At 49.0% G+C, this 562667-nt stretch overlaps 12 protein-coding genes and 3 pseudogenes across 62 annotated transcripts; 10 read left to right on the plus strand and 5 right to left on the minus strand.

Moving 5' to 3' along the window:
- The first annotated feature begins 3884 nt into the window (after nt 1-3884).
- On the plus strand, nt 3885-90266 carry PTPRF (protein tyrosine phosphatase receptor type F). 14 transcript variants are annotated; one of them, XM_027609217.2, is made up of 36 exons: nt 3885-4078; nt 11040-11116; nt 17740-17874; nt 26667-26812; nt 26980-27121; nt 40382-40570; nt 46330-46347; nt 49161-49271; nt 58531-58800; nt 60253-60834; nt 61088-61224; nt 61700-61844; nt 65282-65587; nt 66237-66430; nt 69302-69328; nt 70668-70785; nt 70875-71453; nt 72091-72188; nt 72342-72595; nt 72685-72778; nt 73363-73578; nt 73901-74055; nt 76769-76884; nt 80818-80850; nt 81585-81682; nt 84384-84507; nt 84651-84826; nt 85552-85671; nt 85950-86104; nt 86188-86473; nt 86560-86738; nt 86956-87082; nt 87302-87427; nt 87690-87844; nt 87935-88070; nt 88509-90266. In XM_027609217.2, the coding sequence occupies exons 3-36, from the start codon at nt 17784-17786 to the stop codon at nt 88575-88577; spliced, it is 5772 nt and encodes a 1923-aa protein (XP_027465018.1). In that variant the 5' UTR covers nt 3885-4078; nt 11040-11116; nt 17740-17783; the 3' UTR covers nt 88578-90266. The 14 variants fall into 14 exon arrangements, with proteins under 14 accessions (XP_027465018.1, XP_027465094.1, XP_027465077.1 ...); XM_027609293.2 differs by lacking the exon at nt 70875-71453; XM_027609276.2 differs by lacking the exon at nt 65282-65587.
- Nucleotides 90267-109872: 19606 nt separating this feature from the next.
- On the plus strand, nt 109873-153503 carry KDM4A (lysine demethylase 4A). 4 transcript variants are annotated; one of them, XM_027614330.1, is made up of 22 exons: nt 109873-109960; nt 112422-112580; nt 113231-113406; nt 116121-116235; nt 117471-117664; nt 119756-119805; nt 120578-120681; nt 121088-121225; nt 121914-122161; nt 123038-123237; nt 124309-124685; nt 135285-135405; nt 139860-140041; nt 141546-141750; nt 142203-142279; nt 142966-143021; nt 144879-144987; nt 145322-145507; nt 148328-148498; nt 151557-151676; nt 151958-152050; nt 152182-152322. In XM_027614330.1, exons 2-22 carry the CDS (start codon nt 112443-112445, stop codon nt 152320-152322), a joined length of 3201 nt encoding a protein of 1066 aa, XP_027470131.1. In that variant the 5' UTR covers nt 109873-109960; nt 112422-112442. The 4 variants fall into 4 exon arrangements, with proteins under 4 accessions (XP_027470131.1, XP_027470115.1, XP_027470124.1 ...); XM_027614314.1 differs by having other exon boundaries at nt 109890-110024; XM_027614323.1 differs by lacking the exon at nt 109873-109960 and adding an exon at nt 110241-110320.
- Nucleotides 153504-155560: 2057 nt separating this feature from the next.
- Nucleotides 155561-335267, plus strand: ST3GAL3 (ST3 beta-galactoside alpha-2,3-sialyltransferase 3). Of its 4 annotated transcripts, XM_027620568.2 has the most exons (12): nt 155561-155752; nt 178259-178403; nt 223965-224012; nt 241306-241348; nt 260745-260837; nt 309236-309330; nt 312399-312462; nt 313263-313358; nt 313652-313838; nt 328141-328287; nt 328483-328629; nt 334116-335264. In XM_027620568.2, the coding sequence occupies exons 2-12, from the start codon at nt 178289-178291 to the stop codon at nt 334203-334205; spliced, it is 1125 nt and encodes a 374-aa protein (XP_027476369.1). In that variant the 5' UTR covers nt 155561-155752; nt 178259-178288; the 3' UTR covers nt 334206-335264. The 4 variants fall into 4 exon arrangements, with proteins under 4 accessions (XP_027476369.1, XP_027476387.1, XP_027476377.1 ...); XM_027620586.2 differs by lacking the exon at nt 178259-178403 and having other exon boundaries at nt 334116-335267; XM_027620576.2 differs by lacking the exon at nt 223965-224012 and having other exon boundaries at nt 334116-335265.
- LOC113937001 lies at nt 213431-213880 on the minus strand (annotated as a pseudogene).
- On the minus strand, nt 283235-283734 carry LOC113937005 (NADH dehydrogenase [ubiquinone] iron-sulfur protein 5-like). Its single transcript, XM_035727257.1, has one exon. The coding sequence runs from the start codon at nt 283672-283674 to the stop codon at nt 283354-283356; it is 321 nt and encodes a 106-aa protein (XP_035583150.1). The 5' UTR covers nt 283675-283734; the 3' UTR covers nt 283235-283353.
- Nucleotides 335268-338847: 3580 nt separating the features above from the next.
- On the plus strand, nt 338848-341126 carry ARTN (artemin). Its single transcript, XM_027620605.2, is given in 5 exon segments — nt 338848-338909; nt 339974-340035; nt 340373-340511; nt 340582-340629; nt 340632-341126. Coding segments are annotated over 4 exon segments (678 nt in total). The 5' UTR covers nt 338848-338909; nt 339974-339975; the 3' UTR covers nt 341063-341126.
- Nucleotides 341127-345690: 4564 nt separating this feature from the next.
- IPO13 (importin 13) lies at nt 345691-366175 on the plus strand. Of its 2 annotated transcripts, XM_027571952.2 has the most exons (20): nt 345840-346544; nt 348338-349074; nt 354471-354611; nt 354729-354870; nt 354979-355145; nt 355355-355475; nt 355561-355708; nt 356124-356305; nt 356386-356412; nt 356593-356727; nt 357041-357184; nt 358474-358554; nt 359356-359493; nt 359673-359769; nt 362710-362762; nt 364983-365049; nt 365139-365197; nt 365351-365435; nt 365730-365911; nt 366003-366175. In XM_027571952.2, the coding sequence occupies exons 1-18, from the start codon at nt 346461-346463 to the stop codon at nt 365378-365380; spliced, it is 2553 nt and encodes an 850-aa protein (XP_027427753.2). In that variant the 5' UTR covers nt 345840-346460; the 3' UTR covers nt 365381-365435; nt 365730-365911; nt 366003-366175. The 2 variants fall into 2 exon arrangements, with proteins under 2 accessions (XP_035583219.1, XP_027427753.2); XM_035727326.1 differs by lacking the exons at nt 357041-357184; nt 358474-358554; nt 359356-359493; ... (2 more) ...; nt 365730-365911; nt 366003-366175 and having other exon boundaries at nt 345691-346544; nt 365351-365406.
- A 2431-nt stretch (nt 366176-368606) lies between these two features.
- DPH2 (diphthamide biosynthesis 2) lies at nt 368607-371365 on the plus strand. 2 transcript variants are annotated; one of them, XM_027567638.1, is made up of 6 exons: nt 368607-368953; nt 369177-369289; nt 369575-369798; nt 369997-370680; nt 370761-370937; nt 371019-371365. In XM_027567638.1, the coding sequence occupies exons 1-6, from the start codon at nt 368807-368809 to the stop codon at nt 371141-371143; spliced, it is 1470 nt and encodes a 489-aa protein (XP_027423439.1). In that variant the 5' UTR covers nt 368607-368806; the 3' UTR covers nt 371144-371365. The 2 variants fall into 2 exon arrangements, with proteins under 2 accessions (XP_027423439.1, XP_027423447.1); XM_027567646.1 differs by lacking the exon at nt 369575-369798 and having other exon boundaries at nt 368819-368953.
- A 2310-nt stretch (nt 371366-373675) lies between these two features.
- On the plus strand, nt 373676-377011 carry ATP6V0B (ATPase H+ transporting V0 subunit b). Its single transcript, XM_027567659.1, has 8 exons — nt 373676-373852; nt 374575-374623; nt 374856-374939; nt 375068-375145; nt 375353-375422; nt 375545-375596; nt 375813-376003; nt 376703-377011. The coding sequence occupies exons 1-8, from the start codon at nt 373786-373788 to the stop codon at nt 376727-376729; spliced, it is 618 nt and encodes a 205-aa protein (XP_027423460.1). The 5' UTR covers nt 373676-373785; the 3' UTR covers nt 376730-377011.
- A 948-nt stretch (nt 377012-377959) lies between these two features.
- B4GALT2 (beta-1,4-galactosyltransferase 2) lies at nt 377960-387822 on the plus strand. Of its 6 annotated transcripts, XM_027610840.2 has the most exons (8): nt 377960-378183; nt 379695-379733; nt 379856-380211; nt 380419-380654; nt 383637-383827; nt 383983-384105; nt 384218-384322; nt 386939-387822. In XM_027610840.2, the coding sequence occupies exons 3-8, from the start codon at nt 379908-379910 to the stop codon at nt 387087-387089; spliced, it is 1110 nt and encodes a 369-aa protein (XP_027466641.1). In that variant the 5' UTR covers nt 377960-378183; nt 379695-379733; nt 379856-379907; the 3' UTR covers nt 387090-387822. The 6 variants fall into 6 exon arrangements, with proteins under 6 accessions (XP_027466641.1, XP_027466649.1, XP_027466632.1 ...); XM_027610848.2 differs by lacking the exon at nt 379695-379733 and having other exon boundaries at nt 377960-378263; XM_027610831.2 differs by lacking the exon at nt 379695-379733 and having other exon boundaries at nt 377961-378183.
- Nucleotides 387823-388242: 420 nt separating this feature from the next.
- Nucleotides 388243-391762, plus strand: CCDC24 (coiled-coil domain containing 24). Of its 16 annotated transcripts, none has more exons than XM_027610926.2 (9): nt 388243-388414; nt 388598-388770; nt 388993-389168; nt 389312-389428; nt 389924-390001; nt 390533-390587; nt 391014-391083; nt 391194-391272; nt 391356-391762. In XM_027610926.2, the coding sequence occupies exons 2-9, from the start codon at nt 388645-388647 to the stop codon at nt 391585-391587; spliced, it is 933 nt and encodes a 310-aa protein (XP_027466727.1). In that variant the 5' UTR covers nt 388243-388414; nt 388598-388644; the 3' UTR covers nt 391588-391762. The 16 variants fall into 16 exon arrangements, 13 of the variants coding, with proteins under 13 accessions (XP_027466727.1, XP_027466683.1, XP_027466707.1 ...); XM_027610993.2 differs by having other exon boundaries at nt 388245-388414; nt 389927-390001; XM_027610882.2 differs by having other exon boundaries at nt 388598-389168.
- Nucleotides 391763-391907: 145 nt separating this feature from the next.
- On the minus strand, nt 391908-423193 carry SLC6A9 (solute carrier family 6 member 9). Of its 10 annotated transcripts, none has more exons than XM_027610780.2 (14): nt 422964-423193; nt 417391-417510; nt 405173-405246; nt 404357-404488; nt 403719-403989; nt 397853-397985; nt 397506-397640; nt 397311-397414; nt 396670-396907; nt 396445-396579; nt 396239-396338; nt 396049-396149; nt 393311-393481; nt 393003-393197 (listed from the first exon to the last, which is right to left on the minus strand). In XM_027610780.2, the coding sequence occupies exons 3-14, from the start codon at nt 405243-405245 to the stop codon at nt 393003-393005; spliced, it is 1788 nt and encodes a 595-aa protein (XP_027466581.2). In that variant the 5' UTR covers nt 405246; nt 417391-417510; nt 422964-423193. The 10 variants fall into 10 exon arrangements, with proteins under 10 accessions (XP_027466524.2, XP_027466581.2, XP_027466552.2 ...); XM_027610751.2 differs by having other exon boundaries at nt 405090-405246; XM_027610761.2 differs by lacking the exon at nt 422964-423193 and adding an exon at nt 422738-422822 and having other exon boundaries at nt 405090-405246.
- A 72382-nt stretch (nt 423194-495575) lies between these two features.
- Nucleotides 495576-507839, plus strand: KLF17 (Kruppel like factor 17). Its single transcript, XM_027624588.1, has 3 exons — nt 495576-495737; nt 505464-506319; nt 506667-507839. The coding sequence occupies exons 1-3, from the start codon at nt 495654-495656 to the stop codon at nt 506909-506911; spliced, it is 1185 nt and encodes a 394-aa protein (XP_027480389.1). The 5' UTR covers nt 495576-495653; the 3' UTR covers nt 506912-507839.
- Nucleotides 507840-542221: 34382 nt separating this feature from the next.
- Nucleotides 542222-543151, minus strand: LOC113926836 (annotated as a pseudogene).
- A 90-nt stretch (nt 543152-543241) lies between these two features.
- On the minus strand, nt 543242-543978 carry LOC113932321 (annotated as a pseudogene).
- Between the last annotated feature and the right edge of the window lie 18689 nt (nt 543979-562667).

A 562667-nucleotide genomic window follows, 5' to 3' on the forward strand; every position in this document is an offset into this window, starting at 1 on the left:
CAGACAATCAGAGGGAGGTGGAGGAGAATTGGGAGTGATACGAAATTCTTACTGATCTCCTGGGTAGGGACTCAAGCTGAGGTTAATCTGATTTAGAGATGTATTTACGACATGAGTTTGAGGAGAGCGTCCATTGGGCCCAGGCCCTGGACAAAAGGGTGAACAGTGAGTGGGAGCTGACATCTGGCTCTCCCCTCACCCTGCACCCTGGGGCTGGAACACAGCAGACACAGAACTACCACGTGGTACCACTCGGCCTTCACAGATGAGCACAAGGACGTCCCTCCCCGCCAGGCCCAGGAGCAGGGAGGCAGGTCAGTCCCACACGGACCCCATGCTCAGAGTTTGGCAGTCTAGACAGAGTCTTGGCTCCTCTCCTTCCATAGCTGTCACGTACTCACAGGCCCGGCCACCTGAGGTCCTTATCTGTGTGGCCCTGGGGCCTGGGCCTCTGGGTTCTCCACCTTGGCCTGGTGTCCAGTTTCATGTGAGGCCCCGGGCAGGCTGCACATGGGCATCCTCGTTTCCTGCCTCAGCCCACACTTGACCACACGGGGTACCGAAAGATGGGTGAGCAGGGGACTGGAGCCCAATGGGCTGAGTTTTCAGGACCACTGTGTCCTTGTGGGGGCTGAAGCAAGAGCCTGGTTAGCACAGCGGAGAGTGGGGTCTGCCGGCTTCAACTGCAGGAGTGTAAAGGCCCTTGCCCACCCCACCTCCAAGTGCTGTGTTCATAGACCAGGCTGGGCTGGGCAGAGAGAGCTCAACTGCCAGAGCTTTAGACCTAGTGAGGTCCGGGCTAGCAGGCATGCAGGTCAGCAGACATCACAAGCCCCTCCAGCATATGCTGGGCCTACAGAGGCCCCAGAGTTGGATGAGCTCTGAGGCTTGGTCAGGGAGCTTTCCCCTCCCTAGTCATTTATGTCTGATGGATCCCTGAACACAGAAGAGGGAAGTTTACCTTTTCACTCCTTTAACAAAAACATACGGAGCACCTATTGCGTGTTAGGCCCCCATGTCGGCCACAGGGATATGGCAGTGGACAACACAGTCTCATCCCTCCTGCCCTCAAGGAACCCACACTCTGTGGGGTGTTGATACCTGGTGCTTAGCACTTCCGCAGGCAAGCCCTCAACCCAGCCAGGGATTAAGAATGGCTTCCTGGAGGAAGCAAAGGCTGTAAACAGGTTCCAAGGTACCCACTTAGGGACCTGGGTGGCTCAGTTAAGCGTCTGCCTTCGGCTCAGGTCATGATCCCAGGGTCCTAGGATTGAGTCCTGCATCAGGCTCCCTGCTCAGTGGGGAGCCTGTTTCTCCCTCTGCCTGCTGGGCCCCCCGCTGGTGCTCTCTCCCTCTCTCTCTGACAAACAAATAAATAAAATCCAAGGTAACCACTTAAGGAAGAACAAATCTTAAGGGGTTTTACTTAAAGACTATGTGCAAGGGATTTTATGACCAACTTGGCTTTGTATGGACTGAAACCCCCAAATTAGAAACTCCATCTTTCCCCATCCCCCACCTCTCCTTTCCTCATCTTTCTGCCTCCCCCTACCTCCTGCCCTTTATGTTCCTCACAGAGCCACGTGGTCTCTAGTCGCTTTCGATTTTTCAAGGTTTGCAGGACTGGTGACTGATTGGATGGGGGTGCAGGAGAGAAAGAGTCCGTGTTTCTGGCCCTGTGACAGGAGGAATGAGGATGCCATGGCCTGAGATGGGGACCCCTGATGGCCAGCAGAACTGGGATGAGAGAGAGAGTGAATTCAGTTTACCCGACAAACGTCCAGGGAGTGGCATGGAAAAGGTTCTTGGTTAGATAAGAACTGAGCCCAGAAGAGAGGCCCAGACTGGAGACAGACTGGAAGTCATCAGCATACAGTTGGCTGTGGCCAGGATGGTCCAGGGGGTAGGAGCAGAGGGGGAAAAGGGGTGGCCTAGGATAGACCCTGGGAGGAGCAGGAGATGGTAAAGGAGATGGAGAAAGGGTAGCCAGTGCGTAAAGTGTAGGCCATTGAAGCCAGCGGGAAGTCAGCAAAGAGCAGGCATAGTTGGCTAAAAAATATATGTTTTTAAATTTGGGAAAAAAACCAAGAAACTGAACCGGCTCCGAACTCAGAAAACCAGACAAAATGTCTAAAGATACATAAAACTTACAATACCTCCCCCACAGTACACCAAAATTACCAATGTGTAAAAAACCACTGACTAGGAATATTCATTTTTGATCCATTTGTCATCCGGATCTAATTGTTTGCCCAGAATCACCGGAGCCAGTCCATCCCCTTCTCACACACCAGGGGGCGCACATACACTGCTTCTGAATCCGAGCTCTGGGCAAAAGCAGGCAGTGAATTAGGTGAGAACCAGAACTTGACCCCTCAGCCCAGATCGGCAAACGCCACCTCCACCCCTGCCCTGCACATTAACGCTGTGATGCCTGAATCCAGGTGCCTCAACAATCCCCAAGCTTTGTTTACTTCTCACCTGACCTCCAAACTCACAAAGGTATCAGGGAGACCCATAGAAAATAAGAGACTCCCAGGGGTCAACTGACCTAGGGCAGTAGGGGCAGGTGCCCATCTTTCCAAGGGAAGGAGAGGGCTGTGTGACTGATTCTTAAATGGTGGTGACATGGACTGGGAGGGAGGGTGGGTCTGGAGCAGATGGGGAGGGGGGTGCTTTTATGCCAACACGTGTGGCTCTTGGTTTGGAGCTCACCACGTCTCCCTCTGAGTTAGGACTTGGAACGAATCTTCAGGTAAGTTATAGATTTAGCCCAGAAATTTATAAGGTCAGCATTTGAGTTTGTTATGAGAAGTCAGAAACTCAGTACCAAGGGTTTTTTGTTTTTTAAAATCAGGTTTGGGGGACATTATCACGTCTTGAACTCAGGGACCAATGAAAGACTTGATTCAGGTTCACAGTTGGAATTGGTGTATTAGGGTGTTGGCCAGCCTCTGGCTGGGGTTGATACCAGGTCAGATAAGTAGAGGGTGAGCATGGGGATGAAGATTTGTGTGGAGTTTCTACAAAGTCAGTCTCAACAATCTTGCATTCTAAGATTATTTTTAGAGTTGGGGTAAATTAGTGTCTTAAATTGCCCCCAAGGATTTGCGGGGTTTAATTGAGGTCAGTATCTGCGGTAGGGTCCTTTTCAGGTGACCCAATCCAGCTCTGGAATTGGGAATCCCAATTCAGAAAGTATTGGTGTTGACCTAGGACTGAGAGTTTTAGGTATGTAAGTTTTGTGAGTCTTGGGATTCAGAAGAGAGTAGTGGGATCCATAGCAAGGTAGCTGTTGCACTTTAAGGTTCATATGGTGATCCGGGGATCAGCATTAGTGCTGGGGTCCATTTAAAGACCAGAGTTGGTGCTGGTGTCACTATCAAGTTTAGGTGGGTAAAGATGATAAAGGGGTTTAGACTCAGAACTGGTATTTGGGGGTCAATATAGGGGTGCAAATTAAAATGACTACTTGTACCGGTGTGGGGGCAGATTTAGGAGTTTGGACTCAATATTGTGTTTGGGGAAGGGTCTGGGCTCACTATCAGGTGCAGATTTGTATAGGGAGGAAATGGGGTCCTAGAGTAGTTATCAGGTTCATATTAGGAGTGGGAGCCACTCATAGGCTATGGACTTCCTATGGGAGTTTGGGTCTGTCCTTGCTCATGACTGGGGTCCTGGCCCAATACTGGAGCTCCAGTCGGTTGAGACTCAGGGTTGGGTTGTGGCCTCGCTGGGCCTACGCGGCTCCACCGCTCTACGAGTGAGAGTGCACGAGGGGAGGGGCGGCGCCGGGGACGCGCACGGCAGGGGCAGGGGCGCGGGCGCGGGCGCGAGCGGGGGCGCGCGGCTGGAGCTGGCGCGGGAGCGGCGGGAGCGGCGGGAGCGGTGGTGGCGGCGGCAGAGGCGGCGGCTTGGGCTCCGGCTCCGGTTCCGGCTCGGGCTCCGGCTCCGGCTCGGGCGGCGGTGGCGGGAGTGGGACCCGGCGGCGGCGGCGGCGGCAGAAAAGCAGCGGGAGCAGCGGCCCCAGCGGCTTGGGGGGGGGGGGACATGCGGACCGACGGCCCCTGGATAGGCGGTGAGTGACCCCCGCGCCCCACTCCAGTCCCCTCCGCATCCGTTCCTTCCCGGCTCCCGCCGCCCCCTCCCCGCGTCCTCGGAGCGGGGCTAGAGGCGCCGCTTAGGCCGGGCCGCGCCCCCACCTGCCGCGCCCGCAGCCTCGGCTGGGCCCCCCCCTCTGAGCCTGGCGGCTCCTCCCCGCGCTTACCCCGCGGCAGACGCGCCCCCCCCCCCCCGGTGCCGCCGCCGGCTGGCTAGCTCCTCGCCGCCCCCCGCCGCCCCCCTCCTCCCCGCCCACAGCGCCGCACCTGAGCCGCAGCCCGCGCCCCCCCAGTGCAAAGTTTCCCTTTGCATTTGTGCTCCGCGTCCTCGGTCCCGCCTCGTCTCCCCCCACCGGTGGGCCGCGCTCCGGGGGCGGCCCTCCACCTCCCACCGCCACCCCAGCCCCGGGCGGGTCCAGGCCGCGCCCCCGCCCCCGCCGCACAGGCGCCCCCTCCCAGCCGGCAGGGGATCCGCAGCCGACGCGCACCCGGCTTGCTCGCGGCCCCGACGCACGTGCGGGCCCGGGGTGCGCCGGGCGCGAGTTTGGAGCCCCCCGCCCGCCTCGGTCGCCGGCGCGGGCAGGGGAGGGGCCGGGGCGGGCTGTGCCCATCCCCACCCCGGCGCAAAGACCTGAAGGCCCCGGAACGACCTGTCCCGTGAGGACGTGTCCACTCGGACCCGCTCCGGAAAGTTCACTCAGTCGCCGCCCCGCGTCCCGTCCCGTCCCGTCCCGGTGTGCCCCGGTCCCCATCGCTGTGCCCACGTTTCAGGCTCAGCTTCTGTTTTCCTGGGTGTCTTGGTTTCAGTGCCCTTCAGTGTCTCTGTATCTAAGTCTCCCTGTGTCACTGCCTCCCAGTCTCACCCCCCGCCCCCCAGGGTTTCTCCCGCTGTGTGTGGCTCCCTCCCCGGGCCTCTCTGTTCTCCCTCCCCGCGTCTCTCTGTACTCCCTTCCCCATCTCTGGGTCTCTCTCTCTCTCTCTCTCTCTCTCTCTCTCTCTCTCTCTCGTCTCCTATTGGTTTTTCGGTGTCTCTGTCTCCCACTGACCAGGATCTCTGCCCGCGCTCTGCTAGGCCCCCTCCTCATTTCTCTGGAATGCCGCCTCTCTGGTTCTTCCATCCCCAGGGTGGGGGAGGGGCTGGGCTTTCTCCCCATTTCAACGATCCCCCCCTACCCCCGCGCGCAGTGCAGGGCCCCCAAGGTGGAGCAGGTTGGGCGGTGGGAGCCCGGTACCCGAGCTGTGAACTGGAAGGGAGGGGATTCTCTGGATTCCCCTGAGGGCGGCCAGGCAGAGTCTGGGAGGCTGGACTGCTGAGTGTTGGTGATGAAGGCTTCACTTTGGTTCCTGAAGAGACAAGGGCAGGGATTCAGAGTGACCTGGTGCCGAATCTGGCCAGAAAATCCAGGGGAGTGCATTGGGGTGGGAGGCCTAGAAAAAGATCCAGGAGGATCTTTCTGGGGGATCCTCAATGGTGAGGGATCCCCTGGGAAGGGAAGGGATCTGCTGAGGGATCCTTTGGGAGGCATCAGAGATCTGATGGGATCCGGAGGAGGGTTCTGAGAGGAAATCTCAGAAAATTCTATGCTTGGCGCCTTATTAACTCTTGCTTCAGGGAGCAAGAAAATCCCTGTTTTTCATTCATTATATGAATGAGCCTAGGGCTTCAAGAAGGAGCAGGTGTAACTCCCCAAGCACAGCCCCCAACATCCGCAGCCCCAGGCACAGGCCACACACACACACACCCGTTCATTCCCACACTCAGCTCCCCCCCCAACACACACACACTGCACATCATACTTGCCTTCTTGCCCTCACACTTGCACGCTGGGGCCTGCGCTGCAGCCGGAGCTCAGGCATCTACTGTGCTTGCGTACCCATGCACCACTCTGTGTGCCCGCTTGTGCCCTCACAGCACCCCTTTGCACATCCCGGGGAAGGGTGTGTGCACACTTACAGTCTCGTGCACTCTTCCTGCACACACTTTCTTGCACATTTTGGCTGGCTCAGTTTCCCCCTTGTGATTTGAAATCCGTCTGTAGTTTGGTTTTCCTCTCCAGTTGCTCTTTCTCTCCCTCTTTCTTTCCTTTAACAAGGAAATTGTTTTAATATTCCTTCCTTCCTCCTTGTCCTTCCCCCTGAAGCTCCTGACCTCCCCTCTGTTCAGCTTTGTTCACACTGTGAGCATGGGGGTGGTGTCCAGGGCCTTGATTTGGGGGCTGGTGAAGCAGTTGGAGGGGGATGGCTGCAGGAAGAGTAGATGGGCTGAAATGCTTTTCTTGGGAATTGGATTGATATGCAGCAAAATGCTGGCCCTGGTGGTTTGTGATCTCTCCACTGTCTCCCATCAGCCCTGACTAGGAGTTAGTTCAGTGTGGAGGGCCCTTAGTCAGGGGTAAGTGGGACCCAGGCCTCTTTGATAGAGACTGTGACACATGTCACAGCTTCTCCACTTTCCAGCTTGTTCCTCCCTGCACCTCAGTTTCACCTCCTGTGAAATGGGACAGCTAATCCAACCCTGACTGTTGTGAGCATCCAAGGGAGCTGTGGCAGTGCATAATCAGCAGTGGCAGGCCCTCCTCGTGTGACCGACACTGTTGTGTGCTTGGGCCAAGCTTGCAGCCAGGGCCCTGCCCTTGAGAAGCTCATGGTCCCTGGGGGAGCAGATTGCATCGTGGGGATGCAGAGCAATTCACTAACCTCTTATTGATTGCCGACTGTGTGCCAGACACTGGGCTAGGCACTTTCAGCCGGGCCGTCCTGCTTCCGAGGGGACTAGCAGCTGTGCGGAAGAGGCAGCCCTCCCCTGAGGAACTGCTGAGGTTGAGCTCAGTATCAGTTCCATCTAAAGCAGCTGTGGTCCTGAGCAGACGTCACAAGGTTGGGGAAGCTGCCGCCACGTGAGGCAAGGGAGAGTTCAGGGGTCAAAGTCAGATGACGTCCAGAAGAGACCGAGAAGGGGCTATCTGAAGTGGGTTTTGAGGAATGAACAGGAGTTTTCCAGTTGAACCAAGAGCACTCCAGGCAGAGAAAATAGTGTGAGTGAAGACTCAGAGGTCTTGAGGTATTCTAAGGTATAGCAGATCCCAGAGGGCCTTTAATGTCCTGTAAATAGCTGTGACTTTATTCTGAGAACACAGAAGGGAGCCGCCAAAGATTTAAAGCTGGGGGAGGGGGAGGGGTGGAATGTGCTAGGATCAGATTTACGTTTCCGGAAGAGGATTCTGTGGTTATGGGAAGTGGATGGACCCAGGATGCCCAGTGAGGAGAGTGCAGGTAAATCAGGTGAGAGGTGATGGTGTCTTGGATAGGGCAGTAGCATGGAGCCAGCTAGAAGGCACATTTATGAGGACAGGATGATTTATTGGATGTGGAGGTGGAAGAGAGGAGGAGGAAGGGGTCCAGGTTCCTGGGAGTGACTGGGTGGGGCCTTTCCTGAAGGCCCTGCAGCATCACTTAGCTGGGACAGGGAGGAGAGGTAGATTTAGGGGGCGGATAATGAACTCGAGCTTGCGGTTGGACACGTTGTCTTTGAGATGCTTGGGACATTTGAGTTCCAGTGCTGGCAGAGGAGACATCCAGGAGGGGGCTGAGAGAGTGCTGAGCTGTGCTCGTCAGTGGTTAGTGCAGGCTCTGGTTCCAAACTGCCGAGGTGCCACTCTGCTGAGGAGCAGTGTGACCTTGAGCGAGTTGCTTAACGTCTCTGAATCCGTTTTCTCCTTTGTTAGGTGGGTATAAGACAATTCCGTGCCTCATGCAGTTGTGATGAGGATTAAGGCTGGACGTGCAGGAGGTGCTTAGAAGAGGGCCTGGCCTCTAGTAAGCATGATACCTCAATAGTATTAGTAAGTAGTCATCATTGAAATCATCGGCGGGGCTGGTGCAGATCCACCCTCATCAGAATCACGGGGTGGGGGCTGGCAAGGGGGCGCCTTTATTTATTTTTTTTTAAAGATTTTATTTATGTGAGAGAGAGAATGAGAGAGAGCACGAGAGGGAAGTGGGTCAGAGGGAGAAGCAGACTCCCTGCTGAGCAGGGAGCCCGATGTGGGACTCGATCCCTGGACTCCAGGATCATGACCTGAGCAGAAGGCAGTCGCTTAACCAACTGAGCCACCCAGGCGCCCAAGGGGGCGCCTTTAAAACAATACCTTGTTAAGGTTAGGGCACCTGCTCTGCTAAAGTAGTTGCAATTCTGAACCGAGGTTCACAGGTTGGAGGAGCTCAACAAGGAGAATGCTTGGCCCCAAGCCGCCTGCCCTCGTCATCATCTATGGGATTGTGTGTATTGCTCAGGTGTATTTGACCTTCTCGTGGGCTGGTGTGAGACTACAGGCCTCAGTGTGCTCAGTCCCCCTGTCCCCCCACCCCACCTGGGCCCTGGGTGTCTAATGAGGTCCAGATGCACTGGTCTCTGTGTGTTCCCCCCACTCCAGATCAGAGAACGGTGGTTTTTGCTCCTTGGCAGTGTTTTAGCTGCTACTTCTGGGGACTGTTCCTGGCATAGCCATAGGGCCTGCCTGGGAGCTGCTCTGGAGGGGCCCCGGTGTCTCTGCTCCTCTAGATTTCAACTTGCTCCTGGTCCTGCTGCCAGACAGGGCTCCAGGTGTGGCACATGACCAAGAGCCCTCCTGGGGGCCAGCCCTGGGTGGGTGCCAAGGCCTCTTACCTGATCCTGGTCATTGCTGCCAACCTCACCATTTCTGAGGCCCTTCTGGGGGCCAACCAGGGATTCCAGACTTGGGTTCGGTATCAGGCCCTTTCCAAGTAGCTTTCCAGTTGGCCTTCTGGGTGTATCTGGTGGTCCTGATTGTTCTGGGTTTGTGCCAGAGTGGGTCTAGAGTGGTTCTGGGAGCTGCTGCTGGTGAATGTGAGGGGTGATTCTGATAGCCTGTCTAGGTTGTTTTGGGGCCCGTTTGATCCTGGACTGGTGTGGTGCCAGGTACTATTCTGGCTAGTGCAGAATCCTGCCCTCATGCTGTTCTGTGTACTTTAAGGTCTTTCCCATTGCAAAGTTTTATCTGTTCTCTGACCCACCTCCAGGCCATTTTGGACATAAACTCCTTTCCTGGTCAGTTTAGGTCCTTGCTCCTAGTGCCAGCTGGTTTAGGGACCCTCCGCATTCTCTGCCTCAGACCCTGTCCCTCTGCCCCAGGGTCCCTGAGCAATGGAGGAGCCAACAGCCTCACATCCGGCAGCATGAGGCCCTGGCGGGCGTCCCCAGACAAACCGGCCTTTGAGTCTAGGACATGGAAGCTGGTTTGTCTGGCCAGACCCGCCCAGCAGCCTGTGTGCTGGGAACAGCGGCCACAGGGAACCTTGTGGAAACTCAGTGGACCTGGGGAGGGAGGTGTGCAGCCCTTCTGAGGGCCAGGGCTGTTGGTTCGGGCAGGGGCAGGGGCCAGGGGAAGCCAGAGAGAGGGTGAGCTGCAGGCTCAGCACGGGATGGTGGTGGGTCGGCAGGGCCCGTCTTGGTCCTTGATGATGAGCCTCCGGTCAGTGAGGATGTCCCCCATGTTGGCAAAGGTGGTCAGTCTCAAGGGAGGACAATTCCCAGGTGCAGGAGACTGGCTTCGAGTTGGTGAGGGCGCTCCCTGACCCCCATCCCTGAGTGTCCGTTTTGGGAGGAGCCTTGGTGGAATTGCTGTGTTTGTGGGCGTGGGAGGCTGAAGAGAAGCCCACTGCGGCGTGCAGCCTGCCTTGAGTGGGCCCCAGTGGCGCCTAGTCGCTGAGCTGTGGCAAGGTGGGGACGAGACTGTGTGGGCATGTCTGACCCCCCACCCCCACCCAGGACGGTGCTCACGCTTCTAGAGAGAAGAGCCGGGCTGTGTGGCTGTGTGTGTGCCAGTGGAGGGGGCATCCAGGGGCACACCTTCATTTTAAAAATTACAGAGAAGCAGAAAGTCAAAAATAAACATTGCTGCCGAAGCTTCTTTGAAGGCTGCACGTATGCTGGTGTGGTTCTTCCAAGCTGCAGTGTTTTCTTTGAACTCATTCATGTGTTCATCCACTCATTTGGCATATCCTAATGTCCTGATGGAGCACCTACTACGTACCTGCTCTCTCCTGGGTGCTGGGGCTATGGAACTGAGCCGGGCACACACCAGGCTTATGGTCATGACTCGGTAATTGTATAAAAAATAATTTGTGGGACGCCTGGCTGGCTCCATCAGTTAAATGGCTGCCTTCAGCTCAGGTCGTTATCCTGAGGTCCTGGGATCGAGCCCCACATTAGGCTCCCTGCTCGGCGGGGAGCCTGCTTCTCCCTCTCCCTCTGCCGCTGCCCCTGCTTGTGTTCTCTTTCTCTCTCAAACAAATAAATAAAATCTTTTTAAAAAATTAAAAAAAAATAATTCATGACATTTGTGGTCACTACTCTTAGGCAAGGTCCAGGCATGTAGTCTGGGTCACTATGGAAGGCCTCCCTGAGAAAGTGCCATTGGCTCTGAGATCTAAGAGATACTTGGCAGAAGCGTGTGGGCAGCATGTTTCAGGCACTGAAAAGGCGGGAGACTGCACAAAATGTGGCACATTTGAAGATCAGAAGAGGAAGTTCTTGTGGTTGGCTGGCAGGCCAGAGCTTGGGCCGGTGGGGCTGCAGAGGTAGGCGGGGCCTCTGCTCTGCTGGGGGTGTTGCAGGAGGGCTAGCTGCCGGGGTAGTGGGGGCCTCAGTCTGTGTGTTGCTCATGGCGCTATGCTGGGTACCTGGAAGAAAGCCCAGCACATGGTAGATGCTCAGGAGTCCTGAAAAGAGTGAGTGAGCGAGTAAAGAGATGGGCATTTTTACTGAATGGGGAATGTCCTGCACGAATGGTTTCAAAACCTACTTTTTTTTTTTTTTTTTTTGTCATAAACAGCAGGTTTTGAATGTCTTTCTACGTCAATATCTACTCTGCTGTGATGAACTTCTTGATGTTTTCTCATGCTTTACTCACTCTCCAGGAAGGAGCAGAGACCCCGATGCCCTGCCCTCAGTGCTGATTGTCCAAGAGTGACTGACGTGAGCAAGCAGAGACCTGGTGAGTGTGCCCCAAGAGGTGACAGGGGCCGGGGGCATAGAGGGGTCCTGTGGGCCAGGCTGAGCAGCTGGGATTGTGATGCAGACTGGTGGGGAGCCGTGGAAGGGTTGCCACGAGGTGTGTGACCCGGTCCGGTGTGCACATGGCTGAGCGATGGTGAAGGACCAGGGAGGTAGTGATGGAGGCAAAGAGAAGGGATGTGAGTGCCTTTTAGGGACATGGAGGAGACAGGACATGGTGAAGGGCTGAATGTGGGACATGAGGGAGGAGGGGAGGTATCAAGGATGGTGCCTGGGTTTCTGGCCAGAATGCTTGATGGAGGTGGGTGGGGAGTGATATACAGCTCGTCAGCTGCTGTAGGTGTGAAATAGGCTTCTGGGTGACGTTCTGGGATCTGTCTGCTTCTCCATTCACTGTGTTTCTGGAGAAAAGTCTGTTCCCCTCAACTGTACGTTGTGGTAGAAAGAGCAAGGCACTCCCAAGATCCGAGCACCTCCTTCCTTGTCTCTTTCACTTCTGTCTTTCTGCCAGAAGCACAGAGCAGGTGGGTTGGGGTTGGAGATAGAGCATGGTGAGCCTTGGATGTCCAGCTAAAGACTCTAGACTTTTTCCTGAGGGTGATCTGGAGACATTGATGAATCTTAAGCAGAAAAGCACCATCCGTGCATCCATCTTTCCACTTGCCCATCCACTGAGTCCTGAAACATTATCTGTGTGTCTGCTGTGGAATCAAGCAGCAGAATGCACCCGAGGGCCATGATCACCTTGGCGTTCTTGTAAGCCAGCGGGGGCGCTGGTTTGTGTGCAGGGCAGACAGGGAGCCACCTGAGGCAGGATGCCCCCTGAAGAGGTCCGCGCTCCTGAGGTCTCACTAGCATGCGGTGGCTGGAGTAGAGGCAGTGTAGACTCAAACTTCCTGACCAGTTGGGGTGTGTGGGGTGAAGAAAGAGGAGGATTTGAGGAGGGTTGGCTGGCTTGGGAGACCAGGTCCGTGGTAGTGCTTGTCACTAAGGTGGGGACCAGGAGGAGGGGCGGTACTGGGGAGGATGAGCTCCGGTTGGGCCACCTTCAGTAAGCTCCTGGAAGGCCCAGCCCATGGCTCTCTCATTCATCTCCCTGCCCCTTGGCTCAGGGCCCAGTAGGGCCCCCTGAATAGTTCTGCATGGTCAGCTGATGAGGAGGGTCATGAGAGATGGGTCCAGCCTAGACAGGGAAAGGGAGTGAGCATGTATTGGGGATCTGCTAGGGGCCCGGTCCTATGCGTGGCAAGATGGGCATTGGGATCATGTAGAGCACGCAGCAGGAAGGCTGCGTCGTAGGTGGGAAGGGCCAGATGGGGAGGCATGTGTCCCTTCACTTTTCTGTCCTCAGATGTTGGGTCTGACCTACCTGGGAGCCCATTCTCAGCAAGAAAGGTGCCTGAGAGCAGAGTTCTCTGTCTTGTAGAGAGGCCGCTTGCTGATGGCCTGTGTGAAAGGGTGTGGGCGATTGCTGTAAGGCCTGGCTTCTGGAGGTGAGGCTGACTTCGAGGGGCAGGGGAGGATGCTCTAGGATCCTGAGGCCCAGGTACAGCTGATTCAAGGGTTAAGCCAGGCTGGGACGCCCAGGCTGCTCATAGGGGACTGGGTTCTGGGGTAGGCCCTGGCCTACATCAGCAAAGGATCTTGCTGTCTATACCAGGTTTTCTCAACCTTAATACTATTGACATTTTGGACCAGTTAATGCTTTGTTGCGGGGGGCTGGCCTATTACTGTAAGATATCTAGCAGCATCCCTTGTTTCTCCCTACGAGATGTCAGTAGCACTTGCCCCCCACCTCCAGTTTCGACGATAAAAAATGTCTCCAGATGTTGCCTGATGTCCCATGGGGGTTGGGGGGCGGCTACAGAATCACTCTGAATTGAGAACCTCTGGTCAACACCACCTCTTGCTGCCTTCACTAAACTAGGGAGGGTCGCTTGAACTGAGTTCTGAGGGGTGAGTCTGTGGTGGGGGGCAGGAGAAGGGCATTCCTCCAGGTAGAGAGATCAGCAGGTGCCGAGGCCAGGAGGTGCTGGTGAGCATTCACCCGAGGGAGGCTCTGCGGCCTGAGGAAGGAAGCTGGAAGGCTGGTGGCTTGGTAGGGCTATAGGTGTAGGCAGGTGCCTCTGCTGGTCCCCTTGGTCTTCTGCCCCCAGTGGAGCCTCTGCTGGACCTCGTGCCCCCTGGAGAGACTCTGGGATGTGCTTCCTAAGTTTCCCCTCCATTCCCCAGGGAGCCCAAGAAGCCAAGGGCTGTGAGAGGGTAGGGGGCCCAGCTGTAGGAGGGTAGGCGGGCTGTTGTAGGCTGTGCTCATGGACTCTGGCCACCTGGGTGGCGGAGGGAAGCTGCCTGCTGCTGGCTCCCTCCTTCCCCGGGGCTGGGGTCGAGGCTGAGGCTGATTTATTCCCGTCATAATCCCGCGGTCGGTTTGGTGAGAGTTGGAAACATGTTGGTTTTCCTTCCCAAGTGTAACAAGGCCTGTTTCCGCCTCCGCGGCCGCTGCTGCACTGCCACGCAGTGAACTGTCCGGGACATGACAAAAGGGCTCGGTTAGCTGCCCGCGGCTTTGCCCGAGAGCGGCTCCCTGCCCTCCCTGCCCTCCCTGCCCTCAGGCTTCTCTTCTCCAAGTGTTGGTGTCTCCTCTTGGCCAGCCCCTCCGGTGGGGGGCCTGGGTGCCCCTCCTCCTGTTGATGTCCATTTTGGGGCCCCAGCCTCGGGGGAGCCAGGGTCCTGGACTGGGGGTGGGGGAGCTGTAGGAACAGGTGGTATTTGGAGACTAATTAATATTTGTGAATAATAACACGTGCCCAAGGGAAACAAATCAATCTGTGTTTGCATATTCATGAAGAGGACTCGGCATGATCCCAGCTGTTCTCCAGCCAGGGGGCCCCCCAACTGTCTCTGGCATAACATGGTCTCTCAGGGGTGGGGGGAACCTATTGAGGCTGACAGGGGTGCTTAGGTTAGGCTGCATGGAGGTGACATGGCCTCTGTGTTCCATACGTTTCCAGGACATTCTTATTTGAATCTTGTGGTTTGGTGTGGCACCTGCCCCTTCCTTCGTTCTCCGAGCAGTGACTCGCAGGCTCTTGGATTTCGCAAACCAGTACACTTTCCAAAAGTACTTGGGGTTCAGATATGGGAATGGCAATTTTTTACTTGGCCAAGTAAGGACATTATAGAAAGTACTGCTATTTGCTATCACCCTTATTGCACACAAGAAAGGACGTTTTAACACTAAAACACAATTTGAGAAAAAAGGACAGTTCTTCCCAAGAAAGGGCATTTGGCAGCTTTACACTGACCTAGCAAAGGAAAAGGATATATCAAAACCATTCTGAATGTGGAAAAATCCCATCCAATTATATTCCTGTGATGTCATACGGTATGGGATTGTTTTCCTGCCCCAGTATGTCAGCGTGGTAGAGCCAGTGGCCCACAGTGCATTTCAGAGACAAGCGTCGTTAATGTCAAGAGTGCAGGCCTTGTTCCCATCTCAGTTGTTAGAAACGCAGACTCACCCAGCCATGCTGGGAGAAGTGGACGCTCAGCTCTTAACATTGTTGCACTGGATTCGGAAGGTTCTCGGCGACCCCAGCAAGGTTAGCATTAGTCCTACCTCCCTGCTCCTCTCCCACCTTCTCCCCACAGGTGACCCTGAGCACTCCGGGGTGGGGACAGGGCCGAGGTCTAGACCAAGGCGAGGCCCAGGGATCCAAGACTCGGAGGAAGGGGGCCCAGGGCTGGAGGCAGGCTGTGTTTCCAGAGTCTGGGGTGGACAGCAGCTCGCTCTCACTAGGAGCTGGTGACCCGAGAAGCCCCGGCTTGGACAGCAGTGTGCCTGCCGGAGTACTTCCCGAAGAATGTGTCTGTGTCCATGTGTTCCCTGTGTCTCTGGTCTCTGGGTAGCCATGTCCCTGTGTCCATGCACCTCTGGGAGAAGCTGTTTGGAGAGGGGATGTCTTTGCTTTCAACTTCTCTTTGTCCCGGTTTCTGTATCTGAAGAGTGTGCTAGTATCCCAGACTCAGGTACACAGGGAGCCCTTGGAGTCCCCGAGTTAGTGTCACTTGTCTTTCCCACACTGGGGGCTGGGGTTACCAGAGGCCCCAGTCCTCCTGACACTCATGGTCGGAATCTCATTCTAGACTGTGCCACAGGACCTCTCTTCGGGAGTTAGGCCCCCTCGATGCCTGTACTGTGGACTCACACCCCAGGATGTCTATGTTGGGGGGGGGGTTACACCCCTACAAGAATGTACTGGCAGGTTATGGCCTGGTAATGTCTGTCAGGCAGCTCTATTTCGGTGGTGTCTGGCCCGGACAGCCACACCTCCCCGATGTGCCCCCCTGGGAGTTACAGTGTGCTAATTACTGTAGCCGGGCCGCTACAGGGATACGCCGCCCGCCGTGAGAATCATACTGGGGGTGGGGGTCCAACCCATGCTCACAGTTCCAGGCATGTGTGCCTCCATGACCTCTCTTTGTAGCCTTATCGCCTTTAGTTCGTACCAGGGAGATCTGCCCCCCGTGCTGTGTGTTCCTGTGGCTTACGCACCTGTGGTGTCTACCCCAGGGAGGGGGTGCACACCCAGAATGCTTGCACCCGGGAACGAAACCTCTGTGAATATGCTATTGTTGTACCCCATGATACCTAGACTAGGCCCCTCTTCCCCTATCTTTTGGTGCAGCAACACACTGAGCCGTACACCCACGTCTGTACCAGGACAACAGGATGATTGTGTCAGGGGGCCGTGCCCCCGTGGCAGCCTGGCCAGGCAGTTCGCCGCCTCATGTCTGCTGAGAACTTTAATTCTATGGTTGGTGCCATGGCTTCGCCTCAGTGCAGTGGCGCCCAAGCTCAGAGAGGGCCTTGGTGCTAGGGGACCTCCTTCCCAGACCAGCCATACTGGGCATCATGGTGGGGACTCCCTCTCTCCTGGTCTCAGCCACTGGAACTTTGTGATCACTGAGTGGAACCCCAGGCATGGTGTCATTGGGGCTGAATGCCCATCGTGCCCCTTCAGGTTTCTTGCTTTTGCTTCTCAGCTGCTAAGACTTGTAGCCAGCTCTTGGGACAAAGGACATCTCCTGCACTTTGCACTTTGCCTTTGTGTTCAGCCCCTGCCCCACTTCACAGTCCTGCCTGTTTTGTCTTAGCACCTCTGCTTACCTACCGCCCTCCGGTCTTAGGACCTCTGGCTGTCCCAGTTGAGACCAGAGTTTGAGTTCCAGGCAGGAGCAGAGCCATCTTTGCACCCTGCCCCTTCACATTCCCTGGCCCCGGCACTTCCTTGCAAATTTTCCTACCACTGTGGGCCAGCTGGGACCTGGGTCTAACCTAGACTCTCCCACCGGAGTCCATGGGACCCCTGCAGGGCCCCAGGGTGTGTTCATCATCACCCCCTGCCCCCTCTATGTCCGGGTGTGCTTTCAGAGCTTTATTGAGGGACTTCTTGTGTGCCAGCCACCTGCTCAGGGTGAAGTGTGAGCAGAGCTGGTGGGCGCTGTTGTGGGTCCCCTAAAGCCCCCTGGGTGGGGGGGGTCCAGCATCGGGGCTGTGGCGTGTAGCTGTGGATCCGTAGTGAAGGCTTCACACAGGTGCCTGGCAGACTGCGGAGGGCACACCTGGTGGAGGAGCCCGAGGAGTAAAGGCCTGGGAGGCATTCAGCCAATCCCAAACACAGTCTTCCCTGTGCACAGGTGGCGATCTCAGTCTGGAAGGCAGTTCTGAGCAGGCAGCTCCCGGAAGCTGGATCTGCCCTGGGCCACTATGGCAAGGGCAGAGAAGGTGTGGGTGGAATCTGAGGGTCCCGCAGCCCCATTCCTGGCCACACCAGGGCCTCCCTGTGGTTTCCTTTTGGAGTGGGAAGGTGCCATGGGAATTGGGTAGGATGAGGGTGGCCAGGCAGGGCAGCTCTGACTTGTCAAGAGCACGTCCTGGCGAGCCTGGACGGGTTGTGGCTTTGGCTTCGAGCCTCTGATACCTGGATTCTGTCTGCTGCGAACAAGTCTGTGCTCTGGGGCCTGTACTCAGCGTACGGGGTCTGGCCCACTGCCTCCACCTTCCCTGCTGGGGAGAGAAGAGACAATGGGATGCCCCAGGGACTCCAGAGTCCCTGGCCTGCATGGGTCTGCTACCTTCTCACTGCTCCCTTTCTCTGTCTTGTTGTGTTTGGTCCGTGTGTCTCTGTGTCTTCTGACCCTGTTTCCCCATTGCTGTCCCCTTCCGGAGGCAGGTTGCAAACTCACAGTCTGGGACAGAACAGCCCTGTACATCCTCTGGGCTCAGTGGCCCCCTGCCCTGCTACTCAGGTTTAGAGAATGACCTGAAGGCCTCTTGTGCTGTCTCCCTACAGTGTGACCATTGGGTTATCCTTGGGGTCACTGAGAAGAGGGGATCGGTGAGGAGCCTGGGTCGCCACAGGGCTCTGCGGGTCCGGGTGGTCATTGCACAGTCCAAAGTCGAGGAGGGCGGTGTATCTGTGGAACTGGGCTCTGGATGGTCAGTGAGGATGAGCAGGGTCTGGGTGGTGGGTGGGGGCCAGGAGGTGGCACAGGGGGGCGGATACGAGCTAACTGGCTGTGCCCTTCTCTCCATCACAGGTGAATTGTCTGGGCTGTGGCTGGCCGTGGTGCTAGAGCCCTGGATGGCCCCTGAGCCAGCCCCAGGGAAGACGATGGTGCCCCTTGTGCCCGCGCTCGTGATGCTTGGTTTGGTGGCAGGTGCCCATGGTGACAGTAAGTCTGACCCCACAAGCTGCACATCGCTCCTAGCAGGATCCTAGGGTGGGGGACATGGGCAGCTACTATGAGAGGCAGGATTGTTAGACACCTTCCCAGACCTCCTACTATTAGAGAACCACCCTTCCCCCCAAGAAGTACTCTAGCCCCATGCTTCCTAGGAGCATTCTGTGGAATCCCTTAAGGCACTGCAAGGTGGAGCATGGCTAAGTGTGACCCCATTTTATGGAACGGGGGTGAGACATGTCCAGGATTCATGTGGTCAGCGGGCAACATGCTTAGGCGTGTACTGTGTCTGCCACTGCGGATCTGTGCAGAAGACCTGGTGTGAGCCATGTTAGAATTGAGTGGGAATAGGGGGGCGGCACGCGAGGAATGTATATGGGTGTGTGGATGGGATGCCGGCTGAGTCCACAGGTCCAAGGAATGGTCAGAGGCCAGAGCCACCATAGCCCTTTCCCTGGGCCGGACTCTTGGGGTTCACATGTGGGGACACTGAGCCCCTCCTTCCCCATCCCTACCATCCTCCTTCCCCCAGCCCTTCAGGCTGGGGAATGGGGGGAAGATTGCACCTGGCTGGCAGGGAGCTGGGCTGTGTGCGTGCCTGCGTGTGTGTGTGTGTGTGTGTGTGTGTGTGTGTGTGTTGAGGGAAGTGGGATCATCCCCTGCCCAAATCCAACTCCGAACTTTCATCCCTTTCCTGCCGCCCTTCCCCCTGCCTGGCACTACAGGACTGGCCGCAGCCCTCCCTGTCACCATGGTTACCACTGCTTGGTTACTGGAGGGAGGCGGAGCACAGGGCTGATTTAGCCAATCTGCACACGGACTGGGAGGGGTGAGGTCGGAGCCAAGGTCCCCGGGGGAAGGGGCTATTCCCAGCCTGTCGGGAGCCCAGAGGTGGCCAAGGGCCAGCGTGGGGATCGGCCCCACGTTGGGGGTTAGTGGGCCACAGGGCTTCCATCACCCCCCACTCCAAGTATCTGGGCATAGATCTCTCTCCTTGCCCCACCCAGGCCCTCTCTCCTAATGGCTCATTAATTATTCAGGACCAGATCCCGGAGAGGGATGGGACCAGGGCACCCCCGCCCTTTGTCCTCTGAGGAGGGGCCCTCGTGGGGCTAGCAGGGCCAGGGGAAGGGGAGGCCCTTCCTCCTGGGGGCGGGGAGGGGTAGTGGAAGCTTTGAGGTGCAGGCCCTGGTGGGGGTGATCTCCAGGCCTGGCTGGGGCTGTTGGGGAGAGCTTGAGTCTGCAGGGGCAGGTTGGAGTAGAGGTCGCTGGGTGTGACTCTGACGTTGGCAGGGAGGCAAAAGCTTGTCAACAGTCAGGTGTGGTCACTAGCCCTTGGACACTGAAGTCCTGTGCTTGCTCCCCGACCTCACCCTGGACACTCTCATGGCCTTTGGACAAGAGCTTGAGGGCTGAGGGAGGAGCGCCCAGCTGGGCTTTCAGACAACACATCCTGGGAGACTAGCTGCCTTCCCCTCCTGCTGTAGACCGAACATGCCCTAGCGCGTCCCCTCATCCCCCAAACCCGCTCCTCTTTCTGTGTTCTCTCTCCTGGCCAGTGGCGTCACCCCCCGCCCCACCACCCAAGTCAGAACCCGGGGCCTCCTCCCTGTCTCATACCCCACATCTAATCCATCGCCAGCTTCTGTTGTTTCTCCCTTCTAAACATCTTTGGAATGCATCCACCTTCCCTTCCGCTGCCTTCACCCAAGCCACCCTCCCTCTTGTTTGGGCTTTCACATGCAACTGCCTCCCCATGGCTTCCCTGCCTCCGTTCCCTCACAAGCCATTCTTCTAAAGTAAAAGTCTGGTTGAAAACGAAAGCCTGACTGTGTCACCCCTCAGTTTAAAATCCCTCATGGGTCGTCTGGGAGGCTCAGAAGGTTGAGCGTCTGCCTTCGGCTCAGGTCATGAGCCCAGAGTCCTGGGATCGAGTCCCACGTCGGGCTCCCTGCTCAGCGGGGAGCCTGCTTCTCCCTCTCCCTCTGCTTGCCGCTCCCCCTGCTTGTGCTCTCTCTCTCTGTCAAATAAATAAAATCTTTAAAAAAAAAAAAAAAAATCCCGCACTCTCTTACCTTATTGCCTTCAGAATCAAGCCTAGGGGTCTCAGTGCTTCTCAAGGCCCTGCATTTTCCAGCCTCTGCCCGCCTCATCCTTCACTCTGCCCGCCTGCCGTGCAGTCCCGCCGTGCTGACTTCTCTGTTGCCCATGCATTCCCCAGGCCTCCGTTCCTCCTGATGCCTCTGCTTGGAACACTGTCTCATTCTCTTCCCTGACCGGTTCCTATACACTTCCTCCAGGAGTCTGGGTCATGTGCCACTTGGGGGGCAGAGTGGAACAATACTTGAAGCAGTGTCCCAGAACCTCCATGCTGGTCCCTTGAGACCCAGAACCCAAAGACCAGGGTCTGGAAGGTAGGAATCAGCTGGAGATGCTGAAATAGGGTGAGTGGGGCTCTGCTCCCAGGCAGACAGCCATAGGAGAGGGGCCTGGGCTGGGAGCTGTGGGGACCTTGGCCCGGGTCTTAAGGGCCTGCTACATACACTTTTGGATCTGTACCCTTTCCACTGTGGCCAGGCTTAGTCTGGACTTGGGAGACTTCTAGCCAGGGATGAGTGGGCAAATGTGGACAGAGCTGCTGCAAAAGGTAGGGCAGGCGCCCCAGAGAATTGACAACTGGAGCAGTGAAGCGCGGAGCGGACAAATGTGTTTCTATAGGCCTCTTAACGAGACAAATGAATGGGAGCCCTGGCCTCTGAGGGGAGCGGAGGGAAGGAGGGTGGAGAAGCAGCTGCTGAGAGTTAGCCCAGAGGCCCCAGCATTAATGCCGAGTCAGCTCCGATGGAGACCCAGGCACGCGGGGCTGGGCAGTTCCAGAGCCCAGGGCTTCATGGTTTCTCAAGGGGAGCGGCTTGTGGAGCTAGAGGTGGTCCCAAGCAGGAAGAGGTTTCTGCTGCTCTAACAGGCGAGTCAGGTGCCAGGTGTCCACACAGGCCTGCCTTCGGATCCTGCCGTTCATGTTACTCCAGCGTGTGCTCTGTTGGGGGGCGGCACCGGCCCAGAGGTAGTGACCTAAGCACCTGCCTTGGGTGCCAGGAGGCTTCCTGGAAGAAGGGAACCCTGAAGGGTGACTGGATATTTGCTAATGGGGGGTGGTACATAATGGGATGAGATTGGGTTGGGGGGGGACATTAACGGCCCTGGGCTTCTCCATGGAGCTCATGAGAGAGCTACAGTGAAAACCTTTTGTCCCCAGGCAGCATGGGACAGAGGCAGGGATGCAGCGCAGGTAATCAGGTTCAAGCGGGGGCCCTGGTTATGGCCCAGTGACTTGGAATCATAAGAGCTCAGAGCAGGATGCCCCACAGCTGGAGGGGTAGGGGTGAGGGTGGGGTTGGGGGCAGGAGCCTGCATAGCTGAGGGTGTGTGTGTGTCATGTCATATCCCCGCCCTGCCAGCCTTATGGGTAGGCAGGGCCACCGGGTGGGTAGGACCTGGTGGCCTGCCTAGACTCTGCCCTCTGTGGCACTTCCAGCAGATTGCTTTCTCTCTCTGGACCTGTTTTCCTATTGCACAACGAGGGTAATCATTCCTACCTGGAAAGGTTAACTGAGGTCCCATGTTCAAGGCACCTGGCACTTAGTATGTGGTCCCTCCGATCGAGGCCATGACCTGGGGCTCCCTGCGTGTCCCCTGGGAAACCAGGGGTGTCTCTGAGCGGGCTCCCCTCTGGAGGGCGCCGAGAGCGGTCATAGGAGCTAGAGTTAATGAGTCCCCACCTCATTAGGCGGCTCAGGGCCTGGGAACCCACCTTTCCAGGAGCTCCCTCCCCTGCCTCGCTGACCCTCACCGCCTCGGGGCTGTGTGTCTGCTCTCTGCCTCCGTGCACAAGTGTGTACGTGTGTGTGTGTGTGTGTGTGTGTGTATTCCACGGGGAAGGCACAAAATAGCGGTCTGTCTCCCTGTGGAGGAGCCTCTAAAGTGGCCCAGTTTGGCTGTCTGAACAGCCCCCCCACCAGAGGTGTGCCCACCCTCTCCCCAAGCCAGCCCGCTGGTTTCCTTTATGAAGCCACTCGTTCCCACTGTGCATGGGCTCCGTGGCCACTTGCATGAAGAGTGTCCCAGGGCATACTTCTGGGAGCCGCTGCCCAAAGAGCTGTGTGGCCCCTGACCTCCATGCAGCAAGGAAGGGGGGCTGGGGGTTGCAGAAAGCCCCTCCTGGCACATGGTCTCTGAAGTTCTTCGGACCCTCCCTAAACACCAGCTCGGGGTCAGCCCCGGGCCGAGTGGTCAGGGCGCCTGATGTTGACAGCAGTCAGTGTAGCTGTGATCAGTGCTGGAATGGGAACCCCAAGGGCAGCCGGACTCAGGACAGGCTCCCACAGGGGGTGGGGTGCAGGAGAGGGGCAGGACGCACACGAAGGCAAGGAGGCGCCCATCGACCTGGCCTGTCAGGGCAAGTCCACCAGGGCCGAGCTGTGTGCCAAGTACAGTGCTTGGCCCATGGAAGGTGCTCGGTTTGGAAGGAGTCGAGAAGGGTGAGCCTAGAGAGGTTAGCAGGAGCACGTGTGGGGAGGGCTGCAGGGAGAGAGGAGTCAGCACTGAGTTCGTAGCTGGGGAGAGCCCCGGTCAGATTTGTGCTCCTCAAAAGTTGGCCTGGTGAACAAAAGGGGCAAGGGCTCAGCAGGGCTTTGGCTGCAGTGCTGGGTGAGGGGACCCTGGGTGGGAACTGGGGTGGGTTTGGGAAGCTGAGGCTGAGGCTGGAGGCAGGGGAAGGGTCTGTCCCCTGGCGCACAGGGCTGGGGAGGCTCTGCCAGTCTGGCGGGTGGGTGGGCTGGGCGGCACACTGGCTCCTCTCCAGGCTCCAAGGGGGCTCTGCCTCCTCGGTGGCCCCAGGCCTTGGGCCCCCGTCCAGCCTCCACACAGTACTCAGGCTTTTTCCCTTCTCGCTGCTTTCTCGTGACCTGGACCTGGCTCTCCTCCCCAGCTTCTGGTTCTTTGTTTGGCAGGGAGGCCCCGCCCCCCCGGCGTGCTCTCCCGGCCATTCCGGTTCAGCAGGTTCCAGCCTCTGGTTTCTGTGGCTGACATGTTGAGGCAGGAGCCAAAGGAGCCCAGCACCCTGGGCTGCTTTCCCTGGTGGAACGGGCTTCCCCCTGGTGTGGAAGGGGCAGCAGCCTCCATCCTCCTCGGGCATCCCCTTGTCAGGTCACTCCTTTATTTGTTCCACACCCCTGTGTGCCAGGAACTGGTCGGGCAACTGGGACAGGGCAGGAAGCAAAGCGGGCATGGTGTCCGTTCTGCCCGGGGGTATTGTTCTAGGTGGGGAAGCAGCTGTGAGCCAAATACTCCCCCCCCAAACGTAGAAAAAGTAATAACCTCACGCATGTACTATGTAACAAACTGTGAGCAGTGCTATGAGAGAGGCAGAGGGAGTTACCAGAGAGCTTCAAACTAGGAACTGAGCTAATGGAGCAGGGGACAATGACAGGGAGACCAAGGGAGGTTTTCTGAGGAAATGATGTTTAAGTTGGGATCAGGAAGGTAAAGAGGATGTCTAAGAGATTTGTGGCGGCAGAAACAGCTTATGCAAAGGCCCCGAGGCCACAGGGAACATTGCTTATCCAGGGGATGGGAAGCCAGGGCTGGTGGAGGTATTGGGGGGGGGGGGCATGGTGGAGAGTGGCTAGGGTTAGACCTGGCAGGGCTCTGTCCACCATGAAAGGAGTTGAAATTTTGTTTTGATAGCAGTGGGAGGCCATCTCAGGGTTTTAATCAGAGGAGAGAGGCAGTTCACTCTGGCTGCTGAATAGACTAGAGTGGAGGGGGCAAGACTGGAGGCAGGGACACAGCTTGTTGGGCTGGTGGAGTGTCCAGTCAAGGGAAGGTGGTATCTGGACTAAGGTGGTAGCATTGCAGAAGGAGATCACAGGAGATCACAGAGCTGCTGGTGTGCAGGTCCTCGGGTGTGGAGGAGGAGTGCACACCCAGTGGAGCCTGAGTGGGCAGAGTCCTATCCGAGAGGACCCGTCCGAAAGGACCAGCAAACAGGGACAGGCTCTGCAGACCAACACAGACTGGGAGAGTCTGGAGCCTCCTTCAGAGTGTAATCGGAGGAAATGTGAAGCAAACTGAAGCTTCTAGAGCCTCTGTTATCCCCAGGCCACTCTGGCTCCCACCAAGGCTGCCCTGGCCCTTCTGGCCCAGCGGCCTCATGCCCTCTATTCCAAGAGCAGTCGGGTAGGGCCTGAGTTTCCGTCCTCCATGGAGCCTTGGGTGCTGGTGCTAGAAGATGAGCTTAGGATTTAGAATGCCCGTCAAACCCTAGCTCCACCCCCACATCACTCTGTGACTGGTCCGTTAGCCCTCTGAGCCGCCATTGCTCCATCTCTCAGACGAAGATGCTAAGACGACCCCCGTCATTGTTTCAAGACTAATAATATGAATGAGAGTCTGCATAGACCCTTGGGTCACTAGCACCATTTTGCAGATGAGAAAAGGGAGGCTCAGAGATGATGAATGACTTGCTTAAAAATTACATAAAGTGCCCCCTCCCCCCGGGTGCTCAGTAAGGTGGTTCCCTTCCTGCTGTCTGTACCTGCAGCTGTAACTGCTGACCCGGTGGTTCCCCAGCCCCTCCGCTCCTCGGGGACTGTTTCCATCTCTTTCCGCTGGACCCTGGATTGGCACCCTCTCCCTTTCTGCTGCCTCCTTGCCATCAGCATGTAAATATTGTCTTTCATGTCTTAGGAAACTGGAAAAGAAACCAAGATGTAAACCTCCCTCGGCCCCTCATCCCCTCTAGGTGCCATCTTTTCTTCACAGCCAGTGCCCTGTAAATGGTCACTGCACTCTTCCCTTTCCTTCCTCACCCCCCCAACTCACTCCTCCATCTTCTTCGGTCTGCCTCCCCGCAGCATGCCACAGGCCCTGTTCTTCACAAGGCCCCTCTGTTCTGCACCAGGTGTCTTGGAGTCAGACAGGCTTGAAGTCAAGTCTCAGATGTGCCACTCATTGGCTGTGTGACTTTGGGCAAGTGACTTGGCCTCTCTGAGCCTGTAAACTGGGACTAACAGTGATGAAGGACTAGATGAGATAAAGTTCCTGGTGCAGAGTGGGTACTTAGGGAAAGATTGTCATCATGGCACACACACGTTTGTGTGCCAGGGATCGGGTCAGGTTGGGCCGGGGCTCACCGGCGCTGAGCAGGTGGTCTGAAAGGTCATTTCTCATGGTATTAGCCTTCCTAGAGCTGTTCATTGGCCTGATTAATAGGAAATGGATCCTCTGTCAGGATTAACGAGGCGTTGCTACGTCTTAATGAAAGCAGGTTTCTCTGGTCTTGTGGCCCCGGGAGGTGGGATTCATGGGGACAGGTGCTCCCAGTCAGCCCTGGTGTGTGTACCGAGGTGATGTGGGCATGGCGGTACAGTGTCTGAGGCCCCTTCCTCCTTCCCCTCCCCCACCTCCCGGTGGCCACCCTGGGGAGGTGTACAGGCTAGCTATATCAGAAGGCAATAACCAGGTCAGTTGGGGGGGGGGGGGTGCAGATTTACAGGAAAGCATTCACCTGGGAAGACGTCCAGAGATACTTGAGAGGTGGAATGTCTAGGCCTTTCGGGACTGCTGGTATGTGGAGGCTGAGAGAGGAGGAGTCACGGTTTCTGGCTTGAGCTTAGGGGTAGATGGAGGTACCATCACCCAGATGGAGAGTAGTGGGGGAGGGACAAGTCTGGGAGAGACGCTGGGGCAGCTTTCCGCATGCCTTTGTCCTGGAGCTTGGAATTGATGGGGGGAGGGGAGACAGAGTGTAGCATTTAAAGCATGGACTCCAAACTCAGAACTCCTGGGTTCAAATCTCAGCTCTGCCACAAACCAGCTGTGTCATGTTGATAAATCCCTTAACCTCTCTGTGCCTTGATTTTCTTCTTTATAAGCACATGCAATTATAGCACCCACTTATATACTATAGCTCTTTCAATAGTGCCTGGCACACAGTAAACACTTTATAAGGGTTAGGTGTCACTATTAGTATTTTCTTTTTCTTTTCTTTATTTATTTTTTAAGATTTTATTTATTTATTTGACAAAGACATAGCAAGAGAGGGAACACAAGCAGGGGGAGTGGGAGAGGGGGAAGCAGGCTTCCCGCCGAGCAGGGAGCCCGATGCGGGGCTCAGTCCCAGGACCCTGGGATCATGACCTGAGACGAAGGCAGACGCTTAACGACTGAGCCACCCAGGCGCCCCTCTTTCTTTTTCTTTTAAAGATTTACTTATTGGGCGCCTGGGTGGCTCAGTTGGTTGGGCGACTGCCTTCGGCTCAGGTAATGATCCTGGAGTCCCGGGACTGAGTCCCGCATCGGGCTCCCTGCTTGGCAGGGAGTCTGCTTCTCCCTCTGACCCTCTTCTCTCTCGTGCTCTCTATCTCTCATTCTCCCTCTCTCAAATAAATAAATAAAATCTTTAAAAAAAAATAAAAATAAATAAAGATTTACTCATTTATTTTATAGAGAGAGCGAGACAGGGAGGGAGGAGAGGAAGAGAGAGAGAATCTCAGACTCCACGCTGAGTGCAGAGCCTGATGTGGGGCTCGATATCATGACCCTGAGATCATGACTTGAGCCGAAACCAAGAGTCAGACACTTGGCCGACTGTGCCACCCAGGCGCCCCTAATATTTTGTGTATAGATCTTCTTGCCACCATGCTCGCATGCCTACCAGCTGTGGAGTGTTGGCCATCTCTGTAGGACTCTGCCAGGGTGACTTGGTGTCTCCATTTCTCCAGGCAAACCTGTCTTCATTAAGGTCCCTGAGGACCAGACTGGGCTGTCAGGAGGAGTGGCCTCCTTCGTGTGCCAAGCCACAGGGGAGCCCAAGCCGCGCATCACATGGATGAAGAAGGGGAAGAAAGTCAGCTCCCAGCGCTTTGAGGTATAATCTTGGGTAGGAAGGGGCAGGCAGGGCTCCCGGTCTGCCTGTCCTCTTCCGGGGTCTGGTCCTACATCCCTTCTCCTTGGTCTCCCTCCTCGGGGGCCTTTCGGAGGTGGGAGGATATCTGACCCTGAGCAGGCTGTGAGCCTGTGTCTGTCCTCTGGCAGGTCATTGAGTTTGATGATGGGGCAGGGTCTGTGCTGCGGATCCAGCCGTTGCGCGTGCAACGAGATGAAGCCATCTATGAGTGCACAGCCACCAACAGCCTGGGAGAGATCAACACCAGTGCCAAGCTCTCAGTTCTCGAAGGTACGTGCCGGGGAGCAACGTGACGTGGTGGGTGGGTAGACCGGCGTGTGGGAAGAGCCAGTCAGCCAGCCCTGCCCCTGCCGTGGGCTGGTGTGTGGCAGAAAGGAGAACTGGCCATCTTGGCGTCGGCAAAGGTCAGATGTGGACAGGGATGGTCACTGGATGTGGCCTGGACTGTTTAGCGTGTGCCTGGTGTCTTTGTATCCTCCTGCGGAGCTGTGGCATTGCTCGTGTAGGGTCTGAGGTCTGACTTGACGTGTGGGGCTGCAGTTGTCTATTGTCTGGGTGATGTGGCTTGTGACAGCAGATCTGATTTTCCTGTGGAGCCTGGCGGGCGGCTCCAGAGAGGTGTGTTCCCTGTAGCCCTTAGGAACAAGGGCCCCCGCTGGGGGCTATGACTGTGTGTGTGGATTTTAGTGTCTTCTCCCCTCCTGGCTCCTGCATTCATTCACAAATACTCCCCAATGCTGCTGTGAAGTCCAGAGCGTCATCTGACCTGGGCCCTGCCCTCGAGACGGTCCCCAGTAAGTCTAATGGGGGCAGCTATGGTTGCACAGAGGAGAGGGAACTGTTGTCTGAGCTGAGCCCAAAGGGTAAGTGGGAGTCGGGGTGGGGGCCTAGGCAGAAAGAACAGCAGCAGCAGCATGTGCCAGGGCCCAGAAGGAGGATAGAAGGGGGTTTTCAGGGAACTCTTGAGTTGCTCAGTTCGGCTTGGGGGGTAGATGGAGTTGGAGGGCACAGAGAGACAGTGGGGTGATCTAGAGAGGCTGGAGGGTAGATCACACAGGACATGGCTGAGAAACGAACACTCCTGGGGGCGTAGGAAACCATGGATGGGGGGGTGACATGATCGGCCCTCAGCCACAATGGATTCATCAGCCTGAATATGTCTGTGTGTATTTTCAAAATATAGCCTTGATTGTTGCCTTTTTTAAAAAAATTGCAGTAACAATACTTGTTCACTGTTGAAAATTTGAGAAGTGTAAAATAGCACATAGGAAAAAGTAAAAATCACCTGTTATCTTGCCTCTACCAGTGACACTTGGTTATTTCCTTAGGGTCCATTTTCTGGGCAGGCATTACGTATGCAGTTGACCCTTGAACAGTGCAGGGGTTAGGTATGCTAACCCCCCCCCCCACTGCCAAGCAGTGGAAAATCTGCATATAACTTTTGACTCTCCCAAAACTTTACCAATAGCCTAGTATCTACTGGAAGCCTTACCAATAACGTAAAGTTGATCAGGGGCACCTGGGTCGCTCAGTCGTTTAAGCGTCTGCCTTCAGCTCAGGTCATGATCCCGGGGTCGTCCTGGGATCGAGCCCCACATCGGGCTCCCTGCTCGGCGGGAGGCCTGCTTCTCCCTCTGTTCCTCCCCCTGCTCATGCTCCCTCTCCCCCCCGGAAATAAATAAATAAAATCTTTTTTTTTTTAAAGATTTTATTTATGTATTTGACAGAGAGAGACACAGCGAGAGAGGGAACACGAGCAGGGGAAGTGGGAGAGGGAGAAGCAGGCCTCCCGCCGAGCACGGAGCCCAATGCGGGACTCGATCCCGGGACTCCAGGATCATGACCTGAGCCGAAGGCAGTTGCTTAACCAACTGAGCCACCCAGGCGCCCCATAAATAAATAAAATCTTAAAAAAAAACCCATAAAGTCGATTAACACATATCTTGTGTATGTATTATATACTATATTCTTACGATAAAGTAAGCTAGAGAAGAGAAAATCTTACTAAGAAAATCATGAGAGAGGGGCACCTGGCTGGCTCAGTCAGGAGAGTATGTGACTCTTGACCTCGGGGTCGTGAATTCAAGGTCCACCTTGAGTGTAGACAATAGTAAAAAAAAGTAAATTTTTAAAAAAGAAAATCATGAGAGAAAATAAATTTGTGTAGTACTATACTATAGTTATCGAGGAAAGTTCACATGTAAGTGGACCTGTGCAATTCAAACCCGTGTTGTTCAAGGGTCGGTTGTATAAGAAAAATGGGATCACGTCCTGCCCCATGATCTGTAGACTGCTTTTTTTTTTTTTCAAGATTTTGTTTTTAAGTAATCTCTACACCCAACATGGGGCTCGAACTCACAACCCTGTGATCAAGAGTTGCATGCTCCACTGACTGAGCCAGCTGGGCACCCCTTGTTTGTAGACCTCTTTTCAAAAAAACATACCATGGACATCTTCCTCACCATTAAATATTCTGTATCATTATTTTTAATGGCTGTAGGTATCACACAAGGTGCCTTAATTTAGCCATTCCTTTATTGTTGGACACATATATTGATCCCATTTTCCTGCTTTTATAATTAAAGTGCTATGCACTTCCTTACAGCTAAGATGTGTTCACCTTCCTGATTATTTCCTTATTCTAGATTCATGGAAGTGGAATTGCTGGATCAAAGGACACATGAATTTTTAAGACTTTCAGTATTTCCAGAAGATTGTGTCAGTTTACACTCCCACCAAGCAGGGCATGAGAGGGCCTCTTTTTTGCACATCCTCACCAGCGGTGGGAATTATCATTAAAAAAAATCTTTGCCAAGTTAATAGGCAAAAAATGGCATCTCAGTTTAATTTGCATTTCTTTGATTACAGGAGCAGTTGAACATCTTTTCACATTGGCCATTTTTATGCTATGGCTTTACGTGTTTGCGTGCATCCATTCAGTAACTCCCTTGCACCTGTGTGTTTCCTGTGTGTATGTGGCGGGGGTCCAGTTTAGAGGGACAGTGGTTCAGAGCGGGGGCTCCGGACCCCTTCCTCTCTTACCTTGTGACCTGGACAAGTAACTGTGCCTCTGAGCCTCATTTGCTCCATCTGTAAACAGGGAGGCAATGCCTACTACCCGAGCTGGTTTGGAGGATTGAATATGACATAAAGTAGTTCACGGGATTCCAGTGGGAACGGTAGCTGCTGCTGGGCCGGAAGCTGCCAGTACCTGGCTTCCATGGCATCATCTCGGTGGTTCAGCCCCACGAGGGGTTTGTGGGGGGGGACTGACCTGTGGAGCAGGGACCCAGAGGCCAGGCGCTGGGCTGGGACCTCAGTTTCTGTCACCCTAACCAGGGACAAGTAGTTCAGCCCTGCCCTCCCTCCTGTTGGCGTCTGCCCCAGCAGGGAGCCATCTGCTCTACCCTGGCATTTGGGAGATGGCTAAAGGGCCAGAACCGTGGCTTCTGCCCCAGAGGGCATCTGATCAGACTCTTGTTGAAGAAAGAGGACCTCCGTGCTGATGTTGAAAGAAAAGCACCCCTCCCCAGAATCCCTATGCCCCAGTTCCTTTGTGGGCACTCTCCTTCCCCCCCCCCCCCCCCCCCGCCCGCACTGCCCTAGGCAGCTTTATCTTTTATAGGATTGAGGAGGAGGAGGATGGTCTTTCAGGTCCTGAGTTGAGGGGGAATTCAGACTTGGAGGGGACCCCTCCATCCTGAGGGGCATTCTTGAATGAAGGTTCCTCTAGCAGGGGCTAGGGGATGTTTGTGTTTCTAGGCTGTGGGAGGTGTGTGATGAGGTTGGGGTCAGTGTGGGGCAGGTCCCTGCCCTGCTGGTACTCCCGGCCCTGGGGGGATGGGACTGTGGGCCTCAGCGAGCCCCTCCTCCTCCTGAAAAGCGGCACCCGGAAGACGAAATGCTGACTTACCATGTCGGTCTGTGTAACCTTGACCAGACTCCTGGCTTGGCAGAAAGGAGCGGAGTGGGAGGTCTCAAAGGTGCCAGGAGGCGGGGCCAGGAGGAAGCAGCCCAGACTGTGAGCATCCCCGCCCCTCCCTGCCCGCCCCGGAAAGGTGTGGGTGGGTGGGGGGAGCAGGCTGAAAGGGTAGTCTGACTGGGGCTGTGGGCTGGAGCCAGAGGAGAGCCAGGTCCTCCTGGGAGGCCTCCACAGGATCTAAGGAGGCCTGGGGAGAGGATGAGACTGGTTTGAGGGCTGGGAATAAGAGTGAGTCCGTTCCGGGTGTCACACACTGCACGTACGCCCCAAAGCACCAAAGCACGGTCCGTGCACATGCTTACTGTGCACTGGGCGTATCAAGGGAGTGGCTGAGAGCTGCCTGCGGCGACCCGGCTCAGGGGAGGAGTCAGTGTTCCCCCAAAAGGGAGCCCCGGCCTACAACTGTGGTCCCGTGCTCCCTGTCCTGTGTGGTTCCGCACCAGGTCCAGCGTCCCCCATACACAGTCCGGTGCAGCCTCGGGGAACCGCCAGGCTGCTTGGGGCCCACCACTCCCTCATCCTGGCCTTTGCCCCCGGCGCCCCCGACACCTGACTGCCACTCCCCGCGTGTCCACGTCTGGCCCAGTGTGGCCCCGCGGTGCTGCGCCCGCCGCCCCCCAGCCCTGGGGCTGGGGACCGGGTGGGGGTGCCCGGCACAAGCGGGCTGGGGCGAGCCGTCGGGGCTATGACGTGCGCGGGGCCCTGCCGCCCAGTGTTCCTGTCTGAGTGGTAATTGAAGCCATTAGCGCACCAGCCTCTCCCTCGCCCGGTAATGGCAGGAAAAGCTCTTCTCACTCCGCACTCTTGAGGCAGCGGCTGAATCACTCCCCCTCCAACCCGCCCGCTGCCGCCACTGAGACAGAGAATCTGACATCTTCCCTCTTGAGGGAGGGGGAGGGGCGGCAGGCTTTGCTTCTTGGCCTTTCCCTCCAGGAGGTGGGGAGAGTGAGGGGCTTGGCACTCCTTCTGGACAATACGATCTGCCTGAGCCAGTGGGTTCCAGGCCAGGCAGGACAGTGGTCAGCAAAGCCCCAGAAGAGGCCAGACAGCAGGGATGTGGGCAGGGCCCTGGTGACTTGGGTAGGTTCTGGGAGGGCTAAGGACGGGGAGGGGAGAGATGGAGGACTCGGGAGGGGGGGGGCGGAGCCCAGGAGCAGGAATGAGCTGTTTGTGACTCTGTCCTGGGGGGGCGGGGGGGGGGGTCTGGCTCTGAGGGCCGGTGGCAGTGCTTGCCTTGTGATCATGGACACAGCAGCTAACAACGCACCCCGTGTTTGCTGTGGGTGCCCCGCGTGCCCTGGGTGAGGCAGTGTGTGTGGTGTGTGCTGCGTGTACAGCAGGGGGTGTGCAGCAGATGTGTGTGTCTGTGTGTGCGCATGCGTGCACTCCCATCAAGCACGTGGGGAGGTGTGGTATATACAGCAGGGGGTGTGCAGCAGATGTGTGTATGTGTGTGTGTGTGTGTGTGCACATGGGTGTGTATGTGGGGCGTGGTGTGCTGTGCATGGCAAGCAGCCTGAGCTGAATGTGTAGGGGTCAGTCTGACGCTGGGGGGGGGATGGTCAGAGAGGTTGTGTCGGGCTCATTGTCTTGGGGGCCCATGGGTTCCCTGCCCAGAGCTGTTGGTCAGCGGGACAGCTGGACAGACGAACGTGGGACAGAGTGGTCAGGCTGACCTGTTCTCAAGTACAGTGGCTCCCCAGCAGGTCCTCTGCGGCCAGGCCAGGAAGGAGGGTGCACAGATAGGGGTCCTGCTCAGACCTTGGGAGCCCTCCACTTCCTCCCCTGCTCCTACCAAGGCCAGGCTCCCATTCACCTGTTTCCACCCGGCCTCGATGTCTGCTGACTGACTAGGACCATACCATCCTTGGATGCCACATGGGCCCGGGAATCCAGGTGCCTGCATGGAGTGTGTTTGGTCTTGCCTCCACGGCAGGCTCTGGGGGTACCAACTGTTAGGCGTGTGGGATAGAGACTGGGGTAGCAGGGCAATCAGTGCTGGGCCTGGACCCATGAGTTCTGCAGTGGCTCCCACCCTGGCTGGCTTTGGGACCTGTGGGGTGATGAAGGACCTCTTGAGACACCCCCCACTCCTCACCCCCATACTCAGTCCCTTTGGAAACAGCCTCAGGGACAGGAGGACGGATGCGCAACATGTGACCCTGTCCTGAGATCCAGGGCTAGCCTGGACCTGGAGCAGAGTCAGTAAGGGAACTTGCCTTCAGGATGGGTGGGAGTTTTCCCAGGGAGTTGGCACTCCTTACTCTACCCCTCTCTCTGCCCCTGGCCCAGGCCTGACTGGGGTTGGCGGCGTTTGGATAAAGGGCTACTACCACAGGCAAAGGATGACTTCCCAAGTGGCAGGCTGTGCCCTCTCCCTGTTGCCTACATAGGTGTCTGGGTAACAAGCTGGTTTTGCAGAAGCTGGGCCTGTCACCTCCCTGATTTGCGGCCACAGAAGGCCTAGAACCCAGACCAGCTCCTGCCCCTCCCCTCACAGCTGAGGCATGACCTCTGTGCGTCTGGTCCTAGTGACTGTGGTCTCTGTGACCTGCCCTTCCACCCCCATCATGACCACTGTAGCATTGGGGAGCACACAGACACGAGGCTCTGCAACCATTTCCTGGAGAGTTCCGGGCCCTAGGCATGGGGCTGGGAGAGGTGTTAGGTAGGTGGGCACTGCCAAGAGGGCCTTGAAGTTCAGATTCTGGGTTTCTTGGTACCTAGAATCCCCCATTTTCTCTAGTTTTGATCCTTCTCCCGAGGGCCCAGCTGGACTCCCTTCTGAATGGCTCTCCTGTGGTATAGGCAGTATGCTTGCGTCTTCTGTTAGCCAGACAGTACGTACATCCCCTGTGCCCAGCCTGGCCCCCCCCACCCCTGCAGTCACAGGTACTTACTAGTCCCTGGTTTGTGCTTGGCCCCCTCGCTGACTCCCCTCTCCCCTAGCCTCATGACCACACAGTGGAGCCAGCAGCTCTGGGAACAGCTAACCAAGCTGGAGGTTTTAAATGCCTGTGTGTGTGCACATTCTCTATCCTTGGTAGGTGCCTCCCTCTGGTTGCTGGGGAGAGAGGATTTTAATCAGAGAAATGACGCGATCAAATGTATGCTTCAGAAAGGTCCCTGAGGGTTCAGAGTAGGGTGGCAGGAGACCAGTAAGAGCCTGGGGCAGCCCTGCAGCCCAGGCAATAGGGCAGTGGCCCAAACCCAGGCAGCAGGCAGGGGAGGAAGGGGGGAATGGGTGGCAAGCAGTGGAGAGAGAGTGGTGAGCTACCTGGCTACTCTGGGGCTAGGGAGGTGGGAGACTCTGGGTTATGACTCTGCGGCCAGGTAGATGGTGGTACCATTTTCTGTTTCAGGACCCGGTCTGAAGGGGCAGATTGATGAATCCAGCTAGAAATCTGTTGTATCAGGCATGTGCGGGCATCCAGGGGGAGGTATCCAGGAGGCCTTGTTCAGATTCGCCTGGCGCTCCGAGGGACATCTGGAAATGGAGTTTTGAAGGCTGAGAAATGGCACATCTCAGGGAGCCAGAGCCAAGAAGGGAGGAAGAGGGCCCGGATGGAGCCCCAGCTGGCTAGTACTTCATGTTGGGGGGTGGTGGTGGGGGGGTTTCCATAGGAATCTGGTAAGGAGGGGCCTGAAAGGGAGGAAGGAAACCCAGAGGGAGGCTGTGGAAGTGGAGAGAAGAGAGGTATGTGAAGGAGGAGGGAGTGGTCAGTGGGGCGAGGTGCTGTCAAGAGGGCAGACAAGATGGGCACTCAGAAGTGTCCTTTGGACTTAGCCCCGTGGAGTCGTGGTTGACCTTGATGAACTGGCCAGAAGCAGTAGGGCTGGCAGCTGGGTGACAGGGGTCTGAGGAATGAGTGGGAGGCTGTCGGTGGTCTGGGGTGACTGGGCCTGAACCTGGGGCGGGGAGAAAATAGATAAAATAGAATCTTCCTGGAGTAGTGCCAAGGGTGGGGGAACCCCCGGAGGAGAGTCCAGCCTGGGCCAGGTCCCGGACGCCAGAGTGTGGGTAGGGTGTGCGGCTGGGGATAGCCCCACGGTTCACTTGGTGGCGGGGGGTGGGTTGAATAGAGCAGTGTGAGGTGCCAGGGAAGCCCTGGGGGAGGGGGAGGCCATGGCTGCTCTCAGCTCTCACTGCCACTCTCGGGCTCTTGCTGCCGACAGGCCCCAAACAGCTCAGATTCAAAAACAAAACAGGCTTTTAAGATGCCAAGTTTGATGAAATCTGAGTGCTGCAAGAGGTGGGAGTTTTCTCTTAGAAAAAGCTGAAAATTGAGACTGAAAGCTGCGAAGGAAGATGGGCCCAAGGCTCCCTGGGCCCCCCCCTTACTGCCTGGAAGCGGGGTGGGGGTGCTCTCTGGGAGAGCAGGAGCGTCCAGGCCTGGGGAGGGCCTCCGAATAGATAGCTGGTGTCTTGGCCCCAACCCTGCTACGGATGGAGCTGCCTCAGGGACGACGCTTGAGGTGGCCTTGGTTTCCTCAGAGTGCACAGGGGTTGGGGGAACCCGCAGCCCCACTACCCATGCGCTTCCTTCATGCGTCTCTACACGTCTCTGCAGCTCCCGTGTCTCTGGGTGCACGTGCCTCAGCATCCGTGTCTCCCTGACTGCATGTTTCCACATGTGTGCACTGCCTCTGGATCTGCTTGCAGGAGTCTGTTTCCACAGGTGCCTGTCACTGCAGGTGCCCCTCCACACATGCATGTACATTTCTATTTTTGCACCTGTCTCTTTCTCCACAGTATATCCCTGTGGGTCCCTGACTCTTCATGTTTCTAGGTGTCTGTGTTCAGAGACAGGGTGAGGCCAGGCCCAACACTCAGGCACAGGGGAGGAGGTCAGGCTTACAGATGGTGCCACCCCAGGGAGCCTGTGGATGTGTGTGCCAGTGTGTGCCTGCATATGCACAGAGACGCCGTGAAGCTGGGTAAACACGGGTGAGAAGGTCGTGCTGACAGACGGTGCTGCCCGCCCCAGGACCCTGCAAGGCGTCTCCATCTGTCGGCTTCCCTGGTGCATCCCCCTCCCTCTGGCCCAGACTCAGCCTCAGGCATCCCAGGCTGAGCTGGACAAAGAAACCTGTGTGTGCTTTGTAGGGGCCTCACCAGCCTCCCTCCCCCCAGCCATCGCAGCCAGCCTAAGCTCATCCCCTGTCTACCCTACCATAGCCTCATCTGTCAGGACCCCAAAATTTGCCTTAGCTCCAACCAGACTTACCTTCCTACTGGCCCCCCACCCTCCCATAGCCTTCACTCAGGCAGTCCCACCCCACCACCAAAGCTCTCCCTGCCTCCCATGCTCAAGGGTTTAGTACCTTTGCGTCTCTCTCCTCCTCCAGGAAGCCACCAAGATAGCAAGTGAGTCATGGAGTTGAAGCAGCTCCACCACCGCTGTGGGGCCTCAGCCAAGTTTCTGCCCCTCTCCCCTAGCCTTAGTCTCACAACACCCTCCGCCCCCCCACACACACACACCCTGTCATCTTCCTCTGCCCAGTGGGGACAGCGGGGGAGGAGTTCAGATCTCCTGTTGCAGTATCTAAAGACCAGTGCAGTTTGCTGCAGGAGCCATTAATGTACACATGCGAACCCACCACAGATATGCAGAGATCTGGGGGGGGGCAGACCCTTGGGAATGTGTGTGCACCCTACTTGTGCATGCTGGCGGAATCCACAGACAGCTGTAGAGGCTTGGGCTCCCGGGTACCTCTAAAGTCCCTTAGAGGCCTCATGGGCTTCTCTTTCCCCCAAGGGCCCCCTTGTCAGAGAATGGAGGGGCCTCCGCCCTGCAGGCACACACTGCGGAATGCCCGGCTGAGGCTATGAGGCAGGTGTGGGGAGCCCCATCTACCCGGGTGAGCGGGAAGGAAGCCTAAGGGGGAGGGGAGCGGAGAGTTGGGGAGTTGGAATGGGGGAGCAGGCTCCTGGGAGGGGGCGCGCCCGCTCCACCCAGGTGGGGGCTGGAGGGGCGGCAGCTGCTTGGACCAATCGCGGATGCGCGCCTGCTGGGACACGGGCACGCGCAGCCTTCCTCCGTGAGCTCGCCTCTCCGCCGTTGCCATGGTTACCGGGTGGCCTGGAAGGGGAGGGGCCTTCTTTCCACCCGCAGCCCGCGGGACAGGTTTGGAGGGGACTCGATGAGCATACATTGGGGTGTGGGGATGAGGGTGTGTGCCCGCAGGTGGCCACATGTGGGGGACAGTCGGGTTTGTCCTGCCGCTTGTGTGCAGGGGGTTTCTGGGGAGCGGCTGAGCCCTGAAGCCGGGTGGAGGGCGTGGTATGGGGCAGGATGGTGGCACTGTTCCCCAGGGGCACCCCTCCCCTCCTGGGAGCCCAAGGCCCAGCCCTGCCAGGCATGGGGCCCACCCCCCGGGGTCATCCCAGCCCCACCTCTCAATTAGCTGTGTGACCTTGGCCGGTTTTTAAGCCCCCTAGTCACTCCTCTACCGCATAGGGTTTTTGTGAGATTAAATCATTTTTTAAGGCGTTTTAACTCTCTACATGGAACATAGTAAATGCTCTGTAAGCGTAAGCTTCTATGCCTCCTATCTGGGCCTCAGTTTTCCTGATTGTTGATGGGTTTGCAGTGATCATGTGATGTCAGACTGAGGGATTTCCCCGGGTCCATAGCCTCAGTGGTTGAGGCTATAGTGGGCCTGGCCCCTGGGGTACTGGGGGTGTGCAGGGGATAAATGTGCCGGACTTGTGGATGGGTCAGTTTACACCAGTGTGCCCGGTGCCCAGCTTGGCCAGACACACAACGGGCATCAGTAAGCAGCTGCTGACCTTGGCTATGTTTGAATGTGCTGAAGGCCACCTGGGGAGCAGAGAAGGAAGAGACAGCAGCAGGTCAATCCTGAGGGGCCGGAGTCCTCCTGTGAGACACGCTTCCCCTGCTGGAGGTGCAGGACTGCAGCCTTCCGAGCTCTGCCTAGAAGCCTAGTTGGCACAAGGGACCAGCTTTTGGGTCCCGCTGTTTTATGGACAGCTCTTCACACATGCCGGTTTTAGGCTCTGGCGGCAGTGCCTGAGGCATGATCTGAGCCAAGGACGGAGCCATTGAGGGCGCGATAATTGAGGGAGGAAAATTAATTGTCCTTAATTTGGCGTAAATCCCCAAGACCTTCCCCGTGTTAGGAATTCAGAGTAGATTCCGGGACACGGGGCCACAGGTGTTTGTACTTCTTCCCTTCTCCTTGATCTACCTTGCCAGTGGAGATGGGGGCCAGCTGACTCCTGGGCCCGGACTCTGGCAGACTCTGTCACCCCTGCGCCCCTCATTGCTTAGCAGGGCTGAGCAGGTGGGATTGAGGACTGTCACCCTGTTCCTGAGTGTCCCCCAGCTGCTGAGGAGGGCAAAGGGGCTGGAGGGGGGGCCCTAGGCCTTCCTGTTAAAAAGCAAGTAGCAGCAGGCCCAAAGGAAGCTGCCTCCTGCTTGGTATACCCCAAGTCCTGCTTCCTTGCCACTGTTTAACATTTTCCTGTTAAAAATCAGAGCTGGTGAGGCGCCTGGGTGGCTCAGTCGTTAAGTGTCCGCCTTCAGCTCTGGTCATGATCCCGGGGTCCTGGGATTGAGCCCTGAGTCGGGCTCCCTGCTCTGCGGGAAGCCTGCTTCTCCCTCTCCTGTTCCCCCTGTTTGTGTTCCCTCTCTCTGTCAAATAAATAAGTAAAATCTTTTAAAAATAAATAAAAATCAGAGCTGGAAGTCAGGACACGGGGACCATATTTACAGCCAAGGAGATGCTGGGTTCACATCTGGGATTTATAAGGCTGCGGGTGGAGAAGTAAGCGTACTGACAGCTGCTGGGAGAGGCTGGGGAGGCAAGGCCGTGCTCGGAGTCCTGCCTCTCTGAGCCCAAGACCCCGTCTCCTCATGGGGCCGTGGTCCCTTTGGGATGCCCCCAGCAGCTAGAGCCTTGGCAGAGGCCCCCCCCCGGATCTGGCAGCAGGTAGAGGGGTGTTTTGCCCATGCCTGTTGGGGCTCTTCTGGCTTCCTCTCCTGCCTGGCTCCCCAGTCAGTCTCCCCGGGGTCTCTGAGAGTCTATAGGGAGGATCAGCCCTGCCGGCCTTTACTTTCTAGAATGACTTCTGAGGGTGCCGTATGCCTTTTCCCTGGCACAGGAGTCCAACCTCAGCTGGTGTCCCCACATGCCCATCTTGTGCTGGGCCCGAGGGAGGAAGGTCCAGGTGGTGCTGTCTCCTAGTCTCTGCCACCGTGGAGCCTCGCTCCCCCACTGCAAGACTGACGGGTGTTCCCCGTCCTCCACTGGGCGTGTCTAGCGTCCACAGTGACGGAGAGGCTCTGCCAAGTTACCAAACGTGCTCTGTGGTTTGCTCCTGGTGGGCAAACCCCACCAGCCCCAGGCCCCAGTCTCGGGTACCGGACTGCTCTGGCGGCTCAGCCAGTGCTCATTATAATGGTAATGTCAGCTAGTACTCATTTGTGCGGATTATCTGTCACACTCTCCAGCACGTGTGCATCATTAGATGTGGTCCTCACGATGGCTTTACAAGGTGGGCATCGGAACCCAGTTTACAGATGAACGGAGGCATGGAGAGGATGAGTAATGCACACACAGGTCACAGAGCTAGTTAGTGGTGGAGGTAGAAGCCCCACTCGCCTGCACTAGTCCAGAGCCTGTGCTCCCAGACCCTCGTGCTTCCATGGGTGCGGAGCAGCCAGCCTCGCTCCCCCGGCCTCAGGGGCTCTGTGTCAGAGTCTCTGTGCAGTGGAGTGGGCATGTGCTGATGTCTGTTGTTCCTGTGGAACTGACTCTTGCGTGACCGCCAACCCCCAGCAAGGTGGGAAAAGGCAGCCAGGGAGTTTTGTCTCTCTTCATCAAATTTTGGTCTCATCATAGAGCTTTTTCATGCTCCAACATGGTCCCCAGGCCTGACCGTGGCCCCTAGTGAGTGAGGGAAGAGGGTCAGGGTCAAGACCAGGGGTTGCGGGGGGGTGGTTACTGGTAGGGCAGGGGGTACCCAGAGTCAGGGCCAGAATCCAGGCTGTGATGTGGGGTTCTGCTGTGCTGTGGAGCTAAGGGCCAAATGCAAACAGTGGAGGGGACACTGCATGTGCAGAAAAGGGAGTGGGGTCTAGACAGCACAGGGGGCCTTTGGGCTCAGTTGTGGCCCTGGGTGCTGCCATATGAGCTGTGGGCTGCCCCACAGCCCAGCATCTGTGTAGCGCTTTCTGCTGTGGCCAGCAGAGCATCAATCCTTGTTTTTCCCAGGGCCCGGAGAGATAAGTGCTGACGTCTCCAGTCTGAGGCATTGTTTCTCAGACCTGGGAACTCCCCGACAGGGCAGAGGGTGCTCCACTGCCCACTGTCGCCTTCCCCCCGTGGCCCTGCAAAGGGCAGGCCTGGGTAGTGGGACTCAGGAGTCTGGTTCCCCACATGGAGCAGAAGTCAGAAATTGGGAGACAAGGGGTTTTGAGGGTCCCAGCCAACCGGGGAGTCAGGAGCCGCTGTGCCCGGCGGAGGGTTCTAGCAGGCAGGCAGTGCCGGCCCTAACTTTTACTTCTGTTTTTCATCTGCAGAGGAACTGCTGCCCCCTGGGTTCCCCTCCATCGACATGGGGCCTCAGCTGAAGGTGGTGGAGAAGGCACGCACGGCCACCATGCTGTGCGCCGCAGGCGGGAATCCAGACCCTGAGATCTCTTGGTTCAAGGACTTCCTCCCTGTGGACCCTGCCACAAGCAATGGTCGCATCAAGCAGCTGCGTTCAGGTGAGCAGAGGGCGAGGGTCAAGGGGCTGCACAGACTTCAGGAAAGGTGTCCACCTGGCACGCAGCACAGCCTTCCCTCTCGGGCCCAGGAGCCACAGGAGGCCTCGGCCTGGGGCCAACCCTCCCGGGCTGAGCCAGAGGGTGTCCAGTGGGCAGGTCAGCTCTTGGTACAGCACCCCTGCCCCCCGGCCCAGGGAAGAGAGCTTGACAACAAGGGTTCGTTGTCGGTGATTCTTTTCCCTTCCCGGGATTGCCAGAGTCTAGACTTCGGTCCAGCCCAGCTCCTTGCAGCATGAGTGGTGTGCCTGGCGTGGCGTTGGGCTCTGCAGAGGTGCTCTGTGGGTGTTCATCCTCCATCTTGCCTGGAGTCTGGCCTACATGATGCTTCTCGTTACTTCTCCAGACAGCAGGGCTTAGCCAGGAAAAGAGGCCAAAGACGCCTGATTCATCAGGCTTCAAAAGGCTGAACCTCAGGAGCTTAGAGCCAGGAGGACTTGCTGCCATCCCTTGGCCACCAGGGCCACCTGTCTCCTCTGGATATCTCAGTCGAGCCAGCTCGGAGCCCTGGCAGCAAGGATGCTGTCATGACCAGGCAAGAGGTGTCGCCCCATTGATCGATCTACCTCTGAGGCTCCCGCCAGGATAATTGATTCAGTTTTTGTGGGAACGGTGCAGGCGGGAAAGGAGGCTCAGAATCAGCTCAGCATCAGCTTAGCTGCATTCTTCATTTACCTCCAGCGAAGCCTGGACCAATAGACCTTGGTCCAGAAATTGTGCTGCTAGCTGTGGGGTGGTGGGCTCAGGCAAGATGGCCAGAACCAACCAGGGCCCCTGCTGCCTGTCACCTGTGAGGTCAGCACTACAAAGAAGGACGTGACTCTGCCCCTTTTGGGGTCCTGCAGGCCTAGAGGTGCCCCTGCCACCCACTGGGGTGCCAGCCCCTCCCCACTGCCTCCCACCAGGGAGACGCCCCAGCAGCGCCCGGCAGGGGAGGGAGAGATGAGCTGCCCAACAGGGGCAGGATTCAGGCCCGAGCCATGGCCGCCTGAGACAGCCTACAAAGTGTTAGCTCATTTAATTTAATTAAAACTCAACAAGATGGAGGCAGCTGTAAGGCAGTTAATTAAAACAGCCATAATCAAGGCAGGAAATGGTCCGGCGGCATTTGCAGCCACTGCCTAGCACTGCCCAGTGGCCGGCCTGGTGCGGCTCCTCTGCATTTCCCCACAGCACCCCCAGGCAGCCTCCCCAAACAGCCAGATGGTCCTCCCCGCAGGCCTGGCCTCCACCCCAGCACGGCCCTGGCTGTCCGTGGCAGCACTTCTGGGAAGGCTCACTGTCTCACGCGCTTGTTCATCAAGTATTTATGCAGTGCTTACTGTGTGCCAGGCCCCGTGCCACCCGTTCAGTGCCCGTTACTCCGCCGGCTGCTTCTCCCTGGCTTTCCCCTCACGCCTGTCTTCCCTGAGGCCTCCTCTTTCTCCACTCCTTCGGCCAGCCAGGGAGCCCCCGTCCCCAGCACTTGCTCCATGGACCGGGCCTTCCCCCGCAGGCCAGCTCACCCCCTCCTGTAGCTTCAGGTACCCTCTCCACACCCGCATGCCTCATTCTGTCTCCCAACACCCCACAGCTTGCCCGAGCTTTAGACTAAAAAATCTGGCTGCCTTCTGAGTGTCACCCTGACCTGCCGGGAGTGTTGACTTCCTTCCCAAATAGCCGCGGCCTTTTCCCGCTGACCATCTCTCGGGAACACACCCCGACTCCTGCTCCAATAAGGAGGCATCACGTCCTCTTGTCACCCACACGGCTCTCACACTGGACCCCCTTGGCCCTTCCGCTGCCTTGGCCATATCCCAGTCCCCAAGGCCCGTGCTCCCTGCCTCCAGGCTCTCCCCGGGAATCCAGCTGCTCACGTGGCCAGGCACCTGCTCCTGAACGAGGCGCACAGAACCCTCCTGATCTTCCCGGCTCAGGTCGCCAGCTTTACCACCTCGGGTCTCAGCTACACCACTTACTAGCTCTGTGGCCTCATGAAGTTCTTTAACTTCTTTGAGCTTCTGTTCTCTCACCTTTAAAAAGGATTAAGGGAGACAACAGCAGTCGAAGCTTTAGTTCGCTGCCTGGCACATGGGGAGGGCTCTGGCCTCCCCTCACTTGCACGGAGCCACCCTGACCCCATCCTTGCCGTCTGCTCTAATCCACCAAATCGGGAAGCCTCTCCCTTCTGTGCCTAAGTAAGGCCTACTCCTTCAAGACAAACGCCACTCTGTGTTGTTACCGCCTGGCTCCAGCTCTGCTCACTTAGGCTAGGCACTCCTTGCAGGGAGGGCATGGGTCTGGCTCCCCTCTGCAAGGTTTCCCTCAGCTCCCAGCCCAGGCCCAGCTATAGCCCAGGTATCTCTCGTGAACGAGACCTTTGGGCCCTGTCCCTGCAGACAAATGTCCACTCCCCCTGCTTCTTAGGTCCAAGGAAGGCCTTGTGTGACCTTTGCTGCCACGTGGAAGCTGTAACCTGAGGGTTGTGGACCCAGGGTCCAGTTCCTGGGATGGCACCTGAGGGGACTTAACCATCTTGCCTCTATAGTAACAAACAGGACTCTCTCCCCGCACTGTTCCTGCCTGGCCCTGGCACCAGGCCCTTGACCCCAGGAGCTGCTGGCCCTGTCTGTTACCATGAAAAAGGGTGCTGGGGCCGGTCCCCGCACATTTGACAGGGACTTCCCTTCATGGAGGGGAATCAGGCCTCCAAGTACTCAGCTGGTTATAGGGACCTTCACAGTTTACGCATCGCCGACAGATCACAAAGTATTTCCCTGCCTTTTGTTGCGCTTGATTCTCCTGCAGCCCTCAGAAGTAGGACAGGCTGTGGTTATCATGCCCACTTTACAGCTGAATTAAGGGAGTTCCCTAGGGTCACACATGGAGATCCAGGGCGAGGGAGCTCCCCTGTGCAGTCACCCGGAGGCCTTCTGGCGTCACAAATACCGAACCTGGGGCCTGGGGAATGGTTGGACCCTGTGAGCACTGCAGATTCCGCGGTCCTGTCGTCTCCAGATCTCGCACCCTCCCTGAGCCATCCCCAGAACCTGTGAGGCACCTGCAGGCTGAGCTGCAGCCCGTGGCATAGGGCATGACCCCTGGAACAGGAGCTGGGGCCGGGGGGCCGCTGGTGCGGGCGCCGCCCAGGCCTACGCTCTGTTCCACAGGCGTTTTCCTCACTAAAGCGACGTGACGTGCTGCCACAAGAGCCTCTTGGGAATTTGAACCTGAAGCCCAGGGTGGGCGTAGGAGGAACGGAGACAAACTCAGGGAGAGCGGAAATCAAGTCAGGAGCAGACCGGTGTCACTGGGGCAGCAAGCAGAGGTTGATCTCCAAGTGGGGCTCAGAGCCACTTCTGGGTCCTGAAAGGAGCTGGTGGCCCACACGTTCTGCCACGCCTGGACAGGGTGCCGAGGAGACCTCCCTTGCTCCGCTCGTCCCCTTGGCCTGAATGTGCACGCCGCCATCCCATCACCGTCGAGGACAACCAGATCCACCACATCCACGTGCTCACCCGGAGCACAGTCTCCTTGCATGTCCTCTGACACCTGAGCTGAGACTACAGGGCCTGAGCAGAGATGCCAGCATCTGGCTGCGGGAGAGGGCCCGCTGGCCCCTGCAGATGGGACGCAGAGCCAAGCGCAGAGCAGACTCCAGGGTGGGCCTGAGGGCTGCTGTCCCCTACCCTGCTGGCTGGCAGGGCCTGTCCCCCCCACTCGCCCCACCCGTCCACTGGGTCTACAGCAGGGCACACTGGCGGTGCAGGGTCATGATTTATTTTCCTTTGGCCTGAGCACACTGGCACCTCTCAGGAGAAGCACTGACTCCTGGGGCCGTCCAGTCTCCCACACCCACCCTGTGAAATGGTAAGGCAAATTCTTCTTTCAGTTTGGTGGAGAAATGACTCTTCTGAGAGGTCCAGAGACTTGTCACACAGCAGGTTAGGTCCTGGGAGAGCAGAGGCCAGAAGCCTGGACCATTTACACTGCCACCCCCTCCCAGGCCGGGCCTACCCTGTAGAAGTAGATCAGCGGTTGTTGACTTTTTGGTTCCAGGACCTCTGATTGTAAATATTAGAGGACCTCAGAGAGCTTTTGTTTGTGTAGGTTTTATCCATCAAAATTTACCATATTAGGTGTTAAGAAAAGGTTTTAAATATTTAAATATTAAAATAATTTAAAAACCTATTACATGTTAAATAACATTTTTTTTAACGAAAATTGTTTTCTAAAACAAAAGCATTTCGTGAGAAGAGTGGCATTGTTTTACATTTTCACAAATCTCTTTAATTGGGGGCTTGATAGAAGACTGCTGGATTCTCTTGTCTGCCTCTACATTTGATCTGTTGCAATATCACACTTCATGGAGCTTTTGGAAAACTCCACTGTATATTCATGAGAAAGCAAGAGTGGAAAAGGCAAATAACTTCTTAGTGTCATGAAAATAGTTTTGACCTTGTGGACCCTCTGAAAGGGTCTCAGGGACACTCACAGTCCCTGGACCATGCCTGGGGGAATCACTGTGATGATGGTTCTTCCCAGTCTCTCTGCAGCCCCTCCACAGCCAGCCCAGCTCCCAGCAACTGCCTTTGCCCCCGCATCCAGCCTCTGTGTCTGCAGGAGGCAGCCTAATCCGGTGGGAAGCCTGTGCAGCAGGCCTGGTTAGTTCCTGCCACGGCACTTATAGGCCACGTGACCTTGGGCTTTGGGGAAGCCACTTACTATTCCCCAGCTTGTTTCATCATTCCTGTGTGGACATGGGTACTTCCTCCTAGGCAGGTGTCATCAAGTTCAATGAGAGAGTGATCAGTGTTTGTCCCTTGGCACGCTTCCCTCCCCCCCCGCAATGGGCAGAGTGGGGAGAGGGGCAGGGTGGACAGCATTGGGCCCAGGCCCACCCATAGGCTCCTCACTTCTCTGGATGAGGCTGTGGTGGATGGGGCTTGAGCACAGCCTCAGAGGAGGCCCCTGTTCAGACCTCATAGCAGCCCTGCATTGGGCATTTGGAGAGTATGCATCTGGCCCTCTGGGCTTGAAGCACTGAACAGGCAAGGGGTAGGTCCTGGCCTCTGGCTCTCGCCAGTCCGGTTGTGGGGAAGCTCAAAGGTCACTCACTTTTTATCCGGGTTGAGTGGGCTCTACAGGGCATCCGCCACTGGGTTGTAAGCTCACCCGAAGTCCCACGGCAGGGCTGGGCTGGTGTGTCTGCTTGAGGGAGACCTGGCCTGGTGGTGGCCTACGGCAAGCCCTCCCTTTAGCCCTTTCTGTGTGCTTAACCTCCTTGGTTGGTTTTGGTAAGTGCTTTGTTTTGAAATCTTGCCCACCTGGGACATTTGGGTGCCCCTAAGGAGTGGGGTTGCTCCCTCTTTTATTGACTTTCTCCTCATTGGCTTCAGCCAGCTGGGTCTGCAGAAGCCCCAACTCTACCTTCCTGATTCCCATCACCTCCGGCGCCATGACCCCAGCCCCACTCCCCACCCCTGCCCACCTCAGAACAGTGCCTGTGACCTGGGGGACCCCGCTTCACCCACACTCGGCCTGGCTCAGCCTGGCCCTTGTGCACTTGCCACCTGTGTCGGCCTAACTCAGGCCTTGATTTCTCCGTGTATTTAAGGCCCTTTCTCATGTTTTATTTTATCTGATTTGGCTTTTTGTGGCTTTCCTTCCTTTTGTACTAATGCTTCTCTCTGATCTTATTTGCATTCAAATTACCTCGCCAGGTGGTTCACCAATCAGAGGTAAGAATGCTGTCCGTGCATCTCGCCACGCCACGCCACGCCACGCCACTGCCGTCACCACCACTCCATCCCGTCCAGTCCGTCACCTCCCCCATCCCCATCCTGACCTCTCCAGCCTCCTCATCTCCAGCTCCGGTCCCCTTGGCACCACCGGCCACCACACACCTTCACTCTCGGTCATTCCCTCCTGTGGACTCATCCATTGCAAGTCTGGACTGTAGAAATACTCAGCTGAGCCCTGCCGTGGGGATAGCAAGCCCTACCTCCCGGGCCTTCTAGGCCAATCCCACAGAAGGGAGCCTGTCAGCCCCCACAGGGAAGCCAAGTGCTGAGCCCCAAGCCTGGCCACAGATGGAGAGTCTTCCCAGGAGGTGGGGCAGCATGACCAGGCCTCACCTTTCCTCCTAAGAAGCTCCTTTTTTCTTGGGGCCCTCAGTGATTGCTTGACTTCCCTTAACATCCTGGCCCTAGAACAGGGTGAGGACCATCCTGTAAATCCACATAGCCCAGCACATGCGAGGAAGAGCACCCAGGGAAGACTTTAGGTGCTGCAGTGACACGGGGACCTGCCAGGCCTGGCTGCTTTCATGCCCCAGAGCCCTGTGGCCTGGCTTGGGCTTCAGAAATCACATTCTGGATTCAAAGATCCGGGTGCAAGTTTGACTCACCTGGGTGGCCTTCAGAGAGGCGATCCATCTCTCAGAAGTCTGCTTCCTTCTCTTTAAATCGGGGCCAGGGCCCACCTCACGACTCATGAGGTTTAGAGGAGGGGACGGGGGTCTGGGCAGTGTCTGGCTCGGAGCAGGCCCACTGGCAAATGGTTGCTTCTGGACTGATTGTATTCGCATCATTTCTTCACACCGCTCTCAGCATCCTTGGGCACATCTAGATCCTCAGTCCAGGGCCAGGGTGGTCTCAGGACAGAAGCCGGGGCTGAGAGGAGCCACTGCCTCCCTGTGGGGCATCTGGTCCACTACCCTCCGAGGCCAAGACTCGCCCTCCAGACCCCCCCACCCATCCTGTCAGCCTGCACTAGCTCTTGATGCCCCTGTCACTGGGTCTTGGTGTTGGTTCCAGATGGGGTTTCTGTGTGCATCCAGGCTCAGGGGCTGTGTTGGGTCCCTGACCAGGCCTAGCTCTCCCTACAGGGGAACCTCCTCCCCCAGCAGGGATCTCACCCAGCCACTACTTCTTGTCCCTGCCTGTGGCACCAGCCACCAGTTCTCCCCTCCCTCCCCAGCTGAGCTGACCTAGTGCAGCACCCCCCACCCCCAACTGGGAATCTGACCCCACCTGCTTGAAGGAACATTTTCTGTAACAGCGTCCATCCATCCCATACACATGACCTGTTGGGTGCCCATCAGGGCTGTTCTTGCAGGAGATGGGTATTTGGCATTGCTCCCCACACGGGAAGGTTGAAGGCAGGACCATGGAGCAGGCCAGCCCTTTGTCCTGCATCAGGGTTAAGCCTTGGCAGGTGCTTCTCCCACCTTCAGCCCCCAGCCCCCAGCCCCCTGTGTGTTCAGGGCCCCTCCTGCTGCCCTGGGTCTGGGTATGGAAGAGGGATGTCAGGCAGTGAAGGGGCTGCAGCTGGGACCCATGGCGGTCCTCCCCTGGGGCCCGGGCCATGAGACTGACCTGGAACTCTTCCTGTGGCTCTTATCCAGGCCACTCAGGTGGGGTTCGGCAGGTTCTGTCTGTGTCCTTTGTGGGTGTGGTGACCGTCAGCCAGCCTGAGGCCTGGGAAGGGGCTGTTCTGTGCAGGTGGCAGTTTTCTGTCAGGCCGTGTGCTGTGGGGTTATTAAGTGTCCATCGGACTGTCCTGTGTGGGTTTGATTGTCTGTCGGCTTGTTCCAGGGAGGGGGTGTTGCCTGTGGCTCGGGGTGTTACTGTCACAGATGGGCTTGCCTGGGGTGCTCTCAAGAACGGTGTTTTCAAGTGTTTATTGCCAGGGCTGGGGGGTGGCCAAGTTGAGTGGTTTCACCGCCCCACCCCCCCACCTCCTGCTGCCTTGGACTCCCCTACCTGGACCTGCCAGAACTGGTCCTCTGTGAGGGTCCTTTTCAGCTGCCTCCCCCCCAATCCTGGCTCCTGTCTGTCCGTCTGCGGCTGGAGCAGCCCCTCCGGGCACTGGCCCGAGTGGGAGCTACAGCCTCCATTAGCCTCCTGAATTATGCAGCAGCCGCGGTGGGTCGAAGCACTTTAGCGGGACCAGGCTGAGGAGAGGAGCCGGAATGGGTGGGGCCAGCGGGGTGGGGGCCGGGTGGGAGGAGAGGATGGGTGCTGTGAGCAGAGGCTGCCGGGCACCAGGCCCCCCAGAGCAAGCCCCTTCCTTCCTGTGGAGTTCTGGTGGGCGGCAGACTCCCAGGCGCTTGCCCGATGAGGGCCACTGCATGCTTGCAGCTAACTCCCAGGCCAGCAGGGATCCAGGCTGCTCCCACCCACGCCTGGCTCCATGTGGCCTGGCAGGGCCGGTAGGTCTGGGAGCACTCATGGGCATGTTCACTGGCAAATGGGCTCCAGGATTGGAGTCCAGGACTGGACACTCCATGGAGCTGGGGGATGGGATGGAGCCCCCGGCCCAGCCGGCAAGCTCTGCTAGGCTGCGGGGTTAAGACAAGCAGGATTGTGCTGCAGAGTACAACGCTTGCTTCCGGCCACGAGGCCAGGGGGCTCATCAGGGAGAGCTTCCTGGAGGCAACACTGGTACCCAGGTGTGGTCCCGATACCGTCAGCATCTGGTCAACACAAACCCAAATGCCGTCGAGACCCCTCCCCACGATCCAGGCCTGACTGTCGCTGTGTCCCCACAGGTGCCTTACAGATTGAGAGCAGCGAGGAATCGGACCAAGGCAAGTACGAGTGTGTGGCGACCAACTCTGCAGGCACTCGCTACTCGGCCCCCGCCAACCTGTATGTGCGAGGTAAGGACATGGGCAGTGCCCAGCCCTGTCTCCACGGAGCTGAACTGGCCCTGCTGGGCACGCTGTCTGGAGCCCTTGGTGTGGGCAGTGGAGGCCGCCCTCGGCCCAGGTTCTCCTTTTCCTGCCTCTTTCTGCCACAGCAAGAACAACCGCAACTGCTCCCACTGGGCAGGCTCCTGATGTCCGCTGCCACTTTGCCTTCCTTCCCTGCAGGCCCTTTGGGACGCAGCCACTCTTGGGAGCATTTGTATCTCTTGTAGGTCCTGCCACGTGGGCCCAGAGCCCCACGGGAGTCTAGAGCCTTCCAAGCCGACTTTTCGCTGTGTATGTGAGTGTGTGCGCGCGCACAAGCAGGCACACTCATTTCCGTGTAAACGCAGCATATGTCCCTGGTAGTCCTCGAGTCTGTCCTGCCCGCCCCAGCAAGGAGGGCTCCAGGCCAGGTGAGCCTGCCCTGTGGCCAGGTCTGCCCAGGGCCTTCCTAGAGGAGTAGATAGCTGTGCTTTGTCACCATCCAGGACCCTGGTAGAGAAGGTCAGTCTGAGGCAGCTGTGAGCCCCTATAGGTGAGCACCTACTGTGTTTCAGGTGCTCCTTGCTGAGACTTAGTAGATCGTGCATCTTCACAAGTCCAGGGATCCAACAGAGAGGGCCTGGGGACTGATTTGGATTGTCCTGTGTCTGCTAGGCTCACAGTCCAAGGGTGACCAAAGCTGGCCACCTGCTCCTTCCTGAGAACATGCTGGGTCTGGTGTGCACAGTGCCCGGGAGGGGCCCTAGGAGCCCCTCCTACCCCCACATCCCCTCACTTAGCCCTCCTGCACAGATGGGCATCATTACAAGTGAAACTGTCTCCACTCGGGGGATTTGAAAAGGAAAGTGGACACGGCTTCCTTGCAGCGATGACTTCATCATGCTAAGTGCTGAGTGTAGCTTCTCCAGGGGGTTGTCTGCCTGTCCGCCCGGGCAGTGTCAGCGGCCTGTCCCACTCTTTAGGGCCACATGGTCAGACAAGGCAGAGAGAATTAGGCCATCAAGCATGTAGTTACTGAGGAGCTGCTCCGTGTCGGGGCACAGGTTCCCAAGAGGCCAAGGCTGCCAGGCCATCGGGTGACGGGCAAATTGTGTCTCAGAGACCATGGATGACACTTCACTGGAGTTGGGGGTGTGGGGTGGGAAGTCCCCACTGGCCCCCTTGTCAGGTGTCCTGCCTGCCAAGTGCTCGTCTCAGTGGCCCCAGGGCCTGTCTTAAGGAACGGCACCAGAGCAGGGAGGCTGGGAGCCTGAGAGCCACCCAGATGGCCGAGATGAGGGGAGCTGTGAAGTGCACAGCCTTCCCCCACACTGCTCCAGGCATAGCTTCTGACGGGCTCACGGGGCTCTGACGAGTCCCCCTCCTAGGGAGGAGCTGCTGGAACAGCCCTACTCAAAGACCTGCCTCCTTCCACCTGGACCGTTCCAAATGCTATGCGGTCCTGACCGAACACTTCTTCCAAGAGATCATAGGGCCAAAGAGTGGAGGTTCCAAGAAAGCCTTTTTCCATATGCGGCTACACCAGGGAGAGGAGTGGCCCAGCAGAGCCGCTGAGAAACCCAAGTAAGCCGCATGGGCATGGTCTAATGGGCACATTTCCTGGGCCAGAGCTGCAGGAGAAGGCCCAGACACAGGTGATGGACTCTGCATTATAATCTCGGCTGGGTAGTATTCTCTGAAGTCACCATCACACTGGCCTCAGCCCTGAGGCGAGGCGAGGGGTCTCTCTGGGGATGAGCTGAGCTCAGCCGCCGCAGCTCGGGTGCTAACCAGGGAGCTCTTACCTCCAGCCCCACGTGGTGGGCTCAGGCAGGGTCCCGACATGGCCCATTCCCCTTTCCCACCAAGCCTTCCTAAATCACCTTTCTGACCCACACCCACAGGCCTTTTGGGCAGTGAGTGTGGGGGTTTCTTTAATTCTAGCCCCACTTGCCAGGGACCCTAAGGCAGGCTGTCCCAGTGCGGCTTTGTCTTTCCCTCTCTCACGCACATGTTCCTGATGTCCACGGGCCAGTCCTATCTCTGTGCCCAAGACTCGCCTGATAGCCAGGCCCCACCTGCACCTGTACCTGCCCTGTTTTGTCAAGAGCCATTTGCCCTGTAGCCCCAGGACAGACCCTGCTAAGGAGACTTGGCGACACCTAGAAGGTCAGTTCCTAGGACTTCTGTCTCTGGTGTGGCAAAAGCTTTTAATCTCAGGCCTGGCAAAGCCCACGCGTTCCGCCACCAGCGGTACTGAGGGCCCATCAGCCCCAGCTCCTCTGAGACAGCCTCTCCCGAGCTGGCCACCAGCTCTATCCTGAAGCCTGCCTGTGAGTGGGCCACCCGTGGAGACATCCCCCAGCGCCACAGAGCGGCTGTGAGATCCCCTTCCAGAGCAGGCGCCTGTTCCCCTCTAGGCCACTGGGCTCCAGCTGCCAGGAGCCTCAACATCCGGGCCCCTGTGGCCTCCAGCCCAGGTTTCTCAGCCTCAGCACCTTTGACACTCGGGGCTGGATGACTCTCAGCTGGCCCCCTAGATGCCAGCAGCATCCCTAGTCACAAGAACCCACAACATCTCCAGACCTTGCCCGGTGTCACCTGGGGGGCTCCCTCCCCACCCCCCACAGTGGGAACCACTGCTCTAGATGGACAGCCTCCCACCAGTGTTCATCTCCCTCCATCCCCCTCTTCTCCCACTGTGTCCACTGGGCTCAAGGCCACGTCTCCTCCTTGGATTTGTCTTCAGTGTCTCACATCCTTCCTCTGTCCCCTGGACTCTGAGGGCCCCGCTGTCTCTCTGAGCCCCTGCACCCGCTGTATGTAACGGGACAGCGCGTGGGAGGCCCCCGGCACAGTGGCGGGCACACGGGAAGCGCTTAGTGGCCAGTGACCACTGTTGCCATCAGGATAGCTGTTGGGGGATGCATCATCCGCTCACATCTGCCTTGGCTCAGTTGCCCGCAGCTCCACCCACAGTCCAGCAGGCCCAGGCAGGCTGGGTGGACCGGCCTCTCTGTGTCACCATCTGTCTCCCTCTCTGAGTGACTCACCCTCTCCTTCCCTCCACAGCGTCTCTTTCCTCTAGCTTTCAGGACGCAAAGCCGCCGGGGGCCAGGGCGTGGCCGTGCCCTACCTGCCCCCAACCGTCCCCCTTCTCTGCAGGGAACTGGCCGCTGGCCACAGCTGTCTCTAAAAGGGGTGGTGTCTCCGCAGCCTTTCTCCCCATAGGTGCCCAGACCAGCTCCTCACAGTGGGGCAGTGCAGTGTGGGGCTTCCTCAAGGTGGTGGGAATCTAGTGGCCCATGTGCCTTGGTGGGTTTGTGGGCTGCTGGGTGGGGGGGCCGACCCCAAAGCCCAGCTCACTGGGTCTGTCGAGCCGTGGGGTGTGCGTGAGGCATGGGGGCCCGCCTGTGCTCCCCTTCCATCCCGCGCTGTCCCGCCCTCGACATCCTGGCACCTGCCAGTGGGACCCAGCCCTGTCCACCATGTCCTCCATGAGTCCTGAGTCTTTCGTGAGCGGCGTGGTCCGTGCGCACCTGCGGGCACGTGTGTGTGCGTGGGGCACAAGAGTCTCGTCTCGTGTCCGTGCTGTGTGGGCAGATGGAGGTTGGCCTGTTTTTACTCTCTCTGTGTTTCTCCTTGTCTTTTTTTTATTCCCTCCTCATCCTCATCGCACTCTGCCATCAACCCAAACTCTCATCTCTCAGATCAGCGAGAAGGTTGGTCCTTTTCACTTCTTATCCATCTACAGTTCGCCCGTCGATGGGATGCTCCCGTCAGTAGGGACCAGCGGGCTCGGTCGGCTCCCTCGGGCTCACTCCAGCCAGGCCTGCCCGCCAGTCGGGCTCTGCTCTGTGGTGTTTGGGCCGGCAGGCCGGCAGGACTAGGGGTGGGTGGGCAGGCCCCCTGCCCTGCATGCTTCTGCTGCTTGGGTCCCCTGATGTGCCACGTGTCTGCATGTCCCCTTAGCTGGGCCCCCCTGCCGGGGCGGTCAGGCAGGCATGGTGCATGCCAGGACACTGTGCCCCGCCCTTATGCCTGGGCCAGGCCAGCTGTCTGTTCCAGGTGGGGCTCAGGAGTGGTCGGGGGAGCTGTGAGAGCTGTAGTGCGTCACGTGTGCCTGTGAGGCCTTCCTTCCACAACCTCGTCCCCTAAACTCCACCTTTGCCCCGGCTCAGCTGCAGCCACTGGGAAGACCAAGGGAAAAGGCTAATCTAGAATGAGCTCACACCTCAAGGTCCTACAGCACAGGACAAAAGTCCCGCAGGTCTGCCCCGACCTTGAGGTCCCCACCAAGCTCAGTGGGGCGGTCAGCCCCAATCTGCCTCACGAAGCTTGGGGTCCATGGCACAGGTGGCCGGCGTCATCTTAGGCATGGAGGAAATCTCCTATACTCTTGTCTATTCCCTCCCTGACCAGAGCCAAATGAAGATCTTCCCACCTGCCCCAGGCCCCCCAAGCCCGCTCCCGTTTCCTCAGGCCTGTGCTGGATGCTGAGCGTTCACATTCAGGGAGCTCACACCAGACTGGACAGTTGACAGCCACTTAGGCCCACACGGGAGCCCAGAGGAGGCCCCAGCCTGGCCACAGGTTGGGAAGGGCTCCCCGGAGACCCTGCTCTAGCCCGCTCCAGAGCATTCTCCCGTGGGACTCGGCTCTCAGCCCCACCCTCGGGGCCAGACCACTACCCCTAGTCTTGGGGCTGGCAGCAGGGGCTAATGGTCATTGTTGTGTCATGTGGTCTGAGTGGTCAGAGGAGACTCACCTGTCTGCTGGGCTTTGGGCTCAGCCCCAGGCAGCAGACTTGGGCCACCTGCTCCCCTCTGCATCATATCTTCCGTAGCTTGGGTTTCCTCCAGGAGGGAGAAGGGAGCCAGTTGGGAGGAGGGCTGCAGCCTCAGCTCAGATATCAGCCCTGAGCATCCATCCATATGCACTCCTGAGCTCTGGGGCATTTCGGTTACACCATTTCGCTGACCGGGCGGATCTGCCAGGGCATTCAGAAAGCAGTCATCAGCAGAGACAGCCCAGCCCTCAGCCACCTCCCCGTCTCCCCCCTCCCCCCACCGCCCTGGTCCCTGGTCCCTTCCCCTTCTCCCCCTCTGTGGTCCCACCGAAAATAAAGCACGTACACAAATATTTAACGGGAAGGCAGAAATGAGTTTCTAAATATTCCAGGGGGATTTGCCGGGCTGGTAATTTGTTTGGCGCTGATAATTACATCTTACATTTTTCCAGCTTTACTTAAAACTGTGTGCCGAGTGCGCCGGCATTTAATTACTGCTCTGCGGCAGCCACAAGGTTATTTATTAAAGAGTTATTTTATCTTGATACAGTGGATCCTGCCCCTTATCCCCTCCTTAATGTTGTGTTATTTTCATCAGAGAAATTCCTGCAAGTGAATGCAGATTGCGGGGCCACCCTCCCCCTGCGATTAGGCTGTCACTCCACTGAATGCCGATGCCTTCGGGCGCCACACCGCCCTATTATACGGGCTTGTCAGCGCAAATAATTAGACTTAAAAGTTACAGTTGAAATATAATCCAGAAATGGCAGAGCCCTGTTTGGGAAATTGTCTATAAAATGTCAGCACCAAGGATGCACAGGGAACAGTAATAGACTGGCGTTGTTGGAGCCCAAAATTAGACCCTGAGTGCGTTTTTCCTGGCTCTGGTTTTTTCTTCCCTGCTGCTGCTTCTGTCAGTAGACCGGGTCCAGGGCGAGCCCTGCCCCTACTGGAGGCCTTGTGTCTGGGACAGCGGGAGGAGTGGCGGCAGGACTGCCGTGGGGAGGCACCAGTCACACCTGGCCGTCAGGATGCGGGTGGCTGTCCAGGCAGGTCCAGGACGCAGGGCCCCACTGGCACTCGGGATCCTGGGAGGTTGTGCCTTACCTCTCTTGCCCCCAACCTCCTTCCATAGACATACCTTAACCTCGCTCACACTGCAGGGAGGATGAGCCTGAGCTGCGGGAGATCGTGCCCCGGAATGCCTTGCGTGTGCCCGGAACCTGGTGTTCTAGTGAACACTATCCCCAGCAGTCTCCCAGCTGGAAGGCCCTTGCCTGGTGCTAGGGATGATTCTACGGGTCACTTCTGACCTCTCAAACTCATCCTGTGCCCCTGGAGTTCTCTCTTCCACCTGCATGTAGGAGGGGAAACATAAACCTAAAAACAAAACCATTCCCAACCTTTGTTCTGAAAGGTCTCTGTTTCCTGGCCATGGAACAGAAGACTTTGCCCTCCTGGGACCATTTGGGGGACAGTCCTGTCAGCTTTCTGTGCTGCTTAGGTTGGGACCTGAGGTTTATTGGCCAAGGATCTACCTCCTTTCCCTGGGGCTCTTTGTTTTATTGTCCAGGGACTAATCTGCCACTAGCCAGGGTTAAACTTGGAGCCATGACTTCTCCTGGCACAGGCTCTCCAAGCCCCATCCTTCTGCCAACTGGAGAATATCTTCCACCACCTTGGCTACTCAGAAGCTTCTCCGTAGAGCCTCCTAGGTGTCTTTTTTCTACCTATCAGCCAGACCTCAAAAGGGTGTGAGCTTTTCATCACAACGACGACCTCCTGATAATACGTAAACTTGGGCATGTCACTTAAAAGTTTCAGTCTTAAGTCTGTCCCCTTTTCTGCAGTCTGGAAGTGATGGGATCTATAGCAAGGAAACCTTCCTCACCTTGAGTAGGAGCTCAAGAGTGGTTTCCCTTCCCGAGCTTGTTCTGATGCCTGTGAACAGAGAGCAGATGGGCCACCCCTGGCTGAGAATAAAGACCTCATCAGTTAAGGCTGTGCCCTTGTGCCTTCCTGTTCCAACCAGGGCTGTGCTGGACCCCTCCCTTCGTCGGCAGGCCTGGGCCTGGTCAGCAGACGGACCTGCCTGCCTGGGCCTCTCCTCCCACGGCCCGCCCCCCAGGCCCAACTCCAGAGCTCTGGGAGGGCCCGCAGCACCAGGCTGGGTGATGCTAATGTCCATGCCTCCTGGTCTCACTCTTGTGCCATTTGAAGGAGTGCTCAGAGGGTGCTCTTTGTCGTGGGTCCCTCCCACCAGCCATGCCCAGGATCCACCTATTGTCTGCCATGCAGAAGTCTCTGCTGATGACATGCTGTCATCATTCCGTGGGGACTCCCAGCTTTGGGACAAGTGATAGAAACCTACTTAATCAGCTTAAGCAGAACAAGGAGATTCTTGTCTTATCAAACTAAAATATGTAGAAGTAGATTTGGTGTCAGGGAGGGTTGGATCCAGATATTTAAACAGTTTGATCAGGCTTTTGTGTTTGTCTCTTAGCTTCGCTCTCTACAGTTGACTTCTTTGTTCTCCAGCGTGTTTTCCCATGTATTATGAAAGTTAGTCTTCAGCTCCTTTTAAGTTGGCCTTTCTTTCTGCAGTACAGAGAGAAAGTTGTTGTTCTAATGGTTTTTGCAAAAGTCTAAAGGCTGTATCTTGTTAGCCAGATCTGGGTCACATGCCACATAGCAGGGACAGAGGGGAGAGGTGGTTCCCCTAAAGAAAATGAGGAGGCCAGTTCTATAAGGTAGAACACTAGAGGTCCATGAGACACACTGAGACCCCAGTGGGCCTGGGGGCACAGAGGGGACTCAGCCCATGATGTCAGTTACACATGGCTTGCTTGGGGGTTCTGTCCGGAGGCCTTGGACTGAGGCAGTGTGGACAGTTGAGGCAGGGGCGTAGTGAGGTGGGGTCCAGTCGTGTGGCCTGAGGAATCACTGAGGGAACCATGCAGGGGTTTTTAACAGAGAGGTGATGTGAACAGACTTGTGCTAGCTGTTGGTGGAGGGCCGGTTCTGGAAGACAGCTGCTAATACAGTGGTGCCAGGAGAGATGGAGGTGGCTGAGGCTCTGGTGGGGGCAGTAGCCTCTGGGTTTGAAAAGAAATTAGTGGGTTTGAAAGATACCTTGGGCCATCCGTTAACAGGACCTGGTGATTCGTTGGATGTCTAGTCTCTGGGCCACAGCCTGACCCCTGTGCAGTGAGGTTAGAGTCGGACCTGGCGGTTTCTGTAGTTATTTCCGGCTCTGATTTTGTGGTCTGAGGCTTATCTGAGCAGCAGAGTCTGGAACCTAGAGTGGAGGTGCCCCTGATGTGACAGCACGGGTCCTCTGCATGCCGGGCTCCCCAGCACGGGTCCTCGGAGACCCACACACACTCTCAGTGGTGCCTTTTGGTCACGTAGCCTCGCTGCCTGACTTCTCCGGCCCTGTCTGTAGGGGTGCCTGTGAAGGACACACCTCAGCCTCGGCCCACCAGCTGCATGACCCGTCAGCACGCCAAGCATGCCTGCCCACGGCTAGGTCTGGCCTGACTGCCCTCCCTCTGCATGTTCCAAATGTTTGTGCCAAGCTTGCAACTTTGGGGGGTTCCAGGCTGCACGTTGGCCTGGGAAGCTCCGAACAGCTTCTGGTCTGGGAAGCCCAAGGCTGGAGGTCATGGCCAGGCACAGCCACCCTCCCCCTTGAGACCCTTGTTCATTGACGCAGAAAGCCGTTTGTTCGGCGCCCTCATCATGTTACTGCCATCGTCATGCCCATCCTGCCCGCGGACCACGTCCCTGGCCCGCCCTGATCCCTTGCCCCTGCCCAGCCCCTTCTGAAGGGGGGGCCCTTCCCCTTGGGTTCCCAGGCTATGCCTGGAGCATGGCGGAGATCATCTCTTCCCTCGGGTCACAGCCGGGAGGTGGAGGCAGCGACTGCAGAGAAGGTGGCCACATCACTCCTGGCTTGCCCCTCTGCCCTGCCCCAGCCATGCTCTGAGGTCTTCCACCCTTCAGTGCCTGGACTTCTCCCACTGGTGCCCCAGTTAGCCCCTCTGGAGACCCACGGTGGATGGGGGGGGCAGGAGCAGGTGGGGCCAGGCACTGGAAGGCAACCTGGAATGTGGCCCCGACGAGGCCCGCAGTGTGAACCTGAGGCCTGAACCTTGCACTGAGTCCCTGTGTGGCCCTGGGCGGACAGCAGGACTTTCCTGGGCCTCAGTTTCCTAGGCTGTAAAACGGGAGCTTGGTTGTGGAATCTCTTGTGTTCCAGTCTCTGAGCGTGGGGGCTACTCCTAGCCCAAAAGCAGGATGGGAGGTGGTAAGCTGGGGCCCAGGGACTCTGCCCCACCTGTCTCTGAGGTGGGTTCGGCTCTGACAAGAGGGGCTTCCTGGATGAGGGGCCCCTGCCCTTCCATCCTCTCGAGTGTCTTGCCTGGCCTGTGAGTGTCTCTCTCCCTCCTCCCGCAGTGCGCCGTGTGGCTCCTCGTTTCTCCATCCCTCCCAGCAGCCAAGAGGTGATGCCAGGTGGCAGCGTGAACCTGACTTGTGTTGCGGTGGGCGCGCCCATGCCCTACGTGAAGTGGATGATGGGGGCCGAGGAGCTCACCAAGGAGGATGAGATGCCGGTCGGCCGCAACGTGCTGGAGCTCAGCAATGTTGTGCGCTCTGCCAACTACACCTGCGTGGCCATTTCCTCTCTAGGCATGATCGAGGCCACAGCCCAGGTCACAGTGAAAGGTGAGTGCCACACGCGTGCCTGCTGTGGCCTGTGGCCTGTGGCCTGCCCCGTTGTGGAGGGCAACAAAAGGTCCCAGCACCCGTAGCAGGTGAGCGTGGTTGTTGTGGGGTGGATGAGATCGAGGGGTCAGTGCCCTCTTCTGGGTGCCCCCTGGTGTCCTGCTGTCCCTCAGTGGTGGAGAGGGGCTTCTGTCATTCTTGGTGTTCATAATAATAGCCAACAGGTACTGAGGTCCTGGGGCCAGATGCCGTGGTGGGAAGCACAGATCACTTTGTTCAGTCTTATCTACCCTGGGAGGTAGACATTCTTGTCCCTCTTGTACAGATGAGGAAACGGAGGTGCAAGGTCATGTGGGAGTAAATGACAGAGCAGGGACTTGAACCCTTGGGGGTCTGATGCCACGGCACGGCCCCCTAGCCACTACACATGGCACCAGACCCTCAGGTTTACCAGCCTCCTGGCAAGGATGTGGCGAAAGAGTGGCCACGGGGATGTGGGCTCTCCGCCTGAGTCCTGGGATAGGCACCTCCCATTCTGCAACTGGGATGATCTTTTGAAGATGTAAAGCAGGATCTCACCACTCTGTTTTGAGAAACGGCTCTCTAGTGACTTCCTGTTGCTTTTAGGGTAAAGACCGGGATCCTCACTCCCTCGCCTGGCCCTACTGGCCCGGCTCAGTTCCACCGGGCCCTCACCGCGCCCTCACCATGCTGGTCCTCTCACTGTCCAGGTCTCAGCTCTGTGAGGCCTTCGTGGATTTGCCCCAGCTCAGCATCCTGCTCGCCACTCTCTTTGCCTGCCCCAGAGTCATGATTATGGACTCGGCGCTTTCCACTCACCCTAGAATGTAAACAAGAGCAGGCATGTGACCCAACTGTGTGACCTGTGTCCTCAACCCCAGCGCAGTGCCCAGCACTTAGTAGGCACTTGGTACTTACTTGTTTAGTGGTTGGCTGTGGGTCTGAGACTTCTCCACCCTCAATTTGAGCCAAGCCACAGGTGTGTAGGACCAGCAGCCCCATCACTCTAAAATCCAGGCTGTTCTCTCAGGCACGTCTCTCCCCGACACCAACCCCAGTTGTACGTGAGTGGCCACAGGTGAGTGTAGGCAAGCCCCAGAGGCAGACCTCCACCTTCCAGCCTGTGCGCCTTCCATCTGCACGAGACCCGGTCAGGCCGCACCATCTCTGGGTCTATTGTTAGGAGGGAATCCAGTGAGTTCTGGAAGTGGTGCAGGTAGACACTAGATGACCGAAGGCCCCTCGGGGCACTGACAAGTGTCACCATCCCCCCACTAGGTGGTGCCCTTAGAGGTCACCTAGAGCTTTCCGGGCCATTCTTCAAGGTGGGCTGTGGAAGTCAACCACACTCTGGTTGGATAACACCAAGGGCAGGGTTGGCTCCTGGGGTCATGACCTCAGGCAGCTCTGAGCCTCCCACTTTGTTCCCAGCTCTGCCGAAACCTCCCATTGACCTCGTGGTAACAGAGACAACTGCCACCAGCGTCACCCTGACCTGGGACTCTGGGAACTCTGAGCCTGTGTCCTACTACGGCATCCAGTACCGTGCGGCAGGTGCGGAGGGGCCCTTCCAGGAGGTGGATGGCGTGGCCACCACCCGGTACAGCATTGGCGGCCTCAGCCCTTTCTCGGAGTACGCCTTCCGCGTGCTGGCGGTGAACAGCATCGGCCGAGGAGCGCCCAGCGAGGCGGTGCGGGCCCGCACAGGGGAGCAGGCGCCCTCCAGCCCCCCGCGCCGCGTGCAGGCACGCATGCTGAGCGCCAGCACCATGCTGGTGCAGTGGGAGCCGCCCGAGGAGCCCAACGGCCTGGTGCGAGGCTACCGCGTCTACTACACCCCCGACTCCCGCCGCCCCCTGAGCGCCTGGCACAAGCACAACACAGATGCGGGGCTTCTCACCACCGTGGGCAGCCTGCTGCCTGGTATCACCTACAGCCTGCGCGTGCTGGCCTTCACTGCCGTGGGCGACGGCCCTCCCAGCCCCACCATCCAGGTCAAGACGCAGCAGGGAGGTAGGTGCGGGCAGCACGCCGGCTGGGCGGCGGCAGCGGAGCCGGGGTGGGCAAGACCATGGCGGGGCCCCTGCCCTGAGGCCGTGGGCTTGGGGGCCGCGGGAGGAGAGGGGTCTGTATTCCACATGTGTGTGGTCGCTTGGGATACAGGACAGGGGTGCAGGGACGTCTCCCCCTGCCTCCTTTCTCTGGGCACCCCAGCCCTCGAGGGCAACTGGGGAGGCTCACGGCGCCTGGCGTGGGGGTGTTGCAGTGCCTGCCCAACCGGCGGACTTCCAGGCGGAGGCGGAGTCGGACACCAGGATCCAGCTCTCATGGCTGCTGCCCCCGCAGGAGCGGATCGTCAAGTATGAGCTGGTGTACTGGGCAGCAGAGGATGAAGGCCAGCAGGTGAGTGCTCAGCGGGACAAGAGAAGGAGGAGGGCCCCTCTGTCTGTGGTGGGCTCACCCCGGCAGGCTTTCTGGATTTTGGAGTTGTATGGACACAGGCCCCAGGCTTCTCCCTTGGGGCCCTGGGGCTCACATGGCCAGTATGATCTGTAGTCCTTGTCACCCCTGTGCTAGGGGCAGAGTCCCCAGGTCTGTCCTTGGGTCTCTTAGGCTCTGTGGCTCACATGGCACTGGCAGAGCCCTCAAATTCCCCACTGGAGGCCGTTGTCTCAGGCGTTCATGGCTGTGTAGGCAGCGAGGTGTCCGTGGCCTGGGCTGCGCCACGTCCCCTGTGTGGTCCAGGTGGCTGTGTGACATGGAGCCAGCCCTGGAGCCACAGTGGGTCCAGAGGGGTCAGCTGCAGCCCATGTTGGGGAACAGCCTCTGAGTGACCTTTGAGGTCAGAGCAGTCAGTGAGTGCTCCCTGCTCTTCCAGCACAAGGTGACCTTCGACCCCACCTCCTCCTACACCCTAGAGGACCTGAAGCCTGACACACTGTACCACTTCCAGCTGGCCGCCCGTTCCGAGATGGGGGTGGGCGTCTCCACCCCCACCATTGAGGCCCGCACGGCACAGTCCAGTAAGTGTCTCCTGAGGCTCCTGCCTGCTTACAGTTGGGCTGGAACTCAGACACACACACCCTTCCCCCTTGGCTAGGGGGGTGGTCAGGTCTGCTGGGCCCTGGCCTGGACTCTGGTCTGGGCTCCGGCTCCGGACCCTGAGAGAGGGGCAGGTAAGTTCCCGCCAGTCCGCGTCCAGGCAGCTGCTGTGCCCACACTGCTCCCCACCCGACTTCTGCTCCTCCCTCCCCCCAGCCCCTCCCCCAGCCAGGTAAGTTCTGTGTCTGTGACTCATCCCCCTCCCCCGTCTGTGCTGGTCACACTAGCTGACTAGGCCTCTCTCAGCGGTGGGACGGCCATGCTTGCCGTGTCTCAGACATGTCCCCGCTTTGGCAGCTGTCCTCGCCTCTCCAAATCCCCACATCTCATCTCCCCTATCACCTATATTCCCTGCCTCATGACCCCCCCCCCCCCACGAGAAGAGTATGTGAGCTGTGTCATCTCACACTGAGCCAGCCGCACGTAGGGACACGTCTGTGAGAAGGTCTACGTGCCTGCCTTAGGAGCGCACGGCCTTCCGCATGTGAGGCTGCCTGCCAGCCCGTTTGCGTGACTGCCTTGTGGGCTTTGTGTGTAAAGTGTGTTCCTGTGTATGTTCCCGTGTATGGAGAACGCGCGCCTCCAGGCCGTGGGCGACCCCATCCGACCACCTGGCGGTGCCGCACCTGTAGCAGTGAGTGTCTGGTGTGCCGTAGTGATTGAGTGGCCGCAAGGCTCTGTGTCCTCACCGTGGGGGCCACGGCATGGGGCAGTGACAGCCTTAAACACAGCAGTGTCTGTGAGGTGGTCCATGTGACATGGGACTGGGTGTGACTGTGCCAGTGATGAGGGGAGGCCATGCGTGACCTTGTGCGCATGGGTTCATCCTACAAGCACCTGCTGCGCTCCTGCGGGGCCCATGCATGGTGCAGGCCTGGCAGCATGACCCGGACATGGCCTCTGCCTGCAGGGATCCTCGTCTGGTGGGGCAGAGAGATATTAAACCTGCAATTACCCAAATGAGTTTTTAATTACATTTGGGTAAAGTGCTGTGGAGGGGACAAACAGTGGAGAGATGACGGGGTGGGAGCTTCATTTGGTCTGAGGGGCCCGGGCGGGGGACTTCCTTGGGGGGGACACAGGCCCCGGGCAGGAGGTCAGCAGGTGCAAAGGCCCTAAAGCGGGAAGGCACTTAGTTGTGGACAGGGGCGAGCAGGGGGCCAGTGTGGCTGAAGCAGCCGGCTGCAGGTTGAGGGAACAGGTGGGAGGGCTGGCTGGCTGCTGGGCGAGAACACGCAGGACAGCCCAGCAGCATGCCAGCCGCCGGCGAGGAGCCCGGGCGGTAGTCGAAGCAAGAAGTGGCAGCTCAGCTCAGGCGGTGGCGGTAGATTAGAGAGCCGTCTGGGGTGACAGCTCCCTGGGACCTGGTGGCGGACTGGTTTTGGGATGCTGAGGGAAAGGGGGGCGTCGTGCAAATTCTGTGCTTCTGGTGTGTAGACCTGGGAAGAGGGTTGGAAGTGGGACCGAAGCAGGCACCCCAGCCAGGGAGGCCCTATGCCATGCGAGTGGCCATGCTGGGTTAGAGCTGGGGGACCCTGAAGAGGATGACCAAAGACAGCAGGAAATCCCGGAGAGAGCGTCTTGGAGATTGGAAGAAGAGAGTTTGAAGGAGCAGACGAGATGCTGCTGCCGAGCCGTCAGGGCCAGAGGAACACAGGAGTAAACGCTGCGTCATCTGCTGCGTCGGGTACCTGGGGGTGGGGCCTGGGGCGAGGGTTGTGAGGACTAGCTGGAGGGAGGGGCTGCTGCAGCTGGAGGAAGGGTGCTGTGGGCCTGAGGATGGGTTTTGTCTCTTTAGATAGGGAAAATCTGAGCATGTTTAAATGTTACTAGGAATGAGCCCGTACGGAGAAGTTGAAAATTCGGGAAAGAGAAGGATTTGGGGGACTCAGGGACAAAATGTGGATGGGAGAGCTCCACCTTAGATGGCAGGGCACACCTCCCTCCTCGTGGGAAGCAAGGGTGGCTCAGTGAGATTGCAGTTGTTCGGTGGGTTTGGTAGCGAGAGATGGAGGGAGCTGCTGGTGGGAGGCTTCGGTTTTCTCTGCAAAGTGGGAGACAGTTGTGTGCTGAGAGCTGGAGGTTAGCGGAGCATGGAGGAGGTTGAAAGCGTTCTGTGTGCAGCGGCGGAGGGAGCTGTGCAGAGACCAGAGGCCACGAGCTGCAGGCAAGGCCCCGATGAGGCCGCTGGGGATGTACTCATAGGATGCCAGCCTTCCAGGGCAGGTGACATTTTTCTACCTGCCCCAGCACCGCCTTGAAGAGGGCAGAGGATTGGCTCCATCCAGGGCTTGGCACAGGCTGGGCAGGAGTGTGGGAAGAGAAGGAGTTGGGGGAGTTGGGGGTATGTGTCGAGTGCTGAGGTACAGGACCTCAGGGTCAAAGCCCAATATCGAGGGCGGTAAGGATGGTAGGTCCGTGGGTGGAGGCCCCCAGGGGGGTGAAGAGCCAGCACAGTGCTGGGGACCTTGAGCAGCTGCGCTGGGACAAGGTGAGGGTCTGCAAGGGGATGTCGGAGGCCCCGGTTTGGGGAGTAGGGCCATTCTGAGTCATGGCAGTATCTAGGGCATGGCCACAGCAGTGCAGGGGAGAAAGCCCTGGAGATGAGGGGCTCCAGGGCCGGGGAGGGAGACTGCTGAAGTCACTCTGGTAAGGGGTGGGGGCAGAACTCGAGATGGCGAGGAAGCCGTGTAATAGCACCAGGTTCCTCAGTGAGGATAAGGCCTAGAAACGTCGCTGGGAACAAGGGGGGCACAGTCCTAACCCAAGGAACTCGTTGAGTGAGAGCACCTCCAGGGGTGCATTTTCTCCAAATTAGCCATGGCAATTGGCCTCTTTCCCATCTGGCCTCTGGTCTCTGTGGCTGCTTGTGGCACAAGGTCACAGCAGCCTTGTGCCAGAAGAGGGGCTGTTAGTCCTGACGAGAGCTATGGGCACAGCAGCGGGAGGTTCTCCATGCGTGGTTGTGTGTGTGAGCAGGGGCGAGGGGTCGGGGAGTCATGACCCACGCCTGTGTGTATGTGGCAGGGTGTGTGTTTTATGCAATACAGTTCTTATGTGTGGGAGAGACCTTGTGTGTGTGTGAGGTGCTGTTAGAGCCCCATATGTGTGAAAGACACCATATGTATGTGTGGGAGACCCCGTGCGCGTGCGCATGCATGTGTAGAGCCTGTGGGCCAGAGGGAGCCGGGCTGGCTGGTGGCAGTGGTGACAGCCTGCCCTAGGAGGGGCCCTGGGACAGCCATTCTGCACTCAGGAAGTAGCCCGCCTGGGTGAGTTTCCCATCCTCTGTGATTAGTCACTGTGCCTGCGACCCCCGCCCTCCATCTGCCTGCTTCCCCCCATTTGTCTTCCCCAGCCCCCTCTGCCCCTCCCCAGAAGGTGACCTGTGTGAGCACGGGCTCCACCACAGTCCGGGTAAGTTGGGTCCCGCCGCCGGCCGCCAGCCGCAACGGTATCATCACCCAGTACTCAGTGGCCTACGAGGCAGTGGACGGCGAGGACCGAGGGCGGCATGTGGTGGAGAGCATCAGTCGCGAGCACTCCAGCTGGGACCTGGTGGGCCTGGAGAAGTGGACGGAGTACCGGGTGTGGGTGCGGGCGCACACGGATGTGGGCCCCGGCCCGGAGAGCAGCCCGGTGCTAGTGCGCACAGACGAGGACGGTAGGCAGTGGTGCCAAGGGGAGGGGCGGGGGAGGAGAGGCACCCCTCCCAGACACCGTGCACCTCGCACCCCCAGGGCCTTTGCCTCACGCAAGCCAGGAAGGCAAGTCCTTCCTGGTGCAGGCTTAGTAGCCCGCACGGGGGAAATGTAGCTGATGGGATAGCCTGTGCCCAAATTGAAGCCTGTGGGGCTAGCTCCAAGGCAGCTGGGGCCTCGCAAGGCTAAGACAGAAGCAGCAGCCCCCACCTGAGATCTGGGAGGAGGAGATTGGGAAGACCGGTGCAAAAGACGCTGGGAGTAGAATCAACGAGACTCGGTCTTGGCCAGACATTGGCATGATGTGGGGGGCCCAGAAGAAGATGGGACAGATTGTGCTGACTTTAGGGTGGCCAAAGGCCTTGTGCCTCACTCCTACTCTCCCCACCAAGTGAGGTAGCTCAGGGCCAGAGGGGTGGGCAGGCCTTCCTTGTGCTAGGCAGAGGGAGCCCTCCCTGTTCTCAGCAGGGACAGTGTACAGAAACCATATGAGGGCCATTCCTGGGGCAGCGGAGTGCAAAGGCAAGGCCCTGGAGGGTACTGTGCCACCCCCCCCCCTCCGAACCAAGGTCCATCCTAGAGGCCTGACTCTCTCCTCTTCCTGGTCCCCAGTGCCCAGTGGGCCACCACGGAAGGTAGAGGTGGAGCCACTGAATTCCACGGCTGTGCATGTCTCTTGGAAGCTGCCCGTCCCCAGCAAGCAACATGGCCAGATCCGCGGCTACCAGGTCACCTATGTGCGGCTAGAGAATGGCGAGCCCCGCGGCCCACCCATCATCCAGGACGTCATGCTGGCAGAGGCCCAGGTGCGCCCCTGAGAGGTAGTGGGGTGGGAAGGTGGACAAGACCAGCACGCTTCTCTACCTCTCTGGAGCCCATGTTTGCCTCTGTCCCCTGCCTGCCCTCAGAGGACTCAGACACCGAGATGTCCTGCTGTGTGTCAGGTTTGGGAGGTGCTCAAACCAGGGGATTAGGGCTAGGTTCCAGGAACACTCCCTCTGCCATCTTGGGTCTGCCTGGCAGTCACCTCTGTGGCTCACGTACCAGCACTAGCAGTGAGGAGCAGAGACCCCGGTTTCCATTGTCACCCCCTGCCCAGGCTTCAGCCCCACCCCCACGCCCTGCTTTGTGTTTTGCAGGAAGCGCATCCACTGTCAGTTAGGCTGGGATTTAAGATTTGCCTTCCTCCTCAGCGGTGCTGGGCTGGGCGGCCTTTCCTCTCCCAGCCCGGGTGGGGACAGCACTCCTGCTGTCATCTGCCCCCGCTCAGGGGAGTTTTGTGACTGACTGGGCTGGAGTGTTGCTCTGGGCCTGGCCCCCAGGAGGACGGTTCAGCCCCTGGTGTTTACACTCAAGGTGTGGGCCTGGCAGCCAGCCTCATGTCTTTCTCTGTGCACTTGGGGTAAGGTCCCCGGGGTATCCTGAGCACTGGCTTGCTATTCTGGAAAGAATCTGGGATAGTGGGAGGTTATGTGAATGGCCCAGAATTTCCCAGTAAGTAAGTTGGTGGCTGAGCTTGGACAGGTAACCCAGTCCCTGGACTCCTGGAAAGAGCTGTAATTGCTATGGCGAGCTTCCTCCCCAAATATTCTGCCAAAAAGTCCTAACACCTGGTGTGGTCTGCTTCCAAGGTCTCCCCAGCCAGAATCGGGCCCCTGGGAGGGGATCCACAGTTGGCCTCACTGAGCCAGCCCTGGGGGAAGGAGCCCAGATTCCCTTCAGAGCCCACATGCCCACCCTGTCCAGCTTTTCCCCCTCCCTGGGCAGGGCCCAGAGGTGCAGGGACAGACCCTGTATTCTTCAGGGTGGGCTCACCCACACGGACAGATGGGGCCTTCATGCCTCAGGCTGGGCTTAGCACTCAGGCAAAATTCCTGTCTGGCCCGAGGGGGCTGTCTTCCTCCTCTCAGCCTGGCCTGCGCTGAGAGAGAACCGGGGTGGAGGAGGCGGACATGTGCATTCCTGGGGCAGGTTGAGGACTCCTCCTGGAGCCTCCACAGACACACCCACCCAGAAACATCCCGGGAATGGGCTCCCTCCAGCCCCTCCCATCCTCGGGGGCCCAAGGCACAGCTGCAGCCAGTGGGGTTCAGAGCCACTCTTTCAGGTGCCCCCTTCTGGTTCCAAGTGGTTGGAAGGGAGCTGGGCCACAGGAGGAGGGACGCTGTCCCTGTGGCCTCAGACATGCTGTGACGGGGTGGACATGAGCCCGGGGCTCCAGGAAAGCCAACTGAAGGTGGAGGGCCTGGTCCCCAGCCTGGCCACAGGGCCCAGCTGTCCCCCGGCCACCCCGTCCAGGACACCACAGCCTGTCCCTCTTCACCCAGCAGCCCCAGTCACTTAGCCCGGGGCCCCCATCTGTTCTAGAAGAAGCACGGGGGTCACGCCCCCCTCAAGTGTGCAGCCATGCCTGTCACCTTTTATGTATGTGTCCATCTCGGGTTTATCTGTTTCTCACAGTACGTTTTTCCTCCCTCTCTCTGTGTCTCCTCCCACTGACTGTGCCTGCCTCAGTCTCTTCGCCCTTCTCTTTTCCACTGCTCCCTTCCATCCTCTCTCCCTCCATTTTGCTTCATCCGCTTTGTCTTTCCTTCTTCTCCCTCACTTTGCCTCCGACACGGGATAGGTGCTCTGTGAGGACTTCATGCCCAGGCCTGGCGTGGACAGCGAGAGTCTCCCCCCCCCCAACAAGGAACCTAGAGCAGAGGTGGGCCCAGCCACACCCTTGAAGGTGGTCATGGCCAGTCGGGACCCATTGATGGCCTCTTGCCATATTCTGTCCCACGCTCCTTGCAAGACCTTTCCAACAGAGCTTCCCAGAGCAGGAGGAACTGGGGTCAGGGGACAGAGGCCAGACCAGCACTTCGAGGGTGGTTGGGCCAGAGGACCCATGGTCCCTCTGCAATGCTGGACACTGGCCAACTTCAGCCCTCCGGTGCCACAGGACCTCGGAAGGGACACCTCCCCCCGTTGTCCAACTAGTGCAGCTATACACACTGTGGCCTAAAGAAGAGTGTGCCAAGAAATACCAACATTGCCAGCCCTGAGATATGCCTTCCCACCGCAGTGAGATCTCAGGCACCCCCAGGAAGGAATAGCATCTGAGTGCTTCCCCTGTGCCTGTGGGCAAGGGCCCGGGCTCCACTCTTGGCATTCACACTCTCAATATCTTGCTGGCCTGCGCCCCCCCCCCCCCCCCCCCCGCCGGCCCCATTGCAGCTCTCTTCTGGGCTACGCTCCTGCCCGGGCCACCTGCGTAATCTGTCTCCCAACTGGGAGACTTGGGAGAGTGGAAGGAGACACTGAATAATCATACTACGACAACAGGCACGGCCAGGACTGGCCCAGGCCAGACTCTACCAGAGTGGGGTGTCTTCCCCCATGTCTGGCGGCCTCTCCCTCAAAGCACCTGTAGGTGGCGCTCTCGGGTCCCTGTGTGTCCTGGAGCCGTTCCCCCACTTCCCCATCAGGCTGTGTGCCCTCCCAGTCTCACTCCCCTCCTCAGCCCTGGCAAGCAGCATGGGCTGGGATCTGCAGATGGGGAGTGGTCCTGGGGTGCTACCTCCACGGGCAGGCCCTGTAGAGGCCCGTACCCTCCCTGTGCCCTGCCCGGGCCAGACCCACTGCAGACAGAGTCCTTCACATCCTGTCTCCCTTTCTTTCCCTCCCGCGGTCAGTGGCGGCCAGAGGAGTCCGAGGACTATGTAAGTAACAGGTGTGCGAGCGCGGGCGAGACCTGGGTCAGGCTGGGCTCGCGGGACGCTCCCCTCCCCCACCTTCCCCCCAGCCTGAGCCGCTGAGGTCCGCGGGGCACCAGCCACATCCGGAGAAAATTGGCGTTTAGGCTCAGGCGGCGAGCTGAGCAGCGATTGGCATTTCCTCTAATCCTTAACTTCTCGCCTGTCGAGCAGCCATTTCAGGCCAGTGTTTGTGATCGACCAGGGCCTGGCCCTTGCTCTGGCCAGACGGGGATGCAGTTAAATCCGATCCTGATCATTAGGCCTTATTGATCGCTGGAGTGAAAAATCACCTGCTCCTGGGCCCAGGCTGGGAGGGAAATCTGGGGAGCCGGTTCCGGCATTGGTGCATTCTGGGGCCCCAGCCCTGGGACACCCTCCAGCTGGGGCAGGAGGGTGTCTGCGAGGGGTCAGTGGTGGCTGCAGTGGCCCCACCTGAGACTCGGAGCTGGAGGGACACCAGGGTTGGTGGTGACAGCTCTGTTCCCACCGCACAGTGGTCCCCCCCCTTCTTCCCACTCCCCCCCCCCCCCCCCCGTGTGGCGTGGCTTGGCCTCCTGTGGTGTTCCTCCGCATGTCTGGAAGTGATGCCTCGGCTGGAGATGGGCATAGGCGGGGCCAGCCGAGGCTGGGACACCCTGCCCTGGCTGACTCCTTAGGCCTCACCCGGGACAGCAGGGAAGTAATGCTCCCCACGGTGGGGGTTTTCTGTCCTCGTCTTTCTTCCCTGTCTCACGAGGTACTGCGAGGCATATGGTGTTCACAGAGCCCATTCCTACATGAGGTTAGACGGGGCCCTGACCTGGTCCTGCAGGGTAGCACCTTGACCCACTCCACCTTGCCTGTGGGTGTGGGTGTGGATGGCTGTATGCACGTGCGCGTGCGTGCACTGCAGTGGCCCTCTGCCTACTTACACAGGAGGAGCAGCTGTAGGCTGCGTGCATGTGTGTGCCCAGAGCCGTGCAAGAGGCTCGCCCTGTGTGTCTCCTGTGCACAGACTTTGTGAGGTGTCATTCGCGGTGCAGTAGAGTAGAGGAACAGTGTAGACTTTATTCTCACCTGAAAGGAAGAGGGAGCTGTCTGCTCCCAGCGTGCAGCTCCTGGGACGGGCGGGGTCCTCCTGGGCACACATCCCACCCACCTGCCCTGCGTCCGGCAGCGTCCAGCCTTGCACGGCCCCACCGCCCCCAGGACCTCTGGCCCCGTGTGCCCCAGAGACTCCCTGCCAGCTGAGGTCCTGAGGTGGCTGGCACGGTCTGGCCTCCTTGCTCCTCGGTGATGGGAACGAGCCCTTCCTCCTCCTCAGGAAACCACCATCAGCGGCCTGACCCCAGAGACCACCTACTCCATTACCGTCGCCGCCTACACCACCAAGGGGGATGGTGCCCGCAGCAAGCCCAAAATTGTCACGACGACGGGGGCAGGTGAGTGAGGGGTCAAGGGTGGAGCCGGGGGGCGGGGAGGGGCGGGCAGCCGGGTGGGCAGCACCAGAGCCCGGCGCGTGGTTGTTCAGTCCCAGGCCGGCCTACCATGATGGTCAGCACCACGGCCATGAACACCGCGCTGCTGCAGTGGCAACCCCCCAAGGAGCTCCCCGGGGAACTGCTGGGCTACCGGCTGCAGTATCGCCGTGCCGACGAGGCAGAGCCCAACGTCATGGATTTTGGCAAGGACAAACAGCACTTTACTGTCATCGGCCTACACAAGGGAGCCACCTACGTTTTCCAGCTGGCCGCCAAGAACCGGGCTGGCCTAGGAGAGGAGTTCGAGAAGGAGATCACGACTCCCGAGGACATACCCAGTGGCTTCCCCCAAAACCTGCGTGTGATAGGGCTGACCACCTCCACCACGGAGCTGACCTGGGACCCCCCGATGCTGGCGGAGAGGAATGGGCGCATCACCAACTACTCTGTGGTGTACCGTGACATCAACAGCCAGCAGGAGCTGCAGAACCTCACTGCCGACACCCGCCTCACGCTCTCTGGCCTCAAGCCGGACACCACTTACGACATCAAGGTCCGAGCACGGACCAGCAAAGGCGCCGGCCCACTCAGCCCCAGCATCCAGTCCCGGACCATGCCCATGGATCAAGGTGTGTGCTGCGGGCATGTGGCCGCGCCTGGGGACCTCTGCTCTCCTTGACCCACTGACCTCTGGCGACTGTGATCCACCAGCCTCTGCTGTGTGACCCTCCAGTCTCTCATGACCGTGACCACTAACCTCTAGCCAACAGGCGCCACGTTCTCAGTGTGCGACCCTTAACCTCTGCTCTCCTTAATCTACTGATCTCTGCTGTGCGACTCCAATCTCTCGTGACCTTGACCCACTGATCTCTTTTGCATCACCATTCTTGGGTGTGGGACACTACTCTCTCAAGGCCCTGACCCACTGACTTCTAGTGAACATGCTCCACTGTGCTCTGGTGTGGGGTCACAGGCTGCTTGTGACCAAATCCCACCGACATCCGGTCACTGACCAGCACCTCTGGAGATCCCGACCATGGGTCCTGTGGCATCTGCCCGGCTCGGTACTCACTGTGAAGAGGAGTTTGGGCTGGGAGCTGAGCTGTGTGATTGATTGGAAGCTGGCTGGGAGTGGGGTACCTGGCCTCTGCAGCCATTCCTGACCCCCAGCCCTGACTGGCACCTCCTCCCGGCAGGGAACCGTTCGCCCCAGCCCAGTTTCACGGCCAAAGCTGACTGCCCCCTCCCCCTCATTGTGTTCCACAGTGTTTGCCAAGAACTTCCGCGTGGCAGCTGCGATGAAGACGTCTGTGCTGCTCAGCTGGGAGGTCCCCGACTCCTACAAGTCGGCTGTACCCTTCAAGGTGGGTGAGGGCCCTATCGGGGGCTGTCCCTCCGGTCCCACGTGCGGGCGTTGGTGCCGCAGCCTCCCGGCTGGGCACGCACACCTGCCCTGCCCCGTGGGCCCATGATGGGGAGGCTCACCTCCGTGCACTGCCTGTCCCTCCCCCCGCCAGATTCTGTACAACGGGCAGAGTGTGGAGGTAGACGGGCACTCCATGCGGAAACTGATTGCAGACCTGCAGCCAAACACAGAGTACTCGTTCGTGCTCATGAGCCGTGGCAGCAGCGCCGGGGGCCTGCAGCACCTCGTGTCCATCCGCACGGCCCCGGACCTCCTGCCGCACAAGCCGCTGCCTGCCTCCGCCTACGTAGAGGACGGTCGCTTCACCCTCTCCATGCCCCATGTGCAGGACGCCTCCCTCATCAGGTGTGCAGATGAGGCCGCGCGGGGGAGGGGCAGGGCCGGGGCTGCGAGCATGGGCGACGACAGCCCTGATTCCCACTCTGCCCGCCCAGGTGGTTCTACATCGTGGTGGTGCCCGTGGACCGTGTGGGCGGGAGCATGCTGGCCCCGAGATGGAGCACCCCCGAGGAGCTAGAGCTGGATGAGGTGCCCGCGGATGGGACGGGGCACCACTCGTGATAGCCCCCATTGCACTGGTTGGCTGCAGCCCCAGGGACACCCCCAAATTGGAATCTCTCTCTGGCTGCTCTGGCTGACAGCCTGGGCCTCTCTGGGACTCTGAAGCGGCCCCCTGGGAGTTCTCAGAAAACTCCTGGAAGGCTTACAGAGACTCCCTGGAGGGTTTTGCCGGGAATCCCCCAGGACAGGAGGAAGCAGAGACCACTCTGCGGGTCTAGAGGCTTCTGAGCCCTAGAGACTTGGGGCAATCCCACGGGGCTGGAGTAGAACCCCCAGCATATTGGGAATTCCCTGTCCTGCTCTCACAGATGTGTGGAGCCAGCCCTCTCTGGTTGGGGTGGGGGGCAGGTGGCCCAGAGGCCCTCTTCTAACTGGGCCGGGGGGTGCTGGTGTGTGGCGTTATTCCGCAAGGACAGTGGGCCGGGCCAGGCTCGGGCCCCTTACACAGAGGGTGAGCCTTGGTCTCAGTCCAGGGAGAAGGCATCTGAGGCCACAGGCCCGGCAGTCCGTGGTCTGAGGTCAGGCGTGACTCCTGTGCTCTGCTCTGTCAGCTTCTGGAGGCCATCGAGCAGGGCGGTGGGGAGCGGCGGCGTCGGCGGCAGGCAGAGCGGCTGAAGCCCTACGTGGCTGCTCAGGTGGACGTGCTCCCCGAGACCTTCACCCTGGGGGACAAGAAGAGCTACCGGGGCTTCTACAACCGGCCCCTGTCTCCGGACTTGAGCTATCAGTGCTTTGTGCTCGCCTCCCTGAAGGAACCCATGGACCAGGTCTGCCTTAGCTGCCTGGGCTCTCAGCACCCCGAGAGTGGGCCAGTCTTAAACACTATGAGATCCCAGACCTAGGGTTGCCCCAGGGGTCCCAGACCTGCACTAGGTTATCTCGAAAGACATCAGCTCCTAGGACCCAGGAGGTCAGACCTGATCTAGCTCTAGAGACTTAGCTGGCCAGGCTCAGGTCAGCCACTTAGGAGCCAGCCCAGCGAGCCCAGCGTAGCCCAGCCCCAGAGCCCTTCCTCCAGGTTTGGTGGGCAGAGGGTGGGGGGTGTCACACTGAGCTCATCACCTGTGCTATTCCTCCACTGGGCCACAGAAGCGCTATGCCTCCAGCCCCTACTCCGATGAGATCGTGGTCCAGGTGACGCCAGCCCAGCAACAGGAGGAGCCTGAGATGCTGTGGGTGACAGGCCCCGTCCTGGCGGTCATTCTCATCATCCTCATTGTCATCGCCATCCTCCTGTTTAAGAGGTGAGTGCTGCGCTCAGGGCTCCGGGGGACAGCCACCCGCCCCTGGGCTCGGAGGTCCTTCCTGGCGTGGGTCATGCAGGTACAGGGCAGCCACAGCGGCCCACACCCCAGCTCCTGGGCTCAGTGGGAAGCGTGGAACAGCAGAAGCAGTGTGTGTGCACACGCGTGTGTGTTAACCTAGGTGTGACGAGCAGCCAAAGCTTCACAGAGGGCTGGTTCACTTGCATCCCTGGGCACGTCTGTCCATCTGTGTCTCTGTTTCGGTGGATGTGAGCACATCTGTCTTCAAGCATCAGGACACTGCCCTCCCTGGTCTCCTACCCTCAGCACTCGCCCTGCCACCATCCCGAGGTGACTCCCCAGCCTGGCTCTCCCACTTAGGCCTCGAGAGGTCCGGACCCAGCGGCAGGCCCACACGCCCACGGACATTCATTGGCACACGTTGATTGAGCTCCTGGGGTAACCACAGCAGCCACAGCTGTCCCAGACTCAGTGTGTCTTGAACCTTCCCCTTAACCTTCTTGCCCTGCAGTCTCTATCACAAGGGTCCGATCCCTCCACCTAGTTAGCAGCCAGAAACCTGGGTGCCAGCCTCACCCCCCTCTCCCCTGTCACTCCGCCTGGTCCCCTCGAGTTCTATCCTGAGGATAGCTACATTTGCTTCTCCTCTCTCCGGAGGCTCCCCGCAAGGCAGCGCATGTGTGGGCATAGCTGGGCACCTGGCACACGGTGCTCCTTGGTTCTCTCTCTCGGGTGGTAGTAGCCCCCTACTCTTGGAGCCGCCCCCTCGCTCCATCCACCCGCCAGCCTGAAAGGTACTCCCCAGAGATTTGTCATCCTCAGTTTAAAACTTTCTAGTGGCTCCCAAAATAAAACACAACCTCTATCACCTGACGATCACACGCCTGGCTAGTCCGGCCCCTCCTGCCATTCCCGACATAGTCACTGAACTACTGCAGTCCCCCAGGCGGCCGGGGCTTCCGGCGGCCTCCACACTGCACCTCTCCCGCTCAGGCCCACCCAGCTGCTGCCGTGGCGTCCTTCAAGACTCCCTTCCAGGGGCACCTGGCTGGCTCAGTCAGCAGAGTATGCAGCTCTTGATCTTGGGGTTGTGAGTTCAAGCCCCTAGAACTTAATTTAAAAAAAGAAAAAAAGACTCCCTTCCCCAGACTCTGGTACCTACGAGACTCTCCTTTGTCCCCACGTCTTCCCCACATTGTCCCCCATCTGCCCCAGTGGGCACATCACGAGGCCTGTGTTTAGAGCACCCACCACGCTGTCGAGCCCATAGGGTATGTTCGTGAATACTTGCAGTGAACCCAGGTTGGTCTGTATGTCTGAACTCGTCTCCACATAGCAGTTCCTTGCTCCGTGCTCCATTGCTCCGCTGGCCCTGACCTAAACCGAGGGCCTCCTTCTTGAAGAGTTCATTCCTTCTTCCCAGGGTGAATAAGGCACAGGCTTTCCCGGTCCAGGGCGTGGAGACTAGGGGGTGGGCCAAGGAGTGTCCCACACACCCACTCATCCTCCTTCCCACCCCATCTGGGTCCTGAGGTCTGTCAGGAGAGCCAACCCTTGCCCGTGAGTGCCACGTAACTGCCATAAATAGGTCCCTCAGTATCCCCCTTGTAAGAGGGCCTGAATGCTTGGCAGAAACAATGACCATTCCTTTCTTCTGTCCTTGCCTATCTTTCGGGACCTAGTAAACAAGAAAGGTAGGAGTCATTCCTTCTCTCTTCACACGCCTCCCCCTTCACATCTTATCCCTGTGCACATTTCGGGCCCAGCAGGGAGGGGCGGGGCTTTGACCAGAAGCCTCCTGGCCTGTGCTTGTCTGGTCAGCTCAGCAGGCTCCAGGGTGGGCTCTGTGACTCTCTCGACTCATACCCTGCACAGGGGACACCCCTTCCCCAGGGCGCAAGCATAGTGCAGACTTCAGTGCCCTCCCTGAGTGCAGAGACTAACTCCGAGCTCCCCAGAGCCTTCTACCAGGTTCCAGTTCTCTAGGATGACCTAAGCGCTGCAGGAGACATGTGCAAAGAGCACTGGCTGCAAGGCAGGGGGAGGTGTGTATTTTTACACACTCGTGCACACGTACACAAACACCCGTGTCCAAAAAGCAGGAGCAGCTCCTGGATGCTCTTCTGCAGCTAGACCCCATAGTCTGTCTCTGACCCTGTCCTTCTAGACAGGGGAGCTGAGGCCAGTGAGGGAGGACTCTGCCCAGCTAGGGTGACGCCTTCGCCGGCCCTCCCCTGCCGCTCTGGACGTTGACCCTGATACCGAGAGACAGACAGCTGGGGCCTGGCTGTCTGTGATGTTTGCGTAGCTTGTGTGTCGTTTGCATGTTTATTCCTGGTGGCTTCTGCTGCCCCAGCTGTGGTGGCCTTGGGGACAGCAGCCACTGCCCAGCAGTGACCTGCCCTCTATTGGAAGGCACCACCAGCCTTTGCAACCCCTTCCCCCTCGCTGCACTGGCCTTCCGTCCGTCCCCCAGTCCTGCTGTGACCCCACCCATCCCACCCTGTGTTCTCCGTGTTAAACCGCTCTGCCACTGACCCCCCCCCCCCCGTGCCCAGAGGCCCCAGGATGGGGTGGGGCAGCGGGAGGGACGGAGCCGTACACACAGGGTCTCTGCCACGGCCAGCCACGCCCCCCGTCTGTCCTCGGCCTGGCCCTCAGGTTCTCACCAGCTGCCCTTCTGCCCCTCCAGGAAGAGGACACACTCCCCATCGTCCAAGGACGAGCAGTCAGTCGGGCTGAAGGACTCCTTGCTGGCCCATTCCTCTGACCCCGTGGAGATGCGGAGGCTCAACTACCAGACACCAGGTAGGGTGGCTCCCCAGCACACCTGCCCCCAGCCCAGGCCTGCAGGTCCCGGGGTTTCTACCAAGAGCCCCTGACCTCGTGCCCCCATTTCCTACTGCTGTTTCTTCTTGCTGCCCGCTCCCTGTGCCCTGTGACAGAAGCTCCAGTATGCAACAGCTGCACGGGAGCCCAGGAGCCCCAGAGCCTCTCGGGGGAGGCCCAGCTGCTTAGGCCCTGCCTCATCTTGGGTCAAGGCCTCCGAATATGAGCTAAGGACCCTCCCAGAGCCCACATCCCAGCCACAGGGTGGCCAGCGTCTGCATTTTGTCCCCTCCGCACAAAAGAGGGGTCTGTTGGTGGGAAATGCCCCATCAGACACTTGTGGTGGGATAGTCTGCCCAGACAGTTAAGTCTGCCCAGACTTAACTGTGTGAGCACAGGGACCCCACACAGGGCACTCTACCTGCCCTTCCTTCTCCAGCCACTCTCCCATGGCTCTCTGGCTGTCCCTTCTTCCTAAAGCGTCACTCCCCCGCCCTCCGCCCCGTGCCCCAGGAGACACAGCTCAGACCCCTCCCCGAGGTGAAGTCTTCCAGCCTACCTCAGCCCCCACATAGGCCTGGGGGTCTCCCCTGGCTTCCAGAACCTCTCTGCTCCTTCCACGATGACACCTCTCACCCTGGGCTAGAATGGCCTCAATGACAATCCAAGTTCTGTGGAGCCAAGAACTGTGTCTTGTTCATCGCCATCCCTTGTACTGGGCACACAGTGGGCTCTAAGGGGATGCCTGTGAAATGGACAATTGAGTTGAGTGAGTGAATTAACACACAAACAGGGCTTATGTATATGTGAGCTAGATGTTAAATGACTGCAAAACTTAACGGCTTAAAACAGCATTAGGAATGTGTCACCCCTTATGGTTTTTGTGGATTAAAAGTTCAGACCGGAGTATAGCAGGAATAGCTTGTCTCTATTTCAGAATGTCTGGGCCCTCACCTGGAAGCCTGAGAGCTAAAACCATTTATTTATTTATTTATTTATTTATTTAAATCTTATTTATTCATTTGAGATAGAGAGATACAAAGAGAGAGAGCATGAGCAGGGGGAGAGGGAGAAGCAGACTCCCCGCTGAGCCGGGAGCCCGACGCGGGGCTCCATCCCAGGACCCTGAGATCATGACCTGAGCTGAAGGCAGACGCTTAACCAGCTGAGCCACCCAGGCGCCCCTGAGAGCTAGAAGCATTTAAAGCAGAGATCAGCAAACTTTGGCTCATGGCCAAATATGGCCCGCCACCTGTTCTTGCAAATAAAGTTTTACTAGAACACAGCTATGTCCATTCATTTATATGTTATTTGTGGCTACTTCCACACTACAAAGGCCAAGTTAAGTAGTATCTACCATATGTCCACAAAGCCAAGAACATTTGCTATCTGGTCTTTATGGAAAAGTTTTCTGTCTCCTGAATTCTGAAGACTCATTCATTTATATGTTTGGTGTTGATGCTAGAGTCAGCTATGAGCCCACCTGGGGTTGTCAGCTTGTGACAGCCACATGAGGCCTCTTCACGTGGCCTGGGCTCCCTCACAGCACAGTGACTGGGTTCCAAAGGCATCCATCCTGAGAGTAAGTGCGCTGGACGACCTAGCAGGCTGTTGCAACCCAGCATGATCATATCTGTGAGGAATCAGTTGTCTAGGCTGCTGGCGGCCTAGAAGGCCGAGAAGCCTCCTCCTATGAGAGGGGATGCCAAGCCATGTGGACATGAGTCAGGCAAACGGGGAGATGGGAGAGGGCTCCCTCCAGTGGAAACAGCACTGCGGAGGCAGCCCACGGGCGCTGAGTATCCTGCAGCATTGGAGTTGGGGTACCGAGAGCCCACAGATAAGAGCGGAGGGTAGGCAGAGGTCCACCACAGAGGAACCTGAGTGCCAGGCTAAGGGGTTTGGACTTCATCATGAGGATACCAGAGAAGCAGTAAAAGTTTTCAGCAGGGCGGGGTGCTTGGGTGGCTCAGTCAGTTGAGTACCTGCCTTTGGCTCAGGTCATGATCCCGGGGATCCCTTGGATCAAGCCCCACATGGGGCTTCCTGCTCAGCAGGGGGGGGTCTGCTTCGCCCTCTCCCGCTGCTGCTCCCCCTGCTCCTTCTCTCCCTCTCTCAAATAAATAAAATCTCTTAGAAAGTTTTCAGCAGGGGAGCGGCAGGGTCAGAATTGTGATTTGGAGATCTCGCTCTGGCTGCTTTGTGGAAGTCAGGTTGAAAGGGAGAAATTGGGAGACTAGAAAGCCAGGGAGTGAGTGAAAGGTGCCGAGGACTTGGATGAGGAATGTGGCCGTGGGAGTGGAGGGCAGTCTCTGGCGGTGTGAGGAGGCAGCAGGGCTCGGGCTTATGGCTGAGCAGTGGTCAGAGGGGTTCCAGGCAGCACCCGGGTCTGTACCTCCGCACTGCTACCCGCCTGAAACTGCAGACGTGGGAGATGAGCAGCATGTGGTAGTCAAAGCCGGAGTACAGAAGGGCGGGCAGCCAAGAAGGAGGTGAAATGTTGAGGTGGCTGAATGAAGAGTAACCAGGGAGATCAAAAGGAACGGCCAGAGAGGAAGAGTACGCGAAGAGTGGGGTGTCCCTGAAGCCAAGGCCGGGCGGGGCTGGCTGTGCACCCAGGGGATCGTTGGCTTTGGCTGTGGCGACCGTGGAGAGAGCATGGTGGCCAAGTCCCGGGGGCAGAAGCGTCTCGGCGGGGTTGAGGGGCAGTGAGTGGGGAGTGAGCAGGTGGAGAAAGCCCTTTCGGAGGCCAGGGTGGGCAGGACCACAGCAGGAGGGGAAGGGTGCGGGCTCGAAAAAGGATTTTTCTTCTTACCAATATGGAAGTTGTTTACAGATGGTGGTCCTTCAAGTGAGCATTTGAGATGCAGGGGTAGTGATGCTCGCCTGTGGGGCAGGAACCCAGAAGCCAGCTCTAGACCCCGGCCTGGGTGTGGGGCTGTGATGTAGCCCAGAGGAGCAGTGTGGGGATGCCTTCCTGAGCTCCAGGCCCAACGAGGACGGGAGTTGGGGGGAGCTGGTGTAAGGGAACGTGCTGCTGGAGCTCTGGACTGGTGGCCCCGGTTTTCTCTGTGAGGAGAAAGTGGTTAGAGCATCCGGGAAGGTGTGGCCTGGGTGTGGGTGCTAAACAGGCAGGCCTGGGAGGATTGCTGAGCCGCTAAGGGCTCAGGGTTGGCTGCAGGGGCTGGAGGGAAATCACAGGGGTCTGAGAGGAAAGGAGTGATGAAGAAGGTGTGCACAGATGGGGTGAAGGTCAAGTGCAGAGGGATGGGGTTGTCCAGAAGCGGCCAGCCATGAGTCACCAGAGATGCAGAGCTCAAGGAATAGAGGTTGCCAGTGGGGAGAGGCATCCCCATGGACACGGCGGTCCCCGGACTGTTGAGAGAACCGGGGACCAGGAGGGACATAGGGAGGGATCAGGGGCATGGCGAGTTTTCTTCTTATTTTTTTTAGTTTGGCAAGCTTTTTTTTTTTTTCCTCCTATAATTTAATCTTTATTCTGAAAATTCTTCAAACCCACAGAAACTACAGTCGTCATTTGCGTAACCTTGTGCAGACTGACCCTGTCATTTCTGACCATACGTGCCTCATCTCTCTATGTGAAGGCACACTCCCCTTTCGCCTAATCATCTGAAAATAGCCAAGGTCAAATTTTGATACCAGAGGGGATGAGGGTCGGTTCAGATCTAGAATTTGGTCTTAAAAAGAGGCCCCCCCAAGGATGCCCAGGGGGTTGGGAGCGCTCCGCTCCGGGTGGGAGATGGGCCTGCATTCCTCAGGAGGGGGCATCTGGGGGACCTCTGGTGGGGCCACTGCTCCCGCCCCGGCCCTCCACGTGTCCCCTGAACCGGAGAAGGTTGATGGGCTTTCTTCTCTTGCCCCGCTATTTTTTTGTGTTTTCTTTCTCTGCAGGTTCCAGTGTCCCCAGTTGCCCGAATATCTCAAGTTAGTTTTCTGAGTTCGGGGGCTACTCTGGCTTCTGTGTCTGTTTCCTCCAACTTTTTCTCACCCCATCGCCTCCCTTTCTCGACCCTTCTTTCCCTTCTCTCCCCACAACTTCCTTCAGTCCTCTTTTCCCTCCCGCTGGCCCCAGCCCTGTCTCTCTACCCCTGTTGCCTCCAGTCCCCGCCCGACACCCTGCCGGGTGCCTCTCCTGTCTCCTCTCTCCCCATCTCCCTCTTTATTTCTGCTTTTCTCTCTGGGTTCTTCCGTGTCACTCTTCCATGTCCACTCCATCCACGCGCTCGGTGTAGAGACCACGTCACTGAGTCTCCCACAGTGACTGGCGCCAGTGAGGGGCAGGAGGGCTGCCCACAGGCAGGGCCCGTGGGCCGGGTGTGCAGCTACCCCGAACCTGGGCTTCCAGCCCCAGCCCGGGAGGAAGGAAGCCTGGTATCCCTCTTGAGAACCCGCCAGGCGCGGCCCTGGTGCCCCCCACCCCCCAGGCTCACACGCACACACGCGCTCACGCACACACGCTGCCTCCATCCTCTCCTGCCCTCTGGCCGCTGTGTGCCCCACCATCCCTGTCGCTGCATGTGCTGCTGTCCCCATGCCACCAGTGCCGAGTGCTCCATGGTCACACATGTTCACATGTACGCATCACATGCATCGGGGCTGTCTCCACCACCCAGCACTCGCCTCGCCCTGACTCCGCCTGGATGTGCCCCCTCCCCTAGGTATGCGAGACCACCCGCCCATCCCCATCACTGACCTGGCGGACAACATCGAGCGCCTCAAAGCCAACGACGGCCTCAAGTTCTCCCAGGAGTATGAGGTGAGACGTCCTTACCCCCTGCCTTGCGCCTGGCCCGGGCCCCAGCTGTGGGTGGGGGGGCTCCAGGCTGTGGCGAGTGGGGAGCTCCGCCCTCAGGGCAGAGGCCTGGCAGAGGCCCTTTCAAGCACCCCACGTCTGGACACTCAGACACGTGCCCACATGCTAACAGAGGCAGACAAAAGGTCGCTCCTACGCACACTTGGATCAGGAGGAACAGCTCATTTATCAAGAGCTAACCGCAGACGAGACCAGGCTAGGCCATTTGCATGCGTCCCCTCCTTCTGTCCTCCTCGCAGTATGAAATGGTATGGTTATTATCTCATCTTACAGATGAGGAAACTGAGGCTCAGAGAAAGGAAGTGACTTGCCCAAGGTTAAATAGCTGGTGTGTAGTGGAGCAGAAGTCAGACTCAGGCCTGCCTGACAGCCTGTGGCCTGCACATGTATGCCCTCACGTGCAATCTCAGAGCAACATGGGTCACAGAGCGGGGAATCGGGGGCCTCCAGGCTTGCAACTCAGGCTGCACGAACCTTCCTGCTCACGGCCCTCCATGCGCTCTCTTCACTCTGGTCTTGACTCCTACCTGCCCCCTGCTGGGGCCTCCAACGTCCCGGCTCCAGGGGTCTGAGGGCGTGCAGGTGGCCCAGCTGGGGAGGGCTCTGCTAGAGAAGGAGGTGATAAAGGAGAGCCCCCTCTCCTCTAAGGAGCACACCCAGAGGTGGTGTTCTGCCTCAGCTCCTTTCCTGCTGCTGCCCCTGCCCCCAGCCCAGGCCTGGCCCAGGACTCACCCTCAACCCATAATGGATGCACAGGTGACTGGTGGGCTGGTACAGCCCAGCCTGTGAGTCTGCTCCCTCTGGTCAGATGCCCACCGTCAGCTGTGTGTGGTACCCTGGGGTCCCAGGATTCCCCTTCCAAGGGCTGTGGGCCAGGTTTCTGCAGAGGAAATTGAGCTTGGCAGGCAAATTGATGAACATGCCTGCTGTGAGGAAAGCATGTCACCTCTCTCTGTAGAGCACCCACGGGGGCCTGCTTTGCAGTAAGGCCCTGCTGTGGAGGTAACAAACTTGGTGAATTATGCTCCCTGCTTTCACTTCTCTCACTGGCCCGGCGGGCCTTCCATGGTCTCTGCCCACACCCATCCAGTCCCCCATCCCACACCTGCCCTTCCTTCCCACGAGACCCTGCACCTCACTGTCCAGGCTCACAGTGCTCTCCCCCTCTCACCTTCTGCCCACCTCTGTCGTCCAGTGTGAGCTTTCCCTCCTCCAAGAAGCCTTCTCTGCCTGCCCGGGCCTGCTGTGAGCTATTCCTCAGCCGGGATCCCATAGCTCTGTCTCCTTTTATGGTCAGTCAGTCGTCACACGGTGGAGCACTTACCCGTGCTCAGTGCTGGGGATGTGGAGACGACAGGCCGCTCAGGCGGTGGGGAGGCCAGCTCAGACAGATAATCGATGCTGAGTACAACAGTTGCGCTCCATTAAACATGACAAAATGTACAGAGAAAGTAGGCCGACAGCACCAAGGCAGGCTGAGGGGTGGGGTGTGCTGCAGGGTCTCACAGAAGCAGAGCCTGCTGTCCTGTGGAGAGTTAACAGGCTGGCGCCAAAACACGGAGGGCATCGTGTGCTCCGCTGAGAGCTTTGGGTTATATCCTTCTATAAAACGGGGATGGCAATAGAGCCTGCTTCCATGGGAGGATGAGGGGAGGAAACGTGCGAAGTGCTTAGAACAGTGCCAAGCACACGGTGGGCTCTCACTGAGACTCCACTTTCATGATCTGTGGCCGTGAGGAGCCGCGGGAGGCGTTGAAGCAGGAGAATGATGATCAGATCGGCACTTTCTGAGGATTGTTCTGGCTACAGGACAGAGAGGGTCAGAGTGGGGCGAAAGCGAAGAGACAGGGAGATGCCCAAGTCCGAGTTGGGGCGGCCAGGCTGAGAGGGTGGGGAAGCACAAGGACATAGTGACCGAGGGGACAGGAGCATAGCGGGGTTTTTGAGGCTGACTGAGGGTTCTGGCCGGGGTTTGGGGGTGAACGGGTGAAGGTGCCTTTGACCGAGACGGAGTTCCAGTGGCAGAGCCCGGTGTGGGGGGAAGCCGATGATCTCTGCTTATTAGCAAGGGGTGAGATTGCAGGGCCCGTGGGGCCCCCCAGGTGAGGCTGCCCAGGAGGCTGCTGGCCATTCAGCTCGGGCGCTCAGGGAGGCCGGGCTGCAGCTGGGGTTGCGGGCAGCTCCAGCAGGTGAGTGCAAGACCCTACGAGCAAATGAGGGCCCCAGCAAGGTTGTACTGCAAAGAAGGCCCAGGAATGAACCCCGGAGGAGTGCTGGGCCCTGCCCACGGGAAGGGCAGGCGGAAGGAGAGGAGACAGAGAGGGAACGGCCAGGGAGGTAGGAGGAGAGCTGGACAGGGTGATGCAGCAGGTGCCCAGAAGCCGCAGCGGTGTCGGGTACAGCATGACCCAGGTAGCCATGGCTCCATCTTGGTCTGTATTCATTTCATGAGTTGGGGGCAGGGCTGGAGGGACTGTCCCCTGCCCCCATCCGACCCCGACCGCTCTGCTGGGCAAGGGGATTTGGTGCCATGGTCAGAAGGGCCCCTGGTCCATGTGGGCACCACCTGGCAGCCCAGGTCTTGGGGGCAGTAGGGAGACCCCAGCTCTTTGCCTGCTGTATCTGCCTCCTCCATTTCCTACAGTCCATTGACCCTGGACAGCAGTTCACATGGGAGAATTCCAACCTAGAAGTGAACAAGCCCAAGAACCGCTACGCAAATGTCATTGCCTACGACCACTCCCGAGTCATCCTTACCTCCATCGACGGTGAGCCGAGGGCAGCGCCCCCTCCCGCCCCCTTGCCGGCGGGGGCGACACTTCATCCCAGGAGCCCCAGGGGTGCGCCAAGGTATGGTGGGCTGGGCGGGGGTTCGGGGATAATGCTCTCCCGTGCCCCTTCCTGTTCCCAGGTGTCCCAGGGAGTGACTATATCAATGCCAACTACATCGATGGCTACCGCAAGCAGAATGCCTACATTGCCACGCAGGGCCCTCTGCCCGAGACCATGGGCGATTTCTGGCGGATGGTGTGGGAACAGCGCACGGCCACCGTGGTCATGATGACACGGCTGGAGGAGAAGTCCCGGGTAGGACCATGCGGGGGCCTTCCCACCAGGAGGTGGGGTGGGAGACACTCAGGCACCAAGTGACTTCCAGGCACCTTTTCCTGTCTCTGTCAGAAGTTCCCCCAAGGGACGCACCAAGTGCTCTTGTCTTTTTGGGGTGTTCTCATGCTCCCCGGCTACTGGGTATTCCTGGGATGTGGCCCGTTCCCTAGACGCCGGCACGCTCCTCGGATCTTAATATGTTGTACCAGATGTTGTCATTTTCCAGGAATGTTAATATGTTCCCCAGTTGCTAGCATGTTCCTGGGATGTTCACATGTTCCCCAGATGCCAGAGTGTTCCTGGGGCATTAACACATCTCCTAAGTTAATTAGCGGAAAGAGCTGCTGTTATCTGCTTTCGCACGGCAAAGCATCGACTGGAACGTAAAATTTACAGAGCTTGAAAATGGCGCATAAACGTTATGGGTAAATTTGGCAGAAAATGTGCCTGGTGCAATCTGGTCATGAATAAATAATTTTCAATTACGGCCCTCATCCTCCCAGCTGGGGCAGGGATGGCAACGTAGCATGAGAACCTGATGTGGTTTGGTGAAGGGCTGGCATCACAGATCTGAGAGTTCAGGGCTAGGCGCCTTGCGGCCAGGTAAGCTAGACCTTCCGCCCTTCTGCCCCGGGGCCCCCGCCTATCTGAGCCTTTGGGTACCTCTAAGCACCCTTGCACCTGCCCCACTTGCCGCTCTGTAGGTGAAGTGTGACCAGTACTGGCCGGCCCGGGGCACCGAGACGTACGGCCTCATTCAGGTGACCCTGCTGGACACAGTGGAGCTGGCCACCTACACTGTGCGCACCTTCGCGCTCCACAAGGTATGGCCCTGCCCCAGTGCTTGTCAGGCCCTCTCCGGAAGTGGTCTGAGCACAGTGTCCTGGGGATGGGTGAGCGAGAACTTGGCGCTGGAAGTTGGGGCTCAGAGGCATGCGAGCGCCCTGTGGCAGCCAGTGCCATGGGTGGGATGACCAGAAACAGCGCCTCAAGCTCCTTCAGGCCGCCTCCTTGGCTTCTGAGTCCTGTCAGGGGTCCTGTCCAGAGTCTGTGGCAGGCATGCTTGCCCCATCCCATCGTGTCTCCCCACTCTTCTCCCCAGAGTGGCTCCAGTGAGAAGCGGGAGCTGCGTCAGTTTCAGTTCATGGCCTGGCCAGACCATGGGGTTCCCGAGTACCCCACCCCCATCCTGGCCTTCCTGCGGCGGGTCAAGGCCTGCAACCCACTCGATGCAGGGCCCATGGTGGTGCACTGCAGGTGAGAAGGGGCTGCCACCGAGGGGTTGGTGGGGGTGGGAGGGGGGTTGGACCTCTGCCCCAAGCCAAGCCCTTGTCCTGCAGCGCGGGCGTGGGCCGCACGGGGTGCTTCATCGTGATCGATGCCATGCTGGAGCGGATGAAGCACGAGAAGACGGTGGACATCTACGGCCACGTGACGTGCATGCGATCACAGCGGAACTATATGGTGCAGACCGAGGACCAGTATGTGTTCATCCACGAGGCACTGCTGGAGGCCGCCACGTGTGGACACACAGAGGTGCCTGCCCGCAGCCTGTATGCCCATATCCAGAAGCTGGGCCAAGTGCCTCCTGGGGAGAGTGTGACCGCCATGGAGCTCGAGTTCAAGGTGGGCTCAGGGGCCTGGACTGGGTCATGGGGATGTTCCCCCCACCACCAAGAAGCCAGGCCTGACCAGCCCATCCCTCTGTCTAGTTGCTGGCCAGCTCCAAGGCCCACACATCCCGCTTCATTAGCGCCAACCTGCCCTGCAACAAGTTCAAGAATCGCCTGGTGAACATCATGCCCTATGAATTGACCCGTGTGTGTCTGCAGCCCATCCGTGGCGTGGAGGGCTCGGACTACATCAATGCCAGCTTCTTGGATGGCTATAGGTCAGCATGCCTGTGACTGCCCACCACGCTCTCCGGGGGCCTAGGCCTGCAGCTGGCTAGCTGGGGGCACAACAGAGTAGGGCCAGCCCGGAAGATCAGAGTGGGCTTCCCGGAGGAGGGGTAGGCGATCTGAGTGGGACTCCCAAGGGATTAGGCAGTCTTGGGGAGACTCGGGGCAGCAGCACCTCCAGCATGTCCAGTCTTCTGTCCACCCCAGACAACAGAAGGCCTACATAGCCACACAGGGGCCTCTGGCAGAGAGCACCGAGGACTTCTGGCGCATGCTATGGGAGCACAACTCCACCATCATCGTCATGCTGACCAGGCTTCGGGAGATGGGCAGGGTGAGCCCACCCCCCCGCCCCAGGGCCCTTCCCGCACCTGGGAGCACACCCGCCACCTCTGCATGGCTCTCTCCCTTCACGCCCAGCCTCCCCTCAGCAGAGCCTCAGACCCCCTTCTCACCACCTGCCGCGTCCTGCCCCAGACTCCTCTGAAACCTGGAGCTCTCCTTCCCTCACTCCTCCCTACCTGCTCATGGGGGCCGGGCCCTTTGTCCACAGGAGAAATGTCACCAGTACTGGCCAGCAGAGCGCTCTGCTCGCTACCAGTACTTTGTTGTTGACCCGATGGCCGAGTACAACATGCCCCAGTACATCCTGCGTGAGTTCAAGGTCACGGACGCCAGGGTAAGTGTGGAGAGGGGAGTGCATATGCTTGCATGAAAGCGTGTCTCTCACGTTGCCCGCGTACGTGTGGGGTGGTGCCCTGGCTCAAGCTGCAGAAACCTGAGGTGAGGGTGTAGGTGGGGGGCGTGAGCACCTTTCCCGGGGGCCTCGGGTGTCAGGATTTCACGGGTACGGACCTGTGTCGTTGTACTGCCTATCTGGCCTGGTAGGGCTGCAGCGTGAGGTACAAGTGCTAACCCTGTTCCCAACCCGCCTCTTCCAGGATGGGCAGTCGAGGACGATCCGGCAGTTCCAGTTCACAGACTGGCCCGAGCAGGGTGTGCCCAAGACAGGTGAGGGCTTCATCGACTTCATTGGGCAGGTGCACAAGACCAAGGAGCAGTTCGGGCAGGACGGGCCCATCACGGTACACTGCAGGTAGGGCTGACCCCGTGGAGGGCTGGGGGAGGGTGGGGGGCCCGTGGGCCTGGGGGGCAGGACCCCTGATCCAGTGCTGTCCCTGAGCAGTGCTGGCGTGGGCCGCACCGGCGTGTTTATCACTCTGAGCATTGTCCTGGAGCGGATGCGCTATGAGGGCGTGGTCGACATGTTCCAGACTGTGAAGACCCTGCGCACGCAGCGCCCAGCCATGGTGCAGACGGAGGTACGCGGGCCCACTGGCTGGTGTGTTAGCCCAGCTCCTCACCTGCACGAGCTGCCAACATTTACCGTTGCTCTGCCTGAGACGCTAGGGTAGGAGGAGTGGAACATGCTCCTCCTTCCCGCAGCTCTGCACTGAGCACCAAGCAGTGTGCCTGGTTCCCGGCTAGGGCTGGACAGCAGCCTTGATGGGGTGCAGGGTCTAGGAGCAGATAAACATGATGGGGGTGGCCGGGGGGAGGCAGGTAGGTGCAGGGCAGTGGGAAAGGGGGAGAGCCGAGCCTTCAGAGGCCCCCTCCAGGTTCTCAGGACACCACCTGGGGCCGACATCTGGGGCTAGCACCTGCCCGGGGCCCCCTGCTGCAGTGGGAGTGCCCTTGGCCAGTGTGTCGGGAGTATCCACCCCCACGGGCTGCGGCTGACCAGCGCCCTGTCCCGGCAGGACCAGTACCAGCTGTGCTATCGTGCGGCCCTGGAGTACCTTGGCAGCTTTGACCACTATGCAACGTAACTAGCGCTCCCCTCTCCTCCGCCGCCCCTGCTGGGGCTCCGGAGGGGACCCAGCTCCTCTGAGCCATACCGACCATCGTCTCGCCCTCCTGCACAGATGCTGTTGCTGGCAGAGCACAGCCCACCAGGGTCACAGCGTTTCAGGAACATTGCCACACCAAATGGAGAGCCCGGAACACCCCTGGGCGAGTGGGTGGGCCGGCAGCCAGGTGCCGTGGCCCGTCTCTGTCCACCAGGCCCGCCCAGAGCCTGCTTCAAGCTCTCTGTTCCGCTGCCGCGTTTCTCATGCTTCTTCTCATGGGGTGGGGATGGGGGCAAATCTCCTTTTTTATACATTAAGTGGGGTAGACTGAGGGATTCTAGCCTCTTCCCTCTGATTTTCCTTTTGCAAATCCTTAATTACAGAATGGGCCGCTGTGGGGGTTGGGGTTCAGTTGTTTTCTTTTTTGAGTTCACTTTGGATCCTTTTTTTTTGTATGACTTTTGCTGCTGAAGGACAGAACATGCCTTCCTCTGTGTGGAGCTGGGGCCACCAGGCTGAGTGGAGGCCCAGCCGTGGGCCTAGGAGGCACCACTGATCTAGCTGCTCTTCCAGCCCTTCAGATGAGATCCTGTTTCAGCCAAATGCGGGGAAACACGACTTTTTTTCTTTCCTTTTTAAGTTTTGTTTTGTTTTTCCTTCAGAGCCTTATTTGAGGCGCCACAGACCGTGGTGGGCGGGGAGGAGATAGGAAACACTCATCTCCAGTTGTCTATTCCCGTGTGTGTGTGTGAACATTCACAGCCCAGAACCACAGACGTGTCTCGGGGAGCCTGGCAAAGGCGTTCCTCATCACCATCGTGTTTGCAAAGGTTAAAAAATGCAAAGACAAAAAAACAAAACAAAACAAAAAAATCCAAAAAAAAAGCCAAACCCACCAAGAAAAAAAAAACCAGAATCATCCCCCCTGGCCTCTGCTTCCAACCCCCAAGAGAATAGGTGGCCCCTTGTGCCTGGGCTTCCCAGGGGAGCTGCCGGGCTGACCTCTGGGCCCACAGAGCCTTGCTTTCGTCCCCAGCATTGCGGTATGGCGTGGTGTTGGTAAGCTGTGGATCCGGCCGTGTGGCCTCGGTGATTGACACAGGTCAGGGTGTGTACCACGCCCCGCACACCTCAGGGCCGAGCAGGGGCACAGCTGGCCCTTCGGGTCCAGGCCAGTGGGCCTGGGAGCACACGTCTGTCCTCAGAGCAGGGGCCAGATGATTTCCCTCCCTGGTTTGCAGCTGTCTTCAAAGTCCCTGAGAGTCGCTCTTTTCCACTCTTTCAAGATGCCCTCATAAACCAATGTGGCAAGACTACTGGACTTCTCTCAACGGTACTATAATCAATCCTTATTCTCTCGGCTCGCTGAGGGGCAGGGAGAGGGCCTCTGGGCAGCACTATCTAGGTAGGTAAGTGGGGGCGGGGAAGGGTGCATAGCTGTTTTAGCCGAGGGACGTGGAGCAGACGTCCCCAGATCTAGCTAGGCTCAGTCAAGATCAACAATCCAGGGTTGGTAATGTTGGATGAAACATTCATTTTTACCTTGTGGATGCTAGTGCTGTAGAGTCCACTGTTGTACACAGTCTGTTTTCTACTTGTTAAGAGAACTACGGCATCGTTGCATAATTCTTGATGGTAATAAATTTGAATAATCAAGATTTCTTACAAACCGGGCCTCTGTCTCAGCTCTTTCTGGAACCAAAGAGTGAGCTCTGTCAGTTCAGTACCTAGGGGTAGATTCTGGAGATTTCCTGCTCCAAAGGAGACAGTGAGGCTGTCCTGAGTATGTGTGGCAGGTGGGGCTCCCAGCATGGTGCTCACTTTCTGAAAGGAGCATTACGAACCCTGAAAACCAGACCCCAGTGTGTATCAAGAGCAAGCCACCTGGGACCCCAGCTCCCCAGGCAAAGAGCAGGCGCTTTGCCTCTCTTCACCCCCCCCCTCCCCTCCCCTTCCCTCGCCACCTCCCCTGCTAGGAGGACAGAGATGGCACGTGCCGGTGGAGGCCGGACGGATGGAAATTGGTTAGTGAGAACTCTCGTCATCCCTGTGACATGGCCTCTGGACCCAGCGTGGCCGTCCGACCCCCAGACACACAGCAGCATGGGCTCAATCAGACCAGTCCTGCCAGCTGTTGAGCCATGGAACTTCCCTGGGGCACAGAGACAAATAGGTCCCAGAACAAGTGGGAGAGAGAAATAAGTCAGCAGTGACCAGGTTGTTAATGCTGTGACAAGCCCCACACGGAGGGGCGGTGGGTACACTGAGGCAGCACCAGACCCTGCAGCGGGATCAGTGCAGGCTTCCCGAGGAAGGGACATCAGCTGGCTTCTGAGCACTTCATAGGGGTGAGCAATCACTTTTAAGAAGGGGGGAAAGCATTTCCAACAGAGAGCAACTTGTACAAAGGCTTGGAAGCGTGAAACGGACGGACAAATAAGAGGGACTGCGAGGGGTGCAGTTCGGGGGGCAGTGAGGAAGGCCAGCTGGAAGCAGCCAGATGGCGCGGCTGAGGGGTTTCAGTTGACGTGGAAGGGGTGCAGTCCCGGGCAGGTGAAGTCCCTCTGTCACGTCCTGCCGCCCCCACCTCGGGCCTCGCCGCCCTCCGGTGTTGGCAGCTTTCTCCTTGGGGGCCATGAGTGCCCAAGGCCTGGGATTTGGGCTCCCCAGCACCTCGGTCAGTGCCTGGCCTATTTCTAACTGTTTAGAAAAATGACATCATCCTCACGTTACTGTTGATGGTACTAAATTTGAGTGATTGTTTACTAAATAAAAGAACAAACCATCAAACATCTCCAAGTGAGGGAGAAATAATCAGATTGTCACTTGAACAAGAGCATGAGAACTGCCGGGCAGGCTCTGCACAGAGTACTTTAGGTCATGATCACTAAGCCTCAGAAAAACCCCACTGAGCGGACCCTCTCCTCTCCACTTCACAGACGGACGGGACTAAGGCTTAGGTGGATTCATTTGTCAAAGACCACAGGGCAGGTGAGCGCCAGAGCTGGGACCCGCACGTGGTTATGTCCGCCAGAGTCTCTGCCCTTCCCCTCGCCCCATGTCAGCCCCCCCTCCCCTGCCTTGTCCCCCCAGTCCTCGGGGCCCCCCATCACAGTGTGTAGCACCCCATCCACTCAGTTTCCTCCCTCTCCCCACGTTCAGCTAATCAGCAAACCCCGCCCCCTCGGCCTTCTCGCTCACCTGTTCCATTCTCTGCATTTCCCCTGCTGGTGCCCCCACACCACCCTCCCTTGCCTGGACTGCTGCCCTGCCCTCTACCTGGTCTGCCTGCCCCTAGCCCTGCCCCGGCCAACCCATTCTCAGCACAGCAGCCAGAAAGATTCTTCCTGGGGACAGATGTGACCATGTCCCTGTCTTGACCAGACCCTGCCAAGCCCTCACAGTTGGCCCAAACTCCACGTTTCCAAGGTGGCAGAACCCGGCCTCTGCAGCCTCCTTGCCCCTCGCCCCCTGCCCCCTGCCCTCTAGCCATGACACAGTCTACTCTGTCAGCTTTGTGCCTACCTCACCATTCCGCCTCTCAGTTCCATACCTTCCCATAAGCTGTTCTGGAACATTCTCCCCCACCTCTCTAGCTGGCTAAATCCTGCTCATTAGGTCTCCACTGAAATAGTTCCTCCAGAAGCTATCCTTAAGCATCCTAAAATGAGGCTAGGTGACCCTCCTGTGCAAGTAATTTGAATTTTTTTTCGTGTGAGCCTCACAATACAGTGTGGTCCTATTATGCCCATTTTGTAGATGAGAAAATTAGGTCTCATCCACTCATTCAACACGTACTTAATGAGCATTGGCTATGTGCTAGTCACACCAGCGACCTGAACAAAGACTTTTGCCCTTGTAGTAATTATATCCGTAGGAGGAGACATGGAGCATATGAAAAATAATAAATGTATATGTAGTTTGTTACTGGTAAGTGCCACGGGACGGGATTAGGGAAAGGAGGGATCAGGCACGTGGGGAAGAGTGGTCAGACAAAGCCTCACTGAAAACGCTGAATGTCAAGAAGACGAAGCTGGTGAGGGATTTTTGCCTCCACAAAGCATGAGCATCCAGGCACAAAGAGCAGGCGGAGCAAAGGTCCTGAGCAGTAATGTGCCTGATTGTTGAGGCTGGTGTGGCCGTGACACCGTGAGCCAGGGGTGAGAGAGCAGTAGAGGACGAGGTCAGTGAGGAAATGGGAGCCAGGCCCAGGCCCTTGGGGGGACCTTGGCAGAAACCCAGGTGTGGTGAGAAGTGACCAGACACTGGTTCATCTTGGAGGTGGCATTAAGATTTGCTTAGGGACCAGATGAAAAAGTTAATGTTGACCCTACAACCTTGCCTTGAGCAACCGGAAGGATGAAGTTGTCATTTATTGAGATGGGAAGACTGAACATAAGCGTTGAATAACCTACTCGAGGGTCCCCATCTGGAATATGGTGGAGTTGATGGCACTCCCAGGTCTGCCTGACTCCAGGGCTCTTTCCACATTGCTACCTGCCGGTAGCTAGGAACAGTCGGATACACTGAGAAAAAAGTATCTGGAAGGAAATACACCAAGTGTTGTGAGGTTAAAAAAAATTTTTTTTTATTTAATTTAAAAAACTTTTTAAAACACAGTTGTGAAGGCAGGTGATTTTCTTCATAATTTTTCAAATTTACTGGAAAGAATTAATATTGCTTTAATTTTTAAAATTTTATCTAGGGGCGCCTGGGTGACTCAGTCGGTTAAGCGTCTGCCTTCGGCTCGAGTCATGATTCCAGGGTCCTGGGATCGAGCCCCGCATCGGGCTCCCTGCTCAGAGCGAGTCTGCTTCTCCCTCTGCCTCTGCCTCTCCCCACTGCTTGTGCTCACTCTCTCTCTCTCTCAAAAGTAAATAAATAAAATCTTAAAAAAAAAAAGATTTTAGCTATTCATTTGACAGAGCGAGAGCACAGGCCGGGGGCGGGGGGGACGTGGCAGAGGCAGAGGGAGAAGCAGGCTCCCCGTGAGCATGGACCCCGACGTGGGACTGATCTCAGGACCCTGGAATCATGACCCGAGCCGAAGGCAGTCGCTTAACCGACTGAGCCACCCAGGCGCCCCAATATCACTTTAATTTTTTTTAAAGACAAACTTAAAACTGTACAATGAATACTTACTTCTTTCTTAAAAAAAAAAAAATTCTTCCAAATAGGATAGAATCGGAAAATGTTAAAGTCCCCATTCTTTTCCCAGCCCCCAAAATCCCCAGAGGGTGTCACAATGATTTAGTCTACATCCTTCTGGGCATTTTCTATGAATATACAAACACGTATATAAACTATTTTTTTATACAACTAGAATCATAGTCCTATCTTTCTGCAAATTGCCCTTTTTCATTTAAATATATCGTGGACCTCTTTCTATGTCACTACCTCATCTTTTAAACTGCTACACGCTCTACTGTTACAGATCTACCCTAAGTTTGTAAAATGGTTATCGATACAGTTTTTTTACTAAACAAAAAATGGAAGCACGTTATAGATAAAAATAATTAAGTCTTGAAGGATACGAAACAAAAGGTCAGCTCTCCTCCCTCCAGCTCGTTTGATCCCCTGAAGCGTCTGGTAGTTGTTTCTGGGGTGGTAAGCATTGAAGGGTGAGTTGCACCTTTAGTAGACGGCACCTGGTGACTCCAGGTTTGGGGGGTTAATCAATTTACGTGACCTCCCACCTGTACCTCCCGATTTGGTTAGCTCTATTATTACTTTTCATTTTTCCGGAACTCCCTTACGACTTTAAGCAACATACTTAAACATCTATGTCTTGATTTATCGCCTTCGGCAGTCCTGTTGATTATCCTCTATGAAGAATGAGGACATGAGCTCACTTTCCTGGACTCCTCCTCCTCCGTCCTCCACCTACCATTTTTTGTTACTTCACATTGTCAAGGTTTACAATATTTTCTGTTCTATTAGTGCAATTAAGTCTTCCATTCTAGAAAGTGAAAACCAATAAACAGCATTTTAATTGTATGTTTATGAAAAATCTTTCAAGCACCAATTTCCAATAAGTTTTTCTGATTTTTTTTTCTTTATTTCCTTCACTTGTGGATCACACTCAGCTGCTGTTAATTTTTTTCTTTGGCGAGTACTCCCTTGTGAGGTTTTTGCTCACAGGATTAGAGATTTTCTGATTCCTGTATGTCTGAAATATCTTTCTTTTACACTCACTCGCAGCTTTAACTTTACCTGGCATGGGCTTCTTTATAAAAAAAAAAAATTGTTTTCCCCAGAAACCTGAAGATATTTTTCCTAGTTCTGTATTAACTAGTTGATGAAAGAGGAGGGGTTGTATGGTAACTGTGGAGGCTTTGTTAATGGGTTTCCTTATCAAATTACCCTGATATTTGCCCGGTAGACCACTTTGATTTTTTATTTGTAGACTCTGAACTTAAGGCCTGTCCAAGCTTCTCTTGGGAAGAACAACCTTTGACTCAAGTATTTTGGCTTTAAAGAAGAATGTGGCAGTTTTTTGTTTTGTGTTTATTCTAAGAAAATGTGGTTTTTTCGGCTCCCATTTCTCCATCAATCTGCTTACTATTTTTTGGAATTCTTCTTTTATTTTAAGATTTGTTTTTTATTTGTCAGAGGGAGAGAGAAGAGAGAGCGCATGCACATGAGGACAAGCAGGGGGAGTGACAGGCAGAGCGAGAAGCAGACTCCCTGCTGAGCAAGGAGCCCCATGTGGGACTGGATCCCCCAGGACCCTGGAGTCATGACCTGAGCCACCCAGGTGTCCCTGGAATTCTTACTTTTTAAAAATACTTTGGTGGGGGTGCCTGGCTGGCTCAGTCTGTAGAACATGTGACTCTTGATCTCAGGGTCCTGAGTTCAAGCCCCACATTGGGGGTAGAGTTTACTTAAAAAAGGATACTTTGGTGTATGGTTAATGTGAGTTGGGTTCCTCCCCCAAATTGTTTTTTCCCCCCAAATTATTATTTGTTAGATCACCTTTCTCCCTGCACTGATTTGTAATACCTCCTTTTTATCACCCATGAAATCATTGTAAATATAGTGTCTACTTCTGGGTCTCAAGTCTATTTCATTCATCTATCTAGTCGAAGCCAAAACTACTCATTTAACTGTTGTGGCTTTGTTTAATTACCTGACACACCTGGCCCCCCCCCAGCATTATCTTTTTAGCTTTTTTCAAAAGTAGTGCTATTCCCCTGTTTTTCTTCCAAACGGATTCTAGATTATGTTTGGAAAATTCCCCTCCCTCAATGTTGGCTGCAGATTTGATTGTACCTCAATAAATAAAATTGACAGCAATGTATCTGAAGAATATGTGTTAACATAAAACAAAGAAAGGCTGAAGTCTCAACGAAACCTAGAATTTGGGATCAAAAGCAAGCTGTGCCCATCCAGCACTGCTGAAAGGGAGGGGACACTCTGTGGTGTCTGCAGTTATCCCAGTTTCTAGAACTAGTACCGTAGTGTGGCTCAAGGATGCCGCAGCCTCTCATCATCCCCAGTGTCGTCAGCCTGGCACTTTAGACATCATGCTCTTCTTCAACATGTGGCTCATCTCTCCTTAAACCCTTTACCCCAGGCTGATCTAAATACTTTTTTCTTAAGTACATCATGCCAAACATTTGCAACAGCGAAATGGTTAAATCCAACGCTTCTTTCAAATCAATAAAAACAGAAGTAAGCACCCTAATAGAAAGATGGGCATGGACACAAATAGGCAATTTACAAAATGGGATATATTTTTTTGGGATAAGTCCAATAAAAATGTGGAAGGTACCCAACCTCACTATCAAAGAAATGCAAATTGAAAAAAGAAAAAAGAAATGCAAATAGAAACAACAAAGAGGTACTATCGTTTGACTATCAGATTGGCAGAAGTTAAATGTTAATATGATAATGAGGAACTGGACACTCATATTGTTAGTGAAGATATAAGCTGGTTCTACCTTTCTGGAGGAATATTTACAGTATCTGTCAAAAGCCTTAAAACATACTTTATCCTTGGGGCACCTGGATGACCTAGTGGGTAGCTCGGGTCATGATCCCAGCATCCTGGGATCAAATCCCTCAATGGGCTCCCTGCTCAGCGGAGAGTCTGCTTCTCCCTCTCCCACTCCCCCCTGCTTGTGCTCTCTCTCTCTCTCTCTCTCTGTCAAACAAATAAATAAATATCAAAAACCCCACAAAAACATGCTTTATCCTTGACCCAATGATACATATTTAGGAATTTATATAAAAGAAACAGACAAATAGTTAAAAATTTATAGGCAGGGATACCTCGGTGGCTCAGTCAGTTAAGCATCTACCTTGGGCTCAGGTCATGATCCCAGGGTCCTGGAATTGAGCCCCACATGGGGCTCCCTGCCCAGTTCGGAGCCTGCTTTTTTCTCTCTGCCTGCCACTCCCTCTGCTTGTGCTCGCTTGCTCTCTCTCTGACAAGTAAATAAATAAAATCTTTAAAATATATATATAGTTTTTTAAAAATCTATGGGCAAAGATTCATTTGTAATAGTTTCAGCATCATTTGTAATAGTAAAAAGTTGGAAATAAGCCAGAATACACATACCCATACCCACACCAACACTTATATAGTCTTCAATCTTGCTCAAGTGAATTTGGAGACCATCAGTATGCGTATCACCTGGGGATGTTTTAGAAACAATCTCAGGTCCCACCCCAGACCTACTGAAACAGAGTTTTTATTCTGAAAGTTCCTTTAGGTATTTGTATGAGTGTTAAGATTAGAGAAACACTGGCAAGAATATACATCAAAATGGTGGTGGTGATTTTCCAGGTAGCGATGCTCCCTGTTTTAAATGCATTTGCTAGGGGCGCCTGGGTGGCTCAGTTGGTTAAGCGACTGCCTTCAGCTCAGGTCATGATCCTGGAGTCCCGGGATCGAGTCCCGCATCGGGCTCCCTGCTCGGCGGGGAGTCTGCTTCTCCCTCTGACCCTCCCCCCTCTCGTGCTCTCTATTTCTCATTCTCTCTCTCTCAAATAAATAAATAAGTAATCTTTAAAAAAAAATAAATGCATTTGCTAGTTTTTCTACCTCTGACACACACCATTTTCATAAGAATGTGTCAATTGTAGGACACTTCATGCCGTGGCTGAACAGGCCTGGACACCCTTCCTGGCACGCTTCAGCCAAGACCCAGGAAATCTCCTCTGAGAAATCCCAGTCTTAGACCCTTCTTCCTCCACCCCCAACCAGACAGCCTCCCATCCAGCTGTGTTGTTGGTCCAGTAACCATAGCACTGTGCCGAAATTATTATTCTTGCTTCTTCAGCTGTTCACAAACTAAAATAGGAAAAAAATACCAAAGAAATTATCCAGGCTGCAGTGCAGAAAGGAAATGCAAATTGACATTATAATTATGGTTTGATTCATCTGTCTCCTCCAGTGGACTGTGAACTTCTTGAAGGCAAGGACCATGTCTCACTTGCCTCCCAGCTTCGTCTGGCCCAAAGTAGGCACTCAATAAATATTTGCTAAGGGATGAAAGAGAGGTGTTTGCCTAGGCCCTGGAGCAAAATCTGATTTGTCAGGAGGAGTTCTGGCCAGGGCTGCCAGCACACTCGGCCCTCAGAATCTCCTCTCCCACCTCCTCTGAGGCCTTCCTTTTGCTCCCACCCTGAGCACACATCCTAGTCAGCTCCTGGAGAGACTTCTCATCTCCCAACCACCTCTACTAAGAAAGAACCTGCGTCCGCCACACCAGACTCCACCCTCTCCCTGATGAGCTGCTTTTCTTGCCTTCCCACACACCAGTGGCAGGAATAGCTCAAAAGGAAATTTACCAAGCAACAGTATATATTTTTTAAGATTTATTTAATTATTTGAGAGAGAGAGAGAGAGAGCGCGCGCGCGCAGCGGGAGGGGCAGCAGGAGGGGCAGAGGGAGAGGGAGAGAACCTCAAGCAGACTCTTCACTGAGTGCCAAGCCCAACGCAGGGCTCTATCTCAAGACCCAGAGATATGACCTAAACCAAAATCAGGAGTTGGACACTTAACCAACCGAGCCACCCAGGGGTCCCAACAGTATTTTTTTAGAATATTATTTAAAGATTTTTTTTGTATTTGAGAGACAGGGAGAGTGCTCACACATGATAGGGGGAGGGGCAGAGGGACAGGCAGACTCCCCCTGAGCAGGGAACCTGATGCAGGGCTTGATCCCAGGACCCAGAGATCAGACCTGAGCCAAAGTCAGACAACCAACTGAGCCACCCAGGTGCCCCCAGTATTTTTTTTCGTTTATTTATTTGTCAGAGAGAGAGAGAGAGAGAGAGAGAGAGCGGGTGCACACAAGCATAGGGAGCGGCAGGCAGAGGGAGAAGGAGGAGCAGGCTTCCCAAGCGGACAGCCCGAGGTGGGGCTCGATCCCAGGATCATGATCTGAGCCAAAGGCAGACGTTTAACCGACTGAGCCGCCCAGGTGCCCCCAGTATTTTTTTTTTAATAAATAAATAAGCGTCACCTAGGACCTGGACTGGACTTTGACCTGCAGAGAGGCTTTTGGCCCCAGAACTGGGGTGCCCCTCAATCACCTTGTGGCACCAAACCCTTTTGCAGGGATGGCCTTTTCCAGCCTCACTTCAGGGCAGTCTCTGCAGTGACTCCTATCTGAGCTTCTGAGTGGTCTTGAAGACTTAAATCCAACAAACATAGTACACACTTATTACATGCTGTAGTGATACCTGCTAATCACTTAAATTGACAAGCACTCTACCTGGTTTGTTAAAATTTGTTTTTGTTTATTTTTCGAAGTAGGCTCCATGCCCAACATGGGGCTTGAACTCACAACCCCGAGATCAAGCGATGTGTTGCTAAAATTTAATTCCCCCAACAGCCCTGTATAGTTGGTTGTATATGTTCTCCTTTTGCAGCTGAAGACTAAGATTCAGAGAGGTTGAGCAACTCACCCTAACTCACACAGGAAGGGGGCAGAACCTAGATATAAACCTGGCTCTGTGTGACTCCACAGCCTGAATGTTTAACTACTATATAAGTTGCAATCCGTATGGCTTCATTTACCCATTCCTTCCACAAATAATATTCCAGGAGTGTTACCTGAGCCAGGCTTTTGCACAAAGTGTTTGGATTCGATGGTGGAAAACAAAGTCCCTCCCCTTAGAGGCTTAGTCTGGTGTCCCAGAAATATATATTTTTTTAAGATTTTATTTATTTATATGAGAGAGAGAGAGAGAGAGCACATGAGAGGGGGGAGGGTCAGAGGGAGAAGCAGACTCCCTGCCGAGCAGGGAGCCCGATGCGGGACTCAATCCTGGGACTCCAGGATCATGACCTGAGCCAAAGGCAGACGCTTAACCAACTGAGCTACCCAGGCACCCTTGTGTCCCAGAAATATTATGTACACACGTAATTACAAACTCTCTTAGGTGCTCTGCTCCTGGATCCTTTGTGGGCAAAGCACCAAATGCGATGAAAGCAACCTAGAACTGGCGTGGGACTCGAAAGGCTTCTGTGGTCTTTAGTAAAGGCTCTGAGCTGGGGGGAACACAGCTCCCTGAAGGAGTATGTTAGAAAAACAGGCATAGGCCAGCATGCCTAGAGCCCAGAAAGCACCAGAAAGTGGTGCAGGGTTCGGGGTAGAGAGGGTAGGGGCCAAATCACTTAGGGTCTGGTCGGCCAAGGCAAGGGACTTGGGAAGATTTAAAGGGTTTTCAACAGAGTGGTGAATTCAGACTCACTTTCTGGAACGATCGCTCTGGCTGCCCTTTGGAGAACAGATTTGAAGGGGCAATGGTTACAGCAGTCCAGGTAAACAGTGATGTGGCTTGATGTGGGATGCTAGTGGCAGGACAAGGGAAGAAGAAGGGGAATGTGGGGTATAGTTTTGAAAGTAAGGCCAGTAGGACTGAACGTGGGCTACAAGAGAAGGATCTAGAGCACCTGGACACCTGGGTGAATACGGTGCCTTTTCTGAGAAGGGGGACACTGAGGGAGGAGCCGGCTGAGGGGACAACCAAGAGTTTGCTTTTGTTGAGTTTGAGGGGCCAGTAATAGTCCGGGTGGGCAATTAGAGTTGTCTTCATCTTTGGGTCTCTAGAATCAGCACAAAATTGGTGCTTATTTAAAACATCTGTAAATAAAAGAATGCACGAATGGGTAGAATTTGAGTCACACCTTGAAGAATGCATGGGATTTGGCCTTTGAGATGAAGACCTGTTGGTGCCTGAGACCAAAACAAAACCAAAACCAAACCCAAATAGAATAGTTGGTGAAAGCAAAGAATAAAGGGATGAATGCGATGTAGGAGTGGCCCCCGCGGCGCCTGTTGCTACCGCTTACCAAGGCTTTTTGTGCCTTTGCCTCTAACTCGGAACCATCCTCTGCAGAGCCAGAAAATAAGTCAGGGCTAGGAAAGAAAAATTACGTTTTTATTGAAGGGAGGGATCCAGGGTATATTTCTGGGCATGAGTGTGTCTGCCTCCAAGCATTTTTATATTGGTTTTTTTTTTTTAAGATTTTATTTATTTGACAGGGAGACATGGGGAGGAGAGCAGGAACACAGCGGGGGGGGGGGGGAGTGGGAGGGGAGGAAGCAGGCTTCCCGCTGAGTGGGGAGCCCAATGCGGGGGCTCGATCCCAGGACCCTGGGATTATGACCTGAGCCGAAGGCAGACGCTTAACGACTGAGCCACCCAGGTGCCCCAATATATTTGTATTTTTTATATGTCATAGGCTAGTAGGCCCTGGTCTTTGCAACTTGACCTTGTCTGCAAGGCCGAATTCGCTTTTTATTTGCATGGACTTACCCGGTTCCAGAACCTCAAGCCCCGCCCCCAGCGAACCGGGCTCGAGCAGGTCGGGCTGAGCCGCTCTGTTCCTGTTGCTTGAGGAGCACCGAGCACCGCTTCCTTTCTGAGCAGCTGGTGTCAGGCACTTTGCCCAGAGCCTCCAAAGCTCCAGAGAGAAATGTTTAAGTTTAGTAGCTAGTGCCCACAAGCAACGGTTGGAATAAGACTGACCCAGAGGTGAAGACCAAAAGCATCGTTAGCATACAAACAGTCCTTCCTGCTTGTTTAGTCATTCAGTTCATCACTCAATTGTTTATTCAACCAATACCCTCCAGTCGGGTGTTCAAGTTCCCGAAACTCCCAGCATCCTAATTCCCTCAGCTATAAAACGGGGACAGTCATAATGCCTTCTTTTTTCCTTTTCTTTTTTTTTTTTTAAGATTTTATTTATTTATTTGACAGAGCGAGAGAGAGCGCAATAGCAGGAACACAAGCAGGGGGAGTGGGAGAGGGAGAAGCAGGCCTCCCGCTGAGCAGGGAGCCCGATGCGGGGCTCGATCCCAGGACCCCGGGATCATGACCCGAGCCAAAGGCAGATGCCTAACCGACTGAGCCACCCAGGCGCCCCATAATGGCTTCTTTTGAAGCTCATTAGGAGGATGAAATTCATTCACTCAACAAATATTTAGCACAAAGGGCTGGGGCTGTCCTAAGTGCTCAGGATAGTGCTGAACAAAACACAGATCCCTGCCCTCACGGAGCAGACATTCAAATGGGGATAGTTGATTGAAAAATAAATAAAGCATATAGTGGTGGTCAGGGAAGGCTTCACAGAGGAGGTGACATGTCAGCAAGGTTCTGAAGGAGGTGAAGGAGCAAGCCATTAACACCAGAGAGAATGGGTAAGTGGAATGAGCTGAGAGAGCAGTTAGACAAGAATGGGGTAGGGGAAGGCTGTAGGCCATCAGAGGACTTGGCTTCTCTCCAGAATGAGACAGGCTATCATCTGATGTTTTTAAGAGGAGGAGCACCAAGATCTGGCTTCTAGTATTAAAGAATCACTCTGTCGGCTGTGTTGGGGAGACTGTAACAGGCAGGGACAGAAGCAGGGAGGAGAATCCCAATTAGTCTGCAGATGATGGTGGGTTGGCCCAGGGTGGTGGCAGCAGAAGTGGAGGGAAATGCTGGATTCAGGGATGTGTTTTGCAGGCAGAGCAGAACTATATACATGTTAATGTCAATGCACCAAAAGCACAATTCATTAAACTTTTTTTTTCAATAAATTGGACTTTGTCAAAATTAAAAACACTCGAGCTTCAAAAGACACTATTAAAATGAAAAGACAAGCCACAGAATGAGGGAAAATATTTACAAAGCCTATATCTGATAAAGGATTTGTATCCAGAGTATATAAAGAACTCTTACAACTCAATGTTAAGACAATTCAATTAAAAAATGGACAAAAGATTTAAATGGATATTTCACCAGAGGAGATGTATGAATGGCTAATAAGCATATGAAAAGATGTTCAACATCATTAATCATTAAAGAAATGCAAATCAAATCCCTAATGAGATACCACTTCATATTCATTAGAATGGCTATAATCAGAAAGACAGACAATAACAAATGTTGACAAGGATGTGGAGAAATGGAGACCCTCGTCTGTTGTTAATGGAAATGTGAAGTGGTACAACCATTTTGGAAAACAGTTTGGTGGTTTCTTAAAAGATAAACATAAATTTACTTTGCGACCAGAAATTCCACCCTTAATTATCAACCCAAGAGAAATGAAAACACATGTTCAACACAAAGATTTGCACATAAATGTTTATAGAAGCTCTATTCATAATAGCCAAAAAGTAGAAACAGCCCAAATGTCAATCAGTATTGTAATCTAACTCAGACGGTTCACTCCTTGGAGTACATCAAATTGAACACAACCCAAGAAAATGTTGAAAGCAAAGAACTCTTTATTACTTGCTACAAGTAAGGAGATGGAGAGGTAGTGCTTAAAGCACTGTCTCCCCATGGAGCTGGCAGAGGACATTTTTATTCAGTTTAATAGGGGGTGGGGTCAGGGAGCTTGCACAAACATTTTCTGTTCAGTTGTGCATTCCTAACATGTCAACACACTGGTGCATCCATCTTATGTTCAAAAAATGGAGGAAAACAAGGACGGTTGGGTGGCTCAGTTGGTTAAGCATCTGCCTTTGGCTCAGGTCACGATCCCAGAGCTCTAGGATCAAGTCCTGCATGGGGCTCCTTTCTCAGTGGGGAGCCTGCTTCTCCCTCTGCCTGCTTCTTCCTCTGCCATTCCCCCTGCCTGTGCTCTCTCTCTCCCTCTCTGTCTGACAAATAAATAAATCTTAAGAAAAAAAATGGAGGAAAACAAAACAAAACAAAAATGGTAGAAAACTCCACACAAAGGAGAAGATCATAGTATTATAACGAGCTAAAGGTAACTTCAGGGCAATGGGGATGGGGGTTGGGGGGGCACTTATCTGTAGGTCTGAAGCTCCAATCCATCTCTAAGTGGCTCATGTAAGGGGCTATCAGGTGAGACATACCTATAGCAAGGGGTTATCAGGTGAAAAACCGAGCTGGGTGTCTCCTTGGCTGGAACTGTTGGTTCTGCAAAATAAAACACATTTCTTCCCTGCTTTTGTTCCTTCCCCTTGTCCTTTCTGCTGAGTAACTTCCCATGGCATCCTAGCTAATAATGGTACAACAGGAGGGCCCCTGACGGCTTGGCATAGTAGGTAGAGCATGGGTCTCTTATTCTTGGGGTTGTGAGTTCAAGCTACAGGTTGAGTGTAGAGATTACTTTAAAATAAAATCTCAAAAAAAAAAAAAAAGCCAGTTACAAAGACCACATATTGTGTGGTTCTATTTATATGTCTAGAAAATGCAGATCTATACAGACAGGAAGTAGATGAATGGTTGCCTGTGGCTGTTAGTAAGGACAGTGATTGTAACTGGGCACAAGGGTCTTTTTTTTTTTAAGATTTTATTTATTTATTTGAGTGAGAGAGAGAGAGAGAAAGCACGAGATCGGGGAGGGTCAGAGGGAGAAGCAGACTCCCCACCGAGCAGGGAGCCCGACGTGGGACTCAATCCTGGTACTCCAGGATCATGACTGGAGCCGAAGGCAGAGGCTAAACTGACTGAGCCACCCAGGCGCCCCTGGGCACAAGGGTCTTATTGAGGTGATGGAAATGTGCTAAAACTGGATTGGGTGATGGTTGCACAACTTGGTACATTTATTAAAAATCATTAAATTATACCCTTAAAATGGGCAGATTTTATGTTATGTAAATTATACCTCAATAAAGTTGTTTTTATAAAAAGAAAAATGTCAATGACAGTGTAAACAATTTACGTATATATAAAGCACTTAACATAGTGTCTAGAACACAGTAAGTGCTCAATAAATGTAGTTAACTTTTAGGGGCGCCTGGGTGGCACAGTCAATGAAGCATCCAACTCTTGATTTTGGCTCAGGTCCTGATCTCAGGGTCGTGAGATTGAGCCCTGCGTGGGGCTCCCTGCTCAGTGCAAGGTCTGCTTAGGTTTCTCTCTCCCTCCCCCTCTGCCCCTCCCCTCCGCATGTGCACACACTCTCTCAAATAACTAAATAAATCTTAAATAAATGTAGTTAACTTTTTTCTTTTAAAGTAAACTCTACACCCAATGTGGGACTTGAACTCACAACCCTGAGATAAAGAGTTGCATATTCGACCAACTGAACCACTCAGATACCCCTATAGTTAACTTCTTAAGTTAATAATATTACTGTGATTAATACTATGTAATGCTTACTGTGTGTTAGGCACTGTGCTGGGTACTGGATAAAGTGAAGCTCTAGGAAAGAATCCGTGAGCCAGAAGCATGGCATGAACTTTATGCCATAAAGACAGACTTTAATGTTCAGATTCTACTGCCATTGTTAGCAAGGCACCCTGAAAGTTGTTCATCCCTGTTTTCTGCCTTTGGAGTAAGCACAGCTTTTGTGAATTCATTTATTTATGTGAACACCTGTTTCATGTCTGTCTCCCTCACTGGATTATAAACACCATGAGGGCAGGGAAAGGTCTGTTCCTCTCATTACTGGTAGGTGGGCACCTTCTAGAAGATGCTTTTTTTTAAATTTATTTTTTGTTTTTTAAAAGATATTATTTATTTATTTGAGAGAGAGAGAGCACAAGCAGGGGGAAGCGGTGGAGAGAGAGGGAGAAGCAGACTGCCCACTGAGCAGGGAGCCTGATGTGGGACTCCATCCTGGGGCTCCAGGATCATGACCTGAGCCGAAGGCAGATGCTTAACCGACTGAGCCATCCAGGTGCCCCAAGAAGATGTTTTTTTTAAGTTTATTAAAAACAACGTTTTTAAAAAATAATCTCTACACCCAATGTGGGGCTCAAACTCAATACCCTGAGATCAAGAGGCAGATGTTCCACCAACTGAGCCAGCCAGGCACCCCATTTTAAGACTTTTTGCTGGGTCTGAGAGGAGGAGTAGTTGCTGCTGATACTCTCCTTTCCTCCTTATCCCCATGAATGAGGATGGGATGTCTGGAGCTTCAGCAATCCCCTTACAACCATGAGGTGCACACCTCTGAGGGCCAAAGCCAGGTTGTGAAGCACAGACAAAGGTGGAAGCAGCCTGTCTCTTCGGTGACTTTGTTGAGCATTGAGCCAATGCCAATGAATACCTCCCTTCAGACTTATTACACATGAGGAAAAAAAAACCCCTTGTATTTATTTAAGCCACTGTAGCTAGGGTTTTCTATTTCTGGTAAAGGAACACATTCCTAAAGGATAGTACCAGTAAGACTGAAGTGAAACTCTTGAAAGATTTGGTCTAGTGGAGGAAGATGGACATGTAAATAAATCCAGGCACTTGTGGAATACTTGTTTCTGGAACTCTGTACAGGGTGAGGTAATGGACTGCATCAAGGAGTCCCTACTTACACACTGGTCTCTGGCTCAGGCGATTGGGTGGTTGGCTGCCCCACAAACTGAGATAGAAAACCTAAGAGGTGGAGCTCATTTGTGGGGCACATACATTAGTTCTTTCTTGGGCATGTGGGTTTTAGGTGCCTGTAGGAATCCAGAGATAGGAGGATGTTTGGATCTGAACACAGGGGAGATTATGCTGGAGTATAGAATGGGTGTCATCAGTGTACACATGAGTGAAGCCTGAGAGTTTAAGTGTTTTGAGCTCTTGTTTCAGGCTTTATGTTAAGTGCTTTGTATTATTACCACCACCACCATCATCATCCATTCCGCAGCTCACATTTACAGAGCACTTAATACATGCCAATTTGCCTTCTAAGTACTTTACCTACATTATCTCATTCAGCTCTCACGACCAAGAAAGGGAAGTACTGTTCCAATTTTAGTTATAATTGAGGATTAGAGAAGTTAAGTAACTTGCCCCAGGTCATCCTGCTAGTGACTTGTGAAATCAGAAACACCTAAGCAGAATTTGTAGAATGAGAGAAGAGAGGGCAAAGGCCAGAGCACCACGAGAACATCAACATATTTTCAGTTCTTTAAAAAAAATTTTTTTTAAAGATTTTGTTTATTTATTTGACAGAGAGAGACACAGAGAGAGAGGGAACACAAGCAGGGGGACTGGGAGAGGGAGAAGCAGGCTTCCCGCGGAGCAGGGAACCCGATGTGGGGCTCCATCCCAGGACCCTGGGATCATGACCTGAGCCGAAGGCAGCCGCTTAACGACTGAGCCACCCAGGAGGCCCTCTTTAAAATTCTTCTTAATTAAAAATTAATTTGGGGGACACCTGGGGTCCTGGGATCGAGTCCCACATCGGGCTCCTTGCTCAGCGGGGAGCCTGCTTCTCCCTCTGCTTGCTGCGCCCCTGCTTGTGCTCTCTCTCTCTCTCTCTCTCTCTGACAAATGAATAAATCAAATATTTAGGGGCACCTGGGTGGCTCAGTCGTTAAGCGTCTGCCTTCAGCTCAGGTCCTGGGTTCCAGCCCCGCGTCGGGCTCCCTGCTCAGCGGGAAGCCTGCTTCTCCCTCTCCCACTCTCCCTGCTTGTGTTCCCTCTCGCACTGTTTCTCTCTCTGTCAAATAAATAAACAAAATCTTAAAAAAAATAAAATCTTTTAAAAAATTAAGGTATAATGTACATTGACTGTTACGGACCACTTCTAAGTGTACAGCTCAATGAAAATTTAAAATGTGAACACACCGGTGTAATAACCACCATCCACATCAAGAAACAGAACATTACTAAAACAAACAAAACAAAACAAAACAAAACAACAACAAAACCCAACTAAAAAGATCCCCCCACATTAGTAACACCCTAACACCTCAGAAGCTTTTTTTTTCTCCAGAAGCATTCTTTTGCTACTCCCCCATCATTACCTGCCCCCCACCCAAAGGTAACCCCACCTTTCGCTTCTTTCGCCATGATTAGTTTTGCTATGAATATCAACATTTATTTATTTTTTTTTTTTTTAAAGATTTTATTTATCCATTTGAGAGAGAGAGAACGAGAGATAGCACGAGAGGGAAGAGGGTCAGAGGGAGAAGCAGACTCCCCGCCGAGCAGGGAGCTCAATGTGGGACTCGATCCCGGGACTCCAGGATCATGACCTGAGCCGAAGGCAGTCGCTTAACCGACTGAGCCACCCAGGCGCCCCATAGAAGTGACTGACTTTTTTTTTTTTAAAGATTTTATTTATTTATTTGAGAGAGAGAATGAGAGACAGAGAGCATGAGAGGGAGGAGGGTGAGAAGGAGAAGCAGACTCTCTGCTGAGCAGGGAGCCCGATGTGGGACTCGATCCCGGGACTCCAGGATCATGACCTGAGCCGAAGGCAGTCGCTTAACCAACTGAGCCACCCAGGCGCCCATTTAAGGGGTGGGACAGGAAAGATGAGCTTAAAAAGGTGACTAAGACAAACTGGTCAAGGGAATGGGAGGATGTCAAGAGAGCCTGACCTAGGCTTGAACTCTCATGTGAGCACACCCATTGGAAGCTAGTGATACAAAGTAGCAGTGATCTTGGAAAATCCTCTTTGGCAGCGGCAGGAAATGTAGCAAGATCAAATTCACAGAGTAGTTGGTAGTGATAGCAGTACTAGCAACTGTATCCATGCCCAGGTCAGTGGAACTGGTAAGGCATGCTGTAGCATCTTGTTCAGGGGCAGCAGCAAGGAGAGCAGTAGATGAATTCTTTGGCATGATTTGGGGTGGTTTTCCTCATTATGTGTCCTCCTAGTTGAATTCTTCAGGCTCTTAACAATTTTGTGAGCTACCCAATATAGTCTATTAGCTAATACATTATCTTACTAGGTCAAGAGAGAAAAACTTTGTAATGTTCTGAAAGACTATTGGTTGCCTACCCAACAGTCAATGATCATTCTCTTGACTTTTTTGAAACAGAACTCTGCTTTTATTGTGGTGTTTTGTTGTTTTCTTAGGGTGCATGTGTCCAGCCCCAGGGGACTAAATCATGATTGATCTACCTCCATGCCATTCTAGGTAAGATCATCCTTTTTGCCAACATATATTTCCCCTCCTTTTTGAAACAATCCTGTAAGGCAGGTATTATATTTTCCATCTTACGGGAAAACCCAGGCTCAGAGGAGTGACCGATTTTGAATACAGATCTGACTCCATAGCTCTTTAGAGTGCACTACACCATTACTCATCTATGGGTGTAATTTTAGACATTTTTTTTAATGATTCCGGTTTTGAGAATTCTACTTTTCTATTGGACCTATGAGAGCGTCTTGTAGGCTTCCTTGCCCATCATCCGTGATAATCTGGGAGCTCCTTAGGGCGACTCAGTGCCCCTTAGGAACCGTTCCTAATGACTCTAGGTACCCCCTCAACTCTCCAGAAGTACGTCTAATGACTCCCAGGATCTTCTCCCCCGCCCCAAGAGCTGCTCCTAATGACCCCCAAATCCCCGCTCATTGAAGAACTGCTTTTTAATGACCCTAAGGACATTCCCCCCTCAGAGCTCTTTCCCCTTCAGGAACTGCTCCTTTCAGGAAATGTCTCATTGGCCGGCGAATGAGAGTTTCCCAGGATACGGGACTTTCAGTTTTCACAACCAAGGCAATCTCGGGCAAAACAGGACAAGTTGGTCACCTTATCAGAAACTGCTTGATCTCGGAAGCTCGCAGCGCACTTCCACCTTAGGCAAGGGTCCTACTCACTCTACAAAGACCCTGCCCCACCCTTTCATTAGTAACATCCTACAATAGTTGCACTGTCCCTACCCTCGCCGACCATCCCATTTCTAGGCACTCGCCTCTTTCAATCCTGATTAGCTTTGGGCGGCCAGAAGCCCGCCTATGATTGGCCAGCCCCGCGATTCAGCCAAGTTGCTCAGTGGCCGCAGTCCCGAGCGGTACAGCGTTTCCTCCTGGCAACAGCCCGACCTGGCGCTCATAGGCTGAGCAGATTGATATGCCCGGACTTTTGGGTGACTGCAGCCCGTGCTCATTGGCTATTTGAGGAGTGATAGCTGCCCTCATGTTGGTGGACGCTGTGCGGCTGCGCAGGGGCCGACTTTCTAGAGGAGGCGGAGCTTCGTTCTCCGCCGGCTGGAAAAGCGGTAGGTACGGCTAGTGGCGACAGCAGAATCCAAGCCTTAGCCCTGCCGGGGCAGTGGGCTTTAGGTAAGAACCGTACAGTTTTGGAATCCTTTAAGTTTGTTGCTGCTGTAGCCGTGACCGTGAGCTCCGGTGGGGGAGGGGCGGGGGGGGTTTGCCGTCAGCGGTGAGCGATAGACATGGTTCTTGGCTAATGGGAACAGGAGCTTCTAAAATGGGTCCTGAGATTGGTCCTTTCTAATCTCTTATGGCCAATGCACGTCGGGAAGGGAGGCGGGTGTACTGGGCCTTATTTTCTTCTTCCTGCGGCCGGGCCTCACTCGCCTAGGCGGCGGGGCCGGGAGGGGCAGGCCGTCTAAGCGGTGAGGTTCGGGGACCTTGGGAGCGGGGGGTCTGCCTTGGGAGTGGTACCCGCGGGGGTAGCTGCGAGGGGAGGGGGCGGGAGTTAGAGGTAGTTGTTAGCAACAGCGACCTTTACTGAGTTACTAAGTACCGGGCCTAGTGCTTAGCGTTTCGCTTGCATCATCTGAGTTAATCACAGAAACCCTGCTGGGCAAAGAGGTTGGGATCCCCATTTTACAGGTGGGGAAACTGAGACTCGAGCAACTTATATACAGCCAAGGTCACACAGCTTATAAATGGCAGAGACCGGATCTGAATTCAGAGTTGTTTTGATTCCGGAGCCGGACCTCTTAAACCACTAGGCTTTGTTGCTGAATGGGGGAAATGAAGGAGTCAGGGAACAGGAGCTTTCCCCAGGGAATAGGTTGGGGGAAAGGCATCCTAGGGTTGAAAAAAGGCAATGAGCAACTGAAGTGGGGGCGAGGAAATCAGTTATTCAACAGTTACCGAGTGTCTGCTCTACCGAGTGCATTGTTCTAGGTTCTAGGCATACAAAGATGACTAAGTCCAGAGGCAGGCCGTAGCGATGGGACCTAACACCGTGTTCACATTATATGTTTTTGTAAAATTGGCTGAAGAAAGATATTTTGATTTTTAAAAAAGAGGGTCTTCAAAACTGATTAAACTTGAGGTTCCTCCACACTTGGCTCTGCCCTTGCAAAGGGCTTAGTCTAGGTGGAAATTATGATGTAGGCAGCATAGGGTAATGGAAGAAGCACTGGGGTGCACTGCAGGATGGTGGGGAGATGTCTTGCTCTGTAAAATGAGGATAACCATTTACCTCCTATGTAAAGTTTTGGTGAGATGCATGGAAAGCTCCTGGCCAAGAACACACTTCTTTATTTTTGGTGAAATGGAAGCTTGAGAGATGTGGGTAGTGAGGCTTGTCTTCTTTCCTACCTTAGACAGTTCTGTGCCATGCTGTCTTCCTAGTCTGTTAGTAGGTTGCTGGTAGATTGGAGGCAATTGATTCCCTTCTGAGCTCTCTAGCTCTCAAGGGATCTCTTGGATCTGGGCTTTGGGGCCCAGATTCGGGGAGTCGAGGAGGGAAATGTTTTTGCCTCTAAAGTGGCTCCTTTTAGCTGGTGTGCTTGGTTCTTACTCATTTGGAATAGTCTATTGTGTTATCAGGCAATGGGGATGCACCCACTTAGTTGCAGGCCTCATCTAGAAACACAGTATTTCACCTTTTACAGTCAGTTTGAAGTTTGCCCTGTATTGCCAGTTTATTGCCCATTTACATTTTGTCCTTTGAATTCTGGGAATGGAACAGTTGAACTAGTCTCTAGCTTGACCTCATGTAGTACTGCTGAAATGACATTTTGGTTTAGGTAGAAGAATTTCATTTTAGGGTTTGAAATACTAGTATCAGTAGTACTTTTTAACTCTTAAACTTTGTAATCTTGTAGCCAAGTAACTTTCCTTAGGAATCTAGAATCCAGTTTTAAAGTGGTGCCCTAAAAGGGAGCCCATAGGTTGTTTTTTAAATCTTGTTGTAATACATCGTTTAATACCTCCTGAAGCAATTATCAAAGGTGAATAAGGGAGGAACTTGAAAAGATAAGAGTAAAATAGGGGCAGGGCAGCTCTAGTATTGTTCAGTGGGACCAACAATCTAGTAACAACTTTGAGCTGAAACAATGTCTACATTTAAATGAGGTTTAATTATATACAATTTTGATACATTGGATCCTTTTAAACAGAGCCTTTTCTATCTGTGTTCTTGTTCACTTAAATAACCTACCTAGAGGCAGATTCCAGCTGTGAGGTCTTAATGTTTCTTCAGGATTTCTGCACCTTTTAGTGTTTCAGCACTGACATTCCTAGCATTTTTTTTTCTTTTTCAAGTTTTATTTAAATTCCTGTCAGTTAACATACAATGTAATATTAGTTTCAGGTGTAAAATTTAGTGATTCATCACTTATTTACAACACCTCATGTTCATCACAAGTGCCCTGCTTCCTTAATATTCATCACTCATTTACCCATCCCCCCTGACATTCCCAGCATTTAATTCTAATTACATTTTATGTTCTTAACGTATTTCCTGTCTGACCAAAGTGACCTCAAAAAGGAGGGAAGATGGCTTCTGAATCTGAAACTCTGAATCCCAGTGCTCGGATAATGACCTTTTACCCAACCATGGAGGAGTTCCAGAACTTCAGTCGATACATGGCCTACATTGAATCCCAAGGAGCTCATCGGGCTGGGCTGGCCAAGGTGAGGGTGGGTGGGGTTGTTCCACATGGCTTTTGTGACAGGGCAGCAGGAATTTTTCCTAAATGGGGGATGAAAACCAGGCAGGGTGTTGAGTATATACTGTCCTATTTGCAAGTTAATTCCTTTCGTTAACATCTGAAGCATCTTTTAGGTAGCAGGAGAGCTGAGAGCCGCTTGGCTTCTTTAAAGGGAAGTAAAGAGCCAGTGTCCCAGGTCCCTCTGCTGTGCTGCTTCCATCCTCATGGTGGAGATGGGTGCTTTAGTGTTTTTACCTGTCACTGAGGGCTTATACCCTCCACCTTCTCTTGTTCTCATTTCAGTCTCACCTAGCTCTCTGAGAGCAAGTTGGCTCTTTATGTGCGCTTTCTGTTAGATTAAGAGAGAATCAACTCCTCAGCCTCCTGTCTTGGTGTCCAGATAAGATACTGAGCTGAGAATTAGTATTATCTTTTGTCATTGCAGCGAGGCAGCTAGTTGGTGGCCACACTGGATCAGGGTTAGCCCAGCAGTGTGACTTGCTATGTTTGGGTGAGCGTGCTTAAATCAGAGTCACTTTATAGTAAAATTGACTGGCTGGATAGCAGCCTGCCTACATCCTGGATTGTGACCAGCTGGCCAGGTTTCTGATCTGTTTCTTGTGTTCCCTACAGGTCGTTCCTCCAAAGGAGTGGAAGCCACGAGCATCCTATGATGATATTGATGATCTGGTCATTCCTGCCCCCATCCAGCAGCTGGTGACGGGGCAGTCTGGCCTCTTCACTCAGTACAATATACAGAAGAAAGCCATGACTGTTCGCGAGTTCCGCAAGATAGCCAATAGTGATAAGTGAGTGAAAACCTGTCCCTTCCTACTCACATAGCGCCTAGGAGCTAGCGTCTCATCCTCAACACTGCTGTGTGCCACTGAAGGATGCTCTCCTCAGCCCTAGCTCTGTCTCCCCTTCTGCTCTTTTTATGGAAGCATCCTTACTATTTTCTGTACTGTGTCACAGTCTAAATACATCCATATTCTTACCTAAAGTAATCCCATTGTTCTTCCATCAGACGTGGCATCATTCTCTGACCTTGGTAAGTTGCAGAGTTGCAAAGGAAAATGTTGGGAGTTGGTTCAAAAGGAGTTTTTGCCAGATGTGTTGGTAACACCTGCTTATCGAAAGGTGGCCCTAGTAGTTTCTTCTCTTCCTTCTGGGTCCTTCTGTCTTTTATCAGGCTCAGACTCCTCACTACCCATCCAACCGCTGTCTCCTTTCCATTTTGACATAACAAAGTGTGAATAAACTGCCATGCTGGTTGTTAGTTTCTTTGCCTCCATTCTTCATCATCCGTACATCCTTATCTCTGTTAGACACGTCTTTGTGTGGGCTCCCTGTTTTCTGTGGTTTCTTCTCTGTTGTTTTTCATATTTAGCTTTCATTGGACCTCAGATTTACAGAGAATGATTATTTTGGTTCCCTCTTGAGCTCTTGACTGCACCTTCTTTAATCCTCTTTCTTGGACTTCCTCCCTTCCCATGTTACTGCTTAATTTTTAGTGTCCACAAGGGATTCCTTCCTTTTCTCTTGCTTTTTTTCCTGTGCTCTTTTGATCTATACACGTCTTGATTTCAGCCAATCAGACGTATTAGATTGTGTCTTTGCTGTGAATGACCCCAAAGCTGGATGTGTGGCTTGCCAGTCTTCACGCTTCTGGGGACACCACTTCATGGCTTTATGAGTGCTTGCTCTCACGTCAGATCTTGTTCTGTTTCTATGCTTTACCACCTTTTCCTTTGACTTACCACAATTCAAAATGTGGCTTTCTACTTCTAAAGATTTTATTTATTATTTGACAGAGATCGATGCGGGGCTCGATCCCAGGACCTGGGATCAGGGCCTGAGCTGAAGGCAGACGCTTAACGGCTGAGCCACTCAGGCACCTCTGGTTTTCTACTTCTATTGACAGCTTAACTCTTAGAACTTCTGTGTCACTGACTAACCTGCTGTCTAAAGAGCGAGTTTGTGTAAAAGCATGTTGAAGAAGTGTGACATGCTTTGCAGATGAAAGGCTGTGCCATCCTTTATGTCTGGTTTCTAGGTCTGTGCTGGGGCCGGACTTGCCTGCCTTCCGGCTCACATGGGGCTCCGCCAGAGGCCTCAGTCTCCTGTGTCTGGTTTCTTCTCTCAACGTAGGGGAGGCCTTTTCTTTCAGGATGGCTCTTTTTCAATTAGCCAGTCCTGTCTTTCCCCTTCATCTGAAATGCAGCAAATTCTTACCCTTGATTTCTAGGTGCATGGTCAGCCAGCTTTAAGAAAACCCAGCCCGTAAAAATCTGAATTTATAAAGCAGATCAGTTGGAGGTGGAAGAATGAATCACTTATATTTCAAAGGGAATTTAAGAGTCCTAAACTTTATTATGAGTAGGTTGACATTAAAGTGTAAGGCCAGATTTAAAGTAAGATTTTTTTCCTACTCAGCCCGTTTTCCCCACAGTTTGGGGTCTTTGCGTCCACTCTATCCATTCATAATATTTTTTTGCCATTTGAGTTACAGTGCGCATTTTCAAATATCTGTTCAATTTATACATTATTTTTTAAATTGCTGTGTAATTTTTGAGTGGTTTGAAGTTTTAGAAGTTTTTTTTTGGAGTAAATTCGTGGTAGGTGATCATTGAGCTAAAGAGTTAGATATATTTAGTGCTTTTATAGAGACATACAACTACGTGTGTGAGTACATATATAAAAATATATTTTTCCTTTTTTTAAAGCATCTTATTTTTTTAAGACTTTATTTTTATTCATTTGACAGAGAACGCGCGCGCGCACACACACACACACACACACACACACACACACACACACACACACACACACACACACACACACACACACACACACACGCGCACGGCACGAGCAGGGGGAGCATCAGCGGGAGAGGGAGAAGCAGATTTGGGGCTTTATCCCAGAACCCTGGGATCATGACCTGAGCTGAAGGCGGATGCCACTCAGGCGCCCAAAATACGTTAAAAAAATAAAAAATAAAACAGAATACTTTGTTTTTAGGTGTGATTATTTGTTGAGTTAGCCACTGCATAGCGTGCTGGGAGTGTAGCAGTGATAATACAGATGAGCCCTCTTGGAGCCGTTTCCTTTACAGAGTGAAGAGAAGTGAATGCTGTTCTAAGGCCTCAGCTCTTCACGTGCTGGCAGGTTTGGGTTGTCTGTGGATATGTAGGGATTTGCATTCTTGGTTCTCACAAGTTTGTGAGCCTATTTTCTCCCTGGGTGGCTACTGCTGATTCCTGCAGGGTGTAGTTTTAGTGGTCTCTTGAAAGAGTTGAGGGTATTATGCCTCTTACATGTACATGACCTTCTTCAGGCCCAGAGCTCTTAGAAGGGATGTTGAGGCAGTTACTGTGTATTGGAGCCTTGAAGGCCAAGGTTATGTCTTGTTGGTCTGAAATAACTTGCTGTCTCTAGAACAGAGAATTGTGTCTTGTGTTGTTCATAATGCCTAAAGAATTTAGTCCTGATAAGTGGTTAATACTTTTTTTACTTTTGAAAGGTACTGTACCCCACGCTATAGTGAGTTTGAAGAGCTTGAACGGAAATACTGGAAAAATCTCACATTCAATCCTCCAATCTATGGTGCAGATGTGAATGGTACTCTCTATGAAAAGGTGAGACTCAGCGGAAACGGCAGCGTTTTTATAATCTAATACCATTTTTATCTGACCAGCACATAGTAGGCACGTAAAAGCTGCTTGCTGAATGAGTGGTCGAACAAAGGAACGATCCACCACCAGCTGATGCGCTGTGCTCACTTAATTGTGGGTATTTTTGCATGTGACTGAATTTTATTTCTCCCACTCTACATGTGAATTGGGTGATGCGGTGTTCTTTGCAAGGGCTGTTAGAATAGTCTGTGGGTGGTAGCTGATGAGTTCTTGAAAGGGTGGGATCACCGTTAATGAAAATGTTGGGGGAGAGGCAGTGTGGTTTCTGCAGAAAAAAGATCACTGACTATTCTAGTGAAAGGGGTGGATATTTAAGAGAAACATATTTAGATTTTCAGAACGCTCAAAAAGATTCTTTAGCTGAAGCTATTATAACAAAATGCATTGGATTGGGGTGTAGTGTTTTTTGACATAAAGAACAGCCTTAGATACAATCTAAGAAAGGAATATTTGGGACGGTTTTTGGATGATTAAAAAATCTGTAGGGTGTTGCAGGGATTATTGCTCAGATTAATTTAATGTTTTTGTAAATTATTGGAAGGAAGGGGTTTAACTAGATCCCACGTTTGTTGATGACAATTTTTTGAGTGGTGTAAAGTGAAACTTACAGATGTAAATGGCAGGAAGATACTGTAAGGGTCTGGGATGGGGAGGTACGAAAGCTGGGCACAATAATGTAGAATGGATTTACAAGAGGCGGGCTCCTAGCAGACCATTACAATTTAGGAAAAGGATTTGGGTGACATTGTAGACTTTTTACTGAAGACTCTGCCCAGTAGAAATTGGGGTTAAAGAGTCACAAATTGGGATAGTTAATTCCCATGTTGTATTTTTGGTGGTTTAAGAGTTCTTTCCTATTTTGATGTAAGTTTCTTTAGCTTCAGATCAAACTCTTCCTCCTGGGATTGAGAACAGGAGGTTGGCTGTTCCCTCCTGATTCATCTTTCATATACTGGTTTTCTTTACCAAGTGGTATTTGCCCTTTGGGGGTCTAATGGCAGTGGTGGTTGTGAAGAGTGAGTGAGTGGGGTTGTGGTCCTCGGGTCCAGGCTGTTTCCACATTATTCCACATCTTCATCAGAGGTGACAGGTCACCTGTGACCTCTTCTCTGATTTGTAGATTCAGAGCCTTAGTTTATATTTACTATAATTGCCCTCACCTGTGATTTCCTTTGCAGCATGTTGATGAGTGGAATATTGGCCGGCTGAAAACAATCCTGGACTTGGTGGAGAAGGAGAGTGGGATCACCATTGAGGGTGTGAACACCCCGTACCTGTACTTTGGCATGTGGAAGACCTCCTTTGCCTGGCACACCGAAGACATGGACCTATACAGCATCAACTACCTGCACTTCGGAGAGCCAAAGTCCTGGTAAAGCCGGGCCGCACTTGGCGCTGGGGCTTCTCAGGCCACCGCAGGCCTCTCAGCTCTCATGTGCCTACGCAGCACCTCGGGATCTAGTTAAAATGCAGATTCGGCTTCAGGAGGCCTGGCCTGGGACTGACATTTAACATTGTCACCAGGTGTTTAAGCCATGAGATGCTGTTGGAGCTCTGGCACTCAGACCCCCTTTGAATAGCAAGGCTTTAGAGGGCAGGGCATTTAATACCCTTGTATGAAAAGCTAAGTTGGCTGAGTTACTGAGAGCCACAGAGGCTCTTCCAGCCTCTCCCACTGTGATTTCTTTTTCTGAACAGGCCTGAGGCATTTCTTAGAGGCAGACTTCTGACTGGAGGCACTCTTTCAGGTGATAGAAAGCTTTCTTTTCCTCATGGAAAAAATATTTGGTGAGCAGCAGTGTGTGCTTGCCCTGAGAGGGGATGCAAAGCTTCTCAACATATGCTTCCTGCTCTCCGGGATGTTCTCCAGTTGGGGAGACAAAGATCTGTTCTCTGCTCTCTCCCTGTGCTGATCCATCTCTCAGTCCCAGCATTTTAGTGAAGGTGCTTTGTTGGACAGCAGTGACCAAGACAGAGGAGGCATCTATTCTCATAGATAGGAGACTGGTCAGGAGATTGAACGTGTGAGGAAATAATCCACTGTGAGAGAAGTTCTGATGGGCGCTCTAGGTCCGCATAGGAAGAGTACATGAACACGGGGTGGGGATTGGAGAAGGCTTCCCTGGAAGAGGTGACAATGAAGCTGAGACCTAACATGAGGAGGCCTAGCTGATTGGGAAGGTGGCGGGTGTTTGGGCAGGGAAGACTGAGGAAAGTGTGTCCAGGTGGTTGGAACAACACATGCAGAGAGCCTAAGTTGAGAGAGAGCACGATGTCTTGGGAAATAGAGGAAGTCCATTGTGGTTTGGGTGCCGCATATAAGGAGGGAAGAGCGAGCAGGCTGGCAGGGACATCGTGGGCCAGGTCACGGGGAGTCGTGGAAACTGTGCGTCTTCATTGCCTTTGCCAGCATCTCAGCCACCTCCTTTCCCAGAGGTTTTCCTTTTTTCAGATGTTTTCCAGTTTCTAATCTTAGTGGGGGTGATCTCCTGAGCCTCTGCTGACCCCCTAACTGCTGTCCCATTTCCTTTCTTAGATGGCTAGACTTCTAGAATCTGTAAATGTTGCTTTTGTGGTTTCTGCCTTTTTACTCCTAAGTTCCCTGAGGTTGGATTTTCATTTTTCTGGAGAGAGAAGATTTTCTAGTTATTACACGTGCTCTTTAGGTTATCGGAAGTGGGACCTCCAGAGACTTCTGGGTAAGGTTGCCTGATGGATCCCAAGGTCCTTTGGGTGACCAACATTTTCTGCTACTCCCCATCTGTTTTGTTTCGTAATGAAATTATTTGGGATGAGAAATTTCTGTTGGGGAATAATCTTTAGAATCAGTTGTAAAGGTTAAAAAAGGACCTACTGTGAGTTGCAGAATGTTAAGTTAAACAGTTCTGCAAAAATTTTAAGTGGTCGCGTGGTTTCCTTTTTTTTTTTTTAATAAAGAGCAATTTCTGTGGTGTATCACTACTCCACGGAGTGGAGGAATGGTTAATTATTGGGTAATCAGTGTAGCTGTTACGGAAATGAAGAGAGAAATGGGGTCAGCAGCAGATACGGGGCCTAGTCTCTAGGATCAGATCCCACTTTCATCTCGTTTTCCATTCCTCCTCAGTCCTGTCCCAGTTAGGCCTTTTAGGCTTTGTTAGGAGCACTTTAATGCTATCCTTTTAAAAATTTTTTTTATGTCTTGAGCATTATAAAGGAGAGTAATGCTGGTTACATACCATAGATTCTGCCTCTTGTCTCAGTAAATGAGTGAACATAAGAAAACTACATTCACTTGTACTTTGTGGGCTCTTCCCTCCTCTCCCCCAATAGTCTAATATATCATTTCTCCAGACTCCTTTCCGGTTTTTGTGGTTGGGAAGTTGAAAAATCTGGTATTTCGAGCTGTTTTGAGAATGGGAAAGAGCCCCTTAGGTCCTGTAGTGTCCTCTGCTCAGCATGCGATGCTTTTCTGTGATTGCAGGTACTCTGTTCCCCCTGAGCATGGAAAGCGGTTGGAGCGCCTTGCCAAAGGTACTATGTCTCCCCCCTGTGCTGGGTCCGACCTTCCTGTGAGCTGTGCTAATTGCTCTAAAATGTCCATTCGCTGTGGTCAGATGCTTGTGTGTCCTTTCTCAGGCCTGTGTGTAGGGGATGAGCTAGACTGCTGGATTGGTTACCCCAGCAGAGCAATTAAAATCGGAAACTTCCTCCATTTGTCCTGGGAAGGGACTAAGTCATTCATTCATTCATTCATTCTTTTTTTTTTTTTTTGACTACTAAGTAATTTCTAGTCTTTACCTCAGTTTTATTAGGCATGGGTTTATTTGACCACAGATCGTATACCAGTCATATTGGGTCTGGTTCTTCTGTCGGAAACCCAAATGTGAAAATTCAATTTTTGTGCTTTGGTTCTTTTGAGTGGACTTTAATAGATTTGTACCACCAGAGAGCCTATTTCAGGAGAGCTTGGGTAGTCTACTCTGTGGATGTGTTACTAACAAAAGATTGAGGGATATAGGTTAACAGAGGAAGGTCCTAAATAGTTTCAAAGCATTTTATAAGGACAGGGCAGCTTGGGTGATCTCAGTTGCCCAAACAGAATTTGATTACCTATGTAACAGCTTGCATGGGAGAAAGCCCAGGGGCTCATTGTAGAATTTTAGGATTGGCCTGAAGCTAGAATGATCTGTGGTGATTTATCCTCCTTATCATCTGGATGAGACACACAAGTGTGCAGCAACTCCAGGGTTGAAGAGCTGGTGGGGAGCAGTGTATTAACCCGTGCCCATGTTCAATGAAACAGGTTTTTTCCCTGGAAGTGCTCAAAGCTGCGAGGCTTTTCTCCGCCATAAGATGACCTTGATTTCCCCTTTAATGCTGAAGAAATACGGAATTCCCTTTGACAAGGTGAGCTTATTTTACATACAGAAGTCCTTAGGCTTACAAGGAAGCCGCCCGTTTTGGTCTGTTTCACAGAGGAGCTTTAATCTAGTTCATCACTCTGTACCAGGAGTGGGCTGGAGCTATAACCGATGTAGCCATACTTCGATCCAAGGGTGTTAAAGGTGGAGGTACTGTAGCTCCCCGTGCCCGAGCAGAGTCCAGTCCCCTTGAACAGTGTTGACTTGGAGGAATGGTCAGTTAGAGCGATGGGGTCTGATATGATAGGGCTTTGCATTTTACAAAGACCTCCGGTAGTTTTGGGACTTATCCTGTGTTACTCAGCAAAGCTGTGGCAGAGCTGGAGCTCAGAGGGCCAGTTGGGTAGACTTCAGCCATTTGCTGCAGCTGCTTCAAGTCTGCTCTCGTTCAGGTCACTCAAGAAGCTGGAGAATTCATGATCACTTTCCCTTATGGTTACCATGCCGGCTTTAACCATGGCTTCAACTGTGCGGAGTCTACCAATTTTGCTACCCGGCGGTGGATTGAATATGGCAAACAAGCTGTGCTGGTAAGTCTGTCGGGTTTTTTCCTATAACGCCATGACTGAAAATGTCTGGTGAGCAAATTCTCATTAGATACACTGGCGGGCGATTAGAACATTCTTTGAACTGCTGGAATTCAGAAACAGTGACAGGGATGTGCAGAAGTGCCAGCATATTGTGGTCGCACAGAATTGTAAAAAGTCTGCTCAGGTTTGGGGCACCTCAAGTGAGGTTTCTGTGCTTAAGTCCATGGAGCTTGAAAACCACCCCCACACACATTGATATTTCTTGCTTTGGCCACTGTGGGATTTCTCCGTTGAGAAGTTCTTCACGTTAGGGAAGCAGGCAGGCTGGACATTTGACTGGGCGCACTCGCTCCTGTGGTCCTGGCTTGGCTAGATCTCAGACGGAAGGTGGACGTTGACCTTCCTGGGTGTGAGTGCAGAGCTTCGTTGCAGTGTTTCTCTGCGCAGCCTAGTGAGTGCCCAGGTGGGCACACCCCAGTGCTGCACATTGCTCCCTGCTGTTTTCCATGCTTCCCCCGCCATGCTCAAAGGCCTTGCAAGGACATTTTGCCCTCAGCCTGTGAACGCAAGCAGTTTGGCTTTAAATGGGCTTGTGTCTTTTTCACTTGGAGGAAGGAGATGGGATATGGGGGTCGCGTGGAAGCCGTGAAAGCATGCTGACTGGGGCTCTCCTCGTTCCCTGGGACAGTGCTCCTGTAGGAAGGACATGGTGAAGATCTCCATGGATGTGTTTGTGAGGAAGTTCCAGCCAGAAAGGTACAAACTTTGGAAAGCTGGGAAGGACAGCACAGTTATCGACCATACTCTGCCCACGCCAGAAGCAGCTGAGTTTCTTAAGGAGAGCGAATTGCCGCCCAGAGCCAGGAATGAGGATTGTCCAGAGGAAGATGACATGGAAGGGCTTGAGGATGGAGAGGAGGGTGACTTAAAGAGAAGGTAACCCAGCGGCCCTCTGGGCCCAGCTGTTTGAGGGAGGGGTGTCTGGGCAGCTTCCATAACCTGTCGAGAGGCTGTTTCTAAGTGGGGTGTTTGAGCCACAGCTGAAGGAATTTTCTTCTTGGTAGAGGCTCCAGAATTCTCACAGCAAGGGCATTCAGGCTCTTCCTTATGACTGTCCCCCAGGAATGGCCACATCTGTATGTGGGCCTGTAGTTGGTTGGGGCGAAGGTCATATACACAAGAGAGCATGGCTCTCTCTGAGCCAGAAAAGTCATTTTTCTCATTGCCACATGAGACATTTTTTATTTTTTATTTATTTATTTTAAGTAGGCTCCCTGCCCAACGTGGGGCTTGAACTCACAACTCTGAGATCGAGAGTCGCATGCTCTACTGACTGAACCAGACAGGTGCCCCATCATAGGAGACATTTTTTACGAAGGAGAATGTAGTGGTGGGAATGAAACCCATAAGGGCAGGGGGTGGTGAGATTGAGGTAGGCCAGCGTCTTTGGTGTCTAAACTGGAGGATCCGTCTTCTGGGGAGTTTATCCTGGGCCATGTGGAGAAGAAAGGAGGAGTATTTATGGGGTACCTACGGTATGCCAGGTGCTCCGCCAGGTACTCTGCTTACCTTATAAGCTTCACATCAGATCTTTGAGGTGGGTGGTGATGTTCCTATTTTTTGGTGGATGGAACAGGCTCGGAGAGGTGAAGTCCCTTGTCTCTCCCACAGACAAGAGGTGGGACTGAAGTGTGAAGCATAGCGGGCAGGCTCTGGCCGTTCATTCATTTTGGGTTATGTGTGGATGTGGGTGAACATGTCTGTATGTGAATGTATTTGTGGCCCTTAAAAAGTGTGTTCTCCTCCTCGCAGCCTCGCCAGACATCGTATAGGGACAAAGAGGCACAGAGTTTGTCTTGAAATACCACAGGAGGTGAGTCAGAGTGAGCTCTTCCCTAAGGAGGAGCTGAGTTCCGGACAGTACGATGTGACGGAGTGCCAGGCCGCCTTCGCTCCTGTGAGGCCCACCCACAGCTCTGTGCGGCAAGTCGAGGATGCTCTTCCCTTCCCAGGTTGGTCGGCTGTGGTATTTTTCCCACAAGCGTTACCGTGCCCTGTGCTGTGTTAGATGCCATGTTGCATGCAGGGTCACAGGTATGGAAAAGTGGGGAGATGGGTCTGTGAGCAGAGAGTGTAAGTGGAGTGTGAGAATGGGTGTGAGGAGAGGGACATGCTGGGCGGAAGGTAGGGGAGGTGCCCCCTCCCTCTGCCTGCTGAGGGGTCAGGGAAACGCCGAAGGTTGGTGAAGTGATGCTGACGCAGCTCTTACAAGAGAGGTTGGAGTTTTCCAGGCAGGCAGAGAGCTGGGGGCACCTAGGAAGGGCACCCAGAGGGGAGTAGCAGGGGCGCCGGCATGGAGGTCTGAAACCACACGAGCTATTTGGGGGGAGCTGGTAGTGATTTCCTGTAACTTGAATACCAGGGTGGGAAGGGTAGAAGACAGCTGTACTAGCAGGAGGTGAGACTAGAGAAGTAGGAGTAAGATGGTGTGGCGACTGGCTGCCATCTTAGTGTTTGCTCTCTCACGGGCTTGAGGGCCACTTGGATTTTAGGAAGGAAGTGGCGTGGTCAAATACGGTGTGGGACAGCCCACTCTACCTGCTCGGGTGGTTGATGAGGGTAGTTTTGTTAGGGGAGTTGAGTCAGCCTCGGGTGAGGCTTGGAGGATCTGTCCTGAGGGTGCCTTGGTGCACCTGCTGACAGCTGGACCGCACCATGGACCGGGGCCCTGGGGCCTGGTTACCACAGTGTCTAGCGTGGGTCACCAGGCCTGCTGGGCTCAGGCCTTCGTTCTTGTGGGTGACTTCGGAGGGTCTGCTCTGTACCTTCTGTGCTCCATCGTAAACACAGAACCCTGGAGATAGGTGGTAGGCTACCTACCCTCCATGGGACGAGCCTGGAGGCCTGGAGCGGCTGAGCAGTGAGCCCCAGAGCACACAGTGACCCCGTAGGTGATAGAGCCAGAATCGGAAGCCACGCCTCACTTGCCACCCGTGTTCCTCTGTGCTTCACCACTCTGCTTTTCTCTAGCTTCATGTGTGCGTGGGGAGGTTGGCTCTGGCCAACGTGTGTGTGTGTTTCAGATTATTCTGACTCCTCTGAAGTCAAATTTGAAGAGCTTAAAAACGTCAAACTAGAAGAGGAGGATGAGGAGGAAGAGGAGGACCAAGAAACAGCTGCCTTGGATCTTTCTGTGAATCCTGCTTCTATAGGCGGACGCCTTGTCCTCTCAGGTTCGAAAAAGAAATCGTCTTCTAGCCTGGGCTCCAGTTCTTCACGGGATTCTATTTCTTCCGATTCAGAAACCAGTGAGCCTCTGTCCTGCCGAGCCCAAGGGCAGTCGGGAGTTCTCACTGTGCACAGCTATGCCAAAGGGGACGGCAGGGTCACCGTGGGAGAGCCCTGCTCGAGGAAGAAAGGGGGCGCCACCGGAAGTATCAGTGAACGGGAGCTGGCGGAGGTATGGGCTCTGGGCAGTGCTGGTGGGAGGAGCTGCCTGGCTGGGGCCCTGTGGGGGGGGAGTCGGGGTGGGGGGTGCTTGCTGCAGGTGTCCAAGATGGCAGGAGAGACCGTCAGAAGGGGCCACCAGTCTACAGTGTCAAGCAGAAAGCCGGGTGGCATTGGTTTACTTCCAGCTTGTTCTTTGCTGGGAGTTCCTTTTCTCTTGCCCCGGTGTGCGTGTTCCAGAGAATTCAGCCGTCTTCATGATGGCTGTGGGTCTCCAGCTGTTGGACGCACCTTTCAACCCACCCCTGCCCTAGAGGCACGAGGATTAGGGTGGCAGTGGTTGCAGCCCGGTTGTGTGTGGGTTGGGGATGAAATGGCCTTTCTTACCTGAAAATTCAAGGTTTTTTTTTTTTTTTCTTAAAATCTTGACTGCCTTGTAGACACCCATGGGGATTTTCCCTCTCCTCCCTGCATACATTCTTCATCTCCCAGTACAACATGGTTGATAGAGCTTTGGAGACCAGGATGAATTCCCAAAGCCATAAATGTGAATGTTTGTTCAGGCTTTCTTCTAGAACATGCTGTCACCAAAGCTGCTCTCTCTGTTTTGTGTTGAAAGGCTCTTAATGGAGCTCAGTGGGACACAGCAGAGCCGTGTTGAATGCAGCCAGACTCATGGCTACCCAAGTGACCTGCTTTTACTCCCCAGCTGCACAGCTTATGGGTCAAGTTGTAGCTTCGAGTGGGGCTGGGGTGGGTTTGAAGTCAGTGCAGAAAAGTTTTAGTTATTCCCCATTTCCTTACCTTTACCTTTGAAAAACTGGTCTTTTAGAGGTTTTTATTATGAAATGTTTCATTATACAGATGGAGAACTATCACCAGCCCCTCACGTATACTCATTGTCTCCGGATGTCAGCATTTGGCCTATTGGCTTTCTCTGTTTTTGGCTTTAGTACTAACCCTGAGTCCATATTACACTTCTGGTTTTCCCAGTAGTGCCTTTTTGTGGTTGGTTTGTCCCTCATCTTGAATACCCACATCACTTTCCTTTCTGCCTTCTCTCAGTCTCAGGGCTCAGTTTCTGTAGATCTCCTCTTCCGCCACCAGTCCCTCCTTCTGTCTGAGTGGGGCAGACTGCTGAGCTGAGGACCGTGTTTCCTTCTCATTGCCCCTGGCGGCTGCTGTCTGCTCTCCTGTGGCAGCTTCCACAAGAGGTGGCTCTCCAGCTTGGACAGCAGAACCCTTTATGGTCCCCGATGCCACATCAGAGCCACTCTTCTTCACAGAGCTCCCGGGTCTTCGTTGACCCTGCTCTTATGCTACCAGCCACGCTGTCCATGACCCTGCTCTTACGCTACCGGTCACGCTGTCCATGACCCTGCTGTTACGTTACTGGTCACGCTGTCCGTGACCCTGGTCTTACGCTACCGGTCACACTGTCCTTGTGCGGTGTCCTCCTGCCTTTCTTGCCTTTGGCTGCAGTCACAACCACAAAGGCAGCTAAAAATAGCAAGGAGTTACTACATGCTAACTACTTTATCTGCATGGTTTATTTTTATTTATTTATTTTTTAAAAGATTTATTTATTGACAGACACAGCGAGAGAGGGAACACAAGCAGGAGGAGTGGGAGAGGGAGAAGCAGGCTTCCCGCGGAGCAAGGAGCCCAATGTGGGGCTCGATCCCAGGACCCTGGGATCATGACCCGAGCTGAAGGCAGACGCTTAACGACTGAGCCCCCCAGGAGCCCCTATCTGCATGGTTTAGACTATATGTTCCTGCTAAGTTCATCTTACCGCAGAGTGTGTGTGTGGAGGGGGGGTGTTGAGAGGAGCCAACAAATAACACCCATCTTTTTTTCTCCCAAATTAGGAACCAGTTAAGGAATGGATGTGGTAGTCAGGCTTATGGAGCTCAGAATGTTGCTTCACTACCAGTTAAAATGATTGAAGAGAGTAGCTTTTAACCTATGGCCAAATGGCTTTGCTGCTCATTTAACCTCAGTGAGACAGGCTACCTGCCTAGTCAGCTGGCAGTCCTGGAGGACACCGGCGTCTTATAGTGGCTGAACATTTTCCACTTGCCTTTCATGTGTGGTGGACACAGACCTGAACGCACTCCCTCCGCAAAAGGCAGATCCCAGCTAAGTGAAGCTCACTAAGGTCCAAGGGTTGGGAGAAAAGCCAGGAAACCCTCCATATGGAAATATGCTGGGAGGAGGAGCCTTCTCTCTGACATGCCTCTTATTCCTGCTTAAAAACCACGAGTGCCTTCCTGGCTCCTTTTTATGTCTGTATGGCCTTCTTAGCTGGAGTCTGATGGTAATGCCATTCTCCGTTGCATCGCCACCCAGCCCCCTGCCCCACCCCTCCTAGATGCGCTGCTGTCTTTGAACTACTTCACATTCTCTAAAAATAACTTGGCTGCTCTGCCTCTTTGCTTTACTCCATAAGCACACACGGTGTGCCTACTCGGGGCTAGGACTGTGCCTTCGAGGAGCTCATAGTCTAGATGTGAGCAAATAAATCCATCCCTTAGGGATAAGTGTTGTCGTCCAAGTGGAAGAGTTAGCAGCTCAGCCTGGGGTTGGGGTGAAGAGTATGGGGAGACTGTGGAGAAGCAGGCATCGTAGCTAGGCTGAAGATTTGCAGGAGTATGTGTGGTGGCTGGAGGGAAATGGGGAAGGGAATCTGGGAGAGGAGTGTGTTCTAAATGGTGATGGTTGCACATGCCAAGGTTAAAGCATGTGCAGAGTTTTGTTGGTCTCAGGCATATGGGTCTGGAGAGGGCCTTGGGAGGTGCTGTGGAGGGTGTCAGAAGCCAGATGGGAGTGGTCTGCCTGTGTGCCATGAAGCAGTTTGACTTTGGAAGGTTCACTGCCATGTGTTTCTGGAGATTGAAGATTTCCAGAATACATTTTTTTTTTAAAGATTTTATTTATTTATTTGAGAAAGAGCACGAGCCAGGGCAGGGGCAAACAGATACCCTGCTCAGTGGGAAGCCCGATCCCAGGACCCTGAGATCATGACCTGGGCCTAAGGCACTGAGCCACCCAGGCGCCCCCTAGCCACATTTTACATACTTGGTTGTCAAGGGACATCAGAATACATTTTTATTTATTTTTTTTAAAAGATTTTATTTATTTATTTGAGAGAGAGAGTGAGAGAGAGAGCACATGAGAGGGGGGAGGGTCAGAGGGAGAAGCAGACTCCCTGCTGAGCAGGGAGCCCGATGCGGGACTCGATCCTGGGACTTGAGGATCATGACCTGAGCCGAAGGCAGTCGCTTAACCAACTGAGCCACCCAGGCGCCCCAGAATACATTTTTAAATGCACAAAGATGCGTGTGGAATAATAAAGTGAACCCACAAATGCTCCTCACCTGGGCCTGACAGTTGTCAATACTTGGCCACATTTGCTTCACTTCTCCTTTTGTCAGTTGAAGCGCTCCTTCTATTATATTTATTTTTTACATTTTAGGTTGATTTGTTTTTAATTGTACTAAAGCACACACGACATAAAATCTGTTGTTTTAGCCATTCTCTTGGGTACAGTTCAGCGGCCTCCCGTGCATTCTCGTTTGTTGTAAGCCATCACCAGGCCACGGGTGGTTTGGAGGTAGGAGGAGCCGGGGGAGCCCTCGGCACACGTCTCTCCTGGAACAGTTCTCTTGCTTATTGGAGCCCAGCCCTTTTCAAAAGTCACTACTTCCAGAAACCTATTCATTGCTTCCATCTGCTTTCCTTCCTACCTCGAACACCTGCAGCGCTTGGCTCCCTTTTTATGACAGTCCGCCATACTCTGCACAGTTTCCTAGGCGGGGGAAGGCCAAACTTCCAGGAGCGAGGCCCTGTGCCACATCAGCCTTGCTGCTTCAGGTACCAGCATGGTCCTGGGACTTGGCCATGAGCCTTCTGTAAATGTGGAAGGAATAAATGGAAGTTTAGTTTTAGTAGGAAGCTGACATCAGGATTGATTGGGTTGGAATGGGGGACTGACAGTCAAGGCTTGAGGCAGAAACTGAACCGCTTTACCTATCCCTGGAGAGGTCTAATGGCATTGTATCTATATTTGGAAATACCTGGGTTTTGAAGAGCACCCTTGTGGCCCTCTTGCCCCCACTTTAAGCATCCCCCACGCTGTAATTCAGGCCTCTTGCTGTTCAGTTTATGTGCTGGTCTTTGTCAGGGGCCTTGGTAAAAGCACCCAGGTTGACTGCTGAAGCACCAAAGCTACAATGATGTGTCTGTTGTAACATTTCTTGTTAGTTTAAGCTGCTTTGAGAAAGTGAGTTCCCAAAACAAAGAGGGAGCAGTTGGCTCTTCACTGTATAGAACAAGCCCCATAAAGAACATTGCCCTTGACCTGGGTGCCTGATGTTAGAAAAGGGGGAACAGAGAACTCAGGAGCCTGAACTCTAGGTCTCTTGAGGCAGGGACTTGGAAGACCCTACCTGCTGTCACACCCCATCCTCACAAAGAGCATTCACCGCTCCCACTTTACGAGTGGAACGCTACTTGCTGGGCTCACACAGCTAGTTGCTAGAACTGGGGTTGGACCCCTAGCCCTTTCTGCTACATACTGAAGGAATTTAGAAGTCGGAGCACATCTCAGGGGGGAAGGCCTTGTGGAGACCACGTAGCAGGAGGAGTACTGAGGCCAGAAGATGAGAAAATGTGGAAAGACATTTAACTATTTGAATAGATCTGACTACTTTGGTCAGAAGCAACGGGACAGTAGTGGAAAGGGTAGAGACTTGAGACTTGCACACCAAGTCCCACTCTGGCTGGGCCATGAGCTCCTTGAGGCTCAGGATTGTGTGTCGCCGGTGTATGCATTGCCACGGCCCCAAGCATGGTATGCTGGGTACATACGCTGGCATACAGGAGGCACTCGGAACAAATAGGGCTGGGTACTGGCATCTTCTTTCCCAGAGCTGCATTCTGGTGTTCTTGGTCTTGACTCCTCTACTTTCTCCAGCACTTGGACCTACTAAATGATCTGTCTATATCTCCTACCCCATGCTCATTTCCCATTGCTGCTTTTTACAAGTTCCCACAAACTGAGAGTCTGAGACCAGTACAGATTTATTATCTTCCAGTTCTTCGGGAGTCTGGCATGGGCCTCATTATGCTAAAGTTAAGGTGTCAGCAGGGCTGTGTACCTTCTTGGAGGCTCCAGAGGGAGACGCCTTGCCCTGCCCAGCTTCTTCAGGCTCCTCACATTCCTTGGCCCATGGCCTTTCTCTTCCATCTTCGAAAAAAGCAGCCACATCGGCCAAGTCTTGCTCACTTGGGCATCACTTGGACCCTGAGTCTTCTGCTTCCATCTTCATTATTAAGCACTGTTTGATTACATTCGGCCTGCCCAGAGAATCTAAGATAATCTTACTATTTTATCCAATGAGCACACTTAATAATGTTTTGTCATGTAAACGTAGCATTCACAGGGATTAGACCTGCACCTCTCTGGGGGACCGTTATTCTGTCTGCCACGTGCTTAGTATCTCTCCTCTCCCAGGCTTCCTCACTCTGCCTATAAAACATATGCAGCCCCGTTTCTCAAATACAACTGGAGGGAATTCCCTATGATCTCATTTCTTCCCTTAATCTTCTCAAGAAGAGACTCGGATGCATTCATTCCTTAGTTTCTTACTTCTGTCTGCTGGAACTTACCTTAAAAAAGTCCTGACACCTCCCAGTTGCTGAGTCCTTGGGCCCCTTCCTGCTCAGCTCTTAGGCCTCCTTTGGCACTGCGGCATTCCCCTCCTAGCTTTCTGTATTCCTCCTGTACTCTCTGTGGTAGATGTCCGTTTTCTTTTCTTTTCTTTCTTTTTTTTTCTTTTAAAGATTTTATTTATTTGAGAGAGAGCACAAGAGCAGGGAGGACAGGGAGGAGGCAGGGAGCCCGACGATTGCAGGATCCTGGGGTCATGAGCTGAAGGCAGACGCTTAACCAACTGAGCCACCCAGGTGTCCCTGGATCTCCCTTTTCTCTCTCTTCCTCCTCCCGTTCCAGAAGCCTTGTTCTCCATTCAGTTTATCTTCCGCTGGTACTGTCATCCACTCCCATGATTTCAATTCTGAACCTGATGCTGAGCATCCTTAAATCTACAGTTCTTGCTCTGACTTGCTTTCTGAACCCTCGGGCTCATTTCTTCTGGCCCATCTGGGTGTTGCCAGAGAAACAAGGCGGGTGGTACGTGCCTCGCATGTTTAACTTGGCTTGTTACTCCTCCCCCTTCATCCCCATGAATCCTCATAGGTCTCTCTCACCTTGGTGATCCATTTCGGGTTCCTTTATTTTTTCTTACTTCCTGGTCTGCCACTGCTATATCCCAGATTTAAGCCTGTTATCTAGGTGGTCTACAAAGGCAGAATGTAAGAAGATTATCGGAATGCAGAAATAGTGGGACTTTATTTATTTTTAATAATTAATTTTTTTTACTCTAAGTAAACTGTATGCCACACCTGGGGCTCAAACTCACGACCCTAAGATCGAGAGTCACATGCTCTACTGACTTAGCCAGCCAGGCTCCGCAATGGAATTTTATTTTTATCTTTATCTTTTTATAGTCTATTTTTAAAAAATTAAGATTTATTGGGGCTCCCAGGTGGCTCAGTCAGTTAAACGTCTGCCTTTGGCTCAGGTCATGATCCCAGGGTCCTGGGATCAAGCCCCACATCGGGCTCTGCTCAGCAGGGAACCTGCTTCTCCCTCTCCCTCTGCCTGCTGCTTCCCATGCTTGTGCTCTCTCGCTCTCTCTGTCAAATAAATAAATAAAATCTAAAAAAATTATTTATTTTTAATTTTTAATTTTTCTTACGATTTTTTTAAATTTATTTGACAGAGAGAGACACAGCGAGAGAGGGAACACAAGCAGGGGGAGTGGGAGAGGGAGAAGCAGGCTTCCCGCAGAGCAGGGAGCCTGATGTGGGGCTCAGCCCCAGGACCCTGGGATCATGACCTGAGCCGAAGGCAGACACTTAACGACTGAGCCACCCAGGTGCCCCAAGATTGATTTATTTGAGAGAGAACGCGTGTGTGCATGGCGGTAAGGTGAGGGGATTAGGGGCAGAGGGAGAGAGTGTCTTAAGTAGACCCCATGCCGAACGCAGAGCTCAAACGCATGGCTCAATCTCATGACCCTGATAGCACAACTTAAGCAGAAACCAGTAGTTGAATGCTTAACCTCCTGCACTACCCAGGTGCCTTTACAGTCTATTCTTGTTTCAAAATGTGCATAAGCACATTGTTGTATGTAATTCGTTAGTTAAGTATACCTATGGTGGGAGTGCATGTCCCTAAAGTTTTTTATTTCATGGTAGCACTGTGAAATAAATTTGATGAGTCTAGTTTTCTAGTTTGTTTCAGTCAAAGAACCCTTTCTTTAAGTGAAATCTTACTCATTTAAAAAGTATAAATGAAAAGCAGGGCTGTTTGGGCCTTCTTGATGTGCACTTTGGAAATTGCTGGTTTAGCCTGGTTTAACTGACTGAGCCACCCAGGCATCCCTGAAATAGTATTTTTTTTCTTTTCTTTTCTTTTTTTTTTTTTTTTTTGGGTAAATAGTAGTGGGATTGATTACTGGGTTGTAGGGTAATTCTATTTTTAATTTTTTGGAGAACCTCCATACTGTTTTCCACAGTGGCTGTACTGGTTTGCATTCCCATCAACAGTGCAAGAGGGTTCCTTTTTCTCCACATTCTCACCAACACCTGTTTGTTGTGTTGTTAATTTTAGCCATTCTGACAGGTGTGAAGTGGTATCTCATCATGGTTTTGATTTGTATTTCCCTGATGAATGATGTTGAGCACACCTTTTCATGTGTCTGTTGGCCATTTGGATGACTTTAGAGAAATGTCTGTTCACGTGTCTTCTGCCCAGTTTTAATTGGATTATTTGGTTTTTGGGTGTTGAGTTGTAGGAGTTCTTTATATATTTTGTATACTAACCCTTTATCGGATATGTCACTTGCAAGTATCTTCTCCCATTCTGTAGGCTATCTTTTAGTTTTGTTGATTGTTTCCTTTGCTGTGCAGAAGCTTTTTATTTCGATGTAGTCCCAATACATTGAAATAAAAAACGTCTGGAAAAAAGTTGCTGTGGCCAATGTCCGAAAAATTAACTGCCTGTGCTCTTTTGTAGAATTTTTATCTTTTTTTATTTTTTGACAGAGAGAGACACAGTGAGAGAGAGGGAACACAAACGGAGAGAGGGAGAGGGAGAAGCAGACTCCCCGCAGAGCAGGGAGCCCGACGTGGGGCTCGATCCCAGGACTCTGGGGTCATGACCCAAGCCGAAGGCAGATGCTTAATGACTAAGCCACCCAGGCGCCCCTCTTTTCTAGAATTTTTATGGTTTCAGGTCTCATATTTAGGTCTTTAATCCATTTTGAATTAATTTTTGTGTATGATGTAAGAAAGTGGTCGTTTCATTCTTTTGCATGTAGCTGTCCAGTTTTTCCAACACATTTGTTTTTTTTAAATTTATTTATTTAAAATTTTTTTATTATTTATTTATTTATTTGAGAGAGAGAGAGAGTGCACATGAGAGGGGGGAGGGTCAGAGGGAGAAGCAGACTCCCCGCTGAGCAGGGAGCCCGATGTGGGACTCGATCCCGGGACTCCAGGATCATGACCTGAGCCGAAGGCAGTCACTTAACCAACTGAGCCACCCAGGCACCCCCAACACATTTGTTGAGGAGACTGTCTTTGTCTTTTCCCCGTGGCATATTCTTTTTTTTTTTTTTAAGATTTTATTTATTTATTTGACAGAGAGAGCACAAGCAGGGGGAGTGGGCAGAGGGAGAGGGAGAAGCAGACTCCCTGCTGAGCAAGGAGCCCGATGTGGGCCTCAATCCCGGGACCCTGAGATCATGACCTGAGCTGAAGGCAGATGCTTAACCAACTGAGCCACCCAGGCGCCCCTCCCCGTGGCATATTCTTATATTATTATTTAGTTGAATACTAGTCGACTATATAGTGTGGGTTTATTTCTGGATTTTCTGTTCCATTGATCAGTGCGTCTGTTTATGTGCCATTAACATACTGTTTTGATTACTACAGCTTTGTAACATAACTTGAAGTCTGGAATTGTGATGCCTCCAGCTTTGCTTTTCTTTTTCGAGATTGCTTCGGCTATTAGGGGTCTTTTGTCATTCAAATTTTAGGATTGTTCTAGTTATGTGAAAAATGCTGTTGGTATTTTGATAGAGATTGCATTAACTGTGTAGATTGGTTTGGGTAGTGATTTTAACAGTATTCTTCCAATTCATAAGCATGGAATATCTGTGTTGTTTTCAATTTTTTTCATCAATGTTTTACAGTTTTCAGAGTACAGGTCTTTCACCTCTTTATTTCTAGGTATCTTATTATTTTTGGTGTAATTGTTTACAGTTGTTTTCTTAATTTCTTTTTCTGCTGTTTCATTATTGGTGTATAGAAATGCAGCAGATTTCTGTGGATTGATTTTGTATCCTGTGACTTTACTGAATTCCTTTATCAGTTCTAGCGGTTTTTTGGTGGAGTCTTTCGGGTTTTCTATATATGGTATCATGTCATCTGTAAATAGTGAAAATTTTACTTCTTCCTTACTGATTTGGGTGCCTTTTATTTCTTGTCTGATTGCTGTGGCTAGGACTTCCAGTATTGTTGACTAAAGTGGTGAGACTGGACATCCTTGTCTTGTTCCTGACCTTAGAGGAAAAGCCCTGTTTTTTTTTCCATTGAGGATGTTAGCTGCGGGTTTTTCATATATAGCCTTAATTACGTTGAAGTATGTTCTCTCTAAACCTACTTTGTTGAGGGTTTTTATCATGAATGGATGTTGTACTTTGTCAAATGCTTTTTCTGAGAGGATGATGAAGTTTTTTAAATACATTGACTGGAACGAAACTCATGTGGTCTTACTTATTCAGTCTTGTACATCTTAAACCTAATTGCATTTGCTCTGGCATTATCTAAATACAACGTTAGTTACATCAACTTTTGCTTTTGTAGCTAGGCCAGAGTTTTAGATGTGCACTCTGTCCTGTTTGATGAGGAAACTAACTGAGGAATGAATAGTATCAGCTAGAGCCGAGGGCTTGACAGCACATAAGGAGAGGCTAGCCTAGTTTACTTTAATGGGTCAGCTGTTCCTCACCCCTTCGGACGTCCTCTAGCTTTTCAAGGCCAATGGCCCAGCTGCCTGGCTCTTTGTAACAGGTGCTGCTGCCCTTCTGCTCTAAGAAAAGGGGCACCTGGTTTCTCTGGGGCTCTCAGAGATGCAGTCTCATGACTGTGGGCTTAAGGGAGGGGGCGTGGCTCTCCTGTAGAGTACATTTATTTTTGGTACATTTGTTTCAGGCTGCTTCTGAGAGGAACAGGAGCTACACTTGTTAGGCACAAATTTCGCCCTGAAATGTTTACATAATCCTAGTTTAGATTAGTTTGCATGGTACTGTCATTTTGGTTTTTCCAAAGACAGGTGTGTTCTGTGTTCGCTTTTATATTTCTTTGTGTCTCTCTATGCCTGTCCTTTCCCTTGCTTTTTATTGTAAGACTAACTTCTGCTGTGTCCCTAAGTGGAGGCAAGACCAATTAATTTGATTTCTTCTTGTGGTTTGCCCAGGTGGCGGATGAATACATGTTTTCCCTGGAGGAGAATAAGAAGTCCAAGGGCCGTCGTCAGCCCTTAAGCAAGCTCCCCCGCCATCACCCACTCGTGTTGCAGGATTGCGTCAGTGATGATGGTAAGTGTTGTTTTCCCTCTTCACCGGGAAGAGGGAAGGAAGTGTTTCACCTGGACATTGGGAGACCCAGCTGAAATGTCAGGTGTGGGCCTGTGGCTGAGCCGTTCTCCCAGATACTCCACAAAGAGGCCAGGATCTAATTTGATACTTAATTTATAATCATATTTCTTTGTATGTCTGTGTATCTTGGAATGTGCCTAATATAGGATGATCGCATGCAGGTTCTTCTCTTTCTTTACTAGGAGGTATAGGCTGATTTTTCTGGATAGCAATTCTGTCAATGATGCCAAGCCCAATGCTGAATGTGTAGCTACAGAGATAACTAAGATATGTCCATGCCCTCAAAAAGCTCACAAGGTAGTTGGGCAAACTGACAGGTAAACAGATCTAAAGAAAGGAGATGTTAATCTACGCAGAAGGGCGTGCGAAGAGAGATTCAGAGGGAGCCACTCAGTTAAAGGGCCAGGTCAGGGTGTGGTGGGTGGGTCCAGAGTGAGGTGGGGAGGGGGGGGATGGAAGAGGGAGGCCTTGCTTCTAGTGCGCCTTTAGGAGCCTTTGGGCGCCTTTGACGGGGTTTTAAGTGGCCAGATTTACAATAGAAGGATTGCTCCTGTGACTGCATCTTGAGAATGGCTTTGAGGGCCACAGATGGGCTTTTGTCTTGGACTCTGAGAGATAGGGGAGGGTCTGAAGCAGGATGATGGTGGTTCGGATGGGGGGAGGGTTGTAGTGAGGGTGTTGGGAACGTTAAGTCAGCTGGATTTGGGGGTTGGATATAGACCTGTGAGTGTGGTAGGGACTGGAGAAGGCTGAGTTCAGTGCCTCCCTGCCTTCTAGCTTTGGTTGGGATTGGCAACCCATGTTCAGTGTCTGTGGAGGATGTAGACTTGGGGCTAAGCACGGTTGGTGTTTGATACCTTTTTAAAAAATGTATTCAAAATGGGGCACCTGGGTGGCTCAGTCAGTTAAGCGCCTGACTCTTGATTTCAGCTCAGGTCATGATCTCAGGGGTCATGGGATGGAGCCTTGTATCTGGCCCCACACTCAGCAGGGAGTCTGCTTGAGATTCTTACTCTTGCTCTCCCTCTGCCCCCAACCCCTGTGCTCACTTTCTCTCTCTCAAATAAATAAATATTAAAAAAAAATTATTAAAAAAATATTTTTTTTTTCTGAAGTGTAGTTGACACAGTTACATTGCTTCCAGGTGTTTGTGATTGGACAACTTTGTTATGCTATGCTGACCAAATGTAGCTACCATCGGTTTGATACCTTCACCTAGAGTACATGAGGCCACTCGGGAGAGGGCAGAGGCTGGGGTAGGAGGACAGGAAGAAGGGCCTGTGAAGGAGACAGAAGGGGAGTAGGCAGGGATTGGGGCAGAACTGGGAACTTTGTCTATCACTGGAGCTCAGAGTTGTTGCCATCAGGGCAGGGTGGTCTCCTGTGCTGCCTGGAGCTCAGAGTTCCAGGAACATGAGTGTGGGGGAGTCTCGGGCGGTGACCAGGTCCCTTGTTACTCTTGACTAATGCCAGGCCCTTTCTTACCCTGCCCTGTCCTTCCTGGCACCAGTGGCTGACTGGGAATGTCTAGAGTCACCAGCCTCTCTGCTCCATAAGCAAGCCCATGTTGCCTTGCTGATCTGACGCTGGTGCCCACCTCTGCTGGTCCCCACTTTCCTTGGTAGTAGGATTGTGGTAAGCGGGTGGGGAAAGTCTTTTGAGATCCTATAGTCAAAAGTAGGCCAGACCTTGAGGCAGAGTCTGAGGAAGTCCTCTGTGCTCTTCCTCCGGCCCAGAAAGGGCTTGGTTTCTCTGGGTAGCAGCAGCCTCGCTTCAGGGTCTCCACCCCCAGTGCTGTAAAGGCTCTAAATAATAGGTTTTAGAAAATTGGAAAAGCAAAGTTACAAAGAGGACAGAATTACCCTGCAGAGGTGACCACTTGCATGTTTTAGTGTGTTAATCTTCCTGATTTTTCTGGTCAGGTATTAGATTGTATCCACGTATGTCTTTTTATAATAATGTAGTTGAGATCATAACATACAGCCTGCCAACTGTTTATGATTAGTTTCAAATGTGGAAAAGTTGAAGGAATGAAAACACCGTGTGCGCCTCCCATATCCAGTGGCTGCCACCATGTTCCCGTGGGCGCTGTCTCCGCACATGTTGGGGTACACACTACACACAGTCGCCGCCACCTCTGGGAGTGGGCTGTCACCACCGGGTCACCTGAAGTGCGCCGAGGGGCATCTCCGAAGGATCCTCTCCTGTGCAAACACTGTTACCACACTGAAGAAAATAAGCCATATTTCAGGATATTCTCCCATCTTCAGTCCATATTAATTTTTCCCTGCTTACCCCTAAAATGTGTTTTATAGCTTTTTTCCTTTAAACCAGTATAAACCAAACCAGGGTCACCCATTTCAAAGCTTTGTTTCTTTAGTCTCTTTTAGTCTAGCCCGCCCCCCTCCGCCACAACTTATCCATTTTTTTTAAATCGAGGCATAAATACTCCATGAAATATACATGTCTAACTTGCACATTGCAGTGATGTTTTGTATATGTAAACTGTAAAATTCCTGCAAGTTTCACTTAACATAGTGAACATTTTTCCTTGTCATTACAGTGTTCATAAGTTGGGGTGATTTGGGGCCACTTACGGTTTTGTAAACAGAGCAGATGTCACCGTGTTAATTTTTCTCTTGTGATTGGGAGGCTGTTTCTGTTTCTTCTATTCTATCTTGGTCACTCTTGTTTTGGCCAGGAGAAGGAAAATAATCTGCTTTGGTTTCGGCACCATGGTTCCTGGCTGGGCCTGGTCGATGGGGCTTGTAGGGGTGGATTTTAATTGTCTGCAGTGGCCTCACTCCATTACAGTACACTTCACTGAGGTCACTCACATGGCAGCTGCCAGGTCTCATTAGAGTCAACATGACTATGAAGGCAGAGTAGGTAACTACATTGAGCCAGAGTTGCCAGAGATGAGCCATTAAATGGGCTCCTAGTGCAAGTACGTACCAGAGCATTCCTTGGGCTGCCCTGCAGAGGTCTGTAGGGCCTCTTCACAGCGGTTCTGTCTTGGAAGAAGTGAGATCATTGGAGGGGTTGTAGCTGGGGATTCCTGATGCCCACACATAGCTGGATGCAGTGACCCCCGTGGAGGGCGTCACGTGGTGTGGCTGGCACGCAGCTGGTCTCCTCTCAGGTGCAGGTGCTGCATACTTGGGCCTTTTTTGGACTCGCTTGCCAAAGAAGGACATCCCAAATGTAACCTCTCATACTTCCCTCACTTGGGGGAGCATCTGGAGAAACACTGTGGATTAGTTTATTTTGATATTTGTTGTTCCTTTTACCAAAGATTGCCTTCAGTGACCCATAATCTTAGAGTTATGGTGTTTTCCTACCTCCTTGACCTTGTTTCTCTTGGAACCTAGTGGGCTATGCCCATCTCACTGATTTAAGGGGAACTGGAAAGTATGCACCTTTATCACTTCCATTTTGTTTTGCGAGCATAGTTTTTTGTTTTCTATTCAGCAATGTGTCCCTTTCTTTTGGCACCCAGAGGTGCCATTTTCCTTCCTCAGGCAGTGCTGAGGCCTGATGAATCATATGCTCTGTTGTCTAGAGTCATGAGGAGATACATATTTGTCTTCTAGACCAGAGGTCTGTGAAGGAGCAGGTAGTAAATGTTTCAGGCTTCATAGAAGGCCTTTCGCCTTCTGTCACATATTCTTCTTTCTTTCCCTTAACCTTTAGAAAAATGTAAAAACAATTCTTAGCTCCCCAAGTGGATTGCATTTGTCCTATGGGTCATTGTGTGCTAGGCCTTGGTCTAGACTCAAGGTGTGACATCCTTTGCCTGGGAAAGAGGGTTTGTCTTGGTCACGCTTAACCTTCCTCTGAGCAGAGCTAGGATGGCTGGGAATGCTTGTCCAGAAAAGGCAGATATCCCACTGACCTTTCCAGAGAGAGCTGGAAAGTTCTGACCAAGGCACATGGTGTAAAAACTTTGAAGCCTTGCCATCTCCTTGTTATTTTTTTTTCCTTGTTTCCATTCAGTGCAGCTATAGAGAATATTCTTAAAAGGTAGGGACTCAACATGATGACATATTGGAGGCAGCAAGTAACGTGGTTTCTGGCAAGACTGTGTCTCACTGTGCTGCCCTTGGGGCATAGGATTTGAATGCTGGCAGCTGTTAGGGGAGAGGAGAGTGGGCTGAATTCGGGAAAGAAGTCTAACCAGAGAAGGTGCTATAGGCAGGACTGTCTGTAGTATCATCCAAGTATTGAAGGAGTCTATTGAAAATCATTTCTGGTCTTTGCCTTTATCAGACCTGTAGGATCTTAGGTTTAGGCCAAACCTGGGACCAAGGATCCAGGCTGAGCTCATTCTCTCTCTAGGCAGAGCTACAGATGTGCAGGGCTGGTGCTGACTCATGCTCTGCTTCCTGCTCTAGAGTCATCTGAACAGCTGACCCCTGAGGAGGAGGCTGAGGAGACAGAGGCCTGGGCCAAGCCCCTGAGCCAACTATGGCAGAACCGACCCCTGAACTTTGAGGCCGAAAAGGAATTCAATGAAACTATGGCCCAGCAGGCCCCTCACTGCGCTGTCTGTATGATATTTCAGACTTACCATCAGGTAAGCCCACTTTATTTTCTCTGTTTAGCCAGGACCAGCAGTCCAGAGGGGAGCAAGGTTTAATTGTGGGTATATATAGCTTGTCCCTGGTTGTCTTGGGAAAGGCTGTTCTTCTTGTGTTCTCTGCCCCGTCTGTGTACTGGTCAGGCTTCTCTGGCAGATAATCCAGCAATGTGGGTTTTCACTTGAGAATGGTTTGCAGAAGAGCTGGGGTGTGGCTTAGTCTTGGAGGGGTTCACTGTGGGCATCCTGGGGCACTCACACTGTTTGCAGAGGAATCTGTTCTTCTGTTACCATTCTAGTCAGTGATTGTTCCTTCCGGGTGGTTTTTCGTCCTGGCCAGTCTGGAGCACTGTACATTTTGTTACTGTGGTCTGCTGGATCCTCCAGTGTTGTCTTTCTTTTCCCATTGCCACAGTGGATATGGGCAGTAGAAGAAATTGGGGGCCGGGGGGAGGGGAGGTAGGAGCAGAGGGTTTGCAGGAGGGAGAGGAGTGGGGAAGCCCTGGGGCTGAGTTGGGCTGTGCCCCCTGGGCTCCTGAGGCATTTGGCCATCCCTGGGCTCAGCTCTAGGAGGTCAGGAATACGTCCATGCCAGCATGTGCCAGGTGAGCAGCTCAGTCTCCCCTGGGACCTGCACCGGCGGCGGGGGGTGGGGCATGTGGAGAAGCAGTCCTCTGGTGCTTGTGGCGGCCTGGCTGCACTGAGCCTGGCATGGCCCCAGATTGACGCTTGCCAAAGAAGGGAACGTCAGACTGACATATTTTGGATTAGTAATTCACTACGCCTTTCCATTGACAAAAGAGCAGACGTGCAAAACTGTACATGCCCCTGCCTGTGAGACAAACGAATGGCCTGCTTGTCGGTCAGCAGACCTACTGTGTGGGTCTCAGTTTCACGAGGGGCCTGTGCCTAGGGCTGACATACTTTGGGTCCTGTCCTTGAAATGGTGGTAGAGCCAGCAGGTATCTGCGGTCAGGGTGTTGCCAAGGGAAGTACGTGGACATAGCATTCTTTCTGAAGGGACCCCGAGCTGGGAATCACAGGTGGGGCCACAGCCGTGTGGCAGTGACTCGTTGCCATGGGCCCCGGGGGGACATCTGTGCTAGTCCACGAGGAGCGTCTGCTCTGGGTCCTGTCCCTGGGTGGGGGCGACCACGTGGTGCCGCATGTCGGGGAGCCTGCAAGAGCAACCTTGCTAACATCTCAGCACATTTTATTACCACTTGGTTTGGGAAGATTGAAATCCCAGTTGCCTCTTACCTCGCTCCCTTTTCTCAGTTGTCTCCAGGGGCCTTTGTTTGATGCTGCTGTGAGAAATTGAATTTGAGTCATTAGAGGTAACTTCAATTAGCAGCTCTGGGATAATGGCTTTGCACCCGGGAGCCGGGAGCCGTAGCCAGAGTCGTACCAGTAAGAGAGGCAGCTTTCTGCTGACAGAGCAGGTAGAAAGTTGGGAATACAGGCGCATGTTCACTGAGGGATGCACCTGCTTTCTCCATAGGTTGAGTTTGGAGGCCTTAGTCAGAGCTGTGGAAACACCTCAGCTCTAGCCCCCCAGAAGCAGAGGACCAAGCCATTGATTCCGGAAATGTGTTTCACCTCCACTGGCTGCAGCACGGACATCAACCTTTCTACCCCTTACCTTGAGGAGGACGGCACCAGCCTTCTGGTTTCCTGCAAGAAGTGCAGTGTCCGCGTCCATGCCAGTGAGTGCCTCTCCTGTCGCCTGTGGCCTGACCCAGGCGCCTGGGCCTGCTCGCCCCATGTTGGCCTCCGCTCAGCCTGCCAAGGGCCTCCCTGGGCCCTCAAGTACAAAGATTGCTCTTGTGTTGTTGGGGGAGTTGGCTGTTGATGGAGTTGGAATCGCACTGACTTTGGGGTCAACCTTGTGCTGTTCTCTGGGCCGCAGATACCAGGAGGCGATTCGTCTGTGCTGCTCCCTGTGTGTTCAAAGCAGGCAACCTATAGTCTCTGACTTTTCGAGACACTGGGCCATACTGTATGGGTGAACCCTGGGGCCCCTGACTCGAGAATTCAGGGGTTTTTCTGTAAGATTTGGTTGTGGCTTTCAGACTAGTGGTATATGGAAAAGAGTTGCAAGTGTACATTCTCACTCTGGCCTCTGGATTTAATTTGCTCATCTTGGTGTCCTTGTTAGGTTGTTATGGGGTCCCCCCGGCAAAGGCTTCTGAAGACTGGATGTGTTCTCGGTGTTCGGCCAATGCCCTGGAGGAGGTGAGTGCGTCCACAGTGTTGCTGTCTTCCCCATGAGACTTGGGGTTTGCTCAGGTCCAGGTTTTTTCTTGTGGACTTTCTATATCCAACAGTCTGCACAGGGCCTGGTACATGGTGATGTCAGAGAGCGCGGATTGTCGGAATAAATCCCCATGGCAACGTGGTTGCTGCCCAGCTGTGGCAGGGCCTGAATGGAGTCTGGAAGCTGTGTTTGCTACATTGTGTCTGGACCACAAAGAGGTCCTCCTGTGGACCAGCAATAACCCCCTTTACAGAACTTAGCTATTGGGTTGGGCCATCAGAATGTGGTTCATTTGGTTGCTTTCTCTTCATCACCCCCTGCCCCGGAACCTGGCAGTACCCCACATAGGAGGCAGGCAGAGCCCTATAATGCTTTCAGCTTGAGCAGAGTGTTCTTGGTGACTGCTTACAGTTGTTATTATTAACAGTAACAGTGGAGACGATTATGTTGAGTCAATTGAATACTTCCTGTACTTTAGCCCTGGGTGGTCTCCCTGTCTTCCTGTAGGGGAGTCCTGCTTACATGGACTGGGTAGGCGAGACCCCATGTGCCATTAAGCCGCTTTCTTATATGGAGGCTGCAGTTACCCAAAGGAGGCTGAGGAGAGAGCAAATTGGATGTTAATGACTTGGTGGTAACCACCCTTCCCCCCCTCCCTTGGCAGGATTGCTGTTTGTGCTCATTAAGAGGAGGAGCCCTACAGAGAGCCAATGATGACAGGTGAGTTTCCGAGCAGAGGCTGCGGTGCTCGTTCTGGAGCAGCGTGCAGAGAGGCACTGAGGGCGGTGGCTGTTCATCAGAATGACTGATGGAGGGTTTGGGAAGCGCGTCGCTGGAGCTGGAATAGCATCTCCAAGACGAATTTTTTTTTTTTAAAGATTTTATTTATTTGACAGAGACACAGCAAGAGAGGGAATACAAGCAGGGGGAGTGGGAGAGGGAGAAGCAGGCTTCCTGCTGAGCAGGGAGCCCGATGCGGGGCTCGATCCCAGGACCCTGGGATCATGACCTGAGCCGAAGGCAGATGCTTAACGACTGAGCCACTCAGGCGCCCCTCCAAGACGAATTTTAAAAATGGGATGCCAAGGGGAGCCAAGGAGCCCTAGACCTTTCCGATCTAGCTTCTCCTCCGAAGCAGAGAGATAAGCGATGTCTTCCTTTCTGTGGAGCTAAGACAGACTCACGAGGTTTGGAGATCCTGCACCGAGATGCAGAGGCTCCAGGGGCCGGAAGTGAGGACAGTTTCCTTATCGTAGCTGGGGCTGGTGCAGAGGGGACTGTGGCCATGGGCTTGTGAGCACGTGTCCACAGGCACACTCTCCCTGGCTCAGACCTGCTGTCGGAAGGAGGGTGAGTGTCCTTGGGGAGCAGAGTGGGACACTGAGGAGAGCGCAGGCTCGCCCGCCTCCTGTGGAGTCAGATCTGTAGAAGTCTGGGCATCGTAGTGGCCGGCAGCTTTTTGTCCACTGAGCTGACCCTTTGTGCCTGGTCTTCGCTTACTCGTTCTGAGGTAGAAACGTGAGGGGGGATGAAGTGTTTGCTCTGGAAAAGCTGGCTGTCGAGGGGATAGTTCACTCAGATCAGTGGGCAGCCGGTGGTGGATATCCTGCTTCCAGCTCATGTCCTGTGGGAGTTGGAGCCTTCTGCAGCACAAGAACCTCCCCCACCCTCCATGCTGTTCCAGATAGACGGCTCTTCTGCTTGCTGCTTCCACGCCTTTAAAGGCACTTGCTGCCATTACTCAAGGTCATCGTGTTCCTCATAGTTGTGAGCGAACACTGTTAAAAGTTATTCCTTACTTGGAGTGGAAATGGCTCTGTTTGAGCCCCCCGCCTTCACCTTATATTCCTAGTTCTGCCCTTGTGGGGCCACGCCAAACCAACCAGTTCCCGCTCTTGTAGAGAAGCGCCCCGCATTGTGTGGTAGGTTTCCACCTAGCCTGATTATAAGAGCTCTCATCATGGAGCATTTCAGTTTCTCAAAATGCCCTGAACTCTAATTTTCTCGGTATGTCCATTGAACAAACCCGTCGGAGTAGGTGGGGCCTGGGCCAGACCTTAACGAGTGAGTGTGCTGTGGGGGAAGGGAGCAGAGGGGAGAGGTCATTTCAGCCCAGCGGAAGACTTTGGGTGAAGGCCTGGAGGGGAGACCTGTGGCTACTGGAAGACAGGGTGCACGTGGAGACATTTTGAGACATTACTACCCAGCTCCTGTGGTAAAAGAGGTCTGTATAGAGCTCTCGGATTTATTCTCACTCCCTGAAACCTGCCTCACTCAGTTAGCTATGGTTCTGCTCATTTTGCAACAGATTGTGAATGAATTTGTGGTGTAAGAAGCACAACCCTATGCTAACCCAGGGCGGTGTACTGGGGACCCATTTACATACTCAGTGTGGAGACACTCCTGGTTCTTACCTTGCTGGGTCCTGGGACCTTGCAGGTGCAAGTAAGAGGCCATGTTGGGTTGGGGAGGGAGCACTGTGGGCAGGCCCACCCACTCTTGAATCCATAGATTGGATGAGGAGGCCACAGGACCTTGGAGCCAGAGATGACTGAGGTAGCCTTTGCCTTTTGGCAGGTGGGTCCACGTCTCGTGTGCTGTGGCGATTTTGGAAGCAAGGTTTGTCAACATTGCCGAAAGAAGTCCAGTGGATGTGAGCAAAATTCCCCTGCCCCGCTTCAAACTGGTAAGGAAGAGGAGATGGGCTTGGGGACTCTCTGCATCGTTGCCCCATTTACATGTCTCTGGGTGGAGAACATAATGTTTCTGAGGCCATCCTCCGCGTGGCCCAGTGGTCCACTTTTACCCTTGGTTTTGGTCAGGGTTTGTGAGTCACCGTATGGTTAAAACTACTTAGTGAGGACACACGTATTCAGATACGAGGTTGAAAGAGGTGTGTGCGTTCTCTTGTCTTGGGAGGAAGGTTGCTCGTTGGGCTTTGTGCATTTGGGCAGGGGAACGGTGGAGGAGACGGCGCTGGTAGCTCCTGGAGTCTCTGGCTTGCTTCCCTCGTGTTGTAGAAATGCGTCTTCTGCAAGAAGCGGAGGAAAAGAGCCGCCGGCTGCTGTGTGCAGTGCTCTCACGGCCGCTGCCCGACCGCTTTCCACGTGAGCTGTGCCCAGGCTGCGGGGGTGATGATGCAACCCGATGACTGGCCTTTTGTCGTCTTCATTACCTGCTTCCGGCACAAGATCCCCAGTCTGGAGGTGAGGGAGGATGCCGGTCTGGAATCCTCTTGAGGGTTTCTAGGATCATTTTCTCTGCAGGCAATCCATTTATTGTGTCAGCAAGTATTCTCTCTGGCGTTCTGCTTTACGGAGCATGCCTGTGAGGAAGGGGCGAAGAGGCAGCCCCCGTCCATCTCTGCTCCCGACCTGGCACCTCCTAATCCATTGGCACCAAACGGCTGTGGTTGATCCCTTGTGATTCTCTGTGTAATTGTTTGCCACTCCTCCTCGAGGGGCCCTAGCTTATTAACATGAGCGTTCCTATTCCCTAACACCATGTCCGGGACAGAGCAGCGGCTCTGCAGATAGGGTGAGCTGGTAGAGAGAGCTCGGAAGAGTTAACCGTTAACCACCATACAGTAGAGATTTTTGTGCTTCTCTAAATAGTGAAGCTTGGAGAAAATTACATGTCATCTTAGCTAGACAAGTTATGAAAGGCTTTGGGTAGAGGGTGGCAGTTGAAGTGGGTCTTCAAAAGTAAGTAGGAATTGTGAGAGGGAGGGCATTCGGGGCTTCAGAGCAGAGCGAACACGTCTCAGGAGAACAACACATAAGACTGGTGCTGGGAATATGGCCGGGCTGATATTGAAAGACAAGCAGCACCACATGGACAGGTAAGCCCCTGGACTGCCCTTCTTAGGAGTTTGAGCTCTCTGAGGGGAACTTTGCAGAAATTATGGTTTTGAGCCATGTTTCTTAACAATTACTCCGGTGGTGGATTCAGAGGCTCAAAGAATAAGAATTTAAGACAGGGAGACTGATCAGCCTGGGAGCGAAGTGAGGTCTGCAGTGGGAACACATAGCTCCACATAGGTAGAGCTTTGAGGTCACATCTAACCGTGGGGTCCTACGATGGGTGGGATTGACAGGGTTTGTTGACCACCCTGGAGAGAGTAGCCTGGGAAAGGGGTGAAGGAGTGTGAGTTTAAGATGGCTTAGGTTACTCCCCTCAAAGATGGAGAGGATGCAAATATGATGATGCTGTTAACTGTGACTGGAACTGATTCAGAGTAGGGCTGGTTTCCAGGGGAATAGAGGAGAGGTGAAAGAGAGGGTAGGACATTTGACTTTGAGGTCATTTCCAGGGAATTCTGGTGGAGCTAGCAGCAGGTGCTGAAAAGCTTCTTTAACTATGAGGGTGAAATTTGGATCTTACGAGTCTTCAACAGGGTAGTTCGGTCCAGTTGCCAGTAGAAACTGGGCTCTGGAGATTTCTGATATAAGGAGCAGATAGCAGAGCAGAAGCCGGTGGAAATAGCTGAGAAAGTAGAGACAAGCCAGTGGAGGGGGATCAGGAGGCCGTGTGCTCTGGGGCAGGTCTGGTATAATGCTCAGTGGTGCCCCACATTTGCCGTGGGGTCTTCTGGTCAGAAGTCAGACTGTAGTTGGGGGAGTTAAGAGTCGAATAGAAGAGAGCGATAAAGCCTTGTCAGCAGTACCCGTGAACACGGTAGTGAAGGACACGAGAGAGTACCAGCCTGGAGGAGCAAGCCCGTCATTACCATGTGGGATCGTGGCAGAGGCCTTGTTGGCTGGCTGGATTCTCCTTCTTCATAAAGATCTTTCACTGAGCACGAGAGGTGGTCAGGTGGGTTAGGAGCTCAGGAAGAGGAAAAATAGTCTTTGTGAGAAAGAGACTGGAGGGGTGGTGGGTGAGGTCGCGCTGAGCCCTGACGGCTCGGGAGCAGGGGTTTGGTTATGGTGCCAGGACAGTGCCTTGGGGATTGTCATCAGTACTCCATATTCTTCAGTTTGCAGCCGTAGACTGCTGATGCTATGAGAAATGGGGGGACTGTTGAGTATTTCTTTCACACTCTTCAAATACTGACTGAGCGCCTGTCACATGTCAGGCCCAGGTTTAGGTGCTGGGAGTACACCAGTGAACCGGGCAAAACCGAGCCTGTCCTCCTGCTGCATACGGTTGAAAGACGTATAGAAACGTGTAAATGGTACAGCATATCTGATGGGGAGGAGTGTGGTGGATAAAAACGTAGCAGGACAAGGGGAGTGGAAGAGGGATAGGAAGGCACAGTGTCAGTAGGTTGACATTTGGATGTGAAGGGGCCAGTGTGCAGATGACTGGGGAATAGCATTTCAGGTAGAGGGAACAGCAGGGCAGAGACTCTGAGGTGGGAACCTGCTTAGCACACATGCTCAGGGATAGCAAGGCGGCCCATGTGACAGAGCGCAGTGCTTGGGGAACTTGGGGAGGAGCGGTTGGGTACGATGCCACGAGATGCTCTGGGAGCCCATTTGCATCAAGGGCAAGTTCAGAATGAGAGGGTGATGGCAGGGCCCTTAAAATGGGGAGTCCCTGGTCACATGCAGCTGAGAATATCCAGGGAACCTCAGCCTTTGTGCTATAGCCCAGAGTGTAGAGCTAGTGCTGAGGTGAGCATGGAGCATTGTCTGGGGCCCTGGACTCAGATCTGTGGAGTGTCCACTTTGATGTGTGTCTAAGCTGTGTGCAGTAGTAGGTGCTATTTGGTCACTCCCTGGCAACAGTAGGGAAGTCACAAGAGTCTCTTATGGGGTAAGGGAACTAGGTGGAAGGTGTAAGACTATGGATTGGGAGCTAAGGAGGTGCTACATTTATGGAGGAAAACAGGATGCTAGTTTCTTGCAGCATCCCTGCTGGGGTGTGGAAAGACCTGGTTCACCTCCCATCCCCTAGTCCTTTTTACTTTTCCATTCCCATGCTTGTCTCTCCCTGAGAAAGAAAAACCAATTGATCTTGGTCCCCATTTTCCAGTCCTGTCAACTGCATGTGGGAGTAACCGCAGCCTCTGTTTTTTCCAGCGTGCCAAGGGGGCCTTGCAGAGCATCACTGCGGGCCAGAAGGTCATTAGCAAGCACAAGAATGGGCGCTTCTACCAGTGTGAGGTGGTCAGGCTCACCACCGAGACCTTCTATGAAGTCAACTTTGATGATGGTTCCTTCAGTGACAATCTCTATCCTGAGGACATAGTGGTAATGTCTGCAAGGAGCTGCTTGGGCAGTCTGGGATGGGGGGTGTTTCTAGGTCTGGCTGGTGGACTGACTGTGGGCCTGCCTGCCATTTCTAGCCAGGCCCAAAGTCCCATCAGTCTTTCCCTGAACAGAAAGAAGCATTTGTATTGGTCTTTCCTTACGAAGAAAATTGTGTGCTGCTGATAGGCTACTTTGCTTCCTCTAGAAGCTCATAGGAATCCGTGTTTTCTGCAATACTTGGTAACGTGCTTCTTCAGTCTAAACCACCCTTGAAAGGTGGTGTAATACAGTGCGAGAGCCCAGGCAGTGGAGTTTGACCAGTGTGCCAGTACCAGCTACTTTGCTTATTAGTAGCTGTGTGATTTTGGAGAATTATCCAACTCTCCTATTGTGCCCTTTTAGTAGGCATGGAATTTGCTTTTGGTTCTTTACAGGTGAAGGCTTTGGGGCGGAATAGAAACTACTTGGAGATATCCCTGGCCTGCTTGTGTTATTGACACTGGCCACACCCACTTCTAGGTTTCCTGGCTCAGTATGCAGGGCTTAGTTCGAGTTTCCCTTACCCTTACTCTGCCTTTTCGTGTGTTAGACTAAGCACCAAGGTAGAGGGATGAAGCCACTTTCTTCTGCCCTTATCAAATCCAGTATTTCCCATCTTTACACCGCATTAGCAACCTAGTTGCTAAAAGCACATTCATTAGTTATAAGGTAGACTGAAGTCATAGTAAAGATGATGTTAATAGTATTTGTGGCAGCAGAATAGCTGTGATTTTCTAAGCTTTTCTAGTATACCAGACCCTATACTAAGCGCTTCATGTCCGGTGTCTCTCACTTCTCATACCAGTTCTGAGAAGCAGGTGGTGGTATCTCTAATTTACAGATCCGTGATCTCAGGACTCTGCTTTCTCAAAGTTATTGAGGACCCCACAGAGTTTTTTTTTTGTGGGTAATGTCTATCAACGTTTACTGGAAATTAAAATGGAGATTAATTGATTTAAAATAATCTGGGGTTTTTTATGGGGCACCTGGGTGGCTCAGTTGGTTAAGTGTCCACCTTCGGCGCAGGTCGTGATCCCAGGGTCCTGGGATTGAGCCCTGCATTGGGGCTCCCTGCTTGGTGGGGAGCCTGCTTCTCCCTCCCCTTCTGCTTGCCGCTCCCCCTGCTGGTGCTTTCTCTTTCTCTGTCAAATAAATAAGTAAAATCTTAAAAAAAATAAAAAGAAAATAATCTGGGTTTTTTTAATTGAAAGATAATGATTTTAAAACAATATTAGTGGGAAGAATGCTGTTTTTTTATAATTCTGCAAATCTCTTTATTAGTTTTTTAAGATTTTATTTATTTGTAAGTAATCTTTACACCCAGTATGGGGCTCAAACTCAAGACCCTGAGATCGAGTTGCATGGTCTACCGACTGAGCGAGCCAGCCCCCCCAAATTCTGCAGATCTCTTTAATGTTATATCTTCATTCAGTCCATTGTGATATATTGTTCTGGTTAAAGTATTGGGAAGAAAATTCAGCCTCACACAGTTCTGTAGTAAATGGAAGGGAGAGGCGTCTTTTAATAGCCTTTCATACCATTGTGATTATTCTTTGATATTACATCAAAAGTCAATGAGTGGTGATTTCTTAAAAGTTAGTTGGAGGGTGGAATCTGAAAGTAGGTCAGTAAACTTTGCACGGTCTGTTACATTAAAATCCACTGGCATATCTTGCACTGAGAATGAGTCTTTACCTATGCATAATTTTGTAACACCGTACATTGGTCATTTAGAAGGTACTCATGCATTGGGCTATGCAGATCTTCCAAATGTTAAATTTTCATTATACAGTATCAAAAAACACATTTATTAGCACCACTATTCTCAGAAGTATGTTTGTTTATTTAAATGATTTTTTTTAAAGTAATCTCTACACCCAGCGTGGGGCTCGAACCCACAACCCCGAGATCAAGAGTCACATGCTACACCTACTGAGCCTGCCTGGTGCCCCTCAGAAATATCTTTAAATTTGGCAAAGCTTCAAGCTTATTGTGGTGATACAACTTTTCTGAAGTTCTGATTTTTCTAAAAGCTTAAGTTTTATTATTGGCAGTACTATCATTTATTTTCCTTGAAGTGACAGGCTTACTTCATTCCTTTCCAAGAGGCTGTCTGCCAGTACTAAAGTCTGAATAACCATAGTTTGTCTGTTAGCCAGTTTTTCAAATAAAGCTGGTGCCCCATGAAAAAAGCAGCTCACAATTCATTTACACAGTGCTTTTCAAGATAACCATTGTCCTTCAGCATGTAGCCAAAGTGTCCGTCTTTGAGTACTTATATGTACTCAAGGACTAAGGTTTAACAAAATAAGTTTTTCTGCTTCATCAAGAGATGTTATTAGGTGAAACCAAGTTTCTTTCTTTCTTTTCTTTCTTTCTTTCTTTCTTTTTCTTTCTTTCTTTCTTTCTTTCTTTCTTTCTTTCTTTCTTTCTTTCTTTCTTTCTTTCTTTCTTTTCTTTCTTTTCTTTCTTTCTTTCTCTTTTTCTTCTTTTTTCCTAAATTATGAGTGCACAGTGGTGAAGAATACAATAACAACTGGTAATGCTTGGAGCCGCTGCCTTGCGCTACGGTACAAGCAGTTTTACCTGTTAGAGATTTTACACCATCGCTGCAAAGGTCAACACAGAGAAGGAGGCTAATGATGTTTTTAATAGTACTCTGAAATCCTCATTCTAGTATTTCTTCAGGGCAGAGCCCTGTCCTTTGATCTTTAGCGGGACAGTTAAAGGAATTCGAGAAGATTCTTGATCTTGGGACCGTGTTTATTAAGTTTACTCTAAGTTTATTCTGGCTGCTCTTTTCTGTCACCTCAGAGCATCAGGAGCAGAGATACCAGGCAGACTTTGACTCAGCAGGCAGGTCTTTAACTATTTTATCTTTTAGGCCAGAGGGAGCCTGCCTTGCTTGGATTTCTGAGCAGGAATTTGTCCTGGTTTATTCTTCCCTAAGTAGATGGTGGTAACCCCAGTGCTCAGAGGGATCTTCCTTTCACTCTTTTCCCTTTCTGTTTGTCCTCAGAGTCAGGACTGTCTCCAGTTGGGTCCTCCTGCTGAAGGAGAAGTGGTCCAAGTGAGATGGACAGATGGCCAAGTCTACGGAGCCAAATTTGTGGCCTCCCATCCCATCCAGATGTACCAGGTAGCCAAAGGTTTTTGTTAGGGGCTGGGGAGTACTTGATTATTCAGTGTTTCCTCTTTGGCTAGAGGTGAATCTTTGCTCTTGGGAGAGCTCACCGGTTAGTAACAACCCTTTCAGAACTTGGGGCTGCCCCATGTCCCGTCTGCCAGAGGTGGCTTCGGATTTGGCAGTCCTTCCTTCAGTGTACTGGATCCTTCCTGTGATGGCAGGAAATTGCCACTGTGCACAGTGGACCAGGGAGTCAGGGATATCTCAGCCAAACGTCTTTGTTTGCTTGGCAGGTGGAATTTGAGGATGGCTCACAGCTTGTGGTTAAGAGAGATGACGTGTACACGCTGGATGAAGAGCTTCCCAAGAGAGTCAAGTCCAGACTGGTGAGTGTGTTTTCTGTGTGCCCTTGGTTCCCGCCTGGGAGGGAAGGAACAAGGCAAGGGTGTGTCCTTTTGTTCTTTCTTTGGGGTGGTTGGCCACAAAGTGCTCATTTGGCCTGCTTGTTCTTCTATAGTCCGTAGCCTCAGACATGCGCTTCAATGAGATTTTCACGGAGAAGGAGGTTAAGCAGGAAAAGAAACGGCAACGAGTGATCAACTCAAGATACCGGGAAGATTACATCGAGCCTGCGCTATACCGAGCCATCATGGAGTAGGTGCTTCCCTGGGCCAACAGGTGCCCAGCCATCGCGGCGAGAGCACTCTGGGGTTCCACAGCACAGCAGACACTTGGAACTCTGAAGTCTCTGAAAGTGAAGTTGTAAAATGAAAAGGAATGGAATAACCGACCCCATCGTCTTCTCATGCCCCCGCTCCCCGTCGCATTCCGCTGTAGTGGAAGGACAGCCTTTCTTGGACATGTGGCAGCAGCTGCCTGTCTCCCCGCTGAAGGGCTGAGCATTGCAATGCTGGGGCCGCACTGGCCCCGGTCTGCAGTGGGGTCGACTCTGCTGGCTGGGCTGGTTGCCTAGGACTTAGCTTCCTAACAATCACCTGCACCAACTAGGCAGAGGTGCTGGTGCTTACTCCCTCCCCCTTTTGTATTTATGTGTGTGCGTGCGCGTGTATATGTGTGCGTGTGTGTGTGTGTGTGCGTGTGCGCGTGTATGTTTGGTCTGGACCAGCTTCTGCCAGCCCCTTGGCCTTTACTTTCTTCCTTGCCTGTCCAGGGCAAACAAAATGTGAAATTCTGCCCTCAGCTGAGCTGAGTAAAGGCTCCTGGGGGTTGGCTGGAGATGGGTGTGGCATCTGTCTGTCCCTGGAACTGCCTCAGGGGAGGCTGGCAAAGCTGCAGTATTGAGATGTGAAGGAGTTAATGCTCCTGCTTATCCTGTCTTGAAGGAGGAGATGGGGATAACATGGGTATGTGCCCATACCACTCTAGGCATAGAGCCTCTGTGGCACAGTATTAGAGGGTGTGGGTGGGGAACACCCTGAAGGGGGTTCTTAATGATGGAAGCAGGCAGAGCCTGATGGGTGATTCTGTCAACAGAAAATTGCAATCATGCAGGGGCTGGGAGGGTTAAGATGAATTGGGGCCACTGGAGACCAGGGGCAGGCTTAGATATGTCCCTGGTCTGGGGGTGGGAGGGAGCTGATTTGTGGGTGGGGGTGGGACTGGAGGGCAACACTGAAGGGGTTAAACAGGTTTTTGCTCCTCATGAATTTGTTTGCCTGGGCCCAGGATTGGAGGGCTTCACACCTATACCCTGTGTATACAAGAATCAGATTTATAATACTTCCCTGTTTTTTGTTACGTATGAACGCTATAAACCAAATTATTTTGAAAACTGGTGCATCACCTTGTCCTTAGCAATAAAATGTGTTGAGCAGAGGATTGGTTGTGTCTGCCCCAAGGAGCCTGAGTGGCTCAGGGTCAGGCTGGGGGTGTATCTTGTCATAAGTTCTGGAGCAGGGCCAGGTATTTTAAGACTCAGGCAGGATCCAGGAAGCTGTCCTAAGAACGATGGGTTCCTTGTCAAGTCCTGCTCCTGTGGCCGTGTGTTAGACCAAGCAAGGTGACACATGGGAGGCAGAGGCACCTGGGGCTATGAGCACCCTGTTTTGCTTCCTTTGCCTTAGGGATGGGAAGGAGGAGATGGGAGGACCAGACCACTTTCACAGTCGAACAGGGTTTGGTCTCACTTCTGCTGCACTTGATTATCTTCATGGAGCTGGTCTAAGTTCATGTCATCTGTGTTCCATGCAAATTGTGGAACCAGCATAACGGTGGTTTAAGAGCAAGGGACTCGAACTCTGGTGGAATCCAGTGGGGTCTTGAAGCTACTCTGGGTTGCCTGTAGTTGGTGAGAAACTTCCCTGGAGGAAGATCTGGTCCCTTCGTCTGGTGGGTTCCTGGGGTATAGGTGGTTGAGAATGGAGCAGCAGCAGGGCAGGGAGGGGCCAGTGACTAAGTGCAGGACTGGGGCACAGCAGAGCTGCTCCAGCTGGCCCTTGGATGACCAGGCACTTGTTTCATGGCCCTGTCCTGGTGCCAGAGAGGCTTGGGTCAGCTCAGCAATTCTTAATGCTTCTTTGTATCCTGGGGCTGGGAGGTGGTTGCTACCTGGTGTCTGATTGGGGGAAGGGGGGAGGGAGGCGCAGCAGCTTTCAAAGATACTTTTCTATGCCAACTCCCTCCTGGGGCCAAGAAAGGGAAGTTGGCTTTTTTGTCCAGCATCCAAGAATTCATTTGGGAGATGAGGTGGGACCAGGCCTTAGTGGATTGTTGAGCCCTGGGAGCACATATCTTTGAAGGGAAGGAACACTTCTCTAGACTGGCAGGGTCCCAGGCCCTGCTGCCTCTCACGGACCCCACCATCTCCGTCCCCATCCCTGCTGAAGGACCCGCAGGGCTGAGGTGCCTGGACTAACCCCAGCAGAGCTCTTAACAGCTGACTTTTTCTAGAAATTCTGCACTTTGAATTTTGGCTAAAGTAATAACTCTGGGGAAATCGAAGTTTAGAGGTGATGAGGCTTGCTCAAATCCCACAGAACAGGCCGTTGGTTTTCTTCCTCACTGCCTGCCAGTGCAGTCAGGCCCAGGCCCTAGAGGACGCACTCCAGGGAAGCCTTTTTGTCAGGGCAAACTGCCTTCCTTTACTAAGGTAGCATCTCTGCGTTGGCAACCAAGGATCGCAGCCTGACCATACCTTCTCCCTTCTGTCCATCCCATCGGTGGTATCACATTTCCAAATTGTGCCCCAGGTGGATGCTGGTGCTCCGTTGCGGGAATGAGGTAGGGTGGGAGAAAGCTGGGACCTCGGGAGCCGCAAAGGGCGAGTGCTCCTGTGCCTGGACTAAACATTTTCTGCCACACTGAAATGGGCAGGACGGCAGGGAACCCTGTCCCTTTATATGCCACGGGATCGGGCAGGGTCGCCCAGCCCGTAGAGGCCCCCAAACCTTGGGCCTCAGGGAGCCCACTGGCGGCGCTCAGCCGGGCTCCCAGGGGCAGCTCCGGCCCTTGTGGAATGACCGTGGCCACCCTGCATCTGCGCCCGCGAGGAAACAGGCTCCCGAGGGGCTGGGTCACGCCCGCGGGCATCAGATGTCCGTCTCCCGGGCATGAAGCCGGGGGAGGATTGCTTCAGGCGGCGGATGTGCTCCGGGAAGCCGAGCCGAGGCGTCCGCGCTGACCTGCAGGCGGGCTCGGCCAGACGCGGCTCTGCACCGCCCGCAGCCCAGGTCCCCGCGGAGGGTGGGGTGGGCGGGTCGGGGAACTGGGGGTGCCCGTGCCTATTGGGCCTCTGCGAGCTTGCGCTCGCCCGCTGCCCGCAGCGCAGCTCTGCATTGGTCAGCCCGGCGCCCCGCCCGGCTCCCGCGGCCCGATTGGCCGCGGATGCCCGACCCCCGGCGAGGGCGCTGAGGCGGAGAGCGGGATTGGTGGTCGCGCCGTCCCCGGGTCGCGGCCGCGCGCTCCGCCCGCCGCTGCGTCCCCACTATGGCGGCGCCCATGCAGCCCACCGCGTCGTGGGCGCCCGCCGGGGTCCCCCGCGGCTGTCGCGGCCGCCTGCACCCTGGCCTCCGCCTTCCCGCCCGCGTCGGGCCGGGCGCCGCCTCGCCGCTGCCTCCCTCTCCGCTGCGGTAAGGGCCCGTCGTGCGCGCGTCGGGGCGCGGCAACCACCGCGGCTAACGGTGGCCGCGCCGCCCCTCCCCTCCCTTCCCCTCCCCCGCCGCCCCCGGTCCCGGCGAGGCGCGGAGCCCGCCGGCTCGCGCTGGGGAAGGGAGGGTGGGGGCACGGCCTAGCTGCTCCCCCCCGCCCCCGAGCAATGAGGTCCAGCTCGGACTGGGGGCTCGGGCCCGGAGCGCGGCCCCCGGGCGACCTCACCCGGGAAAGGGGGAGGGGTGGGCAGCCAGGCCTCGGGGGAGGACGGCTGGACCCGGGCCGCGCGGTGTGAGGTCACCTGCGTGCGAGACCCCGCAGCGCTGCGCACCTTGGCGCAGAGGAGGGACCGGCGAGCGGGCCTCCGCTGTGGGAAGAGGAAGGAAAAGTCCAGGGAAAGCTTGAGCGGGAATCTGCAGCGCACTGGGTAGCGGTTGTCATTAATGACTGCTCTACTCGCAGCCAGACGTTCAGGGGACCGGGTCAGCTTGACGGGCAAAGGACGCTTCTCTGGCTTCCTTTCCTTCTGGCACTTCTCCCCATTGTTAATTCGGGGATTTTGCTTGCAAGACGAAATACCTCCGTGATGAGAGCAGGTTTGGGGGAGGATGGTGTCCCACGAATGTTTTGGACTTCTTTTTTACCACTGCTCATTTTGATGATTCCTCAATAAACTTCATTTCTGTTTACGCTTCTCTCACAAACGAGGAAGGAGTGGAACGTGTGAACTAAATCTAGTAGGTAATTTAGAGAGAGAGAGACCAATGAAAGCAGCTGTTATTTTGTAAAAACTGGGAACTTTTTTGTGGATATAGTTTGAGTTGTCTATACTATACCTAGTTGAACTTGAAGGTAGAACGAAAGCACTTATTAGGTTCCTGAAAGTAAAATAGTCCTCATGGAAAATTAGGTTATTTCTCAGTCAAAATCACCTTAGAGTGATGATCATTGAACTGTTTGGTATACCTAAAAGTCAAAAGGACCAAATGGTGTTTTCAAATCACCTCTTAAGGCAGTAACAGCTCCTAAGATGAAAGATTCTTCACTCAAGGACATCTTGAAGTATTAAGTGATGAATCTCACTATTTTGCATGTCTAAATGTGTAGTCATGGTTTAATAAAAGTAAATTATTAAAGCGGGAATAAGACGTGCATGTTCTTAGAGTAATTGACTTTGGATCATCAATAAAGTGTCTAATGAGTACATATTGTGTGCAAGGCAGTAAGAATATGGGGAAACTGAAGACCTGTCATATAAGAGACTTGTTCTGATCAGCCTAGGAGATAGTTGTGGGAATACAGGGCACACAGGACACTGATAACTGATGATACTGCCTCTAGAATTCCTAGACAGTAGGTAGGAGAGTCTGGGAAAAGGAGAAACCCATGTGTTTGAGGAAGGTTTCACAGAGAAGCTGAGGCTTGTCTTGAGCCATGACTGGGTAGGCCTGGGGGATGAAGAAGAAGAAGGGAGGAAATGAGAAAGTGAGAATGGTCAGGGTGGGCAGGGGAGAACCCGAAATGCTCATGGGTGAATCCAGGGGGTTCTTGTTGGAGAAACTGGGAGGTAAGTTTGTATAAAGAAGGTAGGTGGGTCACATCAAATGGAGAAGTAACTGTCTTCAGGAAGAGCAAAGGATAAACAGGTAGTAGCATTTACTTCACCTAGCCAAAAATATACAGTAGCACTTTGTTGGTTCTTGTTACTTTTCTGATCAATCTCAGCTGTGTGGACTGACAGTCCTTGTGGCTACCCAGGATCTGCATCTCAAGATGCCCTCTGGCCTTCCTTCTCTCCGCTTGTGTTCACTTGTTTGCCAGGTCTTGCTGATAGACCTCCGCACTATTTTTGGCATCTGTTGCTTTCCATTTCTATGGTCATCAGGCTTATTTGGGGTCATTGATACCATGCCCTTGAATTATTGCGGGAACCCCCCCGATATTTTTTTTCTTATCTCACTTCCCCAGTCAAGACTTTTAACAGTTCCCCGTTGTCTGTTGAATTTAGCACAGATCAGCCTGGCAGAGACACTATGGGTAAACTCATTTCTTGCCATTCCCTTGGATTTTACTACTTTTCCAAGTCAGAAGAACTATTTGCTCTTTGTGCTTTGCTGTTTGTGCTCCATATCTTTGCTTATGTTGCTTTTTCTATCTTAAATGACCCCCTTGAATCTCTGATTGTTGGTTCTTACCCATGTTCAGGGCCATGTGATATGGAACTTTCTTTGTGAAACTTTCCTTTACTTTTCTTCCCATCTAGATGGGACTTGTCTCTCCTTTAAACCTTTATAACACTAGAGTCTGCCTTTTTGGCACAATTGTCAACGTAAGACTGAAACTTTTTCAAGTTGTAGACTGTCTTCTTCATCATCTAGCACAGTGTTTTATATATAGTAGGTATTTGACAGGTGTGTTTTATATTCAACATAGCTTTGAACCAAGATGGATGCAAAGAAAATTCTTTGTACAAACACAATATTCATCATAAAATCTGTAAAGAAAGTTATTTGTGTGAGAGAATTCCTTACTAAGAGATCTGATGAGGGGCACCTGGCTGGCTTATCAGTGGAGCATGTGATTCTTGATCTCTGGGTTGTGAGTTCGAGCCCCACATTGGATGTAGAGATTACTTAAAAATAAAATCTTAAAAAAAAAAAGATTTGATGATCTGATGTATTGATCTGGGTACCTTGGATTAGGCTACATTAACAAAAATCCATTAAGACTTAAGTAGCGTAACAGAACAAAAGTTGATTTCTCATTAGCATGAGTGCACAGGGAACTGTGCTCACAGTCACTCAGGGACCCAGGCTGATAGAGACTCCATCTGAACATAGTGTTTCGATGATCATTTTGATTGAGTGAAAGAAGGTGGTTAGGGGGCACGGTCCCCAGATGGCACGTGTCACTTTCATTCACATTTCATCAGCTAAGGCAAGTCACATGGCCATACCTAACTTTAAAGAAGAGGAGCACCTGGGTGGCTCAGTTGATTAAGTGTCCGACTCTTGATTTCAGCTCAGGTCATGCATGATCTCAGGATCGTGGGATTGAGCCCTGCATTGGGCTCTGTGCTCAACGTAGAGTCTGCTTGTCCCTCTCCCTCTGCTCCTCCTCTGTGCACGCTCTCTCTCTCTCAAATAAGAAATAAACAAAATCTTAAGGAAAAAAAAAAAGACGCGGAGCAGGGAGTTGCAACCTTAGCATGTGCCTGGAAAGCAAAGAGCCAGATCGAATTGGTGGGCAACGTGAAGGACTGCTACATCTTTTATGAGTACCACAGTCCACAGAAGATTGGAGGTAGCAAAATCAGATGGCCTGCTAGAGACGAGCATATTGACAGTAGCAAGAAATAGGATCTCTAACTAGGCATGGGAGGAGGGTGGGTTGGGAAGTTGGGACTCCATAACAGGCACTGTACATGCCTACAGGCCGGGGCTGCTGGTACAAGGGCAGGCTGGTGTACCCGAGTCCCAGCAGAGACATGCCAAGGGCATCACTGTTTTACAGTGCCCTCAGTAGTGAACACAGGAAAGGTCCTGAGGCATCCCTCAGGAATATAATTTAAATTTTTATAAAAATTAAATTATATTCAAGTTATTTAGCCAGGAAGAGTGAAATAACTGGAGGTACATTTTCACTTGTATAATTAAACTAAGAAGGAATCTTAGTTTAGCGTTGGTTTAATTGGGTTTCCTTGAGGCCATCAAACTTTGGTATTTGGGGAGGAGATTTCACTTTTTTTTTTAAGATTTTATTTATTTGAGGGGGGGGGGAGGGGCAGAAAATCTCAAGCAGACTCCGCATTGAGTGCAGAACCCAAATTGGGGCTCGATCTCCTGACCATGACCTGAGCCGAAACCAAGAGTTGGATGCTCAATCGACTGAGCCACCCAGGCACCCTGAGATTTCACTTTCGATAAAGAATAGAAACATGGAGTGCTGTTTGGAGCCATGGTTCAGGAGACAAGATCTGGGTTGAAATCTTGTCTCTGTCACTAATTGACGTTGAGCAAGTGTCTTCTTGAGCCTGAGGTCATCAGTAAAATGCATAGGGTGTTTTCAATGCATAGGGCGAATCAAAAGAATTGGTTTATGTAAAATGCTTTGCATAGTACCTGGTTCAGAGTAAGCACTCATGTTCGTAAACATCACCAGGAGCAGCAGCATCAGGGTTTGAAAAAAAACTTTGAGAAAGCCCAGGAACGTAAGTAGAAGGGTTCCCTCAGATTTTCTTACCTTTTTTTCCTTTCCTTGGATAGCATTCTTACCACACCTTTCTTATTTTCACATTTGTCATATTTGATTTTACTTAGTTGTGTTTATGTCTGTGTCTCCCATCACACGAGGCACTCTAGTCATTCCGCAAATATTTACTGAGCAGGTGCTGTGTGCAAGGCCCTGTGCTAGGATCATGGCATTGTAAATAAGAAAGGGATGTCCCTGGCCTAAAGGAGCCTATAGTCTGGTAGGACCGGAAGCCAGTAAACCAGCAGTTAAAATACATTGTCACAAGGGCTTTGTTTTGAGGGTCCTGTGAGATCTCCAAAACGAGACCTGGTATCACACTGGGTTTATAAATAACGGTTTTCCAGAAGAGTTTACACCTAACCGAGGTCTTGAAGAATCGCTAGTTATTAGCTGGGTGGATGTGGGTTTGAAAGGCTTTCTGACAGGAAACGATGTGTGTAATGGCCTAGAAACACGAGAGAGTGTGGCTACATCCTGAGGACACTTGAGTGGCAGGAGAGAAAACGGAATGTGTGGAGGCTGCGAAAGGCAGCTTGCAAAGGCTTTGTGAGTTCAGGAGTCAGAGCTTTATCCTGCAGATGATTAGGAGCCACTGAAGGATTTGAAGGTAGGAAATCAGCTTTGTTTCTTATTAAGGTGACTGCGTGTGAAGGAGGTGGAGGAGTGAATACTCCGTTTCCCTGACAAGGGAAGTTCTGGGATTTGCAGCTGTTGTCCTGTGCCTGCTACACAAGGATGTTGATGTCTGGGGAGAGATGAGAGTGAGGTGAGTGGGGGGAGGGCACCAGTTAGACAAGGGCAGTGATGTGACTGGGTAGTCGGGGTCTTTCCTCGGGGTGGAGGAGAGCGCCATGGACAGGGGTCTGCAGACCAGGATTTCCATCATGGTTTCCCTAGTTTCTGCAGTATGACCTTGGGCAAGCTCCAAAACCCCTTGTGTCTTGTTGGTTTCCAAATTTGTAAAGTGGGGTTAAAAATCCCTACCTTGCAAGGTTGCTGCTCTGGGAATTCAAGCAAATAGAAAGCCTGGCGCTATGAGATAACATAAGGGACCTCTTATAATAAAAATAACAGTTTTAAGACTTCTGATGTTTAGGATATTACCTGGTTCATAGTAGGTGCTCATAAGCCTTTGATCCCACTGTCTTGAGATAGCCACCGCCCACATTGTGGTTTTGTTTGTACATCTTAAGTGATTAGTGAATGCGGGTCTGGGAGTGGTAGGCATGGGGAATTATTCTGAGACCAAGAAGGGAAGGACTGGTAGGGATATCATACCAACTTAAACGTTCTTTAAATGCCAACAAATTACATATGGCTCTTGAGCTGCTCCCCGCCCTCACCCACAAGTGCACACACGCCTGCGCCTGGCATTAACTGTAACACGCACACTGCATGTGCGACCAGACTGCGTACCTCTTGGGCCTGTCCTCCTTGACTGCTTCCCCTTGAAGTGCTGCTCCTCTTCAGTCTTCTGAGCATGGTTTCAAAGATGATAATGGGGCTTTAATCAGATTTGTTTTCCATTAGGTTCCTCCCTGGTCATCCTGGCTGACGGGAGTTCCTCCCCTCTGAGCTCCTGTACGGCTTAATTTATGTTACTCTGATTAAATGTCATCTACTGTCTTTTTGTCTTACTACTATTTGTCTACACGTCAGTACATTTCCCCTTTTCCTTGATGTCAGCTTTCTTACAAAATAATGGAAAGATGGCATGTTTATGTATTTTTGACATGACTTAAAAACCCACTGAAACCTTTTGTTTGAAATATGTTGAAAGGGTTAAAAATTCTATGACGGGCACCTGGCTGCCTCGGTTGGTGGAATGTGTGATTTTTGATTTTCGGGTCGTGAATTTGAGCCCCACGTTGTGTGTAGAGATTACTTAAAAATTTTTATTAAAAAAAAAAAGAGGGGCGCCTGGGTGGCTCAGTTGGTTAAGCGTCTGCCTTTGGCTCAGGTCATGATCCCAGGGTCTTGGGATCAAGCCCCACATCGGGCTCCCTGCTCAGCGGGGAGCCTGCTTCTCCCTCTGCCTGCTGCTCCCCCTGCTTGTGTGTGCTCTCGATCTCTCTCTGTCAAATAAATAAATAAAGTCTTTAAAAAAAATAGGAAATCTTTAAAATTTAAATTTAATTAAAATCTTTTTTTAAAAATCTTTTTAAAAAAGGAAAAAATTCTATGGCTAAGTTTTTTCCCTTAATTAATTAATTAATTTAAGTAATCTCTACACCCAGTGTGGGGTTCAAACTCACTCCCCGAGATCAATAGTCACATCTCTTTGGACTGAGCCAGCCAGGTGCCCTACCACTGAGTTTTTTATTTTATTTTATTTTTTTATCTTTTTTTTTTTTTTAAAGATTTTATTTAATTATTTGACAGAGAGAGACACAGCAAGAGAGGGAACACAAGCAGGGGGAGTGGGAGAGGGAGAAGCAGGCTTCCCGCTGAGCAGGGAGCCCGATGGGCTCGATCCCAGGACCCTGGGACCATGACCCGAGCTGAAGGCAGATGCCCAACAGCTGAGCCACCCAGGTGCCCCATACATGACACTTTTATATCTTTTTGGCAACAAAATGAAATAAGGTGGAAACACTACCAAACATCAGTTTTTGTTTTTTATTTTGTTTTTTGTTTTAGAGAGAGGAGGTGAGGGGCAGAGGGAGGGGGGGAGAGAGAGAGAGAGAGAGAGAGCATCTTAAGCAGGCTCCCCGCCCAGTGTGGAGCACAATGTGAGGCTCAATCTCACAACCCTGAGATCATAACCTAAGCCGAAATCAAGAGTCTGACACTTAACCGACTCTTGGAGTCCCCCAAACATCAGTTTCAAAATGCAATCAACATAGTTTCTTTTAAAAAAGTAACTAGTTTCTAGCTTTGGTTAAGACATGTCCTTTATCTTGAAAGAACGGTTGTGAATATTTTTGGAATATCTGCTTAAGTACCATACTGCTAACAGATACTTGCCATTGCAGTAATGGTCAGCAAACTTGGAACACCAGTGTTTTTCTAAAAGAAAAATACACAACTGCTCTTTTAGGTCTAGAAATCGTTTTTTTTTTTTTTTAGATTTTATTTTATCTTTTATTTATTTATTTTTTATGTAGGCTACACGCCTAGTGTGGAGCCCAGGGCTTGAGCTTACAATCCTGAGATCAAGACCTGAGCTGAGATCAGGAGTGCGACACTTAACTGACTGAGCCACCCAGACACCCCTGAAGATTCTATTTTTAAGTAATCTCTACACAGTGTGGGACTCGAACTCACAGCTCCGAGATCAAGAGCTGTGTGCTCCACTGACTGAGCCAGCCAGGCACCCCTAGTTCTAGAAATCTTACACGTCCCCGGCCAAACAATGCTTAGAGAACTGCTTTGAGGTATAAGATTTTGTGGTTACTCACCATCTCATTGTCACATTTGGCTATGATCCTATTTAAAAGATTCCATTCTTAGGAGATTAGCCACATTGATGTCATTCTGTAAAGCATAAACTGCACTACACCCCAAAGCGGGTGAGCAAATGACGGCGCCCATCGCCTCCGTGCTGTGGGATTTCACACTCCCTGAGGATTCTTCCTGAGCCTCACGTGCCACGAGACGTTTGACAGAGGGGTTGTGTGAATGTCAGTTGAGGCTAACTATCAGAAGCATTTATCAAGAAGAGTTTCGTTTTCTTTCTGTGCCGTGGCGCGTCATGCGGGGTATCCTCTGAGATGGCGTGTCGTGCGGGGTATCCTCTGAGATGTCGCGTCGTGCGGGGTATCCTCTGAGATGGCGCGTCGTGCAGGGTATCCTCTGAGATGGTGCGTCGTGCGGGGTATCCTCTGAGACGTCCACCCTCTCTGAAGGCGGAGGGTCTGAGCTGTTGCAGTGGCCTCGTCTCGCTCTTTGGCTTAGTCTTCTCCAGGCTGTGCTCCATCCCGCTACTCCAGTGACCTTCCTAAACTACAGGTTTGACTGTCGTGTCTCTTAATCCCCTAAGTGGTTCTTTATTGCTGGTGGGATGAACTTCAGATTCTTTAGCACGGCATCTAATGCCTCTCCTACACTTTTACTGCTTCACCTTCTTTGCTGAGGCTTTTCCTAAACGTTACAGATGGTTGTTAATTTCCATCATCTCATAATGTTGTTCATACTCTGCTTGCATCACATTGCTCTCCAGGGCAGGTACTGCACTGTGCTCCTGCTGTTGTCCTCAGGTGCCTAATAATGGCTTCTGCCTGGACATATGTTACAATGCATGTTATATACATTAGGCTAATATGTTATCTATTTATATGTTAATATGTTATGTTATTATATATAAAATATGTAATATATATATATATAAAAGACATGGGCAGATAAAGAATATGGAACTACTACATAGGCCTAAGACATTTAAAGTCTCAAATAACAGCAATGAAGGGGAACATTTATCCCATATTTTATTTATTTATTAGAGAGAGAGAGAGACTGTGTGTGTGCATGTGCGGCAGGGAGGGGCAGAGAGGCAGAGTCTTTTTTTTTAATTAATTAATTTTTAAAAAAGATTTTATTTATCCATTTGACAGAGAGACACAGAGAGAAGGAACACAAGCAGGGGGAGTGGGAGAGGGAGAAGCAGGCTTCCCGCCAAGCAGGGAGCCCGATGCGGGGCTCCATCCCGGGACCGTGGGACCACGACCTGACGACCTGAGCTGAAGGCAGATGCTTAACAACTGAGCCACCCAGGTGCCCCAGGGAGAAAGAGTCTTAAGCAGACTCTGTACAGAGTGCGGAGCCCCACGTGGGGCTCAGTCCCACAACCCTGAGATCATGACCTGAACTAAAACTGAAAGTTGGACGCTTAACCAACTGAGCTTTCCAGGTGCCCCTTCTTTCTTTTTTCTTTTTTTTTTAAGATTTTATTTTTCTTTTTTTTAAAGTTTATTTTTGGTAATCTCTACACCCAGTGTGGGGCTCGAACTCAAAACCCCAAGATCAAGAGTGGCACACTCCACCCCTTGAGCCAGCCAGGCGCCCCCATGTGTTCTAATGATGTCTTTTACACTTACAACAACAGAACAATATAATGATATCTGTCACTAAGTCTTAATATGCCATATCGCTTCAGGGTTTTGTTTTGTTTGTTTCGCTTAAAGAAATAAAATGCTACATTTCCAGTAAATGCCCCCTATGTATTATTTAAAGTTTTTAAATTCCCATGCATGTCTTTATGGTTTTGCTCCATGTTCTGTGCCCACACACGGCACGCAGCAGGGTTGCTGGCAGACGGGCCAGCAGGCTTCACTGGAGCACTGCCCGTGCATGCCCATGTGTGAGTGTGGTTACTGACTGCTCTCAGGCTGCAGTTCTCTGTGTCTAGTTTTCTGGACACATGGCCATCTCCCAGCCCCCTTCAACACCAGCCCCCACCCTTTGATCTCAGTTGGCCCAGGCAAAGGAGGGTCATGTTTTCACACATTCCAGTTGAATTTTCTCAAGACTGATTGTTTTCAGCATTTTTAGTCTTACACATAGAATTTACCTTTTCAAAATAAAACATCATGTCTACAACCTTGTCCCCCGAACACCATTAAAACATCATTAACCAAAACCCCCTTAAAACCAAACCTTAACAGCTCCTGTTCAGAAAGGGTCATTTTGTTTGCTTGTTTGTTTTTTGGGTAAAAACAAAGATGAACTGAAAGTTGTGTTCTCTTGGATCCCTCCACCCCCCCCGCCAACCTGGCTTCTCCTCAGCTACTACTGAAGGGAGCATTTGGTCAGAGACAAAACATTTTTCAGCTTTCAGCTTCTGTCTTCTATTTTTATAAGCTTGGTGGATATCTAATTTCTACTTAGAAAGTCACTGACCACCTGTGTTACCGGAGTCTGGGTCCAATCAGGAGAGAGAAAGCACATGGTGTTTTGAGCAGGTAAACTTTAATGCAAGAATTATTAACTGTAACAGGGATTTGGAGTAACATGAGCTCAGCTAATAAGAAGTAAAGAAATAAGCACATGGAAGGATGCTCAACACCATGAGCCACCAGGGGAATGCAAAGCAAAACCAGAACGAGCCACTTACCCTCACCTCAGCTCTCTCTGATGATCCATTTTTGCATATGTATATATATATATATATATATATATATATGTATATTTATTATATATATGTATATATTATATACTTATAATAATTTGTAGTGTATGTTTATATATATATATATGTTGTTCCATTTGCTTAGTTCACACCCACTAGGACAGCTATAATCAAAAAGACAGATAATCACTAGTGTTGGCACAGGTGTGGAGAAATCAGAACTCTCATACATTGCTGATGGAAACGTAAAATGGTTCAGCTGGCATTTCCTCAAACAGTTCGGTGTAGAGAGTTACCACGTGACCCAGGTATGTATCACTTGTAGGTGTACCCAAGTCCTTCTCTAGGTATGTACCCAAGAGAAATTAAAATTTATGTCCATGTAAAAACTTGTACATCAGTGTTCCTAGAAGCATCATTCTGCCAAAAAGTGGAAACAACCCAAACGTCCATCAACTGGTAATTGGACAAATAAAATGTGATTTATGTTCATACGATGGAATGTTATTTGGCGCTAAAAAGAAATGCAATACTGATCCATGCTACAACATATGTGAACCTTGAAAACATTAGGCTAGGTGAAAGGAACCTGTCACCAAGGACCACATATTGTATGATTCCTTATATATGAAATGTCTATAAACATTTGCCTATTCTGTAGAACAGAAAGTAGATTAGTGGTTGCTTAGGGCTCAGAGAACGGGAGGTTGGGCAGGAGGTTGGGCAGCTCGGGGTGCAGGATATCATTTTGGAGTAATGGAAATGTTCTAAAATTGATTGTGGTAATGTTTGCCCAACTGTGTGAAAATACCAGAAGCCACCGAAATGTCTACTTTGAATGGGTGAATTGTATGGTATATGAAGGATACCTCAGTAAAGCTTTTCTAAAGAAGTAAAGAGAACTCCAGAAGAATATAGATGTAGCACATGTAAGGAGTAACCAGCACCCCGGGGCTGGGAGAGCGTGCTCAATGAAGAACCCCCCAGTCTACCCCACACCTGGTGCAGGCTGAGATCCAGACTTTGGGGTGTAGTGGACATGACCGTGGCTCACTGGGTTGCAAATGAGTTACTGTGATGCTGCATGGTGGGATTGGCTGGAAATCAGCCTTCTGGGGTGTTGGGGGGAAGCTGTTTGCAGAGAGGGGTCTCACTCTGCTACACAACTGCCCAAGAGGGGTGCTGAGGGCGACTGTTGGCTGCTACTCCTCACTGCTCATAGCCGGGCACTGGACAAGCCAGGTGTGCTATAGGAGCCTACCCGGAGGAACACACTGGAACCCAGAAACAAAACCCCTTTTTCCTCCTGCAGTGGCTCTTCAGCACCTTCTACTGACAGAGCTCAATATCATGCCAAGCGGCAAAGAAAACTACATGGGTGCAGATCCATCTTGACAGAGCAAGCAAACAGGACGATTGTGGAGCTGAGAGGCAGTGAATATGTAACCCACGCAGGAGTCATCAGGACCTCAGCATCCCCCTAGCTTTTTAATTCCCTTTGGGGGGCGGTCCCAAGGTTGTCCTTGCCCCTAGCCCTACTGTGGTTTGGAGAAGCCAGGACACTGTATCTTTGGGCCAACTTGCCCTCAGCCCAGCTGTCTCTAGTCCATTTTTACATATCTTTTTCTGTTCTGTTTGCCTGGTTCACTTTTTCAGACACCAATTATGCTTAGGCTGGATCTCCTATGGCTGCTATTGCAGCATGTTTTAGTAATCCTTTTATACTTTTTATTCTTTTTCATTTTTTTTTAAAGATTTTATTTATTTGAGAGAAAGAGTGCGGGTGCACGTGTGAGCATGAGCAGGGGAGGGGAGAAGGACGGGGGGAGAGGGAGGATCATGACCTGAGCTGAAGGGAGGGCAGACGTTTAACTGAGTCACCCTTACTCTTTTTCATTTTGTCTTGCTTTTTTTAAATCCACCATCATTTTCTCCCTCCCTCCCTTCCTTCCAATTTTACTTTTTTAAAGTAAGCTCTACACCCAATATGGGGCTCAAATCCTGAGATCAAGAGCCACGCACTCCACCCCCTGAGTCAGCGAGGCGCCCCCGCCATTGCTTTCATGATTCTTAATGTCTTTTCAGCAGTGACCACTTTGTTGTCTACCGCTGAGGCTTTCATTTCTGTGATGGTGTTATATTTCTTTGTTCACTCTTCCTGAATGCTCATTTTACTTTATTTAGAAAAATGGCGTTGTCTTAGTATTTTTTCCCTGAGCTCTTCCTTTCATGTCTGCTCTTAGTTAGGTCTTGTTTTATAGAGCCATTTGGGAGTGGGTGGAACTGGGGTAATCTCTGTTAATGATCTTTATCTGTTCTGTAACCACATTTTTTCTGTCCTGTGGTCTTCATCTACCATGTTTTGCCCCAGCCCTCCCCATTCCTTTCTTCCACTGTGTTGCAGCATTTTTGTTTAGATCCTGTACTGATTTCTTTTTATTGTTGTTTTGATATACTCTGGCACCTCTTCAGATGAAAAAAGTTACGTGACTGAAGCCAGATCATTGGGATTTGAATCCTGGCTTTGCCATTTACTAGCTCTGTGATCTTAAGATAATTCAACCTTTCTGTGCCTCAGTTTTTTCTGTATGTAATGGGAACGATAACCTTATAGGATTGGTAAGAAGATTCAGTGAGTTAAATTGTTCAAAACTCTTAGAACTGTGGTTGTCCACAGTAAGTGCTATATGAATATTAACACTATTAACTTACCCTGCAATTAGAAAATGCACAGTTCTTCTGTATAGAATAATTTAACATATTGCATATTAATTAACTACATAAATCTGCCTAGTCATGCATAACGTCTGAATAGGAGGTGTACATTCAGCAAAACTGTTAAAAAATTGATGAGCTTTTCAGTAACTTTTTTTGGGAAGCTGGATAATAAATAGTACGGTATATAATAAATTCTAATTAGCGTGCCTCAAAAATATTCACAGGAGACATGCTCAGGAAATGCTTTGTGGTTTTTGCTCTGCATACTTTTGTCATACTTGAGTTTATATGCAGTATGGCTGAGATTTGAAGGTCAGCAAAATTCTGACATTTTAGACTAAAAATTGTTGCCAGGTATAGTTCAGAAAATAACCATATTGTAGGCTGTTTTAGAAATGACAGGAGTTTGGTGCATTTTGTTTCAGTGAACTCAGATTTTTATATAATTTTCTTTTTATGGCTAAATTAAAATAACCTAGCATTATATACCTTTTGTCCCTTTTTTTGAGCATACTGTAACTGACTGAATATTCAGTCAGTGAGCAGATCATTCTTGAATACCTGCCAGGGATACGGTGGTGAACAAAGTAGACGTGCTCCCTGCCCGGAGTAGCCAGAATATAAATGTTAAACAAATTACTGTAAATACTCATAAGATTCTAAGTGCCTTGCATACTGGGATGAGGCTAAACAGCGGCTGTGGCAATTTATAACAGGGAGACCTAACCTGAAGTATGGAGATGGGTGAGGTTTCTCTGCGGAATTAACCTTGCAGGTGAGGATTTGAGGCTGAGTGGGAGCTGGTGAGATGACACGGGAGGGTCAGGACAGCGTCAGCCTGACCTCAGGAGAGAGCATGGCGACTGGGAAACACTGAAAGATGGTCAGTGTCGCGGACCCGTCGGGGTGAGGAGATGGTGAGAGACATGGAGCGAGGCGGGCAGGGGCCAGAGCATGCCGAGCACACTGAGCCTTACAGGCCCCGTTAAGGGATTTGGGCCCTTACCCTATGGATAGCGGGATATTTGCAAAAAGTTTAAGCCTGGGAGTGAGATAAATTCACATCGGCTGCTGTGTGGAGAATGAGTCGGAGAGGATCAAGAACGAGTATGGGAGGCTGTAGTAGGAGTCCAGGCCAAAGATGGCAGTGACTTGAAAGGGGATGGTGTTAGGGAAGATGGAGGGACGGAGGGATTCAAGAAGGGTGTCAGAGGTGAAAACAACAGGACTCGGTGATTGATTACACGTGGAGATGAGAGCGAGAGGGAGGGTAGTGCCAAGGGTGACTTCCAGGTCTCTGACAGGAGCACCTGTGAAGGTGTTGCCTTTTACTTGAGATAGGGACCAGTGAAGAAAGAGGGTGTTTGGGGCATCTGTGAAACATCTGGATGATACCATGGAGTAGGAAGTTAAATAGGTGGACGTGGCACTCAGAAGCAGTTATCTAGATGGAAGAGCTCAAGTTGGGGCTGGTCAGCATAATGATAGCAAATTAAATCGTAGAAGCGGAACGAAATTGCCTTGGGGGTGTTTGCAGAATGGAAATGTTAAGACAGCCTCACACAGTACCCCAGGCTTCTCTCCTCATTCAGAATTGCTGTGCATATGTACGTGTACACAAATCATACCTTCAGGATATTATGTTTTGGAATGTGTGCAACTTATATCGTGTCTGGAGTTGGGGCATGTAATTAGAAATATATTAGTTTATTCTTTAAACACGCACTTCTTGAGTGTTGCTATGTACTAGGTGCTGTGCTGTTAAATGCAGGTGATTCACAGACCTAAGTTATAGATTCTGCTTTCAAATGGTATACTAATTCTTTTCAGAGACAGAAGAACAGGCCCGATGTTTTATAAATGCTGTAATGCAGGTAAGCATGAGATGTTATGGGAGCCGACACGGAGTATAGGGCTATGATTAAGGAGAGCTTCCCGGGGGAGGTAAGACTTGAACTGAGCCATAAAGGTGAGCTGGCACTGGTAGGCAAAGAAGGCAGAGAAAGGACTCCCACTGTGCTGTGCTGTCTCTCCCAGTTGCAGATGCTGCAGAAAGGTCAAGGCATGGGAGGATAATAATGTCCAGTGGGTTTGGCAGTTAAGAGATCAGTGGCAAACTTAGTGACCCTCTAGGGCAGGGTATGAGTTTGATGGCCTTTGTGTCCCCCGTTCTTTGCATAACTCCTAGCACTTAGTGTTTTTGCATCAGCTTTGGACAGAAGGGAGACACCTCCTTCTCCAAGATGGATACACGGGAAGGGGTGAGTCCAGATTGCTGCATTCCCCCCACGCCGAAGTGAGCTTACTGCAGTTCTTCACCTGCGTGCTTTTTTACGGCTGTAGCCAGGAGCCTAAGTGAGCTCCTACAACCAGAACGACACTAAGTATTAGTCTAGTGCTAGTGTTTTTATGTTTTATTCTAGTCCTTTTCTTTTCTTCTTTTTCTTTTTTTAATGGTTGGGTGCATGATACTTGTCTCTTTTTTCATTTAATAGTATGTCATAAGCATTTGCCCATGTCACTAAAATGTTTTCATAAATTACATTTTTTTTTCATAAATTACTTAAGTGGCTGCCAAATCTCTCATTTGGATGTTTATTTGAACACTTATTTGAGCTTTTGATTTATTTCTTTTTCTTTTGAAATAATTTGAAATAATTACAAAAAAGTTGCAAAAATATTGCAGAGAACTCCCATATAGCCTTCAGCCAGTCTATGGTGGTGTCTATCAGTGTCTATCAGATCTCTCCATTGTAAAGCTATGGAAACTAAATAACTAAACTCTTCTCCCCTCTGTAAGTAAGAAGCATCTTATGGGCAGATACTTGGAAACTGTATAATACCCCATTTCTCAAAATTCTGCCCCTTAATTTGAGCATCCTTTGATGTTTCTTGCCTGAATTATTACTGAAATGGTCACCAAATGGTGACTTTCTAATTACATTATTCCTTCTGCGTTCATTAGTTGGCATTCTGCTCCAAGAGAGAGCTTTCTTCTCTGCTCATTTATAAGGTTCTTATTTAATGGGTTATAATCTGTTATTATTGGTCTGAATCGCTCCAGAGCTGATCATTAGGAGCCCCTCCAGCTGGCTGCTTTTTCCTTGTGACACGGCCTCACCCTTTGAGCCTTTTCCTGCTTCCAGGCACCCCAAGAGATACCAGCCTTGGCTTGTGTGTGCCTCCTTTGCCTCAGCTCTGCAGTCACTCATTCTTTCAGGGAGCCCTGGTTCCCGCCAGGGAAGAATGGTATTTAAAAACCAAGCTCTAGGTGCCAGATGTGCTCCCTGCAGTTGGAGCATGGCTGCTACCAGGCCCTTTCCAGTGACCAGAACTAGGGAATATATGCTTGTATCGCACAAAGGCATACACACTATCTTTAGTTATATTTTTGTATCTTTATATATCAAAACCCATCCATTTACACTGATCCCTTCAACTTGAGTACAGCTCCCCAAATTTATTCTGGTTTTTCCCTTCTCCTATTTGCAACTCCCTTTTCCGTCATTGAGAAATCCAGCTCCTTTTTAGTGGCAATGCATTTACTTATTTGATCAATTCAGTATTGCTGGTTCCCACACCCCCAGACCCCTCACAATGGCCTGATGCCCCACACCTCTCTCCATTCCAGGTGTGCATGCCTGCCTTGATTGGTGCCTTAGGCTTAGTGGCTTTTAGATTAAATTATTCAGAAAGGAAGATGGGGAGAGAGCTCATGCCTTTTCATGGCTGCGTAATCCTCCGTTTTGTGGTGTACCTTAGGTTATTCAATCCGTATTGAAGGACTTACTCTCTTATATTACAAATAGTGCTGCAGTAAATAGCCATGTGCATAAGTCATTTTGAATTTTTATCAGTGTATCTTTGGGATAGTTTCTTTTTTAAAAAAATATTTATTTTAGAGAGAGGGAGAAAGAGCAAGAGCGAGCTCGAGCAGGGGGAGGGGCAGAGGGAGGGGGAGGGGCAGAGGGAGAGGGAGAGAAAGAATCTCAAGCAGACTCTGCGTTGAGGGCAGAGCCCAGTGCGGGGCTCAATCCCATGACCCTGAGATCGTGACCTGAGCCAAGACCAAGAATAGGATGCTCAACTGACTGAGTCACCCAGGCGCCCTTGGGATAGTTTCTTAAAAGTAAGATTATTGGGATAAAGGGCAAAAGCATGTGTAATTTCATTAGACACGGCCCAGTCCTTCCCACCACCAAGCAGTGTGTGAGACCAGTTCCTCCCACAGCCTCAAGCATTTGTCCTAGCAGTGAGTTTGAAATTTTCTCTCTTTCAAAATCTTGAGTTGTTCTTTTCCTTATCTTGAAAGTTTTGACTTATTTTAAGCTCTTACTTCTCTGTATGCCATCCACTTTTGGAAATCAGTCTCCTCTTTGGGTGTTTGTTCTACCTTTCATTTGAAGATCCTTTTCCGTAATGGAAAAGATAGAAGTAAAGTAGGTGATTAGTTCCCATCTTCTCACTGTGATATTTGCTGAATGGACGGGCAAATCTGTTGACTGACCGATGGTCCGTGGTCATGTGTCTGCTGGGGCTTCGGGTTGTGGTCACCTTGTGGCTGTGGCAGTGTGGGTATCACATCTGCATTCAGGACAGGAAGAAGGGGCAGGGGCTGGGACCAGCTGCCTTTGGAAAGGAAAGGCTTGCCAACAGCCACCTGCCTTTTGTAGGCAGGCTACTTCTACCTTAAATTTGTTTTCACTGGGAGCACTGGCTGGGATACATGGTCCTTTGTGTTGCTGGAATTGCAAGTCTCTAATTTCTGTTTCAACTCGAAAACTTTGTTTGTTATGTGCATAAATATAAAAATTAAAATTAAAAATAAATACACTAATAAATAGATGGTGAAAAACACCCCCCTCCACTTTTCGGAGATAGACATAGTCTATGGTTTGGTGCATATTAAGTATGTACTGAATACGTAACCTTAATTTTCTTTTTTTTTTAAGATTTTATTTATTTATTTGAGAGAGAGAGAGAATGAGAGATAGAAAGCACGAGAGGGAAGAGGGTCCGAGGGAGAAGCAGACCCCCGCTGAGCAGGAAGCCCGATGTGGGACTCGATCCCGGGACTCCAGGATCATGACCTGAGCCGAAGGCAGTCGCTTAACCAACTGAGCCACCCACGCGCCCCGTAACCTTAATTTTCAGTATTACTGTCGCCCTTGTTTGTTACCACCAGTATGTGACCATACGTACATGTACATTACTATTCTACAACTAGATTTTTTTTTCATTTAGCAGTATAGACTAGACACTTTTCCCATATGAGGACATAACAGCTGTGCCTCATTCTGTCTCACCAGTACATCATACTCTATACTTGTTATTCTCCTGCCCTCGTTGATCCATTATCCACCTTGTATCCTCTGTGTGCTGGTGTCTGACCTCGAAGAATGGCATCATCCCGGCTTCCTTGCCCTCTGGCTTCCCGTTGGAATCAGCTGATAAAAGACACTGACAGGGATCAGAGGGCGAGTGATGAGAGAAGTCAGAGCATTTCTTAGCCCCTCCGCCCCTTGCTGGGGCTCCAGGAGCCGCGGTGCGCGCTTTAGCACCGCTCCTGATGGCTGGCCTCTCTTTTCCAGGGACACCTTTCTGTTTCTTGCTCTTTCACCTCGAAGGCAGGAGTAGCTTCCTACTGTTGAGTCCCTGGATGCTTCACCACCCCTGGTTGGTTCCTTTAACTCTGATCACATAGCTGTAAAAAACCCCATGATTAACTTCCTTTGGTTAATCCCTTTACGTGTGCCATCTGTTTCCTGCCATGACCCCGCTGATCTAGATGTCACTATGTAGACGTACCATAATTCATTTGTTTGGTTTCCTATTGATGGACATTTGAATTTTTTCCTAGTATTTTGTTCTTATAATGAGTGTTGCTAATGAATATTCAGGTATGTATCTTGTAAAGTATTTGTTGGAATGTTGCTGCAGGAAAAAGTCACCGAAATAGAAATGCTGGGTCGAGGTGCATGAATGTTGTAAATTTCAGTAGCTATTGCCCAGTTGCTCCTGGAAGAGTCTACTAGTTTGTATTTCTACAATATGTTTGATTTTTTTTTTAATACTAAAAAATTATAGAGGTATGGGGCACCTGGTGGCTCAGTCAGTTAAGCATACGACTCTTGGTTTCTGCTCAGGTCATGATCTCAGGGTTGTGAGATAGAGTTCCACGTTGGGCTTTGCGCTGAGTGTGGAATATGCTTAAGATTCTCTCTCTCTCTCCCTCTGCCTCTCTGGCTCATGCTCTCTCTCTCTCAAATAAATAAATCTTAAATTATAGCAGTAATACTTGTGACTTTACAACAAATAAATTTAACTTAGAAGTATATAAAGGGAAAAGTACTTCCCATCATTTCATCCTATTTCCTGGAGATAACCACATCAGCAGGTACCTGTGTATCCTATCATGGTTTTTTTTCTTTATGAAATTTATATGCTTATCATAGAATAAATTCATATATAGATGGATGAAGTAAATTCATTTATGTGTGTGTGTGTGTGTGTGTGTGTGTATGTCTCTCCTGAGAGCTCATTTGTAGACTCTGCTCTCTGCTCTGCTGACCTATTTGTCTTTTCCTGTGCCAGTACCCATCTGTCTTAAGAATTACAGCTTTGAGTCAGTTTTGATATCTGGTAAGGCACATCCTCATCTCATTATTTTTTATTTAAAAAAATTTCTGGGCTCTTCTTCTTGGGCAGAAAGTCTTCAGATTAACTTTAGATTTAAGTTAAAAAAAAAACAACCCACAAAACCATGGTTTTTGACTGGAGTCAGACTGGATTTATAGAGAACTGAAATATTTCCAATATTGAAACTTCTCACTTAGGAGCCTATTGTGTGTCTTTATTTATTCAGATCTCTTATGTCTGTTGGTGAAAATCTTGCCCATTTCCTCCTGTTTATTTTTAGATATTTTATAGATTTTGTTGCCATCATGAATGGAATTCTTCCCCATGCATCTTCTCATCAGTATTGCTGGTATAGTTTTTAAGAAGCTGTTGATTTTTTTCTTTTTTTTTTTCTTTTTTTTTTTAATTTAAATTCAATTAGCCAACATATAGTACATCAGTAGTTTCCGAGGTAGAGTTGAATGATGCATCAGTTGCATATAACACCCAGTGCTCATCACATCACCTACGCTCCTTAATAAGCCTGTCAGGCAGTTACACCATCCCCCACACCCTACCCTCCCCCAACCCTCAGTTTCTTTCCTATAGTTAAGAGTCTCTCATAGTTTGTCTCCCTCTCTGATTTCTTCCCATTCAGTTTTCCCACCCTTCCCCTATGATCCTCTGCACTGTGTCTTATATTCTTCATATGATAATTGTCTTTCTTTGACTGACTTATTTTGCTCAGCATAATACCCTCCAGATCCATCCGCATCATTGCAAATGGCAAGATTTCATTTTTTTGATGGCTGAGTAATATTCCAGTGTGTGTGTGTGTGTGTGTGTGTGTGTGTGTGTGTGTGTATGTATACACACCACATCTTCTTTATCCATTCATCTGTTGATGAACATCTGGGCTCTTTCCCTACTTTGGCTATTGGACATTGCTGCTATGAACATTGGGGTGCAGGTGCCCCTTCGGATCACTGCATTTGTATCTTTGGGGTAAATACCTAGTAGTGCAACTGCTGGGTCATAGGGTAGCTCTATTTTTAACTTCTTGAGGAACCTCCAAGAAGCTGTTGATTTTTGTGGGGTGCCTGGCTAGCTTAGTTGGAAGAGCATGTGACTCTTAATCTTGGGGTTGTGAGTTTGAGCCCCATGTGGGGCTTACTTACTTAAATACTTATTAATTTACTTAAATTACTTAAATAAGTAAAACTTAAAAGAAAAAAGAAGCTGTTGATTTTTTGTAAATTAATCTTATAATCACCTACTTATTAGTTCTAATGGTTTTTCAGTTGATTCTCTTGGCTTTTCTGGATGGACAGCTAAGTCTACAAATAACTTTTTATCACTTTATTTATAATATTTATATGTAATTTCTTTCTCATATGTTATTTCCTGGCTAAGATATCTGAGTGAGGTGGGGGGGTGATCCTGGCAAGTCTTCCCTGCCAATGTTCCATTTCAGGTGAGCATCAGAGAATGTGCCATAGGCAAAACAGCAGTGTGGCTGAGAATGTCCCAGGCAGGCCTCGAGGAGAGAAACAAGGCTATGTTCAGTGAATTGGAACAGGACACAGACAGGGTTGGGAGGTGCAAGAGATGGTTTGGAGAGTAAAATAGGGGCACAGTCAGAAGCGGCTAGACTCTAAGGAGCAATGACTTTTATTTTAAAGGAATTGAGAATTGAATGAAAGGTGTCTGAGGCAGAATGGCACCCCAAAGATGTCCACACCCGAATCCCTAGAATCCATAAATATGTTCCCTTATGTGGCAGAAGGGACTTTATAGATGCAGTTAAGACCACAGACCTTAAAACAGGGAGATTATCCTGGATTCTTCAAGTGGGCCCACCTAATCACATGAGCCTGAGAAGCAAAGAAGTTTCTCTGACTGGAGGCAAAAGCAAGATGTGGTAGAAGGGGAAGTTGGAGAGATTCAGAGAAGGACCTAACCCACTCTGGCTGAAGGGGGGCCATGTTGAAAATATGAGAAGGAATACATGATTGCGGTGAAAACATGCTATTCTGCAATGCACAGAGACTGTGATAACCAGCAGGGAGATGCGGGGGGACCTTGGCCCTGAGCTATAGGGAATTGCATTCGGCCAGTAGCTGGAATGAGTGAGCTTGGAAGTGGCTTCATCTTCAGAGTCTGCAGAGCAGAGCACAGCCCTGCTGCCCCTTTGGTTTTGGCCCTTGGGAGACCCCATGCAGAGGACCCTGGCTGAGCCACACCGTACCTGGACTTTGGGCCTCCAGAAGTCTGAGATAATAAATTCGTGTTGTTTTCAGCCACTGAGTCTATGGTGTTCTGTTTCAGCTGCAGTGGAACACTAAGACAAAGGGGTTTGAGCAGGAGAGTAATGTCAGATTATGTGTTATTAACAGATCTGTCCTACTTCTGTGTGGAAAATGGATTTGGGAGAGTGCAGTTTGGAGGCGGGGAGCTTGTCTCTGGAAATGCAGTGGCGGCGTGGACTAGGGTAGTGATGGGGGCCAGGGGGTGTGATTGGGGATTTACCTGGCAGGTTGGAATTGCCAACATTTGGTCATTGATTGGATGCTGGGAATGAGGGAGAGGAGGGACGCAGGGATGATTGCTGGTTTCTGGCTTGGATACTGGTGAAGCTGTTTCTTGAGACGAGGACTAGCAGGTTGGAGGATGCCATGTCAGGAAGTCCGTGGTAACTCTAGGTGGCTCTTCATTTGGAAATTTTCCTATACGCACTTATTCTAAGGTAGAGTATATCAACAAGGTGATTGCTTTATCCTTTAAGACCTAAATTGGTTTATTTTTTTATTTTTTTATTTTTATTTTTTAGGTCATGTAGGAAATCGTAAATCATGTGAAGATGGGACTCTTGGTATTTGTGCGCAATCTGCTGCTAGCCCTCTGCCTTTTTCTGGTACTGGGATTTTTGTATTATTCTGCGTGGAAGCTCCATTTACTCCAGTGGGAGGACTCCAGTAAGTATGGTCGCTCCAGCCTGCCCCCAGGAAAAGCCTGGCCCAGAGTGGGAACTGGGCGTCCGGGGGCTGCGGTGCTTTCGTATTCTTCAGAGACGGGCAGTGAGAGGAAGCCGCGAACTCCTGGAACTTAGAGGCTCAGACATTGCCTGCCATTTTTGTGGCTGTAGGTTGAGAACTTTGATGTTCTTCAAAAACTGCATGCCATGGCACATCCTTTCATGATTGCGGTGAAAACATGCTATTCTGCAATAAAACCCCGAACTCTACCAGCACGTCTAGTTTTTGAATGCTGTTCTTTTTAATTACTGCGGTGTCTTGCCGCTCCCATTTGTATTCATTGCCTTAGGGCTGGGGGGTGAAGTTGGTTTTCTCCTGCCCTGAAAACAGTCACCTCTACCTTTTTTTGAATTTTCAGTTTTCAGTGTAATACTGTCTTTGCTTTATTTTCCCTGAAGAAATTTTGCCTGCCTAATTATTTTGCCCTTGCTTGCCCTGAACTTGTACCTGAATAGAATAATGGCTTTTCTCCCCACCTCCCCAGGAACTCTCAATCCCTTTCTTTGGCTTGTACCTGCCAGCCTCTGTGTTACACAGTGTTTCCTACCTAGCCTTCTGCTCCTCTCTGACTTGGTTTCCGTTCATCCAGTGTGGCCCGTGTTGTGGCTTTAGGCTTGTAGTTGAAGGGCTCGCTTTGGGCGGCGCTGCCCTTTGCATGTTCTCTTCTTGGACGTAGCTTGAAGTGTCACACATGGGCCGTAAGGAGTTTTCCTTTTGGTTCTTTTGTCTGATGGCTGTCTGAGCTTGGCACAGGAGACATTGGGTAGTGGGTCCTGATTCCTAGTGAATGTGATTTATCTAAGATAGTTTTCTTTTTACAAATATCAACTGATACCAGTGTAGAATTTACTCAAGAGTAGAGTCAGTCTGTAGGTGTGAGGTTAAAATGAGGTAGAAGGAGTTGGCAGAGGCAGCTGCAGTTGGGCCCTGCTAGTGTGTTAAGACCTTAATATGGGAACCATTCCTATGGAGTAGTTCATTTCTTTCTTACCTGGCCCAAACTCCTGAAGCATTTTCAAGCCATTTTTTTTAAATGTGGTGTTAAGTCTTTAATTTATTATTTTATGTGTAATGTTTAAGTACCTCTTAAATGCTTAGCTTATAATTTTAATTAATTACTTTGGGTTTCTGGAGTTTATTTAAATTTCTCTCTTCCAACTTACTTTTAAAATCAAGGAGACTACCCAGAATAAAGTGTTTGTGTCAGGGTAGTACAAAATTCTGTAGTGAAAAGCACTGTCTATATCCATAATGGATGGATTCATCTGTATCCATAAAATAGATGGGAATAGTTTTAAGGAATGGAGGTCTCCTTTTCTGTTGAGTACTATTGACCTGTAGACAACATAACCAAGAATTAGATAATATTTTCCCAGAGAAGTTGAGAAGGACATTAACTTTATGGAAGGCCTATTGTATGTCAGGTTTTAGGCTAGACAGCTTACAAATTTTAGTTAATTTACTTCTCGCTCTTGGGGTGCTTGGGTGGCTCAGTCAGTTAAGCATTTGCCTTCCACTTAGGTCATGATCTCGAAGTCCTGGGATCGTGCCCCACAATGGGCTCCCTACTCAGCCAGCGAGTCTCCTTCTCCCTCTCCCTCTGCTCCTCCCCCTGCTCTGTTCTCTCTCTGCCCCTCTTTCTCTCTCAAATAAATAAATAAATAATCTTAAAAAAAAATTCTCACCCTAACTATGTGGAGATGCTGTTATCCCTGTTTTTCAGCTGAGCAAATGGAAGTATTTAATTAATTTACCTAAGTTACACAGCTAATTATTAGAGCTGGAATTGAATCCTAATTTGTCTTTATTTAAAGAAAAAAAATTTTAAAGATTATTTATTTGAGAGAAGGAGCACGCGCATGCGCATGCACACAAGCAGGGACAGGGGCAGAGGCAGAGGCAGAGGGAGAAGCAGACTCCCTGCCGAGCAGGGAGCGCGACGTGGGGCTGGAGCCTGACGTGGGGCTTGATCCCCCTGAGCTGAAGGCAGACGCTTAACCGACTGAGCCACCCAGGCGCCCCTATTTTTAAAATTTTTTATTTATTTTAGAGAGAGAGCATGTGTGTGCGTACAAGCGAGTGAGGGAGAGAGACAGAGGGAGGAGAGGATTTTGAGCAGACTCTGTACTGAGCGCAGAGCCCTACACAGGGCTCAATCTCACAACCCTGAGATCATGACCTGAGCCGCTATCAAGAGTTGACGCTTAACTGAGTGAGCCACCCAGGCGCCCCCTGATTTGTCTTTAAAGCCTATATTCATTATGATACTGGAAAGTACAATAAGTACAAAGACTAAGGATAGGATTGAATCCTGTATTCTGATTGGTAAGAAGAGAGGAGAGGGACTCAGAAGAAATAGTAGAGAGCATCAGGAGGGCAGTGGAGAAAGAAAAAGGAAGGAAAGGAAGGGGGAGGGACAGAAAGAAAGAGCTCCAGATGACAGAGGGCTTTATGAGCTTGGAGATGGTGCTGTAGGCTTGCTTCAGTAGGTGAAGAATAGCTGTCTGCTTTTCCTTTGAGTGGGTTTTCAGCTGAATAACCACTATTTGCATCTTTTTGTTATTCCGACTTCCAGCCTTTCAGATACTTGACTTTGAATAGGTTGTTTTAGATCATCTTACTGGAGCATATTGTCACATCAGAGAGCAGGGTACTATGACTAACTCTGAAGGCTTACCAGGGCTGAGGGGGGACCTTTACTCCACACAAGTCAGCGGGAGTGCCCTAAGGCAGGGAGATGACTGCTGGGGAGGGAGAGTTGGGCTGCCATTAATAATGAGAAGAGTGACTTAGTGGGTGTCTCCTGTGTCTGCACTGTAATGAGAACTTCACATTCCTAATTTTGTTTAATCCTCATAGTTTAGATTGATCATTACTGTCCTGCCTTACAGGCATAGAAGCTGAGGCTTCAAAGAGGCTCAGTAAAGAGTTTGTATGTCTTTCATGCAAGGGCATTTTACAAATTTGAAAAATAAATGTCTTTAGCATTATGTTTCCTTAATTTTTATACTTTTTATGACTTACCAAGATGATGTATTGGAATTCCTTCATAGCGGTGGTGGAGGGGGTCTAGAGATTTTTATTATTAAATTATTCATTTAATAAATAGTATATTCCTATTAGGGTCCATGTGCTTTTCTATGTAACTGGATGTAAGATGCATAGACCTTTATGCTCGCGGCCTGTAACACGAGAAAGAAATAAAACAGCTCTTATATGTTGCATTCTAAAAGAGACGTCTGTATGAAATGCCATTTTGGAGCATAGAAACCCTTCCAGATGGAAAATTTTATGATTTCATTAATCCTAAGACATACTGTGGCAGGATGCAAACTGCTTTGTTTTGAGCAACTTAGAGCTGTGCGTGGTCAAGTCTTGGTCAGATTGCTAGGACTTGGCTCAGATGCTTAACCTGAAAGACTTTAAGTAGAAGATTGGTCTAGTTATCAACCTGTTTTTAAATTTATTTTTTTATTAAGTAGGCTCCACATCTAGCATGGAGCCCAGTGCGGGGCCTGAACTCATGACCCTGGGATTGAGACCCAAGCCGAGATCAAGAGTTGAACACTCAACTGACTGAGCCACCCAGGCACGGTTCAACCTGTTTTTAAAAGTTCTGCAGCTTGGGGCTCTTACGTGACTCATTCGATAGAGAGCATGCGACTCGTGATCTCAGGGTCGTGAGTTCAAGCCCCACATTGGGCATGGAGCCTACTTCAAACAAACGAAACAACAACACTGAGATACCGCCACATATCTATCAGAATGGCCAAAATCCAGAACACTGACAACACCAGATGCCAGGGAGGATGTGGAGCGACAGGAACCCTCATTCATTGCTGATGGGAATGCAAAATGGTACAGTGACTTTGGAAGACAGTTTGGCAGTTTCTTATAATACGAAAGATAACTCTAACTCTGTGATCCAGTCACATTCCTTGGTATTTACCCAAAGGAGTTAAAAGCTTGTGTTCACACACACAAAAAAACAGCCCTGCATACAGATGTTTATAGCAACTATATTCATAATTGCCAAAACTTGGAAGCAACCAAGATGTCCTTTAGTGGTTGAATGGATAAGGAAACTATGGTAGATCCAGACAATGGAATATTATTAAGTGCTAAAAAGAAATAAACCATCAAGTTATGAAAAGACACAAAAGAGCCTTAAATGCATATTTCTTTCTTTTTAAAGGTTTTATTTATTTATTTGAGAGAGAGAGACAGAGATAGCGACCAAGAGCACAAGTCGGGGGGAGAAGGAGAAGCAGGCTCCCCACTGAGCAGGGAGCCTGATGCAGAACTCGATCCCAGGACCCTGGGACTCCAACCCGAGCCAAAGGCAAACGCTCAACCAACTGAGCCACCCAGGCACCCCCTTAAATGCATATTTCTAAGTGAAAGAAGCCAGTCTTAAAATGCTACGTCCTGCATGATTCCAACTTTATGACATTTTTGGAAAAGGCAAAACTATGAAGAAAATAAAAGGATTAGTGGTTGCCAAGGTTGGAAGTGAGGGGAGTGACATATAGGCAGGGCATAGAGAGTTTTTAGGGTGGTAAATCTGTATGATACCATAATGATGAATATGTTTTTCTACTTTTGTCCAAACATATAGAATATACAACACAAAGCATAAACCCTTATGTAAACTATGGACATTAGGTAATTATGATGTGTCAGTGTAGGTTCATTACTTTTGAAAGTATACCACTCTGATGAGGGATATTGATAATAGGGGAGGATATACATGTGTGGAGGCCGGAGATATATGGGAAATCTCTGTACTTACCTCTAAATTTGTTGTGAACCTAATACTGCTCTAAAAAAATAGTCTTAATAAAAGAAGTACTGTAGAATTATTATACTTTATGTATGTGTGTGCATGTATACACACACACACACATAGTATGGTAGAAATATATACATACATATATTTAACTTAATGAACAGATCAACACAATCTTGGGAGGAGTTGGGTATACTTCAGTTTCATCATCTCCAAAATGGAGACAAAATACAGACATTTCTCTTGGCTCTGATGCTTTATTCTGGTCGGGCCTTTTAGGAGAGTTGGGTAGTTGCCCTCTTATCAGTAGACCTAATACTTACAGTCCATTTCATGGAAACTTTACATACTTTATTATTATCTATTCATATTTCATAAATTAAAGTGGATATTTATAGGAGTAGGATTAATTTCTTATGAGACCTTTAAAAATTCATACTACCACGTTTATCAATATAGCAACTCCCACTGTTCTTGCCTATATTTACAAAAGATCATAACTGGAGAGATTATAAAATATGCATTATTGATCTGATTACTATGGAGAATACCATCTGGTGAGTAAGTTGGAGTTTGGATCTGATATTGGGAGAAGGGTAGATTAAGTTTAGCTTATAGACAGAGGAAATTATATTAATTCTTAGTTTTCCATCTTAAAAATGAAATGGAGGCTGGCATTTTTAGCCTGTAGCTTAGGGTGACCCTCTGCTTCTTATGATAATGGCATAACTGGTATTAGGCTAGCCCTCTCTCTATTACTGTGACACTGGACAGAATAAATGAGGCAACTCTTGTCAAGCAGTGGACAGTAGGCAGTAGAAAATTTCAGTCTCTAAGAAAAGGAAAACTCATGAGGTGAGAGCTCCACAGTTCTCTTGGGGGGAGGGAGCAGTTTCCCAACCCTGTTCAGAGCTGGGATCTAAACAGACTGCAGTGCTTCCGCATGGCTAAGGAGACAAAGATCAGAGTTTAGGGCAGCTGAAGTGTTTGGAGTCCATGAGATGGGTCATCACTAAATAGGGAATTGTTCAGAGGCAGGGTCTCGGAAGTCTGGGGATGGGGGCAGTTCCCGTGAGTCTGTAGCTGAGGACTGGGCTGTATATGCACAGGGCAAAACTGCCTGAATTTAACCACATCCGCAGGATGGGAGTAGAGGTCAAGCAGTATTGTGGGTAGCTGAAGCATCAGGGACTTTGAAGTGACAGCCTGGCCAGGGTGGAGAAAGCTCATGAGCACTTTACTACCCCTGACATCGAGAGACCAGAAAGACCAGGCCTTAAGAATAAAGATCTCACTCTAGAGTAAGATCTACTCAAGACTCACCCTAACAAGATGAAAACCAAGCCCCAGCAAGGCAGATTTTAAAGGTTGGGTCCCATCAAGTTAGAGAAGTCAAAAATGCCATGGATTTCCTCAGATCCACACTAAACATAGCATAGAATCATGTCTACACAAATTCAAGGTCAGGCAGTAATTGAACTGCCTGTTAAAATACAAATCGATGCTCTTCAGTATTCATAGTTTCCGCATGCCATCTCCACAGTGGTCAGTGTTCAGTAAAAAGTTACTAGACATACAGACACACAGGAAATTGTGATCCATATTCAAGAGAAGAAAAAGTCTATACATGAGATAGCTCAGATATTGGACTTAGCGAAGTAGCTATTACAAATAATTTAAAGAATTAAAGAAAAATACAGTGAACAATAAGTAGTCCCAGCAGAGAAATCAAAACTGTTTTTTAAAAAAGCAAATTCTAGTACTGAAAAGTCTAGAAACAATATGAAGATTTCACTTAACAAGTCGATTGAATATAACAGAAGTCAGTGAACTTGAAGAGAGTGTAATAGAAACGATCCAATCCAAAACACAGAAAGAAAAAATGTGGAAGAAAAATGAACAGCCTCAGGCACCTGTGGCACAATATAAAATTGTCTAATATATATGAGTATTGGACAGAAAAAAAAATGAAGATATAATGGCTGAAAACTTCTAAGTTTGGTGAAACACATTGGCTTACAGATCTAAGAAGCTCAGCAAACTTTAAGGATAAATATTGGGAAAATCTAGGCATATCATAGTCAAACATCTGAAATCTAAAGTGGAAATCTTGAAAACAAAGAAAAAGAAACCTTCTAATGGGGGTAAGAAATTCTACTTACCTTTCACCATAAACAGTGGAATTCACACCATGAAAAATCTTTTAAGGGGCCCCTGGGTGGCTCAGATGGTTGAGCATCTGCCTTCGGCTTGGGTCATGATCTCAGGGTCCTGGGATCGAGTCCCGCATTGGGCTCCTTGCTTAGTCGGGAGCCTGCTTCTCCCTCTGCCTGCCACTCCTGCTGCTTGTACTCTCCCTCTCTCTTTCTCTCTGGCAAATAAATTAAAAAAAAAAAAAAAAAAGATATTTTAAGTGCTGAAAGAAAAATACCAAACACCTGTTGTCCCAGAATTCTTTATCTGTTGAAAATATCCCTCAAAAATGAGGGTGAAATGAAGACATTTTTTCAAACAAAAAAAGTTAAGGGAATTTGCTGCTAGTGGAACGACACAACAAAAAAAATACTAGCGGATATCCTTTGGGACACCAGGACGTGAGATCAGATGGAAACTTGGATCTATAGGAAAAAATGAAGATCACTGGAAATGGTAAAAATAATGGGCAAATATAAAAGACTCTTTTTCCTTTTTTTCTTATAATTTGCTTAAAAGACAGTTGCTTAAAGCAAAAATAGTAAGCATGTGGAATGAGGTTTAGAATCTATGTAGAAGTAAGATGTGACAAAACTTGCCCAAGGAATGGGGAGGGGGGGCTAAGTGGAACCTTACTGTTGTAAGGTTATTACATTTGTGAAAAATAAGAAGTGGGAAGTAGGAATGTTGTGTATAAGTTGAGGAAAGAATAACATAAGAGGTATGAAATGTCAGATGTGAAGATTTGTCATATTGACTCTAAATAGTCTGATAAGTTAAAGATGTGTATTGCTTAGAACTCCTTGGTAGAACAACTACTGGGAAAAAACAACAGCAACAACCCCTCCCCCTCCAAATATATATCTAAGAAGCCAAAGAAGAAATAAAAAGCACTAAAAAAAATTCAGTTAACCCCAAAGAAAGTAGGAAAACAGCAATACAAGAACACAAAACAGAAGAGAGAAATGGAAAACAAATGGTAAGACAGTTGATTTATTCCTGACTGTATCAACAATTACATTTACACGTGAATGGATTAAAACTCCAGCTGAAGGCAGAAATGGTCAGAATAGTTAAAGCATGATGTATGTCCTGATATGAGACCTATATTTTAAATTTAAAAACAGGTTCAAAGTAGGGGCGCCTGGGTGGCACAGTTGGCTAAGCATCTGACTCTTGGTTTTAGCTCAGGTCGTGATCTCAGGGTCCTGGGGTTGAGCCCCGCATCTGCTCCGAACTCAGCCCTGAGTCTGCTTGGGTTTTTCTCTCCCTCTCCCTCTGCCTCTCTCCTCCACCACTCCCACCCCATGGTCTCTCTTTCGAAAAAAGTAAGTAAATCTTAAAAAAAAAAAAAAAAAACCCACAAAACAGGTTCAGATTAAAGGATGGAAAATATATAAGCAATCAGCATAGGAAAGCTGGCTTAGCTATATTAATTTCAGCACATATCTTAAGAAAGAATATTATAAGAGATTACAGAGGGTCACTACATAATGATAAAAGGAGCAGTTTACCAGGAGGACATACATAAATATGTATGTACTTAATCAGAGAGCATCAAACTTCATTAAGCAAAAACTGTTAAGACTAAAAGGGAGAAAAGGACAAATCCACCACCATGTTCAAAAATACGAATACCCATCTCTCAGTAATTAATAAAACAAGTCAAAAATCTGTAAGGATATAGACAATCTAAGCAACTCTATGAAGTACCTTTATCTAATTGAGATTTATAGAACACTTTACCCAATAATGGCAGAATACACATTCTTTCCAAGTGTGCACAGAATGTTCATGGAGATTTTTGTGCTATTGAGGACATCATAGACAATATGCAGATAATACACTGGGAGAAGAACATTTCAATATTTGTTAACTATACTGGAATTAAAATAAAATAAAAAAAATTTGCTAGGGTTGATATTTAGAATAGACAAGGAATTCCTGCAACTCAAGAAGAAAAAGGCAGCATTCCCAGTAGAAAATGGGCAAAGAGGGACGCCTGGGTGGCTCAGTTGGTTAAGCCACTGACTTGATTTTGGCTCAGGTTGTGATTTGGGGTTGTGAGATTGAGCCCCCCATCCAGCTCTGCACTTAGTGTGGAGTCTTGTCCCTTTTTCTCTGCTCCTCCCCCTGCTCTCTCAAATAAATAAGTAAATAAATACAATCTTTTTTAAAAAAGGAAGATGGGCAAAGAATTAGAAGAAAGAATTTACAGAATAAAAAATCTATATAGGAATAGATATTCAAATTTATGGGCTATAACAAATACTAAAATTGAAACAAGATACTACTTTATACCTCTTAGACTGACAAAAGAAGAAAGCTGGATAATGGCCAGTGTTGGCAGGAATGTGAGAATATAGTAACCAGTATTCTTTGCTGGAGGGAAAGTAGACTAGCAAAGCCATTCTGGAACGCGGTCTTGTAATAATTACTCAACTGAAGTACACACACATCTTTTAGCTCAGCAGGTCTGCTCCTTTATATATATTCCATGGCGCTTATCAGATACATGCATTATTTGTGTGCCCAAGGAGTTGGAGGATGAGTCTGCTTCCATCCTAGGGGTAGGGGTGAATAGGCAAAAAGTAGGGTATTTATATCATGAAATGATTTGCAGCTGTTAGAAGTAACAGATCCTATATACATGAAACAACATGGATGGAACTTTAAAAACATAGTTTAAGTCAAAAATGAAATAGTAACACAATGCCATTTTTTATAAATTAAAAACAGGCATACAAAGATTTCTTAGGATACAAAAAACATGAGCCATAAAATTAAAATTTGATAAACTTTACCAAAATTAAAAATGTTTGCCCTTTATTTTTTTTAAGATTTTATTTATTCATTTATATGACAGCACAAGCAGGGGGAGGGGAATAGGGAGAAGCAGACTCCCCGCTGAGCAGGGAGCCCCACATGGGCCTCGATCCCAGGACCCTGAGATCATGACCCGAGCTGAAGGCAGATGCCTAACCACCTGAGCCATCCAGGTGCCCCAGAAATGTTTGCCCTTTAAAAAACACTAAGAAAATGAAAAGGCAAGCCACAGAATGGAAGGAACATTTAATACTTGTACATACAATATTCAGTTATAAAATACTCAGTACATGCATATGTTTATATCTAAAATATATAAAAGATTCTTGTAAGTTAAGAAGGTAAACAGCTTAATCAAAATGGGTAAAAGATTTGAAGAGACACTATACAAAAGAAGATGTAGGAATGGCCAATAAACACATGAAAAAATTCCCAACATTCTTACTCATCATAGAAATACAAATTAAAACCACAGTGAGATAACATTAGATACAATTAGAATGACTCAAGTTTTAAAAAAAGATAATGTATTATCAAGAATATGAAGTAAATGGAACTCTCATATTGCTATTGTGAATGTAAAATGGTGCAACCACTTTGGAAACCAGTTTGGCAGTCTCTTAAAGAGTTATGCATACACCTGCCAAAATGACAGTCATTCCACTCTTCAGTATTTACCTCGAAAAATAAAAGCATATGACCACATAAAGACCTGTATAAGAATGCTCAAAGCAGGTTTATTCCCAGGAGCTCCAAACTGGAAACCAACCTCAATGTCTGTCAACAGGTGAATGGATAAACAAAATGTGATATATTCACACAGTGAAGTACCATTTAGCAATGAAAAGGAACAAGCTTGATCCATGCAGCATTGTGGATGAATGTCAAACTCATTATTCTGAGCAGAAGAAATCAGACAGAGAAGACTACATATTATATGGTTCCATTTATATAAAGTACGAGGTAATTATTAGTGATTAAAAGCAGATGTTTAGTTAACTTTGGATGAAGTGTGAAGGGAAGGATGGATTGCAAAAGGGCACAGGAATTTTTTGAGATTGATAGAAACGTTCTATGTCTTGGTTTATGGCAGTGGTTTTGTGAGTGTATACAACTGTCAATACTCTTCAAATTGTATACATTAAATTGAAGCAGTTTATTGTATATAAGTTATTCCTGTTGATAAGAAAGGTTGATAAGTTGATAAGAAAAAGTAAATGCATATCAAACATATATATATTAAAAGAACATAAGCAAATATAAATATTAAACAATAGAATAGTTGCCTCTGTAGGAGGAAGGAAATGGGAAGAAAAGGGGAATAAGATTTATGCCTTGATTTATATTATTTTCCATAGGGTTCCTTGTAATTCCCTCAATGTGGTTGGATGATTGTTTCTGTATGCCTCTACATTCTGTGATGGTTAGGAGGATAACCTGAGTGCAGGAAAGAAGACCCCCTAGGGGGAAGAGTAGCCAGTATGTACACTAAAAACCACAAAACACTGCTGCGTGAGAAATGAAAGAATATTGAAATAAAGACACTGTGTTTATGGAGCAGAGGCATGATATTAAGATACTGAATCTCCCCAATTTGTTATAAGCTTCAATTCCCGATAAAAATTTCAGAAGACTTGGTGGGCTATTTTTAAATTTATTTTTTGGTAGAAATTGCTAGCTGACTCTAAAGTTTATATGGAAACACAGAATTTAAAATAGTCAAAACAGTTTTAAAAAATAGCAGGGGCGCCTGGCTGGCTCAGTCCAGTGGAGCATGCGACTCTTGATCTCGGGGTTGTGAGTTGAAGCCCCACGTTGGGTGTAAAGCTTACTTAAAAATAAATATTAGAAAAAAGTAACTAAGAGGATTTATATACTAACTGCTTTCAAAACTTATAAAGCTTACTATAATCAAGATAGAGTGGTACTGGTATTAAGGTGGACATATAGATCAATGGAACAGAAAACAGTCCAGTAATAGACCACACATATATGGCCAATGGAATTCTTTTTTAAAGATTTTATTTATTTATTTGACAGAGCAAGCACAAGCAGGGAGAATAGCAGGCAGAAGGAGAGGGAGAAGCAGGCTCTCCGCTGAGTAGGAGCCCAATGCAGGGCTCAGGTCCCGGGACCCCAGGGTCATGACCTGAGCCGAAGGCAGATGCTTAGCCAACTGAGCCACCCAGGCGCCCGCCAGTTGATTTTTTATAAAGGTGCCAAGGCAATTCAGTAGAAAAAGTATAATCTTTTCAATAAATGGTAGCAAACAAACAAATCTTGATTCATGTTTCTCATCATATACAAGATTAACTTAAAATGTATTGTATATCTAAATGGAAGTGCTGAAACTATAAAACTCAAAGAACAAAATATAGGGGAGAATCTTTGTAACCTTGAGTTTGCTAAAGATTTTTTTAAAAAGATTTATTTATTTTAGAGAAAGAGAGAGAGAGCACGAGCAGGGCTTGAGCATGGAGCCTGACACAGGGCTCGATACCATGACCATGAGACCATGACCTGAGCTGAAATGAAGAGTTGGACACTCACCCGACGGAGTCACCCAGACATCCCAAATTTGCTAATGATTTCTTGAGGGTAAAAAAAAAAAAATGAAAAAAAAAATAAATTGGACTTCATCAAAGGTAAAAAATTTTGCTTTTCAGAAGACATTGTTACAAGATTTTTAAAAAGATTTTATTTATTTGAGAGAGAGAGACAGAGAGATGGGGGGCCAGAGGGAGAAAGAGAAGGAGAGAGAGACTCTTCAGCCCACTCCCCACTGAGCACAGAACACAACTTGGGGCTTAATCCCAGGACCCTGAAATCAATACCTGAGCTGAAATCAAGAGTTGGTTGCTTTACCAACTCTGCCACCCAGGCATCCCACAAATGTAATTTATTTTTAAAGATTTTATTTATTTATTTGACAGAGAGAGACACAGTGAGAGAGGGAACATAAGCAGGGAGAGTGGGAGAGGGAGAAGCAGGCTTCCCGCTGAGCAGGGAACCTGATGTGGGGCTCAATCCCAGGACCCTGGGATCATGACCTGAGCTGAAGGCAGACGCCCAACGACTGAGCCACCCAGGCGCCCCACCACAAATGTGATTTTTTAAATATGGCATAATGAATATGAAAACATTGGAAATTCTGTATAACTCAGTGAACTAATAATGTTCAAAAGCCCACTGTTGTAATGTTCACAAATCATGCATGGCAAAAAGATTTGTTCAAAGTATGACACAGACCAGTGGATGTTAATGTAATAAAATGTGAAAATATTTCCTGACACGGTTTCAGATTCCATATTGCCACTGACTTTTAAGAAACTACCACTTTTTGGGCTTTGGTGTAGCATCAAAGAGGAATATCCATAAACATCTGAAATAACTCTCCCCCCCCTTTTTTTTTAACCTCTCCCTCTTCTAACTGTATTATCTGTGAGGCCAAGATTTTTTTCATATATTTAAAGCAATGTTTCACAACAGACTGAATGTGGAAATTGATGAGAATCCACACTTTTTTTATAAAGTTGTAAAATAAGACATTTGCACACATGGAAAAACAGTGCCACTCTTCCTACTAATTTTTTTGGAAAAGTTTTTTTCCCCCATAAAATTGTATTGTTTATGGTAATATTTAATGAGCTTATTATAATTAATTTTAAATTAGTATTTAAACATTTCTTAGTTTTAATGGGGCGCCTGGGTGGCTCAGTTGGTTGGGCGGCTGCCTTCAGCTCGGATCATGATCCTGGAGTCCCGGGATCGAGTCCCACGTCAGGCTCCCTGCTCAGCGGGGAGTCTGCTTCTCCCTTTGACCTTCCCCCCTCTCATGTACTCTCTCTCTCTCTCAAATAAAATCTTTAAAAAGAAAAAAAAATTAATTTCCAATATAGTAAATATTCATTATTAACCCACACATATAGACCCTCTTTGGAGTTCTCAGTAAGTTTTGAGGATGTAAAACGTCCCGATACCAGAAGTTTAAGAACCACTGTTTATTCTCTAGTCTTCAAAAGAGTGGAGTTCAAGCCTTGGTAGACTTCCAGAATTAAGAGTGTTTAGGGATCGGTTGACCTTTAGCTGTGGATACACAGTTGTCTGAGTGAGATCGTTGCTGAATGGGATGGCTTTCGGAAGCATGGTCATTGAAGTGAAGCTGTTGTTGATTGTCTGGCTTTTCAAAAGCCTGTATAGTGTGGTGTGAAGCGGTCATTGATCTGGAGGAGCTTGAAACCCCCTGGTGGGTTACTTCTTGCTGTAGAAAAAGGACAATCAATACTCTCTTAAGTGGTTGGGAACCTTTTATTCTCAACGGAAAAGATGGGGAAAAAAATAGGATGTACAACTCTTATAACTCAATAATAAAAAGACAAACCAATTTTTCAAATGGGCAAGGGATCTGAATAGCCATTTCGCCAAAGAAGATACAGGGATCTGCTGCTCTTCAAAAGTTCGTGTTAGCCACTTCGCTTTCACCAAAGACCTGCATGATTAGTACCTGTTTTCGCTGAGAGAATTCTGAAGAGGATTTTTGCCTTCATGAAAAAAAGGCGAAAAGAGAAAATAGCATTCAGTGTTTGTTTTGCAGCGAGCTGCTATAGAGGTAGCACGCGCTCCAAGGGGCGAGAGTGGCGCCTCCAAGCGCCTTTGGCAGGAACTACACTCACAGTGTCTGCATCGAGCCGTCTGTAGCTTTGAACGGTGTCTGTGAGCATCTGTGCTTTCACTCGATTTATTTTATGCATCCTTAAGCAAGAAGTGCCCTAAGGTATGAGAAAGGCCTAAAGGAGTTATTTTTTTTCTCTCTAGGCATTCTCAAACATTTCCCCATATAAATTAGTGGTAAGTGCTTCTTCACTGTATGCCATTTTGGCTTATGAAAGGTTTCAGAGGAACTCTCCACTTTTCGGTAGTCGGGGGGCACCTGGATGCATGGTCAATAAGCATATAAAAAGATGCTCAGCATCATTAGTGACCAGGGCAATGCAAATCAAAATCACATTGAGACAGCACTTAATAAGTACTAGCATGGCTGTAATGAAAACGACAGATAGTATCAAGTGTTGGTGAGGATGTGAAATTAGAGTCCTCCTGCACTGCGTGTCAGAATGTAAAATGGTGCAGCCACTTTGGAGAGCAGTCTGGCAGTTCCTCAAAAAGTTAAACGTAGAGTTGCCATTTGACCTGGAGTCTACACTGAGGATCTCAAGAGAAATGAAAACATATGTCCAAATTAAAACTTGTACACACATGTTCATAGCAGTAGTATTCATAACAGCCAAAAAGTGCAAACAACCCAGATGTCTATCAGCTAATGAATGGATGCATGGAATGGGGTGTATCCATACAATGGAATGTTAAGGAATGAGGTGCTGATATATCCTACGATATGAATGAGCATTGAAAACACGCGAACCCGTCATAAAGGACCACATATTGTATGAGATGTCCAAATTTGGCAAATCTGTAGAGACAGAAAATAGATTGTTTGCTTAGGACTGGGGGAGGGGGCAGTGGAAGTATGATAGCTAAAGGGTATATGGTGGTTCTTACTTAGCCCATAGCTGCCAAGGCCACATCAGCGTGGGCACTGAGCGGAATGCCCCTCCTGGGAGCTTTAGCAGTTCATTTCCTGTTGGTGAGGGTTTGGGAACCTAGAAATTCTTTTCAGATTTAATAGTCATGGGCTGTTGCAGACTGGACTTGGAATTTTTTTGGCTGTACAGTTCCCTTGAAACCTAAGAGGCCAGCTATAGAAAGATTTTCTTGAGATAATTGTGGAAGTATGAATATGGACTGATCATTTGATGATATCAAGAAATTATTAACTTTGTTAGATGTGATAATGATACTGTGGTCATATAAGGAAATGTCTTTGTGTTTTATGATTATGTCCAGACAAAGTATTTAGGGATGAAACAGCATGATGTCAGGGACTTATTTTAAAATAATGTAGCCAAAACAGAAGGAGAAAGAAGGAGGGGCAGGGGAGGGAAGGGAAAAGAGAAAGAATGAAGAAAGAAGTGAAACCAGGAAGCCAGTAACAAAATGTTTTAATTGTGTAATCTGTAGGATGGGGTTCATTACACTCTTCTCTCTATTTTTATGTAGAGAACTTTCATTAAAAGTAAAATAAAAAATCTTTCATAGGTAAATAACCATAGATGTAAAAGATCTTGTATAGACTCTGATCTTTGAATTATCGACCTCTGCTCTCTATTCTTCCCTTGAATTAATTTGTGGCTACTTTGTGAAACCTTTTCTTTCCTTTCTTTCTTTCTCTTTTTTTAAAAGATTTTATTTATTTGACAGAGAGAGAGAGCACACAAGCAGGCAGAGGGAAAGGGAGAAGCAGGCTCCTCACCAAGCAGAGAGGCGGACATGGGGCTTGATCCTGGGACCCTGGGATCATGACCCAAGCTGAAGGCAGATACTTAACGAACTGAGCCACCTAGGTGCCCCTACTTTGTGAAACCTTTTCAAACAGGAGGCTAGGGTGGGAGACAGTACTTGAATCTGATTTTCCCCCGTGGGTTCACTCCAGTTGTCTGCCACATAACTGTGGGTTGAAAAATGTTTGGGGCCACAGTTTCTTATGAAAGTTGCTGTTTGGCAGTATCCCCTTACAACTCCTTCAGTTTGGGATATGAATGCTAACATTTATATAGAAAGGGAGGTGAAAAGTCTTGTGTATGTACATTTATATTTATACATGTACAGGCATATATATATATATATAGTACATAATAGATTTGCATGCATATGCATAAAATTACTCTGGAAGCATAAAGCCCCAAAATAGTGACTTTGATTGCCTTCAGGGAAGAAAACTGATAGCTGGGAAAGGATATAGGATGAAAGAGGACCAAGGACCAAGTCCTGGGGGAATTTATAACCAAGAGTTGAGCAGCAAGTAGTCGCTGCTTATAAAGTCACCCCAAATAAAACAGTGGTTCGTAAACTTTTAAGAATGCATGAGAAGCAGCCTGAGAAGGAGCAGCCAGAGAGATAGGAGAGAGAAGTCAGAGGAAGAAAATTTCAAAAAGTAATACGAAGGCATGCATGTGCCCTTAGACCCTGCATTTCCACTCCTAGGGATTCATCTGCAGGTAATGCTGCACACCTGCAAAATAGTCTGTCTGCAAGATGATCCACTGTGGCAGTTTTTCTTTTTTTGTTGTTGTTGTTTTGTGGGTTTTTTTTTTTTTTTTTGCATCGTTTTTAATAGCAAAGGCTGGGAAGACAGTGAAGTGTCCACCAGTAGGGGCCAAGTTCTCCCATCCAAGGGGCTCTGCACCTGAAGGATGAGGAGGCTCTGTATTTGCTGCCTATGAGATTTCTCAAACATACTGTTAAGTATGGAAAGCAAAGACCAGGAGTTTTGTTTAGGGCTTAGAAGGTTTTAAACTTTTATCACTGTTCTGAGTAGATGTAGCTGTTGTCCTGTTCTTTACTATCATTACAAAATACTGATTTGTTAGTTTTTCTCTGATCTCTAGTACTGTTATTCTTCTTATGATCTCATTACAAGCAGTGATTGTCACCGAAGAGTGGCAAGGTCAGATTTTTGAGTTACTGAGTCTGCTTCATTTAGAGCCCATCACGGTTGCCTCCTGCTGTTTTGTGTGACTGCCAGTTGCCTTTATATGGTATTTTAGCTTTTTAATGGAGCTTTGATATGTAGTAGTCTCCTTGAGCCACAAGAGGGCAGAAGAACCTTTTGAATCGCTAGAGGACAGTTCCGTGCTGGGTCGCTTCTTTCTGGCAAAGTCCAGCGTGGTCGAGTTCTTCAACTCATTCACCTGGAGCGTGTGCTCCTAAAAGGCAGTGCCTGTGCCTGTCATCAGGAGAGAGGGGGTGAGAGGAGAGAACAGGTTTTGGAATCACATATACTTGCCTTTTGCTCTCCCTTCCCCCTGGCACAAGTAGCTTGAGCATGCAAGACATACTACAGAGTTGAGGCTTTGGAGTAATCCCAACCTGACTTTGAGCCCTAACTCTGGGACTTTAGGTAATTTATTTACTCTCTGTGAACCTGAGTTTTACCGCCTGCGGAACGTATAAAGTATTTAATGAGATAATGCATGTGAATAAAGCTCTTAGCTCAAAAAGTAACTGTTGTAAGTGTAATAATACCAGATACCTGCACAGATGGATAATAGAGCCTCAATAATTTTTGTTATGTAGCTCTTTGTTATGTGTTTAATAATTTCTTTGATTACAAGCCAGGTGGTAATGTTTTCTTTAGGACAATTTCAAAGCTCCTTTTCTCAAAGTATTTATGGTTTCTCTTTATTTCCTTGCAAAGAGTCTGTTCTTTTAATAGTATAATACGTTCTGAGTTTTTGTAGTCTCCATTTTATTTTTTTAAAGTTTTTGTTTCAGTGCCACCTAGTTAACCTACCACGTAATACTAGTTTCAGGTGTACGTATAGTGACTCGCACACTATCATATGTTCCTGGGCACTCATCACAGCAAGTGCACTCCTTAATCCCCGTCACCTGTTTAACCCATCCCGGAGAGCTTCTGTCCCACTGTGACTTGGTGTGTTTTCATTTTTGATTGGAAAATCTGGTATTTGTGCCATATGCTGAGGCAGGGTTGGGCAGCGTGATGTTGCATCAGGAATACGGTGCCTGTCTCATGTTGGGATCACGGGGAAGTAACTCTGAGATGAAGGTCAGTGTGTGGAAAGCTTCCTGGGGAGTGGTTTGGGGGTCAACACCCCGGAGAGGAAAAGAAAGGAAAGGGAGGAAAAGGAAGCGGGGTTGTGCGGAGGGAGAATTCGGGCTGTGTTTCAGTCCCAGGAAAGGCCTCAGCTGATGCCATGGGGAACGGAAGTGGGGACGGCCCTTCTGAGTTGGGGTGAGGGGGCTGTGCCTCTGTGGTTTCTCCTTGACTGGTCACAGACTGCCACCCGGGGTGGCCTTCCACCCTGGGAAGGGCGTGAGCCGGGGAAAGCAGCTCTGTTCACCTACTAAGCCCTTTCCTGAAGATGCCTGACATCTGGGGACTTTCCGCTCACCGTGATGCCAGCAGATGGGGACTAGTCTTTCCTTCCTTCCAGAGTGAGGGGGGATCTGAGGGGCATACTACAGCTCCGTCCAGTGCCCACGTCACCTGAAAGGGAGAATAGCAACAAAAGAGCTTTAGACAGAGTTGCTTGTAAGTAGTACTCAGGAATAATTATTATTTTTAACTTTAAGAATTCAGGATAATGTCATTTTAGTCAGGGTGGACTTTCTTATTATTACAAACTACCCCCAAATTGCAGTGGCTTAACACAGTGAAGGTTTATTTCTCTCTTGTCACAATCTAGTGCAGGGCTATGGGGGCTGGGGGAAGAGTTCTGTTCTACCTCATTCATTCAGGGACCCAGACTCTTCCCATCTAGTGACCGTACCAGCCCCAAGGGCCTTCGAGGCCTCTGCTGGTCCTGATCCAGTTCACAGAGGAGAAACAGGTGAGAATATGGAGATTTTGCAGGTCTCCATGGGCCAGGACTGGAGGTGATATGCTTCTGCAGCCCACATTCCACTGAGCAGACCCCGGTCACCACTACAATATTATATTGCTCATACCCTCCGGTGGCTGGGTTTCATCACTACTGGGGAATCAGAGACACTTCAAAACTGTATGTTTTTAATTTCTTAGAGTTACATATTTAAATTTCCAAAAGCATAATATCACAGTTTTCTTTTTACCTGGGGGTATTTTTAAAAGGTTCAGGAAAGCAAAATTTTACCAGAGGGTGGGAATAGAACAGAGTAATACAGAACTGAGAATTTAAGGATTATTTGCTCTGGAAAGGCAGAAAGAGGCACAACAATTCAGTTTTGTGTGTGTGTGTGTGTGTGTGTGTGTGTGTGTGTGTGTGTGTGTGTGTATTTCTAGGGCGAAAGAACATTGAAAAGCCTCTGATTCTGTCGTATAGCTGTGAAAACAAGCTCTTCTTGCTCCCTTAGTTATGCAGGAATGTCTCCATGTGGTGACAGGTGGAGGGAGTTGGGAGTTATAGGGTTACAGGGAAATATTCATGCAAATAGCACTGATAGCCCCTGGGGGTTCATGCAAATACCACCCAAGCAGCCCTTGAATTGGACGGAGAGAAGCGGATGTAAAGACATCAATGACTTTGTCAGTCAACAGATGTTACTGCTGAGTGACAGTTGGGCACTTACTAGCTTTGTTCTAGGCAACGTGGGGCACACAGGACCAGAAAGCTGTGGCTCAGAGAAAGGAAGCAAGAGTAAGACAGGGCCTGATTAAGTGTTTTGGAGGTGAGGAGGAAGGAGTGAAATCGAGGGGGCTTTGAGAAAGACCTGTACCCTGAGACAGGGACCCTGGTGAGTGGGGCAGGATATCAGGGGGCCCGGGGAAAGTGCGCCAGCCAAGTAGAGGATTAGCAGTCCTTCTGAAGCAACAGTGATTGCTGAGAGCCACGCGTGAATAGTGGTGGGGGGTGGGGGGAAGTGGGACAGAAGATTGGAATGGGGGCAGAGTCCCGTGATGGAGGCCTGGTCCCAGCTCTGCAAGTTGAGGTTTGATGCAGCAGGGCCATTAAAGGTTCTTACACGGAATGGAAATACCTGGCGGAAACATGGTGTTCCGGACTTCAGTGTGAAGAATTAACAGCACGCAGAGCTTTCTTCTGGAATTTCTGTTTGAGGACCTAGAATTGAAAATTGTCTTCCTTTATTCCCTCAGTGAAGTTCATTTAGTTGTACCTATCAAGCTAGTTACTGTACTAGTCTCTTAAGATCAAAATTAAATAAGCCTCAGTGCCTATCTTTAAGGAAATTATAGTCTGGTTAGGTAAGACATACTTTAAAAAATGAGTGCACTAGGTGTTACATATGCTAAGACAGAGGGAGGTATGGCTGGGCACACAGTGCTGGCCAACCTTTTGCAAAGCCCACACTCTGCCATGGAAGCACCAAAATCCTCCTAAAATAAAATAAATAACATAACTAAAAGTTAACATAGGGAAATTCTCCTGCCCCGACCTCTGCCCTTGACCATTACCGTTATACAGGGAATGGTTAACTTGCCAGGGAAGGGCGGTGTTCAGGGATGGGTGTGGGAAGGGCCTGGTGGAGGAAGCGACTCTGGAGCCTGGACTTGACAGCTGCAGGGAATGCGGTGGGACGTGCATTTTAGGTAGAGGGAATAGCACGAACACAGGTGTGGGGGCCTGGAGAAGGGCTGGGAGAGAGTCCTGTATGGAGCACCGAGTTCAGGCTCTGCGTAGAGGGATGTGATGAGAGGGTTGTGCACAGGAGAGAGAAGTGGCCAGATCTGCGCTCTAGGAGAGAACTCTGGCAGCAGCGTGGAAGAGGGGGGTGAGGGAAAGAGCAGGTGCGGGTCCCAGCTGCCTCTGGTAGTTCAGGGATGGGGAGGGGTCTGGAAAGGCCGCATGGAAGGATCTGAGCTGCGGAGAGAAGGGTAATGAGGAGCAGACAGTAACACTGGGGCATTTCTGGCAAAGCGAAGATTATGGGCAAAGGCACAGAATGTGAAAGAGCCTGGCATCTTTGGAAAACCACGGGGAAGCCCGCATGGCCAGCAGGCAGGGCTCTAATGGGGAGATGTCCCTCAAGGGGCAGGTAGATCATGATTCACATCACACTGAAGAGTTCAGACTTTACCAGAAGAGGAAGCCTCAGGCTGTACATGCAGCAAGTCTCAACACATTTCCCAGGATTGGTGGCATATGGAATAAATTCTCTGGCCAGAGCAGAATTAAACTAGAAATCAGTAACAGAAAGATAACTAGAAAATCCTTGTATGTCTAGAAATCAAGAGATAAACTTGTGAATAATTGTGTCAATGAAAAAATCATAATGGAAATTGGAGAGTATTTTGAACTAAATAGTAAATATTGATCTAAATATTAAAACACTATGTTAGAATGTGTGTAATGCTACCAAAACCAAGCTTAGTGGGAAATCTACAGGCCTAAATGCATATATTAGAAAAAACAAACAAAGGCTGAAAATCAGTGATCTAAGCATGGGTTTCAAGAAGTTAGGAAATGTACAGCAAATTAAACCCAAAGAAGGAAACCAAAATAATAAAGAGTAAAGTTTGAAGAGAAAAAAAAAAAAAACCCACCTTAGAATATAGAGGATTAACAAACCCAAAAGTTTGTCCCTTCATAAGACTCAGAAAACGGACAGACCTCTGGCAGGGCTGACCACGGAGGGATCAGGGCGTGGGAGCACCAGGGCCAAGTGAGCAATGCCAGGAATGGAAAAGGGACAATGCTAGAGAAACTGCAGACATTAAAAAGATAAAAAGAGAATATTATGAGCAATTTGATGCCAGAAGTTTGAGAGAGAACTTCTGGCCCAGTGACTGACCTTCAGTCCTCAGCTGTATGCATAGCTGAACGAAGAGCAGATTTAAAGCTTTGGGCGCAAGAAGGGAGGTGCAAGCTCATCTTGACTTGTTGAGGTAGGACTGGGGACTAAATCATAAGGAAAGGACACGTCTTGTTCAAAGATCACCTCGATTGGAGGAAAAGCAGCGAGCCATCCTGGAAGCGAGCGCAGCGATGAAAATTAGTTGGACGGTTTTTGACTGGCTGTCAGTGCTAGAAACAAAGCATCGGATAAAATCTCCCCTTGCTTCTCGTTGCTTAGAAGGAAGAAGAACTCATTCATTTTAGCAAACAGTGCCAGAGTCCTGCAGCATGCCAGATACTTTGCCAAATGCATGGGATATTAAATCAAAACTTCCCGTTGTGGTACACAGAGCCCTCCGTGTTCTGATCTCCGACCAACTTTGCAGCCTCGTCCGCCAGAAGAGCAGGCTGGCATCTGTTGCGTCTTGGGGCCTCACCCTGCCTCTGCCAGCATCCCATCGTCACTCCCCCAGTTGCCAAGTCCAGGGGGATTCCCTCTTCCCTCAGCAGGTCAACATCAGCTTCTCCCTCTGCCGTTCCCAGCCTCCACTTTCCCCTGGCTCCCTCCCTTTGGGCAATCAGCATGCTTGTTTATTTATGTGTACATAAAAATTGTGCATGCATTTTATATCCAAAATGAGTGCTTGAATGTGTCTGGTTGAGAAAACATGAATTAGAGACTTTTTTTCCATGTACCGTGAAATCGATTCTTGGAAATCATCATGTATATTTAAATAAGTGAGACTGGGTCTTTTTGGAAACCACTTTTGATGCAGTAATCTCTAAATTAGACCAGAACTCGGGAATTACGATTTTTCATAAGATTGTGTGTATGTTGTTTGAGTCACAATAAAATAAGGCTCAGCGGGGAGTCTGTTCTTCTCTGTCCCTCTCCCCCCCCACCCCACCACTCATGCTCTCTCTCAAATAAATAAATATTTTTTTATTTGAGAGAGAGAGCACAAGCTGGGGGGAGAGGCAGAGGGAGAGGGAGAGGGAGAAGCAGACTACAATTGAAAACTTAAAAAAAAATCTATCTATACACCAATGTGATTTGGTTTACTTTTGGTGTTGCACTGTGTGTGGCTTTGGATAAATGTATAATGTATAATGTATGATGACATGTATCCATTATAATATTATACAGAATAGTTTCACTGCCCTAAAAATCCTCTGTGCTCCTCCTGTTCATCTCTCCCTTCCCCCCCACCCCCTGGCAAACACTGATATTTTTACCATCTCCATAGTTTTGCCTTTTCCAGAAATGTCATATAGTTGGAATCATACAAAATGCAGCCCTTTCAGATTGGCTTCTTTCACTAAGCAATATTATGCATTTAAGGCTTCTCCATGTCTTTTCATGACTTGATAGTTTATTTCTTTTTAGCACTTAATAATATTTCATTGTCTGGATCTACCACAGTTTATTTATCCATTCAACTACTAAAGGACAGCTTAGTTGCTTCCAAGTTTTGGCAATTATGAATAAAGCTGCTGTAAACATCTGTATGCAGGGTTGTTTTTTTGTGTGTGTGGACATAAATTTTCAATCCCTTTGGATAAATACCAAAGAATGTGATTGTTGGAGTGTATAGTAGAGTATATTTAGTTTTGTAAGAAACTGCCAAACTGTCTTCCAGAATGGCTGTACCACTTTGCATTCCTGCCAGCAATGAATGAGCGTTCCTATCGCTCCACATTCTTGTCAGTATCTGTTGTCAGTGTTCTGGATTTTGGCCATTCTGATAGGTGTGTAGTGGTATGTCATTGTTGTTTTAATTTGCATTTCTCTGTTGGCATATGATATGGAACATCTTTTTTTTTTTTTTGGAAGTTTTTTACTTTATTTTTATTTTACTTAATTAGGCTCCACACCCAACATGGGGCTTGAACTCACAACCCTGAGATCAAGGGTCACATGCGCTACTGACTGAGCCAGCCAGATGCCCTGTGGAACATCTTTTTATATGTTTATTTGTCCTCCATATATCCTGTTTGGTGAGGAGTCTATTAAGGTCTTTAGCCCACTTTTTAATTGGGTTGTCTGTGTTCTTATTATTGAGTTTTAAGAGTTCTTTGTATATTTTGGATAATTGTCCTTTTTCAGATTTGTATTTTACAATTATTTTCCCCCAAACTGTGCTTGTCTTTTCATTCTCTTTATGTAGCAGAAGTTTTTCATTTTATATTTTTTTATTTTTATTTATTTTATTTATTTTTTTAAAGATTTTAATTATTTATTTATTTGAGAGAGAGAATGAGAGAGAGCATGAGAGGGGGGAGGGTCAGAGGGAGAAGCAGACTCCCCGCTGAGCAGGGAGCCCGACGCGGGACTCGATCCCGGGACTCCGGGATCATGACCTGAGCCGAAGGCAGTCGCTTAACCAACTGAGCCACCCAGGCGCCCTTATATTATTTTTTTAAAGATTTTATTTATTTATTTGACAGAGGGACACAGTGAGAGAAGGAACACAAGCAGGGGGAGTGGGAGAGGGAGAAGCAGGCCTCCCGCTGAGCAGGGAGCCCGATGTGGGGCTCGATCCCAGGACCCTGGGATCATGACCTGAGCCGAAGGCAGACGCTTAACAACAGAGCCACCCAGGCACCCCAGAAGTTTTTCATTTTAATGAGGTCTAGTAGAACAGTTCTTTCTTTCCTGAATCACATCTCTGGTATTGTATCTAAAAAGTCACTGCCAAACCCAAGGTCATCTAGATATCTCCTCTATCTTCTAACACAGTTAGAGTTTTCTGTTTTACACATAGGTGTGTGATCCACTTTGAGTGTTTTGAAAGGTCTCTACCTAGATTCATTTTTTTGCATGTGGATGTCCAGTTGTTCTAGCACCACGTGTTGAAAGGACTGCCTCGTGTTGTTCCTTTGTCAGAGAGCAGTTGACTATATTGATGTAGGTCCATTTCTGAGCTCTCTATGCTGTTCCGTTGATCTGCTTGTCTCTTCTTTGGCCAGTACTATACTGTCTTGGTGACCATAGTGTTATAGTAAGTGTTGAAGCTAGGATGCCAGTCTCCCACCTTCGTTCTTCTTCTATAGTATCATGTTGCCTGTTCTGGGTCTTTTACCTCTCCATAGAAACTTTAGGATCAGTTTGTCAGTATTCATAAAATAACCTGCTGGGATTTTGATTGGGATTGCCTTGAGTCTATAGCTCAAGTTTGGAAGAACTAACATTCTTGGCAATATTTAGTCTTCTAATGGAATGTGGGATGTCTCTCCATTTTTTTAGTTCTTCTTTGATTTTGTTAATCAGATTACATTTTTCCTCATCTGGATCTTTGGGGGGTACTAATGTAAATGGTATTGTCTTAAATTTCAAATTCCATTTGTTCAGTGCTAGTTTATAGGAGTGATTGACTTTTATATATTAACCTTGTGTCTTGCACCCTTGCTAAAATTGCTTATTAGTTCTAGGAGTTTTTTGTCAATTCTTTCAGATTTTCTGCACAGACAGTCATGTCATCTATGAACTAAGACAGTTTTATGTCTTCCTTCTCTTTCGGTATACCTTACTTCCTTTTTTTTCTTTTCTCATTGCATTAGCTTGGACTTCCACTACAGTGTTGAAAAGGAGTGGTGAGAGGGGACGTCCTTGCCTTGTTCCTGATCTTAATGTGAAAACTTCTAGTTTCTCACCATTAAGTGATATTAGCAGTAAGTTGTAGATATACTCTATCAAGTTGAGAAAGTTCTGTTCTTTTCTTAGTTTACTGAGAATTTTTATCATGATTGTGTGCTAGATTGTGTCAAATGCTTTCTCTGCATCTGTTATGTGATTCTGTGCTTTTTCTTTATTAGCCTCTTGAGATTGATGTATTACATTAATTGATTCTCAAAAATCAAATCAGCTTTATATCTGGGATAAATGCCACTTGGTTGTGGCATATAATTCTATTAATACATTGCTGGATTCAATTTTCTAATATTTTGTTGAGGATTTTTACGTCTACATTCATGAGAGATTGGTTTTCTTTTCTTGTAATGTTTTTGTCCTGTTTTGGTATTAGGGTAATGCCAGCTTTTTGGAATGAGTGAAGAAGCATTCCCTCTGCTTCTATCTTCTGGAAGATATAGTAGAGAATTGGTTTAATGTCTTCCTTAAATGTTTGGTAGAATTCACCAGTGAACCCATCTGGGCCTGGTGCCTTCTGTTTTGGAAGGTTACTAATTATTTATTCAGTTTCTTTAATAGATACAGCCCTGTTCAGATTGTTGATTTCTTCTTATGTGAGTTTTGGCATATTGTGTCTCCAAGGAATTAGTCCATTTCATCTAGGTTATCAAATTTGTGGCCCTAGAGTTTTTCATAGTATTCCCTTATTTGAAAGTAGGTTGCAGAGTTTTTGATACTTTTTCTTAAATAGCTCATCTTGCATTTCCTAAAAACAAGGATATTATGGGACTCCTGAGTGGCTCAGTCAGTTAAGCATCCAACTCTTGATTTCAGCTCAGGTAGTGATCTCAGGGTCGTGAGATCAAGCCCCGTGTCAGGCTCCACACTGCGTATGGAGCCTGCTTAAGATTCTCTCTGTCTCCCTCTGCCCCTCCCCACTCTAAAAGAAAAAAAACCCCAAAACCAAAGATACTCTCCTACATAGCCACAGTACCATTATCACATTAAGAAAATTGACTTATTAATTCCCGTTAACTTTTTTCCTTTTTCTTTTTTTTAAGATTTTATTTATTGAGAGAGAGAGCATGAGCAGGGTTAGAGGAAGAGGGAGAGAAAGAGGGAGAAGCAGACTCCCTGCTGAGTGGGGAGCCTGATGTGGGGCTGGATCCTAGGACCCTGAGATCATGATCTGAGGTGAAGGCAGACGCTTAACTGACTGAGCCACCCAGGCGCCCCTCAACTAATCACAAAGGGGAAAAAGTGGTCTGAGGATAATACCTTAACCAGATGATCAAACATCACCAATATGATAGTCTGACATTATATGCCTTCTAATGTGATGCAGTAGTAAATATCCATCATCTGCAGAGTGTTTGTGCCAAAAATGTTTAACCTGAATCTAATATTGAGGATATAATCAGACAAATCCAACACGTAGGGCATGCTACAAGTCAGCTGACCTGGACTTTTCAGAAAAAAAAAGTCAGTGACATGAGTAAACAAAAATGGAGGAGGTCAGCTGTTCCTAATTAAGAGAGGTTAAGAAGACAAAACAGCCACATGCAATGGGTGAACTTTAATTGGAACCCAGGTGTGAGGAGAAAGGCCATAAAAGACATTTGCGAGGGGCGGGCAGTTGGTTAAATCTTAATATGTACCGTATGTGATGACATCAAGTCCTTGATACCATATAAAACTGTTACAAGTTGTGGTGATTCCAGTTCTAATTTGGTTTTTTCTTTTGATATTTTTATTCTTGTTTCACTGAGCAAATGGGGCCATATAGCTTATAATATATTTTAATAAGAATCAAAGCTGTTTTGGGGCGCCTGGGTGCCTCAGTCATTAAGCGCCTGCCTTCGGCTCAGGTCATGATCCCGGGATCCTGGGATCAAGCCCCACATCGGGCTCCCTGCTCAGCAGGAAGCCTGTTTCTCCCTCTCCCACTCCCCCTGCTTGTGTTCCTTCTCTCACTGTGTCTCTCTCTGTCAAATGAATAAAATTTTTAAAAAAAGAAAAGAATCAAAGCTGTTTTCTGTGCCATTCCCTCGTGGAGAGTTTTGCAGTGGATGTTTCCAGAAGACTGCATGTTGCCGTAAGTGCAGATATGTGGGCCACTGAGTGACTCCTCTCTCCGGCAGTTTCAGGACCTTTGCATTGCTGATTGTGGACTGGAGTTTTTAGGTTGGGGTCCAGAGACAGGAGTAGAGTAGTAAAGTCCTGTATGAAGTAAGGGGAAGCCCTACATGAAGGCATACATTATTGCTCTCTCTGAGGGTGGTAGAACCAAGCATCCTGTGGATATTCTAAAACAGACTTCTGAAAATCTGTAGTAACTCTATGACAGTTTTCAGCCCTTTCTTTCTTTTTTTATTAGTAAATTGGACTTTATTAAAAGTAAAAACTTTTGTTTTGCAAAAGACACTGTTAAAAGAATGAAAAGACAAGCCACAGACAGGGAGAAAATCTTTGCAGCACACCTATCCATTAAAGGACTTGAATTTAAAATATACAAGGATCTCTAAAAACTCAACAGTAAGGAAGACAAAGGACCCAATTTTTATCAAGGGGCAAGAACTGAATAGACACCTCATCAGCAAATAAGCATATGAGAAGATCCTCAACATCGTAAGTTGTGGGGGGGATGTAAATTAAAAAGTATTTAAATTAAAAAGTAATACCACTGTACCTATTAGAATAGCTAAAAATTTAAAAAACTGATAATACCAATTGCTGGTGAGGATGTGAAGCAACAGGAACTCCCAGTCATTACTGACAAAAAAACAAGTTGTATGGACCCTTAGGAATACAAGCTGGTGTTTTTCACAAAGCAGAACATAGTCATACCATATGATCCAGCAATCTTGCTCCTAGGTATTTTTTATTGTTATGTTAATCACCATACATTACATCATTAGTTTTTGATGTAGTGTTCCATGATTCATTGTTTGTGCATAACACCCAGTGCTCCACGCAGAACGTGCCCTCTTTAATACCCATCACCAAGCTAACCCATCCCCCCACCCCCTCCCCTCTAGAACCCTCAGTTTGTTTTTGAGTCCATCGTCTCTCATGGTTCGTCTCCCCCTCCGACTTACTTCCCTTCATTCTTCCCCTCCTGCTATCTTCTTCTTCTTTTTTTTTCTTAACATATATTGTATTATTTGTTTCAGAGGTACAGATCTGTGATTCAACAGTCTTGCACAATTCACAGCGCTCACCATAGCACATACCCTCCCCAATGTCTATCACCCAGCCACCCCATCCCTCCCACCCCCCCACCACTCCAGCAACCCTCAGTTTGTTTCCTGAGATTAAGAATTCCTCATATCAGTGAGGTCATATGATACATGTCTTTCTCTGATTGACTTATTTCACTCAGCCTAACACCCTCCAGTTCCATCCACGTTGTTGCAAATGGCAAGATCTCATTCCTTTTGATGGCTGCATAATATTCCATTGTATATATATATATATATATATATATATATATATATCACATCTTCTTTATCCATTCATCTGTCGATGGACATCTTGGCTCTTTCCACAGTTTGGCTATTGTGGACATTGCTGCTATAAACATTGGGGTGCATGTACCCCTTTGGATCCCTACATTTGTATCTTTGTGGTAAATGCCCAGTAGTGCAATTGCTGGATCGTATGGTAGCTCTATTTTCAACTTTTTGAGGAACCTGCATACTGTTTTCCAGAGTAGTTGCACCAGCTTGCATTCCCACCAACAGTGTAGGAGGGTTCCCCTTTCTCTGCATCCCTGCCAACATCTCATTTCCTGAATTGTTAATTTTAGCCATTCTGACTGGTGTGAGGTGGTATCTCATTGAGGTTTTGATTTGGATTTCCCTGATGCTGAGCGATGTTGAGCACTTTTTCATGTGTCTGTTGGCCATTTGGATGTCTTTGGAAAAATGTCTGTTCATGTCTTCTGCCCATTTCTTGATTGGATCATTTGTTCTTTGGGTGTTGAGTTTGATAAGTTCTTTATAGATTTTGGATACTAGCCCTTTATCTGATATGTCATTTGCAAATATTTTCTCCCATTCTCTTGGTTGTCTTTTGGTTTTGTTGACTGTTTCTTTTGCTGTGCAAAAGCTTTTTATCTTGATGAAATCCCAATAGTTCATTTTTGCCCTTGCTTTCCTTGCCTTTGGCGATGTTTCTAGGAAGAAGTTGCTGTAGCTGAGGTCGAAGAGGTTGCTGCCTGTGTTCTCCTTTAGGATTTTGATGGACTCCTGTCTCACATTTAGGTCTTTCAACCATTTGGAGTCTATTTTTGTGTGTTCAGCCCTTTCTTTTATAGAGAAAAAGGACATGGTAGGATTTTTGTTTCCTAAAGATTACCTGTTTCTAGAGCCCTTTCCACATCATTTGTTCATTCATTTTTAAACTTATCATTCAGTAAATATGTTTTGAGGGTCTTCTGTGTGCCAGGATCTGTGCTAAGTGAAGAGTATTATCAATAAGACAATCTATGTCACCTGGAGTTTCTTTGTCTGTGTGGGGAAACCAACATTAAACACAAGTCAGTACCCAGTTAATCTGTAGTAAGGGCTGCAAAGGAAAGGTAGAGGGGCTCTGACGGAATAATAGGAAGACTGTCCCAACCTGCATGTTAGCTCAGAGTACAGCTCTAAAGATGTCCCCCCTCCATCTCCATCCTCTGCCTCTGGGACGCCCACTCCCAGTCTGCCTGATTCCTTTACCTTCTCTTGCCTAGTTTTGGAGTGAGAACTGGCTTGAGTATCCATGAGTACTTCGGATGTCACTTTACAAAGCTAATTCGTTACCTTGCTGAATTTAAAAGACCCATTCTTCTCTATTGCCAGATCCTGCCTATTTTTCAAGAGAAGCTGGAAATCTTTTATGTGAAATCTCCTGGCTTATAAATGTTAAAAATTCAAAAATGTCCATACACTTTGTGGGCTAAACATAATACATCAGAGAGCCTCCAATTTGTAGTATCTGCTTGAGGGCATAGAAGTTCAAGTATAGGAGGATTCTGAGTCAAAAGATTAGGCAAAATTCCCTTTATCTTGTCTAGTCCTAAAAAAAAATAAGGTTACTAAATAAGAGATTCAGAATACTAAGGACAGAAACCAAAAGAGGGTTTAAAAACCAGGTCCTTTTTATTTTTTCTAAGTATAATAATTAAGTAATAAATAATGATTACCTTCACTGATTTCTTAGCCCTCTGCTGAGGTTTCTTTCTTGCTGTCATTAAAAAAAAAAAAAATCCAAACAGTAAAGTTCCCTGTGTTCAGAGGAGCAGACAAAGGGATTTGTCCATGGTTAGCCTCCAAAGCCACAGGGGTCCATGTTTCCCTAGAGGGGACATGATGTGCCTTCCACTCTCCTCCCCCTTTCTTTAGGTAACAGCTTTCTTGAAGTATAAATTACATATGATACACCCCCCATTGGAAGTATATAATCAAATGGTTTTTAGTGTATTCAGTCACTACAATGAATTTTCAAACATTTTCATTATTTTAGAAAGAAACCCTACACCCATTTGCAGTCATGCTCTACTTTCCCCCAACCTCTCCAAGCCCTAGGCAGCCACTAAACTACTTTCTATCACAATAGATTTGCCTATTTGGGGCATTTCATATAAATGGAATCATATAGTATGTGGTCTTTTGTGACCGGCTTTCACTTTGTATAATGTTTCAAGATTCATCCATGTTGAAGCAGGTAGCAATACTTCATTCTTTTTATGGTGAAATAACACTCCATTATATGGATATTGCACATTTTGTTTATCCATTTATCAGGTGATGGGTATTTAGGTTGCTTCCACTTTTTGGCTATTGTGAATAATACTGCTGTGAACATTGATGTTCAGGTTTTTGTGTGACATTAAATTCTCTTGGTATGTATACACCTAGTAGTAGAATTGCTGAGTCATACAGTAACTCTATTCAACCTGCTGAAGGGGCGCCCAGCTGACTCAGTTGGAAGAACCTGTGACTCTTGATCTCAAGGGTTGTGAGTTCAAGCCCCATGTTGGGTGTAGAGATTACTTAAATAAATAAATAAAGACTTAAAAAAAATAATAACCTACTGAGGAAATCCCAGACTCTTTTTCAGAGCTACTTCACCATTTTACATTCTCATCCGTGATGTATTCCATTTCTCCCCTGCCTTCCATTGTTAGTACTTAAGATGAATGATAGTGATGGCAACCAGTTCATAGCTTTTCATTTCTCAGCTGGGGTACTGTGCAGTGCATATCCTCCCTTTTTAAGTAGAAGTAGTACGAAGTCATAGATACACAAAATTTCTCATGACAAAATACAAAAACTTTGTTGAGCAACCTTTTACTTTATTCCCCCCCTTTGCCTTAACTGAGTTATCTCTGGAGAACAGAATGGCACCATACTCATTCATTCATTTATTTATTTTAAAGATTTTATTTATTTTTATTTCTTAGAAGATTTTGTTTATTTATTTGACAGGGAGAGAACACAGCTGGGGGAGTAGCAGGCAGAGGGGAAGGGAGAAGCAGTCTCCCCACAGAGCAGGGGGAGCCTGATGTGGAACTCGATCCCAGGACCCCAGGATCATGACCTGAGCCAAAGGCAGTCGCTTAACCAACTGAGCCACCCAGGCGCCCAAGATTTAATTTTTTAAAATATTCTTCATACCCAGCATGGGACTTGAACTCATGATTCCAAGATCAAGAGTCACACACTCCACCCACTGAGACAGCCAGGCACCCCAAGTACCATACTCTTTTTTTTTTTTTTAAGATTTTATTTATTTGACAGAGACACAGCGAGAGAGGGAACACAGGAAGGGGCAGAGGGAAAGGGAGAAGCAGGTTTCCTATTGAGCAAGGAGCCCCATGTGGGGCTTGATCCCAGGACCCCGGGATCATGACCTGAGCTGAAGGCAGACGCTTAACGACTGAGCCACCCAGCCACCCCATACTCTTTTTTTTTTTTTTAAGATTTATTTATTTATTATTTGAGAAAGAGAATTTCAAGCAGGGAGCCCAACTTGGGGCTCGATCCCATGACCCTGAGATATGACCTGAGCTGAAATCAAGAGTCAGATGCTCAACCAACTGAGCCACCCAGGTGTCCCAGTACTATAATCTTTTAATGACAGCCTACCAAGTACATCCTTTTTTCCAGATGAAGAACAGAATGTCATATGGCAAATGACTGAAGAGTCTCATCCTGTCCAAGGGTCTCTGGCACATGTGAATAATGCAGGCTCTGTTCTCACAGAGATGTATCTCTTTTTTTTTATTATTTGGATTTTTAAAAAGTTATATTGGATTTTAAAGCAAATCCTAGACATCATGTCATTTTACCCATAAATACTTTGTATACATCTCTAAGAGAAGAACTTTTTAAAATAGAGCCATCAGGGCGCCTGGGTGGCTCAGATGGTTAAGTGTCTGCTTTTGGCTCAGGTCATAATCCCAGGGTCCTGGGATCAAACCCCACATCGGGCTCCTTGCTCAGCAGGAGCCTGCTTCTCCCTCTCCCTCTTCCTTTCCCCCTGCTTGTGTTCCCTCTCTCTGTATCTCTGTGTCTCAAATGAATAAATAAGAAAAATAAAATAAAATAGAGCCATCATGTTATTACCTCACATTAACCTAGTTCCTTAATATCTTCTAATACCTAATCCATACTTAAATGTCTCTATTATCTTAGAGATGCCTTTTCTAGTTGGGTTTGTTTGTTGTTGTTTTTTTTAAATCTGGGTCCAAACAAGGTCCACACATTTGGATGTTTTGTCTTTTAATTATCTTTTATTCAAAACTAATTATTTTTGATAAATCATATTTGGATAAATAATCACAAAATAACATAAGATAGTATCTAGTAAAGCATTAAGTAAGTAGGATGTGGTCAAATATGAGTCACCTAGATTTCTATTAGACTCTTCATTGGCTCTGTTGGTAGCTATATGACAACTAGGTCAGAGAACCAGATCAACTAGCTTTGAAGCCCCATTCCTACCACTGTAGGCTATGTAATCCTGTGCAAGTTAATTTAGTGTTTGTTCTTAGTGAAGTTATACATGTGCATGGTTCGAAAAAACAATCCTACAAGGCTTGTTACCAACAGAAATGAACAAGAAAAAAAGTACTCCCCCGTTACCACTACTGCTTGATTTCCTACTGCTAGGAGGCATCCAATTTCAACTCTTCTAAGTAATTTGTTTGGTATTTACCTCCAGATCTCTAAATAACATACTTATATTTGCCAGTTGTTAATATTTCTATTTTGGGTATTACCTATTGACTTTCTACAGTTGAAGGTGAAGATATAGTACTCTCACACTGACTGCTTCTTCACCACAGGTAGGAAGTCCATCCTCCCATTCTCCCATACAGTTAGAGCAGCATTCAGTCCATATGCTATGACCACGAAGATGCTGTTCATAGATAACATGATTACTGTTTTTTAACTGCACATTTTGTTTTTCCTGAAGTCAATTAACAGTCTTGCCTTTTGTTTTGCTTAGTTTTCTGTGTATTTATCACTAATTCAATCCTAAATTCTTCGTTAGTTGTATGAATCTGTTCTCCAGACATTCAAACACCTTAGGTGGTGTGTCAGTTTCATTTTCTTGAATAAAATATCTCTAGGAGCCTTCAGACGGGCATGGCTGTGGACTGTTTGCTCTTTTTTTTTTTTTTTTGGAACACCACACGAGCTTTATTTGTACAGCCCGTAAGATTTCTTTTTTTTTTTAAGAGTTTATTTATTTATTTCACAGAAAGAGACAGCGAGAGAGGGAACACAAGCAGGGGGCGTGGGAGAGGGAGAAGCAGGCTTCCTGCTGAGCAGGGAGCCCGATGTGGGGGCTCGATCCCAGGACCCTGGGATCATGACCTGAGCCGAAGGCAGACGCCTAACGACTGAGCCACCCAAGGCGCCCCCAGCCTGTAAGATTTCTAGATCTGTCCCAGTGAGGGAAAAAGGGGCCTCTTAAACCTATTACTAAAATGCAAATTAATAATTGTTGATCAAACACACAGTGTTGACAAATAATTCACTACTGTGATCATCAGGGGGATAAAAAAACACTTTTTCCTAAGACACTCAGCTGCAAAAGGCAGGCAGTGTTGGAATCCCCCTCAGTGATCCTGCACCACTCTGGAAAATATGCCTTTGGGCTCTTTCCCATCCCCCAGGGCAGCAGCAAATCCTTCCTGTCGCCTTCTTTTGGCCAAAGCAGCCAAAAATTTAAAAGTCTTTGGTTCCTAGATGGCTAGATCCGCAAGTACTTTCCTGTTGAGCTCCACCTGGCACTTAATTAAATTGACAATGAATATTGGGTACTTCAGGCCGTGTCCTTGGGAGGCCGCTGTAATTCGATTAATCCAGAGTGTGCTCATGTTCCTCTTCTTCAGTCTTTGCACTTTTGTGCATTTCACAAACGCTCTGGTCCCCGTTCTCACCGCCAGCCTGTAGCACCGATTCTTCCTTCTCCAGAAGTGCCGCGCATGCTGCAGCACCTCCTGGACCTGCCAGTAGTGGTCAGTGAGGCGGCTCCGCAGCTAGAGCTGTGGGGTGAGGAAGACCATGGCGGCCCGCGGGCCGGCTTCTCCTCGACTGTTTGCTCTTTATCCCTGCTGCCGGGCTGTGGTCTTGGAGTCACTCTCCACCATCATCCTCTTCTGGTATATCTTGTTTCCTGAATCCCATGTTTTTGTTTTTGTTTTTTGTTTTTGTTTTCAATTCTTCATTCAGTGGTACACATCCTCTAATAATTTCCTGAGAAAGGATGCATGAGAGGTAAATTTTTGAGACTTGCCTGTATGAAAGTATCTTTATTCTAAACTCATACTTAGTTGATAGTCATGCTGGGTATAGAATTCTTGGTTAGAAATTATTTTCCCTCAGGGACACCTGCATGGCTCAGTTGGTTAAGCATCTGACTTCAGCTCAGATCATAATCTCGGAGTCCTGGGATTGAGCCCCACATTGGACTCCACACTCGGTGGGGAGTCTGCTTGACCTCTCCCTGTCCCTCTCCCTCTGCCCCTCCCCCTGCTCGTGCTCTCTCTCTCAAATAAATAAAATCTTTAAAAAAATGTATTTTCCCTCAGTATTTTGAAGATACTGCCCCACTGCACTGTAGGCTTTCAGTGTTCCTGTTGAGGGGTCTTACGCCATTCTGATTTATTTATTATTTGCATAAAACCTGTTATTCTCCCTGGAAATTTAAGTTTTCTGAAATTTCATGATGCTGTACCTTGGTGGAAGGTTCTTTTCTTTTTTTTTTTTAAAGATTTTATTTATTTGAGAGAGAGAATGAGATAGAGAGAGCATGAGATGGGGGAGGGTCAGAGGGAGAAGCAGACTCCCTGCTGAGCAGGGAGCCCGATGCGGGACTCCAGGATCATGACCTGAGCCGAAGGCAGTCGCTTAACCAACTGAGCCACCCAGGCGCCCGGGAGGGTTATTTTCATATTGTGCTCAGAGGTCCCTTCAAGCTAAAAAAAACTCAAGCCCTTTAATTATGGAGAAATTTTATTGAATTATTTCTTTGAATATTTTCTCCCTTCCATTTTTCTTCTTATTTTCTCTTCCTAGAATGCCTGTATTCAGATGTTATGTCTCCTAAACGGGTCCTCTAATTTAAAAAGAATTTTTTTCTCTCCCACTTTCCATCTGTCATTTGCTCTACGTTCTGAGAGATTTCCTCGACTTATTTTCCAATCTTTTTTCATTTCTGCTATCCTGTTTTAATTTTCAAGAGTTATTATTTTCTTTTTATTCACTAGATGTACCTTTTTGAAAAATTGACATCTTTTACTTGTGTCATGAAGTATCTTCTCTTTGAGGATTTTAATGATTTTTTTTCCCTAAGTTTTCATCTTCATGTGTATTTCTGTTTTTCCACATTGCATTTATTTTCCAATTGTTTTGGTCTCTGTCTTTACATTGGATACTTTTTTTCTAATGCCTTGTGACCTCAGCCCATAGTTGAGAGTATGGTGTCTTGTTTTTAGTACTGTTTGCTCTCCCACTTCCACTGGTACCTGGGGCGCTCAGCAGTTGAGCCTTTGGGGAGTTATCTGGGGTATTTCAGGTTATATGTCAGCTTTCCCCACTACTAGTATAGGATTAACTTTGTGGGAGGTTTGCTGAGCCAGTTCCTTTTGTTTACCTGCTTTCCAGCTTCAAAACCTTTACGGCTGGTGTCTCCACTCTTGTTTTCTTGGACTTTGTGTCCTTCTGCTTTACAACAACCTTTTATGTCACTTAGAGGGGTTTGGAAGGGAGTGCAGGTATGTGCGTACCTTAAATCAGAGTGTGGCAAACTATAGTTCCTGCACCAAATCCAGCCCTTTCCTCTTTTGAGGGCACTAGGACTAAAGCTTTCCTGTCTTCCTGCAGTTCCAGACCTCATCTGACACCTCACTCAGTTTCGGCACATGCCTAGTTCTGCTGCTTCTGTTGTGCACGTGCGTTTGTAAGCAATGCCAACCTCCCCCCTCCCCCCCCCCCCCGCAGGGGGCAGTGCGTAGTAGAATTCTAGCTATTCCCAGACTGCCAGGTCTCCCTATGGGTGCTGATGCCCCAGGGGGTGGCCTGCCCCTGATCCTTAGCCAACTGCCTTTTGTCTCCTGGATGATATAGCACTTTCTTTCTCAATTTCATGGTGACTCACTTTGTAAAAATAGTCTTTGATGTGTCAAAGTCTTTTTTGAAAGTCTAAACAGATTGTATTGACGAGTTCCCTTTTAGTCACATGCATTTTTACCTCCTGAAAGAAACCCTAATATATTAATTAGGTATGATTTTAGCTTCCTGAAACCACACACCCCTCACTTTCAATGCTTCAGTGCCTCTCCTAAGCTGTTCCCACCCTACCAGCACAGCCTGTCCTATAAGGTCATCTCAAACCAGCTCAAATAGTATCGTCTCCGTGGCTTAGTAGGTTCTCCCAGCAAGAACTCTCCCTCTTGCATCTGAACTCCTATAGCAACTTCTTTATATTCTCCTCCTGATGGATGGTTCATAAACTCGTCCATGTCAGGGACCATGTCTAATCTTTTCCTGCAGTTTTTTAAGCTTAGTAAAAACCCTATTATATATGTTTGATAAGTTAAATTAATGAAATAAATCTAAGAAACTTCTTAAATAAGTCTGTCTACTGCATTGATTCACAGCTGAGTCTGCCATCTGATCATTGTACAGAAATGGTTCCCACTGACGTTACAGATGTCTTCCCAGTGAATAATTCTGCTGTATCTTTTTATCCATCACTTTCTTCTACCTCTTGCCACATTTCAATATTCCTTCTTGTAACCAGTTCTCACCTCCTCTGGCTCCCTCTATCCTGCTACTCCTGTCTCTGATTATTTCACTGATTTCTCTTCCATATTCCACATTCCCCTAAATTCATGGTTGTGTTTTATTTTCTGTCCTCAGACCTTTTTTCTCTGTATCTTCAGGAATCCCATTTACTCAGGTTTTGTTTGTTTGGGATGGGGGAGAGAGGGAAGAAATTGAAGGGCTAACACTAGGAGTCAGAACCCTCCCCCCAGGATCTAGGCAATGGAGAATCTAGAACAAGAAACAGCCACGTGACCATTAAAGTATCAGCTCTGCTAATAGACCAGTAAACCCCTCAAGTTGAGTCTCTTCTGTAAAGCTAGATTAGAGGACACCTCTTAGGACCAAGGTCCAAGTGGGGCCCTTTACTTTCCCTGAGAGTCAGACCCTGTGGGGTGAGTTGTGCTTGGAGCAGGTCCAGCCTGGTGTCAGATCCCCATGTTACACCCAGTCATTGGAAAGGCAGAGAGTGCTCCAGGGTATTAAAGGGTGAGGACCGGAAGGTAGAGGAAGGGAGCCCACCCAGACTACAGATGGCTCAGTGATAGCAAGACACATGAAAAGGAGAATCTCAGTTATAGGGTAAGCCTCAAAGGAACCCTGAGATCTAGTGGAAAGGTGATCCGTGGTATAGTCGAATGCCACAGACACCGGCACTGGAAGAACATTCTGGATTTAAGACAGCTCTTTAAGGTGTCTTGTTGCCCTCAGTGGCAGAGTTGTGGCTTTCACTCTGATCTGTGCCTCGAAGGTGGGCCCTAGGGCCCAGCCTCAAGTCTGGCCCATGGCCTCCCAGTCTTTGCTCTTCTTTGTCTGCTTGTATCTCCCCAGCTCTCTGTACTTCCCAGTTCAGGTCACCCAAAGGTAGACTGTCTGCCCCATAGATGGATGATGATCCCTCTGTGGACTGCCTGCCCCTGGGTCAGGTACCCACTGTGGTCCAGTCGTCAGTGGCCAGAGGAGAGGCAGGGTCATGGGGTTTAGATGAAGGCCCCTGCCAGTCAAGCAGCAGTCACCATCTAGTTGCCCAAACCCCACATGTAGATATAATCCTCCTCCTTCTTCATCTCTCACTCTCGTCCCACTAGTCACTCGTCCTGTAAAGTTTCCCTTTTGAACATCTCTAGCATCCATCCTTTTTTTCTTCCTGTTGCCACTGCCTTGGTTCAGGCTGCTGTGTCCTCTCCTCTGGAGCGAGCGTTCTCCTCCTTATCGATCTCCCTGCCTTCAGTCTCTCTGCCCTCATCTGTCTTTTACTCCCTTGCCAGAATAGTCAATTTCGCTCCCACATAGCAGTCAAAGTTTATATTTAAAAAATAAATCAGATCATGTTACTCCCCTGGCTGAAGCTATTGAAATACAATCAGACTTTTTCTATGGCCTCCTACGTAGGGCCTCCCAAGGATCTGGTTCCTGTCTTCCTCTCTGACCTCATTTCCCATTCTCCTTGTGTTTTCAGTGCTCTGCGTTCCAGCAACACTGGCCTTCTCACTGGTTCTTAAACGTACTAAGATTGCTGAACTTGCTTTTCCTTTGGCCCAGAGCTCTTTTTTTTCCTTCATCTTCTCTTTGCTGGCTCCTGTCTTCAGTTCTCAGCCCACAGGTCACCTCCTCAGAGAAGCCTTCCCGAAACGCCCCATCCAGCATGGCCTGTACTTCACCCTTGGTTACTGTCACAGCATTGAACATTCCTCGTACCACTTACCACTGTCCGAAATTGTTTTGCTCATTTGTTTACTCATTGTTTTCATCTCCCTGCCTAAAACATAAATTCCTTGAGAATAGGAACAGTCTTGTTCTTTCTTACTGTTGTATCTGTAAGTCTGGTGTGTAGGAGTTGCTTCATAAATATCTGTTAAATTAACAAACAGTGAGATAGCTCCTTCATTACTCTTATGCTTAGCTTTTTATCCCCAACTTTATTAAGACATAATTGACAACATAATTGTAAGTTTAAGGTGTATGGTGTGATAATTTGACATACATCTGTATTTGTGAAATGATCACCACAATAAAGCAAGTTAGCACATCCATCGGCTCACCTCGTTACCTTTGTGTGTGTGTGCATGTGGTGAGAACCTTTAAGATCTGCTCTCAGCAAATATCAAGTGTATAGTACAGGACTGTTAACTTTTGAATGCTTAGCTTTATATGTGTTTTTATTTTACCTGCTTGCAAGCTACTTGAGGGGACCATTTTTTTTTTAATTCATTCTTCCATCTCTAGGGCTTACACGTGGTAGATAGCAGAAGATACTTGTTGAATGTGTACTGCGACTGCTACCTCGTACCCAAATATGCAGCTCGTTCACATAATTTGAGTTTTGGAAGCCCCTTCAGCGACTGGAAAGACTAAGCCCCATTCTTCCTCCTCCTTTTCTATTCCTTTTATCTGCTTCAGAAACCAGACACAGGAAACATCTGACCATAATAAAAGATTTCCAGTAAACTCTAGGTTTCCTCCTTGAACAAAGTCGTGCACAGCAATGCTCTGTTGTACCTTGGTCTGGAATTCTGTTTGGTCACTTGTGTAGCGCACCACATGGCTGCCTCTGGCCTGGGAGCCAGAAACAGCTGGAGCCTGGGCTGCCCGAAATAAAAATGACATATTTGTTAGCCGGACAGGGAGAAGCCTGGATATTCTTGCTCTGTTTCTTGCAAAACAAACTTCTTGATTTGTTGAATGCCGAGTTTTCGCTTTAGCTGTCACAGTGGTTTATGACTAAAATGACCTTACATCCTTTAGAATAAACACAAATAACGAATGACCAAACTAATTCTCAAGTCTGTGCCTTTAATGCTCAAAGCAAAATCTATCAAAGCTTATGCAAAACATGAATATGTCACTGACTTCCTCCTGAAATTGCCACCCTGTCACTCGCATCTTCAGCAGTATAGACTGGTGCTCTTGGGAGCCGTCCACTACCACTGGAAGTAACATCTGTGACAGACCCTGACGTTTTCCTTCCAGTAAGGTGCTCATCTGCTTCCTGCTTACTCTTTATGTGCGCTTATCCACTTTATTTTTATTTTAGTTGTCAATTAACTTGTCTGTCTTCCTTGGCTCTTATTCGGCCCCCTGCCTCTAGTATCTGGCACAGGGCCTGGCACATAATCGGCATTTGATAATATTTGGCAGGGGGTAGGGTGGGGTGGGGTGGGGGTGGGAAGAGGGAAGAGAAAAAGAATAATAATTTTAAAAAGCCTAGTCTTTTCAGGAATTGATGTAGCTGAGATATATTTAAGTGGCATGAAATAAAAAGATGACCTCAGTAACTACAGGAAAAAGCTGAACAGCTTTTTGGTATGTACAGTGAAAAATGAAGGCAATCAAGAACCTTCCATCCTTTTGCGTTGGTACCAGTGAGTTAGAGGTTAAAATCCTACAGGTGGATTAAAGAGTTCTTTTTTTTTTTTTTTAGTTTTTAAAAAATTATGATGATGATGATACTATAAGTAATACATGTTCACTTACAAATTTTGCAAAAACACAGAGTAGAAACATTACCTATAATTCTTTCACCCAGAGACAGCCACTGTTAGCATTTCATCTGGCTGCTTTTAGGCTCAATTAAGTTTTAGTTAGTCTTTTACTTAATTTTAAGCCTTTCTTCCTTGGTTTATATTAAAAAGTTTAAAAGAGATTATTTCAGGACTGCTTGAGAGTACAAAGAAGGTAAATTGCAATTGGAATGGTACTTGTCAACTGCAATAAAAAATCGAGATGCTATTTTTATTGTTGTTGGTTTGGGCAGTCAGCTCCTCAGGAAGCCGGTCCTAATCTTCTCCAGGTGGCTGCAGCCTCTAACCTAGAAGCTTCGAGACCACTTTTCTTATTCCCCTTACACTGATTTGTGTACATGCCTTTATTTTCCTAGGAGGAGGCCACACCTGAACCCCTGAAGCTTCACTGTCAAGGGACAGTTAGGTTGACTTAAATTGAATGAGAATCTATATGCAGAATGGATTTTTTTCCCCCCAGCTTCTGAAATACCACTTAGATCACATCACCTTTGAAAGCAAGCAAGGACATTTACTGGTTTATTCCTTTGTTGAAGAAACACATTGACCACTGTCTGTGTGTCAGTCACTGAGTGAGACATCACCACCTCAGAATGAATACACGTTTCTTGTCCTCAGGGAATTTCAGATGCTTAATAAGAGAAAAAGAAGTAACCAAACATTATGAGAAATAACATCATAATAGTATAGTGATGTCCTAAAGAAGAGGGTGAGCAGAACTGGCCAGAGAAGGCGTCAGGAAGAGGGGATGATTGGGGCGCCTGGGTGGCTCAGTTGGCTGAGCGTCCTGACTCTTGATCTCAGCTCAGGTCTTGATCTCCAGGTCATGAGTTCAAGCCCCGCATTGGACTCCACACTGGACGTGGAGCCTCCTTTAAAAAAAGAAAAAAGAAGAGGGGATTCTTGATTGGAATCTTAATGGAAAAGTGGGAGATTTTTTGCATGCAAATAGGCAATGAGCACAGTATGTCGGATGAGTGAAGACATGCTGGTGTATACCTCTGGGGAAATAGAGGTAGTTTGGCCCATTTGGAACATGAGATATATTAAAAATGGCAAATGAGAGAAAATGAGGGAATGTCAGAGCTTGGACTTTATCTTACAGGCTGCAGGAAGCCTCTGAAGAATTTTAATCAAGAGCAAAGGCACAGTGAGGTATACTTTTCAGAAACATCGTCAGCAGTATAAACGATGATGGAAACAGGCCACGTGGGAGGCAGGGGCGTGGTTAGAGGCTATAGAACAGCCCCAGCAAAAGTGGGTAGGCAGATGTCCAGAAAAGCAAATTTATAGAGACATAAGTGAATCAGTGGTTGCCTGGCACTGGAGGTGGGAACAGGGCGGGACTGTAAATGGGCATGGAGGGATCTTTCCAGAGTGATGGAAATGTCAAAAAATTGCATGTGGTGATAGTTGCATAGCTCTGTAAATTCTCTAAAAAAGTCATTGAATTGTACATTTAAAATGAGTGAATTTTATAGTATGTAAATTATACCTCAATAAAGCTCTTTTTAAAAAAGAGAGAAATAAGGGGTTCTCTTCTGGAAGGGCAGTAGCATTGAGAGAAGACAGATGTGTGAAATGTTGATAAAGAAGTAGAATTTGTAAGAGTTAGACATTGGTTTTGTCTCACAGAGGTAGGATGGTTACCTGTCATATCAACCAAGTGTCCTTCCTGGGCTTCTACATTTTTGTAAAAAGACATCAACCCTGTCATCTCCTTGGTGGGTTTCAAAGCATATGTATCTGCCCTTAACTGGCAGTACAGACTATCTGCCTCTGGATCCTTATCAAAAAGGATCTGTGGGGCGCCCGGGTGGCTCAGTCGTTAAGTGTCTGCCTTCAGCTCAAGTCATGGTCCCGGGGTCCTGGGATTGAGTCCTGCATTGGGCTCCCTGCTCAGCAGGAAGCCTGCTTCTCCCTCTCCTACTCCCCCCCCGCTTGTGTTCCCTCTTTCACTATGTCTCTCTCTGTCAAATAAATAGATAAAATCTTAAAAAAAAAAAAAAGGATCTGTGGTCCATTCATTTCTCTAGGCACTGTTATTCAGCAAATGGCTATTGAGTTCCAGGCATTCTGTGGGTAATGGAGCAGGGGATCAAGCAGGTACAGTGTCTGCCTTTGTGGCACTGATAGTCCAGCAGTGGGGACAGATGTTACTTACAGTTAAGATAACTATTGGGTTGGATTTCCTTGTGCAATAAGAGAAAATGACATCAACCTGAGATCGGAAGGATAATGCTGGGGTGGGAGTGGGGCTGTAGACCCTGGTCCTATATGCATCCAGCTGGCTTTCCTTGGTGGTGAGTGAACCTTTGGAGTCCGGGGTATCCAGGCTTGTCTTGGGCCTTAAATTATCTTAGTGTTCCTTATAATTTTTATTGAACTATACGTTGGCTTTATGCCATCATTTTGTACAAGCTCGTGTTGGAAGAAATAGCCATACCAGATTCACACTCACTTATTATAGAAATGCCATAGAAGTTACAGTCTGCAACATCATACAGCATCCCCCGTTTATTGTTGGGACCCACAAGAGAAATTTCCTCCTGATGACTGTTTAGTATTTGCTTTTATATTTTGGTCTTTTAGCCACTTGGAAGCATCCCACTCCATCGAGCTTCAAGTCTCCACACATGGCCATCTCTCTGCCTGGAACGCTCATTCCATTCTTGTTAGGTTTAACCCCTGCTTACCTTCAGCTCTTAGTTCAGGTGTCACTTCTTTAGGGAAGCCTTCCCTAACAAACACCCACTCCCCTTCCTAACTAGGTCTGGTTCTTTTTTTTTTTTTTTTTTTTTTTTTATTTTTTAAGTAGACTACGCACCCAGCGTGGAGCCCAGTGCAGAACTCGAATTCATGACCCCGAGATCGAGATCTGAGCTGAGATCAAGAGTTGGATGCTTCACTGACAGAGCCGTCCTGGTGCCCCCTTGGTCTGGTTCTTAATGGGAATGTTCACAGCACTCTTTTTTACTTAGTCAGTTTTTAGTTGGATGCTTTGTTGTTTGGTAACTTTTTTTGTCTCTTAGGCTGATGGCAGGGAGATCCGTGAGGAGACCGTGCTTTTTTGTTTGCTGCTATATCTCAAAGTTAGAGTATAATATCATGCCCAATAAATATTTACTGAATGGTTGAATGAGTGAATGCACCATGGGCACTAAATCTTGTAACTGTTCATTTTCTCCTTTCCTTTGGCGGTTTGGGAGCTCTGGCCTTCTTGATTCTACCTCTGGTTCTCATGGCATGCATTTTGTGTACTAACATTCCCCTGACTATATACTTCCTTTCTTGACTTCTTCATTTTTAAGTTCCAGTGTGTACTGTAAATTCCTGTAGGCCACTTTAAGCCCTTTGGGAGAAGAAATAATAAACAGTTGGGTATATGAATAGGAAAAGAAAGGGAGAAGTCAAAGGGAAATGTTAGTGCCTTTAACCAGATGCAGGAGAGAAGTTTTCTGTTGTATTGCTTTAATTTTATTTTCATTTTAAGAAGGGGGGAAAAAAAGCATGTCCCCTAATTTGGCAGGAAATGCCTCTGAAAAATTTGGGGCCTGTCTCTGCCCTGCGATGTTCTTCCCGGTGGCAGAAGGCTTGGGGCTAGGCTCGGCAGGGCCTCCTTGGCCCAGTGGGCGGGTGGGCATGGACCTGTGGATGTTGTCTGTGCAGCTGAGTGTTCCAATCCAGTTGAATTTCCCTTGGGGGAGGGTTTGGGCAGAGTTGGTGGGAGCTTGTTTTTTGTTGTTTTTTTTTTTTTACTCTAAGAAGGAGAAAGAAATGAACTTGTCCTCTTGTGTTGCAGATTCAGTGGTTCTTTCCTTTGACTCCGCTGGACAAACACTAGGCTCAGGTACCAATCCCTCCCTCTCTATCCTTTCAGCGCTCAGCACTTGGCCATATTTGAAGTGGAGCCTGGTGAGGTTGCGGGGGGGAGTATCTGGGGAGGGCAGTGGAATATCTCAGAACGGTGGGAAAGTCTTCAGAAGCTTTTCTGGGGGCTCATGGCCTAGAAAGGGGGTGCAACATCCAGAAGACTTTGCCAGTTGCTTTAAAAGTGGGCACTGGAGGAGTTTGGGTAGATGCTCTCTCCTCATTCAGAGTGTTCCAGGCTCATATAAAGGGTATGTGTTTTCTGAGCACATATCCTGGCCCAGAGAGTGGGGCATAGGGCATTGAGAGACCCCAAGCTCTGGGGATGCTAGAGAAGATAATCATCAGGGCTCCCCAGCAAAGTGTCAGGCTGATGAGAGTATGACAGCCTCCTGAGAACATGCACTGTTGCATGTTTGCACACACGCCCCATATACTCAAATACACCCCTGCCCCAGGACGCGCACTTACTGTGCACTTGTACCAACCCATGTGCCAGGCCACAGATGCCCCCTCTTCCCCGTGTCTCAGCATAGGACACACAGACTGACATGCCCACTCCTTGGATACCAAATCCCTCCGGCTTGATGGAGCTTGGCTCTCCCAGGTCAGAGGCAGTCTCCCTGCTCCACATCACTGTGCTGTTGGCGGTGAGCAGAAAGAGACGTCACTTCGAGTCTTCAACTTGCTGCCATTACGTTGGTGTGGGAGCCCCAGGATGGCTTTACTGTGTGAGAAGAGCACCTCTGGGCATTAAGCCTGCATTTTTAGTTGAAGCTGGTGGTTCTTGTAATGGTGGGTGCTGCTTGTGAGTAACAGGGAGGCTTGGCTGGCCTGCTGAGGGCAGTCAATCCATTTTGCTGTCCTTGAATGCAGTAGATTGACGGTTCACAAAGCAGCTGTTAGGTTCAGGCAGTTGTGGATGAGGGAAAGATGAGTTCAGAGGATGCAGTCACGACTGTGCCTGTTTACTAAGGGCTTCCTATGTGCCAACACCGTGGTAGGTGCTTTAGACATGTTTTGCAAGGTGGATGGTGTATCTTTGATTGTAGATAAAAGAAACTGATGCTCTGAAGGGTAAAGTAACCTGTCTGGGGCCACTCAGATCTGTCCGCCTCTGCAGCTCATACTGTCTCCCTTGTTATCTTGCTCTCTCATACCGCGTATGGTTGAGATGTACTCCACCCAAGTGCTGAGACAAGAGAGATCAGTGTAAGGGAGTGGACAGAGAGAAAGTTTTTAAATAGACACAAAAGTTGTGTCTACTTTTATAGGAAAAGATTGATCAATTTTATTACATTAAAGTTAAGAACTCCTCATTAATCAAAAAGATGCCATTAACAGAGTGATAAAAGCAATCCAGATTGCAAAAAAGATATATTTATAATACAACCACCCAACAAGGGGCATGTTTCCAGAATGAAGAACTACAGAAATCAATAGGAATAAAGAAACAACCCTGTATCGAAATAAGCAAAAAGGCCTAGGTAGGCACTTCACAAAAGGGGAAATCCAGATGGCCAATAAACTTATGAAAAGGTGTTCGATTGCATTTTGCATTGCTACCTAGGGAAAGGCAAATTAGGATTACAGTGAGATACCACTGCATCTCTACTAAAATGGCAAAACTTGAAAAGCTTGCTATTCCGGTGTTGGTGAGGATGTGGTACAGTGGAAACTCTGAGTCTTTACTGGCCAGAGGGTAAGTTGGTTACAGCCCCTTTAAAAAGACCATGTAGTATCTAGTAAAATTTGAATATACACATACCTCATGACCTGGCTTTTCCTCTCATAGCTATATTCCCTACATAAATGGATGCTTCTATATGTACCAGGATATGTGTACGAGATACATGTACAAGAATCTCTGTCATTGGATGCAGCTAAAGGCCTGGACAGGTGCATTTAGCAGCTATTTGAGGACTCAGAAATATGAATGGTAGCAGACAGATTGGGGAAAAAGACTAGAATTAAGAGTGCTGCCACACTGGCAATGAATTTCTCATTTTTCCCCTGGTGTCCCATGTCCTAGACTCAAGCAGTGCACATCAGGGCACAGCCAGAGGGAATTTCAGAAGACCTCTAGTTAGGGCTCTGGGGTGGGAAAGGGGCTCTAAGGCTCAGGCAGAGGGGACGTCTTCCAGGGGTTGTCTTTTCCTGTGTTCTCTCGTGCCTTAGTCCCCAGGCAGTCCCACAGTAGTGGTGGTGGTGGTGGTGGTGTCAGTGGCAGCATGGGGTCTTCACGCACCTAAAACTGAAGGAGGGAAGCCTTCCTCTCTGATCAGAGGACGTGTAATCCCAGGAGGGTGGGGTGAAATTCGTTGCTTTTTTTCCCTCCACCTTCCTGCTGGTTGGATTTGGGTACAGTTTGAGAAGTGTGTGGCAGAATGTGGTAACTAAGTTCCCAGCTTTGAGGCCAGAGAACCAAGAAGGGGAAGCCTAGTGAACTGGATGGTGCAAGGAGAAAACAGAGGGAAGAATTCAGGAAAGTGATTCCGGAAAGTTACTTAAAACCTTATGGGCATTATAACCCCTGAGCTGTGCATGCATGTGTTGGATTCTAACCGACATACCAAAGACTTTGAGAACTGATCTGAAAGATAGACCACTGCCTGAGTCCAAGACTGGACAGTGGGTGGCGCCCACAGAGGACACACCTAGGTAGGCTTTGGAACTGGAACTGACATTGAAACCACAGCCCATGGAAGGCTGGTCAGAACTTGTCACCTAAATCCAACCTGGTTGAGAGTCTGGTAGAACAAAAATGTCAACATTCTCTACTGGATTTATTTATTTATTTATTTTTAAAGATTTATTTATTTTAGAGAGAGAGGGTGAGTGTGAGCAGGGGGAGGGGCAGAGGGAGAGAGAGAATCCTCAAGCAGACTCCCTGCTAAGCGCAGAGTCTGACACGGGGCTCGATCCCAGGACCCTGAGATCATGACCTGAGCTGAAATGAAGACTCAGACGCTTAACTGACTGAGCCACCCAGGCGCCTCTCTCCACTGGATTTAAGCAAGACCTAAAGTTTCATAACTTCATATTCAAAATATCCAAGGTATAATCCAGAATTACTTATCATGTGAAGAACCAGGAACATCTCGACACAGATGTTGGAATAATCTGATAATGACTTTAAAGTAGCTATTATAAAAATGCTCCGCAAAATAAGAGCAAACAGCATTGAAATAAAAAAAGATAGAAACTGTTAGGCCCTCCCCTGCAAAAAAAAGAAGATATTAAAAAGATAAAAAAAGAACCAAATGGAAATAAAAAAATACAATACTGAAATTTTTAAAAACCCAACTGAATGGACTCAATATCAAGATAGAGACAAAGAGGAAAGAATCAATGACCTTGAAAGGAAAGCAATAGGAATTATCCAGTGTGAACAACAAAAGAAAAAAGTTAAAAAGTCGAGCAGAGCCTCAGTGATGTGTGGGGCAATACCAGAAGGTTACTGTCTGCTGTTGAAACCCAGAAGAAGAGGAATAGTGGCAGTGCAGAAGAGACACACAAAGGAATAATGGCTAAACCTCCCCAGATTTGGTGCCCACGTGGGGTTTATCTGTTAATTGGTGAAGAAAAAGTATTTGACAAAAATTCAACATCTACTGCTGATAAAAACTCTCAGTAAACTTAGAAGGGAACTTCTTCAACTGGATAGGCGGCATCTCCAAACAACCCACAGCAAACAGCATACTTCATGGTGAGAAACTGCTCTCCCTGTGAGATCAGGAACCACTCCTGCAAGTCCTAGCCAGTGCAGTAGGGCAAGAAAAAGGAGCAATGAGAATATAGATTGGAAAGGAAGGCGTAAAACTGACCCTTCTCATAGGTGACATGATTGCCCACATAGAAAATCTCAAGGAATCTACAAAAAAAAAAAAACCCTCCTAGAACTAATAATTGAGTTTAGCAAGATGATGGGATATAAGGTCAAAACATAAAAAATTAATTATATTTCTATATACTAGTAATGAATAATTAAAAATTAAAAATTAAAAAAAAATTAACAGCAGCCCCTCCCAAACCAAAATACTTACATGTAAATCTAATGGAATGTGTGTGGGATCTGTGCACTCAAAGTGGTTCCTCTCCCATTTTTTTGTCCCCGTCCCCCAAAGTGTTCAAGCCACAGACCTGGCAACCACTTTTTTCTAGCAGCTCTGTCCAAGGTACCATCTTCTCTCCCCTGGGTAAGGAAACATCTACTGGTCTCTCTGCTCATTTGTCACCTCCCGGTAGTCCATTCTCCACACTGTAGCCAGAGTGATCTTTTAAAATATAAGTCAGATCATATCTTGTTCCCGCTGAAAGCTCTCCATTGACTTCACGGTGCACTTAAAATAAAATCCAAACTCCATGACGTACAGAGTCCGACTTGCCGGCTCCCACTCCAGTTTCTCTGGAATCATCTCAACACTTGTGTGTTAGTCCATTTTGTCCCTCACTGCCCTCAAGCCACATTGGCCTTCCTGCAAGTCCGTGAATAGGCCAGGCCCCTTCCTGTGTCAGGGCCTTTGTGCTCAGTGTCTCCTCATCCTAGAATGCTTCACTCTTACTGTGATAATCCCAGGTCTGTGTTCAGATGTGCTCTCTGCAGGAAGGCCTTCTTGGACCACTGCACCTAAAGTAGTCCATTCTCTTGACAGCTAGTCCTTCTCTAAGAAGGTATGTCTTTATTTCTTAGCACTTATCCTTCCTTCAAATTATCTGCTGTTTACTTGCTTACTGTCAGTCTCCCCCAGTAGAATTTGCCCGGGGACCTTGCCTGTCTTGTTCATCACTGTGTCCCTGGAACTTAGAGAACAGTAGCTGGCATATAATAGGTGCTCAGTGAATATTTGTTGAGTGAAGAGTAGAAAAATAGAAATGGTGATGTCCATCATGCAATGGGTACTTAAGGATTACATAAAAAAATGGCACATCCATATGGTGCAATACTGTATAGCCATTAAAAATGATGATGTAGACAACCCCAGTGCAGCTCTTCCTGCCCACAGGTCCTGGGTCTGTGCCTTAATAAAACTACCTTTTTTGCACCGAAAAAATAAAGATAAAAAAATTAAAAAATAAAGATAAAAAAATAAAATTACATTTTTATTTTATTTTTATTGACACAGAAGATGTTGATATTGGTGAGTGAGCAAAACAGGAACAAAGAGCATGTATATTGAGGCCGTGAGTAAGTAAACTTATATATGCACATTCACACATGTATTTATGGAAAGAGAGATTTCTGGGAAGATTTTCACCAAAATGTTTACAGCAATTAACTTTAGATAATGGGAATTTCAAATGATTCTTAACTTCATTCTTTAAAAATCCAAATAAAAAAAACTTATTTTATGGTTAATAAATAGCATGTGTTAATCCTACAGCTGGGAAAAAAGAAAATTAATTTTTTTTGGAGACAGGGACTCTGTCTTATTTTATATAATAATTGCTTGGTAATTATTTGTATTTATCTGCCCTACGAGGTGGTAAGCTCCATGCAGTTTAAGGTACCAACTACAGAGTGAGCCATTTTTGCTATGTCTTATCCCCTCTTTTGTCATGTCGTCTGCCAGAATTCTCCTGCAGCTTCATGCAAGATGCCCTGGCATGGTCTGGACACACTTGCTAGAATAGAATTGAATTCCCTGCATGCCCTGCTCAGGGCATGGCTATTTTCCCAGGACAGAGGAGAAATAGGTGCATGACGCGTTTGCCAGCGCTGGCTGGGCTGGGGTGCCAGCCTCCCAATGAGGTTCCACTTTCCGTTGGCCCCAGGTATGTCACGCTGGAGAAGAGCTATGCTGTGCTGGGACGGAGGGTACCAAGTCACAGGGGACCACAACTTATCAGGAGCTTCTTGTGAGGCCTCTCCCTTCCCCCACACCAGTGTGCACCCATTTAAGACTGGATTTCAGTTTGTGAACTTCTGAGTTATTTTACTGGGTCACTTAATTTAGTCTAGGTCGTGCATTTTTCTGTGTTTATTTTATAATATTGCTTTTCCTATTTTAGTTGGTCTTTGATTAATTGATCCTCCATTATGATTTATTTCCCTGACTTGAGATGATGTGGGAGCTGTTTGCATTTTGGCCAGCCCCTCTGGGCTGTTGCTGACTCCCATGATTCATGTGGGGGCCTGGCTGGGGCCTTTTGACATCACCCTGGGGCAGAGGGGTGGCGGGAATAGATAATTGCCCTCCCAGCAGCTACTCTCTTCATATGCGGGTCTGCAGTTCTTACAGCCTCTGAGAGTCAGCGTGGCATAATTTAAAGAAAAGAAGCTTCAGAGTCAGACTTGGGTTGGTTCAGCTGGTCCACTTACTGGTTGGGCGTCTTGAACATGTTCTCTCTGCTCTCTAAGCCTCTGTTCCCTCATCTGTAGAATGGAGATAGTGCCTGCCCTGTAGGGGCTTAAGGATTAAATAGAGAGTGTAGGTAAAAGTACTGGGAGTAGCGTGAGTATGCAGTAGGTGCTCGATAAACAGTTGTTCCCCTCACTTTCTCCCTTTGCCTGCTGTGTCTGACAGTCCATTTGCAACTGTTGCCAACTTTCTCCTTCACCCAAGCTATGACCTATATTACTTCTGTTTAATATAGCTTATGACTGTTTTTGGAGACTGTGCAGTGCCATTCCTTCGGAAATGAGAGACCTGTTTCGGTTAAGATAGATCCTTGTTCCATTTACCCCTCAGCCCTTTGCACTTAGCAATTCATCATAGCTCAGAGATTGGAGCCAAAGACAACCGCTTTAGAGAAGATCTGGCTGCAGAGCTTCTTCCTTAATGTGGTTGGCGTTTTCTTGCCTGTTGGCCTGTCCTGTCTGGCTGGCTTGTGTGCATTCTAATATGAAGCACTGTAATTTTCCGAAGGAATGACATCCATATCTTTATCCCATAAACTTTATATACCCCAGTAGTATTCTTCAAACTGTTCCTCTTCGTGGGAAATGTTCACCGATGTCATCAGCAGCCATTAGTTACTAAACATCTACTGTGTGCAGATTATAGGGACAGCTGATGAGATTTTGTGGTTGTTCTTTAGAATGAAAAAGGGAAGTGGGTCACTGGAGACCAAAAATGCCAGTAGCACAGTTGGCTCACAATGTGCACCTGTGTTCCAGAAATTCCATTCTGGGCCTCTGTGGCCTAATAATGAGGCTAGAGTAGGATACTTGGCTTGAGGGAGGTCTCCCTTCATCCTAGAATAGGATCTCGCTGTGTAGTGCGGTGTTCCTGGCTGTTTACACGTGACAGCAGAGGTTGAGAATGATTCTGTTCGTACACCATGCTAAAATAAACAGGAGGGCACTTAGGGTTATCTAAATCGGGCATTGTGAGAGCATTTATAATTTTCTTTACAGAATTATGAACAAAATGAAATACGAAGTATTATGAAATATATTAAATGTTGAACACAAATAGGCATTTTCAAATTTTTAAGTGAAAAGCTTGAGCTTATTTCAGTGTTCATAATTTTTTATATCAGGGTTTATGCCTCAGAGGTGGTCAGTTTTCATAAATGTTCCATATATGCTTGAAAAGAAAGTGCATTCTCCACTCGTTGGGTGTAAGGTACTCTGTATATCGGTTCAAATTTATTAATTGTTCTGTTCAAGTCTTTTGAATTTTCACGGATTCTGTGAGCCTGGTTTTTCAGGGGTTCTTGTGTTTCCCATTATGATGACAGGAGACGCGTATATTTCTCCTTGTAGTTTTGTTAATTTTGTCTTACAGAGAGAGAGGTTTCATCACCAGGTGCATACACACTTTAGTGCATAGCCCCCTTTTGTTTATGTCCAGTGTCTGAACCTTCTAGGAGTTCGCGTGAGCTCAGAACACTGACTTGGTCCTTTGGAATGGCAATGGAAGAGTTAATGGTTAATTTCAAAGGCTGTAGGCATCTGAAAAAGCACTGCGTGCATTCATGGGTCTGACATGGTACAGGTGTGGGAGGAGAAGAGCAGAGATTTGCATTATCCATGCCACTTCCCACCTGGAGCCAGGCAGAGGACACGTGTGCTCCTTGGTCGGGGATTTTTATAATGCTGAGCTTTGCAGCCTGGCTAAGGCAGAAAGCCCAAACCACCAGACTAAACATTTCTCCTTCACTGCATAGCTGTGGGCTTGCTGCTTTGACACCTGAGGAGAGAACACCTTCAGGCACTGGGCGGGGGCGGGGGGGACTGCATATGCACATCAGCCTACGTTGTGCACGGCTGACTTGCGAGTCCCAGAGTCTTCTGTGCTTACCACAGATTTGGCATCAGTGGACTGCCAGTGAGACCCAGGCTTTACTGCCAGCTTCCCCAGATGCAAATCAACCCTGAAGAGTTGGTACACTCAAAATAGCATTTCTGTTGTCTAAGCTGCATTCACATGCAACCTCAGAAACACATTTGTATACTGTGAGATGTTCTGGGATCTACAGCCTTGCCTGCACCTGATAGTAAGACACTCTGCTCCTGTGTCCCAGAGCATTATGCCTCTGCCTCCCTGATTGCTTTCTATTCTAGTTTCCATTTCCTAAAGATCAGACTTCAGCTTTCCTGCTAGTCTGGGAACTCCATGAGGAACAGGGCACAGATCAGACCACCAGTAACCAGCTTCTGAATGTGAGAGCGCAGTGCTGGTCAGATCCGATCTCTGGCTGCTCTGGAAATGGTGTTAGTCACTCAGGAGCCTCAGGAAGTCTTTGTGGAGAAAGTTAAGTTTTAGGCTTTTATAAATGACAGGAGGGAATTGCCTGGATGAATGTAGAGTCCTCAAAAGGGAACCCCAAAGTAAAAGCCAGAAACCGAAATGGGGGAGGAGTGCCTAAGAAGAGCCAGGGCAGGTGACTATGACGTAATCATCTGGGTGGGCCGGAAGCGCTGTAAAAGGTGGCCAGACTAGTGACAGAGAGGAAGGAGACAGAGAATCCAGGTCTTAGGGCTACTCATTAGGCTCTTTTGGTCATCTGGTCACTCCGTTCATTCTTCCATTTGTTTAGCACATTGATGGAATACCAACCTCTGTGCCAGACCCTATACAAGATATATATAGTTAGGATTGTTTAACTGCAAGCAACAGAAACTGAACCCGGCTAACTTAAAGAAAAAGGAATTTACTGGAAGGTCATGGGTACCCATAGAACCAAATTAAATGTCACACAGCTGGCCCTCGGAAAGAACATGAAGGGCAGTGCCAGGAAGCTAGATTACAACAAACAGTCCATTTCTTCAGCACCCTGTTTTACTCCCTGGCGCCACTCAGCTTAAGAGGGAAAGAGTCCAACTAACTAACCTAGCTTTTGTCAAGTGCCTCTGCTCTGGGCAGGCAAATCCTGTTGACAGTCTCACCACTTGCCTGTAGGAGAAGAAGGGCAGTTCCTTAAAAGAAATTCAAGGGGCTTGTTTCCAAAGGAGGACAGAAGTGCCATGAGGACAAATGATTGTTAATGCTCTAATACTGTGTTAGAGGAGCGTGAAAGAGGGGGCACAACCTAGGCGAGAGGGTCAACGCATGCTCTTTGGAAAGAGTACATTTGCACTAGGGTCTAAAGGATAAGCGGGAATTAACCAAGTAAAGAGGACACATTTCAGACAGAAAAACACTGCTTCTCAAAAAAAGTCTTATGTTGAGACAGCTCATGGCTTATTCAAGGAACAGAAAGAAGGCCGGAATGGCCTGAGCAGAGAGCTCAGTGGGGAAGATAGTGCAGTTGGAGATGGAAAGGTAGGTAAGGGCCAAGCCATGAAGGTCCTTGTAGTGCTAACCGAAGTACCTGTTAGATTTTGCTTTGACAACTGTATCTTGAAGGATGAGTGGGTGTTTGCCAAGTCAGCAGGGTGAGTGAGGGCATTGCAAATAGAGGAAACATTGTCTGCAGTAGCTCTCAAGCAGAAAAGCTGCCCAAAGGGGAGTGGCGGAAGGTGAGGCCGGGAGGACAGGTACAGACAGATGAAGAGCTTGCCGCATGGCCTAAGCAACAGTGCCGATCCAGCAAAAGCAGTGACCGCCAATGTAGGGAGGAGGATCTGTATTTAGAAATGAGAGACGGTGCACCAAACATGTCTTTCTTGGAGGACTGAATGGTAATGGTACTAGCAAACAAAACAAAAAACAGGGCTGGGGGACAGGGTGCAGATAAGTCTGATTTGCAGCATTTCGAGTTTGAGGTGACCATGGGTCATTCAGGAGTAATGTGCAGAGAACAACCCAATGTGGAAAGGGGTTGGGAATAATATTTTAAGTGAAGGGAGAAGCAGGTATGAAGGCTGACCTAGAGATGTTAAAGATATTTTGGAGGAAAATAAAGTAGCTCAGTCTGGCCAGAGCATAGAATTTGGCAGGGGCAGAGTGGGGGTGGTGCAGGGACTCCAAAAGTAAGGTTGGAGTGGTTGCTATAGGTCAGATCCTGATGGACCTTATGAACCAAGAGACTAAGATTCATTCTTAGAACAATAGAGGGCATTCAGAGGTTTTAGGCAGTTATTATTATTATTTTTTAAGATTTTATTTACTTATTTGACAGAGAGAGAGAGACAGCGAGAGAGGGAACACAAGCAGGGGGAGAGGGAGAGGGAGAAGCAGGCTTCCCCTCGGAGCAGGGAGCCCAATGCGGGGCTTGATCCCAGGACCCTGGGATCGTGACCTGAGCTGAAGGCAGACGCTTAACGACTGAGCCACCCAGGCGCCCCGGCAGTTATTTTTTTTTTAAAGATTTTATTTATTTATTTGACAGAGAGGGGCGTGTTAAGCAGATATGACATGACCATATTTGTCCTATAGAAAGATAGCTCTGGTCACATCAGGAAGAATCTGTTAGAGAGGGATAAGACAGGAAGCAGGTAATCCAAATGAGAGGTGAAGCTGGCTTCTTAATCAGGGATAGTAAAAACGGACAAAAGTAAGTGGATTTGAGATCCATTTAGAAGATGAAATTTAAAGAACATGGTAATTCATGCACCCCAGTGTTTATAGCAGCATTATCTACAATAGCCAAATTATGGAAATAGCCTAGGTGTCCATCGACAGATGAATGGATAAAGAAGATGTGGTATATATACAATGGAATATTACTCAGCCATAAAAAGGATGAAAGCTTGCCATTTGCAAGGACGTGGATAGAGCTAGAGAGTGTTATGGTAAGTGAAATAAGTCAGTTAGAGAAAGACAAATACCATATGATTTCATTTGTGTGTGGAATTTAAGAAACAAAACAAATGAGCCAAGAGGAAAAAAGAAAGAGAGAGGCAAACCAAGAAACAGACTCTTAACTATAGAGAACAAACTGGTTATCAGAGGGGAGGTGGGTGGGGGATGGGGGAAATAGGTGACGGCGATTGAGGAGTGCACTTGTTAGGTTGAGCACCGGATGATGTAAGTGTTGAATCACTAAATTGTACACCTGAAACTAATATTACACTCTGTTAACTAACTGGAATTTAAGTAAAAACTTTAAAAGAAAGGACCTGGTAATTAAATAAGGAAATAGGGATCAAGGAATTCTCTCAGGTTTCAAGCTCGGCAGCTGGGTGAATAGTGGTACCATTCATTAAGGCAGGGACTACAGGAGAAGAACCAGGTTCTGCACGTGCGAGAGTGGTGAAAGAAACCTGTGTGGGGCAGCCTGAATTTCAGGTGTCTGTAGGAGGCAGACATGTCCAGCAGACAGCTGGGTATACAAGTCTGGACCTCAGGAGAGGAAAAGCTCAGACTGAAGACTGAGACTAAAGTCCACTTTGCTCTGATCTTAACCCCACAAAGCTTAAAAGCAAGCCTTGAAAGGATCAAACTTTCTAAGTAATTTAACTGCATCTCAAAAATAACTTAAGGAATGCACAAATATCTTGCACCCAACAAAGTAACATTCACATGGCTGGCATCCAATCAAGAATGACCAGGCTCACCTGAAACTAATACAACACTGTATGTTAGCTATACTGGAATTAAAATAAAAAACTTAAGGGTGCCGGGCTGGCTCAGTCAGTTAAGCGTCTGCTTTCGGCTCAGGTCATGATCCCAGGGTCCTGGGATCAAGGACCATGTCGGGCTCCCTGCTCAGTGGGGAGCCTGCTTCTTCCTCTGCCTCTGCCCCTCCCCCTGCTTGTGCGCACTCCCTCTCTCTCTCTGAAAATAAATAAAATCTAAAAATAACCTTAAAATTAAAAGCTTAAAAAATATATAAATATATAAAGAATGACCAGGCAATTCAGAAAAGCATGAAAAAACAATCCCTAATGAGGAGAAACAACCAATAGAAATAGGCCTAGTGATAACAAACAATAGAATTAGTAGGCAAAGACATTGAAACATATTCCCTATCTTCAAGGAGGTAGAAGAAAATCAGAATATTACGGGAAGATATATAAGATATAAAAAAAAATTTAGAGATGAGAAATAGTGTTTGAGATGAAAACTATACTGAACTGGTAAACGATTAGACACTGCAGAAGATAAGAGTGGTGAACTAGAAGATATTTCAATAGGAATTATCTAGAACAAAATACAGAGAACAAAATTACTGGGGGAAAAAAAATGAATAGAGCATCAATGAGTGGTAGAATGTCCAGCAGCCTAATACTTGTGTCATTGGAACTCCCCTGAAGAGAGGGGAGAGCAAAAAATTTTTTGGAGAAATAATGGCCAGAAATTCTTTAGATTTGATTAAAACCATAAACCGATAGATCCAAGAAGCTCAGTAAGCCCCAAACACAAGATAGGTGATAAAAACAGCGCCACAGCACATCATCAGTACTTCCCTCCTCATGTCTGAAGTTGGCGTTTGGGAGGAAAGCCTCCCCTTGAGAGCTGCAGGAAAAGCGAGGTCTCACACGGCAGAGCCAGGTTTCAGGGCTGCTGGGAGTAGAGGGAGGTGAGCCAGAGAGCATTATGAGAAAGATTTTAAAAGAAGATTGGTGAGGGGAGAAAAAAATCCCACAGCAGAATGAGGATGAGAGAAAAAAGGCCACTGCCCATTTTAACAGTGGCCCATTTCAGGTAGTCTGTGGCCATACCTAGTGTACCCGGGAGATTCAGCTAGCTCTGAGTTTTCCGAAGACGTCCTGCTGTTCCCGAGAGCCTGCATTTGTTCAGGACAGCACATTTCTTCTTCTGGTAAATGCTCCTAACCACATGTGTCATGTGGGAATCGTGATCTTGTATAATCCTTGTCTCCTGTCACGGTGATGAGAGCAGGCGTGAGGAACGGATGCACACCAGGCCCTGTCCCGGGAGTTTTGCCATTAGGAGCAGAGAGATGGAGTCTCTGTCCGTTTTCAGAGGCGATGTGTGCCTGAAAGTTGCTGGCAGCATGTTTTCTGACAGGAAGGAAGCCGGTCGGGGAGAGTAATGGCTCAGGGAGGCCCAGTGGTGTTCCAGTCACTTTCTGTGGTCCCTGAAGCCCTCTGCACCCTGGCCCTTTCCACACTTTGATTGTGTGAACCATTAAATTGCCCTTTTTGCCTAAATTAGTACAACCAGTGTATTGAACATTCAAGAGACATCAGGGAATAATCAAAGCCGGCTTCATTTTGTCTCCCCGTGTCCCCTTAAAGTGTTTTCAGTGTGGGAGGTCCAGAGAATTTTTTGATACCACTGAGATAATAAAAATCCCATGGTCACATTGCGTCACCAATTCCAAAATTAGAGTATCCAGCCCTATGTAACAGCCATAGCTTTCAATTCATTCAAAGCTACAGTGACCTCCCCTTCCTGCACTCAGAGCTTCGTACCAGCAGGTGCCTGACCCTGGGAAGGGGATGTGCCCTCCTTGGCCTTCTCGCAGTCCTCCCCAGATGCTGCCTGCAGTTTCTGACCTCTCTGGAATCGGTGGGGAAGGGAGAGAGAGAATGGGAGCAGAAAAGACCTAAGATCCCGTGAGCACTGTCTCAGCTGTTGAGTGTTTAAAGCTAACGTTTGTGGGGTGCTCTGGTAGGCATTTGGAGACCCCCTCCAACGAGGGACCTCTGCTGTGCAGTTCCCCTGATGGGGGCAATGCACTCGCCAGAACCTTGTCAATCTTTCTGCAGCTGCTGGGACTCGGTGTCTGCCCCCATTGCTCTCTGCTGCGGCCCTGGCCACCCTCTGGACAGGTGTTTTGGAAGGGACCTAAAACAAACCCACACCAGCTCATTGATACATCCTTTTCTACAACAAATTCTAGGGGTGCAGGCCAGTTCTAATGCATCTCTCCTTCCATCCAGCCCAACTTGTGTCCTTTACACTGGTCAGGTGCAAGTCAGGCACCCGAAGTCCACCACGTTCCCCACTCTTTAAGGGTCAAAGTGAAGCTTCCCTCACCAGGCGTGAGGGAGAGACAAGTACTACCCATCCTGCCCCTTAAGTGAAATGGAGTCCATAGCACTGCTCTCTCCAGGGAAGCTGTTCAAATTCTCCCTCCTTAATTGCTCATAGCCAGTTACTTTTATATCTGATGTAGGGAGGGCCTTTCGAATTATGTAACAAGCTTTCAGATATTTCCCTTGAAAATTTACATCTCAGTCTAGAACCTTACTTTAGTGTCTGAAATTTATCATCCCAGAGGCTTGGCTGAAATACTCTTTTTTAGAGAGAGTGAGCGAGTGAGCAAGCAATGGGGGAGAGGGGGCAGAGGGAGACAGAGAATCCTAAGCAGGCTCCACGCCCAGTGCAGAGCCTGACTCCCAGCAGGATCTCATGACCCTGAGATCACAACCCAAGCCACAATCAAGGGTCAGACATTTCACCCACTGAGCCACCCAGGCACCCCTGAAATACTCTTTTTAGCATCCTGTTAGACTAATTTGATCTGGATATATGACCATCGTGACCAAATAATCCTGGTAATAACAGTCAGCAAATATTTATGGAGCATCTACTGTGTGCAGCCATGAAAGAGAAGCGTGTCCAGTCCTCATGGGCTGCCAGCCTAGGACAGAGTTTATAGACCGTGAGCCCACTGGCTGAATCCTGCCCATGGACGTATTTTGGGTAATTCCCATGATCTTTACATTTTTCTTGAATCTGTTGCTAATAGTTACACATTGAGAAGATTTACGTTCAAAGATCCAGATTCTTGGCTTAAAAAAAAAAGCCAGAACGTGGCAACGTTGGGCCTGCATCACTGACTGCCTTTGTTAGCTGGCGCTGGTGGACGCTCCCCCTTCGACAAGGCATGGAGTCTCCAGATGGGCTCCACTCCCTCTTGGCTCTGTGACCCGAAGGCAGTGTCAGTTGCCATTTATCACTGTTGGGCTCACACAGTTACCTTTCCTTAAATTACAGAGTAAAATGAAATATCTCTGGTACTCATGTCTCTTAAGAAAAGAGAGAAAATGACCGTCCAAGAGAGCCATCAAGGGAATTTCTTTAGAAATGCAAAGTGTTCTTATCTATTTAATATGCAATTAGTATATGCATGTGTAAAACAAAACTTAAGATGCCACTGGAAAATAATCCATAGATATATCATTATGGCCACTGTACAAAAATGCATGGTGAAAAAAAGACATTTCAACAGGATTTGTTTTTAATGCAACTAAAATCAGTAGTATGAGTTACTATGGGAGAGTATCACATTCCCCCTCCTTCCCTTATTTGTGTTATGTTCTTGCGTGGCCCTGACATCTGAGTTTGCAACAAGGGGAAAATATTCTCTGGTGTCTCTGGAAGGAACCAGCCAAAGCGTGGATTCATTGTATGTCCAAGGGCATCCTAGCCTGGGTCTGAGGAGCAGTAGCAGGCTAGTTGCCCCAAGGTTATGAGCACATGGGGGAAAAGCAACAGGTGTGGGCAAGTTAATGAGATTTTCTTTTTTTATGGAATGATAAATAGGATTGCTGGAAGAGTATTAACCTTTGAAACTAACCCTTTTTGCAAATTTTGTTTTCAGTTTATTTTTAAAATTGAAACATTTTTTTTCTTACTGACTTTTATAGGTTCCTGATATATTAAGCAAAGTCTCCTATCCATTTATCTGAGTTAGAGCAAAAGCAGAATTATTTTGAGGAAAGGCTTTGACTGCCCAAGAGTATTCTCCTGAGAGGCAAGCTTCTGTTGGGCTGTGTGTTCTAGCTGGTATCTTCAATTATAAGAAGAGGAATTACTCTCACTGCAGCTCTGCTGCTTAAGAAAGAGTTCAAATCTGGACTTTACTCAGCCTTGCAGAATGACTCCTGCGAGGTACTTGTCAGGATGTGTAACTTCCTCCTCTTGGCCCATCATTGCTTATTAAAGCCTGAGTTCCTCAAAAGCCTTGCTGCATGGTCTTTTCCATTAGTTGTTTGGTCTTGGTATTCTGTTTTATCCTCAGGTGAAGCCAGCCTGACTGGGAACTGCATTCATAGGCTGCCTTATTTTGATGTGGTCACTCTTTACGCACACACACACTTTGCAATCCTTGAACAAAGATATAAGAAATAATCTTATGACACTTCTCAAGTCTTGGTAGCAGGAATAGCTGTGATTCTCCTGGTTTATTTTATGAACACTGGAAACCATTTTATCAGTGCTTTGCATTTAGCTTCAGCTGTGAGAAATCTTGGGGGTAAATCTATAATCTTCCTCCAGCGAGCACATAGGACCTTATAGGTCATCCGGTTTGGGTATTCTTATCCTGGCTGTATTTTATTATTTTTCTTATGCTTATTTCCCCCTTTGGTCCCAGATACCTTCTTTTTAAAAAATCGTGTACTTCATACAACTTTGTAAAACCGCTTCAACTTCATTTTAGAATGAGGAAAGATGTAAAGAACTTAACCTATTCATGATTTATCATTTGTCATAAACATCTTACAACTTATTTTTAGACTTCATTTTCAATTTCCTACTCTTTATGTAATCAGATCTGTCAGCTCTTTGTGGTTGTCATGAAGAGGATGGGTTCATTGCCATGGATTTGAAGACCCCTGGGCTGCCACACCTTCACTCCGTAGTGAACACGGCTGCTTCAGCAAAAATTATGATTTGAGCTTAGAGGAGGCAGATTGCTTCTGGCCCTGTTACTTCTCCAGGGGTCTGGTTTTGTGTTTTAAGTAAATTTCAGTCAAGTACCACATTTAAACAGGAAGGCAGTTACATGCCAGCATAGGACTGGGGGCCCAGAGGGTCTGGGAAACACCTGGCATTGAATCTGGTCCTTCATAAAAACAGGTGTTCAGCAGGAGTTCTGTGACTTAGATTTAGTCGTGGCTTATGTATTTGGCTCTGTTCCTTGAGCGGTTGTCTGTCCCCATGTTCTGTGTCTGGGGAATGCAATCTGCTAGTGTCAACAGTGGCTTGACTTCAGTGACATTTCCTGCTTTTCTTTTTCAGAGTATGATCGGTTGGGTTTCCTCCTGAAGCTGGACTCTAAACTGTGAGTAGAATGAGAAGGCGCCTTAACTCTGTGGGAGAGATGTCTCTGGGAGCTGGGGTCCAACTTCGAAGGGTCACCCGCTCCGTTCTGTGTCAGTTGGAGGACTCCTTGGGGCCTCTGGCCTCAGTCTGTCAGCAGACTCTTGGAGCATGTACTGTTTGCAGGGGCCCAGAGAGGATGGGATTGTGGGTTTAAACATAAAGCCTTTGATTTGGCTGGCACAGGCAGTTCCTGCCAGGTTCGAGGGACAAGGAGGGCCCGGAAAGGCTTCTGCTACAGAGCAGAGGATGGTTGAGTTACAGCAGGAGGCAGTGGCCTGGCAAAGATGCTCTGCAGCCTGGTGTGCAAAGCCTTCCGTGATCAGACTTCCCTCCCGCATTATCTCCTATCCTTCTGCCACAGGCAAACCCTCCATTCCCCTCTGCCTTGGCATGGGCTTCTTATCTGTGCCCGCACTGCCCTTTCCTTGCTGCTCACCTGGGAAAACTCAAAGGCCACCTCTTCCCTACACAAAATTCATGATCTCTTCCTTGATGCTTCCTGTGAATTTTCTCCCTCTGTCACCAATGATCTCGTCGTACTATAACCAACTGTAATAATTATCAATTTATTAAGAGCACGGGCTTGGAGCCAGGCCTGGCTGGTTCGAATCCCGGATTGCCATTTACTCTCTTTGTGATTTGGGGCAAGCTCTTGAACCACTCTGAGCCCAGTTTCATCTGTAAGATGAGGACACCAATATGCCTACCTCACTGGGTTAGTGTAAGGATTTAATTGAAATGATTAATTCATAGGGGTTTTCAGGTACAGAGTATCTAATCCCCTGTTCTGACCTTCTTGGTCTCCCTAGCACCTAGCCAATGCTGGCGTATCTTTGTGAGGTGCTTGGTACACCCGGACCGTAGTTGCATGGATGGACGCACAAAGGATAGGTGGGTGACCGTGCACTTCCCCAGTTAGGCTGGGATGCCTCGGGATTGGGCTGCATCCATTCTGTGTGTTGGTGCCCTGCATGGCACCTCTCGCATGGCTGAGCTGCAGTAAATGGTTGCAAAACCACCTGTAGCTCCTTTCGGTTGTCAGTCGTCTTTGTACACCCGTGGCCCCTGTTCTGTACCAGACAGACATGAAAGATGGGAATTGTGTCTCCTCGCTTTCCTGTCTTGCATTAGCCCTTGACTGTAGCTGCTTGTGATGGTGATGACTGCGCCTACACACAAGACATCGAATCTGGGGCTATCTGGCTTTCCCACTGAATTGTCTAGCCTTGGGCTGTTTCCTGGCCTCTGGCTTTGTGGTTCTTGTGCCTCATACTGTGAGTTCAGGCGTTGTAATTCTCCCAGCTTTTATACATCACGGAGGCAGCCCCAAGGGAAGGATGGTCTGCTCTTTATACCAGGCTAGTGGAGAGATGTCAGCCACATGTTAACATCTGGGGAATGGGACCCAATTATGTTAGAAAGCCATAGGCTTCGCCCTTAGAAAAATTCTTAATTTAGTGCTCTGGGTGAAAAAGAAATCAAGTATAAGCTGTAAACAAATGAAATGTCACCAGAATGGAAAAGATGTAGTAATTTACCAAGTCAAGTCACATTGATGAACAAAAGGCATGTTACCTAGGATATGTTAACTACAGTATTTAAACTGTCTCCAGTGGCGTGGGGAGAGGAATTAGGAGGACGCTCCTGTCCTGCTCTCCTGACGGGTGGCTGGTACACCGTGGGCTGTTTTGCGGCTTGCTGTTGCATCCCAGGCCAGGCCCATGAAGCATTTGAGTTCAACTTGGTCTTTAGCCCGGGGAATAACTCACAAGTGAAGGTACAAGCTAGAATGTTCCTGCCCCTAATTGAAAAGACTTTTCCAGTCTGGTGCTTATCTTCAGAAGAAAGCACAGCTGTGTGGGAATGATTTTTACCTGCTTCCAGGGAAAAGTTTCCAAGTTCAAGGTTCTGAGTTCTGGAGGTGATCCCTTAGCAGTGGCTGGATCTCCTCTTACGAGGTCACCTTCTGCTGTGTTGTGTTCTACTTCCGATGTACAGGGAAGAACCTGAACTTGAATCAGAAGAACTAGATTTGAATTCTGCCCCTGCTGCTTAGAATTACATGACTGTAAATAATTTGTCTTAGTTCTCTGAATACCAGTTTTTCCATACGAAAAAATGTAGATAGTAATACCTACCTCCCAAGATTTTTAGGAAGAATAGAAGAAAGGCTTGTAGGAAGTATGAATAGATTTATAAATGTAAGAATTTCTTTTTATTTGTCTTGATTGGATTCCTTTAGATTTTTAAACATTTTTAAATTAAACAATTTTTTTTACAGAATTGATTTTTAAAATTGAAATATAGTTGACACACCATGTTACATTAGCTTCCGGTGTACAACATCGTGATTTGAAGAGTCCATATGTTATGCTTTGTTCATCACAAGTGTAGCCACCATCTGTCACTATACTTCTGGAGTATAGGACTGCATACGTTTTGGAAATTTTTCGGCCATTATCTGTTTAAATATTGCCTCTGCCCACTCTCTCTCTACTCCCCTTTAATCAGAGTTTAAATGTTAGACCTTCGCCTTCTAGCCTGCAGGTCTACTAATATCTCTTCCCTATTTTCCATCTTTTGATCCTTTCCACATTAAACTAGAACCCCGAAGGACTCAGCATAGGAGGAACTAGAAGGAAACCTGCACCCCTCAACCAGAAAAGGTTGCCAGAACTCTGAGTGGATCAGGGCAATAAGTTAATAAAAAAGCAACACTTGATATTCACAGCCAGGTGATCTATGGAACCTCAAGCTGTGAACTTTAAGTATTTGAGAGTTTAAGGTATTACAGATTGACAGTGCTGCCAAGGTCTTGGCAGAGGCAAATGCAGGCCTGCTCTGGAGGAAGATGTGAGCTCCTTGCAAATAACCTTTCAAGGAAGTGAACAGCTAACAGTAAAGCACACGAGGAAATAAGGCTCCATTGGTGAGAACCATGAAAAACACCAGACAACAGAGGGGGACCTGCAAAGACTTGTGAAGTCAGAATTACCAGACACAATTGATAAAGCAATTAGATATACTATATTTAAAGAAATAAAGACGAGATTGAATTATGTATTATATACGTGGTTAGGGGATTATAAAAAGCAAAATATCCGATTTGGAAAAACAAAACTTCTAGAATTGAAAAACACATTAAGTAAAATTAAAAACTCAATAGGATTTAGCAGGATTAGATACAACTGAAGACCGTGTTAGTGAACTGAAAGATAAGTCAGAAGAAAGAATCTATAATGGGTTGGCCAACTTTTTCTGTAAGGGCCAGAGAGTCACCATTTTAGCCAACATTGGCTTTATTGTTTCTGTTACAACTACTCAGCTCTGCTGCTGTAACATAAAAGCAGGCAGGGACAGCACGTAGACAAATGAGTAGGTCTGTATTCCCATGAAATTTCATTTATGGACACTGAAATTTTAATATAATTTCTATGTATCATGAGATGTTTTTTTTTTCTCAGCTGTTACAAATAACTCTTACCTCATGGGCCATCAGAAAAACAAGATAGTGGGTTAGATTCAGCCCACAAATCATAGGTGCCTTAACTGAGAGTCCTGCACAGATAGAGCTGTGTGAAAATTGTCTCCCCCCCTCAGGTGCTTTCCATTCTTGAAATCTTATTATACAGGACTAGTCTTAATTAAAATGTCTCTATACCCAGTGATTCCCCACAAATCTGAAAATAGATGTTTTGGATTTTTTTTTTGGTCTTCACTATATTCTTTTAATTATATCTCTGTGGGGAAAAATAGTTTTCTGTTTCCTTTGAGAATTCCCTACTGCTTGTATTATGACAAAATCTTGTGTCAACGCTATGAAAATTATTCAGAATACTTATATGCAGTGAGCTTTAGGAACCATGTCTTTTAACTGCAAGCTGTGTTGTTCAGGAGGGAAGTGTTTTGTTTTTAAAGATTATTTATTTATTAGAGAGAGAGAGTTCGAGAGCACAAGCAGGGGGAGTGTCAGGCAGATGGAGAGGGAGAAGCAGGCTCGCCACAGAGCAGGGGGAGCCCTATGTGGGACTCGATCCCACAATCCCGGGATCATGACCTGAGCCCAAGGCAGTCGCTTAACCAACTGAGCCACCCAGGCGCCCAGGAGGGCAATGTTTTTTGGCAGTTAAAAACATGGGCTGTGCTGTCAGATACGGATTTTTGAAGCCCAGTTCCACATCTTACTAACTATAATCTTGAGTGAGCTATAAAGTGGGGATAATAATAATCATCCAAGGATGACATTCAGCCTATCCTGTACCCTTATCAGTGTCTGCTAAACTGGGAAGGATGTAACCCAAAAATGAGACTTGAACCTCAACTTACCTCCTTCTCCATGCCCCAGGTTTCATTTATTCACTAATTCATTTAGCAAATATTTTTTTTTAAGATTTTATTTGTTTATTTGAGAGAGAGAGAAAGTGTGTGTGTGCGAGCAGGGAGAAGGGCAGAGGGAGAGGCAGAGGGAATCCCAAGTAGACTCCCCGCTGAGCACAGAGCCTGACTCAGGGCTTGATCTTCTGACTCCGAGATCATGACCGAGAGTCTGATGCTCAGCTGACTGAGTGAGCCACCCAGGTGTCCCACAAATATTCCTTGAGTACCAACTATGCTCTTTGTAATTGGGATAAAACTGAAAATTCTAAGCCAAACAGATGACCTTATAAGCTCGATTGGAAAGGGTGTCTTGTGAGCTAAAGACTTAGTGAATGGGACAGGAGTAACTGAGAATGGCGGGGGGAGGGGCAGGAGGTAGTATTTCTGGATAGCATCAACAATGAACGGGTTTTTGTTTTTGATTTTATCTAATAAGAATGACATAAGTGGTGGCTTGAAAGCGTAGATGGAGTACAAAGAGGATACAAGGGATCCTCAGCTGCATGGGGAATACAAGAAAGAGCAGCCTCCATCACACAGGGCCGGAGAGGAAATGGCGTTTTCAGGGGAGACCCAGGTGTCTGTGAGAGCAGTGGATGGAAGGGGCATTCACGAAGAAGCTGAGGATGTAAAGGGACAAGACTTTGCAGAACACAGTGGAAAGTTAGCATAGCACAGGCAGGGAGAAGTGGGAGATGGGGCCGAGAAGAAGCAGAGAGCAGTGACTTGAACATGAGGAAACCGACAAGGACACAATTGAGGGACTGAACAAGAATAACCAGGATGTGGGGCTGCCCCAAGATTGCCCAAGAATTAATCTCGTATTCTCCTGGGGTGGGGTGGGGGGGGACACTCAGGCTCTCAGTGTACTCAGCTACAGCTTGATCGGATGATACCTGTGGGGAAAGGAGGGCAGTCTGGTTCCTGGGGAGGCTCTGGGTTCTCTGAGAGTCTGCTGTTCAAAGTTGGGGGTCCTGGGGAAAGGCTCAGGGCTACAGGTTGCTGCCCCAGCAGTGAGGTGAGCACTTCTTCCTTTATTCAACCAATGTCTTGAGCAACTTCAGTGTGTCAAGCAGTGTTCTGTGCTGTGAGAATATCCCAGTCATTGAGTCCCAAAGTCAGTCACTGAACAAAAAGTATAACCAATAAGTCAAGTTTTCAATGTCTTGGAAGGTAGTAAGTGGCATGGCAGAAAATAGAGCAGGACAGGGGAACGCTGGAGGAGAGATTGGGAGTTTGAATGTGGTAGTCAGGGTGGGCCTCGTTGGAAGGCGGCTTTTGAGCAAGGCCTCAAAGGAAGAGAGGGGGTTAGGCCCACCAGTATCGGGAGGCAGAGCACTCAGCACAGAACCCTAAGGAAATCTCACTTAGGAGGATCCGGGAATGTGCCCATTAGTCCGGCAGAGAGAAGAGCCACCTGGAGCTTCAAAGGAGCCAGACCCTGGTGTCCAGGTGTGTGTGTTTTCTGAGCTCATGCCAGCCTTCAGGGAGCTGATTTAGTAAAGTGGAGGTTTCGTCTGTTTCAGCTGAGTGTGGGTAGCCGCTCTGTGCTCTGGGAAAGCTCCTGTCTGCTGCCACAATGTGTTTTATAGTCACCATGTGGGCGAGAGCACTGGGACTTTAGTGCTCAGTCTACTTTTGTAAGGAATTCTCTGTGAAGACACAAAGATATGAAAGCCAAAACCAATTATTTTTAACCTCCAAAGGCTTGTGAAAACCCAAGTCATCTGTGAAAGGCCTATAAACCTGGGGCAGTCTAAAATATACCCCAAGGCCTAGTTTACTGTTTCCCCGAATGGCCTGCCAAGTTCCCTATGGCTGCACTGAGAAAGTGTTTATTGAACACTTAATATATGCCTGATGCTGTACTTGGTGCTTTCTGCTTTACCTGTCCTCGCCACAGCCGCTTGGAGGACCTCGCCAGCCCCATGTGTCATCTGAAGCTGATAACTCCCAAATGTGTAGTGAATGCCTAGTCTTCTTTCCCCATACTTCAGACCCGTTTACCCAGTTGCCTCCTTTACGTGGGTGTGTAGGCACGTCACACTTCACAGATCTAGAAGCAAACTCCCGATTCACATCCCCTGCCTCCCAGAATCTTCCCTACCCCACTACATGGTAACTTCATCCTTCCAGTTGCTCAGGTCAAAAACCTTAGCATCATGTTTTTGACACTAATCATCAGCAAAGCCTATTGGCTTTACCTTAAATATCTGGAGGTCCAGCCACTTCTCGCTCCTTCTCCCGCCATCACTCTGTCTGGACAACCACTGTCTCCTACATGACGCCCTCCTGCCTGCTTTCACGCTTGCTTCCCGGTGGTCCAGTTCTACGCCGAAGCCTAAGTGATCCATCCTGTTAAGTGCAAGATAGCCCTAGTTACTCCTGTGTTCAGAACTCTCCAGTGGCTCCCCATTTCTCTTAGTATAAGAGCCAGAGTTTTTACCATGCTCAACCAAGGCCCTTCCACAGTCTAGACTCCTCTGTTTTCTTACCACTCTTCTTGTTTATTATACTATACAGGGCTCCTTGCTGCGCCTCAAATACTTCAGGCCCATCACTGCCTCAGACTCTTGGCATTTGCTCATTTCTTTGTTTGGGATGTTCTTCCCCAGACATCTGCAGAGACTGCCTCACCTTTTCAGACGTTAGCTCAAATATCCCCTGCCCATCCCACTTAAAGTTGTAACCCTAACCTCCATTGGCATTCCCCATTCCCCCTACTGTGCCATTTTTCTCCAGAGTGTTTTCCACTGTTGGATATCTATGTTTTACCTACTTGTTGTTTGTCCCCTCCCACGAGAGGGAGGGCAGATGGAAGGGGTTTGTCTATTTTTTTCACTACTACTTCTTAGTGCCTAAAACAGTGCCCAGCACTTGGTAGTTGCTCAGTAAACATTTGTTGCATGGATGAATGAATGAATGAATGAATGAATTGGTGGATAAATCTGTGAAGTAGGTGGTACTTAAATGCATCTTAACAAATGAGAAAGTCACCATAGAAAGAATTTACCTGAGTTCACAGAACGGTATGTGATCAAGCCAGCATTCAAACCCCTCTCCACTTGGCACCAAACTTTCTACTCATCCCACTATTCCACAGAGCTTTCTCTTTTTTCCAAATTCACAATGTCAATTTGATCCCCAGTAAGCTTCGTAAAGGCAGGAGATATGAATGTCCTGCTCACAGGTGTACTCCCAGTGCCTCGTGTAGTGTTCCTGGTGCACAGTGAATATTCAATAAATGTGTGTAAACAGTTAAAAAGGACAGAGTAGGAGGATATAAGACAGAATAGTGCCATTATAATAACAAAACGCAGACCCTAAGTCTCAGTACTGGAAGATTTTGGAAGAATGGGAAGTGCAGTGATGAGGAATGCCACATGACCCCTGTCTTTAACCCTGTGTGTCACCATCTCCCGGAGGGTCTCTCACTTCAAGAACGGCCGCCACCATCAAGTGGACTCTAGAGAGCACGGGTTCTCTTTAATGCTTTAAAAAAGAGGGGGGAGAAAACAACAACAAAAACCTTTTCTTGGTTCCTCTAAGCAAAGCTAAAAATATTTCACTAAAGACTAAAAGGGAACAACAGAGAAATAAACCCCGAGAGCATAAGAAAGCCAAAAAGGTCATCTGGTTTGCAAACTACAGTGTTCTGTTTCTTCTGTAGATAGCTCAGACCAGAGCCCTCCTCAGTTCACAGTGGCAGAGCGTGGCCTGGCAGGACTGGACTGGGCTCTTTGCTTCACAGCTTCTAGCCTGTTCACAACCCCCACTGTTCAAAGACTTCCTCTTACACATCTTGGTACCTATATGATCAAGACCCAGAGAGTCACATTCCTTCTTTGTAGCTCACCTGGAGCTCTCAGCACAGTGGCTCCTCAATTGGACTGCATATTGGAATCACCCGGGAAGCTTAAACAAATTACCCATGCCTGCGTCCTACCCGGTATAGATTCTGAAGTCATGGGGTTCAGGTATAGCCTGGGCATTGGGATTTTTTTAAGCTCTTCAGGTGAGTCCAATATGGTTCCAAGTTGAGAATCACCGCTTTAAAAGATACTGTCTTCTGTCTGAGGAACTTTGCACTTTCCCAGTTGGTTGATAACAAGAATAAACTCAGGTTTGAGGGGAGAGCGCTGCCAACACAGAGGAGTCTGTCTACATACATTGGCTCTTAGCCCAGGTCCTCACCACCGAGAGATTCTGATTTAGCAGATCAGGAATCAGACTTAGGTGCCTTAGTGTTTAAAAGTTCCCTCAGGTGATTCTAATAGGCCAGGGTTGAGAACCATGGAGATACAGCCTTCAAGCCTGTCACTATAATCATATCTGAATATGTCATAATAACTATGGCAGAATGTAGTAGTAGTTACATTAGGATAGTGGGATTGTGGATACTTTTTTCCTTTTGAGTTTACGTTTTTTTGTGTTGCCCTCATATACATGTACAATGAAAAGATATATTTGGATGTGCCTTCTTTTCTGTACTTTTCTTTCAAACTTCCATTATGATCTCTAGGTCTCTAAACACTACTTTCAAAAATCTATTTTATATTAATTTTTGGTTACCAGCCCTTCCTCTAGCTTTTTCTTTATGGGCTTTAAAAAATCTGAATCAATTATTTCAAGAGTTTCCTGGACATTCTATTGACCTACTTAAGTATCTCTTCCTTACCTATAATTGAAATAAATATTTGTGTAAAGACTTACTTTGCTGTGCTGTCAAATTGCCAGGAGGTCTGAGGGTGAGACATGGTAAGTCTGAAAGAATGGGCAGACCAAATCATGCAAGGCTTTTGATATAACAGTAAGAAGTTTAGGCTTCATCTTGAGGGCAAAAGATGCCATTGAAGTGTTTTTTTTTTTTTAAAGATTTTATTTATTTATTTATTTATTTGACAGAGAGAGAGACAGCAAGAGAGGGAACACAAGCAGGGGGAGTGGGAGAGGGAGAAGCAGGCTTCCCGCCGAGCAGGGAGCCCAATGTGGGGCTCGATCCCAGGACCCTGGGATCATGACCTGAGCCAAAGGCAGACGCTTAACGACTGAGCCACCCAGGCGCCCCATCATTGAAGTGTTTTAAGCAGGTGAAAAACATAATCAGTTTTGTAGGAAGATGACTTTGTCTGCAGGAGGGTAGGAGGATTGGAGAGGACAGAAATGTAAAGAGAGATAGTACATAGAAGGCCATCAGAGAAGTAAAGAGCAGAAATCAGTAGAGAAAAATCAACAAAACTAAAAGCTAATTCTTTTTTTTTTTTAAGATTTCATTTATTTATTTGACAGAGAGAGACACAGCGAGAGGGGGAACACAAGCAGGGGGAGTGGGAGAGGGAGAAGCAGGCTTCCTGCAGAGCGGGGATCCCGATGCGGGGCTCGATCCCAGGACCTTGGGATCATGACCTGAGCTGAAGGCACACGCTTAACGACTGAGCCACTCAGGCGCCCCGCTAATTCTTTTTTTTTAAGATTTATTTATTTATATGACAGAGAGAGAGAGAAAGCACAAGCAGGGGGAGGGGCCAGGGGAGAGGGAGAGGGAGAAGCAGACTCCCCACCGAGCAGGGAGCCCGACGTGGGGCTAGATCCCAGGACCCTGGGCTCATGACCTGAGCTGAAGGCAGACACTTAACCGACTGAGCCACCTAGGTGCCCTTAAAAGCTAGTTCTTTGAAAATATCAATAAAATTGATGAACCTCTAGTCAGGCTAGCCAAGAAAAACGAAGATACAAAAGACTAATATCAGAAATAAAAGGGGCATTGTCACTACTGATCCCGTGGATATTAAAAGGATAATAAAGGAATATTATGAACAAGTCTGTAAAGGCAGTTTGATAACTTATGTACAATGGACCAATTCCTTGGAAGACACAAACTTCCAAAACTCATGCAAGAAGAAATAGATCATCTGAATAGGTCTGTATCTACTAAAGAAATTGAATCAAAATTTAATAAATTTCGAAGACAGAAAACAGTGCACTTAGTTGGTTTCACTGGTGAATTCTATCAAACATTTAAGGAAAAGATGATACCGATTCTCTACAATCTCTTATAGAAAATAGGAACAGAGGAACCCTTCCTAACTTGTTCTGTGAAGCTACCATTATCCTAAAACCAAAACAAGATGAAGACATTATAAGAAAGTCTGGCTCAGTTGGTAGAGCATGTGACTCTTGATCTCGGGTTCGTGAGTTCAAGCCCCAGATTGGATGTAGAAATTGCTTTAAAAAAAAGACATTGTAAGAAAGGAAAACTACAGACCGTTACCTCTCATGAGCATAACATAAAAATACTCAACAAAATATTAGCGTATTGAATCCAAAACAATGTATAAAAAGAATCAAACACTATAACCAAGTGGGATTTATTCCAGGCATGCAAAACTGATTCAACATTGGAAAATCAGTGACTGTATTTCATCCCATCAACAGGCTAAAGGAGAAAAATTATATGATCACATCTATAAGATGCAGAAAAAGCATTCAGTATAATCCAATATCCAATCATGATTTTAGGGGGAAAAAAAACTGTCAGCACACTAGTAATAGAATATGATAAAGAACACCTACAAAAAACCCTGCAGGTAACATCATGCTTAATAATGAGAAAACTAGATGCGTTCCCCCAAGACTGGGAAAAGGCAAGAATGTCCCCTTCCAGCACTCCTTTCCAGTATTATACTGTAAGCTCCAGCTAATTCAAAAAGAAAGAAAAGGAATTAAAAGGCATAGAGACTGGGAATGAAGACGTAAAATTGTCTTTTTTCACAGATGACATGATTGTCTGTATAGAAAAATCCAGAAACTTGCCAAAACACTCCTGGAGCTAATTAGCAATTATAGCAAGGCTCTAGGATATGAGGTTAATAATATACAAAAGTCAGTTGTTTTCCTATAAACCAGCAATAAGCAATTGGAATTTGACATTAAAAACACACATCATTGAGAGAACACTGTGACAGTGGAGGCAGAGAGTGGAGTGATGCGCCCACAAGCCAAGGAATGCTGAGGATTGTTGGCTGCCACCTGAAGCTACAGAGGACCACAGAGCAGATTCTCCCTCAGAGCCTCTAGAAGGAACCACCTGAGGAAACCACCTTGATTTGGACTTCTGGCCTCCTGAACTGTGAGAGGATAAGTTTCTGTTGTTTAAAGCTCCACCCCACCCCCCCACCTTTGGGGTAATTTGTGGTGGCAGCCCTTGGAGCCTAATAGTGGGAGAACAGAAGAAGTGCCAGGCTGGGGACCAGCGGCCAAGGGCCTGGGGGTGCCAGGAGGCCTACTCTGCCTTAGAAGAGGCTGAAGATGTCCATCAGATATGCCCAGACCTGTGTGCCTATGTTTAATGTGGTTATGACACCTGTGATGCATATTTGTTTCATAATACATCATAATACTAGACTGTGACCCTCTGGAGGGCAGCAAAGTCATATGCTTTAATTATTCCAATGTAAGCTTTGGATTAACAGAAACGTAGGAAGCCTATATTAATTACTAATAGTATATTGCATGCCTGCTAAGCACCAAGCCATATATATATATATATATATATATATATATATATATATATATATATATACACACACACACACACATACACACACACACACACACACACACACACACAATCTCTTTCTGTCCTCACCTCTAAGGTAGATACTGTTATTATCCCTGTTTTGGAAGTAAAAACTCAAGCCTTCAAAGAATTGCTGCATCTGGGAAAATAAAACCAGTAGCTCCCATGTAAAAAAATAAAAATAAACTAAAAATACAGTATCGTTTACATTAGCGCACATATGCAAAGAAAGACTTAGGTATAAATCTAACCACACACACACATACCTATTAGCAGAGGTTTGGAGACAGCCAGGTGAGTTGGAGAAAATAATCCAAGTAAGAAAAATAAAAGGAACAGTTTTTTTCCTCATTAGATTAGTAAAATGATAATAATTCAGATGATCTAGAAGTAGTAAAAGCTGAAGTTAAGTGTTAAAACAGGAGCAGTAACTGACATTTCTATAACCTTTCAAAGAATGCTCTGACCTACATTGTTACAGGAAATCATTTGATCTTTCCATCCATTCTAGAAAATATGTGTTGTTATAACTATTGTAAGAGTTGAGGAAACTGATTACTTCTTACCTGAGGTTACACAACTGGTAAGTGGAAGAGCTAGTTACTTAAACTCAAGTTTTTTACCTTTATGCCAATTGTTCTTTATACCAAAGAAAGCAAGGGCTTTGGTGAGAGCAGAGGATGGGTTTTAGACCCCGTTTGTCTTGTCAAAAATGAGAATAATACTTACCTTAAAGTAGGGCTGCACCAAGGGTGTGCAGAGCCCCAGCGAAAAATTTTTTAAAATATTTTATTTATTTATTTATTTATTTGACAGAGAGAGAGAGTGTGTGAGCAGAGGGAGAGGGAGAAGCAGGCTTCCTGCTGAGCAGGGAGCCCGATGTGGGACTCGATCCCAGGACCCTGGAATCATGACCCGAGCTGAAGGCAGTCGCTTAACCGACAGCCACCCAGGCGCCACCTGCCCCCAGCTAAATATTTTTTGTAACACCTCTGGTGTATAAACACGTTGATGGGTCCATGTAAGATACAGTGATTTACTGATGAGGATTTAGAACAGTGGGGAAGGAGGAGATGCTTATGTATTTGTTTATTGTCCATTCAGTACACATGAAGGGTCTTCACAGTACCCAGATGCCATCTCTTTCTGTTCAGGTTCAGGCATCTCTTCGTGTATTTTATTGTCCAGTGCATCATTTCTGGCTAATTCACACCTCCTGCCACAAGAAAAAACTAATCATACTGTTAGTATTCATAGTACCTTGGCTCTCTGAAACCTGTTTTTTTTTTTTAAGATTTATTTATTTTAGAGAGAGAGAGCAAGCATGCAGGGTGGGAGGGGCAGAGGGAGAGGGAGAGAGAATCTCGAGAAGACCCCGTGGAGCATGGAGCCTGACATGGGGCTGGATCTCATGACCCCAAGGTCATGACCTGAAATCATGAGCCAGATGCTTGACCAACTGAGGCACTCAGGCTCCCCAGCATTTGACAGATTTCAACATCCATTCATAATAAAAGCTCTCAACAGTTGCGTATAGAGGGAATTTACCTCAACGTAATAAAGACGGCATATGACAAGCCCACAGCTAACATCATCCTCAACAGTAAAAAGCTGAAAGCTTTTCCTCCAAGATCAGGAACAAGATGTCCACTCTCACCACTTTTATTCATCATAGTATTAGAAGTTCTAGCCAAAACAGGTAAGAAAAAGAAAGGCATCCAGATCAGAAAGGAAGAAGTGAAAAGTGTCTGTATTTGCAGATGACATGATACTGTGTAGAGAAGATTCTAAAGACTCCACGAAAAAACCATTTGAACTGATAAATGGATTCAGTAAAGTTGCAGGACACAAAATCAATACACAAAAATCAGTTGCATTTTTATACAGCAGTAACTATAAGTAAGAGAAATTCCTTAAAAATCCATGTACAGTTGCCTCAAAAAGAGTAAAAGACCTAGAAATAAATTTAACCGAGGAGGTGAAAGACCTGTACACTGAAGACTGTAAGACTTTGATGGAAGAAATTGAAGAAGGCATAAATAAATGGAAAGATATTCCATGCTCTTGGATTGGAAGAATTAATACTGTTAAAATGTACATACCACTCAAAGCAATCTACAGAGTTAGTACAATCCCTATCAAAATTTATCATTTGAAATTTTATAGTGTTAAAAATAGAACAGCACATCTTCCAACCATGTCTTCTCTTGGACTCTACACCCTGCATGCCTGGATCTCAGGGCTGTACTGCCTTAGAGAATTATTGTAAGGCTAAATGAAATAATTAGGTCAACTATTAGCATATGGTTTATGCTCAGTAAATGTTAGTTTCCATGTTCTTTCCACTACCACCCTGAAAGAGGATGTGGTTTTTGTTTTGTTTTGTTTTGTTTTTAAGAAATGTAGAAACAAAATTGAATTGGAGCAGTTGCAACAAATCCCTCATGGAGAGTCTCTGTGAGCATTGCCTATACAGCTCAGGCTAAAGCGCTTGCAAGAGCTTACTGGAGAGCAGCCTACCAGCCAAAATGAAATAAGTGACAAGGTCCTGGAGACAAAGATAAACTGCAGTAATGTCAACTCCAGAATCAGTGATCAAACAGCAGAGTGGCCTGGTTTGTTGAAAAGGTATTACAGTGCGCAGTAAGTAGCAAGAGCTGAAAGGCAGGTCCTCTAGAGCTGAGAAATACCACAGATTCCAGATGGCTCAGATCAAGCAGTCCCTCTGCCTTAAAGTGATGAAAGAGACATAGGACAGTGCTGCCAAGTTTATTATCGATCACCATAAGTGGGGCAAAATCTATATGGAAGCCCCAGCCTACATTGGCGTTCACAAGAGCAAGGGGTCAGTGACGCTCAGGGCAGGATGGATTGGCCGCCCCCAAATGTGGGTGAATGAAGAGACTAATGATAATGCAAGAAGAGCCAGCAGATCTGTAATAATGGAGTCAGATGGAAGAGGCAGTCAGAAGAGATAGAAATTATCCTTAAGGAGAAAAGTTTCATCTTGGAGCTGAAAAGATCTATGGCAATGTTAAGTAGCCTTTCTTTCATTAGTCTACTTCAGAAAGAAAGAAAAATGAAAATGTTTAATGACGGAATAGGGTTACTAAAGCTACTTAAGCTGCTTCTGCCATTTCCCAAGTCATGTTCCAGACACAGATCTCTAGTAATTGGAGAAATGCATCTTCAGCAGGAAGGTTAGGGAGGGTAGCATTGAAGAAGCAGTGGTGGGGCCAGCCCAGGGCCAAGGGTTCTTATCTGTGTGTTCACGCAAGTCCTTCTGACGATAATATTGGCTAGCTCTGATTAAATTGCTATACTGGCTTAAAAGGACACTACTATTTATTCACTGTTGCTTGTCAAGCATCGTGCCAGGTGTTACCTACATGGTCTTGTTCCGTTGTCATGACTAGGTAGCTTGGTTCTGCTGGGGAAGGGAATGGTGCTTAAACCAAGTGTTGCAGAGGTGACTAGGCAGTCACTGGCCAGGGTGGGGTGGGGTGAGCAGAGGAAGGCCAACCCTCCTACTTTTGTAGGGTCCTTCCCCCTGCTTCCCCCCTCCCACCTCCTCAAAGACAGTCCTATTGGCCACATCAGGAGTTTCCCTCTTATTCCAACCACCTTACAAATGTGCTAAACTGTCTCCTAACCTCAAAAACATCTTTCCCTGCTTCCTCCCTTCATCTGTTGCCCCATTTCTCTGTCTCCCCTAATAGCAAAAACAGTAGTCTCTATTCCATGACTCCACTCATTCTGTTTTCTCTTAAGCCCAGTGAAATCAGCCTTTCACCCCCACTCTCCAGTGAACCAGCTCTTGTCAAGGTCAGGAGTAACTTCCATGTTGCCAAAACCAGCTGTCAAGCCAGGGGCCACACCTTGCCAGGCCTTCCACTGTGTTCAGTGCAGGTGGTTCCTATGTCCTTGAGACACTTCCTGGCCTTTGGCAACTGAGAGAGCATTCACTCTCTCCGGATTATTGTTCTGTCTCATGGACTGCTCCTTCCAGCCTCTCGCAGCCTCCTCACCTGCCAAACATTGATCCCCGAATGCACTTTCCCACTGGGCATCATTCAGTGATGCTCCTGTATTACAGAATCCAAACTCGAGTGAAGCATTCATCATTCATCATGATCTGGATGCCTGCCTCTGCCACCTCATCTTTCACATAACGTTGGTGTGGTGCTCGGTGCTCTAGAGGACAGCCAGCCCCTCCAAGTGTGCTTTCTCACCACATCCTCCCAAGGTCCCTGGGAATTGAGTGGTTCCCATTTGCAGATGAGGAAGCCGAGAATCAGATTTTCCATCACTTGCCCGAGTCACACCACTTGCCAATGTCCTCTGTGAAAGTTTCTCATTCCAGATCCTATGCTCTTCCCATTTATAACCCTTTGCTTGGCCTGATCCTTAAAGTCCATGCTCCTGGGTGAAGCAGGGGCGTGGAAGTGTGGTTCCTTCTCTTGGGTTCCAGTCTGTCTGCCTGGATTTCCTCTTGAGTGCAGCGGTTCACACTCTTCACCCCAGGGGCTTGGTAGTCACGTTTGTGGGACAATGGGTGCTCTTACTGGTTGAAATGCTAAATCTCCCAAAATGAAAGGCCAGCTGGAGAGTATGAGAAGAACAAGGGCTGAATGATTTGATCAGACATCTGTGGGGGCCTCCTGGCATTTGGAGTGTGAGTGCCTTAGAGAAACTAACTATTCTGGCCTGAGGGAGTTGGCGACTGTTAATCTTGGTGGTTTTGACCGCTAACTGCCCCTGAGGTCCCAGCCTGCTGTATGACTCAGAATCCCCAACACTCCCCCTATTCTTCTCTCCCTGGGGTAGTCAGGAGGCCACTGCTAAGGCATTTTAATTTGGTAATAACTTGACCTGGCACACTGTCCTCGGGGCTGTATGTTTTAGAAGGTACTGTTGCCTTCTAAATGGGGGGTTGATTTAGAGCTGCTCATCCTCGACATCTGGCTACCTTGCACTATCATGGGAAGAGCCTTCCCAGCTGGGTTCTGGCTTCCCTGTGCTCCAGCTGGCCAGTGCCCCCTCTTCTCCATGAGAGATTACCTGAGTCCGTAGACCTTGTGCTGCCCATGCTCCTTATTCCTGAAGCACCTCACCAGAGGTTGATGGTGTAAACCAGAGAGGAAAGAAATGGCCAAAGGCTTGTCTGTTGTTGTATGTACATTGCTGTGGGGCACTGTGTTAGAGGGGCAACTGCCATCCATCTTTCGTCTTCAGTGTGAAACTTTCTGGAATCCAGAAAGAAAACAGGAACCCACAGTTACAAGGCAGGCACACAGATAGTGGGGGATTGGGAGGCACGGATAGGAGAGACTCACAGCACCTCGCTGCTTGTCTGCACACTTTCAAAGGGTGGTGGGAGACCTTCCTGACCCTCTTCTCTATCCCCGTCTACCAACGCTGACCACTCCCGAGCTAGCCAAGTGTGTGATGGTGCTTACCATGGTCCATGTTAGGAGCTCCTGCACTGCTGTCTGCCACTTTCCTGGCCGTAGGATCTTGGATAAGTTTCTTTATCTTTCTGAGCTCATGTGTAAATTAATAACTGCGATAGCACCTACTCACATGGCTGTTGAAGAACTGAAAAAAATCTGTATTTCAGTCACTCTGCCTAGTCTAAGAGCTTCCCGTAAGTTCATCAGTTATACTGAAGTTTACATTTTGTTTCGGAAGTAAGTTGTTTACATAAGAAAATACTGTTACTTAAATTCTCTTGTTAAACCTTTGACTTTCTTTGACCTACCAAATAAAGTCTCAACTCTGGCTTAGCACGGGCATTTGCATCTGCATTTCTGGCTTTACATTTCATTGGTAAGAAAGGCTAAAAAAAAAAAAAAAAAAGTAAATTTCTGGGAGAAATTGCACGTGGATACAGATGAATTTGTCTAAATTCAGTGAGCAGTTCCTCTGTGCCCGGCGCTGGGCTAGGCCCACAGGGGCACACGAGTGAATCACACATGACACGCGATAGGCGGTGGGATCCTCGTTTCTGGCTCTCCAGGCCAGGCGCCAGCCCCCGTCCCCCCAGACCTGCCCCACCCTGTTCCTGCAGAAGGCAGCCCCGAGGGGAGACTTACCACGGGGCCCCAGCACGGTAGAGCAGCTGGGCATCAGTGTGTTGGCCACGGGCCCAAGGGTGGAGGCGGGGGAGGTTGGGCCTGGGAACTGGCAGCCCGCCAGGGCTCCCTCAGGTGCCCCAGCATGCAGGGCCTCCCGCCTTGCAGTCGCTGAATGGGTCCTGTTCTTCCGCTGTAGTTTTCTCGGGACTGTACTGGCAAGAATTTTTGGTGGTGGGGCCGTGACTCCAGCCCCGCATGGAACACCTAAGGACATGGAAGCCCAAAGACGTGAAGTGATTTGACTGTAGTTGCCGCCGCAAAACCAGAGCTAGGACACACAAGTCTTCTGAAAAAATATTCTGCAGATATTCAGCAAACACTCTGGGGGCTCCTGCGATTGTCTTGATTTCAATACAAGTGCAGTGAGACTGTATCAGAGTCATTTTGTTCCATCAGAAAATTGTAGGCATCTTCTGTGGGCCCATATCTTCGCAAGGGACTGGAGGTGCAGGGTTAAATCAGACTCCAGCCTTGGGAATTTGCAGTATAATGAGGGAGACATACTACCAACTATTACAGTACAGTATGGCATGTAATGTGCGTGTCAGGGGGCAGACCGTGGGGCACAGGGGAGGCACTTAGCCCAACCTGGGGGTCGGGAATTACTCCCCGTGAAGTTGAGACCTGAGCTTAGTTGTGAAGGACCAGTAGGCATAGCCAGGTGGAGAGGCACAAGGAAGAAGATTCCAGGCAGAGAGAATAGGAGAGCAGAAGAGCATCTCCAACTAAATATCTAATCATTATAGTAATAGCCCCAACATATATTTGACTTCAGGACACTAAGAGTGGTTCCCACTGGCTGGGTCATTGAATGTCTGTGTGGAGAGAATAGAGGCAGGCATGGCTGGTATGTAGGGCCCCACAATGAAGCTTGAAAGGGCAGTGCTTGTGACAGTCAAAGCCTGGGCAGCTCTCTCTCTAGGTCTCCAGGCTCCACTTGCCCAGTCTGGGAGCCTGGATGGAGTTCCTGCTTTTCTTGGGATTAAGCTTGCTGCAAAGAATCTGTGCAAAACCCAGTGAGTTCCTTTTATGAAGTTCTTTAAGAGGGGCCTTGCTAATTTATCTACCTATTATTCCTTTAGGGCTTTGGGTTTGGGATCTCCCCCCTGCCACGAAGCCTTGGTATAGAAAAGGGGCTGAAAGGCTGATTGTAGAGAGTGAAGCTTTATTCAAAGTTTAGAAAAACCTACCACTCTTCAAGAACTAATACCTGCTGACTGCTCAGTGCCTGGCAAGCTCTGACTTTCCTTCTCTTTCCATAGGCCTGCTGAGTTAGCCACCAAGTACGCAAACTTTTCAGAGGGAGCTTGTAAGCCTGGCTATGCTTCAGCCCTGATGACTGCCATCTTTCCCCGGTAAGTGCTCCTGTTTCTTCCCGCGGCCCAGATAGCCTGGTCCCTGGCCCGGGAGTCAGAAACCCAGTGCTGCACAAGTGATGTGCTCTGAGAACACAAGACTCTGTTAGAACAGAGTTACTTACCTCTGGGTTCTTGAGTCTGCGGGTGCCTGGAAAGGACTTGTTTTGGGTGGTTCCTACCCCAGTCCCATTCTGAGCCCTTGCTATACCTTATCCCATCGTGCCTCTGGGAGCTTACACCTGCCAGCCCAGCCTGTCTCTGTGGAGGGGAGGGAGCGGGTCAAACCTACGTGGTTGCTGCTTGGAAGCCAGGTACCCAGGGGCAGCCAGACGAGGCTACCCAGCACAAAGGCTCCAAGCCATGGTATCAGAACTATGTGGCTTCAGGGAAGCATATCCAAATAAAGCAGGGAACAAAGAGGAGTTTCAGAGGCTGGCCGTTCCAGCACCTCTCTTTGTCCGTTTCGCATTCTGGAGTTCCCGACTTCCTGATACCAAGCTTGCTGAAAGAAGCTGTGCCAAACCCTGGGAGTTCCTTTTACCACTGCTGAGGGGCCTTGCTTCCATATCTGACTTTTCCTTTCAAGTTTTCTTTCCATGAAGCCGTAGTGTAGAGACGGTCCTGACATGCCAGGATGACTTTGTCTGCAGTCTGGAGTGCAGTGAGACTCTCAGGGTCATTTTGTTCCTTCAGAAAGTTCTCGGAGTGTCTGACTTAGAGTGGCTGGAGGAAAGGCTGCCCTAGGATGCTCTGGGAGTCGGGCTGTAGCACTTGCACCACAGGAGGAGTCCTGTAGGTGGCCTCTTGGGGTGGGATCTGTTCACTGGGGGAATGGCTTGCATCCCATCCCTGAGCAGGCTGAGGTTAGGGCACACAATGTGCTTGCAGAGGAATGCTGAGAAACAGCTTGCCCGAAAGTAAATCCAGAATATTTGGTTTTTATGCTTCTTTTTTTTTTTTAAGATTTTATTCATTTATTTGAGAGAGAGAGAGCACAAGCAGGGGGAGCAGCAGAGGGAGAGGGAGAAGCAGACTCTCCGCTGTGCAGGGAGCCTGATGTGGGACTCCATCCCAGGACCCTGAGATCATGACCTGAGCTGAAGGCAGACACTTAATCGACTGAGCCTCCCAGGCGGCCCCTCTCCTTTTCTTTAGAAAATGTGAGCAATCCAAGCTTAGCTCCTTGTCTAAAATAGGGGCTCTGCTACCTGAATATCTGGTGTCCAGATGGAGAGCTCTTTGTCCAGGGTCTGCCTTCTGACTTCATTCCAAATAATTTTCTTCCCCCCAGCTATTTATTGAGCACCTCTAAAGTGTCTGGTGCTATGTTCCATATTATTCTTATAAATGTTTTCTTAGGCTTACTTGACTCAGTCCTCTGGACCAGACACCTCTGAGTTTTCCTTGACCTGGATATAGGTGTGGTTTGTCTTTTTTTTTTTTTTTTTTTACTTTTTCCAATTGAAAGTAGTACAAGCATATGGTTAAAGAAATAATAACTGAAAATGTGCAAAAGGGTATATGCTCCTGCTCCAGATCCCTGCCCCAGAGAAGGCCAGTAGTACCATAAATAGAAGCATCACGTATTTATTGTTTTGTATCTTGCTTTTTGCTCCTAACAATGTATGTTAGAGATTATCCTCTTACCAGCATATATGGTAATCTTATTTGTTTAATGATTACATAACATATGAGTGTATGGATATATCATAATTTTTTTAAAAGTAAGACTTATTGAAGTTTAATTTATGTGAAATAAAATTGACTTTTTGGTGTAGTTGTAGGGGTTTTGATAAATGCATACCTTTGAGCAACCACCACAACAGTCCAATAGAACATTTCTATCATCAGCCCCTGAAAGTTCCCTTGTGCTGCTTTGTAGTTAACCCCTCCCCTTACCCCCAGCCTCTGATGACCACTGATCAGTTTTCTGTCCCTGTAGTATTTCCAGAATTTTATATTAATGGAATCATACAGTGGGAAGCCTTTTGAGTGTGCCTCTTTCATTCGGTATAATGCATTTGAGATTCATATGTGTGTTGTGTGTATCAGTTCCTTTTTATTGCTGAATGGCATTCCATTGTATGGATGTAACATAGTGTGTTCATCTACTCAGTAGTCAAAAGACATTTGGGTAAATTCTAGTTTGGGGTGATTATAATGAAAGCCATTATAAACATTTGTATATAGGATGTATGTTTAACTCTACAGGATTTTACCAAACTGTTTTCCAAATTGACTGTACTGTTTTGCTTTCCTGCCATCAGTGGATAAGAGTTCCAGCTGCTCCACATCTCTGCATCAGTGTTTTTAGTTGCAGCTATCCTAATTTCTAGTGATACCTCACTGTGGTTTTAATTTGCAGTTTGCTAATGACTAATGATATTCAGCTTCATTTTCATGTGCTTATTTGGCATTCTTTTATCTTTGAGGAGTTGTCCAAGTCTCTTGCTGTTTTTTTAAATTGGTTGTCTTCTTATTGAATTGCAAGACAGCTTTACATATTCCGGATAGAAGACCTCTGTAAGATGGATTTGCAGATATTTTCTTCCAGTCTGTGGCTTGTCTTTTCATTCTCTTAATAATGTCTTTTACAGAGCAGAAGTTTTTAATCATGATGAAGTCCAGTTTATCAATTTTTTCTTTCATGGATTTTGTTTCTGGTGTTTTATCTAAGAAATCTTACCCTAGTCCAAAGTCAAAAGGTCTTTTCTTATGTTTTCTTCTAGAATTTTTATAGGTTTAGCTCTTACATTTAAGTCTATGACCTGTATCAAGTTAATTTTTGTATATAATTTTGCATATGTACGTTCAATTGTTCCAGAACCATTTGTTGAACACTAGTCTGTCTTCGTTGAATTGTGTTGGTATATTTGTTGAAAATCAGCTAAACATATTCATGTGGGTCTCTTTCTGGAATCCTTGTTCCATTCCATGGATGTTTATGTCTATCCTTGTACCAGTATCACACTAATATCATACATAGACAATCATGTCTCCTATAAATAAAGACAGTTTTATTTCTTCCTTTTCAATCTGGATGCCTCTTTTTCCTTTTTCTGGCTCATTGCACTGCCTGGACTCTTCAGTACAGTGTTGAATAGATGAGGTGAAAGTGAATATACTTGTCTTGTTTTCCAGTCTCAGGGGGAAAGCATTTAGTCTTTCACCATTATGGTGTTAGCTGTAGGTTTTTCATAGATAACCTTTTCGGATAGAGGGAGTTCTCTTCTATTTCTGATTTGTTGATAATGTTTATAATGAATAATGTTGAATTTTGTCAAATGCTTCTTTTTCGGCATCTTTTGACATGACTATGTGGCTTTTCTTCTTTAGTCTGTTAATATGGTGAATCACAATGATTTGTTTTTCATTGATTGATTTTTGAATGTTAAACCAACCTTTTATTACTGGAATAAACTTCATTTGACTCTAATATATTGTTTTTTTTATATATTGCTGGGTTCAATTTAGTAATGTTTTATTAAGGATTTTTATTTCTCTGTTCATCTGAAATATTGCCCCAGTAGAAATGTAATTCTTAATTTAAAAAACCTTCCCAGAGGGGCACCTGGGAGGGGCGCCTGGGTGGCTCAGTCATTAAGTGTCTGCCTTTGGCTCAGGTTATGATCCTGGGGTCCTGGGATCAAGCCCCGCATCGGGCTCCCTGCTCAGCAGGAAGCCTGCTTCTCCCTCTCCCACTCCCCCTGCTTGTGTTCCCTCTCTTGCTGTGTCTCTCTCTGTCAAATAAATATGTAAAATCTTTAAAAAAAAAAAAAGAATTTCATTTCTTTTAATAGATCTAGAGCTTTCATATTTTTATTCAGGTTTCCTATTTCTTCTTTGGTAGTTTATGCCTGACAGGGAATTTGTGGGTTTCATCTAAGTTGTTGAATATTCTGGCATAAAATACATAATTTATGTATTTTCTCTTTTTTTTCTAGTCTTTCTGGTTAGAGCTTTATCATTTTTATTGGTCTCCTCACAGAACTAGCTTTTGGGTTCATTGATTTTTCTCTTTTGGTATTTTTCTCACTATAATTGTTGTTTTCTGCTCTTATCTTTATTATTTCCTACCTTACAATTATTTGGGATTTAATTTTTTCCTTGTTTCTTGAGATAGAAGATTAGAGCACTGATTTGATGCCTTGATTCCTTGATTTCATGCTATAAATTTCCCTCTGTAAACTGTATCAGCTGGGGTGCCTGGGTGGCTGAGTCAGTTAAGTATCTGCCTTTGGCTCATGATCCCAGGATCCTGGGATGGAGCCCCACATCAGGCTCCCTGCTCAGTGGGGAGTCTGCTTGTCCCTCTCCCTCTGCCCCTCCCCTCCAGCTTGTGCTCTCCCTCTCTCTCTCTCTCTCTCTCCTCTCAAATGAATAAAGTCTTTAAAAAAAACTGTATCAGCTACATCCCACAAATTTTGATGTTGTATTCTTATTTTCATTGAGTTAAAGGTATTTTCTAACTTCACTTGTGATTTCTACTTTAACCCATGGGTTCTTTTGAAGGATTTTGCTTAATTTCCAAATATTTGAGGATGTTCTAAATATCTTTGTGTTGCAGATACCTGGTTTATTTTTGTTGTGATCAGAGAATAGTTTTTTATGATTTTAATACTTTTAAGTTGATTGAGAGCTGAGTTGTGGAATAAAATGTGGTCCATTTTGGTGAATATTCTGTGTGCATTTGAAATTTTTATGTTGTTATTGGGTATTCTATAAATGGCAATTAGATTAGGTTGGTTGATACTGTGTTTCAGGTTTCTTATATCCTTACTGATTTTCCATCAGTTATTGACAGAGGGATGTTGAGGTCTCCATTTATTAGTTTTTGCTTCACATATTTTGAAGCTGTGCCATTTAGTCTATGTACATTTAGGATTGTTATACTCCCTTGCTGTGAACAGATTCCTTCAATGTTTTGAAATGTCCCTTTTTCTCTGGTGTAATAATCCTTATTCTGAAATCTTCTTTGTTTATGTAGCCACTCCAGCCTTTTAGAGTTAGCTTCATTGTGCTTTATGTTTTCCCATACTTTTATTTTTTGTGTATTGTGGGGGGAAGCATATATTTGTGTTTACCCTTGAGCCTCAGAGAAGTTGGGTCTCAGGGCTGGTTCACTCAGAGTGGGTCTTTTTTATGTTTAACTGTCTGTGTCTTTATAATTAAAGTGAGTTTCTTGTAGACAGCACATAGTTGAGTCTTGCTTTTTTATCCAATCTGGCAATGTCTGCCTTTCACTGCAGTGCTTATACCATTTACATTTAATGTAATCATCAGTGTGGTTGGGTTTAAATCTGTCTTGTTACTCTTTTTCTGTTTTTTTTTTTTTTCTTTCTTTTTCGACCTTCTTTTGGACCAGTTGAATGTGTTTTATGGCTTCATCTTACCTACACTTTTGGCTTAATAGCTATGCCTCTGTTTTATTTTTTTCATGATTGTTCTAGAGTTTACAATAAGCCTTTAATTTATAATTTACTTTCATATAATATTATAGGACTTCACATAGAGTTTAGGAACCTTATAACAGTATAGTTCCATTACCCCTCCCATCCTTTGTGCAAAATAGCATTACATCTATGTATTATAAATCCACATATCATTGTTCTTATTTATTTTTGTTTTAAACAGTTATTTAAAGTAATTTAGAAATGAACTGGAAAAGGCAGCCTGCAGAGTGGGAGAGGATATTTACAAATCATATATCTGGTGTGGAGTTATATTTAGAATATATGAAGAACTACAACTCAACAGCAAAGCAACTGATTAAAAAATGAGCAAAGGACTTGACTAGATTTTTCTCCAAGGAAGGTATACAGAGGGCCCAACAAAAACCTGGAAAACTGTTCAATATCACTAATCACTAGGGAATGCAAATCAAAACCATGATGAGCTATCATCTTATCACCATTAGGATGGTTGCTATCAAAAAAGAGAGCACAAGAAAGAGAAAATACCAAGTGTTGACAAAGATGTAGAGAAATTGGAACCCTTGTACACTGTTGGCCAGAATGTAAAATGGTGCAACCACTATGGGAACAGTATGATAATTCCTCAAAAAAATTGAAAATGGAATGACTATGTGACCCAGCAATTCCATTTCTGGGTATATACTCAAAAGAAATGAAAGCAGGGACTCAAACTGATATATATTTTTTAATTAACATATAATGTATTATTTGTTTCAGGGATACAGGTCTGTGATTCATCAGTACTACACAGTTCACAGTGCTCACCATAGCAAACTGATATTTGTACACCCATGTTCATAGCAGTGTTATTTTACAATAGCCAAAGCAATCCAAGTGTCTCTCAAGAGATGGAAGGATAAACAAAATGTGGTATACTCATACAATGGAACATTATTCAACCTTAAAAAAGAAGGAAATTTTAATATGCTACGACATGTGTGAGCCTTAAGGACATTATGCCAAGTGAAATAAGCCAGTCATAGAAAGAAAAATACGTTTGAGTTTGATAAGTTCTTTATAGATTTTGGATACTAGCCCTTTATCTGATACGTCATTTGCAAATATCTTCTCCCATTCTGTCGGTTGTCTTTTGGTTTTGTTGACTGTTTCCTTTGCTGTGCAAAAACTTTTTATCTTATGAAGTCCCAGTAGTTCATTTTTGCCCTTGCTTCCCTTGCCTTTGACGATGTTTCTAGGAAGAAGTTGCTGTGGCTGAGGTCAAAAAAAAAAAAATAAACGTTTGATTCCACTTATATGAAGTACATAGAGTAGTCAAATTCATAGAGACAGAGAACAGAACTATGGTTGCCAGGGGTTGGGCAGGGAGGGGAAATGGGAAGTTGTTGCTTAGTGGATATAAAGTTTCAGTTTTGCAAGATGAAAAGAGTTCTCGAGATTGGTTGCATAATGTGTATGTATGTACTTTAATACTACTGAATTGTACACTTAAAAATGTTTAAGATGGGGGCAACTTGCATGTGACTTTTGATCTTGGGGTCGTGATTTTGAGCCCCATGTTAGACATAGTGCTTACTTTAAAAAAATGTTTAAGATGGGGGTACGTGGGTGGCTTAGTCTGTTAAGCGTCGGACTCTTGATTTTGGCTCAGGTCATCATCTCAGGGTCCTGGATTGAGCCCTGCATCAGGCTCCATGCTCAGAGGGGAGGCTGCTTGAGGCTTCTGTCTCTTCCTCTTCCTCTGTCCCTCTGTGCTTACATAGTCTCTCAAATAAATAAATCTTTAAAAAAAAATTTAAGATATGTGTATTTTACCACATAATTCTTTTAATTAAAAAAATTTTTTTTGAAGATTTTATTTTTAAGTAATCTCTACACCCAATGTGGGGCTTGAACTCACAACCCTGAGACCACAGGTCAGTTGCATGCTCTACCAACTGAGCCAGCCAGGTGCCCCCAATTTTTAAAAAAAATTTTAATGAGAGGGAAGTCTGTTTTAGTTATCCACAGACTTATTTTTACTGTGGGTCTTTCTTCCTTTGTATAGATACATATTTCCATATGGTTTCCCTTTTCATCTGCCTGAAGAACTTCTTGTAATGATTCCCATGAGTCAGGTTTAGTGGCAATGCAGTCTTTCAGCTTTGGTCTCTCTGATAAAGTCTTTATTTTACATTAAGTTTTCTAAGTTTTTTGGGAGGGGGCGGGGGACTGGGTATACAATTCTAGGTTGACGATTTCATACACACTAAGTACTTCAAAGTTATGAATTCATTTTCTTTTGGCTTACATAGTTTCTAATGAAAGTCTCTGTCATTCTTTTCTTGTTTTACCTCATATGTAATGTCTATCTTCCTCTGGCTGCTTTTTGAGATTTTTCTCTTTTTCACTGATTTTCAGTAATTTGATTATGATGTGCCTTATTGTGGTTTTCTTTAATTTAGTTTGGGATTTTTTCTTAGCTCCTTGGACCTATGGATTCATAACTATTGGTGTTTTAAAAATCAGATTTGGACTTTTTCTTGTCCTTAGTTTTTCCAAATATTTTTCCTACCCCACCTCTCTTCCCAGGATTCTAGGGAGTCCCACAGGCCACTGATGCTCTTCCCCCGCCAACCCCAATCTTATTTCTCTCTGTGCCTCATTTTGGATAGTTGACATTGCTATGTTTTCATGTCCACTGAGTTTTCTTTTGTTGTGTCCAGTCAGCTATTTATCCCATCTGGTGTATTTTCATATCAGATACTGAGTTTTTAATGTTTTGCGTTCCATTTAGGTCTTTTTATATCTTTCATTTCTTTTCTTGTTATGCTCATGTGTTCCTCTACCTTCTTGAACATGTGGAACATATTTACAATAGCTGTATTCACATCCTTGTCTGCTAATTCCGTCATCTCCGTCATTTCTGGGATGGTTTCTGTTGATTTCTCTCCTGGTTACAGCCCATATTTTTTGGCTCTTTGTATTCCTGCCTGGTAATTTTTTATTAGATTCCAGACATTGCAAAGTTTACATTTTTCTGTGCTAGATTTTGTCATATTCTTTCAAAGAGCCCTTGATTTTGCTTGGGCATGTGGTTGAGTTACTTGGAATCAGCTGTAGCCCTTTGAGGCTTGCTTTTAACACTGTTAGTGCAGTCTTTTGTCTGGGGCTAATTTATCCCCAGTTCTAATGTGGTACCATTCAGAGGACTCGACCCCATGCCTTGTGCTTTATGAGGTATTTCCACTCTGACTGATTTATTTCCACTCAGGTTTGTGTGAATACTGACAATTCTCAGCCCTGTATGAGCATCAGGAGTTGTTTGGTCTACTGTTTCCTGGTGGTCTTTTCTCAGCCTCAGATTTTCCTCGCATATATACACAGAGAAGTGCTTGGCCGAAGATCTGAGGGGACCCCTTTGCAGACCTCTAGAGCTTTCTGTGCAGCCCTGTCCTCGATACTGGTCTTCTCCACAAATTCTAACCTCTTTGGTCTTCTAAATTGTGACTCTGTTTTCTCAACTCTGAAAGACCACTGGGCTCTCTTTGGGTTCCTCATCCCTGTACTGGTCTGAAGACTTTTTTCCACGTATTTTGACTTGTTTTCTAGTTGTTTAAGGTAAGAGGTTACATCCCATCCCTGTTATTTCATCATGGCTAGAAACAGAAGTCCCTTATTCTGTTTTACGTGGCATCCGTTGTACAGATGTACAGTAGTTTAATTAGGTAATTCCCTATTGATGGACATTTAGGCAATTTCTAATCTTTACTATTACAAATATTATTACATCACTGAATAACCTTTTCTATACATCATTTCCTACACATGTGAGATCACCTAGAATAAAGAAACATATTTCTGGATCACAATTACAGGCATTTGCAACTTTGCAAGTTACTGGCAAATTGCCCTCAGTAAGTAGTTTTTGGATTTACATCTGCACATAGTAGTTTGTGAAGGTGCCTTCCTCTATGCTTTCTTCCAGTCCTTTTATAACTTTACTATTTATATTTGAATTATTAATCCATCTGGGTTTTTGTTGTGGTGGTTGTTTTGTTTTGTGTTGTTTTTGGTGTTAAAAGAGTGGTCCCTGGTATTGTAACTTAGGTTTGTTTACTTTCTTTCCTTGTGGGTAGCTAGCATTTCTTGATATTTTGACCAAATGTACTAAGTAAAATCAGGATTTTGATTTTTGTAGCATCAACATTTTTAAAAATTTATTTGAGAGAGAGAGCATGAGCAGGGGGCAGAGGGAGAAGCAGGCTCCTCGCTGAGCAGGGAGCCCAACATGGGGCCTGATCCCAGGACCCTAGGGTCGTGACCTGAGCTGAAGGCAGGCACTTAACCAACTGAGCCACCTGCTATAGCATCAACATTTGACACAGAAGGTTTTACTGCAATTTTGATGTCTTAGTTTTGACATAGTCTAAACCATTAAATCTTTATGTTTTGTGGTTTTGTTTTTTTTTTTTTTAGCCAAGTGCTGTGTGAAACATACATTCTTACTCTGTTCCTAAGCCTTTCTCCTTCCGGAGCCCAGCCAGTCACTGACTCCCACACCCGGGTACATGTGGGGGAGCAGGTGGTGGAAATGGAAGGGACGCTGATGTGCCAGCCGGTTCTGCCTACAGAGTCCTGCTTCTCAGGGAAGCCAGCCTGTTCCCTCATAACCCTTTGTGCTGTCTGCTGGGAAGTCTTCCTTTCTTTCCCTGAGACGTGCCTGCCTGGAGACATCTTCTGCTAATGAGAGAGACAGGAAGAGGGGGCATAAGGCCCAAAGGAACTCAGATTTATTGAGCACCTGCTCTGCTCTGAGCATTGGTGCTCTCATGGAAGGGGAAGTCTTCTCCTACCTCCTCCACCCCTCTGCACCCACCCAGGTACTCTTTGCTCAATCTGTGCCACCGCAGTGTCACACACATAGCTCTGTCACTGTACTTATAGTTATTTCTTGATATTTCTTCTCCCCTGGTAGGCTGTGAACTTCTCAGCATAGAGACATGGTCTTGTTCATGGCTGCCAACACTTAGCACTTAGTAGGCACTTAATATTTATTTTATGAATGGATAAATATTAATTTATTATATTAATTTCTGCCCTCAGGAAACAGAGAGACCGAGGGTATGAGGGATGTTGATAGAATAGTCTTTTAATGGAAAGAGTGAAGAAAATAATTATTTTGATCTAGAAGAATTATTTTGACATATACTAATACTTGAAAGATTGGAAAGAGATGAGATGTGGAGACAGAAAGTTCTCACAGCTTTCTCACTTAGCATACTGTGTGATCTTGGAAAAGTCTGAGTATTATCTCATTAAGTCAAGAAAATGAAATGAGCTGGTGTATCTTAGGGCTATAAATGTTGATCATTCCAGAAAATTTTAATGTTAGATACTTACTAAATGAATTGTTTTCTCAATGACTTTTATCATGATCAGATAAGTTTTTTTTCAGGAAGGAATAAAGATCCCAGAATAGATCATGATCAACATTAAAAATGTAGGTTTTAGGGGCAGGGTGGGGAATGTATGTACGTTTTTATTTTTTTTATTTTTTAAAGATTTTATTTATTTATTTGACAGAGAGAGACACAGCGAGAGAGGGGAACACAAGGGGGAGTGGGAGAGGGAGAAACAGGCTCCCCGCTGAGCAGGGAGCCCGATGCGGGGCTTGATCCCAGGACCCCAGGATCATGACCCGAGTGGAAGGCAGACACTTAACGACTGAGCCACCCAGGCGCCCCTGTATGTACGTTTTTAAAGCAAAAAGTAAACTGGTGAAACCTTAATTGACACACCCCATTTTCCTGGCAATCTTTTGCTACATACATTTGAGTCACCTTTTGTGCGTTGGTGAAAGATTTTTATTTTTTTTTGGTAATTTCTAAATTTATTTTTGGTGGGGCAGAGGGAGAGAAGAATTTTAAGCAGCCTCCACACCCAGCACGGAGCCCAACCTCAGGCTCAATCTCACGACCCTGAGATCATGACCTGAGCCAAAGTCAAGAGTCAGACACTTAACGGACTGAGCCACCCAGGCACCCCATGGCGAAAGATTTAATATCATGTCTTTTAGATGGTGGCCAGTGGAGCCACTCAGCATGGGGAGCAAGCATAGCATGTGCAGGCTAAGCCTGGGGCAAATAGTTTGAGCAGAAAGCAGAAACCAAGTCCAGGCCATGGCCATGCTCCAGAGCAGGAATAGCAGCAGCAGGGATAGCTAACGCCTCTTGATGTGTATCAGGTCGTCTGCTGAGACCTTTTCCTATCTTTCCTGTCTTAATCCTCCCAACAATCTTATGCAATAGGTATTGTCACTAATCCAGTCTTAAGTATGGGAAGCTGGGGGTGGAGAGAATCGATCAATTTGCTTAAGGTCATCAAGATGGGAAGTGATGAAGCCAAGTTTTGAACCCAAGCACTCTGACCACAGAGCCCTGCCACATGCTGCTTCCTCTCCCAGCTGCTGTCTCATGATCAGGCTGGCTAGTGGCCAAAGCACAGAGGTCTACCAGATGGCTGGTGGTGGCTGATAAGGTACTGGTGGAGAAATCACCCTCTTGCCCAGCTCTACAGAGGAAAACCTCACTTCTCTTGAGATCCACTTTGCTTTAGAAAGGCCAAGGTGCGTGGTGTCTATCTGTGACTGTGTGTATCTGTGATTTCATACCATTAAGGAATTATTGCCGTGGTCCAAGCTGGCTGAATTCCCACGAGTGTAGGGATGGCCTTTGAAACCTTGCTGAGCTCTCTGAGACAGGAAGTCTGGAATATTGACAGAGTCCCAGCTGCATGTTTTGGGACCCTTGCTTGAGAAGGTCAAAGAGGCCTATTGCACTGCTTTCAGGGGTTTTGAAAGCTTGTGGGCTCGTGGCCAGGGTAACTGGGTACCTGATATCCCCACATTCCAAAGCTCCTCCCTCTCTGCTCTTCCAAGAAGGATCCTGGATTCTTATTACTACAATACCAGGGAGGGATGGTGGGATTGAAAGGCATCCCTGCTAAGCTTTGTTGCATACCATAAGTTACAGAGGAGAATAGAGCACCATCCACTTCTACAAAATTACTGTCCTTCCAAACTGGGAGCAAGTTGAGTACCCCCCAACCAAGAGTGTGCAGAGACTCATTACAGTTGCTTTCTCCACTCCTAACCGCTTCCCTCCCTGAAATGCTCTTGCTCAGATCACTTGAAAGGACTAACTGACAAATCCAAGGATAGAACTTCTCTTTTTCTGACCTCTCTGAAGTATTTGGCAGTATTGATCTCTTCCTCCATTTTGAAACTCTCTCTTCTCAGTAATCTTTGTCCAAACTCCCTTCCAGTTCTCCTCCTACTTCTCTGATTGTTCCTTCTCAGGCAAGCAGTCTTCTTTTCCTGTGCCCAGCTCTCAATGCTGATGTCTGCCAGGGTTCAGTTATGGTCCTCTGCACTTCTTACTTGACCGTATCAGCTAACAACTATGTGCCAATGACTCTTAGCTACTGATCTCAGGACCCAGATACCCAACTTCCTGCTGGACAGCTCCACTTGGATGACTCTCAAGCATCTCAAACTCAATGTGCCCAACTCACTGAATTTCTGTTAAATCAGTACATATTGCCTATTTCAGAGTGTCACCTGAGCCGGAAATCTGAAAGATCTTCTTTCTCCTTCTCTCAATCAAATATCCAATTAGTCATCGTGTCCTGACACTTCTGCCCTCTATAATATCTCTGAGGTCAGTCCCTTCTCCTATGCCCTGGTTCTTCAACCTCTCCTAGATCTTGGACCTAAAGACCCAGGAACCTTGTTCTTCATTCTCTTTACTGACTCCTTCATACCACTGTTTCATCATACTATAGTCTCTTGTAGCCCTTAAAAAGTTGCCACATTGGGCACATGGGTGGCTCGGTTGGTTGAGCATCTGACTCTTGCTTTCAGCTCAAGTCATGATCTCATGGGTTGTGGGATTGAGCCCCATGTCGGACTCTGCACTCAGCAGGGGTTCTGCTTGAAGATTCTCTCCCTTACCCCTGCCCCAACTTGCGCTCTCTGTCTCTCTAAAATAAATAAATAAATAAATAAATCTTTTAAAAAATTGTGCCACATTGGCTCTACTATCCTGTAAACCTAAATGTAATAGCTACCATTTCATTTGTTCAGCAAATCTTTATTGAGCACCTCTTCTGTGTCAGACACTTTTCTAGGTGCTAGAGCTTCAGCATTGTATAAGATACATATAATCCCGGGCGCCTGGGTGGCTCAGTCCTTGAGCATCTGCCTTCGGCTCAGATCATGATCCCACGGTCCCAGCTGGGATCCAGCCCCTTGTCGGGCTCCCTGCTCAGCGGGAAGCCTGCTACTCCCTCTCCCACTCCCCCTGCTTGTGTTCCCTCTCTTGCTGTGTCTCTCTCTGTCAAAAAAATAAATAAAATCTTTAAAAAAAGAAAAAAGATACGTATAATCTGTCCCTCAGAGACCTCAGAGACCATCTGCAGACATACACAGCCTGTGTGTTTAAAAGGTGACACAGTTTCATAGAGCACTTACTGTGTGCCAGTCGCTGTGCTAAACATTGTATATTCATTACTTAATTTAGTCTTTGCAGTCACCCTTTGGAATAAGTGTTATCTATGCCCCTTTTACAGATGAAAAAGCTATAACTTGGCCACAGTCACAGTAGCACAGAGACAGGAATCAAACCCACCAGCTCCACCGTATGTTCTGAGTCATGGCACTGAACCATGAGCCTGTAGGGGAATGGAGATTCCTTTTGATTGGAGAGTGTTTTAAATATTCTCAGTGGGTACCCTGGGTGCTGGACCCTTCTGGGAAGTGCAGAGTGCTCAGTAACTCAAGCTTTTCTGCGTAGTGTCCAAGGGTCTGCAGCCCTGTGTGGGCTAGGCAGGCTAAATACCTGTCCTTGACCTGGACTCCAGCTTGAAGCTGGAGGAGTTGCCATCTGTGTCCTCTTGGTTCCTCTGCTGTCAGTTTTTTCTTCATGTATTCCTCAGTGTCGGTTGTTCTGACCTCTGGGAACCAATCCATGATCTGCTTTTAAATTAACACCACTCCAGGGGCGCCTGGGTGGCTCAGTCGGTTAAATGTCTGCCTTCGGCTCAGGTCCTGATCCCAGGCTGCTGGGATCGAGGCCCACACTGGGCTCCCTGCTCAGTGGGGAGTCTGTTTCTCCCTCTCCCTCTGCTGCTCCCCTTGCTTGTGCTCTCTCTCGCTCTCCCACTCTCTGTCAAATAAATAAATAAAATCCTAAAAAAAAAAAATTAACACCATTCCTGTCTCCACCTCCCCCCTCTGCCTCCCCCACCTTTCAAGGAATTCAGCCCCGCCAGCCCTCCCTTCCCCGCCCTGTACCCTAGAGCTGGGAATCTCCTTCTTGCTCTCTACACTAATCCTTATAGGCAAGTCTGTGGTAAGTGGCCAGAAGTTGTTTTCTGTGGAAAAATCTCCTTCCCTAGATGACTAGGGATGCATACTTCTCTGCACTGGTGACTGTTACAGAAAACCTGCTGGGTTTTCCCTGGTTCTGAATTCATCTGCTGCAGATGAGGGGCTAGGCCTCAGTCTGCGAACTGCTGTGGATGATGTCAGTATCTCTCTTCTGCTGGGTTCAGGACCTGGGGAGCCTTGTCTTGTCCCCTCTCCAGCTTCTGCTCAAGGTGAATGCCAGGCAGAACCCTTGGGAATCAGTCAGTAGGAAGCCTGGTGTGTGCTATGGAATCAAAAGAGATGTGAGCTGGTCTGCAGCCAGATTTTTGAGAAATTGATAATAAAATTCTAGAAATATCTATAGCAACTAGAGTAAGTTTATGTCCGTTGAATCTAATAATTAAAAAATGGAGCTTATATTTTATGTGTGTTTTTTCTAGTGATTCATTTTTATTTTATTTGTTTATTTTAAAGATTTTATTTATTTATTTGACAGAGAGATAGAGAGAGAGCACAAGTAGGCAGAGAGTCAGGGAGAGGGAGAGGGAGAAGCAGGCTCTCCACTGTGCAGGGAGCCCAATGTGGGACTCAATCCCAGGACCCTGGGATTATGACCTGAGCCGAAGGTAGACTCTTAACTGACTGAGCCACCTAGGCGCCCCTGTTTTATTTATTTTTAAGAGATTTTTGTTTGTTTGAGAGAGAGCACAGAGGGAGAGGGAGAAGCAGACTCCCTTCTGAGCAGAGAGCCCGATGTGGGGCTTAAGCCTGGGACCTTGAGATCATGACCTGAGCCGAAGGCAGAGGCTTAACCCACTGAACCACGTAGGCGCCCCTATTTTATTTATTTTTAAGAGATTTTTATTTATTTGAGAGAGAGAGCACAGAGGGAGAAGGAGAAGCAGATTCCCCTCTGAGCAGAGAGCCTGATGTGGGGCTCGATCCCGGGACTTGAGATCATGACCTGAGCCAAAGGTGGACGCTTAACCGACTGAGCCACCCTGGCGCCCTTATTTTTATCTTATTTTTTATTGTTTTAAGTAGGTCCCACACCCAGTGTGGAGCCCAGTGCAGGGCTTGAACTCACGCCCCTAAGATCAAGACCTGAGCTGAAATCAAGGGTCAGATGCTTCACCGACTGAGCCACCCCGGTGCCCCCGTTTTTATTATACTTCATAAAAGTATCACTCTGTGACAGACTTGAAGTTTCAAAAGCAAAACAAACTGGTCCTTATCCACAGATGGCTTGAGAAGCATGGGACTGTAGCAGGAAGAGCCCAGGCTTTGGAAGTGAGTAGGTGGGACCTCCCTTTCCTCATCTATACCTCCTGACCTCAAGATGAAGGGAGGCAGCACACAGACACAAGCACCTATCCAGAAATGTGCTCTGCAAGTGGTGGGGGCAGAAGGCTGTGGAGGCGCAGAGGAGGCCCTTAGGCAGGAGGGGCTGAGTGGGGAATTCCTGGTGCAGGTGATCCCTGAGCCGTGCCTGGGAGGATGGAGCTTCAGTTACCAAGGTTGCACGCATGGGTGTGGAGTAGCCTCCTCCCTTGCAGACCAAGCTGCAGGCTGTGCGGGGCAGCCGGAATCCTAGAGGTGCTTAGAAGCGCAGTCCCTGGTGAGAGCCGGCAGGCAGGCCGGCTGCATTCCTGCGGTATTTGAGGGTTGATCTTGTCAGATTAGCAGCTTTGCTTTTCTTGGTTGAGGTACAAGATCCCCACGTGGGGAGCTATGCTGCTTGTGAAGAGCAAAAGCTGGTGAAAGCACAAAACGTGATCCTGGCCCTTCTCCCAAGCCCAGAGGCTCCAGGCCAGGAACAGCGCTGCAGGGCTCTGTCTCTCTGGCTCCGCAGTGAGAGGGAGGTCCCAGCCGAGCTCCACACACACATATCCCCGGGCTGAGGCAGAAGGTGGGCAGAGAGGAGGCTGCTGGCCTTTTCAGGACTGGGTCCTGCCCTCCTGACTCTGTCTGCATTTCGGGGAATGGGGATGGACGCTGTGTGACTGGCCTCCTCAGAGAACTAGCCAGAGGGAGAAGGGAGAAGCAGTGCTGAAGCCTGACCTCTCCCAGGGGGAGGCAGGACACCAGCCCACCATGCCTGCCTTCGGCCTTGAGAACTTTCTACTGTCTGCCCGATGCCATGCATGGAGTCCAGGCCTAGGCAAATGAAGTAGCCAGAGGGAAGCCACAGCCCCACCCAGATAGCACAAGTTCAGTGAACCACTCAGCAGAGAGGTCTGGGCTGGAGGAACAATTTGGAGGTAATTCATACACGAACCTCAGAGGGTGGATGAGATTGTCCAAGATGATGTGGTCTCTGCTCTTCGGAGACCCTGATGAGGAAAACACAAGCCTGACTCCTGGCAGCATCACAAAGGCAGGTCTGTTGATAGCGGGCCCTGTGACATTTCCGTGCCTCTTGTGTTGGGACAGACCCATCCTCCTTCCCTGTGTTCCACGGGCTTAGTCTGGGGAAGTTTCCTGCAGCAGGACCACTTGGGAAGTTTGAAAACAGATGGTTGGAAAAAACAAAAGGACACCCTGTACTCTGTTGCTCAGTCCCTCAAGAAAGAGGGTCTAAGGCTAGAGGCCAGCTTCAGAGCTTGCCCAAGAAGCATATCCCCAAATGGAACAAGACCCCCATATGGGGCAAGGCAGTGGTGCCTGGGGCCTGGGCTCAGAAAGCAGCTCTGTGGAGCCTAGTGATGGGTCTGTGCTTCCTCTCCGCACTGTCCTTGCTTTCATGCATCCAAGGGTGGCTTTGATCAGTGCAGTTCTGGCCAGGTAAAGGGCTGTCTCCACCTGATTCCCTATCTCCCCCCTCTACCCTCCTGCACACCCCCAGGACCTGCAAGGGGGATTAAGGGCAGGACTTTGCCCAGCTGTGTGTTTGCCCTTAGGACCCTCTCTAAGCCACTGCCTGTACCCCTGTGCCTTTCTCTTCCTGCTCAAAAGCTAATGCATGCACAGGTGCCCCTCAAATCCAGGTCCTTCCCCCCCTCAATGGGCTTGGCTCCACTCTTCCCCTGCCCCTGAGGGAGGATGCAGTGAGAATGATCCCTGGTTTGATTAGGTCCTGGGAGCCCACGTGGTTCCCCTGATGGAAAGAATCCTTCCTCAGAAGCAGTGACCTTTTTTTTTTTTTTTAATATGGCCAGCAGCTTCCTCTGGTGAAGCCAGCCCTGCTGGTGGCCTAGTTCTCCTGAGGTTGAATGCAGAGCAGAGTGCAGCAAACCATGCCCCGGGGCTCGAGGCCAGGGGGAAGGGCTGCTCATCGGTGACTCTTGGGCCTTTGACCCAGCCCTGTTTCCAACAGCCTCCAGCAAAGTCTCAGACCCTCAGGAAAATGCATTCCTTTGCTGTTTGGATTATCAGGAGGAAGCAAAGGGTTTGGGGGCTGTAGTCTGGCCAAAGGAGAGCTGGCGGCATGAGCACTGCTGCATGGAGGATGCAGCCTCTGGAGTGAGCCTGGCTCCCTCCATCTGTTCTGCGACTCACACAGAGACTCCATGGAGGAGCACTCCCTGAAGGAAGAAAGGACAGACTGCCGTTTCTCAGCCCTGCCTCGGGAGCCCCAAGGGCCCACCCCTGTGAGTAGCAGCTCTGGTCCTTGTCCAGCCATGAGCCCTCTCCAGCTGGGGCCTGGGGGCTGGATGTAGGCAGCAAGAGGAGGGCAAGGACAGGGGCTCCCTGCAGCCCCCATGCTCCCTCTGGCTGGAGGTTGGTCATTTTCTTCCCAGGCCATGACTGCACTGAGCTACTGGCTGTATTTCAGCCTTTTCCTGAAGGTTGGCTTGGATTTCAGGAAGCAGAGAGCTTTGTAGCTGGGACAGGAGTGGTCCAACCATATTCAGACTGTCATGACTTGGCGCTGGGGTGAAGTTGGTTAGGGGCTATGGGGAGGGACGTCTCTGCCACCTGACTTCACCACTGGGCCAGTGATCGCTTGAGGTCGGGCCCAGTCAGTGCCTACGGCAGGTTCACAGCATCTCATGCATGCTGTCTCAACAGAGACTGAACAGGGCTTGGGGATCCCCCGCCTCAGGCTGTGCAAGTGAAAAGAGCTTGGTTTTGGTGTCAAGCAAACCTGGGTTTGAATCCCAGCATTGCGAACAGCCCTGCCTCGTGGGCAGTCATGAGGATCCCACGTCCATGTGGCCTGTGGCCTCATGCTGGCCGACACACCAGCGAGTGCCTGGTCGGGGCACACCTGGTGTCCTCACACCCCGGATGCTTCAGCTCTCTGGGAGACCTTCTAGTAATGTGTCTCGGCCGGGCGCCGTCAGGACTTGTCCAGGCTGTGTATATAAACCCAGGTGATTGGCATTTGTTGATACAGGAATGCCTCCCCGTATCGGGAAGTGTGGCTTTGGGCAACTCCAGCCACACAGGATGCAACCGATAACTTGTAATTTAGTAAGAAGGCTCAGAGCTGTCAGAGCACCAGGGAACTGAGGCAGTCTCCTGGTGCCATAACCCTGGGGTGGCCTTGCCCTACTAAGCCATAGTCTTTTTCACCTTTGTGCTGCACACATGCTGTCCCCCCAGCCTGGAACTCCCTTCTGCAAACTGTCTGCCTGTAGAACCACTACATTCACTTCAGCAAGCAGCCCAAATGTCACCTGGCTCAGCGCACGGTAATCTCTACTCAAGACCTGCTTGTGGCAGCTTCTCCCTCAGCAGCGGCATGCTCTCAGCCTGGGGGGCTGGCCGCACGCAGCTGCTATCCAGAGTGTCCCCCGTAACATTCTCCACCTCTCAGACTCCAACTCAAGTGTCACGTCCTCTGCGAAGCTCTTCTCTGGATCCCCAGCAGAGTTGGTCTTGGGGCTCCCACAGCTTTGTGCGTCTCTGTCTGTGACACTTCACACATTGTGTTGTAGCTCCCTCCCGGGTGCTCCACTACGCCTGGTCTAATTTTCACCTGCAATTCTCCCTGTGTCCCCACTTACTGGGAAGGAATTGGGGAGCGCTCCCATTCCCCCTTGTCCTTTTCCGTCCTCAGCACAGTTGTCACAGCTTGGAGAGGGAAATGGAAGCAGGGGAATCCTGCTGAACTTCTTGTGCGACATCCAGACCCACCGTGTCGCTGGACCCAGCGCTCTGGGCTTCCTTCCCGGCAGCCACACTACCAGCACCAACAGTGGGAAGAGTCTAAAATGATTCTGAGAATATATTAATTTCTAGATAATTCTCCCTTCAAAACACTGAGTTTGATGGTCTCCCTCAGCTCAAATAATTGAGAATTGCAATTTGCTTATTTACTCAGTGCATGCATTTTTATTGCGTGCCTATGTTAGACACTGGAAAAATGGTTTTGAAAAAGGCAGCATGGTGCCAGAGCTCCATGTGGGGAATGTAAGTTGAGGTTGTACCTCAGGGCTCTGGTGCCATTCAGGCCGGGTTGTCCGAGAGCCTCCTCAGCGCTGCCTTCCCCGCACCGGGCCAGGGTCTGGCGCCGGCACAGGCCATTGCAGAGTGAATGTCACACAATAGCTCTCTGAGCTGTGGCAGGACTGAGGGGATGACAGCTTTGGAGCCGCAGAAAAACTGGCTTGTGAATGGCTTTCATGGAGCGGGGCTTTAGGGAGACAGAAATGACATCTGAAAAGACTCTTCTGAGCAAGTCTTCTTGGCATGTTCACCCAAGTCAAGCCTAAACAAAAGGCTGTTGATGACATTTCTTCGGCACAAGTCACGAAAAGCTTCAGACCGAGCGTGAGCAATTTCTGCTTCTGTAATTCAGAGACCATAAAGAATGAAGAATGGCTTGGGGAGAGCGGGGCTCCATAATTAAGCCACCGTCAGCCCCCTGGAATTGGGCATGTCTGCACAGCATGTGGTCCCCATCCCCAGATCCCTGTGCAGAGGCTCCCACTGAGACGGGGAGTGCCCTCAGCATGGAAGAGAGCCTCCCGTGTCCTCCACCTTTGTGGGGACTGGACCAGTGCTCACAGAGCTCCCTCTGGACCCTGCCCATGGAGGCTGCTTCTTCCTCCACTCCTGACCCCCAGGGACCCAGGGTAGATCCTGCCTCTTTCCCAACCCCTGAGCACCCCCTCTCTGCCAAGTCTTGTGCAGAGCTTTGGAGGACAGCAGTAAGAAAGAATCACTGCCTCCCAGGAGCTTATGGTGAGTGGGTGACAAGCAGGACAACGGGGTGACTATAAGGAATGAGCAAGCCAAGCAGATTAGGGTGGGGAGGCAGGAAGGGCTTCCTAGAGGAGGTGCCACCTGTGCTGACTGTTGGAGGGCATTAGCAGCTGGCCAGGCAAAGAGTCTGGCAAGGGCACTCCCCTTGAGGGAGGGAGGCTCCCTGGCAAGTCATTTGGGCTGCCTGGAGTAGAGGCTCTGGGGTGGGAACAGGCCCTGAATGCCATGCCAAGGTGTTTATGATGAGGTCAGTGAAGGTTTCAAGGCAGGGAGGGAAGGGTGGCATTGGATTTGTGCTTTAGAAAGGTCATTACCTGGGGCGCCTGGGTGGCTCAGTCGGTTAAGTGTCCGACTTGGTTTTGGCTCAGGTCATGATCTCAGGGTCCTGGGATCGAGCCCCGAGTAGTCGAGTAGTCGGGCTCTGCACTCAGCAGGAAGTCGGCTTGAGGATTCTCTCCCTCTGCCCTCCCCCCCCACTCTCGCTTACGCGTGCGCACTCTCTCTCTCTCTCTCTCTCTCTCTCTCTCTGAAATAAATAAATCTTTAAAAAAAAGAAAGGTGGGGCGCCTGGGTGGCTCAATTGTTAAGCATCTGCCTTCGACTCAGGTCATGATCCCAGGGTCCTGGGATCAAATCCCGCATCGGGCTCCCTGCTCGGCGGGAAGCCTGCTTCTCCCTCTCCCACTCCCCCTGCTTGTGTTCCCTCTTGCTGTATCCCTCTGTCAGATAGATAAATAAAATCTTTTATAAATAAATAAATAAATAAATAAATAAATAAATAAATAAATAAATAAATGGTCATTACCGGAAATGGCGGTGGGGGGAGTGGTCAGAGGAGGTGAGAATGAGGAGGGCGACACTCTGGAGGCAGTGATGGGACAGGGGTGGGTTGGCAAGACGTTAAGGGAGGAGCAATGGAGACTGCTGGTGGAGGAAGGAGTGAAAACAGCCCCCGCTTCTGTTCCAGGCAGCTGGAGAGATGCTGGCACCACTTCCTAACCTAGAGAATGCAAGTTTGGGGGCAGCTCTTAAGTTCATTTGGGGAAATGCTGACCTTGAACTTCCAGTGGAACATCCAGTAGAAATGTAGAGCACCGGTGTCTTTTTTTTTTAAGATTTTATTTTATTTTGTTTTATTTTTTTTTAAGATTTTATTTATTTATTTGAGAGAGAGACAGAGTGAGAGAGAACACGAGCGGGGTGAGGGGCAGAGGCAGAAGCAGGCTCCCTGCTGAGCAGGGAGCCGGATGCAGGACTTGATCCCAGGACCCTGGGATCATGACCTGAGCCGAAAGCAGATGCTTAACTGACTGAGCCACCCAGGTGCCCCTGTTTTTCTTTTTTTTCTAATTTCTTTCTATTTTAAACAACATTGCTATGAACAATATTCTTTTTTTTTTTAGGATAGAGCAATCCTTTATTTTTAGACACTTTCACAAAGAGGTTTTCAGTAAATGAACTTTTCAGTGGAGAAGAGAGAACATGAAAATCAGCCTCCAGCCATCAGCAGCAGCTCTGCTCAGGGCCTAGGATCCTCCTTGCCCAAGTGGTGAGGTGGAGGTGTGTACTTCCCTTCCTTTATTAGTTTATCTCGCTGCCTCCTGACGTCACTCAGACGTTTCATCGTTTTCTGCCGAAGCAGACATTCTACGAAATCATCAAATTCTATCTTGCACTCTTTCTCTGCACGGGTACCACCGATTCCATGCGCACATTCTGTCCATTCTTTTTCAAAAGCATGGCATCGACCTGGAATCTTGTGGGGCTGCTCAGCACTTTGGATTGTCATCCGATGATCTAAGTTAAGGCCCAGCCTTTTCTGCACATCAAAGAAAGGCATGGCGTTGTGCCGCGGAGCCCTGGTCTCCTTGCTGGCCGCCGCTACTGAATGATCTGCGAGCGACGCTGCTCTGAACAATATTCTTAAAATGAGGTCTTTATGCAGTTCCTTGACAATGTCCTTATGTCTCTGACATAATAAAAGACATTTTTTTCTTGATATCACACTGATTCATTGTATATCTCCCTTTTTATCACCAGACTTCTCCACTTGAAATCTGTTTGCCTAAATTCCCTCTGACTCCTTCCACATATGTATCTTATAAGCATTTCCATGTGCTGGGCACCATGCTGGGTACTAAGAATGCAGAGTAACACATAATTCCCAACCCAGTCTAGAGGGGAAGTCAGGCATGAACACGAAATGATTATAAGATAGAGTGTGGGTGCTATGGTAGACAAAAGCATAGGATGCCTGAATATACAGAAAGGAGACACCTAATTAAATTGAGGGGGTCAGAGGAGGCTTGGATTTCTGGGTCCACTCCTCCCCTACCATTATTATTTCCAGTACTTCTCAGCCTTCGTTCTAATACTTTGCTTCTAGCACTTAAAGGTCAGAGATGATCCTCTCATGGGTTGAAAGCTTTTTTTGTTTGTTGTTTTGGCAGGAGTGGGTGTTTTAAGTGTCAGTGGGTAGGATAGGTCTTGTTAGTGGCTCCTCAAAATATGTGGTCTGCGGATCTAAAATATTTGTGGGCCCCTCGGGGCGCCTGGGTGGCTCTGTCATTGGGCATCTGCCTTGGGCTCAGTTCGTGGTCCCAGGGTCCTGGGATTGAGCCCTGCATCGGGCTCCCTGCTCAGCAGGAAGCCTGCTTCTCCCTCTCCAGCTCCCCCCTGCTTGTGTTCCCTCTCTCGCTGTGTCTCTCTCTGTCAAATAAATAAATAAAATACTTAAAAAAATATATATTCATGGGCCCCTCAAGGCCATGCCCAACCAGGGCCCAAGAGCTGTGCTTTTTTCTCGTTTCCTGACCTCCTCAAAATCACTCATTATCTGCCCCACACTCCCATATTTTCTTAACACTGTCTGTTCTCAAAGACCTCCAGGTAAGGACATGTCATGGTCCCCTTCAGCAGCCTGGGCAAAATTTCTTAGAAGTCCCTTTCCCTCCCGTATGATAAGCCTACAGGACTGGGAGGCTGTCTAACAGGAAGCACCTGGAGAAGCCATCTTTTTTGAGTGCAGTGGTCAGGGAAGGGATTTTGAAAGAAGTGGTATTTTATCCAAGTCTTAAAGATTGTATAGGAATTAGGCAATTGAGAAACGATAGGGCAGGTGTTCTAGACAGAGGGAATGCATAAACTAAGAGCATGAGGCACAGAAGGATATTCAGAGAATTGCAAATGGTTTGATATGGTTGGGGTGTAGTGTTATGTCCTAGAATGCTGGAAGAAGTCATCTAGGGCCAGATCCTGGGATACCTTACAAGTCATTCTGCAAAGATTTTTATTCTATCCCAAAGAACATGGGGAATTATTGACATGTTTTAGACAAGAGACAAGAGAATGACATGGCCAGATTTGCTATTTAGAAAGATCGCTCTGATCCTGTATGGAAAATGAATGAGAGGAGGAATCTTGTAAACATGGAGATCAGTTAGGACACTGTTGTAGTAGCTGCTAATTGGCAATCCTGTAAGGACAGAGAACAGGGACTATTTGAGGAACACTTAGGAAACAGAATCAAAGTGTCTCTTCTCTCATCCCAGAACATCTCGTATGGCATTTCTCATACCACCACCACCACTGCAGCTGATCATGACATTGTTATCTGTCTCCCCCTCCAGGACAGGGACTTCAGATCATCCCTCTTTGGGGCCAACCCTAGCACCTAAGAGTACCTGGCTTGATAAAGGTACTCAAGTAAGTGCTTAGTATGCCTATTGAATTGATTTGATAATTTGGAAGGCTAAGCAGAGAGAAGAATCTAGAATGACTCCCAAGTTTCTGGCTTCAAAAATAAGAAACATGAGGGTGCCATTCATTGAGATAGGAAACCCAAAAGAAGGGCAGTTGTTTCTCGTTTTAGATTTCTGGCCTTTGTCAGGAGGAGAGGAAAGGGCGAAGATCATGAACTTGGTTGTGGATGTGATGACTTTGAGATGCCTTGAGGATACTTGGGAGACGTAGAGCAGTCATTTGTGTGTGTGAGCGTGGAGTCCAGGAGGAGAGGTCAGGGCCAGAGATGACGCAGTGGGAGCTATTAGCATATAGATGGAGTTTTGGCAGTGGATGAGGTAGTGTTAGATGAATGTGTAGACTGGGTCCCAAACTGACTGCATACCAGCTAAATGCACCTGCAGACACACTTTGTGTGGCTGGTACAGTGTTTTCAGGTAATGTGAATGCCTTTAGGCAGTGTGTATACTCCAGCCCACCAAAATCCTGTCACTTCTTATTGTCTCACATCTAGCCCAATTCATATATTTACAGCACCTTCTTGGATCTTATAGGCATTTGAGTTTGTAATATGCAGAGGAAGAAGAAGAAAACAGAAGGACGTAACTCTGGGGAATACCAACACATAAGGGATAAATAGGGGGAAGAATGGCTCAAGAGACTGGAGGAAGTCATGAGAACAGCATTTTGTTCTCTCCAGAATTATCGAGGGCAACGTAGGCAATGTGTAATAAAACATAAAATGTGGGTTCCATTTGATCCAACAATTCCATTTCTAAATATTTAACATAAGGACATAATCATGTCTGTGCATGCAAGTTATTGTAATACGATGCTTGTTGCAGCATGTTTATAATAGCAAAAAATTGGAAACAACATAAATGTCTCTTAGTTGAGAATGATTAAGTAAATATAGTATGTATGATGAAATATTATGTAGTCATAAAAAATGATGTCAGATTATATTTGCTGTCATGACCCCACAATTTATTGTTAAATTTTTCAAAAGCAAGTTACAGAACAGTGCATATAGGATAATCCTGCTTATGTTAAGTGTCTGGTTATAGCAGGAAAAGTCTGGAAGGTTTCACATACAGTCGCAAGGACCTCCCAATAGCTAAATCTAGTAGACCTCTGTCTGCCCTCAGTGGCTTTAACCTCTCTGTGGCTTTTGACATTGTCAGCCTTTCTTGGCTCCTACTCCTTGTTGTTATTCCCTGACCTTTGTCTGATAGGCTGACAATTGGGACTGAAAAATGGCAGACTTGATCCTGGGAGAGCCTTTCAAAACTGGCAGCTTGTTTATGTCCTAGGCGCGCCCAAAGCAGGGCATTTGCTGGGCAATTCTCTGGCAAGGAGCACTTAGGGAGAGTATTTCCGTGGTCCTTAGGCTCTCTGAGTCTACATAACTCTTCTGGAATAAAACCCTTCCCAGGGTCTCCGGGTACAAGTTTCATCTCCACATCCACCTCCCAGCCCTCCAGTCAAATTGCCTGGCTGTCCCCTCTCTCCCACGCCTTCTGTTCAATCAAGGGGTTATTTTTAACAGTGTTGTGTATACCGTGCTTAAATCCTGGCAAAACACCAGAGCTTTGGAATAGACACCCGAGATGGAAATAGTATCCGACAGCCTCCCCGCTTTCTAACGTTTTTCCTTTTAAAGAGAGAAAACAAGTTATCCAAACTGTAGACAGCCCTACCAAGAAAGTCCCCAGACAGTGGCACTGAGTGACTGAACTTGCAGCCTCAGCCACAGAGGTGGGATTAAGGCTGGACCTGCCACCCACTTCAGCCCAGGGGGGCCTAGGGGGCCCAGGAAGGAGATGATTCCTGCCCTTTCCCTGGGCTTAAGGGGCTCTAGAACTCCCGAGTCTCTGAAACACGAAGATTACCTGGTCCATCCCCCATTCCCAATAGCCAGAGGCTCTTAGCCTGCAGAAACAGCCCATCCATTTCAAGATACTCAGTAACTAGAGAGTTTTAACTAAGAAAAGGCAAAATCTGCCTTTCTGTAACTTCCACCTGTGGGCCTGGTTGTGCCTGCCAGAGCCACAGAACAAATCCGATCCCTTCTATCAGCTAGTCAGAGATTTGAAGCTGGTGATTGTGTGCCCTCAGTTCTCTCCAGCCAGACAGCCGTGCTCTCGTGGGGTACTGAAGGTGATCCCAGGGTTCTGGGATCGAGCCCTGCATCGGGCTCCCTGCTCGGCGGGAAGCCTGCTTCTCCCTCTCCCACTCCCCCTGCTTGTGTTCCCTCTCTCGCTGTGTCTCTCTGTCAAATAAGTAAATAAGATCTTAAAAAAAAAAAAAAAAAAAAAAAAAGAGGCTTGAAACCTGTGGGAGGCAAGACAGGAAAAGGACCTCAGCAGCTGGAACTAGAGACAAAGTCCTTGATGAGACCTGTGTCCCTGGGGTGGAGGACCTGGGGGGAGCCACACATTTGGCTGAATTGTGAGGCAGGACCTGTGGTCAATGTGTGTGGACTCTTCCAGGCGATGTGCTTGTGAGGGAGGGAACAGGTGCGTGCAGCCGGGGAGGGTGAAGAGGGTGTCGAAAGTCTTGTACACAGTGAGGAGTGGTGGGAACACAGGAGGGAATGACGGGGTGGGTGATACCACCAGGTCCCTGAGGACAGTGAGGGGAGGGACTGGCCTTTGATTTCAAGAGGGGAGAGTGGTAGAAACATAGATGGGCTGGTAAGTGCAGTACAAGGGTGAGGGGGTTTCCTGCTGGTGGCTTTAATTTTCCCTAGAAAGCAGAGATGGGTTCCTGTGCTGCACATGAGGGCAGGGTGCTAGGATAGAGGTTTGGGATGAGTGGAAGATGCTTATGAGGCCACTGTGGAGAATGGACAACCCAGAGACCGCCAGCAGCAGAGCAGGCCACGTGGGGGGCCGGGACTGCTGTGACACCAGTTGGTGTGCTTGTGAGGGTTTCCTCCAGCTGGTTTAGTCCTCCCAAGTAGAGGGGCAGGGATTATAAAAGAGGTAACCCCAGACCAGGGGTTCATCTGTAGGAAACAGCCTTTGCTCCTGAAGTGAAGAGAAAGGTGCCCAGAGTTGGGACAGGGACAGGACTCCGGCCGCTCCAGAAGGGAGCAGCCATGGCCAGAGTGGATTGTGCCAGGCGACTAGCTGGCTGAGGATGGTTAGTTCCCAGGAACCGCCCCCCCCGCTGTGTGGGGGGCACAGCAGTGGTCTCTGGGGGACAGAACACCTGGCCTTCATGGAATGAGATGGGCAGAGTCTGGCAGGTTGTACACTGTAACATAGAGGGGCCCAGAGGAACTGTGGTGGAAAATTCTGGAGGGGGGCTGGGGAGCCAGTGAGGCAGCGTCACTGCAGGAACCTGAAAGACTAAGACGTTAGCCCAGGGGTGAGGGCTGTTGGAGCAGCGTCCATGTGTGTGCGAGAGGCTGGGGTGCTGGGTACAGCAGTCTCTGGTTGCACACGGGACTTCTGAAAGCCTCACTCAGTCTTTCTGGAGCCTTCAGCTTCCTGAGGTAAAGCAAGGTGGCTCACATCCATCCAGAGAAATCACTGTCTGGGAGCTGGGCTGCGCCTCAGGGGCTAGGGTGTCCCGGTAGGGCTGTTGGTGGTTGCTGGTAAAGCAGCTCCTGCCATCACCCCTACCTCTGACCCGGCACTCCCCGAGGGAGAGGGCGGGCATGGCTGATACCAAAACTGGGAGGGGAGGGAGGGAGGTGAAGGAATCTGAGAGTTATTGAGCAACATGGTGTGCCAGGAACTTTTCATGCTTTATCTCATTTCATCTTCGAGGTAATCCGTGAGGTGGAGGTATTAGCCCCGTTTTACATTCATTCATTCAACAAATATTCATGGAGTGCCTGCTAGGCATCAGGTGCTGCTCTGGGTGCTGGAGACACAGCAGTGAGCAAAATAAAGAGACAAACGTCCCTGCTTTCCTGGATGGAGCTCATATTCTAGTGGAAGCAGGCCAGACGCCCAAGACGTGAAATGTATAGGATGTGAGACAAGAAGAGAAATAAAGCAGGAATGGGGACTAGAAAGTTAGGGAGGGGCTGCCACTTTATTTATTTTTACTTATTTTTTTATTATGTTCAGTTAGCCACCATATAGTACATCATTAGTTTTTGATGTAGTGTTCAGTGATTCATTAGTTGCGTACAACACCCAGTGCTCATCACCATACGTGCCCTCCTTAATACGCATCACTCGGCTACTCCATCTCCCACTCCCCTTCCCTCCCCTCCCCTCTAAAATCCTCAGTTTGTTTCCTGGAGTCCATGGTTTATCTCCCTCTCTGATTTCCCCCCCTTCAGTTTTCTCTCCCTTCCCCTCTGGTTCTCCCTGCTATTCCTATGTTCCACATATGAGTGAAACCATATGATAATTGTCTTTCTCTGCCTGACTTATTTCACTTAGCATAATCCCCTTCAGTTCCATCCATGTCAATGCAAATAGTGGGTATTCATCCTTTCTGATGGCTGAGTATTATTCCATTGTATAAATGTACTACATCTTCTTTATGCATTCATCTGTTGAAGGGCATCTCGGCTCCTTCCACAGTTTGACTATTATGGACATTGCTGCTATGAACATTGGGGTGCATGTGCGCCTTCTTTTCTTTACATCTGTATCTTTGGGGTAAATACCCAGTAGTGCAATTGCTGGTCATAAGGTAGCTCTATTTTTAACTTTTTGAGGAACCTCCATATATTTTCCAGAGTGGCTGCACCAGCTTGCATTCCCACCAACAGTGTAGGAGGGTTCCCCTTTCTCCACATCCTCGCCAACATTTGTTGTTTGCTGCCTTGTTAATTTTTGCCATTCTAACTGGTGTAAGGTCGTATCTCATTGTGGTTTTGATTTGAATTTCCCTGATGGCTAGTGATGTTGAACATTTTTTCATGTATCTGTTAGCCATTTGTATGTCTTCTTTGGAGAAATGTCTGTTCATGTCTCCCACCCATTTTTTTGACTGGATTATTTGGTGTTTTTTGGGTGTTGAGTTTGAGAAGTTCTTTATAGATCTTGGATACCAGCCCTTTATCTGTACTGTTATTTGTAAATATCTTCTCCCGTTCCATGGGTTGTCTCTTAGTTTTGTTGACTATTTCCTTTGCTGTGCAGAAGCTTTTTATCTTTTTTTTTAAAAGATTTTATTTATTTATTTGAGAGATAGAGAGCATGAGAGGGAAGAGGGTCAGAGGGAGAAGCAGACTCCCCGCTGAGCAGGGAGCCCGATGTGGGACTCCATCCCGGGACTCCAGGATCATGACCTGAGCCGAAGGCAGTCGCTTAACCAACTGAGCCACCCAGGCGCCCAGAAGCTTTTTATCTTGATGAAGTCCCCAAAGTTCATTCTTGCTTTTGTTTCCTTTGCCTTTGGAGACGTGTCTTGAAAGAAGTTGCTGTGGACAGTGTCGAAGAGGTTACTGCCTGTGTTCTCCTCTCGGATTTTGATGGATTCCTGTCTCACATTGAGGTCTTTTCATCCATTTCGAGTTTATCTTCATGTATGGTGTAAGACAGTCAGTTTCATTCTTCTGTATGTAGCTGTCCTATTTTCCCAGCACCATTTGTTGAAGACACTGTCTTTTTTCCTTTGGATATCTTTTCCTGATTTGTCAAAGATTAGTTGACCATAGAGTTGAGGGTCCATTTCTGGAGTCTCTCTTCTGTTCCATTGATCTATGTGTCTGTTTTTGTGCCAAAGCATGCTGTCTTGGTGATCACAGCTTTGTAATATGGCATGAAGTCATGCAACGTGATGCCCCCAGATTTGTTTTTCTTTTTCAACATTCCCTTGGCCATCTGGGGTCTTTTCTGATTCCATACAAATTTTAGGATTGTTTGTTCCAGCTCTTTGAAAAATGCCAACAGTGGAGCGCCTGGGTGGCTCAGTTGTTAAGCGTCTGCCTTCAGTCAGGTCATGATCCCAGGGTCCTGGGATCAAGTCCTGTGCTCCCTGCTCAGCGGGAAGCTTGCTTCTCCCTCTCCAGCTCCCCGCTGCTTGTGTTCCCTCTCTCACTGTCTTTCTTTGTCAAAAAAATAAATGAAATCTTAAAAAGAAAAGAAAAATGCCAATGGCATTTTAATAGGGATGGCATTGAAAGTGTAGATTGCTCTAGGCAGCATAGACATTTTAACAGTATTTATTCTTCCAATCCATGAACATGGAATGTTTTTCCATCTTTTTGTGTCTTCCTCAATTTCTATAGTTTAGAGTATAGATCCTTTACCTCTTTGGTTAGGTTTATTCCTAGGTATCTTACGGTTTTGGGTGCTACTGTAAATGGAATCCATTCCTTAATTTCTCTTTCTACAGTTACATTGTTAGTGTTATAGAAAAGCAACTGATTTCTGTGCGCTTTTAGATAGAGGGATGGGAAAAGCCCTCCCGGGGCAGGTGACACGTAGGTTTAGGTAAAACCCTGAGGGAAGTTAGAGAGGGGCCATGCTGCTCCCCGAGGGAAGAAGGCAGCTGGTGCAGAAGCTCTGAGGTGGGATCCCAGAACAGGAGAGGGGCATCTGTTGCTGGAGTGGGAAATCAGAAGAAATGAAGTCAGAAAGTTAAGAAACGTGGGGACGTTGTAGGTCATTAGAAGGATGGAGGAGTTGGAGCAGAGGAGTAGCATAGGTTTTACAGGACCGCTCTGGCTACCTTGATGTGAACAGACTGTGGGCAGGCAGGGAGTCCAACTAGGAGACCACTGTAATCATCTTGCAGAGACATGGCGGTGGCGTGGGCCGTGGTGGAAGCAACAGAGGTGGTCAGACATTGTCGCGTCGAGATAAATTCTGAAGGTAGAGGTGACCGGTTTGCCAGCAGCTCGGATGTAGCTGTGAGAGAGAGAGAGGGAGAGAGAGAAAGAGAGGAGACGTTGCGCCTGGGCCATGAGAAGAATGAAGAAGGCACCTTTTACCAAGCTGGAGAAAGGACTGCCAGAGGAACAGGTTTTAGGGGGTGTATCGGGAACTTGAGTTTAAAGATGCAGAGTTTGAGAGAGCTCTTAGACATCCAAATGGAGGTGTCAAGGAGGCAAGAGAATATATAAGCCTGGCATTCAGGGGAGAGGTCCAGGCTATGGAAGCAGAAGAGACTGCCAAAGAAGTGAAGGTAGTTGGAGAAGAAAAGCAAGGACTGAGCCCAGGGCAAACTAACATTTAGTGCTGCAGGAGACAAGGAAGAAACAGCAAAGGAGAAAGAAACAAGCATGCCCAGTGGGATAGTAGGAAAACCAGGAAAATATGGTATTCTGGAAACCAAATTAAGAAAGTGTTTTACGAGGAACAATTAACTATGGAATATGTTGCTTGCAGGTAGGGTGCTCCTATAAGTTGTTTTCCAAACTAGGACACTTTTTTTTTTTTTTAAGAGAGGGATAGGGGGAGGAGCAGAGGGAGAGGGAGGGAGAGAATTCCAAGCAGGCTCCATGCCCAGTGCAGAGCCCGACTTGGGGCTCAACCTCACGACCCTGAGATCATGACCTGAGCTAAAATCAAGAGTCAGACACTTAACCAACTGAGCCACCCAGGCGCACCCAAACTAGGACACTTGGTAGTCACTCCAGGATAAGACACGTAATCCAAGATCGTCCCAGGAAAATCAGAATGGTGTGTGGTCACTCTACTGATAGGTCAGTAAGAATTGACTATTGGATTTAGCAACATGAAAGTAATTGGGGACCTTGAATGATGAATTTAGGGGTCATTAGAATGGATTTAGGAGAAATGGGAGGAGAGAGCTCAGAGATGGCAAGTGCAGGTCACCCTTTCAAGGTGTGTTTCTGTAGAGAGAAAGAAAGAAACGCACGGTAGCTGAATCCAGGTGGTAGTTATATAGGTGATCATTGTACTGTTCTGGAAATCCTGTTTTGTCTCCGCTCTTTCCGTGTCATGGCAAGCAAGGCCATCTGTGGTCAGTAAGGATGAGGGAGGAGGTGTCGGGGATGTGAGGAGAGACTGTGACTAGTCATCTAGGAAAATGGAAGAATGGCTGAGCTAGTAACATTTCAAGTGAGACAAACCAGTGTGCCTCTTTCTCTGGCCCGTGTCCTGAAGGTAGGAAGTAGAATTTAACCACCGTTGTGTTTTAGCTGAATGAGAGAGGAGCAAAGAAGCTGAGGGTGAATTAAGGAAGTGATTGTTACGACTGATGTGGAATTTCAGATGGGTGAGAATTGCAGTACAAACAGAAGGAGGTGAAGGACAGGAAAAAGATGATAGGATCTGTGGCTTGAAGATCTCGTGGGTTGAAGGATTGGAGTTTAGCCCCAGGAGTAGGTGAGCTATAGATACTTTAATAGGTGGAGGCCAGAGAACCAGTTTGAGTAGAGAGGGCTTTAGTTGTTAGCAATGACCCAGTCTGGGGTATGATTTAGGAGTAAATAAGTGAGGGAGGGTAGAGAATAAGATCACTGGAAGAGGGGGGGGTCAAGGCAGGCCCGCCTTGGAGTTCACCAGTTTCTAGTTTAGAAGGAAGTTCATCTGTCCTGTTCCTTACTTGGTGAGTAAGGAATGTGCTACAGCTGTTGAGACTGATGATAACTGCTTTAGGGTCTCTCTTCTGCACTTTATTTTGGACTGAGACTGAAGTCGAGGGTACAGGAGCCTGCTAAGGAAGGCAGTGCTAGATTTCACCAAATGTGGGGGGCCGGTCTGTGGCCACAGTCAAGGCCAGCAGAGATCAGAAAGGCAGCAGAGGACATTAGGGAAGGAGAACCAGTCAAGCAAAGCATCAGAACGAAGGGTCTTGCAGGGCGCCTGGGTGGCTCAGTCGTTAAGCGTCTGCCTTTGGCTCAGGTCATGATCCCAGGGTCCTGGGATCCAGCCCCGCATCGGGCTCCCTGCTCCGCGGGGAGCCTGCTTCTCCCTCTGCCTGCTACTCCCTCTCTTTGTGCTCTCTCTCTCTCTGATGAATAAATAAATAAAAATCTTAAAACAAAAGAAAAGAACTGAGGGTCTTGGCCGGGAGGTATAAGAGGTTAAATCACAGAGGCCCTTATAAGGTACCAGTAGGTAATATTAGGGATTTGAGCCCAAGTCAATGATATCAATGATAGGAAGCTTCCGAAAATCTTCCAAGGAAGAGCAGGATGGGCTGGGGCCTGCTTGTCTCCAGGACCGTTTATTCTACAGGTATTAGCAATGCCATGTCTTGGGAAGGTATCTAGAATGACTACAGCAGGTCTCCGGTCCTCCTTCCTGGTGGTTGACTGGACGGCCTGCCATGCAGAGCTGAGTGCAGCAGGACGTAGGGGAGCGCGGGATGGACGGGTGGAAAGAGGAAATTGAATGCTGCAGCTCAGTGGTTTGTGGCTGTGACAGATCCTTGCCCCATGTGCAGGGCCCATTTATTGTGGCTGGTCATTCATTTGTTCGTAGATTAACTGCAATCTACTAGGTGCTTTTCTAAGTATTAGGGATGTGGTGGTAAGTATAAGCATGATGATAAGATAGTCCGTCTCTCAGGGCACCCCTCCGCTTGTTATTCAGATGGAGGACCTCTTGGGTTTGCAGAGGCCAGGATATCTGTGTAGAGGCAAAGGATGGTGCAAGGAGTGGGAGTAGCAGCGTCTGTGTTTTACATGGCCGGAATTCTCATTGTAGGACTGTCCTCCCTGTGCATCTCGACAGGAGGATGGTGACAGGCAGGCTTCCCATTGACCGCTAGCCTGCCCATTTGGCAATTGGTCTGGTGTTGGGAGAGAGAAAATTCTGCCCGTGCAGCCTCACCCAAAGCCTCCAAAGTCAAGAGCAATGCTGGAGCCCTTGTACTAAAGAAGATAGGTAGGGTGCTTTGCTATAGGAGCAGCATGCCCAGATGGTGCCCAGAGGGACCTGCAGAGGAAATTCCAAGAGGAGTCCACATGGATGCCTTGCCCGCTCTGGGGTGGTGAAGAGGTGTGTGGGTGCAGAGGCTCAGGCTTCTGTGGCCAGCACAGCTGGTACTGCCTCCAGCTTCCCTGCAGAGATAAGCAATGGGGCCACACTCAGGCCCCAGAGGCAGTGAGCAGCCCGATGGACTGCCCCTCAGTCTGAGACTTGGGTGCTCTTTGCTGAAAAGAAGGGAAGAGGCCTAAGTTTAGGGGAAGATCATGGTGCCAGTGAGAGATCTTGGCCAAGATGTCCCAGACGCAGTTAGATAATAAGTCCTGAGCACAGGATAGAGGTCTGAATTTGAGATAAAGATTTGGCGGCCACCTGTTGGGCATAAGCGTCTGGGCGTTTGGAACTTGAACCCTCTTAAAACAGTCCTATTTTCCAGTCTTTTCTTTCCAGTCCTTCCTGGGCCTGTAAGCAGTGGTGGGATGCAGAGGAGATGGTGGTCAGCAGCAAGTGCCCTTGCGCCCCTCCCCTGGGCTGCCTTCCCCAGCCTTCTCCTCGGAGGGCAGAAGGTCTCATCTGACAGGACAGCTTCTGCTCACTCACTGTCCTGTCTCATTTCTACGCAGAGGGGGAAAATGGCTGCAGCCTTCTTGTGAGAATTTCATTTTTCTGTGGAGCTCAGAAAACAATATACCTGTGTGAGTTTCCTGTAGCTGCTATAACAACTGATTTTCTCACAGTTCTGGAAGCCAGAAATCCAAAATCCCCATCCTTGGCCCAGATCAGAGTGTCAGCAGGGCCACACTCGAGGAGATTATCTGTTGCATTGCAAGGACTTCACCCTTTACTGTGACTGAGATAGGAAGACATTGCCCATGTAGGAAGATTGATCTTTGATAGAAGAATGGACACTTCCTCAGCTTTATCACAAAGGACAGAGGAGGTGGTGGAGCAGATGCAGGTGGCTTTGTCGATTTGGTGGGAGGCAGACCTCTGATCTCACTTAGCGCATGTTTATTCAGCACCCACTATGCCAGGCACACTTCTAGGTGCCGGGGGATATAGTAGTGAACAAAATAGGCAGATCCCTAGTCCCATAGAGCTTGCATTGTCCATATTATAATAAACTGGTACACACGAGAGAGAATAAGCAAATAACAAGATAATTTTATAAGTGCTAAATGAAAGAAAGAAGAAGAGCAAGCTGAATGATAGTGGCAGGCGGAGGAACCCCCTTAAGACAAAGGAGTCAGAGAAGACCTCTCTGAGGAGGTGACATGAACAGATCTGAATGAAAACGAAGAGCCAGCTTTGGGAAGATCCAGAGTGTTTTGGAAAATTCCAGACACAGAAAAAAGTATGTTGTATTCAAGAGCTCAGACAGAAGGCTAATACAGTGTAGCAGGGTGAGTAAGGAGAAGCCTAAAATGGCATGAGATGTAGGTGAGGATTTGGCCTTGTTGCCTGTGGTTTGGTTTTATCCAGAGAGCACTGGGAAGGTCTTAAGCAGCAGAATGGCATGATATGGTTGCTAATTGAATATCCTTCTGGCCTTTCTAGAGAATGGATTGAGGGGCAGGAGTGGAAGCTGGGTGCTGACCACTGCGTAGTCAAGAAGTGATGATTTAGCCCTGGATGGAAGCAGTGGAGAGAGAGATAAGTGGATAGATTTCCAGGACATTCAGAGATTAACAGGATTTGCTGATCTACTGGATGAGAGGCAGCCAAGAAAAAGAGATGAGTCAAGAATGACTCCAAGGCGGGGGTGCCTGGGTGGCTCAGTCGTTAAGCGTCTGCCTTTGGCTCAGGTCATGATCCCAGGGTCCTGGGATCCAGCCCCGCATCGGGCTCCCTGCTCTGCGGGAAGCCTGCTTCTCCCTCTCCCACTCCCCCTGCTTGTGTTTCCTCTCTTGCTGTGTCTCTCTCTGTCAAATAAATAAATAAAATCTTTAAAAAAAAAAAAAAAAGAATGACTCCAAGGGGTACCGTCCAGTTGGCAAGATAGAAGTTTGTAAAATCGGTGATCCCCTTTGTACAATGTGCTGACCCTAGGTCAGTAGCACTAGAATGGAAAACAGGGGGATTCTTGGGTTTTTCTTGGTCAGCTGCATTGGCCTGGCCTGGCCTTCCTTCACCATCAAAGCCAAAACCACCCCCAGCTCCATGGTCCTAGGCATCATTGGTGCTCTCATCATTTCTCTGAGTTCCATTACTTTCCTATTCTGCCAACGAACCTGATACAGCAATGCCCATGATTGAGTTCATCCAGCCACTTCTCTGCCCTCTGCCTGTGGGCCGCTGAGCTGCTAATGGAGAACACAACACAACACACGCATTGGCCCCGCTGGTCCCATGGTCTCCCACCTCTGCTGAGTGCTCAGCACTGCTCAGCACTCCTTGTCCCTCTTTGGCCTATCCAAGTTTCCTTTGGACCTATCACGGTGACTGTTCCAGACCATTCATAAGTTACTGAAGTCTCCACCTTCACACCCACAGTCCCCCAGATCCCCAGGCCCAGGTATTTCCCAGAGAAGAGATTCTGTCTGCTAAGCGTTTGCTCAGGTTCCCTTCCCACCAGCCACACCTGTCAAAGTAGCCATCTTCACATCCACCCCTGTTCCCCGGGAGAAGGTACCCTGCCTCTGTGTCCCTCCCCTCCTACTCTGGATCCTGTCCCGTTCCCTCCTTGGGCCTCGTTGCCCTATCCCCTTGCCCCGTCTCTTGCCCGCCTTTCTGTTTGTCTCCTTCCAGCCCAAATACAAACACGCTCATTGCCTGCAGCCACCACTGCATTCCATCCTCTCCTTTGCCACCAAGTTTCTGTAGAAATTGTCTGAGCTCTCCTGAACACTTTCATACTTCTCTCCCTCCTCGACCCCCTGCAGTCCAGCTCTGTCCTCTCTCCATCCCCAACAATGCGCTACTCAAAGGGGCAAGTGGCTTTCGTGTGTTCCCAAAGGCAGTGTGATCAGTGAAAATATGGGCGCGAGTAGCCAATCCATGAGGTTGTTGTGAGGATGAAATCAGGTCCTGTGCACCGATCACTCAGAGCAGTGTCTAGAACATAGTAAGGGCTCTAACTGTGAACTGCTGTCATTACTGTAGTGATTATGGTGACCTTTATCAGATATTTCACGCTGCCTCTGTCTGTACTTGGCTGCTTTACCTATCATCTGCAAAAGTAGGGACTCTGAGCTGTGGATTGTCATGTTCCCAGTGACTAGTGCAGGGACTGGGATCAGCTAGGGCTTAGCACATGTTGGTGAGATGGATGGTGGGCACCAAGGACACATGGGACTTGAACTCTGGGTTAGATGGCCCCTGCGGACAGTCTGGTCATCACCCATGCTCTCACAGGGGGAGGGGTGCTTGCCTCTCAGCAGCTTCTCAGCTCACAGTTCCGCCCTGTCTGCCCGCGCCTCCTTCGTCCACACTAGGCACAGGCTGTCAGCACAGTCAGTGGGAGTCCTGTCAGCAGGAGCCCGGGCACTGCCCCCTTGAGGGCCCCTGGCTCAGCCTTTCCTCTCCTCCTTTAGCATAGGCCTCCCTGCCTGTCATACATGTCATGCATGTGGCTCCAGGCTGTCTGTGGCCACGGTCCCTAGGCAGGCCGCGGGGCAGTAGCTGGTAGAATTTCAGACTTGGGAGGGGTTTGCTGTGAAACAACAGAGACCTCGCTGGAAGCAGGGAGATCCAAGTGTCCATGAGGAGCCCCAAGAAGGCAGCCCCCAGACCTCCACAGTGGAGCAGAAATTTGGCCTGGACTGGCCTAGCAGGATCTACACTGTGGGGTCTGCCACCTGAGCTGCTCCTCCCACTTCTAGCCAGCAGGCATTTGCTGAGCACCTGCTATGTGCTCAGCCGCGTGCTTGGCGGTGTGCTCAGGGTGCCCATGGCCTGGTGGGGAGCCAGGCGATGACACTCGCGTGCAGTGAGTGCCATGAGGACAGAGTACACAGAGAACCGTAGAGACCAGAGGGGCCTCCATCAGCCCTGTGTGGCTCAGGGAGGACTCTCCCTTTTAGAAGGTAGAGATGCTGGAGTCCAGTTGAAGAATGAGCAGAAACTGAGCCTGTAAATGAGAAAGGGAAGAGAATTCCAGGCAAAGGGAATAGAGTATAAAATCATGGAGGCATTAAAGAGTCTGGCAGGTTGTAGAAACTCTAAATAGTTGGAAATGGCTAGCGCTTAGGGAAAGGGAGAAGAGAGGGACGGTGTCTGAGGCAGGTAGACAGGAGTCAGATCACATGGTCTTCATAAACCAGACTAAACAGCTTAAACTATATCCTCTAGTTAGCAGCTGCTATTGGTAGAAACCCGTATCAAACTAATTCAAACACAAAGAAAATGTATTGGTTTATGTAACTTAAGTTCAGGGGCTGAACTATCTTCAGGCCCACCTGATTATAGGACCCAAGCAGTGTCTCTCTCCCAGTGTTCTGGCTCTGTGTTCATCTCGGTTTGCCTGTTCCATGGACTGTTTTCTCTATGTAGCCATGAAGATGGCTCCAGCAGCTCAAGGCCTGGGGTCAGCCAATTTTATTAAAGGTCCAGTTAGTAGATATTTTGGTTTTGCGGGCTACAGACTATTGCTGCAACTGCTTGACTCTGCTGTCAAAGCATGAAAGCAGCCATAGACATTAGGTGAATGAATGAGCATGGCTATGTTTTAATAAAACTTTATTTATAGAAATAGGCAGCTGCTCTATGGGCTGCAGTTTGTACAAGCCCTGTTCTTTTTTTTTTTTAAGCATTTTGAAGATTTATTTATTTGAGAGAGTGTGTGTGTGCTCATGCACCCGAAAGAGAGAAAGAGAGAGAGAGCTCACATGAGTAGGGGGAGGGGCAGAGGGAAAGGGAGAAGCAGGCTCCCCACTGAGCAAGGAGCCTGCCACAGGACTCGATCCCAGGACCCCAGGATCATGACCTGAGCCGAAGGCAGCCGCTTAATTGACTGAGCCACCCCTGCTGCCCTGTACAAGCCCTCTTCTTGGCTTACATGGTCATAACAACTCACTGTCTCAGAGAAAAAGAGAGACTCCCTTATCCCCCAGTGTCCACATATTAGACCTCAGAGAAGAATTTGATTCATCCCACTTGGATCAGGTGCCTATTGTTGAGCCAATTACTGTGGTCAAGGGGTGAAGTACCGTGACTGGCCAGCCTGGGACATGCGCAGTTGCAGTGGTGGGGGTCAGCTCAGTAGGACCGCACGGAATGACGGCTAGGATGGGCTTACAGAAGAGGGTGGAAGGAATGCAGATACCCACTGCAGGGTTCCAACAGAAAAGAGCATGAACTGAGCTCCCGAAGTGACCAGTGATGATCCGGCTTGAAATCGGTCCGGACACAGCGTCAGGGCACCAGGCCGGCCCTGGTGGTGCTGATGCACACCCTGTCCTGGCCTCTTCCCTCCATACAGAGTTTGCACCTCAACTGCTTTATTTACAACAGTCAGAATGCCCTTGCCCATGCCTTCCTTCCTCACACATGGCTCCATGTCCTGGATGGGACGAGAGGGCAGATTCACTGGGAGGGGGGACCAGGCTGAGCTCGTCTGCCCCTGGTGGACACTGCTTCACTGTCTGGCCTCAGCAATACCTCACCTTGTCTTGAAGGGAATATATTCTCCTCTCTTTGCCTTTGCCTCCACTACCCTTCTCCCAGAACACCCTTCCCAGCATTCTCCCCCAGGTCATTTATTTGTCTTTCAAGGCTCAGCTCAGTTTTGTTGTCATCTCCTTCACGAAGATTCTCCTGGACCCCTAAATTGGTCTAAGACCTTTGTACCCCTACCTATTACAGAACGCACGATGTGCAGATGGATTTGATGATCATTTATTTACCTGTGTCTGCTATTTCCTCCTGAAGGGAAGGACCGGGGTTAATTTTCCTTTAGGTCCCCTGCCAGCACTCAGCACAGGGGCTGGCACTGAGGAGGCAAGTAGCTGTTGGACGGGGCTGCTTTCTCCACTCTGTCTCGTCCCACGCAGGGTATGGAGGCCAGAGCTTCGTGCCAATGCTTGGAACAGGACTCGCTGGTTGCTACCCGCTGTTTGTCCTCTCTACCTCTGCGCCACTTCTCCCTGGGCGAATGTCCACCTGCCCTATAGATTTACAATCCTTTCTCCTCCTGCTCTGCTGTGCTCTCAGGGGACACATTCAGGTGGTCAGCAAGGGAAATACGCAAGCAGCCGTCAGTTTGACAAGGCATTTGGGAAGTGCTCATCTTTCCTGCACGGATATATACCATAAGCACGGATGTATACTATTTATGGTATACATCTTTCTGGTATACCATTTATGGTATACATCTTTCTGCAGCAAGATCCCCAACAAAACCAGGTAAATTCTAGAAAGCCCATGTCCCTCTGCTTTGTCCAGCTCACCACTTCCCAGAACAGGTTTGAGGATGGTGGATGTGTGGGGTTTTGCTTTCACTCTGCTGGATGACAGTCTCACTTTTTGGGGGGCCAGTGGCTGAATCTAACAGACTGATGTGTTATGACCCCTGGACCTCAGGACCCGTTCTTGGGCTCTGCCTTCCCTTTGTCCCCCGGTGCTTGAGCCGCTCACATTATTGGGGTGAGTAACTAGAAGGCTAAAGAGGCCCAGATGGACAGCTGAAGGTGTGTGTTACCCTACTCCAGCAAACCCCCATCTGGAGGCACTTTTTCAGTTGGGTTGGTGGGAACTTGGAGGAAGATCCTACTCTGGGTCTGTTGGCGCTCACATATAAGTACTCCCCACACCCTGATAAGACCCAGTCACCTCTCCTGCTGGTCCCTGGATACAGGCTTAAGTGCTGGGCCTTCGGTAGTGGTTGAGGTTGTTGGGGACATTCACCATCTATACTGCATCTCAGTCACACCACTGGGCATTAAATGAGCTGAAAGATACCTTCAGAGGGTCCTGGGTTGCCCTTCCTAGCTGCGCAGAGTCTGTGGACAGGGCAGCCTGTGGGCCCTGGGGTCAGAGCCTTGCTATGAGAGGCAGAGGGGTCAGACCCGCCCTCATCACGTGCCCTCCTAGAGTCACAAGTCTCCCCACTACTGAGCTCTAGGATCTCAGGAGAAAAGAGGGACAGGTTCCAGTGCGACTTCCTCTCCTTCCCTGGTTCCTTCTCACGCACTCACACACCCTGTTGCAACCTGATCCTAAAGCGTGCTGGAGCCCTGGGCTGGCAGGCTGGGGCCTGTCCGCCTGAGCCTGCCCCACCCTCCCCTGCTGCCTCCCAGGCCAGGGCAAGCAGGTCAGGCATCCCACACCCCCGCCAGTCTGACCAGTCATTCCGCACGTCGGAGGCCACCTCCACCCTGGCCAGGCCCCCAAACTGGCACACTGGTCTCTGGACAGAAGTCCCTGGTTCTCTTCCAGGTGTACCAGGAGGCTCTGCCCAGGCCACCTGCAGAATGAACACAAACACACATACAGACCTCACCGCTACCATCACCCCACCCCATTTCCTGTTGTTTATGGCCCCTGGCTCTGCTTCCAAGGCCTCTGTGGGCACGGAGCCACTTCATGGGGGCTGAGCAGAGGACGGTGGAGACACTGCAGTAGGAGGACAAGCCGAGCTGGGGGCACTGAGGAAGGCTGTGCAGTGGGAACGGGGGTTTTCCTGGCAGAGAGAGACAAGGGGATCGGGGGATGAAGTGTATGCCTGTGGGGGGGATATTTCAGGCAGCAACACCACCCGTGTAAGCGTGTGCAGCCCCGCATGTTCAGGGAGCTACAGATAGTGCACTGCTGGTGGGACGTAACAGTAGTCTCAGAAGAGTGAATCCCAATGACGTTAGATTGAGGAGTGACTGGGAGGTGAGGGAGTTGAGGCAGCATATCCATTGCTGTTTCTAGATGTTTTGCCACAAAGGGATGGAGAGAGAGAGAGATGCGTAGCTAAAGGGGTATGTGATCAGGAAAGTTTGTTGGGTGGATTTGTGTTTGTTTTCACATAAGAAGAAACCTGAGCTTGATTTATGCTTGGGGGAACCAAACAGAAGAGGGAACCGTAGCATGCTGGAGAGATCAGCTTGGGTGGGCCTGGGCGGGGGGTAAGGAAGCAAGGAGCTGAACGAGTTTCTATCTGAGCAGCATCCTGGTTAGGGCCATGAAGTGAGAGAAGAGGTAATTTGCTCACAGAAAGTTGGAAAGGATAGAGCGTTTGTGGAACTTGGAGAAGGTTTGGAAGATCTACTGAGCAAAGTAGAGGGTCCAACTAAGGTTCAAGCCCATGAATTTATAGCAGCATCAGTTCATATGAGTGTGGCAGAAGGGGGGTATGTGTGTGTTCTAGCAGCACTTAAAGTATAAAGTACACAAGTAGGATTAGATTAGTCTCTGAGTGAGTTTTGCCTAATGGGTGGGACAGAAAGACAGTGGAACTGGAGGTACAGGGTCTTGGCAAGAAAGAAGTAAGAAATGGATGGGATTCTAGCCAGGAAAGAGATGTAACTTGGGACTGAAGAGAACTTTTCTAAGACTCAGAATCCAGAAACAATAAGGTTAAAAGGTTGATAAATTTGACTATGTTTTTAAAAAATCTGTGGCAAAAAATGAGGGAGGGAAAAGAAAGAAAGAAAACACCATAAGCCAAGTAGATGTTAAGTAAATAAACTAGGAGAAATATTTGTAATTGCGTCTTGGAAGGTTTATATATTTAATATATGCAGAGCTTCAAAAAAAAGAGAAGATTGTTAGCTAATACTATGGTGTGATCCTAATGCATTATAGAAGTGTATCAAATCAACATGCTGTACGTCTTCCACAGTGACATAACTTTGATGTCAATTATATGTCAAAAAAAGCTGGGAGAAAAGAAAGAAGAAAGAGACCAATAGCCCTGTAGAAAAATGGGCAAAAGATAGGAACAAAGGTAACAGAAAAAGAAGTGCAAATGACCCCTTTATATATATATAACAATGTGCAATTTCACTTATAATAAAACAACACAGATACTCCTATCAGACTGGCAGAACTGAAATGTTTGACAGCATGTTCTCAGACATCACTGGTGGGTACTACAATGGCACAATCCCCATGGAGGGTAATTTGGCAATTTGGAGCAAAATTACTTATAGGCATTTTCCCTTTGACCCAACCAATCCACTTCAAGGAATCCATTCCAAAGATATACTGGCAAAGAGAAAAGACATAAACATGAAGTTATTCATTGTAACTGCTATTGGTAGAAGCTACTTTACAAAAGACTGCAACAGCCCAGGGGACCGACTGAATAATACTATCAAGTATATAATTCTATATACTACTATGGAGCGATCACCACAATATATTGTGGGTGGAAAAAAACAAAACAAAACAAAACAAAACTTAGTAGGCAAAACAGTGTATTTAATAACTATTTCTTTATTGAATAAAGAAATAAACACTGTACACACACATATGTATTATGTATTTGCTCACATCAAAAATAACAAAAGAAGGATGAAATAAAAATGAATTCATTATAGGAATAATACTAGTATGAATAAAATAAAATGAATTTAATAATAAAAATACTGTATGGGAATACAAGCAACAGGAGTCAGGCAGAGAGATAAGTGTTAGACTCCTCTGAATATATCTTGTTTTGTGAGTTTAGTTTTGGCATTGTGTAAAGTTTTTTATCATCATAAAGCAAAATTAAATTAAAATGAAGTATAAGCAACCCCTAAAAAGCAAAAGCAACATGAAACAAATGAACTTAACTCTAGGTATCATTGATGAATTAAACTCCGCAGAATTATTTCAAGTGGCAGAAGCAAAATCATTTGTCTGTACTTCTCTAGTATGGTACACCCGAAGGCAGAAAGAACTATAAAGAAATTTTAAATTGGTTTTAGTAATGATAGTATTAGTAATGTTATTCTGAAACTGTTGTATTTTCTACATGTACCTGTATGTGTGTATGTATTAAGATAAAGCAAATAAGCAATTGTGTTAATATCACTATAAACAAGAATGTCTACTTAATTGAAAAGAGATACAAATATAAAATAAAGGAAGCTTCCATAGATGACTTTTATGGTATGTGAATTATATCTTGGTGAGGCTATGAAACAAGAGAAAGAAAGTACAAATCTTGTCATCCTGAATTTGGATTGGGAATACTAGTATAAATGCATGATGTATTTTCTCTTTAAAAAAGTATTTCCTGCTTTGTCCCCCTGAAAAGGCCTGGGGAAAATGACTAACCCTAGCAACGTGAGCCACCTGGCCATCAAGATGGTGGTCTCTAAATACCATTTCCAATGAAAAGGAACCAGGGCTCCTTGGAAGATGACCGACTCCAGGTGGAGGCAAGAAGTGTACAGGATGAACGTGGGACATCTTTAAATACTAGACAGCAAGGTTGTTTTCTAAGATTACTGGGGTACGTCAGAAGGATTCAGGAGCCAAGATGAAAAGGCCAAAGGGAGAAGAAGAGAGAGGAAGAAACCTATGGATTTAAAAGAGACTAGAGACCAGCCCAATTCAATGTGTGGCCCATGCTTTCATTCTGATCTAAATAACCAACTATTAAAGTAAGCAACAACAGCAAACATTAATGAGATAATAGGAGAAATCTGAAATTGACTGTTGCTATTAAGAAATTATAGCTAGTGTTTTAGATGTGATAATGGCTTTGAGAGGAGTTGCTTAGGTGTGGTTATGGTTTTTAAGGTGGCCTTACCTTATAGAAATTAATGCTAAAGTATTTTATGGATAAAATGGCATGATTTCTGGGAGTTCCCAAAATAATATAGAGAGTGGAAGGAGCTAAGAGAAACAAAACTGACCATGACTGATAATTACTGGATCTGGGTAACAAGTCCATGAATTTTCACTGTTTTGTTTTTCAACTTTTGTGCATGTTTGAAATCTCCCATAATAAAAAGTTTTAAAAATATATCCCCAGGCAGGAAAAAAGAGTACCCTTTGCACAAAGGTGCACCCAACTAGGAGAAAGAAATGTTTGAGGAGGCTGGCTCCGTCCGTCAAGAAATAAAGAGAGGCTGCAAAATGAGCAGCTAAAACATGAGGACCCAATAAAAGAACAAGGAAAAACAGATAATAAAAATAAGAAATAAATAGGTTCTACACTAGCGGCAAAGAGTTTTAAGAAATGCTTATCAGACCCATGTCGTGCTTTTTGCCAGGATCTCTCCCATGAATTATTTTTGTTCATCACTTACGGTCTTCATCAGCTCTAGCTGCTTTAACAGACTACCATAAGCTGGGTGGCTTCTCAATAACAGAAATGTGTTTCTTACAGTTCTGGAGGCTGAAGTCTGAGATCACAACACCATCATGGTCGGGTTCTGGTGAGAGCCATCTTCAGGTTCAGATGGCTCGCTTCTCCTTGTATCCGTATATGGTGGAAAGAGAGCCAGTTAGCTCTCTGGCCTCTTTTTATTTTTTATTTTTATTTATTTTTTAAAGATTTTATTTATTTGGCAGAGAGAGACAGTGAGAGAGGGAACACAAGCAGGGAGAGTATGAGAGGGAGAAGCAGGCTTCCTGCTGAGCAAGGAGCCTGATGTGGGGCTCGATCCTAGGACCCTGGGATCATGACCTGAGCCGAAGGCAGATGCTTAACCAACTGAGCCACCCAGGCGCCCCTCTGGCCTCTTTTTAGAAGGGCACCAGTCTCACTCATGAAGGCTCTATCTACTCTCATGACCTGATTACCTCCCAAAGGCCCCCATGACCGCACACCATCACAGTGGGGATGAAATCTCAACATACGAATTTGAGGGAACACAGACACTCAAGACTGTAACACTAATGTTGGAACTGGTATTTTTTTGGGTCAAGTGTTCACTCGTGTATCCATGTACATTTGATTGTTGGGAGTCAACTTGGGTCACGTTACCAGCAGCTTACTGTTTCTGTTGTTTGATCCTGTCTTTATGTATTGAGAGAAGTTGCATCCATTTGCGTAGTGATGTTTTCATTATTATAAAGTGGAAAAAGAATCTACGGAGCTTAGTACAGATACATACCAAAAGGTTAATTGCCTTTGTGTTTTAGGATTATGGGTATTTTTTATTTATTTGTGTTTGTGTGTTCACCCATCAGTATTTTTTTCCCCAAAATTAACACTTATTACAAGCTACACCATAAATAAGGCTTTTTTTAAAAAGTAAAAATTAACATAATGAACTTTCTAATCAGCTGAATAACACAGGGAAAAGGAGAGGAAAAGGAAAAAAAAATATGTTGAGAACGTCTGGCAAGATCTTAGGAGATTTTATTAGCATATGACAGCCAGTACCTGTTGGGAAGCAGACAAAATCCTGTCCAAGCCTGACTGAGAAACTTTGCAAACATTTTATAAGCTCAGTCCCGACGCAGGAGAGGTTCTTGGTGCGGGCTTATCCAGGGACCTTGTTTCCTTTGCTGTTACACATAGGCTGTGGCCAGGACCCTCAGTGCCTCTGGGAGAACATCAAATATATTAATGTACTTCGATTTGATCTGCCAGGTATGAGAAACACGCATGCCCCCTGTACACAGAAGAAAGCATGCTAACTCAGAAGTCCAAAGAAAAGCTGCTCTGCAGGGAATGGCCTTTCTGTGCTGTCAGGTGTTGACGACTTCTTCCTAGCCATGAGTAAGGGGGGGAGGGTGTTGCAGGATGGCAAGTTTTCTGCCTCTTCAAGTTCATTTCAAAATCTCTAATAATATTAGGCCTCCAAGTGATTATTGGTATTATTCCTCCTGGGTAGGGTGATCATGATGGTTAGTGAGGATGGAAGTGAGAAAGGTTTGCTTGAGTTGGAGTATATTCAGAGGGCTAAGTTCTAGCTCCTGGGCTTATAGGGCCTCTCCTCCAGTCTTCAGGTTTTCAGGGGCTGATCAGGTTGAGTTAGAAACACAGGGATGGAGCCAAGGCCTAGGCCTCCTCCACACCTTCATTCTTGGCCAGCAAGACCCCAAGCAGGCCCTGCTTCAAGAATCAACACACAGTAGATGATCAGGTGCTGGCCATGTTCTGGGCCACCAGGTACCCCGAGAAAGGTCTCAAAATCCGGTGCTAGTTTCCATGGATCCCTGAAGAGCTTGGTTTCTCCCGTCGTTCTCCCCTCATTGCCATTTCAATCCCTACTGACTGTCCCCACCACCCACAGCCGGCACCCTGGCAAGTAAAACTTTCTTTTCCCTTCTCAACTCAGCATCATCCCGCCCTTCCATCTCTCCCCCTTTCCCTCCCATCTTTCCTCCAGGCCAAAATTACCCCCTCCTCTTCTGCATGTGCCCCTCCCCCACCTCCTGAGGAGTTTCAGGTCCCCTCCATCCTTGTCTCTGCCAGGCTCCTACCTGTGCGAGGGCTCCCTTCAGCCCTGCCTCCCGGCCACAGGATGCTCCGGTTTTTCTCTTCTCTACCAAACGTCTGCCTCCTGTGGCTGTTCTCCCTCTCATCGCGAATTCTTCCTCCTCACCCTGGGTGGTCCACCTCCCAGAATTCTCCAGGCACTAGCTGTCTTTGGGTCTCTTTCTGCTCACCTGGTCAGTGTGTCACCTCCATGTTCCCAGGCTGCAGGGACAGTGTAGGTGTGTGCCTGGGTCGCCTGCCAGAGAGATTGCCGTGCTGCGCCTCCATGCGGGCCGAGCGATCTTGCCTCTCCACCCCTGTAGCCGGCCGTGTGGGGACTGGCCAGACCTGCCCCTTCAAACTCAGGCTCCAGTAGATAAGCTGTGTCAGATGCCGCACAGCAGCTCCCCGCTGACCAGGGGCAGGGAGGGTGCTGGAGCGGGAAGGTGCTTCTGGCAGATTCTCTGCCCTGACAGATGTGCTGAAGAGCCAACCTGTACTCCCGCTTGTTGCCTTTGGGGATCCTCAACAGCCCTGTTGTATTCCAGGTTCTCCAAGCCAGCACCCATGTTCCTGGATGACTCTTTCCGCAAGTGGGCTAGGATTCGGGAATTTGTGCCGCCTTTTGGGATCAAAGGTCAAGGTAGGTCGGGAGCCCTGGCCCACTCTCTAGTAACATGGGAGCCCTCAGCCTGTCTCCCTGCAGTCAGGACAGGACTGTACCCTCAGAAGTCCCCATGCTGGGGATCCACTCCTCTCCCTCCCTCTTCCCCTCCCTTTCTTTCTTCCGACTTCAGTGGACTGTTTGTTTACTTCAGAGCCCACCACTTGGCCAGGGTCAGGCATACAGCAGTGGAGTGGACAGTACAGTCCTGCTCCTTAAAAAAGCTCCAGTCTAGTGGAGACCCGGATACTTAGAGTGCGGGGCAGTAAGGGCTCTGACAAGGGAAGAGCACGGTGCGATCACAGGACAGGAGGCCAGGGACATCCGTGCTGGAGGACCAGATAAGAGGGGGAAATCCCTGAGAAGACAGAGGCCATCCCCGACAAAGACCCCAGCCTCCTCCATCATCCCCTCCTTACTACCCTGGTCTCTCCTCCAGTCCTTTCTTACCCTGTCCCCTGTGCCCTCAGAACGGTCCCCTTCCATTGCCTTAGGGACCTTGCTCATGCAGCTCCCTCCTGACTTAAGACTTTCCCGCCCCTGACAGTTTAACAGTTCTGTTGCCTTGTCAAGTGCCTGCACTGTTTCATGGCATTGTAGAGTTTGGGCTTTTAGGGTCAGACATTGAGGGATCAGATCGGTACTACTTCTTTACTGGCTGTGACCTCGGACAGGTTACTTAACCTATCTGTGCTTTAGTTTCTTCATCAGTTAGATGGAGAAGAATACTACCATTATATTAGGCTGTGGTCAGAATTAAGTAAGATCACTGTTGAAGGCGTGATATCATTTGGCCAGGGGACTCAAAAATACATGAATCCTCCACTCAGTCAGTCCGTCCCTCCCTGAAAAGACAGGGACCGGCAAAAGGACTCTGGAACGGGAGTTTTGACCTCAGATCCCCAAAGACAAATCCAGTGGGTAGGGCTGAACCATGTGAAGAACTCCTTTTTACTGGGTGCAGGTAGCTAAGCAGCCTACTCTTCTAAATCCTTGCTCCAGACTCTGATTCTACTAAGCTACAAAGACCTGGAAAGGCTGGTACCCAGCCCATTGGCTAGCGAGAAGAGAGCACCTGCTAGTTTATGCCCTTTCTCCTAATGTCCCCTCCTAGAAAACAAACACCCAAGCCATAGCCTTGAGTTTGGCCAATGAGTAGCAATATGCTTTTTCTTAGAGGTGAAATGGGAGGTGGGAAAAGGGGGAGGTCTGTGCCCTTCCCTGAAGCCCTGCAGAAGGGATGCCTGAAAGCACTGAGTATAGAACCCTCCTTAAAGATCTCTTCCTTACCCATTCTCCTTCAGCTCCTGGGAAGATTCGCTGTGCCTGCTGCCTCCTCTTTGTCACCACTTAGTCCTGAGCACCCTCTTCCTTCCACCACCCCAGTGACACTGCTCAGTGCCCCCGTGAAATCCAAAGGGTCTGTTTCAGTCCCCAACTTGACCTCTTGGCTGCATCTGACAGTGTTGTCCACCCTGTCTTTTAAAAAAAATGATGGGGCTGTTATTTTTAAGTTGGGAGGCATTCTTTCTTTACATGGAATACTTCAGGCATATAAAAAAGAATGAAGACTAGTACAGTGAGCACCGTGTACTGTGTACCTAGCTTAAGGAATAAAACATGAAATACAGTTAAAGCTATGTGTAGCCCTTCCCGTTCTATTCCCCTCCTCCAGGAGACCGTTAGTCTGGTTTGGGGGTTATTGTTCCAATGCCTGTGTATCTATTTCTGTGACATATTTACATATCCATTGAAAATGTATTGTTTTTGCATATTTTTACATTTTACAAATAATATTGTGTGTGTGTGTGTGTGTGTACTTTTCAAATTAATTTTTTTGCTTCTGCTTTTCAGGTTTATCTGTATCAGTACACATAGTCCAAGGTCGCTTCTTTGTTTTTACTGCTGTGTAGTAGTCCATGTACCACATTTAATCTGTTTTCCTTTGGCAAACATTCAGTTTGCCTCTAACATTTACTATTACAAACAGGTCCGCAGCAAACCTCCTCGTCTCCTTAAACAAATGTGTGAGCGTTCAGATGCTGTCTTCCTAGGAAGAGAGTTGAACGATCTTAGTCTACGCACATCTACATCTTTGCTTAATGTTATTAAGATGCTCTCCACTGTGGCTGCACTGATCTACTTACTTTATCTCCAGATCTCTATGTACATTATCTTTCCATCTTCCTAACGACTCTGCAGCGTAGGAATTGCCATCTTCATTTGAAAGATGGGGAACTAAAGCACGAAGAAAGTAAGTGATTAATCGGAGGTCACAGAGCTCTGAAGTAGCACAGCCAGGATTTGACCCCAAAGCCAATATCATTATACATTATATTATAATGTTCTCCTTATGCCAGAGTTTGAAAAGAGAGCAGTTCCCATCGCCAAAGCCAGAGAGAGGCCAAGAAGAATGAGGTCTGAATAGTGGTCACAGGATCTGAGGACAGAGGTCCTGGGCCCCTTGCTGAGGGTCTCCTGAGTGGAGTGCAGGTGGGCAGATACCAGGCCTCAGGGGTTGGAGATGGAAGGAGGCAGAGACAGGCTGGCAAGACCAAGACTGGAGATCGGCAGTGTTGGGGGCGGGGGGAAGTGAGGGGAAGACAGTATCAGAGAATGAGGCAAAGGGGTCTGAGTTGGGAGTTGGCAGAGCCCACTCGAGCTCTTTAGTGTTAGTGGCCTTTGTCTCTGGGCACATCTCGGACCTGGGAATCCATGTCCTGGGGCCTGACTGCAGAGCCTCCGAAAGCCAGAGGAGACCTCCCAGGAAGGGCTGGGGAGCCCTGGGAGAGAAACTGCATGCCGGTGCTGGGGACTGGCTCCAGGCAGAGGCGAGTGTGCCTGCCTGTTCCCCTGCCTCCGTCTCGTTCCTCGGGGCTATAGCTAGGCCAGTGGCCCAGCCCAGCCTTGTGCCCAGAGCTCCCTCCCCACACTGTCACATCTACCTCCACCCTGCGCAGGGGCGTGTGCCTCCCCCCCATCATCTGCAAACACTGCACGGGCACGCCAGTGACCCTCTAACAGTAACCTCCCTCCTCTGTCCACAGACAATCTGATCAAAGCCATCTTGTCAGTCACCAAAGAGTACCGCCTGACCCCTGCCTTGGACAGGTGAGCCACTTGCTACCCAGCCCCCTGCCCCTCGGCTGCCTGGCGTGTGCAGAGGCGTTGAGACCCTGCCAGCCCTGGCTGGACACAAGCAGATTCTCCAGCATGTCCACAGGCGCACACATAGCGCCCATGCTGGGGTGGTGAACAGATAAGATAAGGGGCGCCATCCAGCTGGCCTGCACCCCCTGGGCTGTAAGCACTTGGCAAGATATCTCAGTCCTCAGCCGTCAGAGGTCTCAGGGTAAGGACAGAAGACACTGGGCTGAAATCAGCCCAGCACTGGGACTGAGAGCCCGGGTGGTCGAGGCAGGTGAGGGGGCCAGGGCTTAAATGCAGGAGGCAGTGACAGCTCTGAAGCCAACGGACCCTGGAGGGGTAAGCCCCAGGCGGGAGGAGCAAGATGAATAGGGCTTTCTGATGGCCAATGGGAGCACGGGGGCTTCTGAGCTGAATATAAGCCCAGCCTTGGGTCCCGGAGCCTCCAGGCCTGTCCTCTCTCTTGAACTCCACCAACGCTTGGGGAACCTTTAGCCTAGAATGGCATCTTACCAGAGGCTCCTTCCTCACCACCCGGAACTGGTGCCCTTGCCCCTTCCACAGCCACGCTGTCCTGGAGAGTATCTGGGACTAGGGATGTCAGAGTCCCAAGTGGCCCAGCTACCCACAGTATGGCTTTGGCCTCAGAATGCTGCCACAAGCCCCTTGGTCTTCCCCCATCCCAGCCTGCACCTGACCAGAGGGGTAGGGAGAAGGAGCCCTAGTGGACAGCTCTCTAGAGGTCTCTGCCTCTCTGCCCTCAGCCTCAGCTGCCGCCGCTGCATCATCGTGGGCAACGGAGGTGTCCTTGCCAACAAGTCTCTGGGGTCACGAATTGATGACTATGACATTGTGGTCAGGTGAGCTCCCCAAATCAGTGCCTCAGGTGCCTGAGTATCCTGGCCCAAACCCTCGTTCCCCAGTCCATTGAGAACTGTCTGTCTATCTGGCCATTTGGGCTGGAGGTCAGCAAAAGCCTAGAGAAGAACCTCTAGGTTTGGAGGGCTCTGGAAAGCTAGGTGGCTCCAGGTGACCCGACTCCCTGTTCTCTGCACCTGGGGAATTCTGGGGTCATAGTCCCTCCCCAAACACGAGCCCACAGGCTCTGTGCAGTGAGCCCAAGGCAGGCTCTGACTGGGCCTGCTCTCTGTAGACTGAACTCAGCACCAGTGAAAGGCTTTGAGAAGGACGTGGGCAGCAAAACTACACTGCGCATCACCTACCCTGAGGGCGCCATGCAGCGGCCCGAGCAATATGAACGCGATTCTCTATTTGTCCTCGCTGGCTTCAAGTGGCAGGACTTCAAGTGGTTGAAGTACATCGTCTACAAGGAGAGAGTGGTGAGCTCCCCATGCACCAGCTCCTTCCCCTCTTGTCCTGGCCTTGCCCAGCTTCCAGGTCAGCCCCTTCCCCTGAACCCAGCAAAGAACAAGTAGGAACCTTTCAAAAGAAGCGTCAATGACCTAAAGCTGAAAGACACCCAAACTCAGCCAAGGGACAGAGAGGCCAGGCAGTGGTGTGGGCTCCTGGAGCTACTATGCCTGATATCTGCCACCCGCCCAGATGCCCAGACTGCGTATGCTTTTCCAGCCTTCTCTAGCCAGACCCCGAGTCCCTCCCCACCAGACCCTGCAGGCCCTTTCCTGGCCTTAGGTCCCCCTAGAAGGAAAGCTTTCATCTGGCTAGCGTCGGTGTCACTCCTAATCATCACAGTCCCCCGCCCTGACCTTGTAGCAGCCTCCCCGAGCCCCTTACCCTCTGCGAGGCCTCTCTGACTCTCATGTGAATCCACCCGCACTCCCAGCCTGGGGAGGAAAGCCTTGTCTGGACTCTGGGGCTATTCTGTAGGGATAGCAGACCCCTCAGTGAGCTTGAGGGGGCCACTTCCCAAGCCCATAAAGTCCTGGTCTCTCCCCACTTTGTACTTGTACTGCTGACCTGCAGCTGGATTCCCCAACTGCCACTGAGTCTGGTTGCACTTCGGGAGTGATCGGATTCTGTCCTCATTGTTGTAGGCAGGCAAGGGCCTGGGCCCATTTCTCTAGGGAGATTGTGTGGCCAAGTAGGGTGACTGCTCCTTGGGGGACCACCCACTGAGTCCCCTCCTGAGTTCCCTTTTTCTCAGCTCTGGGCCTACAGGGATACCTGCCAACATGTCCGGGCCCATTCCCCCTCTCGCCTCAACCGGCTGTCACCAGCCACCTCAGGGGAGGGGTACTGCAGAGTTCAGGCCATTCGTCTTCTAATACCCGAGCCTCTTACCAGAGGAGAATGATGACAGATGGCCTCCGCCTACAGTTAGAAGCTGGTTGTTCTTTCTGGAGGTTTAGAGGCGAGTTCGGGGGTGGGAACAGCTTAACCTGCCTAAGGAGGTCTCAGTGCAATTTGGTTTAACTCCACAGCCCTTTCCCAAGCAATGCCAAGTGCAGGCAGTGTCAAGTAGGTAGCAAGCGAGAGATAAGACAGAAGTCAGGTCCAGAAATTCAGGTAGGTGGGAGAGTGGGGAAGGGGGACCCACCCAGAGCCAAGCTGAATGAGGCAGCCAGGCTCCACTGGGTCTAACTTGGCGCCCCAAAGGGGAGGAAGGGGATTGGCTTCAGCCAGCTCCAGCTGCAAGAAGGCCCATGCAAACCAGGGAGAGAAATGGGGGCTGAGGGAGCACCCCTCTGTTTTTAGAACCATGGCCTGAAAACTAGTATCCTCAGGGCCCGCCCTTCTCTCTGCCTTGAAGGCAACAGAAGTGGGATCATGGATAGGCACTTCTCAGGGGACATGGGAAGGAATTGGGTCTGCCTTGGTGAACCTCCAGGGAGCCTGAGGGCTGCTTTCTCGCCCTGGCCTCTTGCCTGCCGGCCCAGCCCCTCCTGGCACATCCTCTGCTCTGTCAGAGGAGCTCCTGGACGGCAGGGTCCTCATCCCGTTGGTTTTTTTTAAACCCCTCAGTGCCCAGTCATCATAAATGACCTGGTGTTGGCTCAAACACCAGATCCTGCTTCCTGCTGAGCAGACCGGGATCAGACAGGCAGGCCAGGGAGGGTGATTCAGGGCAGCCAGGTGGATGTTGTCACCTGTTCCTTCCAAGAACACCAAGGTCAGTTCATTCGAGGCTCTTATAGTTCATCCAAGGAAGTAAGGAAAGAAGGCAGAAAAGGAGGGCAGTCAGCTAGAGTCAGGAGACTCCCTTTGCTCCCGCCACTCAGGGAGCAGACAGCAGGGCCTCACTATTCCCAGGAAGACTCTGAGGTTCTCCCCCCTGGCCTGACCTTGGCTGCAGGCTGACCGAAGGTACTGGAGCAGTTGGGATGAGGAATTAGGAGCTCTGCTCAGGCACGCACTCACCCATGTGGATGTCTGTGTCCTGGCCTGGCCGTGCCCAGGGATGTAGGACCAGTCTTGTTTTAGTGAGAACTCATTCCCAGGGTTGGTAGGGGTGAGTGAGGAGAGAGAGGGGACCGGGAGGAGTCCTTTGAAATTCCATGAGCCTTCCCTGGCTCTCAAGTCAAAGATAACTTGGGCCATTAGAGTGAGCTGCCAGAGGAGAGCCAGTGATGCCCATGGCCTCCCCAACCCTAGCCCTTCTTGGAGACACAGGAGGCCTCTCCTTTAGAACCCTTCCCTACCCCGAGCCCAGGGCTGGTGCCTTCACAGGACCTCTCCTATGCTCTACTTCACTTCTCTGGCATCTGAGACCCAGGTAAATGTGGGGGAGGCTACTTCTCCAGGCCCTTCCTCTCTGGTGCCAGCCACCTGCTTTTCCTGCTCGTGCAGCGATGTTTCCAACCGAGAGCAGCCTCTGGGGAGCTCTCTGTACCTGCCCAGAGCCTCACCTGTAGAATTCTGGCAGGAAGGAGGCAGCTCTGTGTTTGGGAGCCAAGGCCTGACTGGGCAGGGCTGGAACGGGTATTAGGCCTCGCTCATGGCGTCTGCCTGCCACTTGCTATGTGCACAGCTGCTCAGTGGGTGTGGCTTTCTGGTACCCAGGAGCCTTGATGGGATCTGGAAAGGGAAAGATGGGAAAGGAAGACTGAACAACCCAAAAAACAGCCTGTGCTAAGACCGGCCGTACTTTCTTCATCCATTTGGGGGCTCTTCCTGTCACCATTTGTGGCCATTTGGTTCCCTGACTCACTGGACGGCTGCACAGATGACTCCAAACAAGTTACCTAAAGGCTTGTTTTCTCCCAGCCCCCAGGAGCCCTGAGCTAGGCGGCAAGCTTGGAGGAGTTCCTCCTGCCTCCGCCAGCCTCCCCTCCCCATGCCCAGGATGCCTGGTAACCCAGAAAGGAACTGCCCTTCTAGTCCCCCTCCTCTCTCGTCCGCACTCCTAGGAGGCTGGCCTCGTTGCTGCCGGGCCTCGGACTGGGTGTTAGTTCAGTGAGGCCCCGAGACCTGGCCTGGGCGGGTATGGGTGTGGTTCCAGCCCGGCAGGGGGACAGGAGAAGACAGGGGCTGGAGTTGGCCCCTGGACAGCCTCAACACAGGCCTGACCTCCCAGCGGTAGCTCAGGCCTTGGGGAAGGAGGGAGGGGCCTAATGCACGAGTGGACCGGGCCCCGGAATTTGGAAAGGCAGCATAGTTTAAGAGGGGAACACAGATCAGGCCTTAGAGTCAGATAGACTTGGGTTTAAATTTAGACTTTTGTCACTTGTTAGCTGGGTTACCTTAGGCAATAACTTGCCTAAGGTAACTTGCCAGGCCCCTTAGATTTAGTCTCATCCATTAAAAAGGAGTAATACTACCCATCATTCGGGATTGTTTTAAAAATTAAACCAGGTGAAATATAGAAGCACCTGGCATGGTGCTTGACACTTAGTAAATGCTGTCTGGCAATGATTAATGCTATTTATTATTTCATTATTATTATTATTATTATCACTTTTATTAGTGCTGTTAGAACAGCCCAGTGGCACTAGGGAATAAGGATTGTCTGTCTAGGCTGTAGGGTCTGACCTGGGAGGTGACTTAAAGCAGGGGTCAGAGGCCAGGCCCAGAGGAAGGAGACTCAGGGCCTCCTGGGAGAGACAGCAGGGGTGGGCTAACGGTCCGGGAAATCCCCAGAGCAAACAGGGCCACCAGGTCCCTGTATATGAGGCCTTACTGGACCAGGCCCGAGATGGGGACTGAGTGTCCATCTGCGCCTAAACCTATACTCTGTTCCAGGCCGGGGAGGGATGCAGAGCCTTAGGAGCTCAGTATGGTCATTGCCATTGCCTCACCTTAGGGGAGACTCAGTGCAGGGTACCTGGAAATGGCGCTGAGGCTGGCACACACCGTGGCCTCTGCTGACGAAGCTTCTGCTGAGTCAGCATCCGTGATCCCCCCACCACCCCACCAGCTTCTCCCCTGTGAGGGCCAGGAGGCCTCTGTGCTCATCCCCTCGGCCGCATCCTAACTGCTGCCCCTCTACCCTCAGATAAAAAGTGCTCAGGGATTGGGGTTCATGCCGCCCCCGCCCCCTGTTCTTCTCATCACTGTCATCTGTGACCTCTTGGTTACTGTGCCTTGTGATCAGTATTGTCACTGCTGCCTCCTCTCCCCACCGCCTTCCTGCCTCCCTCCCTCCTCGTGCTCCTCCTGCTCCCAACAGCCTCGTCATAGCCATCGCGTATTAAGCTCTTCAGTTTGCCAGACTTCTTTAAATTCCTTCACTTGGTTCTCATAATGACCCTGTTAGATCAGTACTGTTATTATCCCCCTTTGGGGGATCGGGAAACTGAGGCACAGGGAGACTGAGTTGCTTGCTCAAGCTCACACAGCTGGCTAAGTGGTAGAGCTGAACACACACCCAGCTCTGACTGCTTCTGGGTCTTCCTAAGAATAAGCCTGACCACATCCCCCTCCTGCTTGGAATCCTCCCATCAGTCAGCTCCCCCCTCCTCCCCTACAACATGGCCCATGAGAATGATAAGAATTGTGGTTTACTGAGCCCCTCCACCTGCCAGGCCCTGGGCTGCATGATTTCCATGCAGTGCCTCAGTCAACAGCCCTCCACGGCCAGACGATGAGTAGAAGTAAGTGTAAGGGTAGCACCTGGAAATGTGTCAGAAATGCATCTGGGGCTCCACCTTCAGCCTTGAGAATGAGAAACTCTGGGGGCAGGCCCAGCAGTCTGTTGTAATGAGCCATCCTGGAGGTTTGGATATAGGCTCAGCTGTGATACAGCCAGACTCCATGGCACAGCACCCGTGACCTGGCCCCTGCCAACCCCTCTTTCTTGCACCCGACATACAGCCTCCGCTCTGGCTGTGTCAGCATGGATATCCTGTTTCCAGCCTCCATGCCTCAGTTGCCCCCCCCTTGGCCAGGCCATCGTAGATGCTCCTCTTCAGAGTCCAGTGAAACACTCCTCGCTCTGTTTTACTTGAGGGTTTGCTTCTCTGTCAGCTCTTACAAGCCCCCAGAGGACAGGAACGGTCGTGTTTTGTCTCTCCAAGTCCATCACCTCCAGCAGTGTCTTAAACATAGTTGGCCATGGGGCGCCTGGGTGGCTCAGTTGTTAAACGTCTGCCTTCGGCTCAGGTCATGATCCTGGGGTCCCAGGATGGAGCCCCGCATCTGGCTCTCTGCTCAGCAGGAAGCCTGCTTCTCCCTCTCCCACTCCCCCTGCTTGTGTTCCCTCTCTTGCTATGTCTCTCTGTCAAATAAATAAAATCTTAAAAAACAAACAAACAAACAAACATAGTTGGCCACACATAAACGAATCAGTAGGTGTGGAAACTGAGGCCCTGAGTAAGGCAGGAACTTCTGGCAGAGTAGGATTCCAACCCAAGTCTTCCGACCCTCAGTCAGGGCTCCTTCCTCTCAGCCAGGCTGTCTCCCTCTTTCATGGCCCTGAGAGGTCGTTCTTTTAGATCCAGGCCCTTGCTCTTCTTTTGCCTCTCCTGAACATCTCTTTCCCTTAGCCATGTTTGATCTTCCTTTCGCCAGTCAAGATCACTCTCCTTGATGAGGAAATGAGAACTGCCCTGTCCCTGGTGCTCTGCATCTTTCACTTGTCTGTCAGCCTCACGGAGCCGGCCCCACGCCGACTCCTATTTCTGTTCATCACTTTTTCCAAATATAGCTTTCAAAAAGTTTTCTGACCCTCTCCTTATAGTGCACATCAAGGTAAATTCCAAATGGCTAAAAAGTAAAAATATAAAAATACGACCAAAGGGAACTTTGAAGTAAATAGAATAGAAATCAGATCCCTTGGAGGGAAAAGAACTTCCAAGGGATAGACGTGCTAGGAGAAATCAGATTTAATAATATATGAAAATGTATACTGAATTAACAACAACAAAAAGACTGGAGATACCACAAAACTTTGGAAAAGTATATTTGGGAAATATGACAGACAAATGGTTATTGTTACGAAAGTTGACAAGAAAACCATTAGGACCCCAGCGGATAGAAGGGCGGGAGACTGAACAGATGACACGGAAGGAAACATAACTAGGAACAACAAAAATGTGCTTAACTTTCTAGCAGTCAGAAATCCATGCGAAAGCAATAGGGTGCCTTTATCACCTACCACATCTTTAAAGAATGTGTTCAGGGGCACCTGGGTGGCTGTCGTTAAGCGTCTGCCTTTGGCTCAGGTCATGATCCCAGGGTCCTGGGATCGAGCCCCGCATCAGGCTCCCTGCTCAGGCTCCCTGCTCAGCGGGAGGCCTGCTTCTCCCTCTCCCACTCCCCCTGCTTGTGTTCCCTCTCTCGCTGTCTCTCTCTGTCAAATAAATAAAATCTTAAAAAAAAAAAAAAAGATTTAAAGAATGCGTTCAAATTATACATGCCGCTGGCAAGAGTGGAGTGACAGGTGCTTTCAGAGGCCACTGGTCAGAGTGGAAATGGGGACAAGATTTTTGGAAAGGAAATGACATTTGGCACCAATAGCCATGATCCAAAGGAAGGACAATCTGTACACAATGATTTTTATTGTAGTGTTATTTATAATGGCCAAACCCAAATATAACCTAAGGGGTTCATTATGTAAGTTGTAGTTTAACGACTTGGAGGAGTGTCAGCGACCCCGCAGCAGGGCTGGGCTCTCCTACCAGCGTTGTCACGGCTGCCCCCACCCCCACCCCTGCTGCTTCCTGCGGGCAAGGTCACCTCAGCCCTCGTCTTCGAGTTTCATTTTCCTCTTCTGTACGGTGGGGATAGGAACAGCTTCCTCGTGTGGCTTCCTGTCAGGGCGCTCTCAGGAGTGAGCGGGTCAGTGCCCTGGGCTGCACTGGCCACATTGTCCTCCTCCCGCGGATGACCATCACCTTCTGAGAAGTGAGATTCAGCCAGGCAGGGGCCCAGGAATGAGTGTGTCAGGGAGGGCAGCGGGCCCTGGGCACAGGGCAAGGGCCACCTGGTCAGGGAGGTCCTGCCACCCCATGTCTTGGCCTCCGGGACACTTAAAGAAGCCCAGGACCCTAACCAGCTGCCTGCCCCAGCCTCTGTACATTCTGGATGAAGTTCGGGGCACAGAGAAGAGCATCGGTGATGAGTGTAGCATATTCGGTGAATCGGTATAACTGGCGTGTGGCGTGAGTGCAGTCGTGCCCCGAGACCTGGCCAAGAGGGCCCCTGGCTCTCCTCCAGCCACACCCCTTGCCGTGGAGATGCCCACCGAAGGACCATCCTCACTTGGTAGACCATTATCGGCAACTAGAGACCTCAGAATTTCTTGGCGCTAGCAGGGCCAAGTCCACTTCCATCCTCCTGAAGACAGAATACGCCTCCATGTGCAGAACTGGAAGGCCAAGGAGGGCTGTTTGCAGAGGCTGGGAGCAGAAGGTGGCTGTGGGGGCTGGGGAGTCCGCTCACGTGTGCACAGCACTTCTCATGGTGTGGGGTGGGAGCGGGTGTGGGGAGAGAAGGGAAGCAGGCTGGGGCTGGCTCTTCTCACACCACCACGGCCTGGCAGGAGTCCGGATTCTAAATTCAAACCTGGATTTCCAGGTGGTTTTTCAAGGGAGAATAGAATATATTTTATTTAACAGCTTGATACCTTGATCTGTAACTTTCAAATATTTAGGATCTAAAATTTAGACATGTGGTACATGGAATCCATTTGTAATTTTGTCCCTGGCTCCACAAGCATGGGGGGTAGCCTGCATGGATGTGGGGGCAAGGGCTACAGATGAGGCTGGTAAGCAGGGGATAGAAGGTAAAGGGTCACATCAAGGAGCTTGGACTTCATCCTGTGATATAAGCAATAGCAGAAGCCAGCGAGCTGACTTGTTGCCAGACATATTACATGCAGGACTAACTTGTCATAGCACAAACCACTATAAAGTAGGAACTATTCTTATTTTCCTTATTTTGTAGATGAGGATAAGACGACTTCGGGCAAATAACATGACTGGGACACAGAGTTGGTAGTTAGGGTGTCAGGGTTCAAGTGTCAGACCTACAAAATCATAGGGGCAAGCCAATGTGGGCTGACGAACAGTGTGAAGGTGGGAAGCATATGGTTGTGTGATGGATCTGCCCAGAGGCCACAGATTTGGTAGTTGCTTGGTTCCTGGGGGTGAGGGAGAGGGAAAGGTCAAGGGAGATGGAGGACTCATGTCTGGGTTGTTGGGGAAGAGTGATGGTGGTGGGTCCTCGGGGAAAAGAGATTAGAGAAGAAAACAAACCTCTTGGGCCTTGGTTTCTTTAGCAGGGGACTGGACTAGATTCTGTTAAAGGTCTCTTTTTGTATGATTGTAATCTGTGTTTTGAGGGTCGTTGGTTGTCCAAAATGTTATAGAATCTATTTGTACAAAAAGTACATGGTTTATATATAACAGGCACTCAAGTATTCGTTGATTGGTTGATCTGGGTTAATCATTAGCTCTGAGATATTTGCATCTGTAAATAGCCGCCTTTTTGAGCTCTTCATTTCTTTTAAGGGGGGCGGGCAGAGGGAGAGAGAGAATCTTAGGCAGGCTCCACGCCCAGCATGGAGCCTGATGCGGGGCTCTGTCTCATGACCCTGAGATCATGACTTGATCCAAAATCAAGAGTCGGACACTTAGCTGACCGAGCCTCCCGGGCACCCCTTGAGCCCTTCATTTTGCGTGTGGTTTTGTTAGTCTGTCACCTTGCTGTCCCTCCCATTTTATGTGCCATGCACGTGAATGTTTTTTGGATATGTCTTCTCTGTACATATTTTAAATAAGTATAGCAGATGTTTTAAACCTCTCTTTGGCTCTTTCTCACATTATAATAACCCCACCATGTATTGAGGTATTTGTATACCACCCTGTCTTTTCCACTGCATTACAGATTCCTGCTGGATTAGGAGAACAAAAACAAAAACCAGACCTACGCTTTTAATTATCCTGCCAAGCTGTCCCAGTGGGCAGTGGAAAGCCACTGAACATTGTAGTCCTGAGAGTGTGCGGGATCGGATTTGTGCAGGGAAGTGAAGGAATTGAAGGTGGAGGTGGGAAGCCCTGGTGGCCGTTGGGGTGACTCCCGGGAGAGGTGGTGGCCTGTCCCAAGGAGGTAGCAGCAGAGAGTAGGAGGGAGCGCACCTGCCCTGCTCTGGGCCGCAGAAAGCCAGCCCGTGGTCAGCGTCTCCACCTCCAGACCTCTCATCAACTAAGGGAGAGGGGGAGGAAGGGGCTGCAGGAGGAGACCCCACGAGGGCACGGGGGAAGCGCGGGCCCCGGCTGGGAAGGCGCCTTCGTCCCAGAAGCTTTCCCCATTGCTCTTGGCTATGCTGAAGAGCTGGGCAAGGTGCATCAGCAGGAGACTGGCGGCGGCCGCACACCAATGAGCTGCATCCTGACTTGACTGAGGCAGGGACATTCCTGGAGGGGGAGGGACTGGACAAGGAATGCAGCCCACAGCCGGCCTTGAGGAGAGGTTTGATCATTCTGGGGGCCTCTGTGCTGGGTCCTGTGGGGCAGGGGAATGAGCTGTGAGAGGCCCGGGTCACATTAGAGTAGGGCTTCTGGGACAGGGCTGTGTTCTGGTGGCGGGCTTGGCAGTGTCACCCAGCGCGGGGAGGCTCCATCGCCCACTGCCCTCCCCCCACTTTGGGATGTCTGGACATCTGTGTACTGGCCTGTGGGGCATCTGGCACTGCCATATAATCCTCCCAGCTATCTGGGAAGTGGCTTCTGTCATCCCCGTTACGCATGAGGAAGTTGAGGCTTGAAGAGATGACGTGACTGGCCCAGGTCACACACTTGTGCAGTCAGGACATGAAGCTCAGTTTTACGGCCGCCAGCCCTCCTGCTCTGCACTGCATCCCCATCTCTCTCATGGCTCCTGTCAGTCTCCCCACCCGCCCCCAGCGCCTCAGTTTCCACCTGCCCCTTCAGTGTTGGTGGTTATGGGGTTCTCATCCCCTCTCACCCAATGACCAGAGATTCTTTTTTTTCCTTTCCAAGTTTTTATTTAAATGCCAGTTAGTTACCATACATAACAGTCTGTTTAGTTTCCGGTGTAGAGTTTAGTGATTCGGTACTTCCATACAACACCCGGGGCCCTCCTCAGTGCCCATCCCCTATTTCCTCCATCCCGATACCAAAGATTCTTCAGCAGAAGTCAGCAGATCCCTTGACTTCGGGGATCCCGTGACCCTCCGCAGTGGTGTACAGAATTTGTAAGGTGTATGTGCCTGTGTGTGTTTTTCTGAGAAGAGAAGCCGTAGCTTTTATCATAGGAGACAGGCTGGGGTTTTGTTGGTACTTGATGTTTTTACGGCTGGGGAAACCCCAGAATGCCCAAATCATGTCTTGGTCGTATTCCTCCTTTCCCTGAAATTCCTGAGGAGACTCTGCCTCAGGACAGTGACAGATGGGAAAAAAGAAACTAGTGCCGCTGAATGGCTCAGTGTGTCAGTTCCGGGGCTCTCCTGCAGGGCTCTCTGGGACTCGAGACCCACACGCAGGCCCCCTTTCTCCGGGGGCAGGGAGCAGAAGCTGATTTAGGAGCTGGGCCCACAAAGCAGGGTGTGTGTGTGTGTGTGTGTGTGTGTGTGTGTGTGTGTGTGTTTTAGAGAGAAAGACTTCTTGCCTTATCCCAGTAAATGGGACACTCAGTACCCTCAAACCTAAGTGGCCAGATCAGCTGCTGCTTCTCCCCACTGAAGTTTTGGGCAGAATCTCACAGAGAGCAGAGCTAATGAGCCAATTTCCAACAGTTTCACATAGTAGTCACATACAGGACTTCAGACCTTGTTTCACAGAGGACATCTCATTGTCATGGAGAGAACCAGGTTCTGAAGTTGGATGCAGCCAGAGCTCCCCTCGCCTCTCTGAGCCCCAGTCGCCTCTGTGAAATGGGATGTGGGGCACCTACCAGGTGACCCCTACTCGCCTCGGAGCTGCTGGAGGGCAGAGGGGAGGTCCCATTCATCCTTAACCCCAGGCCCCAGACTTCCTGAGGTGGGAACAGTAATGACGACAGTCAGTGGTGTGGCAGAACACCCATCTTGGCATCATGACACTCGGGTTTGAATATTGGCCCAGCCACTTGTGTGACCTTGATCGAGCATGTTGCTTCTTCTTGGGGTCTGTACCTGTGAAGTGGGTGAAAAGTGGAGGAGATGTAAACAGGTATGGTCTGGGAAAACTAGCTGGGAGCCTCGCCCCCCCTGCCTCCCCCGCTGTGTCCATTCCTGGCTCTCCTGAGCAGCCCCTGTGCCTCCTGCTCTTCAGGTGTGGGGGGGCAGGCATGGGCGGGAACCCCGGGTGGGGAACCGTTGGGGCCTGCCAGGCTCCACAGAGGGGACAGGGGCCCAGCACAAGCTGGAACCCGCATTCCTTTCAGTCCACACCTGGCCCTCTCAGCAGGAGCTCCTCCCCACGTCCGCCTAAGATCTTGGCCATCTCTACCCTTCCTACCGGGTCCTGTGGTCCCTGCCTTTGGGTCTGTGGGATTCTGAGAAGATAGACTCAAAAGAAGCAGATGACCAGTAAGCCAGGATGGGCTGGAGACATGAAGAATCCAGTGTGGATTCCTGGGTATCTGATTTGGAAGATGGGGTGGATAGTAGAGGAGAGAACAGATAGTAGAAGACATGGAAGAACATACAGAGAGGAGAAGAGGAGACGGAGCAGATCTGGAGAAACCACAAACCACATCCAGCAACAGCGGACTGGTTCACTAAGTTATGATACATGCTGGTGACATGGTTCTTAGAAAACATACTTTTGATGTCTGTAACATTCAGTTATAGAGATGGATCATTTAACCAAACCTCTGCTGTATATTTCTGGATTTTCCTCTGGTTTGAATTGCATTTTATAAACAACACTGGAGTAAACAGCTTTTTACAAAGGTCTTCACCATTCTGATTACTTTCAGAAGAGAAATGTTGCAGTCAGCAGATATAAAAACAGCCTTGAGGCTTTTGATACATATTGTCAGGTTGCTTTTTTGAAAGGCTCTACCGATTTTACTCCTATAGCAATGCAGGAGAATCCCGCCGGGGCGTGCCAACCACCACAGGCACCAAGATACATACCCAGACACACACACACACACACACACACACACACACACACACACACACACACCACACACACACACACACACACACACACACACACACACACACACACACAACACACACACACACACACACACACACACACACATTTTAGAGATAACAAAGAGCATCTTATTTTAATTTGCGTCTCTTTGTCACTACTGAGTTTGTTTATGCTTATTAACCTTATTTTGTGTTCTTTTCCTACTTTTGTGGTGTCCCATTAATTTTTTTCATGAATTTTTAAAATATGTCTTATTTTTGACAAAATGTTTCTCACTTTTTTGTTTCCTTCATAATTTTACTTATTCTGTTTTTGATATACTAAAGCCCTTAAAAATGTTTACAAAGTCAAAATCTGTTTTTTTAATTTATTTCTAACATTAACATGTCAAAAGTTCAGTTATAAAGTATACACCTCAATTTTCTTTTAGTTTTGCTTTTTCAGCATTTAGTTATTTTGGGTACAGTGTGAGGAGAGGAAGTAAAAGGATCTTTTTTCTAAAGAGCCAATTTTCAGATACCACTTGCTGAGAAAATCATCTTGTGCCCACCGACGGTGAAGCTTCCTTTATCATAACCTAAGCTGATACATACATATGTCTATATTGCTCTGCTTCTGGGTTGTCTTGTTTCATTGATCTTTGTGTTGATTCTTATACATCTACCAATGTCTCAACAATTGCAAGTTCATAATATACTCTAATATCTAATTTTTAAATTTGGGGGCTATTTTACCTGTTAAATATTTTGGATGGGTTTTTGGAATCCTTTTGGTAAATTTCAAAGGTCCTACTGGGATTTTTCTTAGACTTCTGTTAAGCCTACATGAATCTGGGCAGAGTTGGCATTGTGCTAGTATTCAGCCTTCCCATCCAAAAACAGTTTGTCTCTCCCGTTTTTTTTTTCAAGTCATCTTTTTATATCTCTCAATAAATGATTATAGGTTTTTTAAATTGTTATTACAGGTAACATATCTTTAAGTCTGTTGCTCAGTATTTGATATTTTTCATTAGGATTGCAAATGGGATCTCCTTTGTATTATATCTGGTGATTGTTTCCTATTGGAGTGCACATCCCATTACTAAATTATTCTCTCCATTCTAAGTTGAGTTGGGTTTTTTTAGGTTTTCTAGGCAAATAACAAACACCCTGAGATACCAGGTTAGAGTCCCTGGGCTTGGTAATGCCTCCAGTCTGCAGGATTGGTGCAGTTCTCTCCCAACAGTAGTCAAGAGTCCAGCTGTAAGGGTGGAAAAGGTGGCTGAATGGATCGAGCCCAAGTTCAGGGGTTCCTGAGGCTGGGGCAGTAGAAGGGCAAGGGGCAGGGGGCTGAAGGAGCTCACAGGAAAGCTCCCTAGAGTGACCGACTTCAGGGACTAGATCAGAAAGGGCTCGTGTACTGGACACAAAGGTAGGGCTGGGGACTGGAGGAAGGCAGAGAGTCCAGAGGGGACGTTGTGGCCCTGGAATGGATGCTGGGATGTCAGGTTTGAGAGCTGATGCCTTTCCCGTACAGGACTGGGCTCCCTGAGATCTCCACTTTGCAGTTAAAGACACTAAAGCCCTGAGAGCTTGTCACTTGCCTAAAGTCACCCACTGCTAATCAGTGGCATACTGTGTTCTACTGTGCCTTACTAGCTCACGTTCTGTCCTTATTTTTCAGGTTCACTTTAGAACAGTTGACTGAAAGCAAGGAGAGACAGCGGAAGGGAAAGGAGGCGAGCCCAGCAGAGCAGTTAGGAGAGAGCGGGCAGGCTCCTCGTGGCCCCTCAGTTAACTGCAAAGGGGAGGGGACAGCTGGGCTGCTGGGTCCTCCTGCTGATCCAGGAAGCCCCTCAGACCAGAACAGCACACCTCAGGGCACCACCCTGTGTGCCCCTGCCCTGCAGTTCACTCTGTGTCCTCCCTTATACTCTGTGCCACACCATGTGCTCACTGTCCCCCACCACATACTCTTGTCTCTTTCATACATCCTGTGTCGTCCCCCCCACCGCTGACACCAACACACCAGCTCATCCCTCTGCCAGGGTGTTTATGCCCCGGGTTCCCCAGTATATTATACATCATGCCCCACTTGTTTCGTATGCCTGTACACACTTGGGGCCGTGCCACACACACACGGTCCCATGGCGAGCTGTGTGCCCAGCTCACGCCCGCTTACGCTGTGTCTGCAGAGTGCATCGGATGGCTTCTGGAAGTCCGTGGCCACGCGGGTGCCCAAGGAGCCCCCTGAGATTCGCATCCTCAACCCATACTTCATCCAGGAGGCCGCCTTCACCCTCATCGGACTGCCCTTCAACAATGGCCTCATGGGCCGCGGGGTGAGATAGCGGGGCCCTGGGAGAGGGCACGGGGAGCAGGGTCAGAGATGCCTTGGGAAGGGAGGACAGGGTGGCAGGGTGAGGGGCAGGGGGCCTAGTCCTCAGAAATGGAGCTCAGCTCTGCTGAGTGCGGCTAAGGGTCTCAGCCTGGCTCAGTTCTCCAGCTGAATTCTGTACCTCCTCTGTTCCCTCCAGAACATCCCGACCCTTGGCAGTGTGGCAGTGACCATGGCACTACACGGCTGTGACGAGGTGGCAGTCGCAGGCTTTGGCTACGACATGAGCACGCCCAATGCACCCCTGCACTACTATGAGACCGTGCGCATGGCAGCCATCAAAGAGGTGCTGGGCTGGGTGGGGGGGCATCCCTGGGCAGGGCCGAGGGAGGGGTGCTCCCAGCACAAACCAATGGAAAGGGGTGAGCCAGTGGCTGGTCCGGCTGCCCAGAGTTCGCAAAGTTGGGTCACTGGAGGTCCATCCCTGCCTTCAGGTCTCTGGTCACCACGCATCCTCTGTGCCCCTGAACCTAGCGCCTCCTTCCCCACCCTTCTTGCCCCGAACGTTCCCTCCCTGGCCCTCTCCCTGCCCTTTTCGTGCACCTGCCTCATCCTTGCTGTTCCCAAATGCCATATGCTAATCCTGGCACCAGCTCAGAGCCATCTCCTCCATCGAAAGCCCTGTCTTCCCCCAGAAGACGTCCATGCCCCCTCAAACCACCCGAGACCTTGCCTCTCTGTGCCGAGACGGTTCCTGTACCCCTCTGCCCTCCCCTGTGAAGGAAGACCTGAAGCACTGATGCTCTTGATCACCCAGAATGGCTTCCCAGGTGATCCATATGTCCAGGTGCCTTCATGTTCAAGAAGCATTCCGGGTCTCGGGGCTGGCAGTCAGCCTCTTCTGACAGCATCTCTGCCTTCACATCCAGAGCCCCTGTGAACCCCTCTTACAGTCCCCTCCTGGGGCCAGCGCTCTGAGCAGCTTCTCTGCTCCCGAATGGGGGGGTGGGGAGGAGGGGGTGTTGGAGGACGCCTCCCCTCTGTGCAGATTCCTAGTTCTATAAATGTAGGGGTTCCCATCTCAGCCAGCCCTCCTTCCTGCTCATCACCTTTCACACGCCCTCCTCCAACCCAGAGCCCTGGCCCCCTCTCTGCCCCCCACGTCCAGTGGGAAAACAGGCTGCAGCGGGGACTCCGGCACCTCCTGCGGGCTCGTCCCCTCTGCCCTCCTCACTCCCTCACAGCCTGACTTCCCCCTTCCCCATGACTCCCGCTAAGGTCACAGTGACTCCGCTCAAGCCTGCCAAATCCAGTGGGCACGTGTAAGCCTCATCCTTCCTGACCTCTCAGAAACTTTTTATGTTGACCACTCCTTCCTCTTTGAAACTTTTCCTGCTCAGACTTGCGAGTCCTTAATCTCTGGTGTTCCTCTCACTTCACTTGCCGGTCTCTCTCGTTCTCTTCCTCAGCGTCCTTGATTTCAGTCCACCCCGAAAGAGTCAGCACTCACTAGGGCTCTGTCCTGGACGGTCTTCTCACTGTCCACGTTCTCTGGGAGCTTGACATCCCCGTCCGTGGCTTGAGTTCCCTTCTGTATGATTGCACGTGTGTTGCTCGCTCAGGCCACCTCAAGCAATGAGAAGTTATTGCAGGAATTTAAGAGAGACTTGGGAAACCAGGAACGACTTTATGGCAGGGCCCCCAGGGTAGCCTGGAATGGGGTTCAGGGTGGGGGGCCTGTCCCAGGGTTAGGACAGCTCCTGACCGATGCCACCCCCCTCGGCAGTGGTTCCAGACCTGCCTCCTTGTTGCCAGGAGCCCGTTGGTCTTTCCATCTGTGTCTCTTCGTATATCTTCTTGCTTTCTCGGCCTTGCCAGCCCCCACTCTGAACCACCAGCACAGCCATCGCCTGTCTCCTGGCTTCTGTTTGCTTGTATCTTTGGCCTCTTACAGACTCCCGTTTATGTGAACTTTGCGTCAGAGCCCCAGGCGGAGGGTGCGAGGCCATAACCAGCTCACGCAGGGCTTCGTGGGCCATGGTGAGGAGTTGGGGCTCTGCTCTGAAGGCCAGGAGGAGCCACGGGAAGCTCTTGGGCTGTAGAGTAGCATGCAGTAGGTTGCTGTGGCTGCAGCACGAAACAGAGGGGCGCGAGGCAGATCGATCCAGCCGGGCCGCTGTCCCAGCAGCCTAGGCAAGAGATGCAGGCTCCTGACCAGGAACTGTTCAGGGGCAAGGAGAAGGCAGAAAAGAGACCGCATTTTCAATCCGTAGGTCTTGTCTCAGTGCGGCAATGAGGGAGGACTGCACCTTCCCTGAAACCCTCTGGTGGAGCCTGTTCCCTTTCTTCTTCAATTTCTGGGCCAAACTGCCCCCCGCCATTATCTCTGAAAGTGGCTGGCTTGAGGCTCACGACATCGACTGTGCCCGCCCCACGCAGGGTGCTGGGGACTTCAAGCTATGAGATCAAATGGCCTGGGTTTAGAACCTTTCTTTCCTTCTCAGTAAGGGGAGAATGATAGCACCCACCCCCTAGGTTTGGGGAAGATTAGATATGATAATGTGTAAAAACAAAAAAACCAGCCTGGCACATAGTAAGCACTCATAAATGTTAGCTGTTATTATTAATGGTTTTTTAAATTTATTTTTTTGAAGATTTTATTTCTTGACAGAGAGAGAGACAGGGAAGGAGGGAACACAGGCAGGGAGAGTGGGAGAGGGAGAAGCAGGCTTCCTGCAGAGCAGGGAGCCCGATGCGGGGCTCGATCCCAGGGCCCTGGGATCATGACCCGAGCCGAAGGCAGATGCATAACGACTGAGCCCCCCAGGCGCCCCGCTGTTATTAATGTTTTATCCACACTTATCACCATTTCCTCCCGGTATCCTGGCCAAAGATTCACTGGAAATGCCGGTGCCTGGGTTTAGCATCCCTGCTGTCCACCTTGAGGGTCTGCAGGAAGCAGGTGAACCGTTTTCAGCACCCTGGCCCCAACACCACTTCCCTCCGCTCGGCCCAGGGGCCCGTTCTCCAGGCCCAGCAGGAGGGGGCGGGCCGTGGAGACAAGCGGAGCATGGGTTCCGTGCTGGGGGACATCCAGAGAAAGATGCATCAAAGGAGTTCGGAGAGGAGACGGAGCGAAGGTAGGGAGGAGTTAGGAAGGTGCAGGGTCATGGAGACCAAGGGAGCAGCGTTCGGGGACTGTCCCCCACGTCAGGCGCTGTCGAGAGAAGTCCAGTAAGAGGAGCACTGGGAAATGGCCAGTGGCTGCACCAGTGAGGGGGGCCCCGCAGACGGTGGGAAGAGCAGCTTCGAAGGCCAGTGGCTGCTCAGGGAGTAAAGGTAGTGCGGAGAGGCAGGCATGGTGCCCAGTACGTGCTCCGGGGAAGCCTGGACGAGAAGGAGGAGGAAGGGGATAGAGCAGCAGCTTGCTCAGGGCCCAAGTGGGCTCACACGGGACTGTGCGACCCGGCAGAGAAGCTCGGGCTGGAAATGTCCATTTGTGAGTTGTGAGCCCAGCTGCCGGTTCAGATCTGCGGCCAGTAGAGTACAAAGCGCAGGCAGTCAGGGCAGCACCAGGGTTTAATGACTGGGCGAAGGACGAGGAGCCAGAGATGGAGACGGAAAAGAGCTGTCAGAAGGACAGCTGCATCCAGAATCAAGGGTCCTGCTGTGGCTGGGGACCCAGGACTGCCAGAATTCTGCCCCAGCCCGTAGGTGGTGTAGACAACACGGTATAGACAGCTCTGGTAAGCTCCTGTGCCGTCTGCATGGAAGGGAGAATGAGAAGGCCTTGCCTGGTCTAAGAGCTACAGCCCAGGGCCCAACTTTTTGTTTACTCTTTTATTATGGACACTGTCAAACATATTCATAAATGTAGAAAATAATATGATGAACTTTCAGGCACCTGTCACCCACTTCCCTGTTAGCAGCACATGGCCAGTGTTCATCTGTTCTTCCTCTCATGCACCCCTCCCCACTGATTATTTGGAAATAAGTCCCAAATACCATATCATTCCAACCATAAATATTTCAGTAGCTTTCACTCAAAGATAACTTTTAAAATATTATCACAATACCATTATCACACCTAAAAAAATTAATAATTCCTTACTATCACAAAAAATGTCCAGTATTGGGGTGCCTGGCTGGCTCAGTTGGAAGAGCATGCAACTCGGGTTCATGAGTGCGAGCCCCACAGTGGGTGTAGAGATTAATGTAAAAATAAATAAATAAATAAATAAACTTTAAAAACAATGACCAGGGGCGCCTGGGTGGCTCAGTTGGTTAAGCGACGGCCTTTGGCTCAGGTCATGATCCCGGAGTCCTGGGATCGAGCCCCACATCGGGCTCCCGGCTCAGCGGGGAGCCTGCTTCTCCCTCTGACCCTCTCCCCTCTCATGCTGTTTCTCTCTCTCTCTCTCTCTCTCTCTCTCAAATAAATAAATAAAATCTAAAATAAAATAAAAAATAAAAACAATGTCCATTCTTCCACTGAGCTTTCAACCATCGGTGACTCCCAGTGGGTGTTCTTGAAACTAACCCATCAGATTGGTTGCTTCTTCCTGGGGGTGATGAAGGGGAGACATAAGGAAAGAGCAGTATAAGTTTACACATCTGTTCGACTCCTGGCCCTGCCATTCCTCCAAGCCTCTGTGTTCTGAACCCACAAAATCGAATTTCATTCCACACATCTTTATTGAGCACCTACTGTGTCAGCCAAACAGTCCCTGCCTTCAAAGAGAGACAGTGTGCCAGATGATTGACTCTTCGAGGGATGAGGGCAGAGCACGCTGGGAGTCTGCAACAGGAGGGGACAGTTCAGACAGCAGAGTGTCATGACAGGAGCCTCGAGGGAGCCGGAGGTTTTAGGGAGTTTGGAGGGACAGTCGTGTAGTCGCAGCGATTGAGAGAGGAGGCAGACCCTGCAGACCTTCCAGGTGCCATGGAGCGTGGAGTGGGGGAGAAGAAACGGTCACTGTTTGAGATGTGTCTGAGGGACCCTGTCCTTAGGGGTGGCCGGCTTCGTGGTTAGCCCAAGAAGTCGAAGGGCATAGTCAGAGGATACAGGGAATTTGGCCTGCGTTTCTGATTGAAGAGATTTGGCAAGCTGGAGAAAGTTGCCTGGATGAGAATAGGGCCAGGACAGAGCCCTGGGTCCTCCGCACCAGCCAGCACACCGCGGTGGGGTTCCTGCAGAGCGGTCAGGGGTGTACGGACTGCGGAGAGGCTGTCCGCTTTCCCTGAGTCAGTCAGTCCTTTCTCATTCTTTGAGAGACCTCGCCACCAGAGCCTCCTGGTGCAAGTACTGGGGACAGGACAGAGCCTGAGCCTGGGTGCAGGCTTCGCCCAGGAAAGCCCAGAAGGCAGCATCTTCCCTGTCATTTCCACATTCACAGAAAGGTGAGCTGCTTGTCCTCGGGCCCCCTGGCTTCTCCGATCTGGGAGGCAGGATTTCATCAGCCTGGAGACCGCGCTGCATCAGGCCGGAGGATGACTAAGCCATCCCACGCGGTTCTCCTTCCAGCAGGGCGCACCCCCCAGGCCTGGGCCAGCTCTCACTGGCTCACGTGGCCTGCCCTCAGGGTGCCTAGGACCTAGGTGCCCTGGACGCGCTGCCAGACAAGGAGGTGACGTCTGGGGGAACAGGGTCGGAAGGCCTCCATCTTCGAAGACTTGGAAGAAGAGGAGAGGCAGAGTTCTTGTAGGGCGGGGAAAGGGGTTCTGGGAAGGGAGGAGGGTGAGCAGATTTCCCAGTCACAGAGCACTGGGCGAGCGGTGGGCAGAAGAGAGCACCGAGCTCCACTCATCCCTTCCCTGTGCCTTTCCTTTCAGTCCTGGACACACAATATCCAGCGGGAGAAAGAGTTTCTGCGGAAGCTGGTGAAAGCACGAGTCATCACTGACCTAACCAGCGGCATCTGAGGTGGGCCCAGCGCGCGGCCACGGAGGTCCTCGCACCGCCAAGAGGAAGCAGCAAGCACCGCCACCTGCCCACTCCATTGGCCTCGGTCTGGCTCCGCCTGAAAGGTGCAGGAGTCTGCAGACCCAGAGAAGGACAGTGCCAAGTGGCCTCAGGGGTGGCGAGGCCTCGGCAGGGCAGCCAGAGCTGTGTCTGCCCAGAGGCCAGCCCCAGAGACCAGCACTTAGCCTCATTCTCAGCCTGGGGCCTTGAAGCCAGAGGGCCGGGAGGCCGCCGGCTGTGCCCAGCAGGCCCAGCATGCAGGAGGTGGACATCAGGCTGCAAGGCTGCTGCTGGAATCATTTCTCCAATCAGTGTTTGGTGTATTATCATTTTGTGAATTTGGGTAGGGGGGAGGGGAGGGATAATTTATTTTTAAATAAGGTTGGAGATGTCAAGTTTGGTCCACTTGCCATGCAGAAAGAGGCCCACTAGGGGGCCCGTCGGGCTCCCTGTAGAGTGGGGGTGCTGTGACTAGCCTGTGCCCTGCTTGGGGCTAGAGGGAGGTGGGCAGGATCTCATGCCAACCCCCTCCAGCTCATGACAATGTTTGGCCTTTCTTGAGGAGAAGATGGGGTATTCCCATGCACCAGCCCCTAACTACGCCGCAGGGAAACCCTGGAGTCATCGTTGAAGCCGACAAGGCAGACTCTGGGTTAAGCAGAGAGAAGTTCAGAGCTCGGGAGGCGAGGCCTGGCCTAGCGTGATGGGAATGCCCCCCCACCCCCCCCGCCGCTGCAGCTGATCCACAGGACAGTGCCCCAGCCTGGACGGACCAACTTGGCAGCTGTTCTGGATTTTGGCAACGACACTGTCAGGTCCTTGGGCTCTGCCTTCAGCCTGGACCAGAGGGAAGTGAGGCTCAAGGACCTTACCCAGGCTGTGGCAGCCACCCTGGGCAGCCATCCTGGAAGCAATAAAGCTCTTCCCTGAATCTGGCCTCCTCTTGCTTTCTCTGACTCTCCTGGAAGAAGCAGGACCCTGGGGCCTCAGCAACTCCATTAAACCCACGGCCGTCTCTCTAGCCCACAGATTCCTCGGTCCCTTTCTCTTCTTCTGTCAACTGCAGGACCTGGGGAGCCACCTGGGGGCCTTCGGAAGCCTCTCCCATCCCACACAGTCCTGCACCCTCTTGGCCTTAAGAGAGGCAGACCAGGGCGCCTGGGTGGCTCAGATGGTTAAGCGTCTGCCTTCGGCTCGGGTCCTGATCCCAGGGTCCTGGGATCGAGTCCCGCATCGGGCTCCCTGCTCCTTGGGAGCCTGCTTCTCCCTCTGCTTCTCTCTCTCTCTCTCTCTGCCTCTCTGTCTCTCATGAATAAATAAATAAAATCTTAAAAAAAAATAAAAATAAGAGAGGCAGACCAGAGGTATGAGGGCATGCCCCAGAGTCTACCCTACCCTAAAGGAGCCAGAGGGCAGGGGGTTGAAATCCACGGCCCTGGGACAGCACCTCTAGGTCCCCAGAGCCCCAGTTCTGCGGGGACAGATTCCTGCAAGCACAAGAAAGCTATGTGCTGAGCCCCCTGACAGAGAGAGGCTCACAGCCCACACTTGCTCCTGACACCCCAGGCTGAGCTCTGGAGAGAATATGCCCCACCCCCACCCCGAGCACAAAGGCACACCCTCTCCCCACAGCCCGCCTCTACCCACACAGAACAGAAAGGCAGAGCCCAGCTCTAGGCACCCTCAGGTAAACGTGGGAAAGAACACCCCCACCCCCACCCCGAGAGCCCTAGAATCTGATCGCTCCCCTCGCAGCGACCCCAGGCAGGCCTGAGATCCGGACAAACACACCCCTGCATCAGAGGCATGGAGTGAGCTTCCTGCCAGAGCTGCCACTGTGGCACCAAGAGAGGCTGGCTGGCCCCCTTGCCTCTCGCTTGCCATCCCAAGGGCCACCAGCGCCCCACATACCCCCTTACTGCTGTGGTTTGTCCTCAGGCAGAAACCGCCTCCTCTGAGGGGAAAGTCGGGCCCTGACGGAGGGACGGGCACACCCAGAACTCCCTTGGGATGCTGCTGGAAACAGGGCACAACTCCAGTGCACGTTGTATTCTACGGGGATGGCGCCCCCTGGAGTTGTACGGGGCCTAGGCTGCAGGCCTACAAGAGGCAGCCATGGTTGATAAAAGTCCCAGGTTGCAGGAAGCAGCAGAGAGAGGAGCTATTCACTGCTCAGTCCCCTTTCCCACAGGGGTTCTGTCAGGCCTGTGGAGAGCCACCTCCCCCCACCACCCAGCAGTTCTCCGTGGTCTGGCTTCCACTGTACGGAACCTGCTGTCACAAAGCAGTGGTTCTCGGCCCCGGCCATACACCAGACTAACCTGTGTAAGCTGGAAAATCTGCACATGCCCACCCCAAGATTCTGATTCAGGTTTGGGTTGGGGCCCAGATGTGGGTGGTTTTTAAAGGTCCACAGGAGATTCTGATGCGTAGACAAGGTATAGGCTGGTCCACACAAGCCCCCTGAGCACTTTCATCCCCACCCATGGCTCCCAACTGTCAGTTGGTCGACAATTCCCAGATTGCCCTCTTCAGCCCAGCTCTCCCCACTTTGCTCCAGGCTACAACATTCAGCTACTTCCTGAGCGTTACCACTAGGGTAATCCACAGGTCCTTCCAACTCCACACATCCAACACTGAACTCGTGAGCTCCTGTCCCCAACCTGCCCTCCTTGAGGGAAGCCCAGCTTCCGGCATGCGGCCCCTCCACATCGTCACCCCGGCCAAAGGCGTGCCTCTCTCTGTCCTACCTCTTCATTCCATCCAATCAGGCTCCAACTGAGTTTTCTTTTTTTTTTTTTATTTATTTATTTATTTATTTATTTTAATTTTTTATTGTTATGTTAATCACCATATATTACATCATTAGTTTTTGGTGCAGTGTTCCATGATTCATTGTTTGTTCATAACACCCAGTGCTCCATGCAGAACGTGCCCTCCTCAATACCCATCACCAGGCTAACCCATCCCCCTACCCCCCTCCCCTCCAACTGAGTTTTCAAGATATGGTCTGAAAAGCCTTGCGGCCCTCTGCTCACCCCACGTCTCTGCCTCAGACCCCTCTCTCCCCAGCAACCTCCTTACGTCTCCTCCAGACCAGCCAGTCACTGCAATGCATGTCTGGTCGCACCATTCTGCTGCCTGAAACCCTTCAGTGGTCCCCAGGGCCACTGCCATAAAGTCCAGACTCCCCAGTATGACACACAGGATCTGGCCTTCCCTTACATCTATCCATATTACTCAACCTCCAGCTCACCTGCCAAATTGCTGTAATTAGGCACCTGAAATACTACCCTCCAGCCGTGCATGTGCATCTCCTCTGTGACCCTCCCTTCCTCAGCCCGGGCCCCTGCTCCTACCAGCACTGCCCCTGCGGGGCCCGGGGAGCACCATGTTTGCCAGCGGGCGGCAGGGCGGCTGGAGCGGGGTCGGGCCTCCAGAGCCCCGGCGCAGCACCTCACCGACCCGACAAGTTCCGTGGGTCTGCTGAGAGAAGAAGCTAGCGGTGGGCCAGATAGCGGGGAGCAGCCGCGGCGGGTCGGCCAGTCAGGGCCCAGGAAACCGCACCCATCTCAGGGCCCACGGCCGAGGCAGGGACCGGCCCGTCCCCTCCCTCCCCGCTCTCAGCCCAGCCTCCCAACTCCCTACTTCGCGCGTCTACAAGCTCTGAACGCCCAGTTCCCGCGCCTCTCCGCCGCCCGGGTTCTCCGCTCTGCGAACCAGGGTCCCTTCCCAGCGTCTCCTCCCCGCCGCCCCCGCCCAGCTCGGGGGACCTAGCGTAACCTGGGGGGGCCAGATCCCAGCAGGTGGAGCGGCCAGGTGAGCCCTGAAAGGTGGGGTTGGGCGGAGGCGCTCCGGGCCCCACCCCGGGATCCGGTGACGCCGGGGCTGGAATTTGACACCGGATGGCGGCGGGCATGAGGCTGCTGAGGGATGGAGTTGGGCCCGGCCCCCAGACACGGCCCACGGGCTCCACCAGCAGCAGGTCCCTCGGGCCCCAGCCCTCACTGCGTCCCGGACCCAGAGCCCTGCACCGCGGTAAGCCGACCTGTTGGCCCACCCCTGTCCCAGCCCTGGGGCTCAGGGGAGCGGGCGGGATAGTTCCCCCTCCGCTCCTTTCCCACGTCCTCCCTCTCCTGGGCCGGAGGCACAGCTCTCCGCCCCTCCCAGCCCCCTCAGTCCCCCTGTCACTGATCGACTGCGCTAGCCCGCTGTAATGTGAGGCCCCGCTGCCGCTACAGGGCGCACACTGGCTGCCAGGGCCACGCTTTTGGCTAAAAGAGGCGCTGCCAGGTGCACAGTCCTGGGCATGAGCCTTTTAAGCTGCGGGGGAAAGCCCAGCACTGGTCCCAGGAAAGGTGCCTAGAAGAACCACGGAGGAGGACCCCTGTGGTGAGTATCGGCCGGCAAGGGCGGGGAAGCAAGGACTGGTGGACCAAGTGGCCCCCAGCCTGCCACGAGGGAGGCTGGGCCTGACCTGCCCTCAAGAGACCTGCTCCTGAGCTCCCCCTAGTGCAGGGGGTCACTGAGGCTGCCTGGCCCGGCTTTCCCTCCGTCAATGAGAACAGTCACTAGCCCGGCCCCTCAAGGCCTGATTCAATTAGCAGAGCACACCTGGCCCTGGAGGAGCACACCGGGGAGGCCTGGGGAGGTCTGGTCCACAGGTATGCAGACGTTCTATGTGCTATGGGGTAGGGGTGGATGGTGACAGCTGGGACCCAAGGGCAGACCAGCTAGAGGGTTCTAGGGCCCCAGAGGGGTGTTGGGAATGCCAGCCAGGGTGGGTTCGCCAAAGGGTTGGTGGGGCTCAGAAAGGATGGCTGGGCTCAGGAAGGATGGCTCCTGGGGGAAACTTAAGAGGAGCAGGGCCAGGCTGCCAGACCCACAGGAAGCTGGAAGGGGAACAGACCTGGACCAGCTCTCAAAGACCAGGTTGAAGTGGAGGCCTGGAGGGCCCTCCTGGGAGGTGCTCAGCCCTGAGTTTATTTGAGCGCAGCCAAAAGCCCACCTCCCCTTTGAGTCTGCAGGCTTGGCAATGCTGCCCCCTGGTGGCCACAGGGAGCCAAGCCCAGGCCCTATGTTAGAGGGGCCCATCAGCCCCCATCACCGGCTGGCTCTTGAGGGACCATCTGTGGTTGAGAAGAGAGAACTCTGGCGGCTCTGGGTCCAGACAGAGAGATCACAGAGGAGCAAGGTGCAGCAGCGCTGGGTGGGCAACACAGGCTGAGGCCGGGGCGTCGCTGACATCAGATAGGTCAACAGCAAGCACCCTAAATCTTCTCTAGGCCACATCTTCCTGCTCGTGACATAGAGTCAAAGCTCTCTGTGGGACCCAGTGAGTCCAACTACTCCTTTCTCCAGCTGCTCCTGGCAGCTCCAGCCCTGCAGGACAGAGCAGCAAGGCCCCAGGGAAAGAGACCTGGGATGGTAGGCAGCCGCGGAGCTTCTCTGAGTCTTACCCGCCCTCTACCTCATGGAGTTGTGAGGACTGAAAGAGGGAAACAGGTGCAAAGCACCAACACACAGTTAGGTTCTCAAGGCAGTTACTTCTCTACCTGGGTTGAGTCCAGCTGTCCAAGCCCCTTGTACTTCGTCTGGAGACACTGAAGTGAAGGGATGATCTTCTCAAAGGATAACTCCTCTCTCAATGCTCCAAGCTGCCTCAAGAGGGGGGGGGGGGGGACGGGAGCAGGTCGCCTACGCTGATGGGCCGTCCTGGTATTGACAGAAATGGAGCCCGGATGTGGAAGCCCTTCTGTGCTGCCCCACTGGCCCCAGCCTAAGCGGCAGGTGAGTGGCTCTCCCAGGGGACTGCCACCTGGAATTGAGGAAAGGTGGTTTGACTGGGGAGGAAGCGCAGGGCTTGGCCGGGAGACAGAAGCGGAAGGGGAAATGCTCAAGGAGGGACCAGGAGTGAGGAGGAAAGTCAATGATCTCTCCCCTGGGCTCCCTGAGGCAGCGGACCCACTATCCTCCAACCTAAACCCTCCGGGAGCTCCCCCCACCCAACTAAGCGCCCATCCTCTCCCTGATCCCCGCTGCCCGAGCCCCTTCCTGAGCTCCCTCCACCCCGAGCCGACCTGGATGTCCTATTCCTCCCTGAGGCTCCACTTCTGTCTCCGCGCAGCCTGCCCTGTGGCCAACCCTGGCCGCTCTGGCCCTGCTGAGCAGCGTCGCCGAGGCCTCCCTGGGCCCCGCGCCCCGCATTCCCGCCCCGCGCCTCAGCCCCGCTCCGGCCCCGGCGCCCCCCACCGGCCACCCGCCGGGTAGGTGAGAGGGCGAGGGGGCGGGGCGGGGCTGGCCCGGGACCCGGAGCGTGACTCAGTCTCCTTGCAGGGGGCCGCGCGGGCCGCACGTGCGGCGGAAGAGCCCGGCGGCCGCCGCCCACCCGCCCCGGCCCGCGCCCCAGCCGCCCGCGCCCTCGCCCGCGCCGCCCCGCGGGGGCCGCGCGGCGCGAGCCGGGGGCCTGGACGGCCGCGCGAGCCGGGGGAGCCGCGCGCGGACGGAGGGGGCGCGGGGCTGCCGCCTGCGCTCGCAGCTGGTGCCGGTGCGCGCGCTCGGCCTGGGCCACAGCTCCGACGAGCTGGTGCGTTTCCGCTTCTGCAGCGGCTCCTGCCGCCGCGCGCGCTCCCCGCACGACCTCAGCCTGGCCAGCCTGCTGGGCGCCGGGGCCCTGCGGCCGCCCCCGGGCTCGCGGCCGGTCAGCCAGCCGTGCTGCCGCCCCACGCGCTACGAGGCGGTCTCCTTCATGGACGTCAACAGCACCTGGAGGACCGTGGACCGCCTGTCGGCCACTGCCTGCGGCTGTCTGGGCTGAAACCTCGCTCCAGGGCTTGCCGGACTGCACCCTTCCCCGCGGCTCCTCGCACCGCGGGGCCCTCTCGCAGGAGAGCCCGGGGGCCGGGGAATGGGGGGGGGGGGGGGCTCGGCCAGAAATGGAGGCCTCAGCCCCGGGGAGCGGGGGAGTGATGGCCACGAGCCCTCGAGAGATGTTGGGACGACTGACCTGCCGCGCCAGGGTCCTCACCCTGGGAGACCTTAGGGCCCGCTTCTCACAGACTCTGGCACTGACTCAGCCGCGGACCCAGGACTCGTCCTCGGGAGAACCCAGCCATGCCCGAGGTCCCAAGCCTCAGCCCAGGCCCTGGGGGGCGCGGAATCGGAGGAGACACACTGCAGTCGCATTGCCCGCGGGGGCCTGTACTCACTCGTGGGAGCCACACCCCTATTTATTATTCCTAAGTTATTTATTTACTTCCGTGGTTTGTCAGATCCTTTCCTGGGCAGCGGGGCCGGATGGGTGACAGCAGCTGGATGGGGATCACGCGCTGGCCATCCCACTCACTTCAGGCTGACTCAGCAATCACAGGCCCTGGCCTGGATTGTCCATTGCTTGCCGCAACCCAGCAGCTCTGGGACATGGGGCAAGAACACAGGCAGAGAGGGTGGCACAGGTGTGTTCTCCAGTCCCGACAGGCCAGCTCACAGCCCCCTGCACCGTCCCCAGCACTTGGGACCTGGAGTTACGGGTGGAGAGAACCCTACCCTTGTCACATCAGACATTCTGGGGGTTCTCATTTACTGTGTAATGACACAGAGAACCACACATTGCCGCATCCCACAGTCACTCATCTGTGTCCTACCCTCCAGGGCACCCTGACTGACAGGTGCATACACTGCCTGTGCTTATAGACAATCCAGCATGGGGACCTCACTGCCCACAATCCATGAGGCAACCCAGGGCAAAAGAGCATCTGAAAAGGCTGCAGGAGGGGAAGAAGGTGCAGCTGGTTTCGGGGGAATGAAGCAGAGGGCATCAAGGGACTAAAAGGGCAGGAAAGGACTGAGGGCCCCCCATTGGGACCTGCATTTTGAGTGATGAACAAGGATGTTCATTTATTCATTCAACAAGTATTCATTAGTTACCTATTATATGTCAGACACTAGGTAGACACCGGAGATACAGAAGTGAAAGGGACATGATACATGATCCCTGCCCTTAAGCTTAACTCAGGAGAGACAGACAATAATTATGGAAGTTCAGTTTGACAGATGGTATGAAAAAGGACAAGAAGCTAAGAGGTACACACCTGCATTTGGAAGGAAGGAGAGGTTAGTGCTGACCCTGGCCTTCCACGGTGTCCCCGAGTCATCTAGCAAAAGTCAGTGCAATCCCTCTGAGCTTTCCTGCAAGTCCCTGTGAAACTCTGTTTCCTGGGTCCTATGAATTTGTCCAATATGATGTTCTTTGGAAATAAGATGAGGGCCTGCGTTTGGAAAGGATGCCCAGTGTGAGGAACGCTGGGGTGTCCAGAGGGGCTGTCGGGAGGAAGCGGTATGCTGGTCTGGAGCTGAGGAGGGAGGGCTGGGCTGGAGATGGATTTGGCAGCTGTGAGCACAAGGGCAGTAGCTGCAGCCAGGGGTGCATGAGAGCACCATGGGAGTGAGCCAGCTGAGGGTGGGACCCCTTGGGCATCTGCCACTGCTAACCAAAATTCCTTCCAAACTGTCTAAGTACCTGGCTGCTTTGGCACAAGTGCCCCCTTCACCCACGCTAGAGTAAGGAGCAGGCAAAAGTGAGGGCTGTGAGCATTCTGGGTCAAGGAGGAGAAACAGGCCTCTGCTTCCACTCTTCCATGTTCACTGCCCCAGTTCTAGATGCTCCCCAAACTCTGGTGCTCTCACATTGCCTTCAAACACCCGCTTGCCCCCTCTCTCTGCCTCCAAACTGATTGAGGATCCTCAGTCTTCAGCCCTTCCGACGCCCACCGGAAGAAAATGGCACCAGCGCCATACAGTTTGCAGATGCCTCATGGAGGTCTGGGCCCTGGTTGAGGATGAAGGGGGACATCCCGTCAAGCAGGGTCACTGGGCCCAGGGAGACCCTACTGGAAAGACTTGAAAACCTGGCCTAGCCCCCAAGCCCTTCAGGCCCTGCCCTTCAGTGGTCATCTCTGCTCTCAGAGCCACTTAAGGGAGACAACAGACTGAAGCCACCTCTGACACTGCTCTCAGCAAGAGAGCCAGGTCAGAACCCAAGCCAAAGGTGCTGGCTCTCAACAGTCCTGATTGCTGGTCCTTGAGCAAGCAGGGTCCCTCCAACTCAAGGCTGCATTTTGGGCCCCAGAGAGATTATGCCCAACATCTCACAAAGTCCCAGATGAAACAATACCTTCTCTAAGAAGAACACAGTCCTACAAGAACCCAAATCCCTCTTTAAAAAATAATAATAATAAAGCCACTTTCCCCCAAAGGAACAAGCTCCAGAGCTGCGGTTCTCTGCCTACAACTTAGCAGAGGTCACTGTCACATGACCTCACCAGGCAGAGCACTTTCCACCCGGGAGCCACAGGTGGTTCTGTTATCTCCAGTCTTTTTTTTCTTTTTTTCTTTTTCAGATTTTATTTGTTTATTTGACAGAGAAATAGAGAGCACAAGTAGGGGGAGTGGCAGGCAGAGGGAGAGGGAGAAGCATGCTCCCCACTGAGCAGGGAGCCCGACGTGGGGCTCCATCCCAGGATTCTGAGATCATGACCCAAGCTGAAGGCAGATGTTTAACTGACTGAGCCACCCAGGCGCCCCTGGTATCTCCATTCTTGACCGTAGTCTTTGTTTCACATGTCAAAACTACATTGCCCGTTTGAGTGGTCTTCCCAGAACCAAGGTATGGTCTCCTCCAAAGGGCTTTCAAGTCACCACCTCTTGTAAGACGGAAGACTACAGGCAGCTTTGAAGTGGCAGTTTTTCCAGCTTCAGGGGGTACCCAAAACTTCCCTTGACATTTGGTTCATCCAGGAACTGAGGTGTGGGGTTCCATGTGCTGCCCCCTGCACTTGCCAATGGCTTTCCTTCTCTCTTGTCCAAGGATGGTCCTATTTCCCCTGGGACAGAGTGTATGTGCACCAGCCGACTCACTGAGGTCTCATCTGGGAAAGGAGAGGCTGTGTAGAAAGCTGAGGATCAGAGAAAAGACCTAGGAGCGTCTGCACCATGTGAAGTCCCTTTTTTGTACACAGGAGTGGTTCTTAAACTGTTTGGGGGTTGTAGAGTCCTTAGGGAAGCTGATGAAAACCAGGGGTTCTCTCCCTGCACCCCCAAATGATGAAAAGACCACTCCTTCAATTTATCCTACATCCTACAGATAGGTTTTTGTAAAATGCAAATCCAATCATCACTGCCCACGTGAAACCCCACTTAAGATTTGTTGAACGACTAGATTCCCACTAGATTTTTGCTTCCGAGCTAATTGAACCCCCCTCCTCACCCGTTTCTCCTATTCTTCAAGCCTAGACCAAGTTTCTCCTCCTCAGGGAAGCCTACACTCACATTCTTCAGCCTTAGCAGCTATTGCCAATGTCAGCTTCCTCCACCGAATACAAGTCCAGAGGTCCTCCTTTCCCTTTTGATTATTTTTTCCCCTGCTGGGATAGCTGGCAAGAGTTAATAAAAGATTGGGGTGCCTGGCTGGCTCAGTCAGAAGAGCATGAGACTCTTGATCTCAGGGTTGTGAGTTTGGGCCCCACGTTGGGTGTAGAGATTACTTCAGTAAATAAACTTTAGAAATAAGAGTTAATATAAGGGCAAGTGGAAGTGTAAGGGGTAGGGGCTGCTGGGGTCTGCGGCCGACCAGATCTGTGGCTGGTCTCTGCTACACTAGCTGTGTGTCCCTGGACAAGAAAAGCTCAACCTTCCTCAACCTCTGTTTCCTCATCTGAAAATGTGACTAAAAAACCCACCTCAGAGTTGTCCCGAGAATCGGACCAAGGTAGGCAAAGTACTGCTGGTTCCTGGCACTTAAATGTGAGCTCTTCTTATTCTAATTACTCATAAAGAGAAGTTACTTCCAAGCACCTTAGGAAATTCTCCGAGTACTGTCCATGGTACGTGGTTCCTGGTTGCTCACTGGGCATTCCGGAGAGCCGTCTTTTTTTATTGCTGGGGCGCGCCAAGCCCCCTTTCTTCTTCGGGCGGTGCTGATGCCTTCTGCCCAGACCGCCCCCTTCCTGGGCCCCAGGAGGCGCCGGCAGCGCGGCACCAGACTGACCTGTTTCTCCCCGCCAACCCCCAACACACACCTTACCCTCTTGCCGGCATCCCAGCTCCAACCGCCGGCCCCTTCGGTCACATCCTCCTAGGGAGCTGCTCATCAGCGCCTCCCGCGCGTCTAACCCTGTCGCCGACAGTAGGTCTGGGGCCGGCGGGGCTCCGCGGGTCCCCAGCCCACGTGCTCCCGACCTCTGCCGCAAGGCGCCGCCCTCCCGCTAGGAGCAACGTGGACTACGTTTCCCAGGGTACACAGCGGCGGGGCCTTGGCTCAGCGGGGGCCTCGAGCGGCGCGCCGCTCCGTCGCCTGCTCGGGGGCGCGCGGGCCGGCGCGGGGACAGAACCAGGGACCCGGAATGAGTTTCTGCGCAGTTCCGCTGGGCCGTGCCGGGCTGTGCCGGGCCGGGCCGGGCCAGGGCAGGCGCGGGGGGAGGGCGGCGCCTGAGTCGGCCGTGCTGGGAACAGGCGCTGGGGGCAGCCCGCGCCTCGCTGAGGTCCCCGCCCCGTCCCGGCCGGGCCGGCTCGCCTGTCAGTCACTGGGGCGGCGGCAGCGGCGGTAGCGGGGCCGGAGCCGGGCGGTGAGAAGAGCGCGGGGCCAGGCCGAGCGGAGGGGACCTGCCACAGACCCTCAACTCTACGGACTCTTCGCCCCAGACTCGCGAAGCTGCACCCCTGCGCCTGGTCGGACACCTCCGTAACCCGCGAAGGGCTCTATCCCTCGTCACCCCCCACCCCGTGACCTCCTCGTAGGACCGGAGAGCTCACTCAGACGAGGTTGTTGTGGGTACAGGCCATCGACCCTGTGACCTCTCACGGGCCAGGGCCTCGGTTTCCCCCACAGGCCTGCCTTCTCTATGACTCCTTTCTCATAGATTCTGGGGACAGAGCCGTAACCTACCACCAGGACCCCCGCCTGCGAACTCTTCACTGACGGCTCCCTCCTCGGAGTCCCCCTCAGTTGACCTCCCCTTAAGAGCACCCCTTTTGGCCTCTGGCAAGCGCCCCATTCCCGACCGAGGTGGGGAGGCCTCGGCAGCCATGCCCGCCCTGGGCCCCCTGTCACCCCACCGCTTCCTGGGCACCCAAGCCGGGGTCTAGCAGGGGGCCAGCAGCCAAGGGGCTGGGGCAGGAGACAGGTCAGGGTCCACCTCCCTGCTAGGGAGGGAGCAAAGATGGAGCGGCGGGAGGAACAGCCGGGGGCTGCAGGGGCTGGAGCAGCACCAGCCTTGGACTTCACGGTGGAGAACGTGGAGAAGGTACGAGGGCCCTGGGGTGGGCAGTCCAGTGACAGAGCAGAAGTTCTGGGGACTGACACTAATGCCGGAGCCCAGGCTTGGGCTGGGTGCCCGCTGGGATGGTGCCCCCAGAGCACCTGGCATTTGCTGTCTCTCTGGGCAGGCGTGGACAGCAATGTAGTGGTGTCCTAATGGGCTATTTTTGGCTTTCCTTAGACATGGGTTCTCTGTGGTTACTCTAGGGTCTTGGGATGGTCCCTCCAGAGTGCTGATGGCCTAGACCTACAGCCAGACTGGCTATTCTCCAGCTCCATGGGAACTGCATGAGCAGTGCAGTAAGAAACCAGGAACCCAGGAGACCTACAGCTCAGTCCTCAGGAACCATACAGATGCTGAGCCATCCTGGACCTGTTTTGTGACCCAGGGGCTCAGAAAATAACCTGAGACTAAAACAGTCTGGATTGTTTTCACTCTTTCTTGGAGAAGGGTCCTTCTTATATTGGATGGAGGCCAGACCAGTCCTGGGCAGGCAGGAAGGGCCGGCCCCCTTTGTTTTGTCCTGGGTCCAAGGGGTTCAGTCCTCCCAGCAGCCTCAGGGGTCTTTCCCTGCTCTCCTGCCCACACAGCTCCCTACCATGGCCATCCCAGGCTTTCCCACTGCCCAGGCCATCTTTTTTGAACTGCTTCTCTGGTTCTTTTCTGCGTTCTGCCCCAGAGGCCTGGGATGCGGAAATGCCTCCCTGCTGGGATGAATGGGGAGATAGGGCTACCTTGCTGGAAAGCAAGGAATGGTTGCAGATATTCATTTGTTATTCTTGAGCCCTTTTTGCCATGCCAAATGCTAAGAATGCAACCCTTCTGCTTCTTTTCTTTGCCTGCCTCAGCACCCTTGAGGGGCCAAACAAGGGACAATAGCCAGAGCTTGCTGTCGGAAGTACAGATTGGGCTAAGCCTACTTGGGTGGAGCCTGCTTAGGGGGTCGGAGTCCGGACCTGGCTGTTCCTCCCAGGGGCTGGGCAGGGGGCTGGGCAGGGGGCTGGGCAGGGGGCTGGGCAGTGTGGGCGTGGTGGTGCACTCTTCCATGCGCTGCCAGGGAGACAAACCACTGTTCTCTTACTGTGTGAAGTCCCTATGGAATTGGGATCCTGGGGGTTTGGCTAGTTGAGACCTCCTGACGAGGCATTTGCCAGGGCTGCCGGCCAAGACTTCTTGACCAGCTTTTTGGACCCTCATGTGTGCTCTCTGAGGGGTGTTCTCACCCTCCCCTCCAGTGTGTCTCTGGCCTACGGCTGCCTGGCAAAGTCTTAGTCCTGCTCAGATTTCTCACTGGCTTTGGTGCCAGCATCTGGAGTGACCTAGTGATGATCCTGGGAGAGCTGAATAGAACTCTTGGAGTTGATGGGAGCAGTGGTGCCTGGGAGGGTCAAGGCCCCTCAGGCTGTTCCATGTTCTTCTCGGGCTTAGCTTCATCCCTGTGGAGCCATTCCTTCAACTTGGGCCTTGTCCTTTACCTCAAGTGCCTCCCTTTGGGGAGCTCAGCCTCCTCTTTTTCTGCTTTCCTGTGGAGGTTCACTCTCTGAACCCCCAATGTTTTGCTATAAGGAGAAGAGAATATGGTAGAGCACGGGCACAGTTGAGGCTCTCAAGGTATCAGTAGGGCCCGGGCCCAGGACACACTGCAGAGCCCTGGGCTCTTCCTGCTCAGCCCCTCAGTCAGAGAGAGCAGACTTGCAGGACCAAGTCATGCCCTCTGTTCTGGGCTCTGGCAGGCTCCAGAGTGCCCAGCACCTGCTCAGTCCTGTGCTGTCCTGCAGGCGCTGCACCAGCTCTACTACGATCCCAACATTGAGAACAAGAACCTGGCACAGAAGTGGCTGATGCAAGCTCAGGTCTCCCCACAGGCCTGGCACTTCAGCTGGCAGCTACTGCAGCCTGACAAGGTGCCTGAGATCCAGTACTTTGGGGCCAGTGCCCTGCACATCAAGATCTCTCGCTACTGGAGTGACATACCCACTGACCAGTATGAAAGTCTAAAGGCACAGCTCTTCACCCAGATCACCCACTTTGCTAGTGGCTCCAAGATTGTGCTGACTCGGCTGTGTGTGGCACTGGCCTCCCTGGCTCTCAGCATGATGCCTGACGCTTGGCCGTGTGCTGTGGCGGATATGGTACGGCTCTTCCAGGCTGAGGACTCACCGGTGGACGGTCAGGGCCGCTGCCTGGCCCTACTCGAGCTGCTGACAGTGCTGCCAGAGGAGTTCCAGACAAGTCGTCTGCCTCAGTATCGCAAAGGCCTGGTGCGGGCCAGCCTGGCAGTGGAGTGCGGGGCTGTCTTCCCGTTGCTCGAGCAGCTGTTACAGCAGCCCAGCTCACCCAGCTGTGTGCGTCAGAAGGTGCTTAAGTGCTTTTCCAGCTGGGTGCAGCTGGAGGTGCCATTGCAGGACTGCGAGGCGCTCATTCAGGCCGCCTTTGCTGCGCTGCAGGACTCGGAGCTCTTCGACAGCAGTGTGGAGGCCATTGTCAATGCCATCTCGCAGCCTGATGCCCAGAGGTGAGCTGGTGCCCACCTTCCCAGAGAAGGACAGCTTGCTTGGCCATCCGTCCAACCATCCATCCAGCCATTCAGTAAACACTGTTTGAGTGCCTACTGCATACGTGGTCCTATGCTGGAGATACACAAGGAAGCAAACAAGACGTGGTCATTATGGTTCAGAGAGGGAGACAGACCACTAACCATCCAACGAATTATTCATTACAATATTTGACTCTTTCTTCTCTTTCTCTCCACCAGTCAGTCGCCAAGTCCTGACTGTTCTGCTCTTGACCATATTGCAAATCTATTTTTTCCATCTCCACTGCCGCCACCCTAGTCCAAGCTGTCATCATCTCTCTCCCCAAATTACTGCAGAGCTTTTTCATCAGTCCCTTGGTTTTTACTCTTGTACCTTTTATTGCACACCCAGCAGCCAGAGTGATCTTTTGAAGGGATCCAGTTTGTCCTTTCTGCTCAGAACCCGTCAGTGGCTTTTTACAGTTCTTAGGATGAAGTTCAGAATCCTTAATGTGATTCACAAAGATGCTGCACAGTATGGCTAATCCCCAGCCTCTTCTCATGCCATTTTCCTTTCTTCACTCTCACACAATCTTTTCAGTTCCTTGACTGTCCCATGCTGCTTCTAGCCTCTGAACCATTGGCACATCATCTCTACCTCAGCTGAAACTTCACTTTCTTAGGAAAGCCATCAGTGATTCTTAAGACTAAGTGGTCTTCTCAATTATTTTATCTCAAAGCTCGTAGTGATTTTCCTTCTTAGCCTGTAACACGGTTTCATTGTAAATTAACTTACATCTCCCCATTGGTCTCTCAGCTCCGTGAGGACAGGCACTGTGTCATTTTATTTTGTCACACTGTGCCTGGCAGCATTTGGTAGCATTCATTAGTTTTTGAACAGATGAGAAGTAGGAGTTGCCTGAGTGCTGAGAGGCGGGAGTGGGGTGGGGAAGGTCAGGGGAGGAGTGAGTGTTCCAGGTTTCAGGAACCAAAGCAGGGGCAAAGGCCTGTGGTGGGCAGCACCATAGCATCTACAAGGACCTGAAAGAAGGTGAGTGTAGTGAGCTGTTGGTGCAGCAGATGTTTGAGCACCTGTTTGTATCTTGGGCCCTATGCTGAGCACCAGGTGCACAAAGATGAATAGGTTGACTTCAGCAAGCCAGGAGCTCACAGTCTAATAGGAACACGAAAGGGCAGGTATGGTTAATGAGATAAATGCTATAATGGAGAAAGCGGGGGTGAGAGCCCGGAGGCATTTAAACCCATCTTAGGGTTGTGGAAGGCTTCCCAGAGGAGGTGTGCTTTAAAGAGCCTGAGCAAGGAAAAGGTGTTGAGGGAGCCTGGTGAGTGGTGGTGATTAAACAGCAGGGTTTAAGGGCCAGTTGTGGGAGGTCTGGGCCCAGATCATGCAAGACCTTGTCAGCCAGGCTTAAGATTTTGGTCTTCATCCTGAGGAGGATGTAAAGATAGTAAAAGATTTCAAGCAGAGAAAATGGCATAATGAGATTTTTAGTATAAGTTGGATTGGCCAGGGCAAAACTGGGGACACTAACACTTCAGAGATAGGGCTTTTAGGGCACCTGAGTAGCTCAGTCGGTTAAGTGTCTGACTCTTGATCTCAGCTCAGGTCTTGATCTCAGGGTCGTGAGTTCAAGCCCCAAGCTGGACTCCACACTGGGCATGGAGCCTACTTAAAAAAAAAAAAGAAAAAGAAAAAAAAAACGAGAGATGGGGCTTTAGAAACCCTTAGCAGAGTTGGAGGGGAAAACATTGAAAGAGATAGCATCAGAGAGTGGTTAATGGCTCCAGCCTTGACATTAGTCATGTCTGAGTTTGAATCCCAGATGGTCCGCTCGCTAAATCTGAGACCTTGGGTAAGTCATTTTTAAGCCTCAGTTTCTTCATCACTAAAATGGGTGTGATCATATCGACCTCACAGAGTTGTAGAGGCTTAAATAGGATAATGTGCACAGGGCTCCTGGTACTCTATAAAGAACATTTTGGTATGAGGATCAAAGAAGAGAAGGTCTGTGAAGGGTATTGCATGGTTCCTGTACACCCCATAAACGGTACTTGATAGAATTTGGTATTGTTACTGCATTGGTAGTTAGTCTGTCTTTCCTGTGGTTTCCCAGGCTTTCCAACTCAAGGTGGGTACCAAGTCCCAGGTCTAGCCTTCCTCGCCAGGCAGCCTGAAGCTCAAGTGCCGGCTGGGCTCAGACAGTTGGTGGCTAAGGGGAATTGCCTGGGGCCACTGCATGGTTGATGTGGGGTGTCCTTGGATACACCCAGGTTTACCCGCCCAGCCAGTCTCGAGGGCTTTGGCAGGTAATTGATGTTTCTTCTCCTCTGAACGAATGAGCGAACAAGGAGCCAGTGAGGGAACCCACAGCCTCCTGAGCGCCCATTGGCTGCAGCCCCCGTGGTTGCTTAGCAACTCTCCCCATTTTCTCAGCTCTCCTCCCGGAGCTCTAATTGCAGGTCTGGGCTGGGCTCCGTGTGAGTGGCAGCCAGCAAGCCCCAGCAGCCCTGCCCCGGCAGCTTGAGCTGACCAATGGAACTAGGCCTCTTGAACCCAGCCTCAGCCATGGCCTTAAAGATATCCTCTCTCTCTCCCTCCCCCAAATCTACAAACCTCTGGAAGCCTCAGACCTGCTCTTCTGTCCACTCACAGTTTTCAGGAATAGGTGCCCAGGTGGTAGGAAATCTAGGGTTTCCCCTATTGGTGGGCTGCACCCAGCCTGGTGTCAGAGTTTGGGCCTCGCTCTGTTTAGTCTAGTCTCCTAGACTTTGGCTTGAGAAAGTCACCTGTGGTTTTGACTCTTGGGTCATTGGGCCACTGTCTTCCCCAAGGGTCCTGATGTTGGCTCTCCCCTTGGCTGAGCTTGCACTCAGGTCCCCTCTTTCCCACTCTTCCAGAAGCTGCTACTGCTTGCTTGGCTCTCTCTCCCTTGATTTTGTTTTTCCTGAAATATGTTTTTAATCCTGGAAAAGCTTTTCACTGGGGGCTGGAGGAAGAGAGAAGGTGAATTAGACAGGTTCTTGGGGACTCCCATCAGTTAGAATTTGAGATATGGACTGAGATTTGCATAGATCCTTTGGAGAAATTCAGGTTGGGCGCTGAAAGAGAAGTTCTGCAGCAGTAGAAGTGGCTGCCCCAGCCTGTCATTTGTCTCTAAGTTGCTGTATGACCTTGAGTAATACCCTGAGCCCTTCTGGACCATATTATCCATGATTGAGCCTATTATGTAACTTAAATATGACAGATCAAGAACTCAGTGAAGATTGAGTACCTGCTGTGTACATGAACTTTGGCAGGTGTGAGAGAGCCTTGGTAGGGATGCTTTGGGGATAGAGCACTACCTCCTGCCCCCATCTCAGCTGCTAGGGAGCTTGCAGGCTAGGGCTTTGGCCCTGCCCCTGCTCTTTGTGCCAGAGTCTGGCCTGAAGGTGCCCATTGTCTGGTGGTGCAGCCTGTGTCAGGGTCGTGAGACTGAAGCTATCCCAGCTGTCTCCAGGCAGCACCCTCTAGGGCTGTCTCTGGGTTGGGGGTATCCTGGCATGGATACGTTGTCCCACCAGAATGGGGATTTGGAGAAAGCCAACATCCTGGGCTGGTTGCCTCTTGTTGTTTTCATCCTACCCCTGAGGTTAGGAGGCTACCTGCCTGCCTAGCAGCCTGCTTAGGGCAAATGCAGATAGAACTCCTCTGGCCCATCAGTCCCCCTAGCTCTCCATAGATTGCTCTGGTGACACTATGATTGGTAGCAGACGGGTTTCAAGCATCTGATCCCCTCAGTACCCCTGCCGAGAGTATCACTTCCTCTGATTAGTCTGGTCTCCACAGAGCAGGCTGCTGGGGAGGGGTCCAGTGAGTGGAGCTAGTGTTCTCTGTCTCCTTTGTATACTGTGCTTCCCCTGCTCCCCCTTTAAGATCATTGTGCCTCAGGACTCTGACTTGGACCCTCTTTTCTCTCATTCAGTGCTTTCTTCCTGGGCAATGCTCATCTACTCCCATAGCTTCAATTACCAGTTGTTTGCCCATGACTGTCTCTTGCTCTAACTTCTCCCTTGGGCTTCAGGTTTTCATATCCAACTCTCTGGACACTTCTGTTTGCAGATCTCACCAGGTACCTCTGATTCAACATGCCTAATGCTGAACTTATCACCTTCTGGCCTCCCATTAAATTTATTACCATCCCCCTCCACCCACTCCTCCTGACCTCAGTAAATAGCTCCGCCATCTCCTTAATTGTTCAGCCAGTAACCTGAGAGTTGTCCTTAACTCTTCCCCATTGTTGTATCCAGTAAGTTATCAAGTCCTGACCATTTTGTCTCTTAGCTGTCTCCGGGTTCACTGTCTACTGCTCTCCCTTCATACTGCCACCAGAGTACATAGGAGTTTGGATTTGATGATAGGGAGTGGAGTGGACAGTGGGGATTGATGCTGTCGGTGCCTCCTGAAGTCTTTATCAGGGCTCCTGAGCCTGTATTAACTCCTCTGTTTCCTATCTTTGTTAAGTCTCTCTTAACACTGTCTGTATTAGTTTCCTAGAGGGGCCATAATAAAGTACCACACACTGGGTAGCTTTAAACAACAGAAATTTATTGTCTCACTGTTGCAGAGGCTAGAAGTCCAAAGTCAAGGTGTTGGCTTCCTCTACAAACCTGTAGGAGAATCCTTCCTCACCTCCTCCTAGCTTCTGGTGGTTTGCTGGCAGTCTTGTTCCTTGGCTTGCAGTTGCATGACTCATCAATCTTAGCTGCCATCTTGTCTCTTGCAGTTGCATGACTCCAATCTTTGCCTTCGTCATCACATGTCATTCTCCCTGTAAGTCTGTCTTCATGTGGTTGTCTTCTTATAAGGAGACCCCCCCCCAGTTGTATTGTATTAGAGCTCCCCCCTACTCTATGACCTCATCTGCAATGACCCTGTTTCCAAATAAGATTACATTCTGAGGTATTAGAGGTTAAGACTGCAGCATATCTTTTGCAGGGAGGATACAATTTAGCCCGTTACAGTCTGCCCTCTAGCCCCCCAACATTTATGTCCTTCCCACATGCAAAATACATGTATCTCATTTCGACTTCCCCAGAGGTCTTAACCCATGCCAGCGTCAACTGTAAGTCTAATTAGAGGACATAATTCAACCCATTCAACACTGACCTTCTCATACTTCTTTCCCAGAGTTCTCCTGGAGGTAGGTCCCTGACCTCAGATTTTTCCCAACATGGGCAGCATCAAAGCTACCATGTAGGCCCTGACCTTTTTTTTGCTTTGGGTTTAATGTGGGGTGGGGGCTTTGCTGGAAGACAGAGAGAATGTCTCTTTCTCTCAAAGCTGGTGGGGGCTGGGCAGACAGCTCTAATGGGTCTCCTTAACCTCATGCCTCCAGGTATGTGAACACACTCCTGAAACTCATCCCGCTGGTGCTGGGACTGCAAGATCAACTGCGACAGGCAGTGCAGAATGGGGACATGGAGACCTCCCATGGCATCTGTCGAATTGCTGTGGCCCTGGGCGAGAACCACTCCCGGTGAGGAGTAGGGCAGCTGGGGGTGGCGGCGGGGGATAGCAGGGCCCTCTCAGAGGTAGAGTTATGAAGCCCTGTTGGGGGAAGTGGAATGACCTTACTATACATCTTCCTTCCAAGGGCCTTGCTGGACCAAGTGGAGCACTGGCAGAGTTTCCTGGCCCTTGTCAACATGATAATGTTCTGTACTGGCATCCCTGGCCACTACCCTGTCAACGAGACCACCAGTTCCCTGACCCTCACCTTTTGGTACACGCTGCAGGTGTGTCTATGTGACCTCTTGTTGGATTGAGCTGTGATGATAGAAGGTAGATCATGGGCTTCTGGGCCCGGTGCCTAGGTGGCTAACTTCCTTCCCTGGCTGTCTCAGGATGACATTCTGTCCTTTGAGGCAGAGAAGCAGGCTGTGTACCAGCAGGTGTACCGGCCAGTCTACTTCCAGCTGGTGGATGTGCTTCTGCACAAGGCCCAGTTCCCTTCTGACGAGGAATACGGATTCTGGTCCTCAGATGAGAAGGAGCAGTTCCGGATTTACAGGTGATGGCAGCAGGCCAGTCCTACCTCTAAATAGAGTCCTGAACTAATGAAGGCAATAAGGGGAGGAGCCCAAAGCCAGGCTTCCTGAATGCTGGGGCTCCTTTCTCTATTCTCTAGGCCCTTTTGCAGGGTTGTGAGGGAACTGGGGTGGGCTCCTGGACTTGAGGGCAGGATCCGGGCAGCGTATAAGGTCTTCCTCTGCTTCTTAGGGTGGACATCTCAGATACGCTCATGTATGTGTACGAGATGCTGGGGGCCGAGCTGCTCAGCAACCTCTATGACAAGCTGGGCCGCTTGCTCACCAGCTCAGAGGAGCCCTACTCCTGGCAGGTATCTCCCAAGCCTGATTCCCTCTGCCCTCCCAGAACTGTCATACCCTCCTCCTCAGCCAAGCCAGTGGCACCTCTTTCCTCAGCACACAGAGGCCCTGCTCTACGGCTTCCAGTCCATCGCAGAGACCATCGACGTCAACTATTCTGATGTGGTGCCTGGCCTCATTGGCCTCATTCCACGGATCAGCATCAGCAACGTGCAGCTGGCGGATACTGTCATGTTCACCATCGGTGAGACCTGGCACACACCCATGACCACACTTCCAGAGCCACAGGCACCTTCCCCAGCCACAGTCAGCCTGCTGGTTCCTGTCCAAAATGGAAGAGACACACATGCCCACACAATCAGCATTGCAGCCAACTAACTGTCCTGGCACATCTAGGGGTCCTTCCTACAATGTTCTGAGCTGCAATTCAGTAAAGCTAGTTTGCTGTCAATGGAACAGCAGTGCTAGGCCTCTTCTGAGTAACTCCTTCCTGCTTCTCAGCTATAAGGCTCCTGTTTGAGCATGTGCGTGCATATTTCCCTGTTCAGTACTAGGGCTGTAACTTGATCCTGCCAGAAGTAATGCCTACTTTACAGGGACCTGGTACAAAGCCAGTCTGGCCTGCCTCAGATATCCTCCCCTCTTCCTTCTTCCCCCAGGAGCTCTGTCTGAATGGCTGGCTGACCACCCTGTCATGATCAACAGTGTTCTGCCCCTCGTACTGCATGCCCTAGGCAATCCTGAGCTCTCTGTCTCTTCTGTGTCCACCCTCAAGAAGATCTGCCGAGAATGCAAGTATGACCTGCCACCCTATGCTGCTAACATCGTGGCTGTCTCCCAGGTATGCGAGGGCCTAGGTGGGGCTGGGTCTCAGGGCACATTGCACTCCACTGATCCCATATTCATTCTGTTTATCTCCAGGATGTGTTGATGAAACAGATCCACAAGGTGAGCCCAGAAGTTTCTAGGGGTCCTTGGGGATATTGTGGAAATCTACGGAAATCCTCTTCTGCCTTTTCCTACCCCTTGTCTTTTATTCTCTGTTCTTGGGACCTACCGCAAGAAGTTCATTCTTCCTACCCACAACCAGATGTGTCCAGGATTGACTCTCCATGTTCTGCCCCACAGACGAGCCAGTGCATGTGGCTGATGCAGGCACTGGGCTTCCTGCTGTCAGCCCTGCAGGTGGAGGAGATCCTTAAGAACCTGCACTCACTTATCTCGCCCTATATCCAGCAGCTGGAGAAGCTAGCAGAGGAGATAGTGAGTGACCTGGGTGTGTGTGTGTGTGTGTGTGTGTGTGTGTGTGTGTGTGTGTGTGTGTGTGTGTGTGTGTGTGTGTGTGTGTGTGTGGAGAAGCTAGCAGAGGAGATAGTGAGTGACCTGGGGTGTGTGTGTGTGTGTGTGTGTGTGTGTGTGTGTGTGTGTGTGTGTGTGTGTCCAGAGGGCAGGGGTGGGCTTCCCTTTGTGTGGGCTGTGGCTGCTGGGGGTTGGGGTTAGAGTTGGCAGTCAGGGCTGGGGTCAGGGGTCAAGCTGGGGCTGAGAGATCCAGAGCTTGGTTTGATTCTCTCCATAGCCTAATCCTTCCAACAAGCTGGCCATTGTCCACATCTTGGGGCTTCTCTCTAACCTCTTCACCACGCTGGATGTCAGTCATCATGAGGATGACCATGAAGGCCCTGAGCTCCGGAAGCTGCCAGTGCCGCAGGGACCCAACCCTGTGGGTGATGTTGCCATTGTGCCCCCCCACCACACACTCTGTGGGAATGTCATTGTTTCTCCCCAAGTTCATGGGTAATATTGTCATTGTTCCCTTGGCCCCGTGGGGCATGATGCATTTGGTCCTCTGACCCTGTGAATGACCTTATCATTGCCCTTCACTCTATAGGGAGTGATGTCATTGTCTCATCCAACCCTGTGGGTGATGTTGTCTTTGTCTCCAGCCCAACCGGGGTGATGTCATTGTGGTTCCTCTGCCCCATGGGGTACACTGGCATTATCCTTCAGCCTCCTAAGTGATGTAATTATGGGCCCCTGTTTAACCCCCAACTTCTACTTCACTATTCACTGTCCCCTGTGGGCACTGGGGATACTTACATGCTCTACATTTAATAGTTCTTGCCTTTGAGTTGCTCCCAGTCTAGAGGAAATCCATGTAAACAGATTGTCACAAAGCAGTGTGACAAGTACTGTGGTAAGCTTAGGCACAGGGGTTTGGGGTGACCACTTACAAGCTGTTTGATCTGGGGCCAGCCTCAGCTTCCCATTCAAAACTATGGATGTCAGACTATTTAGCTTGCACATCTCATAGAGCCATGCTGGATAGCATATGTGGTCTTGAGTGAAAGTACTTTGCATACTATAAAGTTCTGTATAAATGTGAGAGACTTGGATCATTGTTCCCAGGGTTTCTCCTGGAGAAAAGGAAGCCACAGTATCCTGGCTCCTCTCCTCAATTCCTCACCTTAGTTTCAGGTGCCCTTTTGGCTCTAGACCAAACTTGGGCCACCATCCTTCAATAGAGCCCCTTCTCCTTCCATGGTAGTCATTGTCCTGCCTTCCCTCACCTCCCAGGACCTCAGTCTGCTCTCTGTTCCTCCATAAGCTGCCATATATGTGCATCCCTTGGGGCTCTCCACCCTAGGCCTGTTTGTGTGACACAGCATCTCTACTTCTTCAGGCACTAACCCATAGGCTTTTGGCACTAAAAGGATTTTTCTGAGAAGAAATGGATAGGGAGTGATTTTTTTAAAGGTTACAAAGTTTTGGTAATTTTCTGAAGCCCTCATAATATCCTTGCTTTGGACTTTGAGGCTTCCTCTAAAATGATCCGTAAAATTCAGGATATCCTCTTTCATTCACTCCTTCCCCCAAGGTCCCATCCATTGAGTCCTCAGTGTCTAGTCTGGGGTAATAGGTTTGAACTTCTGGCCTGCTTTGTATTACCATGTCCATCTTGGGTGGGTGAGAGTGGTGGTGGGGACACCTCACGTCTTCCTGTGTCTTCAGGTGGTTGTGGTGTTGCAGCAGGTCTTCCAGCTTATCCAGAAGGTGCTGAGCAAATGGCTGAATGATGCCCAGGTGGTGGAGGTGAGCCTCAGTCCTTGCTCTCTACCCCCATGGTGACTTTGCTTAGATATGGAGCAGGAGGAAGGTGTTGCTGCCCATCTCGGCTTTCAGTGGTCTGGAGGAAATAAAGGAGGTGAATCTTGCTCCACAGGTACAAGGAATCTTTTGGGAAGACATTCAGAACTTCCCAATGTCACAAAAAGTGCTTGACCAAAGAACTACAATGTTGTGTCTGAGTGACAGTGAGGGGTCCACTTTGTAATCAGAGACCTGCCTTCCTGCCTTTGGTCCCCTTTCAATTCAGGATTTTCTTGCTATTGCTGCTCTGTGAGAGGAAATGGTGGAGATGTAAGTAGCAAGACTTGAGTTGCGAAGTTCCATCCTGTGCCCCTCTGAGAAGGGCCTTTTTGCATCCTGCTTTTCAGGGTGAGGGTCAGACTTGTTTACCTTCCTTGACTTGCAGGGCCAGGCCAGGCTTATAGGTAAAGGTCCCTCCTAAGGCTTCCTCTGTGCAGGGCCTCAGTTCTGTTCCAGTTGATTGTGACCCGCTAACCTTTGCTTTCTGCCTTTTTTCTTTCTTTTTTTTCTTTTTAATTGAAATATATTTGGTATTTAACATTGTATAAATTTAAGGTGTTCAGCATGTAGATTTGATACATTTCTCTGTTCTAGTATGATTGCCATTGTATGAAAATTAGCACCCCTATCACATCACATAATTATAATTTTTGTGGTTGGAATAATTAAGATCTAGTCTCCTGGCAAGTTTGATGATCATAATACTGCTGTCGATTTCATGGGCCCCTTTGCTTCCTTCCCAAGGCGGTGTGCGCTATCTTTGAGAAGTCCGTTAAGACCCTGCTGGATGACTTTGCCCCCATGGTGCCACAGCTGTGTGAGATGCTGGGTCGGATGTACAGCACCATCCCCCAGGCCTCTGCTCTTGACCTCACTCGACAGGTGGGCCTTCTGATTGAGGCAGCAGTGTTCTAGATTTCATCTGACCCAGGGATGGGGTGGGTGGGTAGAGTGGGGTGAATGGCTGCCCTGCCAGGGGTTCTGACCTGCATTTCAGGGATGCTGGCCAGTTTTTGGTGAGACAGGGCCTCAACTGACCGGCATTCCCTGCTTTGTTGTAGCTGGTCCACATCTTTGCTCATGAACCTGCCCACTTTCCCCCAATCGAGGCCCTCTTCCTGCTCGTCACCTCCGTGACACTCACTCTCTTCCAGCAAGGTAGGTCCTGACCAGGGTCTCTGCTGCTGCCGCCACTGCCACTGCCTCTGCTTCCCCGACTGGGGAGCCCAAGCTGCCCACTCTGTTCTCCTCTGTCCCCTGAGTTGCACATGGGACTTGATGGGAAACTTACGGGATCAAGCACAGCACAATTGTCACCCTACAAATAGCTGACACCTTAGGTTGAAGTGGATAAGAGAGTGAATGATGTCTTCTGCTGGCCTGCTGGGCTCAGGGCCAGTCTTGATGTGGGGGAAGGTGGGGCCAGAGCTCTGAGGGACTTGGGGCACTAGGCTGGCTCCTTTTCTTTGGGATATAATGAAACGGGGAAAGAGCATGGGCTTTGGAGTCAGATAGACCTAGATTCTAAGTTCATCACCACCAACTAGTTGTGTGACCTTGGGCAAGTCACTTACCTTTGTGGAGCCTTCGTTTCCATGTCTGTGAAATGGAGATTTCATGTATTTGATAGGATTGTTATAGGTATAAAAGTAGTGTCTTTTGGTCCCCTGGCTTGGGGTTTTTTGCACATGAAGTACTCAGGGATTGCTGGTTCCTTTCCCTGCGTTCTAGGCCGAAACCCTTTGGCTGTGGCCCCAGCGCTCTATTCTCTGTGGCCCTCTGCCTGAGAGAGCTGGGAGCAGGGGGCTCCAGGCTTCCCCCACTGTCTAACCCAGGCTTCTAACCTGGAAAAGAGACGGCGCTGCTCACCAGCCTCATGAGTCTTGCCTGGGTTTGTGGTCGCATGTTGGGGGCTCACCAGGGGTTTCAGCTGGAGCCAGAGCACTCTCAGCCTATGTCCTCAGTGTGTGGTCCCATGATGCTGGCCTCTGCTCTAGTGGGCCATGGGTAGGTGCACAGTGGCCAGAAACTTGAGCCAGAAACCGGGTGTGGCCACCGCTCCCACTCCTCATATCTAGTCGGGGGTAAGTCTGGGTGGTCCTGGCTCCTGATTATCCCGCAGTCTGCCTACCTCTCCCCTCCCTCCATGACCACACCTCGGTGTGGGGTGTCTGGATCACCTCAACAGTCCTCTAACTGCTTTCCCTGACATCCGCCCTTCTCCCCAGGCCGTTCCTGCACCCTGCAGTTGTGATGTTCTTCAGGAAACACACATCTGAGTATTTTCCCCCCTGGCTGGAGACCCTTTCATTGTTCTCCATTGCCTCAGGTTCTCATCCCACTCCCACCCACATTTTGCAGCTCCTGCATGCTCCTCAGTGTCTTCTCCTGCAGGGTCCCCGAGATACTGGCAGTGCAGCCACACTGACTTCTCCCTTCCTGTGTCCCATTTGATCCTCTGACTGGAATGCCCTGTGCCCTTTACTGGGTGAGCTCTCACTCCTCCATGCCTTATCCATGCATCAGTCCTCAGAAGCTTCTCTGGGGCAGAATTGGGTGTTTCTGACTTTGTGCTGAAACTGTATCATGTACACACTGCTGACACAGCACCAGTCCTACTCAGTAATCAGCTTTCGTGTGTTTGTCTCTCTCCCTAGACTAAGCCCCTTGAGGGCAGGGTTGAGTCTCTTCTCTCTGCCTGCTCAGTGCCCAGAACAAGGCCAGCATAGAGCAGGTATCAGACGCTGTTGAAGAGAGGAGGGTGAGGTCTTCCTGCCCTCGGAACCTTTCTTCCTCACCGTCTGGGGCCCACCGCTGGCAGGGTGGCTGCTGAATGTCGAACATGCTGTCCGCAGGGGGACCCAGGCATGGGGCACATTGGGCCTCACTTTCCAGGACTTGAGTGACTCGGGGCTCAGATGTGCAGGAGATGGGCTTTCTCGGTGGCTCCTCATAGCCTGCAGAGGGAGGCAGGGAGATCACTGTCTCCTTTACAGTTGGGGAAACTGGGCATCTGTGGCTTGCACAAGATCACACAGCTCCTTAGTGGTGTTTCAGACAGACGTTTGTGCAGCACCTCCTCCTCAACGTGGAGCAGCCCAAGCAGGAGCTCCAGACACACGCCTTGTCCTTGCCGCAGGCGGCAAGAGCACTGGAGGCAGAATAATGTCCAACAGCAATCATATTTGTTGGCCTTGTTGGTTGTCTTGCAGGTCGGGATGGCCCCCTTACCTGTTATGCTCTCCCAGTCTTGCCATTCCTTTCTCAGCCTCGGCCCTCCCACTGCACCATGGGGTGACATGTGGACTGGTTTCCCTCTTCCTTTGTGTGTCCAGATGGTGGGAGCTGGTCTTCAGCCCTGAGCCTGGCTCTCTGCTGAGTTGGTGTCCATGTGGAGGGACTTTGCTGGGTGGGGCTCTCATTTTGGGCCTCATGGTACAGTTTCTTCCCCCAGACCCTGCCGGTGGCTTGCCCAGCCATCCCCATAGCATGTTGGGCTCTGCCCTAGCCAAGGAGGAGTCCTCTGGTTTAAGTGGACCCAAGAGGTTCCTTTCCTTGGGAAAGGAGCCCTAAGGCCACGGAAGTGAGAGGGCACCTGCTCAGGCCCTGATGCCCTCTCCTTTCCGGGGCCTTCAGCCAGGCGTCCGTGGGAGTTACCAAGGACTGACCTCCCACCAGCCCTGCCCTCCTCTTTGATGGCTAATACTGGGGAGGTATGTGCTAGGAGGCAGTGTAGGGCCACCCCAGCCAGCCAGAGGCCGCAGCAAGAGTGTGGGGGTTGTTTGTTCAGCTCTGTGGAGTCCAACATTGCTCTAGCACCAAAGGATCACTTGGGGGACTGGCCTGAGGAGGAGTGGGGAGTAGATGGAAGGCCCCTCGGGAGGGAGCTGGGGCAGGCCCGTCCTTCACTTTGCCGTCTCTTTCTGTTGGGCTTCTCCCAGTTCATGGTTTTTGTATGTTTTGTTTCTTTATCTTGCTTCCTGCTGCTCATGTGCCCCCACGCTGTCTCCCTGCAGGCTCTCAGTCCCACATAACTATATGAGGTTGAGTTGCTGTTTGTATAATTTTTTCTTAAGTTCCATCTTTATTATATTTTAGGGCCCAGGGATCATCCTGATATTGTTGATTCATTTATGCAACTCCTGGCACAGGTGTGTTTTAGTTTTATTCATTCACGTTCTGTTCTCTCTCTTTCTCTTTCTCTTATGTTGAAATTCAATTTAAGCCTATTTTTAGCTTTCTGTTGACAAATTTTTTTTCTGTTCAGTTGAATAGAGTTTCTTCATCTGTTTCCGTGGAAGTTGACAACCCAACATCCTCCTTTAGTGCCCCTTTGCCTCAACTAGCTCATTCTTCCACCAAGACCAGGGAGAGGCGATCCTGAAGGGAGGGAGCTGGGCTGGCCTGGGTGGGGGAGGGGGAGTAATTGTGCCCAGCAGCTCCTGTGCAGCTGGGGTAAGATTGGAGTTAAAGGGCCTGGGGTTCATTGTCCCCGTGCTCCTGCCGGGAACTGCCTGCCTCAGTGCCCCCAGCCTGCTCTGGAGAGGTGGCTGGGAGGAGCTCCAAAGGGAGGGGCTAAAGATGAATGTGCTGGGGTGGGGCCCTGAGTCGGGCTGTCAGATGGGTTTGCTGCTGCTGGGAGGCAGGGTGCTGGCTCCATTGTGAGACTGCGTTGGGATGCGTTTGTGTTTGGTGGGTGTTTAAGTATGTTGGACCTTATTTGTGTGTTTTGACTTTAGTTTGGTCTGGAAACAGAAATCACGTAGCTGCTCTAAGCGGTATGTGTGTTGTGTTGGGATAGATGTGTAGTTGAAGTGTGGGCGTGTACATTGATGCATGTTGTGTGTTGATGTGCATTAGGCATTGATGGGTTTTGGACAGTGATATGTGTTGGAGGTGTGTGTGTTGGGCTGTGGGAACGTGTATTTTGATGGAGGAGTATATATTGTGCTATCAGTATGTCTGTATAAGGGGATGTAGGTTGTAGAAGATACACGTGTTGAGCTGGGGGGATGTGGGTTTAGTGTGGGGGTGATTGGGAGGTTCCTGTGGGTTGGGGTAAATGATGTGTTTCTTTGCTTAATCATTCCACAAATATTTATTGAGTGCATAAGACATGTTTGGTACTCTGCTAGATGCTGAGGATGTAATGGTAAGCAGAAGCAGACACAGTTCTTACTCTCTTGGAACTTAAGTCTAGTAGAGGGGGTGGGGCGCAGGAGGAGCAGGGAATAAGGAGTGTGTTCTGGGCCTGGATGGACATGTGTGTGGGTATCTGTGAGGGTGCATCTCTGGGGGTGAGGGCACTTGCATGTGTGTTTGTGGATGGGTGTGTCGGGAGAGTACCCGTGCTGGAGGACTGGGTAGCTTGAAGGTGTCAGCATGTGGACATGGCTGGGGGATGTGGGGAGGTTTGGGGATGTGAATATGTAGCAGGGTGTGTTGCAAATGTGGGAAAGTATGTATAAGGGATGTGATAGAGGTGTGTTTGAGGGTAAGTAGGGTGTTCCCAGAGAGGGTGCGTGTGGGGGTGTTTGCACATGAATGAACCTGGGGGAGTGGAAGGTATGTAAGGGGCTGGGGGGTTAGGGGTCTACACGGTATGTGTTGGGGGGCTGCTGGGGAGCAGCAGTGTTTGATGACTGCTGGAGCTGTGCAGAGCATCTCCTGTGACCTGAGGATGTGCCATTTGTGTCCTGGTACCACTTGGGGTGGGCTCTCTGCCCCTTTTACTCCTTCCATTCCCCCCACATGGCAGCACTGACTCCTGGGCTGGGTGTGGCTGAGAAGGGGCCTGGACACAGGGTATCCTGGTTGAATGGTGGGGCCATGGCTCCAAGGCTCCTACCCTACTTTTCCTCTTTCTAAACTAGAGGGTGTCTGAGGAGTGCAGGTGGGATGTGGGAGGGGGGCTTTTGGACTGGGCTCCACATCCAGCTGCCATCTCTTCTTCCTGCTGTCCTGTTAACAAATCCAGGGGGCTTGGACTGCCTCTGAATCAAAGCAGTCACTGCTGGTTACCTGGAGCCTGCAGGAGATCTGGCCTCGATGGAGGGGAGAATAAAAGTGTTTGCTCAGGGAGTGACTTGGGACCCAAGCTTTCTATATTGTGACACCCCCCCCCAACCTCTCACACACACCAATGCATTCATGTACACATACATGTACATAGCATCCCCTGGCTGCTCCCCTCCTGACTGACTGAACTGTGGGGTGGTTTGGGTCCCCCAGAGATGGCTGGGTGGCTGATTTTGGCAGCCGCAACCTGTGGTGTGTGAAGTTGGGGCCTGGGGTGGCAGGTGAGTGGGGGGTGAGGGGGGATGGTCCTTGGAGCTGGTTGGGGCTGGGCTTACCAGCTCCACCTCCTGCAGGCTCTGAAGCGGAAGCCAGATTTGTTCCTGTGTGAGCGATTGGATGTCAAAGCTGTGTTCCACTGTGGTAAGTGGGGCCAGGTGGACAGGAGGGCCTGGGGGCCCCCTCGGGAGGATCCTTAGGCCCCATCTGATCTGCCTCTGCCTCTCCCACAGCTGTGCTGGCCCTCAAGTTCCCTGAGGCACCTACTGTCAAGGCCTCCTGTGGCTTCTTTGTGAGTCCCATGCTGAGTCCTGACCCCCTACCACCCCTATACCCAGCCCTGCCCTGCTCAGGACTCCAGAGGGTAGGGGTGCGGTGTGCCGATCTTGTCCCCAAGGAGAGTGGGGAAAGAGCTGAGGCTGACAGGCCTCTCCATCCTCTGTAGACAGAGCTGCTGCCTCGGTGTGGGAAGTAGAAACCTGTAGGAAAGTGGTTCAAGAGCCGTATATGCTGCTCGTAGCATGCTGGAGGTGAGATGGAGCCAGGGTTGGAGGGGGGTGGGGTGGCCCTCACCATGGAGGCAGCTGCCCTTCTGGGAAGCTTGAGCCTTTGGTTCCCTAAACTCTCTGACTCTGTTTCTTCATCAGTTAAATGGCTGACAGTTGTTAGGGTTGCTGTGAGGATCAGCTGGCTCTCAGAAAACAGCACTCACTTGTCATGTGCAGTTTGGCTGAGGAACTGTCCGGGAGTGGGTGGGGTGTGGCTAGGCACCCTTGCTGCAAAAGGGGCAAGGCCCTGGTGTGCTGAGAACCCATCTCCCTCAGGCCATTGGGGGCCAGGCCTCCCGCAGCCTCATGGACTGCTTTGCCGACATCCTATTTGCTCTGAACAAACACTGCTTCAGCCTCCTGAGCATGTGGATCAAGGAGGCACTGCAGCCACCTGGTTTTCCCTCTGCCCGCCTCAGCCCTGAACAGAAGGACACCTTCAGCCAGCAGATCCTTCGGTGAGCAGAGCTGGCGGGGCCTGGGCTTGGGTCCAGAGGAGGGGCTGGTGGTGGTGGATGGTACTAACCTGATCTCCCTTCCCTTCTTCAGTGAGCGAGTGAACAAGAGGCGGGTGAAGGAGATGGTGAAGGAATTCACACTGCTGTGCCGGGGGCTACATGGCACAGACTATACTGCTGACTACTGAGGGGCGCCCCCGTCCCACCCACACCTCCTCCTCATCCCTCCCTATCCCCAAAGAGTAAACCTGGATCTTCACTGCATTGCTGTCTTGGCTTCCTTTCCTCTGCCACCACCACCTAACTGGGCGAAGGCCTGGGGGAGGATGGGAGGATGTTTGGATCCAGGCCTTAGTAGGGAGTTGTGGGCCCAAATTCTAGCTCCTAGGGTGGAAAGGGTCCACTGTAGCCAAGCCTCCTAGGCTGGAGCCGTTCATAATACTGCCATTTCCCTTGGGTTGGAGTGAGACTGCAGTAGTATCAGCAATCTCCCCCCACCACCACCCATTAAATTAGTCCCAGCATTCATGCATGCATACATTTATTAAATCAACAATGCTGAGTACTAGCCCCCTAGTTCTGCCTTGCTCTCTCCGAACAAAGGCTGATCTAGTCCATAGCCACCATGTTAAGCTGGGAGAATGGGACCAGTGAGGGAAGGCTGCATGGAGGAACTTTCATTTCTTTCTTTTTTTTTTTAAGATGTTATTTATTTATTTGTCAGAGAGAGAGAGCGCACAAGCAGGGAGAACGGCAGGCAGAGGGAGAGGCAGGTTTCCCACCGAGAAAGGAGCCTGATGTGGGACTCAATCCGGGAACCCTGGGATCATGACCTGAGCAAAGGCAGACTCTTAACTGACTGAGCCACCCAGGCATCCCAGAACTTTCATTTCTGATGGAAATGGAAGGTTTCCTAGATAGAGGACTTGGGGCCTTTGGCTGGAAGTGAGGTGGGGCAGTGTCTTGGCTTGGAGGGAAGAAATGGAGAGTGATTTTAAGTCCCAGGATAGGTTTCTTATGTGGGGTTATGGAGGCCAAACTTGCACATGGTTGAGGAAAGGTATAGAAAGTGGGGCTGAACATGTGTGGGAGGAAGCGTGGCAGCCCCCAGAGGAAGAGGAATGCAGGACCTAGAGCTGTCTTCATACCCAGAGCTCCCCACCTCTGTGGTACCTGACCTGCTGTTGATGGTCAGGGCTCAGTCAGGACCAGGGACAGCGCCTGGGCGGCTGTTGCTCTTCTCCCCTAGCAAGGTTTCCTCCCTTTCTGTCTCCTCAGCCATAGCTCCACAGATGCTGCCTCGTAGACACCCCAGCCTTCTCCTCAGTAAGATCTGAAGAGCAGGGCTCAGATCTCCCCGTTGCCATTCCTGAACGTTGTGTCTCCTTGGAGGTGATAGAACTGGTTACTCCCACGTTTGTCTCACTCCTCCCCCTGTTCTTTCCCCATCTTTGCACAAGAATGGAGGTACATCCCCGTTCATTCTCTTTCCATGCCAGCCAGCAGCAGTCCCTGTTTCATATGCCATCCCGAGGCTCTTCTTCAGTCCCATTCTCACTCTTGATTTCTCACTTCTCCTGAACTATGTGGAGATGTTTCTTTTAGTCCTTTTCTCCTACTACATGGTATCCAAGTGTCTTCTTCCCCATCCCCCATGATCAAATGTAGCATATATAAACTAGGAAAATGAGGGAGCTAAAGCCTAGTTTCTAAAGTCAAATCTGGGTTTGTTATTGATTGGGCCACTGATTTGCTGTGTCTTACTAGGACCTCAGTGTCTTCACCCGTAAAATGGGACAATTATTTTTTTAAGTAATCTCTATAACCCACTGTGGGGCTCAGACTCACAAGCCTGAGATCAAGAGTCCCACGCTCTGCCAACTGAGCAAGCCAGGCGCTCTTGGATAAGTCTTACTCCAAAGTAAGGAGTAAAGTAATGTTAACTTACTGTTAACATTAAGAGTGTAGTACCTGGTGAACAATAAGTGCTCAATATTTACGTGATTAACAGACTGCTGTGAGGATAACAGCGAATGCTTTCAGTATATATGATATGCAAAGGACTACTCTGTAAAGTTTTATATCTAAATCAATTTGATTCAACAATCCTGTTAGGAATGCTCTTGTTACAACCCCTACCTTGCAGATGAAGAAACAGCCACAGAGACGTTAAGTAGCAATGGCAGAGCACAATATCCAAACCCAGGCAGTTTGACACCTGAATTGAAAATTATGCACTGCTACCTCCTAGATGATAGAGTGCAATGAAGTGCTTAACAGTATACCACGATGGGAGCTGCTCAAACAAGTATCTTCAGGGGGTCGCTTTTTTTTTTTTAAGTGTATTTATTTACTCTCTACCCCTAACGTGGGGCTCCAACTCACAACGCTGCGATCAAGAGTCACATGCTCTTCTGACAGCCAGCCAGGCACGGGGGTTGGGGGGGGGGTCACTTTTTCTGAGCGCGATTGGCGGGCTGAACAGGAAAACTAGCGGCTGGAGAAGAGGGCCAGGGGAACTACAACACCCACAAGGCTCCGCGACTTCCTCTGAGGTACTCCCGATTGACTTGCGTTCTGAGGCAGATCATTGGCTCTCTGAGGGCGGCCTGGCGAGGATTGGAAGGCGAGAGCAGTGCTAGTTTGAGATTGGCAAAACTACTGCCAGCCCCGCCTCAAAAACCCGGAAGTAATCCCCCGCAGGCCTGTGTGTAGTGGTGAAGGAGAGAAACCCGAGTTTGGTTAAGTGGACTGATGGTCCGAGGGCTGCGCGCTGACTTCCCAGCCCCGCTGCTCTAAGTGACTCTGATTTATTGAGGGCTGCTTTTGAGGACGCGGGGCCTGAAGCTGACCGAGGGAGGTCCCCGCTGCTTCCCGCCACCCAAGCGGTGCCTCATGGAGTCTACGTTCAGCAGCCCCGCTGAGGCAGCGCTGCAGCGACAGGCGGGCGCCGCGGGGCTGCTCACTCCTCCGGAGGACCTGGACCGCGTCTACGAGCTGGAGCGAGTCGCTGGATTTGTCCGCGACCTGCGGTGTCAGCGGGTGAGGGCAGGTTAGGGAGGGGTGGCTCACCTCGGGATGGGTCGCCCAGAAGATCGGGATCTTGGGGTAATTTTGTGAGGATGGGGGTGGGGTGGGGGGTGGACGGTGGGGAGTTGCTCCTCTCGGAGGAGGAGCTTTGAAGGTTAGATAGGGACTTCTGGAAGGTTTTCCTTGAAGAGGGTGGAAGAGAGAGGCTGTTCCTGACTATGGCTTATACTTACAGGTGGCCTTGCAGTTCCCTGACCAGCTATTGGGAGATGCTGGGGCCGTGGCTGCACGACTGGAGGGGACCACAGGGTCGAAGATGTTCATTCTGGGCGACACGGCCTATGGAAGGTATGAATTTGAGCTTGAGGATTGGGGGCGGGGGTAGGGGGTGGGGAGTAGGTTTAGTGATCCAAGGTTCTTGATGTTTTCCTTCTATGACAGTGTCTGCCCCCAGTGGCTGTGTTTTTCCTTGATGATGCCTCCTCTTCTGATACTTGCTCCTCTGAATGACAGTGTCTTCTTTTATAACATTGTTTACTTCACTGACCACATTTCAGGCTTCACATTTCCCATGAAGGACAGCAACTGTTTTCCTGATGAGAACTCTTCTCACTAATGGTATCTCCCCTGCAGCTGCTGTGTGGATGTACTGGGTGCTGAGCAAGCTGGAGCTCAGGCCCTTGTACATTTTGGCCCTGCCTGCTTAAGCCCTCCAGCCCGCCCGCTGCCGGTGGCCTTTGTCCTTGGTCAACGTTCTGTGCACTTGGAGCTCTGCGTCAAGGCCTTTGAGGCCCAGAACCCAGACCCCAAAGTGCCTGTGGTGCTGCTAAGTGAGCCGGGCTGTGCCCACGCCTTGGGTGAGGGTTTTTGCCTGGGCATGCAAGAAGGGTAGGCCAACTACTTTGTGCCTTGATAGTCCCATTTCAGTACACTCCCATAGAGCTCTTGATATGGGCTTGATCCCAGTCTTTGCTTTTGGGTCACATTCAGTCTCCTGGGGTGAAGGGGTTCCTGCTTTGGTAGACCCCAACTCTGACATCACTTCCTTCTTCCAGAGGCCTTGGCCACTCTCCTGCGCCCGCGGTACCTGGACCTGCTTGTCTCCAGCCCAGCTCTTCCATTGCCAGTGGGCTCCTGTAGGCCAGCGCCTGAGCCCCTGGAGCGTTTTGGGCGCCGCTTCCCCCTGGCTCCAGGGAGGTGTCTGGAAGAATATGGTGCCTTCTATGTGGGGGGCTCTGAAGCCAGTGCTGACCTTGACCTTGACCCAGACCTGAGCCGGCTGCTCTTGGGCTGGGCACCTGGGCAGCCCTTCTTCACCTGCTGCCCGGATACAGGGCGGACTCAGGATGAAGGTGTCCGGGCTGGGCGGCTGAGGGCACGTAGACACTATCTGGTAGAGAGGGCCAGAGATGCCCATGTGGTAGGGCTGTTGGCAGGGACACTGGGTGTGGCCCGACACCGTGAGGCACTGGCACACTTGCGGAACCTGGCTCAGGCTGCAGGCAAGCGTAGCTATGTGTTGGCCCTGGGGCGGCCCACACCTCCCAAGCTCGCCAACTTCCCTGAGGTGGATGTCTTTGTGCTGTTGGCCTGCCCTCTTGGTGCTCTAGCTCCACAGCCTTCTGGTGGCTTCTTCCGGCCTGTATTGGCACCATGTGAGCTGGAAGCTGCCTGCAACCCCGCCTGGCCACCTTCAGGCCTGGCTCCCCATCTCACACATTATGCGGATTTATTGCCTGGTGAGTGCTGGGGTACTGCCTGAGCTGGAAACTCAGGGGCATGGAATTGGGCCAGTATGGATCCTCTTTCTCCCTCCTAGGCTCTCCCTTCCACGTGCCCCTCCCACCACCTGACTCGGAACTGTGGGACACCCCAGATGTGTCACTTATTACTGGGGAACTCCGACCCCCACCTGCGTGGAAGCCATCAGATGATCCTGGGTGTTCGGCCCTGACCTTGCGGCCCCAGCTAGAGCTGGCTGAGAGCAGCCCTGCAGGTAAGTGTGCCAAGTCTCTGCTCCCAGCTGAACTCTTTCCCCAGATTCAGCCCACTTGGCCTCAGTCCCCTCTCTCTGCAGCCTTGTTCCTTAGTTCCCGGAGCTGGCAGGGGCTGGAGCCCCGTCTGGGTCAGACACCGGTGACAGGAGCTGTGAGTGGAAGACGAGGGATTGCCATCGCCTACGAGGATGAGGGAAGCAGCTGATACCGTGTGGGGCCAGAGACACAGATGGACTTAAGAATTGCTGCAAAGACCTTTAATGCTCCCTGCATCACCTTCACTCCTCTGCTAGGATCCTTGAAGGAGCCTGGATGCAGGGAAGAGCAGACAGCCCCTCACTGAGGAAGGGAATCCTGCTCTGTCCCTGTCCTGGCCCTGGCACAAGGCTTAGCGTATAGTGGCTTAATAAATACCTGTTGGACTGATGGGACTTATTTGGGGCTTTCCTAAAGTCTTGTGGGCCCATCTGTCCTCCTCTGGCCAGTCCCAGTTTCTGATGTTTAGTTGAGGGTTTACCCTTGTCAAAGGTTCTAGATGTAGACCAGGGTTTCCTAACTTTGGTACTATTAACGTTTTGGGCCAGATAAATCTTTGCTGTGAGGGGCTGTTCTGTGCACTGTAGTATGTTTAGCATTGTCTCTGGCTTCTGCCCACTAGATGCCCCCAACATACCCCTCCCCAGCTGTGATAACCAAAAATGCCTCCAGACATTGACAAATGTCTCCTGTGGGGGCAAAGCTGCCCCTAGTTGAGAACCACTGGTCTAGACCTGTGTTGTCCAATAAAGTAACCACTAGACATATATGGCTATTAAACACGAATTTAAATTAGTTAAAATTAAAAACTCAGTTTCTCAGTGTGCCTGGCTGGCTCAGCTAGAAAAGCGTGCAACTCTTGATCTCAGGGTCATGAGTTCAAACCTCATGATGGGTGTACAGATTACTAAAAAGTAAACTTTAAAAATAAAAACTCAGTTTCTCAGTCACACTAGTCACATTTCAGTGGTCGTTTAGCCACATGAGAGGATAGTGCAGCTATGGGACATTTCCGTCATTGCAGGAAGTTCTGTTGGACAGTGCTGATCTATACTGATTCTAATTTTGTTTCTCAGGGAGATCACAGACACTTGAATAAGCTACTTTTTCTCTTTCTTTTTCTTTATATTCATCAAACACTATAGGTCCTGAGTGGAGATGTGAATTGTATTTAACTAGCTTCCTGTTCTCGCAGTGTAGTTAGGAAGGGAGGCAGTTTTAAATAAGCAATGATAAGACAGTGAAACTACTTTCTGTGAGGAGGGAAGCCCCTGGGGGCACTTCTTCATTACCAGGTTTGCAGAGAATCTTGGCCTACTGGCACTGTCCAAAGTGTTGAAGAAGTAGGTAAACAGGGAGATGTGGTCCCTGAGCTCGGGGGTGCCCAGTCTACTGGTAGAGGCAGATCTGTAAACTGACTGGCAGCGGACAAAATGGGCAGCAATCGTGTATTTTACAAATATATATGGAGCACCCACTGTGTGCCAGGCACTGGAAATACAGTAAGCTCAACAGAAACCCTTTCATGGTGCTTACATTCTCACACGGGGGCTGGGTGAAGAGATGGACAAAATAAGATATTTAGTATGCTAAATGGTGATAAGTAAGTACTATGGAGGACTATAAAGCTGGAAAGGAGTGTAAAGGACAGTGGATTGCGATATTAAGATGATGAGGAAAGGTCTTTTGAAGAAGGTGAGCAAAGACGAAGTTATGGAGTGAGCCACATGGATAAGTAGAAGCAGAGGGAACAAATGCGAGGGTGTTGTAGTGGGGGTATGACTGATAAGTTCAAGGAATAGCAAGAAGGCCAGTGCAGTTTGCGGGGAAGTATTAGATGAGATCAGGTAAGGGGCATGGGAAGCTGCATCAGGAGAGGCCTAGTATAGTAGTACGCCATTATTAGGACTGTGACATTTATTGAGTGAAATGGCATTTTATTTTCATTAAAGATTTTATTTGAGAGAGCACAAGCAGGGGGAGTAGCAGAGGGAAAGGGAGAAGCAGGCTCCCCACTGAGCAGGGAGCCTGATGCAGGGCTCTATCCCAGGACCCCAGGATCATGACCTGAGCCAAGGCAGATGCTTAACTGACTGAGCCACCCAGGCACCCTTGAAATGGTATTTTAAACCAAAGAGTGACATGATGGTAAGCTTCATAAGTATCACCAGGACAGCAGGGGAGCCCAGAGCAGGCTCATCACCCTGCCTCTGGGTTAGGGAAGTCTTCCTGGAAGAGTGCTTTCTGGGGACCAGTAGGTGTTAGCTGGGCAAGGCGATGAACACGAAGAAGCGTGCTTCAGGCAGAGGGAACAGCATGAGCAAAGTTAGGAAGAGAGCCCAAGACACCCCCGCTGAACTGGAGAGGACAGCAAGGGAAAAGGCCTCATGGACTCAGCACCTGAGGCCTGGAGGCTAAGCTAGGGAGGCCCGCGAGGAGACCCCGGTGTAAAGCTCACTTGGTGAGCCCAAGTGGTGCTGGCTGACAGGGTTCAGGAGGAGCGGTTTGGAGAGACGTGGGAGTAACCGGCCGGAAGTTGAGGTACTAAGGCCGCCGGAGCCTCTTCCGAAGCGAGGCACTACAACAACCACAATCCTCAGTGCTTGCATTGCAGTTCCGGCGTCGCCAAAGTTCTGGACCCTCAGCAGCGCCGCGCAGGGCCGGGCGTGGGGTCACGTGGTGCCGGCGCGTCACGTGGGTGAGTCAGGTGACGCTGCGGGGCGGGCGGACAGACTGCGGGGCGGACGGTGGACGCAGGGACGCGGGTATAGCTGTGGCCCCACGGACCCGAGCCCCGCCGTCGTTGCCGCCATGACGGGGCTAGCACTGCTCTACTCCGGGGTCTTCGTGGCCTTTTGGGGCTGCATGCTTGTCGTGGGTGAGGCCGGGCCCTGGCGGGCGGGGCCAGCATCCGGGCCCCGCTGGCGGGGCTGGAGCCCAGCGGGAGAAGTGGGGTCCCAGGGATGCTAGGCCCCAGCGTCGGTTCTGTGCCCGAGGCTCCAGGACTTGCTTCACGCCTGTCGGGGCTTCTGATCCTGACAGAGGAGACCCGGATCTCCAGCCCCTTTGAGGAGGGGCGCGGACGGGGGGAGGTGGGGGCCGCGAGAGCAGCCCCGGTACCTCTCTGTCACTACCGGCCCCTCCCCCCGTCTCACTGCTGCGATCCCTCGCTTGCTCCAGAGGGGCCTGCTTGGGTCACGAGCCGGCTGTTCCAGTTCCTCTTTTCCCGGTCGTTTTGCCCTCCCCCCCACCCACAGCTTGTTGGGTAAACAGCGGCTCAGATTGGGCTGGTGGGATCCGGTGCCCTCTCCCTTTCTCCAGGGTATTTAGGCCTACTAGTAACTGGCCGTGGAGGGTCTCGGTCTCGGAGGTGGGGTCACTGGGGGAAGATAGGTTACTGAGGGAGTGGCAGAAAATGGAGGCCTGAACTGAGGAATCGATAGCCGTGCTTTCACACGGAGGCCAGCCTGACGAGTCTCCCTTGACTTACCTGTAGGCAGACCTTTGGGGACGTGGCAGCTGGGCAGCAGTTTCTTGTCTAAGTTGGGAAGTTTCTCTCTAGAGAGCCGCCTCTAACCCTTTTTTCCCCCACTCCTGCAGGAATCTGCTACACCATTTTTGACTTGGGTTTCCGCTTTGATGTGGCATGGTAAGGGCCTGCAGAGAGAGGACTCCTCTAGGGGCTTCTCTGCAGCTTTTCTTCACTGATCTAAGCCCCTACTGCACCCCCATCCCCAGGTGCCTGGGATATGGACCTTTGGGACATATGATGTATTTTATCTCAGTATCCAGGACTGGTGGGCTTGGAGGGTTGGGGGATGGATTTTGTGCTCACTTCTCCACCAAGGCTGAAATTGCTTTTCTCCCTGTTTCCATACCAGGTTCCTGACCGAGACTTCCCCCTTCATGTGGTCAAACTTGGGCATTGGTCTAGCTATTTCCCTGTCTGTGGTTGGGGCAGCATGGTGAGTATTGGGGTGGTGGGACTGGGGGGAGGGGTGAGTCATAGCAGGTGGTGTCACTGGGTCCTTAGTCATCCTGGGGGCAGTGACAAACTTGGGCTCTGCTCATCGGTTTTTTATCCTTCCACCAGGGGCATCTATATTACTGGCTCTTCTATCATTGGGGGAGGGGTGAAGGCCCCCAGGATCAAGACCAAGAATCTGGTCAGGTAAATGTAGGGCCTTTGGAGGGTTGTCAGAACCACCTGCATTGGGAGCTCGCTGTTTGTTTGACCTGACATGCTGCTTCTGACCAGCCTCCTGGTGGGGTGGGAGTTGTCAGTGGGGGAAATGTTGGTTGGGAACTCTCTGGGGGAAGAAGGTTGGTTTCTTTCTCATCCTTTTCTCCTCTCTACCCCCGTGCTCACCACTACCAGCATCATCTTCTGTGAGGCTGTGGCCATCTATGGCATCATCATGGCAATTGTAATTAGTAACATGGCTGAGGTATGGAGACCCAGGGTGGGGTGGGCATCTATGCCAGTGTGTTCTATACAGTGTGTAGTGATACTGGGGGAGGGGGAGTGGCATTAAGGGGTGGTTTCTGATTACTTCTCTGCCTCCCGCAGCCTTTCAGTGCCACTGACCCCCAGGCCATTGGGCATCGAAACTACCATGCAGGTAGGTGGATGTGTGAAGGAAGAAAGCTGGGGCTTCATGTCTGCTTCCCCACTTTCAGGCCCCAGCTGAGATTCATTATTTCAATAGTCACTCCCTTTGTTTGGCCTCCTTTGCAGAGTTGGGAGTGGTGATAAGCCCCATTAGTCCATTTGGGGCCTTGTCCTCCTCTCCCCTTGTGCCTGGCTTGGTGTCAGTACTCTCTTTCCATCCCCTCAGGCTACTCCATGTTTGGAGCTGGCCTCACAGTGGGCCTGTCTAACCTCTTCTGTGGAGTCTGCGTGGGCATCGTGGGCAGTGGAGCTGCCCTGGCTGATGCACAGAACCCCAGCCTCTTTGTAAAGATTCTCATCGTGGAGATCTTTGGCAGTGCCATTGGCCTCTTCGGCGTCATTGTTGCAATCCTTCAGGTGATGAATCCCCTGGGAGCCTGTGTCCTTGTGTCCATCCCAGCCTCACTCTCTTTCCAGAGGAGCCACGGTGTCCCTTTCTCTATCTGTAACCATAGAACCCCTGAGCAGCTCCCACCACTTTATTCCCATTTTTTCGTTTTCCTCTTTTGAAGCTTTCTAGCGTGGTATCATTGACTAGTGTAATGTGTATTTCCCTGATCCTTTGTGTCTATAGGTCTTTCGTTGAGGCTTTCTGTTGTATTATTTTTTGTCTTTGTTTGTAGTCTAGCCTGGATTGGGATCTTGTCTGTGTGTCAGTCTGTCTTGGTGTGTTTGACTATGTGTCTCAGGGCCTGTGTGTATCTATGCTCTCAGTAGGACAGTGTGTCTGAATTGTGTGCATCTTGTCTTAGAATGTGTAAGTGTTGCTAAGGATCAGCCTGATGGTCTGAATATGACTGAGTGCTTAGCTGGGTTGACCCTTGGTAACTGGTCCTGTCCATATGGCACTTCTCCATCTCTCTGTCCCACAGCCTGGTTGTCTGACTGTCCCTGTTCATCTGTGTTTGTCACAGCATGTCCATCTTGGTCCAGTCATCCATCTGTTGTGGTCTATCCATCCCACCATGGGTTTGCTAGAACTGACCTTATGTTATTTGTCACTGTCTTATCTATTCCTCTGTCACTGCCTGATTTCTCCTTGTTCTTCTTTTGCAGACCTCCAGAGTGAAGATGGGTGACTAGATGATCTGTTTGGGTGGGGCCATGTCCCACTCTTATTTATTTGTGGTTTTCCCAGGACAGCTGGAGCTGTCACCCTTGGCCTTTCAGGGGGCTTGGTGTTCAGGGCCCTCCCTGCACTTGCTTCTTGCTGCCCATCAACTTGGAGGCACTGCCTGGCTGGAGCCTCAGTGTGGGGAGTGGGTCGCTGATGACCATGTGCAGCTCTGCACCTGTGTCCCACCCCTACCCCCCAAACCCATCTTCCCAGTGTTTGTGAAATAAACGTGGTTTTTGTCTGGGTCAGTGCTGCTTCTGTTGCCCTCCTTCGCCACATTCTTTCATGGAGGGAGTGTAACAGGGGCTGTAGGCCTCAACCTAACGCCAGCTTCTTGGCACCTTTCTGTCTCATACGCACTGTCTCTGCTCTGGACAGAGCTAGTTCCTGGGTGGAGAGGAAGGGTGCTGGGCTGAGGACTCTATACCTGAATATCTTTATTGAAAGGAGCAAGGGACTCGGGATATGAACCCAGGTGTTTGTGCAGGGGAGGGGGCTGTCCTCCTAGTCCCATGCCTTCAAGGTTCTGTCTGCTAAGCCCAGATGGGCCACATCTACCATGTGGCTCTACCCTCAGGAATCCGTCACCCTCTATCCCTGTGGGGCTTGGAGCCCGTTGATTTGCCTCTGCCTATCCCAGCGCCATCCCCTGAGCCCTTGTTCCCAGGGCCCTGTCCAGCTCCTCCCACTTCTGTGCAATCTTTTACCCACCTCCCGTTACCCTAGAAGCCCCTGCCACACGCTTCTCCCCACGCCTTTAAGGGCCCTGCCCAACTGGCAGCTCCCTCCGCTGGCCGCTGGCAGGCCTTTAATCCTATTCCCTTCTCAGTGAGTTGACGAATCCCTACCCTCCCTGCTAGAGTCGCCTAACTTCCAGGCCCCCTTCTTTGGCGGAGTTCGTGCTCCAGCCCACACCCACACCCTCCCCAGTCTGGACCCCGAATCCAACCTCTGGGATGAGCCTTACCGATTTCTTCCGCCCCTCTCTGGTCCCGTGCCACCTCTGTCCCCTCGCTCCGCTGTCCCCTCGCTCCGCCGCGCTTGGCCGCCGGCAGGGGCGGGCAGCGGAGGCGCGCGGCGGGTGCGGGCGCGCTGGAGGCGGGTGCGCGCGCGCGGGCGCGCCGGCCAGGCCTGCCCCTCCGAGGCGCCGTAGCGCGGGAGGGAGGCGGCGGCGCTGTGGTCCATCGGTCCGCTGGTCCGTGGGTCTGCCCGGCCGCCCGGCCCCGCCCTGCCCCCCGGGGCGGCTCGGCTCCATGGCCCGCGGCGGCGGCGGGAGGCGGCCCGGGGGCCGCGGGGGCCGCTGACCGGGCGGCGGGAGGCGGCGGGGCCGGGCCATGGGGGACGGAGCCGTCCGCAGCCACGGGAGCCGGGAACCCAGCCCGAGCCGGAGCGGTGCCCCCTGCTGAGCCCCGAGCGCCGGGTGAGAGGGGTGCGCGCGCGGCCCCCAGCCCAGGGCCCCGACATTCCAGACCCGGCCCCGCGATCCCCGCCCAGGAGCCGGTGAGAGGCGCCGGCGGCCAGACCCCGGCCTGGCGTTTCCCCACCCCCCCCTCCCCCTCGGCTCTTCCCCCCCCCCCCCCCCCCCCCGGCTCCTCTTGTCCGCCCCCTGCCAGCCTCCCTTATTGTCCTCGCTCGCCCTGGCCTCGTGGCGCGGGGAGGCGCTCCACTCACGTTTCCTCCTGGCCTCGGCCCCCGCCCCACATCCACTCCCTTAATCCACGCCCCCCCACCCCCCAGACCCCCGCCCCCCCCCCCCGCCCAGGCTCCACACCCACCCGGTCTTTGCTACCTCCCCCGTGCCGGGGAACCACGTGTGCAGGTCGTTCTGCCTTTCAGCCCCGCCCTAACGCACCTCGCAGCCTGGCCGCCAGCCTGACCCAGAACCCCCGGCCGGGAGGGAGGGGTGGGAATGTTTGCACGTGGGGCCGGGCGTCCGGGCCGTCTCGGAGCCTGCATGCATGGCTGTGTGCGTCGAGGAGCAGCGGCTTTGTTTGTGAGTGTGTGACTCTGCGTTACTGTTACTGTCACTGGGGTGTGTCTTTGACTCTCTGTAGTTCTCAGTATGTCTGAGTGCAGGTGACTTTAGCTGGGACCCATGGTGGCTGGGGTTGTGTGGTGCTGTGTATCCCTGAGACCCAGCCCGCCCCCTGAAGCATTGCCAGAAGTGCTGTTCTGTTGGAACCGCAGCTGGAGCCGTGGCCCAGGCCAGGCCCTTCCCTGCCATGCTGGTGCTGGACCCGTCTCCAGGGCCCAGATGGTCCCTCTTCCCAAAATCAGAGCCAGCAGTGCTGGGCAGACTCCAGAAAGTTCATCCCAATCCTTGAGGTCTTGGAGGAAGGGTGTCTTATGCCCCACCCTGTATTTTGACCTCCCGCTCCAGAGGGAAAGAATCCCATAAACATCTTGTTCACATTTGGGTCTCTTCCTGGTTGCTGAGGGCCACTTCCCAGCCTGGGCCTAGTTGGCCTGGCCTACTTGTCACTGCTACCTGTCCAACCAAACCACTGCCCACCAGGCTCCTGGGAGGACTAACTGAAGTCATGAGTACCAAGCGCTCCTGCATGGTAGATACTCAGTAAATGATCACCCCTCCCCAGACCAAGAGTCCTGGGTTGAGGATGGTGCCCTGTGGGGTGTCTGTTCTCTAGGGCACAGGTACACATGTGAGTCTGCAGGTAAATGTGTTTCCATTTGGAGGTATGAACCACCGTGATCAGAGGCCATGTGTTCATGTTTCTGAGAACACACAGAGGTGTGTGTTGAGTCACACGATAAGGGCGTGCACCTTGAGTGTGAGGGTGCATGAGGTTGTGCTTGTGTGCATGTGTGTCAGCAATAATGAGGACCGTATGCATATGTGGGTTAGTACTCAGGTGTGTGACGACGTGTGAGTAGTGAGTTGCTGGGGACTGTCCGTGTGTCTCTTTGCAGGTAGAATGGGAGTCCGTGAGTGTCACAGGGTGTGAGCAGGTAATAAGTGTGAGGATGCAGGTCTGTGAGGGTGAGCACCAGGCAGATGGGGGTGGGGGGGGGGTAGCATTGCCCATCGGGCCCTGACCTGCTGGGTCTGTTTCTCCCTTCCCCCTGCTCAGGCCGGCAGCCGGATGCCCGGGCCCATCGGGCGGGCCGGCGGCCGCCTGCGGGATGAGCAGACTGCTGGGGGGCACGCTGGAGCGCGTGTGCAAGGCTGTGCTCCTTCTCTGCCTGCTGCACTTTCTCGTGGCCGTCATCCTCTACTTCGACGTCTACGCCCAGCATCTGGCCTTCTTCAGCCGCTTCAGTGCCCGCGGCCCTGCCCGTGCCCTCCACCCAGCTGCCAGCAGCAGCACCAACTGCTCTCGGCCCAACACCACCGCCCCCAGCTCGGGGCTCCCTGAGGCTCCCAGTGCCCGGCCCGGCCCCACGGCTCCCGCCCTGCCTCCCTGTCCTGACTCGCCGCCTGGTCTTGGTGAGCCTGCAGGGTGGGGCCTGCCTCGAGGGGTGGGCAGACCTGGCCGTTTTGACTTGGGGAATGAGCCACGGGGGTGCAGGGGCTCCGGGTCTGTTGGGAGAGGGCTGTTGCTGGGCTTCCCTGGCCTACCCCGGGGCTGAGGGAGAGGGCTGGCGTCCCTGGGTTCTGATGGCAGCCTGATTCCTGCTACCGTCCTGCCTGCAGTGGGCCGGCTGCTGATTGAGTTCACCTCCCCCATGCCACTGGAGCGGGTGCAGAGGGAGAACCCGGGCGTGCTCCTGGGCGGCCGCTATGCGCCGCCCGACTGCACGCCTGCCCAGACGGTGGCGGTCATCATCCCCTTTCGACACCGGGAGCATCACCTACGCTACTGGCTCCACTACCTGCACCCCATCCTGAGGCGACAGCGGCTGCGCTACGGCGTCTACGTCATCAACCAGGTGTGCTACCCGCGGCCCAGGCTGGGCGCTAGCCACCAGGGGGCCCCGGAGCGCCCCGGGCCTCCCGGGGCATGAGTGGGGTTGGGAGCCTTCGTGGCTTCGTGTCCGCCTGTGGTGGTGCGGATGAGTGACTGTACGTGCGCGGCTGCATGTATGTCCCTGCTCCCACGGGAGGGTCTGCGGGTGCGGGAAGGGGAGCGTGCACGCTGACGGGTGTGTGCGGAGCCCCTGCGGGGATGGGCCCCCTGGTCCACCTTTGACGGGCCCCGCCCCATGGAGGTGGAGACATAGGGTCTGCTGGCTGTGAGGAGCTGTGGAGAAGCCCTTGGAGAGGGGGAGTTAGAGCCTGAGAGAGGGATGAAGTCTGTGTGAGGGCCACGGCCACAGCAGAGACCTGGGAACTCAGCCCAGTGTCTCAGCCCTGCCCTGGGCCTGGAAGGGCCTGGCTGCTGGAACCCTGGGAGGATCTGATGCAGGTCCTCCTTCCCGTACTTAGGACTCCCACACTTGGACTTGGATCCCTGTAGACTCCAGGACGATGGTGTGGGATGAGTTGGAGCAGGGGGCTGTGGGGGCACAGAAGGGCCTTGTCCAGCCCGGGGGTGGAGAAGTGGCAATTGAGATGGGTCTTGAGGGATGAACAGACATCAGCTGGCAGACGGACTGGAGGCTCCAGACCCCATGCAGAGAACAGGTCTTGTGTGTTGGGGAACCGTTGGCCAAGGTGTGGGGTCCAGCGTGTAGGGTGGGCAGCAAAGATGAGCCTGGAGTTGCTGGCAGAGGCCAAATCCAGAAGGGTCTCCGGAGGCATGCGAAGCAGTTGCACTCCAGCCTGAAGGTGGCGGGGGCACCCCTGAAAAGTTTTAAGTGAGGAGTAGCATGTACGCTTGTTTATCAAGAAGATGGCTCTGGTTGCATGTGGAGAATGGGTTGGAGGGGGGGAGACTGGAGGCGGGGTGACCAGTTGCGAAGAGGCTACGATGTTCAGGAAAGAGACAGTGAACCTGTGTGTGGGTCGGCTACAGTGGGAGAGATGTGACACGGTAGAGAGTAAGGAAAGGGAGACGCCAGACACCTCGAGGGTTCTTCTTGGCCATTTGCTCTGTGGTTGGCTGCGCCTGTGAGTGAGAACACAGGGGCTGGGCCAGGTCTGGGGGAGAGCTTGACTCTGAATTCTTTTTTGCATGGGATGAGTTTGAGTGTCCAGGTGAGGTATGAGAGGAATGTTCAGCTGGCAGTTGGACCCATGCAGCGAGGTCTAAGGTGCAGAGAGGGATCTGGGAGCCACCAGCATGCAGATGTTCCCTAAAGCCAACAACGCCCAGCCTGCCCGGGGAGCACAGGGCCTGAGAGGGGAAAGCCAGCATGTAAGGGATGGGTGGGGGAAGGGACAGCACCACAGACTGGGAAGGTTGGCCAGAAAGGTTCGGGGAGTCCCAGGAGAGTGTGGTGTCCCCGAAGCCCAGGAATAAGTGTCCAGAAGGAAGCATGGCAGCTACGTGAGCACTGCCGGGGGAGGAAAGATATGGACTAAGAAGCGTCCAGTGGATTTAGCAACAAGGTGGGCCCAGCGAGAACCATTTCAGGGGCATGGTGGGGGCGGAAGCAGATTGCAGTGGGTTGAAGAAGGAATCAGATTTGACAAAATGGAAATAGCCAATTGGAGGCAACTCTTAAAAAAAAAAAAAAAAAAAAACACCACTCTGCCGGGAAGGGGAGGCAAAGGTAGGGCGGTGGCTAGAGAGGTTTCTTTTTCAGATGGGGTAAAATTGGACATGTTTATGAGCTGCGTGGGAGAAACTCAGGGCTCCTGGCTGGTGAGAAAGGTCAGAAAGGAGAACCGATGAGCCAGGAGAAAATGCACAATTGCTGCAAGGGCTGGTGGGAGGGAAGGTGCAGGGCAAGGAAAGAGAGCAAGCAGGGTGAGCCGCTCCGACCCTATCGGGCCCAGGCTGACTGGTGGGAAGGAGGGGCCATGATTCCTCCTCTCCCTCTGGAGGGGCCCGCCTAGAGACCCCTCTCCAGGGGCTGGTCTAGCTCCACCCTAGGGATGGTGGGTTGGGACAGAGAGCTCAGCAGCCAGCTCCTTCCATGGGATCCTCCTTGCTCTGGCTAGAATTTGGAGCATGGGCATGCGTGGCCAGGAACCCAGCCTCCAGGAGGCCTGGCCCTACAGCCCCATTTCTCAGGGGACCCCCGGCTCACTGGGCCATGACTGCCTGTACACCCTGTGCTTGGCATTTTGCTGGGGAGACAAATGAATCTAGCCAGGTCCTGTCCCGGTCTCAGAGGCTGCACAGGAAGCTGGATGTGGATCCAGATGAGCCAGAAGGGACAGGTGACTGAGGCTTAGTGGCTCAGTACCCATGGTTTCTTTGTCTTCGACACTGGTTATTTGGGGCATTCACTGTTCATCTCATGTTGTGAGTGTGCTCAGCAGGGATGCAGTGGGCTCAGGGCTGCTCTTCTCTAAGGCTCCCACTGGCACAGAGAAGATGCCTGACGCCCAGGACAGGACTATAGGGCCTGCTGGAGTGAGGGGTGAAAGAATGAGTGAAACGAGTGCTCTTAAGTCACAGTGTAACGGGACACTAAGTGAAGCTCACAGGACAGAATGAATGATTACGCGGAGGCAGGGAGGTGTGAGCATGGATGCCTGTCCACACACAAGCTTGACCGTCAGAGGAGAGCATTCCAGAGCTGACAGCAAGGCCTTGAGGCAGTAAAGAGTCTGACATGTTCTGGGGCTGCTGAGGAATGTAGTGCAGCTGGGTCTTGGGGTCTGAGGGAAACAGTGGGAGAGGAGCCTGAAGCCAAGTCCTGGAAAGCCTTGGAAGGCAGGACCGAGGGGAGCCACTCAGAGTGGGGTGGGGGCAGGCAGGGAAGTAGGAGCCCCTTGGGGAGCGCTCTGGACAGTGGCAAAGTGGCAGGTGCCTGCCAGTCACAGGCCCAGAGCTCACCTGTCCCCTGCCCCACCCCCAGCACGGCGAGGACACCTTCAACCGGGCCAAGCTGCTCAACGTAGGCTTCCTAGAGGCACTGAAGGAGGACGCCACGTACGACTGCTTCATCTTCAGTGACGTGGACCTGGTCCCCATGGATGACCGCAACCTGTACCGCTGTGGTGACCAGCCCCGCCACTTTGCCATTGCCATGGACAAGTTCGGTTTCCGGTGAGGGCTCCCTTCTCAGCTGGACCCAGACTCCCCGGCCCGACGGTCCGCATAGCACCCAGCGCCCCCTTGCTCCTGGCCCCTCACCCATCTCTGGCCTTCCATCCAGAATCCCCTCAGGCCCCTCAGCTGACACCTGCCTTTCCGTGCCACAGGCTGCCCTATGCTGGCTACTTTGGAGGCGTGTCAGGCCTGAGTAAAGCCCAGTTTCTGAGAATCAACGGCTTCCCCAACGAGTACTGGGGCTGGGGTGGCGAGGATGACGACATCTTCAACCGGTGAGTAGGGCCAGGGCAGGGAGTAGACTGGGTGCAGTAGGTGCAGTGCAGACTGGGCGAGGCTCCTTGCCCTTCCTGGTGCCTGCTCCAGCCCGTCTGTCCCCACCCCCAGGATCTCCCTGACTGGGATGAAGATCTCGCGCCCAGACATCCGCATAGGCCGCTACCGCATGATCAAGCACGACCGGGACAAGCATAACGAGCCCAACCCACAGAGGTGACCCCAAGGGCCCCTAATCCCTTACTCCCTAGAAGGGACTCCCCAGTGCCACTGATCCCTAGATGTGATTCCCACGGCCCCTGAACCCTTGACTCCCAGACCCCTGATCCCTGTTCCCCGACCCCTAGCTCAGCCTCACCCCAGACTTCGGTCATCCCTGGCCTAATTCCTAGAGGTGACAAAAATGTAAAGGCAGAGTTGAAATCATCCCTGAGTAGATTACATTCCCATCAGTGTCCTCACAGACCTCCCTTGTGCCAGAGGAGATAGGACAAGAGGGAGCAGGCACTGGGCACAGCTCCTGGGCCTGGGGACCCAACAAAGGTAGCCTGAGCAATGTGGGGCAGGGTACAGACAGACAGTGCTCATCTCTCTGAGCCTGGAGCAGGCCTCCCTGTCCCTGATGATGTAGCAACATTTGGCGCTGGCGCTGGCGCTGGCTGGGAGAGGCACCCAAGGGCATGTGCAGTGTAGACAGGGCTTCCTGGCACTGCTCTAACCTGGGGGATGAGGGCCGGGTTGGGGGGAGCCCAGAGCCAGTCCCTGACAGCCCATGTGAAGTTCACTCTAGCGAGGGAGACAGACAGTTACGGCACCAGGTGATCAGGGCAAGGTGCTGCCCCGGCAGAAGAAGGAGTGATGGTGGGAGGCCTCCTGGAGGAGGTGATGGTAAACCGGAGTTTGAAAGATCATTCATTCAGCACGTGTTTGTCACACACCTACCTTGGGCACAGTGCTGTATTCACCAGGCTAGTGGAGGAGGCCAGTTTGGAGAAAAGGAATGGTATTTGCAGGAGTCTGGAATGTGAACATGCATGGTATAAGTTAAGAGTCTGGGACTCTGGTATTACAGTCACTGAGGGCTGGGAGTGACAGTAATGGGGTCAGTGCTGGGTGTTTGGGGTCTCGGATCCCAGGTTGGGAGTTTCACTTTTGTCCCAGGGGCACTGGGGAGTCATGGGAGAGCTTTAAGCAGGGAAGGGGGCAGGATCAGATTTGGGTTTGAAAGGATCACCGTTTGAGTATGAAGAAGGTGAAGAAGGGCTGGCAGGGCTGCTGGTAGGCCAGGAAGGAAGCTGACCAGGCTTGGAGGAATCACAGGTCCCCGGGGTGTGCTGGGCGTGAGGCTGCCGCATGCCCAGATGGAACAGTAGGGTTGTTCTGCTCTGAAGGCAGGGTGTAAGAGCGGGGAGGTAGGCTGCAGCACCAGTGGAGGGTTGGCCTTTGGCAGGAGCATGAACCCCTGGGCATCCAGAGAGCTGATGAAAAAGCAGTTCAGATAAAAAAAAACCAGGGCAAGCAGGGAAGGGAGAAGAGGGGCTGCAGGGCATCTGAGGGAGAGTGCTTGGTGTTGGGATGGCCCTGGAGAGGGATCTGAGCTGAGCTCAGAAGGATGGGGAGGATCAAAACGGTTGCGATGAGGGTGGGAGTAGAGCTCCAGAAGCACATGCCAGGAGCCTTGGTCCTGTGTCAGGTCTCGGTGTCCTCATGAATGAGTGATGTCGACCTTGGGTGAGGAAGTGGCAAGACAGCAAGGCATTTCTGGCTTAAAGAAATGAATGGTTCCATCCACCTAGTTGCTTTTGCCTCACATCTAGTTCTCCTGGATTCTTCGTTCGCTTACCCTACATGTCTAAACCATCAGCAGGTCGTGTCAGTGCCACTCCCCAAACATCTCTGAGCCCATCTGCTTTTCCCTTCAACCCCTCTGCCCAAGCACAGCCTCTGTCCTCTTGTCTGGGCTCCTGCAGTGGCCTCTCACTAGTTTCCCTGTTTCCCCCTCGTCCTTCTATTGTTCCTGTCCTCTGGCCCTCCCCGCTTGCCTCCCACTGGGCTAAAAATCCCTGTCTTCTCACTCCTAGAAATAAAAAAACTGCATCCTCTGACTTACAGAGCCCCACCCCTACATGCTCTAGCCTCCAAGCTGTTCTTACGCCCTTGGCCCATTAAGCTCAAACCACTGGCTGTGCAAAATCTCATTTTCAGTTTGGGGTCAGCCTGTGCTTACCTCAGCCTGAAATGCCCTTCCCCCTGCTGTCAGCTTGGTGTCATGCGCTCACCCCTTCCAAGGCAACCATCTTGGTCTCCCTCCCCTGTCTCCCTTAGCATTCTGGCGTGCTCCTTGTCTGTTACCTGTCTCCCCTAGAGGGACAGACTTGCCATGAGAGGGAGGACTTACTGTCCTGTTCCTGACTGGGCCCCTGCTACTTAAGAGCAGAGCCTGGCACTTGGGGACTGCTCATTAAGTAAGTGGTGGGGGACAGAGAAGAGAGCAAGGAGAAGGGGCTTGGGGAGTACAGACGGTGACCCGACACAGGACACATTGCCTTTGAGGTGCCTATGGGATGCCCGTGTCTGGGTCTAAGGCTTAGAAGGAAACGAGCTCAGAGGGAGATTTGTGAGGGTGTCACAGTTCTGGACTCAAGGGGGTAAGATCTCTGTTTTGAAGGCAGATGCCAGAGCAAAAGGGCTCCAAGCAGGTGACGGGCAGAGGGTTTGGTGAGAACTGAGTCATCCCTGGAAGAAGCCAGGGTGGCTTGAGCCTTAGCCCCAGAGATCCCATATTTGGTTTATTGGGTAGCCCTGATCTGGACCCACTTCCATCCTATCTAGGTTTACCAAGATTCAAAACACGAAGCTGACCATGAAGCGGGATGGCATCGGGTCAGTGCGGTACCAGGTCTTGGAGGTGTCTCGGCAACCACTCTTCACCAACATCACAGTGGACATTGGGCGGCCCCCGTCATGGCCCCCTCGGGGCTGATGCTAATGGACAAAGGCTCCCAGTGTCAAGGATTGCCTGCCAGAGGACTGACCTATATAGCCTGGCTGGCGGCTACTCTGTGGGGGATCCCCCAGGACTGAGACTGTGGGCTCTGTTTTCAGAGGGTCTTCCATAGGCCCCCCCCAGCTGCACCTGGAAGTTTCAGAACCTACTTTGGGGGACTTCCAACCTGGGCCAGCCCCTCCAGTGTGGCCCTCTCTGGGGTCAACCCTTCTTCCTGCCCCTCCCTCCCCAGCCCAGCCCTCCCTCACTGTCAGGGTCGGGCCAGCCCCTGCACTGCCTCACCGAGTGGCCTGGGCTAGGTCACTCCACCTCTCTGTGCCTCAGTTTCTCCCCCCTTGAGTCCCCTAGGGCCTGGAAGAGTGGGAGGTACAACTAGGGGGCAGTATCGCTTCCAGGGGGAATTCTCAGACTTGGGTATCCCCCGTGTTCCCAGGGGAGGGGAAACCTTTTTCATTCAACATTGTAGGGGCAAACTCTGGTGCGCCCCCTGCTGAGGAGCAGCCCCAGGAGGGGACCAGAGGGGGTGCTGTGTCGCTGCCCAGGATCTTGGGGTTCGGCTTTGCATGGGGGGCGGGTGGGGCTTAGATCAGTCAGTCTGGTTCGCGCCTCCCTGTCTCAGAGAGAAGGCAGTAGCCCCCAGGGCCGGCCGTTGTTTGTATATTGCACAGAAACTTGTGTGGGTGCTTTAGTAAAAAACGTGAATGGAGCAGCCCCTTTGTCTGCTTGGGGTTAGGGAATCTGGGCCCAGATTCCAAAGCCGGTGTGTGTTGTGGGAGGGCACCTGGCCTAACCCGTCTGTCTGGCCCGGGCTGTCCTGGTTCCCCAGGCCCCTGCAAGCGCAGCCGCTCGCGAGACTTCCGCCGACCCTGAGGAAAGGTTTACCCAGCCGCTGCCTCCAGGCCAGGAGAGGCAACGAAGTAATAACAACCCCAGTGGGCTCCGATTTCTCGGCTCTTCCCACCTGCCCCGAAGCCGAAAGTTGCCCGGAGACGAGCCCAGAGACGAGCCCAGAGAGCTTGGCATCAGGACTCTGGATGGTTCGGACTCTCCCAAACCACCCCCCGCGACGGTGGGTCCGACTCCGGGCTAGCTGGTACCGCCCACCCCACCTAGAATGGCTGGGGGCGGAGCCTGGGTAGCGGCGTAGTTTCCCGGGTGACGGCCGCGCGGAAGAGGCAGAGCTAGGGCCCCGGTCCCCACTGCCCGGCTCCTGGGCGCCGTGACCGGGAACCACGGTCCCCGAGAGTCAGCTAGAAGCGGGGCACAAGGGACAGCGCCAGAGACCGGCGGCTCCGGACCGGGTAATTCCAGTCGCTGAGACTGGTGGCAGAACAAGGGTGGGGCTTGGGAGAGGCTGGGGAGCGCAACGGGCTGGGGGCGTGGCCCGTGGGGCCGGGAAGGGGCGGGGTGCGGGTGGGCGGGGCCCAGCCTTGGGCGACCAGACTTCTCCCGGTAACACGGCGCTGCCACCGGCTCTCTGGCAGGTGCGAGCCTGGGGCCGTTCGACGGGGGGCGGCGGCGCGGGCGGGCCATGCTCCGGGACTCCCCGTCTCTGTGGGAGCTGGTAGAGGAACATGTTCCGCTCCCGGAGCGGCCCGAAGTGAAGAGGATTCTGGGGGAGACGACGGTGGACCTGAGCCTGGAGCTGCGGGCAGAGGTGGGGAGTGGGCAGATGGGCCACACTCCAGGCCTGTCCCACGACTCGGGTGATTTCCCCACCTCCTCCGGGTCCCTAGTCCTGCCCGATAGCTCTCGAGATCTTGCCGGATCTCACTGTCCGCCCAGCCCTCTTGACTCCGCTCTGCCCCTCAGTCCCCCAGCCCCCTTCATTCCCGTCACTTCTCTCCCCAGTCGCAAGGTGTCCCAGCTCTCCTTGCAGGTGGTGATGCTACAGTCACTGCTCCAAGAGGCTCGATCCTCCCAAGCCTCTGGCTCCTGCCCCACCTCTGACCCCTCCTCCCTTCTGGCACCACCGCCCCTCCTAAGAGACCTCGTGCGCCAGGAACTGAGGCAGCTGCTCCTGGGGCTCCGCCAGAAGGCCATCTGCGAGGGCAGGTGGGAACCTCAGACCTAGGGCTAGGGCTAGGCCCTGCGGCAGAACTAAGAGGGGCTAGCCCTGCGCCTGATAAGGGGCCAGGATTGCCTTTGATGGTTCCCTGAAAGGAGCCCCTAAATTACCTTCTGTGCACCTTCTGCAGGGACCAGACCCAGGCTTGGGTCCAGTATAGCCCCAGGGTCCTGCGCTTTGCCTTGGAGGAGCCTAGGTGTGATTTGCCAGAACAGGAGATATTGCAGATGAGAGCTGGTGAACCCAGGTAAAGTGGTGGTAGGAGAGGAGGGATCTGTCCCTGCTTGGCAGAGAACCCCAGCCAGCTGGTGGGTTCCATGTGGCTCCACAGAGAAGTTCCTGGCCTGGAGCTGAACCTCCAACAACCACATGGAGGGATCAACGAGAGCTGGGCTAGGGATCGCTGGGGACTGAATGAGATAAAGGAGCAGGAGCGTGTTCATAAGTGAATGGCAGCAGCAACTTATTTCTAGTTCTCACACAACCCTTTGGGGGAATGATGGCCCCCTTTTACCGATGAGGAACTAAAGCTCAGAAGGGATAATCCACTTGCCCAAGGTCACACACACTGAAGGGTGACAGAGCCCATTTGCAAACCAGGCTCCAGAACTCCTCCCCTTTGCACTGTACTATGTTGCCTTTGCAAGAAAAGACACAGAACTGTCTAGGAGAAGTGGCACTTGTGTCCTGAAGGCCTGAGGTGAGGCAACATGGGGAGAGTAACGTTGACCTCATCTGCCAGCAGCAGTCAGAGGGACCTCAGCGTCATCAAGGACCAACTGAATGTGTCCAGCATCGACCAGGTTGCTGGACATCTGCGGTGAGGCCCCTGAGTGTGTGTTGGGGTTGGACACAGGGTGGATGGGGCCTGGACAGGTCTTGAAGTACTGGGACTGGACTGCGGGAGAGGAGAAGGTGGCCACGCACCTGGTGGGGAGACCAAGAGGGGAAGGCTGAGGGGTGGCGAGGGCAGGTTGCTGCAGGGCTGCTGTGGTTGCTGCCAGGAAATGGTCAAGCAGGGATACCAGCAGGGTCTGAGGCCTGAGGAACCATGGAAGGGTTTTAAGCAGGGGAGGGGCTGTGATGCGGGGGAGAAGGGAGGCTGGAGGAGGCCCCTGCCATAATGTAGAAGAGAGGATGGTGGGCGCTGTGAAGTAGGCACGGGGAGGACACATCCTGCCCTGGCGGAGGCTGGTGGGGGGTGGAAGGCTGCGGGCAGCACCCGGCCACAGGAAGCAGGGCGGGCTGAGGCAGGACGGCCTGGAGGCGGGGAAGCTGGAGGTTAGGGGCTGGGTGGAGGGCTCAGCTGAGACTGGGTCCTGTGGAGCTGGTCGCTGCTACCATCCTCCAGGAGCCTCCTGGAGGGGGAGTGTCACACCTTGGAGAGGATGATCCCCACCCTGCAGGTGAGCGGCAGCCCTGGGCCTCCCTGCCCAGAGCCTTTCTGCTAAGTGTACACACCGCTGCCTCTTACCTGGTGCGTGAGAGCCACGTGCGTGTGTGTGTGTGCATATGTGCATGGAAAGGTGTGTGTGGGTCCTGTGGCCATTTCTCACATGGGTACCATCCCTGTATGTGCGAATCCAGAAGATTCTGGTTGAGCCCCTTAGCCCAAGGTCAGCACTTTTAGATTAACTTGCTGAATTTGTCCCTGTCTTTGCTTCCTTACCTTCCCCTAAGTCTTGAGTCCAAGCCAGCCACCACCTCACCAAGCTGGGCTTTTCAGGGGGGCTAGTGTCCCCCCCGACCAGGGACTGCCTGAGCCAGGTTGGGGGTCCTGCCCTGCCCCACCCCTGCCTAAGGCCGGGGCACTGAGCCAGCTTTCCCTGCAGCGCTGCCTGGAAGAGGAGTATACAGGGGCACCCTGGCCCTCTGAGGCAACCCTAGAGCCCACCCTGGCAGGTGAGGACCCCAAGGAGGCCCCAGAGCCCCCAGCCTCCTGCTCCCCACGCCACACTTGTACACACCCCAGAGCTGCTGGGCGCTGTGCCTCAGAGGTGCCTCTCCTGCAGAGCTGAAGGAACAGAAGGCGGCCATGCGACGGGAGCTGCAGGCCCCTCTGAGGCCATCCTGTGTCTCCTCCAGCCACAGGTCAACCAGGGCGGCGGCACGACGGGACAGGGTGGCCGAAGGGTCAGGCCACTGTTCACTCACAGCTGCTCTTTCCTGTCCAGGCAGCAGCCCGTGGGCTCCTCCAGCCAGGGTCCCGGAAGCTGGCCTTGCCCCCGTGGGGCTACAGGAGGCTGGGCGGGGCCCCGCGGTGGCTGCCTGCCTGCCCCTCCGCTGGAGTGCTGCCCCCGAGACCTGACTGCCACCTGCCGCGGGCGACGGAGGCTTCAGTGCAGCACGGGGAAAAGGCCCGCGTCTACTCCAGTGTCCAGCGCGGCACCCCACGCCCCCACCTGAAGGACTGGTCGGGAAGTAGGCTTCGGCTTCTGCTTCTGTTGGAACTCACCCCGTCTGCCGCTGCCACCTCTCAGCTGCTGTGGCCCAGCCTGCTTCAGATCTAGTTTTGGTTGGGCCCTCGCCAGGACACAAGGCTGTCCATCTGTCTGGCCCGTCTTGCCCCACCCCCTTGCCAAGCCCCTGGTGTCTCGTTCTGACCATCAGGGCCTTTGGCCTTTCTTCTTCCAGTCCTCCACAAAGGCCTGGCCGGCAGAGGTCTCATCCCAGCACCGACTCTTGTCCCGCTGGGGGACTCAGACAAAGCACAGTGGCAGCTCAGAGACAGGAATAGAAATTTCATTAAAATCTATGGACTTTAAAATCCTAGTGGTGCATGGAGGGGTAGGGGTGGGTGGTGCACCATTATTGCTACAGAGGATTAGAGGCGGCTCTTCCGGCGCTGTCACTGCACAGAGGGGCACAGAGGACGGACAGATGGACACTGCGGGGCTGGGGGCGGGGGAGGAGCTCTGGCTCCAGAGAGGGGATGGGGCACGCGGGCTGGGGCCATTTGGCACATGAACAGGGGCAGCCCAGTTTGGGAGGACTGGACCTTTCACCTGGTGGAGAGAGGGCAAGGGGGTTTCCTGTAAGGTCCCCTTCCCCAGGGCTCTGGGCTCAAACCTCCTGCTGAGCAGCGCCCCACCCCTACCCCCCAGAAACTAGTGCTTTGGGCAGGCTGCTGGGTCGTGGGCCTCTGCTGGCTGGGCCTGACAGCCAGGGCTGGAATGAGGTGCAGAGACCCCAGAGCAGCCGAGTGAGGTGCAGGCAGGCCTGGAAGACAGAGGGGGCCCAAGGCTGGGGGCACAGGAGTGGCAACCACAGATAATACGATTTTTACAAAAATAATTACACAGACAAACAGGGCTGGGCGGCACAGCCTGACAAGTAACACTGTACAGCCCCTTAGCCCCTCACCCTGCCCCTGGATAGGAAGACCCAAATTTGCCTGGGCAGAGGCTGGGGTCTGCTCTGAGGGCAGGAACACTGGTCAGGAGGCTGGAGGCCCAAGGAAGGGGACAGGTAGGGGGGCCACCTAGAACCACAGCTCAGGGCAGAGTGTGGGGGCATCAGAGGCCGTGTAAAGCCCAGCAGATCTCTGGGGACCTGGCCTGAGACGCCCCCTCCAAAGTGCTTTGCCCCCCCCCCACCGGCAACCCTCCCATCGTCCACACCCATCCCCAGCTGCCATCTGGGCATCCAAAGGACCTGTAAACACTGGGGACACGAGCACAAATGACCACGCTACCAGGGGTGACCAAGGTGACAGCAGCCACTCCGGCCAGGGCATGGCAGGGCAGGTGGTGACACCCGTCCCCTGCCTCTCCAGTCTCTGTGGTGGGAGCAGGGGGGGGGCCCTCCCCGGGCAGCTGTGCTCATATCCGGGAGTCCTGCAGACGGCTCGAGCCGTTACTGCCCACCATGGGGATCTGGGCCTTGTCCGGGTGTAGCGGCTGGACCTCCAGCCCGTCTTCAGGAGAGGGTGGGATGGTGGGGGCATAGCGCCCAGTCTGGTGCTCCAGGAGGGCGGGGCCCCAGTCTCTGCTTGGCTTCGTGGCATTTTTCAAACGCTGCAGGAGAGGTAGACATGGAGGGTGGGTGGGTGCTTCAGAAGGGAGCCAGGAAGTCCCATCCACACACCCCCTCCCCGTTCACCTGGCTGTGGCCTGCCCCCACCCCTCACCTGGAGGAGGGTGTCCCCATCTGTGCGGCAGAGCTGGAACAGGGCATAGAGAGGGATGCAAATGACAGAGGACAGAGCCATAAGGAAGCCGATGGCCACAGCCCAGCCTGGATACTGGTAGTGGTTGTAGGTAATTGGCCGGTACTGGATCACCGTGAAGACGAGAATGAACTGCAGAGGGTAGGAGATGGGAGTGCCCGTGAGGCCTGCCCAGCACCGCCCCCCTTCTCCAGTCCTCAGTCCCCCTCCCAGCACCCCTCCCCTTCCTCTCCAGTCTCCCAAACTAGGAAGAGGCATTTTGGGCAGGACAGGGGCAACGTCAAGGTTTGGGTAGTGGAAGAAGCAGATGGAACCAAGGGTCCAGGGCCTGGGGGGCAGGTAGGCATCAGGCATCATGGAAGAGGAGAGGTGTGCCTTCGTCATAATCCTGAACCGGCCAGGGAACAATTGAAATCACCTTTGAAGTCAGTCAGTTCTGCTCAAAGACTCAATGGCTCCCTTTTGCCAAATCCTGGGCCTTGGAGCTTTTACCATCTCCCAGCGAGACCTCACTTATCCTTCTGGCCACATTACCCTAGTCTCAGTGTCTCAGCTGCACCCAGCATCTTCCTCCCGCTTCATTTATTCTGGAGAATCCTCTCCATTTTCCTCCGTCAGACCCCATGCAAAGATGAGAGCGATGGGGGAGTGGAGAGGGCAAAGCCCTGCCTGTCTATGGCTGTGGAGCCATAAGGGAGGCTCCAAAGTCTAGAAATGCTGAATGGCAGGCTGGGGACCGGGAACCGTTTTGGAAAGAGACGAGTGGGATGGGAAATGAAGCCCGGGCCACAGCAACGACAACAAACTAAGGAAGCAGAAGGATGGGCAGGTGGCTCATGGGCCATTCCCCAGGGGGGCTCAGCATCCACCTCCTGAGCCCTCAGCTGCATCCTAGTGACCAAATTCAGGACGGCAAGACCCACATCCACTGGGGGGCCCCTCCTGGGATGCTGCGCATAGTAGGAGCTTATGACAAGTTTCCTGAGTGGAACTAGATGCTGATCAAGGTGTAAACAAATCTCTTGTTTCAGCGGACAGAAAGATGGTTTGTCAAAAAGAACCTTTCAGAAATCTAAAGAAGTAAAGCCCCCAAAGAAGACACCACAGCCCAGAATTGTAAGTCCTCAGGGCCTGCAGTCCTCAGCTTAGGGCGACTCTGGCCTGGCTTCTGAGCACAGAGAGGGCGCTGCCCACTTTGCCTCAGTCTCTCGGAGACACGGGACCCGGGCTGAGCCTGCCCCTCTGGAGCCTTCCTGGGCCTGCCTCCTTCTTGCCTCCTGCTCTGCCTTGGCTGGTACCCCAGGTCTCTGCCAGGGTGGCAGCCTCTTCGGAGCTCTGGAGGATGAGCTCCCCTCAGGAGGGTCCCCGGCCTCGGCCTGAGCCGCAACCCCCAGAGGGCACGGCGCTTGGCAGCAGTGCCCGGCCTCCCCCGCTTCCCACCACTTACAGGAGGCCACTTATAGGAGGCTTCCGTTGCTCCTGTTTCAAAGCTGGGCCAGTGGCCAGGGCTGGTGCCGGTGCCTGTGCCAGCCTCAGGGAAGATCCCACACCCCATGTGGTGGAGACCTCAGCCCTCAGGGGCCTTTTCCGCTCCCAGAAATATGAGCCAAAGTGGAAATCCGGTGCTGAGCTCCCTCTGGCCCAGAGAAGCTGGACATGACAGGGACGTGACTGAACACTGCCCTTGCCACTAGGCTGACCCTTCCGTCACTCCCATGGTCCTGCCTCTTCTCTGTGGAGCGACCATTCTACCAACAAACACTTTGTGCCTCCTCCTCCCACCCTGAGCATAAAGGAGCAAAACCAGATGGTTTTTAGTTCATGGACCAGTCGTCCTTCCTGCGGCCGTTTCTGGTGTAGCCCTGGCCCAGCACACAGGCTCCGGATGGGACGACCTGCTTCCAACAGCGACTCTGTCAGTTATTAGCTGTGTAAACTTGGGTCGATTACTTAACATCTCTGTGCCTCAGTTTCCTCATCTCTCAAGTGGGAATAACAATGATGCCTTGGAGAGTCGGATCACATGAGTTGATACATGAACAACATGCAGAAAGTGCCTGGTTCCCGGCCAGGGCGTGAGGTCCTTCCAATTCCGCTCCCTGATGGGAGTCTCCCAGGTGTTGAATACTGGGGCAAGGAGAGCCTTCCCTCTCCAGAGCCAGGCCACTCCAGTGCCTGGAAGGCGTAGGAGGTTGCCTCTGATCTGGAGCTGACATCTGACTTGCACAACCCGCTTCTGGAACACCCATGCATTCACACCGCGTACCCCGAGCACCTCAGCTAAGAGGGATCAGCACGCCGCTGATGGAGGCTGCCACCAATATCACTAATTGTTCCTGAGGCCCCTCTGGGGATAGCACGCAGGAGGGAGGGAGGGAGGGAGGGCTGGCTCTCAGCCGCTGCCAGCCTGCTTTCCCCTGCCGAGGCCGGGCACCATCTTCAGCCGAACAAGGGCTCTAAGCTCCCTTCCCAAGGCGAGGCCAGTGCCCGGGTGGTTCTGAGTCTCCGCCTGACTCTATGCAACCTCTCTCAGGCTCCCAGTGGCCGGCGTGGTGGGTGCGGAGACCCCGTCGGGGCGGGGAGGGGGAGGGGGAGCTCTGGCCAGATGGATGGGCTCCTGCTCTCCCTCCACTGGTTCCCAAGAGAAGGACACTTGCCAGGGGGCAGCAGGGAGGGGGGCGGGCAGCCGAGGAACTTACGAAGATGATGGCTGGAGAGACAAAGCGCCAGCAGATCTGGAAGAAGAGGGGCGGTGGGAATCCCAGCATCATCTGGATGTCCTGGAAGTAGTTCCGGTGCCCTGAGAGAGGGGTGTCAGCAAGCCTGGCAGGGCAGCGTGGGGAGGCCAGGGGCCGGCGCACGAGAGGCCACAGAAGCTTGCGCACTTACCGTAGATGTACATGATGGACATACACATGATGCAGGAGATGACAACCAGGGAGAAGCTGGCCGCGTAGTTGTCCATTAACAGCAACCAGTAGATGCCTGCCTGTGGGCCAGGGGGCAGCTGAGCCGGCAGCACCGAGGCCTGGCTCCCCCGCCCACGATGCCCCCCTCCCGGGCCACTCCAGCCCAGCCTGTCCCTCGGGGCTTACCTGGCTGGTGAGGGGGATGCCCAGCAGGAAGCCAGCCACGGCCACACCCAAGGTCACGTAGGTCTTTTTCTGCAGGATCCACTCGTTTGCCACCTCATCCACAATGGCCGTGACCAGCGTCTCTAGGAGGCAGAACTGCAGGAAGTGGCCGTCAGAGCAGGGGCCTGGCCTCCGGCCCGGCCTCCACCCTCACCAGGCCCCTGGCCCACGTCCCGTGCCTCATACCTGAGTGCCCAGCCCTAGCAAGATGAGCATGAAGAAGAAGAGCAGGGACCAGAGTGGGGAGATGGGCAGCAGGGTGAGGGCCTCAGGGTAAGCCACGAAGGCTAGGCCAGGACCGTGGTCAGCCACACGGGACACGTCCACACCCAGGTGATTGGCCATGAAGCCCAGGATGGAGAAGATGACGAAGCCCGCATAGACGCTGGTGGCACAGTTAGTGATGCTTATGATGATGCTGTCCCTGGTGGTGGGGGGTGGGGGGGAGAACAGGGCTCAAGACACGCGGCTGGCTTCCCTTGCCCAGTAGGGCAGAGAGGAGACCTGAGATGGAACGTTTTAGGAACAGAGGCTCCCTCAACCTCTTTTCTGGTCTGCTCTGGGCCTTCCTAGGTGGGCTGAGGCTCTCGAACCCCCAGAGGCCCCTGGGGCATCACCATTCCCCCCGCCTCTTCTCTCTGTGTTCCCCAGCGACCCACTCCAGACCCAGAGCTCCCAGGACCTTCAGGCCGTGAGCGTGATGCAGGGCCCTCGGGGGAGGCCCAGGAGGCGGCACTGGGTCTGGGGATCTGGGAAAGCCTGGGGAAGGCTGCTGGGTGGAGGAGGCAGCCCGGGGCTGGCGGGGCGGGGGGGTGGAGGGGGCTCACCGGTAGCAGTTGTTGTGGAACTTGTTGTAGGAAGCCATGGTGATGAGGCCTCCCCACGCGCAGCCCAGCGAGTAGAATATCTGGGAGGCGGCATCCCCCCACACCTGCGGGGCAGGATGGGCAGAGCAGCGGGGGTCAGAGGCGGGCACCTCTCGGCCCCTCCCCGCCCCTTCCAGGCCACACTCCATGGCCCACCTTGGCCTCCAGGATCTTGTCCCACTGCGGGGTCAGGTAGTACATGATGCCCATGAAGGCTCCTTCCAGGGTCACACCTCGGACGAACAGGATGGTCAGCACCACGTAGGGAAACGTGGCTGTGAAGTACACCACCTGTGCACGAGACAGGCTCCGCTGGACTCCTCCCAGCTCTTCCTGCCCTGGGCACCCCCTGCCTGGCCCCCCGGCCACCACCCTCTGGCCGCTCCTCCCCTCCCATGTCCCTTCATCAACCGCCTGCCCCCAACCCCTACACACAACCCCGGCAGGGGAGGCAGGGTCTTTCTGGGTGGGCACAGACCCCACTGGGGGAGGGGTATACTTACTTTCCCTGAAGACTTGACCCCGCGGATGAGGCAGAGGAAGACCACCACCCAAGAGACACCAAGGCAGCCGAGGAGGGGCAGTCGCACCTCCCCAAAGTTCCCGATGTCGTCTGAGAGCTTCAGCACATAGAGCCTGGGGAAGGGGATACTCTGCTATTGAGGCCCGGGCCCCTGATGCCCAGTGACTGATTCCCAAGGCCTGGGGCGCAGCCTGGCAGGTTCCTTCTTTCTCGTGAGGGTGCAGCATGTGGAAGAAGGGTGCCACTATGAGGCCCCAGCCCCAACTGCCCCCCACCCCACCACACCCCTTCTGTCTGCTGCCCTGAGACTCCACTGCTCGCAGCCCCTGCGGGACCCCAAAGGCGCCTGGGGGTAACACCCTGAGCCTGGGCCAGCCTCCTCAGTCCCGGGAGAGTGGAGGTCTCCCTGTCCCTATTCTGGCCCATCCCAGGCCCTGGCTTGTTCATTTCTCCCTTTAGTAACGCCTTCTCCTCTAGACCGGACACATCCTATCAGGTGTCACCTCCTCCAGGAAGCCTTCTGTGAACTCCTCACCCACACTAGCCTTCTCCATCCCTGATGAACCGAGGGAGGTGGTGGAGTGCTGAATAAAGATTGGAGGCTCTGGAGCCTGCAGGCCTAGGCTTGAACCCAAATTCCTCCCCTATGTATGTGCGGCTCTATCTGGCGCCCTACGCCACCCCAGCAGTGCCTTTTCAATCAACTGGACGCTTCTGTGCCGGGCCCTGTGCGAGGTGCTGGGCATAGACACCTGGATCAGGCATATGGACACCACTGGAAGGGTGGTGGAGGGGCACACTGGAAGACTTCCCAGAAGAGGTGAGGCTTGAGCCAAGGTTTGAGGAATGGGAGCAGGTGGGTGAAGAGAAGGAGCAGCACATGCCAGGCTGAGGATGCAGGACTCAGCAGGACAGGGGATCGTGAAAGAACATGGCCAGCCTGGGTCTGTCAGCAGCTCAGCAAGGCTGGGACAGGAGGTAAAGGGAAGAGAGAAGGGTGAATGATAGGAAGAAGCCAGATTATAAGAAGCCACGAAGGCAAGGCTGAGAAGTTTGAATTTTATCCTGCGAGCAATGGGAAGCTTCTGAAGGGTTTGGTAAGAGCACTTTCAGGGTCTCTCCTTAGCTCAAAACTCTGCAGCGGCTCTCATCTCTCACCAGGGAAAAGCCTAAGTCCTTCCAGCGGCTGCGAGGCCCGAAGTGGTCCGTTGTCCCCAACCTGCCACCCCTCTGGTCTCCTGTCCTCCCACTTGACGGCCCGCTCACTGCTCCAGCTGCAGCGGGCTCCTCGTAGTTCCTGAGTCATGCCAGGCACGCCCCTCCCTCAGGGCCTTTGCACGCACGAGCTTTTCCTCTGTCTGGAGGCTCTTTCCCCAAACATCCCTATGTACACATGGGTGTGAGGCGTGTGCAGTCACACAGGGCCCCTTGCTTAGAAGGCCCTCGTGCTGGGCTTAATGCTCTGCCATTGACATCTTGAAATTCTGAATACATTTGAACAAGGGGCCCCATATGTCCACTTCACACTGGACCCCACAAATTACGCAGCTGGGTTTGTCGGCATCACTTTCCTCCTCCTCATCTCCTTCAGGTACTTACTCCGGGTACCCTCTTTGCAAAGGGGCCTTTTCTGGCTACCCTGCTTAAAATGGCAGTCCTGGCCCCGCCCAGCACTCCTTACCCCCTTTGCTAGATTTTCCTCCACAGCGTATGTCTCCTTTTTTTTTTTTTCTTTTAACCTATTTATTTTGTTTGTCATCCATTTTCTAGGAAGGCAGGAGTACCCAGCGCCCCCAGTGCCTAGCAAAGTGCCTGGCACAGAGCAGTACTCAAAAGATATTTGTTGAATGAATGAGTGAACGTTGTGGTAAATAGATCTGGAGGTAGAAAGGAGAGAACCTGGGAGTGGGGACCAGCTTGGTTGTTGCAATTATCCAGGCTAGAAGTGATGAGCAAGAGGTAAGCTCTTGAGCCTCAGTTTCTTCATCTGTAAAATGGGCATAATAACACCAACCTAGCATAATTTGTGGCTGGATTTAGGTAAATACAGGCTCCCTTCTGTCCCCTCTTACAGCTCGAACCTCTCAGGACAGCTCATAGGCTGTCCTCTATCATTCTCAGCTATTCCCACTTTCTTTCCCAAGTCAGTTCTCAAACCTCATGGCAACGTTTTTAATACCTTGTGATGCGATTGTTACTCTGTCCCCTCATGGGACAATGTTGCCAGGCCTGGGATTTGGTGTTTGCTGGGCGGGCCTGCCTCTTCACAGCCTCCCAAATTCCCTGGAAGCCGCCCTTCGCTCCACGACCTGCAGAGGGCGCTGTCCAACACGTGCCCAACTCCAGGCTTTTAGTCAATGGGGGAACCAAAGGCAAGGGGATGGCAGAAGTTCAGAAGCTGTGGGACCACCAGCAAGAGTCACCTGGTCCCCTTTGACAGTGCTTTCCAATCTTTTTTCCTTCATAGCACACAGAAAAAGTATTCTGGGGGCTATTGAGGTAAGCAGACAAGGTCACTCAAAGCTGAAGGCAACTGGGCTGGGGGCTCCGGGCTGCCCAGGCCCCAGCCAACCGGGCACACCTGCTCGGGGCACTTGCGTGCTGGAAGCCCTCCAGAATAGCCACAGGGTCCTTCTGGGGCTTACTCAGAGCTGCTTTACTTCAGCCAATAGCATTCCATGAAAAGAAACCACTTCTTGTTCAAAAGATTTTTTTTAACTTTGTCTAATTATATATGTTAAACTGGTAGTGTTTTATATGATTATGTTTAATCATTTATATGATTTGCAAGGGCACAGCATTACAATACCGGGGGGTTAAAAAGTTTAGAATGTTAGCCTGGGTACCAAGTAGTGAATTCTACCTCTCTTTTTATGGCACCATATTTAGTTTTTTGTTTTGTTTTGGGACCATGTGCTTTTGAGATCAATTAACCTAAGAACTCTTGGAACCCAGCATATTTACAAGTTGGCTCTCGATGCATAACATCTCTAGAATTATTCTGCATTATTTTTTAATTGCTCCAGCCCGGTGACCAACTCCTTGAGAACAAAACAGCCTAATGTGTTTCTTTGTGTCTCCAGCAGCGGCTGGAACCTGTCGGCAGGCATCACTGTGCTTCCTGAGCGCCCGTCCCTCTTCTTCGGAGTGGTGCCGCATGATCTCATTCCTTCTTTATAACAACAAGGTAGGTTGTGACCCCTCCCATTTAATGGACAAACAGCTATGATTTAGAGAGGTTTGGTGATCGATCTCCCAAGGCCAGACAGCTGATGAGCGACAGAGCCACAATCTGTGTGAGGTCTGTGCTACTCCAGAGCTGCCATGAAGACACTGGGAGCAGGGTGCTGGGGCCTGAGTCCCAACGGGTTTCAGGTGCTCTGCTGTGCACCACGGGCTGTGGAGGTGAGAGCCTGGTCATTACTTAGGGCCTACAGGTTGGAATCAGACCAGCACGCAGAGGATCGTAAAACAAGACTGAAGGGCTGGTGGGAGAGAGGAGACCGTGGGCCAGGGGGTGGGCAGGAGGCAGACTGGGGCTCAGAAATCTGTCCTTTGTGCTTCTCTTGCTTTAGAGGAGTCTCCTAATCTTTTTTCTGACTTGCTTCCCTCATTTGTAAAACGGGACTATTTTATACTACCTGCATGAGCTAGCAAACAAGGTTGTGGTGGGGCTCAAATGTGATCACACAGCTTTCCAAAGGGGTGTTGGAGAGTGTGGACCAAGGACACCTGCAGAGTATCATTGGCCTGATTCACACCAGGCGCCAGGCACAGTGGAAGGCACATCTCCTGACCCAGCGCTGCTGCCTTGTTCCTTAACCTCTGAACATCAGTCAGTCTCTGAATCTGAAAAATAGGGATACTGTGATAGGAGGTAATATGCCTGGCACATAGTAGGTGCCCAGGGAACGGCGATGTTTGTTCTCGCTTCCTTGCTGAAGCCAGCCTGGGCAGGCCTCTCAAGGGTCATTTCCCAGGGTTTCCAGGAGGGGGCAGCAGGGAGCCATCCTGCCGGGAAGGAGCCCCGCCTGGGACAGCGGCTAGTGAGGCAGGCCTGACTCCAGCCCTGCCTGAGGAGAGTTCAATGGGCCACCCACTGGGCCCCCCCAACCCATGACGAGTTTTCTTTGAGGACTATTCCCCTCTGATTGCCCTGGATAAAATCTCCAGAACTCGGCCGTGGCTGGCTCTAGCTGGGCCTCCCTGGCAGACCGGCTGGGGTGAGAGCCTCTGGAACAGCCCCGTGGGTGCGGGTGAGGCTTTGTGCTCCTCAGGTTCCCACCCCTCCAAGTCTAGATCGAGTTGCCCTGACCACACCATGCCTCAAACACAGTAGAATACCTAACTGGGCAGTAAATTGCTTAGTCCTCTCAGTAGATGGCACCTCCACGAGGGCAGGAGCCGAGTGTCTTACTCCTCACGCTGTCTCCCTTCCGAGTGCTGTGTCTGGTACCCACTAGGTGCTCAAGAAATGATCTGTCCAGCGACTGAGGGACTGAGTCAGCCTGGAGGTAATTTTGCCTGCCCCTCACTGTTGTCTACACCGCGAGCCCTGTGGGTAGTGACCACATCCGAGCTGTCTTTGAATGTTGGTGACACAGCACAGCGGCCGGCGCAGGGAAGCCGGGCCCTGTGGGGTCAGAGCATTGGGACCAGGCTCAGAGGACTCTGACCTGCTAGGACTTCTGTCTCTCCGGGGCCTCAGCCAGCTCGCCTATGGCTCTCTACCACGTGGCGGAGAAACTTCAAACCGCAGCCCGGCCCGGGAAGCCCTGTGCCTCATGATGCCTCTGGCCTCTCCTCTCCTACCTGTCTCCAGTTCGCCACCTCGCGGCCACGGCCTTCCTGCCCAGGTCCCTCCCAATCCTTCTACACCTCCTTCCTCCCTCCTAGGGAAGCCTTCTGGACCACCTCCTCACGGCCCCGTCCCTCAGAACCGACCACCCCGTCTTTGTGCCCCTACCACACCCCTGAGCACCTGCCCTAATATGACCCCCCTCAGGCCTGGGGACTCCTCAGGCGAGGGGCTCAGGGCTCTTCAGACCCCATGGGTACCTAGGGCCTGGCGGAGCAGACCCTGTAGATATGGAATGAATTAACATGGCCTACCCCCAGGCCCCCAACACTCTCTTCCCACCAGTTCCCCAATAGGACATGGGGGGTTTCCTTCAGGACGTCCCCCTGCGCCCTCACGCCCACCCCGAGGGGACAAGGTGTTCTAGAACACCTCCAACAGCAGCTTCCCTGCAGCCAGCCCTGAGACTCCAGTCTCTCTCACCACAGAGCATACTAGTGCCAGGCTGTCTTTCCTAAGCACGGCTTGATGATGACAGCCCTAGGCTCAGGAAACTTCTACGGCTCCCTCTGCCCTGCAGTGGTAAGTCTACGCTTAATTCATATAAGTTCTCCAGGAAGGCTGGTGGCCCCTCCTAGGCTCCCTTAGGGCCCATGAGTTTCCCACACACCTGTGAGTCTCATCAGAAGAGGGTCAGGACCAGCCTCTTCTCCTTTGGGACCTGAGGCCTTTGTTCACACTGTTCTCACCAGGAAGACACCCCGCTGCCCCCTGACTCTGCCCTGCAGACGTGCCCGACTGCTGGAGCCCTCCCTCACCGCGCCCTGTCAGGACGCTCAACTCAGCGTCCAGCCCTCCATCATTCCCGGCTGTGTCAGCCTCCTCTCCTGAGCTAGTCTGTAAACTCCTTAGGCCTCTTGACGCCCCTCTGCCCGGCTCCGGTCCCCGTACCCCACCTGGTTGACAGAAAGTTGCCCGATGGCAAGGGGGGAGAGCCGAGGCTTGGCGCCAGGTGTCCCCCCCAAGCCCGGGGCCAGCGGGGCCTCACCTCCAGTACTCCTCGCTGGGGCTGGTCCTCTGGAGGGAGTGGTTGAGCAGGTGGGAGAGGTTGCCAGGCAGGGAGGCGGGCCGGGAGCTGTTGGTGAGGTTGGAGGCGTCCAGCACCCCAGCGCAGTCGGGCGTGTTCCAGGGGTTATTGCAGTAGGCCCAGGGCAGCACGTGCGTCATGGACGAGAAGAAGTAGTAGAAGGCGATGCAGATGACCACGTTGTAGTAGATGCCAATATACGTGGACACCACCATCATGCCATAGCCCACACCTGGGAGGCGGAGGGAAGGGGGGCAGCCTCACACATCTAGCTGAAGGAGGCAAGGTTAATGTTGAAGGGCCCCCCGGGGCAGGCTTTTGTGGAGGGCCATTGAAGGGACAGGTCAAGGCCTTAGCAGGGGTGAGCTGGGGGGCCCAGGGGCTTTGTGTATACACATGGTAGGTGAGGAGGGCGGAGGCCAAGTAAACATGGATCCCAGCACGCATCTGTGGCCTTGGCCATTGATGTAGGGCTTGGGGTCAGCACCAAGGCTCCGTAGGGGTTGGTGGTGTTTGTACAGATGGGTGAGTAGGCCCCCAGAGGTCCGTGCGTGTGTGTGTGTCGGGGGGGGAGGTGGTGTACCCCACCCAGGCCTCACCTTTGAACATGGGGCTGATCCTCCAGACCCCCAGGCAGCCCTGACTTGCAAATTGGCCGAACGAGAGCTCCATGAAGAAGAGAGGGATCCCGCAGAATATCAGCATGATGAAGTAGGGGAACATGAAGGCGCCTGGCAGGCAGGGAAAGGGCTGGCTCAGGGCGGGCTTGGGGGGTCCCACCCTCTTCCTGCTGAGAACCCAACAGCAAAACCTTTGCGATCCGCTAAGACCGGAGCAGGGTGGGCCACGCACTGAGCAAGAGCCTGGGTCTGAGGTATCCTACCCACAGCCTGCCTTTTAATTTGGCAGAGGCTTCCTGAACAGAACCCAGGCCCCAGACCCACCATGTTAGGGTGGGATTTGATGGCTTCACCAAGCAAAGTCACAAACATAAGTCGCTGGGACCCTCAAATTCCCTGAACCATTTAGGGGGCTGTTGACACACAGGGGGTATAAGACAGGAAACCTTGGGAGGTTGGGGCGCCTTTTTCTACCTCTCTTGACCTCAAGGGAGCAGGCTAGCAGGGTCAGGCCCAAACAGCAGACAGCCAGGGTCAGGGGGTGACCTGTGCATTAGGTAAAGGGTACCTAAGCCAGGGATTGGGGCAAAGGAGATGAGAGCCAGAGGCCAGCCTGTCTGGAGAGGGGTCTGTGCCAGGGAGGGGGTAGCCCGGGCCTTGGTGGGTAGGCTCTATCCAAGTGGGAGGTCCCTGCCCTGTGCCCACTGGGTACCTCCCCCGTTGCGATAGCAGAGGTATGGGAAGCGCCAAACATTGCCCAGGCCCACGGCATAGCCCACGCTCGTCAGTACAAACTCGATCTGGTTGCCCCAGTTGCCCCGTTTGAGGTTCTGGTCCCTCTTGGTGGCCTCGCTGGGCACAGCACCATTCTGTGGGGACAGGAGAGAAGCTACCATCAGAAAGGCATTTGTGCTCCCGTGCCTGACCCTCTGGGCCTCTCCCAGCGGGGACACCATGGACCCCCCCCAAGCCCCCACCCCCACCCTGGGCTTCCCCTCTGCTGGCAGGAGCTGCTGGCTGGCCTGGCAGAGAAGGGGAGAAGAAAGGAGCGGCTGCTGGAGGGTGCCAAGCGGGGCCTCCCTCACCAGCCCCCCAGCACCCTGTGCCAGGGGCACCAGCCCACCTGAGCAGCTGCTGCCAACATCGGAGAGGTGGGACACTGAGAGGGAGCCCAAGTCCAGAGCCCCCCAGCTCCAGCCCCTCCAAAGCCTCCCCTCTCTCCTCTGGGTGAGGATCTGGGAGCAGCTGAGCCTCATACCAAGCAGCCAAGTCGGGCTGGGCACAAAGGGGCCTGTGTCCAGACAGCCCCCCCCACCCGCCGCTACCACATCACCAGGCTGAGCACGCCGCCCACGGGCAGGCGGTGCGGGGGAGGGGATGCCCGACCCCTCCCCCAGCTGAAGGCGCTTTCCTGGGAGCATAGGATGGGCAGGGCTGTGAGGCAGGAGATGGGGGAGCAACTGAGCTGGGCCAGACTTGGGGAGGGTGTTCTGGGACTCAGGATGGGAGGACCCAGGGAGCCATCTATATTGCCCATAGCCGGGGAGGGGGCCCTGCAGAAGCTGACCTGGGCAGGATGGTGCTGGCCATGAGCTGGGGGAGGAGACCAGAGTTGTAGGCACCATGCCAGACTTGGAGGACAGACTCTGCTAGGGGAAACAGAGGGAGGGACTCCGGAAAAAGGTCTCTGAGCTGAGAGGGGGTGAGCTGTGGAGGAGGAGGAGGCTGGCCAGGAGGAGCCGATGAGGGGAATTTGCCCCAGGGAAAGGAAGCCGGGTCTGCCCTGGGTGGGTGGGGGGGTGCAGGGAGGCCTGCAGGGCTGGGCTGGGTGGCCTGCGGCCCCACTGAGGACAGCCCCTTTTGAACCCCAACCCCACAGTTGGAACTGGTTCAGCAAGTCCCTTTACAAGTGTAAATATGCCCCTTCCCCATGCCATGCCCCTTCCACCCCCTCCCAGGGTGACAGGAAATCAAGCCACCCTGAGTGAGAGCCTGAGGGGTCAGGGGGCTCTTACTAGGAGACTAGGGACCCTGAGAATCACCAGCAGAGAAGCACAGAGTGACAGAGACAGTCTCCGGGAGATGGGCTATACCCTTGAGAGAAACAGACAGGAGTCCCTGGAGGACACCAGGATGGGAGACAGAGCAGCATGGCTTCTGAGGGACGCTGCTGAAGTGACACCGGCCCCCAGCTTGAAAGAGACATATTCAAGGACAACAGTCACACTGGCCAATAAACAAAGAGGTCTGGTGCTTTGAAATGTTGTCGGATCCTGACACTGAGTGACAAATGCAGAGAGGAGGAATGGCTTCGCTGGGACCTGTGCGCTTTCCAGAAAGGCCTATTTCGGAATGCAGACTCGGGAGGCCCCAGTTCCCAGTGGAGGCCCCAGCCACGTACCCCTTGTTCCCACAGTGGGTATATTTCGGCTTGCATACCCTGTCCACCAAAGCACAGACACCCTTGTGGAGTAACCATCCTGTACACCCAATCTGGCATCGCCCCCAGAGGAGACACTGATCTTCACACCCTCCAAGGAGGTTTGGGGGCACGGCACCGAGAACCGGGGTCCAGTCCCCTTCGAGGAGCACGCAGAGCGAACTGACAGGCTAGAAGAGCCTGCATACATTCATTCCTGCAACCACGGAGATTTACTAATACCTACTGTGTGCCAGGCCCTGCACCAGGCATTGGGGATCCAGCACTGAACTCAACAGACACCCCTATGCACTCAGAGCTCGAAATCTAGTGGGGGAGCAAGCCATCAATGACAGAAACAAATCCATGACTTTTATATTGCAGCTGCAAGGTGACCACAAAGCAGAAGTTCTCGAGGCACAAGAATATATGGAAGGAGGTCAGGCGGGGGGCATGCAGGGTGAGGTCGGGAAGGCTTCCTTGATGAAGGGGCTTGAGGGCCAGTCTGGCTCTGGGAGAGAGGGTGGCTCACAGCCTGAGTGTGCCCTCTGGGAGAGACCCATACAGAATCTTGCCTAAGGCTGTCACCACCTCCGAAGGCCTTCTTGGGGACAGGCCTAGCAATTCTGCACAGTCCAGGCGGGGGCATTTTTTCAGAGGGTGTGAGGCCAGCTTGGGGACAGCTTCTGCATTCCCAAACAAATCCCAGCCAAATAGGGCTCCTATATGTTGACCCTACAATAACAGTTTTATTCTGTCCAAGGCTTGTTTACTTAGGGGCACAATGGGAGACTGGCAGCTGCAGAGTACATGGGTGGGGTCACGAAGCAGTGCTCACAGCTGTAAAAGAGACACCCGAAGAGCCAGGAGGGTTTCAAGGGCAGGGCTCCTTGCAGAGGCCGAGGTCCCCAAGGCTTGAAGGCTGAGGTACCGGCCCCAACCAAGTGCACCAGACCCGACTGGGATTTCTGAGGTCTGCTCCTTCCCTGGCATCGAGGGGGACAGTGAGGGTGGGGGTGCCCCCAGCCACGTGCCCCAGGCCGCCACTTGACTGAGCCCTCAGGAGCCAGCTCTGCTCAGTTAATGAGTGCAACACCACTGGGCCTTGCGCTAACCACTTCAGCCATGTGGCCACAACTCACGACTTGGGAGGCGGGAGCCCTGGTACAGGGGCCCCAGGCAGGGAGCCGGGGATGGGGCTCTGGTGGGAGTTCCTGAGCACACTAGGGCTCTGCAGTGCAGAAGGAGCTGGGGGTCAGTGACACTCTGCAAGCCACGTCAGAAGCACCCCTCTTCTGGCTCCCAGCCCTGCATCTCAGCACCGTGGGGCTGACTCCCGGAGCGGTGGCTGGGAGGTCACCATGGGAGCCATGGCCAGGCCTCTGACTTCTATTCTAGTGCGAGCTATGTTCAGGTGACTTGGCCGGTGAGGGCTTGGCTCTCTGCAGAGGACATAGCAAGCACCCCTTTCTCTAAGTACACTAGAGGAAAGGATCTCCGAAACACTCTGCGGGGCTTCTGGGGGCTCCAGTTCCCCTCTCTGCTCTCCTCTGGGCACTCCCAGCCGCTGCCTTCCTGGGCAACGAGGCCCACAGCTGGCGAGCTTTTCCAGCACTGCCTCGATTTTGTTCTCCTTGCATCCTCTTCCCTAGCCTAAGCTGCTCATTTTCTTGTTCTGCTGGGTGGACACCTGTGCCACTGATCAGACCTGTCCCTGCAGTGGACGTCGGCTCTCGGGCACCCACGAAAGAACCCCTTTGTGCTCAGTTTCAGCCAGACCGGCGGCCCGTCTGCCTAACCCCGCTCAGCCCTGCCGACTGGCCGGGCTCCAGGCTTCTCCTGCCCATCACCCATCTTTCACTATCTGCCCCTCGCTGCTCTCCCTTCCTCCCTTGCTCATACCTGGGTGATGAATTAAACCACAGGGGGCTGGTGCTTCCTCCCCAGGCTCCCTGGATAGCTCCAACCCTCACCTGGGACTCCATGGCCATGGGCCTGACCGGTGGTCTCCAGGATAGGGGACAGCCCTGCCCTGTGCCCGAGCTCCCCAGGTTGGGTAGAAGGCAGGCTTTGGGGCTTTCTTTCCATGGCTGAGTGGGGTAAGCTGGCTGATCATCCTCCATGATGCCCACCATACATAGACACATGCACATAAGACCCTCACATAAGACCACACATGCACAGATGCCCTTCCCCTTAGGAGCAGTCCTTAAGGCAGCAGGGTCCAGTCCCACACAAGGACTCATGACCTCCCACCCCATGCCTGCCTAGCCGAGTGAGCCATACGGAGCAATCACTTACATAAGTCCTTTACGTAGCCTTGTGCCTGGCTTAGTCCCTGCTCTGGATGAGCTCCTGGAATGAGGGGTGTTCAGCTCTGAGGGCAGAATCCAGATCTCCCCACCATGCCTTGGGCTTGGCAGGGCAGGACCCTGTGCCAGGCATGAGAACCCCAGCATTCTAGAGCCTGCTCCCCCAGCAACTCTGGGCAAGTCATTTCCACTCCCTGCAACTCAGCGTCCTTAACTATGAAATCAGTGGACAGACTAGGCACCCTCAGTAGATCTACTAAATCTCTGTAGTTCTGCCTTGCCTGGAATTTTCCTATTCCTGACTCTCTCCTGAATCTTCCATTAGTTCCCACTAACTTTCTAAATGACTTTTAAAAAATGTTATTGTTGGGGCGCCTGAGTGGCTCAGTCATTAAGCGTCTGCCTTCGGCTCAGGTCGTGATCCTGGGGTCCTGGGATCGAGCCCCGCACCGAGCCCCGCACCGAGCACCGCATCGAGCCCCGCATTGGGCCCCTGCTCCGCAGGAAGCCTGCTTCTCCCTCTCACACTCCCCCTGCTTGTGTTCCCTCTTTTGCTGTGTCTCTCTCTGTCAAATAGATAAATAAAATTCTTTTAAAAAAAGTTATTGCTTTTCTTCTAGTTATAAAAGCATTATAAACTTATCACCAAAAAAAAAAAAAAAAAATGAGAACCTACAGCAAAGGGTAAAGAGGAAACAAAGCCGCAGAGCCCCCTCCCAGAGGTGACCACCCGCACGGGATGCACCCCCTCCTTTCTTCATGCACAGACTCGGACAGAGCCCAGATTTCTACCCTGGGCTACGGCTCGCCTCTGGTTCCTGACTCCCGCCCTCCCAGACCAGTGTCCACTGGATATTTTTGTGAATTGTGAGCTCCCTCCTCCTGCTCTCGGTGGACACTGAAGAATCCTGGAGCTGCCTGGCTGGGCGGGCCCCGCTGGGATCTAGAAGGCCTCTTGTTCAGAACTCTGAAGCCCTGGGGTTTGCTCATGGGATGAAGTCCCATCCAAGACAAACTTTATGGAGCAGGACAGACAAGACCCCACATCCCAGACTGACCTTGAGCCAAATCCAGATCACTGGCAACTTTCTCTGAGCCCCATCGGGGAATTCAGGCAGAATCGCCATTACAGTAACTTGTGGCTGCCTTAAAAGACCCCACGACCTCCCTGCACCCCTAGATTCTTCTTCCCCCAAGTTCTCTCCCCTTGGTCCAAGGACCAGGTTGGCCCTTAGGTAGCACCCGCCCTGCAATGACAGAGCCTTCTGTCCTTTATCCGGCCTCGCTGATCCAGATCTGGGAAAGAGTCAGGGGCCAGAGGTGGAGGAGCAGGACCATGGGAAAATCTGCCTTAGGCCAAGCAGTACCCAGGGGCTGTTAGTACCTCTTGCCTCCAGGAAAGCTTCAGAGCAAGCTCTGGGCACCTGTTAGGAGTCCAAGCCTTCGTAGTAGAGCAGGTGAGAGAGGCAAGGGCATGCCCTGTGCTGTTTTGCCCAGAGCCCTGATTGGTGGGGACGGACCTGCCAACACTGCAGAGAGCAGACAGAAGATGCACCCCCAGGCAGGCCAGGCTCCGCTCCAGGCCCTGGGGAGCCGTGATGGCGAACACTGGGTGGGCCCTGCCTCTAGCCCTGGAGAAGTCCGGCAGCCCTGCCTCACACGCAGCAGCTGTGGGCAGTCTCTACCCCAGACAGTTGGCAGTGGGGCTGGCACTCGGGGAAGTGGCTTTGGTCTGTGACCCTGGCAGTTCTGAGGTTTGAGGGCAGCCCTGCATAATGTTTCTCCCGGACCCAACCCAGGTCTCCCCAGAAGACATTCCTTCTCTTGCCTTCTGAAGGTCAAATCAGGATGCTCTACCGGGCGGGGAGGATGGCTCTCCCTGTCCCTTCACCCTTGCTGCCATCAGCCCCATTGTCCCTGACATCCGAGCCCATCCCCAGCTTCTAGGGATGAGGCCACATGGGTGCCCACCCTGTCCGGGCACTTGCCGTGGACACTGGTGAACGTTCTCTGGGGTCTCTCTCTCCTCCCAGCTGAGACCCCCCATCCCATTCTCTTCCCCCACCATCACTGCTGAGTCCATGTACCACGTCCCCCTGCCCCCTCGCTCACTCTCCCCATAGGAGTAACTGCCGTGGCACGGACAATGGGGCTGTATTGATTAGTACAATTCCTGGGCACCTCCGGCCCGTCTCCCCGGGAGCTAGGACAATGCAGCTTTGATACACAGAGCAGATTCTCAGCAGGTCCTTGGGCTGGGGGAGCCCTCACCCCCCCACTCTCCTCCCCCAGGCCCCCACCGCACAGCTAACTCTTCCTGCACTCCTTCGCACACTTGCAACTTTCTGGGTCACTTTTGCTGGTGTCTGTCTCCCTGGCTGGCTGTGCCTGCCCCTCCCTGGCACAGACCACTCAGCCCCTCTCCCCACTCCCCAGCCCAGCCTCCCAGACCGCCTGGCTCCAGGGAAGGGGCTCAACCTTCTGGAAGGTGACTGACCTGTTCTGGGGAGGAGGGGGCCACAGGTCCGTGAGCCGAGGCCATCCCAGGATGAGCACTCAGAGTGGAGCGCGTGTGTCTCCGCTCTCATTCACACCTCTGCCAGCTCCAGGCGACACTGACGCATCCCCTGCCTCTCCCGCTGCTGGGCAGCGTCAATTACTCTCACCTCATCTCCTCCCGCAGCTCTGCCTACCCCTCCCCGGCCCTCCCCCTCCGGCCAGGCCCCATGCAGCCCAGTGCGGGTGCTCCAGAGCTAGAGTGAGGCGTGGGGTTTGTTGTGTTTTTCCCTTGTTCCCAGCAAGTTATTGGAACAACACACACACACACACACACACACACATACTCACAACCACAGAGTGAGGCAGAGCGAGCTTGGAAGAGAGTGAGCAGCCTCAGGGCCCAGATGCTTCTGAGCTCCCAGGCCTGGCACTTGGTGGGCCCCTGGTAGGGTGGTTGGGAGCCACTGGGCACTAGACTTGGTGAAGGGCAGGAAGAAGGGGGGGCACAGTCCACAGGGCACTACCAAAGCATCTTAGACTTCTTAGAGTGGTGTGGGCGGGGGGATGGTGGGCTCTGGAGCTGTTTCCTCCCTCCCCCCGCAGGAGCTGGAGACCCTCAACCAGCCAAGATGATTAAGTGTGTTCACAGAAGAATGTGGCTGACCACGCAAGAAAGATCTGGCCCGGGGAACTGCAAGGTCACCTGTCCTAAGAAAGATGGCACTAGCCCAGAGAGTGGTCACCACAGAGTCCAGGCAAAGGTGGAGCCACAGGATAGGAGCCTTGGAGATCTGTACTGCGTTGCCCAGAGCCTGCGGGATTGCTCCGGGAGGATGTGCTGTATGGGCTGGGTTCAGTCCAGCAGGTGTCACCGTCACTGGGGCGGACATCACTCAGACCCATCCAGTCCCACTTCCTTGAGACCACACTCACGGGTCAGTCTCCAGCTGATGCTGAGATACCACAGACCAGCGGTCAGGAAAGTAGGCACGAGTGTTCTGGCCCCAGGAAGGTGTACCTCTCTTTGGAAATTGGTAGGTTGGCAGAGGGTCTGGTACATGGTAGGATCTTAGCAAGCACCCACCAAATGGAAGCATGCATGAATTCTGATGTAAAGAAAACCTAGCTTTTCTGTGAGTTTGGTAAGTATGGTGAACTCAAAGGGAACATGTCAGGATGTTTTTTTTTTTTTTTTTTTTTTTAGGATGGCTTTAAAAAAAAAGGGCACAAGCTTTAGAGTCAGATAGACCTGGTTTAAACCCCAGCACTGCCAGTTTCTCACCGTATATAGCCTTAGGCAAGTCACTTAACATGTCTGGTCTTAGTTTCCTCATCTCTGAAATAGGAATAATATCCACCCATCATCTAATTTGGTGAGAATTAGCACTAACAGTAATAGATAATACATATTAAGTGCTTGCCATGAGCCAGACACTGTCCTAAACACTTTACATATATTCATTCATTTAATCCTCCCCCCCCCGCAAATGCCTCAATGTAGATACCTTATTATCCCCATTTTGGGGGGTAGAGAGAGACCAGCCTTGGCTCAAGCAAGTCATCTAAGAATGGTCTGAGACCCCACTGACTCAGCCTCTCACTGGGCCAGCCTCATGCAGCCAGGTCCCCAGACACGCTCCGCTGACTTCCTGCGCGCACGGACTTCGGGCCAAAGCCCTGGCTGGGCCACTGGCTTCAGGAAGGCCCAGTCACCCATGATGCCCAAATGCTCACTTCCACCCAGGGTGGGCTCTGGGCTCTGGCTGCCCTGGCCTGGGCAGGGTGCCCAGAACAGACAGCCCTGGCTGGATGGCTTTCTCTGGCCCCAGCCATGGGGACAGGAGGCGGCAGCAGCCCAGCTGGGCCCTGGCCGTAATGAGGCCTCATTAGTGGGATCCAGCTGCTCCAGCCCCACTTTGGGAGGCCGACTCCCCCAGCCCCCGCCTCTGACTTTCTTAATAAGAGTGGGCATGTCTCCAGAGGGGCAAGGAATCTAGTTGCTCTGTTGTGCCCTGTGCCTCCAGGGGGAAGGTCCTGCCCAGCTAGGACTGAGCAGGGGGAGGGCTGCAGGGGAGCTGTGTGAGGGGAGGGGAGGGCACAGGACTGAGCAGGTGTGCTCCAGGGAAGGTGGGGAGGGGAAGCAGACCAAAGGGAAGGGAGGCAGGATCTTAGGTCCAGAGAGACCTGAGGAACACTGGGTCTCGATATTGTCCATTTCACATGTGGAGGGTGTAGTTACACATCTCCGGTCACCTGGTTGATCATCTAGGTCATAGCTCAGGCTGTCCCGGCTAAGAGAGCCCCCCTCCGTGCTAGGCCTTATATAAGGAGAGTGCCCACTATGTGCCAGTCCCTGAGCCGGGAGAGTACCTACTGTGTGTCAGTCCCTGTGCCTAGAAAGCACACACAGTACCACCAGGACCTGTGTTTGGAAGGCACTCACTGTGTGCGGGGACCTGAGTTAGCAGAGCCCCCACTACGCACAGAGTCAGATGCTAGAAGAATACACAGTGTGCCAGGCCTGTGTGAAGAGAGGACCCACTTTATATCCACCCAATGCCAGTGAGCCCCTGCGGTGGGCGAGGTCCTGCACTAGAGGAGAAGCCCATGTAGGCCAAATTCTGTGCCAGACGAGCACCCAATGGATGTCCAGCCAGGAGCTGGGGGAGCGCCCACTGTGCACCTGGCACTATGACAAATGGGTGCCCACTGTGTGCCAAGTATGTCCTAGGTGAGCACCTCCCATATGCCAGGGCTTGTGCCAGGTGAGGGCCTAGTCGTCGACAGGCTCTTCACCTAGGAGGTGCCTAAGTGGGCCAAACCCTGTGCTTGGTAAACTCCTAGCGAGTGCCAAGCCTGTATTAGCTGAGCACTTGCCACATGCCAGGATGTGGGCTGGGTGAGCACCCACTGTGTGCCAGGCCCTGCGATGGATGGTGCAGATAAGAAGTATACAAACCCTTCTATCAAAGCAGAACAGAACAGGTCGGCGGGGGGGTGGGCAGCCGCTAATGGCCTGTGGTGCTTGCAAAGCCTTCTGGGATGATTTAGATGCTCTGGCACTCACAGCCCTAGCCCAGGTGACTCTGCTCTTATTCATCACAAGGTTTCCCAATGGCAGGAGCAACCACTGTGCCCAAAGACATGGGGAGAGACCAACAAGGCTCACCAAGGCCTCTGTTGCCCAAGACTCTGTGCCAGTGGGGAGCAGGCATGGAGAGGAGCCCGAATCAGCCAGCTTGTGACCTTGGTGTGAGGCCGTGTGGTTACAGCTGACCCAGCGGGGCTCTCCTGTCCTGGGCTCCTCTCCCCCAGCTCCCTGTCCTCTGAGCCTCGGGCAGCCCCACCCCACGCATGTACAGAGGAACTAGGTCTCCATGGAAGTATCACCCCACCCACCCCCCGGTGCCCCCAAGCATCCCAGCTGCTCCCAGGCTTGGAGGCACCCTAGCCAGCTGGGTTCTCGCAGGGCCCTGTCCTAGGAGCTGCTGAGGCGTGAGGGAGGCAGCTGAGCTGGCCCGGCAGAGACCATCTGGGCTGGGGGTGGGGGGAGGGACACGTGCACCAGGCATGTGGGCCTGGGCACGTGCTGGAGAGGGGCCTGCTGCTCGGTGGGGCACCTGCCCCATGAAGAGTTGGATGACACAGGGTGTCTGCTGACGCTGAGGACAGTGGGGGGGGGGGGACCCATGTCTTCACACCCAAGCCGGAGGCAAAGGGGATGGAAGTAAGGACCCCACGGCAGGAGCTAGCTAGCCCCTCCCCACATACGGGGACACAAATGGCAGAAGAAGCCACAGGCCTGGGACTGTCCAAGCAGCTTACATGCGTGGCCCCCGGTAGCCTCTCTTCTACCCCTACCACGGCATAGAGAGGAGGGCATGTCTGGAAGGAGTGTCCTCTGCTCTTTGCCTTTAGGGGAGCGCAAGCACCTAATAAAGTGTTGGCTCAGCTGCCTACGCCTGCCAGCCAGGAGGGATGGTGCTCCTCGGAGCCTGTGTCCTAGAGACAAGCCCTGAATGGAGATGGCTTCCAGTCTCCAAACTGGGGCCCGAGAAGAGAGTAGCCCACGGTCACCAGCAGAACTGAGAAAGAGGCAGGAATAGAATCTCTATCAACTGCTGTGGTGGTGGCGGCGGGCGGGGGGGTTGGTAGAGCCCAGGGGACAGATGTTATGGGCCTCAAACCAGCAGTGGCCGGCAGAAGCCAAAGGGCAGAGGGCATCCGAGCCCCGGCTATCTTTAGGCACATCCTGGGGCTGGGAACGGGCGTCCCAAGGCAGCACTGCCTTCCACAGACAGGCTGGCCAGGCAGAGCCCAGAGTCCGGCAAGCTCAGCTCCTGGCAGGGATTATGGGACGTTGTGACTGATGCTCCCTCTGTGGCACACAAGTCTCCCACATTTCAACCGCTTGCCTGCACCAGTCCTTTCAGGGTCACTCCCGAGAAAGAAGAGCAGCCAGGGAATACCCAGAGGGTTTCTTAGGTTTCATGGGGCTCAGAATCTCCATGTCGCATGGGGCAGAGCCACACCCCACTTCCTACAGACGATAGGCCTGTGGCAATTCCCAGACTTCTCTGGGAAAGGGAGGCCATTTTTGGCCCTATCACAGCATCACCTCCAGCAAGTGTTCAGGTCACGAGACTTCATCTCTGCCCATTTATGATCACCCCAAGTTCAGGTTGGCTCAGGAATACTTTCAGAAACTTGGTTCATTCAGACCGGTTCCAACCAGGAGAAGCCCGGCCAGAGCAGGCCTGAGGGGCTGAATGTTAGACGTTCAGAATGGAGCAGGATAGAGGGTCCTTACCCTGGAGCGAAACCGCCCATCCACCTCTCCTAAACCATTCCTCCGGACCAAGTACTCCGAGCCCCAGAAATCTTTGGTGAGAGACAGGGCCTATTTAGGGGGTGGGGGAGCTCCGCAGAGACCCTAGGCCAATCAATCCTTCACAGAATGAGAAAAACAATGGAAGGAACTGATGTGGGTGAGAGAGGCTAAGGGCAGGGCTGTGCTCAGTCACCAGCTTCTTCCCCTGACAGCTGCCCGTCTAGCTTGTCCCCGAGGCAAGATCCCCAAGAGAAGAAATACAACCACTGCTTTTGGGATTGGATCTGACATCTTTTTCCCCGGTTCCTGCTTCCAGTGCCAACCTGCTCTGTCCATCAGCGAGTCTTCCTCCTTCAAGCCCTGACCAGGCCCGGCTCTTGTCCGCTGCCTCTCCTGGGGCCTCCCTAGCACCACTCCTGTGCTCTGGGGTAGCGGGCAAAGGAAGGGCCATGCCTTGGGGCAGGGGGAGAGGGGAGTTTTCTGAGGCCTCAGAAGAACATTCAAAATGAAACGTTCTTTGTTACTTTTCAGAGTGAGAGGGAACCAGGGAAGGAGAGAAAAACCAGACAGGGTCTGAAGACCCCTGGATTAGCACATCGGAATGCTCCCTGCAGTGGGCAGAGCATGGGGTGGGGGTGGGGTCCTAGGGTGCCAACTGTGTAACTGTCCTGGGTGTCCTGTCCTGCTGGCCAGAGCACCTCTTGTGATGAGGATGCGGAGTGTGCTCCTGCCCCCCCGACATGCCATCGTGGGCTCTGTGGCAGAATCGGCCCTGTTATGGGCTCCGAGCCGCAACACCATCGAGCCTGTCAGGTAAGGGGCCGCCTGCTTGGGGCCTGGGACAGCCCTACTAGTCAGGAGCCCTGGCATGGCAAGCAGCTGGCAGAAGGCCTCAGAGGCGGCGGTGCTCATGATACCCCCTTCCTCCCTGCAGTCTGGTTCCTGTACTCACCAGCATCCCTTTGGCACCTTTTCCTACCATGGCAGCAGCAGGTTGGGGAGCGGCCCTGGAGTCCTGGACCACACTCACAGGCTCTGCTTCCAGCACCTTTCAGACCACAGACCTCAAGAGCTGTGGAGAGAGCAGAGAGCTGGGTGGGAACCTGGCCCGGGAAGGTGAGGGCGGGCCAGGTGTGGCTGTCAGGGTTCTCCAGGACAGGTAGTGCTGGGCCCGGACCACCAGCTGGCAGGCCCTCACTCCCCTCCCAGGCTGGCCCACCCTCTGCCAGGCCCTCTCCCATCTGGTCCTTTTTGGATGACCCTCGATCGGCTCCTTCCTAGCCCTTCTTCCAACCCTTCCTCTGGATCCCTTGGTCTCCAGGGATCCCGTCCCAAGGGGCAAAGGTCCATTTTTGACTCTCCAGATGCCCAATTCTATAAAAGATTAAAAAATGAACACGGGACTGGGACAGGGTCCAATTCCTTCATCGTCTGTGTGGATGGCTTCAACCTTTCTCCTGAAGGGGAGTCAGCTTGGATCAGCACGTGCTCCCCAAGCTCACCCCAGCCGGGCAGTCAAGACCGTCCTTCCTCATCCTGGTGCCACTCAGCTTAGGCTCCAGGACAGCCGGGCATGCTGTTATGTCACTGCCCTGGACCATACGTTCTGTGAGCACCAAACACGTCGTGCACCGGACCGCTTCCCTGCCCTGGCTCAGGCCTTCCCCTGCCTGCAACATCTTCCCTCCTGCTAACCGGGTAAAATTCTGCAAATCCTTTAGGACCATGCCGAAATGTCACCTCTTCTCTGTAGCCTTTCCTGGCACTCTCCCCAACCAGAGTGAACAAACTGCTTCCTCCTTTCATTTTCTTTTTTTAGCAGGTTTCTACTCGTGTCCTTATCAACTCATACTAGACTTATTTGCTTCTGTCCATCAACCATGAGTCTGTCCGTTCCCTGCGGGTTGGGTCCATGTTTCATTTACCCTTGGTGTCTGCCCCTAGCCCAGGGCACACTAGCAGGATGTCTTGCTTGAATGGGATCGAAGGGCAATGGGTAAGACTGAGGTATTGGAATGATGGTCCAGGCCAGCCAGAGACCTTGTAGGAAGCATCTGAGACACAATGTGGGCATGACGAGCCGGAGGAGGCAGCAGACAAACAGAAGGAGTGGCCACACGGCCATGCTGGTGTATACAGGCTTAATGTCAGACACGGATGTAATAGGGGGTTGTTTTTGACGGGCCTCAGGAGAGGAGTCAATCTTCAGACGAGATCGGGCACGTTCAGGGTGGTATGGCCGTAGAGGATTCAACCGTCAGGGAGGAATTCTCTCATGGGAGGAAAACCCTGGGTTAGGTGGACAAGAATGTTCAACCTCCATAGGGCCTGGTCCCAGGAAGGACTGGATTCATCTTCTGGGGCCTTCTCTACCCTCCCAGGGAGCAGACTCTACTCCAAAGGCTGTTCTGTGGCACTCTGTCCCACCCACAGCCACCTGTCAAGGGCCGCCTCTCTCCTACAGGTCCAGGAAGGTTTTAGAAGGCCAGAAGAGACAAGGAGGAAGCTCCTTGCCTGTGAAAATCAGCACTTGGCTTCCTTAGGACTTGGCCCTGGCCACGTGATGTCGCACAGCCTTTTCCCCAAGGCGGGGGTGGGCACGGATGTGACCTGTAACCATTTCCCTTCTGTCAGTCACCCAGGCTGGTCTCTCTGCCTCTCAAAGGGTCCTCCTAAAGAGACCCCTGCGCATGGCTTTGGTCTTCTGGGAGCAGTCAGGAGAAGAAGGGGTTTGTGCTCCATTGTCCTCTTCACTCACTGCCCCCCTCCTTAAGCTGTAAACTCTAGATCTGACTGTCCCAAAGCTGTCCCTCTTCGGCCAACAACAGTAATAATAGCAGGTGGCATTATTAAGGGCCACCTCTTGGGCTGGTAATTATTATGCCCCCTGGTTAGGTAAGTAAACTGAGGGCATTCTGTCCAGAACTTAGGCTCCTGAGCACTGACTGCAAACACAGTCCTTGTGCTCAGAGTGTTTACAGATTGGTGGCCAAAAGGCTGTGTGGTGGTGGCCTCCAGGAGAATGAATGAGTTGGGCAGAAAGTTTTGCTGCTTCTCCTGCCTCTGCCATTTCTGTTAGATGGCCCCATCCATCCATTCAAAAAGTACCACATATGGATCACCACTGGCAAGTAGTCAATTTAGCATGTGATGAAGAGCTTGGGCTCTGGGACCTGGTAGGCCTGGGCTGGAAATCTGGTTCTGCCACCCACTATGTATGTGACTTCGAGCAAGTTACTTAACTTCTCCAAGCCTCAGTTTTCTCAATCTGGAAGATGGGGCTAGTAATACTTCCTTTGTAAGTTCTGAAGTTTCTGCTTACTTTTGGACTCTATTGCCAGTCCTCCCCTCCAATCCACTAATCTTCCCAAAGCCCTAAAGCCCCGATTCCCCCTCATCGTTCTCCACAGCCAATGGGATATAGCCTAGATTGTTTAGCAGGCATTTAAGGCTGGCCACAATTAAATTCATTTATTCCACAAATATTTATTTCAGGCTTGCTCTGGGCCAGACCTGTGTTGGGCAGTAAGAACTCATCGGTCTCTGCCCCCCTGCATCTTGCAGGCTAGGGGGAAAGAGGGAAACTCGTGACTCAAACACAGACATTCAAAGACTGAAGGAGAAAGATCCTTCTATGAGAGTCGAGAGCAGGGGGACCTGGCCTTGTCTGAGAGTCACAGGGGGCTTTCCTGAGGAAGCAATGCTATAGGGTCAGAGGGACTTATTTAGGCAAAGTCGCAAGAGTGAGGAAGAGAACAGGAAGAGAGATTCAAGCAAATGAAATATGTGCAAAGACCCTGAGGCTGGGCTCAGATCGCCAGGGAGAAAGTGGCCAAAGATGAAGGTGGACAGATAAGCAGGGTCAGGGCCTTTGGGGCCTGGATTTTAGTTTCTATCCTGAGGGCAATGGTCTCAATCAAAGGCTTTAAGGCAGAGTTGCACCTGGCAGGAGCAACTGGTGGAATGTGCATTTTGAAAACTCACCCTAGACACAGTGTGGAGAAAGGACTGGAGGGAGGGGTTAGTGGAAGAGAAGTCAGGCAGGAGGAGGCCAGGCCAGGGATGAGGGGGTGTGGACCAGGACAGTGGTCATAGGGTGGGGAGAGGTGCACAGATCTGAGAAAAATATAGAAGGTGACTGGTAGGACTTGGTGATGAATTGCACAAGAGGTGAGGGACAAGTGGGGATCTCTGGTTTCTGCAGGTGCAACAGGAAGAAGCCAGTGCCAGGCCCAGGGACAGGAGTGCCAGGTGCTGCAGGTTTGGAGTGGGGAGAGGGAGAGCTGGGTGTGAGCTGCCTGGGAGCCACTCAAGGGTGGATAGTGAGAGGGCAGTCATAGGACCCAGCTACTTTACCGGCTCATTGCTCTGTCCTTCCCTCTCCCCAAACGGGGCTGACTGTCAATCAATTGTAAAGGTCCATCAGAGCCAAGCCCTGGAATCCTCTCTGGGAATGGAAAGGTGACAAGCTCTTTCCCTGCCTTCAAGGACCTCACAGTTTAGGAGAGAGAGGAGGCAGCATAAACTCTATTTGCTGTGATGAGGGAACGGAGGGGCTGTGGGAGCAGGGGAGGGCTTCTAGTTTTGCCTGGTGCCCAGGTCAGCTACCTGCAGCCACCTGTGACCATGTGGGACTATTCAGCATTCCCAGAGGTTCTTGCCTCCATGTTTGTGCAGGTGTTTCCCTTGTCCCCATTACCATTGGTATACATCCTACCCAGCTTCAAAACCTGCCCCAATGGCATTCTCTTCAAGAAGCCTTCCTTCCTCCTCCAGTTGCAGTCACCTTTTCACTGAACCCCCAAAGCACGCTGTGTACATCTGATTAACACACTCGTCACATGTAGTGTTGCGGCATGGTTACTTGTGTCTGGCTCCCCACGAACTGGAGAGATCTTCCAGGGCAAACGTGTGATTCTTCTGTGTCCCCAGGGCTGGGCACAGAGCAGGCACCGCCGCAGTCGCAGTGTAGGCCGAGTAAGGGGGCGTTTTCTCTGCGGTCCTTGGAAATACTTGGGCATGCTCAGTGTCGCCCATTAGTCCCTTCCTAGAACCAGTTCCCTCACCCACTATTCTCCAACCTTCCGATGCTCCCTCACTTTGGACTTCTCAGGTCCTTCTTCATTTTCCATTCCTCGACCCCGCCTTTACCCCAGCCTTTATCTTCTAGTAACCGCAGCATCAAGCTTGTCTCAGCAAAGAAATAGACCCAGGCTTTGTGCTGGAGCTGTCAGCGAGCCGGGGACTCGGCTCCTTTAAGAGTGACCAGCGAGGGGGCGTGGTCTGCGGAGAGCAGGCCCGAAAGGGGGCGCGGCTCCTTTAAGAAGCAGCCGGCAGACTGCGAGGAGGCCCCGGGCAGCCAGGCAGGGGCGCGGTCGCTTTTGGAGCTGCGGCACCGCCCGTAGCACCCCGATTCCTCGAAGCGGGGTGCGTCCGCTTTAATCGGGGTGCGAGGTGTCGGGGGGCGGTGTTACATCAGCCGCCACGTGTGGGCCTCTCAGCTGGTGTGGAGGCGGCGGCTCCGCCCCCGGCCCCAGCGGTGGAAAAGTACCGGGGCGCCGAGGTCCCCGCCCCCTTGCCCCGCCCCCAGGCCGGCTCCGGCCCCTCCCGGCCCTCCTGGCTAGCCCCCCTCCCGTCCCGCCCCTCCCCGCCGCCTTCTACCGCCCCGCGGTGGCTGCGGGGTGCGGGGCGCCGGCTGGGGGTGGGCGCCCCCGACTGCCAGGCCCCTGCCCTCACCTGTGGCCGCCCGGGCCCGCCCCACACGCACTCGGAATGAAGGTTAGGGTAGGGAGGGCGCGGATTTTCCCTGGAGTAGCCGCCCCAAAATAACTCCACGGCCGTAGTCCCTTCCCAAAGCCGTGGCCGGGAGCCGCGGACAAAGATCCCGAGGGCGTCGGGACCCCCTGGCGCGGCTTCCCGGGACCCGCGGGCGCGCGGGAACCCAAACCCGGCCGGTGGGTGGGCGGGCAGATAGGGAGGCAGGCCGGCTGGAGCGGCCAGATAGGCAGCCAGGCCTGCCAGCGGTGCGAAGAGATGGAGCGGGAGCCCGCACGCGGGGCGCAGAGCCGGCCCGCCGGTTCCCGGCCGCCGCAGGCCCCCGGCGCGCAGACCCACTGGCGCCCCAGACGGACCGTGACACGCTCTGGTTCCGGCGCTACCCGCACAGCTCCGCGCCCGCCGCCCCCGACCGAGCCGGCTTCGGCACGCAGCGACCCCTCTTCGGGAGCGCGCCCCCCCCTCTGTTCTCGCCCGCTTTAGCTCCTTGGTGACAGCGGTAACACCCAGACGCGCGCACCTACCCCCGATCTTTGCGGCGAGACAGACATCCTCGTGCGTGCACCCACACACTTACCCACAGATGCCCGCATGCAAGCGCGATCATACACACACACACACACACTCACTCACTCACTCACTCACGCCCGCTGGTCCTGGGGCTTAGCCCCGCGGAGCCACCAAACCCAGACCGACGGCAGGACTGACAGAGGCGCGGGCCGCTGCTCTCCCTTCCCCAAGCCCCCTTACCATGCTGCAGCCCCCGGCCCAGGCGTGCTGGGTCCGCACCGCGGTGCGCCCAGGTGGCTTTCTTAAAGGGAAAGTTGCATCAGCCTCCCGAGGCTCAGTGCCGCCGCGAGTCCGCCCGCCCCGCCGCGCCGCTCGCGGCTCCTCCACAGCTTGTTGTGTTTTGGTTTCGGGAAGGCGGGGGCCAAGAGTTTGGTGAAAGTTTGGAGAGTGGAGAAGGCTTGGGAGACCTAGCCAAGTCCCTCCCCTCCCTGAACAGCTCCCCTGGCCGCTCTCCCCCCCCCTCCCGCATTTCATCCCCACCCCACTGGCCGACTTCTCAGGCTCCTCCTCCCAGGGAATAAAATTACAAGCCTCTCCAGTTTTCAGATGATTGATCCCCAGGAACCCCTGGGAGTGGGCTCCACAAAGGAGCCCCCTTCTTCGCCCTTGCCTTGCTGCCCCCCCCCCCCCCAGCTGGGGCCCTTGGAGGAAGCAGATGTCTTTGCCCACTTCCGACTAGGCTTGGAATAAAGCCAGAAGACCTGGGGCACTTTGGGGGGCTGGGGCTGGAGTTGGCCCTCCAGGTCCCTGGTCTTCTGCGCCTGCGTTGCCCCCAGGGAGAAGTCAGAGCGAATTCCATTCCCTTTGGAGCGGTGCCTCTGGGGACTGTGGGCACAGCTGGGTAAGGCCCGGGTCCTAATCCTCGGAACTTGAGGTCTAGGGGCAATCCTTCCTCCAGGGACACTCCTTGGACCACTGGTTTGGTCAGCCCTACTCTGCTGCTTGTGTTGCTTTGGCTGCAGACACCAATCTGGGCCCCTAATTCCCTCCCTGGGGAGACAGACCTGTGTTCCAATACTAGATAAGGGAGGCTTTGCCAAAAGGACTTCGCTGAGCCTCAGTTTCCTCCCTTGTGAAATGGAGAGGACGAGTTGAGGTAATGTATATCCTTGGATATAAAACACATTGCTGCAGACCACCTCCCTGGGCAGCAATGCTGGGCAGTTGGTGGAAAGTTTGCTTCCCTTGTGAAAGCCACCAGTTAGTACTGACTGTCAGAGAAACAGGTATTGCCCCAGCCTGAGTGGGGCATCTGCGCAGCAGGGGCCCAGCCTAGAGAGATAATACCTGCCCCCCAGACCCTGAGTCTGTTCCTCACTGTTGTCTGGTCAGGAAACGTTTTATTTGTTCCCTGGGGACAGTCAGCCTCCGGGAAGCTGGTCACACACGCCAAAGTCACACAAGTGAGATTCCACTTTATTAATTTACGATCAGGGGCATCAAGCGAGATAATAGGTATCAGGCACAGACATTTCCTGCCCACAGGAGTGCTCTCAGGCCATACACAGTCCATTTCACAAACTTCCCCAAGGCTGTAGGCTCAGACCTTACAGCCTATTTACACTGGAGACCTGATTAGATCTGGAAAGACACTTTATCTCATCACCAGATTATTTGCATTTTTACTTTGTTCCGAAACACCATGTTTGGGAGTTCTGTTTTCCTACGAACGAATCGCAGGTGTCTTGTGTGTGTGTGTGTGTGTGTGTGCACGCCTCTTCCTGGGGCAGTCTGCTGGGCCTGTGTCCGCTTACCCTATGGATTGTGTGGGTGGATCTGTGTTTGTGGAGGGGTGATTGTGCACTGCAGCAACTCTGTGTAGGGGTGTGTGTGTGTGTGCCCCCAACTCCGGGGACTGAGCATATCTAATCCAAGCCCTCCTTGATTCTCCTACCTAGGACATAATTTCTGTTTCTGGTCTCTCTCTCTCCTTCCCTCTCCCCTGAAGCTTGTCAGAAAGGGGCCACCATACAGAGAAGGCAGAATGCAGGCTCTTGGAAGAGGCCCCCAGGTAGGGAGCGGGGACAAGGAAGTGTGTGAGAGGGTGTTTCAGTGGCCTTCTTCCCTCTTGAAGCAGTAGCTGGAGGGTGAAGGGGCACAAGAAGAGGGCCCTAAGCATATCAGTGAAGTTTCTGATGATTATTATGGCCCAAGGAAACTGCGACTTCCTACCTCACACTAAGTTGTCCATATGAAGCGAGGCATGTTCCGGATACTCAGAGCCAGCTGCCCAGGAGGCCCTCAGGCTCTGGGGCTGGGGGCAGGGGAGGGTGAGGTACTCAGGGTTCAGCTCTCTGAGGCCTTATCGGAGGATCGTTTGGCATTAATTCTGGGGGCAAGGAGGCAGTTATCCCCTTAGTCCATGGGTTGGGAGGAAAAGATTTCCCCTGGGGTATTTGGTGGGAAGTTGGAGATTTGCCCATGAGGGTTTTGCTAGAAAGAGATGACATAACACAAAATATATTTGTATGCATATAGAGAGACTCATGGATGTGTGCACTTTAGGCACCTTGATCCAGAAAGGGCTTTAGGCGGCCATACAGTGAGTTGAATCCCGAGGAGAAACTTGAGAAAGATTTTGGCTCCATGAGACAGGGATGAGAGCGGCTGTTCTTTTTTTTTTTTTTCTCTTCCCCCAACTAGAATGAGGCCCCAAGGGAGGCAGGTCTGGGCCAAGCCCAGGTCAGAACTGGGATGGCCTTCGTCCCTGGCTGTGAGCTCCTGGCCCTGGGCAGCTGGCCCACAGAGTGGGAAGGGCATGGCTAGCCTGGACCACTGTCAGGAGAGTAGGGGGATCAGGCCTAGGACAGACAGGAGGACCTATGGGGTCCGACGACCTGCTGACCCGCTCCTCTCTGGGGCAGGGCAGCAAGAGGGCAGGCAGCCTGTGGCGGGGCCCCACCCACTGTGGGCTAAGGTGTGTCTCCCAAGCCTCCAGCTACAGTGCTATTTCCTGGGAGGGCTGCACCCAGCGTCAGATCCCCTAGTGCTGGCTGGCTTCCTCCTTTGTTGTCGTCAGCCTGTAGGATCAAGGCCTCTGTTGGGACACACAGAGTTGCCTTAGGTGTATGTCTGTGGCAATAGGGATAAGGCCAGATTTGGGCCACTTCTGGAGGGCACTGAAGGAGCTGGTGGCATGGGGCACTTGGTGGAGGGGTGCAGAGGGGCCCCGCTGAGACACTGGGGGAGGGTGAACATTGTTTTGAGTTGCAGCCTGGCCTGACCATTGGTCTCACCTCCTTGCAGTCCCAGCCTCAGGAACAGGGCAGGATTACTGGGAGTGGCCCGCCTGGGCTCGGCTCTCAAATTCTTTCTCCCTTGAACTTGGAGCCCAGTGGCCAGGGCCTGGCACCTTCCCTGCCCTGTCCCAATGCAAGGGAGCAGGTGAAATTGGTGCCCGATCCAGGAGATATCTGTGGGGTTCCATGTGTCCCTCAGACCATTCTGTTGTGCTGTCTCTGGCCCTGGTCCAAGCGAGCAGCACGAGCCAATCATGGGGCTCAGAGCAGGGTGCAGGCTGGATCTTAGCAGCTCCGGGTGAAATTAGGCCTATAGACTGGAAACGTAGGCTTTGGCCCTGTGGGGGGGGTAGCCCCAATGTCCAGAGCATGCAAAACCCAGATTCTGAAACACTGTGGAACTCCCCAAATCCAGAATTCCCAACGCCAAGGGTGTTAGAACTCCTAACACTGTAGAGAAGCCAAAACCCAGAGTTCTCAATACCCAGAGCCTCAGGGGTCCAATACCCAGGGGGGTATTGGACCAAGGTACCCAACATCTAGACCACCCAACATGCCCAAGGTACCCAACATCTAGACCACCCAACATTCCTAATACCCAGCTCTGAGTGCCAACATCCCAACCCACTGGAGAACAACCTGGAGGGGATGGAGCAGTGCCCTGCATGGCCCAGGGCCCTTCAGGGACTCATATAATCTGGGGAGTGGCCATCACTGAAGTTGGGGCTGTGGGTGGTGCTGGAAACAGCAGTAATGCTTCCTTGATGCCCCCATCTTGGGTCTGGGGAGGTTAAGAGGGGCTGCAGGAAGGAGGGCTTTCCCCCGGGCCCCTCCCCACCCCAGTCACAGGTCCCATATAATCAGACATTCATTTGCTCACCACACAGGAGTGTCCATCTGCGAGGTGCTGGGAATTTGCTAATCTCTAGGAATACAGTCATGAGAGGAGAGGGGTCCCCGCTCTCCCATGTGGGAGGTATGACAGTGTGTGTGTGCCAAAGCGTCGGTGTGGCTCACCACGTTGCCATCTGTGGCCCACCTGGGGCTGAGGCCATGGCCGTGAGATGGCCCGGCTGTTGGCGTGTGATGGTGTTGGTGAGAGCCTGTGAACATAAACTTGCTGACACAAGCAAGCTGACACACGTGACCGTCAGAGCAGGCCCGGCTATGTCCATCCATTGGGCCATCCTTAGAGTCCCTCCCTGCCTCGCCGCTTTCCAAGGGAAGTGATGCAAGGCCCTATTCGGCAGGATCAGGCCTCCCTGTGGGGCGCAGGGGCCGGGCTCAGAACGAGAGGCTGATACCCAGCGCCACCCTGCAGTGGGCCCAGAGATTCCTCCCACTGCTCCTGCCCCTGCCAGACCCAGAGCCTCTTTGGACTGAGAAGACCGGAAGAAGGGTGGCTATAAGTGAAGCAGCCAATACCAAAAATAGCCAGCCACCCTGGGGAGGGAGGATGCTGGGACACCACCCTCTCTGCCCAGCCCCGCCCAGCCCACCCTGCTGCCCTGGAGCCTGATGAGGACTCCTGTCTGAGTCCCCTTCCCCAGCTCCCAACTCAGTGGCCCCTTTAGACTCGAAGGAGGGACAGAGCAATGACGTCACCACAAATGATGACATCACAGGGAGCTGTGACATTGCAGGGAGGGACACCAGGTGCTGGGGGTGGGTGGTGTAGGGCTGGGTGGGTGGTGTAGGGCTGGGTGGGTGGGGCCCCATCTGCTGGCAGCTCCCCAAACTCCCAGCGGCTGGAGATGGCAGGACTGGATAAAGCTGTGTTCGGGGCGCTGCCTTATCTGTACCCCCCACATGCCTGATAAGCCTCTTACCAGGGCAGGCCCAGGGAGCAGGCAGGGAGCAGGCTGGAAGAGGGGAGAGGGTCAGCTTGGTCTGGCTGAGCTCCAGGGCAGACAGCAGGGGTCAGGGCATCCTGGCCCAGCCCCAGGAAGCAGAGGGGAGGGGTCCCTGGGGGAGCAGTGCAGAGCGGTGGTGAAGAACAGGGACTCAGAAGCCAGGATGCCTGCATTCGTATCCCAGCTCTTCCACTTAATACGCGGGTAAGCTGGGCCCTCAGTTTCTGCAATATTCCTCAACAAGAATACTATTAGTAGTGAGGACCAATCATAGTATTGTGAGGATCAGTTACTTGTGAAGTAGGCATAAAAGAGGGCCTGGTATATAGTAAGTACTTGTCCTGCTTCCTAGGTGAGATCAGGATCCTCACCCGGAGGTGCCCATCTTACCCAGCAGCACATTCTGGTGGGGTCTGGGGTTTGGGGGGCTGTACAGCCCCATGTGCATCCCTGCTCGCACGCCCACACCTTCCCACTCTGCACCTGCCTCAGGAATCCTTCCCAGGAATCCCAGCCTTTCTGGCCCGGTTTCTTCCTGCACCCCTTACGGACACCTTGGAGCCCTGGTGCCCTCTGGTGACAAAAGCCATACATGGCAGTTGCAGCTGGGTCCCAGGGCACATCTGGCCAGACAAGGTGCTGTCACTTGTCTGGTTATTTTGTGTCGTCCTCACATCAAGTTTACAAGGGAGGAATCACCTCCATTCTCTAGAATCAAGGCTCAGGAAGGTTAAATAATTTGCCCAAGGTTACAGAACTAGTAAATGGTAGAACTTGAACTTGAACCCATGTTGTCCTGTCTCCCAAACCTACACTCTCACCTTGTGAACAATATGCACACAGAGTTGCATGGCAACTCAGTAGATGTTTTTTGTGCCATACTGATAGCTTGAGTGTAACCATGACTGGGTGTATGGCCATTGAAATTCTCCAACTGCGAATATAAAATGTCGATTGGTTTCGAGGACAATAAGATTGGGTGTTTGACTACTGGGACCTTTTGTGTGGCTATGATGTGGCTGATTGCATTGTGTGAGTATAAACCATGGCCGGGCTTGTCACTGATGTGAAATTAGCCATGGCAAAACGTGTGGCTCGTCCACCCGCAAGCACGTGTGTGTGTGTGTGTGTGTGTGTGTGTGTGTGTGTGTGTGTGTGTGTGGTGCGGGCATGTGTGGTTATTGAGACTCTGTGGGGGAAGGTGACAGAGGGCCCCGAGTTCCCAGCACCATTTGCCTTTGCAGTCCCAGGACTGTGTCTGCTCACCATGACACACATGATGGATGACTTCACATGCCTGGTGTACTCCCAAGGGCCAAACCACTTCTTATTCCTCTCCCCGCCCCTTTTTGGAGGAAGTAAAGCAAATAGTACCACAAATGGAATTGACTCTCATTTTTTCCATGGGATATTTGAGAGAGCGTTTTACAAACCTTTGCATGACATCTCAAAAAAAAAGTCATTTAAAAAGAAAAGTAAACACAGCTACTCTAATTCTTTAATTCGAATTTAAGCACCGATTCTCAGGGTGTTGTTCGAAGATCTCTGGGGGGGTCTCCAAAACCCTTCTAGGGGATCCACAAGACAAAAACGATTTTTATAATAATGCCAAATTATTATTTGCCATTTTCATTCTGTTGATATTCACATTAGTGATACAAGGGCAGCAGTAGGCAGTTCTAACTCCGGTGCCCAAGGAGGAATCAGGGCGTGGCTCCCAACAGTACCAGCAAACTTTGTATTCTGTCGGCCACTATGCATGCACAGAAAAAAAAAAAAGAGGAAAAAGGATAAAGGGAAAAGAGGGCCAGTTTCACTTAAAAATGTTTTGATGAAGCAGTAAAATTATTAATTTCTTTAACTTTCAACTCTTACATGTCTTTTCAATATTTCTGTGACAAATGGGAAGTATCCGTAAAGCGTGTCTTCTGCATACTGACGTATGATAGTGATCTTGGGGGAAAGCACTCATACAGTTGATTTATGAGCTGAAATTCACTTTTCTCGCTGGTTTTACTTAAAAGAACAAATGACCCAAAAAAGTTATTCAGGCTTGGGTATTTGACATCCACTTTCTCCAAAGTGAACGACGTGAGCTTGTCACTTCAAGGAAACAAATTCTTAGTGCTTGTCGCCATTGATAACATTAGAGCTTTCAAGTGAAAATTAGAATTTGGCAAATATCTAACTGCTACCGTGAGTTTGAAACCTTTTCAATTTTGATGAAGTTTGGTTATGACATCAATGAATGTGTGTGGGTTTTTGTTTGTTTTGTTTGTGTTATATAATGAAACATGTCAGTATTTGGAAGATCGGCATAACTCAGTGAACCAATATCTTCCAAATGACCAGTACGTGATGTTAAAAATCATGCGTGGATAAAAGATGCATTCAAGGTGTGGGACAGACCAATAGGTTTTCTTGTAACAGAATATGAAGAACTCATTAATGGAGTTTCAGATTCCACACTGCAACTAGCCTTTAAGAAACTACACATGCCGAGTTTTGGTGTAGAATGAAAGAAGAATATCCACAATGGATAAGGCTATTCAAACACTTCTCCCTTTTCTAACTGCATACATTGTGAGGCTGAATTCTCTTCACAGTTCAGCCAAACCAACATATAGCGACAGATTGAATGCAGAAGCGGATATAAGAATCCAGCTGTCTTCTATCAAGCCAGACATTAAAGAGATTTATAAAAATGTAAAACAATGTCACTGTTCTCATTAAAGTTTTTGTTTTGGAAAATACATAGCTATTTTTCATAGACATATTTTTTTCTGGAAACATGTAATACATTGATATTGTTATTTTGAATTAATATGTATTTTAAATGTCTCTCGGTTTTAACTTTGAATACAGTGAATATCAATAGATAAAACCCACTTAAACAAAACTTTTTGGGCCCTCGGTTATTTTTAAAAGTACAAAGGGGTCCTGGGATCAAAAAGTTTGAGAACAACTGAATTGGTGTTTTAATTTTATTTTTTATAAAGATTTATTTATTTATTTGAGAGAGAGAGAGAGAGAGACAGAGAGAGCGTGAGCAGGGGGAGAGGTAGAGGGAGAAAGAGAATCTCAAGCAGACTCTCCTGCTGAGCACAAAGCCTGACTTGGGGCTCCATCCTACAACCCATGAGCCGAAATCACCTGTCAGGAGCTACCCAGGTGCTCCTGGAGTTTTATTTTGAAAACAAAAAAGACAACAAAATGTAAAACATTAAAATCTCTGAGAGACTAGATCATGATTGTTCCCACCACTAGAAGAAATGTTAATTATGTGACCCATTAGAGGTGCTCCCATGGCAATCACATTGCAGGATAACTATATCAAATCAATATGTTGTTTGTCTTCAATGCACACAATGTTATATGTCAATTATATTTCAATTTTAAAAAGAGAGCCCCTTTTTGATCTAGACCTTTATGATTAGCGTACGATGAGAGAATAAGCTCATCCTACTGCCTACGTTACAAAGCACGGAAGCTGCAAAGTTTCAGTGTGGTCGTAGTGGGGTTGGCAGCTTTCCGTCTCCCTCGTGGAGGGCGCACCTTCTCCCTACACACAGCCTGGTCTTTTTGAAAGGAGAAGAAAATTTGACCCTCACGAGTTACTGCCCTCGGGGCTGATAACATCGGCTGGCGGGCTGTGCTCTGCGTGGTTACAGCTGCTCTTGCTTCACACCGTCTCTTCCGTTTCTAAGGGCACTTCTTTTACACTATTATTTATTGGGTACATTCCGTGTTAAGAACTTTACATTCACTTTCCCATTTAGTCCTCACAATGACTCCATAAGTTACTCCACAGTTACTATTCTTCCCATTTTATAGATAAGAAAACTCAACCTCAGAAAGGTTAGGAGAAACCTCTAGGAATGTAACTGAATTTAAGTCCCTTTTGTTTAAAGAAATGGCAATTTTTTTTAAAGATTACTTATTTATTTGACAGAGAGAGACACAGCGAGAGAGGGAACACAAGCAGGGGGAGTGGGAGAGGGAGAAGCAGGCCTCCCGCTGAGCAGGGAGCCCGATGCAGGACTCGATCCCAGGACCCTGGGACCATGACCTGAGCCGAAGGCAGACGCTTAATGACTGAGTGACTCAGGTGCCCCAAAACAGGAATATTTTTTAAATCATTTCATTTTTTTTCATCCCAAGGGCTCTCCCTAACCCCTATTCCCTATTTCCCCCATCCCCCACCCCTTCCCCTCTGGTCACCACCAGTTTGTCCTCTAGAGTTAATAGTCTGTTTCTTGGTTTGTCTCCCCTCCCTGCTCGTTTGCTTTGTTTCCTAAATTCCACATATGAGTGAGATTAAATGGTATTTGTCTTTCTCTGACTGACTTATTTCACCTAATATAATACCCTGAAGGTCCATCCATGTTGTTGCAAATGGCAAGATTTCATTCCTTTTCCTGGTGGAATAATATTCCATTGTATAGATACACCACAAAAGGCCCTTTTAATTTATACATTCAAAAAGTTATTCTTCTGAAGTTTAGTACTTTAACAATTATTTTTCATAACAAGTTACTACTGTAGGGAGACACCAGTACAGATCCTCCCCTGAGCCCCATTGGAGCCCTCACATTTGGATCCTTGTCCCTGAGCACCCACTGAAGTCCCCTGTCATATTTAGGACATGTTTGCCCCAAGCCTGAAGTCTTGCACCTATGTCTTGCCTGGATTTTTTTCCAGAACCTTTATGCTGAGCCTTCATACCCTCTCTTTTCCACTGGAACCTCTCTGCGCCCCTACCCTGGGGCAACATGCTTGAGCTCCTCACCCCAGCCTCCATACCTGAGCCCACTGATCAGTCCTCACAAGAGAACCCTGCACTTGATGATCTACAGGTGGATTTGGCCTCTGAGGTAACCCACTTCAGGGAGCAGCAGGGCAAGTAGAGGCTGGAGGGTAGGGATGGGGCCTGAGCTGAGAGAGCAGGAATGGAGACAAACCTGGGCACTCACTCCCCAGCCATGGTCAGGAATGTTCCCAGAGAGCATTGACCTCTCACCCCAACCCGCTGCAGTTCGAGGATCCGCTGCCTCCAGTATCCCCACTTCAAGGACTGGCACAGCCTTTAGAGCAACTGGGGTATCACCATGGCAACCAGGCCAGGCCACTGTGTGGGTGGGGCTGCTTAAAGACTTTTTGCCCAAAAACCTAGGCTTGATTCTTTCATTTTGGTAATCCTCAGGGGCCCTGTGGGTGAGGGGTCCAGAATAGGAGGAACCATCTGCTCCCCACCATGTCTCTCAACCCAGAAAGATGTTTCTCTGAACTCAGCCAGATCCTGCCTAAGACAATCTAGTGGGAAACTCAAGCTCTCTATCCAGGAGCGCTGGCCCCCACCAACACTGCAGATGCTGGTGGATCTTGCCCCCTCCTAGCACTCTGGTAGCAGAGCTAGAGGGGAGACTAGAGGGTCTGACCTCTTGCCTCTGCCTCCCTGGGCTGTGATTTCTCAGGGGTGAGATCTTGTTCATTGAGTACCTGATGGGAGGAACAGAGGAGTGACTGTGGGGGTGGGGGCTGCTCAGGGCTGGGTGACCTAGACAGAGGTCTTGTGCGGACGATTAGCTGTCACATTGGGTCTAAGCTCCTTACCCTCAGAATCTAGCCTCCCCACCCCCAGGTCTAATCCTGAGGTGGGGGGAGGGCCTTGGTGGGTCCCTGATGACCCATTTAGCATAACCAGCTATGGCCCTCTTGGCGGGGTAGAGCCTCTCTCGGTCTCTGGGAGGGTCTCTGACTCTTCCTGCTTTGTGTTGGGCATCTGTGTTTCTGTCTCCTTGTCTCTGCCTCCGTGTGTATTTTGTGCCTTGTCTCTGTGAGGAGCTCTGTGGCCCTGACCCAGTGAAACTCTGGTTGGAGACAGCCACTAGGTAATGGGTTACATAGAACTCAGTGACAGGACTGGTGACAGGAAGTTTTGGGGACACAAGCTGGTAGGTGACCTGGGGTTGTAGACAACACGGGGTCTAGGTGGCAATGTGTTGTGGGTGACCCAGGGTGTGAGGGAAATTGGGTTGTTTGTATTTGACACTTGCATTGGGTCGCCCTGAGTTGTGGCTAACACAGGATCTGGGTGATTCAATGGTAGCAATTCAAAAAGAATCTGGGAGACTGGAGTGGCAGTAGTGGTTGTCAACGGAGGGAAAATTTGTCTGTGTCTGGAGACAGTTTTGGTTGTCACAACCTGGAGAAAGGTGTGCTAAGCATCTAGTGGGAAGAGGCCAGGGAAGCCGCTCACATCCCACAATGCACAGGACAGGCCCCCACAATAAAGAATTATGGGGCCCACATGCTCCACTCTGAAGCCGGCTGCCCAGGCTGAAATCCCAGCTCTCGCACTTTGCAACCTTGGGCAAGTTTCCTCCTATCAAGCATGGAGTACGCTTCTGAGGTTATTGGGATTACTGAGCCCATACCTGGAAAGTGTTCATCATAGTGCCCGGCACTTAGTAAGTCTTGTTCATTGACTCCGGCCCAGAGAGAACAGGAGTAGTAGATTCAGGGACTCAGATATTCTCTCCCTTTCTCATTACAGCTTCTACTTCAGTCGGGATTCTTCCATGGCAGGAAACCATACAGCCAACAGCAGCTCAGGTCTTACATCAGTAGGGCTTTGTGGTGTCAGAGGAACAGAGACAGGCTTTTCCCTGCTGCAGTACGGCTAATCCTGAAGAATGGCTCTGATTGGCTTAGCTGGGTCATGTGACTGCCCATGTTTGGCAGGGAGCCATATAAATACGTTAACTCTGGTCATTTCCACACCACCAATGTGGTGGAGTAGGTAGATGCTCTCACCTTCCTCTTTCAACAGCTAAGGAAACTGATGCACAGGGGCGCCTGGGTGGCTCAGTCGTTAAGCGTCTGCCTTCAGCTCTGGTCATGGTCCCAGGGTCCTGGGATTGAGCCCCACATCGGGCTCCCTGCTCGGCGGGAAGCCTGCTTCTCCCTCTCCCACTCTCCCTGCTTGTGTTACCACTCTTGCTATGTCTCTGTGTGTCAAATAAATAAATAAAATCTTAAAAAAAAAACCCCAAAACTGATGCACAGAGGTTAAATAACTTGCCCAAGTCCACATGGCTCGTAAATAGCAAAACATAGGATTTTGATCTGAGGCAGTCTGGCGTATAAACATGCGTTCACAAAAACCACCATCTTGAATATATTTATGTTTAGATATGTCCGTTTTTGTCAAAATGTACAATAAGAAGTAATGTTTTATTATCAAGGCTCAGTCATAGAAATGTTTTCAATGCAAAAGTTTGCTCATTTCTTTTTTCCTAAGATAAAGTAGTTGTGCTAATAGCATTAAGCCACACATTCCCTTGGGTGAGCTAATGATAGATTAGTCCTGACTTTTGATATAACAGCCTTGGGGAGAGGAAACAATAAGAGCTGGTCCTGGGACAAAGGGTTGGGGGAAGAGGGAGGAGGGGAAGCAGGTGGGGGTGACCAGGAGAAGACCTAGGTCTAGATAGAAAACAGCCTTGTCATGAGGTAGGGTTGCCAACAATGTTGACATATCTTTTATGTTTGCATAATGACCCTAGACCCAACTCAACTCTTTGACTTTTTCTGGAGCGTTGACAGGGGTCCAGCACTGTCAAATCAACTTCACTAACAACACATCTGCATCAGTCACATACATTTTGAGGGAAAGAGTGACTGGATAGTGAGTGAGTGTATCCTGCCCTGGGACCAAGGGCTCAAGAATAGGGGGATAGATAGTGGTGCTACATTCCTTCCTTATTCATGCCACCTATTTCTTTCTTAGGTGCTTAGTATAAGGAATACTCAGAGAGGAATATGTAGGTGGGCTAGACAGGAAGAGGAAGTTTCCCTTGGGAATTCACAGACGCCATTCTGCAGCAAATGGTGTTAGAGGTGGAGTTATAGTGCCCTCTAGTGGACACTTCAGGAATTCAAACAATATCAGATTCTGGTGTGGCAGGTTAAGGTCGGAAGCTAAATTCACCAAAGACAAGATTCACCACCAGAGGGGTGGCTTCCAGAGTGTTTGGAAAGCAGGCCCACAAAAGACTCTCTGTGTGTGTGTGTGTGTGTGTGTGTGTGTGTGTGTGTGTGTGTGTGTGTGTGTGTGTGTGTGTGTGTGTGTGTGTGTCGGGAGCTGTGTGGCTTCTCCTAACTTCATCATGTAGATGTCAGGAAATGGTTATGGAGGCAAAATGTGGGAGTAGCTGATGGCAATGGCCCAAAGATTTTATTTAAAAATGTGAGAAAACCAAAGGCTGTGGAGATAGGAACTTTTCCCCTTTCCTAAAGTAGACTACGGTGGTTTAAATAAGAAAAGAAGGCACAGCCAGGAACTTTCCAAGCAGAATTGGCTGCGTGCCTGGGGTCAGTTAAACTGAGAAATGCCCTGATTCCATGGATTCCCTTGGTTCACCTGGAACAGATGGAGGACTGAGGGATATCGTACCCACAGTGTAATAAAGGGAAGTTTTTGTCAGAATGGAGAAATAAAAAGGTTTTGGGGGAAAAGCAGATGAGTTAGAGATTTCTTCTTAAGGGTGAATGCTTTTGTCTTGAAATGTGTGTTTGACTTTTTCTTCTTCTGAGAAGGTACCACATTCTGTTTTTCGAACCAGAAACTTTCTCTGATATGACTAGATTTAGAGCAAGTTGGTTAAAAGTAAGTATTTGGGCATTGGGAAAATGTTCTTTTTGCTCCAATGGCTTCTCTTAAGTATGTAAATGAATTGCCTTACTGTGAGCCTAAATTTCTCTTGGTGAAGTTGTCTTCATGTGTTTGGCTGAGGTATAGTTTGTCTAATTTATGAACACAGTAAGATTTATCTATGAATTAAAGATGTTGAAAAGTTCATTTATTCTAATAATAATAAGATTTTTTGTTTTATGTGTGTAAATAATGCATAAATGCATTAGCCTAATAACCCTTTAATTGAAATAACTCACACAGAAAAGTTCATAAATCATAAATATATAGCTTAATGCATCATTTCAACTTGAACACATCTTGTAAACTTAATTGTTTTAGTCAGCTCAGGCTGCTATAATATCATAGATCAGATGGCTCAAACTTCAGACATTTATTTCTCATGGTTCTGGAGGCTGGGAAGTCCAAGATCAAGGTGCTGGCAGATTCAGTTCTTGGTGAGAGCTCTCTTTCTCGCTCTCAGAAGGTGTCCTCTCTCCACTGGGTGGGGAGAAGGGGGGAGGAGAGCAGGAAAGGAAAGAGAGAGAGAGAGAGAGAGCACTCTCTGAGATTTCTTCTTATAAGGGCACCCATCCCATCATGGGGGCCCCCCCTTCATGACCTCATTACCTCCCAAAGGCCCCACCTCCTAATATCATCACACTGGGGGTTAGGGTTTCAACATAGGAACTTCGGGGGGCACAAACATTCAGTCCACGCAGTAACCATTTTGTAAAGATGCCCCCCAATCACCACCCTCCATCCTCCCCGGATAACCACTATCCTGACTTCTAACTCCCTAGAGTAGTTTTGACTGTTTTTGAACTTTATATATAGTTAGAATTTTACAGTATACATTCTTTGGCGTTTGTGAGATTCATCCATGTTGTTATGTGTAGTAGCAACTTATTTCCATTGCTGTGTGGTATCCCATTGCATGAATACATGACTTATCCATTCTAGTTTTCCAGTTTTTGACTATTATAAGTAATATAAATCTTTTGGTGCACATACCTACCAGTGGAATTTCTGTCCCCCGTCTACTTCAGTAGATATCATCAAATAGTTTCATAAAGTGGTTGTGCCAATTTATACTCCCACCGGCAATGTGTGAGGGTTCAGCCATGGTAAAAAAAGTATTTACGCCACAAAAATTGGCAACTTCTACAAATCAGAGTCTTTCTCAGAGAGCCATTTGTTCAATAATTGTCAACATACCACTGCCAAAACCCACTGTCACAGAAACCACACGTGCTTTCTAATACTTGGTAGAGTCAGTCTTTTTTTTCCCTCAAAAGAAATGATAAAAAATTTTTGATCAAAATTTTAATTGAATATATTTTAAACTCTGATATAAGAATTTAGAGAGATAATTTTATTTTATTAAGATCAAATATATGAGTTAGACATCTCTTATTTTATACACATATACATACATAGTTCAAATTTAAAAATAGTAACATTTTCCAGGCCTTTAAAAAATCATGTATCTTAATGTCAAAGACGTGGAAAAACCAGGACAGTCTTATATAGTTGATGAGAGTGTAAACTGAGACAACTGCTTTAGAAAACTTCTGCAGTATTTACAAAAGCGAAACATGCATACCCTCCATGACCGGCAATTCTATTCCTGGATATGTATACCTAACAGAAATGAATGCTTCTGTCTACCAGGAGGCATGGATGAGAATGTTCATAGCAGCTCTATTCATCATAACCCACACTGGAAACAACCCTGATGTCCATCAACAGTAGAGTGGGTAAATATGTTTTGATGTATTCATACAACAGAATATTATATGGCAATAATAAAGAACAAAGTCTGGCTAATACAGCAACATGGCTAAGTCTCACGTAATTTTGACTGAAAGAAGTCAGACACAAGAGATTCCATGCTGTATGATTACAATCATATGAAGTTAAAAACTGGCATAGCTAGTCAACAGTGGTAGAGATCAGGTAAGAGTTACCCATGGGAGGGTTACTAACTTGCTGGGGGCACGAGAGAATCTTCTGGGAAGATGTACTTATTCTATTCTTGATCTGAGTAGTGATTACACAGGACATATGCATTTAAAATCAATTTGTACACATTACCACATCTAAATTACACGCCAATAAAATGGAAAAGATTGCCTAGTATCCTGTTATTAAGAGTGATATTACTGAGTCAGATTCTTAAATTTTTTTAAAGATTTTTATTTATTTATTTGGCAGAGAGAGAGAGCACAAGCAGGGCGAGCGGCAGGCAGAGGGAGAGGGAGAAGCAGATTCCCCGTGGAGCAGGGACCCCAATGCAGGGCTCGATCCCAGGACCCTGAGATTATGACCTGAGTGGAAGGCAAACAACCGACTGAGCCACCAGGTGCCCCTCTGAGTCAGATTCTTATGTCAGGTGCCGCTTCAGTCTTTTTCCATATTTCCTTGACATTGCGGTGTGACATGAAAACACCATCTTCCGTAGCTTAGGCGTGTGGTAAGAAAGGGGAGAACAAAGCTGTTTCTTCTGCAATATTTGGGAGTACTCTTCATTTAGGTGGCTCCAGAGTTCATTAATCATAAGATTTGGCAGCTGCTTGGTTTTTGGCTCATATCTGCTATTCAACTGTGGCTTTGGCCTGAACCCTTAGAAAGGTGAATAGCCAAACACTTACTTCAGTATCATTTCTGATGTCTTTGAACTTGTGTGTGGTCCATGATCATGATTTCCATCACACCTTATCAAGGTAACAATGTCTGCACATTTAAGTAAGCCATGTTATTTAGGTTTATTATTAATATTTGAATACTCGCTTTCAAATATGGGTAGCCGTTCTGATGCAACTCAGTGAAAATGTCCTTCTTTGCTTTAGATGCTGAAATTCTATCATCACTTGAAGTACAAATGTATATTTAATATTTCATTAATAAAATGCTGTAATAATTGATGATTTGAAAGCCGCTAATTGTGTGTATAAAACCAATAACTAAGAACTTTCAAATAATTAAATACAGAAGTAAACAGTTAATGCAATTTTTAAGGAAAAAAGATGTTAACTAGGTATTTTTAGGAAGAACTTTATATTATTATTATATTATTTTTTAAAGATTTTATTTATTTTTAATGTTTCAAGTTTTTTTTTAAGATTTTATTTATTTATTTGACAGAGAGAGACACAGCGAGAGAGGGAACACAAGCAGGGGGAGTGGGAGAGGGAGAAGCAGGCTTCCCCGTGGAGCAGGGAGCCCGATGCGGGGCTCGATCCCAGGACCCTGGGATCATGATCTGAACCTAAGGCAGACGCTTAATGACCGAGCCACCCAGGCACCCCGATGTTTCAAGTTTTTATTTAAAATTCTGGTTAGTTAATATATAGTGTGATATTAGTCTCAGGAGTAGAATTTAGTGATTCATCACTTACATACAACACCCAGTGCTCATCATAGCAAGTGCCCTCCTTAATGCCCATCACCCATCTAACCCACTCCCCACTCACCTCCTTCCATTACCCCTCACTTTGTTCTCTATCGTGAAGAAACTCTTAGGGGCACCTGGGTGGCTCAGTCAGTTAAGCATCTGCCTTTGGCTCAAATCATGATCCCAGGATCCTGGGGTTGGGCTCCCTGCTCAGCGGGGAGTCTGCTTCTACTTCTCCCTCTGCCCCTCCTCCTGCTCGTGTTCTCTTTCTTTCTCTCTCAAATAAATAAATAAAATCTAAAAAAAAAAAAAAAACCAAGAGTCTCTTATGGTTTGCCTCCCTCTTTGTTTTCCCTATGTTCATCTGTTTTGTTTCTTAAATTCCACATGTGAGTGAAATCATATGGTATTTGTCTTTCTCTGACTGACTTATTTCACTTAGCATAATACCCTCTAGTTCCATTCACATCATTGCCAATTTCAAGATTTCATTCTTTTTGATGGCTGAGTAGTATTCCAGTGTATAACTATATACCACATCTTCTTTATCCATTCTTCAGGCAATGGGCATATGGGCTCTTTCCATAATTTGGCTGTTGTTGATAATGCTGCTATAAACATCGGGGTGCGTGTGCCCCTTCAAATCAGAATTTTGTATCCTTTGTAAATACTTAGTGGTGCAACTGCTAGATTGTAGGGTAGTCCTATTTTTAACTTTTTGAGGAAACTCCATACTGTTTTCCAGAGTGGCTGCACCAGTTTGCATTCCCACCGATAGTGTAAGAGGGTTCTCCTTTCTCCGCATCCTCACCAACACCTGTTGTTTTCTGTGTTGTTGATTTTAGCCATTCTGACAGGTGTGAGACGGTATCTCACTGTACTTTTGATTTGCACTTCCCTGATGATCAGTGATGTTGAACATCTTTTCATGTGTCTGTTGGCCATCTGTATGTCTTCTTTGGAAAAATGTCTATATTCATGTCTTCTGCCCATTTCTTAACTGGATTTTTTGTTTTTTGGGTTAAAAATTTTAAAGTAATCTCTACACCCAACATGGGGCTCAAACTCATGACCCCCAGGCCAAGAGTAGCATACTCCTCTGACTGAGCCAGCCAGGCGCCCCAAACTTTATATTATTTTAAGGTCTAGAACTGTTTATAACAATTTAAATAATACAAATCAGAAACTAGTGATCAGATTTTATCATAATTCCAATTTTGAAGAATTATTTGGTGTAAAAGTATTCATAACATTAATCAAAATAATCTTTACGAGCTGCACTACTTTCATTTATTAAAAAGACACCTCAGAAGAAATAAAAATATAAGACATAGCAAAGGAGAAGATAATTGTAACACATCTAACCAACAGAAGATTAATATCTAGTGTATGTAAATAACTACTATAAAAGAATAAGAAAAAGAGAAGGTGCTCACGTGTGTTCCCTCTCTCCCCTCAAATAAATAAATCAATCTTTTTAAAAGGTGGGGGGTGCCTGGGTGGCTCATCAGTTAAGCCTCTGACTCTTGGTTTTGACTCAAGTCATGATTTCAGAGTTGTGAGATTGAGCCCCCGGCCGGGCTCAGCAGGGAGTCTGCAAAAGATTCTCTCCCTCTGCCTCTGCCCCTCCCCTCCACTCTCGCATGTTGGGGGTGCTCTCCCTCTCTCTCAAGTAAATAAATCTTTTAAAAAAAATGAAGGAATTCAATAGAAAATTTAAAAACGGGGGTGGCCTGGGTGGCTCAGTCGTTAAGCATCTGCCTTCAGCTCGGGTCATGATCCCAGAGTCCTGGGATCGAGCCCCACATCGGGCTCTCTGCTCACCAGGAAGCCTGCTTCTCCCTCTCCCACTCCCCCTGCTTGTATTCCCTCTCTCGCTGTGTCTCTCTCTGTCAAATAAATAAATAAAATCTTAAAAAAAATTGGCAAAAGACGTTCTCAGAATAGAAAACATGTATGGTCAATAAATTGATGAAAAATGTTTAACTTTATTAATAATCAGGAAATCAAAGATCGGAATGAGATACCATTCTATATATAGCCAGTTGGCAAAAATTAAGAACAATACTTTCTGAAGAAAATATTGATCAAGGAGATCTCTTACACAGTGATGGTGGGTGTGCAAATTGAACAACTACTCTGAAAAACAATTTCGTTTTGTTTTATGCTATTGAATAATCATCTACCTGGAAATTCAACTCTTAGGTATATACCCAAGACACATTTTTGTCATGTACATCAGAAGACAGGTGACAAGAATGTTGCCAGTAGCACGTTGTGTAAGAACAAAAAAATGGAACAATTCAAATGCCCGGTGGCCACAGAATGAATAGATTGTGGTATATTCACACACGGAATACTATACAGCAGTAAAAATGAGTGATATTCCTTTATATGCCACAACATGAGTAAATCTTAGTAGCGTAATTCTGAGTGAAAAATGATACAAATGACTATGCTTTTCATAAAGTTCAAAGATAAATAAAGCAAAAACAATATTTTATTTAAGCATCCGCATATGTGATAAAGACCTCAGATAGTAGTGACCTATTGCAGGAGATGCAAGTCCCAAGGAGCACTTTGGCAGACCCACTTTACTGATAATATTGTAACTTGGGATGAGTGTTGAACTCATGGGTGTTCATTATATTATTTAAAAAATTAAAACAATAGGTAAGTAGTTCTCACTATCTCATCCACTGTTACTAATAGGACCTTCAATGCCTTCAAACCCCAACCAGGTCAGATGACAAATTCCACTCGTAAACCAGACTCCCTGCTCCCTTGAGCATTAATTGCTGCAACCTTCTCGTGTGAATCATTGTACTGGTCAAAGTTCTTGTTGCAGGCCACAGAATCTGCAATATTCAGTTTCAACAGGAAGGGATTTATTACCAGGTATTAGGTACTCGGTGAAGCTGAATTTTGAGAGACAATGGGTTGTGGCTGACAAAGGGTCTGGGGTGATGCTGGTTATGAGTGATACAGGGCTTTTCTAGACAGGCTGGAGTCTCTAGAAGAAAGCCTGCTATGGAGATTTTTTTAAGTTTAAGTGATTTACTGGATGAGTACGCGTGGGACAAGGTGAGCGAGAGGAACAGAACAGGTCAGAGGAAGAAAGTTCAGCATGGATGTGGACGTGGGCTTCTCTGGAGACTCCTCAGCCTGGCTCCCAGAGGAACATTGGAGCATGAATCGTACCACAGAATCCGTTCCTGTTTTAGGCAAGTGGGACAAGACAGCCCTTTGCCCCCCAGGGAGGGTGCCTAACGTCCGGGGAAGTTGATTCCCATGTGGCTGAGGGATATTATTTAGAGAAGGAACAAGCAGCTCTCATAGCGACTGGGGCTGGGTGCATTGACCAGGGCACAGCCCTGGCAGTGACCCAGTGCCAACCTGAGCTCACTGGGAAAGGTGGGGGTGATCTGGGACCAGATTGGGACTAGGTGGGGGGATGGAGGAGGGCAGCAAGACAGGGGGAGTAGCAGGGGGCTGTCTGTATACTTTGGAAGTATAAGCCTGGGTTCCTTAAGACCCTGAGGGCTTGGCCTGGTGCAGCAGGGACCGCTCTTCCTCATTCGACACAGAGGGATGGGCCAAGCTCTCTCCTTAGCCTTTCATTCCAGTGAGGGCCGAGCTTGTCATCACCGCCACCCCCCCCCTGTCATCACTGTCACCCTCCCAGTTACTCAGGAAGCGAGAACGGAGGCTCCCCTCTTAGCAACCTGCTCCCCCTCCCCCACCCACCCTGGCCTTCTCCTTGATCTCGGGCTCTGACTGTGCTAGATTCAATGTGATATCTGATTCATTGGGTGATGGGCAGTTTCTTCCCAAGCTGCTTGCCTCAGTCTGGAGTGGAACATTCTGGCCTCACAGAAGGGCAAACCAGGGGGGGCGTTAACTCCTGCTCTGCCGGCATGATTCTCCAGGGCCAGAACCTGGGGTTCTGAAAATTGTTTTCTCCCAGGTGGCAGCACAGGAAGCCTTGTAGAGGGCTGTGGATGCTCAACGTACTTCCTCATTTCCACCCAGGCCGGCCGAGAAGCACTGAATCTAAGTGAAAACAATGTGTCCCCTGCCCCACCCTCCTTTTCAACACAATTGCCGCCCTCTGCCCTTCTGTCTATACTTTCGGGGGTCACCCCTGCGATATCACGAACCAGGTGGCCTCCCCTGTGCCTTCTGCACACATTTCCCCCTCCCGCAGCAGCAGGCCCTGCTCTCAGTGGCCAGGGCCCCTCCTCCAGCAGAAGTGTGTATTTCAAGGGCATTAACACAAAAAGTCAGAGCCAGCACACCCTAGCGGCAGCAATTCAGAGGCTGAGACAGCCCTGGGTGGGAGACATTTCGGTTCTCCCATCCTTCCAGCTGATGGATAGGGGGCATCTCAGCAGGTGGGGATGGGGATGGGGCCTCAGCAGGGAGAGCTTTCCAGCGATGGGTCTTGGCCAGAGGGGGCTCAGCAGGCTCTTCCCAGGCTGGTGGTCTCTCCCTCTCCCCTTTGCCCTCACCTTGAGGGTGCTGAGGGAAAGGCTGCATCTCTTTTTAGCCCCAGCTGCTTGGGTGGGTCAGGGCCCAATATCCCAACCCAAAAGGCATCAACGTCCCCCTTTCTCTCTTCCTGGCTCTTGCCCAGCCTTAGTACCTGCCCTGATGCCTTCAATGTCTGTTCCCTCCTTCAGACCCAGTGCCCCACGGTCCCTCGCCGTGGTGGCCGCTGCGGTCAGGGGCTACTCCGGCCTTGGTAAGCACATGGGTGTGGACTCCACATCCTCAGCAGTCCTTCCTGGGCTCCAAATCCCCCCACCTTCACCCCCGTGTTTTATTGATTAGCCCTTCTTACATGTTTAGCCTTCAAGAATATGGGTTTCTATCTATAGCTTGTCAACATGCAAAAACCTCCCTTGTTTAAAAAAAAAAAAAGGCCCCACTCTGTGTTCACCACACATTCCGCTCGGGGTCCCCCCTTCCTTCCCGTCTCCATCAAAACCAAACCCTGCTGGGCCACCAAATGGCCGAAACAGGCATGTCCCTGGGGCTCCGCCAAGGAGGAACAACCCTCCAGAGAAGGAGTGAGATAGCCACGGCAGAAGTTATTTTCAGTGAAAAGTGGCAATATGTTAACTTTGCATTTAAAATACTTTAGAAAGGGCTTATTTGAATTTAAGCATACATGCAAGTTTTACATTAGTTTGAAAATCGAAAATTTATTTTGTGTCATCTATGGGACGGATGGGGACCCTAATCTTTTAAAGGTGTTTGTTCTCTCTTTCCTCACCTCTCGACCTTCAACACTGTGTGGCTTCAGACACCGTGGAGTCACTAACTCTCCTGCCAAGGTCACCAATGACCTTCACATTGATATGTTATGGGCCTGGGCCGTGACCACCTCTGGCATTGAAAAGCTCTCCTGTGGGTTCTGTGGCAACTGCTCTCTCCCACTGTCTTCTCAACTTCTTAAGCCTCACCTTTTCTGACTTCCTCTTGGTTCTTCTTCCCTGAAATGTTTGTGCTCCCCGGAGTTCTGGGCTGGGCCTTCTCCCCCTCCGGCCCTGTATTCGTCTCTCCTGGTCCAGCTCCCTCCCTTCTCAGGTCTCAGTTACCATCTGTAATTAGGTTACTTCCAAATACCGCCCCAGGTCAGCTCCTTAGCTCTAGGTCCCTGTATCCAACCATGTACTCTCTCAGGCACTTAGGTTCATTAAACCTGAACCTGATTTCTCCTCTCCCCCACAAAACCTTGGGTCGCCGCTGTGTGGGGTGGGTCAGGCTCAAGTCAGCAGCACCTCAGTGAGCAGCTACATCATTCATTCCGTCCCCAGGTTCAAAGCTTTCTCTCCCACATCCTGCCTACAGCCAACTCCTGGGTCTGTTATCTATCTCCTAAGTACCTTGAATGTGCTTCTTTGTTTTCTGGGTCACCATCCTCTCTTGCTTACCCTATTGCAACAGCCTTCCAATTGGTCTCCCCCACCTCCACGTGCTCAGTCCATTTTCCATGCTGAAGCCAGTCTGGTGAGGTTTCACTGAGTCCTCATTAGCTCAGAAGAAAACCAAGCTCCAGAGGGTGACAATCCAGACTCCCCACCTCTGGTTCCTGATGTGCCCTCAGCATTAGCTCTCTCCACTCTTTGCCACCCACTCTCTGCTCCAATAGTATCTAACTATCTGGAGCTCCCACTCTGCCCCATCACACAGTTTCTTCCCTTTGCTGCCTGGGCTCCCCTCCCCTCCCCCCACCCCTCTCTGATGATTCTTTTTGGGGGCAATCATAGCCAGGCCAGAGATGTGGGTGGCTCGGACTAGGGTGCTGACAATGGATGTGGTACAAGATGCTGGACATACTGAAAGGAAGGTACAATAGGACTGGTTGGGTTTGGGAGTACGGGGGAGAAAAACATAGTTGTTGTTTTTTTTAAAGATTTTTTTATTCATTTATTTGACAGAGGGAGACAGCGAGAGAGGGAACACAAGCAGGGGGAGTGGGAGAGGGAGAAGCAGGCTTCCCGCTGAGCAGGGAGCCCGATGCGGGGCTCGATCCCAGGACTCTGGGATCATGACCTGAGCCGAAGGCAGACGCTTAATGACTGAGCCACCCAGGCGCCCCAACATAGTTGTTTTTAAGGGATTAATTCTGCTAACAGATGAGAAGGTAGTGGGAAGAATGGGTTTCAGCAGAAAGAGAGGGAGTTCAGTTTTGCAAGTGCTGATGGAAGTGGCCGTTAGAAGTCCACTCAGGTAGATGAGTCTGGCTTCAGGGGACTGAACTGAGCTGGAGCTGTACATTTATGAGTCATCGGTGTGGAGGTGGCACTTAAAGCCACAAGACTCGGCGAGGACACTGAGGATGTAAGGAGATTGAAAACAGACGAGGCATGAGGGTTCCCACAATTCAGAGACTGGAGAGATGAGCCTCAGAAGGAAAAGATAGTGACAGAGGAGGGAAAGCGAGAAACTGCAGCACCCTGAAAGCCTAGTGGAAAAAGGATTTGTTGGAAGAGGGAGCAGTCAACTGTGTCAAAGTTTAAATAAGCGGAGGTCTGAGAATTGACCGCTAGATGTAATGACAGGAAGGTCATTGATGCTGCGGACAAGAGCAGTTCAGGAAATGATGTGGGCAAAAGCTTAGGGGTGTATGTCTGGGAGAGAAAGAACAGAGAAAGGTGGGAGTCAGGTGGATAGACAACTCTTCCAAGGAATTTTGCTGTAAAAAGGTAAAGTAAATGCTAGCTGGAGGGCAGGTTAAGGACATGAGAGCTTTTTTCTTTTTTTTTAAAGATGGGAAAAATAACAGCACATTATTTCTAGGGGATTGATCCAGGAGAGAGGAAAGGATTGATGGAGGAAGAGAGAAGAAACTTGGAAGAACGGAATCCCGAAGGGCTGAGAGAGGCAGGGACCTATCGGCAGCAGAGAGGTTGGCCTTGGACATCAGCTCTTCTGAGCTGTTTGCATGGCTTCTTCTCTCCCTTCTCTCTGCCCAAATGTCTGCTCTTCGGAGAAGTCCTTCCTGACCACCCTTCTAGAAGGTGCCACCCATCACTCTATCCCTTTATCTTGCTTTGCTTTTATCTGTAGCACTTCTTACAATAATATTCTATAACACATTTGTTTATTTTCTATCTTCCTCACTAGACTATAAGCTCCATATGGGAAGAGACTTGGTCCTGCTCACCCTTGTATTCTCAGCACCCGGAATAGTGCCTCACCCAGTAGCTGCCCAGTAAATAATTGAGCAGGAAGGAACAAGTGAATCTTCCCCCGAGGCCCACTGCAACACACTCAATTCTCATTCCGTTCTCATTTTTATTCCATTCTTCTCTAACCCATGTCTCCTCCCCCAGTCACGCAGGAAAACATTCAGTCCCGTGTCCATTGGCATCCCTGCCATCCCCATGCCATCTCTCCCCCATACCATCTTACGTGTACCCATCCTCTTCTAGGTCTGATTCCTCTGTCCCCACATCTTAATTCCCCTTCAGACCCCTGTGGCAGCTCTCTTTCCATCCACATCAGGCTCTCATCCTGATCCAGCATTAAGGCTACCTCATCCCAGTTCCCAGTGTCTATACTCTCTCTGTCCCCCACCGCCCACTGCGAGCAGTATGCGGTCTCCTCCCCCCCCACCGTTTCCTCCCCCATTCCCTTCTGCCAACACCATCACCACCTAACCTGCTTCCTCGCCCTGCTTGGAAATCTCCAGGGCCATGGTTAATACAAGCAGCTGTGGGAAGATAGACTGATAGTGACTTCTCATAGTGACTTAAGTAAATATTAACAAGCATATCTTATGAACTAGTATTATTCCCTACAATAGACAGAATAAACGACTCTCTGAAATTTTCTGAAACATGTTTTACAAATAGTGGCATTATCACAAGCCTTGGGACTAGGGGTTCTGAGCCTGGAGAGATTAAGCCAAACTCTGTGGTAAAAACAATATGGCTTGTCAGAGGGCTTCCCCCCTACCTTAATTTCTAATGTCAGGAAACACTGAGAATGTCTGTAAGTTATGATAAAAAACAGAGCAATTCAAATTGAATCTTACTTGGGACTCTGGTCTCTGCTGCAGACTGACTAGTCAGCTAACAAGCCTTCTTGTACTGTTCACTGGGTTCTAAGTACTTTGTCTTTCTTTATCTTCAAGAGAAATGATCAGCCCAGCACCTGAACAAACACAGTACTTTCAGCTTCTTGAGACTTTTGTTTTTATAAGTCTTTACCTTCATCCCAATTTATGACCTAGAATTTCCTTGTAGTTGAGGCTGGACCAAAATATGTATATAATAAAATTAATGAATTGGGGCACCTGGGTGGCTCAGTCGTTAAGCGTCTGCCTTCGGCTCAGGTCATGATCCCAGGGTCCTGGTGAGTCCCGCATCGGGCTCCCTGCTCCGCGGGAAGCCTGCTTCTCCCTCCCCTCCCTACCTGTGCTCTTTCTCGCTCTCTCTCTCTCAAATACATAAATAAAATATTTTTAAAAATTAATGAATTATTTAATTATAGGCGTACCTGGCTTTATTGCAATTCACAGATACCGCATTTTTTTTTTTTAACCAGTTGAAGGTTTGTGGCAACCCTGTGTTGAGCCACTTTTCCAACAGCATTTGCTCATTTTGTGTGTCTTTGTCACATTTTGGTAATTCTCACAATATTTCAAACTTTTTGTTTTATTATATTCATAGTGATCTGTGATCAGTGAACTTTGATGTTACTATTATAATTGTTTTGGTGTTTTTGCACCCCTATAAGATGGCAAACTTAATCAATGAATGTTGTGTGTGGTCTGACTGCCCCACTGACCGGCTGTCCCCCCATTTCTTTCCCTCTTCTTAGGCTCCCTATTCCCTGAGACACGACAATACTGAAATAAGACCAATTAATAACCCTACAGTGGCTTCTAAGTGTTCAAGTGAAAGGAAGAGTCACATGTCTCTTACTTTAAATCAAAAGCTTGACATGATTAAGCTTAGTGAGGAAGGCATGTGGAAACCCAAGATAGGCCCAAACTAGGTGTCTTAGCCAAACAAGCCAAGTTGTGACTGCAAAGGAAAAGTTCTTGAAGGAAATTAAAAGTGCTACTCCAGTGAACACATCAATGATTAAAAAAAAAAAAAAAGAATAAAGAAAGAAAAGCAAAACAACCTTGTTGCTGATATGGAGAAAGTCTCTGTGGTCTGGATGGAAGATCAAGCCAGCCACAACATTCCCTAACCCAGAGCAAGGCCCTCACTCTCTTCAATTCTCTGAAGGCTGAGAGAGGGGAGGAAGCTGCAGAACAGCAGAGGTGGGTTCATGAGGTTGGAGGAAAGAAGCCGTCTCTGTAACAAAAAAGTGCAAGGTGAAGCAGTGAGTGCTGATGTAGAAGCTGCAGCAAGTTTCCCAGAAGATCTGGCTAAGAGAATTCGTGAAGGTGGCTACACTAAACAACAGATTTTCAGTGTAGACAAAATAGCCTTCTATTGGAACAAGATGTGATGTAGGACTTTCATAGCTAGAGAGAAGTCAATGCCTGGCTTCAAAGCTTTCAAGGCCAGGCTGACTCTCCAACTAGAGGGTTAGTAAAGCAGCTGTGACTAAATTGAAGTCCATGCTCATCTACCATTCTGAAAATCCTAGGGCTCTTAAGAATTATGCTAAGTCTACTCTGCCTGCGTTCCATCAAAGGAACAACAAAGCCTGGATGACAGCACATCTGTTTACAACATACTTTACTGAATAGTGTCAGCCTGTTGTTGAAAACTGCTCAGAAAAGAATATTCCTTTCAAAATATGACTGTTCATTGACAAAGCAGCTGGTCACCCCAGAGCTCTGATGGAGATGTACAACAAGATGAATGTTGTTTTCTTTTTTCTTTTTTTTAAGGATTTTATTTATTTATTTGGCAGAGAGAGACACAGCGAGAGAGGGAACACAAGCAGGGGGAGTGGAAGAGGGAGAAGCAGGCTTCCCGCTGAGCAGGGAGCCCGATGCGGGGCTCCATCCCAGGACCCTGGGATCATGACCTGAGCCGAAGGCAGACGCTTAACGACTGAGCCACCCAGACACCCCGTGATGAATGTTGTTTTCATGCTTGCTAACACAACATCCATTCTGCAGCCCATGGATCAAAGTTTAATTTTGACTTTCAAGTCCTATTATCTAAGAAATACTTTTCTTAAGGCTATAGCTGCCATAGAGAGTGATTCCTCTGATGGACCCAGGCAAAGTAAATTGAAAACCTTCTGGAAAGGATTCACCATTCTAGATGCCATTAAGGATAATCATGATTCATGGGAAGAGCTCAAAATATTATCATAAACAGGAGTTTGGAAGAAGCTGATCCCAACCCTCATGGGTGACTTTGAGGGGTTCAACACTTCAGTGGGGGAAGTAACCGCAGATGGGGTGGAAAGAGCCAGAGAACTACTAGGTTCAAAAGTGGAGCCTGAAGATGTGGCTGAATCGCTGCCATCTCTTGATAAAACCTGAACAGATGAGGAGTTACATCTTATGGACGAACAAAGAAAGTGGTTTCTTGAGCTGGAATCTACTCCTGGTAAAAGATGCTGTGAAGATTGTTGAAATAACAAAGAATTAAGAATATTACAGGGGTCGGGGCGCCTGGGTGGCTCAGTTGGTTAAGCGTCTGCCTTCGGCTCAGGTCATGGTCCCAGGGTCCTGGGATCGAGCCCCGCATCGGGCTCCCTGCTCAGCGGGAAGCCTGCTTCTCTCTCTCCCACTCCCCCTGCTCGTGTTCCCTCTCTCGCTGTGTCTCTCTCTGTCAAAAAATAAACAAAATCTTTAAAAAAAAAAAAGAATATTAGAGGGGTGCCTGGATGGCTCAGTCGTTAAGCGTCTGCCTTCAGCTCAGGTCATGATCCCAGGGTCCTGGGATCAAGCCCCGCATCGGGCTCCCTGCTCAGCGGGAGAGTCTGCTTCTCGCTCTCCCTCTGCCCCTGCTCCTGTACTCTCTCGGAGTCCTGGGATCGAGGCCCATGTTGGCCTCTGCGCTCAGTGGGAAGCCTGCTTCTCCCTCTCCCACTCCCCCTGCTTGTGTTCCCTCTCTCACTGTGTCTCTTGCTGTCAAATAAATAAAATCTTTAAAAAAATTATAAAACAGATTATTTTTTGCATCCCAAAGAGTAATATAACAAATAAAAACACCATAGAGAATGATAATGTATGAAGACTATATGGCGTAAATGAACACCAAGAGTGGCCATCATCCAGCTTGGGAAGGAGAGCTTCATCAATAGTTTTGAAGCCTTTGAGAAGATCCTTCCTATTGCATTCCTCTCCCTCCTCTCCAGGGATAATAGCTATTCTCAATTTTGTGGGTATAACCTCTTTGCTTTTTGTTAACATTTTATTACAGATTATGTACATGACTTTTAAAAGTATGTTATTAAATTCTATGTATCTTTGAATATTATATGAAGGGCTTCATAATGTGTGTTATACTTCAGTGGTTTACTTTTTTCAATTCACATTTTGTTCTTGAGTATATCCATATGGCTATGTGTAATCAGTTTGTTCATTTTCAGCGTGTGTAGTATGACATGGCAAGAACAAACAACCATCTAGGGGCACCTGGGTGGCTCAGTCGTTAAGCGTCTGCCTTCGGCTCAGGTCATGATCCCAGGGTCCTGGGATGGAGCCCTGCATAGGGCTCCCTGCTCCACGGGAAGCCTGCTTCTCCCTCTCCCACTCCCCTTGCTTGTGTTCCCTCTCTTGCTGTCTCTCTCTCTGTCAAATAAATAAATAAAATCCTAAAAAAAAAAAAAAGAACAAACAACCATCTATTTGCTCATGCTCTTGCCAATGGGCATTTTTTTTTTTTAGTTACTTCCAGATTTTGACTACTACAAATAATGCTGCTACAAACATTTCTTTGTGTGTGCTCTGGTTCCCATGTGCACAGATTTCAAAAAGTATGAACCTGGGAGTAGCATTGGTGGGCTGTGAGGTCCATGGATTGTAAACTTGGCTGCCCAACTTTTTCCCGAAATGGTTGTGCCAATTTAGCACTCCATCAGCAGTGTATGTGAATATCTTTTATTCTGACACAAACCTCATGTGCCTTCAGACTCCCTCAACTGCCTCCTTTTCCCTCTTTCTCTTCCTGAGCACCCAAAACTGCCCCTGGTCACCTGGCCAGTTCCAGCTTTGGCTGAAATCCACACCATGGAGATCTGCCAGAGAGCCATGGGAAGCAGCCTGGAAACAAGAGAAGGAAATGGAAACGAGAGAAGCTAGGAGCCAGGAGCCTTCTCTCTTCCAAAGTGTAGTTCATCTTGCAACCCTTCTCACGTGAAGAATGACCCTGTTTAATGAATAATCTGCAGTGTCTCTTCGAAGTTGTTTGCAAAGCACGAATCAAAAATCCGTGCACGTGTGAAGCAGATCGCAAGAACAAAAGTTTATGGCAGCATTGTCTGTGGTGGTCAGTAAGGATCCCACCACACCCTAGCTTCCCTTCCCTCCCTTCCCTTCCCCTCTCACCTCCCTGACCTCAGCTGGCACATCTAAAATAAAGCATTCCTCCTTGTCTCTCAGGCTCTGCTTTCTAGAGGGTCCAGGCTAAGAAAATTTTCATTACTTACTTCCTTACCGACTCTTGAGATTGTCAGGCTTTAAAAAAAATTTGCCATTCTGTTGTATGTATCTTACTGTGGTTCTAATTTGCATTTTCCTGAATCCAATGATGTTAACCAACTTTTCATACATTTATTGGCCATTGTATTTCCTCATTTGTGAAGTGCCTGTTTAATATTTTTACCCAATGTACTATTGGAGTGTATATCCTTTTTCTTTTTATTATTGATATGTAAGATGTTTCAGTTAACTCCTGGAGGATGAGAAAATCTGACTATATAAGAGCACGTGGGATGGGAGATATTATCTTTGGAAAATATGTTTGCCATGTACAGGAGTTCTTTACATTTTCTGGATACCAGTCCTTCACTGAGTATATATGCTGCAGCCATCTGCTGCCACTCTGAAGATGAGTTTTCCACTGTCTTAATGACATCTTTTGTTGAATAGTACTTTAATTTAGTCAAATGATCTATCTTTTCCTTTATGGTTGGTGCTGTAAATGCCTCTGGGATACTGAGGCCGGGAAACTCTTCTTTTATAGTATCTTCTAAAAGCTTTATGGTTCTGCTTTTCACGTTTATATATTTATGCAGTTATCAATGTATTAGTGCTCAGCTCCAAATGCACCCTCTTTTGTCCTGCTTTGTAATCCTGGAGCTGGACCTTATGAATGGTTCTCCTTTGTCAGCTGACACAATTCTAAGTCTTGCCAGAAGAGGGTGCTAGAGAGACACTGCAAGAGGAGGGTATTTTTCCTGGTCCGGGGGCTTTCCCTTCTGGTTCCAAAGGCATGGTTGCCAGTAAGGGGCTACCTGGCCATTGGGTGACTTCTCATTGAGTTTTGCTGGCACCTGACAGGTGATTTCCTAGCAAGTTTCGCCAGCACCCCAGTGGGAAGTTTCCTGCCAGCAGCCGTGGTCTGGGGCACCTTCTCTCTCATCCAGTGGAGTCCAGCCACACCTTCTCCAATGAGGTCTGCAACTCAGCCTTGGGTGGGGGAGGGCGGGGGTGCTCCTCCAAATGTGTTCCTTTCTTGGGTGCTCTGCCCTGGCCATAGAGGTGGGGGCTGCTCCCTGCGTCTGCTATGCCTGCATTATTTGTAGTTCTCTACTCCTCTAAGTAGTTAATCCCCTTGTAATTAGTTAGTAGTTCTGTATATTAAATTTTTCTGGTTCACGTTACTCATGTGGTTTCTTTTGCCTGACTGGATCCCGATTGACAAAGTATTTAGTCTACCTAGAAATAATTTAGTATATGATACGAGACAGGAGTCCAACTTCACTTTTAACAAAAAGATAGCCAACTGTCTTGGCACCATTTAACGAAAAGCCTTCTTTTCCTCCATTGCTCTTCAGTGACATATCTGGGATATAGCAACAGTCCCTGTGTGCGTGAGTCTCTTTCTAGGATGTATGCTTTGTCCCATTTGTCTGTCTGTGCCTGCACTAATGTCCTCATGTCTTAATCATATCTCATAATAGGTCTTGGTATCTAGTAAAGCATTTCCTTCCACAACAATCATTGTCTTCAAAATTATGTTGGATTTTTTTTTTAAAGATTTTATTTATTTATTTGAGAGAGAGAGAATGAGAGATAGAGAGCACAAGAGGGAAGAGGGTCAGAGGGAGAAGCAGACTCCCCGCCGAGCAGGGAGCCCGACGTGGGACTCGATCCCGGGACTCCAGGATCATGACCTGAGCCGAAGGCAGTCGCTTAACCAACTGAGCCACCCAGGCGCCCCAAAATTATGTTGGATTTTTATCAAATGCTTTTTTTCTATTTCTTACAAGATAATCTACTTTCTTCTTTAATCTATGGCGGATCACACTGATTGCTTTTTAAATGTTAAACTCTAGGGGTGCCTGGCTGGCTCAGTCAGTGGAGTATGCGACTCTTGATCTCTCCGGGTTGTGAGTTCAAGACCCACATTGGGTGTAGAGATGACCAAAATAAATAAACTTTTAAAAAAATGTTAAACTCTAAACTGTTTTGTTGTTTCTATTTCTGCTGCTTCTATTTCAAGGTGGCTTATTTCCTCATGTGGTAGATTTTTTTTTTTTTATTGCTTGCTCATATTGGGCTAAACAATCTGTAAGATTAAATGATATAAATTTGAATGCCAGACTCATGAGAGGGCAGGTTCATGGTTAGAACTCTGGACAGGCTATTATTATTATTATTATTTTCACTCAAAGTCACAACAGAGACAGACAGGTTTTTTTCATATTTCCCTTATACAAACCCAAAACTTATCCCCCATTCCCCATAATGTTTAATGTTTATTTACCCCCCAAAGCTCTAGGTTTCTGATATTGACACTTTCCCCATGATAGCCTAGATTCTTTCTATGTTGGTATATCACCAATTCCAGCAATCTGTATCTGTTTTAGACCCCTGGAGGTTTTCCTTAGTGTCTTGAGGTCCTAGCAAAGAGTATGAATATCTATTTGTTGAAATTTATCCAGTATCAATGTTTTTAAGCAGGAGGGCATTTTCTAGTGAACCATACTGCTGGTGGCAGAAGTCTTTTTGTTGTACTATCTTCCAGAGTGTTATTATATGTGATAGTACCAACTTGTTCTAAAATCTCAGATAATTTTTCTTAATGGACCTGGCAACACCATATATTTGGAAAGTTAATGTCCAAAGCCTTTCCGTTTCACTTATTTCTCTGAGATTCTATAATTTTGCTTAGGGGAGAGACTAGAAGTGGTGCATAACCAGGATAATATCCCCATAATCACATACGCCAGACCAATTCCTTGGATACCAAAAGTCAGCCCATGTACCACAGATGAAATAAGTCCCAATAAATGATCACCGACAGTCTAATTGGGCAATTGAGCAACTGAATAGCGGAAGATTAAGATACAGTGATGTATTGAATTCAGGGAAATATCATAAGGATTAATACAACATTCATTATAATTACATTGGCTACTGGCCACAGGAACTAATCCATTTTGAATGAAACACTGAAACACTTTAATGGCAATGGCTATTTGTGGAAAGAGTATGGAAGTATGGGAAATTACACTGGGGAAGGTGCATTTAGAGGGCTTTATTGGTCCTATTCCAGCAGCAATCAAAAACAACTGTTTTGCATCCCGGGGCTTCAAAAGTCTTCCTAGAGGAGGGGCATCAGTATCTTGGGTAATCCCATGAGAACTGACCCCATATTTGGAGATGCGAAATTTCTTTATGAACAGAAAGAATAGTTTTAAGAAGTGTGATATTTTTACCCCTGGATTTTGACATGCCAAAGCCATACAACAATAATCAGACAAAGGCCCATCAGTGATTTTGGAATTTTTTTCTAATCTTTTAGATAGTCCTTTTCTCTCTGGAGGGGAAGATCCTTTTCACTTTGGAATGAAACACCTTCTGTACCTTAGAGCAAGAACCCAAACCAAACCTGTATATTCAGAAGGGACAGTGGGCCCACTGCCATGATAACTTGGCAGGACTGACCTCATCATTTGGTCTCTTCGCCAAAAGAGAGGGGACCACACACTCACTGTGTCTTTAAATTTTCGAGGTAAGAATCGAGCAAGGCCTTTTTTTACCCAATGAAAGACATTGCTAATCTGCTTAAGTTTTTTTCCTTGCAGAAGAGAGGTTAGTGACAGAATTACTCCTTTAAAGTTGTAAACTCACATAGTGCTCACAAATTGGCCCACGCCCAGACTCCATTGTTAGGATAAGTGTTAGCTGGCATCCAGAGAGCAAATAAGAAGCCAGTATAAAATATCAGCCACGTTGTTCTCAAGGTTAAGGTTAAACGTCCACAAAGTAGGCCTGAGAAGCTGCCATGCCTCTGGCACAGATGTCTTCTTGAGGTGGGAAGCCTGGAGCAGTTTATGTGGGTGGTAAGTACAAGCTGGGATGGTTCTCTCCGGGGAAGTTGGAGTGATGCTTCTTTCCTCTGATGCATCTTAAGGTCTAGGCAATCTTCAGTTTGTAGATTATAGTTCAGTTTCACCAGGGTGATCTTGCAGGCTTCTTGTTCCTGTGAATAGAAGTTCTGACACACTTCAGGAGGGCTTTGGAATAATGTAGCAAAATGCCATTGAATGCATAAATGTTTTCCAAGTGGATGGCCACTGGCAGGGCAACAAGAAGTTTACACGAGTCTATCCAGTTCTTCTGTTGGCTATAGTTCTTATGATCTTGAGAATTCTGGGCAAGACATCTGACCATTTTGGTCTATACATTTTGGCTAATTTCCTTTCTGAAATCCCATTTTGGCTTTCTACCCCCTGAGCTAATTGTGGGTGAGGTGAGCAGTGCAAATATTAGTTTCAGTAAGGCTTTACCCACTTCCCTTACAGTTTGACCTGATCACTGCTGAAGGATAAAGTTGCCTCGACCTGGGCAAGAAGTTCTTCAGAAGTCTTTGATTCATGGTGACTGGGTTAGCCTTTGCTTGTTGCTAAAAACATACTTGAATTACCAAGGCATACTCAAAAGAACAACATTTCTTTGCCTAGGTAGAAACTTAAATATTTACAAATGTCCTGTGGTGGAGGATGAGCTACTCATATTTATGGGCAAGTTGGCATTACTGTTGGTTCAATGAGTATTTATTGAGTACCTGCTATATGCCAGGCACTATTCTAGATGCTGGGGATAAAGTGGTGAATAAGGAAAGAAGGCAAAAATTCCTTCCCCCTGCGGAGAAAGGGGAACCCTCCTACACTGTTGGTGGGAATGCAAGTTGGTGCAACCACTCTGGAAAACAGTATGGACGTTCCTCAGAAAGTTGAAAATAGAGCTACCATACGATCCAGCAATTGCACTGCTGGGTATTTACCCCAAAGATACAAATGTAGGGATCCGAAGGGGTACGTGCACCCCAATGTTTATAGCAGCAATGTTCACAATAGCCAAACTGTGGAAAGAGCCAAGATGTCCATCGACAGATGAATGGATAAAGAAGATGTGGTATATATACACAATGGAATATTATGCAGCCATCAAAAGGAATGAGATCTTGCCATTTGCAACGATGTGGATGGAACTGGAGGGTGTTATGCTGAGTGAAATAAGTCAATCAGAGAAAGACATGTATCCTATGACCTCACTGATATGAGGAATTCTGAATCTCAGGAAACAAACTGAGGGTTGCTGGAGTGGGGGGGGTGGGAGGGATGGGGTGGCTGGGTGATGGACACTGAGGAGGGTATGTGCTATGGTGAACGCTGTGAATTGTGCAAGACTGTTGAATCACAGATCTGTACCTCTGAAACAAATAATGCAATGTACGTTAAGAAAAAAAAGAAGAAGATAGCAGGAGGGGAAGAATGAAGGGGGGGAAATCAGAGGGGGAGACGAACCATGAGAGACGATGGACTCCGAGAAACAAACTGAGGGTTCTAGAGGGGAGGGGGGGAGGGGGATGGGTTAGCCTGGTGATGGGTATTAAAGAGGGCACGTATTGAATGGAGCACTGGGTGTTATACCCAAACAATGAATCATGTAACACTACATCAAAAACTAATGATGTAATGTATGGTGATTAACATAACAATTAAAAAATTCCTTCCCCCATGGAGCTCACATTCTAATGGGAAGACAGAAAACACACAGTACGGAGGTAAAATAGATTAGGTTGGGGGGACTTCGTGCTAACGACACAAGTAAAACAAGGAAAGGGGATAAAAAGTATGTATGTGGTAGGCTGGAAGAGTATTGCAGTTTTAGATAGGCTAGCCAGGGCAAGGCTTCACAGGTTCGGAGACCTTTGAATAAAGCCAGAAGGACATAAGAGGAGATGAAGAGCAGTAGAGGCTCTACTGAGGTAGAGGGGTAAACAGGAGACCATGTTGTTCCAGAAACCAAGAAAATGTGTTCAGAGGGCGCCTGGGTGGCTCAGTTGGTTAAGCGACTGCCTTCGGCTCAGGTCATGATCCTGGAGTCCTGGGATCGAGTCCCACATCGGGCTCCCTGCTCAGCAGGGAGTCTGCTTCTCCCTCTGACCCTCTTCCCTCTCGTGCTTTCTATCTCTCATTCTCTCTCTCTCTCAAATAAATAAATAAAATCTTAAAAAAAAAAAAAAAGAAAATGTGTTCAGAAAGGAGACGGTAGCCAACTCTGTCAAATGCTGCCTGGCAGTTGGGAAAGAGGAGGGGCAGGGAGTGGGCCTGTGCTGGAGGAGCAACCGGGGGGGAGAACCTGCCTGAGGGGGCTTCCGGGGAGACAAGACGGAGAGAAGTTAGAGATGGTGAGAACAGACCATTACTTTGAAGGATTTTGCTCTGAAGGGGAGCAGAGAGACAGTATAATAGCTGGAAGGAGAAATCGGGTAAAGGGAAGTCTTTGCTTTCATGTTTTCCGGTTTGGGGGAGGGGGTTGGGAGATAATACAGCACCTCTGAATGCTGGTGGCAATTATCCACTAGTGAGTAAAAATCGATGCTGTAGGGAAATTGCAGGAGCAGAGTGAGGGCACAGACAAAGGATCATCGGAGTTGGAGTATTAGAAGGTGTGAGCTGGAAATAGAGGAGGAGCTGATTGGAGGGTGGAGTATATGAAATTAGGATAATAGGGGGTTGCAATAATTTGTAATGACAAAATCTATGAGAGAAGGCCGAGTGCCTGTGGAGAGATGCTGGGAGACCGGCAGTCGGGAGAGCAGGCGCAGTGGGATGCTCTCCTGGTGGCCTCTATTAGTGAAACAAGGAGCAAGGTCATCAGAGGGGAGTTAGGGATGAAACCTGTGTGAAGAGGGAGGAAAAGATGTAAAATAATTAAGTATGCAAGTAAGAGAGTTAATGGACTAGACACATGTAGAATAATTGCTAGGAAGTTAAGTGCCCACTGGAGGTAAGTGGTCAAGAATGTGAAGGAGTCTGGCCAACACAGCGGCCATGTTTTCCTGCAGCATTGACGCAGACCTGGAGTAGCTGGAAGAACTGGATTCTGCCAAGGTTTGGCTTTTGCCAAGCAAGTAATACAAATTGAGATCTGGCCAGGGGACTTGAGGGCATTTACAATGGTGCATTATGATTGATCATGAAATTTTCACTGGGTAAGGAAGTGTATGAGCTCAGGCTGCCATATCAAGGTGCTGTGGATTGGGTGACTTAAACAACACATTTATTCTCTCACACTTCTGGAGGCTGGAAGTCCAAGATCAAAGTGCCAGCAGGGCTGGTTTCTGGTGAAGCAAGCCTCTCTTCTTGGCTTGCAGACAGTTGCCTTCTTGTTATCCTCACATGACCTTTACTATGTGTGTGGACAGAGAGAGGGAGAGATCTCTGGTGCCTCTTTTTCTTCCTTTTTTATTAGGTGTAATTGACATACAACATATTAGTTTCAGATATACTGCATGATTTGGTATTTGTACACATTGCAAAATGTTCACTACAATAAGTCTTTACTTAACATCCTTCACCATGTATATTTACACATTTTTTTTTCTTGTGGTGAGAAACCTTAAGATCTATTCTCTTAGCAGTTTTTGAATATGCAATACAGTATTATGAGCTCTAGTCACCATGCTGTACATGATATCCCCATGACTTATTTTATAACCAGAAGTTTGTATTTTGACCCCCTGCACCCATTCTGCCCACCCCATCCCCCACTTCTGGCAACCAGCAATCTGTTCTCTGTATCTGTGAGCTTGGTTTCTTGTACTGTTTTTTTGATTTTAGATTCCACATGTAAGTGAGATCTTAAGTATTTGTCTATCTTGGACTAATTTCGCTTAGCATAATGTCTTCCTCTTCTAATAAGGATACTAGTCCTATCAGGTGAGAGCCCCACCCTTATGACCTTATTTAATCTTAATTACCTCCTTAAAGGCTCTGTCTCCAAATGCAATCACGTTGGAGATTAGGACTTCAACCTTGGAATTTTGGAGAGACACAATTCAATCCATAACAGTAAGAAAGGAAGCGGTCTAGGAGAATGACAAAGTGGTAAGATGAATGGATTATAGGTAATGGTGAGACCAAAGGATTATCGGAGTTGGAGTATTAGAAGGTGTGAGCTGGAAATAGAGGAGGAGCTGATTGGAGAGTGGAGTATAGGAAATTAGGATAATAGGGGGTTGCAATAATTTGTAATGACAAAATCTAGGGTGTGACCATGGGGCCGAATGGCTGAGGCAGGACGTAAGGCTCCTGGAGGAGAGGACATGGAGGAACTGAGAGGCCAAGGTGTGAAAAGGCACATCTCTGGCTATGTTGAAGTTACCAGGAACGGTCACAGGGGTGGCAGTGTTGCAGAGACTGACAGTGAGCCAAGTGTTGAATCTCCAAGGAAGGAAGGGGGCATAACCTTTGGGCAACAGATGATTCCCGTAAGGCAGGACTATGTTGGGACAACATTGTAGCGAACCAATCATAAGTCACAGAGGAAAGTATTTGTAATCCATATCCCAGATGGATTTTTGAGAAGCAGATGCTGAGATGTAATTTGAGGTGCAAGAAGCTTACCAGGGATCAACATATGTGAGTGGAAGTGGGAGGAAGCAGGACTGGGCAGAGGAAGAACTTGAACTATGATGCGGGTCCTACAACCTTCAACTAACCCAGCGGGGAGCTCGAGCAAGTATCACGCACCCAACACAGTGATCGGTGTTCGGTGTTGGGCCGGAATAGCTGGGCCTTTGCCTGCCGCTGCCCCTCTGGTCACCAGGTAGGGGATGCAGGCAGGCAGCTTTCTGCAGATGTGGCCGATTCTGAAATCACTGGCAGCTGGAGGCGGTCTGCCTAATGCGCTCCCTGCAGCTGGAAAACCAGTTCTCCCTGCAGGGGCATCCGAGTGGTGCTTCTTGGTGTCTACCATGAGGAGACCTGTAATTTATTTTGGCAAATATAAAAACCCCTATATGAAATGGCAAATATAAAAACCCCAATATGAAATCTAGGTTGCCAAGGATAGTGGTGGCTGCCCAAATCTGAATCTCTTCACATTCCATATAACATGGATGCACCTAGAGGGTATTATGCTAAGTGAAATAAGTCAGAGAACGACAAATACTATATCGTTTCACTTATATATGGAATCTAAAAAAATAAAACAAACGAACAAGCAAAAGCAGAAACAGACCCATAAATACAGAGAACAAACTGGGGGTTGCCAGAGGGGATGGGAGTGGGTGTGGGATAAAATGGAAGAAGCAGGTGGGAAGTACAGGCTTCCAGCTATGGAAGGAATAGGAAGCAGGGACAAAAGGTAGAGCATAGTGAATATAGCCAACGGTGTAATAGCCTTGTATGGGGACAGGGGCTACACTTGTGGTGAGCGCAGCGTAACCCAGGGAGGTGCCGAATCACTGTGTTGTACACCTGGAACTAATGTAACATTGTGTGTCAGCTATACTTCCGTTAAAACAAAACAAAACAAAAACTGAGAGGGGCACCTGAGTAGCTCAGTCAGTTAAGCATCTGCCTTCGGCTCAGGTCATGATCTCAGGGTCCTGGGATCGAGCCCCGCTTTGGGCTTCCGGCTCAGTGAGGAGTCTGCTTCTCCCTCCCCTCTGCTCCTCCCCCCTCTGTATCTGTCTGTCTCAAATGAATAAATAAAATCTTTTAAAAAAATTGAATACCCTAAAGAGCTTTTGTATGGGGTTGCCTCTATCAATATTTAATATTGACTATTAAATCAGACATTAAAACTGAGAATAATAAAGTTCACTCAGTAAAATAATTCAATAAGATAGCAGGGTACAAAATTAACAGGCAGAAATAAATAGCTGTCAGGTATACAAATAATAATCAGCGGATACGATGGTAGAGAAAAAGCCAATTTACAACAGAGAAGACACTTAGGAATAAACTTGAGAAATGTGCAAAGTCTATCTGAGGAAAATTTGAAAACTCTCCCGAAACACACAAAAGTAGACATGAGCAAATGGGAAGATGTCCCTTATTGTTGGACAGGATGAATCAACATGATTAAATGTCAGTTCTCCTTAGGTCAGTTTATAAATTTAATTGTGATCCCCCAAACTGTCATCAAGTTGGTACTAAAGTTCAGATGGAAAAATGAACATGCAAAAACAGGCTGGAAAAGTATGAGGGAGCAGTAGCTCTATCAGTAATTAAAATTAATTAAACTGGGACACCTAGGTGGCTCAGTCGTTAAGCGTCTGCCTTCAGCTCAGGTCATGGTCCCAGGGTCCTGGGATCGAGCCCCGCATCGGGCTCCCCGCTCCCCGCTCCGTGGGAGGACGACTTGTCCCTCTCCCACTCCCCCTGCTTGTGTTCCCTCTCTCGCTGTGTCTCTCTCTGTCAAATTAAAAATTAAAAAAAATAAAATTAGGGCGCCTGGGTGGCTCAGTTGGTTAAGCGACTGCCTTCGGCTCGGGTCATGATCCTGGAGTCCCGGGATCGAGTCCCGTGTCGGGCTCCCCGCTCAGTGGGGAGTCTGCTTCTCCCTCTGACCCTCTTCCTTCTCGTGCTCTGTATCTCTCATTCTCTCTCTCTCTCAAATAAATAAATAAAATCTTTAAAAAAATAAAAAATAAAATAAATAAAATAAATAAATAAATAAAATTAATTAAACCACATTCTAAGACCTCTCTAATTAAAATAGTCTTAGATTACTTTTGCAGTCAATGTGTAATTTTTAAAATCGTTAAGATTTGGTGGCGTCGAGCTGGCTCAGCCGGTGGAGCATGCAACTCTTGGTCTTGGGGTTGTGAGTTTGAGCCCCACATCGGGTGTAGGTATTACTTAAAAAATACAGAAAAATTTTAAAAAAACAGTAAGATTTGTAGTTCTTCGATTTATTTTGTGTCTTTCCTATTAAAATTCCTGTGTGTGTTTGGGTTCTTTTTTGGAGGGGAGGGGAAGGGGCAGAGGAAGAGGGAGAGAGAGAATCCTAAGCAGGCTCCATTCCCAGCACAGAGCCCAACTCCAGGCTCGATCTCAAGACCCTGAGATCATGATCTGAGCCAAAATCAAGAGTCTAACACTTAACCGACTAAGCCACGCCAGCGCCCCCAAACTCCTATGGTTTTGATAAATAGGTTTAATAACCTGACAAGATAGCTTTAGCTTATGTATTTTATTTGCTTGAGCAAATCACCTCTGAATTTTAGTTGTGATAGATAAGCCAGAGCTTTTAGCGAAATGTAGCATCTGGTGTTATTGAAGAATCACATGTAGAGTGAAGTTAATGCAGAGCAACTTTGGGAGATTTATGGATTGAGGTAGTGACGATTTTGTTTTGTTTTTTTAATCTGTTACATAAGTTTATTAATTTAGTAAAAACAATGTTTTTAGCCTAATGTGTACTCTACTAAATTTATATTTGTATTATTAATACAAAAGCAAATAAATATGCCTTCAGTGTTAAATTCTTCAGCTGAATTTACAGGGGCTCTAATGCTAAAGTCAGATATTTTACCTTCAAGAGTAGGACCCTTTAAAAGTTTTACTTTGATTTAATGAATTGAATGAAAAAATCTACCCGTTATTGACATTAATATCACTGATTTTTCTCTTAGATGCATATGATGCTAAGTGATATCAAATTGGCATAATTTACACTGTTTTTATAATTCTCGTACTAGTGGAGCCAATACTTTAACAGCTAAAATCATGCAAGAAAACTGAAGAAATTGAAATGACTGAAATTAATTGAGAACCAGCACTTGACCCAGATGAAAATCATGTTTAACAGAATGATTTTTAAATGTACCTTCTGCAGTGACACAAGTCAAATCTGACCTTTTTTTTTAAAAGATTTTATTTATTTATCCAACAGAGAGAGACACAGCGAGAGAGGGAACACAAGCAGGGGGAGTGGGAGAGGGAGAAGCAGGCTTCCCGCAGAGCAGGGAGCCTGATGTGGGGCTCGATCCCAGGACCCTGGGACCATGACCTGAGCCAAAGGTAGATGCTTAACGACTGAGCCATCTAGGTGCCCCAAATCTGACCATTTTTTTAAAGATTTATTCATTTATTTTTGAGAGAGAGAGAGAGCACTCGTGCAAGAGCTCGAGTGGGGGGAGGGGCAGAGGGAGAGAATCTCAAGCGGACTCCCCATGAGCTTGGAGTCAACTTGGGGCGACTCGGGGCTCAATCTCACTCACGGCCCATGAGATCATGACCTGAGCTGAAACTAAGAGCTGGATACTTAACTAACTGAGCCACCCAGGCTCCCCAAACTGACCATTTTTCAACGTAGCTGCTAATGTCTTAGTTTTTATGCAGCGAGTGATTTCACTATATCCTCCAAAGTGGATGGTAATGTCAGCAGACATTTTATGCAATTTACACATTTACATAAACTGTTTTGGGAAATGTAACACAATACCTGTATTTTTATTAAATATGCACATTTTTAAAAAGTCATTGCTGTTGAAAGGATTTATGGAAAAAATTAAAAATAAGTTACTGAGCAATCATATAAGTATGTATGAACAACTTAAAGTCAATGACAAAACCAGCTAGCGAGAACATTCTATTATTCTGTATACCAACTATGGTGCAATTGTTCAACCTCTGTTTCCCAAACATATTTAATGGAAAGCTAGCTTAATTTCCTGATTCCTGCTACTACTACTCATCGGGAAACTGATGTCCGGCTTGTGGCTAAAGGTCACGGTGCACACAGCCTAAGGCAAAATTGGCTGGTAAACCAAGTGTGTAAGTGACCAGATGAGAGCAGCGTCAATGTCACTGGTCGCTTGTTTCCAAAAGCACTTGGTTTAATCAGCAAGTGTCCTGCATTTTGTCCCTGACAGAGAAGTTGACGACACATTTATATGTGTACACATATATGCGACTAGAAAGAGTTGAGAGAAAGAGATAGGCATCATCTCTGTTCATCTTTCATATTTTACCACATGTTAAAGTAGGAGCTTTGTTTCCAACGCAGGCATTTCGTATGGTGCTGGACGAAATATGGAAACTGCAGGTCTACCAAATTCATCATGGCTTACTGAAGCGCAACTATTAATAATAATACCATTCTGCTCACCAGCAGTGCCAATGTGTTCATTTCCTTCCCATACCAAGCCAGTGTCAATTCCCATGATGGTGCTTCCTGCTTGGCCAGGTCTGGGAAGAGAGAAAGAGACAGTCACAGTTCTAACCTGTGTATGCCAAGCATAAGTCTTCTAAAGAAAAAGCAAAAATCATGTTATCCGAATTCCCGGTTGCCTTGGTAGCCATGTGCAATTACTTGTATCGTCTCATTTGTACTGTTCCTTGCCAAAGTAGTAGAAGGCTTACTGCCTTACACTATGGTGCCAGTACCCTGCCCGTGATTGACAGAGTTGGCAGGGGGCACTTACACAATGTTGGGAGAAGTTAGCAAGTCAGAAAGTGCCTGGCTGGCTCAGTTGGTGGAGCATGTGACTCTGGATCTCAAGGTTGTGAATTCAAGACCCACATTAGGTGTGGAGCCTGTGTGTAAAAAAAAAAAAAGTTAGCAAGAAAGGTTGTAAAGAGGACACAAAAGATGTTGGCAAAGGAGATTGGGTGAGTCTGGGTAAGGTTTTCTTTTGAAGCATTTTGAAATCAAAATGAAGGAGAGAAAATTGCTATAGTGGGGGTGGGGTGTACGTCCATGTGTTTACTGTTTTCTTTTCTTTTAAAATATTTTATTTTTAAGTAATCTCCACATCCAACGTGGGGCTTGAACTAGCAACCCGGAGATCAAGAGTTGCACAGTCCACTGACTGAACCAGCCAGGTGGCCCTGTGGTTTTCTTTTTTTATTTTATTTTTTAACATTTCAATCTCTCTAACAGATGTAGAAGTTATGCTATTATTTGAAGGAATGATCAGTTCCACAGTTTTCTCTGAGGAACTTCTGTCCCTGCACTGAGTTTGTTTATTGATCACTCTTTTTCAACCATATTTTCCTAAGCATTTAAAAATATTTTTTTGAGGGCCCCTGGGTGGCTCAGTCGTTAAGCGTCTGCCTTCGGCTCAGGTCATGATCCCAGGGTCCTGAGATCGAGCCCCGCATCGGGCTCCCTGCTCGGCGGGAAGCCTGCTTCTCCCTCTCCCACTCCCCCTGCTTGTGTTCCCTCTCTCGCTGTGTCTCTCTCTGTCAAATAAATCAATAAAATCTTTAAAAAAATAAAAAATAAAAATATTTTTTTGATAATGAAACGCTGATAGACTTAAATTAGCAAATTAGGTTCTGGACCAATTCCACTGTGGGGGAGAGGGGAGCACACCGCCCTGCATGCCCCCCGCCCCCAAGCAATTCCCTGGACACCAGCTGGGTGTCCTACAATTTAACTCAATTCTGACACTATCTATCCAGAGATAGCATCAGATCCCACAGGTGAAGGGTTCAGTCTTGCAAGACTGTCCCTCCTACCCCACACTTAAGACACCAATTGCAAACCCAGATTATCACCTGCGTTTCTGATCGACCAGCTATACATTGGAAGTTTGCACAACACCTGCCTTGGACTTGAGACACCAGTCACAAGTCCAGGTTGTTACCTGTACTTCTGACTGACTGGCTATAAATCAGAAGTTCTCACAAACCCCTCCTTGGGTTCGATTAATTTGCTAGAGTGGCTCCAAGAACTCAGGGAAACATTTTATTTTCTAGATCACTGGTTTGTTGTAAAGGGTGTAACTCAGGATGGAATAGCCAGATGGGAAAGGTGCATAAGGCAAGGTATGTATGGGGAAAAGGCATGGAACTTCCATGCCCTCTCCAGCAGCACCACTCTCCCAAAACCACCACATGTTTGCCAATCTGGAAGCTCTCTGAACCCAGTCCTTTTGGGGTTTTATGGAGGCTTCATTGCATAGGCATGAGTGATTAAGCATTGGCCATGGGTGACTGAGTCAACCTCTAAGCCCTGAGGTCAGGGGGATGGGACTAAAAGTTTCTTTCTTTCTTTCTTTCTTTCCTTCCTTCCTTCCTTTTCTTTCAAGATTTTATTTATTCATTTGACAGAGAGAGAGCGAGAGCGAGAGAGGGAACACAAGCAGGGGGAGTGGGAGAGGGAGAAGCAGGCTTCCCCCGGAGCAGGGAGCCGGATGTGGGGCTTGATCCCAGGACCCCGGGATCGTGACCTGAGCCGAAGGCAGACGCCCAATGACTGAGCCACCCAGGCGCCCCCCCCCCCTTTAAAGATTTTATTTATTTGGGACTAAAAGTTTCAACCCTCGGGCGCCTGGGTGGCTCAGTTGGTTAAGCGACTGCCTTTGGCTCAGGTCATGATCCTGGAGTCCCGGGATCGAGTCCCACATCGGGCTCCCTGCTCAGCGGGGAGTCTGCTTCTCCCTCTGACCCTCTTCCCTCTCATGCTCTCTATCTCTCATTCTCTCTCTCTCTCAAATAAATAAATAAAATCTTAAAAAAAATAAAAAATAAAAGTTTCAACCCTCTAATCACATGGTTGGTTTTACAGATAACCATCCCCCACTGTTAGGTGGAGTTCACCAGTCACCTCATTACCCTAACCAAAGACCTTTACTAGTCTCATCACTTAGGAAATTTCAAGGGCTTTAGAAGCTCAGTAATAGAACTAAGATGAAGACCAAATATATATTTCTTATTATAAATCACAATATTGCAGTTGGAAATATTTTTTATTTTATATATAATTATATATAAATTATTTTAACTTTATAATAATTTACTAAATCTGAAAATGTATATACATTTCATCTAAAATGAAATGAAGATGAATCAGAGAAGAAAGATGGTGACAGGTCAAAAGGGGACATAGGTGGTAGGCTGAAGTGGCTCTCTCTGGCCAAATCTGGGACAAATTGAGCATGAGAATAAATAATGAGTATGGATTATAATCCATTGAGTCAAATAGGAATCCATGAGTCTATACCATTATAGAGAAATAAACAAGGGAGAAGGAAAGGCTCTTCCATATAGTAGAATGCCAACTAATAAATGTAGGATTAGGAAATTGGGAAATTACTGTCTAGCAACCACAGTAGTAACAATTGATTCACGCAGGACTCACAAATGGATACTACAACTAGTGGGTGAATTAACATAGTCTCAAAGATCCCCACAAAATACTGATTGATTGTGAAAAGAAAAATAGTAACTTTAATCTCCAAGTATTTGGGGATTTTCCAGCTATCTTTCTGTTATTGCTTTCTAGTTTAATTCCACTGTTGTCTGAAAGCAGGTATTACAGGATTTCTAGTCTTTTAAATTTGTTAAGATGTGTCTTACGGCCCAGAATGTGGTCTGTCTTGTTTCACGTGAACTTGAGAAGAATCTCTTTTCTGCTACTGTTGGATGAAATAGTCTATAGGATGTCAATTACATGCAGTTGATGGATGGTACTGTTGAGTTCAACTATGTCCTCACTGATTGCCTGCTGATCTGTCCATTTCTAATAGAGGAGTAGTGAAATTTCCAACTATAATATTGGATTCAGTTATTTCTCATTGCAGTTATATCAGTCTTTGCCCACATATTTTGTTCTGTTGGTAGATGCATACACATTAAGGATTGTTATGTCTTCTTGGAGAACTAACTTGTTTATCATTACGTAATGCCCCTTTTTATCCTTGATAATTTTTCTTGCTCTAAAAGTCTCTTGCGTCTGAACTTGATGTAGCCACTCCAGCTTTCTTTTTGTTTAGTATTAGCATGGCATATCTTTCTCTATCCCTTTACTTTTAATCTATATGTGTCGTTATATTTATTTTTTTAGAGATTTTATTTATTTATTTGAAAGAGAAAGAGAGAACACGATGGGGGGCAGGGTCAGAGGGAGAGGGAGAAGCAGACTCCCTGCTGAGCAGAGAGCCCAACATGGGGCTGGATCTCAGGACCCTGAGATCATGACCTGAGTCGAAGGCAGATGCTTAACGGACTGAGCCACCCAGATGCCCCATGTGTGTCATTATATTTAAAGTGGTTTTCTTAATCCCCTCCAGCTGGAGCAAACCAAGCTATAGTACAGAACAGAAGTTCTGATCCTCTTCAAGTTTTCACACTTCTCTCTTGCTAAAATGAAAGTATTATATACAATAGAAAGATAAAGTGGGTTTTTTTGAGAAACATATAGTTAGGGCTTGGTTTTTTCATCCAATCTGACAATCTCTGTCTTTTAATTGGTGTATTTAAACCACTGACATTTAAAGTGATTATTGATATAGTTGGATTAATATCTACCATATTTGTTACTGTTTTCTATACGTCACCCTTGTTCTTTGTTCCTGTGTTTGTCTTCCACTTTTTTTTCACCTTGTGTGGTTTTACTGAGCATTTTATGTGATTTCATTTTCTCCCCTTTCTTAGCACATCAATCAAAATACTTTCTGGCATATCAGTAAAATTATATTTTTATTTTTTATTTTTATAGTGGAGAAATTTGTGATCACATCAACATCACTAGTAAAAGGACAAATAGATATCATATGTCTCCTGATGTGATGCAGTGAGAAGGACACACTTCTTACCTGGTATTCCTGCCAAAAAATGCATAACCTTAATTACTCATGAGGAAACATCGAACAAACCCAAATTAAAGGATTTTCCACAGAGTAACTTGATTGTATTCTTCAAAAATGTTAAGATCATAAAGGACAAGGAAAGACTGAGGAATTGTTCCAGAATGAGGCTTTGCAGCATGACAACTAAATGTAGCTCATGGTCCCAGGTTTTCTTTGCTTATGATGAATATTATTTGGACAACTGGCAAAACTGGAACAAGGTCATTTAGTATTGTATCAGTATTAATTTCCTTATTATGATATTTATATTATGATTATATAAGAGAACGTCCTTATCTTTAGGAAATATACACTAAAGTATTTAGGGGTATATAGATAAAACAAATGTGGTAAGATGTTAATATCTGAGGAATCGGAGTGAAGGGTATATAGGAATTCTTTGAATTGTTCTTGCAATTTTTTGTAATTTACTTTTTGTAAATATGAAATTATTTGAAAATAAAAAATAAAATTGCAATAGTGTTTAGTTTACTGGTATTTGGATGGTGTTAAAAAAGAGTGCTATAAGGGGCGCCTGGGTGGCTCAGTCGTTAAAGCATATGCCTTCAGCTCAGGTCGTGATCCCGGGGTCCTGGGATCGAGCCCCATGTCACTGGGGAGCCTACTTCTCCCTCTCCCTCTGCAGCTCCTCCTGCTTGTGCTCTCTCTCTCTCAATAAATAAATAAAATCTTTTTTTTTTTAAGAGTGCTATAATAGCTTTATTTTAAAATACCAATGTTTGGGGGCGCCTGGGTGGCTCAGTTCGTTAAGCGTCTGCCTTCCGCTCGGGTCATGATCCCAGGGTCCTGGGATCGAGCCCCTCATCGAGCTCCCTGCTCAGCAGGAAGCCTGCTTCTCCCTCTCCCACTTCCCCTGCTTGTGTTCCCTCTCTTGCTCTCTCTCTCTGTGTCAAATAAATAAATAAAATCTTTAGAAAAAAATACCAATGTTTGTAGTACTCCAGAAATTAAATCCTTTGCAACTATTTAACTTAACAATGAACACTTTCTCTTTTTTTTAAAGATTTTATTTATTTTTTAACAGAGAGAGAGACAGCGAGAGAGGGAACACAAGCAGGGCGAGTGGGAGAGGGAGAAGCAGGCTTCTTGCCGAGAAGAGAGCCAGATGCGGGGCTCGATCCCAGGACCCTGGGATCATGACCTGAGCCGAAGGCAGACGCTTAATGACTGAGCCACCCAGGTGCCCCAACAATGAACATTTTCAATATCAACCTAAAAATATGTGACAATTTTTAGGATGTGAAACCATTCTGTATACTATACTAATGGTTACACGTCAGTATACGTTTGTCAAGGCCCATAGGTTGTGCAACACAAGGAGTGAACACTAATGTAAACTATGGACTTTGGGTGATAACGATGTGTCAACGTAGGTACATCAATTGTTAACAAATGTTATCACTGGGCGCCTGGGTGGCTCAGTTGGTGAAGCGACTGCCTTCGGCTCAGGTCACGATCCTGGAGTCCCTGGATCGAGTCCCGCATCAGGCTCCCTGCTCGGCAGGGAGTCTGCTTCTCCCTCTGACCCTCCCCCCTCTCATGTGCTCTCTCTCTCTCTCAAATAAATAAATAAATAAAATCTTTAAAAAAAATGTTATCACTGATGTGGGATGTTGATAGTGGAAGAGGTTGTACATGTGTAGGGGCAGGAGGTATACAGGAACTCTCTGTACTTTCTGCTCAATTTTTTTTTTTTGGTGAATTTAAAACTGCTCTAAAAAATAAAGTCTATTTAAAACTGTGTGAGAGAATACATACATTTTTCAAGTCTTTAGGGGTAAGTGAGAAAATTATTTGGGATCACTTCCCTAGAGGATTTGTGTACATGTGCACCAGAATATTTGTATAAAACTAATCATAGCAGCATTTTGACAATAACCTCGACAACCCTATCGGGCATCAACAGCAGAAGAGAGAAATATATTGCTACATATTCATATTCATATGGAAAATTATTCAGCAATAAAATGAATAAACTACAATACCACAAATGAATCTTACAGATTGAGTGCATGAAGCACTATATAAACGATTCCATTTATATAGAGTTCAAAAAACAAACTAAACTATATTGTTTAGAGCCATATATATATGCGATATAAAAGAAAAACAAGCAAGTGATTCACATAAAATTCAGGATCGTAGTTACCTCTAGGGATAGAAAAGGTCATGTGATCTGGAAAGACTCTTGTACGGGTGAGGGGCTGCTTTTGGGGTGCTAGTTAAGTTCAATTTTTTTGATTTGGGTGGTAGTTAAATGGATGTTCACGTTAGAATTAGTCCTTGTACTTTACATTTATATTTTATGCACTTTTACACGTGTTACATTTCACAATAAAAGAGTTTTAAAAACAAATAGTGCTTATAATGGATTTAAAAAAACCAAACCAAAACAAAACACAATCTCAATTTTTCAAGACACCAGTCTCCTTGTGTCCTTTCCCGAATTTGGCAGACAGGATCGCCAGAAAAAATATATTGAGGGACACCTGAGTGGCTCAGTCAGTTAATGTCTGCCTTCAGCATCATGATCCCAGGGTCCTGGGATTGAGTCCTGGGTCAGGTTCCACGCTCAGCAGGGAGCCTCCTTCTCTCTCTGCCTGCCTCTCTCTCTGCTTGTGCTCTCTCTAACAAACACATAAAATCTTTAAAAAAAAAAAAAGAAAAAATGCATTGATGGGGGGAACAAAAGCAGTAGTGTGTCCTGGGAAAGGTACGTGGCATCAACCAAAGCAGTGCTTCTTAATTGTTAGCCTGCCCACAAATCCCCTAGGGATCTTGCTAAAATGCAGATTTTGACTTCTAAGTTCCGGGGAAGGACTAGAGATCCTGCACTTTTAACAAGTTCTGGGGTGATGCTGATGTTGCTAGTTCATGAACCGCACTCTGAAGTAGCAAAGTGCTAGAGCATTTCCAAGTAGAAAGTCAGTTTAAGGTTTTTGAAGAATAATAACACTTTTTTTTTTGATACCTACAACCAAAGATAAGGTGTGGAACAGAGTATAAGGACAGTTAGAAATGTCTTCTCCAGAGGCAAAAAATTTCCATTTTTCCACAATGGTCTACAATTATGCATCAGTTTGAGTAGAAAAAAGAATAAATACAAATCACGACAGATTCATAAGCAGCAAAGGAATAAGCTGGAGCAGCAAAGGAAGGTTCAACTTCTTGTGCATGGTGTAAGGCAGAGGGAACCTCTTTACACCTTCCTGCTGAAACCAAAACTTCTTATGTGGAACTTTCTAGGAGAATCTCACTGACCTGTCAAGATTGGCATCTGGAGAGAAATTAACAGACAATGTTATTAAATTGGTAATGACTTCAAAGCCATCATAATGGGAACTTCTCTCATTATGGGAACTGAAAATAGGCTGGATTTAACAGAAGCATTTATTAAGGATCACGTGATCAGAAGAAGCGATAGGTCATATCCGATTTGCTGGGTGTTAGAGAATGTTATCGCTTGTTTTTAGGCGGTTATCACAGGAAGAGCCACTGTAGGAGGAAGCTTGCAGCTGCTAAGTCTACCAAACAGATTCAAGATGGCAGTGAGTGTCACCAAATATCCAAGAAGGCACAATTACAATCTCATGTTTCCAGAGAACGAGTGAAGAGGGAATGTTCTCCCTTAGTCATTTATGTGGCCAGCATAACTTTGATAACAAAACCTGACAAAGACACTTTGAAGAAGGAAAATTATAGGCCAATCTCCCCCATAAACACAAATACAAAAATCTTATACTCATTAGTACACTATATCAATAGAAAAAGCATGCGATAAAATTTAATATCTACTCACAAAAACTTCTAGCAAACTAAGAATAAAATGACATTTCTTTAACCTGAGAAAAGCTATTTACAAAAATCCTGTAGCAAGCAACAGAACTTCTTTCTGAGATGGAAACAAGCCATGGATGCCTACATCATTACTTCAATTCAACATTGTGTTTGAGGTCATAGCCTACAATGTATAAAAAGGAAAAAAATTAAATAAAAGGTAAAGGATTGGAAAGGAAGAAATAAAACCAGTGTTATCCACAGATGCTATGATTATCTGTATTTAAAAACCTTAAATAGGGATGCCTGGGTGGCTCAGTAGGCTAAGCGTCTGCCTTCAGCTCAGGTCATGAGCTGCCTGCTGCTCCCCCTGCTTGTGCGCACTCTCTTTCTCAAATAAATAAATAAAATCTTTAAAAAAAGATTTTATTTATTTATTTGAGAGAGAGAGAATGAGAGAGAGAGAGAGCATGAGAGGGAAGAGGGTCAGAGGGAGAAGCAGACTCCCCGCTGAGCAGGGAGCCCGATGCAGGACTTGATCCCAGGACTCCGGGATCATGACCTGAGCCAAAGGCAGTCGCTCAACCAACTGCACCACCCAGGCGCCCATAAATAAATAAATCTTAAAAAAAAAAACACCTTAAATAATCTAAAAACAAATAATTGTAATTCAGCATAGTTGCTAGATATGAAATCAACATAAAGGTCAATTGTATTTCTATATTCCTATAAAAGACCAGAATGGAAATTGAAATAGCATTAAAAAAAATGGAGTCATAGGAATAAGTCTACCGAAAATATGTGCAAGACCTCTTCAGGGAAAATTATAAACCTCTGGTAAGAGACATTACAGGAGATCTAAATAGATGGAGAGACATAATATGGATTGGAAGAGTCAATAGTTTAAATGTATCAAGTTTCTCCACATGGATTTGTAGATTCATTGCAAATTCATTGCAAAAAAAAAAAATCCCAACATGACAAGAATACTGTAAAATATGTGCGGAAATAAAAAGGGCTAAGAATTACCAATTACCTCCCAAGAAAAACAAGGCAGACATCCTGCGCTACCAGGGAACGGTACTTATTACAAATCTATTGTAATTAAGTCAGTGTGGTATTGATGCAGGGACTGGTCACAGGAAAAGTATGGGTTTGAATAAAGGAAGCACAAACCTACCCATTGGCAAGAAAGGACTAGTCAGCCTTGTGCACCTCCTCGCATAAATCACTACCTTCCTCAGAAGTGTTACTCTCCAAAGTCTGGAGCCAGAGTCTCCTTCCAGAAGTGTAGCAATGGCTGGAAGAAGTGCCCTTCATGAGAGCTGGGAGAATGCCTCGGGCTACAAGCCTCTGGGGACATTCTCCTAGGAGATTTAGTAACTCAGTTCATACAAGGAGCACACTCAAACTGAGTCAATATAGGCCTTCACCATCCATGACTGTACTCATGAGAGCACACCTTCTTTTTCTTTTTTTTAAGATTTTTATTTATTTATTTGAGAAAGAGAGATCATGAGTGGGGAGGAGAGGGAGAAGCAGGCTCCCTGCTGAGCAGGGAGCCTGATGCGGGATTCGGTCCCAGGACCCCGAGACCATGACCTGAGCCGAAGGCAGATGCTTAACCAACTGAGCCACCCAGGCGCCCCAAGCACACCTTGTTCTGATGAATTCTCAGTTCATACTGAAAAAAAACCACTCACGCCTATGAGGAGAAAACAACTTCTCAGCTAAATCTGGTGTGACCATCTCTTAGCTCAATCAGTTCAATGACAATGGTTAAAATAGGATGTTGAAAGGGACTTCTGTTATTCCAGAGGGACCGTTAGGACCAGCGCCTAGGACAAAGCAGCATCAGGTACTCCAATAACTAAGGGATAGCCACCCCTTTGAGGACTTGAGGGGTAAATGAACTAACTCTGTTACTCCTAGCCATCATTCCAACGCCCCCTCTCCAGGTAAGCAGAAGAAAAGGGAGGAAGGAGTGAGGGGAAGTGGGGAGTTAGAGGTGTGAGTCTTGGGCCTAGGGAGAAGAGCTATGGCTTTTTTACCCCTTCATGTGGTGGTGGAGGGGGCAGGAGCAGGAGGAGATTCCATACCCGTACCAGGAGGCAGGGGGCCATGAGAGATACTGGACGTAATCACAAAGAGACTGGTATCCCGTGCTGGACATGCACTGGGTTTGGTCTGCCTTCTGTGTCCGGCTGAGCAGGAAGAAAGCAGATCAGGGCGATGGCCGGGTAACAAGAGGGTGCTACCACCGAGGGCAGTGTGTACTCCTATGCTTTGGAGTTGCCTGTAGGCCAGTGGCCACCATGGAAGATAGCTGAGTTTAAGCTACCCTGCCAGTTCCCTACTCAAGAGTGCTGCGTGAGGAGACCCCAGCACCTGGGAGCTGTGCAGTACACTGGTTCCATCCTGACCTCCAACCTGATGCCACACACTCCATCCTTCCATCCTATCGCCGCCTCCATTTCCCTCTCCGTCCAGATCCGCCTTCCCATCTCCTTTCCCATTCCCATCTTCTCTTTCCCCCTCTATCCTCTGCTTCTACCCCATGCGCATGCCCGTCTGGTCTCCATTCCGTCCTCATCTCCGTTTTCGCTCTGACCTACATTCCTCTCCATCTTTATCACCAGCCCCTTTTCCCAGTGTCTATTCCTATTCCTTCCCAGTCCCCACCCTGGTGCCGCTCGATCCCCGTTACTGTTTTCATCCTATTCCCAGGGCACCCGGTCCCTACTCTTACACATTCCTTTCCGCCCTCACTTCCTCCAGGGTGAAAATTGAGGAAGATCCATGAAGAACGCCAAAAGTTTGGGGAAATGTTAGGGGCTATCAAGGTGGATGGTCCCCCTATACAAAATTTCCTCCCCAGGCTCCGAGTATGGAACTTCAAAAGAAGTCACTCAAGTTAGATTTCAGATTGAACGCCTCCACCGTTCAAGGTGACTACAGCGCCTGGGATGCAGAGCAGGAGGGAGCCCAAGGAGGTAAGGCAAGCCCGAGGGAGACAAGAGGACAAAAACACAAAGAGAGAAGCTAAGGTGGAGTCAGAGACCAGAAGAGGCAAAAGAGTAAGAAATGAGGAGTAACAGAACTCAAGTCCAGTTAATCTGGACCTCCTTACCGTTCCTCCCACTCTCCCCCACAGGTCAGATTTTGCCACAGATACTTAGAGAAGGGGAAAGGTGTGGTCTGCCCTTCATTCAATCCTTTGTTCAGCATTGCTTTTTTATTCAAATGAAGCAGAAGAAAGGAGCTGGAAATGGACAATTATCTCTGATTTACCTGGCCACAGAGAAGATCCTCTTTAGGATGGAAAGGAAGAAGGGTGGGGTGTGATGGAGCTGTGAACAGAGGTGGAACTGTAATGATGATGGTGATGGGTTGATGAACAGGAGACTAGAGTTTTCAATTATACTGAATGACTGGAAGCTAACGCACCTGCTCAAGATATTGTTAAGGCACTGGAAAGGGAAAGGTGACAAGTGAAGTTGAAGGCAGTGATTAGAAAATAATAAAAGTTTGGGGGCACCTGGGTGGCTCAGTCATTAAGCGTCGGCCTTCGGCTCAGGTCATGATCCCAGGGTCCTGGGATCAAGCCCCGCGTCGGGCTCCCTGCTCCACGGGAAGCCTGCTCCTCCCTCTCCCGCTCCCCCTGCTTGTGTCCCCTCTCTTGCTGTCTCTCTCTGTGTCAAATTAATAAGATCTTTTAAAAAAAGAAAAGAATAAAAGTTTTGTGTTTGGGGCGCCTGGGTGGCTCAGTTGGTTGGGCGACTGCCTTCGGCTCAGGTCATGATCCTGGAGTTCCGGGATCGAGTCCCGCATCGGGCTCCCTGCTCGGCAGGGAGTCGGCTTCTCCTTCTAACCCTCCCCCCTCTCATGCTCTCTCTATCTCATTCCCTCTCTCAAATAAATAAATAAAATCTTTAAAAAAATTAAAAAAAAAGTTTTGTGTTTGTACCCCAAGTGAGTTTCAGACCATCCAACCAGCCAGTTACCTGGTGAAAATTAATAAAGGGAAACCTCCTCTGGAAAGGAGTTGGGAGGCCAGAAGGGGGAGCTCTTACTTCCTCCCACTTACAGGCACAGGAGTCTGGGTGGTCAAGGGCAGACCCAAGGCGGAGAGGTGCACCTTGCAAGTCCCACTTCTTTAGCTACTCCTTGATTATCCCAGCCGGAAGAAGAAAGGTTTGGTTTCCTTCTTCCCTGACAACAGCCCAGCCAATGAAGAACCACATACTCTGAACTCCCAGTTTATTCCAGTGGACTTCCTTTCCTCTGTAAGAATGTTCCTCCCTTTTGTTCTCTGGCCTTTTGCCCGTGGTTGTGCAGTAGCTTGTTTGTTCCAGATGGCAATTCTTTGCTATTCCCAAAGAAACCCGTTTTTGCTGGCAAAATAACTGGCAGTTTTATTTATTTATTTATTTTAAAAAAATTTTTTTTAAAGTAGGCTCCATGCCGTGGAGCCCCATGCAATGGGGCTTGAACGCACATCCCCGAGATCAAGAGCTGAGCTGAGATCAAGAGTTGGACACTTAACCGACTGAGCCACCCAGGCGCTCCCCGGCAGTTTTATTTTTAAGGTTAATGCTGCTGTTTAGAGCCTCTTTTCCCAAGACCTTGCTGTGTGTTCCCCTGACCTTACTTAATCGTGACCTTGGAGGGTTCAACAGTCAGATAAACCCATACTAAGAAAGCCTTGCTCAGAGATTCTGAAAGGTTTCTTTCCTTCTATTAGTCCTGGGAATTCAGCAGCAGTGGAAGCTCTGTCCAGTTGCCTTCTGTTAAGATTAGCAGTAGAAACCCATGTTAAGCCTAATCATGTATTCTCATGACTCCTGGAGTGAACCCCAAGAGACCTTGGGACTTCACTTTTGCGGACTCTTTTTCTTTTTACTCTTTGTTTTTGTCTCTGGTTATTGGCTAGGTCTGTTTGTCTGCGACTTGCCTAGCTTGTTTTGGGGCTCTGTCCCTTTCCATAGCTGGTCCGTGAACAGAAGGAATCAGACCACTAGGCCAGGCTGGGCTGCACTGCTGAGAATGCAGTGTGTACACAAGAGTCTGATTGTGCAGGGGTGGTGAGTTTTCCCCACGGGAAGCAGTGATGAGCAGGAATCTGGTTTTATGGTTTGACAACTGGTGATCTCTGCCAGGTGAATGATGAGCTCTTTCTGTTGGGTGAGAGATGACAGAGAATCTGGTTTGTTAGTTTTGTTGGTCTTGATAGTTTATTTGTGAAATCAGATCACTTAAAATATTTTGTGCCCAATGAAAACGAGAAGGGCCCTTTGAGACCAGGACTGGTGAGTTATTGTTTACACTGACTAGTGACGGGTAAAACTGAAGCTGCAAACTCTCGGTGTCTACAGGCCTACAAATGAGAAAAGCCTTAAATCTCATTGTGTGCGTGTGGACTGTTTTCCTACATCCTAAGGGTATGAACAAATTAGATTATAAACACTCTCAAATTAAAGGACATTTATTCTGATTGGTTTATAGAGACTAACAAGAGCTTACATAAATCCAATATTGTTCAAACCCCCTGAAAACAAAGAAGCTGAACTTCTAATACTTTAAATGGGTTAAACAAAACAAAACCCTTTCTCATAGAAACTGCTACCTCAGAAGCAATTTTATGCAAAATCCAAGTTTATGCAATCAAGCAAGTTTGAATGCTAGACAAGTCAGACTGACCTGAAATTTTACCTTAAAAAATTAGTCTTTTTCCTGATTTTTACCAGCGTAGAGTATAATACAAACATAAATTTTAGTTTATTTGATTTTTTTTTTAAAGAATTGATTTGAGAGAGAGACAGTGGGGGCAGGGTCAGAGGGAGAGAATCTCAAGCAAACTCCCCACTGAGCGCAGAGCCCAACGCCAGGCTCAATCCCCTGACCCCAAGATCATGACTGGAGCTGAAACCAAGAGTTGAACACTCAACCAACTGAGCCACCCAGGCATTTTTAAGATTCATTTTTGTTGGGCGCCTGGGTGGCTCAGTTGGTTAAGTGACTGCCTTCAGCTCAGGTCATGATCCCGGAGTCCCAGGATGGAGTCCCACATCAGGCTCCCCGCTCAGTGGAGTCTGCTTCTCCTCTTGACCCTCTCCCCTCTCATGCTCTCTCTCACTCTCTCTCTCTCAAATAAATAAATAAAATCTTTAAAAAAAAAAAAAGAAAGATTCGTTTTTGTCTTCTCATGAAGAGAATTGGTGAGCTGAACATTCTAAGACACAATATACTCCTCTGCCATGGTTGCTCCTCCTCAATCAACTTTATTATGACTTTTACCAAAGTATCTAGCTTCTGCTTCAGAGAGGGAACAGGGAGGCAGGACATTGAGAACCCTCCAACATTCACAAATAATGGAGGATAGTGGGAAGAAAGGCAGGCAGGGGCAAAGCAGCGCCCTCCCCCCCCCCAGCCCAAGAGGAAATACCCTTAAAAGGAAAAAGACCCCATCCTGTTATTTACACAACCCTGGAAGGAGCCCTCCACCCTTTCCCACATGAACAAACTACCTGATAGGTAGATGAGCACGTGGACACAAACCTGACTTGGTGACTGGTGTATGGAGGGTTGATCAGATTAAAACAGCCTGCCAACACTCTCGTAAAAATCCACAGGGGGCGCCTGAGTGGCTCAGTCAGTTAAGTGTCTGCCTTCCGCTCAGGTGGTGATCCCAGGATCCCGGGATTAAGTCCTGCATTGGCTCCCTGCTCAGCAGGGAGTCTGCTTTTCCCTCTCCCTCTGCCCCTCTCCCTGCTCGTGCTCTTTCTCTCGCTCACTCTCTCAAATAAATAAATAAAATCTTTAAAAAAAACCCCAAAACTCGTAGACTTAGAAACTCCAATGGCAACCTTCTCTGGCCCCCTCCCTCTTTGGAGGCTTGGTACTATTGCTCAATAAACCGCTTTGCTGCCCACCACTTTTCGTCTGGTCTACCTCCCATTCTTCGAAGCAGCATGACCAAGAACTGCGGGCACTAATGGAAAAGAAATCCTGAAACACATTTTATCAAATTCTTTTAGATTACTGGACCCAATTCCAGCGCGCGCATGCGCGCGCGTGTGTGTGTTGTGGTGTGTATGTGGCAGCTTCCCCAAACCGACAAGGAATTCTTGGACACCAGCAGGGTGTCCAAAAATTCAACTGCATTCTGACACTATCTTCCCAGAGGTAGCAGCATCAGATTCCACAGATTAAGTGTTTTGTCCTACAAGATTGTCCCCACCACCCCAACCTCAGAGTACAGTCGCAAGTCCAGAATGTCACCTGTACTTCCGACAGACTGGCTATAAATTAGAGGTCCCACAATCCCTTCCTTGGGCTCAATTAATTTGCTAGAATGGCTCACAGAACTCAGAGGAAAGCATTTTACTGGCTAGATCACGTGTATTGTAAAAAGGATATAACTCAGGAACAGCCAGATGGAAAAGATGCATAGGATGAGCTTCCATACCCTCTGCAGGCATGCTGCTCTCCCCAGCATCCATGTGTTCACCAACCCAGAAGCTCTCTAAGCCCAGTCCTTTTGGGGTTTTATGGAGGCTTCATTACATAGGCATGAGTGATTAAATCATTAGCCAGGGGTAATTGAGTCAACCTCCAGGCCCTGTCCCCTCCCCGGAGGTCAGCGGGATGGGATGGAAAGTTCCACCCCTCTAATCACATGGTTGGTTCTTCTGAGGACCAACCCCCATCCTTAGGTGATCTAGGGGCTTTCCAAAAATTGCTTCATTAGCATAATAAAGGACACTTTGATCACTCCCTTCAGTTAAGAAATTCCAAGGTTTTAGGACCTCTTGGCCACAAATTGGAGGAAAGCCAAATATATATTTCTTACTATAAATCACAATATCATATGAACCAACAGAGTTTATAAGAACACATGCTGCTTGATGTAAATGAATCAGGCCAAACACTGTAAGGCTAGAGTTTTGCTGTGATTGAGAATGATCTTTGGAGAATAGTCATGATCACAACAGGGGACTATTAAGAAAAATCATATAAAATTGGTAATAAGGCAAAAGGATAACTACATGTCTTTTTTTAAAGGTTTTCTTAAACTTATTATTTTGAAATAATTTTCAATTTCCAGAGAGTTTCAGTGATAGCGCAAAGCATTCTCGTGTACCTGTCACCCAGCATCTCACAAAGTTAATATCTTATGTAACCATGTACATTTTTTTTTTTTAGTTTTTTAAGGTTAATATTTTATTCTTAAAAGCTATCGTGGTAAAAAGCCCAGTTCTTCCTCAAGCTTTTATTTCATTGACTGATTATATTATTCTTTTTAAAATTTCTATTATTTCATATTTATATAGTTTCATTTAAATTCATATTGCTCTAATATTTGTTATTATTCTATTTATAAATCCAGAAAACTTTATTAATCCCTTTAAGGTGGTTTTACAATTCCATTGTATTTCCTTAAGTTTTAACTGCACATATAGAATAACATACTCATTTATCTTTTCTTGACTGGTTTTTCTAAGGGTTGATCAATTCTTTTTTTATTTTTTTATTTTATTTTTTTTTAAAGATTTTATTTATTTATTCATGAGAGCCAGAGAGAGAGAGAGAGAGAGAGGCAGAGGGAGAAGCAGGCTCCCAAGGAGCAGGGAGCCCAATGCGGGACTCGATCCCAGGACCCTGGGATCATGGCCTGAGCCGAAGGCAGACGCTTAACCATCTGAGCCACCCAGGCGCCCCTGATCAATTCTTTTTTTAAAAAAGTTTATTTATTTAAGCAATCTCTACACCCATTGTGAGGCTCAAACTCACAACCCTGAGATCAAGAGTCACATGTTCCACTGGTTGAACCAGCTAGGCACCCCAGGGTTGATCAATTTTATTAATCATTTCAAAATATCAATTTGGGCTTGTTGCTTTCCTTTGTTTCATGCTTGTTTTCTGTTTCATTATTTCTGCCTTTTTCATTATTTCTTTTCTTCAACTTTCTATTTTTCCTCCCCCAGCTTTACTGAGATATAATTGACACACCATATTGTGTAAGTTTCAGGTATACAACCTGATACTTTGATACCCATATATATTGCAAAATGATTACAACCACTGCATTAACATCTCCATCACCTCACAGAATTATCTTTTCATGTGTGTGTCTGTGATGAAAACATAAAGATCTACTTTCTGAGCAACTTTTAAATGTATAATTAGGTGTTGTTAACTGTAGTCACCGCGCTATACATTAGATCCCCAGGACTCACTCATCTTATAACTGAAACTTTGTACCCTTTGACTGACTAATCTCCATTTCTCTCTACCCCCCACCCACCCAAGGCCATGGCAACCACCATTCTACTGTTTCTGAGTTCAGCTTCTGTAGATTGCACATATAAATGAGATCATACGGTATTTGTCTTTCTCTGTTCAACTTATTTCACTTAGCAGAATGCCCTCAAGGTCCAGCCATGTTGCAAATGGCAGGATTTCCTTTTTGTGGCTGAATAATATACATAATATATATAATGTTACATAGTAATAATAAATTACATGTAGCAATATACATAGTAATATATATACACCATATAATATATATGTTTGTGTGTGTATTCTGTGTAATGTGTATTGTTGGATGGAATGCTTTGCATATGCCTATTGGTTCCACTTGGTCTAAAGTGTAGTTTAAGTCCAATGTTTACTTACTGATTTTCTGTCTGGACGGTCTATCCATTGTTGAAAGTGGGGGATTGAATTCTCCCACGATGGTATTGCCTATTTCTCCCTTCAGATCTGTTGGTATTTGCTTAGTATATTTTAGGTGTTCCAATGTTGGATGCATGTATTTTTATAATTGTTATATCTGTTTATGAATTGACTTCTTTATCATTATATAATGACCTTCTTTACCTCGTGTTACAGCTTTTTTTTCTTTTGAAGTTTATTTATTTATTTATTTTTTAAGTAATCTCTACACCCAACATGGGGCTCAAACTCACAACCCCAAGATCAAGAGTCAGGCCACTGAGCCAGCCAGGTGTCCTTCTTGTTATAGCTTTATTTATTTATTTTAATTTAAATTTTGTTAGTTAACATACAGTGCAATATTGGTTTCTGGAGATTCACAACTTACATCCAACACCCAGTGCTCATCACCAGTGCCCTCTTTTTTACCCACCTCCCGGATCTAGTCCATCCCCCACTCACCTCCCTCTTGAAGTCTACTCTGTCTGATATTGTCCAGCTCCCCGCTTGCTTTCGGTTTCCATTTGCGTGGACTATCTCTAGCCATCCCTTCGTTCTGAGCCTGTGTATGTCTTTAAAGCTAACGTGAGTTTCTTGAAGGCAGCATATCTTGGGTCTTATTATTTTTTTTTTAATTTTTTATTGTTATGTTAATCACCATATATTACATCATTAGTTTTTGGTGCAGTGTTCCATGATTCATTGTTTGTTCATAACACCCAGTGCTCCATGCAGAACGTGCCCTCCTCAATACCCAACACCAGGCTAACCCATCCCCCCACCCCCCTCTCCTCTAGAACCCTCAGTTTGTTTTTCAGAGTCCATCATCTCTCATGGTTCGTCTCCCCCTCTGACATACTCCCCTTTTCTTCCTCTCCTGTTATCTTCTTCTTTTTCTTTTTTCTTAAAATATGTTGCGTTATTTGTTTCAGAAGTACAGATCTGTGATTCAACAGTCTTGCACAATTCACAGCGCTCACCATAGCACATTGGGTCTTATTTTTTTATCCATTCAGCCACCCTATGTCTTTTGACTGGAGAAATCAGTCCATTTGCATTTAAAGTGATTATCAATAGATAAGAACGTAATAATGCCATTTTATTGCTTTCTGGCTGTTTTGTTCCCTTCTTCCTCTCTTGCTGTCTTCCTTTGTGAATTGATTGTCTTTTTCTCTAGTTGTCTGTTTGATCCCCTCCTCTTTTGTGTATCTGCTGTAGGTTTTTGCTTTTTGGTTACCATGAAGCTTACAGAAAACATCTTGCAGCTATAACAACCTGTTTTATACTGATAACAATTGAACTTTGATTCCACACAAAGACTCTACTCCTTATTCCCTCACTATGTTTTGACGTCTCATCTCTTTTTATATTGTGTGTTAACAAATTTTTGTGGCTCTGGTTATTTTTACTATTTTAACCTTTATACCAGATTAAGTGGTTAATACGCCACCATATTAAAGTATTTGAGTATTCTGAATTTGACTATATGCTTACTTTTACCAGTGAGATTGATACTTTCAGAAGTTTTCATGTTACTCAATAGCGTCCTTTCATTTCCTTTAGCATTTCATGTAAGGCAGGCTTAGTTTTAAAATTCCCTGGGCTACATTAACTCGTTTCATCTCTGTCTTGGTAGGTCGGGCTGCTATAACAAAGTCCCCTCTACTGGGAGGCTTATAAAGAACTACAAATTCTTTCTCACAATTCTGAAGGCGGGACGTCTGAGGTCAGGGTGCCTGAACAGCCAGGTGCTGGTGAGACCCCTCTTTTGTGTAGCCTCGCAAGGCAGAAACAGAGTGAGGGAGCTCACTGGGAGACCTTTTATAAGGGCATTAATCCCATCCATGAAGCTTCCAGCCTCATGACCTAATTACTTCCCAAAGCCTCCACCTCCTAATACCATCACCTTTCAACATACGAATTTTGGGGGGATCAGAAACATTCAGTCCATAATAGTATCTCATTTAGCAAACTTCCTAAAGTATCCCCTTCCTATGAAATTATGTAAATCTCTGTTCCTTAAATGCTCTTTGAATCAGCTTTCCCAAACTTTTGATTAATGAGTTAACTTTTTAAAAATTCTACTTCAAAAAAAATTTTTTTAAATTCGATTTTGACAGAATTAGCATGAATCTGGGGTTGAGGGTTGAGATGACATTCCTGAGAAATTAAGATATGCTCTATAGTTATATAATTTGACAATTCGGAAAACTCTCCTAGTCTTTTTTTCCTTCTCAAAAAAAACCCCACATTAAAACATATAGAGAATAATATGATAATGAGTACCAATGTACTTGGCTCCCAGGTTTGTCAAATCTTAGCATTTACAATATTTGCCCCAGATTCCTTTATTTATTTTTAATTTAAAATCAATTAATTAACATATAGTGTATTATTAGTTTCAGAGGTAGAGTTTAGTGATTCATCAATTGCATATAACACCCAGTGTTCATTACATCACACGCCCTCCTTAATGTCCATCACCCAGTTACCCCATCCCCCCACCAACCTCCCCTTCAGCAACCCTCTGTTTCCTAGAGTTAAGAGTCTCTTATGGTTTGTCTCCTTCTCTGTTTAGTCTTATTTTATTTTTCCCTCCCTTTGTCTATGTTCCTCTGTTTTGTTTCTTAAATTCCACCTATGAGGGGCACCTGGGTGGCTTAGTCGTTAGGCGTCTGCCTTCAGCTCAGGTCATGATCCCAGGGTCCTGGGACCGAGCTCCACATCGGGCTCCCTCCTCTGCGGGAAGCCTGCTTCTCCCTCTCCCGCTCCCCTGCTTGTATTCCCTCTCTGGCTTTCTCTCTTTCTGTCAAATAGATTAAAAAATCTTAAAAAAAAAAATTCCATGCAAGCTGGTGCAGCCACTCTGGAAAACAGTATGGAGGTTCCTCAAAAAGTTGAAAATAGAGCTACCCTACAACCCAGCAATTGTACTACTGGGTATTTACCCCAAAGATACAAATGTAGGGATCCGAAGGGGTACGTGCACCCCAATGTTTATAGCAGCAATGTCCACAATAGCTAAACAGTGGAAAGAGCCAAGATGTCCACCAACAGATGAATGGATAAAGAAGATGTGGTATATATATGCAATGGTATATTATGCAGCCATGAAAAAAAAAATGAAATCTTGCCATTTGCAATGACGTGGATGGAACTAGAGGGTATTATGCTAAGCGAAATAAGTCAATCAGAGAAAGACAATTATCATGTGATCTCACTGATATGAGGAATTCTTAATCTCAGGAAACAAACTGAGGGTCGCTGGAGTGGTGGGGGGTGGGAGGGATGGGGTGGCTGGGTGATGGACACTGAGGAGGGTATGTGCTATGGTGAGTGCTGTGAATTGTGTAACACTGATGAATCACAGACCTGTACCTCTGAAAGAAATAATACATTATATGTTAAAAAAAAGAAAAAGAAAAAGAGAAAGAAGATAGTAGGAAGGGAAAAATGAAGGGAGGAGGAAGTCAGAGGGGGAGATGAACCATGAGAGACTATGGACTCTGAGAAACAAACTGAGGGTTCTAGCGGGGAGGGGTGGGGGGATGGGTTAGCCTGGTGATGGGTATTAAAGAGGGCATGTATTGAATGGAGCACTGGGTATTATATGGAAACAATGAATCATGGAACACTACAGCAAAAACTAATGATGTAATGTATGATGATTAACATAACATAATAAAATAAAATTTAAAATAAATAAATAAATAAAAATGGGAAAAAAATTTTTAAATTCTACATATGAGTGAAATCATATAATAATCGTCTTTCTCTGATTGACTTATTTTGCTTAGCATAATACCCTCTAGTTCCATCCACATTATTGCACATGGTAAGATTTCATTTTTTGATGGCTGAGTACTCTTCTATTGTATGTATGCACCACATCTTCTTTATCCATTCATCTGTCGATGGACATTCCCCAGATTCCTTCAAAGAGGAAGAAACAGTACCCACATTTTTGAAACTTTTTAACTACTTTTCTTGGATCTGCTTCCTTACTCTCTCCTCCCCCTTGCTCTGAGAAACCACTATCTTAAATTAGGTATTTTTCATTCTCGTGAATGTTTTTATATCTTTATTACATAGATATGTGTCCATAAACCATATCTAGTATTGTTTTATATGTTTTGAAACTATGTATAAATGTCATCCTATTGCATGAACTCATTTTTATCTTTGAGTCTATATTTTCATTTAAAAACTTCCTTTTTTTCTTTGAGCTTTTTTAAATAAATAAACTATTTGGGAGTCATTTAAATTTCAGAAGAGTTGCAAAGGTAGTACAGAGTTAGTGTATACTCTTCACTCAGCTTCCTGCAATGTTAGCATCATACATAACTGCAGTCCATCTGTCAAAGCTAAGGAAAAAGTAGTGGTAAAATCCTACTAACTAAAGTATAGACTTTAGGGCACCTGGGTGGCTCAGTTGGTTAAGTGACTGCCTTCGGCTCGGGTCATGATCCTGGAGTCCCGGGATCGAGTCCCGCATCGGGCTCCCTGCTCAGCGGGGAGTCTGCTTCTCCCTCTGACCCTCTTCCCTCTTGTGCTCTCTATCTCTCATTCTCTCTCTCTCTCAAATAAATAAATAAAATCTTTAAAAAAAATAAAGTATAGACTTTATACAGATTTCACCAGTTTTTCCACTAATGTCCTTTTCCTGTTCTAGGTTCCAACCCAGGATACCACATGACATTTAGCAAATTGCATTTTTCAGATTCATGGTGATACATGGCATTCTTATTCATTCTGCTTGAAGTGAGAATTCCACTGTTTGACTATAACACAATATGTGTGTGTGTTTTAAAGATTTACTTACTTATTTCAGAGAGAGACAGAGAGAGAGAACATAAGTGGGAGGGGCAGAGGGGGAGAGAGAATCTCAAGCAGATTCCTCGCTGAGTGCAGAGCCCGATGCAGCATTCCATCTCATAACATGAGATCATGACCTGAGCGGAAACCAAGAGTTGAACCCTTAACTGACTGTGCCACCCAGGAACCCCACACAGTGTGTTTTTATTCTCCTATTGGTAGATATTTGGGTTATTTCCAAGTTTCTCTTGCTATTATAAACAGGTGTAACCCTTGTACCTTTGTCCTTATTTTCTTGATACTGTCAGGAAACAAAGATCTCTCTGTAACTTATAATGAAGTCCAAGGCTGTACCTTCAAAATCTGGCTCTGACTTTCTTCTCTAGCTGCCTCAGCACTCCCAGCCAACCCTCCAAGTTCATGGTTGAGTTTTGGCTCTGTTTTCTAATCTCCCTCGTGCTTTCCTGGTTCCCAGCCTTGCCTTTTCCGGTCTTCCTCACCCCACCGCCAGCCCCAGTGACATCTGTTAGAAGGCTACACAGACTGAAAGCCGAATGGAGTCAGTAAGTATGGTATAAGGAACAGTTTCGTTGCTTAAAAGGTGTGCGTGTTTTTTGATTTTTTGTTTTTTTATAATCGCACAGACTAAAACCACACAGAGGCATATGAAAGTAAAGGTAGAGAAGAGGGAGGCAGGCATGCCCTGCCGGGGGGCTCTGAGGGCAGCACCAAGGGAGCATGTTCAACTGAACAGGTAGGAAACCCAGAGAGCAAGGACCACGGACAAGTGCCTTCACGGGGGTCAGGGCGGAGTACTCAGGCAAGAGGCAGGAGGGGATTTCTTCGGTGTGTTTGAATGCCACTAGTCACAGTCAGGGCAGGGCAAAGAGGGGGACTTGTGGCAGAGACCACACTTCTCACACTGGTGAGCCCACACAGCCTGTTTGTGGAGCTCTTGGGGCAGCAGGAAATATGAAGTTTAAAACGTTTATAATCCAGGGACGCCTGGGTGGCTCAGTCAGTTAAGCAACTGCCTTCGGCTGGGGTCATGGTCCCAGGGTCCTGGGATCAAGTCCCGCATCGGGCTCTCTACTCAGCGGGAAGCCTGCTTCTCCCTCTGCCTGCCACTCCCCCTGCTTGTGTGTGTGCTCTCTCTCTGACAAATAAATTAATAAAATAAAAAATCTTAAAAACACACACACACACACACACACACACAAAAAAAAACATTTATAATCCAGTAAAGAAAGCTTGGGCTTGGAATGAAATGGGCTCAGGCTTCTATCTAACAACCTCTTCATCTGACAAAGAGTTACGAATCGTGTCCATGTGTCAGACACGGTACTAGGCACCCAGAGGTTTGTCTGTAGCCACTTTTCTTCCCATTCTGTATTCTAACAGCTTCAACTTGGAAATTTGCACCTCCAGCTTTGATTTTGTGTCCTGAGTTTCTAACCCATATATCTAAATTCTTTCTGGGCATCCTTATTTGGCTATCTCATAGGTAACCTCAAAGTCAATCTGGTCAAAAATGGATTTGTTATCTGTAAAATGTCCTGAATCTGCTTTTCTTTCAGTGTACCCCATATCTCAGGGAATGGTCTCAGCAACCTCCCAGAACTCAAGGTAAACACCTGGCAGTTTCAATCCAATGCAACACCAAGTTCTGTTTATTCTATCACCTTTGTCAAGTGCATTCATGTATCCTTCACTTTTGCAGCTACTCAATGCCTTTTTGTGCCAGAACACAGGGAAATAAAAATAAATCAATGTTTCTCAACCTATCTTGGTGAGGGAACTTTTTCCCACCCCAAATCCGTCAGGATGGATTCTTTTCTAAAACACAATGAAAACCAATTACTAGGAAAGTAAAATGGAAAAAAAAAAAAAGGACATACAAAATAAAAGGCACAGTTTTTCATTATTAGATTCAACACACAAAAATAACTTGCCAAATAGCTACAAGAATTTTAAACGTTCCGCTCAATTTCTGTACCGATCTCATTGCAGACTGGTAAAGTTTGCAAACTGGGATCATCCATGGCCTCCACTTTGAGTAGCACAGAAGAGAGGCAAAGGCAGAACAGGGTGTGTATATGTGGGCCTCAGAGTGGGAGGGGAGAAGGCAGAAAAGAAAAATTCTTTTTTTTTTTTTAAGATTTTATTTATTTATTTGACAGAGAGAGCGACAGTGAGAGAGGGAACACAAGCAGGGGGAGTGGGAGAGGGAGAAGCAGGCTCCCGGCTGAGCAGGGTACCCTGGGATCATGACCTGAGCTGAAGGCAGACGCTTAAATGACTGAGCCACCCAGGGGCCCAGAAAAAGAAGATTCTTGAGCAAATAAATACAAACCACATTGTCAACAACAAAAGCAATTGGCTATCTGTGCCTGGGGCAGTGGGAGCATAGAGGAGGCACCTATCCCAGTGAGTGTCAGGATAGGCTACCTTATAGGGGGTGCAAGACGGGTAGGAGTTAATCAGGTTGGGGAAGCTCTAGTGATGAGTGGGCAGAGTGCTCCTAGCCAAGAAACAAGTTCTAGAGGCATTAAGTAGCCTATGGCTTGGGAATTACCCTTACTATGACTTGAGGGGCTGCCTTTCTCTGAGTCAGCATCCATTTCCACATATATAAGGTGGATATGCTAATCTTTTCTTTAAATGACAGAACAGAAGTCATGAAAAGTGCCTCCAGTAGAGCCTGGCATTTGGCACCGTGCTGTGTTGTGTGTAAGGGGTACGCTTAGGAATCAGAGCTGCCTCTGGTGGAGGGGTTCAGCTCATTAACTCAAGACTGGAGTCTAGAATGACCCAGGTTCTGAGGGATGATAAGGCAATCAGGGGGGCATGCCTGTTGGACAGTCAGCCAAAGATGGGGTGTAGTTTGAGGTTGGGGCAGAAAGCAGGACCCCCAGAGTAAGCATCTCTTTCCCACAAGCCTCTGGTGTTCTAGGCTCCAGGGGCACCTGGGTGGCTCAGTGGCTTAAGTATCTGCCTTCGGCTCAGGTCATGATCTCAGGGTCCTGGGACTGAGCCCTGCTTTAGGCTCCCTACTCAGCGGGGAGCCTGCTTCTCCCTCCCTCTTTGTCCCTCCCCCTTCTTATGCTCTCTCTCTTTCACTCTCTCTCTCAAATAAATAAATAAAATCTTAAAAAAATAGGCTCTAAATAAAAAGCTAAAGGGTGGTGCTTGTTCTGTCCTGCCCTGCCCTGCCTTGGAGGGAGGTTGATAAGATAATGACATTAATGGAACATTGATAAGTCACAAAGCTTATCTTCTCAGGGACTGGTTTCTTTTAAAGATCTTATTTATTTTTTATTTATTTTTATTTTTTCTTAAAGATTTTATTTTTAAGTAATCTCTACACCCAACGTGGGGCTTGAATTTATAACCCCGAGGTCAAGAGTCCTATGCTCTTCTGACTGAGCCCTCCAGGCACCCCTCAGGAGAATCAGGAAAATTAAATCACACATTCCAAAATCTCAGAACCAGAGCCGTGACTAGGATTGAAACCCATGCCCTGATTCCAGGTTTCACCTCTTTTTTTTTTTTTTTTTTAGGTAAGAATTATTTATTTATTTATTTATTTATTTTTAATTTTTTTATTGTTATGTTAATCACCATATATTACATCATTTGTTTTGGTGTAGTGTTCCATCAGGTTTCACCTCTTAACCAGATGATGCATTCAGAAAATTTTCCTGATTTTTATTATTTCTGAAAATGACTCATTTTTATTTAAAGCACAAAAATTGAGATATAACCTGCATATTTGTACATGGCAAAAAAGATACCAGGAAGTTTGCAAAACGTTGGTCACTGCCATGTATATACATATACATCCAATGTATATACACATACATACGATGGACTATTAGCCTAAAAAGAAGGCAAATCTTACTAAAAAGAAGGCAATCCTGCCATTTGTGATAACATGGATGGACCTTGAAGGCAGTATGATGTGAAATAAGTCAGGCAGAGAAAGACAAATATGATACCACTTACATGTGGATTCTAAACAAAAAGCAAAACAAGGCACTGAACTCAGAGATAGAACAGACTGGTGGTTGTCAGAGGTGGGGGGGGAGGCCGGTGAGGAGGAGAGGGGTGGGCAAAGTGGGTGAAGGTGGTCAAAAGGTACGCACTTCCAGTTGTAAGATAAATAAGTCCTGGGGATGTCACGTACAGCACGGTGACTGTAGTTAATGATACTGTCTTGTATATTTCAAAGTTGCTGAGAGAATAAATCTTGAAGTTCTCATCACAAGAAAAAGATTGTAATGGTGGTGATGGATGTTAATTACACTTATTGTGTTAATTACACTTATTGTTTCATGATATATACAAATATCAAATCCTTATGTTGTACACCTGAAACTAATATAATGTTATATGTCAATTATATCTCAATAAGAAAATAAAGAAAAAACATAAAATCATGTAAGCTTACATTAGCATATTACAGACCTTTTTAAAAAGATTTTAAGCTATCTCCTTCAATATCAGTGTCTCTCTCTTTTTTTTTTAAAGATTTTATTTATTTGAGAGAGAGAATGGTAGAGAGAGAGCACGAGAGGGAAGAGAGTCAGAGGGAGAAGCAGACTCCCTGCTGAGCAGGGAGCCCAATGTGGGACTTGATCCTGGGACTCCGGGATCATGACCTGAGCCGAAGGCAGTCGCTTAACCAACTGAGCCACCCAGGCGCCCAATATCAGTGTCTCTTTATTGGTGGATCTCTGTTCAGCCTCCCTTAATCCTCCTAACTACCACCTCATTTCTCTACCCCCATTTATAGCAAAACTTTTTTTTTTAATATATTTTTATGACGTAAACTCTATGCCCAACATGGGGCTCGAACTACGACTCCGAGATCAGGAGTCCCAGGTCCACCTGCTTTTTTTTTTTTTTAAAGATTTTTATTTATTTATTTGAGAGAGAGAGAATGAAGAGAAAGAGAATATGAGAGGGGGGAAAGGTGAGAGGGAGAAGCAGACTCCCCACTGAGCGGGGAGCCTGACACGGGACTCCATCCGGAGACTCCAGGATCATGACCTGAGCCTAATGCAGTCGCTTAACCAACTGAGCCACCCAGGCGCCTTCTACCTGCTTTTGTTAGTCACCCATGGCCTCCATCTTGTCAAGTCCTGGTTCTTATCTCAGCAACATCTGATGTGGTTGCACAGTTCCTCTTTTGAATGCATGCTTCTCTTGGCTTCTTGAAATATAATCTCCTGACTTTCCGCCTACTTCTCCGTCTGTTACTTCTCAGTCTCCTTGGATGAACTTTCTGTTCTGCTGAACCTTAAATGTAAATGTAGGAGATCCTCAGGTTCTGTCCCGTCCCTTTCTCTAACCAGCTCCCTAGTTGATTTCACTCACTCTAATGGCCTTATAACCACCATCTCTGTGCTGACAACACCCAAATTGACATTTACAGCCTTAACCTTTCCCTGAGCACGTTTAGTAGACAATTCAAAGTCAATATGCCTAAAATCGAATTGTTTCAGCTGCCTCCAAATCTGCTCTTCTTCTTATCTTTCCATAATCCCAAATGGTGCAGTCATCACTCAGTTGCTCAAGCCAATAATCTAGGGGTCATCTTTGATTCCTCTTTTCCTCTCAGCTCTTTACCATTCCAACCCATTACCAAGTCCTTTCCCTTCTAATTCTAAAATATTCTGTAATCGCCATCATCCCCCCCCTCATCAAATACAGCTCTTTCTTGGAGGGAGACTCCGTTAGCTTTCTAACTGGTGTCCCTGCTTTGATCTCATCTCCCATAATCCATACACCTCAAAGGAGCCCAGTGATGTTTTAAAAAACTTAGATCCTGTCAATTTCCTGTTTAAAATCCTTCAGTGGCTTCCCATCACACTTAGAATAAAGTTCGAACTGCTGTCCATGGTCTCCAAGACCATCCCTATCACGTCATTCCACTCTCCCCTGTGCTCACATGGTAGAGGTCACCTGGTCCCTCTATGTTTCCTCTGGCAGGCCAAGCTCTCCCCTGCCTCAGATCCCTCCAATCTTCCTATGGGGAGGTCCCTTTCAGGCACTTAGTCCTCAGCTCACGTTTTCCTGTTTGTTTTCTCTGTGGCACTCATCATCAAAGAAAATTATAACTATTGACTTTATTATATTCATTTGTCTGCCCATTTCACATGAAAATTCCTTGAAAGCAAAGACCCTTGGTTCTGTCTTGTCTGCCGTTGTATTCCTAGTTCCATAAGACAGTGCGGACACACAGGAGGCTCAGTATTCTGGAAAGAAGATGCGTGCTACGGAGCTCGCACTATTTGGTCTGTACACACAAGGGACAGAGGAACCTCGTTTATAGCAGAGAAGATCCAGGCCTCTGGGAGCTTATGACAAAGAACTCTGACCTGGTGGGGTGCTGGTGGAGGTTCTCCTGTCTCCTACATCCCAGTCTGCGCCTGCCTCCTGCCTCCTGCCCTGGTTTTTCCACTCTGAGGTCTCCAAAGCCTGGAGTCCGGAACCTTGGTGTCCTTACCCCTACTTGAGTGTAACAGAGATGCTCAGACTGAAGGGTGGATGGGGTAAATCGGGTGGGGGCAGACTTAAGACACAAGATGTGGTGACGGTCTGAGGTCCCTGTTAGTGACCCTGCTGTGTCCGGGCAGGACCTGGATGCCCGCCACAGCCGGGCGGGGTGGGGCGGCTGCTGATGGGTGGGTCTGTGGGTGCGGCCCTTGGCTCCGCCCCTCCCGGCCGCACGGTGCTAAGTAGAAGCAGAGCTAGGCAATTGAGATTGTGGCGTGGTGGTGGCGGGACACCTGATCTGAGACGCCGAGGCAGCGCGTCTCAGCTGTGCTCTGGTGTGGGCCTGGACCCGCACACGGTCCTGATGTGCAGCCCATCCCAGGCTGAGATGGAGCGGGAGGCCGAGAGGCTGAGACAGTGGCAGCCGGCTCAGCACCAGCTCGTGCAGGTGAGTCCAGAAGTCAGCGCCAGGGCCGGGCGTGGCGGGCGGGGGTAGGGTGGGTGCAGTCTGGGGGTGGAGGGAAGCAGAAATCTGAGGTATTAGAAGTGTGAGGGGTAGGGTTAGGAAGGGGAGGGTTGGGAGATCGCAGACATAAGTCATGTGTCATTTATGCAATTAATATTCACACAGCATTAGCACCTGTGCTGGGCTCTGGGGGTAATGCCCTGCCCTGTCAAGGGACTTGAGTATCCAGGAAAGAAGAAAAAGTTAGGAAGTCAGTGGGAAGCAGGCAGGGAGGAAAACATTGCTAAGTGGCAGGCCTTTGTCAAGACCCTGGGAATGCAGTGGTATGCTTACTATAAGATATTACGCCATTTTATTAATAAATAGCTGAATGATTGGAAGTGTACAGATTACTATTAAGGAGAAGAACAGGGGCCACAGGAATGAATAGCAGAGGTGTTTGAGTTGATTTAGGAGGCTGAGAAGACAGCTAAGGATTTGGTCTGGAACTGGGGAACTGGCTGGGTGAAGGGTTTGCAGGGCCTGAGACCAGAGACAGTAAGCTTCTACCTTGGAGGAAGTGAAAGATGGACTGAGAACTAAGGCCAAGAGAGTGATGGGAGAGTGTCTACTGAGACCATGCGGGGCTTGAGCCAGTAGGAAGCCACTGAGGAATTTAAATGTGATTAGTCATGATGAGATTTGCATTTTGTAAAGAGTGCCCTGAGAGAGGTGGGCAGAATTCAAGGCAATTGCTGGAAAGGTACTATGAGAACTAAAATGGCAGCCTAACTAGGGAGGGGAGTGTGGAGAAAGAGAAAACCAAGTAGATCTTGGACATGTTTTGGAGGTAGACACCATAAGATTTGGTAATTAACTCGCATCTAGGTGGTGAAGGAGCCATCCAGGACACCTTAGCGGATTTCTGGCTTGCACCATTGGGCAAGAATAGTGACATTTTGTGGGAAAGCAAAGGATGAGAAGGAACAGGCTTGCTTTTTACTCCTGTGGGTGGGCGAGTGAGGATGAGCAGGAGTTTTAGATGCAGTCCATTGAAGTGCCTTTGGGCTATCCAAGTGGACTGAGCCTTAGGCAGCTGGAAGATTCAGGAGAAGTCTGCCCTGGAGCTACTGGTTTAAGAATAAGTGGAATATAAACCTAAATGGATCATTAGCATGAGAAAGATTGCCTAGAAAGTATCCAGTAAGGGAAACCTAGCGAGGAGACTGAGGAGGAGGGAGGGCCGGGGAGGAGAGGAGAAAAACCCAGCAAGTGTGACAATGTGTTCCCAAGGTCAAGGGTGGAAAACATTTCCAGACAAGTGGCCAGGAGTCTCAGAAGCTCCCAAGAGGTCAAGCGAGAAGGGGTCTGACAAGTGTTTGGACTTAGTGACATGAAAGTGGTTGTTGACCTTTATGAAAGCAGTTTCTGTGGAGAAATTGGGGGGCCAAATTGAATTTGGGGGAGTAATTAGGCAAGGCAGTGTTGAAGGTGTATATGTTAAGCATCTCCAAAGAAGTTTGCCTGTGAAGGATCAGGAAAATAAAAGAGGGCCACCACTGACAGGGAGGAAAAAGGGGCTGGGCACCCCAGAAATACCCATCCAATAGACAGTTATCTGGAGCCTGTTACATGCCTACTTTATGCTAGTTGCATATAGTGGTGAATAAAACAGATAGGCTCTCACCAACCCTTCTAGGGTGAAAGAAAATTATTTCCTTCCATAGTCAAACATTTTCAAACCTACCAATATTCTTAATATCATCTTAAATGTAATTCTTATTCAGATTCCCCTAGTTGTCCCTAAAATGTCCTTTACGCTAATATGTCCAAACCAGGATCTGCTTTTAAGACCACATACTGCATCTGGTTACATCTCTTGAGTTTTTTTTTTTTTTAAACCTTTTTATTTATTTATTTGACAGAGAGAGACACAGCGAGAGAGGGAATACAAGCAGGGGGAGTGGGAGAGGGCAGAGAGCCCGATGCGGGGCTCGGTCCCAGGACCCTGGGATCAGGACCTGAGCTGAAGGCAGACGCTTAACGACTGAGCCACCCAGGCGCCCCTCTGAGTTTTTTTGAAATTAGAATAGTTTTCTTTTTTCCTGACTGACTTTCCATTTTTCATTACCCTAACTTTTGTCTTGTAGACTGTTCCTTCTGGATTTATCACATTGCGTTCTCATGGTATAAGTTAGCTTGATCTTCTAGCTCTTGTGTCACTTGTAAACTGAAGTTAGACCTTAAAGCTTCATTGGATTCCTGATTGTTGGTAAGAAGGTCTCATAGGTATGGTGGGCTCCCTCTTCATCAGGAGACACATCTAGCTCCCCACATTTGGGTAACACTAGGCTTGGCCCTTGAATTAAGGTAGCCTGATTGATCTCTCTATTCAAGCTTTACGTTTAGCCTTGTGGTCAGAAAGTAACCTGTGTAACGTGATCTTGGATATATCCAAATGCCCAGTTCCCTACCAGTCATTCACCTACGGTGTCAACCAAGTTTCCTTAATCAAAAGTTTTATTAAGGGTTGTAAAATAATGATTTTTCAATTCTACCATTCCTTCTACATTTATTAGTTTGCGTTCTTCTGTAATGTAGGATTTTTCTTAAACCACTGGACTCTTTTTGGTGATTTTGAAATTAATTTCTTACCGGAAAGATATAATAAACACTTAATTTTCACTTAAATTCACAATGTTCAGAATTCTATTAAAACTAATAGTCATTATTCTTTTTGATGTTCAAATTGTCACAAATTTGGCCAGTGGGAACCCCTGTGTCCTTTTCTTAGACATTTTTTAAAAAGTGTGGTAAAATCTACATAACAAATATCATTATAACCATGTTTAAGTGTATAATTAGTGGCATTAATCATATTCACATTTCTATGCAACCGTCCCCAAAATTAATCTCCACAAATTTTTTCATCTTCCCAAACTGAACTTCTTTTAATTTTTAATTTTTATTTTTTTAAATTTAGATTCAATTAATTAACATATAATGTATTGTTTGTTTCAGGGTACAGGCCTGTGATTCATCAGTCTTTTTTTTTTTAATCCATTTGTTATTCTTTTTTTTTTTAAGATTTTATTTATTTATTTGAGAGAGAGAGAAAGAGATAGCACGAGAGGGAAGAGGGTCAGAGGGAGAAGCAGACTCCCTGCCCAATGTGGGACTCGATCCCGGGACTCCAGGATCATGACCTGAGCCGAAGGCAGTTGCTTAACCAACTGAGCCACCCAGGCGCCCCTCATCAGTCTTACATAATACTCAGTGCTCATTATAACACATACCATCCCCAATGTCCATCACCCAGTCACCCCATCCCTCCACCCCTCTCCCCTGCAGCAACCCTCAGTTTGTTTCCTATGATTAGGAGTCTCTTACGGTTTGTCTCCCTCTCTGGTTTTGTCTTGTTTCATTTTCCCTCCCTTCCCTTATGCCCCTCTGCCTTCCAAACTGAAACTCTTTAACCAATAAAAAGTAACTTCCCAAATCCCTGGCAGGCAATCACCATTTTACTTTGTCTCTTTGAATTTGACTTCCTTAAATATCTTATATAAATGGAACCATACATTTTTTGCCCTTATTTGACTTAGCTTAATGCCTTCCAGACTCATTCATTTTGAAGTATATCAGAATTTCCTCTTTATTTTTTTTATGACTGAATAATAGTCCAATGTAGGTATATGCCACATTTTGTTCATCCATTCATCTGCTGATGGGCACTTGGGTTGCTTCCATGTTTTGGCTACTGTGAATGATGCTGCTGTGAACATGGGTGTACAGATACCTAGTTCAGTCCCTGCTTTCAGTTCTTGTAGGTAGATACCAGAAGTGGAATTGTTGCATCATATAGTAATTTTATTTTAATTTGTTGAGGGGCTGTCATACAGTTTTCCATAGTGGCTACACCATTTTACGTTCCTACTACAAGGATTCTAATTTCTCCATATCTTGCCAACACTTTGGGTTGTTGTTGTTGTTCTTTTTGATAACAATCATTTTAAATGGGTGTGAAGTGGTATCACATTGTGGCTTTGATTTGCATTTCCCTAATGATTGGTTATGTTGAGAATCTTTCATTTGCTTGTTGGTTATTTGTATATCTTTGGAGAAAAGTAGTTAAGGCTCTTGCCCATTTTCGAATCGGGTTATTTGTTTTTAGGTTAAGTTTTAGGAGCTATCTATATTTTCTAGATATTAGTCTCTGTTAGATATGTGAATTGCAAATGTTTTCTCCCATTCTGTGGGTTGCCTTTGTACTCTGCTGATGGTGTCTTTTGATGCACAAAAGATTTTAATTTGATGAAATCCAACTTCGTCTCTTTTTTTCTTTTGTTGCCGTTCCTATAGTGTCATATCTGAGAAATCATTGCCAAATCCAATGTCATGAAGCTTTTCCCCTATGTTTCCTTCTAAGAGTTATAGTTTAGCTCTTATGTTTAGGTCTTTGATCCATTTTGAATTAATTTTTGTATGTGGTATTAAGTAAGGGCCCTTCATTCTTTTGCATGTGGATATCGAGTTATACCAGTGCCATTTATTGAAAAGGCTGTCTTTCCCCTCATTCAATGATCTTGGCACCCTTGTTGAAAATCATTTGACCATATGTGTGGGGGTTTATTTCTGGGCTCTATTCCTTTCTGTTGGTGAATAGGTCTATACTTAATGCCAATATTACCTTGTTTTGATGACTTAGCTTTGTAGTAAGTTTTGAATCAAGAAGTGTAAATTTTCCAATTTTGTTCTTTTTCAAGATTTTTTTTCAAGATTTTGTTTATTTGACAGAGAGAGCACAAGCAGAGGGAGAGAGAGGGAGAAGCAGGCTCCTTGCTGAGCAAGGAACCCGATGTGGGACTCGATCCCAGGACCCTGGGATCATGACCCTGGCCAAAGGCAGCTACTTAACCAACTGAGCCACCCAGGCGTCCCTCAAGATTGTTTTTGGCTATTTGGGGTCCCTTGAAATTCCATATGAATTTTAGGGGGTAGATTTTTCTATTCTTGCAAAGAAAGGTATTTTGATAGGGGTTGCATGGAATCTACAGATTGTTTTGGGTAGCACTGACATCGTAACTATTAAAGCCTTCTAATCTATGAATATTAAGATGTCTCTCCATTTACTATGTCTTTAATTTCTTTCAGTGATGTTTTGTATTTTCCAGTGATTAACCTCCTTGGTTATTTCTAAGTATTTAATTTGTCTTGATGCTATTGTAAATTGAATTGATTTTCTTTTTAAAAAGATTTTATTTATTTATTTGACAGAGAGATAGAGAGCACAAGTAGGCAGAGGGAGAGGGAGAAGCAGACTCCCCGTGGAGCAGGGAGTCCGATGTGGGTCTCGATCCCAGGACCCTGAGATCATGACCTGAACTGAAGGCAGACGCTTAACTGACTGAGCGACCTAGGCACCCCTGATTTTCTAATTTCCTTTATAGTTAGTTCATTGTCAGTGTATAGAAACAACTGATTTTTGTGTGTTAAATTTTAATCTTTTTTTTTTTAATTTAAATTTTAGTTAGTTAACCTACAGTGCAATATTGGTTTCAGGAGTAGAATTCAGGGATGGTCCATCGACCAGAGGACCAGAGGTCCCTCTGACCCTCTTCCCTCTCGTGCTCTCTCTCATTCTCTCTTAAATAAATAAATAAAATCTTTAAAAAAAAATCGGGGTGCATGTACCCCTTTGAATCTATTTTTGTGTACTTTGGGTGAATACCTTGTAGTGCAATTGCTGGATCATAGAGTAGTTCTATTTTAACTTTTTTTTTTAAAGATTTTATTTATTTATCTATTTATTTATTTATTTGACACACAGAGAAGGAGAGAGCAAGCCCAAGCAGGGGGAGTGGCAGGCAGGGGAGAAGCAGGCTCCCCGCTGAGCAGGGAGCCCGATGCGGGGCTCGATCCCAGGACCCTGGGATCATGACCTGAGCCGAAGGTAGACACTTAACAACTGAGCCACCCAGGTGCCCCTAATTACAGCTTCGTGGTTCCACTGGGGATATTTTAACTTTTTGAGAAACCTCCATACTGTTCTCCAGAGTGGCATTCCCACCAGCAGTGCAAGAGGGTTCCCCTTTCTCTGCATCCTTGCCAACACCTGTTGTTTCTTCTGTTGTTAATTTTAGCCATTCTGACAGGTGTGAGGTGATATTTCATCATGGTTTTGATTTGTATTTCCCTGATGATGAGTGATGTTGAGCATCTTTTCATGAGTCTGTTAGCCATCTGGATGTCTTCTTTAGAAAGTATCTATTCGTGTCTTGAATTTGAATCTTACTACTTTTGGGGCGCCTGAGTGGCTCAGTCGGTTAAGTGTCTGACTCTTGGTTTCAGCTCAGGTCATGATCTCAGGGTTGTGAGATGGAACCCCGAGTTGGGCTCTTTGCTCAGTGCAGAGCCTGCTTGAGATTCTCTCCCTATCCGTCTGCCCCTCCCTGCCACTCACATGCATGTACTCTCTCTCTTTCTCAAATACATAGATAAATAAATAAATAAATACTTTTTAAAAAAAATGAATCTTACTACTTTTGCTGAATTTATTAGTTCTAACGTGTGTGTGTGTGTGTGTGTGTGTGTGTGTGTGTGTGTAATCCTTAGGGTTTTCTACATTTAAGATCATATTATCTGGGAACAGATAGTTTACTATTTTTTCCAATACAGATGCCTTTTGTTTTTCTTATCTAACTGCTCTGGTTAGAACTTCCAATACAATGTTGAATAAAAATGGTAAAAGCAGGCATCCTTGTCTTCTTGATCTTAAAGAGCCTTCAGTCTTTCATCATGAATATGATGTAAGTTGTGGGTTTTTCATAAATGAAATGCCTTTTATCAAATTGGAAGTTTCTATTTCTCGTTTTTTGAGAGGGTTTTTTTTTTGAGAGTTTTTTTTTTCTTAATCATGAAAGGGTATTGGATTGTTTCAGACGCTTTTTCTGCCCTGCCCTGCCCCCCCCACCCCCTGATTTTCAGATGCTGAATCAGCCTTGTGTTCCTGGAATAAATTCCACTTGGTCATGTTGTATAATCTGCTTAATATGCTGGTGGGAAAAAAATATGCTGGTGGATTTGGTTTGCTAAATTTTTTTTTGAGGATTTTTTTGCATCTATATTCATGAAAAATGTTGGCCTTTTGTTTATTTTACTTGTGATGTCTTTGTCTGGCTTTGGTATCAAGGCAATGTGAGAATGAGGTAGCAAGTATTCCCTCCTCTTCAATTTTTTGGAAAAATTTTGGAAGCATTGATATCCTTCTTTAAATGTTTAGAATTCACCATGAAGCCATCAAGTTCAGGGTTTTTCTTTGTCCTAGAGGCTTTTGATTACTGATTCAGTCTCTTTACTAGTTATGGGTCTGTATAGATTTTCTATTTCTTCATGATTCAGTGTTGGTAGGTTTTTGTCTTTTTAGGAATTTATCCATTTCATTTAGGTTATCCAAATTGTTGGCATGAAATTATTCATAGTACTCTCATAATCTTTTTCATTTCTGTAAAATTGGTAGTAATGTCCTCACTTTCATATTTTTCTTGATCAATTTAGCTAAAGATTTGGCAATTTTGTTAATCTCTCCAAAGAACCAACTCTTGGTTTCATTGATATTTTTCTTTTTTTTAAAAGATTTTATTTATTTACTTGAGAGAGAGAGAGAGCATGAGAGGGGGGAGGGTCAGAGGGAGAAGCAGACTCCCCGCTGAGCAGGGAGCCCGATGTGGGACTCGATCCCGGGACTCCAGGATCATGACCTGAGCCGAAGGCAGTCGCTTAACCAACTGAGCCACCCAGGCGCCCTCATTGATATTTTTCTAATAGTTCCTTCCTTCTGCTAGCTTTGGGGTTAGTTCGTTCTTCTTTTTCTAGTTCCTTAAGGTGTAAAGCTAAGTTGTTGATTAGAGATTTTTTTTTATTATAAGCATTTATAGCTGTAAATTCCCTCTTAGGAGGGAAAAATTTATAGAATATTTCTTACTTAAATTCACCATTATTTTTAATTGATTTTTACTCTGATTTTTATAACAGAATTTTTCACTTGCTGAAAATCCTGATTTCTCACAATATTATTTTAAAACTATTTTAATGAAAAATAACACTCAAACAGAGACGTGAATATAAGTGTATGGCCTAATGGAAGAGTACAAAGTGAAGATCTATGAAACATTGCCACCACCACAGAAGCCCCTCTGATCCTTATTTTGTCCCCCCCTCCCCTCTAATATAACTTGTAGCCTATTATCTGGACGTAACTTCTTTGAATTCCCCTATTTCTACTCTGTGGTGTTTCTGTAATTGGTGTAAAAGCCGAAATTGCTTTAAGTTTGCTTTCTTTTCGTGTGTGTGTGTGTGTGTGAATGTTGCTCATTTTTCCTTGATCTGTGGCAACATTTTTTCTGGTGATTTTTTTAAAGATTTTATTTATTTATTTGAGAGCGAAAGAGAGCGAGAGAGTCGTGCAAGCACGAGCAGGGGGAGGGGCAGAGGGAGAAGGAGAAGCAGGCTCCATCCCAGGACCCCAGGATCATGACCTGAGCTGAAGGCAGATGCTTAACTAACTGAGCCACGCAGGCGCCCCCATTTTTTCTTTCCTGAGATTGCAATCTTCAATTTCTGTTGGTGTTTTAGTATCTTTTATGGACACTGTATTTTTTACTTATGTTTTGGTTTTCATATTTGAATGGATTGGTCTTTTCTGGACTGTCACAGTGGAGGAGTAGATGGGAGGTTATGGAGTAGTGGAGCCAGGAATAATGATTTTCAAGGGGCCCCAGTTTTTAGCTCAAGAGCTCTCTCTAATGCTACAGTGATGAACAACTTTAAAAAATATGATTCTTGGATCCTGTCCTGTTTCAAGAGGTTCCACCACCAATCTCTTCTTTACATCCCTTCATACCAGTCAGTCATCCAGGAATACCGCCTCTTGACTTCCTTGTTAAAAGTCTGCCTCTTGGGACGCCTGGGTGGCTCAGCTGGTTAAGCATCTGCCTTCGGCTCCGGTCATGATCCCAGGGTCCTGGGATCGAGCCCCACATCGAGGCCCGCATCGCGCTCCCTGCTCAGCAGGAGGCCTGCTTCTCCCTCTCCCACTCCCCCTGCTTGTGTTCCCTCTCTCGCTGTGTCTCTCTCTGTCAAATAAATAAAATCTTCAAAAAAAAAAAAAAGCCTGCCTCTTTTCCTCCCCTCCTCCAGTGCTTGATCTCAGACTTGTCCACAGCAGTTCCAGCTCAGCTGAGACCCTCTTCTGTAAGTAAATATTTGCAGATGCTTTCTAAGTTTTGCTAAAGCCATGACCCCTCTGAACCCTCAGGTCTTCTTACTCTTGTGGCTTTCTGCACTTAGGCTGATTTTGGATGTTCTTTTACCCTCACACTTAAAGATAATCTGTGAAGGTTTTCTCAGAGTTTTGCTGAAGGTGTCGGTTGTGGAATATTTTTTCTTTTTTTTGGTTGTGGAATATTTTATTTGCTCTCTTCGTTGCTTTTTATGAAATAAACAAAATCATGACAAGGAGGAAAAATGGCATGAGTCACATTTAGGCTGCTACTGTGCTCCTATCGGCTAGACTTGCATCTTAAAAAGTCCAAACTGGAGAATGGTTGGGTAGCAGGATAATTCAGGCAAGAGATATTGGAGGCTGGATTAGGGTGGAGTCTGGAGATGGGAAGGAAGGACATGGGGAACTGGAATTTGAACTAGGGTGAATTTCACTTCTCTCTCTTCAAGGATACTGAGAAGTCAATGTCCATCTTGGACACGTCTCCACCTCCTAGATGCAGTGGAGGGCACACCTCTTGGAATGATGGCGCATCAGGCATTCAACACTTCCTTCAGTACACAGAGCTGGAGAGGATCCCCTTGGCCTTAGCTGAGGCACCCAGGCAGAATGCAAGTGAAATGGGGCCACAGTTCAGTATGTCACTGCCTGAGCATGGTGTGAGCTACTGCTCCCAAGTGACTCGCACTCCTTCCCAGATGTTTTACTGTGAGGGACTGCTTTCCTCCCAGCCAGGAATAATGATTTTCAAGGGGCCCCAGATGATGCCCTTAGGAGAGCCCAGTACTCCAAGGGTGGCCATGACCTTTGCTAGGAATCTAAGGATGGCCCCCAGTGGGCCGCCAGTCTCAGCTCCCAGTGGAATCTCAATGACATCCCACATCAATGTGCCAACAATGCCTTATTCTGGCCCCCCAACAGTACCTTCTAACAGAGACTCTTTAACACCTAAAATGTTATTGGCCCCAACCATGCCTTCTACTGAGGCCCAGGCAATGCTCCCTTCTTTGACTCAGATGTTGCCCCCTAGAGAACCCCATGACTTTAGGATGAACCCAGCTGGGTCCCCATCATTTCTGGCTTTAGAATCCCAGCACTCTCTCGTCCAGCCAGGCTCCCAGGAAGACCCCTTACCCAAACAGCCCATGCGTGCTCCACAGAGAGCAGAGTGGAACTCCAGGGCCCAGGAAAGGGCTCTCAGGAGGAGATCCCCGGTTTCAAGGCCTTACTGCTGCCAATATGAAAGCTGCGGAAAAGCTTATACTAAGCGCTCCCACCTTGTGAGTCACCAACGCAAACATACAGGTGAATGAGGTGTCAGATAGGTGGGGTAGGGTTGGGTGGGGTAGAGGAGTCTCTGGGCTTTAAATCTGTGCTAGACCACTGGTTTGTAATGGCTTGGGATTAGCTTGTCATCCTTCAAGCTTGGGGTCAAGCTATATTGGCACCACCAACTTGCTTTCCCACCGTCCAGTGTGACCGTGCCAAAATCATGGGCTGCTGATTGTGTTGCTTCCTCACTGCTTTCCCTTGGTTTTCCTTTGGTTTCTCAACTTTGACTGCTCTTCCTCAATAGAGTCAGACTCCTTCCTATGCATGTGCTGGCATATTCTTCTACTTATTTTCTTCTGTTCCTTGTCACCTCCCCACAGGTGAGAGGCCCTATAAATGCATGTGGGAAGGCTGTATGTGGTCTTTCTTCCGTTCTGATGAGCTTGGACGACATACGCGGATACACACCAGATATCGACCACATGGATGTGATCAATGCGGTCGACAATTCATGAGATCTGACCATCTCAGGCAACACCAGAGGATTCATCGACAGGCACCAGGATCCCCAGACCCACAGGCCAACAATGGACAGATGGCTGGTCCTCCTGCTCTTGGTCTTTAGGCCAATCTCCCTTTCTCCTCATCTTGGCTTCTCTACCCTGATCTTGCTTGCCTCTGACCCAGCTAGTCTTCAGTAGGTATAGGCTTAGATGAAGACAGAGAAAGATTATGAGGTGGTGTTAAAGCCTATATGAGCCCTGGACCCAGTCAGAGACTCCTCAAAACTGTCTTGCATGCCTTCACCTCTTTGGGGCACCTATTTTGCCAAGGTTGGCCGCATGGGAAACTGAAGGAAAGTAGAGATTGAGAGCTTTATCAAAAAGCTCTTTATCTCGTGTCACTCCCCAGCTTGAAGCCCTTTAGTGACTCTCCTTTGCCTGCTACATAAAATCCAACTTCCTCATCTTGGTCTTCTATAGTTTCCAGAGCCAAACTATGTTTAAAACCTGAATTTACCACTTACTAGCCATGTGACCTTGGAAAAGGGGTTTGATCATTATGCCATGTTTCCTTATCTGGTAAATGAGAAAAACAGTATTGGACTGTTTTGGACACATCTTATGTACTGAATCAAATTCTCTCTGGCACTCATCAGCCACATGCCCAGAGATTGACTCTCCTTTAGCTTCCAGACTTGGATGGAATGCCCTGCCAGGGCATGGAATCTGGCATCTCAAGTTGCTATTAGCAACCCAGAAGGGTGGGGTAGTAAATTCTCCTGAGATAACATTTGACTAATGGGAGATGGGAGAGAACCGGGCAGATAAATACCTTCTTCCCCCCTTTTCCTCAATTGCTGCAAGGCACTGTTTCTCCAAACAGTTCCACCAATGGGGAGATCACCCAAGTAGCCATTGGACACACCTGCTGTGTTTCTTCAAGGCTTGTCATGAAGCAGGACCCAATTGCTATCACTTTGCATTACTGTCAGTTCTTCCTTGCCTTGCTTCCCTTTTCTCACTCAGTGCCCTGGGTTTGCACCTCTCAAATAAAACATCAGTACTTAGTTCTTGTTTTAGGCTCTGTTTTCTAGGTGATCTGGGGGTGGAGGACATTAGACTGGGGCAGAGAAGGACAAAGCCTATTGTAACTTCCTCTCCTCCCCTAACTGAGCCCAGGTACCTGGACTACCAAATACCAGGTATTAAAGGCCCTGTCCTGCCCTTTTTCCTTCTGTAGGGTAGAGGGCATAATGACTATCCTGGGTACTCAGGTAGTTTTGAGTCTCATTTCTGGACCTCTTAGCCAACCATTCCACTCACCAGCAAACTAATAGAAAGGAACTTGCCCAAACTCAGGTGGCAGAGCTGGGATCCCAGCCAGAATCTCTCTACTCTAGAGACGATATCTTCTACAGGTGTTGCCAAGCCCTGCCAGGTCATGGCCACAGAGAGATGAATCAGGTCCAGTTCCTGTGGCCAAGGGATCATCTTGGTCTAGGGGCTGAGAAGTCCACCTAGGCATGGTGGCCACGGAGAGTAGGAACACCTAAACAGGAAGGTCAGAAAGGCTTTCTGGGGGGGGCGGTCACCATTGAGCTCAGTGAGTATATGTAACATCTAGTAATCCCTTAAATGTTGGAATAAACTGAGCAGGTAAATTAATAGAAAAGAGTTCCAGACAGATTCCTGGACCAACACAACTGCTCAGAGAAGAATCAACCAGCAAGCTCCCATTCATTCGACAAATGTTCTTTGAGCCCACTAAAAAGAGCATCGCTGCTGTGGGGACTCATGGTAGGGGGCACAGGGACAATGGAAAGGTGTGTCAGGGAAGAAAGACTTCTCAAGGAGGTGCCTGAGTCAAACCTGAAGGACTCATGGGGGTTAGCCAGACCTCCATTTCCTGGATGTCTACCCTTTGTCATGTCCTGTGTTGGACACTAAGGACACAGCATGACAGTGCCTTGCTGTGGGGCATTAAAACCACAGTTAAACATTCTGAAAGTACTCAGTGTTGCCAAAGAGAGGAGCCAAACCTCTGGGGGCTCAAATTTATTCTGGGCATTGTGGAAGTCCCACAGATGTGGAGACGCCTGTCACCCCCATCCCCACCCTCACCCCCTCCTGTATGGCCACCTTGGTCTGTTCCCCTAGTGGCCCCAGGAAGTCCCACAGATGTGGAGACGCCTGTCACCCCCATCCCCACCCTCACCCCCTCCTGTATGGCCACCTTGGTCTGTTCCCCTAGTGGCCCCAGGGTACCTGGGCCAGGCATTCAGGTGCCTTCCACCCAAACTCTGAGTGAGGGGAGTGGATATGATAAATAAGGGCAAGGGGTACTCGATTGTGACCCAGTGAGTGGCCCCAGGTCTCCAGTGCCTGAAGTTTCTTTCATTCCCCCCTGGGCACTGGGTCCCTTCTGTGAGGCAGGACATTTCAAGCTCAATGGGCCAGGGCTGTTCTCCATCCCCTGTGGCTCACACACATCCCTGCTGGTAGGGTCAGAAGGCGAGATTGCTTGTTGGAACATAAAAGAGAGGTCTGTTGGTGACCCTTCACTTTCACCAAGGAATGAAACTGGGAGGAGCCAGAGTGGGCAGGGGTGTGCCACATACACTACAGTGGGGGGGGCCACATGGGCCGCTGCCCTTGTGGAGGTCACAACCTAGTGGAGGAAGGATGATAGACATGTACAGAGTGCAGTGAGGACAAATACCAGGGACTTGGCTGTAACAGCACAAGGGGCTTAGGAAGGCATTCCCTCTGGAAATACGGTTTGAGCTCAGAGGTAAGGACTAACTAGGAGGCAGATAAAGAGCTGAGGAAGTTACTGGAAGAGAAAAAGTTTACAGGTTAGCTTATGGCAAGCCATGGCTAAGCCTTTTCCAGTATTATCTTGTTCAACACCAGGCAGGATAGTGCTTGGGTAAAGACCTTGTGGGCTCCCAAGTAAGATTAGATTTTGAATCCTGCCTCCCGCCCTTTCCTGGCCATGTGGCCTTGGGGCAATTTACTTATCTCTGCATCAATAGCAAGTGGGGCAAGATTGACACCTTCAAGCTGAAGAGAGAATTAGTCCTGCTTAAGAATGGCTTCTGCTGGGACGCCTGGGTGGCTCAGTTGGTTAAGCGGCTGCCTTCAGCCCGGGTCATGATCCCAGGGTCCTGGGATCGAGTCCCACATCGAGCTCCTTGCTCAGCAGGGAGCCTGCTTCTCCCTCTCTCTCCCTCTGCTTGTGCTCTCTCTGTCAAATAAATAAAATCTTAAAAAAAAAAAAAAAGAATGGCTTCTGCTTAAAAGAAAGGGAGTGTTCGAGAGTGGAAGATGGCTTGGACAGGGTGTGGCAGTGTAGGTGGAGAGTAGCAGAAAGATTTAAGAGATAAAATCAACCTTGGTGAATGGGGAGGGAGTGGTCAAGGATAACTCCCAGGTTTATAGCTTGTGTTCTAAGTGACATGGAAGGAGAATGGATGAAGTTATTTTTCTATATTTTTATTGTTGATGTCTATCATGTGCAAAAAAGCTTATATACAATTTAAAGTAATAACTTATTTACCCTTTATGCCACTTCAAAAAGAGCACATACTAATAGATTTGAAGCCTTTGTGCTCCCCTCTGACCACATTCCTCATCCTCCGTAGGGGTAACCACTATCCCGAATTTTGGTGAATTTGTCTTTCTTTGTTTTTGCCCTGTGTCTATGTTCTTAAGCCATATAGTGATTTGTTTTATGTGGTTTTGAACTTTGTTTATTCTGTTTGGGGTTCATTGAGTGTCTTCCATCTAAAGGTTTATAGTCTTAATAAAATTTGGAATTTTTTGGCCATGTTTTGTCAAGTTTTTGTCCCCCTCCCCTTCTCCTCTTGACACAGAATCTGCCCATGTTATAGACTGTTTGCTATCGTCCCACAGGCCACTGATGCTCAGTCCATTTTTTTCAGTCTTTCCTTTCTCATTTTAGATGTCTTTGTGCTAACTGATCTTTTCTTCTGCAGTATAATCTGCTCTCAGTTTTTCAGATACCGTACTTTTCATCTCTAGAAATTCCATCTGGATCTTTTTAAAATTTTCTATTTCTCTCATTATCATGCTCATATTTTTCTCTCCCTCGAACATATGAAGCATAGTTAAAATAGCTGTTTTAATGTCCTCAGATGCTGGTTCCATCATGTTTGTCATTTCTGAGTCTGTAATGATTATTTTTTCTCTTTGATAATTGTCCTTATTTTCCTGCTTCTTTGAATAGCTGATAATTTTGTACTGGATGCCAGACAATTGTGAATGTACATAGTTGGTTGCTGGATTTTGTTTTATTCCTTTACATATTGTCAATTTTTATTTCTGGCATGCATTTTACTTTCTTGGAGTTAGTTGGATCTCTTTGAGCCTTACTTTTTTTCCTTAGGGAGTTTTTATTTATATGAGACTTACAGTTTAAGCTTTTTTAGAACAGTCCCTGAACTGCATTTTTCCTAGGGCTAATTTAACCCCACTACTAAGGCAACATTCTGAGGATTCTTCCTGGTCTGTATCTTATGTTTTTGCATTCTAGTTGGTGAAAACAGACTATTTCCCATCCTGTGTGTGATCCAGGAATTGTTCTGCCTCCTTTTCAGTGTTTTTTTTTTTCTTAGTCTTGAGTAATTTCTTCTCATGCTTGATCAGTACTTAGTCAAAGACTCAAAGGGACACATCTCTGGATCTTGAGCCACCCAGGTACCCCTAATCATTTTTTTTTAATTTTTTTTAGAGAGAGTATGAATGAGGGTGGGAGTGGTAAGGGCAGAGGGAGCGGGAGAGAGAAAATTCAAAGCAGGCTCCATGGTCAATGTGGAGCCCAACATGGGGCTTGATTGCACCACCCTGAGATCATGACCGAAGCCAAAACCAAGAGTCCAATGCTTAACTGACTGAGCCACCCAGGCACCCCTCATTCTTTTTTTTTTTTTTAATTGAAGTATAGTTGACACACAATGTTACATTAGTTTCAGGTGTACAACATAGTGATTTGACAAGTCTATACGTTATGCCGGCTTGTGTGTCTTTTTATATGTCTGTTGGCCATTTGTATCTTCTTTAGAAAAAGGTCTATTTAGGTTCTCTGCCCATTTTTTAAAAAAGATTTTATTTATTTATTTGTCAGAAAGAGAGAGAGAAAGGGAGAGAACAGCGGGCAGAGGGAGAAGCAGACTCCATGCTGAGGAAGGAGCCCAATGCGGGACTCGATCCCAGGACCCTGGGATCATGACCTGAGTCAAAGGCAGATGCTTAACCAACTGAGCCACCCAGGTGTCCCTCTGCCCATGTGTAAATGATTATTTGTTTTTCTGCTGTTGAGTTGTAAGTTCTTTATATATTTTGGATATTAATCCTTTATTAGATATATAATTTGCAAATATCTGGGAGAATTGGGTTTTTTAAGTAGCACTGTGTTGAGAGATCCTAAGGTAAATGGGATGGGAGAATGAATCCTAAGGTAGGTGGATGGGTTGGGATATCTTCACAAGGTAGAGATGTGGCAGGATGTGAAGGCAAGCAGAAGAGATAGCTTCTTGGAGGAGTGGAGGATGTAGGGGAGTTCCCAGATTATGGAAGAATTTCATAAGAGTACAGTGGGCTAGTTTGAGAGGGAGCTTGGGGGAAGGCTGGGAACTAAAAAATAAGTGGGGGAAGGCTTTCCAAAAGTCTTTGGAACATTGTCGTTGCATAGTGTTAGAACTTGCATTGTATTCATTCTCATTCATTCATCAGAAAATTTATGGGGTGTCTACTGGGGGCCCAGGCTTCTCAGTGTTGGGGATACAGTGGCCAAGTGGCCAACTCGATCTTAACTCCTCCTGGAGCTCTGAGCTAAATGCAGGAAAGGCTGACTCCAAAAGAGATGATTACAATTGCATTTGGAAAGCCCATCTTGGTTGCCCTGGGTGAAGAATGGGTGGGTTATTCTGGGCTGAAGAGTAGGCAACTGCATTTGGGGAAGGTGGAAGATAGTGGTCTGCACAGGCAAGCAGATGATTGAGAAGTGGTTGGGTAAGGTAGGTAAGCTGAAAAGAATTTCTGACTTCATGCTAGAGGTCACCTCTTCCCAGCCACAATCACTGCTGGTTGGCTGTGCTGGCAACTAATCCTGCACTGGGTGCATTTGATGATGATCCTGCTTTTGTCAAGCAGGTGCTGGGGGCTGCCTGGCTTAAGGTTCTGGGGCTGCAGCTAATGCCCTCCCAAAGGCAACTTCCCTGGGTCGGGCCTAGGTCCAAAGGAGAACATCCTGTCCTCTGGGCTGGTGTAGAATTCAGCCACCTTCCACAGACTGGAGAGACAGTTTTTAAAGGGAATCTTAGGTTCTGGGGCAATGGGGATGGAAGCCACCTGCAGAATGGAGCCCTGAGTGGGTACAGAAATGGTGTGAGGGGTCAGGTGGGGAAGGGAGAGGAGGGATGACACGTAAACAGGCTTTGAGAAAACACTGGTACATCTATTCTACTCTTACATATGACGTAGCAAGAAACGAGTGGCTTTTCCAATAAGTCTTTTTCTTTTGGCTTTCAGATGTTCTTCATTCATTCAATTCTCCCTTGCCTGGCTCACAGCTTATGTGATGAATCAGACTTTTACTTGTATTAAGTGTTGCTAAAAGATAACCAGGGCTTCTGACTTTCAGTTGTGTTTTTCCTTTCCATCCTCCTTTTCCTTTGCCTGGTTCATTAAAAACATTTTAAATAGATAATATGCACGTGTAGTACAAAATTCAAAAGGTAGAACGTATTAGTCAGTGAAAAGTCCTACTGCTCTTGAGCCTCCCCTTGGAAGTGACGCTACTTTTGGTTGTGTGCCTTCCAGACCTATCTGTAATACATAAATGGCGGATTATTCACACTGTTGGGTCTCCTGCCGTCTTCACTTATCAGTACATCTTAGAGACTGTTTGGTGTAAGCAAATAGAGAACTACTAGAATCTTTTAAATGGGTATGTAGAATTCCGTTGCATAGATGTACCATATTTATTTCATCCATCTTCTATTGCAGGACATTCAGCTCATTTGCCATGAAACAATGCTATAATCTTAAGAAAGTTGTTTTATTTGTTTATTTATTTATTTGACAGAGAGAGAGCACAAGCAGGGGGAGCGGCAGGCAGAGGGAGAAGCAGGCTCTTCGCCGAGCAAAGGAGCCGGATGGGGGACTCGGTCCCAGGACCCTGAGATCATGACCTGAGCCGAAGGCAGATGCTTAACCGACTGAGCCACCCAAGTGTCCCTACACTGTCTTTTTTTTTTTTTTTTTTTGGCAACCTTGACAGTTTTGAAGAACACTAGTGAGATATTTTGTAGAACGTTCCTCGGTTGGGGATTTGTTTTTTTGCATGATTTGGCTAGAGGTAAATGAAGTGTTTTTAGGAGGAAGACCACAGAGGTAAAGTACCATTTCCAGCAAAGGCACTAAACAAGATCCAAGTAGACTCTCAGAGCTCTTTGGTCTCTTCCTTTCCCACCCCAGTGTGTTGATAACGGGCCACACATGTCCATGTGCATATGTATTTCTAGCCCAGTGGCCTCCATTCAGAGGCTTCCTTTTGGGGGCCTTGGTGATCTGAATCACTACTTTCCCACTCGGAGCCCTCCATCCCTTCCTCCCTCAGATTCCCCAGGTCCATAAAAAGGCAAGAGCCTTTCAGTTTGGGGCTCCTCAGCAGTGGGGGAAATCCCCTGTCTGTATCCAAGTGACTTTACTTGGGGGCTTTAGGGAGCCAGCACCTCTCCTTTTCACCTCTTGCTTGCACTGTCAAAGTAAGTAAATAAAGCCTTGATTTTTACCTTCAGTTTGGCTCATTGTCCTAATTAACCATCTTGGCACCTGGCAACTCAACAAATTGATGCAGCAAGACAGGGGCCCACTGAGCACAAAGCCATTCTGGAAGAATAAAACACCTGAGGGCCCCATGGGGCACCTCCATAGCCGTGCCAACAGGACTTGGGGGGTGCTAGCAGATTATTTACAGAAACTTTTCAGTTCTAAGGGGAATCATTGGTCCCTTTTAGCACTCCACTCCCTGGCTGGGCTTGCCCAGTGGGTCACATGAGAAATCCAACAAAGGGAACTCTAGGAAAGCTAGGGAATCCGTTCCCTAGCTACTGCTCATGGTCCTCCAGAAATGGGACCAAAACTGTCAGAGAACCCACATGCTGAACTGCGCCCAGTAACTATTGGCTCAAAGCAGGTTGCTGATGCCAAGGGACATCCTGCAATGTAGTGTGTTTTTGAGACTCATGACTTCCATGAGAGTGTAGAGGTCTTTTTCCTGTGGCCCAAAGAGACCTAGAGACCTGGTGAGTTTGCCTTCACAATGAAAAAGATCATCTTGTTAAACTTAGTGATGGAGGGAGGTGCCTTGTGGGGCGCATTGCTACAGACTCTTCTTTGCAAGTGCCCTGACTGTGGGCAAACATCCGAGACCTCCTTCCTCAATGGGTACTCCGTGGCTGCAACAAGTTTGTCCCACCAGTGACAAGTTCCTTGTTTGACCACACTTGCAGAGGCTCTAACGTCCCTGCAAACCATCCTAGCGGTCGGTCCCTTGGGTCTACCATGAGGGACTGAGAACGATGGTCAGATTGTTAGCCACACTCAAATTTCCAAGTTTGTTCGTGCTACCCCTGCTGGCACTGGCCACCAGGCCTAGTTAAACCTCTTCATGAGATCAGGTCAGTTCACGCATGATCCAGTCCAAGTCTTACTGACAAATTCCTGGACATGGAAAAGGCAGCCACGGGCAAGAAAGCAAACTGACCAGGGAGAAAGAGTGGCACTAAGAGTAATAACCTAGCGCCCTCTCCTGGGCAGTCTGGGCAAGACCTTTCCAGAAAGATTTCTGAATTTGGTTACTTTGTGATAGTCTCAAAGGAGGAAATTGATAGGGCAAGGAAATCAGGGCCTGTGGGTCACCTGATTAGCGGTCCCCTCCCAGCGAGCCTGGAGATGATTCGGGGAGTACTACTGATCTTACCTGGACCTCTTGGCATCCAAAAACAAGACTTTGGGACAGGCCAAAGCCCCTCTGCTTCCATGGGGGATCAGAGGCCTTATGCCAAGGTCAAGGTTCAACGGGGAGGTGGGGGAGAGTTACACTTCTTGGGTCTTTGGTTACTGGTGCACAGGTGACTGTGATCCCTGAAATCCTAGCTCCAGGATGAGGGGGAAACAGATAACACTCTACCACTGGGACCCTTGCCCATGCCTAGCTATGGGTGGGTCCTTTAGGGTCCCTACAAACTTCCTGGCTATGGCTCCCACTAGTGAATGTGTTATTGGTATAGAAGTATTATCTATGTCTATAGATGATTTGTCTTTGCCCCAAATCCCTGATAAGAACGGCTGCATTTTAGTGGGGCATGTGGATGAACCTACCCTCTTACCTACCAGCGCCTAGTACCACTGTCTATGCAAAACAATACTGGCTGCTTGAGGGAGAAAAAGAAATAATCATCCACATTGCCCATCTCAAGGAAGCCAAAGTTCCATGACATGATATCTTCATTCAGTAGATCAGTTTGGCCTGTGCACAAGGCCTAGGGTATCTGGAGACTCCTAATTGATTAGAGGAAGCTCAGTGCCATAGTTCTGGAAGTACCTGGCATCATGATTGTCACAGAGGCTACTGCCCAAGCTGAAGAAACCTGGTATGTAGCAATTGATATTGAAAATGTTTTTCCTAGCATCCCTTCTCTACCCAGATGATCAGGATCAAATTCACCTTTAAGCGCAATGCATTGCAATACACCTTTAATGTCCTATTACAAGGCTACCTAAATTCTCCAGCTCTCTGCCATCAATGTGACCCGGAAAAAGTCCTGCTCCTGGAAGGAGCACTAGCCTTTGTTATATTGATAACATCCTCCTAGTGGGCCCACACAAGGGCACCACCCAAGAACTGGATGCCCTATCAACCACCATGCAACAACACAAGCGGCTCATTAACACAGACAAGGCACAATGACCTAGTATCCAGTGAAATTCTTAGACACTATCTCATTCCAGAGATGACTACCCTGACAAACATCAAGGAGGCCTAGTGATTAGTGGGCCGCTGTGGCTAATGGTGCTCTCACCTAATCAGCGTAGGGATCTTGGTGGCATCGATCTACTGGGTTACCAGAAAGACTGCTACCTTAGAGTGGGGCCTTTAACAAAATACCTGGAGGCTCTCCAGTGGGCCACCCTGGTTGGCCTTCCTCTGGTCCCCACAGATCTACATTTACCTTTGAGTTAGAGGTCTCAGCAAAACTCCGAGTTCACTGATTACAGCTTATGGCAGAACAGTGCCATGGTCTAGTCGCACCACTTGGTTTTTGAATCCATAAACTCCTGGAGTTGGCTGAAAGGTACACACTCTTTGAGAGGCAATTATTGGTCTCTTAGGGTCTTTGTGGTACCTCAAGTGCACCAACCTAATTAATGTGGACATGATACATTGCCACAACTGGATTCTACAGGAGCAAAATATCTCCCTAAATGTAAACTCACTCCTGTCAGAGGAGGCAACCGGAACATCTGGGAAAGAAGTGCAGGATCTTCTATCAGAGCTATTTTGGCTGTAGTGGTAGTGGCCTTCTTCCCGCCACTCACTCCTGCCCTATAGAGGCTGTGTGGTTATTCTCATTGTCCTCCAATTAGAAAAGGTTGTATACTGTCTGTCCTTGCTTCTCACTGAGATTATTACTAATACTATCCCAGCCTCAACTCCTTGGCCCAAGTACTGTTGGCTAACTGCATAGTCCTTGGCTTCCTGCCGGCCAGCCCAGGAGGGTCTGTGTGATTGCCAACAACTTGGATCAATGAACCTGGCAAAATAGAACAGTCCATTAAGTGGCTTGGATAGAAGGCCTCCTGGCTTTCTAGGGTAGATGCTAATGAGCTATGTAACTTTTTCTGGCTTGGCAGCTGTTGGGGCTCATGGCTATATTCACTCTTCTGGGCAGGTCTGATACTCTACTTAGAGTGACTTTGATCATGGCCCTCAGACTGATTAACCATACTTATTGCAATGTCCGGCTCATTTGAGGCCATCATGGAGTAGCCTGTGCTTCTCGCTCAGGCCCTGAAGGATCAAGGGGTGGAGCTGAGGAGTCCAGTTCCAGGCCAAAACTCTGTTTGTGATTTTTCAAGCCCAACCATAGGTAATTACAAGACCTTGCCTACCAGTCCTCATGGGAAAAAGCTGCCCTCCCCACACCAGACTTGGTGCACAGCAGGTGCACTACAGTTTCCTGAAGGGAGTTGTTGTCAAGAAGTCACTACACAGGCCAGCCCTGCTCACAGGCATATCTGCATTCCCAGCCTGGGCACCTCCATTCAGAAGCCTCTTTACTGGGGAACATGCTGAGGTACTGTTTTTTTCCTAACTGACTCAAGACTTTTCCAATCCTAGCACTTTCCCTTCTTCCTCCTTTTATTATCCCTTCCATGAAAAGTTAGGAGAATCTTTTTGTTTAGGGCACTGAGAGAATTCTCCCCATCTGCACTGCATGTCCCTTAACCCTTGCCTGGTGTGTTGTTTCATGGGGAAAGATGGAACATGGGAGAGCTAACACCTCTTCTTTTTGCATCCTGCTTTCTCTGTAGCAGGAAGTAAGTAAAGGCTTGATGGTTACTTTCAGTCTGACTCACTGTCCTAAATGGCCATCTCGACACCTGACTGCATACCATTGGGTGATGGAATCTCACAGATGTTCACTTTTTTTTACACTTCTAATTTACATGATTATTTTATATAATACCAAATACAACATTAAGATAGAATCTTTTAAATGCTGTCTGAGTCCTTTAAAGACTCAGGGATCTAGTGTCTGGGGGTGAGGTGCAAGTGTGTGGGTCAAAAGCACCTCAAATGCTGCAGAGCCAATTGAACCCCTTGGGGTTTTATGGTCCACTTCCCTTTTAGGGCTCCAGGTAGAAAGAGCTTTTCAAAGTGCCCTTTTTGGAGACGAGGAGTGGGATGGATCACATCCTTGGCTTTACCCAGACTTTTTTTGCCAGGAGGATATTATATAAGCTGGGGTTTGGACAGGAGTCAAGCCTTAAGGGGGGAGAAACTTTAAGAGCTGGAGAAGGACCTAGTCAGCAGGGAAAGATGGCGGAGCTTCTCTGAAGCCGTTTTCAAATCATGCCCATGCAAAGACAAACAGACGGCAGGTCACCCCCCAGTGCAGAAGCAATGAGCAAAAGGACCCAAAGCCCAGTGGCAAGGATAGATCCTTCCCCTGGCATCACATGACCACTCCTGTTCCCATGCTATCACTCCCTGTATCTTTTTTTTTTTTTAAGATTTTATTTATTTATCTGACAGAGACACAGCGAGAGAGGGAACACAGCAGGGGGAGTGGGAGAGGGAGAAGCAGGGTTCCTGCCAAGCAGGGAGCCTGATGTGGGGCTTGATCCCAGGACCCTGAGTTATGACCTGAGCTGAAGGCGGACACTTAATGACTGAGCCACCCAGGTGCCCCTCACTCCCTGTATCCTGATAGCACATGGAGAAGGTAGGGTGGGAAAGAGACATTTTGCCTGATAGAAGAAACAGTCATGACAGGAAGTTCAACTTCTGAATAGATCTAGTACTCATCCAAATGAATTTCATTTAATTTTAGACCATTTTACACTAGAAGTGACCAAGTGTCTCCTTCCTCTTAACCGCATAGAAATGGAGACCCAGAGAAACATGAGCTCAGATACAGAATGCTACATTCTTTACACACTGAAACTATGTACAAATTTCAATCATCTACATATATACATTTTTACAGGTACACATAGAGGCAAATGCACAGAGCAAGATCTAGAAGGATTGATAGCCCAGGATCAAAAGTTACCCTTGGAGTGGGAGTGAATGAAAAGTGCTTCTGATTCTGTTGAAATGCATACATGTATTCTTTGTATGTTTCAGAAAAAAATAACTGAAAACCTTAAAAGCTTACAAATAATGTTAAGCTCTTACTATACAAAGACTTAGTGGAGAGAATTTTTCAGCTGAACTCATTTCCTCATGCCCTGATGAGTTCATAGTCATGGGCAAGTATTATCTATGGATTCTCTGATGCTGCTTCAGGTGATCAGATCGTGCAAAATTCCTGTTGCATTTAGTACACAGGTAGGGTCGCTCCCCGCTATGCTTTCTCTTGTGTCTGTTGAGCTCATCTGAACGGGGGAATTTCCATGTGCATCCCTTCACATTGCATTTGTATGGCTTCTCCCCTGGACCAGAAAAAGAGAGAGATTTGTCATGCTTCCGGGTAGCATGGTACAGGGAAGTGGAAAGTGAATAGAGAAGATAAAGGGTTTGAGCATATTTGAGTGGGAGACGGAGAGAGCCAGAGGAGAGGAGACCAGAGGTGGTAAGCGAAAGGAAGGCAGCGTGAGCTGGAAACACGAGAGAAAAATTGTGAAGGAGTGAAAGGAAGAGAAAAAGAGAAATAGGAAAAGCAAGGGTCAGCAGGAAAGTCAGTGGGGGAATAAGGAGGTTAGGGGTGGGTATCTGTTGGGACTTAGGAGAGGTCCATGAAGTGTCAGTCCCAATAGAGGTAGGGCCAAAACCAACCAACCATAGGAGGGCAAACAAATCCTTCCACTTATTCCCATCATCCCAGCACAGGTAACAACACAAAAGGCTGCAGCCAGATTGGCTTTGGCCCAGAACTATGTAGTCTGTTTCTGGGACTGCTTTATACATCCTTTCAAATAGGCCAACCTTTTCTGGTCTTCTGAAGTCCCAGACTTAGAGGTGTCAACAATCTCAAATGATCCCAAAGTTTTATAAAGGTACATCCCTATCCCTCAGCCCTCACTCACCGGTATGTTTGCGCTCATGGATGCGGAGGTGGGAAGGCTTAGTATATGATTTCCCACAGTTCTGGTATGTGCAAGTGTAGGTCTTCAAAGTGTCAGGATTCTTCTGGAATTGACGACTCTGGGTCTTGATGTTGCACTTCTGCTTTTCTAGGGATTGTCCATGGATCAAATGTGAACTTGAAAAGTACAGGAACCCTGGGTATGGCAGTGATGATGATTGATGTGGCATCATATGGCCTCCATAGAGAGTGTGGTCATCAGCGAAGGTTGTCATATGATCCCCCTTAAGGGTCATCATCTGACCTCCATAGGGGGTCTGGTCACTGCTGTATGTTGTCATCTGGCCCCCAGTGAAGGTCTGGTCACCGGTGAAGGTCATTGTATAGCCCCCTTTAAGAGTTGTCATCTGGCCTCCATAGAAGGTCTGGTCATCATGGCCCCCATAGAGGATCTGGTCCCCACCGAAGGTCATCTGTCCTCCATAAAGCATCTGGTCATCATGAAGCGTCTTCATCTGGCCCCCATATGGGGTCTGGTCCGCACTGAGGGTCATCTGGCCTCCATAGAGGGTCTGGTCACCACTGTAGGTCTCCATCTGGCCCCCACTGAAGGTCTTCTGGTGATGGAAATAGAGGGCCTGGTTACCACTGAGGGTCTTTATCTGCTCTTCACACAGGGTTGTCCTTTGGTTCCAATTCAGGCTATGGTCACCACTGGAAGTCATTGTATGGCCTTCAGTGAAGGTCTGGTTACCACTAACAGTCATATGGCCCTCTTTAAGAGTTACCACCTGTCTTTCATAGAGGATCTGGTCATCACTGGTCATCATCTTCATCTGGCTACCTTCATCGTGGATTGCTATCTTGTTTGCAGTGATAGTTATTTTTTGGCATTCAGTGAACGTTTTTGGGTTGTCAGTAATATCTGTCATCCAGGACATTGTTGTGGGTTTTCTCTCATCAAAGAAGGTCACCTTTTGGTTCATGGAAAAAGTTTCACTTAGGTCTTCAGAGGGGATATTAAGGGCTTTAACAGTGGGTATTGTTGAGTTCTGAATAAGGTCTGTCCCGGGGATGTTAGAACATGCAGAAATCATCATTGTGGATGTCAAAGGAGTCATCACCTTCTGGGTTGATTCCTGTTGGTTGTCCTCACCATGAGCAGTCTGAGGTATACCAAGCTGCGGTTCTGGTGCAGCTGAGGTTCTTGCCTTATATGTCTCAGAGACATCCTTGAGAAACTCCTCAATTTCCTCAATTGTTCGAAGGAAAGAGTCTGTGGAAGTCTCTTTGCTGTTGCTGGATAACTGAACTAGATCTTCCGTTGTGGGATCCTGAAAAAAAGTTAGAAGTTCAGGGGTCTTACCCAGCCCAAATCCCAATTCCATATACCCTTCCTCTCCATCTCTGCTGATCCTTTCCTAGTCTACCCCACCATCATCTCTTGTCTAAACTCCTGCAGTTGCTTCTCATTTGGTCTTCCTGAGTCTGAAATAAGAAGAACAAACACAACATAATAATTATTGGCCATATATGACAAGCCCACAGCTAACATCATACTGAATGATAAAAGGTTGAAAGCTTTTCCTCTCAGACCAAGAACAAGACAAGGGTGCTCTTCTCACCACTTCTATTCATCATGGTACTGGAAATCTTACCCAGAGCAATTAGGCAAGAAAAATAAATAAATGGCACCCAAATCAGAAAGGAAGAAGTAAAATTTTCTTTGTGTACTGATGATATGATCTCATATATAGAAAATCCTAAAGACTCCACCAAAAAAATTGCTAGAACTAATAAACAAATCCAGTCAAGTTGCAGGATATAAAATCAACACACAAAAGTCAGTTGAGTTTCTATACACCAGCAACAAACTATTGGAAAAAAAATTTAAAAAAAATCCCATTTACAAAAACACCAAAAACAATAAAATTCTTGGGAATAAATTTAACCAAGGGTGAAAAACTTGTATTCTGAAAACTGTAAGACACTGAAGGAAGACACAGAAGACACAAACAGAATGCTATCGCCTGTTCTTGGATTGAGAGGATTATTGTTATAATGTCCACACTATCCAAAATGATCTACAGATTCAAAGTAATCCCTAACAAAATTCCAATGTCATTTTTCACAAAAATAGAAAAAACAGTTCCAAAATTCAAATCAAACCACAAAAGATTCAAAATAACAAAAGCAATCTTGAGAAAGAAGAACATAGCTGGAGGGATCACCATTCCTGATTTCAAATTATGTTACAAAGCTTTGGTAATCAAAATAATATGACACTGCCATAAAAACAGACACAAAGACCAATGAAACAGAATTGAGTGCACAGAGATAAGCCCACACATGTAGGTCAACTAATCTTTGACAAGGGTGCCAAGAACACACAACGGGGAAAGGATAGTTTCTTCCATAATGGTGAGAAAACTGGATATGCACGTGCAAAAGAATGACACTAGAGCCCTTTCTTACACCACTCGCAAAATTTACTTAAAATGGATTAAAGACTGGGGTGCCTGGGTGGCTCAGTTGGTTAAGCATCCGCCTTCGGCTCAGGTCATGATCCCAGGACCCTGGGATTGAGACCTGCATTGGGCTCCTGGCTGAGCAGGGAGCCTGCTTCTCGCTCTGCCCCTCCCCACTGCTTGTGCTTGCACTGGCTCTCTCTGTCTGAAATAAATACATAAAATCTTTTAAAAAATGGATTAAAGATTTAAATGTAAAACTTGAATCATAAAACTATTTAGAAGAAAGCATAGTGAAAAAGCTTTTTAACATTGGTCTTGGTAACAATTTTTTGGATGTGATACCAAAAGCTCAAGCAACAACGGCAAAAATAAACAAGTGGGACTACATCAAACTGATAAGCTTCTGTACAGCGAAGGAAATTATCAATAAAGTAAAAAGCAACCTGTGGAATGGGAGAAAATATTTGCAAGCCACCTGTCTGATAAGGGGTTAATATCTAAATATATGAGAAAGTCGTACAACTCAATAGTAAAAAACCAAACAATGCCATTGAAAAATGGACAAAAGACCTAAATAGACGTTTTTCCAAAGAAGGTATACAGATGGCCGACAGGTATAGAAAAAGGTGTTTGTTAATCATCACTAATCATCAGGGAAATGCAAATATAAGCCACAATGAGATAGTACCTCATTGACTGTTAGAATAACTATTATCAAAAAGACAAAAGATAACACAGTTGGGGGAGGATGTGGAGAAAAGGGAACCCTGTGTACTGTTGTTGGAATTCGTAAACTTGGTACAGTCATTATGGAAAACGGTATAGAAGTTCCTCAAAAAATAAATAGTAGAACTACCATCCTCTTCTGTGTATTTATCTGAAAGAAATATAATCAGGATCTCAGAGATATCTGCACATCCATGTTCATTGCAGCATTATTCACAATAGCCAAGATGTGAAAACAATCTAAGTGTCTGTTGACAGGGCGAATGGATAAACAAAGACAATGTGGGGTATAATATATACAATGAAATATTATTCAGCCATTAAAAAGATGGAAATTCTGTCATTTGTGACAACATGGGTGAAACTGAAGGGCATCATGCTACGTGAAATAGGTCAGACAGAGAAAGACAAATACTGTATCACTTTTATGTGGAATATAAAAAAGAAAAGTCTGAACTCAGGGTAGAATGGTGGTTGTTAGGGGATGGGGTGTGGGGAAATGGGAGAGGTTGGTCAAAGGGTACAAACTTGTAGTTATAAGGTGATGAAGTTCTGAAGATCTAATGCACAGCATGGTGGCTGTGCTTACTAATGCTGTATTGTAGACTTGAAGTTTGCTAAAATAGTAGGTCTTAAGGATTCTCACCTACACAAAAAGGTGACCACGTGAGGTGATAGATGTGTTAATCACCTTGATTGCAGTGATCATTTCACAACGTATACACACATCAAATCATCATGTTGTACACTTTGAATAGATTCGAGTTTGTCAATATACTTCAATGAAACTGGAGAAAATAAAAAAAAAGATTTTCCGAAAAGGAAAAAAAGGGAAAGAAGGAAGGATGGTGGGAAAGGAGACAGAGAAAGAAGGAATCAGTCCCCCGGGGCTCTGTGCCTCTTTCTCCAGATGCTGGCTAATTTTTAACCGAACCCACCCACGTCCCTCTGCCTCATCGGCCTCGCGTTCTGCCCATCCTGCCATCTTTTCCACGATGTTTGCAGTCGCCCAGGACCAGGCCGGTGGTCTGGGGCCTCCGGGGCACCAGGCAGGGAGTGGCCATGCCCTCGAGACTTCAGGGACAGCAACCAGCAGGCCCGGCCCTGACAGTGTCTCCTCGGCAGGCCGCGTCCGTCTTTTGGAGGGCACCCCCTTGGGCAGGACAGCCACGCGGGGGTGGGGGTGGAGCGCTCAGAAAACACATCCCCAAAGAAATGAACCATTTCAAATGTTTCGACCCCCACCTCGCCATGAGGGGCTAGGACTCCCGACGGTCCACCTGAAGAGTTTCGGACCCCACCCCCACCCCCAGCACCCGGACTTTTGCCCCTGCGTTTGAAGGGGCAGACTCACCATCAGCGGCTCGAGCGCGTGGACGGAGAGGGTGCTGTCGTGGGCCTGGGTGAACCAGCACTGAGATGCCGGGCGCAGGGCCTGCCTTCATATAGGGCCCGGCCGGATGCGCCAGGCTCGCAGATTCGCGCCTTTGGTCGGCCACGCCCTCCAGGGCGGAGCCCAGGGCACCCATCCCGCCACCTGTGCAGTCTCGACCTCTCCCGGGACTGCGGCTGATCGCGTTACCTGCGAGGCGCCTCCGGATGTTGTTCCAGTCGTTTCCCGAGTGTTCTCACTGGGCGAGGAAGCGATTCGTACGCATTAGCCTGTTCATCCTCACAACGGTCCTGTGAGGTGGATTTTGTAATTGTCGTCCTACGGTGTGAAAACTGAAGCTCAGAGAGGTTAAGTCATTCGCTGGAGTTGAAAAGAAAGCCCATCGCAGAGATTAGAACTAGATCGAAACTCAAATGGTTTTGCGCTTGTAGTGTGTCCTTAAACATACGAGGCTTCAACCCTAAATCCAATTCAGCCACTGAGTTCTGCAGAGTCCATCTCTTTGCTGTAAATTACTAACAAAGCTCTAGTTTCGATCAGGTCACCTAGAAATGGTAATGGCATTCCTGATGCCCAGCTCCCTTCCCCCACTCCTCAGGTCCCGGAGACTGTTTCACCCCAGCAAAATGACACAGGCCTGGGGTGGCATGAGTGACTTCTGACCTCCTCCGGACTCTGCTCTAGGTCTCCGTTTGGTCCCCACCACCGAGGGCCCAGCCGTCACCAACTAGCCTTGGGGCTTTAGCGATTCCCAGAAAGTCCCGCCCTAGGGCCACCCCCTCTCCAGCATCAGGTCTCTAAAATTTTTAACGTGAGTCGCCCACACCCCTTTGCCTGGGGCCTGAGATGGGTTGAGAGGTGGGGGGAGAGGGGCCGCGGGGACTCCCAGACCCTGGCTCCGGCCCTCGGCTGCTGGAAGGCCTCGCTGAGGAACTGCCATCATGGGATAAATGTATAATCCTTACTGGTTTCTCGCCCCCACAATTCCACCTCCCGGCAAGTACTAATCTGCTTTCTCTCACTATACTAATGTTTTTATGTGCTTTTAAATTCATATAAGTGGGGGTGCCTGGGTGGCTCAGGTCATGATCCCAGGATCCTGGGGTCGAGCCCCATATCCCACGCCCTGCTCATCGAGGAGCCTGCTTCTCCCTCTGCCTGCCACTCTCCCTGCTTGTGCTTTCTCTCTGTCAAATAAATAAATTAATTAAATCTTAAAAAAATAAATTCATGTAAGTGTCATTATTCACCACTTATTCTGAAATTTACCTCTTTTCACTGGATGTTATGTCTTGACAACCATTCGTGGCGGATAGGGAATTAGCCTTTTAACTGCTGCTTTTGTCCCTTGTATGAACAGAGAAGTGAGGAGGGGCCTCCAAGGCATCTCAGGGTCGCCAGGAGAGACCGGTTTTTCTGATTTTGAAGCAAGGGAAGTAGGGAAGCGTTTAGGGTGAGCACACTACCAGGGCAAAGGACAGTCGGCTCCTCTGGAGGTTACCTTTGAAGAAGTTGGGAAATTACCATTGAATAAGGGAGGCCAGTCCACTTTCATAGATGCATAGAAAGTAAAGGGCATAAGCCCCTCAAATTCAGTGCTGCCGATCGAATTTGTATTGATCTAATAAAGAAGTAAATAGTTTGAAGAAATTAGTCTTTAGTACTCTGAATCTGAATCTTAAATCTCTATTTGAGAGAAAAAAAAATGTGCCGGGCAAGTGAAAGAAGTAAATTGGACTAGAATGAGTTCTAAAACTTTGGATAAAAGGTAAACATCACACTCTAATGAAAATTTAGAGCTTCATGTAAACTATGTAAACAACTAAGTTATTGAAAACATTTTATTTTATTAACAGATTTTACTTATTTGACACAGAGAGCACACAAGCAAAGGAAGAGGGAGAAGCAGACTCCCCGCCGAGCACAGAACTGAGCTGGGACTCGATCCGACAACCTCAGGGTCATGACCTTAGCAGAAGGTAGCCGCTAAACCAACTGAGCCACCAGGCACCCCTGGTTGTTGGAAACATTTTAAATAGTATTCATCTAATTCCTTTGTCTGAAGAGTGTGCCTGATAAAAGGAAATCTGCCTTTGGCTGTTGGTTCATGTCACTGCTGGGTTGTAGATACAGAATGCAGATGTGCAAGTTGATATCAGGTCAACAGTTACTAGTCATAAAAAAGTTTTTAAAAAACTCTTTTGTACCAAGACTTTTTTTTTTAAGTAGGCTCTCAACCAACGTGAGGCTTGAACTCACAACCCTGAGATCAGGAGTCACATGTTCTACTGACTGAGCCAGCCAGGTGCCCCTGTACTAAGAATTTTTATTTTTTATTTTTTATTTTTTTTAAAGATTTTATTTATTTGAGAGAGAGAATGAGATAGAGCACGAGAGGGGGGAGGGTCAGAGGGAGAAGCAGACTCCCCGCTGAGCAAGGAGCCCGATGTGGGACTCAATCCTGGGACTCCAGGATCATGACCTGAGCCGAAGGCAGTCACTTAACCAACTGAGCCACCCAGGTGCCCCTTGTACTAAGAATTTTAACTGATATTCAGAAAGTAAACGAAATCAAGGAAATCGAAATTTCATCAATATTAATTTAATACACTTAATCAAGGTAAACCCTTTGATAAATTGTTTGGGGGTTCTGGCTTTTTTTTAAAATTTTATTTATTTATTTGAGAAAGAGAAAATGAGAGAGAGAGCACAAGAGAGGGGAGGGTCAGAGGGAGAAGCAGACTCCCCACTGAGCACGGGACTCCATCCTGGGACTTGAGGATGATGACTTGAGCGAAAGGCAGTCACTCAACTGACTGAGCCACCCAGATGCCCGAGTGTGGGGTTTAAATGATGACTGTGACTTCTAGATTTTACCTGTGTGAGAAATAAACATGCAAACAGTTTAATTTATGTAAGACTCTGGATTTGATTTCAATAAAAAGGCTAGATTAAAAGAATCACCTAAATTCCTTAAAATTGCCTTACGAGGCATATAGTTTATTATTATTTACACTAATATGTAGGAATTCTAAATGTAAACACAGGTGTACAATTAAGTTGAATTATAATTTAAATAAATAATACATTTACATGGAAGCAACCTAAGTATTCATCAATAGATGAATGGATAAAGAAGTTGTGGCATACAGGTACAATGGAATATTATTCAGCCATTAAATAAAACAACAAGATCTTGTCATTTGTGGCAAACTGGGTGGACCTAGAGTGTATAATGCTAAGTTAAATAAGTCAGACAGAGAAAGACAAATACCATATGATTTCACTTACATGGGGAATCTAAAAAACGAAACAAATGAATAAACAAAAAAGCAGAATCAGACCCATAAACACAGAGAACAAACTGGTGGTTACCAGAGGGGGGGTGGGTGGGGGTGGAGCAATATGAGTGGGAGACACAGGCTTCCGGTTGGGGAATGAATGAGTCACGGGAATGAAAGGCACAGCACAGGGAGTATAGTCAATGGTACTGTAATAGCGTTGTATGGGGACAGGTGGGAGCTCCGCTTGTGAGCAGAGCACAATGTACAGACTTGTCCAATCACTATGCTGTACACCTGAAAGCAATGTAGCATCGTGTGTCAGCTATATTTCAATTAAAACAAAACTAGTATCTGTTTAAATTTTATCCTTGTAAATCTCAGATGAAAATGAAAATTATGTGAGCCTATGGGATAATGCTAACTGTACTAACAGGGTAAAGGGTTTTTTAAAAAAGATTTATTTATTTATTTTGGAGGGAGGGAGTGTGCAAGCAGGGGGAGGGGCAGAGGGAGAGGGAGAGAGAATCTCAAGCCAACTTCTGTGCTGAGAAGATTATCGCAGCGGTGAAGTGCCCTATCAGAGGTACATCGTATAAACATGACTTACTTCTCTTCTGGGTAGAAATCACCTTCTGGCAACGTGGAAGTTACTCTCTTTGTCTTGACAGTTTTCCCCATGTTGTGGGAATGGCGAAAAAGGCAGTTTTTACTGCATTGTTGAACAATCTGGAAGAATTAGGGGCATAGCAATTTTTTCTTCTAAAAGCAATTTTTTTTTTCTAAAATGTTTTTGAGGAGATTTTGCCACAAACCTTTGGTGATATTCAGTGACTATCTAGGCAGGGGGCACAGGCAAAAAATAATCTGGAAGCAAGAGAAAGCTTGGTTGTGGAGAAAGCAGGGTAAGGAAAAGTCACCAGGAAAAAAATATGGTCAGTTCCCTGCTTCACAACTGAGAGCAAAGGTGACTGAGGATGAGAAATGGCTGGACCCTTGCCTGTGTTATTCGTCAGGACAATTTTTATGACCACCAAACAGAAAGTGACAAGATCATTAGACACTTCTACTCTTTCAAGTGTGAGAAGCCTTCTTGTTTCACAAATGTCTCAAGTTGAACTATCCAAAACTGTAATGCCAGTCAGTCCAGATGGTAACATGCTTGAGGCTAGGATAGGTGCTCGGGTGAGGCCAGCTAGGCAGAAGAGATGAAGGAAAAAGAGCATTTTTCTACCTAGTTTTGAGCACCGATTATGTACCCAGAGCCCAATTCTTTTTCCTTTGAGCTACCAGTCTCTCTCTTTCATACATTTCTTATAATTGCTAACTTTATTATATGTTGACAGTCACATGTGTATATCTACACGTATTTATATAGTCACATCAATGTTTAAATATTAATCAAAGCTTTAAACTTTTTTTTAAAAGATTTTATTTATTTGACAGAGAGATACAGTGAGAGAGGGAACACAAGCAGGGGGAGTGGGAGAGGGAGAAGCAGGCTCCTTACCAAGCAGGGACCTCAATGCGGGACTCGATCCCAGGACGTGGGATCATGACATGAGCCAAAGGCAGATGCTTAATGACTGAGCCACCCAGGCGCCCCAGCTTTAAACTGTTTTAAAAACAAAATTAACTAATATGTCGTGTTCTGGGACAGAGTCACACAAAATAGTCTACTGGTCCACAGAAGCAGCATCTTGTCAGAACGTGTTAGTTTCAGATTCTCTGGGCCTACTCCAGACCTACCAAATCAGAGTCTCTGGAGGTGGGGCCCAGAAATCTGTATTTTGATAAGCTCACCAAGTGATTCTTATAAATGCTGAAGCTAATGCAAAGATGCAGTATTTTAAGGCAATGATTTTAAGACATGGATTGGCTTTACATGACTTAAAAAATAGAATGTGTTGTTTAATTTCCACAGATTCATGAATTTTCCAATTTTCCTTGTGTTCTTAATTTCTAAGTTCATCTTGTCAAGGTCAGAGAAAATGCTTTGTAGGATATCTATTTTTTAAAAGATTTTATTTATTTATTTATTTGTCAGAGAGAGAGAGAGAGCACAAGCAGGGGGAACGACAGGCAGAGGGAGAAGCAGGCTTCTTGCGGAGCAAGGAGCCCGATGCCGGACTTGATCCCAGGACCCTGGCATCACGACCTGAGCTGAAGTCAGATGCTTAGCTGACTGAGCCACCCAGGTGCCCCCTCAAAGTAATATTTTAACTGTAGGAACTATTATTGTTTCATTTTACAGATGAGAAAGCTGGAGTTTGTTTGTTTAAAAGATTTTATTTATTTGTCAGAGAGAGAGAACACATGCCAGAGTGAGCACAAGCACGGGGAGCTGCAGGCAGAGGGAGAAGCAGGCTTCCCGCTGAGCAGGGAGCCCGATGCGGGGCTCCATCCCAGGGTCCTGGGATCATGACCTGAGCCGAAGGCAGACGCTTAACCAACTGAGCCACCCAGGTGTCCCATAGGATATCTATTTTTACAAAATGTATTGAGAATTGATTTGTGACTTAAAGTAGAGTCTATACTGGAGAATGTACCATGGACACTTGAAAAGGAAGTGTATTTTGTTGTTGGGTAAAATGTTCAATAGTTAGAACTGGTTTTGTCTGTGTGTTGTTCAAGTCCTCTCACTCATTCTCTGTCTGGTTGTTTATTGAAGAGTGGGGTATTACAGTCTCCAACAATTATTGTAAAACTGTATTTCTCCCTTCAGTTTTTCAGTTTTTGCTTTTTATATCTTGGTTTGTTATTACATACATAAATGTGTATAATTGTTATATTTTCTTGGTGTATCAAATCTTTTATTAATGCATAACATCTTTCTTTGTCTCTTGTAACCATGGAACCCAACCTGGGATTGAACTCACAACCCTTAGATCAAGGCCTGAGCTGAGAACTGACTGAGTCACCCAGGTGTCCCATCTTGTAACTGTTCTTGATTTAAAGTCTGTTTTGTCTGGTATTAGTTTAGCAATTTCCCCTCCTTCTTGGCTACTATCTGTATAGAATATCTTTTTCTGTTCTTTCACTTTCAATCTATTTGGGTCTTTGGATCTAAAGTGAATTTCTTGTAGACAGTATGTAGTTGGATATGTATTTTAAATCCATTCTACTAATCTCTGGAGAGTTTAATACATTTACATTTAAACTAATTACTGACAAGAAGGGATTCAATTCTACCATTTTGCTTTTTATTTTCTATATGCCTTATAGCATTCCCCCCCCATTTCCTGCACTACTGTCTTCTTTTGTATTTAATTGACTTTTTTGTAGGTTTTCATTTCTTTCTGGTTTTCTTTTGCGTATATTCTATAGCTATTTTCTTTGTGGCTACCATGGGGACTATCTTTAACCTCTCAAAGCTTTAATGTTCTAATTTGAATTTATACCAGCTTAACTTTAATAGCATATAAAAACTGAGCTCCTATGTAACTTCATTCCCCTTTCAGGAAGAGCTAATGAGAATGATATTGCCTGAGTTGAGGCATGTTTAAAATTGCTTTCCTATAGGCTTGGTATTACAGGTAAACTGTCCCACAATATCTCTCCTTTTATAGATGCTATTCCACTGTCTTTTTGTACTGAATGTTTATGTCAGGAACATAATGTTGTACTGATTTTCCTCTTGTTAAATGACTTGGTCTTTCTGCTTAGAATCCATAAGAATTTTTTTAATCTTTAAAGTCTGATAATTCTACCTGTCCTGAGTCAATTTCTTCAAGGCAAATGTGGTGCTTTTAAACTATAATAAAATATATACACTTGGAGCCTATTTAATTTCAAAACGTTTTTTAAATTAGAATTTAAAAAATTAGTTCCTTTCCACTGTTTTCTTTTCTTTCTCAGAGACTCCAATTATACATCTGTTGATCCTCCTTGCCTATATTCTGTATCAATCACTTTCTGATCTTTTTATTTATTTATTTTTTGAACTTTTAAACATTTTTTTATTTAACTTTCTAATCTTTTAAAAAAACTTTTTATTTTTGAATCGTTTTCTTGGCTCTTTTCACTTATATTCTCTATATTCTTTACTGTATTTTCAGCTAATTTATTCTCCCTTGGACATCCTGTAATTTAATCTTCATTTCTGAGATAATTTTACCTTTGTCAGTCTCTTTCCTGAGCTAATCAACTCCATTTTACATCGTCCTCTGGTTTGGTCTATTTTGTATTTTTTGCATTTCTGTTTCTTGTGATCCGTGCTCCACCCCCCACCCCCAGCCATATCTACAATTGCTTTGTAAAGTATTCTAAATTCAGGTTGCATCATTGTTTTGCAATTTTCCTCTGCTGTATGATAGGAATTTTTCTGAGTGTTTCCATCTGACAACACATAATTGATTTTCATTTTTAACACTTACTGTATCTTTGTATGTATGCTTGATTTTATTTATTTATTTATTTATTTATTTATTTATTTATTTATTTAGGTTTGTATTTGGAATGTGTTGGGTTTTTTGGGACCATTTATTTGAAGGAGGAATTTCTGGATGATAAAGAGGGAAGGTTTAAATATTTTTACTAATGTTCAACTCAAGAGTTCCCTCTTCCATTGCCACAGCGTAGGGTTGTTTCTTTAATTTAAGATACCTTTATTTCTGGTCAGACTTTCTCTGATCCTTAGATCTCACCTATTTAAGAACAATCCTTATTCTGAGCTCCTTCTTTCTTTTTCTTCACCATCTACTGAGGCTTTCTGGGGCCACTGCTATCTTTCAGGGTGCCACTCCTTTTCTCCCTTAGAAGTAGTACCTTCCAAAGATCTCAGGCACTTTCCAAGCCACTTTCTATGACTTCTCTTACAGAGAAGTCTCAGATCTGCTCTCAGTAGTTCCCTTCAGGGAGGGTTCCTCTCCTTTGAGAGGTGAATCTTGTTGATATACCTATGTTCTGCTACTGGTAGGACCACCCACATTCTCCACTCTTGTACAGCCACATCTATGTGGGCTCCAGCACCAATTCTGCTAGTCTCTGGCATTTATCTCACTCCTGTTCTCTTAAATTGGAATGTGTAGTTTTTCCTGTTTGTGAGTTACACTATGAGGATAAGTTCTGGGTATTTTTATTTGCTCTCAATTTTCTATTTGATGTTTAAAGATTGTATTTATTTATTTGACTGAGAGAATGAGAGAGAGAGCACAAGCATGGGGAGTGGCAGGCAGAGGGAGAGGGAAAAGCAGGCTGCCGCTGAGCAAGGAGCCCAACGTGGGGCTCGATCCCAGGATCCTGGGATCATGACCTGAGCCGAAAGGAGCTGCTTAACTGACTGAACCACCCAGGTGCCCCACAGCATTCTTTCTTGATTAAAACTCTTCACAGTGTAGGGATAGAGGGTACATAACTCAATATCATAAAAGCCATCTCTAAAAAACCCACAATAAATATCATTCTCAATGGGGAAAAACTGAGAGCTTTTCCCCTAAGGTCAGGAACATGGCAGGGATGTCCATTATCACCACTGCTATTCAACATAGTACTAGAAATCCTAGCCTCAGCAATCAGACAATAAAAATAAATAAAAGGCATCCAAATCAGCAAAAAGTCAAACTTTCACTCTTTGCAGATGATATGATACTTTATGTGGAAAACCCAAAAGACTCCACCCCAAAATTGCTAGAACTCATACGGGAGAATTCCAGTAAAGTGGCAGGATATAAAATCAATGTATGGAAATCAGTTGCAATTTCTATACACCAACAATGAGACAGAAGAAAGAGAAATTTTTTTAAAGATTTTATTTATTTATTTATTTGAGAGAGAGAGAATGAGAGGCAGAGAGCATGAGAGGGAAGAGGGTCAGAGGGAGAAGCAGACCCCCCGCTGAGCAGGGAGCCTGATGCGGGACTCGATCCCAGGACTCCAGGACCATGACCTGAGCTGAAGGCAGTCGTTCAACCAACTGAGCCACCCAGGCGCCCAGAAGAAGAAAGAAAAATTAAGGAGTCGATCCTATTTACAATTGCACCCAAAACCATAAGATACCTAGGAATAAATCTAACCAAAGAGGCAAAAGACCTGTACTCAGAAAACTATAGAATACTCATGAAAGAAATTGAGGAAGACACAAAGAAATGGAAAAACGTTCCATGCTCATGGATTGAAAGAGCAAATATTGTTAAAATGTCTATGCTAATTAGAGCAATCTACACTTTTAATGCAATTCCTATCAAAATACCATCCACTTTTTTCAAAGAAATGGAACAAATAATCCTAAAATTTGTATGGAACCAGAAAAGACCCTGAATAGCCAAAGGAATGTTGAAAAAGAAAACCAAAGTTGGAGACATCACAATTCTGGACTTCAAGCTCTATTACAAAGCTATAATCATCAAGACAGTATGGTACTGGCACAAAAACAGACACATAGATCAATGGGATAGAATAGAGAAGCCAGAAATGGACTCTCAACTCTATGGTCAACTAATCTTCGACAAAGCAGAAAAGAATATCCAATGGAAAAAAGATATTCTCTTCAACAAATGGTGTTTCGGAAAATTGGACAGCCACATGCAGAAGAATGAAACTGGACCATTTCCTTACACCATACACAAAAGTAGACCCAAAATGGATGAAAGACCTAAATGTGAGACAGGAATGAAAAGAACATAGGCAGCAACCTCTTCCACCTCGGCCACAGCAACTTCTTGCTAGACACATCTCCAAGGGCAAGGGAAACAAAGGCAAAAATGAATTATTGGGACTTCATCAAGATAAAAAGCTTTTGCACAATAAACAGTCAACAAAACCAAAAGACAACGGACAGATGGCAGAAGATATTTGCAAATGACATATCAGATAAAGGGCTAGTATCTGAAATCTATAAAGAACTTATCAAATTCAATACCCAAAGAACAAATAATCCAAACAAGAAATGGGCAGAAGATAGGAACAGACATTTCTGCAAAGAAGACATCCAGATGGCCAATGGACACGTGAAAAAGTGCCCCAAATCACTCGGCATCAGGGAAATACTTGCTCAACATCACTCAGCATCAGGGAAATCAAAACCACAATGAGGGGGTGCCTGGGTGGCTCAGTCGTTAAGTGTCTGCCTTCAGCTCAGGTCATGATCCCAGGGTCCTGGGATCGAGTCCCACATCAGGCTCCCTGCTCAGCGGGAAGCCTGCTTCTCTCTCTCCCACTCCCCTGCTTGTGTTCCTGCTCTCGCTGTCTCTGTCTCTGTCAAATGAATAAATAAAATCTTAAAAAAAACCCAAACAAGCCACAATGAGATATCACCTCACACCAGTCAGAATGGCTAAAATTAACAAGTCAGGAAACGACAGATGTTGGTGAGGATGCGGAGAAAGGGGAACCGTCCTACACTGTTGGGGGGAATGCAAGCTGGTGCAGTCACTCTGGAAAACAGTATAGAGTTTCCTCAAAAAGTTGAAAATGGAGCTATCCTATGACCCAGCAATTGCACTACTGGGTATTTACCCCAAAGATACAAATATAGTGATCCGAAGGGGCACCTGCACCCCAATGTTTATAGCAGCAATGTCCACAATAGCCAAACTATGGAAAGAGCCCAGATGTCCATCAACAGATGAATTGATAAAGAAGATGAGGTATACACACACACACACACACACACACACACACACACACACACACAATGGAATATTATGCAGCCATCAAAAAAAGAAATTTTGCCATTTGCAACAACGTGGATGGAACTAGAGGATATTGTGCTAAGCAAAATAAGTCAGCAGAGAAAGACAAGTATCATATGATCTCACTGATATGTGGAATTTAAGAAACAAGGCAGAGGATCATAGGGGAAGAGAGAAAAAATGAAACAAGACGAAACCAGAGAGGGAGACAAACTATAAGAGACACTTAATCTCAGGAAACAAACTGAGGGTTGCTGGAGCAGAGGGGGGTGGGTGGGATGAGGTGGCTGGGTGATGGACATTGGGGACGGTATGTGCTATGGTGAGTGCTGTGTGTTGTGTAAGACTGATGAATCACAGACTTGTACCCCTGAAACAAATAATACATTATATGTTAATAATAAAATTTTTTTTTAATTTAAAAAAAGAAAAAGAAATACGTTGCCTTTCTTCGTCAGTAGGAAACTACTTATTCTGGTGGAAAATTCATGGGTAAAGTGTATAGGTTTTTTTTTAAGTTCAGGATGGGATGTGTGATCATATTTCTTTTTTTTTTTTTCTTTTTCTTTTTGATCATATTTCTATTCTGAGTGTATCTTTTAAAATCATGGATGAGAGGTGCCTGGGTGGCTCAGTTGGTTAAGCCTCTGACTCTTGATTTTGGCTCAAGTCATGATCTCGGGGTCATAAGATTGAGCCCCATGTTGGGCTCCAGGCTCAGTGTGGAGTCTGCTTGTCCCTCCCCCTCTGCTACTCCACCCCCCCACTCTCTCTCTCTCTCAAATAAATAAATAAATAAAATCTTTTTAAAAAATCATGGATGAATTGGGTCTGCTTATTTGAAAGGTCATTTCCACATGGCAGAACCTGTAGATCACTATGGTCTTTGTGTCTTCCACACACTAGGTGACACCTAAGCCAAGGAACTGTCACCATGTTTCATTTCTGATAAGTTTTGACAAGTCTGTCTTCAGAAAAAAAAATTTTTTTGAAGATTTTATTTATTTATTTGACAGAGAGAGACACGGCAAGAGAGGGAATACAAGCAGGGGGAGCGGGAGAGGAAGAAGCAGGCTTCCCACTGAGCAGGGAGCCCGATGCGGGGCTCGATCCCAGGACCCTGGGATCATGACCTGAGCCGAAGGCAGGTGCTTAATGACTGAGCCACTCAGGTGCCCTTGTCTTCAGAAAATTTTAATGCTATGGGAATTTCTAATTAAATTGTGATTTCTACCTCTCTCAACGCAAATGTTACCTCAGGGCCTCTCTGTTTTTAATTAAATCCTTCCTTTACTGTCAACCCATTGAGTCATAATTCCCTTTAAAAATCTGCACCAGGAGACCTGGTGGAGAATTTCTAGAGGACACACCACACCCCCAGGGCAAGAGGCTTCTGTGTTAGTAGCTCTGACTAAATCTCCAGTGTCTACTTCCAAAAATTCTGTTTCAGTGATCTTTAAAAAACAAGAATTCTTCCTTCTGTGCCTCTTTCCTTCTGGTCTTGACATAGTAGGTCGAATTATTTGTTGTGTTTCACCAGCTAAAATGGGTTTTGGGTAGGATTCTTCCAGAAGCCCCCTCTCAGGCAAGGACCTATATGTAAGTGGCTTATTAAGGAAAATTCTCAGGAGAACCAGTGAGGGAATGGTGAAGTAGCTTCCCAAAGGGGCTGGGACCAAGAGTGAGGTTGCATGTGATGTCTCAGACACACCTGGTCCTGCTGTGACCTCTAGGGCAACAATTAGGCTTCAGAGTTTGTTCTGTCCTAAAGACACAAGCTTTTTTTTTTTTTTTTAAGATTTTATTTATTTATTTGAGAGAGCACAAGCAGGGGGTGGGAGTGGAGGGCAGGGGCAGAGGGAGAGGGAGAAGCAGGCTCTCGGCTGAGCTGGAAGCCTGATGTGGGGCTCAATCCCAGGACCCTGGGATAATGACCTGAGCCGAAGGCAGATGCTTAACCACTTAACTGACTGAGGTGCCACGCAGGCACCCCAAGACATAGGCTTTTGTACTCCCAGCCAATGACTGGTTAAGGGCCGCCTGGGGTGGGGGTCAAGTGGACTTGTAAGACTCCCAGGCACTTCCAACCCTCTGCAAGGTGGGATGAACTGAAATGGCGTGTGGGGGTGGGGGAGGGGGAGGGGCAGTAGGAGTCCAGTGCCCAAGGACAATCCTCAGACAACTCCAAGTAAGGGTAAGCTTTTAGCCGCAAAGCATGGCGAAGCTGGAGGAAGGGTGCACAGAGCTGATAAAGGGGAACTGAGAGCATGGACTGGGGGAGCCCTGAAGTGACCACTTCTTGCAGATAAATCTATTCTCAAAGCACCTGTTATGAGCTGAATTGTGTCCCCCTCAAATTTGTATGCTGAATTCCTGACCCCAGTACCTCAGAATATGACTGTATTTGGAGACAGTCTTTAAAGATGTAATTAAGTTAAAATGAGGACATTAGGATGAGCCCTAATCCAATCTGACTGGTATCTTTATAAGGAGATTTTGACACAGACGGATATACAGAGAAGACCCTGGAGAGAAGACGGACATCTACAAGCCAAGGAGAGAGGTTTCAGAAGAAACCCATCCTGACACACCTTGATCTCAGACTTCCAGCTTCTAGAACTATGAGAAAACAAACCTCTACTGTTTAAGCCACCCAGTTGGCTACGGCAGCCCTAGCAAACCAATATAGTATCCTTTGCATCTGGAAGCAGAAGGTATCCTTTTTGTAATTATATTACTTTTAAAGCAAAAAAAACCAAAAATTCAAATGAGAGGCTTTCTGTACCTAGATACCTTGTAGGAAAGCCACAAAGTTAGTAAAAATACTTATATTGTAATTCAGTATTTCTCCTCTGTTAATGAAATGATTTTGCCTTAATTTCCACTTGCCCCTAATTCAGCCACAACACTGTCCAACATGCCAACTACTGCTAAATATTTCAAAATCGCAGACATAGATTCTACCTTTGTTCCGATCTACATAAAAAACATTCCAGGGGTGCCTGGGGAGCTCAGTTGGTTAAGTGTCTGCCTTCGGCTCAGAGTCCTGGGATCAAGCCCCATGTGGGGCTCCCTGCTCAGCGGAGAGCCTGCTTCTCTTAGTGCTCTCTCTTTCGTGTTCTCTCCCTCTCTCGTGTTCTCTCTTTCAAATAAATAAAATCTTAAAAAAAAAAATTCCAAGGCCTATTTTACCAAATGCTTTAAAAAGTTTTAAATAATATTGTATTTCCTGGTTGCTTAGTCTCATTCAACATAATGGTGATCTATTGCTCTTCCTTCCTTCAGCAGATGCCTGCAAACAGAACAACTATCTTTCCTGTATAGCCTAAAAGAGCCACAATGCTTTTGTGAAAAAAAATTATAGTTATGGTGCCTGGAATCCACTACCTGGAACATAATATCTCTGCATGGGAACAGCATCTCTACAACAACCAAGAAACAGCTATTTTTGAGAAATCCAGACATATTACAATTTCACAGATGTAGTCTTTATTGGGTATGATTGGAAATGTTCTTTTCCTTTCATGAATAAGAATAAGAGAAAGCTATGACTAACGGAATTCCATATTCACAATTTTTTTTTGCATTTAAATTAACATTATTGGTAAGTATGAGATATCAGGACTGTATAAGGCACTTAACAAGCCTTGGTCGGTGGTGCTTCCAGAGACATGGTGAGCAGGGGAAATAAATCAAAATCAGAATAAGTGTCTATTCCTTTGGGGTCAAATCACTACCACTTTATGATGTGATCAACCTGCCCCAAGGTGCCTGACTGTCCCCAAGTGCATGTGGCTAAAAGTTAGTCACTTTGCTGGCACACCGGGCAACAGTAATGGCAGTAAGCACATTCAACCTTGGTAAGGGGAAGTCCATGTCATTGAGCCCATTTTATTTATGAATCCATGGAGCAAGTTCTGGGGTGACTAAGAGAGGAGGCTGACCTCCAGAGAACAGATCCTCTTGTCTTCCAGACTGTGGAAAGTCCCCTCCATTTTGAAGATTCACAAGATGCATAAATACATTTACAGTTTGGACCAATTTTAAGAGGATCTTGAATCCAACTACATACCTCTTGTCCCATCTTCCTTGTCATCCATTTTCTCATCTTGCCCCTTCCAAGTCCCTGACCATACACCTAGCAATTTGCCACCCTTTTTGTATCACTGTAGGACCTTATCTCGGGTCAGCTTCCCTAATAGGAAAAGTGGACAACAAGATGTGTTACCTGAACGTCTACCCACTAGAAGGAGTTTTCTTCTCTACAGTCCTTCAAGGATGTTCTGAATATAATATAATGGCACATATAGTATGATAGCATACTTTTGGCCACCGCCAGCGTCCTGTACCGAGTATTCTCTAAAGGCTAAAAGCTTTCCCTCTTAGCTCACTGATCATAGGAAGCTCTCTGTGAGGTCCTAGGTATAGGCTGAGCATGGACGACATATGATAGGAGTGGATGTACTGGGAACGGAAGCAGCTCCTGCAGCTTACCTGTATGTTCAGACTTGGGCCTGGTCTTCTAAGTACCACTTGTAATTAATGGACGATGTGCACTCTAGTGTATGGTTTGGGATCAGTTCGGGCTATATAGTCACCAAATATTTCATGGTTAAGTGTTTTTATACTGTCCTGGAGTCTAGTAGCAAACCAGGTGCTAGTTTTCAAAAGAGCCATTTGCTGAAGAGGTGTTTTCTCAATGATACTCCATTAGGGCAAAGCTAGCTTCACCTGGCAATTTCAAATGATTGTCCTCCTGGCCTTAAGGTACATATGTTTCTATCACATCAGTATATCTCAAACCAAAGGCCACCAGCCCCCATCTTTACTTTGCTCTAATTGGTCAAATAAGAGATTATCTCATGCCTCAATTTCCCCCCCACCTGCTCTCCCCACCCACTGATTTAAAAAAAAAAAAACCAAAATGAAGAAGAAATAAAGGATGGAGGGTTAGAGAGCCCTTTGGGAAATTTTCCTATATTGGGCTCTGGATCCCATAAAACTGCCATATAAGTATTTATCCTTCTCATGGGAAGCATATGGGATTAACAGACTGTGACAATGGTCTTTTATTTTTCCATAATATTTTAACTTCTATCTGTTAAAAGCCTTTCAAGACCAAAGAAAGCAACTTAAAGAAAGCAATTTATATTATAAAACTTTTATTTGATCTAACACTTGATCTTGCTCTTTTGAGTTCAATGGCTTCACCAGGGGAGATGTGAGTGAGGGAATTCATACCTTTTTATTATGGAAAGTTTCAAACATACATAGAGAGAATGGAATCCTGAGCCTCCACGCACCCACCACCCAGCTTCAATGATTATCTACACTCGGTTCCTCTTATTTATATTTTGTCCTTCTCACCACTAGTTTTTTTTTCTTTTGCTAGAGTATTTTAAAACAATCCAAGACATTATATCATTTCACTTGTAAATACTTGGGTAAAAATCTCTTATCACATACAGATTAATTTTATAACCATAACATAACCATAATTTTATTATACCCAGCAAAATTAATAATTCCTTAATTCATCTCAAAATCAGTCTGTGTTCAATTTTCCCCAATTGTCTCAAAATGTCTTTTTATAGTTGGCTTATTTAAATCAGGATCTAAACATAATCTACATATTGCATTTGGTTGGTAGGTATCTTTAGCCTCTCTTTTAAAAAAAGTTAAATACAGGCTTTCTATTGAAGTAATTTGTATTTCTTCCTAGTTCCTAAAATAGACATTTCTAAACCGAACAAAAAAGGCTTCGCTGAAGAGCCATGTATTAGACTTTCAGACTGGTGTAAGAAAACTGATAAATGAATAAGTGAATTTGAATAAATTAAGGTGCACATTCAGAACAGAACGGTAGCTTTTAGTTAGAGACACGCAAACCAAAGGCAAAAGCCTGCCAAGATGAAGGCAGGTTTTTCATTGTTATTTATTTATTTATCTTTTACTGCTCCAGTCAATGAAAGGAAAACTTGACTGAGGCCCCAGGGCCTGGGCCTGGGGTAGGAGGCCGCTCCCACAGCCAAGGAAGAGCAGGTGCAGGGGCCTTAATTGATCTTCTTCTTGGGGCCAGATTGCTGGCGTTAGCTGCATTTCTTGAAGCGGGGTGACAGCGCCGGGGTGCGGGCGAACGTCACATGTCTGCCGATTATCTTGTCGCAGTTGTATTTCTGGGCCAGTGGGTGAAGAGAAGTCTCCATGATGCCACCTCGCAGGCGAAGCACCAAGTGCAGGGCAGACTCTTTCTGGATACTGTAGTCTGAGACAGTGCCGCCGGCCTCCTGCTGATTGCCCGCAAAAATCCCCCGCTGCTGGGCAGGCAGAATGCCCTCCTTGTCTTGGATTTTGTCTTTGACCTTCTCAGTGGTGTCACTGGGCTCCATCCACCTCGAGGGTGACGGTCTTGCCGGCTAGGGTCTCCACAAAGATCTGTAACTCTGCGTCTGCCACAAGACCGCCTCCTTGAAGAGGAAGAGTCTTTTTTTTATTTTTTAAAAAATAAGTACACCTGGGTGGCTCAGTCATTAGGCGTCATGACCCTTTAGGTAGGGTCATGATCCCAGAATCCTGGGATTGAGTTCCATATGGGGCTCCCTGCTCAGGTGGGAGCTTGCTTGTGCTTGAGCACTCTCTCTTTCTGCCAAATAAATAAAAGATCTTAAATATATATATATATATACATACACATACATATACACACTATGTGTTTTCTTTGTTTCCCTTTAATTTCATGCAGTGTTCATCTTGATATTATATAAAGTGCATTGCCAAACTAGAATACAAGCTTTTTAAAAGTTTAACGGATATTTGATGCAATTAAAAAAAAAGATGGCAGAGAAAGTTCCCTTTGGTTTAAAGTCTTACACCAAAAAAAAAAAAAAAAACACAACCCTTTCTTATACATACACAAGCAGTGTTTCCTTTTTGCCTTCGCATACGTTAGTGTAAGATATTACTGCAAAATCAGGTGACTCCAGGGCAAACACTTGGGCACAGAGCAGGGTGACAGTCATTGTAAGGAATTGCTTTTTTTCCTGTGCGAGAAGCCACTCTTGTGTTGGCAGTTTTCCCGGGGAGGAAGTGGAAGGCTTTGGTGAAGATTGTCACCCATCTCCAAGGCCAAGTTGAAAATGACTTTAGGATGTCATTGCAAAAGCGACATAGGCGGAAGAGCTGTTTCAAATGTTCTTATAACCGAACTTTAGGAAATCACACTTTGTAAAGAGGTGCAAGAAAACCAAACACACAGACACCCAAAGTAGGTGTCTCTCCAAAGAAAAACAGAGATGTTCCCAATCTGTTTGCCAGGAGGCTTAGGCACCCCTTGGCATGTTGTGTATATGCGCTTCTGCTTCTCAGAGGTGGAAGAGTGGAGGCTCTCTTATTAGGAGAATACTATGTTCAGTGCTCCCTAAGACAGTTTTCTAGGCAGGATCAAACTGAAGAGAAAAGGAATTCATGAAGCACACCCAAGAATTTTGTCACAGTAAAGAATTGTCAGTCCCAATAAAGAATGTGGAAAAACTGCTAGAAGCAGCTTTTTTTCTAGGAGATCAATGTAAGCCAGTGCACCTGCCCCCTGTTTTGCCGAGAGTTCATAGTCAGATCTGTATTTGTGTTCTTAAAAAATTTAGTGTTTTTGCCAGCTGAGAAGTAATGTCGTCGGTGGTCAAAATTGGTACCTCTCCTCTTGAACCTCTCTGTATATTATCTATGATACTGATTTCAAGAGTGCACCAGAAAATTTGTCCTAACCCATCATCACCAGGGACTCACTGTGTACAGTGAGAATGGCCTCCCGACCACTATTTCCCCAGCAGCTGAGCTCCAAGGCCACCATCTTGCTGGGGCTGAACTTCGCCACTCTTAAATCTCTATCAATCAAATAGATTGACCACTCTTTCTTTGTTACTGGATTCATTTTGGTTTTGTTTTATGCCATTTATTTATTGAAGAAACTGGGTACTTTGTCATGTGGGATTTCTCACATTATGGATTTAGTTTTGTAATCTTGTGATGTCATTTAACATATTTTTCTATCCTCCATATGCTTTATAAACTGATACCTGCATTTAGAGGCTTGATGATCTTTGTTTTTGTCATGAATACTTTGTAAGTGGTGCACTATAGGTTCTACCACATCAGATCAGGAGGCACAGGGCGTTGTCCAACTTGCAGTGAGGTTGAGATTAATCAGTGAGTTCAGGAGATTCCAGCCTGGTTTAAAGTTTGTCATCAACTTTCCACCCAAAACTTTTATTTTATTTTTTAAAAGATTGTATTTATTTGTCAGAGAGAGAGAGAGCACAAGCAAGGGGAGCTGTAGGCAGAGGCGTCCCCACCCAAAACTTTTAATAATAATTGATGACCATTGCCTAGATCCATTATTTCATAAAGGAGTGCAAAATAGTGATTTTTCTGTTTCCACCATTTTTTTGGCATTTATTAACTGTGGTTTTTCTATAAATTACTTTCTCTCATCATTGATTCCAACAGTCTGAAATATAAGACATGCAGGAAAGGCACTTGGATCCTTCCCCTAAAAAAAAAAAATTCAACTTTCAGAATAACGAGATCATACTCTAGCAATGTCCAGGGGTGGTCAATGAGGTTTTTGGGTTTTTTAAGGCACTACATTTTGGGGTGGGCTTATTATGCAGCAATAGGTATTCAAAACAATGAATCACAAAGAATCAGCATGTAGCGATGAGGTTTCAAAAAATTATTAGCATTATGAGGGGCGCCTGGGTGGCTCAGTCGTTAAGTGTCTGCCTTCGGCTCAGGTCATGATCCCAGGGTCCTGGGATCGAGCCCCGCATCGGGCTCCCTGCTCGGCGGAGAGCCTGCTTCTCCCTCTCCCACTCCCCCTGCTTGTGTTCCCTCTCTTGCTGTGTCTCTCTCTGTCAAATAAATAAAACCTTTAAAAAAAATTATTAGCATTATGAACCCATGGACATTTATATATTCCAATATTTTTCTTTTTTTAAAAAAGATTTTATTTGTTGGGGCACTTGGGTGGCTCACTTGGTTAAGCCTCTGCCTTCAGCTCAGGTCATGATCTCAGGGTCCTGGGATGAAGTCCCACATCAGGGTCCCTGCTCAGCGGGGAGTCTGCCTTTCACTCTCCCTCTGTGCTCTCTCCCTCTGTCTCTCTCAAAAAAATAAATAAAGGGGCACCTGGGTGGCTCAGTAATTCAGCGTCTGCCTTTGGTTCAGGTCATGGTCCCAGAGTCCTGGGATTGAGCCCCGCATCGGGCTCCCTGCTCCTCGGGAAGCCTGCTTCTCCCTCTCCCACTCCCCCTGCTTGTGTTCCCTCTCTCACTGTGTCTCTTTCTGTCAAATAAATAAATAAAATCTTAAAAAAGAAAAGAAAAGAAAAGCTACAAAAAAGAAAGTTGTTTTTTAAAAAAAATAATAAAATTAAATAAAATCTTTAAAAAAATATTTTGTTTGTTTATTTGAGATAGAGAGTGAGAGAGAGAGCAGGAGTTGGGGGGGGATGGGAGAGGCAGAAGCAGACTCCCCACTGAGCAAGGAGCCAGATGTGTGGCTTGATTCCAGGACCCCAGGACCCCAGGACCCCAGGACCCCAGGACCATGACCTGAGCCAAAGGCAATGCTCAACCAACTGAGCACCCAGGTGCCCCTGCATTTATTTTTCTATAATTTTCCCATTTTTCTACTGGGTTGTTAGACTAGGATTTGAATTTCTTTTCACTATTTAGAAAATCAGTATATATTAGGGATATTAGCCCTTTGGGATATTAGTTACAATTTTGTCCCATTTTTAATTTTCTTGATTTTTATTTTTTTAAAAGATTTTATTTATTTTTTTGTCAGAGAGAGAGCACAAGCAGGGGGAGTGGCAGGCAGAGGGAGAAGCAGGCTCCCTGCTGAGCAAGGAGCCTGATGCAGGACTCGATCCCAGGACCCTGGGGTCATGACCTGAGCCAAAGGCAGACGCTTAACTGACTTAACTGGTCCCAGTTTTGTCCCATTTTTTAATTTAACTTTTTGACATTGCTGATGGTGTTTTGAGCAGGCATTTAATTTTTTTTAAATTTGAGGTAGGCAAATTTATCCATTTCCCTTTATTGATTTCAGGTATAGAATCACAGCTGGGAAAGTCCTCCTCTTTCCTATAGGTCATAAAGAAATTGACCTATACTTTCCTCTAGTATTTGTATGACTCAGTCTTTTCTTACATTTAGATATCTGATCCATTTGGAATTTATCCTGGTGTAAGGTGCAAGGAGTGAATCCAGTTTTATCTTTATCCACATGGCCATCAGTTGTTCCAACACCATTTGTTTATCAAACGCTAAATTTCCATATGCCTTTGGAGTCTATCTTTGGATTTTATATTCTCTTCTATTAGTCATCTGTCTATGCACCGATAGTATAATGTTTTAATTACAGGGGCTTTATAAATGTTTCGATGTATGGGTAGATGCCCATTGCTATTTTGGGGGGGCAAGGGGGAGATTCCTGGCTAGTCTTGTATTTATTTTCCAAAATAAATAATAATCGACTTGTCTAGCTCCAGAAAAAAAACTAGTAACTTGGTTATTTTTATTATTTTATTATTTTTATTTTTTTAAAGATTTTAATTTATTCATTTAAAAGAGAGAGCAATACAGAGAGAGACCATGAGCGGGGGGCGGGGGGGAGAGGCAGAGGGAGAGGGTGAAGCAGGCTCCCCACTGAGCAAAGAGCCTGATGTGGGGCTCGATCCCAGGACCTCAGGATCATGACCTGAGCCGAAGGCAGATGCTTAACTATCCCCAAGTAACTTGGATATTTTTATTGGGGTCACATTAAATTTGTAAATTTTAACTTGGAGAAAGTTGATATCTTTCTGATACTGATTCTTCTGATCAAAAATATGGCATCTTTTCCCATTTGTTCAAGTCTACTTTTTGTCCTGTAAGAATGTTTTATGGTTTTTCTCATAGATTTTACACAGTTCTCATTAAATTTGTGCCTACATTTTGTTTTATTTTGCTTCTGCTATTGTAAATGGGATCTGGGATCTTCTTTCCCATTATTTCTTCCAAGTGGTTACTGTTGTTACTGTTTCTTCTAAGTGGTTATGAAAACTATTTCTGTATGTTAATTTTATATCTTGCTACTTTACAAAATGCTTTTACTATTCATAGGAGGTTTTCATTCATTACAAGTTTCCTAGAAACATATCATCTGCACATGTATGTAATCTTATCTCTTCTTTTTAAATTCTTATGCCTCTAATTGATTTTTCTTGTGTGAAAATAGTGGCCATCCTTGTCTGTTTCTGATTTTTGCCGTGAGTTCCAAACCAAGTATCTGATACTGAGTGTCTTATATTTTAAGATTTTATTTATTTATTTATTTGAGTGTCTTATAATTCAGCTCAGTTCTGACCATAACTCCCCACAGGGGGTCTGTGAAGACCCCACAGGTGAAGGTTCTCAGTCCCACAAGACTGACCCCACATTGGATGCTGGTTGAAAATCCTGGGTGGTGGAGCGCCTGGGTGGCTCAGTCGGTTAAGCGACTGCCTTCGGCTCAGGTCATGATCCTGGAGTCCCGGGATCGAGTCCCACATCGGGCTCCCTGCTCAGCAGGGAGTCTGCTTCTCCCTCTGACCCTCTTCCCTCTCATGCTCTCTCTCTACCATTCTCTCTCTCTCTCTCTCTCAATAAATAAATAAAAATCTTTAAGAAAAAAAGAAAATCCTGGGTGGTGTTCTTAAGCCATTTGCGCTTCTGCCTTGCCGGCTACAAACTGGGGGCTTCTTACAACCTCCTCAGGTTGGTAATTCACTATTTACAGTTACCGTTTTATTATAAAGGATATTAATGAACAGCCAAATGAAGAGTACATAGGGCAAGATCTCGAGAGGAAGGGCTTGGGCCACAGAGTTTCCCCGCCTTCTCCTTACAGAATCTAAGCCTGCTACCCTCCGAGCTTATCAAGGTGTTCACCGACTGGGGAAGCTCCTTTGTGCTCCAGGATTATTAAATCATTGTCTTCATGACTGAACTCTCTCCCCAGTCCCTCTCCCTTTCCCCAAGGTTGGTATGTGTGTGTGTTGGGGGGGATTGCTGAGATTTCCAACCCACTAATAGCATGGTTGTTTCCTCTGGCCCTAGCCCCCATCCTGAAGCTATCAAATTCCTCTCCCCATGAATCATTGCCACGAATCATCTTGTTAGCATAAACTCAAGTATTGAGTTTATAAAGTATTAAGTTTATAAACTTAAGTATCAAGGGACTCGTGAATAACAAGACATTCCTATCATTCAGGAAATTTCAAGGGTTTTTGAAGCTCTGTGCCAGGAACCTGTGACAAAAACCAAATTTATTGTTTATTATATCACAAACAGGAAAAACTCTAGTGTTTGCCCATTAATACTGATGCTAAATTTGGGGTCAAGATATATAATGAAAGTATCCCTCAATTTCTATTTCATTGAGTCTTTAACATGTATGGGCTTTGAATTTGTCAAATGCCTTTTCAGGGTCTATGGATGTTATTAGTTCATTTTCTCCTTACATGTATAAATTTGATACATTATATTAACAGATTTCCTAATATTAAATGATCTTTGCATTCCTGAAATAAGTTGTGTATTTATTTAATGTGCTGAGTTATGTTTGCTAATGCTTCACCCTTTTTTTTCATTTACTATCAATACTATCAATATTATACTTTGTTTCACAAAAAAGAAATTAGAAGTATTTCTTCACCTTCTATGCTCTAGAATTGTTGAAGTAACATTCAGATGATCTTTTCTTTAAAGATTTAGTATAAATCCTCTGTGAAGCCATCTTGATCTGATACTTTTTTGTTGGGTTTCTGTTTTACAAATTTGTATTTCTACATAATTTTGTCCATTGAGACTTTATGTCTCTACTGGGTTCAGTTTTGGTAAATTATATTTCCTAGAAAATTATGTATTTCATTGAGATTTTCATATTTATTTCCATAAAATTATATAAACAGTAGGCTACATTTTGGTGGCCACATATCCCTTATCATTTAAGCTTATATATTTGTACTTCTCTCTTCAAGAAAAAATTATCTAATAGTTTGTGTACATTATTAATATTTTCAAATAATAGGCTTTCTTATGTATGTACTACTTTTACTCTGTTTCTGTTTTTTTAATTCACTAATTTTTCACTCTTAATAATCCCTTCCTTATGCTTTCCTTTGATCTTTTTCTATCAAATGTTTCATTTACCTTCATTTCATCGATATAGGTATCTAGTGTATGAATTTTCCTCTGATAATGATTTTTACTGTAGATCATGTATTCAGATGGAATGATTTCATTTTTAGTAGCAGTATTTCCGAGAATTCTATTTTTTTCGTTTTCCCTTTTTCTGCAGGAATCACTTAAAAGTATGTGCATTAAAAAAAAAAAATTCCGGGTGCCTGGGTGGCTCAGTTGTTAAGCGTCTGCCTTCAGCTCAGGTCATGATCCCAGGGTCCTGGGATCGAGTCCCACCTCGGGCTCCCTGCTCCGCGGGAAGCCTGCTTCTCCCTCTCCCACTCCTCCTGCTTGTGTTCCTGCTCTTGCTATGTCTCTCTCTGTCAAATAAATAAATAAAATCTTTAAAAAAATTCCAAGTGGAAGAAACTTGATTATTAGCACTATCAATTTCTAGCATTGGGGTCAGACAGCACTGTTTGTGTTATTTGCATTTTATTGCAGTTTTTCTTTATGGCCTGAGATACCCATATGGACATTCCATGTGCACTTCAAAGTGAGGTATATTCCCTAATATTGGGATTCAGAGTTTGATGTATATTTGTAAGAGTTACCATATTGATTATGTTGGTAGGTCGGGGCAATTCAAAGTAGCCAGTCTACTCTGTCACTATAAGCACATAATAGTTCAGCTGATCCCCTGCTTTGGTAGCAAGACTTTCTCCATGAAGGAAGTAGCACACTGATTTACATTTGGGGCAAGCTTCCTATCGCACGGCATCTGGTAACCACACTTCATGAACTAACACCTGTCTCTAACCACATTTTCTGTAGCACTGGATTAGGTTTCCTAAATCCTTATTCATTTTTTTTTTTTTTTTTTGGTCTACTTGATTTGTCTTTGCCTGAGAGTAATGTGTTAAACTTTTCTTTTGTTGATGTGTTTCTAGTTCATCTGCACTTCCTGTAGTTTTTACTTTACGAAAGTTGATTGCTGTGTTATGAAGCGGATATGTATCTCCATTGTTAATTTAGCCAGTAGCATTATAAAAAGCCCTTCTTTTTCTTTTTAATGTTTCTTGGTCATAATTCTAACTTGACAGACAGACATGACCCTTGCATTTTCTGTGTTTTATATTTTGCCTGGTATATATTTGTCTGTCCATCCTTTTATTTTTAAACAGTCTCAGTCTGTCTGTTTTGGGGGTTAGACTTTGTAGCAGGGTTAGACCTTGCTTTGACGATTTGAAAATACTTTTATTTAATATGTGAGTTTGCCTCATTTATATTTTGATAAAGACCAACATGTTTTTTTCTTTTTCAATTCAAAATGTTTCACTATAGAGATGCCTGGGTGGCTCAGTCAGTTGGGCGTCTGCCTTTGGCTCAGGTAATGATCCCAGGGTCCTGGGATCGAGTCCCACATCGGCTCCCTGCTCAGTGGGGAGTCTGCTTCTCCTCTGTCTGCCGCTCCCCCTGCTTGTGCTCTCTCTCTCTGACAAATAAATAAAACCTTAAAAAAAAAGTTTAAAGTATTTCACTATATGGTCATCTGATTTTTTTTCTCTTTCTTTTGAACTTCAAAAATATTTCTTTTGGATAGGGAGTTCTATATTTTGTTCTAATTATTACTTTCATGCTAATACCTTTGCAAAATATCATTTCCTTCCTTTTTTAGATAACGGTCCACTGGTCCCCTACTTTGAGCAATATTAAAATTAACAAGTTCCAACTTCTTCACCTTTTGCTTCCTCTCCTTGACATCTAGTTAAAGTGATATATTATTATTCACTCTTAATAACTATAAGGCAGTGGTGAGCTTATCCTATTTTTCATATATTCTCCCTTTCCCCATTTTTGATATGCACTTTATCTACATTGTCAGAGCACATAATAAGTACATGCCATTCTGTCGCCCTTACCCTTGACATTTGCTTTTAGTTCTACAACTAAATAAATTCAGTGTTTACTGCCAATCTTCATGTTGAAGTTTTTCTAGTTATTTCACAGTTGCATAAAGGTCATTCTCTAGTAGATTCCTCAGGAATGATCTCATGGGAACATTTGCTGAATTTTCACATGTTCGTAACAACTTGTCTATGGCCTTTATACTTTCTGGTCATTTTAGCTGGATATAAAATGCTTGGCCCATATTTTCTTGAGTATTTTGAGGATGTTACTTTATTGTCTTCTGGTATAAAGTGTTTTGGTGGGAAAACATTGATGCAAAACTGATATCCTTTTACTTATAAGTAATTCAATCTCCTTCCTCACTCAGGTCATTCTTCTCCCCAGGATAGCCCACATCTGATGACTTGTTGGGATGGGAATTCAAGGGCCTGGTCCCCTCGCTCCATCTAGAGACAACTCTGAAGGGCCATTTCACCTTCAGAGCACCTCATGGGGCCAACTGAGGCCTTGTTGGGATTTTATCACAATCCAACTTCTCCCTCAAACTAATACAATAATGTAAATAATAGAAAAGCCCAAACCTGCTTTTCTCTTTTCCGCTGCAGATATTGGTACCAAGAGTACAATCTAACAGATATTATAATATCTCTGTTCCAGAGTATGCTTCTCAAGGACCTTAACCCACAGTACTGTTTTCATGAGTCAAAATAGCCTCTCATCACACCTCCAACTGACTCTGCTCTTCTGCTCTAATGCAACCTATGTTTGTTCTTTCTTGGAGATGGAAAGCAAATGTGTAACTTAGGTAAACCCCCTGCTTAAAAGCCCCACTTCCAACTTTGTTTAGAACCCATTTTGGTGGGGTTTCCTTTCTTCTTCTTAAAAAAAAAAAAAAGGATTTGGAGTGCCTGAGCAGTTCAGTCAGTTAAGTGTCTGACTCTTGGCTTCAGCTCAGGTCATGATCACAGGGTTGTGAGACCGAGCCCTGCGTTGCACTCCATGCTCAGCCTGGAGCCTGCTTAAGATTCCCTCTCTCTCCCTCTGCCCCTCTATCCCACTCTCTCTGTCTAAAATTATTTTAAAAAAAGGAATAAACCTAGACTTCAGTATCTAAAACAAGGTAAGAGTTGAGATAGGATATAAAAAGGTGCCACCACTTGTGAGCATGAGCATGAAGAGAGTAGTGAAAGGTGCCAGAGCCCCACCTCCACTGGTGTGACAGAATTTGTGCCCTCGGGTCTTGGCTACACTTCAGACTCTCCTTTCTGCCACCAGCCCCCATTACCCCATCGCCCACATTGCCCCATTGCCCAAACCAGCTCTGGGTCTTAGGACTGTTTGGGTAATTTAAAAATCTTTCCTTCAAGCAGAGGACAGGAACAGTATGAATAAAATCTGGATAGTGGTTGGCAATGGCTTTGATAGGAAAAAAAGAAAGTAAGACCCTTTTGGGGTACTTGGGTGGCTCAGTCGGTTAAGTGTTTGTGTTCAGCTCAGGTCATGATCCCAGGGTTCTGGGATTGAGCCCCGCACTGGGCCCCCTGCTGAGCAGGGGAGTCTGCTTCTCCCTCTGCCCCTCTCCCTGCTCACTCTTTTCTCTCTCTCTCAAATAAATAAATAAAATCTTTAAAAAAAATAAAAATAAAAAAGAGAAAGTAAGACCCTTTTGATCAGTATCAGTTTCTGAGTGTGATTTCAATTTCCATCCTATTTGTATAATATGAAATCAAACTAGTCTTGTTTACAGAGGGAGCATTCCCCTCTCTATTTTGGCAGTCTCTGGAATGAGATCTGCTATATGAAGTTGTTACTCTTATTTTCTCTTTCTTTTTTTTAAAGATTTATTTATTTATTTGAGAGAGAGAGCATACACACGTGCATGGGGAGAGGGGCAGTGGGAGAGAATATCAAGCAGACTATCCAATACAGGGCTCGGTCCCAAAAATGATGAGATCATGACCTGAGCCAAACCAAGAGTGGGACCCTCAACCGACTGAGCCACCCACGTGCTCCTGTTACTCCCATTTTCAAATCCTCTGTTTCATTTTTACACAAAACAAATTTTGAGGGACAGCGATGGTCGTTGCCTTCCCTGTTCCTGACTTTAATGGCAGTGCATTTAGCCATTTAATATGATGTTTGCTCTTAGTTTCTTAGAAAAGGAAAATAGACTAACTCTTTATCATAGTTAAGAAATGTCTGGTGCCTCTTGTTTTACTTAGTGTTTTTTCCAGGAATGGTTCTTGAATTTTCTCAGCTGCTATATAATATGATTGTATAACTTTCAATTTGAATTTATTAATATGATTAATTGGGTTGATGGATTTCCTAATTTTGTACTATCCTTAAGGGCCTGAAATAAATTCTATTTTTTAGGTTTATTCTTAGGTGGTTAATAGTTTTTGTTGCTATTGTCAATGTAATCTTATTTGCTATTACATTTTCTAATTGGTTATTGCTGGTATATAGGAAGACTATTGATTTTTGCACTTTGATCTTATGTGTGGTCACCTTGCTGAATTCTCTTATTCTAATACTTTGTCAATTGATTTTTTTAGGTTTTTCTAAGTAAGCAATAGTGTCATCTGTAAATAATCACAATTTGCCTCTTTCTTTTCTAATGCTTATGCCTCTTATTGCTTTCCTTCCCTTCTTGAATTGGAGAGAACATCTGACACCCTTTTTGAATAGTTATGGTGATAAAGGTCATTCTTGTCTTACTCCTGACTTCAATTGGAATGTGTCTATTGTGTCACCAGTAAGTGTGGCATTTGCTGTGGGGTTTTTGTTGTTGTTGTTTTTGGTTTTGTTTTGTTTTAAAAGATTTTATTTATTTTTAGAGACAGAGAGAGAGCAAGTGCCCAAATGGGAGGGAGGGCCAGAGGGAGGGGGAGAGAGAATCCCAAGCAGACTCCACACTGAGCATGGAGCCAGTGGGGCTTCATCTCACCCACCCTCCCCCATCCCCCCCCCCCCCCCCCCCCCCCCCCGCCCTGAGATCACAACCTAGCCGAAACCAAGAGCCAGATGCTTAACTGACTGCACCACCCAGGTGCCCCATTGCTATAGGTTTTTATCATTGCTTTATTAAAAACAAATAGTGTATCAAATTAAGGCTGTTCTTTTCCTAGTTTGCTAGGAGACTTTTTTCTTTTAGATCATTAATGGGTATTGAATTTACTAAGACAGTCATATTTTAAAATTTAAAATTATTAATATAATAAGTTAAATTGATATATATTCTTTTTAAAGTATTTATATATAGAGAGAGAGAGCGCATACTCATTGAATCTAAGATGCTATGATCCTGGCACATTTTTTTTAAAGATATATTTATTTATTTATTTATTTTAGAGAAAGAGAGAGAGAGAGAGCACAGGAGGAAGAGCAGAGGGAAAGGGAGAGAGTATCTTAAGTAGGCTCCATGCCTAGTGCAGCCTGAGGCCAGGCTCAATCTCATGACCCTGAGATCATGACCTGAGCTGAAATCAAGAGTCGGACACTTAACTGACTGAGCCACCCAGGTGCCCCTGAACTGTAAGGCAGACTCCAACACCTGATTGATAACTCTTGCCTCACATTCTGTAATCCCCATATCCTTTAGGATTTCAGCCATCATTTGTGCTATTTTGGCATGCTCTTGGGAGAAGCCATCCCTCACCAGGTTCCATGACATCCAGTGATCAGACTTCTTGAGCTAAATCACCCACATGAATGTATTTCAGTCCTGGTCTTGATGCAAGTTCTTTGCCTCACATGGTTTTTCCAACCTCTGGTGTAACTTGCTTTTCCCACCCTCCAGCTCTGCCCCACCTTGTACCCTGACTGGTGAGCAGAATGTTCAGCCTTTTCTTAGTTCCTTAAATTGTTTATATAAGGTGAGATTTATGTATTCTTCAAAGCGTTCCTCTTTTAGGTTCTGATATTGTGCTATTTTCATAATTTGAATTGAGAAAAATTTCAATTTCTTATACGCTTTAAAGTCAATTTGAATAAATGAGGAATATTCTGGTCCTTGAAGGTCAACTAGAACTTATCTCTTTGTAATTTCCAGCCTGTTTGTTACCTTTTAAAATTGAAGCTCAATAACTATATTTTTAGTTTTTCTAAGGTTATTGCTCTATTTAGTCTCCTAATTCTTCTTGGAACAATTTTGGCTGCTTGTTTTTACTAGAAGATGTAACTAAAAATTATGCCTTTAACTGATAAAGACGTTGTTATCAGAACAGTCATGAATTTGGGTTTTTTTGGGGGGGGGCAGTGAAAACCCAGCTAATATCAAAGGCAGCCCTGGGCCTGCCGCTAATAGATTATCACCTGCGATCGATTATCACCTGAATGAAAGTTGCACTGAAGGCAAAGTTTTGGGGATCCAAATGACCTCTGCTACAGAGCAGCATGAGGGCAGGGGGCTTTGGGAACTGCAGTGATAAGGGGTTTCTTTTTGGACAGAGTAAAGAAAAAGAATGTCAAGCTCAATATCCTGAAATTTTGGCCCAAGACAAGTCCCAAACCATTGACTTTCTATGTCTATGATAAAAATAACTTATCTCTTGCAGTCATGGGGCTGATTAGAATTGAAAATCAAATCTACAGTGTGATACCGAGAATAGTTGTAGTAAATTATCAGGTAAAATGACAGCCTTGCCAGGTCTCTTATGTGAATATTGGAGCACTGATCAGAAAAGAAAGTATTCAGATGACTTGGAGCATCCAAAATTCTACCCCCTTGAACCTCTTTGCTGACAGAAGTTCTTCTTTCTTCCTCTGCTGAGGTTAATGAGGGACTCCTGACAATCCTTGTCAGCAGGAAGAAATAGTGACATAGTTCTGTGATAGCCTTCTGTTGACACCTTCTGGTAAATCAAGAATGTGCCTGGGGCACCTGGGTGGTGTGGTCCATTAAGCGTCTGAGCCTTGGTTTCCGCTCACGTCATGATCTCAGGGTTGTGAGATTGAGCCTGACGTCAGGCCCCACACTCAACGTGGAGTCTGCTTGAGATTCTCTCTCCCTCTGCCCCTCCCCCTGTGCACGCTCTCTCTCTAAAATAAATAAATGAATCTTTAAAAAAAAATGTGCCAGGATACAGCATCTTAGATTCAATGAAATAAAGTAAACCCCATGAAAATACACTGCAGGGGTGTTTCTGGAGGTAGTGAATCTCTTACGTACATGTTGCTTCACCTTACACCCTCTTACCATATGAAAGGGGCAGAATACTATTTCACCGGTTCACATTAAAAAACAATTAAAGTAAAATTCACATAACATAAAATTAACTATTTTAACCTGAACAGTTCAGTGGCATTTCGTACATTCACAATGCTTTTTCTTCACATTTTAACGTCTCTGTCATGAGAATTCATCTTATAATTAATGGTATATTATGGCTTAATTGATAGTGTTTTTTAAAAATTCTTCATGGTGGAATATAAATGAAGGTGTGCTTTTCAGTTGATGGTGACTTTGATTGGTTGAAATATGGTACTTGGTGGTTTTCTTGGATATTTGAGGAGCATACATCATATTTGGATGTCTTGCACCCAACTCATTTACTGAGTGACCTGAAAGGCTGTCAGCTTTGAGAGGAATCCAGAACAAAGGAAAATGGCCCAGTTGGTCGAGGCTGCCATGTAAATAGGCCACTTGGTCTCCATGACCCACCAGATCCAATCATGTTGATGTCCCATGCTGATGGAGTGGATAGCAAGCCCAGGAGGAACACTGCAGAAGCAGCCCCTGGGATTTAGGAAGAAAGCTGTGCTCTGTTTGGCAAATTACTGATCTCCCTTCGGGAAACAGCTTTATCTTACTGACGGGGCCCTGATAGAGACTGAATGTTTGTCCATGGGACAACCAGGTGACCTTGCAAACTGAACTGCCCAACATGGCCTGCACACTATTTGGTCCACTATAAAGTCTGTAGTGCCCAATAGCATTCATCATCAAGAAGAAAGGATACAGGGGCGCCTGGGGGGCTCAGTTGTTAAGCGTCTGCCTTCGGCTCAGGTCATGATCCCAGGGTCCTGGGATCGAGCCCCACATCGGGCTCCCTGCTCCGCGGGAAGCCTGCTTCTCCCTCTCCCGCTCCCCCCTGCTTGTGTTCCCTCTCTCGCTGTGTCTCTCTCTGTCAAATAAATAAAAATCTTTAAAAAAATAAAAATTAAAAAAAAAGAAGAGAAGAAGACGAAAGGATACAAATGAGGCCAGGCCTAAGCTTGTTCTTTTTGCTACCTATCCAACACCTATGGTCTCAAGAAGCAGAGATTGTCCAAATGGATGAACAAGAGTGAAACTCAAATATGTATAACAGATGCACTTAAAATGTAAACATACCAAAAAGATGAAAGAAAATGGACGGAAAAAGATATACCATGCAAACCGCAAGCTTGTGAAGGCTGGAGTGACTCTAATATCAACTTCAAGACAAAGACTATTACCAGAGATAAAGATAGATATTTCATAATAATAAATGGTCAATTCACCAGGAAGATATAACAATTATAATAATAACAGAGCTTCAAAATATATGGAACAAAAATGGACAGAATTAAAGGAGGAAACACACGATTCCCTCCGCACCTGATACAATAGACCACAACAATCAATAAAGGAGATTATATGAACAATACTGTCAATCATATTGACCTACTTGGTATTTACAGAACTCTGTAACAAACTGTGGGACACACATTTTTTTCAAGTATACATGGTATGTTCACCAATGGACCGTATGCTGGGCCATAAAACAATTCTCAATAAATTTAAAAGGATTGAAATTATATAGAACATGTTCTCTGGCCACAGTGGAATTAAATTAGATATCAATGATCATAAACGACCTAGAAAACTCTCAAATATTTATAAATATAGTAAGCCACATAGTTCTAAATAATCCATGGATCAAAGAAGCAATCGCAGGGAAATTAGAATGATAATGAAAACGTAACATAATTTGTAGGATGCAGCTAAAACAGTGATTATGGTGAAACTTAGAACATTAAGTATTTATAATGGAAAAGAAGAAAGGTCTACATAGGGGCACCTGGGTGGCTCAGTCCTTAAGCGTCTGCCTTCGGCTCAGGTCATGATCCCAGGGTTCTGGGATCGAGCCCCGCATCGGGCTCCCTGCTTGGCCAGAAGCCTGCTTCTCCCTCTCCTGCTCCCCCTGCTTGTGTTCCCTCTCTCGCTGTGTCTCTCTCTGTCAAATAAATAAATAAAGTCTTTAAAAAAAAAAAAAAGAAAGGTCTACACACCCCTAACATTTTAGCATGGGATGTTGACTTGCATCCCCACCTTGATGGCTCAGGAGATGGGATAATTCTCAGTTCACGTCACGCAGTTTCAGTCTCACACTTAATGTCTCATGGTCAGGGATTCAGTTTCTACTGGGCCCAGTTGTAAGCCAGAAACTGCTTTCCAAGTGGTGGTGCCTCGTGTGCAGGCGGGATCACAGCCTGACTCGGAACCCTGGGTGCCCGCACTGTGGTTCTCCCCTTGGGATTACCTGAAGGTATAAGATCCTTGTCACGAAATATTTCCCAGATCCTTGGGTCTGTTGGATAATCAGGCCGAATTGCTAACACAGCTTGCACTGCAACCTGGACCTACTGGAGAACCCCTTTTTGAGCCAAGCACCTCTCTGACCTTACAGGTTACCCGGTAAATGGGTCAGAACAGTAGGCCTGGATGTTGGACAAGTGGCCTCCAACCCCAAAGATGACCACCAAGCTTCATAACACTTTCTTTGAGGTGGGTGGTACAAGGTGCGATGTCTTGTCTGACTTTGATTTTTATTTATTTGGTTAATTTAGAAAAGCAAGAGAATTGACTTGCAAAGAAGTTTTGTAAGGGACTCCAGACTTTAGAAGCACTGGCTCGCCAAATATGAACATGTATTTCAAAGAAAAATGTCTCAGTTCGAGCTGTTCTAACAGAACTCCTACAGACTGGATGGCTTAAACAACAGAACTTAGTTGATCACAGTTCTGGCAGCTGGGAAGTCCGCTCTGCAAAGAAAAGGAAAAAAAAAAGGAGCTAAATGGCATAAGACAGTCCGGAGGTGAGGGTGGGGTGAGGGAAGGAGCCAGGAATCCATTCTGGAAAGCTGGTCACTGTCGATTAGAACACTGGCAGGGGAGGAGAAGAGAGATGCCTGCAAGAGAGAGAATTCCCAGAAACATTGAAATGGCGAGGGGAGAGAGCTCCGGAGAGACCCTGGAATACGTGGAGGTGAGGGGACCAACAGCAAGCTTTTCCCTTGTGGCGGATAGGGGAGGAGTGCCCACTGGGCTGCACGTCTGGAGGCTCAGTGCTGGGGGTTGGGGGCTGCCCAGAGAACCCTGCAAGAAGGCCTCGCTCCACTCTCAGACTGCAGGCAGCTGGAGCAGCCTGTGTCCTTCCGTCGTTCCTGGAAGAGGGCTTTATCGTTCTTGATCACAAAACTGATCAGGACCCACATCATCAAAGCCCCTGTGCCCCAGCTTCTTGCCCCAGAGTTCCTGACCCCAGCCAGCTCCCCAAGGGCTTTTCCCCCGCGGGAATGTGCCTGGAAGTCTCGGGGCCTCAGGGAGGGGCCATCTTGATTGGGCCCAACGGGGAACTCCTGCTCCGTCTACTTGTTTCTTCTTACCGAGGAGTAACTTTCCTACGATAAAGTGCCCAGCTCCTAAAGGTACCCACTGAAGGCAGTGATCACATTTGTCTTTCTGCTGTATATTCAGGGCTAGCGCAGGGCCTGGCATAGAGTGCCATGCTTCTTACTCTTTTATTTTATTTTTTTTAAATTTATTTAAGTAATCTCTACACCCAGTGTGGGGCTCGAACCCATGACCTGGAGATCATAAGTCTCATGCTTCACTGACTGAGCCAGCCAGGCTCCCTGAGTGCCAGACTTCTAAGTGGCTTACAGTAAGCGCTAGATGATTTGTTGAAAGAACGAATGATCAAAACTGCATCAATTAACTTTCTCATCAACAGGGTAGGCTGGTTACTAGTGCAGTAGTACTCTTGTCAAGAACAGGTATCACAATTATTATTTTACGGTTTTTACCTACCTGATAAGGCAAACCCTGGTACCTCATTATAGTTTTCAGTTTTTCATTTCTTTGAATACCAGTGATGCTGCATGTTTACCTGTACATGTATTGGCTGTAGCACATTTTCTGGGACTTTCCTAATCATGCTCTTTGCCCATTTTAAAAAGTGGGAAATTTGTCCTCGTTAGTTGGAAAATGTTTCTGATAATTAAGCTGAGCAAGACCAGGTCGGATTGAGATGCTCTGGACCTTGATCACAGCATGTACAGACTGCCTCCCCTTTCCCACAGTTTCTGAGGAGCCTGTGCAAATAAAGCACGCGTGCACCTCATGCTGGGAGAGCTCAGACGATGAGGAGACCCACTGCCGCTGCTAAGGAGTGCATAGTCTTGGTGAGGAGCAGGGCAGAGGGTGAGGAGGTAGAGGGGAGAGGGCCAAGGGAGAAGAAGAAAGGAAGGAGAGAGCCAGGCCCGGCCCTCGGGAGCTCCAGTCTACTATTTCTGGTCCCAGATGTGAATAGACAAGCTGAGGAGGGATGGGCTTCTGGGTCCCTTTTAAATTCCGTTTCCTATATCCACATGTAATCAGTTCCTAATTCCAGGGGCTGCTACCGCTGCCTCCCACCTGGTTCTCCTGCCTCCAGCTCCGCCCAACCCACTGGCAGGCCATCTTGCCCACTCCCACATGCCCTTCAATGGCTTCATACTGCTCTTAGGGATAAAGAAAAATTCCTTTAAAGTCGGTTCTGAGGCCCCAGAGTGTCCCGGCCTGAAGTCCCTCTCCCTGGCTCCGCAATAGGTCACTGCAGTGAGAGAGTCTCTCCAGGAGTGATGCTGTGTTCCCACAGAGGGTCTGCTGGGTCAGGATTGCAGAGCAGGCCCCTCTCTCCTGGTGGACAGTGGAACCTGTTGCCACCTGCAGTCTGGTTGAGGAAGTGTGGGCACTGGCTCCTCAGATGGGTCGAGAGAGGTATCCTCCTCTTGCCCCTTTTCCCGATCCCTGGACTCAGTTTCCCCAAGGGATGAGAAGCTCTGGACCAGTCGTCTGGGGAATTTCCCAATGACAGCAGCTACAGTGGCAATCCAAGAATGAGGATAGAATCTAGACTGTGGCCAAGAAAGGATAACATCTTATTGCTCATAGGGTAAAACCTGAACTCCTTCCCCTTATGCATCCCTCTGATCTCAAGTCTTCCTATTCTCCCCCTCCTTACTCACCACCCACTACACTGGCCTTTTTTCTTTACGTGCCTTTAATATAGAGAGTTCCTTCCATCTGAGAGATTTTGTACTTGTTATTCCTCCTGTCTGAAAGATTCCTTCCCCAGGTATTCTGCGGCTGCTTCCATTATTTAAGCCTCCGCTCAGATTTCAGGGACGATTTCCCTGACCACACTACATAAAGTAGTCCTCCACCCTATTACCCTGTATATTTTTTTTCATAGCTCTTGTCATCATCAAAACTTACACTGTTTTATTGTTTATATGTTCAGAGTTTCTCTTCTTCCACTAGATATAAGCCCCACAAAGGGACATTTGTATCTCATTCACCCACTGCATTCCCCAGAGCCTAGTGCAATGCCTGATACATACATACATTTATGTACCATGATCCTCATAGAAATAAATCTATCAGGGGAGGGGCGCCTGGGCGGCTCCGTTGGCTAGGTGTCCGACTTTTGATTTTGGCTCAGGTCATGATCTCAGGGGCATGAGATTGAGCTGGTGTTAGGCTCTGCATTGGGCATGGAGCCTGCTTAAGATTCTCTCCCTCTCCCTCTCCTTCCCCCCCCCCCCACTCATATGTGCTCTCTCTCTCTCAAAAAAAAATCCAATAAATTTCAAAATATATATATATTTTAATATATCTTAAACAAATAATTACACAACTAAGGACAAGTAGAGTCAAGTGTTTGAGGCCGAGGTGCAGGACTCTTTCCCATTGCTCTGTCCACTTCTGGCTCCAAGGACCACTCCCTTACCCTGTGGGCAATTTCTGCACAAGACCCTGGCTTTGCCTAGAAACCGTTTAGAGCCCAGAAGTTTCACCGAGAAATCAGGTCTCTGGAAAAGGGCAAGGTTTCTACTTCCAGGCTCAGTTCTCCAAAGTCTTGGAGTCTAGGTAGGCTGCAGCCGCAGCTGCTGCGTCCCTGTCCCCACCCAGCCAGAACAGGCTACAATATTGATAGCTAACTTGTGCAGGCTGTGTGCTCCTCTAGTCCCTGCTTGGTTCTTTGGCAAGCTGGCTTGGGGTCTGGTTTCCTTAATGCCTTAACAAGCCCACACTCCATGTTCAATGACTACGTGTCTTCCATGTTTGCAGGTTAGTATGCAGAGACTGAAGTTGGGAGCTGCTTTCCCCGTCCCTTCTGCCCTTCCTC

This window comes from Zalophus californianus, chromosome 4 (assembly GCF_009762305.2).
Source record: "Zalophus californianus isolate mZalCal1 chromosome 4, mZalCal1.pri.v2, whole genome shotgun sequence".
NCBI classification, from domain to species: domain Eukaryota; kingdom Metazoa; phylum Chordata; class Mammalia; order Carnivora; family Otariidae; genus Zalophus; species Zalophus californianus.

Coding starts and splice junctions, on each gene's coding strand:
- DPH2 (XM_027567638.1), top strand. CDS start 368,807: ATGGAGTCTACGTTCAGCAGCCCCGCTGAGGCAGCGCTGCAGCGACAG. Junction 369,799..369,996: donor GGGCTGTGCCCACGCCTTGG/GTGAGGGTTTTT, acceptor TCCTTCTTCCAG/AGGCCTTGGCCACTCTCCTG. Junction 370,681..370,760: donor TTATGCGGATTTATTGCCTG/GTGAGTGCTGGG, acceptor TCTCCCTCCTAG/GCTCTCCCTTCCACGTGCCC.
- LOC113937005 (XM_035727257.1), bottom strand. CDS start 283,674: ATGCCTTTCTTTGATGTGCAGAAAAGGCTGGGCCTTAACTTAGATCAT.
- ATP6V0B (XM_027567659.1), top strand. CDS start 373,786: ATGACGGGGCTAGCACTGCTCTACTCCGGGGTCTTCGTGGCCTTTTGG. Junction 374,624..374,855: donor TTCCGCTTTGATGTGGCATG/GTAAGGGCCTGC, acceptor TTTCCATACCAG/GTTCCTGACCGAGACTTCCC. Junction 375,423..375,544: donor TAATTAGTAACATGGCTGAG/GTATGGAGACCC, acceptor TGCCTCCCGCAG/CCTTTCAGTGCCACTGACCC.
- PTPRF (XM_027609217.2), top strand. CDS start 17,784: ATGGCCCCTGAGCCAGCCCCAGGGAAGACGATGGTGCCCCTTGTGCCC. Junction 74,056..76,768: donor GCCATCCTCCTGTTTAAGAG/GTGAGTGCTGCG, acceptor CTGCCCCTCCAG/GAAGAGGACACACTCCCCAT. Junction 87,845..87,934: donor CCCATCACGGTACACTGCAG/GTAGGGCTGACC, acceptor GTCCCTGAGCAG/TGCTGGCGTGGGCCGCACCG.
- IPO13 (XM_027571952.2), top strand. CDS start 346,461: ATGGAGCGGCGGGAGGAACAGCCGGGGGCTGCAGGGGCTGGAGCAGCA. Junction 356,728..357,040: donor AGAAGCTAGCAGAGGAGATA/GTGAGTGACCTG, acceptor TTCTCTCCATAG/CCTAATCCTTCCAACAAGCT. Junction 359,494..359,672: donor CTCTTGACCTCACTCGACAG/GTGGGCCTTCTG, acceptor GCTTTGTTGTAG/CTGGTCCACATCTTTGCTCA.
- KDM4A (XM_027614330.1), top strand. CDS start 112,443: ATGGCTTCTGAATCTGAAACTCTGAATCCCAGTGCTCGGATAATGACC. Junction 124,686..135,284: donor GTGAACGGGAGCTGGCGGAG/GTATGGGCTCTG, acceptor TGGTTTGCCCAG/GTGGCGGATGAATACATGTT. Junction 145,508..148,327: donor ACAAGATCCCCAGTCTGGAG/GTGAGGGAGGAT, acceptor TGTTTTTTCCAG/CGTGCCAAGGGGGCCTTGCA.
- CCDC24 (XM_027610882.2), top strand. CDS start 388,645: ATGCTCCGGGACTCCCCGTCTCTGTGGGAGCTGGTAGAGGAACATGTT. Junction 389,169..389,311: donor AAGGCCATCTGCGAGGGCAG/GTGGGAACCTCA, acceptor CACCTTCTGCAG/GGACCAGACCCAGGCTTGGG. Junction 390,588..391,013: donor GGATGATCCCCACCCTGCAG/GTGAGCGGCAGC, acceptor CTTTCCCTGCAG/CGCTGCCTGGAAGAGGAGTA.
- KLF17 (XM_027624588.1), top strand. CDS start 495,654: ATGTGCAGCCCATCCCAGGCTGAGATGGAGCGGGAGGCCGAGAGGCTG. Junction 495,738..505,463: donor CTCAGCACCAGCTCGTGCAG/GTGAGTCCAGAA, acceptor TCTCTCTTCAAG/GATACTGAGAAGTCAATGTC. Junction 506,320..506,666: donor TCACCAACGCAAACATACAG/GTGAATGAGGTG, acceptor ACCTCCCCACAG/GTGAGAGGCCCTATAAATGC.
- ST3GAL3 (XM_027620568.2), top strand. CDS start 178,289: ATGGGACTCTTGGTATTTGTGCGCAATCTGCTGCTAGCCCTCTGCCTT. Junction 309,331..312,398: donor TTTTGGGATCAAAGGTCAAG/GTAGGTCGGGAG, acceptor CTCTGTCCACAG/ACAATCTGATCAAAGCCATC. Junction 328,630..334,115: donor GCATGGCAGCCATCAAAGAG/GTGCTGGGCTGG, acceptor CTTTCCTTTCAG/TCCTGGACACACAATATCCA.
- B4GALT2 (XM_027610822.2), top strand. CDS start 378,722: ATGGCTGTGTGCGTCGAGGAGCAGCGGCTTTGTTT. Junction 380,655..383,636: donor GCGTCTACGTCATCAACCAG/GTGTGCTACCCG, acceptor CCCCACCCCCAG/CACGGCGAGGACACCTTCAA. Junction 383,828..383,982: donor ATGGACAAGTTCGGTTTCCG/GTGAGGGCTCCC, acceptor TCCGTGCCACAG/GCTGCCCTATGCTGGCTACT.
- SLC6A9 (XM_027610741.2), bottom strand. CDS start 411,650: ATGGCCTCGGCTCACGGACCTGTGGCCCCCTCCTCCCCAGAACAG. Junction 396,908..397,310: donor TTCCACAACAACTGCTACCG/GTGAGCCCCCTC, acceptor CCCCACCACCAG/GGACAGCATCATCATAAGCA. Junction 393,198..393,310: donor ATGGGGACACCCTCCTCCAG/GTGAGGGGTGGG, acceptor CCTCTCCTGCAG/CGTTTGAAAAATGCCACGAA.